We start from the raw sequence: 576,716 nt of genomic DNA, 5'->3' as shown, positions 1-576,716 counted from the left end.
TTAATTAACCTGTGTGTACATCCCTCATGTCCCACTGGTGTTTCTCTGCCCCCGCGCGTGTGTGTGTGGGGGGGGGGGATGTGGGGGTGAGGTCGGCCTTAGCTCTGTTCCAGGCGATGGCAGCCCTCCCTTCCTCTCCCCACTGTGAACGCAGCTCCCCAGCCTCTCCCTCTCTGCTCATTGGCCTCTTCTTAAAGGTTCTTTCCTACAGCATCTGGCAGTAGATCCATCTCAGTCTAAGAAAGATGCTCAAAGTGTGGAACCTCAAAGGGGCATCAGGGCTGTCACAACAGCAGTTTCCTCTGTTGCTGTGAACCTTTCCTGCCTCTCCCTCTGAAAACAGCTCTGGAAGGTGTGGGGATGCAGAACAGCAGACACCTCCCACTTTCCTTTGCCCTTGGGGGCTCTTCCTGGAAAGTAAAAATGCTGGCCATCCGCACCGCCCTGCACCCACTCCCTTCTGGACTAATACATATAGAAACAGTCTCTGCTGCACTTGGCACCCCATCATGGACAGTCTAGCAATTTCTGATTCCTTCTGCTCAAGAACTGTTGTTGAAGGGTGGGAATGGACAAGGTATCTCAGACAAGGGAATTCCCCTGTTCTGCTATGGTCTGGAATTTTCCTCTGTGAGGTCCTGCTGATTGTCTCCCCCTGCAATATTGCAACTTCCAGAGCTGCTGATACACTTGAAGTTCACATATTATTCTTTGTCACTTGCTTTCTTCACAGGTGGGAACCTACAGATGTGCTTTAAAACTTTGAGCTGCTGTTAAACACATTTCAGGTAGATTTGTCCTCCATTTTCAAGGTGCAACTACTTTTCTCTCTACCCTGGGCAGGCAAGGGTCAACGTTATGGACTGCAGGTCTGAGCTCCTCCCAACTTCATATGCTAAAACCCTCCCCCCATATAATATATTAAGAGGTGGGGCATTTGAAACATGATTAGAACTAGCTGAGGTCAAGAGGATTCCCAGGTGGTGTTAGTGGTAAAGAATCTGCCTGCCAATGCAGGAGACACAGGAGACGCGAGTTCAATTCCTGGGTCCAGAAGATCCCCTGGAAGAGGGCATGGCAACCCACTCCAGTATTCTTGGCTGAAGAATCCCATGGACAGAGGAGACTGGGGGGTCTTCAGTCCATAGGGTTGCCCAGAGTCGGACATGATTGAAGCGACTCAGCATGCATGCAGCTGAGGTCATGAGGCTGGAGCCCTCACTAATGGGATTAGTGTCCTTATAGGAGTCCTGAGGAGCTTGCTTCTCCTCTCTGCTCTCCACCAAGTGAAGATACAATGAGAAGTTGTCATCTGCAACCCTGAGAGCGCTCTTGCCAGGACCAGGCCTTGCTGGCAACCTGACCTCAGACTTCCAGCTCCAGTAACATGAGACATAAATAAACAAAGCCTGTGGTACATTGTTATACCAGAGCAAACAGACTATCGAAGTCAGCAATCTCTTTCAGTCACCATATATGCTATGGGTGTGGGGGAGGGTGGGAGATACCTTTATTCTGCTGCTTTTGACATGAAGAATTATTTCCAGATTGAAGTCTGAGCTGAAGTCAGGTTTTCCCCCAGAAAGGCAGACACAGTGATATCATGACGCTTTCCCTGCCCACCACCACTGAACACAGCTGGCTCCTCCAGTTCAAGACACATTTTTGTTGACATATCTTATGCACTATGTCAAGGTGGTTTTGCAAACTTATTTTAGTTTTTGTCACTGGCAACTTGGTTGCTAGTCTAAATCTGGGAGATGAAGAAGGTCACTCATTCAATTGACCCAAGAGCCCAGACAGTCACCAGGGTTTTTGGTTATGTTTCAACACATGCATAGGGTTTGCGTACTGAAGATACAAGAATATTCCTCAAGTTTGAAAAGAAGTTTGTGCATTCCTGTTTTCCTTGAAATATAATTCTCAGTTTATCTTTTGCTTTCCCACTCTTTTTTTAAAAAAAGTTTATTTGACTGTGTGCAGTCTTAGTTGAAACATGTGGGATCTTTTAGCCATGGCATGTGGGATCTAGTTCCCTGACCAATGATCTAGAACCCTGGGCCCCTGCATTGGGAGCAAGGAGTCTTAGCCACTGGACCACCAGAGAAGTCTCTGCTATCTCACTCTTAATAAAGGCATGGGCCCAGATAAATATTTATCTACTTCAAGAAAAATAACATAGCAAGTACAAGTATCAGTAAATGAAACCAGGCATTGAATAAGGTCTTTCCTGGTGACTTGCCCCCATCCAGGAGCCCACCCAGAGTCACCTCACTGGAGCAAGAGATATTGCTGTCACCCAGGAAAACCCAGGGGGTTTAGGAGCCCTGTGTCAGAGACAGGGTCAAAGACCAAATATTGGAAAAAATACTTCTAATGTTCTTATCAGTTAGGAAATTGCAAGAGTTTTAGGGGCTCTGTGCCAGGAATTGGGGGCAGAGAATAATCTCTATTTTTTTCTACTATCTCACAAATGTTCAGCCTTGTCCTCAGGGATATGGGAGGCAATGATGGAAACTGTGGCACCCTGGGTGTGGGGTGGTCACTAGCCAGTTTCAGCTGATTTTTATCATTCAAGAAATGTGAAGTGTCCCTATTTTTAAACTTTGGCTCAGTTTTTGTAGAAACACTGTAGTCCAAGCTAAACATGTTTATGGGTCAGATCTAGTCTTTGGGCTACCAGTTTGGAGCCTGTGATGGGAAATGATAGCATCTGAGAAGCAGAGAGGTTCCCGGTGTTATAAAGGAAGCAGCGGACCCCTGAGCTCACTCTGAAATAGCTACAGGAGAGACTGGCTGGAGCCACTCAGCATCTCAAGCACTGATATTCACTTGAGTTACTGTTTTTCCTTGAGAATAAGCCACACATTATGAAGAACAACATGTCCACCTTTCATCATCCTCTAGCTTTAGCAGACAGAAAAGAACTGCATTCTCTCCATTGGTCCAGAGAGAAAAAGATTCAGAGAACATTGTTCTTCTTGATATGAATGAGAAATTCCGATTTGGAAGTAGCAAGGTGATGAGGAGAAGGCAATGGCACCCCACTCCAGTACTCTTGCCTGGAAAATCCCATGGACGGAGGAGCCTGGCGGGCTGCACTCCACGCGGTTGTGAAGAGTCGGACACGACTGAGCGACTTCCCTTTCACTTTTCACTTTCATGCATTGGAGAAGGAAATGGCAACCCACTCCAGTGTTCTTGCCTGAAGAATCCCAGGGACGGGGGAGCCTGGCGGGCTGCCGTCTCTGGGGTCGCACAGAGTCGGACACGACTGAAGCGACTTAGCATCAGCAGGTGATGAGGAGAGGTTGAGACGGGTCAGTGGTGCCGTTTTCACTGGCACACGGGAGAGAAAGTGCGAGCACGCTAGTTTCTGCACAATGAGGGAGCACAGTGGGGTGGGAATGGAAAGAGGTGCTCAGTTCTAGGGATGTTTGAAAATATCCTCCCAGCTAGTATTGTTTTGGGCGAGACAACAGTGAGTGGTCTTGATGACCTGCCCAAGAACTGAACCAGGAATCCTAGCAGCTACTGCACCAGAGGCAGAGTGGGCAAAGGGGCCCTGGCTGTTGCCCCTGTTGTAACAAGAATGTTTTAAGGAGGCAAAAACAGGTGCCAAGTTTATTATTCCAGATTCAGCGCAACATGTGGGAAAGCACACAGAGAAACAGCTTATTTATTTATTTAAGACTGAAGCAAGACAGAAATACACACCCAGGAAGGAGTGCAGGCATTCTCAACAAGACGTGATTTAAACCACGCACGTAGGGCAGTTCTTCCAGGTCTTTGTTTTCCTCTTGCTTCTTGCCCACACGTGACCTGTCTTAGCGCCCTCCTGATATGCGTGCACATCTTTTTGCCAAGACAGATTCCAGTGCCAAGACTAATGGGAGTGTGACATTACTCCCTAGTACGGGGTAACACTCCCTCCCTTTTTGACCCCCAAGGAGCCTTCTTGCACACGTGGAGTTGGGGAGGTTTCCTTGACCTCAGAAGTGATAGATGTGGTTGTTTTATCTGTTTGCTCCTTCTCAGAGCTCAGCTCCTGCCACTCACTTGGTCTTTGGTGGGTCGGAGAAAACAAAGCTTCGATATACTCCACTTGACAAATCCCAGCTGCTCAGGGCAGGCCCCCATCTATCTCCTACCTCAGTATCGAGTAGCCAGAACATGGATGAGTCATTGAAACTGTCAGCCATTGGACACAGGCCTGACACATGAGCCCCGAAAGGGTGCTGTTTCCACTTACTAATGGAAAGGCAGCAGTCTTTCTCATTCTCAACTCTTTCATTTAACAAAGGACCCGGAGTCAGTCAGTGCAGTATTCCTGGGTGATACATGAGGCACCCACAGAGGCTGTTCTATTCCTTTTATAGCTCTGGATTCCAGACCATTCTTACTGGTCTCCTAAACAAGATGACACGACCCTTATGGCAGAAAGTGAAAAGCAACTAAAAAGCCTCTTGATGAAAGTGAAAGCGGAGAGTGAAAAAGTTGGCTTAAAGCTCAACATTCAGAAAACTAAGATCATGGCCTCTGGTCCTATCACTTCATGGGAAATAGATGGGGAAACAGTGGAAACAGTGTCAGACTTTATTTTGGGGGGCTGCAAATCACTGCAGATGATGATTGCAGCCAGGAAATTAAAAGGCGCTTACTCCTTGGAAGGAAAGTTATGACCAACCTAGATAGCATATTAAAAAGCAGAGACATTACTTTGCCAACAAAGGTCCATCTAGTCAAGGCTACGGTTTTTCCAGTGGTCATGTATGGATGTGAGAGTTGGACTGTGAAGAAAGCTGAGCGCCGAAGAATTGATGCTTTTGAACTGTGGTGTTGGAGAAGACTCTTGAGAGTCCCTTGGACTGCAAGGAGATCCAACCAGTCCATTCTAAAGGAGATCAGTCCTGAGTGTTCATTGGAAGGACTGACGCTGAAGCTGAAACTCCAATACTTTGGCCACCTCATGTGAAGAGCTGACTCATTGGAAAAGACCCTGATGCTGGGAGGGATTGGGGGCAGGAGGAGAAGGGGACGACAGAGGATGAGATGGTTGGATGGCATCACCGACTTGATGGACGTGAGTTTGAGTGAACTCCGGGAGTTGGTGATGGATAGGGAGGCCTGGCATGCTGCGATTCATGGGGTCAAAAAGAGTCGGACACGACTGAGCGACTGAACTGAACTGAACTGAAACTAAGTACCATCCTAGGGGCTGTGTCGGAGCACAGGTACAACCCTCCTGCTATCTAATTATAACTGGATAGGTTGCACACTGAGAAAGCTGGCTCCTTGCTTGCTAGCTTAATAATTAGCAATGTCCACGGCTACATAAAAATGCATAGAAAAAAAGAAAAAAATGCATAGGAAGAAAACCTTGATTGAATAATGAAAAGGAACGTGAATATGAGTAAGTACAGCCTATTTGATTTATTGGGCAGAAGAAGGCAATCTGATCATCCTCAAATGCATAAAAAATAATACTTTATCAAGGTTGGAAACAGAACAAAACTTGTGATATGTCAGTGGACTTACTGCTTTAATTAATAGACATGATGATTCTTGGACTATCAGTTGTCTGTAGGTAAATGAGTTTGGAACAATACTTGTCTTCTTTAACTTCCCAGATCTGTAATCTCAGAGTTATATTTGAGTCACCTGTTTCTCCAAAAATATCAAGATACCAAGGCCTACTAGTTGTCATCTTCATACCTACCCTGTCTTCCTCAGTCTCTAACCACTAGCGCCAAGTGGTTTACACAATATTGACTAATCTCTGGGAGATTTCATTAAAATATACACTATGGTGCCAATCTTTTGGTTCAGGGACTGCAGTTTGAATAAGGAGATGTTAGCCTCTGATTTCCTGCCTCCTTCCTCCCCCGTCTCAATAGTAACCTCAGCATTGGCCCCACAAGTCAGTCTTTCCCCCTTCCAGCCCTTCCAGCATCCACCAGCAGATAACTCAGTTGTTTCAGTAAGGGATCAGTCAATTTTCCTTTGAGGGAAAGACACGCAGGGCCCTTGAACAGCTGAGTCTTGATTAGTTGACCCTTCTGAAAAAAACCCTGGAAGTAAATCTGGCAATTGTCACCTAAACCCCATTCTCTGTACAGTCTTGCTCTTGCTGTGATCTCTGCTGTCAATGCCATGTGTGTGGGTGTGCTCAGTGGTGCCCGACCCTTTGCCACCCCATGGACTGTAGCCATGGGATTTTCCAGGCAAGAATACTGGAGTGGGATGCCATTTCCTACTCCAGGGGATGTTCCCCACGTGGGGATCGAACTTGCATCTCCTGTGTCTCTTGCATTGGTAGGTGGATTCTTTACCATTGAGCCACCTGGGAAGTCTCTCCTGCCACTTTAAAACCTTCCTCTAAGACTGGCCCAAAGTCCTTTTTTCTTAGTTCTACTCAGCACAAGAAGGAAGTAGTGGTAAAGATTCTAAAGAATATTATGGTCATCAGAGTCAAGGACTCTATCAGAGTAAGACATACACACCAACCCCAAAGCCTGTAAAATCTTCCCAGAATATGATCTAATTTTCCAATTCTGACTTCTATTATGATGAACCCCATCTCATTTCTGTGAGCTTCCCCAGTGGCTCAGCAGTAGAGAATCTGCCTGCAATGCAGGAGCCACAGGAGATGCAGGTACGCTCCCTGGGTCAGGAAGATTCTCCGGAGGAGGGCATGGGAACCCACTTCAGTATTCTTGCCTGGAGAATCCCATGGAGAGAGGAGCCTGATGGGCTACAATCCATAAGTTCTCAAAGAGTTGGACACTACTGAAGCGACTTAGCAAACATGCACACATCTCATTTCTAGTGTTCTGGAAACAGTTTCCCCAACAACTAGACCCAGATATTAGCGTTTCAGAGATACTCTACTCTCCCACTAAATTCTGCCTTCCAGCTGGGTTTGTATTTCATGGCCCCATAAAATGGCAGACACAAAGCATTTCATCCTTTTTCAGACGGTTTTGTCCATATGGAAGGATTCTGTGATCCAGATGAGACCTATCTCCCTGTATACGGAAAATGGTTTTGTCTACATACATATGATGGCTGTAACAGCCCCTTAACACTAAAATCTCCAGTACTTACATGAAACACAAATTATACAACAGTAATCAGGGCCAGTTTATCCACAAGGCACAGCAGACACAGTGCCTAAGGCCCATGACACATTTTAGGGGCCCAGGAAAATTTTGTAGTTTCACTTTATTTTAAAATAGTAAGAAAAAAATGACTATAATAATTTGAGTATAATAATAATTGCAACCTGGGTTATATTCTTCTTTATGCTGATGTAGTCATAAAATACAATGTTTAATATTTTTATGAAGAAAGGGACCCATGAAGGCCAAAGCCTGAGGACCCATGTAAGTCACGATGCCACCCTGACTGTGATAAGAAGAGTGAGCCTTACATAGCAGGGGAAGGAGAGGGTGGGACGGCTTGACAGAGTAGCGTTGACATATTAATATATACGTCACCATGTGTAAAACAGATAGCTAGTGGGAAGCTGCTGTACAGCACAGGGAGCTCAGCCCGGTGCTCTGTGATGACCCAGAGGGGTGGGACCAGGGTGCGGGAGGGAGGCTCAAGAGGGAGGGGACATGTGTATACATATAGCTGATTCATGTTGTTATACAGCGGAAAGTAGTACAACATTGTAAAGAAATTTTACTCCAATTAAAAAAGAAGAAAAGAGTGGGCCTTGGAGTTTATCCCAAGCCTTCTGGCTTACTGCCAAGGTCTTCCACAGCCTGGCCTCTGTCTGCAAGGACAGCCCATTCCTGAGTTTCCTCTGCTTGGGTCCTCAATACTAGCCATGGTGGCCCTCTACCACTGTTATGTGGGCAAGAGGCTCCAGGTCAAGTTTTATTAATGTGTCTTTATTCATCTCTCCCTCGACCCCGTCCCGCGCCCCGAGATGTGGAAAGCTCTCCACCCTGTTAATACAGAACCTACTCATTGTAGCCCCACCTTCTATCAGGAGGCCTTCCCCGACTGCAACTGCCCCTGAGGATCTATATTCTAACCTACAGCACATATCACTTATCAGTACTATGCATGCAGGAACACAGAAAACCCCAGATGGGAAGCAATTACTCACTTTTCCCATGAGAAACTGCCCCCACTGGAAGAAAGAGAGTGATGTAGATGAAACAGTCAAACACCTGCTTAACATGTTTAATCTATTCATTTAAGCACACATAGATTTTTTAAATAGTTTTTTTTATATAAAATCACATATTGATTTAGAAATACTTTTTGGTTTTATCTCACATTTCATGAGACAGTTTTATTTAGATTCTCATCACAACCTAAGTTCTTAGTCATCACTAGGGTACATTTTGAGTCACCAATTGCAGTGTCCAGATGACATCATCCTTCCCTCCAGTTGAACTCTTCACTTCCAAATAAGTTCTTCTTGAAATTCTTTATGGGGCTCTTGCTAGAAAATTGATTCCAAGCTACAAGCAGCTATTCACATGACAGGAGACTGCTTGCTTACATTTGTGAATTCCCCAGTGTAATCACTGAGTTGCTTTTTAAAAATGATCTTGTTTTAAACTAGCTTCTTTATAGTGATAGGCAATATTTGCAACTGAGAGGTCTTAGCCTTCAGAAATAATTACTGTATTTTGTTGTATCTCTGCATCCTTTTAAAAACAGGTTATCATTTGATATCTATAAATCTCAAGCTAGTAATGATTGAAGCGGTTTCAGGTAAACATATTGTTTCCCTTTAATGCTTTGTTGCTCAAAATCACTGAGCCAGAGTCCCATGAGAGAGACTTATAAGGGCTATAATTCTGAATTACATTTCAGAAAAGGCCACTCACTCCTTTTCTGAAATATAATTTAAGGGATGAAATTTTGCTCTCTGTTAAAGTCTAAATGCATGTCCTGACAACCAACTATTTGGCATGAGTTGTTCATTTGTTCAGATGTATTTTAAGGCTTCCCAGGTGGCTCAGTGGTGAAGAATCTGTCAGCTAATGTGGAGACACAGGAGATGCAGGTTCAATCCCTGGACTGGGAAGATCCCCCTGGAGAAGGGCATGGGAACCCACTTCAGTATTTTTGCCTGGAAAGTCCCATGGACAGAGGAGCCTGGTGGGCCACAGTCCATAGGGTCTCAAAGAGTTGGACACGACTGAAGCAACTGAGAACGCACACACACGTTCACTGTTACAGATGTGTCTGTCTTTCATTCTCAAATAGATGATCATTTTCTACTTTTTATGGTGGACATTCTTAAATATTAATATATACAAAAAAGTAGAGATGCTGGTATAATGAACCAAATGTATATAATTAACCCAACTTCAATTAACTCAACTTCAACTCAACAATGATAAATATACCACATGAAGTCTTATTTCACACCCAGTCCCCCCTACCATGATTACCTGAGGCAAATTCCAGACTTCATCTGTTAATATCTTAAAAAAAACTCTAACACAACACCATTTCCAGAGACAAAAGAGTCACACTAATTTCTTAATATAATCAAATACCAAGTGCTTCAAATTTTGTTTTACATAGCTTTTACACTTTATTTACTTCCTTTTGGATCAAAATAATGTTCATATACTGTGACTGCTTGATTTGTATTTGTCTTCTTTTAGCCTATAGATTTCGTTTAACATTTCTCTTTTATTTTTTCTTCTTGCAATTTTTTTGTTGCAGTCACTTGAGTTGTCCGATTTGAAGATTCCCATTGTCTGAATTTTGCTGACTGCATCCCTTTGGTATCGTTAGTGCATTTCTTTATGAAGGTGTAGTCAGTTCAGGAGGCTTGATCAGATTTACCCACAATTGGTCAATTATTATTTTGGGAGGCAAAATCACACCATTGGTGGTGCTGTGTATTTCTCCTAGGAGGTAAGCAATGTGTGCCCTCTCCCTTCTTGTGATATAATCAACCCAGAATGATCATCGCCTAGATCCAGTAATTCAAGTGGTAGTATTTCATCACTCTTTAAAAAATATATATTATTTTTTTGATCTATTTGTTTTTGGCCGTGTCAGGTCCTAGTTGCAGTACATAGGATCTCCCTTGCATCACGAGGGATCTTTGTTGCCACACCTGGGCTTTCTGGCTGTGGCCGGTGGGCTCCAGAGCGCACAGGTCAGTAGTTGGCGGTAGCTCGGGTTTAGTCGCTCCATGGCACGTGGGATCTTAATTCCCTGATTAGGGATCAGACCCAGGTGCCTTGCATTGCAAGATGGATTCTTAAACACTGGATCAGCATGGAAGCCCCTCTATCACTCATTCTGTATTTATTAGCTGCAGTTTTTTCTGTAAAGAGAAACTTCCCATGTCAACTATTTTTGGGGGGTTGGGGATTTTTTTTTGTTTTTGTTTTGTTGCCCAGTTAAGTCAAGATAAACGTTTGGTTCTTTATTTGCCAGTTTAAAAAATGATGAAGTAGTTCTCCAGCATCTTCAAAGGAATTCAGTGAGTTGATTCAATGATTTTTAAGTGTTTTTAAGTATAATGAACTTGTGTATTTAAAGATAATCAGGGTTTTAATTCATTATTGGTGCTTAATTTGCTCCATCTTTGACCACAGGGAGCCTCTTTACTATGGCATCTGTCTTTTTAACATAACCCTGGTAGTCTTCAGAGCTATCTTGCATTATGGCATGACAAAATGCAGTAGGATCATTTCCTATGTGAAAATATACAATGTTTCTGACTAGATGAGACATTTCTCTGAGGTGCCACGATCTGGGTGCTAGGGCTCCCCATTGGCAATGGATTGGTGTTTTGGTCTTTTCAGTGGACAGATGTAAGAAATATAAATTTATTTTAAATCAACTTTATTGAGATATAATTTATATATAATAAAATTCATACGTTTTAAGTACAGAGGTGAAGACTTTTGACAAAGTTTACACCTATGCAAGCAGCATTTCAATCCAGATATAGAAAATTTCCATCACTCTGGGAAATGACCTTACGCAGCTGGTGAATCCCCTCCCCCGCTTCCCTCAGGCCATCACCCATCCACCTTTCTCCACTCTATGTTGATTTTGACTCCTACAGAAGCTCATATAAATGCAGTCATACAATATGTACTCTTTTGAGTCTGACTTCTTTTGTTCAGGATATTTTGGGATTCATCCATGATGCTGTGTATATCAGCAAGTCGTTCATTTTTATGGCTGAGTACTGCCCCATTGTATGCATGCTCAGTTGCTGATTCGATCTGCCTCTTGGGGACCCCATGGACTATAGCCCACCAGGCCCTTCTGTCCATGGGATTTCCCAGCAAGAATACTGGAATAGGTTGCCATTTCCTTCTCGAGGGGGTCTTCCTGACGCAGGGATCAAACCCATGTCTTCTCCATCTCCTGTATCACCAGGTGGATTTTTTTTTACCACTGAACCACCTGGGAATCCCCTGCTCCAGTGTATAGATACATTGTAATTACTTATTCATCTTCTTATAGATATGTTTGATTTGCTTCCAATTTGGAGCTATTATGAATAAAGCTATAAATGTCTACATATAAATCTTTTATTGAGCATACACTTTCATATATCTTCAATAAATGCCATTTGCAACCTCATGTATGGACCTAGAGGACTGTCATACAAAGTGAAGGAAGCCAGACAGAGAAAGACAAATACCATATATTATCATGTGTATGTGGAATCTAAAATATATATAACACAGATGAACATATCTATGAAACATAAATGGACTCACAGACATAGAGAACAGACTTGTGTTTGCCAAGGGTTGGAGGGAGAGATGGTTTGGGAGTCTGGGATTAGCAGATGCAAACTATTACATATAGAATTGATGAACAACAAGGCACTACTGTATAGCACAGGGAACTATATTCAATATCCTGTAATAAACTGTAACGGAAAAAATATGAAAAAGAATACAAACGTGTAACTGAATGGCTTGGCTGTACATCAGAATCTAACACAACTCTGTAAATCAACTATACTTTAATAAAAAACAAATCAATAAATACACGCCTACGAATAGAATTTCTGGATCATTTGGTAAGTGTATAAAGTTTATAAGAAACTGTCAAAATATTTCCAAAATAGCGGCTTAACATTCTCAACAAACGTGTAGGAACATTCCAGCTGCTCCCTATCCCTGCCCACAGTTGATACTATCAGAGCTTTTCATTTTAGCTATTATACGCAGCATGAAGTGAAACTTCACAGTGGTTTTAATTTGCATTTATTTTATGAACACTTAGCATGTGCTATTTGTTTTTGTTTTATATATGTTTTATGTTTCATATGTTTGTTTTATATAAAAACATGTTTTTATGTCTGTTTTTATGTTTTATATATGTTTTATATCTTTGTTTTATATAAAAAAATATGTTTTTGTGTCTGTGTAAACTGTCTTTTTAAGGTTTTGAACCTTTTCTTTTTGGTTGATTAAATAATTTGTTAATTTATTCACTAATGTGCCAGCACTGCATTGGGCATGACAGGGAGTAGAAAAAAAAGTTATTTTGTGTGAATCATCAGATCACATCATTCCCTAGCTAAAGCTGATGATGTTAAAATCAAAGACTGACAACAAACACTTGGGAAAAAAGCAATCTTTTTCTTCAATTACATTTGTTTTGACTTGACCATTTTTTAATTGGATTATTTGTCTCATTGATTTGGAAAAGTTCTTTGTACATTCTAGATTCAAATTCTTTGTTAGATATATGTACTGTGAATGTTTTCTCTCAGCCTATGGCTTTACTTTTTTATTTTTTTTTTTAGTGATACTTTTTTTAGTTTTCTTAGTGATACTTTCAAAGAACAGAAAGTTTTAATTTCAATGAATTTAATTTCATTACTTTTCTTTATGCATAGTGCATATGTCCTATCAAAAAAAGTTTTCCTCTCCCACAGTCAAAAGACTTTTATGCTATGTTTTTTTCTAGAAGCTGTATAATATTACTCATGTTTTGATGTATGATACATTTTGAAGAAATTTGTGTGTATGATGTTATGTAGAGTGAAAGGTCTTTATTTTTCCTTTTAGATGCTCATGTTCCAGAAGCATTTGTTAGACTATCTTTCCTACTATCGAATTGTATTGATCCCTTTATCAAAAATCAACTGACCATAGATTTTGGGGTCTATATCTGGACTCTGTTTTGTTTCATTGATCTATCTGTCTTTACATATCCTTACACTGTCTTGATAACTGAGCGTTTACAGTAAATCTTGTTTTTAAATATTTGTTCACTTGGCTTAGCTGGGCCTTAGTTGCGGCATTGCAGGATCTTCACTTGCAGCACATGGGCACTAGTTCCCTGAGCAGGGATGAAACCTGGGCCCTCTGCATTGGGAGCGCAGTCTTAAACACTGGACCACCAGGAGAGTCCCTTACAGTAAGTGTTGAAATCATTTGGTCTAAATTCTCTGAATTAGGGTTCAACCATAGAGATAGAATCACTTGAAGGTTATACGTAGCTCATAGGAGATTTATCATCAGGATTTGATAGTGTGTGATTGTGGTACTTGGCTGAACAGTCCCTGCAAGACTGCTGTCTTGGTGTCAAGTACTGGGGCTTGGAGTCTATGCAGCAGATACTGAGGGAGGCAAGGCAGAGGTAAAGAAGTGGAGAGCCAGAAAATCTAGAACCCATGAGTGTGAGGCAAAGCCCTGGGCCAGTCCTTATTGCCTACAGTCTCAGGCAATATGTGAAATGTGTGTCCTGTGTCATAGACTGAAACCAACACCTGGCCCAGGACACAGCGACACTGCTTGAGAACCCAGAAGGCGCAGGCCTGGCTGTTGCCATGCCAACCACACACATCAGTAGCAGAAGGACTGGGTGTGTCAGTTAAGCCCACCTTCCCACAAGCCTGCCCATTTATTTCCACCCCGCCCCCATCTCACAGACCAAAAAAAGCATCTCCAGACCCTGAGACACACAAAGACAGGGATTCTGGGAAACGTCGTTCAGCCTAGCCCAGATGATACATCACGAAATCCCCACCATCCAACTTTGTTTTCTCCCAAAATTGTTTTGGCTATTTTACATCCTTTGTATTTTCATATAAACGTTAGAATAAGCTTGCTATTACCTTTACAAACAAAAACTGCTGGTTTCCAATTGAGATTGCACTGATTCTCTAAAACAGTTTGGGGACACTGGTCTTCCTAGCAATGCTGAGCCTTCCAATTCACAAATAGGGTACCCATCTCAATTTATTTAAATCTTTCTTATTATTTTCAACAATGTTTAGTAGTTTTCAATGTAAATATTTTGCATGTCTTTAAAGAAATTTATCCCTAAGTAATTTATGATTTGATGCTATTACACATATTGTAAATAATATATTTAAACATTTATTTTCCAACTTTTGGTTTCTTGCATATTGACCTTTTATCCTGAAAGGATATTCAATTGACCTTTTACCCTAAAGCCTTGATAAAGTCACTTAATACTTCCAGTTTTTCTTTAATAACTTGCTTAGGATTTTCTATGTAGATAGTTATGTTGCTTATGAATAGACTTTTTTACTTCTTCTGTTTCAAGCTCATATCTCTAATTTTTAAAATTTCTTGCCTTATTTTTCTGGCTAGAACCTACTATTCTATGTCAACTGGAAATGGTAAGAATGAACAACCTTGCCTCATTTCCAATCTTAAAGGAAAAACATTTACTGTTTCATCATTAAATACATGGCTATAGACTTTTAGCTATAGACTTGTGTGTGTGTGTGTTAGTTGCTCAGTTGTGTCCAACTCTTTGCAACCCCATGGGCTACAGACTGCTAGGGTCCTCTGTCAACAGAATTCTCCAGGCAAGAATACTGGAGTGGATTGCCATTTCCTTCTCCAGGGGATCTTCTCAGCCTAGGGATCGAACCTGGGTCTCCTGCATTGCAGGAAGATTTTAGACTTTTAAATGTACTGTTTATTGGATTTAGGAAGTTGTCCCTAATTTCCAATTTTATCATAAATAGATATGATTTTTCAGATATTTTTGTGCCAACTCAGCCTTGAATTCTTGGAATAAATCCTACTTGGTGATGGGATATACTGTCATTTTTAAATATTGCTGGATTTGACTTGCTATTTTTTGATGATTTTTACATACATATTCATTAGTGTGTCAGGAATTTTTAATAATATCTTTGTCAGATTTTGGTATGAGTTATACTCGTCTACTTGGCCACCTGATGCAAAAAAAACTGACTCATTAGAAAAGACCCTGATGCTGGGAAAGACTGAAGGCAGGAGGAGAAGGGGATGATAGAGGATGAGATGGTTGGATGGCATCACCGACTCAATGGACATGAGTTTGAGCAAGTTCTGAGAGGTGGTGACAGACAGGGGAGCCTGGTGTGCTGCAGTCCATGGGGTCACAAAGAGACACGACTGAGCAACTGAACTGATAGTTGTCTAAAAGTGGGATGAATGCACTTACTTCTCCTCTACCTTCTAAAAGAGATTGTGTATGTTGATATTATTTCTTCCTTCAGTGTTTGATAGAATTTACTCATGGAGTCATTTGGTCTCGGAGATTCTTTGTGGAAAGACTTTAAAATTTTATATTCAATTGACTTAACACATATAGTGCTATCTAAATTTTCTTTTTCCTTCTTGTTCAGTTTTGATAAGTTAAACTTTTCAATAATCTTGTCTATTTTCATTGTTATTAAATTTCTTGGCATAAGGTTTTTATTAATATTTTCTCATTATCTTGTTGATGTTTGTAGGATATATAAAGATAATTCCCCGCTTCATTCTTAATATTGATAATTTTTGGTTTCTTTTTCTCACTAGGGGTTTATCAGTTGTATTAATCTGTTCAAATAACCAACTTTTAGATTTTATGACTTTTCTTTATTTCTATCTCATTGATTTCTGTTCTTTGTACAAAACCTTTGTACTGAAAACTACTAAACATTGGTGAGAAAAAATAAGAAAAATCCAGTGTAGTAAATTGATAAAGAGTAACTTCATTTTTTTGTCTTTCTATATATTTAGTGAATATATAATTTATTTTTCTATATATTTTTCTTAATTTTTTAAGATGAAAATTCAGATAATTGCTTTTAAATTTTCTTTTTAATATTGGCATTTAAAGGTTTACATTATTCCTCTAAACATTGCTTTAACTGCACCCTACAGATTTTGACTTAATGTTTTTCAATTATCATTCTATTGAAAATATTTTCTAATATTCCTTTGTCAATTTTTTGGATACAAAAGTATTTAGAAATCTCATTTTCTAGAACTCTTGTTACTGATATCTAGTTTAATTCTGTTGTTGACAGAAGATACACTCTATAAAATTTCAGTCTTTTGAAATCTAGTACACTTGTTTGTTAATATCCAGGGTATAATCTCACTTCTTTAGATGACCCCTAGTATGACCTCTGCCACCTTAGTGCAGTGGGGTCAGCCCATCCTTCTCCAGCTCTGTGTGGCTGTTCCCCAGGTCAAGATGTTTCCGGAGTTAAGCTGGGCAAAGACAGGGCTACTTCCTGAGCCTTGCTCATCCTCAAGACTCTCAGTCATGCACGGCTTGTTGTCTGACGCCTGGAGACATCCCCTCATGTGCTCAACCCAGTTTTACGAGTATTCCTCATGGAAGGGTCAGCGCAGTTCAAGATGCTCCATCAAAGCCAGAGGCGGAAGTCTCTTCCTTCATTTTTATTTACTTTGTTTTCATCTCCTTTTCATTTCTTTCTCTTAAGATGTTCGGACTTCCCTGGTGGCTCAGACGGTAAAGCGTCTGCCTACAATGCGGGAGACCCAGGTTCGGGAAGATCTTCTGGAGAAGGAAATGGCAACCCACTCCAGTGTTCTTGCCTGGAAAATCCCAAGGACAGAGAAGCCTGGGTAGGCTGCAGTCCCTGGGGTTGCAGAGTCGGACACAACTGAGCGACTTCACTCAAGATATTATTCATTCTGTCTATTCTGTGCTACTTTTAGTTTAGTCTTTATTTATTGAATACTTTTAAAATTTCTAATTCTTTCCTATGTCATGCCACCTTTATTTGTTTGTTTTTTATTTATTTACTTTTTGACCAGACTGCATGGCTTATGGAATCTTGGTTCCCTGACAGAGGTCAAACCCATGCCCCCTGTAGTTGGAAGTATGGAGTCTTAATCACTGGTCTGCCAGGGAAGTTCCTGTCATGTCACCTTTATTTTTAGTTCCTGTCACGTCTCCTTTATTTTTAAATAGCCTTTTTCTCTAATTACTCATATGAGTTCCCTGGTGGCTCAGCTGGTAAAGAATCTGCCTGCAATGCGGGAGACCTGGGTTCGATCCCTGGGTTGGGAAGATCCCCTGGAGAACGGAAAAGCTACCCACTCCAGTATTCTGGCCTGGAGAATTCCACGGACTGTATAGTCCATGGGGTCACAAAGAGTCGGACACGACTGAGCGACTTTCACTTTATGAGTTTTTTCAATTCCAATTTATGCTCTTCTTTCATAGTTCTGTTGTTTTCTTCTTTTATTTTAGCTCGCTTGTAAATATGAGTTCTCATTTGTTTTGTAGGCATGTTTTTCTGGCATGATTTCTTTGTCCTTAAGGACATTAGTCTGCTCCTTATTCTTTTTTATCTTTAATAACTCTGTAAAAGATTCTACCATGATTTTCTTTTGTGACCTTTTAAGTAGAATAAAGTTTTCTTTCTGTTTAAAAAAGGAAGATGGCCAGGATAGCTGTTCTAGTTACAGGGCTCTAGTGCTCGTCTGTTGTTTTCGCAAAGTGATAAGAAGCATGTGTCTGCGTGTCTGTGTATCCCTCTGTGTCCTCAAGCCTTCCGAGGCCGCTCGTGTCTGAACTGCTTCCTTTCCCCGTAGCATCTGGTCCTTGTTTTGCCTTCGTCCCCTCATCGTTGTCCTGCTCGATTTGGATTCTCATCTGGCACTTTCTTCTCACTGTAGGGCTTTGCCTTGGAAGGAGCTTCCGTCTGTAGTTTCAAGGGTTTTGAGGGTTCTGGTGGCTCCACCACTACCATATCCCATGCTGCATCATCTTCTTTTGGGGGAGGTTGAGGCTTTTATTTACATTTATATAATTATGTATAGTTGATGCATGATATTATATAAGTTTCAGGTGTATAACATAGTGATTCACAATAAGGTTATACTCCATTTATAGGTATTATTACATATTGGCCATATTTCCTGTGCTGTACAATATATCCTTGTAACTTATTTATTTTATGCATAGTAGTTGGACCTCTTAATGCCCTGCACTGTCTTCCCCCTTCCCCTTTACCTATCCCCAGTGGTAAGCACTTATTTGTTCTCTATATCTGTGAGTCTGTTTCTTTTTTTAAATATTCACTTGTTTGCTTTAGTTTTTATTTTCCACAAATAAGTGGCTTTACACAATATTCGTCTTTCTCCATACTTACTTCACTAAGCATAATGCCCTCCAAGTCTGTCCATGTCGCTCCAGTTGGAAAATTTCATTCCATTGTATGTATGTACCACATCTTCTTTATCTATTCATCAGTTGGTGGACACTTAGGTTGCTTCCATATCTTGGCTATTGTAAATAAAGCTGCTATGAAGACTGGTGAAAAAGTTGGCTTAAAGCTCAACATTCAGAAAACGAAGATCACGGCATCCGGTCCCACCACTTCATGGGAAATAGATGGGGAAACAGTGGAAACAGTGTCAGACTTTATTTTTCTGGGCTCCAAAATCACTACAGATGGTGACTGCAGCCATGAAATTAAAAGACGCTTACTCCTTGGAAGGAAAGTTATGACCAACCTAGATAGCATATTGAAAAGCAGAGACATTACTTTGCCAACAAAGGTCCGTCTAGTCAAGGCTATGGTTTTTCCTGTGGTCATGTATGGATGTGAGAGTTGGACTGTGAAGAAGGCTGAGCACCAAAGAATTGATGCTTTTGAACTGTGGTGTTGGAGAAGACTCTTGAGAGTCCCTTGGACTGCAAGGAGATCCAACCAGTCCATTCTGAAGGAGATCAGCCCTGGGAGTTCTTTGGAAGGAATGATGCTAAAGCTGAAACTCCAGTACTTTGGCCACCTCCTGCGAAGAGTTGACTCATTGGAAAAGACTCTGATGCTGGGAGGGATTGGGGGCAAGAAGAGAAGGGGACGACAGAGGATGAGATGGCTGGATGGCATCACCGACTTGATGGACGTGAGTCTGAGTGAACTCCGGGAGTTGGTGATGGACAGGGAGGCCTGGCGTGCTTCGATTCATGGGGTCGCAAAGAGTCGGACACGACTGAGTGACTGATCTGATCTGATCTGATGAAGACGGGTGGATGTATCTTTTTGAATTAATGTTTTTATCTCTTTTGGATGTATATCCAGGAGTGGAAATGCTGGGTCACAAGGTAGTTCTGTTTTTAGTTTTTGAGGGAACTCCATACTGTTTTCTTCAGTGACTGCACCAATTTACATTTCCACCACCAGTGTACTGGGATTCCCTCTTTCCCACATCCTCACCAGCATTTTTTTTAATAGTCTTTCTGATGATAGGAATTCTGGCAGGTATTAAGTGATATCTATTGTGGTTTTAATTTGCCTTTCTATGATGATTAACACTATTGAGCATCTTTTTATGTGCCTGTTGGCCATCTGTATGTCTTCTTAGGAAAAATACCTATTCAGATCTTCTGACCATTTTTCATTTAGGTTATTTGGGGTTCTGCTATTGATTTTTGTGAGCTGTTTATATATTTTGGATATTAACCCCTTATTGATTATATTATTTGCAAATATTTTCCGTCACTCAGTAGGTTGTCTTTTTGTTTTGTTCATGATTTCCTTTGCTATTCAAAGGCTTTTAACTCTAACTAGGTCCCATTTGTTTATTTTTGTTATGAGAAAATGTTCTAATTTCATTCTTTTACATGTAGTGCTCCAATTTCCCTGGTATCACATATTGAAGAGACTTTTCTCCACTGCATATTCTTGCCTCCTTTGTCAAAGATTAACTGACCATAAGGGCATGACTTTATTTGTGGGCTCCTTATTCTGTTCCATTGATCTGCTGCTAAGTCACTTCAGTCATGTCTGACTCTGTGCGACCCCATATATGGCAGCCCACCAGGCTCCTCCGTCCCTGGGATTCTCCAGGCAAGAAGACTGGACTGGGTTGCCATTTCCTTCTCCAATGCATGAAAGTGAAAAGTGAAAGTGAAGTCGCTCAGTCGTGTCCAACCCTCAGTGATCCCATGGACTGCAGCCTACCAGGCTCCTCCATCCATGGGGTTTTCCAGGCAAGAGTACTGGAGTGGGGTGCCATTGCCTTCTCCGGTTCCATTGATCTACACATCTTCTTTTGTGCCAGTATCATACTGTTTTGATGATTGTAGCTTTTTAGTATAGTTTGAAGTCAAGGAGCATGACTCTTCCAGTTCTGTTTTTCTTTCTCAAGACTGTTTTGGCTCTTCAGGGTCTTCTGTGTTTCCATACAAATTTCAACATTATTTGTTCCAGTTCTCTGAAAAATGTCACTGGTATTTTTATAGGGATTACATCGAATCTGTAGGTTGCCTTTGGTAGTATGGTCATTTTACATTAATTCTTCCAATCAACAATTTGATGTGTTTTTCCATCTGTTTGAATCATCTTTAATTTCTTTCATCAGTGTCTGATAGCTTTCTGAATACAGGTCTTTTACTTCCTTACATAGATTTATTCCTAGATATTTTGTTCTTTTTGAAGAAGTGGTAAATTGAATTGTTTCCTTGAATTCTCTTTCTGATCTTGCATTGTTTCATTTCATTCATTTCATTTTTCTCTCAAAAGGGGAGAAAATTATGCAGGACATGACACTGGGATCTGTCTACCACAGTTTAAGTCTGCCTTGGAACTTGGTTTACCCTCTTTATTTGTTACGATAAATAGCTTTATATTCATACACTATTAATCATGATTTGTAGCTCAATTCCAGGGCAAATGAAAAAGAAATTCAAATATGAGGATAAACTATCCAGCCTGAATATAAATATCTGACTTTGGTAATTCAAAAATCCCACTACAACTAGCTTATTTTAATTCTCTGATTCTCTGCCCTTCTATGTGAAATGAGTATCTGTATCTCTGCCACTGCCAACAACATGGAGAAAGTACCCAAAAGTGATGTTTTTGGTATCTTTAAGGAAAAGATGATTTCATATACATCAAATGCACTTTAAACCCATTTTGTGTCATCCATGCTTGTGTATACTTTTGGAGTTCTTTAGAGAACTCATGTTCAAGTATGATAGAGTACCAAAAGCAACTGTATCAATACTCCAATAAAGCAGACTACCCGTGTAACCATTTGAAGGAGAATCAAAAGATATATGTAATTCGGAAAGAACATTTTTTGGTACAAATAATGAAGGGAATAGTTTTATCCCTTATGCCAGGCAATTGTAAGACTTTAATGAATGAATTCATTGTTTGAATACAAGGTGGCTGCTGCTGCTGCATCGCTTCAGTCGTGTCCGACTCTGTGCGACCCCATAGACGGCAGCCCACCAGGCTCCCCCGTCCCTGGGATTCTCCAGGCAAGAACACTGGAGTGGGTTGCCATTTCCTTCTTCATGAAAGTGAAGTCGCTCAGTCGTGTCCGACTCTTAGTGACCTCATGGACTGCAGCTTGCCAGGCTCCCCCATCCGTGGGATTTTCCAGGCAAGAGCACTGGAGTGGGGTGCCATTGCCTTCTCTCCGATACAAGGTGCACTGTTTATTATTTCTCCTCTAGTTTGAATAAGCAAGAGCATCCATCACTTTCATCTCTTCCTCCTCACATGCTTGTTCTGTCTTCTCTCTTCTTGATCTCTTCATTTTCCACTGAGCATGAACAGGGTAGGAAAAAGTCTTTCTCCCTGAGAAAGATACACAATTATCTTTTAGTAATGATGTTCTGTAGCTTGGAAGCATTCAGCTGTGAGAGCGAGGGCTCTTCTCATCTGCTTCACTGTAGGGGAGACACTGAACAGTTCCTCCATTGAGGGATGACCCCAGATGCTGTTTGCTATGGTGAAGCTCTTTGTTCCTGGCAACAAGGAGGAGGTAGGGATGGGGAACTCAGGACAGGACATACAATATATGGGTACACATCATGCAGGACACCCTGCCCTGCTGGAACCTAATTCCCTTTCTTGTGAGAACAGCAAGAGTAACAGTCAGAGTTAACTTTTATTGAATGATTAGTACCAGGAGTGAAATACAAAATCTTTAACCACAGAAACAGCATCAGTGTCAACCAATCAGAATATTTCTGATTGAAACAGCAAGCATTCTGATGAGTCCATGCCCTCCCCATTCCAGTTAAATATCTTATCAAGAAGCTATGTGGACATATGAGGACTGCCAATGTCAACCCTACCTTAAGACCTGCCGGGCACTGACCTTTGCTCACTGAATCCTGCCAGCCACCCTGAGAGATGGATGCTCTTATTATTCCAACGTGACATCAGGGAAGGCTGGGGCTTAAAGAGACTGACATGTCTCGTGTCACACAGCTGAGAGGCAGTGGGACTGGGTTCATACCAGGAGTCCAGGAGTCCAGGCTGTGAACTTCTGCATCCTGATAGCTCTTGAGGAAGCTGTGCTCCACAGCTCCTCCTGCCTCTCCTCCTGTACACGGTAGGGATGCGAAGACTGACCCTCATCAACCTGGTCTTAGGGACAAGAAAAGTAGTCTTTGGCTAGTCCACGGAGGAAAGCAATGCAAACAGCTTAGTGAAATGACAGAATTAGGAATAAGCCTTGGGGCCAGGCTCTGCTCCTCTGCTCCAGAGATCATGCTGGAATTGAGCCAGATCCTTGGAGGATGACAGAAGTTTAACATCCAGACTGAGCTTCCAGCCCCAGGGGGCATTTTTCACATAGTTGCCCTAGATCCTAACTCCACATTCCTATAGCTGTCAAGAGAATTGTATCTGGTTGTAGCTTTTTCAAGCTGGGTTTATTTAGAGCTAAGCAAACAACTTGGTTCCAGAGACTGATCAGTCACACTAATCTTAACCTCACTGTCTTTCCTGGTTTATTGGATTTTTTGTTTCTCAGCCAGCAGTGACATGACGTCATCACTGTCGGTGAGTCACTTGAGTGATGACACCTCACGTTCCCAGAAATCTTATATTCCAGCCGTGATGCTCAGGACCAATGGTACCCATGTGCCCACTCGCTGCCATTCCCAGCTGTCACCCTCTCATCTTTCCTTCCCTCTCAAGAACATGTATGAGAATAAAAAGGATGGAGATGATGTTACTAGAGGTATCCACCTGGACAAGTTCCTTAACCTCTCTGAGCCTCAGTTTCCACATTTGTAAAATGTAATTGAAGTATATGTATCCTGTGTTGGGGAGGGGTCAGGGCATGGAGGAAGAAAGATATGATTTGTCAGAGCAAGTCTTAACCCCAACTTCTTCATCATACTCATGTCCACAGACTAGATCGGACTCTAGTTGTGAAGAATGAGTTACTCACAATAAAATACCAGTACCTGCGTGATCATTGTCATTACTACTACTATTATCACTATCATCAACAACAACGGTGAAGCTATGTATACATATCAAATATTTATTCTATGCTGAGCAGAGTACAAAATGAGATATGTCTCATATCTCATTCCTTCCTCAAAACCACGCTCTGAAAGTAGACTTCATGTGGGTAGATTTCACCATTGCTCAGGTTTAGATGCTAGACCAGTGGGTCCTGGGGTGCAGGAACCAGATCCAGGTGGTCCACACAGAGACCCAGAGTCCTCCGGTGCCCACCAGCCAACACAAGCATTGTCTACTGCTGCCCCCTGGAAACTGTGTGAGTGCTTACTTCCTCGGAGCCTCCAGCTTCCATCCCAGTGAGAAGCATTGCCCATGCTGAGCGGATACACTAATCATCCTGTCTCTGGGTACCCAGGGGAGACAGCCCATCCACAGCAGGCAGAAAGGTTGTTACTGCCTAAAACTATCTGGCAGAAGTGACGTCTATCTGGCTTCAATACATATGGTGCTCCTGCGATGTTTTCCACACGAACCATAGCACTCGTAAGCTCCCCTGATCACACCAGGAGAGGCATGGAGCCCTTCTGATGAGCCTGTGCCTCCTCCTTGCAGCCAGAGCAGTGATACAGCACACCCATATTAGTGTTGTTTGGAGGGATGGAAGATGAGATACATGCTATTGAGCACAGCCCTGGGACGTTATAAATAATAAATAGTGATTGCTATTATTAGTAAATAATACCATAACAGTAAAATAAAGAGTGTGGAAGCATTAGTACAGACAAGTTTCAGAGACACTGCAGGCTTGTTTCCAGACCACTACACTAAAGTGAATACTGCAATAAAGCAAGTCACACATTTTTTTTTTTTTTTTGAATTCATGGTGCACAGTTCACACCACATTATAGTCTGTTAACTGTTAAATAGCACAGTGCCTAATAAAACAATGCACATCCCTTAAAAAAGTACATTATTAGGACTTTTCTGGTGGTCCAGTAGTTAAGACTTTGCCTTCCCATGTAGACAGAGGATGTTAGTTCCATCCCTAATTTGGGAACTAAGACCCTGCATGCCTCCCGCACCCCCCCTCCCCCCAAAAAACCCAATAAACAGAAGAAATATTGTAACAAATTCAATAAAGACTTAAACATTTTTTTAAAATACCTTGCCACTAAAATTACTAAAAAATGCTAAGCATCACCCAAGTCTTTGTTGTCATTGTTCCGTCATTAAGTTGTGTCCTACTCTTTTTAATACTCTCTCCTTGGAAGAAAAGCTATGATGAACTAGACAGCATATTGAACAGATATTTTAAGCAGAGGCATATTAAGCAGAGGCATTACTTTGCCAACCAAGGTCCATCTAGTCAAAGCTATGGTTTTTCCAGTAGTCATGTACGAATGTGAGAGCTGGACCATAAAGAAAGCTGAGCACTGAAGGACTGATGCTTTTGAACTGTGGTGTTGGAGAAGACTCTTGAGAGTCCCTTGGGCTGTAAGGAGATCAAACTAGTCAATCCTAAAGGAAATCAGTCCTGAATATTCATTCGAAGGACTGATGCTGAAGCTGAAGCTCCAATACTTTGGCCACCTGATGTGAAGAACTGACTCATTGGAAAAGACCCTGATGCTGTGAAAGACTGAAGGCAGGAGGAGAAGGGAAAAACAGAGGATGAGATGGTTGGATAGCATCACTGACTCTATGCACCTGAGTTTGAGCAAGCTCCAGGAGTTGGTGAAGGACAGGGAAGCCTGGTGTGCTGCAGTCCATGGGGTTGCAAAGAGTCAGACATGACTGAGTGACTGAACTGAACTGAATTAGGTTGCCGCAGTTTTTCTTCCGAGGAGCAACCGTCTCTTAATTGCATGGCTGCAGTCACTGTCCGCAGTGATTTTGAAGCCCAAGAAAATAAAGTCTGCCACTGTTTGTATTTTTTTCCCCATCTATTTGCCATGGAAGTGATGGGAGCAGATGCCATGATATTAGTTTTTTGAATGTTGAGTTTGAAACCAGCTTGTTCATTCTCCTCTTTCACCTTCAGTGGTAAAGAATCTGCCTGCCAATGCAGGAGGCACAGGTTCAATCCCTGGGTTGGGAAGATCCCCTGGAGGAGGGCCTGGTAACCCACTCCAGTGTTCTTGCTTGGGAAATTTCATTGACAAAGGAGCCTGGTGGGCTAAAAGCTATGGGGTCGCAAAAGAGGTGAACATGACTGAACAACAACCACAGCAAGATGAGTATTAGTGACACTTTATTTGACATGAAGTAAGCATTTAATAAAAATAATCTTTAAGTGGAATAGCTGTAAACATTTATTAGGTTCCTATTTTTCACCAGCCTTGTTCTAAGCAATTTATGTGCAGGAATGATGCTAAAGCTGAAACTCCAGTACTTTGGCCACCTCATGCGAAGAGCTGACTCTTTGGAAAAGATTCTGATGCTGGGAGGGATTGGGGGCAAGAGGAGAAGGGGACGACAGAGGATGAGATGGCTGGATGGCATCACTGACTCCATGGACGTGAGTCTGAGTGAACTCCGGGAGTTGGTGATGGAGAGGGAGGCCTGGCGTGCTGCGATTCATGGGGTCACAAAAAGTCAGACATGACTGAGTGACTGATCTGATCTGATCTGAACTCATTTCAGTTCCCTGAGGCGAGATTCAAGTGCAAATAGTTTATTAAAGGCAGGGCTCCTTAACACTTGAAGGAGTAGGGGAAGCAGGACAAAAAAGGAAAATCTATGCAATTTCAGGAAAACTGCCCCAGAGGGTAGCTTCCCACAGGGCAGTTCTAGAGCCTAAATCATGCCTCAGGACTTGCTGGCTAAACTTTCTTTCCTGTCCAAAGCCCTGACAGTCATTGGCTGAGGACCAGGACAAAGCAACACCCCCGTGCTTCTGGCCCTCCATCCCCACAGGTGAGCAGCCTCCGCAGATGGAGGAGCCCTGTGGGGATTTGTAGGTGCTGATGAGCAGGGAAATAAAAGTACTGAGAAGCCAAAGAAGGGTGCATAGATGATGCGAAACAGATGCTGAGAGGTTGGGCTGGACACTAACAGTGTTTCCTGCAAAGTCTTCAGTTCAGTTGCTCAGTCACATCCGACTCTTTGTGACCCCATGAACTGCAGCACGCCAGGGTTCCCTGTCCATCACCAACTCCCGGACCTTGCTCAAACTCATGTCCATTGAGCAGTGATGCCATCCAACCATCTCATCCTCTGTCATCCCCTCTCCTGCCTTCAATCTTTCCTAGCATTACAGTCTTTCCTAATGAGTCAATTCTTTGCATTGGGTAGCCAAAGTATTGGAACTTCAGCTTCAGCATCAGTCCTTCCAATGAATGTTCAGGACTGATTTCCTTTAGGATTGACTGGTTTGATCTCCTTGCAGCCCCAGGGACTCTCAAGAATCTTTTCCAACACCACAGTTCAAAAGCATCAATTCTTCAGCACTCAGTTTTCCTTATGGTCCGGCTCTCACATCCGTACGTGACTACTGGAAAAACCATAGCTTTGACTAGTGAACCTTTGTCAGCAAAGTAATGTCTCTGCTTTTTAATATGCTGTCTAGGTTGGTCATAGCTTTTCTTCCAAGGAATAAGCTCTTTTCATTTCATGGTTGCAGTCACTGTCTGCAGTGATTTTGAAGCCCAAGAAAATGAAGTCTGTCACTGTTTCCTTTGTTTCCTCATCTCTTTGCCATGAAGTGATGGGACTGGATGCCATGATCTTATATTTTTGAATGCTGAGTTGTAAGCCAGCTTTTTCACTCTCCTCTTTCACTTTCATCAAGAGGCTCTTTGGTGCCTCTTTGCTTTTTGTGAAAGGGTGGTGTCATCTGCATATATTTTAGCTTATTGATATTTCTCCCGGCAATCTTGATTCCAGCTTGTGCTTCTTCCTTGTGCTTCTTCCAGCCCAGCGTTTCTCATGATATACTCTGCATAGAAGTTAAATAAGCAGGGTGACAATATACAGCCTTCATGTGCTCCTTTCCCAATTTGGAACCAGTCTGTTGTTCCATGTCCGGTTCTAACTGTTGCTTCTTGACCTGCACACAGATTTCTCAGCAGACAGGTCAGGTGGTCTGATATTCCCATCTCTTGAAGAATTTTTCACAGTTTGCTGTGATCCACACAGTCAAAGGCTTTGGCATAGTCAATAAAGCAGAAGTAGATGTTTTTCTGAAACTCTCTTGCTTTTTCTATCATCCAACAGATGTTGCCAATTTGATCGCTGGTTCCTCTGCTTTTTCTAAATCCAGCTTGAACATCTGGAAATTATCAGTTCACATACTGTTGAAGCCTGGCTTGGAGAATTTTGAGCATTACTTTGCTATCATGTGAGATGAGTGCAGTTGTGTGGTAGTTTGAACATTCTTTGGCATTGCCTTTCTTTGGGATTGGAATGAAAACTGATTTTTGCAGTCCTGTGGCCACTGCTGAGTTTTCCAAATTTGCTGGCATATTGAGTGCAGCACTTTCCCAGCATCATCTTTTAGGATTTGAAATAGCTCAGCTGGAATTCCATCACTGCCACTAACTTTGTTCATAGTGATGCTTCCTAAGGCCAACTTGACTTAGCACTCCACGATGTCTGTTTCTAGGTGAGTAATCACACCATCATGATTATCTGGGTCATGGAGGTCTTTTTTGTATAGTTCTCCTGCTTATTCTTACTACCTCTTCTTAACATCTTCTACTTCTGGTAGGTTCATACCATTTCTGTCTTTACAGAAAAGTCTTACAACAGAAAATCCATTTGATAGATGAAGCACAGAAGGTTAAATAATTTGCTCTAGTCTCATAGCTAGTAAGTAAGCTAGTAAGTGGAAAATAAAGATTCAAATCTTTATTTGAGTTGTCCAGCCAACTCTCCTAACCGCACCAGCTACCCTTTCCAGACATGTGTCTGCAGGTAGCTTGTGCTGCAGACACCTGAGGGTGAACTAAATATCCATCTGTGGAGGAGGTCCCTTGTCATCCTGATTCTCCCAATCATCCCTCATCACAATGGAAATGCCTGAGGGTGAACCAAATATCCCTCTGTGGAGGAGGTCCATTGTCATCCTGATTCTCCCAATCATCCCTCATCACAATGGAAACAGGCCTCTTGTCATCACTGTCAACTACGAAGACCAGTCATCTGCTCTTTTGTCTACAAGTTTTTTTTTTTTTAATTTAATTTTATTTTTAAACTTTACATAATTGTATTAGTTTTGCCAAATATCAAAATGAATCCGCCACAGGCATACACATGCTCCCCATCCTGAACCCTCCTCTCTCCTCCCCCCCCATACCATCCCTCTGGGTCATCCCAGTGCACTAGCCCCAAGCATCCAGTATCGTTCTGTCTATGTGTGATGAGTCGTGTCCGACTCTTTGAGACCCCACAGGCTATAGCCCACCAGGCTCCTCTGTCCATGGAATTCTCCAAGTAAGAATACTAGAGTGGGTTGTCATTTCGTCCTCTAGGGGACCTTCCTAAGCCTGGGATTGAACTCACATCTCCTGCATTTCCTGTACTGACAGGCGAGTTCTTTACCACAGCATAACCTCGGAAGCAAAAAGTTTTCATTTATTACTTTACTATTATCAGTATACACTGACAGTTTAGTTTGTGTTGCAAGAAAATAAAATTCTTCAATCAAAATTACATTTCATGAAGGATTATAACTGCTCTTTTTAACTTTGTGCATGTGGGGGGGCCTACATATGTGTAGAGTCTTTACAATAAGTCATCATCTTCTAAAACAAAACAAAACAAAAATAAACAAACTGGAAATTGTAGCTTCCTACTACAGAATAAACAGGCAAAACAATTTGGACATGAAATCACAACTTCTAGTTTTTATTTTGTGACTTCAAATCCATGTTGAAGTGAAGTGAGTGAAGTCGCTCAGTTGTGTCTGACTCTTTGCGACCCCATGGACTGCAGCCTACCAGGCTCCTCAGTCCATGGGATTTTCCAGACAAGAGTACTGGAGTGGGGTGCCATTTCCTTCTCCAGGGGATATTCCTGACCCAGGGATCGAACCCGGGTCTCCCGCATTGTAGGCAGATGCTTTATCGATCCATGTTAGTGGTTAAAATATGTGTATGTTACAACTACATTCTGTTGTATAATACTAGGAAACTTTTTATTATTTTTATAGTAATAAGGTTAAAACTGTATATTGTTTAAGAGTGTGTAGATACTAGCTGTCTTAGGTCTTTCATGTGAGCCTAGTACAGCAGAGAAAAATATGGCTCATTCCTGTTTTGTGTATATTGAATTCATTGGTGCACAGAACAGAACCTGCAGTCTGCTCTCAGTGGCACTCGGGGTCTCACTGCTGGTGACGTGGCCCTCTCAGCCCCGCAGCGGGCACAGGATGCAGGCTCTCAAGACCCTGCTTATTCATCTGAAACAAGTTTCATTTTATTTCAACATTTCAAAATATGTTGCTTTCTCTTCAACATGTTAAATTATTCTTCCCTGGAAAGAGTTTGGGCTTTCTTGACAGCTCAGTGGGTAGAGAATCTGCCTGCAATGCAGGAAACCCTGGTTCCATTCCTGGGTCAGGAAGATCCGCTGGAGAAGGGATAGGCTCCCCACTCCAGTATTCTTGGGTTTCCCCTGTGGCTCAGCTGGTAAAGAATCCTCCTGCAATGCAGGAGACCTGGGTTCGATCCCTGGGTTGGGAAGATCCCCTGGAGACAGGAAAGGCTACCCACTCCAGTATTCTGAAAAGAGTTTAGCCCCAGTTGTATTTTTTCTATAAAAATAATAGCAAAGTATTTCCTGTTGGTTTAAGCGATTAGAGGAAGTACTGACTTCACACAGTACTTGGACTTACACAGCCACCCAGCTTCATTTGGCATGTGACTTCTCAGCCTCTGGTGCCAGGAGCGAAAAAATAGACTGTGAATTGATGGGATGATGATAAAACGGTATTTAATATATTGATGAAGCATTCCTTATTAAATGTGTATTACTTTTTACATGTGACTGATCACTTTTTATAGAGTGACAGCCACAAACGTGAACAAGCAGTGATGCCCTGGAGCAGAGTGTCTTACCTCTGGCATTAGTGACATCTCAGGTCAGATGCCGCTTCCTTAGGAAGAGATCCTGTGAGTTGTAGGGCCCACTCGCCAGATGCTAGTAGCAGCGCCCAGTGCTGACAAGTTGGGACAAACAAAAACATTTCTTTCTACGCCCCTTGTCCTCTGGGAGGCGAAACTGCTCCTAGTAGAGGACCACGGCTCTAAGGACAGTAACCAGGGAGGGGCTCACCCCACCAGCCGCTCTGACCGACTCCCTCCTTGGTTTCTGCTTTGCTGATACATCTGAGATTGACAGCTTTTGGTTCCTTATATTTTGCGTATCTTCCAAAACTCTCACCTACTATCATCTCTGAGATGTCCACACCAATTCCAGTTCTTAAGTTTTGGTCCAAGGGCTGCATTTTTATGCCTGGGTGGTCCCCACTGCCTTCAAAGCTGTAGCTTGAGCCTTACTTTCTTGCAGATATTAGCTCTGAGAAGACACCAGAGGGAAGCAGAAGGGAGGCTGTCTGTGATGTGCCTGCCCACTGTCAGGGCTTCCCTTTAGTGGCTTTGTTTCAACCTCATGATGCATAAAATAATGGGTAAAGAGAAGTAAGGAGATTTAGAGTGACCCATTTTGATGTCCTGGGCTTCCCAGTTCACTCAGTAGTAAAGAATCCGCCTGCCAATGCAAGAGACACAGGAGACATGAGTTTGATCTTGACTGATCCCTGGGTCAGGAATATCCTCTGTAGAAAGAAATGGCAACCCACTCCAGTATTCTTGCCTGGAGAATCCTGGCAGAGGAGCCTGGTGGACTGTAGTCCACGGTGTTGTGAAGAGTGGCAGATGACTGAGCGATTGAACATGCACACATGTAATTGATGTGTCAGAGAGAACTGGTAATGGAGAAAGCATCCAGGTTTCCTAGGACCTAATGAAGAGAGTGTTTTCTCTTTTTAGTTAGTTGATGTATTTATTTTTGGCTGTGCTGGGTCTTTGTTTCTGCCTGGGCTTACTCTAGTTTCAGCAACTAGGGCCTATGCTCTAATTCTAGTCCACCGGCTCCTCACTGCGGTGGTTTCTCCTGTGGTGGGGCACGGGCTCCAGAGCTCACAGGCTTCAGCAGCTGTGGCCCCTGGACTCAGTTGCTCCTCAGCACGTGTAATCTTCTCAGACCAGGGATCAAGCCCATGTCTTCTGCAGTGGCACACAGATTCTTAAAAACTGGACCGCTAGGGTAGTCCCAAGACTTCTTCATTTTTTAAAAACACGATCATTCTAGTCAATAAGTTTTAACAACCTGATTGAAATATTTGTATCCACAGCTACAGATATCTGATGTTGTGTTTTTCTGAAGTTTAGACCAAGTACAGCAAACAAATTTCCTCCTTCAACGCTACCATAATGTTGTCTTTTTGACATCGTCTTTTCCCATAAAGTCTAGAGAGTTGGGCTTTACAAAATAGGCTGACAAAATGACCATGCTTCCAAGAAGCCAAGCAAAGCTTCTGAAGGCATCTGAAGAACTTCAGGATTCCCTTTAAAACTACGCAGCTTCTTGCTTATGAAATATGAGGAAAATTATCCTCTCAGGTTTGAAGCTAATGCCCACTCAGTACTCGCCACCACCCACAAATGGTCAAATTCAATGACTGACTGTTCAAAGGATGGTTTGAATTGACCCCATAAGTCTGTTGGGCTTCTCTGGTGGCTTAGATGGTAAAGAAACTGCCTGCAATGCAGGAGATACAGGTTTGATCCCTGGGTCAGGAAGATCCCCTGGAGGGGAACATAGCAAACCACTCCAGTATTCTTACCTGGAGAATTCCATTGACGAGGAGCCTGGTGGGCTATAGTCCATGGGGTCACAAAGAGTCGGACATGACTACCTGAAATTATCCATGATATTCAAAACTCTGGGATCTGATTCTGCTTTGTACCTCTTTGGTCAAAGGTCCCTTTTCCTTCAGGCTCTAATGCCTGCATGAATATCTGCCTTCTTGGAAGGACTTCCCTGGTCATCCAGGGTTTAAGAATCCACCTTGCAATGCAGTAGATGTGGAGTCAATCCCTGCTTGGGGAAGTAAGATCCCACCTGCCTCATGGCAACTAACCTTGCACACTGCACCTATTGAGCCCATGGGCACCACGACTAGAGTCTGTGCATTGCAGCAAAAGATCCCATGTGAGGCAACTAAGACCAGACACAGCCGAATACATAAAGATGAAGAGCAAGGACCCGCCCTCTTGAGTGCCAGCATCTTCATGCGCATGCTCTTACTGTTCTCCTTCATACGCAGTCACATGCGATCTCTCTGTTTGTGTCCTCCTTAAACTTCAAGCTTCTTACGGGCAGATGTCTATTTAGTTCATCCTCATGTGTGTACAGGACCTGTCTCTGTAGAGTAGGAACTCCAAACCCCTTGCATACTTGAACGTAATTTTGGTAGACTTGCCCTAGGTCTTGCAGTGCTGCCTCATGTGTCTTGGCTAAGGATGGGAGGAAGTGTGGGAAGTAGGAAGGAAGGAAGGGGGGAGTTCTGTTGTTTGTTTGCTTGTTTGCTTGACTATGTTACATACCAGAACACTTTAGGAGGTGTGAGATGCTCTGTTGACATCACAGAAGCCTGTAGTGACGTGGAGCCATGCTTGACTCATTTGAAGGTACAGGTCATTGTTAATGAGAGCTGAGTAGACCCTCTTCTTCTCCTGCCTGAAGCAGTAAAGTGTACAGAGAAAGCAATCTGACTGCTTAGGGCACACAGATAAAGCTGGTTTCCTTGCCTGTGAGCCTCGTTCCCCTTGGATGACCTAAGTTTTTGTGTGGCTTTAGAATTATGAAGCATGGGAAATAAAAAAAAGCACTTCTTCCTCGTTTGGATGCACCATGACTTCATCTGTATGTTCTCTCCTCAGACCAGGAGCTTGGTCATGTGATGGCACTTCCTTCCATCTGCCCAGGTCTGGGTTTTCCATGATCGACTCGATGGTACAGCCTCCGGCAGCTGGTTCCATGGCTCCCACTGTGGGGTGGAGATATACCACAGTCCTTGCTGGCTGCTCATCCTCTGCAGTTATAAAGGCCTGGGGAGGATAATCAAGGTACAAGTCAGGCTGGAAGTGTAGGAAGAGCAGCTGCGCTAACTCTGAGGAAAGTTTCTTGACCAAGCAGATAGAGCCATCACATAGACTTGAAGCCATGTGGTCTCAGTCCCATGGCCTCTGTAAGGCACACAACACAAAAGGCGAGACAGGATTGCTGCTCTAAGATGGTTCTGTGAGATGCTGAAGAAGGCACGATGCACTCTGTCTGTGGGTACCCAACTGATGTGGGAAGATAGGACCTTCGGGGTTTGTTCTGTGGGGTTTGGAAATCTAACCAAAATGAGTGGGTAGATCTGAGAAGGATGCAGTCTAGGATGCAGAGTGCCTAGTCTGCAGAAATGGATATGACCAGGTCCTAAATATCCCAAGATCCGGGCTTTTCACAAGGTGCTCCATATTCCTAGATGGTAGTAGGCTCCAGGGATTTGAATTATGTGTCAAATTTGCACATTTCTAATAGGACAAGAATCTAATCCTGTAAAGTGAAATTGCTCCATTTTGTCCGACTCTATGAGACCCCATGGACTGTAGCCTATCAGGCTTCTCTGTCCATGAGATTTTCCAGGCAAGAGTACTGGAGTGGAGTGCCATTTCCTTCTCCAGGAGACCTTCCTGACCCAGGGATTGAACCTGGGTCTCCCGCATTGTAGCCAGACATTGTAGGCTCTACCGTCTAAGCCACCAAGGAAGCCCAATCCTGTAAAGTAAAATTTTAATAATTGACGACCAAGGAATTGGACTTTCCAAGCAAACAAAGGAGAAGGAAACTTGGGGCAAGTCCCATGGAGCTCAAAATGTGAGGATGAGGGACGTTTCAGAGGGTCAGGGAGTTAAAACTAACAGCTGTCTCATCTAATGGATTCAGCCCTTCACCTCACAAGGAAGGAGTGAGGGGCACAGTTGCCAGTGTTCATCTCAGCATACCCAGGATGCCAGCTCTGTACATCCTTTTCTAAATATTCTTTTCCTTTATGCTTTATCTTAGCATATTGAATATAGTGCCCTGTGCTGCATAGTAGGATCTTGCTGTTTATCTATTCTATATGTGTGTGTGTGTGATAAGTTGCTTCAGTTGTATCCGATTCTTTGTGACCTTATGGACCTTAGCCCGCCAGGCTCCTCTGTCCATGGGACTCTCCAGGCAAGAATACTGGAGTGGGCCATTTCCTCCTCCAGGGGATCATCCCAACCCAGGGACTGAACCCACATCTCTTATGTCTCCTGCTTTGGCAGGTGGGTTTTTTTTTTTTTTTTTACCACTAGCGCCACCAAAAGCTTACATCTACTAACTTCAAACTCCCAGTCCACCCCTCACCTAATCCCCACCCTTGGCACCCACAAGTCTGTTCTCTGATCCAAGTACTAACCAGGCCCAACCCTGCTTAGCTTCCGAGATCAGATGACACGAGTCTGTTCTCTCTGTGGGTCTGTTTCCGTTTGGTAGACAAGTCCATTTGTGCCATGTTTTAGATTCCAAAGGTGCTTACTCCTTGGAAGGAAGGTTATGTCCAACCTAGAGAGCATGTTCAAAAGCAGAGATGTTACTTTGCCAACAAAGGTCTGTCTAGTCAAGGCTATGGTTTTTCCTGTGGTCATGTATGGATGTGAGAGTTGGACTGTGAAGAAGGCTGAGCGCCGAAGAATTGAGGCTTTTGAACTGTGGTGTTGGAGAAGAGTCTTGAGAGTCCCTTGGACTGCAAGGAGATCCAACCAGTCCATTCTGAAGGAGATCAGTCCTGGGAGTTCTTTGGAAGGAATGATGCTAAAGCTGAAACTCCAGTACTTTAGCCACCTCCTGCGAAGAGTTGACTCATTGGAAAAGACTCTGATGCTGGGAGGGATTGGGGGCAGGAGGAGAAGGGGATGACAGAGGATGAGATGGCTGGATGGCATCACTGACTCGATGGACATGAGTCTGAGTGAACTCCGGGAGTTGGTGATGGACAGGGAGGCCTGGCGTGCTGGGATTCATGGGGTTGCAAAGAGTCAGACACGATTGAGTGACTGATCTGATCTGATAGGTGATATCACATGGTATTTGTCTTTCTCTGTCTAACTTCACTTAGTATGGTTATCTCTAGCTGCATCTATTCTGCTACAGTAAGTCCCCTACAAAGTAATGAATTCCATTTGGAGAGCGCATTTGTAAGTCCAATTTCTTTTTTTTTTTTAATTTAATTTAATTTTTAAACTTTACAATATTGTGTTAGTTTTGCCAAATATCGAAATGGATCTGCCACGGGTATACATGTGTTCCCCATCCTGAACCCTCCTCCCTCCTCCCTCCCCATACCATCCCTCTGGGTCGTCCCAGTGCACCAGCCCCAAGCATCCAGTATCGTGCATCGAACCTGGACTGGCAACTCGTTTCATACATGATATTATACATGTTTCAATGCCATTCTCCCAAATCTTCCCACCCTCTCCCTCTCCAACAGAGTCCATAAGACTGTTCTATACATCAGTGTCTCTTTTGCTGTCTCGTACACAGGGTTATTGTTACCATCTTTCTAAATTCCATATATATGCGTTAGTATACTGTATTGGTGTTTTTCTTTCTGGCTTACTTCACTCTGTATAATGGGCTCCAGTTTCATCCACCTCATTAGAACTGATTCAAATGTATTCTTTTTAATGGTTGAGTAATACTCCATTGTGTATATGTACCACAGCTTTCTTACCCATTCATCTGCTGATGGACATCTAGGTTGCTTCCATGTCCTGGCTATTATAAACAGTGCTGCGATGAACATTGGGGTACACGTGTCTCTTTCCCTTCTGGTTTCCTCAGTGTGTATGCCCAGCAGTGGGATTGCTGGATCATAAGGCAGTTCTATTTCCAGTTTTTTAAGGAATCTCCACACTGTTCTCCATAGTGGCTGTACTAGTTTGCATTCCCACCAACAGTGTAAGAGGGTTCCCTTTTCTCCACACCCTCTCCAGCATTTATTACTTGTAGACTTTTGGATCACAGCAATTCTGACTGGCATGAAATGGTACCTCATAGTGGTTTTGATTTGCATTTCTCTGATAATGAGTGATGTTGAGCATCTTTTCATGTGTTTGTTAGCCATCTGTATGTCTTCTTTGGAGAAATGTCTATTTAGTTCTTTGGCCCATTTTTTGATTGGGTCATTTATTTTTCTGGAGTTGAGCTGTGGGAGTTGCTTGTATATTTTTGAGATTAGTTGTTAAGTCCAATTTCTTTGTAAGTTCAACAGAGTTAGCTTAAGTACCCAGCTAACACAAGCAGCTATATAGTTCTGTGCTGTAATAGGTTTATAAAACCTTTCATACAACTAATACATAAAAAAAAACAAATAAAAAACATTACACATCTTACAGTCCAGTGCCTTGAAAAGTACAGTGGGACAGTGCAGCAGCTGGCACATGGGCTGGCCTAGGGAGAGCCGGCAAGCAGAGTTAGTGACCGAAGGAGGGAGAGGAGGCAGGAGACGCCAGAGCTGAAGGGTCGTCAGCAACAGGAGAAGGAAGACAGGCTGCAATTTCACTCATGCTGATGAAATACACATCTGCATCTTTGAAAGTTTGCAGCTTGGAGGATCGTACTGCGCAGGGGACTTCCTGTGTTTATAGTCCCCAGGGTCTCAATAGGGTGGAGATGCCATGGCCTCGCTTCAAATGCTGCCTGAAAGCAGGCCTGGGCTAAGAACAGGGAGCTGAGCTGTTAGACAAACAACAGAGGTGAGAACGGTAACTGCCCCCACAGTGTGATTTGAGGGGCTTCAAGAACAGCATGGCCCGTTAATTTCCTGTGGGCAGCGTTAGCAGCCCCACCATCATCAGGATCATTGGAATGTGTAGCTCTGTTCCATGGAGACAGAAGCATCACCAGTGCCTTAGTGTGGATCAGGAGGCCCTTTATGTACCAACTGAGAATATGTTGAGAAGGTGCATTTTGTTCTTTGCTTTAAATAAGAGCGAGGAGAGGAAGAAACAGGGTTAGAAGATGAGAGCAGAACTGGAGGTGATCGAGTTGGGAAAGGAAGAGGGGTTTCCATAGAAACCAGCAAAAAGGCGAGGGATGCTTGGATGATGCCAGAGGCACTTGACTGGCCTTATAGTCTGGCCCAGGACCTGCTCCTGGAACGAAATGTGACCTTGGTTTCCATATTTGTTCCTCCATTAGATCACCAACATTATTAGGTTTGAGATCAAAGTGCCTTAAACAATGCATGTGATTTCAAGGTTCACTTAAGCAAAGAGTCCGGAGGTAATACAGGCTCTGGGGCTGGTTTTTCTCCGGCATAGCAGTGGCTTCAGGGTCTCAGTTTATTTCCATTCTGCCCTGGTGTGTTGGTTGCATTTTGTGCTTCCTCTTTCATTTTCAGGGATAGAAGCAGTTTTTGGTAACTCTTCCATGAAAACCAGGAAATGTATTTCCCTGATACGAGTTCCCAGAAATTTTTTTCTTGTGTATCATCCGTAGTGTTGGCACATGTCCATTCCTGAATCATCTCATGCAGTGAGGCAATGCCACGTTTTGATGGCCATCTGGACCAAGAACCGATCACTGTAGCAAGAAAGACGTAATGGGGTTAAACCAACAAAACCTGGACCTAGAGGTGGTGTCACGACTTCTGCACCAGAGGACACAGCTGCCGCCTGATGGGAGAGAGACAACAAAGAATGTCCACTCTGACGCTCTTTCACTGTTCTGGTGTGTGACAGATACAGTGAATGCAGAAAAAAGGAGCTCATGTGGATCGAGCGCCCCTTGTTCTTTACATACACTTGCTCGCTCATGCCCTACATCAGGGGTCCCCAACCCCTGGGCCACAGACTGGTACGGATCTATGGTCTGTTAGGAACGGGGCCACACAGCAGGAGGAAGAGGCAGATGATGGCGTGAGCAAAGCTTCATCTGCATTTACAGCTGCTCCCCATCGCTCACATTTCTGCCTGAAGTCCGCCTCCTGTCAGATCAGCGGCAGCATTGGAGTCTCACAGTATGAACCCTAAATGAAATGTGCTTGAATCATCTGAAAACCATCCCAACCCTGCATCCCATGGAAAAATTGTCTTCCACAATACTGGTTCCTGGTACCAAAAAGGTTGGGGACTGCTGCTATATAACATCCTCTGTGGCAAGCATTATGATGTTCATCTTACTAAAAAGAAAACTGAGACATCAGTTAACTGAACTATATTTACATCAGGGGCTTCCCTAATGGCTCAGACAGCAGAGAATATGCCTGCAACGAGGGAGACTTGGGTTCAATCCTTGGGTCAGGAAGATCCCCAGGAGTAGAAAATGGCAACCCACTCCAGTGTTCCTGCCTGGGAAATCCCATGGACAGAGGAACCTAGCGGACTACAGCCCATGGGTCACAAAGAGTCAGACACAACTGAGCGACTATCACATCATCATCACATCACATATTTACACAGCTGGTAGTGATAGAGTTAAAGCAAAAACCTAAGTCTGCCCATAGCTAATTATTCTTGCTAAGTATTGTCTAATAGATCATTATGAACCTATTTTCTGAAAAATGTTTCCTTGGTTATAAGAAGGACTCAATTTATTTCAACAAACATTTATTTAAGACTTACTCTCTGCCTATGCAGCTCTCTGCTAGCCTTTCTTTTCCCTGGATCAAGTTCATTCTAGAAACTAACACAAGTTTCCAGGCTACTGAAAGGGAGAATGATTAGGTAGTTAAACGTAAAGAGGTATAGGAATGTTTATTCATGTATGCATTCGTTTCATTTAGGAAATCTTTATTGATCCTCTGCTCTGTGCCAATTGTCAGGCAAGGCCCTATTTGCTTCATACAGGGACCACAAACCAAAATGTCTCTAGGCAGGCAGCAACATGTGTGATGGGGAGCTGCTGGCTGTGTAACCTGGGAGTGCAAGCTCTGTGCAAAGCCGTCCAGAACCCACGCAACACATGTCTGGGCCTCAAGTGTACCACCTCGGGCTTAATATGAGGTTAGGCATGGCTTACATCAGCGATGTGATTTTACCAAAAAGAGCTGCCTCCGTGAAGGTAGCCAGTCTCTGGCACGTGTCCTGCCATTTGACACCCCCACTGGACACTGGTAACACATGCACTTACCCACCCATGGCAGATCTCACTTACCAACTGCTGTGCTTTTAGTCTCTGTAGCCAAATGCGACCCTAAAATCATCTTTTATTCACTTCTATACTTTCAGCATTTAAAATTGTCCAAGAACATCAAATCACTTAACAAATACCTGTCAAATGAATAATTATAGTGCATTTATGTAGCTTCTAAAATGTGCCCAACACCCTTCTGAACATATCACTACATATTAACTCTTTTATCCCTCATAATCTCTAGAATGTAGATGAGACTATTAATACTATTTTGTATGTGAGTAGATTAAGAAATGAAGAGGTTAAACAACGTTTCAAGACCACCCAATTTGTAGGGATGGAACTAGAATTCACACTTGGGTGTCCATCTGGGTGTGTGATACACTGACTCTCCCCACACTTTAATAAAAGAGTGGATCCTTCACAACACCAAGCTCCTGGTGACCCTACGCTTTGACCGTATCCAAACGGCTAGCTGATAAAAAGCTAAAATCCTGGGATTTATTTTTTGTTTTCATTTTCTAAAATTTTTTATTGATGCATAGTTGGTTTACAATGTTGTGTTAGTTTTAGGTGTACAGCGCAGTGATTCAGCCATACACATACACGTATTCATTCTTTTTCAGATTCTTTTCTCATCTAGGTCATCACAGAACACTAAGCTTCAAGGATCTATGTTGAGACAACGTCTATCTAATGTGACCCCATCAATGTGGCCTGAGTTTGAGAAAATTATGATTGCGTAAGTACTATCCTGGGAGGGACTTCCCAGGTGGCCCAGTGGCTAGGACTCTGTGCTCTCAATGCAGGGGGCCTGGGTTCGCTCCCTGTAGAAGGAACTAGATCCCATAGGCTGCAACGAAAGATCCCACATGCCGCTATGAAAAGGCCCTGACGCTGGGAAAGATTGAAGACAGGAGGAGAAGGGGACGACAGAGGATGAGATGGTTGGATGGCATCACAGACTCAATGGACATGAGTTTGAGCTGGCTCCAGGAGATAGTGAAGGACAGGGAAGCCTGGTGTGCTGCAGTCCATGGGGTGGCAAAGAGTCAGACATGACTGACTGAGCAACAGCAATTTCTATCTCAATAAAAATAGGTTCTTGAAAACCTCTCTCACTATAATTCTTGAGGAATGAATGGGATAGACGTTTATGATGATCTAACTATACCACTAGAAAATTAACTTCTCCCATTAAAACATTTCTCCCACTGAAAAGGGAGAACATGAGAATCCATGTTCATTAAAGCAATCTGATGCTGCTTGTATTTCAGTGAGAAAAGGGAATAAAGAGGTGGAAATAACACAAAACAATAGGAAGTTTCAAAAAATAATTTATTTCGTCTACTTTGGAACAGTCCATTCCATGGCACTTGCAGCAATAAGAGGTGAAATTATCAGTGCAAATGAGGTGATATCAGAGTAAACCACAAAGGTGGTAGGAACACTCTGCACCACAAAGAATGAACAACAGTTAAGATCTGAGTCCATTTTGTCCTTTCAAAACTATTTCTATGTATAGTGATCCATTCTATAGCTAAATTTAAAAAGATTGACGTTACTAAGTGTTGGCAAGGATGTGGGATAATGGGAATTATCCTGTACTGCATGGGGCAGTGGAAAGATGGTATAAAAATTTGAGAAATATGCTAGAAGTTTCTTATAAAGTTAAGACTACACGTATCCTATGGTGCAAAATTCTTCTTCTAGATATTACCCCAAAGAAATAAAAGCATTTCCACAAAAAATCAATATAAGCATGTTCATAGGAGCCTTATTCATAATAACTAAGTACTAGGAACAACCCAGTGTCCTTTTACAAGTGAACAGATGAACTGTACAATTGATTATTACTATTGAGCCATAAATATGAGTGGATTAATGTTACACCCAGCAATGCAGATGAATCTCAACAACATTACACTGAGAAAAAGAAGACAAACACAGGAGTATATGTTGGTTGAGACCATTTATAAGAAGACTAGAATTTGTGATAGAGAGGAATTGACCCTGAGAGGCAAGAGCTTGACTGAAAAGGAGCTTGAGGAAATCGCTGGGCAGAGAACGTTCTTATCATGATGCTGATGATGGCATGTGGATACATGCATTTGTCAAAACTTGTCAAACTGCAAGCTTAAGATCTATGCATTTTACTGAATGTAATTTAGAATTCAATTTAAAAAGTTAAAAGTTAAGTGACCTATTATAGCCATAGAAAGTTAACATTTGACCTTGCTCTCATTGCCTTATCTCAGCTAATGTGGTCTATTTCTTAAATTAATTCATCTTGTGGACTAATTGCAAGCTGTCATCATTTGGGCTAAAAGTACATTTGATAAAACCTTACAGAAAGGTCCACAGTTCATTTCTCTTCTATTAAACCATGCCACTTGTCTTTTTAAAATTGTAATCATAAATTTTGTTCTTATTTTAGTAATGGGAATAGCATTGAATTTGGGGGAGGTCTGTTGAATGTTGATGTCAAGTGATACTTATTTGATCAGCTAGCACTTTGAGTTACTAAAAGTGTTATTGTTCACTTTGGGGTTAAATTTTTCTGCAAGTTGTTAATTTTTGTCAAGAAAGCGGAATATTTTCTTTCTGGAGTAGTTGATTTTAGAATGACCCCAGTAGGCACATCAATATCCATGTTGTACATAATGCGTCCTTTCTCTCTTGCCCTGGTGGTTCTCCAATTCTTTAATTAAAAATGAAAATGAAAAAAAAAAAAAAAGAAGCAGCTTCAGTCTTTACTCTAAATCCAGTCTTCTCAGAGCCTCAGAGACTGATCCTTTGGTTGTTGGATGTAAGCAAGTTGGCTCCATGGTGACGGATCTGGTATTTGCTGAAATTACCCACATGCAGCAAGCAAGGATCAGTCATTATGATGCAGGCACCATAGGTCATCTGAGCCCTGGCCTGGTTTTCTTGTTGCTACCAGTATGGAGCCTGAGGTCATCAGAGACTAGATCCTTGACATGAAAGATAACAAACTTCTTTTTAATGCAACCTTGAGGCTAGTCACCCACCTGAGATAGGAAAATTCATGGATGGAGAGCTGTTGTTTTCTCTCTTTGTCCCCATAAAAGGAAGAGGCCAGTCCCTTCTTGAAAACACTTTTCAGTTGTGCTGTAGGAATAACTTTGCTCTCCCTTCTGTACTGATCCTTAACTAACTATATGCAATATTAGATTTGGTAGTTAAGGTGACAGATGGCTTGACGTTTAGCAGGATATCAAATTTATTTTGTGGAAAGTACTGCTGCTTTACTTGAACAATAATCAGCCCAGAAATGGGCAGCCCAGAGAATCATGGTTCATAGTTTTGGCTTTTGGCAGACCTCATTTTCTTTTTGATTCATTGTCTGCTTAACTTCTTTTGCCTTTCTGCTCTGCTGGCTTTGGGTGAGCAGTTTTATTTATAACCCAGAGAAAAAGAGTTTTAGAAGCAGACCCAGAGACCAAGATTTATGTTAAAGCACTTTATTGGGAAGAATTCCTGGGAAGAAAAAATAAGGGAGTGTGTGGTGAGAGGGGGAGATTTGATAAAGAACAGGAGGCTGATCAAGAGGGCAGCTCCAAGCACAGGATCAGCGAGGCGTGCTCAGGACACGGGGCACCTGCAGGAGGGCATGAGCCCAGACAGGTGAGCAAGTTGGGGTGTTTACGGGTGTGTCCATCACCCGTGCTTAAAGGCTGTCTCCAGAGCTTTCTGCATGTGAAACAAAGGGAGGTCTGGTACTGAGGTCAGTGCTCAGGCAGAGACCTGGGTCCAGCTGTCTGTCTAGTTACAGGCTTCTCTTTTGGGGCCTGTGGAGGGACAAACCCAACCTCTTTCTCTCTCCTCTTCCCTCGTTTCTGCTTTCTTTAACTTCCTCCTTCTTAACAGTGAGCTAATCTGGCTGGGTTTTAGCTCTGCTTTTAAATCCCTTGGCTACTTTCTCATATCGTTCCCACTGGCCCAGTGCAATACTGTTTTTTTTTCCAATTTTATTTTACTCTTAAAAGAACTTCAGATCAAAGTTCTGTGAGGTTCCCTCAGGCACTTTTGAGTTCCTCTCATACCAGACAAGTCTGACAATGGTTGACTTTTTCCTTTCCTCTAAATCCCTCCCTTTCTATGCCGCCCTGACTGTGTATCCACCTTGAGGATCTTGAATTATAGTATGTTTTAGTGTATGTCTAGGGTGTGTAGCCTTCATATCAATTAGGAATGTTTCTATGGCAGGTAACACAATAACAGCAACCGCAAAACAACCAGGAAGATCATGGAGGCTTAAAAAAATAAGGTTCACTTGTTTTGCAGGGACTTTTGAAAGGAAGCATGATAAAGTGGTTGGATAACATCTAGGACCTGCATCTTTCTTTGTTCTTTTCATGCTCCATCATCTTCAGTGTGTTGCCTTTCATGCTGTGTTAATCGTACAGGGGCAGGGTGGTGGCTGTATTTCAAAGCATCAAATCCACATTCAAAGAAGAAAACACAGGGATCATGCTTATCTTCTCTGCCCCTTTCTATTGGAAAAACAAAAGCTTTCCTATGTTTTATCATAGGTTTTTGGCCAGAACATGACCAGCTGCCTCTCCAACAGCAAAGGCAAGCGGAGAAAGCAAATGTTATACCTCAGACGAGGAGGAGTGAGAAAGAGCGCTGGGTTATGAGAAAGCACATGTTATACCTCAGACGAGGAGGAGTGAGAAAGAGCGCTGGGTTATGAGAAAGCACATGTTATACCTCAGACGAGGAGGAGTGAGAAAGAGCGCTGGGTTAGCCAGTGAGCCATAGCGACCAGAGTACTGTGGAAACTCTTGAATCGGTAGAAATGTCTATATTTTCCCCAAGTAGCTTTTGTGGCTTAAAAGAAGTGGCTGTTCTAGGCTTTTCATTTGGTCAGGCCAAACCGTTTATACATACTATGCGCTCAGATGCTCAGTCGTGTCAGATTCTTTGTGACCCCCGCAGACTGTAGTCTGCCAGGCTCCTCTGCCCATGGGGTTCTCCTGGCAAGGATACCGGAGTGGGGTGCCATTTCCTATTTCAGGGGATCTTCCTGACCCAGGGATTGAGCCTGCATCTCTTACGTGTCCTACATCGACAGTATGTGTATACACATATAAATATAGGAAGCTTCAAGTTTCAAACTTTCAAAGATGAGAATGTTCGTTCACATGTCCAATCACATCCAATTCGTGCATGTGTCTGGCGTGCACTGTCACATGTGTGTGTCCTCTACGAGTGGTTGTGCTTTCGAGGGCTTCACTGTACGGTACTGTAGAGAGTATACTAGGACAGCAGTGATGTAGGTGGTACCGCCATCCTGTTCTAGGCACTGCACTGTAAGATTAAAAACATTTTCTTTATTTTGTGTTTGTTTCTTTTTCATGTATTATTTGTGTGAAAAGGATTATAAACTTATTACAGTACAGTACTATATGGCCAATTGTGTTAGTTGGATACCCAGACTAAATTTGTTGGACTTCTGAATAAACTGTACTTATGAACGTGCTTTTGAACTGTGGTGTTGGAGAAGACTCTTGAGAGTCCCTTGGACTGCAGGGAGATGCAACCAGTCCATTCTGAAGGAGATCAGCCCTGGGATTTCTTTGAAAGGAATGATGCTAAAGCTGAAACTCCAGTACTTTGGCCACCTCATGCGAAGAGTTGACTCACTGGAAAAGACTCTGATGCTGGGAGGGATTGGGGGCAGGGGGAAAAGGGGATGACAGAGAATGAGATGGCTGGATGGCATCACCGACTCGATGGACGTGAGTCTGAGTGAACTTTGGGAGTTGGTGATGGACAGGGAGGCCTGGCGTGCTGCAATTCATGGGGTCACAAAGAGTCAGACACAACTGAGCGACTGAACTGAACTGAACTGAACTGATGAACATGCTCTCAGAATGGAACTCATTCATACGTAAGAGACTTATGTATATATATTTCATATTTATATTTAAATATATAATAAAATATATAGTATGTTATGTATTACTATTACTGTTTTTGTTTAGTTGCTAAGTCATGTCTGACTGTCTGCAACCCCATGGACTATAGCCCGTCAGGCTCCTGTGTCCATGGGATTCTCCAGGCAAGAATACTGGAGAGGGTTTTCATTTCCTTCTCCAGGGCATCTTCCCAACCCAGGGGTCGAATCCACATCTCCTGCATTGCAGGTGGATTCTTTACCACTGAGTCACCAGAGAAGCCCCCATATTATGTATTATACATCAGTAACATATAGCTATACTTTTTGCTGGAGAACTTTAGATTATTAATTAGACATATTAGCTTTTGTCTAACATTTCACTAAGCACGTGATCAATACATCTTTGAAATCTGAGTGAATAGCAAATATTTCTGCTAAAGAAAAATGGAAACCACATTTTTTCAGCATTGTTACAATTATTAGCAAGAGAATCAGATAATACTTAGTAACTGCTTCCCAAGTAAGCTAGGCTTCCCAGGTGGCTCAGTGGTAAAGAATTTGCCTGCCACTGCAGGAGATGCAGGAGACATGGGTTTGATCCCTAGGTCAGGAAGATCCCCTGGAGGGGGAAATGGCCTAGCTTTCCAGTGAAGAGACTTGTCCTCACTATTATTTTGATTTATTTATTTATTCAGGCAAGATTTACTGGGGCCCCTGCTGTAGCAGGGGGAGCAAGAATAAACAAGAGTTTCCCTCACACTATTGTTTCTAAACTGTGAAAGAACCACATTTAAATGATTATCCTATCAAAATAATCTCACAGAGGTGGTATATTCATTTTCATTTGTGCCATCTTTTTATTATTTGAGATTTATGCTTCTCCTGGGGGTTCCTTACGTGTTCTTATCTCTGAGGGATGCCTCAGAGAAGAAAAACAGCTCAGGCGTTTGGACAAGAATGAGGAAGAATGTGATTTTTAAAAATTGCAAAACCTCAGAGAGCCCAGTGTCACTCATTACATGAATTAATGTAATTAAATGCAATGTAATTTGTAGTGTAATTAAAGAGGGTGTAAATGGCTCTTTTCTTCCAGGGCTGACATTCCACCCAGAAGCCCTTTCTTCTGACATCACTGGGCAATGATTTATGGGTTTCCTTACTTCACCAGGCAGTCACAGTGAGGTTCTGAGATCTGAGTGGGCTGTCTGGAAAGTCATGATTCAAAGTTCACAGCTGCAGGGCTTTGTCCTTATGTCTAAGGGACTTGGCCAGATTCTACTCCAGGAGGAGATAAAATAAGAAGTTACTGGAACACTCTGTAAGAGGCAGTCAGTCACACATTGTTCTTCATCTCCTAAGGGGGATCCTTGCTCAAATGATAGTTGCTCAGTCTCCAGAGTCAAAGTTACTGATAGAGCCCAAAGGCTTTCTCTAGACACTGTGTGTGTGTCTGTGTTTGTGTGTGTGCATGTGAGACAGAGAGAGAGAAAGAGACAGAACCTTGATTGGAATCGTGAAGGAGGCCTCATGCATGCCAGGTGGCACTGGTGGTAAAGAGCCCACCTGTCAGTTCAGGAGACGTGAGAGATGTGGATTCAGCCCCTGGGTCGGGAAGATCTCCTAGAGAAGGAAGTGGCAACCCACTCCAGTGTTCTTGCCTGGAGAGTCCCTTGGACAGAGAAGCCGGGCAGGCTAAAGTCCATAGAGTCCAAAGAGTCAGAAACGGCTGACTTGACTTAGTCTTCCTTCAAAAGCCCACCTCTGCTCAGGTAAAATCTTTTCTTAGACCATGAGCCATTAATATCCTGTCCTTCTCAAGAGTGAAAACAGGACAGCTTAATGCAACATTCCAGGCTGTAAAGAACTGTAGTTAAGATTGAGTTTCGGTGGAAGGTGAGTACAGGCCTGCACAGGAACCATATGCATTGCAATGATTATCTTTTACGGCTCAAGCTTAAGCTATAATATAAACTTAAAGCCTCATCAGAGGCATTCTCTGTTAGTATGGGGTTTGGTGGAGTAGAAAAGAGGAAGGGCACGGAAGGAATAAAGAACAAAGAGTGCAAAAAGTATTCTGAGAGCAACTGAAGCTTGGCAGTGTTGGATTTGCCCTGTTTTTTGGGGTTTTTTTTCCATTTCTTAAATAAATTTTTATATATAGTTGCATGTTCACAATAGAAAACTGGATTCATTATACAAAAAAATCCCGGTGAGAACTTTGCCAGTTCTGAAAGAAGAGTCATCTTTTTCAACTTAATTCCTTTTGGCAAAATTTCATACACACAGACTGCTGCCTTCCTCCTGGAAACTGCTGATTAAACCCGTCTTTCAGGGAAATGAAAGTGTCCCTGGTCTCTGTGTAAAAGCATTTCTTTATTTCTTCCTCTTGCCATTTACCAACCTAATGCATCTGTGTTAACAGCTGAAGACTGAAGATTAAATTAGAGGAAGGTTCTTACGGCATTTTAAGACTACATTAAACACTTGAACACTTGCAGTTCTCCAAGGTGGATGTGGCTCCTGTGATCTTTCAACACGATTTATGACCAGAGTTTCCGACAGTGACCTATCAAAGAGCTGCAGCAGCCAGGGGTTCTCAGACTCTCGGCAGAGCCTATGATTATATCCTCTGGTGGAAGTTGAGACTTCCTGTAGCTTTTTTTTTTTTTTTTCCCTCTTGTGAAAACAATGGCTTCTGGCTACCCCTAAGTGTCCTGTGGCTTTAGGAAATACCACTTCATAAAACCAGCTCTGCAGTTGTTGAAGGAGACCTAGGAGACAAGGTGAATTTCTCTTCTGGGAGATGGCAGAAAAAATAAGATTCTAGGCCCGCATGTGTTACCGTCCAGGGAGACCTGGGCTTTATCAGAAGTGATGATTGCTTGAATTTAGATCTCTGAGCAGGCAGTTCACCCTTAGCACTGGCTTTTATTTTTCTTGACATAAGATTTATTTCTCCTGCTTCAACCTGGCATTGTACACATGGTCATTGCTAGCAGAACACTTATCAGGATTTCCCAAGAGGGCTTTTGCTACAGAAGGAATCAACATATCTTGCCTTTATGTTATCAACAGAGAAGGAAAGAAACTTCCTTAGTGGCCCAGGGGCCAAGATTCTAAGATTCTAAGATTAATGCAGGGGGCAAGGGTTTGATCCCTGGTTGTGGAACCAAGATCCTGAATGCTGCACAGCGTGGCCGAAAATAAACTGGAAAACAAACAAACAAACAAACAAAACAGAGATGGAAAGAGATGAGAACGCTGGAAGGATGGAGAGCATTTCTTTCTCTTTCTTGCTCTTTTTCTCTTGTTGGTGTTCATTTCTTTCCTCTACTGTTTTAATTCTTCTGCTGCCTTTTTATCTTCTTTTTGTTGTCCGACATCTGCTTGTGTTTTCCGTCTCGGTGCTTTCTTCCCCCTCTTCACTTAAGAGGAAATCTTCTCTCCTGGGTAGAGGGGAGGGGTAGGCTAGGGGAAGAGTGAGGAGTAAACGCAGAGGTGTCCGTGACGTGCTGATCCTCTGGTGAGCAGGTTGGCTCTGCCTTCAGCAGACACCCAACATCAGCCAGCCTGCCCGCACCGCTGCCTCAGTCTAATCCACCACCGTATCCTGCCGACATGATTATGTCAGCTTTCCAGCCCATCACTCTCAACCTCTCTTTGCCCCTTGACACTTAACATATCAACACAGGAACCCAGCTAAGAGTACAATCACACTGGCCCATAATTTTTAATGGCTTCAGAATAAATTTTGGATTACTTAGAGTAGTCCATTAACCTCTAGACAATGCAATCCCTGCTGCTTCCCCTCCACCCTCATCCTTGTTCACTGCACCCCAACTGATCCCGAGCAGGACCCTGTAGGCTTCCCGGTCACAAAAGCCTTTCCATGTTCCCCATTTCTGGAGTACAGGAAATAGGCATCATTCAGCCTCCAAGACCTTCCTTGAGCTCCGAGGAGCAGATTCAAGCAGTTGCTAATCAGGGAAGGGAAGGGACGAGGAGACAAATGAGGAAAAGTGGTGCAGCCTTGGGGCGGGGCCTGGCTTCCCCTCAGGGGATACACACAGCAATACCTGAGCTGTTTTGCAGATATGGAAACCCCTTCCAGGTGGGAGAAGGTAATTACATGCCGCCCACAAACAAGTAGACCCCAGACCTGATGGAACCAGAAGGTGAATGAAGCTGACTCACCTCACTCCCAGCCAATCAGAAGAATGTCCACCATCTGACCACACCCTCTTTGAACCATTCCTATAAGTCTCCTCACCACCCCTCCAGGTGGGAACAGGCAGTTTTGAGGGCATTAACCTGAGGTGACGACACACCACCTGCTGCATCCCCTTCAGCTGGCAGAGGAAGAACGTTATTCTTCTCTACTTCACCCAAAACTCTGCCTCCAAGATCTGATTCAGCGCTGGGGTACAGAGGCCGGATCTGGCTTACAGCTGCTCTGTGCCCCTCACTGCTCAACCTTCAGGAATCCGCAATCACTCTCCCCTCTGCTTGGACCACTCTGCCCCGAGAGTGAGAGGCTCCTCCTCCCCAACTTTCTTCATGTTTCTGCTCTAATGCCAGCCTCTCATCAAAGCTTTCCAGAAGAATCTATAAAATAGTACCCTTTGTATCTCTGTCCCATTTATTTAGCAATTCTTACCATCCAAGCTGGGCTTCTCTGGTGACTCAGATGGTAAAGAATCTGCCTGCAGAAGGGCATGGCAACCCACTCCAGTGTTCCTGCCTGGAGAAACTCCTCTGTGGACAGAGGAGCCTGGGGGGCTACAGTCCATGGAGTTGCAAAGGGTTAGACATGACTGAGTGACTAACACACATACCACCTGACTTGATAATTATTTGCTTATTAATTCCTGCTGTTTCCTTAGACTAGAATAAATAACACCGGAACAAGTCTCTATCTCTAACAGAATGTCCAGCACATTTGGCATAAACGTCTGTGCACTGAATAAATAAAAACTCATCACACAGCCTTTGGCCATGCTCCCTTTCTGTGACACCTGAGTGTTCTAGGGCCAGACATGTCTGTGATAGACAGTGATGCTGGCAGGCTGAGACCCTGAGAAGCCAGCTGGTTTCTTCTCGTAGCTGCTCTGAGAGCCCAGGAACCTGCCTGCTTCCTCATCCCCACCCAGCTCATGGTCAGAAAGGGCATGCCCAGTGTTGCATTTGATTTAAACATTTTCTAACTAGAACAGTGTGTACCTGCCCTTCCCAAAGTCCCAGCCCCAGGGACAGTACCTGTGAGCTGCATTTTTAGTTCTTATTTGTAGCCATGAGTCTGCCCCACCTGAGTGTCTTCACGCCTGGGCAGTCTTGGATATAGCAGGTCACCCTTGGATTTTCACAAAATAGTCAGGGAGGAGAGGAAAGTCAATTCCCCTCCCAAGATGACTTGCAGACTAAGCCACAACCCCCCAGACCCTCACAAAAGCGATTAGCTTTCAGAAAGAACGAAGAGCTGAAGCAGAAATGGCACTCAGTTGTGGGTGTGTCTTCTGGTGAAAGTATTCATTGAAAGGACTGTTGCTGAAGCTTCAATACTTTGGCTACCTGATTCAAAGACCCATTTCACTGGAAAAGACTATGATGCTGAGAAAGATGGAAGGCAAAAGGAGAAGGGGGAGACGAGATGGGTGAGATGGATAGATATCATTACTGATTCAATGGACATGAATTTGAGCAAATTCAGGAAGATAGTGGAGGACAGAGGAGCCTGGCAGGCTGTAGTCCTTGGGGTCACAAAGAGTCAGACATAACTTAGCAACTCAACAACAACAAAAACATTTGAGTAGGAAAGTATTTAAGTCCTTGGATACAGTGATATTTAGTGTGTTTACAAGACCAATGATGCTCTTTCTTCAAGCAAACTCTCCTCTGGAAGTCTAGTATGTCAGACAAACCAAACTGGACCTAAGGCAGGGATCAGAGTCTTCTGGACTCTATCCAGCCCCTCCCAGATGGGGTCCTGAGGAATTCTGCAGAGCAGAGAGTTTCCACAGGAATGAGTGTGGAAACCCCAGGTACCATCCTATGCCATTTTTTTTTAAAATAAATAAACAAGGGTTCAGAGGGCTTGCCAGGTGATGTAAGTGGTTATGAATCTGCTTGCTGATGAGGAGTCATAAGAGATGCAGGTTCCATCCATGTGTCACGAAGTTCCTGGAGGAGGATCTACCCACTCCAGTATTCTTGCCTGGAGAATCCCATGGACAGAGGAGCCTGGCGGGCTACAGTCCAGTCCTTAGGGTCACAAAGAGTCGGACGTGACTAATCAACTTAGCATGCATACACACAAAGGTTCAGAGGAGTGGAGGGATTTCCCCAAGACTGCACGGGGAGCAGCCTCCTAATTTCCGGTTTACACCACTTCCCACCTATACACCATACTCTGCCCACAGTCTTCCACTGATTAAGTACCTACTTATATGCAGAGTACATCATGAGAAACGCTGGGCTGGAAGAAGCACAAGCTGGAATCAAGATTGCTGGGAGAAATATCAATAACCTCAGATATGCAGATGACACCACCCTTATGGCAGAAAGTGAAGAGGAATTAAAAAGCCTCTTGATGAAAGTGAAAGAGGAGAGTGAAAAAGTTGGCTTAAAGCTCAACATTCAGAAAACGAAGATCATGGCATCCGGTCCCATCACTTCATGGGAAATAGATGGGGAAACAGTGGAAACAGTGTCAGACTTTGTGTTTTTGGGCTCCAAAGTCACTGCAGATGGAGATTGCAGCCATGAAATTAAAAGATGCTTATTCCTTGGAAGGAAAGTTATGACCAACCTAGATAGCATATTCAAAAGCAGAGATATTACTTTGCCAACAAAGGTCCATCTAGTCAAGGCTATGGTTTTTCCAGTGGTCATGTATGGATGTAAGAGTTGGACTGTGAAGAAAGCTGAACGCCAAAGAATTGATGCTTTTGAACTGTGGTGTTGGAGAAGACTCTTGAGAGTCCCTTGGACTGCAAGGAGATCCAACCAGTCTATCCTAAAGGAGATCAGTCCTGGGTGTTCATTGGAAGGACTGATGCTAAAGCTGAAACTCCAATACTTTGGCCACCTCATGAGAAGAGTTGACTCATTGGAAAAGATTCTGATTCTGGGAGGGATTGGGGGCAGGAGGAGAAGGGTACGACAGAGGATGAGATGGTTGGATGGCATCATCAACTTGATGGACATGGGTTTGAGTGAACTCCGGGAGTTGGTGATGGACAGGGAGGCCTGGCGTGCAGTGATTCATGGGGTTGCAAAGAGTTGGGCATGACAGAGCGACTGAACTGAACTGAACTGATATGCTACTTACTAAGTGTTTTGCTTTTATCATTTCATTTAATCCTTCTGTTTACATTTAGTGATAGATATTATTAATCTCATTTTTATAAAACAGAGACTAAGAAATGGCTCCCAGGAAAAATATAGTGGAGTGTGTGTTTGAACTCAAGCCTGTCTCATTCTATGGAGAAGGAAATGGCAACCCACTCCAGTGTTCTTGCCTGGAGAATCCCAGGGACAGGGGCACCTGGTGGGCTGCTGTCTACGGGGTCGCACAGAGTCGGACACAACTGAAGCGACTTAGCATCAGCGGCGGCAGCAGCAGCGGTCTCATTCTAAAGGCTGTGTTTACTCTATGTCTCAGAATAAACAGAGAAACAAGCTAAATAAATGCCTTGGTAACAAATGGATCTATCCATGTATAATGACCCAAATGCCCTAACAAATATCATTTCTTGATCTTGTAAAATCATTGTGCAGGTTTAGGGGTCAAATGTCAGAGGCTCTGCTATGTGTAATAAGATAGCTTCCAAAGTCACTTTGGATATCATTTTCATTCCAGACAGCCAGAGAGGGACATGGTATGCACAGTCACTAAAGGGAAAAATGTTATAAGCTCAGTGTGGAAGTGGCACATTTCCTCGCACATGGCACCGACTAGACCCTGGCCACGTGGGGCACCTCAGTGCAGAGAGCTGGGAATGACTGGCAGCAGTTCCCAGACCAGAAGGTACTGCTCTTTGAGAAGTTCATACTAAGAAAGGAAGGGTACAGATTTGAGGGGGCATCTAAGCTTAGCAACCACAGGCTGGGGCACATGCAAAATTCCAGGTCCGTTGTTCTTATGAATGACACAACTTTCAAGTGTCCATGGTTACGATCACAGCTGTCGTGAGGGACTTTCCTGGGGGACCAGTGGTTAAGAATCTGCCCACCAATGCAGGGAACGTGGGGTTCAATCCCTGGTCCTGGAAGATCCCACAGGCCTTGGAATCACTAAGCTGGTGTGCCGCAATTACGGAGCCCACACTCTAGAGCCTGTGCTCTGCAAGAGAAACCGCCGCGATGAGAAGCCCGTGCGCTGCAACTAGAGAATAGCCCCCGCTCGCGGCAGCTAACTAGAGAAAGCCCGGGTGCAGCGGTGTAGACCCAGTGCAGCTAGAAACAGAGAGATACATAGACAGAATTGTTTAAAAAGGAACTCTGGTGGACATTTACTGATTTTTGTAAAACCTTCCTACATTCAGTCTTCCTTCTTTTGGAAGAATCTACCCATATACTGGTTATTATGGGACACCCTGGTGGCTCAGACGGTAAAGCGTCTGTCTGCAGTGCAGGAGACCCAGGTTCAATTCCTGGTTTGGGAAGATCCCCTGGAGAAGGAAATGGCAGCCCACTCCAGTATACTGCCTGGAAAATCCCATGGATAGAGGAGCCTGGTAGGCTACCGTCCATGGGGTCGCAAAGAGTTGGACACGACTGAGAGACTGAGTGACTTCACTTTCACTTGCGTGCATGGGTGCTAAGTCACATCAGTCGTGTCGGACTCTTTGTCAGGCTCCTCTGTCCATGGGATTCTCCAGGCAAGAATAATGGAATGGGTTACTATCTCCTCCTCCAGGGGATCTTCCCGACCCAGGGATTGTATCCCCATCTCTTGTGTCTCCTGCACTGGCAGGCAGGTTCTTTGCCTGCCGAAGACTGATTCACCTGCCAAAGACTGATGGGTTCACCACCAGTCAACCGTGGTTGACTAACACTGCCTGGGAAGCCCCATTATGGGACACAGCTTCCCTCAACTTCCCAAAACAACTTCCCTTGTTTCTAGCAGTGAGGACTCAAGCAAGATTTCAGCAGTGGATCAACTGGTCCCTTTGGATCCACTGAGTATTGTGCAGAAGGCTGGTGATGCCAGGCTTCACTGGCAGAGTTTCAACAGAGATTGTGGGTGTCCACTTTTTGTGGTTGTGTCCAACCATGGGCTGGCATTCAGCCAGAGAATGAGAAGCCATCAACCCCTCCTGTGACAACTTCTGAAGCCCTTCAGTTCCCACTCATTTTCCAAGATTTCCCCGCCTGCCGCCCAAACCCCTGCTGCCAGTAGGGGCTCCTGTGATGCCACCTCCTGATACCTTTCAAGGAAGTTTTCTTTTTGCTCAAGTTATCTAGGACTGGTTTCTGTCACCTGGACCAACAGCCCCGATTGATACAGAGCTTTTTCAGAGCATGTTGTCTAAATCTGCCTCCGCAGAGTCCGCAGCTTGTTTAGTTCTGACTCGCCTGGTAACCACTGGAAACACCATGGTTATTGACAAATCTGGATTCCTGCCTCCTTAAGAACTTCTGGCATGAGCTGTGCTCTTTTCTTTCTTTCTTTTTGTGAAGATGGGGAGAGTCTACTAGTGATAAAACACTCATACTTGCTGTGGGAAGAAGGGTGCATGGAGAGAAGAAAAGAGGCTGGTGGTCCAGCTTCTGCCTGCTGTTTGCAGCCACTACTCCAAGCAGAATGGCACAAAGAATGATTTCTGAAGAATCCTCCATGGTCCTCTGTGAGGCAAGGTATCTGGCTGGAAGAGTGGATACTGAGAGTGTGACAGAAAGCTTGTGTGTGTGTGTGTGTGAGTCAGAAAGTGAGTGTGCATGCACGTGTATCAGAGGAGGGAGTCAGGACGCTGTGCCAGACACTCCTGAGAAGGGAGTGGGAGAACGAAACAAACAAGCAGTTTGTTGTCCAGTGGACTTTTCAAAACCGAACACCTTGTGGTTTTTTCCAGGCACTCACATCTTTGACACAGTTTTCACTGTAAGATAAGAGTGAACTTTGGGGTCAGAGAAAGGACCCAGGCTTAGTATTTTCAGGCCATTAACAGAGGACAAGATGGTTGGATGGCATCCCTGACTCGATAGACATGAGTTTGAGCAAACTCAGGGACATAGTGAAGGACAGGGAAGCCTGGCCTGTTGCATTCCCTGGGATCATAAAGAGCTGGACATGACTGAGCAGCTGAACAACAACAACTACAACTCTTAACACAAATAAATATGATCTCTGTGCTTTTAAAGGGAACTTGACCCCCTAGTGTTGTGGGCCTTGGTTTTTTATATTGATGGAATCCAGATTCCATACTAAAAAGAATATTCAATATTTATTTCCAATCTTTCCCAGGAACTGCTAACTCTGTACTTTGAATTTGTCGAGGCCCCAGAGCTCATAATACGGGCTTCCCTGGTGAGTCAGCGGTAAAGCATCTGCCTGCAATGCAGGAGACACAGGAGACATGAGTTTGATCCCTGGGTTGGGAAGATCCCCTGGAGGAGGGCACGGCAACCCAGTCCAGTGTTCTTGCTGGAAGACTTCCATGGACAGAGGAGCCTGGTGGACTACAGTCCATGGGGTCACAAAGAGTCAGACACAACTGAGCTACTGAGCACACACACAGAGAATAAAGCTTATAAGTACAGTCCTACTAACATCTTACCTGAATCACCCGGGTCCTTGCCCCCTCACCCCGCATCACCTGAGGATCAGATCCTCTGGTGTGTGCTCATGGTGGTCTTCTGATGCTCTCAGCTCCAGGAGTTCCACAGCTACTCCAGCAATGTCTCATGGGCTGAAATACTGAAACCTTCAAATTCATCTATTGAACCCCTAAACCCGGTACATCAGAATATGACTGTATTTGGAGATAAGGCTTTTAAAATTTTATTTATTTATTTATTGGACTGAACTGGGTCTTAGTTGAGGCATTCGGGATCTAGATCCCTGACTAGGGATCAACCCCAGGGCCCTGCACTGGGAATGTGGAGTCTTAGCCACTGGACCACCAGGGAAGTCCCAGGGCCTTTAAAGAGATGATTCATTTAAAATGAGAGCCCCAATCCAACCTGACTGCTGTCCTTAGAAGAAGAGGAAGTTTCAATACATGAAGGGACACCAGGGACACACGTGCACAGAGAAGAGACCTCTGCGGACGTGGTGAGAAGGCGGCTGTCTGCAAGCCGAGGAGGGAGGCCTCAGAGTTGACTTCAACCCTGCTGACTACCCTTGCTCGTGGACTTGTGGCCTCCAGAATTAGGAGACAGTAAGTTTCTGTTGTTTAAGCTGCCCAGTCTGTGCTGTTCTGTTATAGCCACCCTGGCCAGCTAACATGGCCCCTCAGTGGGACCACGATTGTTGAGACTTGTGTTAACCTGTGGCTCTGACGCCCTGACACCCGAGGGGACAGCCCCACCCAGCCAGTTCCTAGAGACAGTACAGGCTTTACCCACCAGGACAAGTGTGCAAACAAGCCTCTCCAGAGGCCATGCCCACCCCCCGTAGGGGACTATCACACTCAGCCCCATGGTCCCTCTGCGCTAAGTGCCCAGGCAGGTGCCAGACAACTGGAGACAGCCCGGGGCCCCAGGACTACCTACAACTATTTCAACTGTCTGCTCACCTGCCTCTGCCGTTCCTTCCCCGGGAAGCCTAGTGTCCTCACGTTCCCTTCCCCACCTCCGCCCCCTGCCACCTCCCCCCTTGCTTCCTGCTGTGGCCTCAGTGACGCACAGTGGCCCTGCTCCTGGGGCCTGTGATGAACAAGCTGTCTTTCCAGTGGACACTGTCTCCTGATCTGTCGGCCTGATCATATTCAAATAGACTGCAGTTTACATTTTAGAACGAGGCTTTTGGTGAAAAGCCCAGCCCTGGGTGAAAGTGCTGTCCACCAGTTCTGCCACAGCCAAAACCCTGCAGAGGGCGAAACAGCGGTGGTCCTGCTTACTAAGAAGCATGCAGCAGTCATGCAGAGATGGAGAGGAGCCCGACCCCAAGCCACATCATCTCCCAGCCCCTAAGCAGTACTGCTAACACCCCGTGAGCCACAAACCCCCTGAAGAACCCACTCCTGCCACCGCAACAGCTCCTTCCCTACCCAGAGCCCAGATGAATCCCCTGGCCCAGCTTAAGTAGCTACCCTAGGCTCCCCTCTCCAGCTTCATGCACTAAACTTCCTCTTGGAACATCCCTCCCACTTCATGCAGAGCAGCAACCTGCAACTGGATCCTTGTAGGTACAGCTCTTCCATGGGTACATCAGGCTGTGTTTGTGTTGGAGTCAGCCAGGACCCATCCACCTCCACAACTTCCTCTACTAAGGACTCAGATAATGGAGCTGGTGTGACAGACAGCGTGAGACACGGCACCTCCCTTCAGCTCAGATGACCCATCAGGGGAGATGGCTGCACGGTGGAGCCATCTCTGGGCCCTTTAGGAAACACGAGCCAGGCCCCGGGCAGGGTTCAGGGAGGGAGAGACGCCTTCTGACATCAGGAAAGACAGTTGTGAAGGAAGGACTGGGGGCCTAAGAGGAAAGTCAGCACCATTTTAGTAAAGAGCTTCACCAGGAGTGAAGTCCTCTCCCTTCTGGCAAAGGCCAGAAGACTGACCAATGAACCTAGACTGGAAAATCCACTGGGCCCTCAGGGAAGTTCCCCTCTATTCTTTTTATGCTTATATTTGTTGAGTACTCTGCTGAGTGTCTGGTGATGTGATGAAGCACAAGTCCCCACGGCTCTCTGAGGATTCTTCACCATTTACACACACACACACACCATCCTAGGACCAGATAAAAGAGTTTGTACTCATGCAAAAAATCTAGCTAATGTCTCGAAGTTCCACCCTACCACGCATGTAATCCTGTGAAGTCAGCACTGTTGTTATTATTCCCGTTTAACTGAGGATGAGGAGCCCGAGTCTCAAAAAGGCTCACTACTTGCCTGAGTTCATGTAGTAGGTAACTGAGGAGCAAGCTGGAATTAGAACTCAGATGACCCGACCCACAGCCAACTGAGTGTAGGCCTGGGCAGGTCCATTACTGTGCTCAACACCAGCAGATTCCTAGAGAAGACGTTTCATCATAAGGCAAAAGACCATTCCTTATAGAAAGCTAGCTGACCATAGAAGTCAGCACAGAGGTAGGCCCTGGACCGTGAAATGAGTCATGAACACCCCCAGATCTCACATCAGCCAAGTGATTCTCAGGCCAAATAAGGCAACCCAGGGCCATGTTCGTTTCCAGGGAAGACAAATTGATCGTGGGTCCCAGGGGCTGGATACAGAGGCAAGACACAAGAACCAGAGTCCCTGAGATCAGAAGCAAGTCAGGAGGAAGAAGAAGAGACAGGAGAGGCAGAAAGCATCAAAGTGTAGACCAGGCCTGAACCTTTTTGGCACCAGCGACCAGTTTCCTGGAAGACAATTTTTCCACACATAGGGTGGGGGGCTGAGGTGGGGAATAGTGTTGGGATGACTCTCATAAGGAGCTTGCAACCCAGAGTCCATGCATGCACAGTTCACAGTAGAATTTGAGCTCCTATGAGAATCTAATGCCCCTGCTGATCTGAGAGGAGGCAGAGCTCAGGTGGTAATGCGAGCAACGGGGAGCGGCTGTAAATACAGATGAAGCTTTGTGCACTTGCCCACTGCTCACATCCTGCTGTGCAGCCCAGGGGTTAGGGACCCTGGTGTAGACCAAGAGCAAGGCTGGAGATTCGGGACTTTGGATTGGATTCTGCTTGCAAAGGAAGTAGGAGTACAGCTTAAAACCACATGCTGTGGCCAGACAGAAATCGCTGTGAATGTTGTCATAGAAGTGGTGACAAAGGGGTCTGATCTGGTCCTTAGGGGATTGATAGGGTTGGATTAGGCCAAGGAGTTATCTGGTGAAACCTAAACAATGTGGGTCTATGCCTCATCAGATGTGGGACTAGCAAGCCGGTATTGTGATTACCTGAAATGGAATGAGTTAAATTGGACAGTTGCTTTGGACCCAGCTGGTCCATGAGTACTCTTGGTCTTTACCACTTCATGGGTCCAAGAATGAAGCATCCCATACCCATGTTAGATGGCCCTGCTTCTAATCAGAGGATCTGAGCTTAAGATGTAGGGCATGGCTTCTGCAGATGGACACCGGGACCCAGGCATCCTTCTTATACCCCCAGGGTTTTATAGCTACAGCTTATGAACTCTTGGTGACTTTTCTTAGCTTGTGCAGCAGGGGATCTATCTTAAAAAGCTCTTTGTTCTAGATGTATTAAAATGTGCATCTCGCTCCAGATTTAGAGCTGTCATCAAGATTCTGAAGCATCAATAGTAGGTCAATCTGAAAACCCCTGACTCCTCAGAAAGTACGAATTACACCAAGGGTCTTTCTTCCTTCACACAAAGGACCATGGCCCAGCTTATTATCAACAATGAATTGAGGTTTTGTTGCTGCTTTTCTGCCTCTTTACCCCTCTGAACTCAACCCACCCTCCCACCCCAAAAAAGGTTCAAGGTCCCAACTGGTGAAAACTAATTCTGAATTCAGGAACGACATCTGGGACGCGAAAGGGTAATCACGTGGCTGTGTAATATTAACTTTCCAGAGAGCAGGGCTGACTTGTCAGGACAAAATGTCTCTTTCTGATAAAGAGCCTGTGAACAGGGTTGAGAGGAAAGACCCGCATGGGAGCAGGCAGGGCCCTTTGATCGTCCTTGAGGGTCATTGGGAAGGACTGTGTTGAGGTTCAGCAAGGCAGAGCAAAGCAAACAGCCATTGGGACTCCATTCCTTGTAGAAATCTTTTTAAAAAAAACTGCCTCCAGGAAGAAGAAAAGTCCAAGAGTGATTCAGAGAATCTGCAAAGCAAATGAAGGCCTTGGAGGGGCCCACATCAGATGGGCACTCTGAGTGGATTTAAGATTTTCATCAATCCATCAGTGTGTGGCCACACTGCTTCTCAAATCTGAGGTCTTGCGAGCCCCCAGGCCCATCAGGGAGTGCACATGGATGGCCTGGGAGCTCTATCAGAGCCTTAATTCACACTTAAGATCTGGCAGGAGAAAAACAAATATCATATATTATCACATATGTGTGGAATCTAGAAAAATGGTACAGATGAACTTATTTCCAAGGCAGGAATAGAGATGCAGACATAGAGAAGAGACATGTGGATGGGGGTGGGGGTGGAGGGGAGGGCCGGACAAACTGCGAGAGTAGCGTTGACATCAACACACACCATGTGCACAACAGCTCTCTGCTGGGAAGCTGCTGTACAGCACCGGGAGCTCTGCTCTGTGCTTTGTGATGACCTAGAGGGGTGGGACGGGCAGGGGGGTCATGAGGGAGGCACAAGAGCGGGGCATATATGTATACATATAGCTGATTCACTTCGTTGTACAGTAGAAACCAACACAGCCTTGTAAAGCTGTTAGACTCCAATAAAAATTCAACTAAAAGAAAAAAAAAAAGGAGCCTTGGCAGGGGTGGGCAGGCTTCTTAGCTCCCCCACCTCCACTTCCCAGGACAAAGCTACTGTGACTCAGGGCCGTGCAAAGCCTGTTTTATTTAATTTCATTTGAGGGCTGAAAGGCAAAAAGATTCTAGCACATAGCACTTTTTCTAAGCAGGAAAAGAGCAGATGGGATACAGGGCTTGTACACAATTATTTTATTACTCAAGTGATTACTAGTGTTTGCTCCATCTCAGAACAGAACCATGGGAAACCTCAGTGTTATTAGACAGCTGTGTGCTGAGTCTCTGATCGATGGGACGTTCTCCCAGTAGGGTTGTTTATTTAGAGCCAACACAGTTTGATCCTTGGTCTGGGAAGATCTCTTGGAGAAGGAAATGGCAACCCACTTCAGTATTCTTGCCTGGGAAATCCCATGGACAGAGGAGCCTGTGGGTTACAGTCTATGGGGTCGCAAAGAGTCGGACGCCACTGAGTGACTGAACGGTGCACCAGTTTCAGGCATATTTACAAAGCAAAATCACAGGCCACGAGGACGCGAGTTTGGGGAGGCCCTTAGAAGTCACAGTTGTCAGACCCCTCATATTACAACAGATGGGAATTTGAGGCCCAGAGAGGTGAACTTATTTGGAAGATCACTCTGCTTGCTGATAGCCAAGACAGGTCAAGAACCCAGGACTACAGCAAGACACAGTGGAAAGCACACGGGCCTATGACCCGTCAGGTCCGCCACTCACTGGCTGGCTGTGTGATCTCAGATAAGTCACCTGGCCTCTCTGAGTTTCAGTTTCCTTATTTATAAAAATGTCTGTAGAGATGTGATACTTATCTGTCTTCTCTCAGAAGGTTGTCAGAGCAAATGAGTGTGAAGGCTCTTTACAAAGTGCTCTACAAAAATGATTGTGCGTGTGTGTGTGTATGGCAAAATGTAGCCTATATAGTATCATGGGAAGAACTTGGGAGAAGAGTCCACATTGGTTAGGATTCTTTTGCTCATTCTATGGCAAATAATAAATTCCAACATAAACTCACTAGAAAGGAAGAAGGCAAGAAGAGTGGGAAGGACAGAGAGAGAGAATGAAGGTGGTGGAGGCACTGAGATTAACATATTGTTCCTGTAACTGAAAAGTGCAGAGAGAATAGACATCAGGCTCAGCTGGATCCAGGGGCTTGGGTGGTATCTTGTGGCTCCTCTTCTCTCCTCTATGCCTGTTGTCCTCTTTGGCAGGATCTTCACAGTGGCTCCTGGTGGTCTCAAGCTCACACCACACTTACAACTACTAGTCCCAGTGAAAAGAGGGGCTTCTTGCTTTTTTTTCATCTCATTGAAATGGGGGCCTGACTTGTGTCCATCTTCGAACCAACAACGGCCAAGGGGCAGAACATATAGTGGCTAGTTGAGCCCGAGTCAAGTGAGCTCCTTAGAAAAGGGGGTAGAGATATCTTCCCCAGAATAACAAAGATTGAAGGCAGAGGAATGGCTTCCAAAAAATGTGATACCATTACCAGAAATATCAATAACCTCAGATATGCAGATGATACCACCCTAATGGCAGAAAGCAAAGAGGAACTAAAGAGCTTCTTGATGAAAGTGAAAGAGGAGAGTGGAGAAACTGACTTAAAACTCAACATTCAAAAAATGAAGATCATGGCATCTGATCCCATAACATCATGGCAAATAGATGGGGAAACAATGGAAACAGTGCCAGACTTTATTTTCTTGGGCTCCAAAATCACTGCGGACAGGGACTGCAGCCATGAAATTAAAAGACACTTGCTCCTTGAAAGAAAAGCTGTGACAAACCTAGACAGCATATTAAAAAGCAGAGACATCACTTTGCTGACAAAGGACCATCTAGTCAAAGCCATGGTTTTTCCAGTGGTCATGTACAGATGTGAGAGTTGAACCATAAAGAAGGCTGAGCACCGAAGAATGATGCTTTTGAACTGTGGTGTTGAAGAAGACTTTTGAGAGTCCCTTGGACTGCAAGGAGATCCAACCAGTCCATCCTAAATGAAATCAACACTCATATTCATTGGAAGGATTGGTGCTGAAGCTGAATCTCCAATACTTTGGCCATCTGATATGAAAAGCTGATCCATTGAAAAAGAACTTAATGCTGGGAAACATTGAGCGTAGGAGGAGAAGCAGATGACAGGATGAGATGGTTGGATGGCATCACTGACTCCATGGGCATGAGTTTGAGCAAACTCCAGGAGATAGTGAAGGACAAGGAAGCCTGGCATGCTCCAGTCTGGGGTGGCAGAGAGTCAGGCACTACTGAGTGACTGAAGAACAACAACCATTAACAGAAGAAGGGGAACAGATACCAGGCAGAGGAAACAGAATGGGAATAGCTGAGAGCCAGGTGGTCTCAGGCTCCGTCCACACTTGTGGAGACTTGAGCACACTCCTTCACTTCCCAGAATCTCAGTTCTCCTTCTGTGGCATAAAGAGGATGTCACTGTCCCCACAGGGAGCAGAGAGAGGTACATAGGGTACCCTGAACACGGGCAGGAAAGCTGAGCAACTGCAGGAAAGGAGCATCAGCTCTGAAGGCATCAGTGAGATGATGCCAGAGGGAAAAACCCATCTTCTCCCCAGTAGTTTACTCTCAGGAAAGTACTACAAGTGATTGGAAGTAAGAGGCTCATAAACAGTCTGGGGTGGAGGCGATGGCAGCCCAAGCCCCTCATCTGCCTCTTGGAGAAAGTACAATTACCTACACAGCTTGCATTATGTTGTGGGGACTTCTGAGTGTGGCTTTCTAGCTGAACTGTGCCAGACCGAGCAGGAGGCTGGTCACTGCACCCCTTCTCACCCACCTCCCTTTGGGAACCCTCACTTATCTCTTAAATGTGGTTACAACATTTTTTTTTCTAATTTCATTAATTTGACTGGCTCAATGGACATGAGTTTGAGTAAACTCATGTGATGGACTCCCTGGTGATGGACAGGGAGGCCAGGCATGCTGTAGTCCATGGGGTCGCAGAGTTGGACACGACTGGGCGACTGAACTGAACTGAACTGATGTCTTTATTTGGGGCTGTGCTGGAATTTGCTGCAGCTCAGTCTTTTCTCTACCTGTAGGACTCTGGCTTCTCACTGTAGCTGCTTCTCCTCCTGTGGAGTGTGGACTCTAGGATGCTTCGGTAGTTGTGGACAGGGTGCCACAGGTAAAAGTAACTTTGCACGCAGTCCTTAGTAGATAATTTGTGTTCCTTTTTTTCTTTAATTTTACTTAAGTGACAGTGTGAGGGATGGCTGGGGACTCAAAGCCACATCATGAAAGGAAGAGGATGAAAGAATTGGAGATGATTAAAAGAGAGGGACCCCTTCACAGATCATTCCCTTGTCATGGCAAAGGGGCTTGCATAACTCAATGAAGCTATGAGCCGTGCTTGCCTTGGAAACTAACTGCATTCTGTCATTTTTGAGATTGCACCCAAATACTGTATTTCGTACTCTTTTGTTGATCATGAGGTCTACTGCATTTCTTCTCCAGGATTCTTGTCCACAGTAGTAGATATAATCGTCATCTAAATTAAATTCACCCATTCGCATCCATTTAGCTCACTGATTCCTAAGATGTTGATGTTTATTCTTACCATCTCCTGCTTGACCACGTCCAATTACCTTGATTCATGGCCCACCATCCCAGGTTCTTATGCAATACTGTTCTTTGCAGCATCAGATGTTACTTTCAGCCTCAGATACTTCTATAACTGTGTCGTTTCCGCTTTCACCCAGCCGCTTCATTCTTTCTGGGGCTATTGGTAATTCTCCTCCATGCTTCCTCAGTAGCATACTGGACACCTTCAGACCCAGGGAATGCATCTTTTGGGGTCATACCTTTTTGTCCTTTTACACTGCTCATGATGTTGTCACGGCAAGTATACTGGAGTGGTTTTCCATTCCCTTCTCCAGTGGATCATGTTTTGTCAAATCTGTCTGCTATGACCCATCTGTCTTAGGTGGTCCTACATGGCATGGGCAACTGAACGAGAACAAAAGAGAGGGAATCCTGGCTGTGCACAGGGGTTATTGTAACTCTTTCTGGATAATTGAGGGGCTGATACAGGGAACGGGCAGTAGGTGTTCCAAGTCACTCGTGGGGCTTCACCAGTAGCCCAGCAGAATTTAGAGATGAGATTTAGGGGGATGCATCCTGGGGAAGCACTTCTAACTCCTAGGTTTGCCAACAGTGAAGTCGCTTGTGCTGGAATGTACTAATTTTCCCATCACTTCAGTGTGCGGGCAGCATGGGGACACGGATTGTCACAGCCCACAGAGAGAATCCAGGTCTCTCGTGAATATTTTCCCTGGAGGGCATCCTAGCAAATGTTCCCCTCAGCCTCAGCCCTCAGACTTTGCTAGGTTAAGTCTTATGCTCAGGGACTTCCCTGGCAGTCCCATGGTTAAGACTTTGCCTTCTGATGCAGGGGTACAGATTTGATTCCTGATGAGGGAGCTGAGATCCCACATGGCCTTGTGGCTAAAAACACTGTAACAAAACAGAAACAATGCTATAGCAAATTCAATAAAGACTTTTTAAATGGTTCACATTAGGAAAAAAAGCTTAAAAAAAAGCCTTGCTCTCGGCCTTAGCACTATCTTTTGAGAAACCTCTGCACCTTGAGAGTGAAGTGGAGGAAAAAGCTGAAGCTTCTTTGTGCTGAAGCACAAAAGAAGAAAGATGAGGCAGATGTCCCAGTAAACTTGTACACCCGTGGAAGTCACAGAAGCGGAAACAAGGGGAGCCAGAGGCTGGGACAAATCGTGGACTGCATGCCTATTATCTAGAACTTCTCAGTGGAGCTGGAACATCTATGGCCACTCTGACCGCCTTGACCACCTTTGAGAGACCCACCTTGCTCGCCTCAAAGCTGTCCCTTTTGGTCTTTTGCCCTGGACCTGTGATACTATGGACTAGCTCTGTTCTCAGTTGTGGCTGAATGTAATGTGTACAATAAATCATCTCTTTTGCTGCCTTAGCTGAAGAAGAAAAAAAGTCTTAAACTCTGACTGACTCCCACCTTCCAGCCTCCACCTCTCAGAGCCTGAGGGAATTTTCTGGAACCGATGAAGGTCACGCTGTCATCCCGTGTATGGCTGGCTTGAAGGGCTGGGAATTATTATTAGACCCTAGGAGCAGCCCTCAACCAGTGGCTCTCAGGAGCTAGGGAATAAATATCTCTGCCCTGGGGCAGGACGATTCCCAAGACCAGTCTGCACTTTTTCCCAGAGCTTTCCTGGGAGCCTGGGCTGCAGTTACCCACAGAGATGACTTGATAATCGCACACCTTATCTTCCCTATCTCAATGCCCCTTCCCCTCTGGGGGTCACTGGGGTCACTTCCCAAACTTTATCTGGAAGCTTTCTTTCAGGTTCTGCACTGCAGGAGCCCAGATTAAGAGAGGGAGCTTCCAACACTGCTGGTTCATGTTTAGTGACTACTCTTGGGGTGTCTCTGGCTAGGAGGGGCTCCAGGAGGAACTAAGGTGGCTGTGATGCAGCTCCTGAGGATGAGGACAGCCGGTGGGGATGGGAAGGTGGCTGCACCGGGACACGTTCTGCACCCGAGGGGCTAAGACACTCTCCGAGATGCAGCCCCAGCAGCAGCCAGGCAATCAGCCTGGGAGTCCTTGGCATCTCCTTGGTTTCCTCAAGCAAAGAATATTTTTGGAACAAGAGCTCCTAGAGGCCGGGCCTCCTTGCCTTTTTTGGCCAGGGCCTGCGTGGGAGTCATCCCATGCATGGCCATCAGAGTTCTTAGGAAGCTCTGTTTACCAGTAACTCAGTCTTCACACACTGAAGCCAGGCAGGTGGGGAGGTGTCCAGGCCCTGGACTGCTTAGGACTAGCAGGCCAAGGCTTCTTCTTTATTTCAGATACAGAAGGAGCACATCTCCCCATCCTTGTGACCCCCACCCCCACCATCAATTTCAAGTCCATCTCCTGTGAGGGATTTAAGTCTGTGTTGGCCGCCCAGCCTCTACTCCCACTCCTCTGCCATCACTTCCAGACCCTTCTCCTTTTTTAAAGAACAGAACAGGTATATTTCTATTGGACTTCTTGATACAGAGGCTAGTGTGGCATGGATGGATTGCATGAATGACAAATAATACAAATATATTTTATTTGAAACAAACAAAAATGCTCACACAGTTCAACGGTTCACTTAGAAACAAACTCTTGCTTGATAGTATTACTGAGCAAAAGCAAACCTGAAACACAGACATGCTTCTTTTTTGACATGTATTTGGAGGCACACGCTACTTGGTTTTTAAAAACTGACCCTTCTTTAAGGTCTGGCCACAGAAGTGTGAGCAATGTGAATGAGTCTGCCATTACCCTTTGTCACGTCATATTTTTGTCACCTGTGTATTCTGAGGGCACATCTGTATCTGCCAATAAACCTGGGATGTGGGATCCTTCCCTCTTCTTGCTTTAAGTTACCACCACCCTTGTCTTGTGTATTGTTCTTTGTGGACAGAAGCAAGGCTGTTTATTGACACCATGTTTTATGGGTAAGGAGTACAAAGTTTAGTGTGTGACAAAGAGATGTACATAGACAATTAGAAACCTGGAAAAAACTTAAGTGTCCATCCAGGAAGAAAATGGATAAAGAGATGTGTACAGTCATTCTATAAAGGACTCGTGTAGCTGTTAAAAGAGTTAAAGGTAGATCTATACGTCAAGACATGGGAAAACTTTGCTGTCAGTTTTTTTTTTTTTAATTAATTATAGCCATGAAAAGACACAGAGGAGGCTTAAGCTTTTGTGCTGCTAAGTGAAAGATGTCAGGCTGAAAAGGATACGGACTGTGTGGTTCCAACAATATGACATTCTGAAAAAGGTAGAAGTACAAAGACAGTAAAAAGACCAGTAGGCTTCCCGTCCAAGATGTCTGAGTAGAATGACATGTGCTCATTTCCTCCTTTGAGAGCACCAAAATTGCAACCAGCTGTTGAACAACCACTGACAGCTAAAAGATACTCCACGTCCAAAGAAAAAGAAGAAGCCGCAGTGAGACAGTAGGAGGGGTGCAATTAGGATAAAATCAAATCCCATACCGGTGCAGAAGATGACTCAAAATCTGGAGAAAAATAATACTGAAGAAGTTCTCCCACTGTTGTGAAGGTTCTGAATCCCACGTCAGGCTTCCCAGCCTGGGGATCTGAAAAGGGACTGGGAATCCCTAGGGAATCCAGCCCTGAAGGTCACCAGGATTGCATTACAGGACTTCCACAGGACTGGGGAAAACAGGGACTCCAGCCTTGGAGGGCACAGTCAAAATCTTGTGCACACCAAGAGCCAGAGGAAAGGGGCAGTGACTCCACAGGAGACTGAAGCAAAGCTACCTGCTAGTGTTGGAGGGTGTCCTATAGAGACGGGGTCCACAGGGGCCCCCACAGGGATGCGCACACTGGCGGCAGCAGTCCTGGAAGGTACCCCTTGGGGTAAGCCTTCTTGGAGGTCACCATTAACCCCACCATAGAGCCTATAGACCGCAGGGCGGGGTCCCCTCAGGCCAAACAACTACCTGGGAGGGAGTGCAGTCCCATCCATCAGCAGATAATTGGATTAAAGCTTTACTGAGCAATGTCCTGCCCCCAGAGCAAGACCTAATTTCTCCCATCCCCAGCCCCTCCCATCTGGAAGCTTACACAAGTCTCTTATCTTCCTCCATCAGAGGGCAGACTGAAGAAGCCAGAAGAACCACAGTTCCACAGTAGCTAAAACAGAAACCACATCACAGAAAGCTAATCAGGATGAAAAGGCAGAAAGCTATGTGCCAGAGGGAGGGACAAAATAAAACCCCAGAAAAACAGCTAAATGAAGTGGAGATTGGCAACCTTCCAGAAAAAGAATTAGAATAATGATAGTAAAGATGATTCAGGATCTCAGGAAGACAATGGAGAAGATGCAAGAAATGTTTACCAAAGACCTAGAAGAACTAAGAACAAACAAACAGAGATGAATAATACACTAGAAGGAATCCATAGCAGAATAACTAAGGCAGAAGAATGGATAAACGACCTGGAAGATAGAATGATGGAAACCACTGCCATGGAACAGAATATAGAAAAAAGAATGAAAAGAAGTGAAGACAGCCTAAGAGAGTTCTGGGACGACATTAAGCACATCCATGTCCCCATTATAGGTGCTGCAGGAGAAAGAGAGAGAGCAAGGACCTGAGAAAGTATTTGAAGAGATTATAGCTGAAAACTTCCTTAACATGGGAAAGGAAATAGTCAACCAAGTTCAGGAAGCACAGAGAGGCCCAGTTAGGATAAACCCAAGGACGCCCACACTGAGACACATAGTAATCAAACTGACAAAAATTAAAGACAAAAATAAAATATTAAAAACAACAAAGTGAAAAAGACAAATGACACACAAGGGAACTCCCATCAGGCTATCAACTGATTTCTCAACAGAAACTCCCCAAGTCAGAAGGGAATGGCATGATACAGTTTAGGTGATGAACGAGAAGAAACTACAACCCAGCATACTCTACCCAGCAAGACTCTCATTCAGATTTGATGGAGAAATCAAAAATTTTCCTGACAAGCAAAAGTTAAGAGAATTCAGTACCACCAAACCACCTTTACAACAAATGCTAAAGGAACTTCTCTAGGCAGGAAACACAAGAGAAGAAAAATACCTACAAAAAAATAAACCAAAAACAATTAAGAAAATGGTAACAGGATCAAATGCACCAATCAAAAGACAGAGAGACTAGCTGGGCAGATGAAAACACAAGCGTGTGTGCACTTCCACTGACCACATCACTCTGCTTGATTCCCCAAATCGTATATAATTATTTTATTCTGTCAAGTTAATCATGTTCCCATTATGGCTTGCAACTGTCTTCTTTTTTTTTTCTTTTTGGTCTGTATGTTGATTGTGAAAACTGATAAACATTTTACTACTGTGATTATGTAACTATTACTTAATATCATTGTATCATGGTTAGTCAACAGAAAAATAATAGAAGTCTGTATCATCAAAACTATGATTTAATAGAAAAACCTGTGATCACTTTTAAAAATCCAGATGCATATCAGAATTATCTTCAAATTTTTTGAAAAATACAAATGCTCCAGTATTGCTTTTTTCCCCTCCAGAGCTCCAGATATTTTTCTAATGAGCCTCCATGTTTAAAAACAACGAGACTAAATGATGATCTTTTACTTTTATCAAGTTTCTTTCACTTTCTCTATTTCATATTCAGTGCTCCCATTTCATTTAGTTTATGTTTTCCAATTTCTCCATCTCCTTTTTTTTTTATGTTCTTTCTCAAGACTTTATCAAGCATAGTAGAAAAGCTTTTATATAGATGTATACTTAAATAACATGTATAATATACATATTTTAAAAAAACGTATGAGTTTTTGCCTAACTAAAAAATTAATGACATTTTGATTCCACTTGCTTGATTTAGTATACATAGAATGCTAGATTTCTAATTAAAATCATATATGCAATAAGCAACAGAGGTTTAATATATAGCACCGGGAACTATAGTCCTTATCTTGTAATAATCTATAATGGAAAATAATTTCAAAAATAATATATGTGTATATGTATAACTGAATCACTCTGCCGTGCACCTGAAGCATTGTCAATCAACTATACTTCAATACAATATATATATATTTAAAAAAAAAAAAAAAAGACCAGTGGTTGCCAGGAGTTGAGGTGGGGTGGGTGAAAGGGTGGAGCACAGGAGGTTCAGGGAGGTGGCTGTGTCCTCTGTGACACTGTCATGGTGGACACATGACATTGTGTATCTGGCAGATGCACAGAGCCAGAACCATACGGCAGAGTGAACCTAAGGTTAACTGTGGACTTTAGTTAATAATTGTGCATCCATATTGACTCACTAGTATAACAAATGTAGCACACAGAGAAAGGAACCCAGATGTGCATAGCAAGGGGAAATTGTGTGGAGGGGAGTTGGTGGGAACCCTCTCCACCATCTGCCCAGTTTACTCTAAACCTAAAACTGTCCTGAGAAACAAAGTCTACATTTGTTTTGTTGTAATTATGGAAAAATAAGTATAGTATGAGTCCATTTGAACAAAAATAATTGCATGTGTGTATGTGTGTATTTACATGATTGGAAGCAGTACAAGGAAGGTCTGCTGCTGCGTTGCTTCAGTCGTGTCCGACTGTGCGACCCCACAGACAGCAGCCCACCAGGCTGCTCTGTCCCTGGGATTCTCCAGGCAAGAACATTGGAGTGGGTTGCCATTTCCTTCTCCAGGAAGGTCTAGAAAAGTAAATATATAATAAGCTGTTAACAGGTTTTTTTCTGGCAAAGAGGATCAATAGCAGAGTGTCACCTTCATGAAATAGTTTTGATACAAGAAGGTACAGAGTGATATAATGAACAGCTGGCTATCTACTTCTCCTGCTCAACCAACTTCTTTTTTTGTATTTTTTGTTTTATTATTCTTATTATTTTGAAGTATGGTTGATTTACAATATTATGCTAATTTTTGCTGAACATCAAAGTGGCTCAGGTTATATACACATACATTCTTTTTCAAATTATCTTCCACTATGGTTTATATTGGAGAAGGTAATGGCACCCCACTCCAGTACTCTTGCCTGGAAAATCCCATGGACGGAGGAGCCTGGTAGGCTGCAGTCCATGGGGTCGCTGAGGGTTGGACACGACTGAGCGACTTCACTTTCACTTTTCACTTTCATGCATTGGAGAAGGAAATGGCAACCCACTCCAGTGTTCTTGCCTGGGGAATCCCAGAGACGGGGGAGCCTGGTGGGCTGCCGTCTATGGGGTCGCACAGAGTCCGACACGACTGAAGCGACTTAGAAGCAGCAGCAGCATGGTTTATATTGCTTATAGTTTCTTGTGTACACAGTGGGGCCTTGTTGTCCATCCATTCTCTATGTAATAGTCTGCATCTACTATCCACAGACTCCCACTCCACCCCTCCCCTCTGCTCCAACAATCACAAACCTGTTCTCCATGCCTGTGATCCTGTTTCTGTTTCATCGATAAGTTCATCTGTGTTACATCTTAGATTCCCCATGTAAGTGATAGCACATAGTGTTTGTCTGTCTTTCTGACTTCACTTAGTATGATCATCTCCAGTTGTATCCACCATCAACCAACTTCTGGATCAAAATATGAGTGAAGGGATTCATATCTGCCACTCTATGTACTGTGACATCTTATGACATGAATACATGCTTATGTATACATATTACAATTTTTTAAAAGTAAAGAAAAAAGCTGGATGTGATAAAATAAGATTCTACATGAGAACAAAAGTAAAAACAATGAATTACATCTGTGGTGGGGGAGAGGCAAAGCTAGGGCAGCATTAGAAGAGGGAAAAGGGAATCAGCAAATGCAAAAACAAAACACTGGGAAGGCTTGAGCTTCTTTAAGGAGAAGAAAGTGATTCTGAAAGACGGGGCCAGGAAGGAAAGAGACTTGAACTTGGACCACTTGGTTGTGGTTGAATTGTGAAGGGCATTCGACACTGTGGTGAGGAATTTGGTCTTTATATTAGCAGCAAAAGCCCTCAGAATCAATTTCTCCTCTGGTTCGAGATGTGTTTGGGTTTGTCTTGCAGGGAAATGGTAACAGAGGCAAGGACAGAAGGGGCCCCATCACCCGCCTTCATGGGGCGACTCCTCCATCCACTTCTTAAGAAGGCATGCATCCTAGGTTTTAGTCTCTAAATGTTGTGTTCATTTGTATTGGAAAAATAAACCTAAACATTTTCTCCCATTGTACTGAAACAATCCAGAGGTATGCATAAAAGCCTGTGACAACAACCACCCCCTTCACCCCTCCTTGCCCCAGTTAGACTCCACTGACCCACATTGTTTTGGATGTCAAGGTTCAGAGAAGACCACAGCCTTCCCAGAATCCTCATAAAGGGGCAGGAACTACCTTCAGGAGATCTCAGTTAAAAGCATATATGAACATAGAGCAGTGGCAAGCTTGCAGAACAAGCCCTCGGCATCTTTAATTAATTTAACACCTGCTTCGAGAAGGAAATGGCAACCCACTCCAGTACTCTTGCCTAGAAAATTCCATGGATGGAGGAGCTTGGTGGACAGTCCATGGGGTCGCAAAGAGTCGGACACGACTTTTCTTTTTCACTTCACTTTTCGTGCATTTCTAACATGTGGCAGACACTGTTTTCGATGCTAAAGCATCGCAACAATGAGTAAGCACAATAGTTATTACCTTCTAGAGGTGATGGATACGGGTATGGATGAGACACGAGAACTGACAAGAGGGCACAGTGTGTGAGAAGGCAAGGGTCACTGTGGTGCAGGAAAGGAGAACAGGGGTCCAGCTGGGGTGTGAGTGGGGTGAGGATTTCTAAGCAGATGAAACTGGAAGTGCAAAGGCCCTGTGGTGAGTCTGGGAGGTTTAAGGCCAGTGGGGCTGGAGGAAAATAAAAGAGGCAGAGAATACCTGCAGGAGAGGTGCAGAAGGTGACCAGAGATGTTGGGGGAGGGCCTTGGGTCTTAAAGAGTCTTGTGGATCATTGGGAGGTCTTAGCTCTTCCTCTGAATGAGATAAGGAGCTAGGGGAAGGTTCTGAGCATGGAGAGGTGACACGATGTGACTGACAAGGGCCCTGTTGAGGAAAAACTGTGGGAGGAGGATTAGATGGAGGGAGGCCACTCAGTAGCCCCCAAGGGGATGGTGGCTGGGAGCAGGGGCGCTGGTGAGCAGTGATGGGACACTGAACGGTGTAAGGGTGAGGGCCACAGTGCTTTCCGAGAAATCCACCTGAGTAATGAGAAACAGGGATGTGTCAGGATGACTGCAGTGTTTGTCCGGCGACAACTCAGGAGGTGCTGTTCCCATTAACCAAGTCGGGAGATTCAAGGGCAGGGCAGGAACTGGAGCTGAGTCACAGACTTGCTAAGTTTCAAAAGGCTTCCACTCGTTGCCCAGTTTTCATTAGCTACTCAGCTTTTCTGTAGAGGGACTACTTTCTCATTTAATTTCAGTTTTTTAAATTGAATTATAGTTGATTTACAATGTTTCAGGTGTAAAGCAAAGTGATTCAGTTACACATATTCATACATATTCTTTTTCAGATCCTTTTCCATTATAGGTTATTATTCGTCACTCAGATGTGTCCGACTCTTTGCGACTCCAAGGGCTGTTGCCCAACAGGCTCCTCTGTCCATGGGATCTCCAGCAAGGATGCTGGAGTAAGGTTGCCATTCCCTTCTCCAGGGGAGGAATCTTCCCCGCCCAGGGACTAACGCCAGGTTTTGCAAATTGCAGGCAGATTGTTTACTGTCCGAGCCACCAGGGAAGATTTGATACTGAATATGGTTTCCATGCTATACAGTAGGTTCTTGTTTTTAATCTATTTTATATTTACAGTAGCGTGTATCAGTCTCAAATTCTAAATTTGTCCCTTCCCCACCTTTCCCCTATGGTAACCATAAGTTTATTTTCTAAGTCTGTGAGGGGCTATTTTCTGGAGTAGGATCCGTGTCTGCCAAACTAGATCATTTTCATGGAATATGACTTCTTCACATCCTGTGCTTTTCTTTCAGAGCACGTGGCAGTTTACAATGATATATACATGACTCTTTCGTTAATTTCTGTCTCCCAAACAAACTTGCAGTTTCCACAAGGACAGGGAAGCCTGTTTCACTGTCTGGTCCCCAACTTTCAGATCAGTTTCTGCTGTACTCAGTTATCCTGAATGAATAAACTGAAACAAATTTTTGCAGAGATGGAAAACTCTTTCCCATTTTTTTTTTTTTTTTTTTTTTTGGTAAAAGCTAACAAAATCAACTAAGAGCAGCTCTACTTCTCACATCTTTAGCCATTAGTCAGTCTCCACACTTCCTCCAGAGTTATTGTCCAAACCCTGCTCGGGTGGCAAAAAGTGTGGAACTTGGGGATTCAAAATCTGTGTAACTTGAGCAAGTTTATTAACATTTCTATGTCTTGGGGGGGTTTCCTAGTGGCTCAGTGGTAAAGAATCTGTCTGCAATGCAGGAGCCACAGGGAGAAGCAGGTCAGAAAGATCCCCTGGAGAAGGGCATGGCAACCCATTCCAGTATTATTGCCTAGAAAATCCCATGCATAGAAGGGCCTGGCGAGCTACAGTACATGGGGTCACAAAGAGCTGAACAGGACTGGAGCTACTTCACACACATATACACACAAGCCTTGGGGAGTAGTAACGGTATCCTTTTCATAGGTTATGATTAGGATTAAATAAAATGATTTATGAAAGATGCTTTGTGCAAAGTTTAGCACATAAAAAGTGCTTAATAAGCATCAGTTATTATCACCACTAAAAACATCAGTTATTATTAGTATCAATAACCTCAGATATGCAGATGACAACCCTAATGGCAGAAAGCAAAGAGGAACTAAAGAGTCTTTTGATTAAGGTAAAAAAGGTGAGTGAAAAAGCTGGCTTAAAACTCAACATTCACAAAACTAAGATCATGGCATGTGGTCCCATCACATCATGGCAAACAGATGCAGAAACAATGGAAACAGTGACAGGCTTTATTTTCTTGGATTCCAAAATCACTGTGGACAGTGAAATTAAAAGCCATGAAATTAAAAGACATTTGCTCCTTGGAAGAAAAGCTATGATAAACCTAGACTGCGTATTAAAAACCAGAGACATTACTTTGCCGACAAAGTTCTGTCTAGTCAAAGCCATGGTTTTTCTAGTAATCATGTATGGATATGAGAGTTGGACCATAAGGAAGGCTGAGCACTGAAGAATTGATGCTTTTAAACTGTGGTGTTGGAGAAGATTCTTGAGAGTCCCTTAGACTGCAAGGAGATCCAACCAGTCAATCCTAAAGGAAATCAATCTTGAATATTCATTGGAAGGACTGATGCTGAAGCTGAAGCTCCAACACTTTGGCCATCTGATGGGAAGAGATGACTCATTGGAAAAGACCCTGATGCTGAGAAAGATTGAGGGCAGGAGAAGTGGGCGACAGAGGAGGAGATGGTTGGATGGCATCATCGACTCAATGGACATGAACTTGAACAAACTACAAGAGATAGTGAAGAACAGGGAATCCTGGTGTGCTGCAGTCCATGGGGTAGCAGAGTCAGACAAAACCGAGTGGCTGAACAACAATGACAGCAATTATTACCAGGACCAGGAGGCACTAGTAGTAAAGAACCTGCCTGCCAATGCAGCAGACATAAGAGACAGGGGTTCGATCCCTGGGTCAGGAATATCCTCTGGAGAAGTGACTGGCAACCCACTCCCATGGACAGAGGAGTCTAGCAGACTACAGTCCATAGGGTCACAAAGAGTTGGACACGACTGAAGCAACTTAACATGCACGAACTCTCATCATCATCATCATCATTATTATTTTATTCATCCAACCTCAGAAAGTTCTCATGGCTCACATTTGTGCCTGCAGAACGATGCCTAAACTCTAAAACAGGCATCCAGGTCTGGCATCCTCTGTCACATTTCAATTTCATCACATATTTGTCTTTAAAGAGTTATGATTCATGAGGTCAAAGACAAATATATGGGTGCAAAGTGAAAGAAAAGAATAGAATAGATCTCAAAACAGCCTTCAGGAAAGGACTGGAAAGAGAGATAGACAGAAATTCTGAGAGTTTTAAAGAGGGGAAAATATACTGGAAGTGAAGAGAAATAAATATCTCCCCAAGGGAAGGGACTTCATGGAGCCTTGATAATCTGAAATATTGATATAAAAGACAAAGCTCTCTTTCCCAAAGCTTGTGACTCTGGGAAAACAGCTGAATTATATCTTGGCCTCCCTTGCTGAGATGAGAGTCTGGGGGACAGAACCCGGGTGGAAGGGCTGTGCCACGCCAACAGGCCTGGACCATAAAACCCCCTCCTGGGTGACCTGCCATCTTTCCCATCCTCTAGGGACTTTGCAAGCCACATGCAGAGAACGCTGATGCACAGGTGAAATGAACATGAATCCCTGCATGACTATATGGAGCAGAATCCCCAGCCCCACCAACTATACTGCTGTAACAAGCACAAGAAAAAACTTTACTAAAACCTGAAGGCTCTTGGTTTCAGCGGCTGCCACAACCTGGCCCCTCTGGTGCCCAGTTAAAACTGAAGCCTGGATTCAGAAGACCTGTGTTTATATCCCAGCTCTGCCATTTCATTACAGATGAGCCAGGACAAGTCACTTCATCTGGGAACTGCTGTGAGAATTAAATGGAAAAAGACTCTGTAAACTGTGAACCTGTTGTAAACACTGGATATTATTAGTATTAGTCCGTTCTTTCTAAATTGGCCAAATAACATAGTCTAAGAATAGTATACAGGGATTAGTCATTCTTTCCGAACTAAGAAAAAGAAGAGCACAGTCTGGGATCTCATGATACTGGTATTAACTCAAGTGTTGGAAAAGGAGTTTGGGGGATCTGTGGAAGGCCAGTGATTCACTTCAGGACTCCTGGAGTTACTCTTCTGCTTTGCTATTATGGGGTAAAATTTTTGTGAGTATTTCAGTATTTATAAGTAACCACAACATTTGGATCTCTTAATAATTCAACTTTTGGTTGGGGAAGGCAACCAGAAAGAAAGAGAGGAGAATTAATTCTAGACAAGGGGCTCCCCTGGTGGCTCAGATGGTAAACAATATGCTTGCAATGAGGTGACCTTGATTTGATCCCTGGGTTGGGAAGATCCCTTGGAAAAGGGAATGGCATACCCACTCCAGTGTTCTTGTCTGGAGAATTCCAGGAACAGATGAGCCTGGTGGGCTACAGTTCACGAGGTCACAAAGAGTTGGACATGACTGAGTGACTATATTAATTTCATCAGAGTCAATGTATTCTAAATATTCTTCTTGACCAATGTCGTTTGGTACTTTTTTTATTTCTCACAAATGTTAACAATTCTTTTCTGTATCTATACAATCTAGAAATCATATTCCAATGTGGTTTGCATTTTAAAGTAAATGATGGAGACTTCCTTGGAGGTCTAGTGGTTAAGATATCACCTTCCAATACAGGGGGTGTGGGTTCGGTCCCTGGTTGGGGATGCTAAGAACCCACATGATTGGGGGCCAAAAAACCAGAACATAAACCAAAGAAGCAACACTGTAACAAATTCAACAAAGATGTTACAAAAAAATAAAAAGATGGAAAAGACCAAAAGAGACTTCCAAGGTTGAGAATTATTTATCTTATAAATTCTACCACCTTTCTGAGTACTGGCTAGACCTGCAAGTGGTGAGCAGGCTTCTTGGTGTGAAGTTTGGGGTATGAGGTTTGGTTCCAAGCTCAGTGAAGAACATTTGAGGCCCCGTAGAGGCCTGGGAGGCAGATCCCTGATGGAACACAGCTCTTGCCTATTGACAGTCCCTGCTACCGCCAGAGGAAAGGCAGGAGGCAAAGTCTGGTTATGAAAACCATGTGGGCTCTTTATTCCTGTGGACCCACCCACTCAGAGCAGGTGATTGCTTAAACCAGCCTCTGCTCGTTTTTTATTTCCTTCTGCCTCCCCCTCCCATGTGAATCCCAAGCCCATCTCCTCCCCAGCCTTCTTAAGCTTTTCTTGTTCACTCAAATTTGGGGGTGAGGGATGATTCTGGAAAATGAAGGCACATCCTCCTCCTTTTCTGGATCTTTTCCCCCTGTGGGTATATTCCCTTCCTCCCTTGCTGACCACTTCTTCCTGGATTCGGGGCATTGGAATGGGAATCCAAAGACTGAGCTCCTGCTCATCAGCACATGAACAAAGTGACTACTCTGTCTGGACTCAGTATCTCAGCTGTAAAAAGAAAAGAAGGGTAAACTAGCCTCTCTCCATCTATTAACCTTAGGTTTTGCACAAAATCAGGTTCGCATCGACAGCTGAAGAAGGAGGTCTTCAGAATTTTCTTGCTAACTTCTAAAGCTCTGCAGTGATGCAAATGCTCCTTCTATTTGCTGGGTTAGGCAGCTTGATGTATTTCCAAAAGAAGCAGGTTGAAACCCTGGAATGTGAGTAAATTAGGAGTCAGTGGAGACGAGCCTGGAGACATGGCCTCAAGCTTTGTTAGCGGGTACCCTTTATGTATATGTTAGATTTGGAAATTTATTCTATGGGTAATGGAGAACCTTGCAAGGATGACCGGATTTGTGTTTTAGAAAGTTCATTCGTGATGGAGGATGAAGACAGAAGTCAGTGCCACCAGCTAAAACTACCACTAATTTTTTAGGCAAAAAAATGGGGAGAATCTGTATTATAAAAGTATAATATATTTGGAAAAAAAAGGGAGGAGGCCAATTTGATACATTTGGGGATTTTGTGACTGAGGGAGCTCTGAGCCAGGACGAGCCTCACTGACATGAGTGGGTGGATGATCACAGGGGACATCTATGACTTTGTTTACCTAGCATTCTGTGTTTTTACTGAAAACAATAAATAACACTTTCTTTTCCCCCCCAAACTGCTTAACAATTTACTTTGAGGCAGATGCCATTGTTTTTCCCACAATTTTGCTCCCATAGACTTAACTGATTGGCCCAGAAAGACCTCACCTGTACGATCATAGAACCCCTATAACCCTTAGCAGCAGGTAATGGATCCAGAGGAGTATAGCTGACCCAAGCCAATCAGAACTTCCTTGTCCAGATGTTGAATTTGGAACCGAAGCAAGCTTCAGTTGGTCCCTTTTTATAGATAGAAAGTTGCTATGAACTGAATGTTTGTGATCCCCCAAATTCATATGCTGAAGCCTAATCCTCAATTCCATGGTTTTTTGGGGTGAGGATGGAGCCATCACAAATGAGATTCATGCCCTCACAAGTAGTAACACGAGATGACCTCTCCCCTCCATGTGAAGACATAGTGAGAAGCTGGCTGTCTACCAGCTACCAGGTCTGACAGAGTCTTGATTGTAGACATTCCAGCTTCCAGATCTGTGAGATACTTTTCCTTGTTTGTTATTTAAGCCACCCAGTCTGTGGTACCTTTATTATAGCAGTTTAAACTGAGACAAAGTTTCAAGATAAGAGATGGCAGCCGTGTTTTCCACCGTGTACAATAGTCTGTGCTGTACTTAGTCACTCGGTCATGTCTGACTCCAACCTCGTGGATGGTACCCTGCTAGGCTCCTCTGTCCATGGGATTCTCCAGATAAGAATACTGGAGTGGGTTGCCATGCCCTTCTCCAGGGGATCTTCCCAACCCAGGGATCAAACCCAGGTCTCCTGCATTGCAGGCAGATTCTTTACCATCTGAGCCACCAGAGAAGCCCAAGAATACTGGAGTGGGCAGCCTATCCCTTCTCCAGGGCATCTTCTAGACCCAGGAAGTGAACCATGGTCTCCTGCATTGCAGGCAGATTCTTCACCAGCTGAGCTACCAGGGAAACCATACAATAGTACCATAGTCTGTCTGAAGCAAGAGAAAATGAAACCAACAGCAAGGAAAAGCAGAGAAGAAAGTCCTGATAATGTTTGAGACTCTGGTTCCAGTTTTTCCTGGGGCCCATTTGCATCTCTGCTTCTCCTACAATTTGATTATAAAACCTTCCTTAGATTCCCTGAAATGATACTTCCTCTTTGTTGCCTAAGCTAGTTCAAATTGAGGTCAGGCACTTGCAGATAAGAATTTAATGCTGCAGTCTGTGACTGAGCTGGGGAGAAGTAGAGAGAGGCAATCTGAGAGAGAGGAGAATGAGGTCTTGGACATTTTTAGGTTGAGTTGCTTTGGACATCCACATGAAGATTTCCAGTGGTTATTTTATGATAAAGCTGAAGATTAGAAGATAGATTATAGGGACTTCCCTCATGGTCCGGTGGCTAACCCTTCATGCTCCCAGTACAGGGTTGGATCCCTGGTCAGGAAACTAGATCCCACATGCCACAACTAAGACCCACTACAGCCTAATTAATTAATTAAATATTTAAAAGAGAAGATAGATCACATTCTCCAAGTCATCAAAAATATATTGAAAAATACAAGTCTAAGTCTGATGTCCTATAATCACTATATATACCCAAATCAACAATGATCCTTTTAGAATGACATTAAGTAGCTACACTTCTGTTCAATTGAACTAGCATTCAGTTTACCATTCTCACACTGGTTCACAGTGATATCATAAGTTGTTTTCCTAAGAAGCTTTATGAAATCAGGATTATCTCTCTGGCATCCCCCTAATATCCTAGTTCAGGAGGATCACATTGAAATAAGCTGAACATAGCATTAGCCTGACATGACCCCATCTTGGTGAACATAGCTCCCAACACTGGCTCCAAATCAATGTTGCTGTTGTCTAAATATTCATAAATCAATCATCAATAATTAATTTTTTGGCTAAATCAGCTGTCTTCTAAATCAGTAGAACTAGGAAGTAGTAGGTGGATATGAAGTGTAAAAGTATTAGTCCTCAGTCATGTCCGACTCTTTGTGACCCAATGGAATGTAGCACTGCAGGCTCCTCTGTCCATAGAATTCTCCAGGCAAGAATACTGGAGTGGGTAGCCATTCCTTTCTTCAGGGGAATCTTCCTGACCCAAGGATTGAACCCCAGGTCTCCTGCATTACAGGAAGATTCTTTACCATCTGAGCCACTAGGGAAGCCCCAGTAGATGGGTATGTGTGCTAACTCACTTCAGTTTTGTCCTACTTTTATGACCCTATGAACTGTAGCCGTCTAGGCACCTCTGTCCATGGGATTCTTCAGGCAGGAATAGTGGAGTAGGCTGCCATTTCCTCCTCCAGGATATCTTCCCCATGCAGGGATCGAACCCATATCTTTTGGCATCTCCCGCATTGCAGGCAGGTTCTTCATCCACTGAGCCACCTGGGAAGCCCTTGCTTAAACATACTGAGCCACAATTTTCCTCATCTGGAAAGTATTTAGGTTGGTGAAAAGTAATTGCTGTTTTGGCATTGTTGAAATTTGCTATTTGCTATTGGAATACATTCTTAAATAAATGTGGTTGTTATACATCATATAAATGCTCATTTCTCACTTTGTGTTTTTTTGCTAATGACTTATTACTTGCTGTGTATTTTATATATATTTTAGACTAGGGAAATGATGTTAGACAAAAAGCAAATTCAAGTGATTTTCTTATTTGAGTTCAAAATGAGTTGGAAAGCCAGGGAGACAACTCACAACATCAGCAACACATCTGGCTCAGGAACTGCTAACAGATGTACAGTGCAGTGGTGGTTCAAGAAGTTTTTCAAAGGAGAGGAGAGCCTTGAAGATGAGGAGCTCAGTGGCAAGCCATCAGAAGTTGACAATGGCCAATTGAGAGCTTCATTGAAGCTGATCCTATTAAAACTACACATGAAGTTGCCAAAGAAATCAATGTCGACCATTCTGTGGTCCTTCAGCCTTTGAAGCAAATTGAAAAGGTTAGAAAGTTCAGTAAGTGCGTGCCTCATGAGCTGACCACAAATCAAAAGAATTGTCACCTTGAAATGTCATTTTCTCTTATTCTATGCAATAACAATGAACCATTTATTGGTTGGATTGTGATGTGCAACAAAAAAGTGGATTTTATATGACAACCAACAATGATCAGCTCAGTGACTGGACTGAGAAGCTCCAAGGCACTTCCCAAAGCCAGACTTGTCCCCAGAAAAGGTCATGGTCACTGTTTGGTGGTCTGCTTCGCATCTGATACACTATAGCTTTCTGAATCCTCATGAAACTGTTACATCTAAGTATGCTCTGCAAATTGTTGAGATACACCAAAAACTTCAACGCCTGCAGCTGGCATTGGTCAACAGAAGGGCCCAACTCTTCTCCATGACAACACCCGATCACATGTCATGCTTCAAAAGTTGAATGAATACGGACTATGAAGTTTTGCCTCATCCACCATATTCACCTGACCTTTCTACTCCAAGCATCCGACTACCAGCTTCTTCTAGCATCTTGACAACTTTTGCAAGGAAAATGCCTCCACAACCAGCAGGATGCAGAAAATTCTTTCCAAGAGTTCAGTGAATTTGAAAGCACAGATTTTTATACTACGGGAACAGAGATATTTCTTGTTGGCAGAAGTGTGCTGATTGTAATGGTTCCTATTTTGATTAATAAAGATGTATTTAAGCCTGGTTATAATGATTTAAAATACATGGTTCAAAACCACAATCACTTTTGCCCAAACAGTGCAAATAGTGATTAATTCCTTAGTACATGTGTGAGAATTAAATGAGATAAGGTGCATGCTGCTGCTGCTGCTGCTGCTGCTAAGTTGCTTCAGTCGTGTCCAACTCTGTGCAACCCCATAGACGGCAGCCCACCAGGCTTCCCCGTCCTTGGGATTCTCCAGGCAAAAACACTGGAGTGGGTTGCCATTTCCTTCTCCAATGCATGAAAGTGAAAAGTGAAAGTGAAGTCGCTCAGTCGTGTCCGACTCTTAGCGACCCCATGGACTGCAGCCTACCAGGCTCCTCCGTCCATGGGATTTTCCAGGCAAGAGTACTGGAGTGGAGTGCCATCGCCTTCTCCAGATAAGGTGCATACTGTACTAAAATAGTTCCTAGCACACAGCTGGCTTTCTGTAAAAGGTAGGTGTGACTGTGTTTGTTTTTTTTATCTGATAACATTCGCTTCTTCCCCTTCCCATTTACTCATGCAGATCAGTGGTCTCAATTCCTTTGCATATCCTTTCTTTCCGGCTTCCTATTTGAATTACTTCTTTCATTTTGATTGGCACTAGTTCATCTCCTTGAAAGCGAAACCCACTCCTCTACTGATAAGTGTTGTTCATATAGATGGTTTCCATAATTGGCAACCTTCTTAAGCAGCTAGTAAAAAGAAGTCCATGGTCATTTCTGTCCACACATCTGGCAAAGTGTTCATTTCTGGGCTGATTCTCCAGTAAGTCCAGAACAATTAAAGTCACACTATGTAAATCATGTGCACTGTGCCAAATGTGTTCATGTAAGAAATTACACCGTTCTCGTCTCCTCTTGCCTAACGAGGTGTTCATTTCTTTCTAGTGGAGCTGGCATGATAGCATGGGCTGAAACAGAACTGCCCCGCAAAACTCAGGCCTCAAGGCCTTGCCGGGTGATGTGCACCATCAAAGCATGGCAGGGATTGTGCATCCACCAAGCACAAGCCTCTGTGGAGTGACCTCCTGAACAGTCCTCGAATCCATCTCCTTCCCCTGCACCCCTCCATTCCCACAAGAACACTGTCCTCACTGCCAGAGAGAGCTCCCTAACTTATGAATGTGACTATGCTGCTTTGGTGCGTGGGCTGTTCAGGAGGCTTGCGCGGGCTCCTGGTGACCTGGACGTGGCATGCCTCCCGGGTCGTGTTTCTCACCATGCACAGCGCTCCTCTGGTTTGCAGTCTCACCACACCAGAAAGTGGAGCTTCCAGGTTCTCAAGCACCACTGACACCTCTCCCTCAAAGCGGTGCCCCCGATGAGAACCTCCTTCCACTTCCCCAACATTTCTGCTTTTGGCCTAATCTAGACATCACTTCTTCTGGGAGTCTTTTTCTGAACCAAGGCTGGGTCCCTCTGTGAATAAACACACTGTGAATAGTGGCATTTATCGCACTGTACGGGGATTGCTTTGTCTGCTGTTGCTGCTGCTGCTGCTGCTAAGTTGCTTCAGTCACGTCCGACTCTGTGTGACCCCATAGACAGAAGCCCACCAGGCTCCCCTGTCCCTGGGATTCTCCAGGCAAGAACACTGGAGTGGGCTTGCTTTGTCTAGATCAGTCTATTAAACTGTAGGGACTACAGGGAAAGATTTGCCCATCACTGTGTTGTCGGGGCCACACACAGCACAGTCCTGACTAGCCCTCAGAAACTCAGCCTTTAAACCAGTGAATGAATAAATGAAGGGTGACCTTAAAAGGTGACAGGAATCGGAGCTAACATGCCAATCGTAACAATGTGAAATGTTTGCAACACATTTACACTAAGAAGTTGCTATCTGAAATTAAAATTTAACTTGGCATCTTACTTGCTAATGAAATGCCTCTTTCTGTATGTTTAAGAAGTAAATGCACTAATTTCAACAAAGAGAAGTCTTAGACTACTGACTACCTGACTGTTATATAGTGAATAATCATGTTGCTGGTGATGAATAAATTGCTTCTCTTTCTTTAAACCATGGGCATTTCTCATTTCAATGTTCTGGCTTAATGTGGACCAATATAACATGCATTCCCTTACATACTTTATTATTCTGAACACCATGGTTGATTAAATTCCTAGGAACAGCTGTGACCCTTTAAAACTGCTAAATTCTAATTCTTTACACATTCCGCTGACAGTCTAAATTGCTGACTTGATTTGGAGTCTCCCAATTTTAAATTTTACTTTCAGTATTGCACAATCAGTAGCTCCTGCTGTTGAGTAAGTAATGAGTAATCTGATTTCCTTTTTTTAATAAGCACAATACGCTTTTCTCATTCAGTTTCATCAATAACTTATCAGTGATCCTTTTTAAAATAGAATTTATTTTCTCAGTGAATTAATAAGGAAACAAATCAAGTTAAGGGCACAAATATTTATAACACAAACTATGTCATAACAAGATTTAGGTAATAAAGAAGGGGAAAACCTTTAATACACAATTGGTTACAGAATTTAATATATTTGTTAAGCATCTACTAGAAAATACAAAAATTACCAGATCACTAGGCATTTTAACCTAAAATGCCATAAAGAAAGAAAGTGAAAGTGAAAGTGTTAGTTGCTCAGTTGTGTCCTATTCTTCGTGACCCCATAGGCTGTAGCCCATCAGGCTCCTCTGTGCATGGAATTCTCCAGGCGAGAATACTGGAATGGGTTGCCATGCCCTTCTCCAGGAGCGTGTCCCAGCCCAGGCATCGAACCCAGATCTCCTGCATTGCAGGCAGATTCTTTACTGTCTGAGCCACCAGGATCTCTTGTTAATTCTAAAATTATTTACTTATTAAGAATATAATTACTTATTTCCATTTAAGATTTTAACCTAGGAGAATTGCAGATATAAAAATGAGTGCCTTCCAGAAAGAACAGCCTTATTTAGGGTTATGATATAATTTGACAAGATAAAAAGAGACTAACATATGTAAGAGGTACAGAAAAAATTCAGGAAGAACTGAAAGGATGTGAGGGAGTTCCTTTCCAGCTGGAGAACCCTGGTAAGAAAGTCTTTGTTCCTGGTTTTTATAGATTCAGTGGCATCAGTCCTGGACCTTCCAGGGTAGGTAAGATTTTAAGATGGCCGAGAAGGCCCTGCCTCGCAGAAGGGTCCCTAGGGGCAAAACCCTTCTCTACAACTTTTTTTGTTGTTAGACTTTTTGTGTGTTGTGTGATCTGACCATTTTTAAAGTCGTTATTGAATTTGTCACAGTACTGCTTCTGTTTTATGTTTTGGATTTTCAGCCCCAAGGCATGTGGAATCTCAGCTCCCTGGCCAGAGGGTGAACCCACATCCCCTGCATTGGAAGGCGAAGTCTTAACCGCTGGACCTCCAGAGAAGCGCCCACCACTTTCAAGTGCTTAAAAACGACATCCTCTAAAGAAGACCAGGAATAAGGATCGTGCGGTGGCCACAGGTCTCCTGAAGCTGTCTTCCTACATGTGAGTACAACCAGCCTCTCAGTCAACAGACACCAATGTGCCTGAAAGAGGCGGTTGCCTTTCCCAGTTCAGGGCCCCGAGGGCTTGCAGCCCCATCAGGACGCCTTAGAGGGACTTTCCGTGGGCGTGCTGTGGTGTGTGAAGAGACAAGTCCAGAAGAGCTTCTGGGGACTTCAGGGTCTGATTCATTTTCTAGGATCACGTAACTCTCAGCTCCCTGGGCCAAAGGGTGTGGAAGGCAATGGCAGGGTCCAACCCTGAGCCTTCCGTGGCTTCTCCTCCAGGCACCAGATGCTCCTCCAGGCAAGCTCTCCCCGCTCGCTGGTTCTCCTGTGTTCACTCAGGAGTGTGAGCGTGAGTGGCTGGGAGACCAACCATGGAAACAGCAACTGCAAGGCTGCTCACCCCAGAAAGCTCCACAAACTGAGTTTTTATAGCTCATCTGGCAGTAAAATCTGACCTCACCTGAACTCACTTGAAAACAGAACCTCACCTGGACTGACATGAGGCTATTTAGCATCTTTGGCCACATGCTTTACAGAAGAAATGTCAGTGCATTTTATACAGAGTGCTATCCTGCAGTCTGCCAGGAATGTAAATAATTACAATACTTGCACTGTATTATTTTTTAAAATCCAAGATATTTCTGAATTCTGACATCAGGCCCCTGGATTTTGGGTAAGTCCTGGTGGCCCCACAGGACAAAATGAACCACTGATCATGAACAGGGTAAAGAGATGAACTAACTATACTAAGGATGGACCAGGGTTCACTTATTATTTCTAAAGTCTCACCCTTTGGCAAATGAAAGTGATATTTTTCTGGATCAATAGATTTTAATAAGTGATCTTGGGACCCTGGAAATTTGTAAGCTGTCTTATGGGGTCTATACTTTCATTGCTATACAGCAAAAAATATATTTTTGCTTTATAATGACAGGAAAGACATTACTGATAGCTCATTATGTACCTATTTGCAGGGCAGGAATACTGACACAGATGCAGACAATCAACTTGTGGACGCAGAGGGGGAAGAGGAGGGTGGGACAAATTGGGAGGTTGGACTGACATGTAAACACTACTATGTGGAAAACAGATAGCAAGTGGGAAGCTGCCATATAGCCCAGGGAGCTCAGCTCAGTGTTCTGTGGTGACCTAGAGAGGAGGGATGGGAAGGGTGTTGAGGGAGGTTCAGGAAGGACGGGATACATGTATATGTATACCTGATCACTTCAATGCACACCAGAAACTAACAGTACATTGTAAAGCAATTATATTCCAATAAAAAAGTTAATTTCTTCTTCCTACTAGCTTCTCTCTCTCCCCACCCCCCACTTTCTCCTGTGTGTGTGTGTGTGTGTGTGTGTGAGAGAGAGAGAGAGGGAGGTGGGAAGTGGAAAAAAATATCTCCATGGATACTCCCAGTGTAGTACAAGGCGTGCACTCACAAAGTGTATTAAGCAGGGTTTACCAGAGAAAGACTCCACAGAATGCACAGAGAGAGAGAGAGAGAATTTATTATAAGAAATCAGTTCATGTGATAATGGAGGCTGGCAAATCTGAAGATCTTTTGGGTGAACCAGAAAGCTGGAGACCCAGTGGGCTGATTCTGTCTGAGTCCAAAGGCCTGAGAATTGTAAGAGCCCATCATGTAGTTCCAGGCCAGGAACCAGCAGGAGCAAGACCCACACAGAGCTACGGTTTCGGTTTGAGTCTGAAGGCAGGAAAAACTCTCTTACTCAGAAGAGGATCAGCCTTTCCATTTCACTCATCTCACTGAGTGAGGCCCGTCCATATTAAGGAAAGAAATCTGCTCTACTCGTTCTGTTGTTTTAATTGTCAGCTTCCTTCAAAAACACCCTTACAGAAATTCACAGAATACTGTTTGATTAAATAAATGGACAACTTTTATTTGACATCACCTGGTCAACTTGATGCATAAAATTAAGCATCACAGAAGGGGACCGCATGCTTGGAGTTTAATACTCTGTGGTCCCCATTTGGAAATTTTCAACACTTTATTTTGTATTTACAGTATCTAACTGAAGTTCAACAGACATTAAAAAATGTGCCAGGGGCTTCCCTGGTGGCTCAGTGGTAAGCCACCTGCCAGTGCAGGAGATGCAGGTTCCCTCCCTGATCTCAGAAGACCCCACACGCCACAGAGCAACTAAGCCTGTGTGCTACAACTACTGAGCTTGTGCTCTTCAGCTCGGGAGCCCCACCTGCTGACGCCCTCAGGCCCTAGAGTCCATGTTCCACAACAAGAGAAGCCATGGCAATGAGAAGCCTACGCACTGCAAGTAGAGAGTAGTCCCCACTCGCCACAACTAGAGATAAGCTCATGCAGCAATGAAGACTCATGCATGCATGCATGCTAAGTCCCTTCAGTTGTGGCCAACTCTTTGCGACCTTATAGACTGCAGCCTCCCAAGCTCCTCCATCCATGGGATTCTCCAGGTGAGAATACTGGAGTAGGTTGCCATGCTCACCTCCAGGGGATCTTCCCCACCCAGACCCCCATCCATATCATGTCTCCTGCATTGGCAGGCGGGTTCTTTACCACTAGAACTACCTACAAAGACCCAGCACAGCCAAAAATAAATATAATAAATAAATGAAAAATTTAAAAGTTGTGCCAGGGTCTCGGAGGCTAAATGGACACTCAAAGTTCCACACCACCACCTCCCAGCCTCCAGGGACCTGACAGAAGCCTCCAGGGACCTTCTCATCTGCTGGTTCCCTCATCCCTGCCCAGTGGCAGCTGCAGCCTCAGCTCCTGCATGAGACCTGAGTGTGGGAAGGACCAGCACCGGGCACCTGGAGGGTCCTATGAGTGTCCCAGTGCCGGAGGTCACGTGACATTAAATAGCAGAAACCAACAGCAAAAGCAAAGGCACACTGTTTTCCTGACTTTCTGGACAGAGGGCCTAAATTTCCCTATGGCACAAGATGCTATGAAGCCTGAAGCTGGTGCTTGGTCAGGAGCATCCTCGAGGCCCTGGACCTGGTGTTTTCCACTGTTGCTGGGTTTTCCATTTTTGGTGGTGTGGGTGCAAAAGAAGGAAAAGTTCCAGAATCAGTTAATTCGCCGGATATTTGTACCTTGGATCATAACCGGCTCGCCTTTCCTCTCTTCCCTTTGCAAGGCAACGGGTCCCGCTGATGATGGCCAGCGGCTCCACGCCCGTCCTTCTGACTCACTTCCGGCCCCACCCACCTGGTCCAGGAAGCGCCCTCCCCCCTCCTCCTTTTCCTCTGCCTCCTCCTCCTCCATCCTCTTTTGTCACCATGACTGCCGCCCCTGTCATTCTGAGGAGCTGTCATGCTGGTCATGTGCCAGACCTTGTATCAGGCACACTGACTGTTATTGAACCTCTTCCTTGCAGCCACCCAGCAGGATACTCGGAGTCACCCCCACTCTGCAGATGGGGGACACACGGTGGCTTGGGATTTGCATGGGATCTGTGGCCAGGAGGTGATGAGGCTGGAAGCCACCCCTGGGCCGGCTGTTTGTACGGAGCAACCGTGTAACAACTTCCCAATGTTAATGACTCATCCTGTCATCTTCCAAAAGAAGTCTAGCAGTTGCTGCTGCTTTTGCTGCTAGGTCGCTTCAGTCGTGTCCGACTCTTAGCGATCCCATGGACTGCAGCCCACCAGGCTCCTCTGTCCATGGGATTTTCCAGGCAAGAGTACTGGAGTGGGGTGCCATTGCCTTCTCCAGTCTAGCAGTTAGGGCCTCTATAACACAGCTGTATCGGCATTCTAAGCTTATCCTCTCTTATTCCCACATTAGTCAGATCTCTTTCAATTGCAAGGGACAGAAGCCCAACATAGCAGGAACCCAAGAGCAATTGATTGATTCCTGTAACTGGAGAGTCCAAGGTGGCACAGCGGGTTTGCTCCAGGCTCAGTTGGCTCTGAGAGTCAGACTAGACTCTGTCCTTAGGATCTCCTTTCTTCCCTCCTGGCTCGTCATCCTTCCCAGGTGGCTTAATTCTTAGGTAACCTTCTTCTCTTTAATGGCAGAGATGCCCATGGCAGAGCTCAATTTACACCGTCTTCATAACTAGTAATCACAGAAAAAATAATCCCTTCTCTTCTTGTGTCCTTATTAATCTCCCCCAAAGGACTCTGCTCCAGAGATGTTCCACATGCCCTGATTCGAGAGACTGAGTCCCACATCTATTCCCTTGGGGGAAGGTAGGACCCTGAGATTGACAAGAGCGGTGAACAAGCAGTTCCTGAAATCAAAGGCAGTCCAACAGCTAACTAAATATGTCCATTAGACTTCCTGCTTGAACTGGCAGTTCTGACTGAGCACGGCACATTTTTCCTGACCCTAGAGCAGCAGTTCCCAATCTTTTTGGCACCAGGGAACAGTTTGGTGGAAGACAATTTTTACACCAACAGGGAGCAGGTGTGGTTTCAGGATGATTCCCATAAGGAGTGAGCAACCTAATCCTTCGCATGCGCAGTTCACCATAGAGTTTCCAGTTCCTATGAGAATCTAATGCTGCGGCTCATCTGACAGGAGGCGGAGCTCAGGAGGTAATGGGGAGTGGCTGTGAAAACAGATGGAGCCTCCCTCACTCACTCACCCACTGCTCACCTCCCGCTGTGCAGCCTGCTTTCTAACAGACCACAGACCAGTACCAGCCCATGGCCGGGGGATTGCGGACCCCTGCTCTACGCTACAGTTCATGCTGCCCATCTTCCCTGCACACCTTAAGGCTCCAGAACGCTCTCCGTTTCTAATGTTTATCCTTAACTTAGGATCTGAATTAAGTCTCCTCTTCTATGAAGCCATATCCAGCTTTCCATCCCAAAGGGATCTTAACTTGCTTACTACCTGGATTTATCTGCTTATAGGTGCTCCCCATGCTTCAGAGTTCTGGGCATGAACCAGTCAAAAGATCAGTGCAGCTTCAGCCTCCCTCTCTGATGAGGTTTAAGTTCTAGGGCCAGTTCAATCTACCGTGTTGTGCCAGTAACAAGCTTGCCTGCTGCCCCAAACACTGAGTATAATGTCTTGTCCTTCAACTTGTCTTGCATTCCCTTGGTGGCAAGTTTCAGTTTAGGAATTTGGGATAGGGTTTTTAGCCCCACAGAATATTCTCTCATGCCTCTTTCCTTTCTGTGAGAATTTGCTGTCTGGCATGAAGACCTCTAGACTAGGGGCCAGATCCTGCTGAGCTAGATCCTCCCACGACTTTCCTTGATGCCCTGCCTTCTGACACTCATCTGTCACTTAGCATGGACCACCTTGTCCTATTGGGTGTCTCGGCATATTAATATTGACCTATGATTATGATGATTATGATTATGATGGACTATGTGTTAGTCGCTCAGTCATGTCTGACTCTTTGCAACCCTGTGCACTGTAGCCCTCTAGGTGCTCTGTCCATGGAATTCTCCAGGCAAGAATACTGGAGTGGGTGGCCATTTCCTCCTCCAGAGGATCTTCTTGACCCAGGGATCAAACCCAGGTCTTCTGCATTGCAGACAGATTCCTTACTGTCTGAGCCACCAGGGATATCACCAAAATAATAACTAGCGATACTCCCTGGTGGTCCAATGACTAAACCTCCGCTCTCCCAACGCAGGGGGCTCGGGTTCTATCCCTTGTCAGGGAACTAGATCCCACACGCTGCGCCTAAATACCCTGCATGCCACAACTAAGACCTGGTACAGTCAAATGCTACGCTATGCGAAGTCGCTTCAGTCGTGTCCGACTCTGTGCGACCCCAGAGCCGACCCCAGGACGGCTCCCCCGTCCCTGGGATTCTCCAGGCAAGAACACTGGAGTGGGTTGCCATTTCCTTCTCCCGTGCATGAAAGTGAAAAGTGAAAGTGAAGTCACTCAGTCATGTCCGACTCCTAGCCACCCCATGGACTGCAACCTACCAGGCTCCTCCATCCATGGGATTTTCCAGGCAAGAGTACTGGAGTGGGGGTCAAACAGATAAATAAATAAATGGTAATAATAATAATAACTAGGATCTGTAGTAGGAAGTCCCAGATAAACTGTGAAGATAGTTATAGAAGTTTTAGGGTATTTGTGAAGCACTTAGTAATTGTTCCACCCTGTACTAAGCACTGACTGGGTGCCATTTGGAAATCTGGAAGACAAGGCCTCTTTCCACAAGTCTGTGTCATCCTGCTGCAGAGACTAAAGAGGACAAGTTCATGCCACACTCCACGCTGTTGATCCTGAGAATGACTGGGCAACAGGTTTACGGGACTCAAGCAACCTGTTCTGGTCACTCCAACTATATTTTGAAGCCTAGCAATCCTCAGGAATCTACAACAGGAATGAGAACCAGGGATTCCTCACATAGGCTGCATGCATGAATGAAAATAAGGATCCAGTGCATAGGAGAAATTTGTCAAGAACCTGAAGGACCTAGGTGTGATGAAAGCCTATGGAAGATAGGAAAAGTTCCAGGGCAGATTACTTTTGATTGTGTCAATGTATTAGTTACTACATAGCTTCTGCTATAATAACAAAGGTCTTCCTTAGTGGCTCAGTTGGTAAAGAATCTGCCTGCAATTCGGGAGATCTGGGTTTGATCCCTAGGTTGGGAAGATCCCCTAGAGGAGGGCATGGCAACCCATTCCAGTATTCTTGCCTGGAGAATCCTATGGACAGAGGAGCCTGGTGGACTATAGTCTATGGGGTTACAAAGAGTTGGACACAACTGAGTGACTAACACAGATGATAACAAAGACCCAAATGTAACTGTGTCTGAAATAAAGTAGACAATTATTTTTCCTTCATGTTAACTGTCCAAATGTGAGCTGCCCAGAGTTAGTATGGCAGCTGCTTGGTATCACAAACCTTAACTCCTTCTGTGTTCCTGTTCTGTCATCCTCAGCCTGCAGCTTCCATATGACAGTCTAAGATGGCTAGTCCAGGTTCTGCCATCAATTTTGCATCACAGTGCTGCTACGGCATGGAGAAGGCGATGACACCCCACTCCAATACTCTCGCCTGGAAAACCCCATGGATGGAGGAGCCTGGTGGGCTGTAGTCCATGGGATCGATAAGAGTCGGACACGACTGAGCGACTTCACTTTCACTTTCATGCATTGGAGAAGGAAATGGCAACCCACTCCAGTGTTCTTGCCTGGAGACTCCCAGGGACGGGGGAGCCTGTTGGGCTGCCGTCTACGGGGTCGCACAGAGTCGGACACGACTGACACGACTTAGCAGCAGCAGCAGCAGCAGGCTGCTACGGCTGCTGCTGCTGCTAAGTCACTTCGGTCCTGTCCAACTCTGTACGACCCCATAGACGGCAGCCCACCACAGCCTACCAGGCTCCTCCATCCATGGGATTTGCCAGGCAAGAGTCTACACAGTAAATGGGAAGAAGAGTTCATCACAGTAAATGGGAAGAAAACAGGGGCTAAAAGTGAGTACACACATACCATTTGAAGGCATGATTTAGAAGTGAAACACATCATTTCCACTAACATTCTATGGGTCAAAACAAGCACATGGTCTTACTTAGATGCAAGGGAGGCTGGAAAACGTGGTTTTTGGTTGGGCTGCTGTTTGCTTAGCTAAAACTGAAAGGATCCTATGACTGAAGGAAGGAAAAATGTTTAATAGCATAACCAGCAGTAAGTAAAATTGAATTGAAGTGGAATGGAGAGAAATGTATTTGCTTCATCTGTTGATCACTTGCTACAACAGAAGTACTTCCAAATTGTTACATTTTAAAAGTGCTTCTCTTTAAGCTTCTTTGTGTCCCAAGTACCTTCCTGTCCATCTTCTGTTCTTTTGATTTCATTGTTCCCTCCATCCCTAATTCTGGCTCCCTTGAGGAACTAACACACCAAACAGGATTGGGACACAGACAAAGGTTAGTTCATTCATTTAGTACATTTTTGTTCAGTGCCCACCGTATATGAAGCATGGTTGCAGGTGCTTCTACACATTAATGAACAAAACCGATGTCCTGCCTTGTGTGGCTCCTGTTCTGATAGGGGGCAGGGAATATAAAGAAAAGAAGAAACTTTAGTTTCCATGGAAACAAAGCTACTTGTATCTCAGACAAGACTATAAACTCCTAGAAGCTTGGATATACATCCCCTGGTCTATAGCCTTGTAAAGATGGTACATGCTTCATGTCTGCTATTAGACATTTGTAGAAAGATTCTTAACAGTGTAAATAAACATCTCTCTGTAGTCCCTTGGATCAAATTTTCTTTGAGAAAAAAATTGGCAAGCTTCATTGATTTCTTTTCACAATCAACTGGATCCATGTTTACTGTAGGACTCTTTTTTTTTTTTTTTTTTTTTGGTGTATTAGAAATTTAAGTAGGTTAGGCAAAAATAGGGGGTGGCAGTGATACTTTTTGGAGAAGACAATGGCACCCCCCTCCAGTACTCTTGCCTGGAGAATCCCATGGACGGAGGAGCCTGGTAGGCTGCAGTCCATGGGGTCGCTAAGAGTCAGGCACGACTAAGCGACTTCACTTTCACTTTTCACTTTCATGCACTGGAGAAGGAAATGGCAACCCATTCCAGTATTCTTGCCTGGAGAATCCCAGGGACAGAGGAGCCTAGTGGGCTGCCGTCTATGGGGTTGCACGGAGTCGGACATGACTGAAGTGACTTAGCAGCAGCGATACTTTTTAAAAAGGATTCTGGGATATCTTATGCATTAAAGGCAACTGAATGATCTTAGAGACAAACGGAACTAAAAATTCAAATGTAACCAGTACTTTCTCTGTTGTACCTCTCTTGCTGTGAGCTCATTTTTTTCTCTGTGGGGTAAGGAATGCTGCTGCTGCTGCTGCATCACTTCAGTCGTGTCCGACTCTGTGTGACCCCACAGACGGCAGCCCACCAGGCTCCCCTGTCCCTGGGATTCTCCAGGCAAGAACACTGGAGTGGGTTGCCATTTCCTTCTCCAATGCATGAAAGTGAAAAGTGAAAGTGAAGTCGCTCAGTCGTGTCCGACTCTAGCGACCCCATGGCCTGCAGCCTACCAGGCTCCTCCGTCCATGGGATTTTACACCTCCAAATTTGAAACCCCATGCTCTCAGACAAGAGAACATGGGGTTCTTTGCCACACTCCAGTGTGAACACTCCGAAGCAGCACTCCAGCTGGCCTGTCTTGGGCCCAGTGTCTAACCCTATATCACTAATCCATGGCTAAAGAGTCAGGGTAACAGAAAAGACGTGATCCTGGAAAATGGATCAGATCTGTGGTTACCATGGATAAGGATGAGGGAAGGGGATCGGATGAAGGTGGTCACAAGGTACAAACTTCCACTTGTAGGATAGATAAGTTCTAGGGATGTGATGTACAACATGATTAATATAATTATTACTGCTGGATGTTAAATATAAAAGTTGTCAAGGAAGTAAATCCCAAGAGTTCTCATCACAGGATTTTGTATCTGTTTGAGATGATGGATCTTCACTAAATTTACTGTGGTTATCATTTCATGATGTATGTAAACCAAATCATTATGCTAAACACTTTAAACTTATTCAATGCCATGTGTCCATTAGGGGCTTCCCTGGTGGCTCAATGGTAAAGAACCTGCCTACCAATGCAGGAGACTTGGGTTCGATTCCCTGGGTCAGGAAGGCCCCCTGGAGAAAGAAATGGCAACCCACTCCACTATTCTTGCCTGGGAAATCCCATGGACAGAGAAGCCTGGTGGGCTACAATCCATGGGTCCGCAGAAGAGTCAGACATGACTGAGTGACTAAACGAAAACAACATATGTCAGTCATATCTCAGTAAAACTGGAAAAAATAAATGTGAAATAGAAAAGAAAATACATGATCCACTCCCTGGTTATGCCAACTCAGTTTTAGCATAGAAGCCAATTGATGGATTGTCATAAGATATGAGAGTATCTTATCAGTCACTTTTCCAAGAAATGGACCCCAAGACTGAGCAGATGAAGAGCAGAATTATTTTGAAAAAGTAAAACAGTTCCATCTGCCACAGTCAGATTCCAGCTCTTCGCTGTTTTGAGAGAATGGCATGTTAGTTAAGCAAAAACTCACAATCAGAAGTATGTGTTAGTTGATTTGGGTTTGTTTTATTTTGGAATAAGCCTCAGTGTATACATCTTTCTGGTGTATATGAGCCTATAGCAAATGAGTGTTCAGGAAGCTCTGCAATATCCTCAGTTATCTTTAAAACATAAAACCTTAATGTAAAAAGTATTCTGCAAGCAATGAAACTTCTTATTTAAAAATGTCAAGGTCCCAGGAAAACGGCTCCAAGTTTTTAATTTTTGTTTTCCATTTGGTGGTGATATGCATTATAATTTTTCTTCCCCAAATGAAAATGTTTTGAATCATAATACTTCTTCCTTCTTTTATGACTCATCATGGAGTGACATCAGAGTTAGCTTTTATTATCTTTCCAGCCAAGGATTTGTGTAGCTTGACTAACATTTGAAATGTTAGGGCAGGGGCTCTGTTTTTCTGAGCTTTGTAAAAGTCCTTAACATAGTGACAGTGTGTGGGCCTCGAGAAATCTTTTAGTTATATATACAAGAAACGAAACATAGTATCCAGCCTCCTGCTGCATACAAAAGGTCCAGCTTTGACTTCCACATTCAAAGCAATTGAAAAGTTGAAGCTCTTTTTCCTTGCACTCTCTGCTTTCTTCCTGGGTCAAACGCAGTTCAGCTGTCCACAGATCAAAACCTGTTTGTTTGGTGATCACCTTCTTTTTTTCAGCCGTTTTAAGTGGCTTGATTTGTTAGTCGATGCCATGTTTAGGGAGTGGCTCAGTGGTAAAAAATCCTCTCGCAGTGCAGGAGATGCAGAAGACTGGGGTTTCAATCCCTGGGTAGGGAAGATCCTTTGGAGTAGGAAATGGCAACCTGCTCCAGTATTCTTGCCTGGGAAATCCCACGGACAGGAGCCTGGTGGGGATGCAAAGAGTTGGACACAACTGAGCACGTGTGTGCGCGCGCACACACACACACACACACACAGCACATCCCCAAAATAGAAAGTAGCTGTTGGAGGAGCCCAAATGGTCAGGTCACTGTTTTTCAAGCTGGTATGGTTTGGTACTGGTCTCTGTGTAACATTGGGACCTGGTAGAATGCTGGGTGGTCTTGAAGTGCTTTACAGGAATCAATGGTGCCAAGCACAGCACAGCTGGAGGGGCGTCCGGAAGATGTGCTTTCAAAGCCAAGGTGGTCTTTCAGGTGCCAGAACTGTCGGGTGGCCTTGGCAGCCCCCTCACCCACACCACATTGCCAGGCCAGCGAGGAGCAGCACGCAGGGCGCCCGGCCACACTGGCCACACTGACAAACAGGCGGTTGTCTATTTTTATACCTGGACTAGACTCTACTTCCGCAATCACATCCTCTATAGACTTATTTCCCCTCCTTCCTCCTGCTTCCTCTTTCTCACTGTTATTTATAAATGCTGTATACTTGTTTCCAGAGAAAACAACTGCTGCTGCAACTGCCAACTGAACTGTCAGGCGCTCTTACGTTTCGTTTGATTGTATTGGACTGTATTTGATTTACAGTGAGTGTTGGTTTCAGGTATACAGCAAAGTGATTCAGTTATACATGTATATGTAATCTTTTTCAGATTCTTTTCTCAGATAGGCTATCACAGAATAACGAGTAGAGTTCCTCGTGCTATACACTAGATCCTTGTTGGTTATCTGTCTTATACATAGTACTGTGTGTGTTCATCCCAAGCTCCTATTTTCTCTCTCCCCAACCACGTGCTTTTTAAGCATTCACAGACATTTGTATTCATCTCTTTTTAGTCATTACCTCTGGACTGAGAAGACCAACAGCAGGAAGGTAGTGACTCAAACCCAGAACCCAGAATACAAACACCCACTCCTGACTCACAGGCTGGAAATGGGGAGATTCTGAGATTTTCCTTTGCCTAAAAATGCATATGCAAACAGCGCTTCCCATTCCCATCTCCTGAAGGCCAAACTGGCTCTTCCTGCTGAGGTGGGAGGGAGTCAGGAATGTGTCACTGACTGACACGGAGTTTACTGGGTCAGGAGATGGAGGGCGACTGGGACTCGTATTTCTTTCCTTTTTTCCAAATGCCTGTTGGAGAAAACCTGATGTGTCCTGTGTGAGTCAGTCATGAGTGTTTCTGCTTCTGGGTAAGGGTGTTGAGTCACACCCTCCCTGCTGGTTTTAATTGTGGTTTTAATTAGCAGGCTCATCCTCTGATCAGAGGTGTGGCCTTTCATCAGAAGGAGAGTTTTCTGGCTGTGTGGTCCTTGGTTGGCCACTTGGATCTTATAATAACAAAATAGTCGTTTCTCTTTAGTACTTTTCAGAAGTTCAAAGGGTTTTACTCAACTTTAGCTCTTGGGGCTTTTACATATTTAGATGTAAAAATGAGCAAAGACGGGGAGTTTTTGTGGCAAAGTGCTTTGAAACCCTGAGATGAAAGAGGACCCCTAAAGAAAAATTACCCTCATTTATTTTTCAGCAGAATTTTCCATGCATGTGTGGACAAATGTAATTTGAGGCAACTTGAATTAACAGCCTCTTCTTCACTCTGTTACCCTCCCTGACTCCAGCTGAACCAAAGAACCTCTTTTTCTTCTCACTTCTGTTTCCAAAGCCAAGGCCTGTCTGAGGGAAGGATAGTTCAGGCTTACAATTAACTCTGGACCCTAACTCCTCTGTGGCTAGGCCTCCCCAGGAGGAGGAATCCACATACAGTACAGGAAGGGGTGTGTGGTGGGGGCCCCAGCTTCGATTTGCTTCTGTATCTGTTGTAGGAAGGGGGACCCTTTCCAGGGCCAGAGAACGGGCTCTTGTCTAACACTCAGAAATGAACTGTCGAAGGAGACACACGTGCTGGCAAAGCAAGAGGCTTTATTGGGCAGCAAGCAACAGAGTAAAGGGAGAACTGCTCACGGTCTCAGGTTTCGTGGTGATGGGGTTAGTTTCGAGGTTGTCTCTGGTCAGTCATTTTGCTTGGCCCATATTTACTCTGACTCAGCATCCTTCTTGGTGGTGCCGGCATCTCTGAGCCAAGATGGATTCCAGCATGAAGGATTCTGGGAGATTGGTAGGACATATTATGGGCTAGCATCTCCTCCCTCTTTTGACCCCTCCCACATTCTGCTGGTTAGTTTTTGGCAGCAGCACCATATTCCTTATCAGGACCTCTTACTGCAAGACCACTCAGCCAGTGGTTTCCTGACATACCGTTTGTGTTCTCCGTTGGATTCCCGAATCCAAGGGCACACCTGGCAGAGCGCTCTTCAGCTCTTTGGGGCAAGGCTAATATTAGCTGAAGTGCACTGGTATTACTGTTCATGTTGCTAAAACAGCGCAGTAGTCCTATGTTGGTTTGAAAATACAGTTGGTCTTTGAACAACACTGCACTGGTCCACTTACACTCGAATTTTTTTCACCATTAAATACCATGGGACTACCTGGTCTGTCATTGGTTCAATCAGAGGACATCAATCTGAGGATACAATTGGAAGGCGATTGTAAGTTTATAAATGGATTTTTGACTGTTGTGAAGGTTAGGGCCCCTCCCCCCACGTTGTTCAAGGTCAGCTGTAGTCATTGTCCACCGCTCCCATTGTGAAATATTTTGAATTTCACTCCTGCTTTGTGAGCTAGGAGAGTGTCTTCCTTCTTAGCTCCATACAGTGCTTAGCCTAGCATCTTGCTTTCTACGTGAAATGCAGACACACTGATTGATTGGGAGGAGAATGGAAAATTTCAGTTGCTTTTTCAGGCCATCAGGGTAGTGGAGGGCCAGTATGGAGTTTCCCTACAAACTGTATTTGAGTGTTTCTAGAAGAAGATTTAGAACTCACATTCTCCCGTCCATTCTCTCTGGGGCACTGAGCTGAGGGAGGGCAGGCCAAATAGCAGTGACTGGATAGGAAACAGACGTCCTCCAGTCATGGAGAGATGACCCAAAGCCTGCCGTCCTCTGGAAGACCCTGCTGGAGGCAAGAGTTAATGCTGGAATCCCCCACCCCCTAATTCCTGTGTTAAAGCCCTAACTTAGGACTTGTCTGGTGGTCCAGTGGGTAAGAATCTGCCTGTCGGTGGGCACATGGGCTTGATCTCTGGTCTAGGAAGTCTCCACATGCCTTGGGGCAACTGAGCCCGGGTGCCCACTGAGCCTGTGCTCTAGGGGCCGTAAGCCACACCGACTGAGCCTGCCCGCTGCAGCAAGGAGGAGCCCCGACTCCCCACAACTAGAGAAAGCTCAGGCACAGCAGTGAAGACCCAAAGCAGCCAAAAGTAAAAACTGAACAAATAAATAAAACTGAAAAATAGACAAAATAAAGCCCTAATTCGCAATGTGATGGTGAGGTCTTTGGAAGAAATTAGGTGTATGTGAGGTTATAAGAGAGTGGCCTTCATGATGAGATTAGAGCGCTTATAGGAGGACACCAGGCAGACCTCTCTCCCCTTCCCTGCTCTGTGCCTCTCTGTACCTCTGTCCCTGCCTCTTTTCCCCCTTCCTCATTCCCTACTTGCACACAAAACGTCTTGTGAGGACACAGCAGGAAGGTGGCCTTTTGAAGCTAAGAAAAGCGTGCTCACCAGAACCCAAGTGTATTGGCACCTTCACCTGAGACTTCCAGCTTCTAGATCTATGAACAAGTGCATTTCTGTTGTTTGTGCCACCAGGCTGTGGTATGTTTGTTGTGACAGCGGGAACTGACCTTGACACTGGTCTATCCCCCACGCACTGGATTTTCATGAGAGACCCCAGCCCCATATGCACAGACGTTGAAAGGAGGGAGGCAGAGCGCCTGAGCCTCCTTCGTGAAAGCTGCCTGTGTGTGCACCAAGTTGCTTCAGTCGTGTGACTCTTTGGACTGCAGCCCACCAGGCTCCTCTGTCCATGGGATTCTCCAGGCAAGAATACTGGGGCGGGTTCATCCCGTGAAGGCTAGTGGCCTAGAAACAGAAAAATGATCTACTTCCCCAGATACTATGACTAAAAGGGGAAGGGGTGGAACCTGGTCTCTGCCTTCAAGCACACTGCCCATCATTGTCTCAGGTTTTGATTAAGCAGAACTCCTATCCTCATGAGTGAGAATGAGAAGAATGGAAGATGCCCTAGGATTACCCAGGAGACATGTTCATACAGCTGTACCAAAGGAGGTGGGTTGGCCTAGAAGTGCCATTTGCATTTGACATGGCGGGTGGGGATACCCACCTTCTCTCCTCACTGGGTGTGCATGTCTCCACCTCTCCTGGGCTCTGATGAAATTTGGGAATGGCAACTGCAAGCCCAGTCTCATGAACTCACCCCTTAGGGCTGTGGTTCTTCACCTCACGGCACACTGGAATCGCTTGAGGGACTTGGGAGAAGATTCTGATTTAATTGGTCTAGGATGTGGTGGGCATCAGGATTTTTCAAAGCTTCCCAGATGAATCTAGTATACAGTCAAGGTTGGGAGCAGCTCCAGATGAACTCTAAGTGAGCCCCTGATCCATTTCACAGGTCTATCTCAGTAACTTGTTTCAGGATTCTAACCTGTTTCATATCTGCCTCTGGGCCAAGTGAATGGCATGTAAGTAAGGTCTTTGCTCAAATTGCTTTATTGACTTGTGTTCAACAGACTTGCTGGACAAATAACAAATTGTTCCCTTCCTGTGCCTAAGTTACTACCCAGTAAAGTCCACATAACTTCAAAAGATGTGATTTTGTCATACATTCTTGGACAATGTGCTCCTAGATTCTATTTTCTGGATCACTTCCTTCTTCCTGTGTGAAAGGACTACAGCAAACACCTAACTTTTCTATCTTATTTAAAAGCTAACATATCTATCAGCTGTTTACTACAAACCAGGTACTCTGATAGGTGATTCTGAGCACAGTATGTTTTTCAATCATCTTTTTTTGATGTTTTAATTTTTTGGTTTTTATTTATTCATTTATATTAATTAATTAACTTCATCGCATCAGCTCTTAGTTGCAACACGTAGAATCTTCACTGTGGCTTGTAAGCTCAGTAGTCGTGGCATGAGGGCTTAGCTGCCCCTCAGCATGAGGGGTCTTAGTTCCCTGACCAGAGATTGAACTCACAACCCCTGCATTGCAAGACGGATTCTTAACCACTGGACCACTAAGGAAGTCTCTTTGTGTTTTAATTTTCAGGCAAGTTGTATGTGAACATTGTTTTAAAAGTTAAGTAAACTTTCCTATGAAAACAGCAATCCTTCTTTTTTATCCCTTCTCCAGTCCTCACCCCCTCAAAGGCAATTATGTTTCAGCTGTTCTAATATTTTCCACTATATGTTCAGGTAACAGGCTTACCCTGCTGTTATTTGATTTTCCGCTTCCAGTTCTAATCTGTTTATTTTTTAATATGAAAGATGAGGAGTAATTCTCTCACTCTGCCTCTACAACAATCACAAATACTTCCTCTCTAGCCTCCAAATTAAGACATCAGATCAGATCAGATCAGATCAGTCGCTCAGACGTGTCCGACTCTTTGCGACCCCATGAATCGCAGCACGCCAGGCCTCCCTGTCCATCACCAACTCCCGGAGTTCACTGAGACTCACGTCCATCGAGTCAGTGATGCCATCGAGCCATCTCATCCTCTGTCGTCCCCTTCTCCTCCTGCCCCCAATCCCTCCCAGCATCAGAGTCTTTTCCAATGAGTCAACTCTTCGCAGGAGGTGGCCAAAGTACTGGAGTTTCAGCTTTAGCATCATTCCTTCCAAAGAAATCCCAGGGCTGATCTTCAGAATGGACTGGTTGGATCTCCTTGCAGTCCAAGGGACTCTCAAGAGTCTTCTCCAATACCACAGTTTAAAAGCATCAATTCTTCAGCACTCAGCCTTCTTCACAGTCCAACTCTCACATCCATACATGACCACAGGAAAAACCATAGCCTTGACTAGATGAACCTTTGTTGGCAAAGTAATGTCTCTGCTTTTGAATATGCTATCTAGGTTGGTCATAACTTTCCTTCCAAGGAGTAAGCGTCTTTTAATTTCATGGCTGCAGTCACCATCTGTAGTGATTTTGGAGCCCAGAAAAATAAAGTCTGACACTGTTTCCACTGTTTCCCCATCTATTTCCCATGAAGTGATGGGACCAGATGCCATGATCTTCATTTTCTGAATGTTGAGCTTTAAGCCAACTTTTTCACTCTCCACTTTCACTTTCATCAAGAGGCTTTTGAGTTCCTCTTCACTTTCTGCCATAAGGGTGGTGTCATCTGCATATCTGAGGTTATTGATATTTCTCCTGGCAATCTTGATTCCAGCTTGTGTTTCTTCCAGTCCAGCGTTTCTCATGATGTGCTCTGCATATAAGTTAAATAAGCAGGTGACAATATACAGCCTTGACGTACTCCTTTTCCTATTTGGAACCAGTCTGTTGTTCCATGTCCAGTTCTAAGTGTTGCTTCCTGACCTGCATACAAATTTCTCAAGAGGCAGATAAGGTGGTCTGGTATTCCCATCTCTTTCAGAATTTTCCAGTTTATTGTGATCCACATAGTCAAAGGCTTTGGCATAGTCAATAAAGCAGAAATAGATGTTTTTCTGCAACCCTTTTCCTTTTTCCATGATCCAGCAGATGTTGGCAACTTGATCTCTGGTTCCTCTGCCTTTTCTAAAGCCAGCTTGAACATCAGGAATTTCACGGTTCACATATTGCTGAAGCCTGGCATGGAGAATTTTGATGTAGACTTTGGTAAATTTGATCAACGCTCGGTTAAGTATGCAATATTACCCACAGCTGAGCCATGTCATATACTGATGAGATTTTCGTGGTTGAATAACTTCTTGCTTTCTCTGGATTTAATCATTATCTCACTTTTTTTTATTGTCTTAGTTTTCTGTGTAACACATTAATTTATCTTCAAACTCTCTTCCAGAAGAATACATTTATGACTGTGTTCAATTGTATCAGGTAATCTAGCACATTCAATGTCATCTTTTTTTAAAAACAATTAAAAAAAACAATTGTTTATTTATTTTTGGCGGTGTTGGGTCTGAGTTGTGGCACGTGGGGTCTGGGTCTTTCATTGCAGCCTGAGGGCTTCTCTCTGGTTGCAGTGAGAAAGCGTAGTTGTGCTGCAGCATGTGGGATCTTAGTTCCCTGACTAGGGGTTGAACCCTCATCCCCTGCATTGGACAATGGATTCTTAACTGCTGGACCACCAAGGAATTCTCCAACATCACCTTTCTTTTTAGGATGATTCCTGGTGGTGCCCTCTTGATGTTGCTTCCATCTGGACTTGCTGAGCACTAGACTTGAGAGGTGGTGACTGAGGACTTCCTTCATCAGCCTCTTGGGGATTACCTTTCTCTCTCCTGAGTGGGGGCTCTGGTTTCTTAAAACTCATCTACTCCTATTTCTTGGTTTACTGTCTTATTTTACTGCAGTATGGCCTCCACTAGTTTCCCTAGGAAAGTAATATAGGAGGAAAATCATTTGAGGATTTGCACATTCTAGCTTTACAGTTGATTCATAGTTTGCCTAGATATAGAATTCTTGATTGGAAATAATTATCTTTCAGAATTTTGAAGACATTTGTTCATTATTTTCTAAGTTCTAGGGTTCTATTTATGGAGAAGGCAATGGCAACCCACTCCAGTACTCTTGCCTGGAAAATCCCGTGGACGGAGGAACCTGGTGGGCTGCAATCCATGGGGTTTCTAAGAGTCAGACACGACTGAGAAACTTCACTTTCACTTTTCACTTTCCTGCATTGGAGAAGGAAGTGGCAACCCACTCCAGTGTTCTTGCCTGGAGAATCCCAGGGACGGGAGAGCCTGGTGGGCTGCCGTCTGTGGGGTCGCACAGAGTTGGACATGACTGAAGTGACTTAGCAGCAGCAGGGTTCTATTGAAAAATCCACAGACATTCTGAAAATGAATCCCTTTGTATACTACTTATTTTTACATTGTGGTGGATTTTAGTGTCTTCTTTTTCTTCTCATTATTATGAATTTTCATAACAGTATGCCTTGGCATGAAGTTTGTTCTCTTTTATTGTCTTGGCTTTTATCAGGATCTCTCAGTCTGGAAGTTAGTGTCCTTTAGCTCTAGGATATATTTTTGAATTATTCTTTGACAATTTCTTCTGCTCTTTTTTCCATGTTCTCACTTTATGATACTCTAATTAATTAATTGTTGGGTGTTCATGAGGTATCCTGTCTTTAATATGTTTTTTATTTTCTATCTTCCTTCTCTGTATTTTAGTTCTAATTTCTGGCAGTTTTCCTTAATTTTATCTTTCAGTTCTTCTACTGAGGTTTTAGTTTCCGCTATAATGTTATTATTTTTTCAAAGCCTCTTTTTATTCTGTTTGCTTTATCCCCTAAATAGCATTTCACTTATGTTTCATGGATACAGTATGTTCCTGTATGTCTAAGGATATTAATAGTATTAATTTGAAGTTTACTCCTTCCTGTGCAGCTATGCCTCCTCTGAGAGGCTTTTCCCACCATGTGGTGGTGTTTTATGTACTCTTCATATTAAGGATCCTTGAATGTTGATAATATTGGTATCATTAATTTTTCTATTTATGTATAATAATGGGAGACTCTAAAGCTGATGGAACCCCTGAATGTGTGTGATAACCAGCCTGGGCTCTGGGTTAGAGGATCCCTGGGGTCAGATATATTTGGGTATTTTCTGTCAAGTTGATCAGATTTCTCTGAAACAGGCCCTTTCAGTCTCCTGTCCAGAGTGTCCAGAGGTGGATTGTCAACATTCCTGGGGTAGAGAGTTGAACAGGTGAGTGAAGAACCTTTTAGAATACTGTTAATGCCTTCACTTAATCTTTTTTTTTTTTTTAATCATGGACCCTATCGGCTGAACTGTGCCTAATATTCAGATAAAGAGACCCTGCATTTTACCCTCTCCAGAAAATAAACTTGCAGCCCTCTGTGAGGGCGGGGGATGGGCAGCCTGCCCACGTGCATGGCACGGGAGCGGGTACAGGGACAGGACTGCTTTCACACACCTTCCGACCACTCTCCTGTGCCAGGGTTCTCTTCACCCTCTACTTTCAGAAGCTTTTGTCAATTCCAGGACGTTCTGATGAGTCTTAACCAAGCTTTCTCCACTGTGGGCTTAAGATTCAGCTTCCTCGAATCTGCAAATCTGATTGCCTCTTGTCTCCAAATTCTGTTTTTAAATGTCCTTTTCTGCTTTATCATTGTGGACTTATGCCTTATGATTTTACTTTTACTGATGCTATAGTCAGATTTTAAGAGGAATGTGTCCAATCCACTAGTTTTATATGGAAGTCATTAGATTCTCACTACATATTAGTGAGAATATATATTATATATGTATACTGTACATATTAAATTTTTCACCATGTCTTGATAAGAAGATAATCCAATCCCCGTTTTACAGATGAGAAAACAAAGGCATGATATCACCCAGTTTGTGCAAGAATCAAACCTAGATCTTCTAAGTTCAAAACCATTGCTCTTTCCATCACCCCATTCCGTCTATATTAAACTTAACATGTGAGAGAAAATAAAGTTGGTCATATTTCAGTGACAGTGGAACAAAATATGGAGTAGCAAGATGAGAATAAAACAAAGCAGAATTAATGAAGTAATATAGAAGTATTGCCACCCAGTACTTCTATAATAATTACTTCTAAACTTCAATAAGTTCATTTGGGATTTCCCATAACTTCTTATGGAAAACTCGAATGAACTTTTTGACCAACCCAATAAGACTTCATTTTACTCTGAAAATATAAAACTCTGTATCTCTAAAGAGTTTCCCTAAGTAAAATGGAAGCTAGGTTAACTAGCCAAAAGAATATATGAGTAAATTCCTGTCAAAGTGTAGCATCATTTTAAAAAGGTGAAATCAGAAAATTGGTTTGCTGGGGAATTTAAAAATCATAAAAATTTTAAATTTGATAGTTATTAAATGCAAACAAAGTATTAGGGTCATTATGTTTCATTTCCTGTCTAGAAGATCAACATAAAAACAATTTTCTAAATATCCTCTTCCTGTGTAGGAAAATCACAGAAATACCTGTGCAGATTTTAGCATAATTCACTTGTTTGAATCATGCTGGGTTGCTAATTTACATAGCTGGATTTTTTAAGAATCTTCATCTGGAAATTATATGAATTTCTCCAAAAGAAAAGTCATGCATATTTTCTGGCTCTGAAATATGGTTTTGTAACCACTGACAAATAGTTCTTTATGTATTGATTTTTTCCCCCTATTTCATAAGAATGCACATTTTACTTCATTTTATGATTACATTTTCATTTATTTATTCAGCAATTGTTTATTTAGCAAGGACTATGTGCCAGGTATTGCGCTAACTGATGGGAATAAAGTGAGTAAAAAATATAGAAAGGTCTAGCACTGTTTTTTAAACATCTATTTTATTTATTTATTTGGCTGTGCTGGGTCTCAGTTGCGGCACATGGGAGCTTCATTGTGGCATACGAGATCATTGTTTTCTTTTTTTTAAAGTCGCATGCCGAATATTTAGTTGCGGCATGCAAACTCTTAGTTGTGGCACATGGGATCTAGTTCCCTGACCAGGGATGAAACCCAGGCCCTCTGCATTGAGAGCACAAAACCTTAGTCGTGGGACCACTAGGGAAGTCCTCAGAAGCTTGTTTATTTTAAATGGCATTCTGCATGCCTCTGAATGGTGTACTCTCCTAGTAGTCACTGATAGAGCGAAGAGGGGCTTCGTGAATATTCTAAATGTGCTTTCCAAAAATAGATTCCAGTTTTTATCCATTTTTAGCAATAACAGTTGTTTGAATGTTTATAAGGTAATATAGGTGCTTCCCTGGTGTCTCAGTGGTAAAGAATCTGCCTGCACTGCAGAAGATACACGTTTGATCCCTAGGCTGGAAAGATGCCCTGGAGAAGAAAACGGCAACCCACCCCAGCATTCTTGCCTGGGAAGTTCCGGAGACAAGAGGAGCCCGGCAGACTACAGTCCGTGGGGTCACAAAGAGTCAGACACGACTTGGTGAGTAAACAACGGCAAAGATGACATAGACCAAGTTTTGAGACTGACCGTCTGATGGCGTCTCTCGTACAGCTTCAACTCAAACTGGTAAATGTGTGTCAGTATCAATCGATATTCCATCCTTATCTGAGAACTAAGTTAAGATTAAGTAACGTTTTGAGCAGCCTAGCTTTGTTCTGTTTCTGGATTTTGTCTCTAGAAAGTCCCTCCCGCTGTGTTCAGGCCTGGCTTTCTTCTGAGTCTGGTATTTCCACTTTGGTCGCAATCTGCGAATTACTCTAACTAAAGTAATGTGCTGCTTTGGGCATCAGTTTTTAAAAGTTGAGATAACTCTGGTTTATAACACTATATCAGTTTCACCTCTACAACACTGTATTTCAACTTCTGAATATGCTTCAGTGTTAAACACTATTTTGTCTGGACAGTCAGAAACTCCATCATGCTCCAGACCATAAGTCTTGTTGCCAAGAAGTTTCTCACACTACAGCAATCACACATTTGTGACTTATTGGAGAGTTTGGGTGTCTCAGAATGGTAAGAGTAGGAAAATGAACACTTTAAGGCCCATGGTGAGCTGACTCGGAGGCGCTCCTGTGATCCTCTCGGGTTACTTGCCCTCTTAGGTGTAACGGTGTGTGTGTGCGTGTGTGTTTGTGTATCTGTTTTCTGGAATTAGAGAAACTATGGGCATTGGTCTATCAGGTTCAGTATTGAACCTCTGATCTCCAAGTAAAATGGGCAACATTGCTGTGCTCAGAACAGTTAAAGACCTTAAACAATAGTCAAAGTCTTTGATCTGAGACATTTTTATGAGTAGGCACAGGGCTTTTGAATGCATCACAGAACTGGACTGAAGCCTGGAAAGTTAGCCCGGTGTGTTTGAACAAACCATAGCCCACAAATACCATATTTTTATATTGGAACATTCCTTTCCTTTTAAAAAGAGACCCAATCTATCTTATTCTTTTTGCACATTCTTGAGTGGTCCAATAATCAGCCTCAAAAGTCCTTTCAAAAATGTCACTTTTATCCTTTTACAAGTCTAGGAAACAATAGATTGAGAAGGTAAATGCTGGCTCTTCAATCCAAATTGGATTAAACGTGTTTTTTAAGCTTATAAAATCCTTTGTCTGACTGTCTCTCTTACACACACAAAACACATGTAAACAAGCACATGCCTACATACACAGCACTTATAATATGAGTAATAACATTATTTATGGAGTTAACACTGTCAAATGATTACTGTACGGTCTATTTATTACACACACTCATATATACAGATAATATATGAGTACACATTTTTCCTGTTTTAGTTGATCATATAGTGAGATGAACGATGTTGATATGGGAGGACAGAATCAGGAAAAACACAGTTGAATAGTTGTAGTTATTCATTCATCAAACTTTTGAATATCTTCTAGATGTCCCAGACTCTGTTCTAGGCTTTTGGAATATAAAGATGAAAACCATCTGCCTTGCGTAGGAGACAGAGGCACAGACGTGAGTCACAGTTCATGAGACAAATGCTGTAAGAGGTTTTTGAGAAATGCACCAGGGGACTGCTGCAGACTGAATGTTTGTGTCCCCAGAATTCATATGTAGAGATCGAATCTCCAGTCTGGTATGTTTTGGGGGTGAAGTGTTTGGGAGGTGATTAGGTCATGAGAATGGTGTCCTCGTGAACGGGACTAGCGCCCTCATAAAAGAGACCTCATGGAGTTCTTTTGCCCCTCCTGCTATGAGAGGACACCGCAAGAAAACAGCTATCTGTAGACCAGACATTGAATCTGTCAATGTCTTGACCTTGGAGTTCCCAGCCTCTAGACAGTGAGAAATAGATTTCTGTTGTTTGTAAGCCACCTGTTCTATGGGATTCTGTTATAGCAGCAGAAACTGGCTAAGACGGGAGCAAAAACTTAAGCCACTATCATACATGATGGCACTTTCACGGAAGGGACACATTTCAGTTGAAACGTCAAGTGTGAGCAGAACTAGCCTGCCTTAGAAAAGGGTCAAATACGTTCCTGGAAGAGGTGCTACAGCACCCCAACAGGGTTTGAGCAGGATTTACTTACAAGATGGGCAACATAGAAATCAACTGATCCTTGTAAGCTGGATATTTGCATTTATGGAGCCGTTCTTGGAGTCATCTTGGACTCCTCTCTTCTCCATATGCCACATCCAAGTGACTGGCAAATGTTATTGGCAGAATCTCTGTGTTCAAAACATCCCACGTCAGACCACTTCTCCCCATCTCCATGACAACTAGCTCTCATCTCTTGCCTGGACTATGACTAAAGCATCTGAATTGGTTGTGTTGTTTTTCTGTTGCTGGGTGACCAATTATCACAAACCCTGCACATGTCTTATCCCACAGTCTCCCAGGTCTAGAAGGAGCCTGGAAATATCTTAACAAACTCTGCTCAGCATCTGACATTCTGTAATCAAGATGTTGGCAGGCTGCATTCTCATCTGGAGGTTCGACTAAGGAAGAATCCACCTCCTACTTAACTCAAATTACTGGCAAAATTCAATGTTTTTTGTTATAGAATAGAGGGCCCAGCTCTGAGTCTGGGGACTGCCCATGGGTCCTAGAGGTCTCTGACACATGGCCCACTCCAACAGAACCATGACAGGATCTCATATCTCAGTCTTCCAAGATGAAGTCTCATGTAATGTCATATAACTGTGACAGTGAATCCTACCACCTGTGCCATGTTCTGTCCATTAGAAGTAAGTCATAGGTTCTGCCTGAATCTGTGGCTTACTGGAGCATGGTTTATTAGAAATCACCTTAAGGAGGGTCCACCTTGTTGTTCTTCTGACTTCACTCATACCCTCCGACAGTTTATTCTGCATACAGTAGCCAGAATGATCCTTTAAAAAATGAAAACTAACACCATTCTTTTGCTCGTGACCCTCTGCTGGCTTACCAGAAGGCCTATGAGCTCATGACACGTGAACACTGACCGCCTAACTTGCGGCATTTTTCACCAGGTTTGCCCTCATTGTTTCTCTTTAGCCACGTGGGAACCTTTGCTGATCCTCAACCATGCCAAGCTCACTTCTGGCTGAGGTTATTGGCAGCTGTTTTCTGTACCTCAAACACTATCCCAACAGACCACGGCAACTTGAACTGTCTCTTCCTTGAGGTGCTTGCCCAAAAGTCACTTTCTCAGGGAGCACTTCTCAGAATCCTCCAAACTAAAATATCCCCTGCACCATACCTCTCGGCATCTTTCCCCTACCCTATTTTCTTCCTAGATCTTATGTTGCTGTGTATTTTATTTGCTTTTTAAACATTTTTTTTATGTGGGCCATTTTTAAAATCTTTATTGAACTCATTACAATAATACTTTTGTTTTATGCTTTGTTTTTTTGTCCACGAAGCATGGGGGATCTTAGTTCCCTGACTAGGGATCGAACCTGCACCTCCTGCATTAGAGGGTGAGGTCTCAACAATTGGACTGACTGGGAAACCCCCACCCTATTTTCTTCCTAGTTCTTATCTCACTGTGTATTTTAGAACGTACTTGTTTATCTAGTCATTGACTGTCTCTCCCACTAGAACTCAAGATTCATAAAGACTTTGTCTATTTTATTTGCTGTTTTTTCCCAGTGCTTCCACTACTGCCTAGCATAAAGCTGGCACTTCACATCTGGTGTGTAAATGAATAATGAAAGGAGTTAAGACACAAAATAAAACTTTTCAAAATATTTTATATTGTCTTTGATAATATACTGACTTTTTCTAGCAAGGGGTGACTAAATCCTCAACCATGTCTTGAAATCTTTCTCATGATTTGGTTTTATTGAAATAATGAAGAACAGTCTGTATCTCAGGGGAGATTTAACCTCAGAGTGACTGATACTTCTTAGTTGTCAAATGTTCAAAATTAGCATTACTAATAGTGGAGAACTGGACTTTAACACACAAAAAAGGCAGTAATGGAAAAAGATGACAGATTTTAAAAAGACACAAGACATACAGAAAACAAATAGTAAAATGTAAATATGTTTCTGTTTTAGTTAAGTCATGTCCGACTCTTGCAACCCCATGGACTGTACCCGCCAGGCTCCTCTGTTCATGGGATTCTCCAGGCAAGAATACTGGAGTGTGTTGCCATTTCCTTCTCCAGAAAATGTAAATAGTAAATATAAATTCTACTTTATCAGTAATTACATTAAATGTCAGTGATTAAACACTCCAATTAATAGGCAAAGATTTATAGGATTTTTTTAATGGTTCAAATATATGCTGTCTATAAGCAACACACTTTAGATTCAAGACAAATAGGTTAAAAGTAAAATGATAGAAGAAGATATACTATTCAAACAACCAAAAGAGAGTTGGAGTGGCTATATTAATATCAGACAAATGGACTTTAACATAAAATTTTCACTAGACAAAGAAAAAAGGTCATTTTGTAGTGATGAAGTGGTCAGTGCACCCATACCTCACGTGATGTGAAGGTTGTGCATGCTAAGTCATTTCAGTCCTGTCTGATTCTGTGCAACACCATGGCCTGTAGCCTGCCAGGCTCCTCTGTCCATGGGATTTTCCAGGCAAGAGTACTGGAGTGGGTTGCCCTTTCCTCCTCCAGAAGATCTTCCTGACCCAGGAATCAAGCCTGCATCTCGTGCATCTCTTGCATTGACAGGCAGATTGTTCTGGGAGATACAACAACTATATACTTAGGTACCTGACACCAGTGCCTCAAGTTCATGAACCAAAAAAACCCCAAATTCAGAATTTAAGGGAGAAATAGAAACTTTGAGAGTAATAATTGGACACATCACTACTCAAACAATGAATAGAACAACTGGACAGAAGATTATCAAGGAAAAAAGATTTGAATAACACTACAAACCAACTTGACATAACCAACATCTATAGCACCCAGGAAATGCTAAAGACAAATTCTTCTCAAGTAAACATGGAGTATTCTTCAGAATGGACTATATATTAAGGCGTAAAAGAAGTCTTAAAAAATTTGGAATGATTGAAGTCATACAAAGTATGTTTTCTGATCATAATAAAATTAGAAATCAATAACAGAGGAAACAGGGAAATTAGCAAATACTGGAAATTATATGACATACTCATAAACAAATAATGGGTCAAAAAAGAAGTCACATGACCTTAGGAATACTTTTAGATGAGTGAAAACTAAAGCACAACATGCAGCATAAGGTATGGGATGCAACAAAAGCGATGCTTAGTCTACAGTTCTCAATGTCTGTATAGAAAATTAAAAGCTCTCAAATCAAGAAACCAGGGGAAAAAAGAACAAACTTTACCCAAAGCAAGCAGAAGGAAGATTATATATTAATGATTATATTATTTATATATAATATATAATTATATATAATATATATTATATAAGTATATAATATGATATATATATAATTATATAATATCAATCATATTATATTATTATAATATAATTATAATATATTATATTATATTATTATATAATATGTAATTTTGTAATATATGTTATATATACATTATATATAATATATATATTATAATATGTTATATAATATATAATATGTTATATATATTATAATATTATATTATATAATATATAATATGCTATATATAATATATTATATACATAAATTATATAAATATATTATATACATAAATTATATATAATTATATATATAATATATATAATATGTATTATATGCTGCTAAGTCGCTTCAGTCATGTGCGACTCTGTGCAACCCCATAGACGGCAGCCCACCAGGCTCCCCCGTCCCTGGGATTCTCCAGGCAAGAACACTGGAGTCGGTTGCCATTTCCTTCTCCAATGCATGAAAGTGAAAAGTGAAAGTGAACTCGCTCAGTCGTGTCCGACTCCTAGCAACCCCATGGACTGCAGCCCACCAGGCCCCTCGGTCCATTGGATTTTCCAGGCAAGAGTACTGGAGTGGGTCGCCATTGCCTTATACACACACACACACACACACACACACACACACATATATATGTATTATATATTATTATATATATGAAACTATATTATAATATATATAATTTATTATTATAATATGATATATTTATTTATAATATGATTATATATATCTTATATAATATAATATTTGATTATAATATATTATATATAATATATAAACTTATATTCATGTATCATATAATATATATTATAATATATATAAATAATATTATATATAATTATATATATAAATGATATACATTTAAAATTATATATAATATATATGAATATAATATATATTTATGTATGTAAATATAATATAATATATATAATATATATATGATTATAATATATATGATATATATAATATATAATATATATAAATTTATACAATATTTGATATATGTTTATATTATATATTATATTTATATATAATATAATATATATTATAATGTATATAAATAATATGTATAATTATATATTTTTATGTATAATTATATATATTATATATATAATATAATATATATTATAATGTATATAAATAATATGTATAATTATATATTTTTATGTATAATTATATATATTATATATATAATATAATATATATTATAATGTATATAAATAATATGTATAATTATATATTTTTATGTATAATTATATATATTATATATATAATATAATATATATTATAATGTAATATATTAACATAATATATCATATTAATATTATAATATAACATTATAATATATATTATATTATATATAACATATCATATTAATAGTATAGCATAATATTATATATATTATATATAATTAAATTAAAATATATTATACAATATATTAATTATTATATATTATATATAATAAAGATTCGATTAATTTATATAATAAATATTACTATATCAATTTATGTTAATTATTAATTTATATCAATTAATTTATGTTATTAATGTAATATTATATTAATTTATATAATAAAGATTATAGCAGAAATAAATGAAATAGGGAATAGAAGAATAGAGAAAATAAAAACACCCAAACTTTGGTCCTTCGAAAGCAGCAACAAAATGGACGACATTTTCCTAGGTTGATAAAGAAAGGAAGAGGACTCAGTGAAAGAGGTGATACTGTTAACAACCTAACAGAAATAAAAAGGACTCTCAAGCGTTATTGTAAACTGTATTGCCAACAAGTAAGATAACTAAATGAAGTGGACACATCTCTAGGGCGCCAAGAAAAATCAGTGGGGAAAGAATAGTCCCAGAAATGGAGCCGGGTCAACTGGTATTCACATGCAAAACAATGAAGTTGATCACTCACCTCATAACAGATACAGAATTTAACTCAAAAAAGTGGGTCAAAGACCTAAACATGTAATCGTTGAATCTATAAAACTCTTGGAGTCAGCAGAGGTATGAACCCTCATGACCCTGGACTGACCACGGTTCCTTTCTTTCCGTATCACTCGTCTGGCTGTGCTGGGCCTTAGCTGCGGTGTGCCGAGGCTTCTCTCTAGTAGCAGCACACAGGCCTCTCCTGCTGCAGCACGCACAGTCCAGAGCGTGTGGGCTCGCTCGCTGTGGCCCGTGGGCTCAGTAATTGCAGCCCGTGGGCTCAGTAGCCCCACAGCATATGGGATCTTAGTTCCCTGACCAGGGATCAAACTTGTGTCCCCTGTATTCAGAGGCAGATTCTTAACCACTGGACCACCAAGGAAGTCCCTAGGCAATGGTTTCTTAGATATGACATCTAAAGCATAAATCTGTCAAAGAAAACAAAAATTGGAGATTATAAAAATTTAAAATGCTTATACATCAAGACAGCAGAAAAAGAAACCCACAGAATGGGAGAAAATATTCACAAATCCTGTATCTGATAAGGGTCTGTATCCAGTATATGTGAAGCATGTTTATAACTCAGTAATAAAATGCAACCCAGTTAAAACATGGGCAAAGGTTTGTTTTTTTCAAAAAACTTTTATTTTGTATTGGCATATAGCCAATTAACAATGTTGTGATAGTTTCAGGTAAACATCCTATGGACTCAGCCATACGTACACATGAATCCATTCTGCCCCAAAGTCCCCTCCATCCAGGCTGCCACATAATGTTGAGCAGAGTTCCATGTGCTACACAGTAGGTCCTTGTTGATTATCCACTTTAAAAACAGGTCTATACATGTCCATCCCAAACTCCCTACCTATCCCATCCCCCCATCCTTCCCCCTGGCAACCATAGTTCATTCTCTAAGTCTGTGAATCTGTTTCTACTTTGTAAATAAGGTCACTTATATCATCTATTTTTAGATTCCACATTTAAGGGATGTCACACCATTATTCTGCTCTGTCTGACTTATTGCACTCAGTATGACAATCTCTAGGCCCATCCATGTTGCTGCAAATGGCATTATTTCCTTGTTTTTAATGGCTGAGTAATATTCCTTTGTATATATGTATCCCATCTTCTTTATCCATTACTCTGTTGATGGATATTTAGATTGCTTAAAACATAGGCAATGGTTCTGATTAGATAATTCTCCAAACAAGTGACCATTAGGTACATGAAAGGACGCTCCCCATCATTAGTCATTCAGATCAGATCAGATCAGATCAGTCACTCAGTCGTGTCCGACTCTTTGTGACCCCATGAATCGCAGCACACCAGGCCTCCCTGTCCATCACCAACTCCCGGAGTTCACCCAGACTCACGTCCATCGACTCAGTGATGCCATCCAGCAATCTCATCCTCTGTCATCCCCTTCTCCTCCTGCCCCCAATCCCTCCCAGCATCAGAGTCTTTTTCAATGAGTCAACTCTTCGCATGAAGTGGCCAAAGTACTGGAGTTTCAGCTTTAGCATCATTCCTTCCAAAGAAATCCCAGGGCTGATCTCCTTCAGAATGGACTGGTTGGATCTCCTTGCAGTCCGAGGGACTCTCAAGAGTCTTCTCCAACACCACAGTTCAAAAGCATCAATTCTTCGACACTCAGCCTTCTTCACAGTCCAACTCTCACATCCATACATGACCACAGGAAAAACCATAGCCTTGACTAGACGAACCTTTGTTGGCAAAGTAATGTCTCTGCTTTTGAATATGCTATCTAGGTTGGTCATAACTTTCCTTCCAAGGAGTAAGCGTCTTTTAATTTCATGGCTGCAGTCACCATCTGTAGTGATTTTGGAGCCCAGAAAAATAAAGTCTGACACTGTTACCACTGTTTCCCCATCTATTTCCCATGAAGTGATGGGACCGGATGCCATGATCTTCATTTTCTGAATGTTGAGCTTTAAGCCAACTTTTTCACTCTCCACTTTCACTTTCATCAAGAGGCTTTTGAGTTCCTCTTCAGTTTCTGCCACAAGGGTGGTGTCATCTGCATATCTGAGGTTATTGATATTTCTCCTGGCAATCTTGATTCCAGCTTGTGTTTCTTCCAGTCCAGCGTTTCTCATGATGTGCTCTGCATATAAGTTAAATAAGCAGGGTGACAATATACAGCCTTGACGTACTCCTTTTCCTATTTGGAACCAGTCTGTTGTTCCATGTCCAGTTCTAACTGTTGCTTCCTGACCTGCATACAGATTTCTCAAGAGGCAGATTAGGTGGTCTGGTATTCCCATCTCTTTCAGAATTTTTCACAGTTTATTGTGACCCACAGAGTCAAAGGCTTTGGCATAGTCAATAAAGCAGAAATAAATGTTTTTCTGGAACTCTCTTGCTTTTTCCATGATCCAGCAGATGTTGGCAATTTGATCTCTGGTTCCTCTGCCTTTTCTAAAACCAGCTTGAACATCAGGAAGTTCACGGTTCACATATTGCTGAAGCCTGGCTTGGAGAATTTTGAGCACTACTTTACTAGTGTGTGAGATGAGTGCAATTGTGCGGTAGTTTGAGCATTCTTTGGCATTGCCTTTCTTTGGGATTGGAATGAAAGCTGACCTTTTCCAGTCCTGTGGCCACTGCTGAGTTTTCCAAATTTGCAAAATCACTATGAGAACAATTTCTCACCCACTAGGATGGCTTTGATCAAAAAGTTAGACAATAACAAGTGTTGTTAGGGTTGTAGAGATTTTGGAGCACTCAGATTTCTGGTGTGAATAAAATGGTGATTTTTTTTTTAATTGGAGGCTGATTATGTTACAATATTGTGGTGGTTTTGCCATACATTGACATGAATCAGCCATGGGTGTACATGTTTTCCCTATCCTGAACCCCCCTCCCACCTCCCTCCCCATCCCATCCCTCAGGGTCATCCCAGTGCACCAGCCCTGAGCACCCTGTCTCACACATCGAACCTGGACTGGTGATCCGTTTCACATATGGTAATATACATGTTTCAATGCTATTCTCTCAAATAATCCCACCCTCGCCTTCTCCCACAGAGTCCGAAAGTCTGTTCTTTACATGTGTCTCTTTTGCTGTCTCACAAATTAGGTCATCATTACCATCCTTCTAAATTCCATATATATGCATTAATATACTGTATTGGTGTTTTTCTTTCTGACTTACTTCACTCTGTATAATAGGCTCCAGTTTCATCCACCTCATTACAATTGATTCAAATGCATTCTTTTTAATAGCTGAGTACTATTCCATTGTGTATATGTACCACAGCTTTCTTATCCATTCGTCTGCTGATGGACATCTAGGTTGCTTCCATGTCCTGGCTATTGTAAACAGTGCTGCGATGAACATTGGGGTACACGTGTCTCTTTCAATTCTGGTTTCCTCGTTGTGTATGCCCAGCAGTGGGATTGCTGGGTCGTATGGCATTTCTAAAATGGTGATTTTTGTTCTGGTAAAAACGCTCGCAATTCTTCAAAAGGTTAAACATAGTGTTATCAAAGCACTTGTCAATTTCATTGTAGGCATATAGTCAAGAAAATTGGAAACATATACAGGAATGTTCAAAGCAACGTTATTCACAATAGCTAAGAGGTAAAAACAGTTCAAATATCTATCAACTGATAAGAAAAGGCAATATATCCATACAATGAAATATTATTCAACTATTAAAAGGAAGGAAGTACTTTACATGTTACAACCTGGATGAACCTTAAAAACATGCTAAGTATTGATAAAAGAAGGCACACACAAAAGGCCACATGTTGTGTGATTCCCATGATATGAAATTTCCAGAATATGCCAATAAATATAGACATAAAGGAGATTGTTGGTTGCCAGAGGTTGGTACAAGGAGGGAAGAAGGACTTACTGTTAATTTTCATGCAGTTTCTTTTAGGGATGATGAAAATATTCTTGAATTAAGTAGTGGTCATGAATGTATAGGCTTGTGAATTTACCAAAAACCTTGAAATATATGCTTTTTTGTTTGTTTTTGGCTGTCCTGTGCGGTATGTGGGATATTAGTTCCCAGACCAGGTATTGAACCCACAGCCCCCTGCATTGGGAGCACAGAGTCTTAACCACTGGACTGCCAGGAAGTCCTCAAAAATGCATTTTTAAAAAATGAATTTGATTGTTATGTGGCAGCCTGAATTGGAGGGGAGTTTGGGGGAGAATGGATACGTATGTATATGGCTGAGTTCCTTTGCTGTCCACCTGAAACAATCACAACATTTTTAATTGGCTTTTCTCCAATATAAAATAAAAGTTTTAAAAAAGTGAATTTGATAGTGTGCAAATTTCATCTCAATTTTAAAAAAAGAATCTAAGAATCTATGAAATGCATAAAGAAAGAATCGTTTCAGTGACTGGAGAGACATGGATTTTGTAGAACTCACAGAAAGCGAAAGAAACCTCCACTCCTCGCTGGACCAACCTTGGACTTGATCATTCGATCTTAGCATTGCTCTGATCATAATGGCTGTGGTAGGAGAAAAACCTCTCCCCCAGTTCCCTTCTCTGAAGCTGGGTTCTGTTCTTCACTGTGTTCAAATGTCCCCCATTCTGCTCAAGAAAGAATTCTGCTATTCCTTTTCCTCCGTTTTCCTTCCTCGTTCTCCCCCTGCTTTTTACTTCTCAAAACCCCTCCCTTGTCATTCATGCTTTTCTTTCTCTTTTTGTATCTGCTCATCTCTCTGTCTCTATTGCTCCCACCTCTTCTTTATTCTCTTCATATCTGTTTCCTTTTCTCCTAACTGGCCACATGTGGAAACAAAGCATATTTTAAAGTATTGTTGTAAGACGTGTGCTTTTTGGCCATCTTTGCTTAGGTGAAAAAAGGAAGCGATTTTGATGCTTGATGTTTAGTTAAGGAAAAACAAGCCTAAATTAATTACGAGGCTGGTTTTGCCTTAGGGGATGTAACCAGCAATTAAAAAAAAAACAACCATTATCTACACTTGCTGTAAGACTTGTTACAAATAAATCATTGAGGTAAGATACTTTTATGAGCATTGTAAAGTGATTTGTAAATACGAGCAGATGCTACTGGTAAACACTGAGAATATCTAGTGTGGTGGTGCTCACCGACAGTTCTTAATTATTATTCAGTTGTTTTATGTGTTGACACGCCTGAGTTAACTATTTAGGCTACAAAGCAGAAGCCTCCCACACAGATAGTTTTGTTTGACTCATAAACCTGATCACATCTACCCTCAGCAACGTCCTTTTTGAACTAAAAACAACACAGTATGGGTGGCAAGCTCTCCTGGTGTGAACCCATCTTCAGAATGGCCAATTATTCTGTGTTGTTCATCTGGAAGAGCGAGTAAGTACAAAAAGAAAACCATTAACTGCCAAGTTGTCATCTTCAAATAAAATTCTCATCTCTGACTCCAAAGTTGCAATAAAAGAGTCACTGTTTTCTTGTGCCAATAGGTCAAGAGAAATGATTTTTTTTCCCCTTAACTTATTGTTTTATGAAAAGAGTTTATCCATTGGTTGACAAAACATTCAGAAAACGGACTGGTTAAGTTTCACAGGACTTGGAGATTGAAATTTGAGTGCCCAGAGTAGTGGTGAGGGTGGTGAGGCATGCAGATAGTGATCTCAGAAGCCATCCCAAACAATGTGATCATTGCATTAGAGGGAGGGAGAGGGAAAAGCCAGACTTAACTCTCCGGTCGGTTCCTAAGAGGCCATCTGTCTTGTCTGGGAGAGACAGAGTGCTCTACTGTGGGGATCATTTTGGTGTTTTGGTGCAACTATTAGTGAAAAATTAGAATTATTTTAAAATACTAAGTTTCAGGAACTCTAAGGAGGGCTGAAGGATGTGGATGTTTGTTGACTGGCCCCTTTAAGCTTCCTCAGCATGGTTTGAAAAGGTACATATTCGCTTGTCTTCCTTCAGCCTCACAAAGGCTCTGTGTCTAGTGCTGGGTCTGTTGTCTGTTCTTACTGCAGAAAGAAGCAGGAAGAAGTTCCCCCTTCTTCCTGCTCACGTTGGAAGTTGGACCACTTTTCCCAGGCGCCCTTGTGATCAGCTGAGGCTGTGAGACTGAATTCCAACCAAAAGAGCATGTGCAGAAGTGACCTGTGTGGTTTCTGAGCTGAGCCTTTAAAATTTTTTCTATTTATTTGTTCATTACTGTGCTGGGTCATCCTTGCTGTGCTCAGGGTTTTTTTCTAGTTGCAGCAAGTGGGGGCTATTCTTGGTTGCAGCGCACAGGCTTCTTGGAGTCTCAGGTGACGCAAAGGTAAAGAATCCGCCTGCCAATGCAGGGGACGCAGGAGTCTTGGGTTGGATCCTTAGTTCACGAAGATCCCCTGGAGGAGGAAATGGCAAGCCACTCCAGTATTCTTGCCTGGGAAATCCCATGGACAGAGGAGGCTGGTGGGCTACAGTCCAAGAGGTCACAAAGAGTCGGACAGGACTGAGCACACACACACACACACACACACACACACACACACAGGCTTCTTATTATGGTGGTGTCTCTTGCTGCAGAGCACAGTTTCTAGAGCATGGGCTTCAGTAGCTGCTTAGCTGCCCTGTGGCATGTGGGGTCTTCCCTGAGCAGTGATCGAACCCATGTCCCCTACACTAACAGGTAGATTCTTAACCAGTAAACCACCAGCGAAGTCTTGAGCCAAGCCTTTAAAAAATATTAATAGCTCAATCTCCTCCTCACTCTGTTACTCCCTTTACTGACTTGGAGCTGATGCAAATGAGCTACATGGGAGTACATGACTTTCAGGACACAACAAAAGGGGCCTGAAGTGCAGGAGAGCTGCCCATCACCCACAAACAACTTACCTGAGCAAGATATAAAGTCGTATTAGGCTTGAATATTTTATATTTTCAGGTCAATTTATTACAGCTGCTGGCATGCATGCTCAGTCACTGTCATTTCTGACTCTTTGCGACACCATGGCCTGACCCAGGCTAATAAGACATTTCAGTAGCTGCCAATTAAAGCAAGCAGTACCAACAGGTGTGCCTTCATGAAACTCACAGGACACACTTCAGTAACAGAACCCTTTCACCTTTCTTCCTGTTTCTCGTCTTTAGTCTATCGTCAGCTCACTTTCTATTTTCATGGCTTAATTGATTAGTTTGTTGGTAGTGATCGGTTCAGTTCAGTTCAGTTCAGTCACTCAGTCGTGTCCGACTCTTTGCGACCCCATGGATCGAAGCACTCCAGGCCTCCCTGTCCATCACCAACTCCCGGAGTTCACTCAGACTCATGTCCATCGACTCAGTGATGCCATCCGGCCATCTCATCCTCTGTCGTCCCCTTCTCCTCCTGCCCCCAATCACTCCCAGCATCAGAGTCTTTTCCAGTGAGTCAACTCTTCCCATGAGGTGGCCAAAGTACTGGAGTTTCAGCTTTAGCATCATTCTTTCCAAAGAAATCCCAGGGCTGATCTCCTTCAGAATGGACTGGTTGGATCTCCTTGCAGTCCAAAGGACTCGCAAGAGTCTTCTCCAACACCACAGTTCAAAAGCATCAATTCTTTGGTGCTCAGCTTTCTTCACAGTCCAACTCTCACATCCATACATGACCACTGGAAAAACCTCTATAAACCCCGTCACCTCCACTTCCACCCCCTAAACATACACCAAATAAGCCCGAGTTTGGAAAACATCACCAGGAAAGACTTTAATCAGTTCTCCAAGGATGAAAATGAGAGTTCTGGGGGTAGTGGGGAGAGGCTGTGCAGTGATTCAGGGGAGGCCCTGGGAGCCTGCAGGCGCCTCATTTCCTGCAGTGACGGTGAGAAGACACAGCCAGTCGTTAGAGAGGACGGGGAAATATTTTCAAGTATGTTCCCACGTGGCCCAGTGGTAAAGAATCCACCTGCCAATGCAAGAGATGTGGTTTAGATCCCTGGGTCAGAGAAATCCCCTAGGGGAGGAAATGGCAACCCACTCCAGTATTCCTGCCCGAGAATCCCATGGACAGAGGAGCCTGGCAGGCTGCAGTCCACGGGGTCACAAAGAGTTGGACACGTGACTGCGCGACTGAGCACACACACACATGGTTTTAAATTCTCATTCAACAAAACGCACATTGTTTACATTCCGTCCACCTGTTCAACGGTCAAAAACATAGATGTAAGTACAGCATGAACAGCCAGTTAGATACTGTGAGCCATCTAATTCTTAAAGCCTTTTAGCCTCGATGCTTGAGGATTTCGATTTTATGAAATATGGTAATGGGCAGTGTTAGGGAGGGTTCAGGTAAAGAAACTGATCTAGGGTGCCTGCTTGATTAAATTGACCTGATAATTTTTGAAGTTAAAGAAATAAATTATTTTAAATTGTTTTATTTACCTGGATGTTCATTAAAGGTGAAAACTTTTATTAAAACACTATCTTCAATTAAAAATACACAATCTTTATAGCACTGAGTTATGAGATAAGCATGGCAACTCACTCCAGTATACTTGCCTGGAGAATCCCCATGGACAGAGGAACCTGATGGGAATCCTCACCAAGGAGCCCCATGACAAATTCTGAGATCGTCATTAAGTTTAATAAATTTGAGGGTGCTGTCAGGAATAGTACTGGAAATAGTAAGGAAACGTATGTGTGTGTGTGCTAAGTCGCTTCAGTCGTGTCCTACTTTTTGCGACCCTGTGAGGACCCACCAGGCTCCTCTGCCCACGGGATTCTCCAGGCAAGAATACTGCAGTGGGTTGCCATGCCCTCCTCCAGGGGATCTTCCCAACCCAGGGATCGAACTCGCATCTCTTATATCTCCAGCATTGGCAGGCAGCTTCTTGACCCATTGAACCACTTGGGAAGCCCAAGGAAACAGTATAATGATATATTAATAGTATATAGTAATAAACTATATACTAATCTATACCTACTATAGAATCCTGGTGGCTCAGATGGTAAAGAATATGTCTACATCGTGGGAGACCTGGGTGTGATCCCTGGGTTGGGAAGATCCACTGGAGAAGAGAATACTGGCTACCCAGTCTAGTATTCCCTTTTTTCTACCAAAAAAGTATTTATTATTATTTTTATATTTATTTATTTTACTTGGAGGATAATTACTCTACAGGATAGTGATGGTGTTTGCAGTACATCAATATGAATCGGCCACAGGCGTACATTTTTCCCCTCCATTCTGTAGCACCCTCTCACTGCACTCTCCACTCCATCCCTCCAGCATTGTTGCCTGGAGAATTCCATGGACAGAGGAGCCTGGCGGGCTACAGTTCATGGGGTTGCAAAGAGTCAGACACGACTGAGTGACTTTCACTTTCAAGGAAAGCAGGATAACAAAGGGAGAAGGTAAATCATGATGCAATCGCAAAAGAAGCCTCAGTAGATCCCACTCAGGCCTTGGGAACTTGGATGGTCCTTTGGAGTTGTTCCAGGCTGAGACAGAGGGTCTGGGTCTTTTTGGATCATGCTGTCCCCAGAGAGAATCATACTCTTGGGCAAGGTAGCTTCCTTCAGCTGGGGACAATTTCAGAAGAGCAACTGAGTTGTGAACCATGAGCAGCCAACTCCCCTCAGCTAGAGGACTGAGTTCCTTGACCCCAGAGGGATGTGTTGGGTACACAGCATCCTCTGTCAGAATGTTATGCAGGATTGTATCATCTTGTCATAAAAAGAGCAATGACAAGATAGAAATAAGCAGAGGGAGAAATGTGGGAGAACAGGGAAGAGAAGGAAAATAATAAATCAGTATTTGGGAGAAAAACAAAGAATAGTGGAAAGTAAATAAACCTCCAAATAAAATTTACACGTACCAGCCACTGACCATGATTTCAGAACACAGCACGTTCCCGTGGAAGACAGATGCTAAAACGGCCAAGGTTACTGGGTACACCGGAATGAGAGTCTCGGAAAACACCTGTGAATCATGGTGCAGAGGCTTGTGTCAACCTTCAAAGCTCATTAAAATGATTGGAAATACATTCTGTTAAACTATTCCCTAGCAGAGGTCATTCAGTCATAAGAATACTTTCAGAGTGTGAAGAAGCACATTTGATGAATATTGACACTCTAAGTAAAGGAAATTTAGCAAATTGAGTCTTGGCTTATCTATGAATTGTCAACTTTTAATCATCCTCTGAATGATTTTTTAAAATGTTCATTTATTTGTTTCGTTGGGTCTACTCTTTGTTAGGATAAGGCAATGGCACCCCACTCCAGTATTCTTGCCTGGAAAATCCCATGGACGGAGGAGCCTGGTGGGCTGCAGTCCATGGGGTCACACAGAGTCGGACACGACTGAAGCGACTTAGCAGCAGCAGCTCTTTGTTATGGTGCTCGGGCTTAGCTGCCCCGAGGCATGTGGGATCTTAGTTTCCTGACCGGAATTGAACCCCTGTCCCCTGCATTGGAAGGTGGATTCTCAACCCCTGGACCACAGGGAAGTCCCCCTATGGGTGATTTTTAAGTGATGTCCCTTTGGCTTTGAAACTTGTTGTAAGAATTTGGGGAGGAGCCTGCTGATCATCCTGGTTAAGGTTTCCGCAGAAATGGACCCGAGACAAAGACTCAAGGGCTAGTGGTTTCCTGCAGTGCCCAGAAACGTTGGATGGTAGCAGGGGACAATATAGGAGTGGAGAATGCAATCCATCAGAGTGGGCAGGGGCTTAACCCCACTGTGAAACACAGCATACATTTGAGCATTATCTTGACAGAGAGGCGAGGAAGCTGGGGTACCAGTCACCAGGGCTATTGTTCTCTCAACTTCAGGCCTGCTTTGTGCCTGGGGAGCTGTCTCCCAGGGCTTACAGAAATGGCCTCGGGGGACAGAGAGGCAGAAATTGACAGTTTGAAGCCTGACAATCAAGCCTGAGGGGTGCCTGCAAGGACCTGTCAAGGCGGCCTCTGCTACATGGATGGTCTGAACGTACTTTTCTTGCTATGATATCAAAGTCGGTTTCCATTCTTGATAACATGCCAAGTCGTGGCCAGGGGGGAGAGAGCTGGCTGTGTGCCAAAACACAGGAGGAAACCCTTCTGAAATTAAACATTCAGGCATGGGCTGGGCACAAGTTGTGCAGAGAGCTGACAGCAGACAGAGAAGGCACTTCTGCCATAGGAAACATCCCGTAGCTCGGGGGTCCCCAGCCTCTGGGATTTAATGCCAGATGAGCTGAGGTGGAGCTGATATAATAACAATAGAAATAAAGTGTACGATAAATGTAATCCACTTAAATCATCCCCAAACCATCCTGCTCCTTTCTGTGGAAAAATTGTCTTTCACAAAATCGATCCCTGGTACCAAAAATGTTGGGGACCACTGGTATACAGGGGAGTTCATTATGGCCACTAAAGGGAAAAAGTGGTGGGGAGGAATAAATTGGGATATCGGGATTACACACTCAGTTCAGTTCAGTTCAGTCGCTCAGTCGTGTCGGACTCTTTGTGACACCATGAACCGCAGCATGCCAGGCCTCCGTGTCCATCACCAATTCCCAGAGTCCACACAAACCAATGTCCATTGAGTCAGTGATGCCATCCAACCATCTCATCCTCTGTCGTCCCCTTCTCCTGCCGTCAGTCTTTCCCAGCATCAGGGTCTTTTCAAATGAGTTGGCTCTTCACATCAGGTGGCCAAAGTATTGGAGTTTCAACTTCAACATCAGTCCTTTCAATGAACACCCGGGACTGATCTGCTTTAGGATGGACTGGTTGGATCTCCTTGCAGTTCAAGGGACTCTCAAGAGTCTTCTCCAACACCACAGTGCAAAAGCATCAATTCTTCAGTGCTCAGCTTCCTTTATAGTCCAACTCTCATATCCATACATGACTACTGGAAAAATGTCTGCTTTTGAATATGCTGTCTAGATTGGTCATAACTTTCCTTCCAAGGAGTAAGCATCTTTTAATTTCACGGCTGCAATCACCATCTGCAATGATTTTAGAGCCCCTCAAAGTAAAGTCAGCGACTGTTTCCCCATCTATTTCCCATGAAGTGATGCGGCTAGATGCCATGATCTTAGTTTTCTGAATGTTGAGCTTTAAGCCAACTTTTTCACTCTCCTCTTTCACTTTCATCAAGAGGCTCTTTAGTTCTTCTTCCCTTTCTGCCATAAGGGTGGTGTCATATGCATATCTGAGGTTATTGATATTTCTCCCAGCAATCTTGATTCCAGCTTGTGTTTCCTCCAGCCCAGCATTTTTTTTTTAATTTAAATTTATTTATTTTAATTGGAGGCTAATTAATTTACAATATTGTATTGGTTTTGCCATACATCAACATGAATCCACCACGGGTGTACATGTGTTCCCCATCCTGAACCCCCCTCCCACCCTCCTCCCCGTACCATCCCTCTGGGTCATCCCAGTGCACCAGCCCCAAGCATCCTATATCCTTCATCGAACCTGGACTGGCGATTCGTTGCTTATATAATATTATACATGTTTCAATGCCATTTTCCCAAATCATCCCACCCTCTCCCTCTCCCACAGAGTCCAAAAGACTGCTCTATACATCTATGTCTCTTTTGCTGTCTCACATACAGGGTTATCATTACCATCTTTCTAAATTCCATATATATACGCTAGTATACGGTATTGGTGTTTTTCTTTCTGGCTTACTTCACTCTGTATAATAGGCTCCAGTTTCATCCACCTCATTAGAACTGATTCAAATGAATTCTTTTTAATGGCTGAGTAATACTCCATTGTGTATATGTACCACAGCTTTCTTATCCATTCGTCTGCTGATGGACATCTAGGTTGCTTCCATGTCCTGGCTATTATAAACAGTGCTGCGATGAACATTGGGGTACACGTGTCTCTTTCAATTCTAGTTTCCTTGGTGTGTATGCCCAGCAGTGGGATTTCTGGATCATAAGGAAGTTCTATTTCCAGTTTTTTAAGGAATCTCCACACTGTTCTCCATAGTCAGCCCAGCATTTCTCATGATGTACTCTGCATATAAGGTAAATAAGCAGGGTGACAATATATAGCCTTGATGTACTCCTTTTCCTGTTTAGAACCAGTCTGTTGTTCCATGTCCAGTTCGAACTGTTGCTTCCTGACCTGCATACAGGTTTCTCAAGAGGCAGGTCAGGTGGTCTGGTATTCCCATCTCCTTCAGAATTTTCCACAGTTTATTGTGATCCACACAGTCAAAGGCTTTGGCAAGGTCAATAAAGCAGAAATAGATGTTTTTTCTGGAACTCTCTTGGTTTTACGATGATCCAGTGGATGTTGGCAATTTGATCTCTGGTTCCTCTGCAGCTTGAACATCTGGAAGTTCACGGTTCATGTATTGCTGAAGCCTGGCTTGGAGAATTTTGAGCATTACTTTACTAGCGTGTGAGATGAGTGCAATTGTGTGGTAGTTTGAGCATTCTTTGGCATTGCCTTTCTTTGGGACTGGAATGAAAACTGACCTTTTCCAGTCCTGTGGCCACTGCTGAGTTTTCCAAATTTGCTGGCATATTGAGTGCAGCACTTTCCCAGCATCATCTTTTAGGATTTGAAATAGCTCAGCTGGAATTCCATCACCTCCACTAGCGTTGTTTGTAGTGATGCTTTCTAAGGCCCACTTGACTTCACATTCCAGGATGTCAGGCTCTAGGTGAGTGTGAGTCATCACACCATCATGATCATCTGGGTCGTGAAGATCTTTTTTGTACAGTTCTTCTGTGTATTCTTCCCACCTCTTCTTAATATCTTCTGCTTCTGTCATATGATCCTTTTAATGTATTGTTGAATTCAGTTTGATAATATTTTGCTAAGGATTTGTGGATCTATGTTCATGCAGGATATTGGTTTTAATTTTTTTCTTGTAATATAGTGGTTTTGAGATCAGAGTAATGCTGGCCTTGAGAAATGAGTTTGGAAGTATTGCTTCCTCTTCTATTTTTTGGAAAAAATGAAGGAGGATTGGCTTTAGTTCTTCTTTCAGTGTTTGGTAGAATTCGTCAGTGAAGCTGTCTGGCCCTCTGTAATTGTTTGTTGAACTATATTACCTTTAACATATTAATTCTAGTTTGAATTTCAGTATATAGTATGATGAATTAATGTGGACTGTCCCCTCTTGCTTTAACTTGTATCTAACTCTTTGTGACCCCATGGACTATACAGTTCATGGAATTCTCTGGGCCAGAATAGTGGATTTCCCTTCTCCAGGGCATCTTCCCAACCCAGGGATCGAACCCAGGTCTCCTGCATTGCAGGCAAATTCTTTCCCAGCTGAGCCACAAGGGAAGCCCACTTTAAATCGTACAGTAAAATATTTTTTGAAAAGTTCAAATTCAAGGGCAAGCACAAAAGAAACAGATTTCCGTGGGTGCCAGCAATGAAGAGGAGTTCACACTAGATTGCTGCTCATGAAAGTCAGTGCCACGATGGCCCAGGGACAGTGGACCTTGACACTGACTGAAACAGCTCATTGGCCACAGTCGGACAGGACACATGGCCTTCAACCACAAGTGGTGGGGACCTGGAATTGACACCTGTGTAAACTTGGGTTCTGAAATGGCAGCATCTCTGTGATTCAGTTCAGTTCAGTCGCTTAGTCGTGTCTGACTCTTTATGACCCCATGAATCGCAGCACGCCAGCCCTCCCTGTCCATCACCAACTCCCAAAGTTCACTCAAACTCATGTTGAATCAGTGATGCCACCCAGCCATCTCATCCTCTGTCGTCCCCTTCTCCTTCTGCCCCCAATCCCTCCCAGCATCAGGGTCTTTTCCAATGAGTCAACTCTTCACATGAGGTGGCCAAAGTACTGGAGTTTCAGCTTTAGCATCAGTCCTTCCATTGAATACCTAGGACTGATCTCCTTTAGAATGGACTGGTTGGATCTCCTTGCAGTCCAAGGGACTCTCAAGAGTCTTCTCCAACACCACAGTTCAAAAGCATCAATTCTTCGGTGCTCAGCTTTCTTCACAGTCCAACTCTCACATCCATACATGACCACTGGAAAAACCATAGCCTTGACTAGATGGACCTTTGTTGGCAAAATAATAGCTCTGCTTTTGAATATGCTGTCTAGGTTGGTCATAACTTTCCTTCCAAGGAATAAGCATCTTTTAATTTCATGGCTGCAATCACCATCTGCAGTGATTTTGGAGCTCAAAAACACAAAGTCTGACACTGTTTCCACTGTTTCCCCATGTATTTCCCATGAAGTGATGGGACCAGATGCCACAATCTTCATTTTCTGAATGTTGAGCTTTAAGCTAACTTTTTCACTCTCCACTTTCGCTTTCATCAAGAGGCTTTTTAGTTCCTCTTTACTTTCTGCCATAAAGGTGGTGTCATCTGCATATCTGAGGTTATTGATATTTCTCCCGGCAATCTTGATTCCAGCTTGTGCTTCTTCCAGCCCAGCATTTCTCATGATGTACTCTGTATATAAGTTAAATATGCAGGGTGACAATATACAGCCTTGACGAACTCCTTTTCCTATTTGGAACCAGTCTGTTCCATGTCCAGTTCTAACTGTTGCTTCCTGACCTGCATATAGGTTTCTCAAGAGGCAGGTCAGGTGGGGATTACACACTGGTATGTTTAAAATAGATAACCAATAAGAACCTACTGTATAGCACAAGGAACTCTTCTCAACCCTCTGTAATAACCTATATGAGAAAAGAACTTGAAAAAGTATAGATACATGTGTATGTTTACCTGAATCAGTTTACTGTACACCTGAAACAAACACAACACTTTAAATCAGCTATTGAGAGTGCTTGGTTGCTCGGTCGTGTCTGACTCTTTGTGACCCTATGGACTATAACCTGTCAGGCTCCTCCGTCCATGGGATTCTCCAGGTAAGAATACAGGAGTGGGTAGCTATTTCCTTCTCCAGGGCATCTTCCTAGTTCAGGGATCGAACCCACATCTCTTTTGGCAGGAGTATTCTTTACAGCCGTGCCACCTGGGAAACCCCTAAATCAACGATAAGTGAAAGTCGCTCAGTCGTGTCTGACTCTTCGTGACCCCCTGAACTATACGGTCCATGGAATTCTCCAGCCCAGAATACTGGAGTGGGTAATCTTTCCCTTCTCTAGGGGATCTTCCCAACCCAGAGATTGAACCCAGGTCTCCTGCATTGCAGGCAGATTCCTTACCAGCTGAGCTATCAGGGAAGCCCCCAAATCAATGATAGTCCTATATAAAATAAAGTTGTTTTTTGTTTTTTTTAAACACGAGCTCACACGGGCAGTTTCCTCCAGTTGTCCATGTGGACCATAAGACTCCTGAGCAGGAGAATAGTGTCAGAGTGGAAAGTTCTCAGGTGGCAGTTAGCTTGGCCCTGTGCCAGATGTATTACTTGCCACTGACAAAGCCCCAGCTGGCATTACCACCCAACAAAAGGGTAAAGAAAAGAAGTTCTGCTGACGTCCATGCCCTTCACAGAAGGCATGAAAGATGAGACAATGCACTGGGGAAGAATGAGAAAAATTTTCCCCTGGTCCTCATTTATTTTTATGACAGGATATTGGTTATCTGTACCACTTTAGGGAAAATAAGACTCTAAAGTGCTTTGATTCTTTAACTGAATTTTGTTGATTAGCCTCATAACGGAGGAAATCACATTTAATTGGCTCACTTCCCGAAGGGCGGGTCTGATGTCCTTGACTCAGAATGCTGCTGTGCGGTCAGGGCCAGGTTTCCCTCTCCTCCCACGCACAGTTGAAGGGCAGTGCCCGGCTTCCAGGACGAGAGTAAAGAGTGAACAGCATCCTGGCCTGCCATGGTTTCTCACATCTTCACTAAGAAAATCTGCCTAAAGATTTGATCTGTTAAAAACCAGCCTGTGGCACAGTACCAAAGGGGAAGTTGTTTCATTCGTTCATTTCTTTAACCCATCTTTATGGACTTTATGGACAATGTGTAGAGTGCTGAGAGGGAGGCAGAAATGGGTGGGCCATGTTCCTAGTCTTCATGGAACTTACTGATATTCAACACAGAATGGGTGAAAGCAATTGATTATGAGTGAAACGGTGGTCTGATATCCTGTGAGAACATTAGTGGTGACAGCCCTGCTCTCAATAAATCTTATTCCCCTTATATTTCATGCCATGTTACTTGGCAATTTTTAAAATTTCTGCCCTCAGTGGTTTCCAATAGCTTTCCCAACTCAAATGATAACCTTCTTACGATCAGAATGGAGATCATTAAGAGCAGGAGAGCATTAAGAGCAGGGGAGCATTAAGAACTTGGCTTACTGACCTTATTTATTTATCTTGGCTGCACAGGTCTTTATTGCTGCACAAGCTCTCTCTAGTTGCAGCAAGCGGGGGGCTACTCTTCTGTTGCGGCGCGCGGGCTTCTCAGTGTGGTGGCTTTTCTCATGGCACAGCACAAACTCCAGAGCATGCGGGCTTGGTGGTTGTGGTGTATGGGCTTAGTCGTCCTGTAGCATGCGGAATCTTCCTGGACCAGGCATCGAACCCATGTCCCCTGCGTTGGCAGGCAGATTCTTACCCACTGGACCAGCAGAGAAGTCCATGTGCTTCCTGATCTTTAACTGCATACAAGTATCCACAATTCTGCACATTCAGCAAGCTCCTTGAACCAGCTCTGCTCCCTTACAGCACCCTCCACAACACTGGGCAGGTCAGATTCAGATGGCAAATTACTTTCGAATTGATCCATCACATTTATGACAAGCTGCTGGGGACTCCTGACTAGCAAGTAGGGATTCCTAAAACACAATAGACAGTGTGCTCAGAAAGTTGTTGGGTAAACTGAAGTGCTAGGGTGCTCTCTCCCTAACATTTACCCCCTGATACTCTTCTATGGGCACAAGCCTAAAGATTAAACGTCAGCACACACCCCAGGCTTTTTACATGGAATGAAATGTGTCTTCATTCTCACCTGTGCTCCACTTATGAAACTGCTGAGATAACATTCCCCTGGGGTTTTAGATTTGCTTCACCGAATCAGTTCTTTTGTAAGCAAGGATGTGGAACCGGGTGCTGTTAACAGGCTCCGGAAGAGTTCTCAGGTCTCAGAGATGTGTCACAATTTCAGATCAACTCGGGGCCGGAGCCTACAGCTAATGTGGTCCAGGCCTCTCAAGGAAGCACCCCCATGGGAGCTTCAGCCTGCTCGGTTTTGATACTTCTGCTCCACACCTATCGGATGAAAGCTGAAGTGAATTCTACTGGCTTCAGTCTTCGGTGCCCAAGTTCTTCCTTATCCCATGCAGGGCCCCCATGCCTCCCCAAATCACCCTCCACTCTCTCTCCTTTGACCCTGACTGCTCTCTCTGACAAACTTCCCACCCTTTGGAACTTCTTTTTTCCTTCGCACTGCAACTGGAATGACTTTATACACACAGGTCAGATCAAGTCATTCTCTGTCTCTCAAATTCCTCTAAATGGCTTCCACTGCCCTCAGAAAATGTTGGAATTCCCTATTGTAATGGAGTGAAGAAGGAAATGGCAACCCACTCCAGTATTCTTGCCTGGAAATTCCAGGCTACTGTCCATGGGTTTGCAAGAGTTGGATACAACTTAGCGACTAAACCACCACCACCAGCATACTGGAGAAGGCTGCCACTCCCCACTGCCCTCTCTGAAATGTGTGTTCGGGCTCCAGCTGGCCTCTGTGGGTCCTGGGATGTCGCATGCTCTCAGCCCCAGTTCTTCTAGGGCTGTTTCCTCTGACCACACTCTTCCTCTGGTTTTATTCGTCCTCTAGGTTTGGTCTTGCTTGGCAGACTCTGTGCTGGGAACGCCTTCCTTGACACCGGAACGAGGAAGCCAGGCTGCCAGGCTGTGCCTATGTTCACACGAATGCTATTCAGTGCTGCAGGATAACTTCCTCTTTTGGTATCTGCCCTCCCGTTAGACTCAGAGGCTTGCAGACAAGCGTTGTCTTCGTCTTGTTCACATGGTATTCTAGTAGCCAAGCAAACAGGGGGTTCTCCCCAGGGCCAGCTTGATGAGCACTTGAAAGAGCTGAGCACTGGGGGTTTAATGCTGGTCAGTGCTCTCTTGAAATTCTTAATCATTTGTCTTTGTCTTTGCGTTTTGTGAGTGAAGTCCAATGGTCAGTGCTATCTTGAAATTCTTAATCATTTGTCTTTGGCTTTACGTTTTGTGAGTGAAGTCCAATGGCATGATGGAGTGTGCACCAGGGGTGTGGAGCCAAGGCTCCCACCTTGTCCCTGGGAGCCTCCTCCGCCTCCAGCCTGTGCCCACTGCCTCCCTCTCTCACCCACTCCCCTCCAGGGCCCCGCTTTGGTGCAGGAGCAGGGAGGGATTGCGCAGGTTCTTGTGTCCACAGGTGGAGCCCGGAAGGGAGTCTGCAGTGTCCGTGAGGATCTGCACTCTCTCTGGAAGTACCCACGTGCCCAAGTACCCATGTGCCCAAAGGAGCACGAGGCTGAGCAGCAAGAAAAAGCAAGTGACAGGCTGAGAAGGAGACCCAGAAGAGAAAAAGCACACATTTTCTTACCTGCTTTTTGAACAAGGGACCCTGCAGTTTCATTTTGCACTGGGCCCCACAGAGTATGTAGCTATCTCTGGCTCTCAGTGATTACTCATGGAATAGCTGAATCAAGGAACTTGGTTAGCCAAATGCATGTTTCTTCAAAGCAATCACCTTGATGGATTTTCCAATAGTTGTAATTTACTGTAACATTTTTGGAACTTTCTTTTTGAGAAAGTCACCATTTGGTGAACAAATATTTTTTGAGCACTTACTAAGCCAGCTTCTGGAGGACAGCAATGAGCTCTTCAGATAAGGCCATGGAAAATTTTCATCCTTAGAATTGCTTTGGGGTGGATTTACTTCTCTAAAGAAGTCACAAGTCCCTGGGGTCCTATCTGCTGAAGAAAGTGGGCCATAAAACTCAATAATATCAATAATACCACTTGGGACTAAAATTAAATGTAACATAAATGAAACATAAATGTAACATAAATGAAAAACATTGGGTTTCTTATGGGAGTAAATTAGTTCTGAAGATAATTTCCAAAGTAAGTTTCAAAAATATTTTGAATTACTTTTAGTAAATGAAGAGTATCTCAAGATGACTATCTTGAAGTATAAATTATACTTTAATATAGAAAGTCTGGAATAAATAATTTTTTAAGAAAGCTTTTTTGGATAACGTAAAAAATTTTTCTTAAACATTACTTTTTCATCTAATTCCATACACCAAAGAAATCTGCAGTGGATCAAAATGAAGCAGGTTATAAGAAATAACCTGCTTCTGCGATTGTTTTGTTTGGTGTTCTATTAGAGCTTCCAAATTATGATGTTGTTCATCATTTTTGGAGCCCACTGATAATCTACGTATTTTATAATATGTGTCTTATCTAGACTCACTCTCATTAGCTGTGTTATCTTAACCTCTTTGTGTTTTATTTTCCTCATAGGATTGTGAGGACTAAATGAATTAACACATGCAAAGATCTTAGAAGACTACTTGGTGAGCAGTAAAAACCACATGTGAATTTTATTACAATAATTACTATGATCTGGCCCCATGCATCCAGGCAGGGTGTAGGCAAACTTTCTTTCTAATGGGATAGACAGTAGATATTTAAGGTTTTGTGAGTCAGATGATTTCTGTCACAGCCACTCAGGTCTATGGTTGTAATGCTAAAATCACCGCAGACCATTTGTTGCTGCTTAGTCATTAAGTCCGGAGAAGGCAATGGCACCCCACTCCAGTACTCTTGCCTGGAAAATCCCATGGACGGAGGAGCCTGGTGGGCTACAGTCCATGGGGTCGAGAAGAGTCAGACACAACTAAGCGACTTCACTTTCACTTTTCACTTTCATGCACTGGAGAAGGAAATGGCAACCCTCTCCAGTGTTCTTGCCTGGAGAATCCCAGGGACGGGGGAGCCTGGTGGGCTACAGTCCATGGGGTCGAGAAGAGTCAGACACAACTAAGCGACTTCACTTTCACTTTTCACTTTCATGCACTGGAGAAGGAAATGGCAACCCTCTCCAGTGTTCTTGCCTGGAGAATCCCAGGGACGGGGGAGCCTGGTGGGCTGCCGTCTATGGGGTCGCACGGAGTCGGACATGACTGAAGTGACTTAGCAGTAGCAGCAGTCATTAAGTAATGTCCGACTCTTTGCAATCCTATCGAAGCAGCGCGCCAGGCTGCCCTGTCCTTTGCTTTCTCCTGGACTTTGCTCAAACTCATGTCCATTGAGCTGGTGATGCCATCCAACCATCTCATCCTCTGTCACCCCCTTCTCCTGCCTTCAATCTTTTCCAGCCTCAGGGTCTCTTCAAACAAATTGGCTCTTTGCATCAGGTGGTCAAAGTATTGAAGCTTTAGTTTCAGAATCAGTCCTTCCAAGGAATATTCAGGGTTGATTTCTTTTACAATTGACCGGTTTATCTCCTTGCAGTTCAAGGGACTCTTAAGAATCTTCTCCAGCACCACAATTCAAAAGCATCCATTCTTTGGCACTCAGCCTTCTTTATCCAAGGTCCAACACTTACATCCATACGTGACTACTGGAAAAACCTGGAAAAAGCTTTGACTATATGGCCTTTTGTCAGCAAAGTGATATCTCTGCTTTTTGATATGCTATCTAGGTTTTTCATAGCTTTCCTTCCAAGGAGCAAGCATCTTTTAATTAACCATACATGTGCTGTGCTGTTGGCCGCTCAGTCATGTCTGACTCTTTGTGATCCCATGGACTGTAGCCAGGCTCCTCTGTCCATGGGATTCTCCAGGCAAGAATACTGGAGTGGGTTGCTATGCCCTCCTCCAGGGGATCTTTTCAACCCAGGGGTCAAACCCAGGTCTCCCACATTGCAGGCGGATTCTTTACCAGCTGAGCTACCAGGGAAGCCCTAACCATACTTAGATGAATACATATATACATAGATGAATGACCATGACTAAGTTTTGATAAAACTTTATTTACAAAAACACAGATGACAGATCAAATTGGGTCTATGGGCAATTCATTTGCTTCCCACACCCACAGACACATCTTTTTGAAGGTAAGTGTGAAGGTTTAGAGGAGAAGGCAATGGCACCCCACTCCTGTACTCTTGCCTGGAAAATCCCATGGACGGAGGAGCCTGGTAGGCTGCAGTCCATGAGGTCTCTAAGAGTCGGACAGGACTGAGTGACTTCACTTTCATGCATTGAAGAAGGAAATGGCAACCCACTCTAGTGTTCTTGCCTGGAGAATCCCAGGGACAGAGGAGCCTGGTAAGAGGCCCTCTCTGGGGTTGCACAGAGTTGGACACGACTGAAGCGACTTAGCAGCAGCAGCAGCAGTGAAGGTTTAGTCAGGAGTCAGGCATGAGGAGCAACAGTGACCTCAGTCCTCTGAAATCCAGGTCACAGCGATGACAGGATGCTCTTGGTACAGTGGCCCAGAGTGGAGGCAGAGGGGTCATCTCTGCGGACACCACATCGGGGTCTGGGGGGAGGTGGCAGAGAGACAAACTAGAGCTGGAGAACTCCATGTAGCTCACTCTCCAGAACTAACTTTGTCCTGGAAGTTTATTCAATGCGCATTTTATAAGCACCTGCTCAGTTGTATGTAGCCTACTGTATAATTTGGGCTTCCCCAGTGGCTCAGTGGTAAAGAATCCACTTGCAATGCAGAAGCTTCAGGAGATGTGGGTTTGATTTCTGGATCAAGGAGATCCCCTAGAGGAGGGTATGGCAGCCCATTCCAGTATCCTTGCCTGGAGAATCCCCATGGACAGAGGAGCCTGGGTCACAAAGAGTTGGACACGACTGAAGTGACTTAGCACACCATGTATAACTTACTTGACTATACAAAGGCCATACTTAACCAATGAATATTCAATACCCATCTCTAATTTGCCTGGAAAATTCCATGGACAGAAGAGCCTGGTGGGCTACTGTCCACGGGTTTGCAGTCAGACATGAGCTACAGAGCATGGCGTGGCATCTCTAATCTTTTTAAAACTAGAGAAAAGTATTCTGGGGGTGATTTCTATAATATTATTTGCCTGCATAGTTCTTGGGGAGCCTAAATATTAGAAGAAAGCGGAAGCCTACTCAGTTGTCCTCACCTTCAACCTGCTTGGTGATCACTTCTCTCCTAGAGTGGCCTCAAAGGAGCCAGGAAGTTAAGTCCTGTATTTTTTTTTTTCCAGATCAGAGCAGCATGCAATATGCTTGCCTAAGAAATAAGCATTATCTAGACAGGTAGGTAGATATGGACAGGCTATTTGTTTTCTCTACAAATATGATGTCTTACTGTGACTGGCAGTGAGATCTCCTCTTTTGCAACACTTCCCGTTTGCATGGGCACTCTCCTTCAGGTAACAAAAGGTCACTCCCTGCCTGGGTATAACATGTCTATACTCGTATTGTGCTTTCCAGACTCAGGCTTTCTCCTACAAGCTTGAGGATGATCCAGACTTAAAGTGGGCTCTTCTTAGATACTACAGAAGAAATTTTGATTCATTGATTGATTCAAGAAATATTTACTCAGTTCCTAGTCATACATGCCAGATACTGCCGTGGTCCTTGGAGGAGCAGGAATGAATAGCTTCATGAATGAATCTATTCATTCCTGCTCTCATGGGACTTTCTGTTTGCTAGTGGAAGTGCATGTTAATTATCAAACAGATAAGACAGCATGCAATCAGAACTAGCAAGAACTGCTTAGAAAGGAAATGGAAGTTTATAATATTTCTCAAATATTGCTGGTCAGAGCAGTTATCTAGGGCCCTTGTTAAAATAATGGATTCCTTTTGGCCCCATCACGGATCTGCCAAATCATAATCTCTAGGGAACTCCATGTTTCTCACAAGCACCCAAGACAGTCCTTATGCTGCTGCTGCTGCTAAGTCGCGTCAGTCGTGTCCGACTCTGTGCGACCCCATAGACGGCAGCCCATCAGGCTTCCCCGTCCCTGGGCTTCTCCAGGCAAGAACACTGGAGAGGGTTGCCATTTCCTTCTCCAATGCATGAAAGTGAAAAGTGAAAGTGAAGTTGCTCAGTCGTGTCCAACTCTTTGCGACCCCATGGACTGCAGCCCACCAGGCCCCTCCGTCCGTGGGATTTTCTAGGCAAAAGTACTGGAGTGGGGTGCCATTGCCTTATGAACAAGCACATTTGGAGAACCTTGGTCTAATAGAATTTAAAACAAAGACAAAAACTCTAGCTTCCAACCAGGCAGTAATTTTAGAATCTTCCATTCTAAGGATGGCTTATTTGGCAGGGCTCTGAGACTGTTTATAATAAGTAGCAGAAAATATATAATTCCAATGTGTGTTTGCTGATGCTGATGACCTGTGGACGGGAACACCACCTCTATGGAACCCTCATTAGGTTGCCGGGTAATGGGGTGCTAGGTTCAGTTGCCTAGACATGAGACTGAAACTCCTGCAGTTTTCTTTCTCTTCCTTAGAGAAACAATCTTCTTATCCAGAAAATAAGCCATTGAGAATGTTTTCTTTAATAACTTAACAACTTTCTCCCTTTGGACCCCCCAGGATATGCAACAGACTTCATGGAACGCTTCAGTTTAACCCATTCAAGTTTTGACTTGTCCTCTATTACAGAAGTGGTCCCTCTTAACAGGTTATGAATATCATAATACTGCATTCGCATGGTTTAGTTTTAGTTACTATTACTGTATTTGGCTTTTTAATCACTGTTTTTTTTTTTTTTTTTTAATTTGGCTTTACCGCATGGCCTGTGGGATCTTAGTTCCCTAGCCAAGATCAGGAACTGAGTCTGGGCCCCCAGAGTAAAAAACCCTAGTCCTAACCACTGGACCACCCTGGAATTCCTAAAGTGTTTGGCTATTTGAAAGTGGTATTTAAGTTCAGAATCTTCCTATTGTAAAACACTGTATAATTTCCATTAGTATTTTAGACTATTTTGTTCTAAAAATAATGTTTCCAGCTTTTTCCCCTCAATATAAAAGTGATTTATTCATAGTAGATATTTGTAGAAACCTATATAAATTCCTATAAAAAATTCCATTTTTTAATGGAATTTTAAATTTAAAAATCACCTCTAATCCTACTACTTAGCATTTTAGTCTATTTCCTTTTAAATCATTTAATGTTAGTTTTTAATATATCACACTCAGTTGATCTTTTATTGATATATAGTAATAACTGGAATTATACTCCATATCAAGTTTGTATCCAGATCATTTAAAAAATTTGATATCATGAGGATTTTCCCACTAAAATTTAGAGTATCTTTTTGATGAGTACATTATATTCCATCATATGGAAATGCAAACATTTATTTAATACTTATTTATTGTTTCAGTTTCTTATGTTTTATTTTCTTTTTCTATTCTTTAATTGGAGGAAATTGCTTTACAATGTTGTGTTGGCTTCTGCCATACAACAGTGTAATTCAGCCATAATTATACATGTGTCACTTCCCTCTTGAGCTTCCCTCCCCTCCCCTCATTCCACGCCTCTAGGTTATCACAGAGCACAAGGTTGGGCTCCCTGTGTTGTACAGCCACTTTTCACCAGTAATCTATTTTAAATATGGTAGTGCATATATGGGAGAAGGAAATGGCAACCCATTCCAGTATTCTTGCCTAGAGAATTCCATGGACAGAGGGGCCTGGTGGGCTGTTGTCCACAGGGTCGCACAGAGTTGGGCACGACTGAAGTGACTTAGCATGCATGCATGCACTGGAGAAGGAAATGGCAACCCACTCCAGTGTTCTTGCCTGGAGAATCCCATGGACAGAGAGCCTGGTGGGCTGCTGTCTAGGGGGTCACACAGAGTCAGGCACAACTGAAGCGACTTAGCAGCAGCAGCAGCAGTGCATATATGATTTTACATTTTTTACTTTCATACATAACATTGGCACAAACCTCTTTGAATATAAATCTATGTCCATAGCTATGACTCATCTTAGAAGACAGTCCTCATCATGAAATCGCAGGATGGAAGGACATGCCCTTTTTTTAGATTAATACATGTTGCCAAATTGCTTTTCAGGAAGATCATACCAGTTTAGGCCAGAGAGCATTGTTAGAGGGAGAAGCTAGGAATTATCCTTGAATAGATGGATCTACTGTGACCCATGAACAGGAGAAAATAGATTAGATTTGTTGACGCACCAATTAGCTTCCATGTGTTCTGTGATCCCCGACTTGCATTCCTAACTCTGACAATATATTTTCATAAATGAATATCATAAGTAGCACACAGAAAGAGCCATATCAACTTATCTCTGCTACTGCACCACAGTCTCGAAGAACATGTCCTACTGATGGTAAGTAGTCAGAGCATCTTTATATACAATGGGCAGCTGATGACTGGAGTCATGGTCTGTATCTCTGCTTACATCATAAGCACTATTGTTAATTGGCATTTAAAGAGGGAAATATAGCAAGTGGCTAATAATACTAATATTAACAACAATAACAATAATAATACTAGTATTCCCATTGGCAAGGGATATATTTTCGGTTCTTAAATGGAAACTTTTCCAAATTCTCAGTGTTTTTTCTGGTTGATTGTCTCTAATAAAAGATGAAATGCCAGTGCTTGTAGCTTCATACTTTGTAAAATACCTTTTTCAGCTTCCTCTGCCCACTCAATTTTTAGTTGTGTGTAATCGTTCTTAATGAACTTTAGTTATGAAAAGGAAAGGAAAAGGAAGCCTTAGAACACTTCAGTACTAGTTACACCAAGTTACGAGGACACATGTTGTATTTAAGACAAGCTGCCGTGCGGGTGGGCTTGCCTGGTGATGAGTGATCAACTAGCTGCTGCTGCTAAGTCGATTCAGTCGTGTCCAACTCTGTGCTACCCCATAGACGGCAGCCCACCAGGCTCCGCCGTCCCTGGGATTCTCCAGGCAAGAACACTGGAGTAGGTGATAAACTAGCTATTCCCACGAAATGAATCAGTTGGTATAAGAAAGGAAAGCTAATTTACCTGAATAGACTAGGGCTTATGCTGCTTATGTTTGTGTGTGCGTGTGTGTGTGTAGAGAGATAGTAGGTGTCCTTGTTCACCCAGAAGCACAGGTTGTACTGTATACTTGGCCTCTGGCCTCAAGCAGAGAAGATTGCAGAAGTTTCCAGAATGACTGGAGAACATTCAGAAGCACTTCAAGGGCTTACATTCCCACACGATCTGATTTCTTTCCACTCTTTTTTGGTAATTCCTTACCAGCCCAAGTTTAGCAAAGCTACAGAAGAGGTACAAGAGGTACCCAGACTGGTCGTGGGTGGGAAGGAACCCCTAACCATAGGTAGCTGCTTTTAAGAGATATTTTAGGGAGATGGAGGGCACGGTTGTGGGACAGGAAAGGAAGATGCAAGATGACAAGGAGAAGCTGGAAGCTGCTCCCACTGCAGGAGGAGAGAGCCTCCACACAGGAGCTCTAGTAGCATACCTAGGACTCTGCATGGTTAACGAGGTGCAGCACCATCCTGGCAAGTGTTTTCTTATTTATTACCTTATTTGGCTTTTGTAACATCTTTGAATTAAACAGATCAAGTATTTACAGGTCTGTAATCTTCTATTTAAAACCCTTAGGGCCAGATAGTTTAGATTTCAGAATTTATCAGACTTTAGACACGTAATATAATGCCAGTTACGAATGTTATGAAACACTCCTAGTAGTGTCTGGGACAACATCCTGTTTTCAGGCACATTAGTATTTCAGTAACGAGGAATATGGGCAGCCACAGTGAGAGATAAAGAATATCAACAGCCTCATCTTGGTCGAGGTTAGGTTTTTGTAGCCAAAGGAGTTGTGAAAAGCCATAAGCTTTTCAGACATTTATGGAGCTTGCAACTGAAGATAAGGAATTATGGCCTCAATTATCCCCATTTTATAGATGAGAGGACAGAAGTTCAGAGGCATGATGTGACATATCCAGTGTTAGTTTTAGATTATTTTAAAATGGGGTTATTATGAATACTCTGAGACAATCTAAAGCAATCCAACTACTCATTTCAACATTCATGTGTGGAGAGTTTTGTTTTGAGAGTTTTGATTCCATGGCAAAAAGACATTTTCTTCCATCTCTGCCTCCCTGGAAGTCTACTACATTTTTGTCTACATTTCCCAAAATGAGGCCTTGGGATTTTAGATTTCCCCTTCGGTTCAGGTGAATTCTTCTCCAAAATTCATTGTAGTCTCAGGCATGGGCCCAGTTGAAGGGACCACTTTTGTAAAAGAGGTAAGCATTTATTGAAACTTAGCTATAACATAAAAAGAGTGGTCCTGAGAAGAAAACAAACCATCAGCAAGGGCTCTCAATGCACCCCCAGCCCAAGCACGAAGAGGAACGGTCTCGGGAAAGCAACTGAAACATAAACCATACCCAGGTGTGCCCAGGTGTGCGGGAGATGGACTCTGACTTTGAAAGAACACCGCCTACAACCAGACGTCCGACAGTCTGCAAAGGGACTTTGTTGACACATCTTGGAGCGCCAGTACTGTACTCACTTGCCACCTGTCCCTCAACAGTCGAGCACCTATTCCGATGCCTGAGCAAGCTAGATGGTGGCCAACAACTCTGAACTGACACGGGAAAAAATGGCATTGCTAAAGAAACAATGAGGGACTTCCCTGTTGGTCCAGTGGTTAAAAATCCGCCTTCCAATGTAGGGGATGCAGGTTCAATCCCTGGTTGGGGAACTAAGATCCCACATGCCATGGGAAAACTAAGCCCAGGTGCCACAGCTGCTGAGCCTGCGCCCTGCAATGAAAGATCCTGTGTGATGCAAAGAAAATCCCGCTACTGCAACTAGGGCCTGATGTGGTCAAAGACATGGATCAAAAGAAACAATGAGCTGTCTAGTCCAGCTGGTCCCAGATGCCTTCCTAACTTGCTATGTTATTTGACCATAATTATGCTCACAATATTTAGTTTCAATAATTGTAGTTCCTTTTGAATACACGAGGATAAAAGAATTCAGAAACATACATACAAAAGTCTTTGCACATATTAGTAAGAAACCACAATCGTTGAAGAGTGTCCATTGTACAGAAAGTCCCATTTTAGAGATTCCCACAATGTAATGTACATTCGTTTCTTGATTGGTTTCCACACTGAACTCTATGAGATCAGGTGTGGGCTTTTTGGTTTTGTTTTAACTTATCTGTGGAGAAGGAAATGGCAACCCACTCCAGTATCCTTGCCTGGAGAATCCCATGGATGGCGAGCCTGGTGGGCTACAGTCCACAGGGTCTCAAAGAGTCAGACACGACTGAAGTGACTTAGCACATCTGTAGGCCTAGCCTGCAGAAATAAAAGGAATTTTTTCAACTATTTTCTTTTGTCTTTCCCTTCTCGTGGCTGCTCTGGTGCTCTTGGAAACACTATTCCAAGGATTTCAGTTTTCCTTATAGAATGAGATGATTGGAATGGTTTACATTGCAGCTACCACCAAGAAGAGGTAAGGAGGAGAGAGAGAATTGCCAAGGGATCCTCAGCTAACACTTTTCAAAATGACAGAGAGACTATTTTTCTTAAAAGAAAAAAAAAAAAAAGGTTCTGGCTCATAGGGGACTGTTGGGGGAAGATTGTTTGCATCTCAGGATGAAGATCTTGCCAAGGGATGGTATCCGAGTCCCTACTAGTACTAACTACTGTTCCAGAAACCCAGGAAGTGTCCTGAATCTGGGATACAGCTAATTGTCAGTAATTTGTGGTACTATAGTTCCTTGTGAGTGAAGAATTCAGGTGCACATCCATCTTTGTTTAGCAAATGTTTCCCTGTGCTACATTCTGACTGAATATTTAAAAGACTAAGATAACAATTTGCCTTTCAGAACTTTTGAACACATTATAGCCATCTCCATTAGCATGAAAGCAATTGTAACACATTATCTCCTTTACTTACTAAAACCATCACCTCGGGATGAACTCTGGCTGAATATGAATTAAGTGGGCACTTGAGAGTAATCCATTCTCTAATTCAGACTTTTACTACATTATTTTTCCAGCAGGTGGGATGAAGTGAGGAGAGAAAAAAGTAGGTAGCAACACAGAAGTCACTCAAAAAATAATTTTGGACTAAATAAACCAATGGCTTATCTTGTTCTTTTCACAAGTTGGATTTTTCTTTCCACAATTCATTTTTCTAGCGTGGTCTCCTGAGCATATGTTTTTAAGCCCTTCTTGAAGTTGCCTACTCAGCTCTTTCAATTCTGGCACCAAGGATACAGGTTCCTCTCTGCTCCTGTCACTACTTCAGCCATATCCTCAGATGCCTCCCAGGATGATCCTAGGTCTTAGGGATGCTTGCCTTCTCTCTTCCCTGTCTACCACAATCATTGAATTAACCCAGGTGCAGAGACCTTAGAAAGGCCAACCACTCTTTAAGGCATGCTGGGAATACAACAGGCAAAAAAAAATTACTGTTTGCATGAAGCTTACATGGAGTACATGTTAATGTGTGCTTAATGTTAAAAATCATTGATTATGCTAAAGCCTTTGACTGTGTGGATCACAACAAACTGTGGAAAATTCTTAAAGAAATGGAAGTATCAGACCACCTTACCTGTCTCCTGAGAAGCCTGTATGTGTGTTAAGAAGCAAGAGTACAAGAGTACTGGAGTGGGGTGCCATTGCCTTCTCCGGACAATAAGCATACTGAAGCATAAATATATAAAAAGTTATAAAAATAACTGCTGTATAGAAAAATAAAGCAGAGAAGGGTGATAGAAGGTGTTTAGTACACACTAATTATAGTTTTTTGGTAGGGAAGCTTCATTTCAAGAATTGTTGTTTTTCAGTTGCTAAGTCATGTCCAACTCTTTGCGACCCCATGGAATGCAGCATGCCAGGCTTCCCTGTCATTCACTATCTCTGGGAGCTTGCTTAAACTCATATCTATTGAGTCAGTGATGTCATCCAGCCATCTCGTCCTGTCTTCCCCTTCTTCTCCCGCTTTCAATCTTTCCAAGCATCAGGGTCTTTTCTAATGAGTTGGTTCTTCGCATCAGGTGGATGAGCCCAGATTTAATTCTTCAACATAAATCACACTCACGTTGTGATAGTATGGGTAGAAGTGACTGATGGCTTAAACAACTTTAGGAGGCTCCTTTTTTGCCTTTTTAAATTCCAGTTTCCCTCTTTCTTCATATGCTTTCCTTTTCATCCTTGTTTCATCTTTTCATTCTTTTTCTTTATCAGTGTTCAACTTTCTTTCATGAGGCATTCAGTTCAGTTCAGTCGCTCAGTCATGTCTGACCCTTTGTGACCCCCAGGCCTCCCTGTCCATCACCAACTCCTGGAGTTCACCCAAACCCATGTCCATCGAGTTGGTGATGTCATCCAACCATCTCATCCTCTGGGGTCCCCTTCTCCTCCTGCCCTCAATCTTTCCCAGCATCAGGGTCTTTGCAAATGAGTCAGCTCTTTGCATCAGGTGGCCCAAGTATTGGAGTTTAGCTTCAACATCAGTCCTACCAATGAACACCCAGGACTGATCTCTTTTAGGATGGACTGGTTGGATGTCCTTGCAGTCCAAGGGACTGTCAAGAGTCTTCTCCAACACCACAGTTCAAAAGCATCAATTCTTTGGCGTTCAGCTTTCTTCACAGTCCAACTCTCACATCCATACATGACCACTGGAAAAACCATAGCCTTGACTAGACAGACCTTTGTTGGCAAAGTGATGTCTCTGCTTTTTAATATGCTGTCTAGGTTGGTCATAACTTTCCTTCCAAGGAGTAAGCACCTTTTAAGTTCATGGCTGCAATCACCATCTGTAGTGATTTTGGAGCCCCCTCAAATAAAGTCAGCCACTGTTTCCACTGTTTCCCCATCTATTTCCCATGAAGTGATGGGACCGGATGCCATGATCTTCGTTTTCTGAATGTTGAGCTTTAAGCCAACTTTTTCACCCTCCTCTTTCACTTTCATCAAGAGGCTCTTTAATTCTTCTTCACTTTCTGCCACAAGAGTGGTGTCATCTGCATATCTGAGGTTATTGGTATTTCTCCCAGCAATCTTGATTCCAGCTCCTGCTTCATCCAGCCCAGCGTTTCTCATGATGTACTCTGCATATAAGTTAAATAAGCAGGGTGACAATATACAGCTTTGATGTACTCCTTGTCCTATTTGGAACCAGTCTGTTGTTCCATGTTCATTTCTAACTGTTGCTTTCTGACCTGCATACAGGTTTCTCAAGAGGCAGGTTAGGTGGTCTGGTATTCCCATCTCTTTCAGAAATGGGGCAATAGAAAGAGAAGTTCCAGTGACCAGGATTTAAAACTAGTTATCTTGCTGAGCACCAAAGAATTGATGTTTTTGAACTGTGGTGTTGGAAAAGACTCTTGAGAGTCCCTTGGACAGCAAGGAGATCCAATCAGTCCATTCTAGAGGAAATCAGTCCTGAATATTCATTGGAAGGACTGATGCTGAAGCTGAAACTCCAATACTTGGGCCACCTGATGTGAAGAACTGACTCATTGGAAAAGACCCTGATGCTGGGAAAGATTGAAGGCAGGAGGAAAAGCGGAGGACAGAGGATGAGACGGTTGGATGGCATCACCGACTCAATGAACATGAGTTTGAGTAAGCTCTGGGAGTTGGTGATGGACAGGGAAGTCTGGGGTACTGCAGTCCATGGGGTTACAAAGAGTCGGACCCGACTGAGCGACTGAACTGAACTGAACTGAACTGATCTTGCTGAGCCTTGGCCTCCTCATCTGTAAAACGGGTGACAACAGAACATATGTTGTGGTGTTGTGTGGATCAGACGTGCAGCAAGTCTGCCTTAATTTACAGAGAGTCTAATTATTGACTTCTTTAAGTCTTTGTTGAATTTGTTACAATATTGCTTCTCTCGCTCTTTCTCTTTTTTAATGTTTTGGTTTTTCTGCCCTGAGGCATGTGAGATCTTAGCTCCCCCATCAGGGATCACACCCGCAACCCTTGCATTGGAAGGCAAAATCTTAACCACTGGACCACCAGGGAAGTCCCATGTAGGCTTCTGTAAAGGGTTGCACATTTGGTTTATATACAAAGTAAGATGCCCACCTAGAAGTAACACTCTGGGAAACTTGGGAAAAGGGGACTAAGACCCAGCCCAGGAAGGAGTAATCCAGGATACTTGACTATTTCTGACAAAGAGCTTGACTAATACCCATTTTGAGATGGATAGTATAAGCGCTCCAGACCTGCTGTAATATACAATTTCCTTCCATAGCACTGATTTAGTTATTTCTGTTCTCTTTTCTGAACACTTAAAGACGACGCAGTTGACAGTAATGCCTATGATAAGCATGATACCCGCCAAGCACGTTTACGGATGGATATTCACCCAATCCTTAAATGACCTGCGTGGGAAGCACCTCACTATCTGCAGTCAGAGCTGTGCATGTGGAGTGGGAGCGCCCCAGAGGACGGACTCGAGCGTGGGGCCGCCGCGGTGCCCGGCCAGGGGCCCCAGCACGCGAGGATGCCTGGCCAGAGGTGTGCCCTCTTTCACCCCTGTCGCCTCCGCGCCCCCGCCCCGCCCCAGCTGGGGTTTCTGGCCGTAGAACTGAGAGGAGTCCTGACTACCTAGCTCCTTTGGGGTTCCGGTGAGCGTCCTTGGAAAGGGGGCGACCTTCTTCCCTCCCGCCGGGAGGAACGTGATTAGAAGGTGGGCTCCGCGGTGACTCCCACCCCACCTCGGATGAGGACAGATGAGCTACACGCTTAGCTTCGGTCACTAAAAATTTGACAAAGAGGAGCAGGCCTCTCGAGGAGGTGGCACGGCGCGGAGATGATCTTGAAGCCCCGAGGGCCTCCGGTGGGCGGCGCCGCGCGCCGCCCGCCTCTTCCCGCCCCCCTCCGGCGCCCGGCCGCGGGGCCGGCGCGCGTCCCGGAGGCCCGCGGCGCCCGCAGGCCGCGGGCGGGGCCTGCGCGGCGCGTCACGGCCGGGCCCCGCCCCTCGCATCCGCGGCGCCCGCCTCCCCGCCGGGCCTGCGGCTGGCTCAGTTCTCGCTCCACGTTACCCGCTGCGGCCTCGGGCCCCGCGAGAGGCAGCCCGCCTGCCGCCGCGCACGCGCTACGGTCTCGCGCGCAGGCTCGCCCCACGCGCGCTCCTCGCGGACGAGCGCAAGTTCGTTTCCCCTCGCGCGCCGGGCTCTAGGCGGCGGGCGGAGCGCACGGGGCAACAGCGGAGCGGCCGCGCAGCGGACTGGACGGCAGACCATGGAGGCGGACGGGACCGGCGAGCAGATGAGACCGCTCCTCACCCGGGTAACTGGCAGGATGCTGGCGGCGGGCTCTTCGGCGGGGGCGCGGGACGCGGCGGACAAAGGTGGGGGCGCGGCGGGGCGGCCGCTGTCCCGGGTCCGGCCCCGCCGCCGCCGCGGCCGGCGCGCCCGGCCGCCCCTTTGTGTGGCTGCCTGGGGCGGGGGGCGGGCGGGCGGCGCTGGGGAGGCCGGAGCGGGGCCGGCAGCACGTCCCGGGGGCCCAGCAGCCCGGCAGGCGCCGCCTTCGCCCCGCGGCGTTCGCCTCTCCCTCCCGGCCTTCTCTCCTCCCGGGGCTCGCTTCCGATGATCTCGGCGCCGGTCAGACCCTCGGAAACCCACCCTCCCCCGGGAGGCGCGCGACCCCACCTGGCGACGCCGCAGGCCGCGGTGAGGAGCTGGTGAAGCTCCCCGTCTGCCCACCGCCCGCAAGCCGTGCGCTTTGTTTCGGGACTTCTCCGGCCGCGTGGACGAGCCGCCCGCCTTTGGCGGCCACGGTTCCTCTCGCAGCTGATCTGCCCGGTGCGCCGCCTCCACTTCTGGCGAGAACCCGAGTGCCCTCTTGCCACCGGCCAAACGTGGAGAGGAAGGTGTTCCGAGCGAGCCCTGCGCGCTACTCCTTCCCAGCAAGAGCGCGTTTACGCTGGAGCTCGCAGTGGTCTCGGGTGAGCGGCGGTCGGGGGTGGGCTTTCAGAAGTTTTGCCTTCAAGTTTGGGATACCCGACGGGCCTAGACTAGAGAAACCGACTTCCTGCTTTCGTGGGGGATGCACAGGTCCCCACGGCTGTGACTCAAAGGGCAGAGAGGTGTTAGAAATTTTCCTACTTCCAGCAAAGGAGGAAAGGTTGCAGTGAAAAATTTTCCAGTCTTTCACAACTAACAGGAAAATTGCTTTTCATGGTATTCTTATTCAAGAATTTCACTTATTCCACCCCCTTCCACCTCCCCGTCCTTTTAGAGATTGTAAGGCCCTGGAGAGTAGCCACTCATCATTTCAGCGTGTTCACCTATGCCTTCTCAAAACATGGAGAAAACGTATCCAGACAGTGAAGTTATTTAGCAGTGGTTTTTGGAAGATCACTGGCGCTGATGGTAGTAGAATCCTGGAAACTTGTCCGTCCTAAGGAATCTATTGTACTTCTTTGTGTGGCCTTTGAATAAGCTCGTTTTAGATGTATTGCTTAGCACCTCTAATAGCATGTATCAGATGCACTTGGCTGTTCTTAAATTTATCATTTCCAGACTTTTAGTTCAGAGCGGTAAAGAGCCTCAGCGTTTTCTTAAAGCTGGAGAGAAACTGATGTGTTCTTGAATATTATCTTCTTAGCTAGCAAAGGAAGCCTGTGATAATGCATTGCCTTACCAAATCCTTCATTCATTGTGATAACACTGGGAACCCATTCTGTAATATCCAACGGAGACAGAAACAGCTCTGCTCAAGTGAAGGGAGACAGAGGACAGGGGGATTATCAAACGCTGTTATTAATGACTTGGCAGGGGAGCACTTTGGAAGTGTATGCCTCCTAAGCCTTGGGAAGAGAAGACTTGGCTGCAGTAGCCATATACACATTGATAATGTAAATCAAAGATGATAACCTATCACAATCTAAAAATAGAATGAGAGGGCAGGAAAATTGTTGGTTTAAGTTAGTAGAGAACACTGTTACTTGAAAACTGGGAAGAGAGGAACTGTTTGCATTGACAGAGTTAACGCTTTCCTCATCGATTTTCCTCTGGTAAATGAAAGTTGAAAAAGTGGAAGCTTATATTTGTCAGTTGTAACTTCTCTAATGCCTAACCAACTGCTTAGCATAGTAAAAAAAAAAAAAAAAAAAGTAGAATAAAATGATTATTCCTAAAATGCCATCTTAAGTATGTAATTATGCAAAAATTTTTGAATGAATTGATAGCAGTTTATGTTACTCTGAAATTGGAGCCCATCTGTTTCATAACTTAGGCTCCAAGCTTTCTTCTCTTAAAATTCTATAATTTTCATTGAGTATGGTTTTGGGATACAGAGGAAAGTCATTTATCTTAATAGGAAAAAAAAAAAAAGCAATTTTTGTTTTGCTTGTGTGCTCAGTCGTGTCTGACTTTTTCTGCAACTTTTGTTTGCTTTATTAGAAAAACTCATCATCCTGTTAGATCCTGTTACAACAGATAGCACTGTTAGAAGGTTCCCAGGTTTTAGCAAATGTTCTTCTTGTAAACAGTACGTGATTTAACAGAATTCTGTTACTTGTTAGCTAAGTTCATCCAATTTACAGCATTTCGATTAAGTATCTCCTAGGTACAGGCACTGCGGATGCAGTCAGACAAGGTGGGCAGAGCTCTAGTCTCAGTTTATTTTGGCAAGTGTAGTGAATACAATGGTAGTATTTGCATTCGTGCTAATTCCATCAGTGAGTGCCAGTTAAAATACATTCATGAGCCTGTGAGAAATACTTTTAGGAAAGCAGTTGTTAGTAGAAATGAGAGATATTAACAACCTGGTATGACTTCAGAGGTGATTGGTAGTAGAGGTGATTGACAGGTCTGTAAGTGTGCAGTCTCTGGGGAGCTCTCTGGATAGCTCTAGGGATATCATGCACCCCAGGCACATGATAAGGCTTTCAGTTCCCCTTTGGCCTTGTAGTTGGTGTCTCTGGGTCTCCATCCGTGGAGGTGTGATAAAGGGAGAAATAACAAATCTGTCTTCAGTTCACCTGAAACCGTAGGACACTGGAGTTGGATTGAATTGCTTTATGTGGTAGCTGAGCCTGGTAAGTATACTGGTTTTCTCCTAAGAGAACTTAAGATATGAAAATAGTGTTTTGTTACACTTGACTGCAGTTACTTGCGTAGGTTAAAATCGAAAGCCAGAGTAGGGTGGTGTTGAAGGAACCTGGTGTGTTGTTTTAGTGGTATGTGGTGTGCTAAAACCTTGGTACTGATACTTGTCAACATCCTGTAACGGGTTGTTTTTCTTCCACTTTCCTTTCCTTTCTTTCTTAGTGTATTTTGTACAGATGTGATCTTAAATTGGATAGCATCTGCAGCTCACAAAATGGGTCTTTTATATCAAGGAGCATACAGGTGATTCATAGGGTTAAAATGATAGATTATTCAGTGCGGCTTTTGATTTCCATGATAGCTTCCTCTTACTGATTACTACTTCTTCTGTAGTTACCACTTTTATGCATACACTGTTTTCAGTTTTACAATGAACATCAGTTTTTATATGTGTAAAGATCAGTCAGCTACTTCCCCCTCTTTTTTAAGCCCTCCTGTGAACATGAGAATTTTTGGTTCCTTTACAAACTGGGTAGCTATACCAACATTATAACTTACAGTGAAGGTTGCCTCTGTTTTTGTTAGCAGTCAACTTCATGTATTTTGTTGAGTAATACTCATTGAATTTTACAAGTTAGGGAGACTTTCAGGATTATTTGTAACCGCACCTGACCCTTGAACAGCACAGAGATTAGGAGTGCCGACCCTCCATGCAGTCAAAAATCCTCCGTATCTGCAGTTCCACGTCCACAGATTCAACTGCCTGTGGATTGTGCAGAACTGTGATATGTATTTCTTGGACAGAAATCCACATGGATTGTTCAAGGGTCAGCTGTATAATGATGATACACCATCAAGGGATCTGTGGTGGCGTGGTGTCCTGACAGTATTTGGCGGTGCTGCTGCTGGCGGTCTGCTGAAGGCAGAGGGCCAGCAGACTAGACTGGAGACGGATTCCGAAGTTCCTGACTCTGCTTCCATGGCTGAATGCTTTTCATTGACTGTTTAAAACCAGAGTGGCCAAACATGTTTTCAGTGCTTGCTTTATTTAGGAACATAATGAGATTATGATATAGATTTGCATTTTTATCTGGAGCTGATATGCTGGTACAGAAAAGTTCTAGTTTGGCTATTTCAAGCATATTTTTAAGTGTTTCAAGTTTTCTTTAGCCATAGTGTGAATTTTAATACGTTGATTTAGAGCAATAAATACTACAGTGAATGGTGAAACACAATTCTTTCATAACAAAGTAGAAGAAGATGCACTAATATTTTAAATATCCTTTCTTTTTCTTTGTAGAGTGTTGTGCCGACTAGTGTCATTTGGGTCTCATCCTTCTCACGCGTCAGGCAGTGTAGCGTTCTCCTTCCTGGATTCTAGGGCCGCATTGCTCCTTTTTGTCAGATTGCTCGATTTGGAGAGCTCTTGACTTGTATATCATCTCTCATTAGGAACTTGGGAAGTGGATGTATCTTTGAAAATGGATTCATAATGTGCAAGATGCCTATACTCATGCAGAGCATGAGAAGGGAAAAGATGACACTCAAAATCATTTTTTCTCAATTTCCCGTAATATGTAGTTAACACTTGATGCTTTTGTGTTTGGTACATGTTCTTTTATATACAGAATATTTTCAGCCTAATACTACTCTTTATTCTGTTAAAATACTGACAATACTTACACAGAATTCCTCTCACTTTAGGAATTAATATATTCAACAATAACCAAAAAAAAAAAAGGGAATAAAACAAATGTATGCATAGTGGACTCTCTTCCCTTTGAGTTCCGTAGTAGTAGTGGGGCTGTTTCTGTTCAAATAAATCATTTAGAAACAAATTTTTGATAAGAATTTAAATTAGAAGTTCCCATTTTACTATGCTTTGGCCGCTGGGTTACTGATCTAGAAAACATGTCTTTTTCAAAATTTTAGCACTTTTTAATACTTGCCTTGAGTGGGTGGGGTTCTGGGGGGAGGAAGTGTCAGGGAAGGGAGGGCAGAGGGTATTACAGGGCTGCGTTTGTCTAAATTGCAACCTTAGCATCAGGCTTGATGAGAGGAGCTTGGGCTGGCTTCAGCCTCTGCTGGTTCTCTCCTGCCGGCACCCTTCTGAATCACCTCAAACCAACCGTGGTGGCCTTGCCTGTATCACCTTTCAATGTAATAGCAATACCTCTTCTCTCCTAATCATTTCTGCTGCTAGACTGTAATCATGCTTGGGAATTCTTTGCTCTGCATTTAAAAAGCACAGAATTCTCTTTGTTTCTCCTGGGCATTTACAAAGTCACGTTCAGATGTGCAGCAGAATTTTATTTCTAGTAGATACAACTGTCTAAAATGTTTCGTGTTTTTAAAATCACAGAAAAGATTACATACTGTATAAGATGAATTAAAGGCCAAATTTCTTAATTCTGTTAACTACTTTTTTACAATAAGAGACACTTGTAAAAATCAGACCACAACTGCTTGTAATATCAGTATGTCCCACAGTTATTTAATAGAATTTAGTTTTCGTGATGTCATTGATTGTTAAATATGATCCCTTTGAGTATGCTTTATTCACTTGCACCAAGGAGCACGTCAGAGTGAATTTTCTGCTATTTTTTTATTAGCGTTGTGTGAAAAGTACCCTGAGTTCTGTCCTAGCGTTGGGTATTAATGGTGCCATAGAAATACAGCAGTCTATTTAAAATTGCTTCTAAAATAGATATGCCCATGGGGACTGTGGAAGTGCCTCTGGGGTCCTTGAATCCACAGGAACTGAAAAAATTTAAGCTTGTGTGTGTTACTTTCTAGAAGAGGGTCAAATAGCTTATATTTAGATTTCAACGGACTTTATAATTCGAAAAACAGCCAAGGCCTAGTCTAAAAATTAGCTCAGCTTGGTTTTGTGCCTTTCTTGAAAGTTCATAGGTTTATGTTTTGCTTAACTAGCTGACTGATTATTAAATTCACCCCAGTGTTTGCTAAAGTTTATTTTCTAGAATCCTGTGTACCTGTAGAAGGTTCTGCAAAAGAACCATTTTGTAGCCAAATCAAGTTTGGGAAATGTCACAGGCTGTACTTCTGGGAGATTCACAGTGATTAATTAGAGACTCTGAGAAATCCTGTAATAAAGACATTCAGCTTTAATGGGGAGAGAATGCAGCCACGTGAGGTAGGAATTCCTGACGGTTCTTACAGAATGTGCACAGGAGGTCACCGGGGCTTCCCTGGGGCCCAGTGTTAGGGCGCAGTGCTCCCACTGCCCGGGCGCAGGTCCTGTCTCTAGGGGGGAAACCACGCTGCACAGTGCGGGGGGCGGCCCTCAGAGAGCAGGTCACTAATATTATTATTATATAGTGTTATTGTAGGGCTAAGGAAGCAAATCCTGTGGTGTTTGTAATTCACTTTGTTACAGTAACAGGAGAGATTTGGAAAGTGTATCACCTAGGGAGGTGATACACTTGTTGCTTTGGCAGCAACAAGAAAGGGCCCTGGTTGAATAAATTATGCTCCAGCCACACAGTAGGTTACCACAGCTGTGAAAAATGAATGAGGAGGAGCTTTTTGTACTGATGTGGAGGGATCTCGCAAATAAATTGATTTTAAAAAATCAAGGTGTGGGTCAGAAGATACTATTTCATGCCTTTTCTCTAAGGAGCATAATAAAGAATGTATATTGTACTTACGGGCTTCCCTCGTGGCTTAGCTGGTAAAGAATCCACCTGCAATGCCTGAGACCTGGGTTCGATCCCTGGGTTGGGAAGATCCCCTGGAGAAGGGAAAGGCTACTCACTCCAGTATTTTGGCCTGGAGAATTCCATGGACTGTATAGTCCATGGAGTTGCAAAGAGTGACACAGCTAAGCGACTTCCACTTCATCTGTACTTACTAGTATTTGTATAAATACACTGGAAAGGTTATCAAAAAACTAGTAAAAATGACGGCCATTCAGGGTATGAAGGAACAGGACTTGAGACCAGAGAGGGAACAAAGCTTCACTGTGTACCTTTCAGTGTGGTTTTGATTTTTGAACCATGCAAACATATTCAGGAAAATAGGATGATTTCTTATAGTGTTTTATGTCATGGGTTGACATCCCTATCTAGTTATTTCATGAGAAAGAGTTGTATATCTGTCGATATAGTCTAATACATTATGAACTACTTAATTTTTCATGTTATAAAGGTACCACTTAACAATAAATGTCTATCAGTAAAATCACACATTACATGCCCAATTATGATATTGAATGCTCAAATCCCTTGGAATTTTTGAGTTTGTTTGTTACTGATGTCCTGATCCTCTCTCCCTTTCAGCTTCTTTCTATCCAGGGATTTAAATTAGTGAGGAGTCAGTGGAAGGTAGGAAGTGGGGAGAGACTGAGAGTGTTGCTGTTACAAATGAATGTGCCTTACATGTAAGCAAGTAGCTGTATGGTTTTGTGGGTGTGAACTTAGACTTTTCCTTTGTGGTTTTTATACTTCCCTTTGATTGAAGATCATATATGTTAAAAAAAGTTATTTAGTTCTCTCCTTCTTGAGTCGGAGCTTAGGAGGGTCTAAGCCAGCTAGAGGCTCTACCATGGAAGCCAGGTGACTTAGTCCCCTGTGACTCCAGAGGGAAGGGAAAAATGGGAAGAAAAGTGGGTGAGAATGAAGGAGAAAACAATACCCAGCTGACGTCTGTTGAGCTTCCTGTGGCCCAGTCGCAGGGGGCCGCTCACACTGCTGCTCTGAGTTTGCTGTGAGTGCTGGGTGACTGGCGTCTCCTGGGCTGCGCCCCGTGGCCGTGCCCTGGGAGAACGCCTCTGTAACTGCAGTTCCTCCTCCTGTCGATTCCTCCTCCTGTCGTGTGTGTTCTGTGTGAAATTTCTTGCCCTGCATTTAAATTCTTAGTTAAACATAAGACCCAAGGAATGATTTCCACTTAGCTAGCTTTCAGAAGCCAGTAATTTGGAAAGGAGAGTGCCGCTCCTGAAGGTATTTTTATATTTCCATTTGAGTGTACACCTCAGTGATGTTCTGAGACTATAGCACCTCAGATGAAGCATGGAAACTCCACTGAAGATTCTGCTCTCTCTCCCTCCAGCTGCAGCACTGGTGGGGGAAGGATGTCATTTTTGTCACATTGATGTAAAATCACTCATCTAGGACTTCTGGTTTTGTTTTTGCTGTGGCTAAGTTGGTGAAGAACTGGTCACGGACTTTTTAGAGAAAGCCTAGTTTGAGCCATGCGTTTTTGGGGGCATCTTTAAATGACTTACTATTCCCGTTAAGTAGACCTAAGAAAGCATTGCTACGAACAAAGCTAGTGGAGGTGATGGAATTCCAGTTGAGCTATTTCAAATCCTAAAAGGTGATGCTATGAAAGTGCTTCACTCAATATGCCAGCATATTTGGAAAACTCAGCAGTGGCCACAGACTGGAAAAGGTCAGTTTTCATTCCAATCCCAAAGAAAGGCAATGCCGAAGAATGTTCAAACTACCACACAATTGCATTCATCTCACATGCTAGAAAGTAATGCTCAAAATTCTCCAAGTGAGGCTTCAACAGTATGTGAACCGAGAACTTCCATATGTTCAAGCTGGATTTAGAAGAGGCAGAGGAACCAGAGATCAAATTGCCAACATCCACTGGATCATAGAAAAAGCAAGAGAGTTCCAGAAAAACATCTGCTTCTGCTTTATTGACTATACCAAAGCCTTTGACTGTGTGGATCACAACAAACTGTGGGAAATTCTGAAAGAGATGGGAATACCAGACCATCTGACCTGTCTCCTGAGAAATCTGTATGCAGGTCAAGAAGCAACAGTTAGAACCGAACATGGAACAACAGACTGATTCCAAATCAGGAGAGTAGTATGTCAAGGCTATATATTGTCACCTTGCTTATTTAACTCATATGCAGAGTACATCATGAGAAATGCCAGGCTGGATGAAGCAAGAGCTGTAATCAAGATTGCCAGGAGAAATATCAATAACCTCAGATATGCAGATAACACCACCCTTATGGCAGAAAGTAAAGAGGAACTAAAGAGCCTGTTGATGAAAGTGAAAGAGGAGAGTGAAGAAGCTGACTTAAAACTCAACATTCAAAAAATGAAGATCATGGCATCTGGTCCCATCACTTCATGGCAAATAGATGGGGAAACAATGGAAACAGTGACAGACTATTTTCCTGGGCTTCAAAATCACTGCAGATGGTGACTGTAGCCATGAAATTAAAAGATGCTTGCTCCTTGGAAGAAAAGCTATGACTGACCTAGAGAGCATATTAAAAAGCAGAAACATTATTTTGCTGACAAAGGTCTGCCTAGTCAAAGCTGTGGTTTCTGCAGTACTCATGTATGGTTGTGAGAGTTGGACTATAAAGAAAGCTGAGCGCTGAAGAATTGATGCTTTTGAACTGTGGTGTTGGAGAAGACTCTTGAGAGTCCCTTGGATTGCAAGCAGATCCAACCAGTCCATCCTAAAGGAACAGTCCTGAATATTCATTAGAAGGACTGCTGCTGACGCTGAAGCTCAAATACTTTGGCCACCTGATGTGAAGAACTGACTCATTGGAAAAGACCCTGATGCTGGTAAAGATTGAAGGCAGGAGGAGAAAAGGATGACAGAGGGATGAGATGGTAGCAGCTCTGTCTCGATGGACATGAGTTTGAGCAAGCTCCAGGAGTTGGTGATGGACAGGGAATCCTGGCATGCTGCAGTTCGTGGAGTCACAAAGAGTCAGATACGACTGAGTGACTGAACTGAACTGATTCCTGTTATACATGTGAACTCACAGGCAGAGAGGGTTTCTGTAGAAGGCTATCAATGAATATTTGTTCAATGAATGAATGTTAGGATAATACCATGAACTCAGAGATTTGAAGCTGAATATATTTCTAGTTAATTGTTTAATCAGTAAATTAATAAATTCTGTTTACTTTACTTATGGTGTTACCATTAAGAAAAAGGCTCCTACTTTGCTTTATGCAGCTACCAGTAGAAGAGAATAGAATGTTCCTTTCCTTGGTTCTGTTGAGTGGGAATATTGAATAAATAGTTTGGATTGATCTCAGAGTAAGAGTGCCTACCATTTTTTTAAAACCTGAGCTAGGATTTTTGGCAAGTATGCATTAAGCATCATTAAAATGAAAGTTTTATGACTCTTAGGATATTTTTAGAAGTTTGAAATACATTTATATTGATTATTGGAAAACAGTGAGTCTCTTACTTGTATATTATTTCTTTCAATATTTGCTTCGTGAAAACAGTGACTTTCAAAGTGTAAGATTATAGCCAATAGCAAGAAAAGGGATCTCACCCCAGATACGGTATTAGCTACTTCATATACTCATATGTGCCCAGTCGTGTCCAACTCTGCGACCCTGTGGACTGTAGCCCACCAGGCTCCTCTGTCCATGGGGTTTCCCAGGCAAGAATACTGGAGTGGGCTGCTGTGCCCTTCTCCAGGGGATCTTCCTGACCCAGGGATTGAACCCATAGTCTCTTATGTCTCCTGCTTTAGCAGGCGGATTCTTTACCGCAGCGCCACTGGGGAAGCCCCAGCTAGTGTATAGCAGGGGCAGTGTCAGTCGCTCAGTCGTGTCCGACTGTGGCCTGCCGGGCTCCTCTGTGCATGGGATTCTCCCAGCAAGAATACTGGAGTGGGTTGCCATTCTCCAGAGGATTTTTCTGACCCAGGGATCGAACCCAGGTCTCCTGCATTGTAGGCAGATTCTTTACCATCTGAGCTACAGGAAAGATCCCAACTACTATATGTATTGGTATAAAATTGGCTATTTGTGTGAATTCTTTAAATTACTACTTACATTAATAGAATTTTTTCCTCATGTGCTTTTATTTTGGTAATTTTGAGGTTCATGGACCCTCAGTGGACCTTCCTCTTTTCCGGGCTCTGTCTCCTAACTTTGCAGCCCTTGGTTTACTGTTTATACAGGTGCTATAACTAACCAGTGCGTTGACTCAGAGTCCTTTATATTCTGTATTTATTTTTGTTTTCCTTTAATTGTTCCCAGATGACCTCATAATATGTTCAGGAGGAACTTCCTTTTCCATTTCTGCACGTGCCATTAGCAGTATCCTCAGGATAAGGTTCTGTTATGAGCCTATTTATATTTGGCCAACTTCGAATAAGGGATTCATTCAGACTAACGTTGGCCTTCATTTGGTCTTTCATTTTATTTTATTGAGCCGTTTATATTCAGTAATAAGAAAGTCACTAAATAACCACAAGCTCTAAACCTCTTTTTCAGAACAAGGTAAAATTTGGAAGTGGCTTAACTTTAGTAACAGGTACTGCTTGTGGTTCAAACACAGGTGGGTTACCTGTCCCCGACCTGCCACCAGGTGGCCTCGGGGCAGCTGCCATCTTTGAATCTCATTTTTCTCATCTGTAAAATTGATATTACAATACTTAGAGGGGTTTTTCATGATTAGAGATAAGAATATACTATATAAAATGCTGAATGTGACCTTGGAAACTTGTTGTGAATAATTATCCTGTGTTTTTAAAAATATCTCATGTAACAAAATTGTAAAAGAGTTAGTGTACAGATTGATTGAACACATAGAATGTCTTAGCTGTCCTTAAACCCTGACGTTGAGAGATTCTGTTTAGCTCTGTGGGGAGGGATTATGTGTTAGGAAAAACTTGGTTTTCCTCCGACGTTCACTTTGAACATATGTTCACCCTCGCAGCAGGGCTGACCTCAGAGGTGCGGGTTGCTCCCACACGTGCCTGTTGTCACATGCACTCTGTGACGGCAGCTCAGTGTCCTGTCATCCCGCTCGGTTCTGTGCCCCTGGAGATGCTGTCAGATCCCATAATGGAATACAAGGCTCCTCCCCCACCCCAGGGCCCCTTGGGCTTCTGTCGCCTGTAAATCAGAAGTTCCCTCTTTGGAGCTGATTAATTTTCGGGAGTGGCTCACAGAAGTCAGGAAATCTCTTTACTTACTATTTACCAGTTGATTATGAAAGGATGTGATAAACCAGTGGTCCCTGACATTTGTGGCACCAGGGACTGGTTTCACGGAAGACAGTCTTTCCATGGACAGGGAAGGTGGGGGTGGGGTGGGTGGGATGGCTGTGGGATGATTCAAGGACATTAGATTTATTATGCTGCCACTGATCCGATAGGAGGCAGAGCTCAGGCAAGTGATGGGGAGTGGCTGTAAATACTGATGAGAGAGAAGGATGAAGAACCTTCCCCACTCCACCTCCTGCTGTGCAGCCCTGTTCTCACCCAGGAAATTCCAAGGGACTTAGGAGACCTGTGTCAGAAACCGGGGTCAAAGACCAAATGTTAGAACAAAAGATGTTCCTAGTACTCTCATCAGTTAGGAAATTACAAGTGTTTTAGGAGTTCTTTTTCAGGAACCTGGGACAGAAGCCTATATATATATATATATATATATATATATATATATATACACACACACACATTATTTTTTCCCCCTCTTAACTCACAAGTTGCCTTAAGTCACAAATTTAAAGAATATAATTATATCTGGGCAAAATGTTGAGAAGTTTAAAGCCTAATATAGTTGTTTTTCTTTAAATAATTTTAACCATTTGACAAAACATTTAAAAGGTGATATATGGCTATCCTAGAACTGGACATGGCAGAAAGTGAAGAGGGACTAAAAAGCCTCTTGATGAAAGTGAAAGAGGAGAGTGAAAAAGTTGGCTTAAAGCTCAACATTCAGAAAACGAAGATCATGGCATCCGGTCCCATCACTTCATGGGAAATAGATGGGGAAACAGTGGAAACAGTGCCAGACTTTATTTTTCTGGGCTCCAAAATCACTGCAGATGGTGACTGCAGCCATGAAATTAAAAAACGCTTACTCCTTGGAAGGAAAGTTATGACCAACCTAGATAGTATATTGAAAAGCAGAGACATTACTTTGCCAACAAAGGTCCATCTAGTCAAGGCTGTGGTTTTTCCAGTGGTCATGTGTGGATGTGAGAGTTGGACTGTGAAGAAAGCTGAGCACTGAAGAATTGATGCTTTTGAACTGTGATGTTGGAGAAGACTCTTGAGAGCCCCTTGGACTGCAAGGAGATCCAACCAGTCCATTCTAAAGGAGATCAGCCCTGGGTGTTCTTTGGAAGGAATGACGCTAAAGATGAAGCTCCAGTACTTTGGCCACCTCGTGTGAAGAGTTGACTCATTGGAAAAGACTCTGATGCTGGGAGGGGTTGGGGACTGGGGGAAAGGGGATGACAGAGGATGAGATGGCTGGATGGCATAACCGACTCGATGGACCTGAGTTTGAGTGAACTCCGGGAGTTGGTAATGGACAGGGAGGCCTGGCGTGCTGCGATTCGTGGGGTCCCAGAGAGTCAGATATGACTGAGCGACTGAACTGAACCGAACTGATACGGCTGTCCTTTTAAAAATAGATTACTGGGACTTCCCTGGTGGTTCAGTGCTTAAGAATCCACCTGCCGGTGCAGGGGACACAAGTTCAATCCCTGGTCTGGGAAGATTCCACGTGCCGTGGGGCAGCTAAGTTGCTCCACAACTTCTGAGGCACAGGTACCTCTCTTGTACAGCTCATGCTGTACAAGAGAGGCCCCTGCAGTGAGAATCCTGTGCACCACAGCTAGAGAGTAGCCCCTGATCAACATGACTAGAGAAAGCCTTCGATCAGCAACGAAAACCCAGTGCAGCCAAAAAAAAAAATAGACTATATCAATAACCTCAGATATGCAGATGACTCCACCCTTATGGCAGAAAGTGAAGAGGAGTTGGTGATGGACAGGGAGGCCTGGCATGCTGTGATTCATGGGGTTGTAAAGAGTCGGACACGACTGAGTGACTGACTGACTGACTGAGTGACTGATCATTAACTAGCTTTAGGCTTGTGGGTATTTTTAATCTTATCTTTTAAAATTATTTTCTTTTGTCCTTGAATTTCTTATCTACTACAGATTTGTTATAGATAACAAGTGAAATCTTGTAATTTTTAAGTGGGATGGGGAAGGTCTTTCTGTTATGTCATTCTGGCACAGAGTTTACCACCTGAGATGGATGGTCTTCTGATTCTTGGCTTTTTATAGATTGCAGGGGTTGCTAGATAGCTTAATTCTGCCTTGAGGGGATTTTACTGTATTTTCTTGTTACTTAGGATTTCAGAATTTAGTCTGCAGGGGATTACAGTGCAAAAGAAAATTGCATCTGCTTGGCACAGTTAACTATAAAATGGCTCCTATTTTGTCTTCTGAAGCATAATAATAAGAAATTATACTTTATTAAGAGTTCACAGTTTCTTCTTAAATTGAATTGTCATTTTTTTCTTTAAACTGAAATAACAGGAATGTATTTTAACTAATGTGAATGTTCTGAATTTTGTTTTGCATATACATACGCACATATATGGTCTTCCCTGGTGCCTCAGATGGTAAAGAATCCGCCTGCGATGTGGGAGACCTGGGTTCAATCCGTGGGCTGGGAAGATCCCCTGGAGGAGGGCATGGCAACCCCCCAGTATTCTTGCCTGGAGAATCCCCGTGGACAGAGGAGCCTGGTGGCTACAGTCTGCTGCTGCTAAGTCACTTTAGTCGTGTCCAACTCTGTGTGACCCCAGAGACGGCAGCCCACCAGGCTCTGCAGTCCCTGGGATTCTCCAGGCAAGAACACTGGAGTGGGTTGCCATTTCCTTCTCCAGTGCATGAAAGTGAAAAGTGAAAGTGAAGTCGGTCAGTCGTGTCCGACTCTTAGTGACCCCATGGACTGCAACCTACCAGGCTCCTCTATCTGTGGGATTTTCCAGGCAGGAGTACTGGAGTGGGTTGCCATTGCCTTCTCCGGTCCGACTCTCTACGGGGTCGCAAAAGTCAGACACGACTGAGCGACTTAAGCACAGCACAGCTTGAACATATATACATACAAGTGTATGCACACATTGATTTTTTATATGTGTTTGTGAATTTAAATTATTGGATAATTAAACAACTTAGAGATATTTAGGAATTTTCAGATTAGCTATGTAACATTGAATTTTGAGTTTAAACAGCCAAGTTCCCATTCTGTTTTACAAATGTGTGAATTCTCATAGGAGTTTTAAAGTATAACACAGTTTGTTTTAAGGATGTCACTGTGGACTTTTAAGTTAATTGTTCTTTGCTGAGATTGGTGTTTCCTTACCTATATTTTCCAAGCTACTTCGGATCTTTTTTAGAGACAGTTTTTGTAAAGGTAAGATATAAATACATACAAGTAACTATTGACTAGAAATCAAAGGTGTGATGAGGAAGATGGGCAATAAGGTGGGGGAAGGATTTTTAGATTAAGTTGCATTATTTCAAATCACAGTTAAAAATTATCAGTTGTGTGTTTTACATAATTGCATCTACTCAGTTTTTATATGGTAATTTACTTTGCTGTTATTGCTGATCAAATTGATTTAGTAATAAATGGGTTTAAAAGGCTAAGTGCTGAAATATTGAGTGGATTAGCCATGAGGAATTGTTTTATCTGTGCAGGGCCCTTGCTGCTGCAGTTATGGCTGTGACTCTCAAATAGGGGCAGTTTGAGGCGACAGTCACGTGGTAGTGAATTTCAGCAGATCACTGCGGGTAGCGTCATCACCCTATACCTAGACTGGGCCGAGAGAGGTATCTGATAGAGATCATGATCATTGAGAAGATTTTTGTAGAAAGCCAAAATGATAACATTTTCCACGCGGCCTCCAGAGAATTATCTGTTACACTGTAATAGACGAGCACCAGTGGACTAGCTTTGTGTGGCCTGTGGGTGGGGCCAGTTACTGCTTAAGGGCCTTGAACCACTGTAGTATCACAGCTCTTACCTTAATTTGTTGTCTGAAGTAAATAAACGACCTGTGATTTACAGAGTGCAGGTCTGGAGTCTTTAGTGAGAATATTTTATTCACTTCGTGGTCGTGAAGCACAGCTTTAGCTTGCTTTAACTCCTCTGTCTCTTGTCATCTGCTTTTCAAAGTAGCTAGTTAAAACTCTGATGAGTCTGTGCTTGTCCAGCTTTGAAAGAATGGATAGATCTTTCTTGACTTATGATGGGTCAGTGTTTCAGTGGACCCATCATAAGTTCAAAATTTCCTCGGTTGGAAACACATTTAACGCAGAGGTTGGCCCTGCCCACCTGAGGTGTGCCCAGGGCGCTTCACAGTTACTCTGCAGTTGGGCACAGTCATCTGTCTCAAACCTCATTTGAAAACTATCTCATGTAATTTTTTGAGTCCCGTGCTGAAGGTGGAAAGTGTAATGGTTGTCTGGGTGCAGAACGGTTTTAAGTGTCTTGAGCAGGATTGTGCAGCTGACAGGGAGTTATGGCCAGGCAGCCTCAGCAGGGAGGCTTATCTCTTGCTTGGGGAAAAGATTGAAACTCAAAAGTGCAAGTGTGGTTTCTACCAGATGTGTCTTGTTTAGTACCACGGTAAAATGGAACTGTTACATTGAACTGTTAAATTGAACCATTCTAAGTGGGGGAGCATCTGAAATTTAGGGCAGGTGGTCTGCGTATTTGTTGCCTCTGAATGGTCTCACTGTTTTCCAAACTGTAGGTTGTGACTTCTTAGTAGTTTGCAAAAACAACTAGTGGATTAACACAGCATTAAAAAAGAAAAGAGGAATAGAAGATAACAATGCAGCAGTAAGGGCAAATACTGTTTTGTGGAACTTTTGTTTTATGTATACAGTATGTAGACGTGTAAACAGATACATGTGTATACTGGCGATGAAAATGTATTTCTTCCCAGCGGTTGCTATTAAAAGTTTTTAAAAGAAAAATCCAAAAAAAAGAAAATCCATTTCTGGGACTTCTCTGCTACCTGCTAGAGCAGTGGCCGTAGGCTCAGTCTCTGTTTGGAGGATCCCACAGCCGTGGAGCACTGAGTGCTGAGCCCACTCGCAGTGCCTGCTGGACCCAGGGGCCTGGAGCCCAGCTCCGCAACGAGAGAAGCCACCACAGTGAGACGCCCGCGCAGCACAGTCACTGCAGCTAGAGGGGGCCGGTTCAGAGCAGTGAGGACCTAGTACACCAAAAATTAGTAAATAAATTTTTAGAAATCCATTTCTATAAATTAGCACTGGGTTGCATTCCTTTAGGAATAGCATTTACTCTTTTCTCATTTAAAATTTTAACATATGCAAGTAAGTATTTAGATTAAACACTGTTATTTGACTTATTTAAATTACTGCTACATCAGCAGTTTTTATATTGGCGAATTTAGCCTCATATTTCATTTGTAATAGCCTACTGGTTCTGTATATAGTAAATGAAGTGTAATGAAAAGGAAGAACTGCCAGCAGATTTTCCTCTGTTCATTCTCAGACTGTCATCAACTAATCCTTTAGGCTCCTGAGCAAAAATAAATTTATGCTGTTGTAATTAGAAAGACTGTGTAGTTGGTTTGATTCAGAAGTACCTGAAATACGGCAATGTATTTAATGAAAAGATCACTCGGAAAGGACTTATATGGAAGATGCTATAGAGGTCGTGCCTATGCTGCTGACTCAGGACTCGGTTAGTGCAGGGGATTAACTGCTCTGAGGTTTTCTAAGAGGCGACATGAGAAGCATGGATGCTTAATGACATTGAATTAAAAGCGGCTTGGAAGGAAACTGGATTTGTTTATTGTATTGGATAATCCTTAGAGACGACTATAATGTAAAACTGAGTATATTTGCAGATTAAGTATCTGACAGTGAAAAGCGTAGAATATGTTCCCATATGATTTAATTTTTTGTGTTTATTTAATGGAATAAAAATTCAGTATTCAGTATTATTAATTCTAATATTGTTAATATTCAATATTGAAGTAGAGTAAATATTGAGTATGTCTTGGAGGTAGAATTTGAAGGTAGACAGATTCTTATATTTTAGTTTTCAAAATTTTTACAGAGAGTGTACATTATTTTTGGAATAAAAATATTTTTAAATATCTGAAGTTACTCTCTTATAACTCTTTCCCACACAAATCAGTCGAATGATTATCTCTGAAAAAAGTTAAATTATTTTTGGGAGATTGCGTAAGTACTCATCTTTTTCAGAGACTGCCGGTTAGGTCATCATTTTTGGCACCATAGCAATGACTTTAACTTGTTGATCACATTAATTGTTTTTAATGTGAAGGTGGTTGTAGTGAAAGCCATTTTCACATAATTGAAGTATTAGGCTTTTGAAAAGTTTAACTATGTTTAGGCATGTCTGTCATCTTATCAGAAGTCCTCTAAAATTATGTAGGCCATTCTAGAAATGAGTCCCCTTAGAGGTTTTCAAGGCTGATCAATGTTTGAGTTTTTGATGACTGTTAGAGAAGTTGTCAGTGAAGCTATAATAGGAATTTATGTCTGTTTCTAATTTATAGGGTCATTCATGTGATTTGGTAACCAGTACACTCACATCATTCTTATTCTTTGAACTTTGAGGCTTTTTAGTTGCTTATCATCCCCACCACCCTTTTCCCCCTCTTTCTACTGTTGCACTTTCTTTCATATTTAGTTAGAATCTGTGGCCCATATATATTTCATTTAAACACCTAAGCTGTTATCTGCTTTTTTTCTTCAAAAACTTTTTTTGAAAGGTATTCATTCACGTACTTGCCAGGGCTTTTGAAAATAAAATCATGAAGATGATGGTTGTTCTTACCTTTTCTTTCTGTGCTGTTATCTGCTGTGTTTGCAGCCCCTGCCCCAGACTTGCCCCACTGTGAACAGTCTCTCGTCCCTCATTCTGTAGAAGATGCTTTTGCTGGTGCCTGAGAAGCTTAAGACAGGCTCTCTGTAAAGATTGACTTCATGAAAGTTCATTCACTTCACAGGATGTGTATTTGTAAAGTATGAAAGTTTAAAAATAGCATTTGTATAGAGATATCTAAAAGTGTTAGTCACTTTACAAGTCGATTTTGTTTAATTTTCAGTTTTTATTATAAATTAGGGTGATGTTCATATTGCGGTTATTCTGAATAGCTTACTTTTTATGGTGTTTAAACTTATTATTTGTTGCTGATAGTTGAGCTGAATATGTGTGCATGTGTTGTGAGCAGTGTTAGAACATAACCCTGTCACCGCACGTGGCAGGGTGGCTGCATTCCTGTTGTACAGATGAGGAAGCTGAGGCCTCTGTGCGCGTTCGTGCTGCTGCTGAGCGGAGGAATTGGAGTGCAGACCAGGATATCTGGCTCTCTCGCTGGTACAGTGCGTGCCCTTAATATCCGTCTTAGTGCTGTGGAAAATGCGCACAGAGCAAACACAGGACGCCTTTTATTTTGTGCTGTGTCGTTTTCTTAATACGAAAGGGAATGTTTGTAGTGGATATAGCCTCCATCTTTCTCATTGAAAGCTGATGGATTTCCTTGTTGATAATGTAGCCAGCTTTTCCCCTCTTCCTGCTGAGTCCTGTGGTGGTGATATAGTTGCTCAGTGGTATCCTACTCTTGCTATCCCCATGGACTGTAGCCCGCCAGGCCCCTCGGTCCATGGGATTTTCCAGGCAAGAATACTGGAGTGGGTTGCCATTTCCTTCTCCGGGGGATCTTCCTGACCTGGGGATCGAACCCGGGTCTCCTGCATTGCAGGTGGATCCTTTACCAACTGAGCCACCAGGTCAGAGGACTATGAAGAGGCTATTCTCACTGCCTTGGCGGGTCTGCTCTTCGGAGGCTTATGGTGTGGCCCCAGCACCCCGCGCCTTCCTCCCTGCCCTCTGGTGGTCTTCTCTCAGCTGCTGTAAGCATCGACCCCGACTCAGTCTTCTGTGGGCTCCTCAGGCAGAGGCCTGGTGTGGTCGCAGGTTACTTGAGCGTGCAGGCGGGGCGAGCAATGTTCGTTTGTCCATTTTTCTCACCTGCTCATCTGTCAGCAAGACCCATACTTCCATTCTGTAACGCTCATCACCTATGGCCTTAACTTCTGGAGTTCGTTTAAGTGAGTTCTTAAATTTAGATACTGACGTCTAAGCCCAAGCTCGTTTTTTTTTTTTTTTTTTCTTTAGGCTTTCTTCTCTTACTCCATTAATCCTGTAATTCTTATTCTTTGAACTTGGAGGCTCTTGAGTCACTTACTGCCCACCCCCTGAGTTTCTAAAGGTCCATTACCTCCAGGCTCCCCCTGACACCCCCCACCCCCCATTTGCATGGCCTGTAGCCAGCCTCTGTCTTATTTGAGAGAGAATACTGTCATATCTGATAGTATTAAATATTTTGATAAATCCCTAATTCTCAATCAGTTTAACTGTGTTAGGTTGTGTTAGGGACGGGGGAGCCTGGTGGGCTGCCGTCTATGGGGTCGCACAGAATCGGACACGACTGAAGCGACGCAGCAGCAGCAGGTTGCTCAAAGCAAGTTGATACCATTCTCTGGTTCCTTAAAGACAGAAAATGCCTCCTGTCCTTCTAATTGTCTCCTGTTGTCTGCATTGGGTACATTGAAGATTCCCTACTCTCAGACTGTACCCTCTCTCCCCTCAATCCTAGGAAATGCTACTACTTTCTCTATGGAGTGTGTAGAATATGCCGGAAGGGAGCCCTATCCACTGCTATTTCCACTAGGATAACTCAGCTGAGACTTCACATGTTTAGAATTTAACGTTCGTGCTCTCTGCCTTTCTTATCTCAGTGAATGGTACCACTCTCTGGTTTCATAGATCTGAAAATGTGAGCGTTATCTGTGACTTTTCACTCCCTCTCCATACACCAAATCCAGCATCCTGACCATGTCTACTAAGTCTCTTTCTTTCCATATTTCCTTTCATCACCATATTTCTATTGTCTGGAATAATGCAGAACCTTTTTAGCTGGCTTCCAGTGTGAAAAAAAATCTTCTGTTACAGAAACAATCATTCAGTGACACTTGTTAAAGAATGGTAAAGCAGACTTCTTTTTAACGGAGGCCGTCGTGGGGGTGTAGGGACTACTGAAATTTGGCCAAAGGAGAGAGTCTTCGTTACCAGTTCTTCTGGTGAGACAAAAGTAAAGATGATCCTGTGGAAGGATGGTACTAGTAATATTTAGCTGAGGACTTATTTTGTGCCAGGAACTTCCCTATGCACATTGCATTCATCTTGTTTACTTTCTATAACCTATTAGTTGAAAGCACTGTCGTTGGCCACGTTCTCCAAATGAGGGTATTGAGCGACAGTGAGGTTATAACTTGACCATCTAGTGAGTAGAAGAGCTAGGATTTGAATTTAGGCGATCTGGATCTAGAACCTATACCCATTCATGTTTTATCTTCAGCTAAAATAAACTAGTTGACAAATTGTATTATATTTGTATAGGTATAGTTTTCAATAAACTTTATGCTAATACAATTTGTAGAGATCGTTTCCTGGTTTAGGTCATTAATTAGAAACTGTTTCTCAATTTAGTATGTAATATTTAGTTACAATTTAATATGTAAATTAATCTACTTAATGAATTTTTATACGGTGTTTAATTAATTAAACATGTTTTGCTTTCTGTGGCCTACCTTATTTCTCCCATCACTATATTTGGGTTACTGTCTATTTTCCAGACGAAATAACCATTCCTACATCCACTTTGCATCTTCCAAAACTTTTATGAAATCTCTCATTTGGTGCAGTTTCTTCTATGGTCTTTATGCTTCAGTTTATCCTTTTAAAAATCAGATTGCTATGCATGTTGTATGGGAAGAAGAGATAATCCTATGCATGTTATATGGGAAGAAGAGATAACCCAAACCCAAATCTTTGATTTCTTATGTTATCTTGATGACCTCCAAGTTGTTTTCCTTTACTCCTTTGCCTTCTGTAAGCATAGAATGAGTTACTACTGTAAGGAGGTTTTGTTTTTACTCCATAAAATGTTTCTCTTACTACAGAACAAATATGGACAATATTGGGAGAATACGAAACAAAATGCCCGACCATGGGTTTGTTTGAAGGAGTTACTAAAAATGATTAAAGTTGGATTATATTTTATTGAGCATGAGTATGACTGGTGAATCAATATCCATTCAGATTTGGGTAATTTGAAAGGTAAACATTATCTTGACTCTTTAAAAAGAACTAATACCAAGGAGTACCCAGCAGGCCTCTCCATGAAATTCTCCAGGCAGGAATACTGGAGTGGGTCGCCGTTCCCTTCTCCAGGGCGGATCTTCCCGACCCAGGGATTGAACTGGGATCTCTTGCGTTGCAGGCAGATTCTTTACCATCTGAGCCACCAGGGAGGCCCCTGATACCAACGAGTAAATGGCAAGAGCCATTTGTTGTAATTGGTAAAGACCTGTCAGTTTACCTGCATAACAAACATTTGGCAGTGTTTTAATTTTAAAATCTCAAATTACTGCTGTTTTGTGAATGACGGCTTTTATCCTAGTAAGTAAAAACAAGTCGGAGGAATTGTGTGTGTTCCAGGCAGGGTTCTTTTGGTTGCCTGGTGTCAGAGATATATCTAAACTGGTGGTCTTTACAGATTTAATTAAGTCTTAGGTACTTATTCTGAGTTTGTAGAGTTTTTCCTGGGATCCAGGAAGAAGCTGAAGAAGAGCTTCAGAGAGAGGACAGAAAACAACTGCCTCTCGTCTTTATTTTTCATTCTCTGATATATGGCTTCTTTGTCAGGTACCAGTTGACACCCCTTATTATTTCTGCTTCTACTTCAACTGCCCTCCTTTTATTTTTCTGTCAGACTGACTGTCTAGTTCGCATCCTTCCAAGCAGGGTAGGACTATGAGTTTTAATTTCGTATATTAACCAAAAAACTGTGTTGTGAAATACAAGCAGGAGAAGTTACAATGATTTTTCCAGTGTATTTAGTCAGTATGGATGAGTCAGGGCGGAGGTGCTCTGCATTTAAAAAACCTGAAGATTCATTCTGCAAGGTTTCAAAATTATGCTTATAAAAACATGTCCATCCTGCATTTAGCTGAAAATGTTATATTGAAATTACAGTAGGAATATTTTTTAGAATAAAATTATCCACATGACGTCATTGGCTTGTCTGTAAACTGAGAACAGGTAGCTTTCAGTAAAACTCTAAATTCAAGTTTGAGATGCATTTCTTCCTGTACAGTTCATTGCTAAATGCAATTTTTATAAATGGATGAGCCTTTGGATTATGTCTGAGTTCATGGTGATTTACGAGGAAGAATGTGGTAATTTTTTTTTTTTCTTCACAGCGTCTTGAAGTGCTGGAAGTGAGTAGCAATTCCCGGTTATTTCTAAAGCAGTGGTTCTCAGTGGGGGTGCGTGTTGGGTGTGTGTTCACTTTTTGAGGGGCTTTTGGCAGTTCCTGGGTGTATTCTGTTTGTCACAGCTGTGGGGCGTAGGGGTTGTGTGTGCTGCTGGTGCGGAGAAGGTAGAGGCCAGATATGCTGCTGACCATCCTGCAGCTCACAGACTGCCCACAGCAGGGGAGTGTCCGGCCCCAGACCCCGCAGCCCTGACCACAGAATCAAGGCGCAGAGAGCAAAAGGTCCTGAGATTCGAGAGAGAAGAGATTTTGGAGTGAGAGAAATTACCCTTCACTGGTTTTGAGTGTCTTAGATGCAGGGAGAGAGGAGTTCATTCTGCTGAAAGCATGAGTTTAAATATATCTGAATTTACTATTTTAAGCCATATTTTGACATCGGTAATTGTATAGTTAAACCAATTTTAGTTTTATTTAAATTCTTACCAATCAGATTATTTTTTTAATTTCTTAGATTAATACTCCTAGCTAATGGTCGCCCAAGATGAGACCTACAAGAATGAATAATAATTAATATTTAGGAACATTCTAAGCTAGGGTTTTTCCATGTAAAGGTATATTGAACTATATATTTTTTGTTCCTAGCATTTAAATGTGGATTATTATTAACAAAAATAGAGATACACTTGTCAGGTACACTTGCCATTTTCTGTCATGACATATTTGTTTCTGAAAAGTTTTTGATAAAACAATTTTTATCCTGTGTTAAGTTTTTTCTGTGAATTAGATTTGTCAACTATTTAATTCTCGTGAAATTACAGGTATACTTCAAAATATGTTTAAAAATAAAATTCAAAAATGCTGTGTGTATTTGCAGGAATGTTAAAAACATAACTAATTCTACTTCATGTAACACATAGACTATTCAGTGGTGGGTATAAATGCTCTCATGAAAAGTACAACTCTACTGAATCCTACTATAGAAACAGATTATTTATTCAGTGTTTTTTTTTCTTTTTGCCTTCTCAGTATTTACATTTTTTTTGGAATGAAGTTAAATGTCCAAGTTTAAAAAAAAAAAAATAGCTGTGTGGGAAGTTTTTCAGACTTTGCTCTTTGCTTTTCATCATAAACACGTGGTGAGAGAAATACGCCACATGGCTAAAGATGGCCACCAGGGGGCGAGCTCACATCGCACTGATGAAGGCTAGTGGTGGCTGGCGAGAACCCCACTGGTGTGAGCGGTGTGAGCTCTCCAGTGATTGTAGCAGAGTGTGGACTGGCAGTGCTCCTCTTTGAAACATAGCTTAAAATTAGACTGGTTTCCGTTTGTCTTAAAGGAACTTTTCTTCTTTTCTTGGCTATTTGCTTCAAATTTATCTATGGAAACCAAATTAAAATGGTATCTGCATATATTTATTGTAATATTGATACTGATTTCATTGTGTTAAAGTTCTTGCTTTTTATGGTAGTTATTAGCTATTACTGAATTTCTAATACATCAAAAATATTCAAAACTAATTCAGTGAATGTGTCTGTGATTGAATGCCATTATCTTTCACTTAAAATTCCCTAAATAAAGCATAAGAGCAAATAAAATTACATATGGGGTCACTTAGGGGAAAGTATGTGGCCTGGTGGAAAGAGCCCAGGTGTGAGGTCAGACAGCCCTGGGGTGGAAAATGATCAGCTCACTTACCTTACAGAGTTTCTTACGATGAGAATTAAAAATAATGTTTGTAAGTGGCCTCCTGAAAAGTGCATGTCCCTGTAGGGGAGGCATCGTGGTTTTAAATTCTAGCTTATCCACATACCAGCTGTAGGACCTTCAGAGAACTACTTTCTTTTAGAGTCTAAGTTTCTTTTGTATATTAGGATAGTAATAACTTATCCTAGAACTGTTTTATCTTCTGTAAAACATAAAAATGTGATCGTAGTAAGCATGTAACACCATAACTCGCTTGTTTCTTAAAAATATTCCTGATGTCTCCTGAGTGGGACTGTGTGGTTCCGTCTTGTTCTTTATATCTTTGTCCTGTTACAAGGTAAATTCCCCTGTTTATTTACTTTCAGGTTGTTTCCTGTTTTTTGCCAGTTCGAACAGTAAACATACTTGGCCTTATCTTTATATTTTGGTATTTTCATTCTGTGGAGTAGATAGCCAAAAGTCATATTGCCCCATAAAGGGTGTCCTCAGAATTGTACGTTAATTCTTGTTGGCTTCCTCTTCAGAAAGTTCTGAGCAGTTTACACCTTCCCGCTAAAAGCATCAGCCTGTCTCTGTGTCTCACTGCCTCTGCCAGCTTCAGACGTTAATTAGACTTTTTTCCCCACTAATCTAATGGGTGAACCTCTAGTAAGAGTATTTGTTTTAATATGTGGTTATTTATTGGCCGTTTGTATTTTCTCCAAAGGGAATTACTTGATTCACATTCTTTGTCCATTTTTATATTCCTTTATATCCCTTAAGAAGTTTCTTGTATTAGAAATACTCAATGCCATGTCTGTTACACTACATGTATTTCCTCATGTTCTATCTTGTCTCTTGATTGTCTGCTTTAGACAAGTGTTGGATTTTTTTAAATAGATTAAAAAATACCTGTATCAGTCTTTTTCTTCATGGCTTCTAGTTGTTTCATCTTGCTAAAGAATATGTCCCCACTCCAGTAATATAAAACACTATTCTTAATTTTAAATACCTATTCTTCAAATTGTCTTTAATCCATTGTAATTTATTTTTACCTGCCATTTGACATAGACAGCTTCATCAAATTAGAGAACCAAACAGTCCTTCCTGCATTATGTATTTAATCTGTCACTTCATTCCGTTTTGTCCGGCAAATATTTACTGTATGGAATTGTTTCTGTTTTTGTTCCATACTGTTTAGCTTACCATAGTCTCGTGGTATACGGGAATATTTATCAGACACAGTGCCCCCACCTTTTCCCCTGACTTTATTGGAAATTCTAGTTTTTATGGAAACTTCAGAATCATTTAGTTCAGTTAAAAAGATAAACATAACCCTTTGGGATTCTGATTCGCTTTATAATTTCTGTATTCATATAGAAAGCTTTATTATTATTTTCCTTGGTGTATTTATTTAAAGCTACCCACCCAGGTAGAAAGCTGTATTATTATTTTCCTTGGTGTATTTATTTAAAGCCACCCACCCAGGACAATAGAGTGTCAGATTCTATGTCAGTGTCTTTCAGTAAAACTTTATAGGTTTTTAGATTAAATTTATTCCTATGTAGTTTATCATTTTGTCCTTTTATAGGGTCTTTTTCTACTTCTGTCTCTTGTTATTTATTGGTAGTTTAGAGAAAAGCTGTTGGTGTTTATTTATCTTGTAACTGGCTGCTGTCAAATGAATCTTTTAATTTGTGCTAATTGGTGGAATCTATTGTATTTTAGGTACACAGTGATACTATCTGCAAATAAATATTTATTTTGGGTTTTTAAAATTTGATTTCTTTGTTGCATTAGCTACAGCATACAAATGAATGGCTTATCCTAGAGGTAGTAGAGACTTAAGACTCATGTAAAGAGTGAACTCATTAGTGTTTTGAACTTTAACATGTTTGCTTTTGGTGTCTGGTCAATAATTTCATCATTTTTAGTCAGGTTCTTTTTATTCCTCTTTTTTATGTTTTAAATGATGAAATTATCATAATGCATTTACAGGAGATTTAGAAAACAGAACAAAATTATGTATTTCCATTATATATTACAATTAGTTTTTTAATACATAAATTACGATTTTTAGTTAGAGTTTCAATATCAAACTCTCAGAGATTAATAGAGTGAATAGACAGAAAAGTAGAAGGATACAGTAGACCTGAAAAGCACTATGAAGCAATTTACCATAGTTAAGATTTATACAATTTTCACACAACAGCAGGCTGCAAATTCTGTTTAAGTTCCCATAGACTATAAACCAGGAGACACTGGACCACATCCAGGAATGTAAAACAAAGGGCAAAAGTTTTATGGTCTAAAGGTACTGAAATCTTAGAGCATCTGTTCTCTTATTATGTTAAAAATCAATATCAAAAGATGCTTGAAAATAACCCACGTATTTTCAAGTGCCATGTGACGTTCACCAGAGATCTTTGACTTAGCCATTGAAAGCCTTTCAGTGAAGAGACTGAAAAAGCACAGAGTGTGATTACAGAGAAGACAGCATTTAAATTAATCAGAAATTAGTATCAAAGATACTTTAAAACCCACATGTAGTCAGAGTCTTCTTATTCTCGTTATACCTAAGTCATAATGGTTGAGTTGCATGTTTGAAAGCGTATTTTGAGAAATGGATCCTTTTCTAATGGTTCAGCCGTTAATCTTGATTCTGAATGAGATAGTATTTAAGTAATGCTAATACTCCCAATTGTGATGGACAGGGAGGCCTGGCGTGCTGCGATTCATGGGGTTGCAAAGAGTCAGACACGACTGAGTGACTGAACTGAACTGAACTGAATACTCCCAATTAGTGTGATTATTGTTATTTTCAGTTAGGACCTCAATGTAATGAATTTTGAGGGGATACAATTCAGTCCATTATTAGAAGACAAGGACTGCAGAACAAACACAAATAGAAATGAGAGTCTGAGTGAGACAGAGTGCTCCTGTCTCCACTTGGAGGTCTGTGTCTTCCTCCTCCATGGTTGATACTGAAAAGGTCTTATGCCGGTGTCTGTCCTCTCTCTTCCTCCACTCCCTTCCATAGCATTCATTTTTAAAACCACAGTTCCCTGAGACTCTACAGTTACTAATCTAAGATTCTTGTCACTTAGGGCCCATTCATTTTGTTTTTGTGTGTGTGTGTGTTTTATTTCTTAGGGGCCATTCATTTTAAAGGCTCTTATCTCTTTTTTATTCTAGCAACTTCTCATAGTTTAATTTTTGATGATAATTTCCTTTAATCCGTTTTCTCTTTACCCTTTGTGGAACTCATATTATTTGGAAGTTGAACCTTCTGAATTGATTGTTTATCTCTCATCTTTAATGTTTTCCAACTCTTCTTTTTGTTACACCGTTTGAGATCTAAGCCTTTTATACATTGAAAGTCTTTAATTTTCCAGAGTTCATTCTTCCTTGTTCTGTTTCTTGGTACTAATGTAGTTATTTATATTAGTTTTCTTTTAACTGAAGTAAAACATAAACATGAACAGATGGTAAGTGTGACCAGTTATCGGGAAGTAGACGGATGCATGTAGCTCTCACGTTAGCAAAGAAATAGTAGGACGTTACTAGCACCCCAGCCACTCTCTCCTCCCTCCTGCTTTAAGATAACTCTGTCCTGACTGGAAACACAGAGGACAGTTGTACATGTTTGGTGTTTTTCTCCCAGACTATGTTGGTGAAATTTATCCATGTTCTTGCCTGTAGCAGTGCTCTGTTTATGTTGTATGTGTTGGCGTGGATTTTCACTATGGTGGTGGTGGTTTAGTTGCTAAGTTGTGTCCCACTCCACGGACTGTCGCCTGCCAGGCTCCTCTGTCCATGGGGTTTCCCAGGCAAGAATACTGGAGTAGGTTGCCATTTCCTTCTCCAGGGGATCTTCCTGATCCAAGGATCTAACCCAGGTCTCCTGCACTGCAGGCACATTCTTTACTGCCGAGCCACCAGGGAAACCCTGCAGGTGATTTACTTGTAAACTGAGCCCATGAAGCAAGAGTGATGGACAGGGAATGAAAGAGGTGCATCAGTCAGAGATGGGCTGTTACAGTGGGGGCTGGCGCTCAGCCCTGCAGGCCCTCCGAGGAGCCTTGTGGACTGCCTGCCTGTCAGAGCTGCCTGCCCGAGGGATGCGGAGGGGTGCAGAGCATTTACCACTTTCCAGCACTCTTGCCTGGAAAATCCCATGGACGGAGGAGCCTTGTAGGCTGCAGTCCATGGGGTCGCCAAGAATCGGACACGACTGAGCGACTTCACTTTCACTTTTCACTTTCCTGCATTGGAGAAGGAAATGGCAACCCACTCCAGTGTTCTTGCCTGGAGAATCTCAGGGACGGGGGAGCCTGGTGGGCTGCCATCTCTGGGGTCGCACAGAGTCGGACACGACTGAAGCGACTTAGCAGCAGCAGCCGCAGCAGCAGGCCTCACTGGTTAGGGGTGGCCACCAGGGCATTACCTCCATGTGCTTGTGGGTAGTGCATGCATACATGCCTTTGAATGCTTTTTAACATGTGTTTTAAAATTTTAGAATTAACTAGAGGACACATCTTAGAAGGCTTCATTATAAATATAGAATAGAATGTAAGTGTAAGTATTATCAGTCTTGATATAAAAACAAATTTAATTGAAACCAGGATGTGGAAGGGAGAATGTAAGTGAAAAAGCTATATATGGGTGAAAAAAAATCTTTTTTTTGTAGGATAAACAGATACTGTCTCAAATGGTACATTATTTAAAATTATGATGGCAACTCTAGCTACTAGGTATAGTTACAAGGCAGAAACAGAAAGTAGTTGATGTCTGGTGAGTATAAGTGGGTTGCGAGGAATGCTTGTTCGGGAACAATTCAGTAAGACTTGAATTTTCTACCATACACGGGTTAATTTAATAAATTATATTAAAATTTTAGTTTCCGTATACTGATACAGAAGAATCTTTAGGATTTGTAAGTGGAAAAAAAGCAAGTTATACAACAGTGAGTTGTATGTAGCTCCAGTTTTGGTGAGTATTGTGCGCGCGCGCGTGCACACACACACACACACACACACACACACATGCTGCTAAGTCGCTTTAGTTGTGTGTGACTCTTTGCGAACCTATGGCCTGTCACCTGCCAGACTCCTCTGTCTGTGGAATTCTCCAGGCAAGAATATAGGAGTGTGTTGCCATTTCCTCTTCCAGGGATCTTCCTGACCCAGGGATTGAACCCATGTCTCCTGTGGCTTCTGCATTGCAGATGGTTTCTTTACCACTGAGCCGCTGGGGGTGTCTGCATATGTGTACACTCTGCATATGTGTACACACACACACACACACACACACACACACACACACACACACACACACACACACATATATGCATGTATACTTGTATTTGTGTGATAAAGTTGGAGAAAAGGTTGAAAATGGGGCAGAGAGATGAAGGAAATAAGTGAGACTGTTTTGATTTGTGCAGATATATTTATTGCCAAGTGAAGTAAGCCAGACACAGAATGACATAGCCTGTATGATTTCACTTATACTTGAAAATATAAATATATGAAAATATAAAACAGTCAAAACCATAGAAGCAGAGTAGAACGGTGGCTGCCAGGGCCCAGGAGAAAGTGATGATCAGGGATGCAGAGTGTGTAAGTGATATGTGCAGCGTGGTGCTTACAGCTAGCTATCAGCACCGCGTTGTACACTCAGCATTTTTTAAGGGTAGATCTTACAGGTTAAGTGTTCTTACCACAGGCACACACAGCGGCATTTGCAAATAATAATGACAGTGCGGGGATGAGAGGAGACTTTTAGGGGTGACAGATAATGGCTGTGGCCCTGATGCTGGTGATGGTCTCATGAGTGTATGCTGTGCTGGGCTAAGTCGGTTCAGTCGTGTCTGACTCTTTGCGATCCTATGGGCGGTGGCCCAGCAGGCTCCTGTTGCAGGGATTCTCCCGGCAGGAATCCTGGAGCGGGCTGGCATTCCCTCCTCCAGGGGCTCTTCCCGACCCAGGGATCCCGTGTCTTTAAAAGTCTCCTGCCTTGGCAGGCAGGCCACCTGGCGCCTCCCGGGAAGCCCTTCACGAGTGTGCACTTATTCCCAAACCATTGACTTGTATTTACTAAACATGTTAAGCTTTTCATGTGTCAGTCATACCTCAGTAGATTGGTTTAAAAGGACTATTAAGTATTCCTATACGATAAAACTGAAAAATCTTTAATGGACTAGCCTGATTAAAATTTCCAAGTTTATATGTTCAATTTATATCTTTATTTTGTCAAGAAAGTAGTAAACTAAAACTTACTTTACTTTTCTCTTTAACCTGTAAAACCTGATTTAAAACTTTTAATTTGAATATTGGTTTAGTAGTGCCCAGGATAGCATCATAACAGGTAACATATTGCAGAAATGGATCTTCTGTTTTTTGAGGAAGAATAACATTTTGTTCTGCAATTTGGGAAGTTAAAAATATATGTGCACCTAATTCCTCCTTTTCTCCTGAGGCCTCTTAAGCTGCTTATTTCTCTCCCTCCCCTTCTTCTACCCGTGTCCCTGAGCTGAGGGCTCCTGTCACCCAGCGCAGTGAGACACGCACCATGCAGGGAGATGAAGTGCTTAGATCCTAGAGGGAGCACTTTTTGTGGGTGGGAAGAGAGCTTGAGTCTGAAGGTCTGAGGGGTGCTGCTTTTAGCTGTTATCCTTATGAATATTCAATTTGGGGGTAAAATGATAATTAAAGCCACAATAGGATTTATTATTCCTGTTATTAATATATGATTACAGTAAGTTGGTATAAATACAGTAATGGTGAAGAGGCAAAACTCTCTTCAGGTGAAAACATATTTGGATCTTTCCTGAAAATTAGATGAAATTAAGAGTTAGATTTAACTATGTTGTTGAAAATTAATTCTCTAAAACACGCGTGAACACGCATACCCCCATTCCATATAGCATCAGCGTATGCTCTCTTTTTAACTAATGTAGAAGGGTTGATGTGGAAAGCTGGTTGCTGCATTCCTCTTTCGGTATTTTCAGTTATAGCTGCGTGTGTTTATTACCTGGCAGATCTCTTACGCTCTGACCCTGTGTGAGCTGCAGTCATTAGCAGGAAGATTAGGTGACTTAGAGGACGGTGATTGGCTGCAGCATGAAAGCAACTTAGAGGGTTGATTTGTGCAAAGCACAGTGACCTAAATCAGGTACGTCCTCACCGCCCCGGGCTCTGCGAGGGACTGCTGTAGTACGCTATCAGAAACGAGGTGTTTACCTACCACTATGGAAAGATTTCGCCTGAAGAAGTTACTTGTATGTACCTACTTATGATCTTGTGTGTTACTTACAAACCAGTTTGAATCTTTCAGAGTGTAATAGTGAATGAAGCTAGAAGAAATGTCAGGCTTATTATTATTAGCACTGGCTTAGAATAGTGATCATCATCCTCTGGGTCTTTGGCTGTGCAAGTCATCTGCTGAAAAGTAAATCCTTGCAGTGTTGTAGCAGTTTTATTAATTATTCTGTAAAATATATATTTTTGATTAGTTGGTATTACTTGAATGAGGCTTTAAGCGGTTTTATATGGCTAAGGTATTAGGAAAGAAATTACTTTGTCTTAATGGTTAAATATGTTTTGAAGCTAAGCTGAAGTATTTGATAATTCTGAAATTGCTCTCCATGGTTAATAATCATACTTTATGGGAGGTGTTCCCTTTTGGGCTCTAGCCATCTGTCTTACAGTAATTCACTTTGTGATGGGGATCGTCTAATGCTGTTGTAATAGTGGATTTTGTAACCCTCAGGCATCAAAAGAGGAAATAGGCCGAGTCTACAACTGTATTGTTAAATAACCTTTTAGCATTCCCTTTCCTCAATTTTATGCCTTTGACATTTTGTTAAAAATCTCATTTTTGATCATTTGACCAAAACAGTACAAATTGTGGATTTTGCCTTAGTAACTATGAGAGGTAATAGTAAGATGTGTTTGATACAATGCTTAGTTTTGTTTGATGTTGCTGGGCATTCCTACTTGTAAATTGACGTTTGATTTTATAATGGGTTAATGCTGGGCTTTTTTGTTGGAAACTGATTGATTAAATTCCACACTATTGAGTACCTTTCTATGTTTGACCGTTAATTGTGCTCACAAGGAGGTGTATCCCATGTAAATTTTTCAGCCCAGTGTCTTGTCCTTTGGAACACACTCAGCAGTCAGTGCATTTAACCAAGGGCAGGCCCTGCTTGGTGCTGAGCAGACAGCGGTGAGTGGAACAGACTCGATTCCCTTCTGCTTGGAGCTGATTGTTTAGACTGGAAAAGTTAGGCAACTAGTTACATAAACATGTCATTACATGTTTTCATAAATACTGTAAAGGAGCACTGTGTGTTCTCGGCCTGTATAATAGTGACCTTGTGCTGTTGTCTCCTGGCTAAAGAACCACAAGTCCCTTAAGCTTTGTGTGTGTGTAAAACGAGAAGATTGAACTGGAAAAGTACGCCCCCATCCATACCTGTGTAAGGCCTGGAATGGAGAAGATAATTCACTCACCCCTTGATGTCTTATCATGGGGAGCCCCCCGCCCCGTAAATTAATTGATAAGCTGGCAATTTGATTATATTACAGTTTTTGATTCACTGATGTAGCCCCAGTATCTGGAATGATGCTTGGGCACATAGTGTCCACTCAGTATGCATTTTTTGAATAAATGGATGAATCCAGGCTCCTAGTCATTATTTAAGGAAATGAGACCTCTCTGTTATGTTTTCTATCAGATCCATGGGGTCAGAGTTAATAACGAGGGAAAGGGTAGGCAAATAGACCGTATTTGTGAGGGGTTTCCTGGCTCTTTCCTGTTGATTTTTCAGTGAAAAAAATCCAGTGAAATTCTAAAAATGCCTGGCTAACGATAACCCCTGGCTGACCAAAGCTGGGTGATGTTGACGGAGTACCTGCTGCACCTGCTGCGGCCCCATTCTCTGGGCCGTCGCGCACGTATTTTCCTTCCTGCTTGTTTTCTGTACATCTTAATTATTGATGGAGTTGACGTAGTTTTTTTAAAAGCCCATTTCAGAGTTAGATTTTATTATTCTCATTTCTGGGAGAAGGCAATGGCACCCCACTCCAGTACTCTTGCCTGGAAAATCCCATGGACGGAGGAGCCTGGTGGGCTGCAGTCCATGGGGTCGCTAAGAGTCGGACACGACTGAGTGACTTCACTTTCACTTTTCACTTTCATGCATTGGAGAAGGAAATGGCAACCCACTCCAGTATTCTTGCCTGGAGAATCCCGGGGACGGGGGAGCCTGGTGGGCTGCCGTCTCTGGGGTCGCACAGAGTTGGACATGACTGAAGCGACTTAGCATAACATAGCATAGCATTCTCATTTCTGTTAATTTATATATACTTAGTGGGCTCCCCAGGTGGCGCTAGTGGTAAAGAACCCGTCTGCCAATGCAGGAGACATCAGAGATGTGGGTTTAATCCCTGGGTCGGGAAGATCCCCTGGAGGAGGGCATGGCACCCCACTCCAGTCCTCTTGCCTGGAGAATCCCATGGACAGAGGAGCCTGGTGGGCTACAGTCCATGGGGTTGCAAAGAGTCAGACAGGACTGAGCAACTTAGCACGCATATGTGCTTGGTAGCCCAAAGTAAGTGGTTTCTGTGTGTTTTTGGTGTGTGTGCTGAAGTAGAACTGGAATGAGGATCTCCTCATAGCCACAGTGCCATAAGTATTTGTGATTTATAATTTCAGATAGACCCTAGGGAGGCTTTCCATCTGTCTGTGACTCTTGTGCTTTGTACTGAAGTTTCTGACAACGAAGTATCTACTAACAATCTCCTTTATTATCGGAGGCCGTCACTTGCCAACTTTTATGCCCCACACCTCTTTGAGTTCTCTTGTTCTTACATTCTTTGACCTCTTCACTTTTTTCCTTTGTAACTTTCCTTAAAGCTCAGATTGTCTTTAGTGTTAATCATGGTATGTGTTTGAAATAAAATTTTCTGAAGCTTTGTTCCAGTGTCGGAATCTACTCACTTCCTCCTCTGTCTGTTGACAAAGCATTTTTTTCAGGGCTTCAAAATTTTTTCTGTGGGAATCATGTGATTGCCTGAGTTTAAAATTTGCCATTTTAAATTACTTTAACTTTCCATATACCTTTTACTCCTCTTCCACTTATTTTAGAGTAATGCATTAATCAAAAATGCCAAGTGAATTCTTGAGAAACTATGAATATCATTATTTGGCTTTTTATTTTGTGAAATAGCAATCATTGATGATTCCCCCCTTTAGATTAAGAAAGATTATTAGCTTACTCTTAAGGTTTTTGCCCATAAATTTAAAGTTTTTTAAATATTAAGTTCAACTCTTGGTGATGGATGGGATGAGTTTGGGAATATTTGGAAGACACTTGCGTTTTGTAGGACAACATTACTATTTATATATACTTTGATAGATTGCCCTAGGAATCCTGGGAAAATATTCTGACATACAAATCAGCCTTTAGAGCACTACTTAACAGATTTAGAGTTGCTTGTAATAGAGAGTATATAGTAACTTCACTGTTTTCTTATGAATTGAAATGTATGTTTCCTTTTCTGAAGGATGAAAACAGTGTGAATGAAGTGAGAGTGGTCCCTATAAAGTCTCCTAAAGTGGTTGAGGGCAGGAAGCAGCCTCTGTCGCAGAACAATTGAAATATGCGAGGCTGAGGTCTGTAAACGAGAAGGCAGTGGCACCCCACTCCGGTACTCTTGCCTGGAAAATCCCATGGATGGAGGAGCCTTGTAGGCTGCAGTCCATGGGGTCATGAAGAGTTGGACACGACTGAGCGACTTCACCTTCATGCATTGGAGAAGGAAATGGCAACCCACTCCAGTGTTCTTGCCTGGAGAATCCCAGGGACGGGGGAGCCTGGTGGGCTGCCGTCTCTGGGGTCGCACAGAGTTGGACACGACTGAAGTGACTTAGCAGCAGCAGCAGCAGCAGCAGCAGAGGTCTGTAACGTGACCAGGGATATGGTGGGCAGACTGGAAAACATGGATGGATGATTGGGCTCCACCTAAACCACTGGGTCAGCATCTCCAAGACTAGGCACAGGAAGCTGAATTTCAACAAGCCCTCTCGGTATGTCTGAGTTTATAAGATGGCATAAATTCTGAAAATTCCCTGACTAATACAGTTCTAGATCCTCGTGAGAGTTACTTGCCTTCTCTTGGCATTTCATCCTAGGTACTTAGGAACGTACTTTCTATGAATAATTCTCCTAGACGGTCATAATACTATTTCAGGATACATGCCGAATCTTCACATCATAATAGATACTTGTTTCTGTAATTGTTAAGTCTTTCTAATTAATCTAGTTTTAAAGCCATGGGGCCAGTGAGAGGGCGTGTTTGGTTTCCTCACTGTGATTTGGTGAAGTGCGGGCTCCTCTGCGGCTGTGCCCTGTGCCTGGCACGTTCGCGTGGCGCCTCGCCTCAGCTCCTTCTGGGGCGAGTGATGCTTGTAGACGAGGGCGAGGTACGTACGTGACCTGGCTTTCAGAAGATTGCACGTTTCAGTCTGCCTCTGTATTCACGTGGCTAAAATAAATCAAAGCAATAAAAAAATGAAAACAAACCCCAGTAAGTTCAGAGTCCACTCTTCCTGCCAGAGGTAACCGGTTTTGCCGTTTGCTTGTCTGTCCTTTCAGCGGTCGTCGTGTATATTCAGACAGTCCTCTTCTGGGGACTTCCTGCACAGAAAGTGTGACAGCGCGCTGTACATGCAGTCTCTGCCTTGTGTGTGTCACTTATAACGGGTGGTAAATGTTCTTCATGTCAGTGCAGAGTGTCTTCACTTTTTAGCAGCTCGGGATTCCGATTGGGGCATTGCCATTCCTCTTTGCAGGGACCCTGGGGATGCTTTCCAGTGTTTTCCAGTTACAAGCTGTAGTAAGTAACCTTGTACCTATGTCATTTCCTATACAGAGAATTTAAACTTTCTGTGTGATCTTATGTGGATAATTCTTAAAGCTATTTTCTTCTATATTATAGAGTAGATATATTCTGAATAATTACCTTATTTTATACATAAAAACTTGAAGCCATGGCAAAATAATTTTCTTAAGATTAGAGTCAGACAAGCTTGCATTGATACACTTATTAAGGGTGCCTTTTTTATTTTTCATTTATTTGAGCTTTCCCAGTGCCTTGGATTTGTTTCATTCTAGGCAGGCTTTATAAGGACTGGCTTGTGTGGCTTACTCATCTGAGGTTAAGAATGAAAACATTTTGATGTCGAGGTGGCTCTTGGCTTTTGCTATTTTTAGTTTTCCACTATGTTCTTGAAGTTAAAAAATGAAGAAGAGTTCTTTTCCTAGATGCAGATTTAAAAGTAACTGACATGTTAAATTGAAACTTGAATTTATTCTTTTTAAAAATTACCAAAATTTCATGTTTATTGTAACGGAAAAGTAAACACTCCAGGATTGTCTGTTTCTGCTTCCCCAGCACCCGTGTGACGGTGTCAGTGGCTTGACGTTTAACCTTTCAAATATTTGCTATTTACATGCATTATTTGTATATATTTTTAAAAGGAGCAAAATAAAATTGTACTTCGTATGGTATAGTAACTTAATCCGTGTTTAGAAATATGGCTTAAAGCATTATCCTAACATGGTAGAATTTAAAATGCAGTATATTGTTTCAGAAATGCATTTCTACCGTGAAATATCAATGACTTCATTCTGAGGGATTTTAAGATATAGCCATGTGCACCCTGCATTTTTTAAGCAGTTTTATTGGTTTATTTATTTGGCTGCACCGGGTCTTGGTTGTGGCATGTGGGATCTTTGATCCTCACCGCAGCATGCGATATTTTCCTTGTGGTGTGTGAGCTCTAGGTCCCCAACCAGGGACAGAGCCGGGGCCCCTGTACCGGGGGCGCAGTCTTAGCCACTGGACCACCAGGAAGGTCCCTGGACCCTGCTTATTTTGTTGAATTACTTGTACTGTGTTGAGATAGGCAGTGTGTGTGCCTACTTAATATTTGCCTTTATAACAAACTGCCTTTCTGACTTATGTTTCACAGTTGTTGGAAAGGAGATAATGTTTTTAAGGGAAGGGAGAAATACAGATACCTGCTCCCTGCTTTTTTTTTTTTTTTTTTTAACAGTGTTAAGTGTTGTAATTTTTCCAGACCTCAAAAATTTTAACTTTATTTTACAAGTTACCTGTGAAAGCATTCTCATTGAAAACCCAAACATTAACAATAAAATAATATTCTCACTTGGCTTCCAGTTGCTTACTCAAGGCTTCACAGAGTCGAAGGAAAGCAAAGTGGGTGAGCTGTGAGAAGACGAGTTTTCAGACATTCTCTGGGTTACATGCCCCCTTTTTCACACGTGGCAGTGTTTTTCCGTGATAGATGTTTAGAGGTCAAAGAATATGCGTATTTTAAATAAATAAATACTGTAAGCTTGCCCAGCCTCAGCTGTTTCTGTGTTAGCTAATTATTAGTAGTATATCTAACCATGTAATCCATCTTTGATAGAAATGAGAGGTTATTATTGTTGTTAGGGATGAGAGAAAAAGTGTATTGTTTTGCTTCCTTGGCAGTTGTTCTTGGAAATGGAAGTTTGGAATGGGAGCAGTTAATCCCTTTAGAATACACAGAGTGCTTGCTACCTCTTGGATCACACAACCCGTGTCTTTTGGTTAATAGCCGTGGCTTCTTTTTCTGTATCTCCCTACATGCTTAGTGACTACATTGCATGAATTCATTGAAGGGAACCTAAAGGTTTCATGAGTGTGATGTGCTTAATGGATGGATGATTTATTAGTTCTTTATTCTTGTATGTGTTTCCTGCTTTAGCCTCTGCTCATTTCTAGAGGAGTGTGGCTGCTCTAAGTTAGTTTAATCACAAATACAGTCTTCTTTCTTAGTTCTTTACATGAAAATGTATCATGGTCTACACGGCCTGCCACCCAATTCTTTACATATAAAGCCTTAGCAAGTTATTTAACTTACGAGTGTCATGTATTGAATTGATCCCAGTCCTTAGAGTCATATACCTCCCTGATATCCAGGTTTGTTTGATTCTGCAGTTGGGATATCTAGCCTCTCTCCAGAAATTCAGTTTGGATATTGAGATCTGCTTTTCCTAATACACTGTGTCTGTTTCTGAGTTTTGATTAGCAAATAGTGAGGGTTTGGATAGCAGCGAATTTATTTGAAAATTTAATCAAATTGATTCAGTTCCTGAGTTTTAAGATATGAGAATTAGGACACTGAGAGTTTAGATAGCCAGGAAATAGTTATATATGAATTTACTTTGTATGCCCTGAAAAAAAAGCTATTCCCCAAAGTAAGATATTTTAAGGTCAAGAGTTGGAAGAGACCTTGAAAGATCATTTTATCCAAGCAAACTCCAGTTTTGCTCCTTTCTGAAACACTTTGATCCTTCCGGTGATGCTTGGACACGGAAAGTGATGAGAAGCTGACTGTGTCATGTATCCTGATCTGTTGTTCTAAGTGGAGAGGAGGCGCAGGGCAGTTGGAATAGCCACAAGGGCCATGGGGATGGTTGGGAGCTTGTCTTCCTGTGGAACTTGAAAAATATAATCTGATGGGTAAAGTAACTTTCTTCTGGGAAACTAATACTAAGTGGAATACTAACAGGGTTATAATTAATATTATTTTATTTTTATTCAGTTCTCATATTCATTTGCCTCTCTTGCCTACAAAGTTATCATTTAAAGCTTAAGAACCTTTAGAGAGAACAGATTACTTATTTCCTTCTTGAAAGCTTTTTTACCAACCCTCCTGCTTTGGGAGGTATGTGCTATACTTAATCACTCAGTCTGGTCAGACTCTGCGACCCCATGGGCTGTAGCCTGCCAGGCTCCTCTGTCCATGGGCATTCTCCAGGAAGAATACTGGGGTGGGTTGCCATGCCCTTCTCCACGGGATCTCCCTGACCCAGAGATTGAACCCCGGTCTGCCACATTGCAGGCAGATTCTTTACCATCTGAGCCACAGGAAAGCCCAAGAATACTAGGGTGAGTAGTCTATCCCCTCTCCAGCTGATCTTCCCCTCTCAGGAATTGAACTGGGGTCTCCTGCATCCCAGGCGGATTCTTTACCAGCCAAGCTACCAGGGAAGCCCGGGAGGAGTGTAGTGCTCTAATTTTGTTTGAACAGAAACATTGTCCATTTCCTGGTGCCCATCTTCCTCCTGCTCATTGCCCTCTTAATTGCACCCGGCTCCTTTCTGCTCCTTTCTGGCTTTTTGGCCCTTTCTGGACATCCTTTTACTTCCTTCGTCTCTTGCTTTGATCCTCTGACAGAGGCGCTGTGGGACGGGGTCTCTCCAGTGTGGGTCTGTGCTGAATGAGGTTCTGTTTTCTGGATTCCTGTGTACTACACATGTGCATTCTCCGTGAAGGGATCCAGGTCACGCTCGAAGTTCAGACAGGCCTTTGTGACATCAGTCAGTTCTCCCTCAGAATCTTTGTCTGCCTTTTCAAAACTTGAGTGTCATCCTCTGTCCTGTATCCCAGACCCAGGTTTGTTGAGCACAGGAGGGTCCTTGTCCCCCGTCCCCTGCTCCTTGTACTCTGCTCTCCAGTCTCTGTTACCTAAGGTTGAGCAGATTTCCCTGAGGTGCTAGAAGTGACAGGTGGTGTCCCCCTTGTCTGCCTTGCCCACAAGTGGGGGTGCACTGTGACCCTCAGGAGCTGTGCCGGGAGGTTTTGGGGGGCCGTGGAGTGGGGGTGCACTGCAGGCCTCAGGAGCTGTGCTGGGAGGTCTGGGGGGCCGTGGAGTGGGGGTGCACTGTGGCCCTCAGGAGCTGTGCCGGGAGGTCTGGGGGGGCCGTGGAGTGGGGGTGCACTGCAGGCCTCAGGAGCTGTGCTGGGAGGTCGGGGGGGCTGTGGAGTGGGGGTGCACTGTGGCCCTCAGGAGCTGTGCTGGGAGGTCTGGGGGGCCATGGGGTGGGCGTGCACTGTGGCCCTCAGGAGCTGTGCCGGGAGGTCTGGGGGGCCGTGGAGTGGGGGTGCACTGTGGCCCTCAGGAGCTGTGCCGGGAGGTCTGGGGGGACTGTGGGGTGGGGGTGCACTGTGGCCCTCAGGAGCTGTGCCGGGAGGTCTGGGGGGCCGTGGGGTGGGGGTGCACTGTGGCCCTCAGGAGCTGTGCTGGGAGGTCTGGGGGGCCGTGGAGTGGGGGTGCACTGCAGGCCTCAGGAGCTGTGCTGGGAGGTCGGGGGGGCTGTGGAGTGGGGGTGCACTGTGGCCCTCAGGAGCTGTGTTGGGAGGTCGGGGGGGCTGTGGAGTGGGGGTGCACTGTGGCCCTCAGGAGCTGTGCCGGGAGGTCTGGGGGGGCCATGGAGTGGGGGTGCACTGCAGGCCTCAGGAGCTGTGCCGGGAGGTCTGGGGGGCCGTGGGGTGGGGGTGCACTGTGGGCCTCAGGAGCTGTGCCGGGAGGTCTGGGGGGCTGCAGAGCTCAGGTGTCGGGGGAAGGGGCTTCTGCCATCTGTCTCAGCCAGTGGCACAGAATCTTGTACATACTGACTTCATGATAAGTAGTTTATGAGTAGTCTATCATGTTCCTTTGTAAGTTAAGTTAGAAGTCGAGAAGCAACATTAAAGCTAAAATTTTCTTTTAAAAATACTCTGTGTAATGTATTACAGTAAATACGGTTAGTCTTTTTGTTGAGCAGAAAAGTGGAACAAAACTGTTCAGAACTCAAAGGTGGACTGACCTTAGAGGTTAAATTTTGAGGTGACTTTTCCTTTGTAGACAAATAAAAAGTTCTTATAACTTTGGTTCTTGGTAATTTACGATTGAAAGTGAAACATGTTAAGTCTGTGGACTTATTTTTGACCATTGTACATTTAACCATAATCCAGTATCCAATATCTAATATAGGTGAGTTAAGTGGGATTCTTTCTGTTTAGAATACCTAAAAGCAAAAAAAAAAAAAAAAAAAGTGTTCTATATTGATATCTAAGGGTTTCCCTCAATCCCGATTCTCTGTAATTTCTGATTAACTTCTAATTTCTGAGAGTCGTTCCACTGAAGTGAATATGTATACCAGTTACTTAGTAATTTCCATGGAAGCCCAGAAAATCTTTGTCATTTCAGGTCTTTCCATTAGACTTTAGATGGTCTTCTGTGGATTAAAAAAAAAAAAAAAGCCTGTAAACATACTTTTAAAAGAATATAGTTAGCCATAGTATGAATTCAGTTCTTTGACAGGAAGGTCCTCTGTTACATATTTCTGGCCATCTCAAATAACACGCCTAGCAGTAGGCCCTCAGTGTATGTTGATTTCATGAATGAATGAGAATCATTTCTTTTTAGGGTCCTGATGAAGAAGCTGTTGTGGATCTTGGCAAAACCAGCTCAACTGTGAACACCAAGTTTGAAAAAGAAGAACTAGAGAGTAAGTTTTTTAAAATAACTTCTGTTTAGCAGTATAAAGTACTAGTGAATGTTAGTGTCCTTTAAGTTTTACTAATTATTTGTTGAAACTGTTGTTGTTGTTATTGTAGAGCATTCATTTACAAGAGTGTTCAACACTTTTCTAAACATAGTTTAAAGAATATATTGCAAAAAACCTGTGCAACCAATACCCATATCTACAAAGAGAACATTCCTTGAAACATAAATATCAGATTGGTTTTCAAATTTTACTAAGGGTCACCATTACTTACCTTGGAAATTGAATGCCACAATTATAAAATCAGTTAATTCTTTAATTTTTTTTTTCTGACAACCTGCTGCTGCTGCTAAGTCACTTCAATCGTGTCCGACTCTGTGCGACCCCATATACGGCAGCCCACCAGGCTCCCCCGTCCCTGGGATTCTCCAGGCAAGAACACTGGAGTGGGTTGCCATTTCCTTCTCCATTGCATGAAAGTGAAAAGTGAAAGTGAAGTCGCTCAGTCGTCTCCGACTCTCAGCGACCCCATGGACTGCAGCCCATCAGGCTCCTCCGTCCATGGGATTTTCCAGGCAAGAATACTGGAGTGGGCTGCCATTACCTTCTCCGTCTAACAACCTGGGTAACTTGAATTAAGAGCAAAATATAATGTGCCAGAATAATAAGCCACAGTTACCACTGGTGTCATCTAAATATTCATTTTATAGGTCTGTTAATCAGCCTTTTAAAATACTTATATAAACCTCAGCATAGAATTATGTAGCACATCAGTTATTTGCCAGTCTGTTTTCCCTGAGCAGGAAGAAGTCCTGACAAATGGTTTTGGTTTTCTTTCTTTCTTTCCTTTTTTCTGAAATAATTTTAAAAGTTACAGAAGACTTGCAAGGCTAGTACATGGTGTCCCCTGTATATACAGCTTTTTCTGATGTTAACGTTTTATTTAAGCATAAGTTTATGAAAATGAAGAAATTTCCCCGTTTTTCATAACCTTGCCACTTTGGAAGAGTAATAGTTGGTAGTAGAACATCCCAGAATGTGGGTTTGTGTAATGTCACATTGTGACGTGATGCTCTCATGGCGCAGATGATGGGTGTGTGGGCACGTGCCACGTGCCATGGCCTCTCTCACCTCTGGACCGGTGATTCGGTGATACCAGTACCTTACTGCTGGTGATGTTAACCCCGAACACTTGCTACGGTGGTGATCATAGGCTTTTATGTAGATCATAAATTTTGATAGATTTATTTTGGGGTCTTTTTGAGACCTACATTTAAAAAAAAAATTTATAATTTAATCATTTCATTCAGATGTTGAGACCTACATTTTTAGGTTAAAGTCTTCAGCTGAATGGAGCCATTGCTTTACAAAAAGAGTTGGAAGGAGACCCAAATAAGTGTTCTGCATGTTTACTTTCTGAGATGGACAAAACCCGTTTTTCAAAATTGACTTTAAAAGTTTAGGCTTACGAGGGCTTCTGCAGAGAGTTTCGTTTACCTAGAAGCTTGATTCTGTAAATTGTAGGCACTGGAGAGGTTAACATTTTCAGCAGTAATTTTGTTAGTTCAGCTGTACCGTGACCCACGTGGTCCGTCACTTTGCTGTCATCCCTCATGCAGGTGTGATCCAGAGCTGAAGAGAGCCACCTGGCTGTGGTCCTGGCTCCCTTTGATTACCCAGCCTTTCGCTCTTCATCCTTTGTGCATCTCTGAATTTCACTACAAAGTATGAGGGAGAGAGTAAGTTTATCTCAGAGTCTCACTGAATAGGGCTTTGATGAAATAAAGTTGTGATGGAGAACACGAAAGGAGACGATAAAAACGGGAAAAATAGCAAGGCTCCATCTCCCAGTCTCTGGATTCTAGCATATTGTTACTAATTTTATCTAGTCTTTCTAAGTTTCAAACTCAGAATTCATTTTTATCTTGGAGTGTAGGGCCTTGTGTGCCAAAACCCCTTAGTACCAATTGGAGTAACAACTTTGTAACTCACACTGCACAGTGATTCTTTAATTTCCACTTTGGACAGTGTTCAGAAGAAAATAGTTTCACTAAAATAAAACTGTAAGATCACTGAGTTTTATGCTTTTTTTTTTTTTTTTTTTTCGTTTTTCTTAATTGCAGTATAATTCAACATAATGTAAAAATTGCCATTTAAAAGTGATTTTTTTTAGAATATTCACTATATTGTGCAACTATCAAACCTTTATTTCCAGAATATTTTCATCATCCCCCAAAGAAACCCTCTATAATTTTTAAATTAATCTTCTGTTGACGTTTAACTGGCCCACAGCACTGTTCGTGCCTGGTGCTCATCACAGGGATTTGATGTGTCACCAGATTCAGACGGAAATGGAGAAAGTGGGGAAAACCACGAGACCATTCAGGTATGACCCAAGGCAGATCCCTTACGATTGTACGGTGGGAGTGAGAAATAGATTTAAGGAATGAGATATGATAGAGTGCCTGAAGAACTATGGACGGAAGTTCGTGACATTGTACAGGAGGCAGTGACCAAGACCATCCCCAAGAAAAAGGCAAAACGGTAGTCTGAGGAGGCCTTACAAGTAGCTGAGAAAAGAAAAGAAGCTAAAGGCAAAGGAGAAGAGGAAAGATATACCCATTTGAATGCTGAGTTCCAAAGAAGAGCAGGGAGAGAAAACAAAGCCTTCTTCAGTGATCAGTGCAGGGAAATAGAGGAAAACAATAGAATGGGAAAGACTAGAGATCTCTTCAAGAAAATTAGGGATACAAAGGGAACATTTCATACAAAGATGGGCACAATTAAGGACAGAAATGGTATGGACCTAACAGAAGCAGAAGATATTAAGAGTTGGCAAGAATACATAGAAGACCTATACAAGAAAGATCGTAATGACCCAGATAACCATGATGGTGTGATCACTCACCTAGAGCCAGACATCCTGGAATGCAAAGTCAAGTAGGCCTTAAGAAGCATCACTATGAACAAAGCTAGTGAAGGTAATGGAATTCCAGTTGAGCTATTTCAAATCCTAAAAGATGATACTGTGAAAGTGCTGCACTCAATATGCCAGCAAACTTGGAAAATTCAGCAGTGGCCACAGGACTGGAAAAGGTCAGCTTTCATTCCAATATCAAAGAAAGGCAATGTTCAAACTACTGCCCAATTGCACTCATCTCACACACTAGCAAAGTAATGCTCAAAATTCTCCAAGCCAGGCTTCAACAGTACATGAACCATGAACTTCCAGATGTTCAAGCTGGATTTAGAAAAGGCAGAGGAACCAGAGATCAAATTGCCAACTTCCACTGGATCATTGAAAAAGCAAGAGAGTTCCAGAAAAACATCTACTTCTGCCCTATTGACTATGCCAAAGCCTTTGACCCTGTGGATCACAACAAGCTATGGAAAATTCTTCAAGAGATGGGACTACCAGACTATCCACCTGCCTCCTGAGAAATCTGTATGCAGGTCAAGAAGCAACAATTAGAACTGGACATGGAACAACAGACTGCTTCCAAATTGGGAAAGGAGTATGTCAAGGCTGTATATTGTCACCCTGCTTATTTAACTTCTATGCAGAGTATACCATGAGAAATACTGGGCTGGATGAAGCACAAGCTGCAATCAAGATTGCTGGGAAAAATATCAATAACCTCAGATATGCAGATAACACCACCCTTATGCCAGAAAGTGAAGAAGAACTAAAGAGCCTCTTGGTGAAAGTGAAAGAGGAGAATGAAAAAGTCGGCTTAAAACTCAATATTCAAAAAACTAAGGTCATGGCATCCAGTCCCATCACTTCATGGCAAATAGATAGGAAAACAGTGGAAACAGTGACAGACTATTTTTTTGGGCTCCAAAATCACTGCATATGGTGACTGCAGCTATGAAATTAAAAGACACTTGGTCCTTGGAAGAAAAGCTATGACCAACCTAGACAGCATATTAAAAAGCAGAGATATTACCTTGCCAACAAAAGTCTGTCTAGTCAAAGCTAGGGTTTTTCCAGTAGTCATGTATAGAAGTGAGAGTTGGACTGTAAAGAAAGCTGAGTGCTGAAGAATTGATGCTTTTGAACTGTGGTGTTGGAGAAGACTCTTGAGAGTCCCTTGGACTGCAAGGAGATCCAACCAGTCAAACCTAAAGGAAATCAGCCCTGAATATTCTTTGGAAGGACTGATGCTGAAGCTGAAACTAATACTTTAGCCACCTGATGCAAAGAACTCACTCATTGGAAAAGACCCTGATGCTGGGTGAGATTGAAGGCAGGAGGAGAAGGGGACGGCAGAGGATGAGATGGTTGGATGGCATCACTGATTTGATGGACATGAATTTGAGTAAGTTTCTGGAGTTGGTGATGGACAGGGAAGCCTGGGGTCCATGGGGTCGCAAAGAGTCATACACAACTGAGCGACTGAACTGAACTGACTCATTACAAATTGATCACCATGGTAAGTCTAGTTACCATCTGTCATCATGCAATCATTATATTTGTATGCTTTCATTTGGGACTTTTCTGATAATTTTTTTATAATAATTGAACATGTGTGTCAGGCAACTCAAATTCTTTTTACTCTGTGCATATTTGTAAATGACTGAGAAATCACCATGAGTATTGATTTTGGGATTACAAATAAATTTTAGTGGGTAGGCATATTTACAAATGCAGAATCCATGAATAATGAGAATTGATTACTTTCAAATTCATCTAAAAATAAAGATCTTGAGTTTCTTGTGTTTTTTTTTTCTGACCATCTTACAGGTATTATTAGAAAAAGAATGCCCTGAACAGTTTATATTTCAACATTAACTATTTTATGTTGTACATAGAGAAAGCAGCTCTCTGCCAGATGGGTTTTGCACAGCTGCAGATGAGTTAAACTTGTGGTCTCCATCCCCTTTCCCCTATCACAACTTTACACAGGAACCTCATTTAAACAATTTAAGAAATCAAGTTTCTCCTTCTCACTGTTGGATATAGTGCTGTGAGCTGTCAGCTGGCCTGATTGAGTTTCATTTAGTGGGCAAAGAGCAGGGACTGTCTTTCATCACTTTTTTAAATTTAATTTTTTAATTGAAGTATATAGTTGATTTCCAGTGTTGTGCCAATCTCTGCTGTACAGCAGAGTGACTCGATTATACACATATATGCATTCTTCTTTAATGTATATTCTGTTCCATTATGGTTTGTGACAGGATATTGTGTATAGTTCCTTGTGATATATAGGACCTTTTTGTTCATAACTGTTTTTTGGTCTGAATACAAAACTAGGATAATGCAACATCAGAGGTAGCTTTTTCTATTCTAAAAGTATATTATAACCTTATTTTATTGCTTTTTAATCCAGTCTGACAATTTCCACCCTTTAATTAGAGTATTTGGATTGTTTAAACTTTATGTATCTCTCATTAATTTGGACCTTACTAATTTGAGATTTTCAAAACTTAATAAATATTTACAACTATCCATTTGTGAATAATCATTATTAAAGCATATATCTTAAGGACCTACTAAGTAGGATTGACTGTAAATGTAGATGGAAAACATTGATGTCTACATAGTATGATTTCAGGTGGGCCAAGTTCTTCTTTCTCAAAATTTCTTTTCAAACTTGCACATGAATACTTACAGAATATCTAGTATTCTTATATGTATATCTAGTATACTTATATGTATATCTAGTATGCTTATCAGTTGATGGCATTAGCCTTTGATGTAATATTTTATGTAGTGCTCTGTAAAATAAGAGACGCTCAGTCGTGTCCGACTCTTTGCGACCCCATGGACTGTTGTGTCCATGGGATTCTCCAGGCAAGAATACTGGAATGGGTTGCCATTTCCTTCTCCAGGGGATCCTCCCAACCCAGGGATCGAACCCGGGTCTCCTGCATTGCAGGCAGATGCTTTATCCTCTGAGCCACCAGGGAAGCCCCAACAGGAGACTAGCATTGTTAATTTCATGAACTTATATGTAATGCTTTTCCATCAAAGTAGAATTTGGTATTATTTTGTTTATAACTCCTTTTTCCCTTTTTGGAAACCTAATACTGGCAATACTTGAAGGTATTGTAGGTTTGGTTCCAGACTACTGCAACAAAGTGAGTCACAGTAATTTTTTTGGTTTCCCAGTGCATATAAAGATTAGGTTCATGCTGTATCATAGTCTGTTAAATGTGCAATAACATTATGTCTAAAAAACAAAGTATCTGCCTTAACTTAAAAAATACTTTATTGCTAAAAAATGCTAACCATCACTTACACCTTCAGTGTGTCATAACCTTTTTGTTGGCAGAGGGTTTGGACTTGATGTTGGTGGCTGATCAGGGTCGTGGTTGCTAAAGCTTGGGATGAATTTCTTAAAATACGACAACAATAAAGTCTGCCACCTTGGTTATTCACAGATGATTTCTCTGTACCCTGCAGTACTGTGATAGCATCTGACCCACAGTAGAATGTCTTTCAAAATTAGAGTCAGTCCTCTCAAACCCTTTTACTTTTATCAAGTAAGTTGATGTAGTCTTCTAATTCCTCTGTTGTCATTTCAACAGGCTTCACAGCAGCTTCACTGGAATAGACTTCATCCAAAGAAACCACTTATTTTACTCATCAGTAGGAAGCAGCTCTTTCTCCATTCAGATTTTATCAGGAGATGCAGTGATTCATTCCCATCTTCAGGCTCCACTTCTAAATCTAGCTCTTTTGCCGTTTCCACCGCATCTGCAGCGACTTCTTCCACTGAAGGCTTGAGCCCCTCAAAGTCATCCAGGAGGGTTGGAATCAACTTCTTTCAAAAACTCCTCTGTTAATGTTGATACTTTGACCTCTTTCCATGAATCTTGAATGTTCCTCAAGGCAGCTAGAATGGTGAATCCTTTCCAGAAGGTTTTCAATTGATTTTGCCCAGATCCGTTGGAGGAATCACTACCCATGGCGGCTGTAGCCTTACAAAATATATTTCTTAAATAATAAGACTCGAAAGTTGAAATGACTGCTTGATTCATGAGCTGCAGAATGGATGTTGTGTTATCAGGCATGAAAACACCATTAACCTCTTTGTCCATCTCCACCAGAGTTCTTGGGTGTCCAGATGTTGTGTGAATGAACAGTCATATTTTGAAAGTAATTTTTTTTCTGAACAGTAGGTCTCAACAGTGGGCTTAAAATGTTGAGTAAACTGTGTTGTCAACTGATGTGCTGTCATCCAGGCTTTGTAAAACCTATAATGGAAAAGAATCTAAAGCTATACAGCTGAAATTAACATACTATTGTAAATCAACTAGAGTTAAATAAAATAAGTGAAAGGAAAAGCATAATTCTTAAGGGCCCTAGGCTTTCAGATGGTTAAAGAACATTGGTTTCAGCTTCATGTCACCAGCTGCATTAGAGAGTCAGCCAGTCCTCTGAAGCTTTGAAACCAAGTACTGACTCCTCTCTAGCTGTGAAAGTCCCAGTTGGCATCTTCTTCCAATAGAAAGCTGTTTCATCTAGATTCTATCCAGACCACTAAAACTTTCTCCATATCAACAGTAAGGTCATTTCAGTTTCTTATCGTTTATGTGTTCACTAGAGTAGCATTTTTAATTTCCTTCAAGACTTTCTTTTGTATCCACTTCTTGACAATTTGGCACAAGAGGCCTGGCTTTAGGCCTCTCTTGGTTTTCGACATGCCTTCCTTACTAAGCTTAATTATTTCTAACTTCTGATTTAAAGAAAGAGACATGTGACTTTTCCTTTCACTTGACTACTTGGAGGTGTTGTAAGGCTATTAATTGGCCTGTTTTCAGCATCACTGTGTCTCAGAGAACAGGGAGGCCCGAGGAGAAGGAGAGAGGTGAGGGGATGGCCAGTCCATGGAGCCATCAGAACACACACATTTATCAAGTAAGGTTGCCACCTTGTATGGGCATGGCTTGTGTTGCCCTCAAACAGTCGCAATAATCACATCAAAGATCACTGATCACAGATCACCATAATAAATATAATACTAATGGAGAAGTTTGAATCATTGCCAGAGTTACTACCAAAGCACAACACAGAGAGGGAGTGAGCAAATGCTGTTGGGAAGATGGTGCCGATAGGTTGGCTCAGTGCAAGGTTGCCACAAACCTTCAGTTTGTAAAAAGCAGGGTGACTGTAAAATGAGGCCTGCTAGTAATGTTTCTGAACGTCTTACCAGGCCATCGAGCTGTGTACATCGGCGTTCACGTCCCGTTTAGTAAAGAGAGTCGCCGGCGTCACAGGCATCGCGGACACAAACATCACCACCGGAGGAGGAAAGACAAGGACTCGGACAGAGAGGACGGACGGGAGTCTCCTTCTTACGGTGAGAGGGGTGGGAGCTCTGTCCTGGGCACGGGAGTCTCCTTCTTATGGTAAGAGGGGTGGGAGCTCTGTCCTGGGCACGGGAGTCTCCTTCTTACGGTAAGAGGGGTGGGGGTTCCGTCCTGGGCACGGGAGTCTCCTTCTTATGGTAAGAGGAGTGGGAGCTCTGTCCTGGGCACAGGAGTCTCCTTCTTACAGTGAGAGGGGTGGGAGTTCTGTCCTGGGCAAGTCTCCACTGACGCTTTAAGGTGCTTTCCTGGAAATTTTATTTTTAAATAGACATTTCCTCTTAAAAATCATATTTCTATAATTTACATATTATATGCGTTGAGAAGTAGTAATTGAAGTAAGAATATTTTTTTCTTTAAGAAAAATGCTTAGTTTATAGCTTAAGATCTACTTGAGATGGGTGAAAAAAGTAAGGGATTTTGGTTTCTTTATTGTATTCTAGCCTTGGAATTGTAAATGTTGAGTCTTGGCACTTCAAATTCAGTTTAGGAGGGTTTCTATTTCCTTTTCTCTATTATATGTTTCATTATTTACATATGCAGTGAACAAATATCTGGAATCCTTAGGCTCCTGGAAGAGATTGAAATTTTTAAGAGTTTTCATTTTTAAGTACATTTTTTGACCAGAAGATTTTTTTTTTATTTAAATGTATTTATTTTAATTAGATTTTATCCCTTATGCTGGATTACTTGGTTTTTTGTGGAAAAAAAAAGAGTGCTTTGATTAGATAGTATGTCTTTAGAAAGACAAGACTTTTTGCTTGAGAGCAGAGCAATAAAGAAGTGCCAGCGGACACAGTAAATGTTGGGAATCTTAGGGAAAAAGGCATATAGTAGAGGAAAGAAAGTTAATAATATCTGATAATAACGATTGCTGGTTGTTTAAGTGGCGCTGAGAGCTGGAAAGGCGAGAAGCAGAAAGAATAGCTGTGCGGCTTGAGCGGGACCTTAGACATGTGCTCAGCTGACATCCAGGGCATCATTGGTTTCTGAGGACATTGTGGCCCTTGCGGCTGTCTGCACCATAGGTCCTGTTGTGTGCTCTCAGGAGCCAAGAGAGCTGCACCCCGTGGCACGTGGGTGCTGTGCTAAAAAACGGTTTTGTTGAAGAGTGAAAGAATTACTGTGTGTTATACAGCTTATGTCATGACTGAAGGAAGGGAAATACTGATGGCCTAGTAAAATACGAACTTCTGTTTCTGCGAACTATTCCACAAAGCCCTTGACATATGCCCTTTGATTCTCAGCATTTAAAAAAACCAAAGATTGGTGGTGGTGTTTTCATTGTATAGATGGAGAAGCCTCAACTTAGAGAGGCTACATGATGGGAATCTCTTCACCAGTCCTAAGAGATACTGACAGCCCGATAAACTCTATCAATATTAAGTGGTCGAATAGCCAAAAAAGATAACGTCACTAGCAAAGGCAAAGTCGATGCTCATTTTAGAAAAGATCACTAGTGGACTCTGATGCCCCTGATGCTATTGGTAGTTGAGAAGTATCTTGCTGGGCTTCGCAGGTGGCTCAATGGTAGAGAATCTACCTGCCAAGCAGGAGACATGGATTCAATCCCTGGGTTGGAACATCCCCCTGGAGAAGGAAATGGCAGCCCACTCCAGTATTCTCATCTGGAGAATCCAGTGGACGGAGGAGTGTGGCAGGCTCCATACAGTCCTTGGGGTGGCAAAGAGTCAGATGTGACTGAGCAACAAGTATTCTGCTATTCCATGTGATGATCCATTCAGTTTAGAATATTTTACTTCGTGAGTAGATGAATATGCTTCTTTATTTCATTGTGAGTAAAAAGGTACACAATATTTTTTAATAGAAAAAATTTTTACTAAATTATGTTTATATGTTCACCTGGTTAGGCGATTTAATGAACGTTCAAGCGGAGGTCTGACATTTGAAGTCTAAATATAGTGGTTTGAAAAATATATTTGGTGGAGAAAATATTTGTGACTTTTTCATGGAGTTATTATGCCTAGAAAAGTTTTATGCCACAGAAGTGGGTTTATTTTGGTTTCAACTGCCAGTCTGTATCCTAGAAATTGCTGTGAATGAAGTGGATTCTTTCCTCCCCTGACTCTCTAAAAAGAGATTATGCTGATCTGCTGCTTCTGGACATGATGGAATAATAGGAATTGAAATTGCATTCCAATTTTAAATAGCTGGAAAACTGCACAAAGTGTTTGAAATAGTAATTTTCAGACACTGGACAATAGGCAGCACAGGACACTGAGCTCTGTGAGAGGGGAAGCAGTGAGATGGGCCCTGTGGTTCCTGAGCTCATCAAGCGACGTGGTTCCCAGGCTGCAACATGAGGAGCGGGGACAGAGCCTCGCAGCTCTCAGGGTTGAGGAGATAGGCTGGGATTGGGGAGGCCTACAACGTTAGCATTTAAGATGTAGAGTGCCAGAAAATAGAGAGCTGCACATAGAGAGTTCTAAAGGTCTGAGGAAGGGCACTCTCCAGTCTTTGGCTGAGCACTCACGTGGGCGTGTGTGACAGAACACTGTCTGGGGCTTGCAGATGGCTTCCCGAAAGCAGGTGCAGTGAATGGATCCTGGATTTCACATGAAGACGAGGCACAGGATGAGTTCCCACCATTCTGAGGGTGGAGGTCTCGGAAGGGTATTGACTGCGTTTTACACTCAAGACTGCAGTGAATCTACTATAAAAAAAATTTTATAGTAGAAAGAAATTGAATTCAATTCTTGAAAGAATTGAATTGACCTTAAGTTTCTGCATGTCAGAACAAACTCTAGTACTACTAAAAGAAATAGAGTAAAACCTAGCATGTAACCATGTGAAGTGCACAATATCTGACATTCACAACTTATTTGAAATATAGTGAAGTAGGAAAGTAGGCATAACCAAGAGAAAAATGAATCAGTTGGAACAGATCCAGAAATGACAGACTTAATGGAATTCTAAAGGAAGCATGTTGAAGCAGTATAATAAATGCTCTTTATTTATTAAAATAAAGGGAGAGAGAAAAATAGACTGATGAGGAACAAAGCTGAAAATATATGAAAGTCCCAAATGGAACTTCTACACATGAAAAATATATATTTGAAATGAATAGTACAGCAGATAAGATTAACAGATGATTTGACATTATAGAACAAGAAAGATTAGTGATTTTTGAAGAGATTGTGATAGAAACTAATCAAAATGAAACAGAAAACAAAAGCTGAAAAACCAATAAATAGCATCAGTAATTTGTCAGATAATACCAGTTTAGGTAGTCTAACATATATATAGTTGGAGTGCCAGAAAAATTTCCAAAAGTAATTAAATCTCTGAACTCACAGGTCCAAGGAGTTCAGCAAAGCCCAAGGAGAAGAAACATGAAGAAAACCACCAAATCCCACATATCAGATTGTTGAAACCAAGATGTAACCGTCCTACATAGCTTCAAAATCCATGAGGCAAAAACTGATAAAGTTGGAAAATGAGAAATTGACAAGTATAGTTGGAAATAACAATTCTCCTTCCTCAGTAATGGATAGAACAAGTGAACAAAAAATCAGTAAGGATGTGGAAAACCTAAGTAACACTGTCAGGCTGATAGTCACACGTATAGAACTCAACCACAGCAAAATATATGTTCTTTACAAGTGCATATTGAAGATTTACCAAGATCATATTCTAGGAGGCCATAAAACAAGTCAGTACATTTGAAAAGACTGAAAGTACATTCTCTGACCACAATAGAATTAACCTAGAAACATACTGAGGTAAATACCCAGATACTTGGAAATTAAATGCAAAGCTTCTCAGTAACTCATGGTTTAAGTGCAATCACAATAGAAGTTAGAAAGTATCTTGAATTCATGAAGATGAAAACCCAGTATAGGCAGTGACTGGGAGGACATTCTTCAAAGTGAGGACATAGTTTTGAGATGCACAGCCCTCATTTAGCATGGCTCTCTGCAAAGTGAGGATGTCTATATGTTGAAATTTGTCAGGTGTAGCTGAAGCAGTGCTTAAAGAAAAATGTATAGCATTTTATCTTTATATTAGAAAAAAGGAAAGACCTAATCAGTGATTTAAGCTTGTAACTTAAGAAATTGAAGGAACAAATAGAGCAAATTCAACCAAAATAAGGAAAAGAAATAATTGAAATGAGAGAAAAAATGAATTAAATACAAATTAGACCAATATTAGCAAAAATCAATCAGACCGAAATCTGGTTGTTTGAAAAGATCAATAAAATTGATAAATCTAAATAGCCAGACTGATCATGTAAAGGGAAAAAAGACACAAATCCAGCAGCAGAAATTTTCAGTACAGATTCTACAAATTAAGAAGGGACTATTATAAATGATTCTATGGCAACAAAATTGATACTGCAGATTAAATGAGGAAGTATTTTAGGATTACATGCTATTAAGCAGAAATGGGTAACTTCAATTACCCTACATGTAGAAAAAGAAATTAAATTTGGAGTCTCATACATTTCCATGATGAACATTTTCTCCCCCATACATAGCAACATATAAAAGTAAGAAATAACACAAACTCTGCCCGATTATTAAAGATGACAAAACTAGGAATAGCAAACTAGGAATATTAGAAAACTTCCTCACTTCCCAGTCATCTTGTGAAGCCAGCGTTACCCTGGTACCAAAACTTGATGAAGATGTTAGAATAAAACTGCACACTAGTTATTTCTCACAAATGTAGATTCAGAAGTCCCACCTTTTCCCACCAGTATTTAGGAGAGCGAATCCATCATGACAGTAGTATGCTGAGTAGTGGCCCCGCCTTGTCTGTGTCCCTAATGTCCGGAATCTGTGAGTGTCAGCCATATTTAGCAAAGGTGAGTTTACAGGTGTGGATAAATTAAAGGATTTTGAGTCGCAGAGATCATGCTGGATTAATGGAGATGAGCCAGATTTAATCACAAGGAGTCAAAAGATCAAAGGAAGACAGTGGTGGTATTGATACAGTGGGAGGGGTCCAGACCAGAGGAATGTAGGCAGCCTCCAGAACCTGGAGCCTCCAGGAGGAACCATCCCCATGGTTTTAGCCCTGCATAAAACCCATTTTGGACTTATGGTCTCCACAACTATAAGAGAATAAATTGATGTTATTTAAGGCACCGAATTTGTGGCAATTGACTGTAGCAGCAATAGGAAATTGATAAACAAGTGGAAGTTCAGGGTCATTTTTAAAATTTAAACATCTGTATCAATGTAAACTTATTAACAGTATAAAGCAGAAAAACCCCATGTAATCATATCAGTAAGACAGAAAAATTCCACCCCCCATTCATGATAAAATTCCCGTAATATACTAGGAATATTAGGAAGCTTCCTCAGTGTGATAGGAGCATCTAGAAATGCAGGTGGGCCACTCAAGGTTTTCTCCCCATGAATTGGGAAAAAGCAGGCTGTCCTCTCTCACCCCTTGTGTTCAGCATGGTACTGGCACACCTCTCCAGTGGAATAAGGCAAGAAAGAAATGAAATACATCCAGAAGAAAACTGAGGATGTAAAATTGTCTTTATTCACAATTACAGAATCACATAGGTAGCAAATCCTAAGTAATCTGCAAAGCTACAAAAATATATGAGCTTAGCAAGGTTGCAGGATACAAAATCAGGGTATAGAATCAACTGTATTTCTGTATAAGAGCAGTGAGCAATCAGAAAATGAACTAAATACTGACACAGTAGCACCAGAAAAATCATTTGGGGATAAATTTCACAAAAGATACATAAGACCTAACTGTTGAGCCAGGCGTTAGGAAGCCCAGTCACACCGTGGTTTGCCGTGTGTTGGTCCCAGAATATCCCCTTCTGTGAAGAGCCACGCCACGTGCATACTGTACAGCTTTGCATTGCGAACGCCTCTTCCGCTGTCCTTTACGTTTTCCTCTTTCTGGTGTTTTTCCTATTTGACTAGCTTATTCTGTTTTCTGTATCTCTTAACCTTGTGTGTTTTTGTCTTGTCATTAATGCATTTTGTATAACCTCCTCCTCACATCTCTCTTTTCCTTTAACAGTTGTAATCTGCTTTGTAACCTGTTTTAATTTCCCTGTTGGGGTTTTAAGTTCCTGGAGGTTTGTTTACTTAGATGTAAAATTTGAATTTGACATCCTCTCTCATATCTGGAAGAATTTGATTTTGTTTTTAATTGATGCGTGTTGTTGTATGCTTATGTATTTATTCTGGGGCCCCTGTGGCTTTCAGCTGTTCTGGGCTAGAATGTATGTTAATTTCTTGGTTGGGAATCCTAACAGATTCCCGCACAGATTTATCCACACAGATAAACTCAGGGGTCATGAGTGGCAGTGACCTGTCCTACGTCTCTGGCCTCAGAGACAAACTTGCTTTTCCATAAGAGTAAGAAAAGGAGTTTTGTGTTTTCTCATCATTTTTTTTTTTGGAACTCAGGGATTTTTTTTTTTTAACTTTTGAACTTGAATTAACTATTTTAAATGTTGTATGTTGTCTAACATTTCCATCTATTTTTGGTGAGGGAAAAGTCCTGTTCTTATGCACAGTGTTTTCTTGGTTTTGGATGTTGCTTACTTTGTTTTTACAGAAGTTTGTTGAAGACTAGTATGAGTTATCTTTAACATACGGTTTTTCTTTTCCATCTGTAGAGGTGATCGTTCTGTGAAATTCTTTTGTTCCAGATTGTTGGCCCTTATTTCCTTTCAGAATTGTATTATTTTAATAATAATCAGAAGAAATTTGTTTTAATGGAATATATTTGTAACAAAACAGTGAGTAGAGAATTTCCTCACTTCTGGAAATTCTGTATTTAATTTACCTTTGTATTAACTGAGGAAGATTTTTGAGTGTGCTTCTTTAAATTCTGATTTTTGTCAAGACACGCCATCCCAGAGAGTCCAGTTCATCCTCGGCACTGAGGACGATGACGAGGAGCACATCCCCCACGACCTCTTCACGGAGATGGACGAGCTCTGCTACAGAGACGGAGAGGAGTACGAATGGAAGGAAACTGCCAGGTGGTGACGCTCTCGATGCTTTCAGCTGCTGCTGCTTGGTTTCTTTGAGTAATGAAAACATAAAACTGAAATTATGAGACACACAATGCTTTAAAACAATGAGTAGAGAATTTCCCTGTGTCTAGAAATTCAGTATTTAATTTTTCTCTTTATTCTCATAATTTGTTTCATTAAATAATTCTTAATACCATAATAGAACACAAAAGGAATTATGTTAACTGTAGATTTTCATGTCTTTAATTAGAGAAAAAAATCTGAGAAGACATTTTGCATATTTAAAGTTTAAAATAAGATTGGAAGTTGACACGATGGAATTCCAGAATTTGTTTCTATAGACTTACTGTTGTGACAGCTGGACTAGAAAGAGGAACTGCCAAGATCTAGTGACTCTCAATGTTACAGACCATTAGCTTAATTTGTAAAAGTGTGTATAAAAATTTTATTTTGGTGATGGTGATCTTTTTTTCTCTTTATAAGAATATGCTTGCATTTATCATATTTAACAGAATCATCACTATTTGTAACATATTTGTATACATTATACATTTCAGATGGCTGAAATTTGAAGAGGACGTTGAAGATGGTGGTGACCGGTGGAGTAAACCTTATGTGGCAACTCTTTCTTTACATAGTCTTTTTGAGCTAAGAAGTTGCATCTTAAATGGAACAGTCATGCTGGATATGAGAGCAAGCACTCTCGATGAAATAGCAGGTGACAGCAAAGTGACTTCTTTATGTTTAAATTGCAGTGAAGTTGAGATAAATAAGGAAAATAAAGTGGAATTCTAGACCGTTGATTTGATGGTTACATGTTGAGCTTCTGTTTTGTGCATGAAGCTGTGTATGAAGAGTTAGACGTAAATAACCCCTTTTTATCCTTGGTAAGTTTGGAGTCTGAAAGATGAACTGAGACAGATGTAGCTACAGTGTCAGGAAGACTGTGACTCGTGCTGTAAGCAAGATCCGGAGTCTGCTCTTTGGCGGTGCAGAGGAAGGAGCTTTTCATTTCCTTGTTTCTGGACTGTGGTATCTGGGGAGACCTAAAAGGTACATTAACTGTAACGTATCCATAGAATGTGAACATGTGGCAGCAAGGGGAATGTGGTGTGAGAGGAAAAAAGCGTTCTGACGAGGAAGAGAAGGAAGAGAAGGCTGGAAAGTACCAACAGGTATGATCTCAGGAAGGTCAGTTCTCTGTGAGTACACAGATTTCTTGAGATTTGCAGGAAAATAAATTAGAGGTGAGTTACGACTATCTTTGAATTACTGGGTTAAGAAATTGGGTTTGATTTGATAGGCATTTTGGTTCTCAGTGATTTTTAAGTACGAGAATATTACCAGATGTGGAACAACTGACTGGTCCAGTATTGGGAATAGGATACAACCAGGCTGTGTATTCTCACCTTGTTTATTTAGCTTACACGCAGCGTACAGCATGTGAAATGCTGGGCAGGATGAATCACAGGTTGAATTTAAGTTTGCCAAGAGAAATATCAATAACCCCAGATAGGCAGACGGAGAAGGCAGTGGCACCCCCTCCAGTACTCTCGCCTGGAGAATCCCATGGACAGAGGAGCCTGGTGGGCTGCAGTCCATGGGGTCGCGAAGAGTCGGACATGACTGAGTGACTTCACTTTCACTTTTCTCTTTCATGCATTGGAGAAGGAAATGGCAACCCACTCCAGTGTTTTGCCTGGAGAATCCCAGGGACGGCGGAGCCTGGTGGTGGGCTGCCATCTCTGGGGTCACACAGAGTCGGACACGACTGAAGCGACTTAGCAGTAGCAGCAGCAGATATGCAGATGATACCACTGTAATGCCAGAAAGTGAAGAGGAACTAAAGAGCCTCTTGATGAGGGTGAAAGAGGAGAGTGAAAAAAGCTGGCTTAAAGCTCAACATTCAGAAAACTAAGATCATGGCATCTGGTCCTACCACTTCATGGCAAGTAGAAGGGGAAAAAGTGGTAATAGTGACAGATTTGACTTTCTTAGGCTCCAAAATCACTGCAAACTGACTGTAGCCATGATACTAAAAGGTGTTAACTTGGAAGGAAAGCTTTGCCGAAAAGGTCCGTCTAGTCAAAGCTATGGTTTTCCCAGTAGTCATGTATGGCTGTGAGAGTTGGACCATAAAGAAAGCTGAGTGCCAGAAAATTGATAATTTCGAATTGTGGTGCTGGAGAAGACTCTTGAGAGTCCCTTGGACTGCACGGAGATCAAACTAGTCAATCCTAAAGGAAATCAGTCCTGAATATTCACTGGAAGGACTGATGCAGAAATTCCGATACTTTGGCCACTTGAAGCGAAAAGCCAACTCATTAGAAAAGATCCTGATGCTGAGAAAGATTGAAGGCGAAGGGAGAAAAGGGCGACAGAGGATGAGATGGTTGAATAGCATCACCAACTCAATGGGCATGAATTTGAGCAAACTCTGGGAGATGGTGAGGGACCGGGGAGCGTGGTGGGCTACAGTTGATGAGGCCGCAAAGAGTTGGACACAACTGAGCGACTGAGCAACAGCAGTGATCTCGATGTGTGTCAGCAGGATTACTCTGGGAGGAGGAGGTGGGGTGGCTTTGGATTAGAACAGGTTAGACGCCAGGAGGTTGTTTATTCTCTTGGAATGTCTCAGCAAGAAATGCCAGCGGCCTGAAGTGTGGAGGGTGGTACCAGTGGAAATGGAGAGAGAAAGAACAAAAAGATGGCTGTGATGAAGCTACTTGGTCATTAGCTGAAGTTGCTCAAAACCAAAATCAAATTCAATAGTAATAAATTTTATAGTGTGACTGACTAGCATTATAGTCACCTCAGTATAAAAAGAAAAGGCTATCGTAATTGATTTTCAAGAGAACCATAAATTTATTAGAATTTCTCAGGCTGGAAATACTTTGATGTTTCCAGATTGTTAATTTGACCTTGTGCTACAAATCTTTAAGTTATCAAAGTCCTTAACTTTCTTGTCTTCTATAAATGACTAAGAAAGTGATTTGGGAATTAGAAATATTAAATTTAGCTAAATGTAGTATGTCTTACTTTGGTTTTCCAGTGATCACATAATACAGTATATCTTAGTAAATGTATAGTCCAGTTTTCACATACATGGTAGCCTGTAGTTGTGGTTTTACTGTTAGAGTTTCCCTGCTAGTTTGATCCCTTACAGTTTTTCTCTGAGGAATATTACAGATTTGAAAGCTTGACTCTTATTTCAAGTTAGTGGTGCTTTACAAAAGTATTTATATCAGTGTGTACTTTGTAAATTAAAAATAGTCCAGACAGCACAGTAACATATAAAATATCATTGCCGTCAACCCCCCCCTCCCGCCCATTTCTCACACCCCCTCAAGCCTGATACGTACATCTTCCACAGAGTTACTACTTCATGTTTTATCTGTTCAGTTATGCACTGGTTTTCTACCTCTGGACGAGTGAGAGCAGAAACTCAGTCTGCTTGGTTAATTGCTGTATTCCTAACACATAATAGGTGCTCAGTAAATAGTTAATTATTGAATGAATGAGTACAGATATTCATCTACAGTTTTGGAGAAAAATATGAAGTGAAGCCATAAAATACCTTCATTTCTTAGGAAACCAGTATTATTTAAATATCCAGTTTAATGGAATTTATTATATACATATCAGTAAAGCACCTTCAGCTATATAGGAAGGCTCTTGGTGTGTAACAATAGCTTTGTAGTAAATAATAGTATTTATTAAAATCAAAGTCTCTATTAATATGTTCATTTTTGTTGGGTAGTGTTCATACTTATCATTATGCATCCATTATTAAGTGTTAGAAGAGAATAATGCTTTTGAGAGCTATGTAAGAGTCTTATTTTCCTGGTAAGATTTCAGTTACTGTTGATTATGTGTTACCGTCATCCAGGTGCTAATTTTATGTAGTAACAATGATTGTTATCTGTGTATTTTTCTTTGCCTAGATATGGTACTGGACAACATGATCGCCTCTGGCCAGTTGGACGAGTCCATCAGAGAGAATGTCAGAGAAGCCCTTCTAAAGAGGCACCACCATCAGAATGAGAAGAGGTTCACCAGCCGGATCCCCCTAGTTCGTTCTTTTGCAGACATAGGCAAGAAACATTCTGACCCTCACTTGCTTGAAAGGAACGGTGAGATAAGTTGTGGTGTCCAATTTTTCTAACACTTTACTAACAGCATTCCAGCTTGTTACAGTTAGCATTTGGGAAAAGAAACTCATTTTTTGTAGATAATTACATAGGTCTTTTATCTTTTTAATTCTTTTTTCAAAAAATAATAGTATTTGTACATTTAAATATTTCATTTCTGAAATGTCTTTATAATGTGGCAGAATTTTCTGTAGAAATTACTTAGATGAGAAAATTAAGCATTTATTCTGTTAAAATGGGACACTGAAGTATTGGTAATATTTAAACACTACTGTAGGTTTCCCTCATAGCTCAGTTGGTAAAGAATCTGCCTGCAGTACAGGAGACTCCAGTTCTATTCCTGGGTCAGAAAGATCCCCTGGAAGGGATAGGCTACACACTCCAGTATTCTTGGGCTTCCCTTGTGGCTCAGCGGGTAAAGAATCTGCCTGCAATGTGGGAGACCTGGGTTCTGTCCCTGGGTTGGGAAGATCCCCCGGAGAAGGGAAAGGCTACCCATTCCGGTACTCTAGCCTAGAGAATTCAAGAGTCGGACATGACTGAGCGATTTTGACTTTCATTTTCTTTCAGATACTACACTGTACGTAACCCTGATTACTCTCCTCCTTGCTTCTTTGTTTCTGTTCAAGAATTCTTGTATGGTTGATATAAGAGCTGTAAATTGCTATCTATAAATGTAGTTTAATCTTTTGAAAATTCAAAGTCTTGTGTTTGGACCTTTAATATTAGATTTTTCCTAGGATTTTTTTTTTCCTCCTGAGTAGACTGTACTTGCTGGGCATAAACAGTATTTTGGAGCTGGTTTGCTTTTAATTTTCCCAGCTTTTTATTGACATAATCTGTAAAAGGTTTTTGTACTCGTTCCTGTTTCATGATGTCTTCAAGTCACGGAGGGTGGCACAGACCCACGTCCACTCACTCACGGCTCAGCAGTGGGTTGATGGGACTTGGGGAGACTGTTCGGTAGCTGCTCCCCTCTGTCCCTGTCTTACAGCTGGCATGCTGTCACTGCGGTTCTGTTAGGGTCTCAAAGATGGCTCTGATGTGACAGTGACTCTGGAAAACCCAGGTTGATCTGTTAGATCTCTGGCAGAGAACTGGGGTTGATCTGAAGGTCACTGCTGTGTTGAGCTGCTACTGTTACCCAAGGCACCTGAGAGTTACAGTGAAGAGGAGTGGGGGCTGGGCCACAAACCTTTCCGCTCATCCTTCTATCTCTGAAATAAGAGTGTGGCTCTTAGCTGCTACAAGCACACTCACAGGTGGAAGACTTACCACATGTAAAGTTAGCAGTACTCAGTCTCCTTCTGTGGCTCAGTCTAAGATAATTAAGTCCATTTTCTTCTGAGTATTTGACCATTAAAACTCTTTTTAATTTATTTAAAACTGCCTTTCTATTTTCAAGGGACCTGAAGAATAAAAGAAATCTCTTACGGGCCTAAGTTGAGTTTGAAAGCAAGCCATCCATGTCACCGCTTTTTTTCATCTTTCCATATATTGCATATTTTCTAGTTGAGTAAAGTGAACTCGTTTGCCCAGAGAGACCACAAATCTTTCTCCTCCATACATAGTGGTTCCTGATTATCCTCCAGTTGTCTGTTGGTTCCTTTTAATCATAAGACATTGGCTGTTTTCTTGTAGATGCCATTTTAGCATGGGCGTTCTTTTATTTTGCTGTACTACTATAGTTGTAATTTTAACAGTTTTTCTGCATCTGGCTTATTTTTTACCTAAATAGTGGTGGTTTATGGAGTAATAGTTAATATATGTAATATTTTGGGAATCTCTTGAGCATGTAGTTTTTATTATATCAGTAGTTCCCCACCTTTTTGGCACCAGGGAACTGGTTTCATGGAAGACAGTTTTTCCATGGACCAGGGTCGGAGAGGTGGAGGCTGCTTCTGAGATGATTCAGGCACGTCACATTTATTGTGAATCTCATTTCTATTATTACTATATCAGCTCCACCTCAGATTGTGAGACATTAGATTCCGGATATTTCTATTATTACTATATCAGCTCCACCTCAGATCATCAGACATTAGATTCCGGAGGTTCGCGACCCCGGACTTAGATCAGTTGGGATTGTTATATTTCTCATGCTTTTCCTAAAAAAAAAATATCGTTCCACTAAGCTACTCTTCCTTAAAATAACCTGGTGTTTGAACTATAAGTATACATGACCTTTTGAAATACTCTAGAATTCCTTATCATTGTTGTTGGTAAGAAATACTTTATCCTTTGCTAGTTAAATTAAACATCATATGTATTTGTTTTAATTTATCTGCTGCATTAGATATGGAAGCATATCTTAGGACATTTATTAATATCAGTTAGATAGTGAGCTCAAGAATATGTTATCTTTTGAAATTGACATGTTTCTATTTTGAAAAAACATTCCTGTGACTCGCCTTACGTTTTTACATTTTACTTTGAGAGTTTTGTCAGTAGATGGTGCCCTGTTGGCTTAATGTTATAAAGACTTGATACTAACTTTAAGTTAGGAATCACTAGATACTGTTCATGTGGGCTCTTCTTGTGAGAGAATATGTAGCAGTTTGGTCCAGTGTAGATAAAGTGCACTAACTATAAGCTGTCAGTGCTGGTAAGTTTTGTTTGGGGTTCTGTTTCTTAGATTATTTTTGTGCTATATTTTCATTTGCTATTTATCATTTTTTAAAGCAACAGCTTTGCATTGTTATTATTCTTTGTTTTAAAGCCACACTGTTGGACTTTCTCGTTCCTAACAGAATATTGTCCCTCTCCATCTGTCATTAACGTTGTTTTTCATTTTTTTGTTTTGAGTTTTGGATGCACCTTCAGAGAACTAATTATAGTTTAAGCCATTTCCCAGTGATTTTCTAATATTTAAAAATCAGATTGTCATGCTAACCCTGACAGCATGAATTTGAAATTTTGGACCTTTTTTTAAAGCTTGCGGTTTACAGTGTAAATTGATTTTTGTGTGTCTCGTTTGCCTTCTGCGATAAAACTTCATCACTTTTCATTTATTTGTTTTACCTCAGGGGAAGGCCTCTCAGCCTCCCGCCACTCTTTGCGAACAGGTCTGTCTGCCTCAAACCTTTCCTTGAGAGGAGAATCACCTTTGTCTCTTCTTGTCAGTCATCTTCTTCCTTCTTCGAGAGCCGGGACCCCTGCGGGCTCGAGGTGCACAAGCCCCGCACCCACCCCTCAGAGCAGCCCTCCTTCCAGCCCTAGCCTCAGCCGCCTTCACGCCAGAGCTTCCCGGCAGAGGCAGCCGCAGGCCCCAGAGCTGCTGGTGTCGCCTGCCAGTGCCGGCGTTCCCACAGTAGTAATCCATCCGCCCGAGGAAGACTTAGAAGCGCTGCAAGGCCAGGAGCAGAAGACTGAGGAGAATGTTGACGTAACTGCAGGCAACTATCCAAAGTCCTCACGTGTGGTGCTTTCTGCCTCCGGACCACTTGCACTTGGAATGCCTCTCAGCACATAGCTTTATCAGCATTATGTAGATGATGCTTACAATTTATTTTGACTTCTGCATGTTTTTTTTTTTCTTTATAGTGTATTATAGAGAAGGATAGAATTATTTAAAAATTTTAAGTTTTACAATGATCTCAAAGGAGCTTACACATAATTTAAGCCCTTTGAAAATTTTTTACTGAGGTTTTACAGGTCAATACATTTGAATGGCTCAGACAAATGTAGACATTTTTACAAGTCATCTTTTAATTTGCCATGATTAAAAAAAAATGGTGGCTCTTCTTGTGCATTTCATTCCATCAAGTGAATGAACACATGCTTTACATAAAGTATAATGAAAAGCCTTTTATCTACTGTTTGGTGCTTTTGTGTAAGGAATGCAATATGTTTTCACCTTCCTGATAAAGGTAGAATGAATGTTCTTTTTCTCATCTTGTCTCTGAGAAGATTGAGGTTCACTGTTGACTGCCTGGAGTCATCATTATTCCCAGACTAGTTTTATAATTTGGAGTAGACTTCAGTTGTCTTTTATTTAATGCTGTATCTATCTTTAATCCGAATTTAATCTTGAAATTTTTAGGAGTAGAGTTCCTATAGTTGCAGATAGGATTTATTTCTACATAAATTAGAAAAATTATGTCTTAGTGGATAAACGGTTTGTAACTCACTTAAGGGTTATTATATTTCTATTTGATGAGTTTATCTTATCACTGTTTGTACAGTGAAAAAAATTAAGACTTAGAGATGTTAAGGTTAGACCATAAATGACCAGACAAAGGAATTGAACCCAGAATTACCTACAACAATAGTATAGAATTTCATTGTAAATTTTAATACTTTGTGGAAAAGATGTATTATAATGTAGCTAAACAACAATGGAGGAAGGATATCTAGAAATAATTGCTCAGAAATAATGAACACTTTTACTTCATTAAAAAGGACTAACAAAATTGACTATTTTTCTTGAACAAAAATAACTTGAAGTCACTTTCCCTTGCATTTGTTTTTACCTATATGTCTCAGTAATACTGACTATTTCTTGTTTTACCAGCTTCAATCTGATTAATGATAAGAGACTATAAACTTTGTATGGGAAGAAAGGGACATGCAGGTTCCCAGTGACTTATTAGGTCATGTTAAGAGGGTAAAAAGAGCAATTAACTGAAAATTGATGGACATAATTAAATTTTTACTCCCTCTGCTGTTAAGTATGCCATGGGATTTACTCGCCTTTTGGAAAAAACTAGAGTGTAGGGAAGAGAGAGGATTTCTGAGGACAAGGGAGAGCTCATAATTGCTATCTAAGATGACACTGTAGAAGGAATGTAGTCACAGTAACAGGGACAGCTCTTCCTTAGTCCCCGCTGCCTAGAGCACCTGGAAACCCTGCTGTCTTTTCCTGAAGTCTGATGAAGAAGGTGGCCTCAGCATCATTTCTGAGAGACCAATGCCAGAGATTTTTTGTGTCATGAGGTCACAATTTGTGAATACCTGTAGGAAAGAAAAACAAAGAAAGCAGTGTTTCCCATTAGCTATTTTTTAGAGAACGCTTACGTAAAAGACGCAACTCCCTTTCAGTGTTTGTGATGCCTTCTGACGCAGCGTTTCTTACCCTGGGCGCTGCTGGCATTTTGGGGTGACACTTCTGTGTGGTAGGGTGTCTTGTGCATCATCAGCTATCGAGCACCACCCTTGGCCCACACCCACCAGCTGCCAGCACCTTCATAAACTCCCGTGGATGGGAACTGCTGCTCCAAACACTTCTGCTTTCAAATTTTTAATGACAGGAAACTTCAATATCTTTGCTTAATTTTTCTCTAGGTAGATATGCTATTTTGAGGGGAAAAAAATGGAAGGGCAAAATAATAGAATTACCAGAGTATGACTTAAATCCCAGGATTGAGTTTATACGTACTCATATTTGCTTTTTCTTTTGCTTAAAGCAAGTAAAGAAAGTCCTTCCAAGTTATCTGTGCTCGTTATAGTTTTAATTTGGGGGAATTTATTCATTTAATTCTGAGCACTAGGAATTTACTGTAGGAGCAAGGACATTTCCTTTACCTTTCCAGGATATAGGTTTAACTTAGCTGACATTAGGAAAGCCTGCGTGGAGAAGGCGGTGGTGGGAAACTTTGAGTGTGCCCGGCCTGCCGCCTTAACACGTTCAAGGTGAGCAGGTAAGCCCCTGACTTCCTCGCGCCCTCTCTTCTGACTTTGGTGGAATTGAGTTGCAGGTCGTTTCTTCTTCCCATTCCTATTGAGCCTTCTCCGCATCCCATTCTTGTCCCCCAGGTGTGGTGGCTAGGGCTGTTCTGAGAAGCTGTGTCTATATTTTCTTTGGTTACGTGTCTGCAGGTTGGATGCAGTTTGTAGTTAGCAGCGTGTGTGTGTTGATGGTCACTTGTAGTTGCTGCCAGGGCATTCATGATACTCTTCATTTTCTTGTGTGGGAGTTGGTGGAAACCACTGAAAAATATCACGTAACTTTTTCTTCTTCCCACTTGGACATGTATTTTAATAGAGGAATGGATTCTATTATGTAAGTTTAGGGACAAAGGTCAAAGAAGAGGCTAAAATGGAGAAAAATGAGTTCAGTTTAGGGAATAGTTTTTATTTCGGAATTGTTTACAATTTCTAGGGAATGGTTATATGGCTAAGTGGACTGCATATGACTAAGTGGACTGAAATTTGGGGTCACAGTGGCATCCTGGTGTAGGTGTTTAACAGAGAAGTGGGTGTCATGAAGTCTTCTTTTATTGAATTTAAGCTGTGAACTCAAATGACTTAGTTTCAGGTTACTAGTTAGTGTATGTTGTATTCTATAAAAACAAAAATGCATAGACTATATCTGATACGCTTAAAATTTTAAAATTTAATTGCCACTGTTTAAAGTTTATAGGCTCTAACCACAAACAGTGCAGTGGTGAATTTCTGTGGGTCGCTAGGCTGTCGTGAGTGGCAGAGTTAAAACTAGAGGTAAAGTCTGTGACAATTGTCTGGTGCATTTTCTCCTGTGATATTCAGTGTTTGGGGTAATATATTAATATTAGTGTAATATTACTAATTAGTAATACCAATATTACTGTATTAATATATTAAGATTACTGTATTCTTGAACTAGAAAGTTTGGGTGTTTTGAAAAAATTAGGTACATTTAATGGTAGAAATCTGTGTTATGTACTCTAAAATTTTTATAACATTTGAACTTTTTGCAAAATACATAGTAGTAATGATTAATAATATGCTACTGGTGTTTTTAGGTTATTTTTGTGTGTGGCTTGTTGCTGCTGAGTTTTACTTGAACTGAGTATACCTTGCATGAACATATATCTATCACTTGTAATCCAGACAAGCTAATTTAATAGAATGTATATCATTGGAGAAGGAAATGGCAACCCACTCCAGTGTTCTTGCCTGGAGAATCCCAGGGGCGGGGAAGCCTGGTGGGCTGCCCGTCTATGGGGCCGCACAGAGTCGGACACGACTGAAGTGACTTAGCAGCAGCAGCAGTAGCATATCATTTCTAATCCAAACAAACACATTTTATAGATTGAACTGTCTGTGTCTTAGAGGTTGAGTGAGTTGCTTAAGGTCACGCACATAGCTACAAAGTAGCCAAGAGGACTTATTTTAACATAGATCTGTTCCCTTATAAGATCCACATTCTTTGTATTTATATCGTAAAACATTGCTGTTGTGTTTTAACATAGTCCTTAGGAATAATGGCAGTAGACAGCACTTGAATTTTACCCAAGAGAGATGAAAATTCATGAGGAAACTTCTGATTATGAAGATTATGGCAAAATGAGTGTATATTTCATTGATGTAGCTCTTGCATTTGGATTTAGGGTTTATCAGAAGTGTTACATTGTTACTGATGTAAGTGTGTAAGTGTGGTTAGGCATCTTTAAGGTCTGCAGTTCACATGTCTAAGGATACAGTGACAGTTGATGTGCCAAGTATTTATAGTGGTGAGCAGACCCAGGTCTTCCACCTTCTCACTTTTTTCTTTTTGCAAAAGGCCACCATTTTTGTAAATGCAAATTATGTTATTTTAAATGTTAACATGTGTAGCTTCATTATGGCTTAAAATGTTATTCCACTCTTGCTGGTATGGTACTAACACTGGGCACTTTTTTTTTTTTTTTTTTTTTTACCTAGCACATTTGCTTTTAGTAAACCCATCACTTTCAGGATATGAGCAAATTCAGGTTGCAAAGTGAATTTTCTTCTTACTACTTGGGAATTTGTTTGTTCTTAAATACAGGTATTTTGGCCTCTCCACAGTCTGCACCTGGAAACTTGGACAATAGTAAAAGTGGAGAAATGAAAGGTAATGGAAGTGGAGGAAGCAGAGAAAATAGTACTGTTGACTTCAGCAAGGTAATTTCTGTTATGAACTATACATTTTCATAATCATGCTTACTGAGGCAGTTGCTAGCAGTGTGACTGTATTAACAGAGATTATAATAATGTTTAATAACTGGTGCTTGTAAACCTGATGTGATGCTTGTGATGTTAATTTAAGATCAGAAATTGTGAAAAAAGGTAACAGTCTCATAGCACTTGAATAATGTTATATTTTACTAGTGTCAGAAATTCTGACAATATGGGAGTAATACGGTGTTTTCCTCTATACCCACGCATAGATATCACAAACTACAGGCGTTTGTTGTGGAGCTGCCACTACCGGAAAGATAATTCTGGGAGTGATGTTTCAGCAGTAACAATTCAGCCTTTTCTCGGCTGTAATGTGATCCCAGAATTACTGTCCTGTGGTGTCAGTGCTTTCTGGAATGTAACTGGGGAACATCGGTGCTTCCCCATGGGTAGGGGAAGGTAAAGACATGGACTGAAAATAAACTCACCTGTCTCAACTGTGATTTTTAATTTTTATAGGTGAGTGTTTAAATGAAATGTGAAAAAGAGCTTATTTCAAAAGAACAAAGCAAAACCCTGCAAGTTCAAATTACAGTTGAATTTAAAGCATACTTTATGAGTACTACCTCTGAATATCTGATATCCATTGCAATTTTTTTGATGGTGTTGGATGGTATTCACTATAGGATACAAAGTCAGACTTCTAATTAAATGCCATTATTTCAAGTAAGATTCAATTTTTAAGCCTTTATGATGCGAAGTCTATAGATCACGTTTTGTAGAAAAGGCACTTAAATGATGATTTGCGTTATAGCTTACTGAGCTTCATGCTCTGAAATTAAAAGCCTTGCATTTGGGACATTGTACTGTTGTTCTGTTGGAACCTGATCGTGTTTTTATAACTGGTGCTCCAGTTATCTCAGATGAGTGTCAGGCTTTCAGCAGCGGAGTTGCTGTGAGCAGGTTGCTGTGGTCTGTATCACAGATCTCCTCTAGACGTGGCGGGTGCTGTTCCTTTGTGTTGCTCCTGTCACAGCTGTGCTTTCTCTCACTTGGTCCATCCCTGTGCACACCCGCTTGCCCCCTGTCGGGCAGGACTCTGCCTCCTGGCACTGTAGTTGTGGCACGCTGGGTGTGGGACTCAAGAGGCCTGCTGTAAGTGCTGGATTTGTGTTCCTAGAAGCCCTGGTAGTGGTTGTTCAGTGACTTGTGTGAAGCTGCATACACACGAAGAAGTTCCTGTACTTCGATATTATGTCCATAACCTTTTCTTTGTAATTATACACAGACAACCTAATTCAGTTATACAGCACTACCATATACGTATGCCAATTATGACTACTTTACTTGTAAATGAAAATAAAAACGATTTTTCCCACTTACTGAAAATACTGGGGAATGCCCATAGTTCATTAAAATAAAAAGGGTTTATAAAATACATAAAATACCAAGGAACTAATTCATGTCTAAGATTAAACAGTAGATAATGACTAAATGAATATTTTTAGAACTGTGTATAATTTCATGGACCATTGTTAGTTTGTGAACTATACTTTTGTCTTCAATAGTTTTTTAATGAATAGTGCTATATCGGTAATGTAGATCTCTGCAGTAGTGAAGATCATGACAGTAATCCAGCTGGGAGTACTGTTTGGTAGTACTGTTTTGGTTGCCCTTTTATATTCGTCAGCTTCATTCTTTGTACTTGTGAGAATTTTGGCACTTACACATCCTTTAGATCACCAGTTTTGATTAGTGAATAGTAGTCTTGAAGCATCTTTTTCCTGTTTCCTTCTAGACTGATTAGTACCATGTACACTTTATTTTAAATTATTATTTATTTGTCAATAGGTTGATATGAATTTCATGAGAAAAATTCCTTCAGGAGCTGAGGCGTCCAATGTTCTGGTGGGAGAGGTGGATTTTTTAGAAAGACCTATAATTGCGTTTGTGAGACTGGCTCCCGCTGTTCTTCTCTCAGGGCTAACTGAGGTCCCCGTCCCTACAAGGTAAGGGAGGGTTAACTGCAGTTAATGTTCTTCCACAATGTCCCAAATCTAGAGGAACATGTTGCTTTATGTAATGAAAACTCCTTTTTATGGTTAACGGCGTCATTGCCCCAGTGCCTTGACTATTAGAGCATTAAAGATTTTTCTTTCTTTCTGGACTTCCCTGGTGGCTCAGATGTAAAGCGTCTGTCTACAATGAGGGAGACCCAGGTTCAATCCCTGGGTTGGGAAGATCCCCTGGAGAAGGAAATGGCAATCCACTCCAGTACTATTGCCTGGAAAATCCCATGGACAGAGGAGCCTGGTAGGCTACAGTCCATGGGGTCGCAAAGAGTCGGACACGACTGAATGACTTCACTTTTCTTTCTTTTCTTTCTGGAACTTAAAAAAAGCATCCTTTAAAAAATACATTGCATTTATGTTTTTATAATAAAGTTCTGTTCATAGTATGTTCTGTGCAGGCACTGAAGTCAGAGAGGATGGAGTTGAATCCTTGCCCTGCGGCTTTTTGTGGGATGGTCAAGCCAGGCTTCTGCTTTCTAAACTTTCCTTGTAAAATGAGGGTAACAGTACCTCAGGGTTGATTAAATGTAATAATGCCCCTGAATTAGGCAGAATGCTTTGTTCTGACCTGATCCAATCTTCTGTTCAATATACATTAAGAATAATTAGCAAGTTGTGTTATTAATACAAAGTGTGATCAGTTAGCTACTGATTATATGAACTTAATTACAAATGAGAATAATTAAGAATATATTTTTATAGTAATAAATATGAAGAATTAATTGCAGCCTGATTGAAATGTACATGCTAGTTTTTTTAATAAGCTTTCCTGAGTTGCATTAATGGTACAGTACTGAGATAAATGAGAAAAGTAATTCATAGATTCATGTTTAAATTCTTACAAACCAGGAAGATGAATACTCCCAGTTTGGATAAGTATGAATATTAATATTTTACTGTATGCTAATAAGAATATACCTAAGTAGGAAGTTAAGTAATTTTTTTTGGATTTCCCTAATAGCTCAGTTGGTAAAAAAAAAAAAAAAAGCTGCCTGCAATGCAGGAGACCCCTGTTTGATTCCTGGGTCAGGAAGATCCTCTGGAGATGGGATAGGCAGTAAGAGGTTGTTAAATAATAAGAGGCTGTTAAACGATAAGAGTTGCAAATAAAATGCTTTTACTTCCAAAAGGGTTAGTCCCTAATTTTCCCTTATAGTGTCTTTATCCAGATTGTAGTTTGAGGGACCATGAATTTCTTATGAATACTCAACTATTTTCTTAAGCCAAAGTAAGTACTTAAATGGGATTGGTATTCACTTTATTTACTTATTTACTTCTTTTCATCAGTACAGAGCAGAAAAAGTTGTTTACTCAAAATTTGAAAGGATATAAAAGATGGGAAGCACCGTCTTTAATGTAAAACACTGATTCCTTAAGTACTTTTTTACTCTAAGAAAGATGGAAAGTAATAACTTGGCAAAACTTAATTATGAATGCCGTTTTTAGTTTTGTGATTCGTCTGAATAGAGTTGCCAACCTTTTTGCGGCCATTAGGATGTGAGGATGAAAAGGAGGTCTGAGTAATGTTTCTGTGTTTACATTCGTGTGATTTCTTTATGATTCCTAGACTTATGTCTGTTGTTCATGTTCAAATCTCTCCGTTTTAATGTTCCCTTAGGTTTTTGTTTCTGTTGCTGGGGCCTGCAGGCAAGGCACCACAGTATCACGAAATTGGAAGATCAATAGCCACCCTCATGACGGATGAGGTAACGAACACGCCCCTGGACGCGGACACTGATTGTGAAGCATATAATGCATATTAAATTATAGACTCTCTTACCTTCTTTGGTGATTTTAAAGTGTATTTTATGGGTCTTTCTCTTACAGTATTTTCCTCTGTGCTATCAGTAATACGCAGATTTGAATAAATCATCTCCTTAATGTAGATGTATCCGTGGCCTCCCTGTTGTGTATTTGTTTAAGCTCTTCACTGCTGCCTTAATAGAGTCTCATGTCTGTGCTTTTTGAACCTGATCTGCTCTGACTGGCTCCTTTTTTCTGCTGTTTGCCCCGCCCACTTGGACTTCCTTTCTGCGCCTTGGATATGATACTCGTGGCGGCCTCTGGACGCTGAGCACTGTCTCCACCCTTCACCCCACTCCCTGCATGCTGCGCCCTCATCTCAGTCAGATTCCTCCTGCAGCGCTTCCTCCTCTGAGACACCTTGCTCAGCCACCCTGTTCTCCCCCATCCGTTTCCCTTCCTTTACCCTGCTTCATCTGTACAGGACTTTTTGTTATCCACCTGCAGTAGTGTATTCACGTAATTGCCCCTGAGTTCTTGAGTGCAGGGACTTTGACTTATCTGTGTTGTGCCTGCCAGAACTTCCCTGGTGGCTCAGTGGTAAAGAATCCGCCTACCAATGCAGGAGACATGGGTTTGTTCAGTCCCTGGTCCGGGAAGATCCCACGTGCTTTGGAGCAACTAAGCTACGACTCCTGACTGAGCATTGCTCTAGAGCTGGGAGCTGTACATGCTGAGCCTGTGTGCCCGAACCACAGAAGCCTGCACACTCTAGAGCCTGTGCTCCCAGCAAGAGAAGCCTCCACAGTGGGAACCCACACACCGCAAACAGGAAATAGCCCCTGCTTAGCACAGCTAGAGAAAAGCCTGTGTAGCAGTCAAGGCCCAGCCCAGCCAAAAATAAACAACAGAAAAAGAAAAGAATTGTACCTACCAAACAGTAGGCACCCAGTCAATAGGAAGGATCAAATTAATTAATTATTTTAAGTAAAATTGTTATCATACCTCATTATACCTTTAGGATAAATGACATTAAAATGTTATTTCCCAAGTAAAATTTCCTCTTTCTAAAAATTATTGTGTATTAGCAAGTCATTAGTTTCTTTTGTTGTTTGATTTTTACTATTAATTTATCTGGTAATACTAATAGTGAATTATTTTTTCAAGTTGTTATCGAAGGTAGGGTCAAGAGTTTAGGTAATTATCTTTATGTAAACTTAGTTATGATATCGAAAGTGGATTACTATGTATGGAATTTTCTTTCAACTTTAAAATCGTTTTACTCAATGTGTTTATTTTCTTTAGATTTTTCATGATGTAGCTTATAAAGCAAAAGACAGAAATGACCTCTTATCTGGAATTGATGAATTTTTAGATCAAGTGACTGTCCTACCTCCAGGAGAGTGGGACCCTTCCATACGCATAGAGCCACCGAAGAGTGTTCCCTCTCAGGTGAGGACCTTACACAATGCTTCTTTGAGTTCCTTTTTTTAATTTTTCATTAAGCTTTTTCAAGTAGTTTATACATTTTCTAAACTCAAAACTGTGTGAAGAGCTACACCTGGAGAAGTTGTCCCCACCGTGTCGTCTCTGCCATCCCACCCCATCCCCACCTCTTGCCGGTCATCATTTGCTATTCGTTTCGTGTTATTCTTCCACTTTTTATTCAGTACAGGGAAATATGAACACGCAGTCTTGTTCTCTCCTCTTTCCTACCAGACGTGAGCATCCTATGTGTAGTGTTCTGCACCTTGCCTTTTTCAGGTAACGGTATTTCCTGGAGGTGTGATGGTAAGAAATGGTAAAATCTTCCTCCTCCTCCTCCGCACAGCTCTGTTGTATTCCAGTGTGGACGCACTGTAGTCTGTCCTGTCCTGGTGCAGGCTGTCTTCAGTCTTTTGCTGTTACAGACCACATCGTAGTGTTCACCTGCCATCTTGGTCTTGGGCAAATGGGTCTGTAGGATAGATTCCCAGGAATAAGATTACTGGCTTACATGGGAATTTACTGACAGTTTTAGCAAATGTTGCCAGAATCTCCTCTTCTTGGGTTGAACTGTTTTGGACTCATTTTGGTGATGAATGAGAACGCCTATTTCCGTACAGCCTCACCAGCATGGTGTTATTTGTCAGTATTATATGTATCCTTATCTTAACTGTATCAAGCATTTTAATGTGATTTTAATTTGTATTTCTGTAATTAGTGAAGTTGAGTATTCCTGAATATTTGTTGTTCATCACCCTCCACCAACTTTTTTTTAACATTTGAATTATTCATTGATCCTTTTGCGTTTATCATGATGTACTATGTAGAGAATGCCTACAGTTCATCTTTTTTCTAGATTGTTGTCTGTTTGTCCCAGTTTATTAAAAAATTAAGCATTTTTCTGTTTCTTTGGTGATGTTGTCTTTATCATTTACTAAATTTCCATATTCATTCAGGTCTGTTTCTGGGATTTCTTTTCCATTGATTGGTCTAGGCATGGACCACATACACACTTTAATTTCTGAGAGTTTTTGGTATTTTTTAATATCTGATAGATCTGCATTCATTCTTGACCTCTCTCTTACTCTTGTTTTTCTGAATTTGTTTGGTCATCTTTGCATATTTATTTTCATACTAGCTTTGAAATCAACTTTCTGTTTACAGAAATAAAGTGTAATTTTTAAAAAATTGTGATGGAAATTAAATTTCTAAATGAACTGAGGGAAAGTTGAAATCTTTTCAAGAACATGGTATATCTTTCCCCAGTTGTTCTCCTGACTATTTTTGTGTCCTTAAGGAATGTTATAAAATTCTCCTTATGGGCACCTTACATTCCTCTTGGTGAGTGTGTACATAAGTCTTTTATCTTTGTTTCTATTATAATTGAGGTCTTTGTTCCATTATATTGCCTGTTGCTTTTATATATATGTATATGTATGAAGGCTATTGGTTATTGTATATTTCTTTTGTATCCTGCTGCCTTCCTCAATTCTTTTATTGTGTATAGTCATGTGGTCTCCAATAAAAGTATAATACTATTCATTTTCTAACTCTTACACCTTTAACATGTTTTCTCTTGTCTAATGGTATTGACTAAAATCTCTAATAGTTTTACATAGTAGTTGACTTTAAAGGGCCTTTCTTAATTTTTTCATAATTGTAGTCAAAGTCATTAGTGTTTCTCTTAAGTTACTATCATTGGTGCCAAAATACATATTTTATCATATTAAGAAAATACCCTAATTTATGTTTTATTGAATTTTTTAATATAAGTGAATGTTGAATTTTGTCAAAGGGCTTTTTAGCATCTCTGGAGATGATCATATGAATTTTACTTACCAGTTATTATGGTAAATCATATTAATAGGTTCTTTAATTTGAAGACACTCTTGTATTGTTAGAATAACCCAGCTTAGGCTTTGAAGTGTCTGTAGTCTTTGTCTAATGTTTTATTTAAGTTGCTTCCATCTCCATTTGTAAGTAGATTGATCTATAGATTTTTGTGCAGTCTTTACATTTTGGTATCATCATTAAACTTGTTTCATAAAAACAGATTTGTAAGTTTTCCTTTTTGTGTGCTCTTTAAGTGGCTTAGAATACTTTGATTCTAGAAGTTTGCAAGATTTTTTAGTAGAATTTCCTGAGCTTGACTCTTATATGGTAGACTTCAACAGCTTATTATTTCTTCTGTGGAAATTGGTTTGTGTAAGCATTCTCTTTTTTCTGGAATCAATTTTGGTAAGTTATATTTTCCTAGAAAATGACCTATTTTCCTGATTTTTGGTGTCAATTTTGGGAAATTTTTTTTTTAAGTATAGTACCCATTTTATCAAGGTTTTTCATTTAGTTGCACAGGGTTGTGCTGTGTAGTCTCTCCCCCTCTCACTGTATATTTTTATCTTGTATATAAATAAAATTTGTGACTTTGCCCCCTTGTCATATCTTTGGTTGTATATTAGCTGATATTTAATCATATTGTTCTAATAGAGCAACTTTTAATATTTATTTCAGTTCTCCTTTTTAAAAAAGTATATTGTGTTTTGTAACTCAGCTTCTGCATTTAGCTGTTTTATTCCTTTCACTTTCCTTCAGGAAAGACTTTTTTTTCACATTTGGTGAATTAAATGCTTAATACATTTATTTTTGTCCTTTCATTTTTCTTAATGTAAGAGCTGCTTTGTTTTCTTGAGTGATGCTTTTGCTGTATCGCATCAATTGTGACGTACAGTATTTTCATTAGATTTGTTTTGTGGGAGTTCAGTAATTTTGTTTCCTCTTTCCCCTTTGAACTGTGATATAAGTTAGTTTTAATCTTGACATTTTCAAATGGTAGTTTTAGGATTATAGGTAAGTCGTGCTACTTTGTAAATACTGAACATGTGACCCAGGGAGTTCACTGCTGTGATTGATCTGGGGGTGGCCCTGGGATGAACACACCCCCACCCCATGTTTTTTTCTCCCCATCCCTCTTCTTTCCTCTCTCTGTCTCCCTTCTCTCTGTCCCTCTGTTGCTCTATTCCCACTTCACCTCTCCCCCAACCCACTTTTTTTTTGGTCCAGTAACCTCTGACCTTTGGAGGTAGCAAAACTTGCTCCCTGAGGAGGAGAGTATCTTTTATCATGAGAATAGTACTCTTGAGTTTGTAATAAAACATAGTAGGGAATTCATTTTTATGAAAATTTATTTGATGACTCATGCTACTTACATCTTAAGGGAAGTATTTAATAAGAAAAAATGGCATTTACTTTTTTTCTTAATGTAAAGTATAAAGTATATTTTTTCACTAGTGAACATGAATAAGGATTTAAAATTTTAGTTGAAGAGATGTTTTATTGGATTTTTATGTCCCTGTTGCTGAGTAGTAATTTTCAATGATGTGTGTGAGTGTTCTATAGTGTATTTGATGTTAGATTATAAAATGAAAAATGCCAGTTTAAATTTGAAATATTAACAGAGACAAATTTTAGATTCTGTTTCAAAGTGCAGTGTCTTTAGAGTGGAAGTTGATACTAGGAAGCATTTTTTTTTTTCGAGGAGTACTGGTTAGACATATAATCAATGGGAGAGCTCATGTTCCCTTTAACAAAGATGCTATTTTGGCTTCCTTAAAACGGGATTCTGAAAGGTGTGTGTGTTGTTGTTTTTCTTTTTTTGTGAAATGCAGGAAAAGAGAAAGATTCCTGTATTTCCCAATGGATCTGCCCCCAGCTCGGGCGACGCCCCGAAGGAGGCAGCACACCACGCGGGGCCCGAGCTCCAGAGGACTGGACGGTGGGTACAGACGCTGCTTCCGTGCGGGTGTCTCTTGGGGGTAGAGACTGATGTGATGGACAAGGCAGAGACATGCTTTTGCTTTCCAAGTGTTTGGAAACTAAGTTTGTCTAGTATTTTTCCATATTTTAAAAAAAAAGTGTATTGTTTTCATAGGTATATAATGTTAAGGATAATTACTATGCATTTAAAAATAGTTTACTAGAATATATTGGGTTCTGTATACTAGGATTTAATTTAAAACAGAAACATTATGCAGCATATGTTAAGAATGCTGTAGTTCTGTAGTAGGTTAATATAATTGGCTGTACAGAAGATTTCTTGAGAAAGCATGGCGCCCTATTGCCATTCTCATAGAAAGTCAGAACGATGGGAACAGAGAGAAATCGCAGCCATTGTGTCGTGTGTGCAGAGATGTAAAACTCTTCCGTGAGCAGCATACCATGAGATGATGTAAAATCAGGCAGACAAGCATATAATCTCTGGAAACCTAGTTAGAAAAATTGTTGCAGAAGTTAATTCTTGGGATAAAAAAATAGAAATATTTTCAGGTACAAACATTGTCTTAGAATTTTTTGTAGAGATAGAAAAATACCGTGGTATTGCCATAGTCTAGAAGAAAGCATGTGGATAGTGATACTGTTTGCCCATTGGTGCTCCCTATGAGCTAAAGATCTTGGATCTTAAATAGTAGTAGTCTCTGAATATACTAGAGTAAACCTCTGCCCCCATGCAAAAGGTGCTCATTTGAGTTATTGGTATTGTTACTTCTTCAAACTGAGGTAGGGTTAGTCACTAACAAGTACATAGTCAGGCCCCTACTGATCATGTTACCTGAGACTCACATATAAATTTTTGACGTGATGATATAGTTTCATTAGTTTATCATTGGCACCATTTTTATTACAAGTTGGCACCCTTTCCTTTGTAGATTTTTTAGTCCCATTGCTGTCGTATTTATAGGATAACTTCTTCCAGCTGTCAGTGTATGTTTAGGTTCATTTCAGTGTTAACTTTGGAAACAACTAGAATGGTAAAGTTTGAAACGTCTAGAGCGAGAGTCCCCAGCCCTGGCCCTGGTCCATGGCCCATGAGGGCCCAGGCCTCAGAGCCGGGGGAGCGGCGGGTTTACAGCTGCCCCCCGCCCCTCACATCCTCCCAGTCTGTGGAAAAAGTGTCTTCCATGAAACTGGTCCCTGGTGCCAGTAAGGTTGAGGAATGCTGATCTCAAGCATTTGAAAGCATAATATTAACTTTTTTGGTGTATTTTTCTGCAGTAGGGATTTAAATGATTATGTATTTTATAGAATTACTGGTTTGTCACCAGTATTTACTGAGTATCTGCTGCTTCCCAGGCAGTATTCTAAACCCTGGATAGAATAGCAGTGAATAAGACAAGGTCCCTGCTCCTCACAGAGCTTGTTTTGTAGTGGAGTGCTTTCAGATCAGGTGTATCCAAAAGTCTGATTGAAGAAACACTGAAATGAGAAGGATCTGATGTACAAATATAGATTTAAATTTACTAATTTAAACATCTTTGTTTTATTAATATGCACACTGGTTTGACTACATATACAGTAAATTACACACACTGAAATAGTTTTTAGACTTTTTTCTAGACCAAATATTTATGTGTTTGGAGTATTAATTTTAAAAGTAAAATTATTTAATTCACTACGGAGTGAACCTAAGCACAGGTACTTACTAAAGGGCATTTGGGGACTTATGATTTATATTATAATTGCATTCCTGATATTTCTCACACTTGCCTTTAAGATTTATAATGTAGATAATGATTAATAGCATTGCTTACACACATTTTCATAAATGGGCTGTTAGGTTTTATTTATTTTTATTGTACGTTTCCTTGCACATTTGTGTTTGATATTGTATTTACTTATATAAGTCGTTTGCCTGTAGTCTTTTCAGTATATAGTCTGTAAGATATAGATGCTGTGTCTCCTTTAATTTAGTGAGATCTACCTTTCTGCTGTCAGTGGACTAGATTAAATGAGTGTGTCTTCTAAAATTTGTACCATTATTTAAATAGGATATTAATTTTTATTGACAAATGCTAGGCACCAGCAGTTTTATGTAGCCCATAGTTTTAGTGTGAACAGCCAGAATCCTCTAGTGTACAGTTTGACGAGTTTCATCTCACCTATTTAGGCTTTTTGGTGGTTTGATACTTGACATCAAAAGGAAAGCACCTTTTTTCTTGAGTGACTTCAAGGATGCATTAAGTCTGCAGTGCCTGGCCTCGATTCTTTTCCTATACTGTGCCTGTATGTCTCCTGTAATCACTTTTGGAGGGCTGCTTGGAGAAGCTACAGAAGGCAGAATAGTGAGTACAAAGATTGGTAGCGGCCAGGCTCTTAGCTGCTCAGAGGCAAGTGTCTGTGCATTTGTCTCCCTCTTCCTACTTGTATTTGAAGAGTCTGCCCACAGCATGACTAACCCGCCCCAAAGCAGACTTCCCCCAAAGGTAATGGCTGTGGAAAGCATGGGGGAGCCATTTGAACAGGAGAAGATGCACAGTTGAGGTAAAAAAAAAAAAAAAAAGAAAAGTTTTTCATGGCTTGCTGGATGAATGGTTTTATCAATTGAGTAAAAGGCTTGTATTGTCTTGGTGGGGGGAGAGTGGGTGGGGGTGTTCAGATGAACTGAACTCGTCCCGGTGGGTCGTGGGTGGGAGAATTCACTGGGGGCACGGGGTGGGTGCTCTGTGACTTTCAGGGCATCATAGGACTAGTTAGAGCCATGTGATTACCAGTAACTCGTCTGCCCTGGTGGGTCCACCAGGCAGACCATTGGGAAGAAGGGAGCATAATTATGGACAATGGTGGATTTTGAAGCGGTGTTTAATTTTGCTGTTACTAAACTTGTGTGAAAGTTGTCCAAAGTGTTAACTGGAAAGTATAACTGAAAACTACATCTGTATATTGCCATGACTAGAATGAAAGCTTTTATGTTTTGTTCTGGATAATACCATACTGGGGCTGTGATTACAGAGCCGCACCTGCTGCTGTGTGAAACTGAGAAAGTGTTTTTTGTTGCTGTTTATATACATTTTAATGGCATTTAAGTGAGACAGTTTGTGATTCCTAAGTGTATTTTGTTTAATGATATTTACTCCTTGGAGAAAGTTTATCTTTTATAGATCTTAGGCTTTGTAAAAACCAACCAAACCTAAAGTAGTAATAATTGCTTAATTCAAGTGTTTCATAAGCTGAACATGAGGTAAACCTGACAACTGAAATTTCCTTTCAACTCAGTTTCCTTTTGGTTATTTAGACTCATTTACATTATTCTTTTCTATTATTATACCAGATATATATCTATTTAGTAAGCTGCTTAAAGCAGCTGTCACAAGTGGTATGTGTATTTCTGCCGGTCCCCAAGGACGTGTGTCTTGTCTGTTACCGTCACGGAGATGCTGCTTCTTCCCCTTGGACTGTCACTCACTGGCTCCCCACCTCATCCTGCTCTTTAGTACCCCATGTGTGTGGTAGCACTCTAGACGTTGCAGGAGCATGGACACGGGTAAGACACGGGCATGTGTCTTCTGTCCTCTGGGGCCTAAGTGAGAGGAAGATGAGACAGTGTACATGCAGTTCCTGTGTCGTGGTGTGCTGGGCGGCACACCAGTGAGAGGAAGGAAGACCTATAGAAGCAGAGAAGTTAGAAGGATTGTGGAGGGACCTGATACGGAGACGATGTGTTTCTTTTCAGGTGCTTTATTGGAGTTTGAGGTAAAAGTGGAGACGTTAGGAAGTGTAGATCCAGAGTTTCTAGAGTGGTAGGAAAGAAATACAGAGTGGGAAGCTGAGATAGATGAAGTTAGCACTTTAAAGGGAGAGGAGAAGTGGGAAGTTATCCCCATTTATGGATCAGAAGAAGGAGGGGAGTGAGGAGAAAGTGGCCCAGCAGATTAGACATGGGCACAGCCTGAGCTTTGAATGAGAAATCTGGACGGTATAACTTTGCAGAGACCAAATCAGAGGTAGAGAAAGCAGCGACAGCAGCAGGGGCTGCCCCGCGCCCTGCAGTGGAGGGGCTGAGGGGGTGCCGAAGGCGGGCTTCTGCTGGGTGGCATGGAGACTGAATGTGGGCTGGGGGAGGCAGCAGAGTGGGGCTGTGATTTCTCTAGGGAAAGATGGGCTTCGGTTTGGCAGTGAAGATAGAAATGGTTTAAAACTGGGGAAAAAGTAGATCTGGGTATAGGAACTAGTGAATGTGGCAGTGAGGGGAAGGGTAAGAAAGGTCTCCACCTGGCAGAGTCTGCTTTTTCCACACAGCACTGGTGGGGGGAGTTCATTCTGTCTGTGCCCCTCGGCCTCTCCACACCCCCAACCCACCCCACCCCCCAGCCATTAGCATTTCTTTATCTGCCATCTCCTTGTTTCTGTTTCCCTGCTTTCTATTTCTGGGTGATGTTTAGACATTTTTTCCCTTTGATTTGAGCTCTAAATATGCATACTGTAATTGAACCAAGGATTTTTATAACAGCTTATCAGTGTCTTCTAGGACAGTCTTTTTTGTCTGTGGGCAAGAAAACACATTTATCTCATACAACTCATAAATATATTGTTAACATGAACTCTTCTTCATTTTGCCAAAAGTGGAGTCTGTATGTGGGTTTGATCCTGTTTTTATACTAAGAGTTGAGTGTCTCATTTGCGACATAACTGTTTCTGCTGTGAGTTTGATTCTGACACGCTGTTAGTACTGATGTTGAGAGCTGCTACCGTTTGTTGAGTGCATCCCAGATGCCAGACTCTGTTCCTGCTGGTGTTTTCAGAAACACTGCTTCATTAAGCTCTCCTGACTTTCATCACCCACATTCAAAGATGAGGAAAGTTGGGCTGGGTGAGTTTGAGATGTGGCCGTGGTTCAGCAGCTCACGGCTCGCAGGAGGCGGTCTGCTTCCTCAGATCTGGTCCCCTGGAGCCCTGATCTCTGCTCGCTGCTTGCTGCCTCCAGGTCCAGGAGGGCTGTCTCTCACAAGTGCCTTCTCTTTGCTTTCCTAATGCTAGGCTTTCCCTTTTCCTGGTCATGTATTCCAGTTGACCTTAATGTTTGTGAATGGAAACTGTTTTCTTTCAGCCCCCACCTCCCTGTAGTGGCAGAGTCTACACATTTTCCCAACTCATGACCTAATCAGTTAGGGTGTGACATTGGTGGTGAAATAAAACTGGCCTACTAGCTTTTAAGATTTTTCTGAGTCTTTCATTTTATCATTTTAACCCAACTTTAATGGGTTTTCCTTTTCTATGGTTTCCAGGAGATTTTTCATTTATTTGTGTTAAGCATTTCATTTTTTATATTTATTGGTTAAGCCAGTCATATTAGAATAATTTCTTTAAAATGTGTGGGAAATTGTCTTTGGAAATCAATTTGAGAATGATAGGACCATGTGATGATGTCTTGGTCATCTATTTGAAGGAGTAGATTTTTTTTGGAACACATGGTATCAAACACTGCAAATACTTTTTATTTTCTTAAATGAACTATTTTGACATACCAAAATACTGAAATAATATATGCATCTTTGTCCTCACCACGGGCTTCAGAAGGAAATCATGTTATATAGAGGGGGTTGAAGCCTCTTGTGTCTGTCTTCCATGTACCCCACTCTCCTTGCCTCCCACAGTGTTGAGCTTTAAATTAAGGTTGATTGCAAAAGTTCACCTCTAGTATGCTAAAACAAAACAATTTTGTAGTGTATTTAAAATGTTTTTAATTTTCCTTATTTAAATGTTAAGTTTGAGATTTAAAGTTGCATTTGCTGTATTTTTTTAAACCACTTGATTAATATTTTTATTTTTCAGGTGTCTTACATGTACTACAGTAGGTTAGAGATATGTTCACGATGTATTACTTTTATTCGTTTCTTCTTTCCTTAAACAGAGTGCAATAGAGTCTCTTTTTGGAGCGTCATTAACTGGGATTGCCTACTCGTTGTTTGCTGGGCAACCTCTCACAATATTGGGGAGCACAGGTCCAGTTTTAGTGTTTGAAAAAATTTTATTTAAATTCTGCAGGTATGTAATAGCTATCCACTTTTCACATGTGTTTACGTAAGTGTATAGTGTATATATATATATATTATTGTATTAACTTTAAAAGTTCTTTGTGTATTTATTAATAGCTGGAAAAGAGGATCTGATCAGTATATATATATATTTTTTCAATGTTTTGGGGCTACTGTGTGGCAAACCCTCCTCTGGCTTCTGCTCTCACGCCAGTCACCTTGAGTATAAAGTCCGTGGATTTGTATTCTGATAAGCATGTCACGTGGGGGACAATAAAAATCTTTTGTGTTAGCAGATTTCAGCCTAGTAAGAAGGTGTTAAATCTGAATTAGGTATTGTACAGTATGCCGGTCTTACTAGGAAGTTTAGGAAGAGGTGCGTCTAGAAGGCTGATGCTGGCTCTGCCAGGCAGCGGGTGGGGGGTGTTCATGCACGGGGTCAGTGCAGGCCGCTGGCCCATGGCCTCAGAATCTGACCCAGCAGTACTGTCCCTTTGGTGAGAGCAATGCAGCTGGATGTTTAACCTGGAACAACTTGGTGCTGTTACATGTTTGATTCATCTAATTCCTCTTGTTCTGGTTCTTTCTTTCCTGAACAAGCTGATTCTGATCTGGCATGATACGCACATAAATAGAGAATGTAGTGGCCTGACCTGTTTTAGACTCACTTATTTGAAACTGAGTTGGAAAATGAGTCATGCTGGTGGTGGCGGAGCTAGTGGTGGTGAAGGTGTGACGGCGGGGCAGGGGTGTGGCCGCTGTGTTCACACTGGGGCCCTGGGTCTGCAGAGAGAGCAGCGCACATCCAGGTGTCCTGGAGGCCGGTGTCTGTCGCTTATGCCTCATAACTGGTTTCTAAAGTGAGCTCTTTGTTTTTAAGTACATATTGCCTGGTAGGTTTTCGCTGTAAAACTTTTGTATAAGTAAAATATAACCGTTAAGTCTAATAACAAGCTAGTCTTGAGTTGAAGCAAAAAAAAGCACATAGAGCTTTCTCTAGTCATTATTTTGTTATTCTGTAATAAGCTGTCTTTAGAAATGTCATGTGTTTGTTCTTACTGCTTATTGTGGAAATTTTAAGTACCAGTACTGTTTGGCATGTATATGTTGATCGTGTCCACATTTATTTTTCTTCCCAAACAGAGATTACCACCTTTCCTATCTGTCTCTGAGAACCAGTATTGGTCTATGGACTTCTTTCTTGTGCATTGTTTTGGTTGCAACAGATGCAAGCAGCCTGGTGTGTTACATCACTCGGTTCACTGAGGAGGCTTTTGCAGCTCTCATCTGCATCATATTCATCTACGAGGCTTTGGAGAAGCTCTTCCATTTAGGAGAAACATATGCATTTAATATGCACAACAATTTAGAGGAACTGACCAGCTACTCGTAAGTGTTTCTATTTCCCCTAATATTAAAATGTATTTTTGCAGACGTTTCAGAGCAAAAGAAAACAGATTTTTTTTTTTTTTGCAACGTGATGCTCACTGTATATCAAGCTATAACTACCCAACTGGCAATATGGAGGTTGACTTGTTTGTTACAGGTGAGATCTTACCAAAGCACTCAGTGGACATAAATGTGACTGAACAAATTCAGTCACTGTTATTCCATGAAACTATTGGTCCAGGTGTGTATATTTTTGGTTTCATATTTAAATTGGATCGGCCAATTTAAGTTCAGTTGTTTGGCAACTGCCCACCGTATATTTAAATATTCATGTTGTGCGTTTTCATTAATTTTTGTGGATGTTATTTTAAAATATAATTTCAGTATACTGTTGTATGCTATTTAGTGGATTATTTTCTTTGTGATAAAGCATGAAATGAAAATATTTTAAGACTCAAAAAATGGGATTTGAGAAGTAATTATAATAGTTGCAAAGGGTTGGCAGACACTTAAACGTCACGAAGGTTATTAAAGCGACATGTTCTGAGGTGGATGCCTGTATTTGCTGTCCTGCGTACAGTTCATGTGAGCTTGAGCCTGCATTTGGTGAACTTTCACGGAGGAAGGTGGTGACCAAAACCCTTCCTCCTCCTGCCCCCGCCCTGTGCTCCCGCGTCACACTTCTCCTCCCCCTCTGTCCTCCACACTCTCGGCTTTGATGGACAGAGGACGGAGGAGTCTGCAGCTTCCTGTAAGATATTGACCTGTTTGAAAATATTAGCGACACTTTGATACCAGGTCTATTTTGTGTCATCTTTGTTCTCAAACTATTTTTTTTAACATAAATTTTTGTCTTCTCTCTTTCCCTGTTACTCTGATTTTTAAGAAGTGTGAGCATGATTTTCACAGCTCGTGACAGCGGTTACAGCATTGTTTCTGTGTGTGCAAGTCCTTTGTTCAGCTGACATTTTGTGGCAGACACTGTGTTGAGTGTTGCTTAATATTCGTATCAGTGTTAGTCATTATGTCTTTGTGAGTCATTCGTATCATAGCCCCTTTTGTGTATGAAGAAACTGAGGCTCTTTGAGGTTAAAACTTGACTTGGGTCAAAGAGCTAGTAAATGACAGAGCCTCTGTGAATCCAAAGTCCAGCCTCCCACCTTTTCTCAAACAGCTCATGGTCCAGTTGAGAATATTTTTGTTTGTTCTGTTCATTTTTTGAATCAATATTCAGAGATTTGTTTTCTCATGTGTGGGTTTCTAGCTTTTTCAAGCAAGTCAGATAGTTCTGGGTATGAACTGAATTCTGATTAGTTTGACTCTCCTAGTCCTGCCCTGAAAAATGATGTTTTACCCATTACTTTAAGGGTGACTCTTAAGATGAATAAAGGAATTGCTAGAATTCGTGGGATTAACAAGAGTAGAAGTTGTACTGGTTCCCGGTGCCTGTTGTGTGTGTGGGCACTGGGGCGGCAGCAGCTCCATGGGGTTAAGTGATGAGATTCATTGGAGGCTGACCATGTTAAATATGGTGTCTTCCCAGATTTTTAAAGAAAATAGTTCTGCCCCAAGGGATGTGTCCAACTAGTTCCATTAAGTAAGCATTTTCTTTGTTTTATTTATGTAAACCAAACTTCATTCCGTTCCATTGTTTCTGAAATGTTTTCACTTTTTTCCCCATGCATTATAACGTGGAATAAGGAAGTTAAAAACCACTCCACTGTGTGACTGATTTAACACAGTATAAACATGAAGTTCAGAATCCTTAAAACTGTATCCAATTCTCATTTCTCAGATGTGTGTGTGTTGAGCCTTCTAACCCTGGCAATGAAACGCTGAAGATGTGGGAGAAAAATAATGTGACAGCCCGTGACATTCCCTGGGGGAACCTCACTGTGTCTGTGAGTATAAATGAAGCGAAGGCTGGTGCAAACAATTAACCTTGTTCTTGAGCTTTTTCTGAGTAAAATGAAGTGAAAGTCTCTCAGTTGTGTCCGACTCTTTGCGACCCCATGGACTATACAGGCCAGAATACTGGAATGGGTAGCCTTTCCCTTCTACAGGGGATCTTCCCAACCCAGGGATCCATCCCAGGTCTCCCGCATTGCAGGCGGATTCTTTTTACCAGCCGAGCCACCAGGGAAGCCCAAGAATACTGGAGTGGGTAGCCTATCTGTTCTCCAGTGGATTTTCTCAGCCCAGGAATTGAACTGAGGCCTCTTGCATTGCAGGTGATTCTTTACCAGCTGAGCTACATGGGAAGCCCCTTTCTGAGTAAACCTACGTTTTCTTCTTGATTGGTGGATATTGTTTTTAGAATATAGTGTTGTGTTGACCAAATAGGAATTACCACATTTTTTAAAATCATGTCCTGAAGTGTAGAAGCTGAAAAAAAGTGAAACAGAGATCAAGGGAAGAGAGATCAAGATGGACTATATTTGGCTTCCAGGATACTGAAAAAAAGAAGTGAAAGTGTATTGAACCTGGGTCTTCTGTGTTGCAGGCAGATTCTTTAACATCTGAAAGCACCAGGGAAGCCCTCCAAGATATTAATTATTGGAAAGATGTGAATATGCTTTCGGGTTTCTAGTTCCTCTTGGATTCATAGGCTCATCGGCCTATGGTTGCAGGTCCTGAAGTTAACAGTTCAGCAGCTCGCACTTGTCCTGCTTCTGTTGTTCAGGCTATCTCTCTGGGACCTGCCTATTCAGGAGATCAGGGATGCTCAGATTGAACCTGTTTACCTTGAAGAAACTAGTTTGACTTGAGCACTGGCAGAAAGAAAAGGAAGAAAAGGGTAGAAATGTATAATGAGCACCTACTGGGTACTGAAGACTGTTACACACATATTTTTGTATTTTGTTGGGAAATATTGTCCTAGCCCTAGAGTAGCTGTTTTGGTCACTTCCCAGATTGGGATTTAGAAATAAAGGTGTCCAGTGACGCTAGCAGTATCAGTGAAAACCCACCATCCCCTGAGCTACTCTGGTGCTTTTTATATCATGTAAGCAATTGTAGGTCATTCCTTTCTCTCTTAGGGTGATAGTTAGCTCCTGAGTATGTAGTTGGAGGGATTTCATTTGCAGTGTTATCCCACCGATCATTTACATCTGCGCCGTGCAGTGCAGTCACGTGTCTATATTTAAGTGTACATTAAATAAAATTAAAAGTTGAGTTTCTTGGCTGCACTAGACGTGCTCCAAGTGCCCAGTCCTGTCATGTGACTGACTGCTGGCCAGTTGTATGGGCAGTGTAGATTTATGACATCTTATCAACACGGATGGTTCTGGGGACAGTGTGGACACACAGCACTGTGTCAGTAAGTCATCAGCTTAGAATAATGCTGAACTATTGTATATTGAAAAAGTAATTTTTGTTCTGAAAGAGAGTTAATGCTGCTGCTGCTGCTGCTGCTAAGTCGCTTCAGTCGTGTCCGACTCTGCGACCCCATAGACGGCAGCCCACCATGCTCCCCCGTCCCTGGGATTCTCCAGGCAAGAACACTGGAGTGGGTTGCCATTTCCTTCAGGTTTTCAAATGAAAGTGATTTGTTAAAAAAAATAAAAACAAAAAAACTCATTTCATGTTGAATAGGATGTCTTAGTATTTCAGCTTACTTACATGGTCTGTTCAGTGTGGTTTTTTAGATACCTAATAGGGCCATGTTGAGTTTCTTTGTATAGCTGTAGCTTTTATTTCTATGATCCATGTTGTAAACTGTAGATTACTAAGGTTAGCACATAGAAATTGAGAATAATGGATTCTCCTTTGGCTATTTTTCTTTCAGTAAACCTGATCTGTTATGTTTTGAAAATGAATCTCATTAGAATATAAGTAAAGAGAAAAGGACTTCAGTTGTTTTCATTAATCTCTGCTTGTCTTTCAGTTATTCTTTTCCCTCAAAAGGAAAATCAAGTCAATATATTTCTGTAATTGTGCTATACTATTGATTATATTATTGATTTTATTAATGGAAATATTTCGGTGGTTCACTTTACTGCTTTAATCTCACCTTTAGAAAAGTCAGAAAAAAGTCAAAAAAGCCAAAACAATTTAGTATTATAGCCATCTCTTATTCAGCATTGTAAGGGCAGAGTAGTAATTTTCTGACTTTTGATTTTATTTTAAGCAACTTGTTCAAAAGTAATGGAAAGATAGTAAAATTGCTGACCAAGGATGCAAACAAAATATTTGGGAATTAATACTCAATATGTAAACCTCTCACTAAAGGAAATAAAGAGTTGAAAGAAGGGAGTGTGTGACATAGTAACTTGACAAAATACATTGTTTTATTTCAATGATTTCTAAGAGGCACAGATTTGTCAAATTGTTACCTCTCTGAACTCAAGATGTGTTTTAAAATTGATTGTGTTTTAATGTTGACTTGATGGTGTGTTTTTCTAAGTGAAACAAAATAATGGCGTGTCTTTTGATAAGTAGCATCTTACTTCAGAGAAGTTCCTCGTTAATTTATTGGCTATCTGAGAATCCCCTTTATCCCTCCCTTTTCTGTTTTTCACCCCCTTTTTTCAGGAATGTAAAGTCTACCACGGTACATTTGTAGGATCAGCTTGTAGTCTCCATGGACCTTATATTCCAGATGTGCTCTTTTGGTCCGTCATCTTATTTTTCACAACGTTTTTTCTGTCTTCATTCCTCAAGCAATTTAAGACCAAGCGCTATTTTCCTACCAAGGTAATTGGGGTTTGATTTTGTCGTTCTTGTAATTCTCACGTTTTTAGTTTTCATTTCCTTGATTTGTTTCAAAACAATAAGATATTGTTTGAGGTTAGTAATTTTATGTCAAGTAGCTGTAAGGAAATTATTCACAGTGAAAAGCGTAGCAAACGGACAGGTGAATGTAGGGCGGAGGAGGAGGGTGGGACGAATTGAGAGTAGCATTGACATACACACCACCATATGCAAAACAGAAAGCCAGTGAGAAGCTACAGTATACCACGGGAGCTCAGCTCAGTGCCTGTGAGGACCTAGAGGGGCTGGGTGGGAGGGAGGAAGCCAGTGAGAAGCTACGGTATACCACGGGAGCTCGGCTCAGTGCCCTGTGAGGACCTAGAGGGGCTGGGTGCGAGGGAGGTGTAGGAGGGAGGGGGAGTATGTGTATGCATGGAGTGACTTCACTTCATTTTACAGCAGAAACTAACACAACATTGTAAAGCAATTACATTCGAACAAGATTTTAAAGGTGTGTATTCCCTATCTGAGCTAACAATAGAAAGACAGTGGCATCAAGGGACATGATAGGTAGTTGTGAAATGCGTTTCTTATCTTTTGTAGAAAATATGAGTTATAAATGTGTTTCACTGATGCATCATCACTAATTAAAAACTCATTCACACTTTCTAGTGGCGTATTTAATCTGTAAAAGATATGAATTATTTAGAAAGGACAGTATTTCTGTGTCTATACTAACATAACCCGTTTAACATAGGTGCGATCGACAATCAGTGACTTTGCTGTATTTCTCACCATAGTAATAATGGTTGTAATTGACTACCTTGTAGGAGTTCCATCTCCTAAACTTCATGTTCCTGAAAAATTTGAGGTAAGGATTAAAACACTTGGCTATTTGTTACTGGGAAATACCGAACTGCTTTAAGATACTGCCTCCTAGGTAGTTATTTTTAAAATATGCACATTCTCTGTGAAGAGCTGGTGCTTTGAAAGGAAAGGCTATATATACCTTGCACATATATAAACAATGACAAGATGAACAGAGACAAGTGGACATATTTAGGAAATAAGCAAGAAGGTATCAAATCGAGTCCATCACAGAGAGTGAGTGGAAATACTCATAGTGAGGAGATCAGAGTCATGGAAAATTTTTGACCCTGCTCTCATAGCTGGAGTTCATGATACACTCTCCAGGAGAAAGAAACATTCTTTATTCCTTTGTGAAGAAGTAACTCAAACTTGATTTATAAGAGTAGCAAGGGGATCCTAATTAAAATTTCCAGAAGAGTGATTGATACATCTGACAGTAATTGGAAAGTGTCTTGTAACATTTTTCAGCAGAATCAAGAAAGAATTTTTTTCCACAAGAAAAACGACGCTTAGTCTGAGGAGCCATGAGCTCTTTGGTTTCACTGGAACTACAGATGTTTTGTGTTGCTGTTGGTCAGTCACTCAGTCATATCTGACCCTTTGCCGACCCCACAGCCTGCATAATGCAGCGTCTGATAGTTATTTTCCCTTTTAAGTTGGAGATGGTAGGTTTTGAATAGTTTCTGGAAATTTTTAATAGTCAAGGATTTGTGTCATTGCCTATATTTACATTTAACAAATTATATGACTTCTTTCAGAAGCATAAAATTTAAAGGGGATTAGAAATAATATAACGAAGATAAATCTAGTCTGTTTTCTCTCTCACTGGGGTTAAAAAATAGAATCATTTTTAAAACCTGTGTCCTCCAAAATAGAATACATCGTGGAAAATGATCCTCAATATTCATGATACAAATTTCACCATAAAGATAATTGTTAGTAATGTAATACATAAGTGAATATAGAATCATTTGGGTAAATAAATGTCTTTTTGCTGCTAAGAGTATAGAAATTAAAAAGTTTGGAGACCTTTGTTTAAAAGCATAGATATTGAGCCACTAAAACTTTTAGGTCATTAGATATGACTATATCTAAGTCATTCTGTGTTTACCAAGTTTTACAAATTGACAAAACTGTGAATTATATTAATGTAATTTCCTGTAATCCTGGTCCCATCTCCTTATTCCGGTTCCAAATATATCTTTGTTACTCATTTATCTAGCTTTGAAGTATAAAACTGAAATCAAGGGTTATTAAATACACTTGGGGAAATAGTTAAGAATATATGCATTATATAGATAAAACATTTTTATCCATGTGCAGTATTGAATGGGAAGCATTATCATGTGTATCAGTGTGGGGAGATGATAATATATGAATTTGAAAATGGTTAGTTTCCCCTTTATATTGACAAATGTTTTCTTGTAGAAAAAAATTGGCTTAATATAAAGGCTAAGTAATAGAAATATGCTTAAATTTCAGCATATCCAATACCCTCCAAGAATGCTAGATTCTTTACAGCTTTAAAAATGTTTCATTATAAAGCAGATTTTATGTTACAGCAGTGAAATATATTAGTATCTGATAAAGTGTCAGGTTTTTGTCAGTCCCTGCTTTGGAAGAACAGTGGTCTGAGGCCCAGTGCAGACTGAGTGCTGACGCTGTCATGGTGACTGGTCTGTAGGATCTTCAAGGCAGTTTATTAATAGTTTTAAGAGTTGACCTAGTAGATTGTCTGACTTCACTTTATATGGAGTGGATAGGCGTGTGTGGGAATGAAACTCTGCTTCACTTACCTATTTCTGCATAACAAATCTCCTAAAACATCATATCCTTAAACAACAGTTCTTTTTGTTCCTAAATCTGTGGCGTTGGCCCTAGGCTGAGGTGGGGTGATCTGGTCTCCTGCTGTGGGATCTTTGGGTGTCTGCTATCTTTACTGCCTCGGTGGGGGCATGTCTGGGAGCTCAGCACAGAGGGCTGAATGAAGGGACTGGTAGCTGCCTCCTACCCCTGTCTCATCATCCTGTGTCTCATCCTCAAGAAAGCTCATCCAGGCTTACTCAAGAGCTTAACCCCGGGGCTCCAGGAGGCTAGAAAAGCAGCAGCAAGGTCTTCCCAGGTCAAGATGCAGGATCACAGGGTCACCATGGCCTTGTTCCCGAGTCCAAGGGGAGAACGCAAATTCTACCTCCAGATGGAGAGAGTGGCTCAGTCACGTGTGCAGGGACCTGCCTCGGGGACAAGAAAATCCCCACTAGCGTCTCTGCAGATAATTCACGACAGAGTCCAGTGTCCAGTTCTTTCCAACCCCTTGGCATTTCCTGAGGGTAGACACAGTCTGTGCTGTTAGAAGAAAACTTTTCTTTCTTCCTTTGAACTTTTCGATGTTTTAACAGCCTACTGATAAAAATAGGGGCTGGATCATAAGCCCCCTGGGAGAGAACCCTTGGTGGACCTTATTAATAGCTGCCATTCCAGCTCTGCTTTGCACCATCCTCATCTTCATGGATCAGCAGATTACAGCGGTCATCATCAACAGAAAGGAGCACAAGTTGAAGGTAATTTTCAGAATGTGTCCCAAGATTTGTTTCTTTGAGTTGGAGGTGGTGAACATTAGTTTCTTCTCTCTTTATGGGTAGTGCAGAATTTGAACCTGAAAGAACAGCATATGCTGACAAATATTCGTGCTGGTTTCCCTTTTCAGAAAGGAGCTGGCTACCACCTTGACCTGCTCGTGGTTGGCGTCATGCTGGGAGTGTGCTCTGTCATGGGACTTCCATGGTTTGTGGCTGCAACCGTGTTGTCCATAAGTCACGTCAACAGCCTGAAAGTGGAATCTGAATGCTCTGCTCCTGGGGAGCAGCCCAAGTTTTTGGGCATTCGTGAACAGCGGGTGACAGGGCTAATGATTTTTATTCTAATGGGCCTGTCTGTGTTCATGACTTCAGTACTAAAGGTAAAATCTCTTTGTTACAATGTTTTAAAACTCTTTTTTTTGTCATAAAATTTATACTTGGTGGTATGAAAATGAAACGTTAAAATATCTAAAATAGTTTCATTTCCTAGAGTTTACTTGGAAAATAATATTTTGGAATGGTGGTTGCCATGGTAGGCATCAGGGTTAGATTGTATCCTTTTGAAAAATAATGTGAAAGGATAGTATTGAAGGCTAGAGATTTGGAAGAAGTTCATCTGTGGCTTAGTTACGATCTAAAAGAAGAATATACCTAGAGAATTTAATAAGCATATTAGAGGAAGTAATATTGAAAGGTGGATGAAACAGTAATTTACTTGAAATGTAAAGAAGATACTGCTATTAATTAGTACATTCTTCTGATGAACTAAATGAGATATAAGTAGTAACACATATCTTTTAGTCACATCTGAGGTTTACTATACATAGTCTACGGAATCTGGTAATTTAACAAAAAAACAGTCATAGCAAACCTAGCTAAGTATATAATCTGGTATTTTTTGTTCATCATGAAAGAGCTCAACTCCATTGTTTTTTTTTGTTTGTAAACTATTTATAAATTACAGTACAAATGTGGAGCATTGTATGCATGTGTGTTAACGAATTAACTAAAAAAACTGTTGTTAGTACTAGAATTCTTTGGCCTTCTTTCATGGAGCCAGCTAATTGGCCAAATATTTGTTGAGTACTTTCTGTACTGTTAGTTACTGAGGAAACAATAACAAATAGGACAGTGTCTACTTTGAAGAATTTGGCAGTCTGGGTGGTGAAACAGATAGACAGATGGGTAGTTTCTTCATGGTGGTGAGTGTCTTGTTACAACAGCAAGAGACGAGGAGAAGCGTGCGGAGCCATCTGGTGTGGATGCTGCCCCCTACTGACCAAGGTTGCCCTTTACATGGTTTTTTTTAGTAGTTTCAAACATTTTAAAGTATTAATTGCATATAAGCAGAAGGCAATGGCACCCCACTCCAATACTTTTGCCTGGAAAATCCCATGGACGGAGGAGTCTGGCGGGCTGCAGTCCATGGGGTCGCTGGGAGTCGGACACGACTGAGCGACTTCACTTTCACTTTTCACTTTCATGCATTGGAGAAGGAAATGGCAGCCCGTTCCCGAGTTCTTGCCTAGAGAATCCCAGGGACGGGGGAACCTGGTGGGCTGCCGTCTATGGGGTTGCACAGAGTCGGACACGACTGAAGTGACTTAGCAGTAGCAGCAGAAAAATTCAAGTAGAATATCAAGAAAGCTCTAAAATGAAAAGCTTGTTTTATCTCACTTTCCAAAAGCAACTCTGTAGACGTTAACACTTTACTCCTTTGTTTTATAAGATATTTTGTTAGTCAATGCCATTACGGTTCTATATACTTTTATAATGTTATTTCTAACTTTATTATCTTTAATGAAATAGTGAAAATAGTGATTCTCACTGCCTAATACAGTGATTCTTAAAGGCTCGCCCAAGGACCTCTGTCTGGGGTTGCAGAGCCTCGCTTGCCCAGGCGTGCGCCTGTGTGAGGCGGGGTTGTCCTCTCGGCCTCTGGCCAGAACCGTGGAGGCAGCACGCCGAGCTAGATGCAGGCGTGAGCGTGGGGTCCTCTGTTAGCCACCCACTGAAGAGGTTTACAGGGACACGGAGTACTGCTGCTCTTCTCACTTAATCTTACGTTCTTTGCAAATTAGAGCTTTCCAGTAAAAGTATATTCTTTGTATTACCTTGTAAGGCATTTATTATTTTGAAATGAACTAAGAAAAACTATTTAAAATTTTTCTTTTAATTTCTAGTGTGGTGAGTATCTATTTCCGATACAACTAACTGCTTATCTATTTATGTATCTCTCTGAGTATAGAATCCACATAGGCAAAAATATTTGGGAGGAGGGTTCTCTGTACTTGTTAGGAGTGAAAAGGGGTCCTTAGACCAAAAAGCTTGAGAGCCTCTGATCTGAGGTTATATCTTTCGTGAGGATTTACCCCCACATCCCCTTCTCCCTTTCATCACTTGTTTTTTGGTTGGCTACATTTTTTTATGGTAAAGGTTGCCCACATTTACACTCTTTTTCCTTTTTTTCTAAGTTAAATTATAGAAATGTAAACCTTTGGGAGATGTGTAATCAGTGTTATGATGATATAAAAATACTTGCCGAGGACTAAGCAGTGAGATCAGCCTGTGTGGAGGCAGAAATACATCTCATTTCCCAAGCTCCTACTGTTTTAGAATAATAGCCTGATAAGTTTTCTTAATATCTGTTAACTTCTCTTTTTAAAAAAGTACATATACATGTTCCACTTTTTCTTGTATTGCTAAATGAATTTTTTTATAATGCTAAAGGAATTCGTTGAGTAATTTTTGCATGTATGGTACTATAATTAGTGAACTTTCAGAGTTCTTGCATATTTCAAATTACTCACATTTGTTTAATAGATGGGTATTCATTTCAAGGTTCAGATGTATTTTTCTTTGAGTCTTAAAGTTGTTGCTTCTTGAAGATCAGTGGTTCTGATAAGAGATCTGATATCTCTTTGGTGTTTGTATCTTCAGAAGCATTTTTTACCTTTCTCAGTTCAATTCAGTTACTCAGTCATGTCCAACTCTTTGCGACCCCATGAACCGCAGCACGCCAGGCCTCCCTGTCCATCACCAACTCCCGGAGTTTATTCAAACTCATGTCCATTGAGTCGGTGATGCCATCCAGCCATCTCATCCTCTGTCTTCCCCTTCTCCTCCTGCCTTCAATCTTTCCCAACATCAGGGTCTTTTCAAATGAGTCAGCTCTTCGCATCAGGTGGCCAGTGTACTGGAGTTTCAGCTTCAACATCAGTCCTTCCAGTGAACACCCAGGGCTCATAGTGTCTTGCAGTTTCACCATGGTACTTAGGTAGATAGATAGGTACTTTTTAGTTTACCCTGCTTGCCTCTCTGTGCATCCTTTTACTCTGGAAACTTGTGCCTTGACTATGTGAATATTCTTCAGCTGTTTATTTCCTCTTCTGTTTTCTCTTAGATGTTTTTTCACTTTCAAGTAGACAGATGTTAGACCTCCTGGATACATTGTTACATTCCTCTTCACTACTCTCACTGTTAAAATCTCCCCTATTTTCCTTATCATTTTAATGATCTCTTTAGTCTTGTCAAAATCATTATTCTAAAATTCTTTTAAATTATTTTGATAATCATATCTTTAGTTTTTTCCATTCTGGTTATTCATTTTTTCCTAGCATTCTAAAGTTGCTTTATGGATTAAATATTATCTTGGGATTCCCCGAGGGTACTGATGACGCTTTTGACGTGTTTTCTTGTCTTGCGCTGTCCTTAGTTAAGCACATACAAGGTTGTTGAGTAGGGAGTGACTGTGATTCTCCGCTGGCTGGCGGTTAGTTCTCCTTTCCTCAGAGGTCTCTCCCTGGGTGAGTGTTGATGTGGTGTTTGAGTCAGTGTTGCTAGCCTTCCTGTGGAAGACCTGGACATGGGCTTGTAGGCAGTTTGGGATCCACTTCCTGCTGAAGTAATGAGAACATTCTTCTGGGGAGTGGTGTTTGTTTATTATACATATTCAGTAAATGGTGCTGCTTAACAGTCAGTGTAGGGGTAGTGACAGTGATAGTCATGGCTAACACTTTTTGAGTGGTTTAATATGTACCTTGTGCTTTTCTGAGTATTCTATGAATTTGAAGTTTTTTAACCTTCAAGACAGTCTGACGCAGAAGCTAAAAGAAAAAGAAGTTAAGTCTCAGTTACAGGTTAAAAGGGCTTTTGAGCCAAATAGTCTGATTGTGGTGCCTGTACTCCTAACCATGGAACATAGTCCCTTCTTAAGAGAGCCTTCGGAGAAGGCAATGGCACCCCACTCAGTACTCTTGCCTGGAAAATACCATGGATGGAGAAGTCTGGTGGGCTGCAGTCCATGGGGTCGCTACGAGTCGGACACGACTGAGCGACTTCCCTTTCACTTTTTACTTTCATGCACTGGAGAAGGAAATGGCAGCCCACTCCAGTGTTCTTGCCTGGAGAATCCCAGGGACTGCAGAGCCTGGTGGGCTGCCGTCTCTGGGGTCGCACAGAGTCGGACACGACTGAAGCGACTTGGCATCAGCAGAAGAGAGCCTAAGAAGACGATTCTTCCAGGTTATTGTACACTAGCGCTTTTCTTGTTCATAGAAAAGTTCAGTGTCATGACTGAAGTGTGTGTGATCACCATTATCACAAGTGGCATCACTGAGTGTGAAGCTCAGTCATGTCCGACTCTTTGTGACCGCATGGACTGTAGTCCGGCAGGCTCCTCTTTCTGTGGGACTCTCCAGGCAAGAAGACAGGAGTGGGTTGCCGTTTCCTCCGCCAGGGGATCTTCCTGACCAGGGATTGAACATGCATCTCCTGTGTCTCCTGCAATGCAGGCAGATTCTTTACCAGTGAGCCATCGGGGAACTCCCTGTCATCACTGAAAGATCTTTTAAATATATCTCATAGGAACTCACAGTGTTTTTATGTATCTTTTATGTGAAATTGCTTTAGTTGCATGATTTCTAATTGTGATCATTTTACTTCCAGTTCATTCCAATGCCTGTTCTGTATGGTGTTTTCCTTTATATGGGAGTTTCCTCATTAAAAGGAATCCAGGCAAGTCGTAAGCATTTAATGATTTTGTAGAAAAATGTAAACATTTTACATTTTCAAAGATTGTTTTTGTGATGGTAGTGATGTATTCTCAGCTCTGATATTTTGGGGGCAGATTAACTATTGACTTCAAGTCCACATTTTCTAAATAATTATTGTTGTACATTTTTTTCCCCCTGAAAGTGAAATCATGACCTATGTCCTTACATATTTTAATTGAAGCTAATGAAAAGTAACTATTAATGAAGGCTAATTTAGTAAGAGGGAGGATTAAAAGGATTGGAATGGGGAAAAGGGTATCTCTGGCCTGTGGAATAGCAGTTTCAGTTGCTGAAAAAGAAATGTAGATATTAGTTTTCTATAACCATGGCAACACCTTCCGTTTGTGTGGGGCAGTGCAGTTCATAGAGCCTAGTACTAAGCGATTTTCTGTTAGCCTCAAAACAACCTTGGAAAGCAGGAAAGGAAGAAATGCTAATTTTGTAAATTGTGACGCAGAAATAGACTCCCTGAAGATTTTTAACCGAGCAGTGGAGCACAGGCTAGAATCCAGTGATTTCACTGCTGTTTTGTCTCATTTGTAGCCTTTCTTGGGCAGGCCGATAGCGCGCGTGAGGATTTGTGTGGGTGCAGTCGTCATGTAGGACGTGCAGCTGCTCGGGTGGCGCTGGCACCACTGCCGGCCGCAGACGGCGTGTGGTCCCGGCTCCGGGGCACCGGGCGTCTCGGACGCAGCAGCCTTGTGTTCTCACACAGTCCAGGGTCTGCCTTCCTGTGGTCAGGAGACGGTCTCATTACTTCACTTTATTGTTTTGCAACAGTTTTGTGAGGTGTGTAGGGCTGCTTTTATTCCCAGTTTATAAATGAGGAAATTAAAGCTCAGAGACCTAGGAAACAGCTCATGGTTTCTGTTTCATTTGGTGAAAAATTGGTGATTGTTACCTCAGGTTATTTTCATAGAAATTGGTCATGTTAGATCTAGAAAGAACTTTGGGAGATTGTTATTCTCTTATTTTACATATTAGAAAAAGAGGTCAAAAAGATTAAATGAGTTGTGCGTTTTTTCATAGATAAATTTGTGGAGCTAGTTTAATTCCCCAATTTAAAACATGTTGACTTGAGTTTCTGATTCATGAAATCACATTCGTTCAAATGGTTGCCTTTTTTTCTCCTGGATGAAGATGTTGTCAACTGAAACACTCTCCTGTGTTATCAGGACATCTTGGCACCAGGGAAGTTACCCTAAAGTAGATACAGTTTCTTCTCCTACGTAGCAGAAATGCCATTTTTGTTGAAAACTTTCTCCTGTTTTGTTCTCCACTTGATACCCAGTTCTTTGACCGTATTAAGCTATTTGGCATGCCAGCCAAGCACCAGCCCGACCTGATTTACCTGCGTTACGTGCCTCTCTGGAAGGTGCATGTCTTCACCGTCGTCCAGCTCACCTGCCTGGTCCTCCTGTGGGTGATAAAAGCCTCTGCTGCTGCAGTCGTTTTCCCCATGATGGTGAGTCTTTTTTCCAGACTTTATTACTAACTATTAATAATAACGTCTTTGTGTGTTGATAGCAGTTGTCTTACTAATATTTATAGTTAACTTTGAGAAAAGGATTTCAAGAACCTCAGATGTTTTGAAATGTGAATTAGGCCTTTCTGGCTAAGAAACCCATCGTTTTCAAAGTTAAATTTTGCTTGTCATTTTCTAATTTCGTTTTTGTTTTTAGTCCTAGGGTATAGAATACTGTTTTGTATTTTTAAACAACTTCAGAGTTTAGGATGTTTATGAAACAAATATTAGCCTGACCTAAAAGCTAGAGACTATTCATCCTTTTGCAAATATTATGTAAAAGTTGATTTATATACATGGCCACAAAGAAAATCTTTGAAAATTATACAGGTAATATTCCCTGATTGCAAATAAATTAAATTACAAATGAATATTGAAAAGCCACTAAGACATACTCAGTATTTAGAGATTAAATTCTAAAATAAGCCCGGGGTGGAAAACTGAGTTACAAAAAAAAAAAAAAAAACATTGAGGAGATATTGAAATGAATAACTTTTTATTTATGAGACAGAGCTAAATTATACATGTAGGAAAATGTACACCTTTCATTGCCCTTATTTTTCAAGAAGAATTAAATGTAACTAAGTTTTAAAGCGAGAGAGTTCCAGAAAAACATCTATTTCTGCTTTATTGACTATGCCAAAGCCTTTGACTGTGTGGATCACAATAAACTATGGACAATTCTGAAAGACATGGGAATACCAGACCACCTGACCTGCCTCTTGAGAAATCTGTATGCAGGTCAGGAAGCAACAGTTAGAACTGGACATGGAACAACAGACTGGTTCCAAATAGGAAAAGGAGTACGTCAAGGCTGTATATTGTCACCCTGCTTATTTAACGTATATGCAGAGTACATCATGAGAAACGCTGGGCTGGAAGAAGCACAAGCTGGAATCAAGATTGCCAGGAGAAATATCAATAACCTCAGATATGCAGATGACACCATCCTTATGGCAGAAAATGAAGAGGAACTAAAAAGCCTCCTGATGAAAGTGAAAGTGGAGAGTGAAAAAGTTGGCTTAAAGCTCAACATTCAGAAAACGAAGATCATGGCATCTGGTCCCATCACTTCATGGGAAATAAATGGGGAAACAGTGTCAGGCTTTATTTTTGGGAGCTCCAAAATCACTGCAGATGGTGATTGCAGCCATGAAATTAAAAGACGCTTACTCCTTGGAAGGAAAGTTATGATCAACCTAGATAGCATATTCAAAAGCAGAGACATTACTTTGCCAACCAAGGTCCATCTGGTCAAGGCCACGGTTTTTCCAGCCATCATGTATGGATGTGAGAGTTGAACTGTGAAGAAAGCTGAGTGCTGAAGAATTGATGCTTTGAATTGTGGTGTTGGAGGAGACTCTTGAGAGTCCCTTGGACTGCAAGGAGATCCAACCAGTCCATTCTGAAGGAGATCAGCCCTGGGATTTCTTTGGAAGGAATGATGCTTAAGCTGAAACTCCAGTACTTTGGCCACCTCATGTGAAGAGTTGACTCATTGGAAAATACTCTGATGCTGGGAGGGATTGGGGGCAGGAGGAGAAGGGGACGACAGAGGATGAGATGGCTGGATGGCATCACTGACTAGATGGATGTGAGTCTGAGTGAACTCCGGGAGATGGTGATGGACAGGGAGGCCTGGTGTGCTGCGATTCATGGGGTTGCAAAGAGTCAGACACGACTGAACAACTGAACTGAACTGAAGTTTTTATTTGTAAAAATCAATAATGGATAACTCCTTTATAATAAGTAAATATAAAAGATTAAGAAAGAGAAAAAATGCATAACCACAGCTGTGGTTTGAGGGGTTTTAAGACAATAGTACATGAGTCTATACCAGTATATGAGCATCTAAAGTAGAAGTCAATAAACTTTTTTATGTAAAGGGTCAGCTTTGAAGGTCTCTAGACTATTATATAGACACTTATATAACAGGAGAGAAATTTCCACAGTTCTTACTGATAAAATTCAAAACGCAGTTGTACAGCTTTTTTTAAATGAAAGACTGCCAATGAGAAGAAGGGAATTTTTCATTTGGAACAATATCTCACTTAATTGGAGTTAGTCAAAAGTTACTGTTCCTCTCATCAGATTAGATCTAAATGCTCATCTGTAAAAACTATTCTTAGCTCATAAGCCATACAAAATAGGTGATGGAATGGATTTATCCCAGGGTCTTGTGGTTTGCCTACCCCTGACATAGAGGGAGAAGCCCACTGTTTACTAGTGTTAATGGTATGAACTGCAAGTTCTGACTATGGTATAAGATAAGAGTAATATAATAATTGGTATAATGACACGATAGCATTATTTGTATACGTATTAGCCCAAATGACTCAAAAAGGACTAAAATCTCTTAATAGAATTAGTAAGAATTTTGTTAAGGTAGCTGGATACAAGAAAACATGATAACCAGTATACAGGCTCTATCTTAGTAATAATGCTAAAAATTGAAATGAAAAAAATTTTATTCATAATAGTGACCAAAAACTATAAAATAGTTAATAAATTGAAAAGGAGATACTTATTTAAAGAGAATAAAAGTATAGTAATATTTGTATTCGTTTCTTAGAGCTGGTAAAGTATCACAGACTCATTGGCTTAAAGCAGCAGAAATTTGTGTCACAGTTCTGGAGGCCAGAAGTCAGAAACGAGGTATGGCCAGGGCCCTGCTGCCCCCGACGCCTGCAGGGCACTCCTCCTCTGCCTCCCCCTGGCCTCTGCAGGCAGCCTTTGGTGCCCCTTGGCCTGCAGTTGTGTAACTCTGGTCTGTCTCTGATGGCTTGTGCTGTGTGGTCACTGTGTCAGCATAGGACCATTTTAGCACAGCGCTAGAGTGCTGCACACAGAGAAGGCAGTGGCACCCCACTCCAGTACTCTTCCCTGGAAAATCCCATGGATGGAGGAGCCTGGAGGGCTGCAGTCCATGGGGTCACTGAGGGTCAGACACAACTGAGCAACTTCACTTTCAGTTTTCACTTTCATGCATTGGAGAAGGAAATGGCAACCCACTCCAGTGTTCTTGCCTGGAGAATCCCAGGGACGGGGAAGCCTGGTGGGCTGCCGTCTATGGGGTCGCACAGAGTCGGACATGACTGAAGCTACTTAGCAGCAGCAGCAGAGTGCTGCACAAGGAGCCCTTTCTCTCCAGCGTGACCTCTTCTTAATTAATTACAGCTGCAGCAACCCTGTTTCTAAATAAAGTCTCATTATGAGGTACTAGGGGCTGGTACTTAAATGTTTTCCAGAGGGACACAAGTCGACCCTTAACAATATTGCAGGACATAAAATTAAGACCTGAACAGATAGAAACATACACCATAGTCTTTGTTTTGGGTACTTATTAGTATTATTAAAATATCACTTCTAAGTATATAGTTCACTAATTTTATTTGCATGTATATTTGTGTCTTTGGGGCAGAAGGGTGGTATCAGTGAGAACTGGGTAATTTTAAAGTTCATAGAGAAAAATAGATGCCAGAGCCACAACATGGATGGTGGAAATACTCTGTGTCCTATTGGGGTGTGGGTTACAAAAGTATGTGTAGTTTTCAGCAGCATCAAACTCTATATATGATATTTTTAGATACGTAAATTATATACTAAAGGAAAATATAGTTGCAATAAATATCAGAGAATAACACAAGAAAGGTCATTAGAATTCCTGGTTGGGTTGAGGGTTGAAGGCCTTGATTCTGTGCTAATGCCATAGTGTTTTGATAACTGAATATTTACAAGTTGCCATCAAGTCAGCATGGCTAACACAGTATGAAATCTCATAAGAATTGACAAATAGATCTGAAAACAGGACTAATGACTTCAGAAATTTATCAGAATATATGAGAATTTACCACCTGAATATTTCATTAAAGGCAGTAAATTCACTTAAATGGAAAAATAATAAAAGATTAGACTACATACTGGGAGCTAAATAAAGTTGCTGAGTGAGTGAGTGAAAGTTGCTCAGTCATGTCTAACTCTGCGACCCCATGGACTGTATAGTCCATGGAATTCTCCAGGCCAGAATACTAGAGTGGGTAGCCTTTCCCTTCTCCAGGGGATCTTCCCAACCCAGGGATTAAACCCAGGTTCCCCCCACATTGCAGGTAGATTCTTTATCAGCTGAGCCACAAGGGAAGCCCAAATAAAGTTGCTATGTAATATCAAATTCCGAAAGAAATAGTAAATCAGTTCATGATTTACATTTTAAAACAAGTTATAGTAAAAATTTAGAAAACTATTCATATAATTGAGTGGTTGAAGATAATTTTTCAAAGAAGGTAGGGAAATCTAACAGTGAAAGAAAGATGATATTTTTGACCACATGATATTTGTTTTGTATGTCCTTAGTAAAATCAGATTATGAACTGGGAGAAAATATTCATTACATATAAAACAGAGAGTTTCTATCCAAACTACACAGAACTTGTTAGAATTTCATGAACAGCCGTCAGTTGAAAACCAACTGGAAAAAAAGGCAAAAGGTAAGAAACAGTAAGAACAGAAGATGGAAAACTAGGCAGAATGCTCTTTGACATAAATTGCAGCAATGTCTATTTAGATCCACTTCCTAGAGTAATGAAAATAAAAACAAATGAACAAATGAGACCTAATCAAACTTACAGACTTTTTAACAGTAAAGGAAACCATAAACAGAACAAAAGACAACCCACAGAATGGGAGAAAATATCAGGAAATGATGTGACTGTCAAGGGGTTAACCTCCAGAGTACCCAAACAGTTCATGCAACTCAATATCAAAGAAGCAAAGAACCCGGATCTAAATAGACATTTCTCCAAAGAAGACACGTCACCGATGGCCAAAAAGCACGTGAAAAGACGCTTAGCATCGCCAGTTACCGCGCTGGTCCTCGGTTGTGCCGACTCTTTGTGACCCTGTGGACTATAGCCTGCAGGGTCCTCTGGCCATTGAATTTTTCCAGCAAAAATACGGGAGTGGGTTGCCATTTCCTGTTCCAGGAGATCTTCCCTACCCAGGGATTGAACGTGGCGTCTTTTGCATTGGCAGATGGATTCCTTACCACTGCGCCACCTGGGAAGCTAATTATTAGAGAAATGCAAATTAAAACTACAGTGAGGTGCCTCCTCACACTGGTTAGAATGGCCTTCATCAAGAAGTCTACAAACAATAAATGCTGGCGGACTTCCCTGGTGGTCTAGTGGTTTAAAAAAAATTCACCTGCCGGTGCAGGGCACATGGGTTCAATCCGTGGTCTGGGAAGATGCCGCATGTTGCAGAGCAGCTGAAACTCGTGCGCCACAACTTCTGAAGCCCTCGCACCCTGGAGCTCATGCTTCTCAACAAGAGAAGTCACTACAGCGAGAAGCCCAAGCACCACAACTAGAGAAAACCCACGCACAGCAACAGAGACCCCGCACGGCCAAAAATAAATACATTTTCAAAGAGTGCTGGAGAGGGTGTGGCAAGAAGTGCACCTCCCTGCAATGTTGATGGGAATGTAAACTGAGGCAACCACTACGGAGAGCACTACGGAGATTCCTTAAAAAACCAGCGCTACTATGTGAGCCAGCAGCCCCACTCCTGGGCATATATCCAGAGAAAAGCTGTAATTCAGAAAGGTATATGCCACCCCTATGTTCATAACAGCACTGTTCACAGTAGCCAAGACATGGAAACAACCTGAATGGCCATTGACAGAGAAATGGAGAAGAAGATGTGGTGCGTATAAACAATGGAATATTATTCAGCCATAAAAAGAACAAAATAGTGCCATTTGCAAAAACATGGATGATCTAGACATTATCATACTAAGTGAAGTAAGTCAGAGACAGTCAAATATCATAGGATATCACTTATTTGTGGAATCTAAAAAAATAATAATAAAAAAAATTTAAAAATTAAAAAAAAAAGATACAAAGAAACTTATTTACAAACCAGAAACAGACTCACAAGCATAGAAAACAAATTTACCGTTACTAAACGGGAAAGGTGGTGGGGAGGGATAAATTAGGAGTTTGAGATTAACATATATACATTACTGTATATAAAATAGAGAAACAGCAAGGTCCTATTGTATAGTACAGGGAATAACTCAGTATTCTATATGGGAGAAGAATCCGAAAAATAATAGATTCATGTATATGTATAACTGAATCACTTTGCTGTACACTGGAAAATAATACAACATTGTAAATCAACTCTACTCAAATATAAAATAACAATTGTTTAAAAGTAAAAAAAAAAGAGAAAATCAAATTCCCAATGAACATTTGAAAACATCTTCAACCTTTAAGCCCACCAGGCTCCTCTGCCATGGGATTTTCCATGCAAGAATACTGGAGTGAGTTGTCATTTCCTTCTTCAGGGGATCTTCCCAACCCAGGGGTCGAACCTGCATCTCCTGTGGCTCCTGTATTGGCAGGCAGGTTCTTTACCAGCTGAGCCACTGGGGAAGCTCTTAGCAGCAAAGAAAAGCAAACTAAAGAATATTGTGTCTTTTTCACAAACATAATTTGTAGAGTAAAATCTAATGCTGGAAAGTGGGTTCTCTAATGCCTTGTTGAAGAGATTTTAAATATTATATCTACTTATATAATGTAAAGTCATCATAAAAAGTAATAATCTTATTTGTAAAGATAATCATTATGCTTAATCTGCTTTATAATTTTATACAGAATTCAAGGGACTTATATAGGAAAAGGCTAAAAACATCATTTTCTTTATATCTTTGAGCAGAAAGTTGAAAAAGATAAATAGGTGACTAGGTTTCTTTGAAATAAGATGATATATAAAGTAATTTTAAAATAAGCTATATGAAGTGCTTTTTTATTTATGATTTGATAAACACTTTTTCTCCAGGTGATATAATTTATATATTTTTAGATATTACTGAATATTCTTTCACTTACTTTTTTAAAGGTTCTTGCATTAGTCTTTGTTCGCAAACTCATGGATCTGTGTTTCACAAAGAGAGAGCTTAGTTGGCTTGATGATCTCATGCCAGAAAGTAAGAAAAAGAAAGAAGACGACAAAAAGAAAAAAGAGAAAGAGGTAAAAAAAAAAAATTTCAAATGTACACTATTAACTGACTTTAATATTTTATACCAAGTAGTAAACACTATTATAGTCACTTCAGTGGGAATCAACTCTTTCAGTCCTCCTAAGAACCTTATTATTAAAAAGTGTTCAGTTCAGTTCAGTCGCTCGGTTATGTCCGACTCTTTGCAACCCCGTGGACTGCAGTACGCCAGGCCGTCACCAACTCCCAGAGTTTACTCAAACTCATATCCATTGCGGAGAAGGCAGTGGCAACCCTCTCCAGTACTCTTGCCCGGGAAGTCCCCCTGGATGCAGGAGCCTGGTGGGCTGCAGTCCACAGGGTCGCACAGAGTTGGACACGACTGAGCAACTTCACTTTCACTTTTCACTTTCATGCATTGGAGAAGGAAATGGCAACCCACTCCAGTGTTCTTGGCCTGGAGAATCCCAGGGACGGGGGAGCCTGGTGGGCTGCCTATGGGGTCACACAGAGTTGGACATGACTGAAGCGACTTAGCAGCAGCAGCAGCAGCAATGTGTCCATTGAGTCAGTGATGCCATCTAACCATCTCGTCCTCTGTCGTCCCATTCTCTTCCTGCCTTCAATCCCTCCCAGCATCAGGGTCTTTTCAAATGAGTCAGCTCTTCGTGTCAGGTGGCCCAAGTGTTGGAGTTTCAGCTTCAGCCGTAGTCCTTCTAGTGAATATTCAGGACTGGTTTCTTTTAGGGTGGACTGATTGGATCTCCTTGCAATCCAAGGGACTCTCAAGAGTCTTGTCCAACACCACAGTTCAAAAGCATCAATTCTTTAGTGCTCAGCTTTCTTTATAGTCCAACTCTCACATCCATACATGACTATTGGAAAAATTATAGCCTTGACTAGACGGACCTTTGTTGGCAAAGTAATGTCTTTGCTTTTTAATATGCTGTCTAGGTTGGTCATAGCTTTTCTTCCAAGGAGCAAGCATCTTTTAATTTCATGGCTGTAGTCACCATCTGCAGTGTTTTTGGAGCCCCCAAAAATATAAAGTCTGTCACTGTTTCCCGATCTATTTGCCATGAAGTGATGGGACCTGATGCCATGATCTTCATTTTCTGAATGTTGAGCTTTAAGCCAACTTTTTCACTCTCCTTTGTCATCAATAAGCTCTGTAGTTCTTCTTCCCTTTCTGCCATAAGGGTGGTGTCATCTGCATATCTGAGGTTATTTATATTTCTCCCAGCAATTTGGATTCCAGCTTGTGCTTCATCCAGCCCAGCATCTCTCATGATGTACTCTGCATATAAGTTAAATAAGCGGGGTGACAGTGTACAGCCTTGACGTACTCCTTTTCCTATTTGGAACCAGTCTGTTGTTCCATGTCCAGTTCTAACTGTTGCTTCCTGACCTGCATACAGATTTCTCAAGAGGCAGGTCAGGTGGTCTGGTATTCCCATCTCTTTCAGAATTTTCCACAGTTTATTGTGATCCACAGAGTCAAAGGCTTTGGCATAGTCAGTAAAGCAGAAATAGATGTTTTTCTGGACCTCCCTTGCTTTTTCTCTGATCTAGCAGATGTTGGCAATTTGATCTCTGGTTCCTCTGCCTTTTCTAAATCCAGCTTGAACATCTGGAAGTTCACGTTTCACATATCGTTGAAGCCTGGCTTGGAGAATTTTGAGCATTACTTTAAAAAGTGTGCATACTTTTATTATTTCCAGTTTACAAATAAGGAAACAGAGAGAGAGACTAGTAAGTAGACTGTCCTAAACACAGGCTCTTACCCATTTTACCAACTGGCCCTCGGCCTTTACACAGAGATACTTTAGAAAAATTACATATGATATGTATATAAGTCAATAGCCGTAAGAATTTACCAGATAACACAAAATAATTCTACATCACAGTCTTCCATCTAACATAACCTCAAATGTACATGAGTACATTTTAGCATTCATTTTAATTTTAACAGCATTTTAATAATCTGGCATATGTAAGGACAAAAGTGGCATTAAGTAGATATCTTTTTATAGAAAATGTAGTAAAATTTTAGTTTTTATATTCAATATTATGTACCCTTAGTTGATTTGTATACTGAGATTTACATGAATACTCTATACTGAATTTGAATTTTTTAACAACCAGCTCAGTACTGCAACCAGTTATAAAGGGCACACTTGAGTTATGTAGCATAGATGATTCTGTTAATTTCAGTGCCTCAGTTCATTTTCCCAGTCAGAATATTGTTTGAAAATCAAAGATAAGATAATACATTTTTAAAAGTTGTGGTCCTATTTAAATAGATCTCAAAATTGCTGTTTTTTTTTCTTCCCTAATTTTTGAGAGAAATGAGCACAATTTATAACTTGTGTTGCATAGTATTTATGAAAAAGCATTTATTAAAGTTGCAGACAAATGCTTTTAGAAACTTGTTGGCATTTTTTCATGGTTTGATTTTTCAGTGCTGATTTATGGCAAATTACTGGTTTTATGTTTACTTTTAAATAAAAATTGTGACTTTTTAATGAGGATATTAATTGTGAAACAGTTAAATGGAGTCTCCAAAATTTTTAACAATTTTGTTTCCTTCAAGGCTGTGTATATATATATATATGTAAACATAAGCTTTTGATGATTTTTCAAATAGGATATAATTTATTTATAAAATACTTAGGTAAAATTGCTTGCTCATTACTTCCTATATCACTTAGAATAAGGTCATTTGCATATCACAAAACAAAAGCAGAGCTGCCTTAAACACAAGAGTTTTTTCTTTTTGTCCTGTAAAAGGAATCTTGAAAGTTAAGTGACCTTGTGTGGTGGTTCCACAGTTGTCAGCAACTCTGTTAGTTTCTCCCAGCGCGGCGTAGACTTTGCATCCTCAGCATCCTGTGGTGGGTCAGAGTGGCTGCTGAGCGTGGGCTGCGTTGGCAGCGGAGTCAGAGACGGTGGGAGGCGGCAGCAGTCCCACCGTGCCACCCAGAAATGGCATCCAGGAGGTTCCACTGGCACCACACTGAGCTGCAGGGAGTGCTGAGAAATTTAGGCTTTATTGGTTTTAATCTTATATTGTTTTTGTTAAAACCAGGTACATGGTCACCCCCAAGTTGTGGGATTTCTTTTCATAAGACAGGTGCTCTCTCCGTGTCTCCTATACTGCCCCCTCTCCATCCTCATTAAGGTTGTGTCATGATTTGGGTTCATGTTTCTTAGCTTAGGTGTTCTCGACTTGAGGGGATGGTCAGAAAAGGGGCTGCTATTGGCAACGTATGGCCTGTTGTACATCCTCCATAGACAGGACTGGCTCCCAGGACAAGCAGTTGTTTGGCTCTAAATGTCGGTGTTGCTGAGACTGAGAAACCCCCACTTTATCCAAGTGAGGTTTTTGCTTATATTGTATTGTAATGAGAGCCATGAGATTTCACAAGATTTTGTTGCTCATTGTACATGGTGTCTACGTGCTCAGACATGCCTGACTCTTTGCAGCCCCATGGACTGACTGTACCTGGCCAGGCTCCCCGTCCATGGAATTTTCTAGGCAAGAATACTGGAGTGGGTTACCAGTTCCTTCTCCAGGGGATCTTTCCAACCCAGGGATTGAACCCGCATCTCTTGTGTCTCCTGCCTTGGCAGGCAGATTCTTTACCAGTTGTGCCACCTGGGAAGCCCCCCTCTCATTGTGTACCTGTGTAATAGTTGATAATAAAATTTATGGAGATTTTCCTGGCAGTCCAATGGTTAGGACTCTGCACTTTGAATAGTCAGAGAACTAGGATCCCTTGTGCTATGTGGAGTCGCCAAAAGTAATGCTAATAGTAGTAAATTTTAAAAATAAAATTCATGTAGCTAAATTGATATTTAAATAGTACTAATGATTAACTCCCAGAGCTGGAAGGTATAACCCTTAAAAATTAATCTTTATAAGTGATTGTTTTCACCTTGTGTTACAAGTATGTGTTCATAATAATAAAATGAAATTTTCAGTCATGGCAAGTTAAATAAATATTGTCAGTTTGGTTGTCTGATTCTTTAAGATTTTGATATATTAATTGGTCCTGGAAATATTCTGCGAAAAGTTACCTCTACCCGTCTGTTCTTTTCAAGGAAGCTGAACGAATGCTCCAAGCTGGTGAAGACACTGTGCACCTTCCATTTGAAGGGGGAAGCCTCCTGCAGATTCCAGTAAAGGCGCTAAAATACAGGTGAGATGCAGTTTTGCATTTTAAAATGTGCTTCATTTACACGACAGTTGGATAAATGAGCCATGCGGTGTGTCGCTAAAGTCATGATGCCTATTTTTTAAACAATGACAAACACTGCACCTGACGTGTAGGCTGAAGGAGGGCTTCCTGCAGGTGGAAGAGGAAGTTGCTCACTCCTTCCCCTCCTGCTGACAGCAGCAGAATGCAGCGGGCAGGGAGAGACCTTGGCTTCCACGTTCAACACAGATTGTCCTGTCGTTCTCACTCCTTCTGTTTCAGTGAAGTTTAAACCCAGTCTTAGGATACTCCCATGCTCTCAGTAGTACAACTTTATTTTTTTCCCTTGCCCTCATTATGACGGAGGTTGGTGCGTGCCACTCCTTCTGTTTCAGTGAAGTTTAAACCCAGTCTTAGGATACTCCCATGCTCTCAGTAGTACAACTTTATTTTTTTCCCTTGCCCTCATTATGACGGAGGTTGGTGCGTGCTAGAAAATAACGCTTGTGGACGACCTTCCCACAGGTGACAGTGTTTAGAGGCCCTGGAACTCTCCTTCAGTTTTCAAAGGTATCATCTGCCCATTGCCAGTGAGGGCTCATACTAGGGAAAAATTAATGTTTATCATACATGATTTTGGCGATTTGTATTAAAATCTACAAACTAAATATATAGGTTGGGAAATGTAAGCCTTTTTTTTAGCTTTAAAAACTTCTATGATTTATTTTTTTATTTTTTTAATATAAATTTATTTATTTTAATTGGAGGCTAATTACTTTACAATATTGTATTGGTTTTGCCATACATCAACATGTATCCACCACGGGTGTACACGTGTTCCCCATCCTGAACCCCCCTCCCACCTCCCTTCCCATACCATCCCTCTGGGTCATCCCAGTGCACCAGCCCCAAGCATCCTGTATCCTGCATCGAACCTGGACTGGCGATTCATTTCACATATGATATTATATATGTTTTAATGCCATTCTCCCAAATGATCCCACCCTCTCCCTCTCCCACAGAGTCCAAAAGACTGTTCTATACATCTTTGTCTCTCTTGCTGTCTCGCATACAGGGTTATCGTTACCATCTTTCTACATTCCATATATATGCGTTATTATACTGTATTAGTGTTTTTCTTTCTGGCTTACTTCACTCTGTATAATAGGCTCCAGTTTCATCCACCTCATTAGAACTGATTCAAATGTATTCTTTTTAATGGCTGGATAATACTCCATTGTGTATATGTACCACAGCTTTCTTATCCATTCATTTGCTGATAGACATCTTGGTTGCTTCCATGTCCTAGTTATTATTAACAGTGCTGCGATGAACATTGGGGAACACGTGTCTCTTTGAATTATGGTTTCCTTAGTGTGTATGCCCAGCAGTGGGATTGCTGGGTCGTATGGCAGTTCTATTTCCAGTTTTTTAAGTAATCTCCACACTGTTCTCCATAGTGGCTGTACTAGTTTGCATTCCCACCAACAGTGTAAGAGGGTTCCCTTTTCTCCACACCCTCTCCAGCATTTATTGCGTGTAGACTTTTGGATAGCAGCCATTCTGACTGGTGTGAAATGGTACCTCATTGTGGTTTTGATTTGTGAAGAATTGATGCTTTTGAACTGTGGTGTTGGAGAAGACTCTTGAGAGTCCCTTGGACTGCAAGGAGGTCCAACCAGTCCATTCTGAAGGAGATCAGCCCTGGGATTTCTTTGGAAGGAATGATGCTAAAGCTGAAACTCCAGTACTTTGGCCCCCTCATGCAAAGAGTTGACTCATTGGAAAAGACTGATGCTGGGAGGGATTGGGGGCAGGAGGAGAAGGCTGGATGGCATCACTGACTCGATGGACGTGAGTCTGAGTGAACTCCGGGAGTTGGTGATGGACAGGGAGGCCTGGTGTGCTGCGATTCATGGGGTCGCAAAGAGTCGGACACGACTGAGCAGCTGATCTGATCTGATCTGATCTGATAATGAGTGATGCTGAGCATCTTTTCATGTGTTTGTTAGCCATCTGTACGTCTTCTTTGGAGAAATGTCTGTTTAGTTCTTTGGCCCATTTTTTGATTGGGTCGTTTATTTTTCTGGAATTGAGCTGCGGGAGTTGCTTGTATATTTTTGAGATTAATTCTTTGTCAGTTGCTTCATTTGCTATAATTTTCTCCCATTCTGAAGGCTGTCTTTTCACCTTGCTTATAGTTTCCTTTGTTGTGCAGAAGCTTTTAATTTCAATTAGGTCCCATTTGTTTATTTTTGCTTTTGTTTCCAATATTCTGGGAGGTGGGTCATAGAGGATCCTGCTGTGATTTGCCTATGTTCTCCTCTAGGAGTTTTATAGTTTTTGGTCTTACATTTAGATCTTTAATCCATTTTGAGTTTATTTATTTTTGTGTATGATGTTAGAAAGTGTTCTAGTTTCATTCTTTTACAAGTGGTTGACCAGTTTTCCCAGCACCACTTGTTAAAGAGATTGTCTTTTCTCCATTGTATATTCTTGCCTCCTTTGTCAAAGATAAGGTGTCCATAGGTGTGTGGATTTATCTCTGGGCTTTCCATTTTGTTCCACTGATCTATATTTCTGTCTTTGTGCCAGTACCATACTGTCTTGATAATTGTGGCTTTGTAGTAGAGCCTGAAGTCAGGCAGGTTGATTCCTCCAGTTCCATTCTTCTTTCTCAAGATTGCTTTGGCTATTCAATGTTTTTTGTATTTCCATACAAATTGTGAAATTATTTGTTCTAGCTCTGAGAAAGATACCTTTGGTAGCTTTATAGGGATTGCATTGAATCTATAGATTGCTTTGGGTAGTATACTCATTTTCACTATATTGATTCTTCCAATCCATGAACACGGTACATTTCTCCATCTATTAGTGTCCTCTTTGATTTCTTTCACCAGTGTTTTATAGTTTTCTATATATAGGTCTTTTGTTTCTTTAGGTAGATATATTCCTAAGTATTATTCTTTTTGTTGCAATGGTGAATGAAATTGTTTCCTTAATTTCTCTTTCTGTTTTCTCATTATTAGTGTATAGGAATGCAAGGGATTTCTGTGTGTTGATTTTATATCCTGCAACTTTACTATATTCATTGATTAGCTCTAGTAATTTTCTGGTGGAGTCTTTAAGGTTTTCTGTGTAGAGGATCATGTCATCTGCAAACAGTGAGAGTTTTACTTCTTCTTTTCCAATTTGTATTCCAAATTTATTTCTTTTTCTGCTCTGACTGCTGTGGCCAAAACTTCCAAAACTACGTTGAATAGTAGTGGTGAAAGTGGGCACACTTGTTTGTTCCTGACTTTAGGAGAAATGCTTTCAATTTTTTACCACTGAAGATAATGTTTGCTGTGGGTTTGTCATATATAGCTTTTATTGTGTTGAGGTATGTTCCTTCTATTCCTGCTTTCTGGAGAGTTTTTATCATAAATGGATGTTGAATTTTGTCAAAGGCTTTCTCTGCATCTATTGAGATAATCATATGGCTTTTATTTTTCAGTTTGTTAATGTGGTGTATTACATTGATTGATTTGCAGATATTGAAGAATCCTTGCATCCCTGGGATAAAGCCCACTTGTTCATGATATATGATCTTTTTAATGTGTTGTTGGATTCTGATTGATAGAATTTTGTTAAGGATTTTTGCATCTAAGTTCATCAGTGATATTGGCCTCTATGTAGTTTTCTTTTTTTGTGGCATCTTTGCCAGGTTTTGGTATTAGGGTGATGGTGGCCTCATAGAATGAGTTTGGAACTATGATTTATTTACACATCTGATTCATCTGTATATTTATTATGTTTACAAATAGCCATATATAGTACAAAATTCAGTTTTAGAAGGTATATAGGTTCCTTCCTTGACCAGTTAATGGAAAATATTGTTAATATCTAATTATCTTGCTTCAACCTTTTTTCATTTTTAACTTTATAGTTTTTACAGAGGTCACATTTGGACTCTATGTGTTGATTAGTTTTGAAAATGAATTCACAGATAATTTTTCTCTAATACTTTTTACTATTAATTTTTATCATGGGTATCCTTTCATGATTTTCCCTCAAATTTGTATATATCTTAAATGCCAAGTATAGACATTTTGATATATCCATGTATAGTGCTCTGCTTCTCTAGATTCTGTAAATGTTTATTAAATGAATCAATGTATTGACTTTGTGCTAAAAAGAGGGTGCAAGTGAAAGTCTTAGTTGCTTAGTCATATTTGACTGTTTGCAACCCCATGGACTGTAGCCCACCAGGCTCTTCTGTCTATGGAATTCTCCAGGTAAGAATACTTGAGTGAGTTGCCTTTCCCTTCTCCAGGGGATCTTCCCAACCCGGGGATAAAATTCAGGTCTCCTGCATCGGAGGCAGATTCTTCAGCGTCTGAGCCTCCAGGGAGGTCCAAAAAGAGAATAGGAACTGCCATGGTAGTTAGTGGTGACTGAGCAGTTTGCTGAGATGTTGGCCACTTAATTTCTGTAGGACCTACATTAGCTTTTCCTTACTGTGATCACACATGGACCTTGACAAATATAAGTGGAGTCCATACTTATACTTTCTGATATTTAACAAAAAGAATGGGTATACATACATATATTTACTTTGTCTAATCATGACATGAGCCATGATTAATGCCATTTTGCTTAAAACTTGAACATCCAGATTGCCAGGAATTGGCTGACCTGTTTGTCTGCCAGAACTTTAAGTCTGCCTGCTTTGGATTTGTTTGTGTGTGTGTGTGTGTTAGTCACTTAGTCATGTCCGACTCTGCAACCTTGTGGACTGTAGCCCGCTGGGTTACAGTGGAATTCTCCAGGCACAAATACTTTGAGTGGGTAGCCATTCCCTTCTCCAAGATTTGGATTATATGCCATAAAAATGAAGTAAGATAACTTAGCAACATAGGAAAGCATTTGGAAACTGTAAAGTCTACAAAATATGAAAATAATTTATTGAATGTAGACAAAATTTTTTCCATCTAGTTCTTACTTTGGAGGTAAACAAAGTGTCTACTTTCTTCAGAGAGGGAGTCTCAATTTCTACTAATGGGAAAGTAGGGAAGAAACATTTAGAACCTAGAAAGTGTTTCAGGAATTTCTCTTTTCAATTATTGGAAGTTGGCAACTGAGCAAAGAAACATTTTCTTGGGGTAGACCGGGTTTCAGGTACTGCCATGGTGAATCTGGGTGTCCAGATGTGTGCGCTTGTAAAAACTTGATAAAGCAGCCTTGGAGACTTTCCAGAGATTCTGTCACTCATTTCTGCAGTCTTCCATCATCAATGATGTGCAGACTTAACGTGTGAACAAAGGCCTGCTCTATAGCCCTTTATAACCTGGCTGCCACCACAGTGTAATTTAACATCTGTTTTGACATTTGTATTCGTTGTTTGTTTGCATGAAATATTTTTGTTTGGTTGAAGAAAAAGGACTTGCAAGTGTGTTTCTATTAACTTCCTAGTACTTTCTTGTTACTTGGGACTGACAACCTTAAGCCCCAAGTTACTTATGGATGTCTTCATTACTGGACTTGGGGCCTTGAGGTAATTTTTGCAGTATTTCATAGAGACACAGTATAATTACATTTGTTTCTTACAATGAAAGGAAGTATTTTGTTCTTTGGATTTTGATAAATTTTATATATTAATAGTAACACTTTGAGGCTACCATATTACTGATATTGTAATAACCAGCTAAAAGTGGTACTGACAAACCTTTTTGGTATTTTATCTGTTGAAGTATTTTAATTTCTAATTTTAAAGCATCCCATTTCCCAGAATTCTTTTTAATGATTTGTAAAAACTTTGAAAAAAATGTTTTAAGTCCTAGTTGTTACTTTTCTTTATGTACTTCGGATAGTTGTTTGCTGCAACTGGAATTTGTGCAGATTATAAAAGTTTTCTAATTGACTTGATGCTGTATCACTTTTTATATTTAAAAGCACATTAATATATTCTTTCGCGTTATTTTAATAGTATACTTATAGCCAAGATAATCACCTTTGAGTATCATTGCCAAGTTAATTAGTCTCATTCCTAGTTTTGATTATAAGGAAAGATGCAGTTCCCTATGAGACCTTTATAATAGAACTCAAAGTACTGATATCTTGCTGGACCTTGGTTTAAGTGCATGGCAAAGAGTTTTCTCCATTTTAAGTTGATGAAAGCAAATATTATGTAGATAATAAGAATGACAGTATTAATGCTTTTGCAAGTACTGAATACTAACCAGAAAGTGTGTTTGTTCTTCAGTGTTGATCCCTCAGTTGTTAACATATCAGATGAAATGGCCAAAACTGCACAGTGGAAGGCACTGTCCATGAACACTGAGAATGCCAAAGTAACCAGACCTAACACGAGGTAGCTGTGACAATTTATGCATTTTCTAACTGTAGCGACTTCTAGTTTACTTATGGATAGCTATTTAGGAAACCATTCAATTTAACTCAATTTACGTAATTTATATTCTCCTTACTTAACAAAACCAACATTTTTTTCTTCCTCTTTCCTTCTTCATCTGTCCATCATTTTACTGTGTCCTGGAGCAGATATGGGTACTGATTTTTTTTTTTTTTTTTAAGTTTATAGTTGCCTACTTCAAAAAAAAGAATTGGCATTATATTGTAATAAAAATAAATATATACATATGGAATAAATATATAAAAGATCAGAAACCACATAAAGAAAAAAAATTACTAAGGGTTGAATACTAAAATAGAATGCTGCCTCAGTTATGCTCTGATGGTCCCCCCAGAAATATACCTTGTTCTGTTTTGTTTCAGCCTACTCTATCTTCTGATGAGGTAAACATTTTCCTAGGAGATACTTGTAAGAAATTTAATCCATGATTGTAAAGGCCATTTAGTTTTATAATGAACCATGTATTACACAACTGTTTCATAACCCCTTATGTTTCTTGTTATGTAATAACCTTTTTTTCTTTCTTTCTCCCTCACTTTAAGACCTAAACTTCAGGAATTCTGACTTGATAATCATTAGTACTTTAACCCCTCATGTCTCTGGAGAAATTAGGTATTATCCTGTAGAATACTCAGTCTTTCAGAGTCAACAGAAACTTATTTTGTGTATACTTTGTTCCAGACACTGTATTAGACATATATGCTTTATTAGACTGTATTTGCAGCTTGGATGTCAGATTAAAACTTCCTGGCAAGCAGTCACAGGTTTTTCTCCATCTTTCCCTGCCTCCTTTAGAACTTTGCTTCTGCTTAATCTTTGTTACCAGATTTTTTTTTTTGCTTTTCTCCCATCATTTCTTGAGTTTTAATTCTCTAAGCTAGACTGTTTCCTTCACTTATATATATGATCTCAAAAGTTTTAAAGTTAAACTTTTTGTCATTTTGGATTATTTCATGCAGCCCAAATTTCACTAGATACTCTTTTAGTAATTTTTAGTAATTTTCAACTCCTGTCAGCACCCCTGGCCCACAATGTTAGTATAAAGACCTTAGACTAATATTATTTTGTCTTTTGTAAGTACTTCTGCCTTTCATTCAGGTTGCCCCTCAATTCAAAATAGCTTAGGAGGAAAGAGAATGTTTTATGTTGTTCAACAGAAGAATGTTTGAGGTGTCTTCTTCAGTTTTGTCTGGAGAAGGCAGCAAACCATAGCATGTTTCTATATTTTGAAAAATGTTCAAAGCCCAGATATTCTTATTATAATTAATCAGTTAAATTCATGTACACAGAATCATTGTTTTTGATATTAACTTGAAAATGTAGAATCTTGTATTTGTGAACTTTGGGGAGATAAGGTTTGGAAATTTGTTCCATTTTGCAGGAAATTATCTGATGTTTATTTATACTGACAAAGGTTAAATAATTTTTTAAATATTAAATATTTAAATAGTTGTTTAAATTATTTAAATTTGATTAAATGTTTGTCAGTAAAAGTCAAGTGTTACAATTGTTCATATATAAAGTAAAACTATTAAGTCAGGTGTAGTCTTCATACCCTAACCAATAACTTTTGAGTTATAAGAAAATGTGAATTTCAGTGGCAAAAATATATATTAAAAAGCTAAGACTTTTTAAATATTTGCCTTTGGGCATCAAAGTTTACTGATATGAAAAGAAAGCAGTAAGATAGTAATGGCAGCTGGTATGTTTATAGTATGAATAGCCATCTCAAAGGTATTATGGATATTTACTGTTGGCCATGTGTGAATGTAATATTTGACCATTTCAAAATTACTTATTCTCATTCTTTGTTTTAAATAGCCCTGAAAAACCTGTAAGTGTGAAAATAAATTTTGAAGATGAACCAAGAAAGAAATACCTGGATGCTGAAACTTCATTATAGATTTGAACCAAGAAGAATTATATATACAGATAGATTAGATACATATACATATATGTGTGTGTGTATATAATGTGTGTTTTGTGTTGCTATATATAACAATATTGTATGTCATGCCCCTTATGCGTGACTACTGGGTTTTTGGTTTTTTTTTTTTTTTGAAGTAGTGTCTGAAGTTTGTTAGGAGCACCATGGAGACTGTGTTTATAATGAAATGGTCTCTTGGAAGTGAGGTACATGGTTCTTACTAATCAAATATTTATTTTTCTGTTGGAAGTTTTTTTTCTGTTCTGCAGTAGAAAAATGTGGGAAAATGCATTCAGTCTACTTTTCTTTAAATCTGTTCTTTAAAAAAAATAATCTTTAAATCTATTTAAATCAGTGGCAGTTCATACCAACCTTAAGTGATATGTGTTTTGTCCATATTTTTAAATTTTTTCCTTGAGTTGCTAGAAATGTTCCCATATGACTTCCCTTCTGCTAGTGCGCTGAGGGGAGAGCAGGGCGCTCTGCCTGTGTTGGGGTGCGGATGCCGCTGCGTCCCTTGTCCCGTACGCGCCCATCACGTTTCACGGTTTATGGGAACCTTCTGGCTGCAGAGCTACAACAGTGGAAGCTTTCTAGAGAAGACCTACAGTTTTGACCTTTATATTTTTGAAATGTATTTTAAACCTTAAAACGCCCACATCTAGGTTTCCATTCTGATAAACAAGTAAAATTGCAAGTGATTTTATAATTTAACCCTGGTACCAGTCATTAGTTAATGAATTTTAAAAGCTATAAAATAACCAGTTTAAACTAGTTAAACTTTGTTGCCTTTATAGAATTTTTTTCTATATACTAATACCCTTTTAGAGCCCCATAGGCCCACTCTGTTCTCTACTTTTGATGTCTTTTATGTAAAATGTGGTTAGTTTGTATCAGGTTCAAGTTCTTGATTATTTTTCTGTAAGTATAATTAATCAGGAGTCAGAATTCTCTTAAGTGGGTTAACGATCAGTATTACTTTCTTAAGAATTACCTTTCGTTTTCTCTTTACGTTGTTCTTTCTGTTGTATAGGTAATGTTTAATAGATTGTTATCTGTGATTTCATTTTAAGATATTTAATTTATTTTAATTGATATGATGCTTAAATGTTATATAAACATTTGAAAAGATGACACATATAGAGTAAATTTAATGTAGACAGTTGGTGCTCACTTGCGTTTATGGTTTATTATCTGAAAGCAGTTGATAGATTTTACATCTTTGATATAAAGCACTGCCATATTTGTATTTTAAAAGAAATTTAGACTTACTATGTGTATAGCTCAGATTGATGACATTCTTCCTAGTTTGTGTTTGTGTGTTTTATTTAGATTTTGGTTTTCTGAGCTGTCTTTTTAACTTCTAGCAAATCTTTTTAGTCATCTTTTATATACTTTTTAGCTCCATATGAAATAAATAAATATCGTTCTTGTTAAGCCTGTAGGACTGGATGAATGGGGTTGTGAAACTGATTTGGCAAAAGGATGATTTCTAAAAACCAAACAAGTATTGAGAAGCCACTGAAATACTGAAAATGATAACATGAATGTAAGGATGAAAATTTCAATGAAATCCCAGTGCTCTCTTTAATCAGTTCTAATCAAAGTACAAAAGTATGAAGAGTTGATCTTATAGAAGATCATGAGCGATGCCCAAAGCTGATGTTTTAGCAATTCTAGCAATCCATTCCAAACTACTTAACATGAAATTTCCACATCTAAGACCATGTTACCCAATTCTAGTTAAAATAACGGATTCACCTTCTGCCTCATGGGAGGCTGGAAATGTAACTAATTTTCTTTAGAAAGTGTAGCTGGCATCTTTTGGCGCTGCCTGAAGAAGAGAGATGCTGTGGTACTTGGTGAGAGAGTGGTACCCATGGTGCTTGTTACTGTTACGAGCTTCCAGTGAAGTGAGTCCTTTTTGTTCATAGCAGCATAATCCTTTCCAAAGACCCCAGTATTTGCTGCTACAGTTTTGTAAACTGCCCTGATTAACCTGAACAAGATGATTTCCTCACATCATTTCCTTGGGTCTGGACGTCACAGGGTTAACAAAGTGTGCTTATTTTACAGGAAGTATATTTTAAAATTTAAACTGAAACCTCCTTGGGATCATAGTGTTTATGTGATTTTATTAAATTATGAAAACTGGCTATCCAGTGCCAGAAAAACCATGACTTACAGAATGCTTTGCACTCCATGTTTTTACTGTTTTAATTGTAAAATAGTTTCTGCTTTCTTTTGACTACTTGACTTACCAAATGATCCGATATGACTACTCCATTGAAAAGCAAAGCTAATTCATGTTTAAGTAATAGCTTGTTTTATGTGGCTATGATATTTTCCCACCGTTTTTGGAAAATAACCATCATGGATAGCATTCTTTGAAAGATAGTGAAAACTTTTATTTATACTTATATTGATTTTTAAATGTTGCCTTAAACGTGTATAGATGAGCAGTAGTGATTGCTATGTACTGATTTACCTCAAGGTGCAAAAGTATTAATAAACCTGTGCATATTCCATTTATAAAATAAAGTCATAGAAACAGCCCTGCACTTCCTCAGATGCCTTGGTCTCCAGGATAGAGCTCAGAGCTGCTGAGTACCTGGGCTGCGGGGCCGCTCAGGACACTCTTTCTTCCACCGGTTTTATTTATTATAGACATCTGTTTACAGAGACTAATAACATCCTCATGTTGACCATCTGAAATTTAGTTTCTTTTGAATACTATTTCACTCTAATTATTGCAGCTTTGGGGAAGACAATGAACTCTAGTTACTTCCTTGTGATAAAAGAATGATGCTCTATATTCTCTAATATTAGATACACAAAGTGAGGTGCGTGATCTGTCTAATGGCTGTTGTCTGTGTGAGTGTGCCTGTGTGAATGATGTGGTCAATCATAAATCTCTCAATTTGTTTTAAAAAGCTGTGGCATATCATTGTTCATATTTGCCAAGTCTATAAAATGTGTAGGACAATTTTTTTATGTGCTAATGCATGTATTTATAAAGCAGATTTCTTTACCACTCAAAATTACTAACTTTTCCTTTATCCATTTAAAAAACCATTTCTGTTTCTTCCATATACCCAAAGTTTATGTATATATGTAATAGCTTTCTAACCTTTTCCTTTTGCAAAAAGTAGGTTCAGAATTCTGTAAAAAGAAAAGTGGTTTCTGAAACAGAGGTATGACACCAGAGCTTGCCGTTTTTAAAGGATTGTATCATGTACAACAGTTATGTAAATGTGCTCAACAGTATAACATGTGAATCCTGTTTTAAAGTGCTCAGATTTCGGATGTATAAGCCATTGATATAACATTGTGATTCAAAAATGTTTAAATTAAATAATTTAATGTTTTAAATTTATTTATGTAGATCACATCATTGTTATCATATGCAATAGAACTATGTGAACTGTTTTTTGGTTTAGTCCAACAACTATTTATTTTTTTAGAAAGTTAAAGACTTTAAGGACATTCAAATTTTAAATAGTGTTCATAATTCAGAACTTGGCAATTTTAATGTAAAGTTGGTACTTTTCTAACTTTAAAAAGTAATGTAAAAAAAAAAGTAATGTAAGTGTCAATAGTTGGAAATGGAATCATCTAAAGATAATTTTTAAATTTAATTAGCATAGATTGACTTCTGCAGTTGACTTAGAGTAATTGTTGTTTTTTTAATCAGATTTTTGTGCATTGATTGATTGTTGTGGTTTTCCTTTTGTTACTTTCATATTAAAAGGTATTTTTTGTTTTGTTTTGGGGGGGTTTATCTTCCAGTGTTTACTCCGTTTAAATAAATAGAAATTGAATTTATTGTTCATTTATACAGTATTTGATAGCTTGGTATAATAAGAACAGTACAGTTCGAATTTTTATGACTTTTATAATTATCAATACAATGATATTTTCTATTATAATAAAATCCAAAGTAAATTAAACATTTAAAATGTAGAACTGATATTTTTAATCTATATGAAGTACAAGTATCTACCAGTCTAGAATGTGAATAATCTTGCTTTTCAAATCTGTTTCATAAGATTAGAAGAAAACTATTTTTTGGAGATGTTATTGAAGTTGAAAGAGCAATAAAAGTCTACTGAATCAGTCGTTGAATATTGTCTTTACTTTGGTATTAGAAGAGCCCCCCCTACATGAGAGGGGATGGGGAAAAAGCAAGTAATTTCTGTTTGCTGCCTCCTGATTTTCCTGTGCTTTAGTAAGCAGGAGACAGAAAAGAGGAAACAGTGAGAGAAGAAAATGAAACAAAACAGTGTGTGTTTCACCATGATTTTGTGATAGTTAAGAAATAATGAAATTAAAGCCCTTTAAGATAGGCTGGTCCAGTATAGTCCCTATTTTAAGACACATCTGTTTAGAGTGAGAATCTTACAATGTGGAGTGTAATAAACACGCATCACATTGCATGATGGGTAATGAGCATATCTCAGGCGTGCTTTTCTTTTTTGTTTTTAGTGATTAATTTTATTATGAATTTTTTTTTAGTAATAGCCAATGACGGGGTTTAGTCTGTCTTCCACTAGGCACATATGGAGCACTTCTTCCTGTGTTTTCTGGACTTGCTGTAAGGTTTCTGATTTCCCACAGTGAATCTGATAACCTTTGGGAGTGAGATGGAAAAAAGTGCTTAAGGTTTTGGAAGCTTCATTTGAAAGTTCTGTTTACATTTACTTGAGGGAAGAAATATTTTTTGTCAATGTATTATCCCCAGCTACAGAGCCCTGAGATTTTGTGGGCATTGAGGGTGGGGAGAACAAGGAAAGCAGTGAGTTTCCCACTCGGTTTTGTTTGCTCTTGCTCCTTAAGGCAGGTCTGATCTCTCCAGCATCAGTTCTGTGACCTTCACATCACTAACTGTGCTTTTCAGGGAAACACTCCTATTGTTTGGAAAACCTTCCTTCCTGTTACTCTGCTGTTCTTTCAAAGCTCAGCGTGAGTTGTGCCTTTTCTTCTAGTTGTGCTCTCCGTGTGCTGTCTGCTGTAAGAGCGTTTTCCTGCCTCCACTCAAGAGTGTGTGTCTGTGTTTAAAAATACTCTCTTACTGTTTTTGTTCTTTTCCTAGACCAGTGGTCTAGGGGCATTTTAGAAATTTGGGGAATTGTTTTTTTGTGTGTGTTCTTGTTGATTCTGAATATTTATTTCAATATCTATTTAAGGTACTTTTGTTTGTTCCTTATGTTAGTTATGACATTATACTAGTTTACTTTGGAACGTGATTTATATAACCTGTGGATTCACATTATGATAGTGAAAGGGGTGTTCAGAAACACCAGTAGGGGATTTGAAGTCCTACAAACTTGGACTCTACCACGTCAGCCACGAGCCTGATGCAGGCGTGAGCGCCTTGCGGGCCTTGTGTCCATCTCACCTCAGGAGCACAGGATGGGCGGCGCCACCCAGGTGGGTGTGCTGCCCCTGTCCTCCAGAGCCCCTGGTGTCCCAGGCCTCTTAATCGTCTATGTGACTGTCAGTTGTATTCAGGGGAGGCCGAAACATTAAGATTTTATTTTAAGAAAGAGGAGAAAGAGAAAGATGGGAAGCTCATTGAGTATTCTGATAAAAGTTCAGAGGAATACTTTTGTCTCCTGCTTAATATTTAAAATGTCTCTAGAGAATACGTCTGCCTTTCCTGTCACCTTTTTGTTTTGAATCAGGTTTTGGAAGGTTTAATCACCGCACTAATGGACATGCCCATGGGACTTGAAACTATATTAAGATGAGATTGAATTGTTCAGGGAGCAGCATGGGGGTTAAGGCTGGGCTCTAGATTGGAACTCTTAAGATCTCCCCTGCGTCCATCAATTACCAGCTCTGCTGTGGGCCTCCTGGCTCTAAACTAGGATGAGAAATAACCAGACGATGTGAAGAGTAAGTCAAACAACGATGAAAGAGTTTGGAACAGTCCCTGGCACAAAATAAACACTCATAAAGCTTCATAATGTGTGTACACTCATCTCACACGCTAGTAAAGTAATGCTAAAAATTCTCCAAGCCAGGCTTCAACAGTATGTGACCGTGAACTTCTGGTACTTCAAGCTGGATTTACAAAAGGCAGAGGAACCAGAGATCAAATTGCCAACATCCTTTGGATTATAAAAAAAATGAGACTTCCAGAAAAACATCTGCTTTATTGACTATGCCAAAGCCTTTGACTGTGTAGATCACAAAAAAACTGTGGAAAATTCTTAAAGAGATGGGAATACCAGACCACCTGACCTGCCTCTTGAGAAACCTGTATGCAGGTCAGGAAGCAACAGTTAGAACTGGACATGGAACAGCAGAATGGTTCCAAATAGGGAAAGGAGTACGTCAAGGCTGTATATTGTCACCCTGCTTATTTAACTTTTATGCAGAGTACATCATGAGAAATGCTGGGCTGGATGAAGCACAAGCTGGAATCCAAATTGCCGGGAGAAATATTAATAACCTCAGATATGCAGATGACACCACCCTTATGGCAGAAAGTGAAGAAGAACTAAAGAGCTTCTTGATCAAAGTGAAAGAGGAGAGTGAAAAGTTTGGCTTAAAGCTCAACATTCAGAAAACGAAGATCATGGTATCTGGTCCCATGGCAAATAGATGGGGAAACAGTGGCAGACTTTATTTTCTTGGGCTCCAAAATCACTGCAGATGGTGACTGCAGCCATGAAATTAAAAGACGCTTAACTCCTTGGAAGGAAAGTTATGACCAACCTAGACAGCATATTAAAAAGCAGAGATATCACTTTGCCTACAAAGGTCCGTCCTGTCAAGGTTATGATTTTTCCAGTAGTCATGTATGGATGTGAGAGTTGGACTATAAACAAAGCTGAGCACCAAAGAATTGATGCTTTTGAACTGTGGTGTTGGAGAAGACTCTTGAGAGTCCCTTGGACTGCAAGGAGATCCAATCAGTCCATCCTAAAGGAGATCAATCCTGGGTGTTCATTGGAAGGCCTGATGTTGAAGCTGAAACTTCCAATACTTTGGCCACCTGATACGAAGAGCTGACTCATTGGAAAAGACCCTGATGCTAGGCAAGATTGAAGGCAGGAGGAGAAGGGGACGACAGAGGATGAGATGGTTGGATGGCATCACTGACTCAATGGACATGAGTTTGAGTAAACTCCAGTAGTTGGTGGTGGACAGGGAGGCCTGGCGTGCTGCAGTCCGTGGGGTCGCAAAGAGTCGGACAGGACTGAGCGACTGAACTGACTGATTGACTATATTTCTCACAAAAATGAATTCAAATATGCTTGTCTTTTTCTAAACTTTTTAATGGGCAAGTCCATTTAAGTTTCTCCTTCTTTATAAAATGAGACGATCCCACTTTGGTTTTGTTTCAGTAGGCTGAACACAGCTACCTTATTACTAACTTTTCATTATGCATGTTCCTTTCATTTATGCATGGATGTGCAACCTATATCCTATCATTTATAATAAATTGTACATGTTCTTGTTCCATAATGATTTATCCTATGAGTTTTTCTGATGTGAGTTTGCTATATAAGAAGATAGTGATTGAAATTCTTTTCATGGATAGGTAATTCAGAAACCAACCTCATAAATTACCTTATTTCATGAGAATGGCCATGAAACAACATTGAAATCAGTAATGTGATTTATAAGTACCCCTTAAAGAGTCCAGATACAATGCTGGAGTCACTTTTCTATAAGCATTGAGTATAAATAATTGGGTTTATTTTTACCTGAAACCTCCTCTATGATCATAAGATAAAATGAATAAATAAATAAGAAAACTTCAAAGGAAAATAGAACACAGGATTAAAGATTTCGAAGACAGTTATGAAGGAACTAGCTGAGTGGAGGAGAGAAGTTTGCCTAGGCAAACTTGTGGATAAGAGTATACTTATCTGGTGCCCCATGGGAAAACCTGTTTCAGGAAGTCAGCGTACCCAATGTGATATATATATATATGGCTGTGCAAAATATCAAGAAAGGCTTCACATGTTCCTAGGAAAGCTGTATTTGGATATATATAAATTATGTAAATCATGTTACATAAGGAAGTCCAATAGGAAGAAACCTCCTATTGTGTAAGTGATGTGTAAGTAGTAGTTTATTATGTATGTGGAATCCAGAAAAAAATAGTCATATTTATATATATATATATAAGTAATATTTGCCCAGTCTTTCAGAAATATAATGGTAAATATACTCACCAGTGTGAGTAAGGGGAAAGGTAGTGAAAACACTACCCCGACAACTGCAGTTGCCTCTCTTAATGTAAGGTATGAAAAGAGGTGAGCGATTAGGATCCTCTGGTGGCAAACGTTCCAGGAGGTCACATGAACTTAAAGCCGTCCAGCTACTCAGGAAGGTTCCTCATACAATACCAGCAGCAATAGAGTGTGCATTTTTTTCCAGGGGAATTTCCAACACCCATGTTTGTTTGATCGAGTGACAGATGTGAATCACCGCTCATGTTCATATTGATGTTCTGAAAATTTGTTGTCCAGCTTCTTCCTCAGCACAACAGACCACTTCTCAAATTCTTTCCTGATTAGGTTTAGGAAATCAGACCACCATTTTTTCTTTGCTTTTTCTTTTTTTTTTCCTTTTTTTCTCTTTTCCCCTGATTTTGCATCTTTATAAAGACACCATTGGTAGTATACAAGAATAGTTTTAATGTAAACCAAGATCTCTGAATCTCTCTTTCCATGCATACGTCCTGCCTATAATACTACATTGTGTGGGACACCATACTCTTGAATGCCTTTTTTCACTGTGTCTGCCTCTCAACACCCTTTTACGGGGATGTCTATTTCTCTTCTGTGTATCTTTCATTTGTTTTCTGAAGCTTGGTTCCACTAATAAAATTTTATTTCCTGGTTTTTTTTTTCTTGCAGTTTTTGTTCCTCAGTTCAGTTCTGTTCAGTCGCTCAGTCGTGTCTGACTCTGCGACCCCGTGAATTGCAGCACGCCAGGCCTCCCTGTCCATCGCCAACTCCTGGAGTTCCCTCAGACTCATGTCCATCGAGTCGGTGATGCCATCCAGCCATCTCATCCTCTGTTGTCCCCTTTCCTCCTGCCCCCAACCCCTCCCAGCATCAGAGTCGTTTCCAATGAGTCAACTCTTCGCATGAGGTGGCCAAAGTGCTGGAGTTTCAGCTTTAGCATCACTCCTTCCAAAGAACACCTAGGGCCGATCTCCTTTAGAATGGACTGGTTGGATCTCCTTGCAGTCCAAGGGACTCTCAAGAGTCTTCTCCAACACCACAGCCTCACAAAAGTGGCTTCTAATGCATTTGCCTAATTTTCCTGACCCTTTTCGTGGGCAAGTCCATTCGAAGTTTTTCTGAAATGGGGCTATATTCCACCCTGGTTGTAGTTCAGCAGTTTGAACACAGCTCCTTCATTACTATTTCTTCATTATTCATGTTCATTGTCTATCTATGCATGGATATGCATCCTTAGGAAGGAACTGCAGTTCAGTTCAGTTCAGTTCAGTCGCTCAGTCGTGTCCGACTCTATGCGACCCTATGGACTACAGCACGCCAGGCTTCCCTGTCACCAGCTCCTGGAGTTAAACTCACGTCCATGGAGTCCATGTGATGTTAAGAGGTTTATTTTAAGCTGTCATAAAATTCAAACATTTCTCAATAAAAAGATTCAGGCTCTCACGAAAGATTAAGCTCCTTGCTCAACCCCACAAACGAGCTGGTGACCGGTGTCCACGCGGCTCACACCATGTCCCCATCTCCTGCTGCGGGCCAGAATCGTTCAACGTGTCTCTACGTCACACAGAGGCTCCTCAGCAGGTTGCACTGATCTGAAACTTTTCACAGTAAATCTGCTTTGAAAGGTAGTTGATTTCTAGTCCATACCAGTTCTTGAAATTAAGCACCCCAAAGTGAAGCTGCTCTTTCCCACCCATTTTATCTCAAACGCCGAAGGTTGGTACCCGAGTCCACAGGAGCCCGGAGGGCAGCTCGAGTCTGTGGGAGGCGGCGCCGCGCCCCTCAAGCCCCACCTCCCCGCTCGCGCGGCGCCGCCTGGCCCTGCGCGTTCTCCGCTGCTACGGCAACCTGAGGCCGGCGTCCCCGTCTCCACGGCCCCAGAACGGCCGCAGGTGACTGGGTGAGACGCCCGACGGGCAGAACAAGAGGCGTCGGCATTGGCTGAGGCAGCGAAGGTTGGTGGCCGGAAGGAGCGTTTGACTGGAGCACCAACGGCGCTACGGGCAGCGATACCCCTGAGACTGAGGGGACAGGCGCGAGGTGGGGCCTAGGAGGACAGGCCCCGAACCAGAGTAGCGTGACCGCAGCAGAAACGATGAGATGCGCTTCGGCCTGAAGGAGGGGCCCTCCCTCGGGCGGTGAGTGAGTCGTAGAAAGCCTCCCTCCGCCGGCTCGCGGTTTCAGCAGGGTCTCCAGAGAGATGCCCGCGGGTGCTTGCGGAGCAGCCTGCGGCCTCGCAGTGAGCGCTCCTAGGCAGGAGGCAGGGCAGAGGGTGCGGGCTCTCGGGCTTGCGGGAGTCACTGTGAGCCAGTCTCTTAGCAGACGGGTGGTATTGGGCGGAAGGATGCTCGGTAAGTGTCATCGACGATGCGTGATGGTCCTTTCAGGTCCCTAAAGTACTTACTCTGTTTACAGGAAGCCTGAGTGTGTCTCTCCCAGTTTGCTCCTAAACCTCTGGAGACTCCTTCATAAAACCGTTTCTGGGCGTCGCTTCTCTGCCTTCCCGTTATATGGTGCTGTTCTGACATTCCCTCTGCTTCTCTGCTCCACGTGGGTGAGCCTGTCCAGTTCCATGCCTCCAGGCAACACACGTCTACTGATTCCTTGAAAACCTCCACCTTCAGCCTAGGCTGCTCCGCTCGCGCCAGACCCCAGAACCCAACTGCGAGTTAGCTCCACACGTGTGCAGGCTTAAACATCATCTTCCCTGTTCCCACGGAGTGTCTCGCCCTTGGATTCCTTATCCGAGGCACCAAGACACCAAAACCACATCTAGACAATTGACATTTACTGCCTCTGCTTCATTTCCACCAGTTATCAAGGCGGTGCCTTCTTCATAGCTGTCAAATCAGTTCCCACCTCACTGTCGCCCTTCTTGCATTATCATTTCCACCAGTATTTTGGTTAAATTCAACAAGGGTCCACCTTTCCCGACTGTCCCTATCCATTTTTCCATCTATTGGTAGACTGATGTTTCTTTAAAAACATACAAGGGCATTTCACTTCCTGCCGAGACTGCCTGTCATCCCATCCAGACTTCCTGGTTAGGCCTTCCCTCAGCAGGTCTGCCTTTGCTCCTAGAACAGCTGCCCTCTTTCCGGTGTGTGCCGATTCACCTGCTGCTCACGCTGCCTGCAGTGGGCTCCACTTCTGGACATTCCCCAACCCTGCCCTCACTCCCCAGTCACTGCGGGTCATGTGTCTGCTTCCTCCTCTAGACACACACTCTGAGGGCCGAGGCAAGGTCTGTCGTACTCACCATTTGTCATATCTGTCAGAGTACCCTGCGTGTAGCAGGGGCTCAATGAATGCTGGTTAAATGGATGATTCTCTAAAAGGAGAAGTTACTGTTTTTCATGGCATCCAGTAAAGCTTTTACCTATGAAAGATGAATGCTGAATTTACAGGTTTTACTTTGATTTCAAGATCCTTGGTGGTGAAAACTACTTCAATTCTCAATCTATATTTCATGCTATAATCATATTAATGGTAGCTGCTGTTATATGGCATAAGTTTAACATGGAAAACAGAGAGAGTACAGTGTAGTTTTGGAGAAGGAAATGGCAACCCACTCCAGTGTTCTTGCCTGGAGAATCCCATGGATGGAGAAGCCTGGTAGGCTGCAGTCCATGGGGTCGCACAGGGTCCGACACAACTGAAGCAACTTGGCAGTACAGTGTAGTTTGCAAGAGATGGGCTTTGAATCAGATATATTCAAACCCAAGTATATGGCTTTGAATCCTGGCTCCAACTGTTTGGCTTTGTGGCCCCTTGTCTGTGGCTTCTTTATCTGTGCAATGGGATAATAATAACACTCACCTCATAGAGTTATTTTAAAGACTAAATGACTTGATATAGGGAACTCAACCTGCTACTCTGTGACAACCTGGAGGGGTGGGATGGAATGGGGAGTGGGAGTGAGGGAGGTTCAAGAAGGAGGCGACACATGTATACTTATGGCTGATTCACGTTGTTGTATGGCAGAAATCAACACAACTGTAAAGCAATTATCCTCCAACTAAATTTTTTAAAAAATTAGAAACATTCACAAGGATGTTTATAGCTGCTTTAGTCACAATTACCAAATATCTGCAAACAACCAAGATGTCCTTCAGAGAGGGAATGGATAAATATACTGTGCTGCATCCAGACAATGGAATACTATTCATAGCTAAAAAGAAATTCAGGGACTTCCATGGTCTGGTGGTTAAGAGTGTGCTTGCCTGTGCAGGGGACATGGGTTCAGTCCTTGGTGGGAGACGATCCCACGTGCCTCGGAGCAACTAAGCCCACACACCATAACTACTGAAGCCTGGGAGCCTAGAGCCCATTCTCAGGAACAAGAGAAGTTACCACAACGAGAAGCCTGCACCCCACAACTGGAGGGTAGCCCCTACTCGCCACAACTAGAGAAAGCTCTCGCATAGCAACGAAGACGCAGTACAGGCAAAAATAAAAAGAAATGATTATTAAGCCATGGAAAGACATGGAGGAACCTTAAATGCATATTACTAAGAAGAGTAAGAAGCCAATCTGAAAAGGCTATATACTGTATAATTCCAACTATATGACATTCTGGAAAAGGCAAAACTATGGGGACAGTGAAAAGATCATTGGTTATCAGGGGTTAGCAGGCAGTGGAGGAGGAATAAGCAGGTAGAGCACAGATTTTTAGGGTGGATTTTTACATGCTCTGTATGAATCATAATGTTGTACATAGGTGTTGTACAGAGTTCACCATAGGTGTTGTACGTAGGATACAAAGTATCCTATGTCCATGGAGAATCCCATGGACACAGGAGCCTGGCAGGTACAGTTCATGGGGTAGCAAAGTGTCAGACCCTACTGAAATGACTAGCACACATGCACACATCCAGGCAGTATGGTGTGACTAGGTTATGGGATGATGTCCTAGAAATTGCACTTGACTGAACTAACTGGTTTTTACCTTTTGTGAACTGACCATGGAAATTTCACAATTCCACACTTCAGTGTTTCTTGTTCTGTGCCATCTGCAAGTAGTATTGATCATGAGGGAGGCTGTGCTATGTCTTTGGACATAATGCATGTATCCACCATTATGATGTCATACAGAGTATGTAAAAATCTATCCTAAAAATCTTCTGTGCTCTACCTGTTTGTTCCTCCTCCATGGCCTACTAACCCCTGATAACCAATGGTCTGTTGTACATAGGTGGTGAACTCTAAAGTAACCTATGGACTCTGGATAATAATGATGTGTTAATGTAGGTTCATCCTTGGGAATAACTGTGCCATCTGCAAGTAGTATTGATCATGAGGGAGGCTATGCTAGTGTGTAGGGGGGTACATGGGAAATCTCTATACCTCCCTGTCAAATTTGTGGTAAACCTAAAACTGCCCTAAAGAATAAAGTCTTTTAAAAGTAGAACAAGAAACACTGAAGTTGGAATTGTGAAATTTCCATGGTCAGTTCACAAAAGGTAAAAATCAGTTAGTTCAGTCAAGTGAATTTCTAGGACATCATCCTATAACCTAGTCACACCATACTGCTTGGATGTGTGCATGCGTGCTAGTCATTTCAGTAGGGTCTGACACTTTGCTACCCCATGAACTGTACCTGCCAGGCTCCTGTGTCCATGGGATTCTCCAAGCAAGTATAGTGGAGTGGGTAGCCATGCCCTCCTCCTGGGGGTCTTCCTGACCCAGGGATCAAATGTACATCTCTCATGTCTGCTGCATTGGCAGGCGGATTCTTTACCACTATGCTACCTGGGAAGTGCACACACTATACTGTACTACTTGATCACAAATTTCTGTGTACAGCAACAGCTCTGATACAGGTAAAGGACTCAAGTGAGAGCTTTGTGTGCATTTGATGAATCCAGGGTGCTCTGCCAGATAAGGATGGGGCAAAAGAAAGTGTAACCAGCAAAGTCTCAAGTAGGTGAAAGAAAGGCCTAGAATGTCACCCTGCCTGTCTGAGTCAAACAGACTTTGAGGATAGTCAGAGTAGACTGCATGGAGCCCTTGAAGAGGTGGAGAGGAGATAAACGTTTTCTGGGTGTCCAGCAGGGAGTGAAACCAAGACCCTGTGCTTTCAGAGCCCAGTTTCCCAAGGGTGGTAGCCCAGAATCCGTAGAACTCAGAGTCTCACCCCAGATGCCTGGGTTCAAATTGCAGCTCCGCCGCTGCTGTACACAGGGCCTCTGCTGCATTACTTAATCTTGGCACCTCAATTTCCCTGCATGTAAAATGAAGTTGTTGTGAGCCTTACATGAATCAGTAGAGACAAATTTCTTAGAACTATGGTGGGTATCATGGCATCCGGTCCCATCACTTCATGGCAAATAGATGGGGAAACAGTGGCTGACTTTATTTTTTGGGCTCCAAAATCACTGCAGATGGCGATTGCAGCAGTGAAATTAAAAGACGCTTACTCCTTGGAAGGAAAGTTATGACCAACCTAGACAGCATAGTAAAAAGCAGAGACATTACTTTGCCAACAAAGGTTGATCTAGTCAAGGCTATGGTTTTTTCCAGTGGTCATGTATGGATGTGAGAGTTGGACTATAAAGAAAGCTGAGCGCCGAAGAATTGATGCTTTTGAACTGTGATGTTGGAGAAGACTCTTGAGCATCCCTTGGACTGCTAGGAGATCCCACCAGTCCATCCTAGAGGAAATCAGTCCTGGGTGTTCACTGAAAGGACTGATGTTGAAGCTGAAACTTCCAATACTTTGGCCACCTGGTACGAAGAGCTGACTCATTGGAAAAGACCCTGATGCTAGGCAAGATTGAAGGCAGGAGGAGAAGGGGACGACAAAAGATGAGATGGCTGGATGGCATCACTGACTCAATGGACATGAGTTTGAGTAAACTCCGGGAGTTGGTGATGGACAGGGAGGCCTGGTGTGCTGCAGTTCATGGGGTTGCAAAGAGTCGGACGTGACTGAGTGACTGAACTGAACTGAACCGATGGTGGGTATGTAGGAAGTTCCATGTACATGTTGGCTCAGCAGTCCCCAACCTTTTTGGCACCGGGGACTAGTTTCATGAAAGACAATTTTTCCACAGACTGGGCAGCAATGAGGGAGGAGCGGGCGATGGTTTCAGGATTTATGATGTCACTGCTGATCTGAGCAGAGGCGGAGCTCGGGTAGTAAGGGAGTGGTATGTAGCGGCTGCAATACAGGTGAAGCTTGCCTAGCTCTCCTGTTGCTCACCTCCTGCTGTGCAGCCTGGTTCCTAACAGGCAGCAACAGGTACTGGCCCATGGCCTGGGGTTTGGGGGCCCTGTGTTAGCTGTTTCTATTATGCTTTGCTTGGGAGAGAGAGATAAAGAGATGAAAATAAAGCAGGATGTGGGGGATAGAAAGTGTCACCATGGGAACAGGTTGTATGGCTTAGATTTGGAAATGACTCTTACATTTTTGAGACCTGGTCTTCCACAGGAAAGTGAACTCTACATATACTCATATATCCGCCTGACATGTGTGATTAAAAAAAAAATCATGAAAATGAGCACTGAGTAAAATAGATGGTTTCTCATTTGGTAAAATGATGCTCATCCATATCTAGAGGTCAGAGTTCCCTTCATCTCAGCTGAAATCTGCAACAGTCATCATAAAGGTCATGCTCTCACACCCATGAGGTCAGCTCAATTCAGAGCTTATTCAGTCTTGTATTAGGAGTACTTATAGTTGACAATGGAGAAGGCAATGGCACCCCACTCCAGTACTCTTGTCTGGAAAATCCCATGGATGGAGGAGCCTGGTAGGCTGCAGTCCATGGGGTCGCTAAGAGTCGGACACGACTGAGCGACTTCATTTTCACTTTTCACTTGCATGCTTTGTAGAAGGAAATGGCAACCCATTCCAGTGTTCTTGCCTGGAGAATCCTAGGGACGGGGGAGCCTGATGGGCTGCTGTCTCTGGGGTCACACAGAGTCGGACACAACTGAAGCGACTTAGCAGCAGCAGCAGCAGTAGCAGCAGCAGCATAGTTGACAAGAAATCTAGCTTTATAACCCTCAAGAGAATCAAAACAACAAAATGACCATCAAATGGCACGTATCTAGAAGAGAGACTAAAAAACCCTTATACAAAAATTGAAATAAAGACAAGAGGCAGACTGGATAACGCACAGCAGCCTTGATGTTGATCCTGGGCCATCAGGGAAAAGTCACACAATATTTAGTGTATTTTGCATAAATGACAGGGAATTGTTAATTGATTTGAGAAAAATGTGTCTGAAGTAATATTTTATTATTAAGTTGATAAACATTTACCTAGAAAGTTCACTTGGGCAAATAGCAGGATAAAGGCAACCAAAAGGAAGAGTTAGTATAGAATTCAGTTAATAAGGAGGGTCCTGCCTGGCCTTAAATTCCTGCTCATCCACCAGGGACTTACAGCTCTGTGACTCCGAGAAATTACTTAACCTCTGTGGGCCTCAGTTCTTTGATCTGTGAAATGGGGACAGTACAGGTAGTTGCCTTATAGCTTTGTTAGATTTATATTAATATTGGTTAATGTATAGAAGCAAAGCAGTTGGACTGTGAAGAAGGCTGAGCGCCGAAGAATTGATGCTTTTGAACTGTGGTGTTGGAGAAGACTCTTGAGAGTCCCTTGGACTGCAAAGAGGTCCAACCAGTCCATTCTGAAGGAGGTCGGCCCTGGGTGTTCTTTGGAAGGAATGATGCTAAAGCTGAAACTCCAGTACTTCGGCCACCTCATGCGAAGAGTTGACTCATTGGAAAAGACTCTGATGTTGGGAAGGATTGGGGGCAAGAGGAGAAGGGGACGACAGAGGATGAGATGGCTGGATGGCATCACTGAGTCGATGGACGTGAGTCTGAGTGAACTCCGGGAGTTGGTGATGGACAGGGAGGCCTGGCGTGCTGCGATTCACGGGGTCGCAAAGAGTCGGACACGACTGAGCGACTGATCTGATCTGATCTGATCTGATAGAAGCAGAATGGTCCTGGCACAGGGCAAGCCCGCATAAACATTTGCTTTTATTGTTGTTACTGTTGCCAGATATGAGATCTTGGCCAAGTTACCGAAACTCAGTCAGTTCCATCATCTGTGAGCTGGAGATACAACCCAGCCTCATCCCAGGGTTGTGTAAGGATTAAATGAATACAGCAAAGTGCCTGTAATAGTAAATCCAAACTAACATCAGAGGTAACAAATTAAAATGAAGACTATTTGTGGCATTAAAAACAGTGGTTTTTTTTTTTTTTTCATTTTATGTCAGTGTTTGTCATTTGTGAACCAAAGTCAGTGAATACAGGTAAATGACTTCAAATAAGCATGACAATCTCTTCAAGCTGATGTAGCAGTAATATTACCAATAATAGTATTTAGAAAAACTGTCATAATAACACCTGAGCTAGCTACCGACAGCTTCTTTTGTTTTGTTTTGGGCCCTACCATGCAGCACGCGGGAATCTTAGTTCCCAAACCACATATCGAACTTGGACCAAGAGCAGTGGAAGTGCTAATCTCTGGACTACCAGGGAAGTGCCCTGGACAACTTTAAAAGAGTTTAGTTTTATTTCATCCTGACTACCATCTTATAATGGGGACATTATTGTTTCTGTTTTCTTGTAAATGAGGGAACTAATCATCAGAGAGGCCCAGGGACTGTCTGAGGTCACTCGGTGGGCAAGTAGACACCAGGTCTCCTCCACCGCTGCTGCATCCCAGTCAGGCAGCTGGAAGACTTCACCGCCCCAAGCCTGTTAGCATGCAACAGTGGAGACCACGGCATGCATACGACGTGTGTATGCGTGTGCATGGGCTACACTTGACATCAACGTCAATACTCATCTTTCCTGTAGGAAGTGTTATCGTCCCATTCGTGTATATTTGAGGCAGCCCATATTTAACACAGATATCTTACTTATTTTGTGGCTTCCATGTGTTTTTAAAGAGACTTTGGTAAAACCAACATTCTGTGACTAGATGCTGGTCAGCTAGGGCAGACATGTCCTTTGTGAGAGTTTTTTCATGATCTTTATTCTCCATCTATAAACAGTGATCCTCCAGTTATACCTGGAGCTTCCCGGTCACTTTCACTTGGGGTTTGTTTGTGCATTCATTCATTCAGCAATCATTTATTGAGCACTTGCATTTTGTTATAAACCAGCAGTGCTGAGCTGGATGCTGCGGATGAGCAAACTGTCACTCGCATCCCTGACTAGTGTATAGTAAGAGAAAGGAGCCAGATATGCATCTTTATTGAATTATTGCTGGAATCTGCCCCTTATTAAGAGCTTCAAGGCATGGAGATCAGAGAAAATTCCCTTGAGATGAATGAGACTTCCAGGCCTTTCAGCACTAATCTGGCCCTTCAGTCCAGGAAAAACGGGTCTGGGCCCAGGTCTGAGTGGAGCTGTTGGGAGCTGAGGCTTCATCTCACAGGACACTCATGGACCTCCTTATGTTTTGTTTTTATGCTGAGAGAAATGGGAAGCCCATGAAGGCTCAATTGGTCAGTTTTGTACCCAAAAAAAAAAAAAAAAATGCTTTCGATGCTATGCAGAGAACAGCTTTGTTGTTGGGAAGAGAGAGAAACTAGAGGTTGGGAGTCCATTTAGGAAGTGGTTCCTGCAGTTCAGGAACCAGGGGGTTCCTGCAGGGGGTGGTGATGCAGATGAGGGTATAAGTGGTGAGGATGCAGAGATGCAGACAGACAGGAACCACACTGAGTAGAAAAATAGAGATCTAATGAGTGAGGGCCTGAGGAAGAGGAAGTGTCATTTTCCCAAGGTTCATGCCCAAGCACTGCTCTTGATTTGAGACTATTTGAGACTCTTCTGTTTCAAATGTTAGCTGTAGCCCAGGAGGTCAGCATCAGCTCTCCAGCCCAGCTCATCTGCTCTGTTTCCTCCAACCCTACTCCACCTACCACCCCGTGCTCCTGATCCATCACACACACCTTTCCAGAACTCTTTCATCAGCCCCCACTGGGCTTTCTTTCCCTTAAACTCATTCAATTTATAACCTCCTTGAGAAACTAATTTTCTCTGCTTTTTGACCTTTCTAGGGTTCCTATTTACTTCCATGCATTAGGCTGACCTATAAGAAATTGTTCTTTTTTTTAAGGCCCCAATATCAGCAGTTTTGTGTTGCTTAACCTCCACGTTTCTGATTGCCTTCACAGCTGAGTTGTGGACAGATGCTTCTGAAGCCTCCAGTAGTGTCTTGTGCACAGAGCACAATAAATTAAATATGCACTTAATAAAGAAATATGATTAGACGAAGCAATTTTATTTTGTGGCTCAGAAAGTAATTCAGTGCTGCTGTTTGTTATGAACATCGATGTGTTCATCTGGTATTCTCTTTATTCTTTGAGGATCTGGTTGGTTGGGCTGAATGCACACTCGCTTATTATCATGATTTATTTCCATGAAGGCTGACTTTGTGGGGGAAGGCATTTTTTTTTTTTTAACCATGTCTTATTCAATACAGTAGCGTCAGTGTCTGCCATATAAGAAGAGATCAAAAATTGTTTCCAGAAGGAATGAATGAATATCATTGTCACCTTTCTCTGTCACACAGTATCAGAATTGAATGTAATCTTACTGTGTATGGAGGTCAGTGAATAAAGAGAAGTTTGATGTGCTACTTTAGTTGTTTTTATCGACTGGTTAATATAAGTTCTTTCTTCAAACCATCTGGACCTTTTTCCCTTTACAGTGTCCCTACTTAGTACATGGGTTTCAGGTTCACTTTCCCTCTCAGAGGCATCTTCTGCACTGTGTCACAAGTAGACCTGTGTGAGCAGCCACACGGGCCTGAGCACAGGCACAAACGCCACGCAGGGGCAGTTGAGGGGGCCCATAGGGGCTCTACCCTATCTGTGGGCATCATCCTTTGTCACAAAAGGCTTACTAATAAAATGGGAAATAAAGCTTGAAAATAGGAAAACGATAATGATGTCTGTTGCCATATATTCCTGTTAACTTTTTTTAAATTGGGATATAATTGCTTTACAATGTTGTGTTAGTTTCTGCTGTACAGTAAAGTGAATCAGCTGTGTGTATACATATATGCCCCCCCTCTGGGACCTCCCATTCCCCCCATCCCACCCCTCTAGGTCATCACAGAGCAGCGAGCGGAGCTCCCTGTGCTGTACAGCAGCTTCTCACTAGCCAGCTAATTTACTCATGGCGATGTATATGTGAAACAGCACTCTCAGCCCACCTTGGGTTAGATTCACCAGAAGATGATGAAAGCAGACACTTACAGGCACGTCTAACCTATGATGTTGTTTAGTCGCTCGGTCGTGCCCAATTCTTTTGCGACCCCGTGGACTGTAGCCCGCCAGGCTCCTCTGTCCATGGGATTCTCCAGGCAAGAACACTGGAGTGGGTTGCTGTGCCCTCCTCCAGGGGATCTTCCCGACCCAGGGATGGAACCCGCGTCTCCTGAACTGGCAGATTCTTTACTGCTGAGCCGTCTAACCTCTAGCAGTTGCTCAGTAAACATTCGGAGGAATGAGTGGGAGGCAGTCAGGATGCTCTTCTTATTTTTGGTTCTTTTATCCCCCAGGCACTTGTTTAAACAGAAAGCAGAAGGTTGTTTAAAGAACAAACTGTGCTAGGGAAGGTGTCAAGTCTGCTGACCCGGGCGCAAGGCCCTGACGATACTTGCCCTTCACCGCCGCCGCTTCTGCCAGTGGCAGTTCTGTTATAACTGCACCTTTGGCTCCGTGTGATGCTTAAGACTCACCACCTACCTAGTTCTCATGAGTGAACCTGGATGAGTGGGTGCATATTTGTAAGCACACCAAAGTCCAGGAGGTGAAGTTATGCAAGCATCGCTTGTCATATGTCAACCTTTGCTCTCATCTAAGGGCCAATGTCAACAAATTCTCCTCTTCCGTCTCCCTCTGAGCTGCCTTTAATATTCAGACCCTGAAGGGGAGCTGGACTTTGTTCTGTTTCTCTTCCTCAAAGTGCCTTATGGCCTCGACACATTTCCCTCTCTGAGCCTCTGTTTCTTCCTGTGTTCATTAAAGGCACTGAATCTTGATCGGCACCAGGGGACCTATCGGTCTGTTTTGCTTGTCCTATACTGGTATCTTGTTTTGCTTCATTTAAATAATATATTTATTTTATTTACTTGGCTGCTCTGGGTCTTAGTTGCAGCATACGAATCCTTAGTTACGGTATGTGGAATCTAGTCCCCTGACCATGGATCGAATCTGGGCCCCCTGCATTGGAAACATGGACTCTTAGCCACTGGACAAGCCCCTGTTATGCTTCATTTTTAATGTGCTTTTGAAACCCTTTAAGGAGGATGTACCATCTCAGGCCTCGCTGAAGCTCTGCTGCTTGGTCATCTACTCTGCGGGTGTCATTCATTTAAAGGTGTTCCTGAGAAGGCAATGGCACCCCACTCCAGTACACTTGCCTGGAAAATCCCATGGATGGAGGAGCCTGGTGGGCTGCAGTCCATGGGGTCGCTAAGAGTCGGACACGACTGAGCGACTTCACTTTCACTTTTCACTTGCATGCATTGGAGAAGGAAATGGCAACCCACTCCAGTGTTCTTGCCTGGAGAATCCCAGGGACGGGGGAGCCTGGTGGGCTGCCGTCTATGGGGTCACGCAGAGTCGGACACAACTGAAGCGACTTAGCAGCAGCAGTAGCAGTGAGCCTGGAAGGTGACATACCCCTGATACTACATGTTCCAGGAGGGCCTTTCTTGTGATAACTGTCTGTTCTGCTAACTCCACCCATATTTCCCACTGAGGAACCATAACAATATGATACAAGAATCAAGCCCATAGTTTAGAGACTCCCTTTGTGAGCTACAGTAGGTATGAACAAGTCCTATTTCTTAACAGTTCTTTTGCTTTTTGATCACTTAAAATTTCTGGGTGTGTTTTATTTTCCAGTGGTTTGTCCAACATAATCTGATGCTTTCTGTGCAGGATTTATACTTTTCTAAAGACCAAGCTCCTATATCTGTGACGTTAAGTATAATTATTCTTTGTAAAAAGAAATGCTTTGTCTATTCTCAGAACACTTTACTAAAATAAACTGCTCAAGTGGCCAATACACTGGTTTTTCTTGACTGTGCCATGTGGCTTGTGGTCGGGATCTTAGTCCCCCGATCAGGGACACAGTGGAAGCATGGAATACTAACCACTGGACCACAAGGGAAGTCTCCCAATGTATTTTTAATGTTTATTTTGAAATAACTTGAGAATTGCATAAAAGCTGCAAAAATCGTACAGTGAGCTCCCATGTACCCTCCACTCAGCTTCCCCTAACGTTAGCAGCCTGTGGCACCGTGATACAGTTGTCAAGATTGAGAAAATATCATTTAACCAGTACATTTGAACACATTTTCCTTATTTCTGGTTGGTCTATGTGAATTATAACTTTTTTTGAATCCTATCTTATTTTATGGGGAAGGGAATGGTAACCCACTCCAGTATTCCTGCCTGGAGAATCCCACGGACAGAGGAGCCTGATGGGCTACAGAACATGAGTTTGAAGAGAGTTGGACCCAAGTGAGCGACTAACACACATACACATTTAAACCACTTTTTTTTCTCAAAATTTTAAAGGGACTTTAAGAAAATATGTGTATAAGTAAAGGACCTGGAGCAATGATTTTTCACTTTGCATTTCCAGCTGTTTGTGGGACTGAAAGTTCTCTGTTTTTAATACCTCCCTGAGCACAGACAGACTGCATCTTGACATCTAACATGGAGGTTAGCCGTCATTCTGTCAAGGAAAGAAGGGAAGACTTCCTGTTGTTGGCACAAGTAGTTCTAACTTCCTTTTGTTATAGGGGTTCACTATGTTTCTCAAAAATAATAAACTCTTAGTTTATTATTAGTTATGCCAAACTCTTACTGCTGTTATGTTCTAAGTACTGTGTTTTTTTGTTTGTTTGTTTGTTTAAAAACTCTTTCTTGATAGCTCAGTTGGTAAAAATCTGTCTCCAATGCAGGAGATCCCAGTTCAATTCCTGAGTTGGGGAGATCTGCTGGAGAAGGGATAGGCTACCTACTCCAGTATTCTGGCCTAGAGAATTCTATGGACTGTATATGTATAGTCCATGGGGTTGCAAAGAGTCAGACATGACTGAATGACTTTCACTTTCTTTCAAAAGGCAGTAAGGGCTTCCCAGGTAACTCAGCTGTTAAGGAAGCTGCCTACAATGCAGGAGATCCTGGTTCAATTCTTGGGTTGGGAAGTTCCCCTGGAGAAGGGATAGGCTATCCACTCCGGTATTCTTGGGTTTCCCTGGTGGCTCAGATGGTAAAGAATCTGCCTGCAAGCGGGAGACCTGGGTTCAATCCCTGGGTTGGAATGATCCCCTGGAAGGGGGCATGGCAATCCGCTCCAGTATTCTTGCCTGGAGAATCCCCATGGACAGAGGAGCATGGCGGGCTACAGTTCATGGAGTCACAAAAGAGGCGGACATGACCAAGTGACTAAACACAAGCATAAAAGGCAGTAAGTAAAATGGAATAGTTTACAAAGATGCAACCTAAGTGATTAGAAGGAAAAACTTCTATTTGTGGGATTTGAAGATGTTTCCCGAAATGAATCAAATGAGGCCATGTAAGGATCTCTCGAGCAGTTAAAGCAACTGGGGAATGACAAAGAATTTCTGGGCAGAGAACCTGAAAATCATGGCACAGATACTCACCATGTTGTTCAATTAGTGGGCTTACATTTGCACAATTTACATGAATTACAATCAATTTTACTGTGGCATGGGTATTTTTCTCTGTCATATGTGTTTGCCCTGCAAGTACTAAGTGAGGTGTGTGTCTCTGACATCTTTCTTTTAGTATTAACCCAAATTTTAGATGACAACAGGAGATAGGAATTACTTTTGAGAGTTTCTTTTTAAAAATGGGTTTAAAATTCAAAAATGAGTCAGAACTGTGATTATGCCCATAATTGACTAGGGCTGAAAACCCCAGACCATTTGACTATCCTATAAAGTATGGAATGCTTTGTCTCTCTGATCTGAGATAGTATTTGGGTTCCATGGCTGATAGGTACAGAGTAAAGATATGAATGTTTCTGTTCTTAAAGTAATATGCACTTGTACTAAGTTGCTTGGGTTGTGTCCGACTCTTTGCAACCCAATGGACTGTAGCCCGTCAGGCTCCTCTGTCCATGGGATTCTCCAGGCAAGAATACTGGAGTGGGTTGCCATTTTCTTCTCCAGGGGATCTTTCTGACCCTGGGATAGAACCCACATCTCTTATGTTTCCTGCATTGGCAGGTGGATTCATTACCACCAGTGCCACCTGGGAAGCCCAATATGCACTTGTATTTTATATATAATCTTTCACTTCTATAACCCATTCCCCCTTTTAAGAAAAAAATACTAAATTTCATCTTTTCCATTTAAAATCAAATGAAAGTCCCCATATGAATACATGTATTTGTGTAGCAAGTGTTATAATCTCTGGCCTCATGTATAAAATAAATGTCAGAAAATGAGTGGTTTTCTATTTTTATTTTTAGCACAGGAAACTTAAAAAAAATGAAACTGTACAGAGAACGCAGAGAAATAGGATTTTGGGGTCTCAGTAAAGAGCCCACACCCAGCCACTCCCGTCCTCCCCTGGTTGTCCTAGAATTGACAATGACTGAGTTAGTCCTTTCAGGCACCGCATGGAGGGCAATGGTTTTCAGAGAGTCACCTAGCATCACTGTGAAAACAATATTGTTATTTGAAAGGAGAGACCTCAGTTACCTAGAACAGTGCTAGTCAGGTGGTCTTTCAGACTAGTATGTCGACGATTGAGAAGTACAAAATTGGGAGCAAGCATTGAGAAATACTTATGGCAATTTGACATTACCATGCTGTCCAAGCACATAATCAGTGATGGACTTATTTTGCCGAATAAGATACCGCTCAGTTACAAGTGTTGGTCCATAATATATTGGAAATTAAAAAAAAAAAAAAAAACTTTATAGATAATTTGAGAAACACTGCTCATGAATATTCTCTTATTTTGTTGTTGTTGTTCAGTCCCTAAGTTGTGTCCAACTCTTTGCAACCCCATGAACTGCAGCACGCCGGGCTTCCTTTTCTTTCACTATTTCCCGGAGTTTGCTCAAACTCATATCCACTGAGTCGGTGATAATATCTAACCATCTCATCCTCTGTCGTCCCCTTCTCCTCCTACCATTAATCTTTCCCAGCATCAGAGTCTTTTCCAATCAGTCAGCTCTTGCATCAGGTGGCCAAAGTATTGGAGCTTCAGCTTCAACATCAGTTCTTCCAATGAATATTCAGGGTTGATTTCCTTTGGGACTGACTGGTTTGATCTCCTTGGTGTCCAAGGGACTCTCAAGAGTCTTCTCCAACACCACAATTTGAGGACTCTAATTTTCTTCCTAAAGGTTGAATAAGTTAGATCAGGGGTACCAGTCTAAGGCCTATTAGGAACTGAGCTGCACAGCAGGAGGTGAGCTGCAGACAAGCAAGTGGAAGCTTCATCTGTATTTACAACCACTCCCCATTGCTCACATTGCTGAGCTCTGTGTCCTGTCAGGTCAGCAGTTGCATTAGATCCTCATGGGAGCTTGAACCCCACTGTGAACTGTGCATGTGAGGGATCTGGGTTGTGTGCTCCTTATGAGAATCTAATGCCAGATAATCTGATTCTGTATTGTATTAAGTTGTTTAATTATTTCATTATATATCACAATCTAATAATAATGGAAATAAAGTTCATAATAAATGTAATATACTTGAATCATCCTGAAACCATCCTCCCACCCCAGTCCATGGAAAAATTGTCTTCCACAAAATTGGAGCCTGGTGCCAAAAAGGTTGGGAAATACTGAGTTAGGTCATTCCTGAGTGTGTTCAATAGTATCATAACATTGCAAATACTTATCAATCCATTTGGTTTAAAAGGAAGTTTTATGAAAGAGTTTTGAACTAAAGGGATAATTACATTGGTTTTTAAAATAACTTTTATTTATTCATCCATTCGTTAATTTTTTTGTTTAATAAACATTTACTGTCACCTGCAATGTGTCTGGAGAATGTGGGAGGCCCAGTACTGCTTGCTTTTGGCCCAGGTCTGCAATGTGGGGTTTTGTGCTGGGCTCGGAGGAGGAGCACCAGACTCAGGGTTTGGGAGTCACGGGGGGCTCTAGTTCCAAAATTAAGAATTGTTAAGAAGCAAATGCTTCCCAGGTGGCGTGGTGGTAAAGAACCCGCCGGCAATGCAGGAGATTTGGGTTCAGTCCCTGGGTTGGGAAGATCCCCTGGAGGAGGAAATGGCAACCCACTCCAATATTCTTGTCTGGAAAACCCCATGGACAGAAGATCATGGCAGGTTACAGTCCATGGGGTTGCAAAGAGTCGGACATGACTGAGCAAATGAGCATACCACGCACAAAAAGCAAGTAATTCATGAACTTTGGTAAAAATGCCTGAGCCACTTGTTACAGATTGTGGCACAAATACTTTTTGATTTCACACACTGTGCTTACTCTGCCATTTGTCTGGTGTGTGGGGATAAAGCGGATGTGGTCCCTGCCCACACGGGGCACGGAAACCAGTGACTGGCTAGAGTTCTGATGTCGATGAGCCCCATGAGGGGCTGGAACAGGGTGGAGTGGTGAGAGTGTGGGGCAAATGGGTGCTGGGGAGTCCTCAGCAAGGAGGGGACTTATGAGTTGAGGCCGAATGACCCAAAGCAGCCCGTGGGCGGAGGAGAAGGGAGACCTGGAAGGACTCAGAGAGGTCAGTCTGAGCAGGAGAGAGGTTAGCTGGGCAGTTGGCAGCTACGGCCCCGCCTCTGCTCCATGTGCACCTGCAGCCTGGCCCTTGAATCCCCATCAACCACACTGATCCGTGGGGGATGTGGACGTCCACAGAGGCCCCATCTCCAAGGATGGTTTGTGCCCAGGTATTGGCTTCAGAGTTTTGCTTCTAGCAGCCAGCTTTGGGTCTCTTTTTTGGGATAATTTTGTTTAAGCTACTGGAGTCTCTTTGCCCCAGTCAGCAGTGCCTGTGTCACAGAACCAAACTCAGGTCCACTAGCCCACGCACAGTAAAGCTAGTCTACTGACATCTAGCTGCAGTGAATGAAAAACCTGGCTTAAAACTCAACATTAAAACTTAAAACTCAAAAAACTAAGATCATGGCATTCTGTCCCATCACTTCATGGCAAATAGATGGGGAGACAATGGAAACAGGGACAGACTTTATTTTCTTGGGCTCCAAAATTACCACAGATGATGACTTCAGCCATGAAATTAAAAGATGCTTACTCCTTGAAAGAAAAGCTATGACAAACCTAGACAGTGTATTAGAAAGCAGAGACATCACTTTGATGGTTTTTCCAGTAGTCATGTATGGATGTGAGAAGTGGATCATAAAGAAGGCTGAGTGCTGAAGAACTGATGCTTTCAAACTGTGGTGTTCGGGAAGACTCTTGAGGGTCCCCTGGACAGTAAGGACATCAAGCCAGTCAATCCTAAAGGAAATCAATCCTGAATACTCATTGGAAGGACTGATGCTGAAGCTCCAATACTTTGGCCACCTGATGTGAGAAGCCCACTCATTGAAGGAGACCCTGATGCTGGGAAAAACTGAAGGCAGGAGGAGAAGGGGATGACAGAGGATGAGATAGTTGGATGACATCACCGACCCAATGGACTTGAGTTTGAGCAAACTCTGAGAGACAGTGAAGGACAGGGAAGCTTGGCATGCTGCAGTCTCTGGGGTCGCAAAGAGTCGGACATGACTGAGCAACTAAACAACAAGCTATGGTGAAGGACGGTGCAGGGGCCCAGCAAGGAGTCCAGGCAGTTAATACTCAAAAAACCTGAACTTCCTGATGCCTTTTAGCAAAGCATTTTTATTTTATTTATTTTTAAACTTTGTATTTTGTATCAGGATATAGCCAATTAACAAACAATATTGTGATAATTTCAGGTGAACATCAAAAGACTCCATTATACATATACATGTATCCATTCTCCTCCAAATTCCCCTCCCATCCAGGCTGCCACATAACACTCCACAGAGTTCCATGTGCTATACAGTAGGTCCCTGTTGATTATCCATTTTAAATACAGCAGTGTGTAGAAAGGCCAGGTTCGGGAGTCGGTGGGTCTCGGAGTGTGAGATCAGCTCCTACACAGTCGTGGTTGGTTGATGGTGAGGTTACGGGGCATTAACATCATCAATCTTCAGGTGCCAGTAGGTGCTTATGATCATCAGCTAGTTAATTTCTTCTTTATTATGTATCTGTATCTGTAAAGCAACTCAGGAAATGTGCATCAAATGCTATTATCTAGGTACTTCAGAGAGGAGCTACAGCAGAGGGTATGTGGGAGGGGTCTGCCCCAGGAATGCCCCCTAGGGCCCTGCTCCCTTACCCTGAAGGCTAGGATCTCCCCCAGGACCAACCACCCTTCCCTCAGGTTTACATGCTGGCTCTGAGGCAAACTCTGCCTGCAGGACTCTTGCCCTCACCTCAGCTCTGAGAAACACTAATTCAGAAAGTTGTTTGCTTCTAGAAAATGACTTAAGATGTGAACCGCCCTTTTCCTCACCCATCAGTTTTGAATTATAGCCCTCTTGTTGTTGTTTAGTCACCAAGTCGTGTCCAGGTTAATGCGACGCGGTGGACTATACCACACCAGGATGCCCTGTTCTTCACTGTCTCCCACACTTTGCTCAAATCCATGTCCACGGAGTCTGTGATGCTATCTAAATAGTGTTTGGTATAGTGTAATCATTTTTGTTAATTAAATATGGGATTAAATTAAATATAGTATTTCCAACTTCTTGAATTTTTTTTTTTTTCAGAATAGTTTCCATTTTAACAGCCACCAAGTGCAAAGGATTTTCTTTTTTGTCCTAAAGGCAATTGCCTGTTTCTTCTGATTCTGGTGAATTTGTTTACTGTTTAATTAAGAGAAACATTTCTAGAGAGTTATCTATTTTCATTCTTCCAGTTCACAGAGTAGAAGCTAATCTTAAACTGATAAAACTATTAGAGGATTATTTCCTGTTCACCCACCAGTCAATAAAATCACAGAGATTAAACCACAGAATAAGACAAGGCATTTAGCAGTAAGACTGTGGCAGATGTGATCCTCTACCTTCAGAAGCCCAAGAGCTTTTCCACACATTTTCACATGCTAATCACTGTGACTTTGACATCCTGTTTCTAAAACAGGCTGGAGCTATGGTTTGAGCAGAATTGGAAGCCAACAGGCCAGTGTATCTGTATGGAACTTTCCCTCTGTTCTTGAAGGAAAGGTGAAGTTAGATTATATTTATTTTGACTGGATTTCCATTTATTTTAGAACTTTTGGGGCATTTTAATATTTATATATGAAAATGGATCTTTTGCTGTTGAAAAATTATGTACAGATCATTCATTCTTCCTTTTTCCCTCCCTACCCTTCCCTTTATTACTCCCTTTCTCCTTTCTTTATTTTAAACAGATGCTAAAACAAATCTTGTGCTTCCCTGGTGGCTCAGAGGTTAAAGTGTCTGCCTACAATGCGGGAGACCTGGGTTCCATCTGTGGGTCAGGAAGATCCCCTGGAGAAGGAAATGGCAACCCACTCCAGTATTCTTGCCTGGAGAATCCCATGGACAGAGGAGCCTGGTGGGTTACAGCAATGGGGTCGCAAAGAGTTGGACACGACTAAGCGACTTCACTCACTCACTCAAAACAAATCTTTGTCTGAATATCTCACAAAACATATTTTAAAGTTCCTAAGTGGGTTTTTCTTTGTAGTAGAAGCCTGTATCTGAGTAGCCTCTTTTGTCTTTAGTACTTTTCAATCTGAGATTGAACATAGTACACATTCAATAAATATTTGTTGAAAGAATAAATCCATGGTTTTAGGTCCTGGGCACAGTCCTAAAATACTGTTATTGTACTTTGCTTAATGTGCATCTGTGATGAGAACCTTGGTCTTCAGCTCAATTCCAGCTGAACTATTTGTTACAAATATGCAACTATACTGGGAAAATAATTTTAAATCCTTAGATATACTGTCTTTGTTCATTTTACAAAATTAAATTTTGCTCGATTCTGTTGCAGTAAAACACCCATTCCTTTTGCCTCTAAGTACTTCTGAAACCCCACTCCAGTACTTTTGCCTGGAAAATCCCATGGACGGAGGAGCCTGGTGGGCAGCAGTCCATGGGGTTGATAGAGTCGGACACAACTGAGCAACTTCACTTTCACTTTTCACTTTCATGCATTGGAGAAGGAAATGGCAACCCACTCCAGTGTTCTTGCCTGGAGAATCCCAGGGAAGGGGGAGCCTGGTGGGCTGCCGACTCAAAGAGTCAGACACGACTGAAGCGACTTGGCAGCACTTCTGAAACACTTGGATTTTGACCATTAATTGTATAATACATTAAGGCATGGAATTATAGGACAACAACGCATACTTTTTCATGCCTGAAAAACACTCTGAAGTCAAGCAGTAGCATTGAAGCACAACTGGAAAATTTTACATTCCATCAAGAACTAAACCAATAGTATGTTTAATTTTGTATGTTCCATGTAATTGAAAGTATGGGTATCTTCAACTTTTTTTTGGTTTCTATTCTGGAAACAAAAACAACTTAATCAGAAATTGATTAATGAAGGGCTTTATTAAATAAATTATTCTCCATTGTTGAACTCATACTAACCTTTTGAGTAGTGGTGGAAAGAAGTATTAAAGCTTATCCTAGGAAACTGAAGTCGCTCAGTTGTGTCCGACTCTTTGAGACTCCATGGACTGTAGCCTACCAGGCTCCTCCATCCATGGGATTTTCCAGGCAAGAATACAGGAGTGGGTTGCCATTTCCTTCTCCAGGAATCTTCCTGACCCAGGGATTGAATCTGGGTCACCCACATTGTAGGCAGACGCTTTAACATCTGAGCCACCACCTGATCAGATCCTAGGAAGGGTGACCATAATGATGACAAGGCTTAATTCAGAAGAGTGAGGTGCTTACTGTCTTGTATTCCCAGGCTGGATGCCCCACTGTCTGAATTGTTAAAAACAAAACTTAATTGAGTACATTTTAAAGATCTTATTGGCTTTATTCATCAATTAATGAACTGGACAGCATTCTGTCTAGCAGATAGAAAGTAGCTCTAAGGAACTGTACAAAATGAAAGACTTTTTATAGGCAGAAGAAGATAGGAATGAAGTTATACTAGTCAAAAAGCAGATTGGTTATTGCAATGTTACTTTTCCCAAAGAGGATGGAGGGTTTTATCAGGCTGCTTACCTAACTAGTGCTAATCAGGAGATTCCTGATTGGCTAGTTTAAGTTTCCATCTTGGGGAGAGCTGAAATTGTAATTTAGTTTGGTTGACCCCAGGGTTAGCATGAATGACTATTTTGATTGTGAGCCCATTGTCTTGTTTTAAACAGGATGCTTAAGTGAGTTCAGGGACTGTGCAAGGCTGACCCAGTTCTGGCAGAGGAGATTATGGCTGTAGTTGTCCCACGTGGGGATTCAGCCTGAAAGTTTTAGGCATTCTGGAAATCCAAGGATATTTTGTGTGTTGCCCTTGACACTGTAATGCATTGGCAAGTGCAATGCATTTGGTGGAGCTTTCTCTGGAATTTTTAGGGACATGACCCACAATGGGTTCTCAAGGCAAGAATACTAAAGTGGTTTGTCATTCCCTTCTCCGGTACTTTGGCCACCTGATGTGAAGAGTTGACTCATTGGAAAAGACTCTGATGCTGGGAGGGATTGGGGGCAGGAGGAAAAGGGGACAACACAGGATGAGATGGCTGGATGGCATCACCGACTCGATGGACGTGAGTTTGAGTGAACTCTGGGAGTTGGTGATGGACAGGGAGGCTTGGCGTGCTGTGATTCCTGGGGTTGCAAAGAGTCGGACATGACTGAGCGGCTGAACTGAACTGACCCACGATGAGAGAGGAGCTCCCTAAACTAGCAGTGTGCTGTTAAGGAAACTTACCGAGAAAGACAAGTAAGATGGCATAAAAGTGTCGGTGGGACTTCAGGTATTTGCTTATAAATATTTTGGAAACCCCAAATATGGACACTTTTCCTGGCAAGCAGAAAAGTACTTGTTGGGGGTAATGAGTCAGAATATTTGAAATCAAGAATGACTCAGAAAATATAGGCTCAGGTACTACTATAATTGACTTCCCTTGTGGCTCAGACAATAAAGTATCTGCCTACAATGTGGGAGACCCCGGTTCAATCCCTTGGTCAGGAAGATCCTCTGGAGAAGGAAATGGCAACCCACTCCAGGACTCTTGTCTGGAAAATCCCATGGAGAGAGGAGCCTGGTAGGCTACAGTCCATGGGGTTGAAAAGAGTTGGACACGACTGAGCAACTCACTTTCACTTTTCACTACTATAATTATAAACTATGCCCTAAATGTATCCAGAGGCCTTTGAATGATAAATAGTAAATGTTACTCATATTAGCATTTTTATTATTGTATTAGAAGTAAATGTTAGTTTGTGCATATTTAAATAAATGTTTTAAGTGGATTTGCATTAATTGAGAATATTTTGGAGCACACAAGCCAACTAAAGTTTTTTCTTCCAGTTTACTTTGAAAGGAATGCGATGTTAATTCTGGGGCATTGATGGTTTACAATGCCTGATCAAGACAAAAAAGTGAAGGCCACTGAAAAATCAACTGATAAAAAACAGCAAGGAGTCACCATCAGGTAACACCATACTGAGTTTTTGCTTATTATTAACTCAAGCAGTGACCAGCAACCACAGTGTAGATCCTTGACAACTCCTACTCTGGGGTAGAGTCTCCACTGAAATGTTTGCCCTTTTTAACCCTCTCTAGTATTCTTGCCTGGAGAATCCCATAGTCAGAGGAGCTTGGTAGGCTACAGTCCATGGTGTCGCAAAAAGTCAGACACGACTGAGCGACTTTATTCACTAAAGAGATGTTTGGTTTGTATATGTTTCAGTCTATAAAAGCAGGCCTCCAAGTGGCAGGGGTCCATGTTACTAGTGGGTAGCACAACTGGTTCACCCAGAGTCTTCTGTCGGTTGACACTGTGTTATTCTTTCTCCTAGGGACTATTCAGATCTTAAAAGACTTCTGTGCCTTTTGAACATTCAATCAAGCAAGCAACAGGTAGTGTTTTCAAAGAATGCACATCTATTAATGACAGAGAAATCACGTTTCCAAAGGATCCATTGAACATCTTATGACGATACATCTATTTTCCTTTGTTCTTTCACGTGTTTCATCTTTCTTCCAGTTGTTTCTCTCATACCTGGTTCAGGGTCAGGAAGTAGGACTATGCATCCACAGCCTTTTTATTCCTCTGCTCTCATGCCTGGTGCTAACCTGGAAAATGCATCAATATAGAAAGGATACGTTCTTCTATTGAATGCTCAGTGTCTGACCCTGCAGAGCTCTAGGGGAGTTGATTTCTCCAAAACACTGTACATCCCGTTTTCCTTCTCCCCTTCCCTGCTTTTCAGGCTGCCCAACTGCTATAGCACCCCTCTTGATGCTGGCTGCAAAGTATATCTCACCAAAAACAGGGGAAATGAAGGAGTGAGTTTTGACTATTTTTATAATAGCTTTTTTTTTTTTTTTAATGGAAAGAATGGTACTGCCACTTGAATTTATCTCTAGATGTTTTTTTGGTTTAGCTTCTGTAAGACTTTGGAGAGGCGTGAGATTAGAGGCTATCCGTGAAGGCTTGGGGAATAACACAGAAATGCTAATAGCAATGAAAACAGCAGATACTTATTTAGCATGGTCAATTAGTAAATGACAGAGCTGGGATTTGAACCCTGGGAGCAAGATTCCAAAGTCTACTGTGGTAAACTTGTTTAGGCAAATTTGTTTATGAGCTCACGTGGTAATACAGCCCTACTGGCTTTTGTTGTATCTACTAAACTTACCAGAGACCTATAGCAGTAAAAAAAATTTTTATTGAAGTATAATTGATTAACAATATTATATTAAATTCAGTTGTATAGCATAATGATTCACTCTTTTAAGATTATACTCCGTAAATCTTTTAAGATATTGGCTATATTTCCTGTGCTGTATAATATATCCTATTAGCTTATTTGTTCTATACATAGTAGTTTGTACCTTTTAATCCTCTATGCATGTATCACCCCTCCCCATTCCCCTCTCCCCTCTGGTAACCACTAGTTTATTCTCTGTATCTGTGAGTCCGTTTCTGTTTTGTTATACAGCAAGTCCCCCTTCAATGAATGAGTTATGTTCCCAGAGTGCATTCGTAAGTCCAATTTGTTCGTAAGTCCAACGAAATTAGCCTAGGTACCCAACTATCACAATTGGCTATATAGTACAGCACTGCGATAGGTTTATAATACTTTTCACACAATTAATACATAGAAAACACACACACACACACAAAGAAAACATTTTAAATCACACAGTACAGTACCTTGGAAAGTGCAGTGGTACCAGCTACATCACTGCTGCTTGTACACTTGCTTCTAGACTTCCTGGGCTTGAAATAAAGATACCGTTCTCTGGCAATGGCACCCCACTCCAGTATTGCCTGGAGAATCCCATGGATGGAGGAGCCTGGTGGGCTACCGTCCATGGGGTCGCTAAGAGTCAGACACGTCTGAGCGACTTCACTTTCACTTCTCACTTTCATGCATTGGAGAAGGAAATGGCAACCCACTCCAGTGTTCTTGCCTGGAGAATCCCAGGGACAGAGGAGCCTAGTGGGCTGCCATCTATGGGGTCGCACAGAGTTGGACACGCCTGAAGTGACTTAGCAGCAGCAGCAGCAGCATACAGTACTGTACAAAAGCACAACCACTTGTAGAGGATGCATACCTGTGATAACATATGCCAGACGTGTGAAATAGCTTTACGTGATTGGACATGCATGTCCAATTCACATTTTTGAAAGTTTGCAGCTTGAAGGTTTGTATATAGAGGACTTACTACATTTATATATTTTTTTAGAGTCCACATTAAAGTGGTAACATATAGAATTTGTCTTTCTCTGATTTATTTCACTAAGGATAATAATTTCTAGGACCATCCATGTTGTTGCAAGTGACAATATTTATTTTCCTTTACAAGAGAGAATTTCATTTTTTTTGTGTGTGTGTGTATACATTAATCTGTTGATGGACACTTAGGGTACTTCCATACTATGGCTATTGTAAATAATACTGCAATAACATTAGGGTGTATGTAGCAGCAGCTTTTCAAATTGATGTTTTCATTTTCCTTGGATATGTACCCAGGAGTGGAATTTCTATATCATATGGTAGTTCTGTCTTTAGCTTTTTGAAGAATTTCCATACTGTTTTCCATAGTGGCTGTACCAATTTACATTCCTGCCAACATTATTCCCTTTTTCCCACATCCTTGCCAACATTTGTTATTTGTTGTCTTTGTCATGAGAGCCATTCTGATGGATGTGAGATGATATCTCATTGTGGTTTTGATTTGCATTTCCCTGATCATTAGCAAGGTTGAGCATCTTTTCATGTGCCTGTTGGCTATCTGTTTGCCTTCTTTTGAAGTATGTCTGTTTAGATCTTCTGCCCATTTTTTTAATCAGTTTTTTAAATATTGAAGTTGTATGAACTGTTTATATATTTTGGATATTAACCCTTTACTGGTCATCATCATTTGAAAATATTTTTTCTCATTCAGTAGGTTGTCTTTTAATTATGTTGATGGTTTTCTTTGCTGTGCAAAAGCTTTTAAGTTTAATTATGTCCCATTTGTTTATTTTTTTTCATTTCCTTTAGGAGACAGAGCCAAAAAATCTTGCTACAATTTATGTCAGAGTGTTTTTAGGAGTTTATGGTTTTCAGTCTTACATTTAGATCTTTGATCTATTTTGAGTTCATTCTCTAATTTCATTCTTCTACATGTACCTGTTCAGTTTTCCCAGCACCAGTTACTGAAAGACTGTCTTTTCCCCACTGTATATTCTCGTTTCCTTTGTCATAAATTAATTGATCATTTAAGTGTGTGGGTTTTTTTCTGGGTTCTTGATCTATGTGTCTCTTTTGGTGCCAACAACTTACTGTTTTTCATTAATTTTATTTTTTAATTGGTAGAAAATTGCTTTTACAATTTTGTGTTTGTTTCTGCCTTACAACAATGCAAGTAAGTCATAATTGTATGTATATCCCTTTCCTCCGGAGCCTTCCTCCTCTCCTCCCATCCCACCCCTCTAGGTCATCACAGAGCACCAAGCTGGGCTCCCTGTATTATTTAGCAACCTGTCACTAGCTATCTGTTTTACGCATGTATTGTATATGTGACAAAGCTACTTTCTCAATTTGACCCACGCTTACCTTCCCCTGCTGTGTGCACAAGTCCATTCTCTACTAAGTTCATAAATGCATTTTTCTAGATTCCATATATATATGTTAATATGTGATACTTATTTTTCTAGTTTTTACTTACTTCATTCTGTATAATAGGCTCTAGTTTCATCCGCTTCACTACAACTGACTCAAATGCATTCCTTTTTGTGGCTGAGTAATATTCCATTGTATAAATGTACTACAACTTCTTTATCCATTCATCTGTCGATAGACATCTAGGTTGCTTACATGTCCTAGCTGTTGTAAATATTGCTTCAGTGAACATTGGGGTACATGTGCCTTTTAGAATTGTGGTTTTCTCAGGGTATATGCCCAATAGTGGGATTGCTGGGTCATATGGTAGATTTATTTCTAGTTTTTAAAGGAATATCTATACTGTTTTCCATAATGGCTGTATCAGATCACATTCCCACCAACAGTGCAGGAGGATTACCTTTTCTCCACATCCTCTCCAGCATTTATTGTTTGTAGATTTTTTAATGATGGACATTCTGACTCATGTGAGGTGATACCTCACTGTAGTTTTGATTTGTGTTTCTCTAATAATGAGTGATGTTGAGCAGCTTTTCATGTGTGTGTTGGCCATCTGTATGTCTTCTTTGGAGAAATGTTTGTTTAGGTGCTGCCCATTTTTTGATTGGGTTGTTTTTCTAATATTGAGCTATATGAGCTGCTTTTATATTTTGGAGATGAATCCTTTGTCAGTTTCTTTGTTTGGAATTATTTTCTCCCATTCTGAGGGTCGTCTTTTCATCTTCTTTATAGTTTCCTTTGCTGTGCAAAAGCTTCTAAGTTTTATTAGGCCCCATTTGTTTATTTTCCTTTTTACTTTCATTAGTCTAGGAAGTGGGTCAGAGAGAATCTTGCTGTGATGATAACAAAGAGTGTACTGCCTATGTTTTCCTCTAAGAGCTTTTACAGTTTCTGGCCTTACATGTAAGTCTTTAATCCATTTTGAATTTGTTTTTATGTATGGTGTTAGGAAGTATTCTAACATGTAGCTCTCCAGTTTTCCCACTACCACTTATTGAAGAAGCTATCTTTTCTCCATTGTATTTTTTTGCTTCCTTTGTCAAAGATAAGGTACTTACAAGTACATGGGCTTATCTCTGGGTTATCTATCTTGTTCCATTGGTGTATATTTCTGTTTTGTGCCAGTATCATACTGTCTTGATGACTGTAGCTTTGTAGTATAATTTGTAGTCAGGGACGTTGATTTCTCCAACTCTGTTTTTCTTTCTCAAAATTGATTTGGCTATGCAGGGTCCTTTGTGTTTCCATACAAATTGTGAAATTTTTTGTTCTAATTCTGTGAAAAATGACCTTGGTAATTTGATAGGGATTGCATTGATTCTGTAGATTGCTTTGGGTAGTATAGTCATTTTGACAATATTGATTCTTTCAGTTCAAGAGCATGATATATATCTATTGATCTGTTTGTATCATCTTTGATTTCTTTCATCAGTGTCTTACAGTTTTCTGCATATAGGTCTTTCACCTCTTTAGGTAGGTTTATTCTTAGGTATTTTATTCTTTTTGTTGCAATGGTGAATGAGATTGTTTCATTAATTTCTCTTTCTGATTTTTCATAGTTAGTATATAGAAATGCAAAGGATTTATATGTATTAATTTTATATCCTGCCACTTTACTAAATTCATTGATTAGCTCTAGTAGTTTTTGGTGGCATTTTTAGGGTTTTCTATGTATAGTATCATGTCATGTACAAACAGTGAAGGTTTTACTTCTTCTTTTCCAATCTGGATTCCTTTTTCTTTTCTGATTGCCATGACTAGGACTTCCAAAGCTATGTTGAATAACAGTGGTGAGAGTGGGCACCCTTGTCTTGTTCTTGATCTTAGAGGACATGCTTTCAGTTTTTACCATTGAGAATAATACTTGCTGTGGTTTGTCATCTATGGCCTTTATTGTGTTGAGGTACATATTCTTTCTGTGCCCACACTCTTGAGAGTTATTACCATGAATGGGTGTTGCGTTTTGTCAAAAGCTTTCTCTGCATCTCTTGAGATTATTATATGGTTTTTATCTTTCAGTTTGTTAATATGGTGTATCACATTGATTTGTGTATATTGAAGAATCCTTGTGTCGATAAACCCCACTTAATCATGGTGTATGATCCTTTTAATATATTGTTGAATTCTGTTTTCTAGAACTTTATTGAGGGTTTTTGCATCTATGTTCATCCATGATATTGGACTGTGATTTTCTTTTTTTGTGGTATCTTTGTCTGGTTTTAGTATCAGGGTGATGGTGGCCTCATAGAATGAGTTTGGGAGTTTTCCTCCCTCTGCAATTTTGGAACAGTTTGAGCAAGATAGGTGCTAGCTCTTCTCTGTACCTTTGATAGGATTCTCCTTTCTCCAGTCTCTCACTTCAGTCTCTATGTGTCCCTAGGTCTGACATGGGTCGTTTTTAGACAGTATATATATATGGGTCTTGTTTTTGTATCCATTCAGCCAGTCTGTTTCTTTTGGTTAGAGAATTGAATCCATTTACATTTAAGATAATTATTTTTATATATGATATATATATATATAATATATAATTATTTATATATATGATCTATACACATATAATAATTATATATGTGATATATATCATGTATGTGATTTATATATTATATATGATAATTATTTTAATATATGATTTATATATTTATATGTATGATAATTATTTATATATATGATATATATTACCATTTGCTCTATATATTTGGGGTTGTTTTTGTAAGTCTTTTCTTTCTCTTGTGTTTCCTATCTAGAGAAGTTCCTTTGGCATTTGTTATAGAGCTGGTTTGGTGGTGAATTCTCTTAACTTTTGCTTGTCTGTAAAGCTTTTGTTTTCTATGCCAAATCTGAGTGAGAACCTTGCTGGGTAGAGTAATCTGGGTTGTAGGTTTTTTTCCTTTCATCAGTTTAAGTATATCTTGCTGCTCCCTTCTGGCCTGCAGAGTTTCTGCTGAAAGATCAGCTGTTACCCTGATGGGGATTTCCTTGTATTCCCTTGTTGCTCTTCCCTTGCTTATTCTTTGTGTTTAATTTTTGTTAGTTTGATTAATATGTGTCTTGCTTTTTTTCTTTTTGGGTTTATCCTGTATGGAACTCTCTGAGATTCCTGGAATTGGGTGGCTATTTATTTTCCCCTGCTGGGGAAGTTTTCAACTATAATCTCCTCAAATATTTTCTCATATCTTTTTTTTTTCTTCTCCTGGAACCCCTCTAATTCAAATGTTGGTGTGCTTAATGTTGTCCCAGAGGTCTATGAGACTATTCTCATTTATTTTCATTCTTTTTTTTCAGTATTCTACTATGCTTCAGTTATTTTCAACTTTAAATCTTCCAGCTTACTTATCTGTTCTGATACTGATCCCTGTAGCGTATTTTTTAAATTTTATTTCAGTTAGTATGATGTTCATTGTTGATTTTCTGTTCTTTATTTCTTCTAGGTTCTTAAATGTTTCTTGTATCTTCTCAATCCATGCCTCAATTCTGTATATTTGTGCCTCCATTTTATTTACAAGGTTTTGAGTTATCTTTACTGTCATTACTCTGAATTATTTTTCAGGTAGATTTCCCATTTTCTCTTCATCTGTTTTGTCTGGTGGTTTTTACCATGTTCCTTCACCTGCTGCATGTTTCTCTGTCTTTTCATTTTGTTTAATATACTGCATTTGGGGTCTCCTTTCCACAAGCTGTAAGGTTGTAGTTATTCTTGTGGAGTCCACCTCCAGTGTGTGGGGTTGGACTTGGCTGGAGGAGGGGGACTAGTTCCTGTGTTCTGGTGGTTGAAGCTAGATCTTGTCTCTCTAAAGGCAGTGTTGGGCCCAGTGGTATGTTATGGGGAGTCTGTGAGCTTGGTACGTCATACCAAGTAGCAGCCTGTCTACTAGTGGGTACAGTTGTGTTCCTGTTTTGCTAGTTGTTTGATGTGGAGCATGCAGCCCTGAAGCTTGCTGACCTTTGGGTGGGGCCAGGTCTTAGTGTTGAGATGGAAGCCTTTGGGAGAGTTCTTGCCGATTAGTATTCCATAGGGTTGGGAGTCCTCTGGTAATCCAACATCCTGGACTTGGGTCTCCCACCTTGGAGGTTCAGACCTGACCCCTTGCTGGAGCACCAAGACTCTACAAGTCACACAGCACAGAAGGGAAAAAGAAAATAGGGGAAAATCAAACCAAACTACTAATAAAAAAAAGAACAGACAGACAAAACCCCAAGAGAAAACCCCATATTTGCAAGTGTGCCCATCTCTGGGATCATAGACCACAGCCAACTCATCCCACTTGTGAAGGCTGGATCCTGGAGGCTGGGAACATGTGGAGTTAGAGGGTCTCCAGGAGTTTGAGGGTCCCTTTGACAATGATCTCTTGCCTTTTTGGCAGATCCAGGCTTTCCCCTGGACTCCCTCACTTGCATTGTACAGAGGGAGGCAGAGTCAACCCCAGTCCTTCATAGGAGTCAACCCCAGTCCTCTCCCTGGGGGTCGGACTCCCAAAGCCTGAGCCTCAGCACCCAGCCCTGACTCTCTGTGGTGGGTGTCCAAACAACTTCTCTGCTGGGAGATGCCAATTGGCATTGATCTCTGTGCCAAATTCTCTGTGCTTTGTCTTCTATGTACTTGTTGCTGCACTCCTCTCTGAGGTTCCAAAGCTCCCCTTGTCCCCGTCTGTGAGGGGGTTTCCAAGTGTGTGAAAACTTTTCCTCCTTCACAGCTACCTCCCCATGGTACAAGACCCATCCCTTTTTCTTTGTATCTTTATTTTCATTCCTTTTTCCTACCACTTTATGTAAAGTTTAGCTTGCCTTTTTGGAAGTCTGAGGTCTTCTGCTAGTGTTCAACAGGTGTTCTGTAGGAGTTGCTCCACATGCAAATGTATTTTTATGTATTTGTGAGGAGGAAAATAATCCACATCTTACATTTCCACCATCCTCAACCCTCATCCATACTAGTTTGATTACTTGTATCTTTGTAGTATCGTCTTAAGTCAGGGGCTGTGATCCCTTCAACTTTGTTCTTTTTCTTTTTTTCTCAACATTGCTTTGGCTATCCAGGGTCTTTTATAGTTCCATATGAATTTTAGGATTATTTGTTCTAGATCTGTGAAAAATATCATGGGTACTTTGACAAGGATTCCACTGAATCGTGTCTGACTCTTTGTGACCCCCACGGACCATAGAGTCCATGGAATTCCCACAAGGGGCTTCCCTGATGGCTCAGCTGGTAAAGAATCTGCCTGCAATGTGGGAGACCTGGGTTCAGTTCCTGGGTTGGGAAGATCCCTTGGAGAAGGGAACAACAGCTAGTCACTCCAGTATTCTGGCCTGGAGAATTCCATGGAATGTATGGCCCATGGAATCACAAAGAGTTGGATACAGCTGAGCGACTTTCCCTTTCACTTTCCACTAAATCATAGATTGCTTGGGTAATAAGTGCATTTTAACAGTACTAATTTTTATAATCCACAAACATAGCATATCTTTTCATTTCTTTGCCTTTAATTTCCTTCATCAGTATCTTGTAGTTTTCAGAGTAAAGGTTTTTTACCTCCTTAGTTAAATTTATTTCTAGGTATTTTATTCTTTTTGATGCAGTTATAAATGGGATTGTTTTCTTGCTTTCTCTAATAGTTCATTATTAGTGTATAGGAAAGCAACAGTTTTGTATATTAATTTTATATCTTAAAACTTTACTGAATTCATTTATTAGTTCTAATAGTGTTTGGTTGGAAACCATAAGGTCTTTTATATATATATATATATACATATGTATATATATATATATGATGTTATCTGCAAATACTGAAAGTTTTATTCATATATATATATATATATATATATAATGTTATCTGCAAATACTGAAAGTTTTATTCTTCCCTTCCAATTGGGATGCCTTTTATTTGTTTTTCTTGTCTGATTATTGTGGTTAAATGCAGGTGAAGAGAGTGGGCACCCTTGTCTTTTTCATGATTTTAGAGGAAAAACATTCAGCTTTTCATCATTGAGTATGACGTTAGGTGTGAGTTTGTTATATATGTTCTTTATTATGTTGAGATATGTACCCTATACCAACTTTGATGGAAGTTTTTATCACGAATATATGTTAAATTTTCTCCAATGCTTTTTTCTGAGTCTACTGAGTCTACTGAAGTGATCATATGATTTTTATACTCCTTTTGTTAATGAGATGTGCTATATAATTTGTTTTGTGTATTTCCTTGTGACCTTGGAATGAATCCAAGTTGATCATGGTGTATGACCCTTTTATGTATTATTGAACTTAGTTTGCTAATATTTGTTGAAAATTTTTGCCTCTATATTCATCAGAGATATTGGCCTGTAGTTTCTTTCTTTCTTTTTTTTTTTTGTAGTGTCTATTTTTGGTATCAGAATAATGGTGGCCTTATACAATGAATTTGGGAGTGTCCCCTCCTCTTCAATCTTTGTGAATAGATTGAAAAGGATAGGCATTAAATCTTCTTTGTAAGTTTGGTATTAATAGAATTCTCCTGTGAACCTGCTTGGTCCTGGACTTTTGTTGGCTGGGAGTTTTTAAAGCTATTAATTAAATTTTACTACCAGTGATCTGTATATTCAGATTGTATATTTCCTGATTTGGTCTTAGAAGATTGCATATTTCTAGAAATATATCCATTTCTTCTAGGTTTTCCAATTTTTGGCACATAACTGTCTGAAATATTCTCTTGGGATTTTTCTATGTCTTTAATATAGGTTGTTATTGCTCCTGTTTTATTATTTTGTTTATTAGAATCCTCTCTCTTTTCTCTTGGTGAATCTAGCTACAGGCTTATCAATTTTATCTTTCCAAACAACTGCCCTTAGAGTCATTGATGTTTTCTTTCTTGCTTTTTTTTTTGGTTGCTATTTTATCTCCTCTCTGATCTTTATTATTTCCTTGGGCCTTGTTTGTTCTTCCTTTTCTAATTCCTATGGATGACTAATTAGGTTGTTTATGTGAGTTTTTCTTGTTTCTTGAGGTAAGCCTATATCACTATAAAATTTCCTCTTTGATCTGCTTTTACTGCATCCTATATAGATTTTAGAAATTTGTGTTTGGTTTTTTTTCATTTGTCTCAAAATATTTTATGACTTCCTATGTTTTTTTTTAAATGACCCATTAGTTTTTTACTAGCATATTTTTTAGTCTCCAGTGCTTGTTTTTCCATTTTTATTTCTGCAGGTGTATTTCTAGTTTCATGCCATTATGGTTAGGAAAGAAATGCTTGATGTAATTTCTGTCCTCTTAAATTTATTCAGATTTGCTTTGTGGCCTAGTATATGATCTATCCTGGAGAATGTTCCATGTGTAGTTGGAAATCATATATATTCCAGTTTTTGGATGAAGTGTTCTCAGTTCACTCAGTTGTGTCAGACTCTTGGCAACCCCATGAGCACACCAGGCTTCCCTGTGCATCACCAACTCCTGGACCTTGCTCAAACTCATGTTGAGATCAAGTTGGTGATGCCATCCAACCATCTCATCCTCTGTTGTCCCATTCTTTTCCTGCCTTCAATCTTTCCCAGCATCAGGGTCTTTTCCAATGAGTCAGTTCTTCAATTCAGGTGGCCAAACTATTGGAGTTTCAGCTTGAGTATCAATCCTTCCAATGAATATTCAGGACTGATTTCCTTTAGAATTCACTGGTTTGATCTCCTCACAGTCCAAGGGACTCTCAAGAGTCTTCTCCAACACCACAGTTCAAAAGCATCAATTCTTCAGCAATCAGCTTTCTTTATAGTCCAACACTCACATCCATACATGACTACTGGAAAAACCATACCTCTGACTAGATGGACCTTTGTCAGCAAGGTAATGTCTGCTTTTTAATATGCTGTCTAGGTTGGTTATAGCTTTTCTTTCAAGGAGCAAGTGTCTTTTCATTTCATGGCTGCAGTCACCATCTGCAGTGATTTTGGAGCCCAAGAAAATAAAGTCTGTCACTGTTTCCATTGTTTCCCCATCTATTTGCCATGAAGTGATGGGACAGGATGCCATGATCTTAGTTTTATGAATGTTGAGTTTTAAGCCAGCTCTTTAACTCCTCTTTCACTTTCATCAAGAGGCTCTTTAGTTGCTTTTCACTTTCTGCCACAAGGGTGGTATTATCTGTGTATCTGAGGTTATTGATATTTCTCCCACAAATTTGGATTCCAGCTTGTACTTCATCCAGCCCAGCATTTCATATGATATACTCCGCATATAAGTTAAATAATCAGGGTGACAATATATAGTCTTGACATACTCCTTTCTCAATTTGGAACCAGTCAGTTGTTCCATGTCCAGTTCTAACTGTTGCTTCTTGACCTGTATACAGATTTGTCAGGAGGCAGGTGGGTGGTCTGGTATTCCCATCTCTTGAAGAGTTGTCCACAGTTTGTTGTGATCCACACAGTCAAAAGCTTTGGCATAATCAATAAAGCAGAAGTAGATGTTTTTCTGGAACTCTCTTGCTTTTTCAGTGATTCAATGGATGCTGGCAATTTGATCTCTGGTTCCTCTGCCTTTTCTAAATCCAGCTTGAACATCTGGAAGTTCACGGTTCATGTACTGTTGAAGCCTGGCTTGGAGAATTTTGAACATTACTTTGCTAGCATGTGAGATGAGTGCAATTGTGTAGTAGTTTGAACATTCTTTGGCATTTCCTTTCTTTGGAATTGGAACGAAAGCTGACCTTTTCCAGTTTTGTTGAGTTTTCTCAAATTTGCTGGCATATTGAGTGCAGTTCTTTAATAGCATCATCTTTTAGGATTTGAAATGGCTCAACTGAAATTCCATCACCTCCACTAGCTTTGTTTGTAGTGATGCTTCCTAAGGCCCACTTGACTTTGCATTCTAGGAAGTCATGTCTGGCTCTAGGTGAGTGATCACACCATCATGGTTATCTGGGTCATGAAGATCTTTTTTGTTTAGTTCTTCTGGTATTTTTGCCACCTCTTCTTAATATCTTCTGCTTCTGTTAGGTCCATACCACTTCTGTCCTTTATTGTGCCCATCTTTGCATGAAATATTCCCTTGGTTTTTCTAATTTTCTTGAAGATATCTCTAGTCTTTCCCCAATCCGTTGTATTCCTCTATTTCTTTGCATTGATCGCTGAGGAAGGCTTTCTTATCTCTCCTTGCTATTCTTTGGAACTCTGCATTGAGCTGTGTAGGGCCACCCAATATGGATGGGTCATGGTAGAGAGTTCTGACAAAATGTGGTCTACTGGAAAAGGGAATGGCCAACCACTTCAGTATTCTTGCCTTGAGGACCCCATGAACAGTGTGAAAAGGCAAAAAGATATGACACTGAAAGGTGAACTCCCCAGGTTGGTAGGTGCCCAATAAGCTACTGGAGAAGAGTGGAGAAATAACTCCAGAAAGAATGAAGAGACGGAGCCAAAGCAAAAACAACACCCAGTTATGGATGTGACTGGTGATGGAAGTAAACTCCAATGCTGTAAAGAGCAATAATGCATAGGAACCTGGAATGTTAGGTCCATGAATAAAGGTAAATTGGAAGTGGTCAAACAGCAGATGCCAAGAGTGAACATCGACATTTTAGGAATCGGTGAACTAAAATGGACTGGAATGGGTGAATGTAATTTAGATGACCATGATATCTACTACTGTGGGCAAGAATCCCTTAGAAGAAATGAAGTAGCCTTCATAGTCAACAAGAGTCTGAAATGCAGTACTTGGGTACAATGTCAAAAAAGACAGAATGATTTCTCTTCATTTCCAAGGCAAACCATTCAGAATCACAGTAATCCAAGTCTATGCCGCAACCACTAATGCTGATGAAACTGAAGTTGAACGGTTCTAGGAAGACCTACAAGACCTTCTAGAACTAACACCCTAAAAAGATGTCCTTTTCATCATAGGGGACTGGAATGCAAATGTAGGAAGTCAAGAGATATTTGGAGTAACAGGCAAATTTGGCTGTGGAGTACAAAATGAAGCAGGGCAAAGGCTAACAGAGTTTTGCCAAGAGAACAGACTGGTCATAGCAAGCACCCTCTTCCAACAACATGAGAGAAGACTTTACACATGGACATAACCAGATGGTCAATACTGAAATCAGATTGATTATATTCTTTGTAGCCAAAGACAGAGAAGCTGTATACAGTCAGCAAAAACAAGACCGGGAGCTGACTGCTCAGATTATGAACTCCTTATTGCCAAATTCAGACTTTAAATTGAGGAAAGCAGGGAAAACCACTAGACCATTCAGGTATGACCTAAATCAAATCCCTTATAATTATACAGTGGAAGTGAGAAATAGATTCAAGGGATTAGATCTGATAGACAGAGTGCCTGAAGAACTATGGACGGAGGTTTGTGACATTGTACAGGAAGCCGTGATCAAGACCATCCCCAAGAAAAAGAAATGCAAAAAGGCATTTCTGAGGAGGCCTTACAAATAGCTGAGAAAAGAAGATAAGCAAAAGGCAAAGGAGAAAAGGAAAGATATACCCATTTCAATGCAGAGTTCCAAAGAATAGCAAGGAGAAGTGTCCTATATATATCTATTAAGTCCAGCTGATCTAAAATGTCATTAAGACCACTGTTTCCTTACTGATTTTCTGTCTGGTTGAACTGTCCGTTGTTGTAAGTGGGGTGATAAAGTTCCCTACTGTTATTGTATTAACTTCTCCTTTTATGTCTGTTAGTATATTTTATATATTTGTATGCATATAATAGGTGAATATATGTTAATGAGTTTTTATCCATTTCTTATATTTATCATTATATAATGCTCTTTTTTGTCTTTTGTTATAGTTTGTTTTGAACTCTACTCTGTATAATATGAATGTTGCTACCCCAACTTTCTTGTCATTTTCATCTGTATAAAATATTTTTCCATTCCTTCACTTTCAGTCTATTGGTTTCTGTAGCTCTGAAGTGCATCTCTTGTAAGCAGCATATAAATGGGTCTTGTTTATTTTTATCCTGTCAACCACCATGTCTTTTGGTTGGGACACTTTTGACTGACTTTTAAAGTGATTATTGATAGGTGTGTACTTTTGGTAGTTTGGTAGTTTTGTGTTTTCTTTTTTATCTCTTTCCCTGTGGTTTTACAATTTTCTGTAGTATTATATTTGTGTAACTTTCTTGTTTTTGTGCACTTATTGTAGGTTTTTTATCTGTGGTTACCATGGGGTTTATATATATGCTGACTTATAACTATACCTTTTGATATATTTGATGCTTTTGATCTAATTGATGCCTTTGAACTGTGGTGTTGGAGAAGACTCTTGAGAATCCCTTGGACTGCAAGGAGATCCAACCAGTCCATCCTAAAGGAAATCAGTCCTGAATATTCATTGGAAGGACTGATGCTGAAGCTGAAACTCCAATACTTTGGCCACCTGAATCGAAGAACTGAATCATTGGAAAAGACCCTGATGCTGGAAAAGGAGGAGGAGAATGGGACAACAGAGGATGAGATGGTTGGATGGCATCACTAACTCTATGCACATGAGTTTGAGTAAGCTCCAGGAGTTGGTAATGAACAGGGAAGCCTGGTGTGCTGCAGTCCATGGGGTCTCAAAGAGTCAGACACAACTTAGTGACTGAACTGAATAACTATACCTACTTGTTTCAAAGTATAGTTATTTAAGTTCAAACATATTCTAAAGGAAAAAAAATCTATGTTTTTTTCTCCCCTCCCCTATGTTATGTCTTTTTTAATGTTATCTTTATTTTTATCCCTTAATAGTTATAACAGTAGTTATAATTAATTGTACTTTTTTTTTCAAATCTTCATACTTGCTTAATTAAGCGGTTGATCCACAGCCTGTACTATATATCTGCCTTTACTAGTGGCATTTGTTTTTCCTTTCCTCTAAATTCTTCTTTCCACTTAAAGAAGACCCTTTAATATTTCTTGTATGGTCTTTTTAGTACTGATGAACTCTTATAGTTTTTACTTGTCTGAGAAGCTCTTTATCTTTTCTTCAATTGTGAATGATAACCTTGCTGGGTAGAGTAAGCAACACATGAACGCTCTTCATGGACAGAGCCTTGGTTTCTTACAACCCTGTTGTAAGTCCTGCTGGTTTTCAAGTCAGCTCAGGGAACTCATCTTTCTAGTGTTGGGCCCTGAGCCGGGGTGCCCAATATGTGGTTCAAACCCCTCACTCCTCAGGAAGGATCTCGGAACCTGTGATGTTATCCTTCTCTTCTGTGTCTCCTCTCAGGGCCACAGATCAACCCCATCTCTTCTCCTCCAGTTGAGGCACAGAGAAGTTCAGTGGCTTTCTCCAGGTCATACAGCCAGCTAATGGTAGATAAAGTTCTAACCAAGTATTAGTCTTTGCAGTGTGTACCTCTGAGATATCTTTAGATGATATGGAAAGTTACATTTTTAAAAAAAGGCTGGATGAGGATTGATTTGAAGAAATATGGCTTTAAAATATGTTTTTTTTCCTCCTCTTCCTTCTCTGCTTTTAAGCCTATAACCCCACCCCCACCCCAGGAACACTTTTATCCTCACCAGTCTATTTTAGCATCACTGACTCTTTTTCTACGCCTGCATGGCTGAGACAGTCTTCCTGCCCCACTGATGAATTTGAGTCGGTGCTGTACTTCAAGCCCACTCTGTCTTAGTAAGGGAAGCACGGTGACTGAGCACACAGAGTTGGTTGTAGTTTTCATTCTTTCTCACCGTACATCCTAAGATGCAACCAGAATACCAAATACTTCCACTTCTTGCTTTTCCTCACATTTGTTATTCTCCTAAATTTCTTTTCTGTAAAATCTTACCTATTTCTAAGACCAAGATCTAAAGATTGCACCTCCATTAGAAAGTTCTCCTTTATCTTCCATTTCAGAAAGATCCTTCTCTTTCCAGACTACCTTCTTTCAACACTGTAGCATTATTTTCTTCTGTGCTTTGGAAACACTGAGACATTATATGTTTCCAACTTTAACTTTTGTGTTCAGTTCACCATATCCTCTATTTGGTGAGTTCTTGATCAGGTTTTGCTGAATTGAACAGAAACTTGATGAGCTCATGGGTACGTATAACTGCCTGGACAGTGTAAAACAGACACCAGTGTTGGGTTTGGGCTCTGCTTATCCAGCTTTGAAGAGCTTGCTCTGTGGATCTCTGTGCCCATTCTCACTTCCTTGTTAATGCCTGGCAGCTTCATTAAAGTGAACTTAAGAGTTTTCCCCCTTTAACCAATTTTAGAATTTGCAATATGTTGTCTGACAAGTTCACACGGCATATCTTTTTGTAAAATATTTCACACATTCAAAAATGCATGTCTGTAATGCTTTAATTATTCAGAAAGTGGATAGTTCTAAGAAAAAATGAATATAACTGCTCATTTATATAAATGTCTTGAGAGTCACAAAATTCATTCTTAATTCTGTTTATAAAAATTTCATGTGTTTCTAATTTGAAATAGTACACCTGAACACCCTATTCTCCTTTCTGTAAAATAATGAGGAGCCATTTATAACAGCAGAAAGATATTGGAGAGCATAGGTAAATCAAGAATTTGGGTAGTATACTCATTTTCACTATATTGATTCTTCCAATCCATGAACATGGTATATTTCTCCATCTATTAGTGTCCTCTTTGATTTCTTTCACCAGTGTTTTATAGTTTTCTATATATAGGTCTTTAGTTTCTTTAGGTAGATATATTCCTAAGTATTTTATTCTTTCTGTTGCAATGGTGAATGGAATTGTTTCCTTAATTTCTCTTTCTGTTTTCTCATTATTAGTGTATAGGAATGCAAGGGATTTCTGTGTGTTGATTTTATATCCTGCAACTTTACTATAATCATTGATTAGTTCAGGTAATTTTCTGGTGGAGTCTTTAGGGTTTTCTATGTAGAGGATCATGTCATCTGCAAATAGTGAGAGTTTTACTTCTTCTTTTCCAATTTGGATTCCTTTTATTTCTTTCTCTGCTCTGATTGCTGTGGCCAAAACTTCCAAAACTATGTTGAATAGTAATGGTGAAAGTGGGCACCCTTGTCTTGTTCCTGACTTTAGAGGAAATGCTTTCAATTTTTCATCATTGAGGATAATGTTTGCTGTGGGTTTGTCATATATAGCTTTTATTATGTTGAGGTATGTTCCTTCTATTCCTGCTTTCTGGAGAGTTTTTATCATAAATGGATGTTGAATTTTGTCAAAGGCTTTCTCTGCATCTATTGAGATAATCATATGGTTGAAACTGGAGCCTATTATACAGAGTGAAGTAAGCCAGAAGGAAAAACACCAATACAGTATACTAACGCATATATATGGAATTTAGAAAGATGATAATGATAACCCTGTATACGAGACAGCAAAAGAGACACTGATGTATAGAACAGGCTTATGGACTCTGTGGGAGAGGGAGAGGGTGGGAAGATTTGGGAGAATGGCATTGAAACATGTGAAATGTCATGTATGAAACGAGATGCCAGTCCAGGTTCAATGCACGATGCTGGATGCTTGGGGCTGGTGCACTGGGACAACCCAGAGGGATGGTATGGGGAGGGAGGAGGGAGGAGGGTTCAGGATGGGGAACACATGAGAAATAAAGGAATAAAAATTTATTAAAAAAAATAATAATTACTTTCAATGTAAATGGATTAAATGCTCCAACCAAAAGACACAGACTGGCTGAAAGGATACAAAAACAAGACCCTTATATGTGCTGTCTACAAGAAACCCACTTCAGACCTAAAGACACATATAGACTGAAAGTGAGAAGATGGAAAAATGTATTCCATGCAAATGGGAAGCAAAAGAAAGCTGGAGTAGCAATCCTCGTATCAGACAACACAGACCTTACATTAAAGAATATTACAAGAGATAAGGAAGGACGCTACATAATGATCAAGGGATCAATCCAAGAGTAAGACATAGCAATTGTAAATATGCACCCAATATAGGAGCACCTCAATACATAAGACAAACACTAACAGATATAAAAGGAGAAATTAACAGTAACACAATAATAGTAGGAGACTTTAACACCCCTCTCACACCAATGGACAGATCATCAAAACAGAAAATTAATAAGGAAACACAGGTCTTATATAATAAAAAAAAAAAAAAAAGAATTTGTTTATATCTTGATTGCTCCAGAAAGAATGTAAGGTGGCTTATGAAGATATGTTAAGTACTCAGATTATCATAAAAGATAAACAAGGTTTGGGGGCAAGGTGCGGTCAGAGTCCAGATGAAGTGCCTGTGAAAATACACAAGTTGTCCACACATTAGGTGCTGAGATTTTTAGCAGTCAGTTTGAAAGAGGAAGTTTGGGGATTAATGCCCACTCACCTGAATTTCTGTTCTAACAAGTCCTGGCCTGTCTTTGCAAATGAGTCACGATGGCCAATTAAGCGGTTGCAGAGGGAAGTGTACTTTGTGGTTTGGGCAGAGAACTGCAGGAACTGGATGTCCTTCATTCGGATCTCTAATAAGCCAAACCCTCACTCACTGTTGCGTCTGTTCCCGTGTTCCACTTGCCGCTTTCGTTCTGTTTGCTCTGTGTGTCTCTGCGTTTCTTGTTTCTTCGCCTTACTCTTCTGAGGACAGTTCTGTCCTGACACAAGTGGAGACAGAGACACACTGAGGCGGAGAGGCCCCTTGGCTGTGAGCAGGGTAAGAATAATCATAATCCAGTAAAACCAAATACTTCAAAAAGAGAATTGCCCCATGTTTGTTGAAGCAAAGTAAAATCACAACGTTGGCTGGAAGTTTCACCAGAGATGTGCATAAATCTCAAAGTAATTTGACTTGAGCTGGAATTCAGTATTTATTTATTTTTTTACATTTAAAGCTATAGGGAGCTGAGAAATTGGCTTCAAATGGGGGGGAAAAGATGAAAGAAAGAAAGAAAAATGAATCATTTTAGGCCCATTTGTTGTTGTTGTTTTAGTCACTAAGTCGTGTCTGACTCTTTGCCACCCCACGGACTGTAGTCCACCAGGCTCCTCTGTCCTTGGAATTTCCCAGGCAAGAATAGCCGAGTGGGTTGCCATTTCCTACTCCGGGGGATCTTCCCAACCCACAGATCAAACCCATGTTTCCAATTGCCTTGAAATAAAAGAAGTCTTGATAGATGCTGTGGAAAGAGAAAGTCTAAGGTGCTGTGGCTGTGCTCTGAGACGGCAGGCCTAGGAAAGCAGTCACGGCCCCGGCTGGTCGAGACGCTCATCCTGGAGGAGTGGTGCGTGTGCTGGCTGAGGGGCTCCTGGGGAGGAAGAGCATCAGAGGGGAGGGGATGGCTCTTGGGAAACAGGCTGGCCATTCTGCGGTAGAATCTATAGGAAAGGCAGTCTGGGTGAAGTGAGTAAAATAATCAGCTATCCGAGGGGATTCATTTTGATATTTGGCAAAACTAATACAATTTGTAAAGTTTAAAAAAAAAAAAAAAAACTGAAGTGAAACCTAGAGGGAATAAAAAATGTTCAAAATCTCAAAAAATAAATAAATAAATAAATAAATAACATGCACTTAAGCAAAATGGTGACCAGACGTTTCTATTGGAAGTAGAAATAGATAAGGCTGTAAGAAGCTGTGCAGTGTCTGAAGGCCCATCTACACATTTTCAACAGAGAAGGTTGAAATTTCCAAGTGGAAATGACATGATCACATTTTTAGAAAGGTCTTTTGCTTTACTCTTGGGTCTCTTTTCTTCTACTCATGCTGTTCAAGCTGCACAGGCTCCTGCCACTTTCTGGATCATTGTGGTTTTTCTCTGGCCTCCAGCCTGTGTAATAATCTGCCTGGAATCCTGTTCCGTGACCCACCCTATCTCTCCTTTACGTTCTACCACAACAAGCCTTTGTTCACTCATTTTGCTGCACGTTTTAGTGCCCCTGCCCCCACTGGACTATAAACTTTTTGAGGAGGGAGAGGCCAGGACCATCCTGCTCACTGTGCACCTGCTGTGTCTGCAAGTGGTGTATCTGCAACACAAGTGCTGAGTGAATGGACTTGTCTGGAGATGAATAAGTTGAGCAAAGAGACTGGATGAAGTGAGTGTTCACTCCACAACTTCCCATGAAAATATCTACTGTGTGTCATGACCTGCAGAAGGTGCTTAGAACACAAAGACAGATGGAGATGATGCTGTCTTCAGGGTGGCCAAACTCAGGGGCAAAGGTTAATGTGCTGTCTAGACATCATATGAGGTTGTGATGAGTGCTGTAAGAAAGGCTGGCCAGTAATGCCCCAAGGGAGGCAGTGACCGGCTCCAGCAGGGAGACTGGGGCAGGTGCTCTCCGGGAGGCTGTGTGTGCTGAGTCTGAACGGTGGTCAGCAATGCAGCTGCAGCATGTGCCCGGGTGGGAGTGCTCACCTGCTGCTCTGCTTTCTGGGATGAGTGACCTGCTTAATGCACCTGCAACTTGGGGAGTTGTTTTAGTTCACCCTATATTTTTGGTTTGTTTATTTTATGTGGTGTGTGTGTGTGCTCACTCAATTGTGTCTGACTCTTTGTAACCCCATGGACTGTAGCCTGCCAGACCCCTCTGTCCATGGAATTTTCCAGGCAAGAATACTGGAGTGGGTTACCATTTCCCACTCTAGGAGATCTTCCCCACCCAGGGATCAAACCTGTATTTCTTGTCTTCTGCATTAGCAGGCAGATTGTTTATCACTGTGCCACCTAGGTAGGTAGGTTTAGTCACTCAGTTGTGTCTGACTCTTGTGACCTCATGGACTGTAGCCTACCAAGTTCCCCTGTCCATGGGATTTCCCAGGCAAGAATACTGGAGTGGGCTGTCATTTCCTTCTCCAGGGGAATGTGCCACCTGAGAAGCCCTATTTTATGTGGACTTATTGTCAAATCAAATCAAATATTGTAAAAGGAGATGATGCTGGGCTGAAAGCCAGGGAAAGAACACAGGGGGACAGATTTCTCTCTCAACATGAAGGAAATCTTGGGCAAGGGTAGGACTCTGAAAAGCAAATGGGCTGACTCAAAACAGTGTTTCTCATCATTGACAATACACCAGTACATGCTGGAGGACTGAGTGTTGGAGAGGGAGGAGATTGCCTGGATCTAAATTTCAGTTCTGCCCCTGTGAGCTCTGGGCCCTAAGTCAGTCAGCTTTCTGTGACCCAGTCTTCTCATCATAAAATGGTATTTACCTCATAGGGTCATTATAAGGATTAAATGGGTTTCAACCTGCAAAACACTTAGAATAGTACCTGGCATGTGGTAATTACCACATCAGTGTTATCTGTGCTGATGGTAATGATGATCGTGTTGATGGTAATGATGGTGACGATGGTGATTGTGGTGGTGATGATGGAGATGATGCTCCTGAGGGTGGTGATCGTGATGATGAAGGTGGTGCGGATGATGATGGTGGTGGGGATGGTGGTGGTGGTGATGAAGGTGGTGCGGATGATGATGGTGGTGGGGATGGTGGTGGTGGTGACAGTTGTGATGGTGATGATGGTGACGATGACGATGAGTGGCTGAATCTTACGCCTTTTGAGGAAGTTTTAAAATCTGAGAGCCAGAAGTCCTTCATTGCAGGAAGGGACACACATTGAAATTATCTCTATGAATTTGTGTTATGCTAAATTTATGATGCTGGAAATTCAGATTCTGGGTTGCCCAAAATAACCTGTCAGATTGTAGTACATCTTAACAGAATGAATGGCTTAACATGACAGAAGTCTGTAAGTGGCCCTGCCACTCTGGATACCCTGACTGTGGCTGCTCCAGGTTGTGGACCTATTTATGTGGTAGATAGAAGATTCGCAGACAGCCTAAGGAATTGGGAGCCCAAGAGAAAAGGCTCTTGGCTTTGAACTTGGCTTTGAACTGGGTTTCAGACTTATACTTTTATTTGAATAAGGCTGGTTGCTTCAAGATTCTCTTAAGTTCCTGGTCTTTGCAAGCTATAGATGACAAGTCCATCTCATCCACTGCGTGTCCATGGGTGGATTCCCAGCACCTGCTCTGCTGCCAAAGGGAATGGCTGCAAGCTGCCTCTGCTTCCCACCCGCCCTCTCTCTGAAGTACACTGGGATGTTCTCTCTGTGCTGGCTCTTGCAGCAGTGTTCTGGTGGTTGGGCTGATGACAAGGGGTTTTGAGAGCTCTTGGACCTGGAAAGCCTACTTCTTGTCTGCTGCATCATTCCATGTTCTGAGTAACACAGGACAGTCTGCTCATGGTTGTGACCTCATGCCTAGCATCATTTGGGTTATCACATCTCATCATCTTATTTGGAAGGACAAATCTCATTTATTAGCAAATGCATCTGTGCAATGGGAACAATTTTGAGGATTAAAAGAGTATAAAGCACTGAGAACTATGCCTGGCAAATAGCAAATGCTTTATAAATCCTAAGTCATTTAGTTTTCCGATAACTCTGAGCTGCATACAATTATTATCTCCATTGTGTTGATGTGGAAACCAATGCACAGTGAGACTCAGTAACTTTCAAGATTGCACAGCTACCTAAGAGTAGTTTTCAAGCAAGGGGATCTGATCTGGAGTTCATTCTCTTAACCACTAAGCGTTGTACCTCAAGGGCCTGTGGCCTGTTGTCTTGTGGGGGTTGTGGATTGGTTGGCTAACTGAATTGACTTAGACATGTGGTTTTACAGGATATAAGATTTATTATTAATCTTTTGAGAATTCAGCTATGGCTGGCATATGATGAAGAAGGGTTTGGGGGATTTTGCTAGCCATTAAACAATGACCCTATTAGAATGTATTTCTGTTAGTTGAGTGCCTTGTGGGCAGTCTGGCATGTTCTTGTTAGATGAAGAAATGGCATCTTTATGCAGGTTTCTATCAAATGCTTTGATGAAATAAGGTAATAAGCACAGCATATTGTAGCATTATTTGATGATTGTGTGGAACAGAATGATTATGGAAAATAAAAGTTTGTTTGGTTATATTACGCTTTTCTTACCTCATCTGTAGTAACTTAGCTAATTATAGAACATTCCTTATTTGTACTTTGGAAAAAAATAGAGTATTTGCACCTTGCTCAATTTTATTGTGGTACAAGAAGTAGTCCTCAGGGTTATCCCAATTACAGGTAAGAGAGGCAACTTGAATACTGATAATATCACAATTTACTATGTAAATAATTACTGTTAAAATTATAAATAGGGGCATAGTCAAATTGTTTTAATGTAAGCAAATTTTTCCTTTCCTTATGGTTAATTCTGTAATATATTTTCATGACTTTTATAAACACGATTGAGGAATCAGGATGTTCAGACTGATTAAAAGGGATAGAATCTCTTTGCCTTCATAGCTCTAAGAGTTGGCATTCAATATGCATGATTGGTAAATATGAAGGATGAGTGAAGATGACTCATTCTCAGTCATCTAGACCAGAGTTTCTAGCTGGATCTGCCAATTCTCTGGTCTGACTGCACACTGGAATCACCCAAGAAGCTGCAAAAGCCCCCAGTACCCAGGCCTCCCTGGGTCTGGATCCCCAGCACAGTGGGAACTGCTGGGGATACAACACTGAACAGCATGGGCAAGCTCCTGCTGTGTTGAGCTGACAGTGTAATCAAGGGAAACTGAAAACGTAAAAACTGTAAGATATGCAGCATAAGGCAGAGAGAGTAGATGAGCAGAGAGAAGTCGAGGGTGTCTAAATCTTGGGAAATCCAGACATCTGACACAGTTCTCACGTTAATTGTTGGCTTGGGGCACACCCGTTTCCTTCACCCACCCCTCTGTTTTTGTATGACTTCTTTATCCTAAGCTGAATTGTCCTCCCTCAAGTCCTTTGTGCTTCTTTTTCTATAGCTTCCAGCCATTAACTTCGATAGCGTCCAGAACAGCATAATGAAGTCTGAGCCTGCCGTCAGGACAGGTGGGCACAGAGCTCGAGGTCGGTGGCATGAGTCCACAGAAGCTGTTGAACTCGAAAATTTTAGGTAAGAAATCCAGCATGTTTCTTGCCTTCAGCAGCCTGGGCTGCTAATTAGCCCAAAGACTTATTTAAGTTTGTCACAGGGGCTAAAATGGGAAGTCCATGTTAAAATTTACCATGGGGAGTCTGAACTTAATAATTGTAGTTAGCACTTAGCCCACTCCCGGAAGTGCTGTGTGAGCAACAGACTGTCTGCCTGCAGATGGAAGTGACCTGGGAGCTTCGGGACACCTGGCTGACATACATTTGGCGTTTGCTCCATCAGGTTGACCTGGCGAGGCTGATAGTGAGCTTTGTCTTTAGCTTTTGGGGGGTGCATATCTCGCCTGCTATGAGGAGGCATGAAAGCCCTCGCTGTGAGCAATCATGATGGCTGAGGACGTGGTTGTCAAAGTGCTCAGGCTTTCAGTTGAAATATTGCTCACCTTTCACGTTGAAAGTGCCAGCCCACGGTTTGCTCTCCTGTTGCCATGGAGACCTCTTAGCAGCTGTATGCTGTCATAGGCCACCCCTGTTCAGGGAGCTGGTTCTCTCCAGCTCTCCCTGTGGTAAGGTCATTTGACACTAAGTACCATGTAAATAATGAATGACATGAAATACCAATATAAATATTCTAGAATGATCATTTATTTTTTTGGCCTAAGTCTTCTTTCTCTGTTATTTTCTGACAGTGAATTTAATAGTCCACAAACATCATATGATGTTACATGAGTTAATATTTTTAAAGTACATGTTTAGTGAGAAATGCAGAAGTCTTTAAAAATTGTCACATATTCAGTCTGCCCATTCTGTGTACTAAGAACTATGACAGCCCCCTTCTACTATGGAACTAGATTAGGGGGCACAGTCAGTCCCATGACCTCTGACATCGCATGAGGGTGGAGCAATACAAATGGCAATAATAAGGCTACAAAACCTGCCTCTGAGGAGGTATATTTATGGAACTCCAGTGTATTTAGCCTAGTTCTAAAAATTAGTCTATTTGAATGTACACGAAATATCATATTATATATTCCATAGCAATGTGATCCTTTTAAAGGGTATGGCTTTGGGATATTTTTAACCTTTCTTTTGGCTGTAATATCAGGAGAGAAAAAACTGAAGTTAGACTATCTCACCGCTTTGTTGTATTCACACCCCGCCCCCCGCCACCCCCTGCCACACACACACAATCCACAACCACAAAAGCTCTCACAGTTGAAGGGCTGTTGACCACAAGGAGATATGTATGGTGTCCAGTGGTGTTAACAGCTATAGTGGCCACAGCCGTGGCAGGGAGTGAGGTGAAGGGAGGGGGCCTTGTCTGCCTGTTGCATGCTGTCTAGATCACGTACTCTAATGCTCTTTCTCTCCACGTGGCCTTTTCTTCCCTCTCACAAATTTTAACTATTAAGTGTTTATAGGGAATAATATAATGTAATAAAATGAAATATATATGCTTGACTCTAATCTTTATTATTAACTCTATAATTTAATTTCCACCTTCTATTTCAACAGCTGATACTTGCTTTGGCAATACACTGGATTTCAAGAATCCTTCAACATTTGCATGCATATAGGTGATCTTCCTCTGCATTGGTAATTTTGAGGCAGTCTAAATAATTTTTATTACAAAATGCTTTTCTGTTTGTTTCATCTTAGTATAAACTACAAGAATGAGAGAAATTTCAGCAAACATCCCCAGCATAAACTATTTCAGGAGATATTTACAGCTTTGGTGAAAAATAGACTCATATGCAGGTAAGACTGTCCCAGAAAGAAAAAGACATTTACCCAAGAATGGCATGTATTATGTATCTTGTTTCTAGCATCCAGTTTGAAGCGGTTTATGAATGTAACATGCTCAAAGGATGAAACAGAGCAAAGACCATTTCAAAGGAGCTGAATGAATCATCACTGCAGATGAGCTCATTAAAATTACTCTGGTTAGGCCTGAATTTAGCTGAATTTTATGATAGACAAGGCAGAATGGGAACACACCCAAGTCACGCTGTTTTCCTTGTCTTGAGTTTGGATATTCAGGAGGCGTTTATCACAGAGACATCGGGTAACACCATGGCCAGCATCCTCAAAGTCCGGATTTGCAGTCAATCCAAGCACTGATTAACTGGGCTGCTGCAGCCTGGACCTCAGGGAAAGGATGGCGTGAGATAACCAGTTACAGCCTGGGGACGATATTTCTTTTCAGGACAAAGTCAAATGTTCTTTCCTCTGCTCTCCTTTGTCTTAACACTGGTGCACTGTGGGCTGCAGGGAAGGGCTAGCTGGCCGGCCCTCCAGATTCCCTCCTGAAAATACCAGGGGTTTTCAGTGAGCCATTGCCTGGTGCCGGACTGTAGTCAGGAGTGACCTTTCTCTTGGTCCTGGGCCACTTGCAGTGGGAGCTGTGCTGCTGTCAGGCTGGAAGGAGACTCCCAGCACCCTTCGTGGCTGGGCTGGCCTTCTACTCTTCCTGAGAGGCCAGACTTTCTCCCCCCAGGCACTAGCGGAAAAGCCCAGGAAGAACCTTGGATCTTCCCCATCACTCTGGAACTTGATTGAGATATCTGAATTCTGTCCCAGTGAGATGGAAAAGATTGTTCTTATTCTGGAAAATAGAAAGATTACTGAAAATTTAATGACTGACTGAAATAAGACTGACTTGGTCCAGTGCAGTAGAACAGCATCCCTAAGCAGAGTGTAAGTGGTAGTCTGAGGATTTGGTTTTTTGGAGGGGTTATTTAGTATTGAAAACTTAAGTACTGACAGTGACTGCCAAATAAGTTGGTTTAATTTAAAACAATCTAGGGTTGGGATTGCATGTGCCATGGCTTTGTATGTGGTTTAAGCAGAAGATCAGAAGACTGGCTCAGATGACACAAGACGCCTAGAATCTTTACCAAGGTTATGTAATTGGGTTACAGTCAATATTGTCAATATCCTCAAAAGATTGTTGAAAGATTAATGACCATGGCAGAGGACCTGAGGTTGTCCTGGACTATCTGCTCTTGTGCTTGAACAGAGTAAGAGCAATGTTAGTAGCACAGTAATTATGCCTGAAATGGTATTATTGGAAAATTGAAGTTCTTTAATTTGTTTTGAAGATGGTAATCATAGACTCCTCAGGGGATGTCCAATAGGTCATTTGTTGGGTTGGTACTTTGGGGAAGGCATAAGTTTTACTGTATTGAGTGTAGAGATCTTACTATCTCTCTGCCCTGCAGACACCAGGTACAGGAATCATCAGGAAAGATAGGCAGGTGAGGGCTGGCCTCCAGCAGCTGAAAGAGATCTTAACAGTTCTGAGGTCAAGAGATCTCCTGTGAGGACATTTTCAAATTCTTAGTGATTATCGAGGCATCTTACACTGGACGGAATTATTGACTTGCAACACAATCAGTTCCTGGAAATCTTTAAACCTGGGAGAGATGATTATAGATATCTTTGCTCTCCTGGGAGGAGAAGGAATTTAGGAATGTTGAACATGAAGAGCATCCTTTCATGTCATCCTCTCACTGCTGACAGATTGTTACCTCCAGTTCTATTCTAAAAGCAGGGTTGGGTAAAAGATGGATTAAGTATAAAGGTCTTCCATTGTTTCTTACCCCATATAACCTTGTTTGTTTGGCCAGAACTACCTGTTTTTTCTTTTCCCTCTAACTTTAGTCTAGTAGAAATACATCTCAGGACCTTTACTGGTATGGTTTCCTATCCCTTTTCTTTGCAAACAACAGATTTGATGTTGACTGAAAGGCTTGGATTCAGTTCAAGAAACAAATTGTTGAGCCTCACCATGTACATGTCAGAGAGGGTGAAAGTACAGAGATGACTAGGACACACGGTCTCTTTCTTCCTAGGGACTCACTCCAGTCAGCTAGTTACCCACATCTCAGTACAAAGAAACTGTGACAAAAAGTAAAGTATATTACGACAAACATAGGGTGAATGAAGTTGCAGGGGTGTGGACTTCGGCCTTTGGTCCAACTCTGGCTATATGTAAGACTGGGCATGTTTCAGATGCTGTGCTGCTCAAGTTCACCCTGATAATACGGCTGACTGGGAATTTAGTCTCACCTACTTATACCCATTGGACATTTTTCTTGTTTGTTCCTCTTCTATTTCATTTTCCTCAACAACATTCACCTCTAAACCACACTTCTGGATACCCTGTTTCCTGGGTTGTTTTCCTAAGATTGACTTGTAATTTCCCCTTTGTTCTCAGAAATAACATTGCCAAGCAGCATCTGAAATGAGACAAGAGTTGTTACTCCAGAGTCAGATGAGGCAACCACCTCACAGTAGACCTCAAAGGGCAAGCGAAAATGTCTCTGAACCTGAGGTCACTCTGGGTTGTACATGGCAATAAATCTTGATGTGTGGCAGGGGATATAAATGGATTTTCGTCTTCCCACTTTTCCTTCTACCCTGAGATCATTTGTCCTCAGTAGAGTCTGCTGTTTGAAAATGCATCCACCTCTTTTTCATCTTATTTGCCTGTGCAAGAAAGCACAGAGTTATGAGATTGTGTAGGGAAGTAGAAACTGTTACAACACTGGCACATTTAAACCAGAAAAAGATGATTATAGATGTCTTTGCTCTCATGGGAGGAGAAGGAATTTAGGAATGTTGAACATCAAGAGTATCCTTTCGTGTCATCCTCTCACTGCTGACAGATTGTTACATCCAGTTCTAGTCTAAGTAGGGTTGGGCGAAAGATGGATTAACTGTTAATCCGTGCATAGATTAAAAATTAACTGACCGCTTATAAAGTCAACCTCTACTCCAGGATCTTTTCTGTGTAACTGCTCCTCTGAGGCACCTCTCTTGGTCCATTCCCTGCTGATTGCCAGAGGATGTGAATATTTCGTGCTGCTGCTGCTGCTGCTAAGTCGCTTCAGTCGTGTCCGACTCTGCGCGACCCCATAGACGGCAGCCCACCAGGCTCCCCGTCCCTGGGATTCTCCAGGCAAGAACACTGGAGTGGGTTGCCATTTCCTTCTCCAATGCATGAAAGTGAAAGGTGAAAGTGAAGCCTCTCAGTCGTGTCTGACTCTTAGTGACCCCATGGACTGCAGCCCACCAGGCTCCTCCGTCCATGGGACTCTCCAGGCAAGAGTATAAGACATAACCTAACTTGTGAAACTGGATGAAGATGTAGAATTTCATGCAGTTATTGCAAGTGATGGTGCTGAACTGGTAGGACCTGATCAGTGAGGCCCTGGCAGAATCAGACCACCTGATGATTGTAGAATAGAGTATTAACAAGGAAGGTGAGAGGGTGAAATTCAGAAAAGCATGTTTTGAATAGCAAAGATTAGGAGAAGCCATTAGGAGACATGGATGGATCTTTCTAATATATTTACAAAAATGAACCTGTTTTATGCTGCAGAAATAAAAAGTAAATTCAAGGAAATTGGATCATGTTATATGACTTTGTCAGAAAATATATGCCAAAAAGTGTCAGCTGAACCCATTATATAGTTATCAGGTCAGAGTTGTATTATACGTTAAATTTTGTTAAATGTAAAATAAAATATATCTAAGTTTCATGATTTATTTGTTAAACTATTGGGTTTAACAAAACTTCTTTCAAGTTTTTGATAAGATCTTACAGAAAAACCTGAACAAACTTTTTTAGTCACCTCAATAATATTTTAATTACACCATGTCCCCTTCTCTGTAATATGAAAATTGGGGTTATTTTAAAGTAGCTTCTTGGGAATTCCCTTGTTGCCTAGTGGTTAGGATCCTGGGCTTTCACTAAGGTGGCCCAGGTTCAAGGCATGGTCAAGGAACTGAACTGAGATCTCACAATCCACATGTCACAATCAAAAAAAAAAAGAATAAATAAATAAAGTGCGTTCTCTTTTAGGTATGACTATCCTAGTAATTGGAGAAGGCAATGGCACCCACTCCAGTACTCTTGCCTGGAAAATCCCATGGACGGAGGGGCCTGGTGGGCTGCAGTCCATGGGGTCGCTAGGAGTCGGACACGACTGAGTGACTTCACTTTCACCTTTCACTTTCATGCATTGGAGAAGGAAATGGCAACCCACTCCAGTGTTCTTGCCTGGAGAATCCCAGGGCCTGGTGGGCTGCTGTCTATGGGGTTGCACAGAGTCGGACATGACTGAATCGACTTAGCAGTAGCAGCAGCATCCTAGTAATTGCCAGGATATCTCTTCTCTCACCTGTAACTTTTTTTTCCACCTGTAACTTTTATAGAAGTGAGTGTGTTCCAGGTTCTTTAAGTTCAGTTAAAAGAGAACCACCTGATCTAATTAAGCATGGCTTTTTTTTTTTTTGTCCATAAGTGCAGTCACTTTTCTGATAAGAACAAGTTGGCATCCTTATTTTACATCACATTTCCTGAAATACATGCTACAAATTTGAAGTATTTTGGAAATGCATCTAGGAAGTCTGGATTGGGAAGCTGTTTGCACTTTCTACAAGAACTGCTCAAGAGCTCAAGGACTGCTTGAATTAGGGAAAGATATCTGGTCCAAACCATCACAATCCAATTAAAAATGCTGAAAGTGTTCTGTGACCTTCCCAGGGACCTCTAGCCCAGGAGACCTACGGAGTTACTTGTTTGCCGCTTACCCCTCTGTTGTCCACATCCACACTAGAATCGAGGCCACAAGGCAAGTGCATCTTCTTTGGAGCTTTGCCCAATCTTCAGCTTCAGCTCTCTAGAGCTATTACGGGGACCAAAGGGTCGGAAGAAACAGCAATCTCATCAGAGTCTTGATTAAGTTCTTAAAATAGACCAAGGTGATGGAGAGATGCTTTTTCTTTTTAAAAAGAATTTTTTTGGCTTTATGGCATGTGGGATCTTATTTCCCTGACCAGGGATCAAACCCGCACCCCCTGCACCACAAGTTCAAGTCAACCACTGGGCTACCAGGGAAGTTCCAAGAGTGGCTTTTTCTGTGATTTTATCTCATCAGGTAGTAGAGAGGCCAGTAGGAGCCTCTGAAGACTTCTTTCTCCCCCAGGAAAAGAGAACCCTGGTCACTTTGGTAAAGTGTGCAGAGAGCTCAGACCTCTCTAGAGAGGTCTTCATGTCAGTCCCAGAAATTGGACACAGAGAAAGGCTCATTAAAGTCCCCAACATGTTAGGTTTGGGTCTTTAGATACCTAAAAAAAAAATCTCCTGGTAGTCCAGGTAAAACTCCAGTTTCTTTCTGGTTCACAGTTTCGTCTGAGGTCTTCTTCCTCCTTTGCCTTGTCTCTCGCTCCTGCCCAGCACATCCTTTGGGCTCACCAAGGTGAGACTGAACCCTTTATTGTTTCTTGGAAAGTTATTCTCTCTCTGTCTTGCCTCTGAGCCTCAGCCCCTGCTCATCTTTGTCTGAAGCCTGCCACCCCCACCTCTTTGCCTTTCTGGCTGTTCCAGCTCCTCAAAGGACCCTGCGCCCATGCTCCTCCTGCTACATGCCGAGCTGAGCTCTTCAGGAACAGAGCTTGGGTCTTTTATTGCCAACTCAAGCCATTGACGCTGGTTTTATTGGAGAGTGTGCAGACTGAGAGTCTTCATGAAGTGGAATTTCTTTGCATTAAATTTTTTTGATTACTATAAAAATTTGAAAAACACAGAAAGCTATAAAAAATGAAAATTTACCCTTTATACCACCCTAGAAGTTGCTACATTAACTCTTTTCTTACACTATGTGTTTGTTTATGTGGCTGTGTCGGGTCTTGGTTGCAGCACTCAGGATCCTTGGCCTTGCTGCAGCTTATGGGAGCTTTAGCTGAGGCATGTGGGATACCTCCCTGACCAGCTCCTGGCATTGGGAACCCAGAGTCTTAGTCACTGGACCACCAGGGAAGTCCCAGAAAAAGCTACGTTAACTCATATATTTCCTTGTAATCTTGTAAAAACACTATATGCTTGTTTATTCCATTTATGTGACAGATTATTGTTGTTCAGTCACTAAGTCATGTCTGACTGTGACCCTCATGGACTCCAGCATACTAGGCTTCCCTGTCCTTCACCATCTCCTGGAGTTTGCTCAAACTCATGTCCATTGAGTCAGTGATGCCATCCAACATCTCATCCTCTGCCACGCCCTTCTCCTCCTGCCGTCAATCTTTCCCAGCATCAAGGTCTTTTCTAGTGAGTTGGCTCTTGACATCAGGTGGCCAAAGTATTGGAGCTTTATCTTCAGCATGATGATTAATGATTCCTAACCTGGAGCAAATATGTAGTTCTTACATGTTATTGTCGTTCAGTCGCTAAGTTGTGTCCAACTCTTTGTGACCCCATGGACTACAGCATACCAGTCTTCCCTTGCCTTCACTATTTCCTGGGGTTTGCTCAAATTCATGTCCATTGAGTCACTGATACTATCTAACCATTTCATCCTCTGCTGCCTTTTTCTCCTTTTGTCTTCAATCTTCCCAGCATCAGGGTCTTTTTCAACGAGTCAGATCTTCGCATCAGGTAGCCAAAGTATTGGAGCTTCAGCAGCAGTTATTCTAATGAATATTCAGGGTTAATTTCCTTTAGGATTGACTGGTTGGATCTCCTTGAAGTCCAAGGGGCTCTCAAGAATCTTCTGCAGCACCACAATTCAAAAACATCATTTCTTCAGTACTCAGCCTTATTTATGGTCCAACTCTCACATCTGTACATGACTACTGGAAAAAACCATAGCTTTGACTATATGGACCTTTGTCACCAAAGTGATGTCTCTTTTTAGTACACTGTCTAGGTTTGTCATAGCTTTTCTTCCAAGGAGCAAGCATCTTTTAATTTCATGGTTTCAGTCACCATCTGCAATGCTTTTGGAGCCCAAGAAAATAAAATCTGTCACTGCTTCCACTTTCCTCACAAATAGAATTTGCCATGAAGTGATGGGACCAGATGTCATGATCTTAGTCTTTTTGAACATTGAGTTTGAAGAAACCAGCTTTTTCACTCTCCTCTTTCACCTTCATCAAGAAGCTCTTCAGTTTCTCTTTGCTTTCTGCCACTAGAATTTCATGTTAATTTCTCCTAAAATGTTATTTAGTTTACCCCAAGTTTAAGTTGTTTATATATGCACACTATATGTATGTACACACACGCATGCACACACACACACACACACACACACACACACACAGTCATCCAGTTCTCTCTTTTTTTTTTTTTTTTTTACTGTTTACTACTGCTTCCTAGGAAACTCATTCACTCAAATGGCTAACAGGCAGAGAATTAAAATCATCCCAACTTGTCAGGAGAGGACCACTTCTTGTTTGTCCACACACAAGCACCAGAGCCAGTTTTAAACTTGACCAAATCAATAATTGACAGTTTCCCATCAGTGCCTGAGCTTCTGAGAACCAGAGAGTAAGCTAAAGCACATTCTGGATCCCCCTTTACATGGCCAAAATCAATCCGTCCCGAGGACACCCCCCACTTAGGAAAGTCACCCATTCCTGACTTTCTCTGTCAGCTTTTCTCTGATGGAAACCTCTCTCCTGCTATAGTCTTTTCCTTCACATGTTGATTGGTGGACTTCTTTGGGCATCTCAGCATCACCATGCCTAAAATAGGACTTCTGATTTCTCTTATTCACCTTGCCTTCCTCTCAACTCTAGTCTCTCCCACGTGTTGACCTGTCCTAGCTGCACAGTCTCTTGCGCTGACCATGCTCCTGGCTGACTGGGCTCCTGGCTCTGACCGTGACTCCGTGTAGTGTTCTTAACAGCACGTCCCGAAGGATCTATTCAGAATCTCTGTCACATGATGTGAGTCCTGTGCTTAAAGGCTGCCTGTGACTTTCTGGAGTAAAAAGTCCAAAATCTCTGTTGCTATTCTACAAAGATCTGCAGAACTGGCTCTTGCCGTCTCTATAACATCAGCTCCCATGACTCTGTCTTTGCTCTTCTTGCTCCAGCCCTCAAGGGTTTCCCTGCACAAACCAGTGCATACACACTTCAGTCTTTGGCTGTTCAGACCTCGACTCATTCCTGAGTTCACTCAGATGCTACTCGTATCTGAAAACATTTCTCTGACTCTCCTAAACGCGCATTCCCAGGACTCCCTAAACCTTTAGCGTTGTTGTTTTTCCCTGGTCACCACCTGATGTGCAGTTTTGTTTGTGTGTGGGTTATTGGTCTTCTTTCTCTTGATGGTAACCTCTATGAACACCAGGGCATAGTTCTGGCAGGTTGCAGTCCTGGGCGTGTGACAGCGTCTGGATCCTGGTAGGTGATGAGAGTAACTATCTGAAAGCATTCAATCTCTGAACTTTCACCAGTCATGCAGAAGAAACAGCTAGGACAGTCGTTTCTATTCAAAATCTGGCTTTCAGGACCAACATGACCTATTGGATAGTCCTCTGACTGGGTGTCTCTTCTGGGCCAGATTTAGTGGATGACACAGCCCATTAAGAACAGTGGGACAAGTCAGTAAAAATTCCCTAAGTACTCACTTATAATTCATGTCTTCACATGTTTTATTTAAGTTTTTACATCTCTATTTTTATGTGAATTTTACTTTTACAACTATCCAAAAGAAAAAAAAAAGAATCTACCATAGGGATTTGACATACTATTTATTTTGAAACAGGTCTCAGTGTCTCCATAGTAAAATTTTGAGACAAATATGGCAGTTTTTGGTGGTGGTTGTTTTGTGTGGATGAGAAGGGCGATCTCATAGTGGCCCCTCTGAAGACGCCGCCACTTCTGGGTGAGAGGCGGCTGAGGTTTAAGCTCTGGCGTTGGCGTCAGCCCTGGGTGGAGTTGCCCTGGCCACAGACCCTCCGTGCTCCCTGCCCACAGCGTCGTGGCTGGCGTTTACCTGCAGCTCTCAAGTCACACCCGGGTTTCTTCAGCAGAGCAGGAGGGTGAGACCCTGACCACCCTTTCTCTTTTCAAATGCTTCGTCTCTGGTGGCACTGTTTCTCCTCCTCTGTTTGCATCGATAGCAGAAAGTGGCATCTGATCCCGAAATGGAAGTGGCAAGTGGTCATGACAGAGGCGTGGGGGCTAGTCCGCTGCCTCGTGCGAACAGTCCTGTGAGTGCAGTGGCAGAAGCTCAGTCACCGGAGGGGACATATATTTGCCTGGTCGTGCGTGAATCTGCTGCCCTGAGGCTGCTATAATGGGACACGTCCTCCGGGGAAACACTGTCTTTGCTGACAGACAAGGTTCTCAGAGCTACCTCAGGAGACCCCTCGCCTTTATACACGCCTGCCCCAACAGGAGATGCATTGAAGAGCCCCTTTCTGTCATCCATGTCATGTAGGAGGCCCTGGGTGGAGGGGGATATGGGAGCTCTGACCTGGGGGTCAGGGCCCCAACTCTGCTACCTGTACACTCGGTGGCCCGGGACTGGCCCCTCCTCAGTCAAACAAAGACTTTGGAGTCTGTCATTACCATTCTCTGTAATTCTCTGCTTGCATTAGACTCGCTGTGTCTCCTAGTCCCCCAACTCCTGGCGAACAGAGCTCTATATCACCTTACAGAACATGCCATTCCCCAGGGGCAGCAGAGCTCCAGCCAACGGGCCCCGTCCTTGAGCGGGGTGAAGGGCTGGGAGCCATGGAGGGAACAACTGCTCCTCAGAGGTCAGTACTCGGGAGGATGCCCCACAGGGCCCAGACACGAGGAATTCTATTTACATTGACAACAGCTGAGGACAGAATCACATAGAAATATTAACAGCTTCAGGCCACAGTCCCTAAATTGCAGAACAAAAAAATGCCATTTGTTTGGAACAGAACTTTCAATCCTGAGATTTTCTAGAATTCTTTATTTATTTACATTCCTTTAATAGGAAAACAAGACAAAAAGCTATTCTGGAATTCTTTTTTTTTTTTTTTTAGAGGTGAGAAGGAACAGAAAAAAACCTTTTCATATTGATTTTAATATGAAAAAGCATTAGAAAGCTCATGGACTTCCCTCATGAAAGTTGTACGTTCTTAACAAGAAAAATTCCAAGCATACACAGATTTGTCATATGAGTCATCTCCCAGTGTATCCCATGGCTTCTCCTCTTAAATAATGAAGAGCAGCCAGCATTAAACCTCAGGAGGCTGCCAGCAGCTGTTGCCACTGGATTATTATTCCCGTTAGATCTTTGGGGTGTAGTGTTGGCTGCAGGCTATCTTTAGCTGACCCCAGCACCTGGAAGGGAAACCAGTCACTCGCCATCCCTCTACTTATGAGATGAAAGATTTTCTGTCTCTAATAGGAGTCTCAGAATAACCACATCCTGACAAGGGTTCCCAGAAGTGATTATTTGAAATTCAAAATGTACTTCAAGTTTGCATTATTTTTCCCAATGCAGGAAGTTAGGATGAACTATAGTGCAGCTTCCACTGTGGCCTTGGATAATTCTGTCTGGCTACAGCCCTCGGAGGAGGTTGCACGTGTGTGTGCTAAGCTGCTTCAGTCTTGTCCGACCCTGCGACCCCATGGACTGTAGCCTGCCAGGCTCCTCTGTCCGTGGGATTCTCCAGGCAAGAATACTGGAGTGGGTTGCCATTTCCTCCTCCAGGGGATCTTCTCAACTCAGGGATCGAACCTGCTTCTCTTGCAGCTCCTGCATTGCAGGTGGATTCTTTACCACCAGTGCCACCTGGGAAGCCCCAGAAGGGTTGAGTCCTGTCTTTATTTTCAGAAGAGACTGAACTTTGCCTCCAGTAGCAGAGGTGTCACAGTCATGGTACCCAGATTGAAGGAGGGCTGTGAGGTGCTGGAACCGGTGGCAGGCAGCTCTTGCCAGGGGCCTTGGTGGTGGCAGGAAGAGTGATTCTCAGCCAGAAATCTTCTTGAGACACTGTGTTCAACCTCCATCTACAGAGCCAGGCCTCTTGTGGGGACTCTCACTTATAAGATGCAGGCAAACATCCTTGGAAATATAAGGCTGTGGGAAAAGCATATTTCCAGCTTCCTTCCTGTGAGCTGAGTCAGTGGATGGAAGGAGCGAGTGGCTTGGGGTGGAGAGTAGTGGCTGGGCTCTGGTGGAGGAATCACAGATGCTCGATCTGCCTTCTAGGAGGTATGTTTCTTGCACTCAGGTGTGAGGTGTGCAGGTTTGGGACAGAGCTGAATTTTTCCGGATTGAGAAACAGTCACAGTTGAATTCCACTGCCACCCCCTGCCCCCAACCCCAACAAAGGTCAGGGATCCATGTCAGACAAGCCGGGCAAGGGTTGTATTAGGACTGCAGTTCAAGTAAATGCTCCTCTTGAGCTAGGGGGCAGATGCTTAAAGTACCCTAACTTTGCTGGATGTACTCACTCAGCTGTGCAGGTAGGTGGGAGAGGGTGGGAGGAATTATGTGGATTCTGGTCCGAAACAGCTTCGTCTTCCTCTGTTCTTCTTGGCTAGGCAAGAAATAGCAGACACATTTTGTTTTAGGTTTTTGCTAATGCTCGCGTCACATTGGACTAATCTGGAGGGCAGTGTCACCTGGCGGGGAGCACCTTCTGGTGATTGCAGGGAGGTCCGGCACTCAGCAGCTCTCAGCGTCTCTTCCTCGCCTCAGGAGCCTAGGTGCTGATGGCCTCTGCACTGCAACATACACTTTAGTTAGAACAGCTACACATGACTGGCCTCATATCATGTCAGAGAACATCTATCTAATTGTGTGGGAGGTTCCAGTGTTAAAGCGTTACCAAAGCTGCTTCATAGAAAGGAGCACAGGCAAGGCTCCCAGCCCAGCCCTGTTGTGAGAGGGTCAGTGAAAAAGGTGCGGGGAGGCCAGTGTGACTGGAAGGGCATGTGTGGGGGCAGTGGTGGGGGGGGCCGTGAGGCCCGAGAGGCAGTGGGGAGGCCAGGCGTCCCAAGGAGCCTATGGGCTGGGGACCTGAGTGAGAGGAGAGATGCTGGAGGCCAGGGCAGAGAGGGTGTCTGTGGAGGGTCTCCTTGGCTGGTATGCGAAGACTGAAGTTGGAACACAGATGGAAGCGAGGAAGGCAGGTGGGGAGGCTTTTGCAGTAGTTCATGCAGGGACTTCCTTGGCAGTCCAATGGTTAAGACTCTGCATTTCCACTGCAGGGGGCATGGGTTCAAGCCATGGTCAGGGAACTAAGATCTCACATGCTGCAGGGTGTACCCCTTCAAGCAAATGATGATGGAGGCTTGAGCCGGGGTCATAGCGGATGAGGGAGTGAGAAGCTGATCTCAGAGAGACAACAGTGAGTGGTCTTGAAGCAGGATCTTAGTTCCCCTTGGTTCCTTGAACCTGAATCCTGGACAAAAGCCAGGAATCCTAGCTGCGACTCCACCAGGGACTAAGACTAGAAGCAAAGCCAACCTGGCTCTTGCCTCTGTTTGAAAGTAAGAATGATTTGAGAGATAAAAACTGCAAAAAAACGGGTTCAGTTCAGTTCAGTTCAGTCGCTCAGTCGTGTCCGACTCTTTGCGACCCTGTGAACTGCAGCATGCCAGGCCTCCCTGTCCTTCACCAACCCCTGAAGTCCACCCAAACCCATGTCCATCGAGTTGGTGATGCCATCCAACCATCTCATCCTCTTTTATCCCCTTCTCCTCCTGCCTCAATCTTCCCCAGCATCAGGATCTTTTCCAATGAGTCAGCTCTTCACATCAGGTGGTCAAAGTATTGGAGTTTCAGCTTCAACATCAGTCCTTCCAATGAACACCCAGGACTGATCTCCTTTAGGATGGACTGGTTGGATCTCCTTGCAGTGAGAGGGACTCTCAAGAGTCTTCCTCAACACCACAGTTCAAAAGCATCAATTCTTCAGCACTCAGCTTTCTTTATAGTCCAACTCTCATGTTCATACATGACCATTGGAAAAACCATAGCCTTGACTAGAAGGACCTTTGTTGGCAAAGTAATGTCTCTGCTTTTTACTATGCTATCTAGGTTGGTCATAACTTTCCTTCCAAGGAGTAAGTGTCTTTTAATTTCATGGCTGCAATCACCATCTGCAGTGATTTTGGAGCCCCCAAAATAAAGTCTGTCACTGTTTAGACTGTTTCCCCATCTATTTGCCATGAAATGATGGGACCGGATGCCATGATCTTAGTTTTCTGAATGTTGAGCCTTAAGCCAACTTTCCCACTCTCCTCTTTCACTTTCATCAAGAGGCTTTTTAGTTCCTCTTCACTTTCTGCCATAAGGTGGTGTCATCTGCATATCTGAGGTTATTGATATTTCTCCCGGCAATCTTGATTCCAGCTTGTGCTTCTTCCAGCCCAGCGTTTCTCATAATGTACTCTGCATATAAGTCAAATAAGCAGGGTGACAATATATAGCCTTGACATACTCCTTTTCCTATTTGGAACCAGCCTGTTGTTCCATGTCCAGTTCTAAATGTTGCTTCCTGACCTGCATATAGGTTTCTCAAGAGGCAGGTCAGGTGGTCTGGTATTCCCATCTCTTTCAGATTGTCCATAGTTTATTGTGATCCACACAGTCAAAGGCTTTGGCATAGCCAATAAAACAGAAATAGATGTTTTTCTGGAACTCTCTTGCTTTTTCCATGATCCAGCAGATGTTGGCAATTTGATCTCTGGTTCCTCTGCCTTTTCTAAAACCAGCTTGAACATCTGGAAGTTCACGGTTCACGTATTGCTGAAGCCTGGCTTGGAGAATTTTGAGCATTACTTTACTAGCGTGTGAAATGAATGCAATTGTGCGGTAGTTTGAGCATTCTTTGGCATTGCCTTTCTTTGGGATTGGAATGAAAACTAACCTTTTCCAGTCCTGTGGCCACTGCTGAGTTTTCCAAATTTGCTGGCATATTGAGTGCAGCACTTTCACAGCATCGTCTTTCAGGATTTGAAATAGCTCCACTGGAATTCTATCACCTCCACTAGCTTTGTTTGTAGTGATGCTTCCTAAGGCCCACTTGACTTCACATTCCAGGATGTCTGGCTCTAGGTGAGTTAGGGTACAAAGTTTATTTTCAGAGACATACCACCACAAGTGGGAGAGCACAGAAAGAAACTGTGTATTCAGACAGAAACAAAGCAGAAACACCCACCCAGACAGAAAGGGTCCCCTGTGATGAGGAGGGAGGTAAACCATTTATATGGGGCAGTTCTCCTGGGTCCTTTTTCTCCTCTGGCCAATTATCTTGTTCCTTTTCCCACACCTGCCCCGCCCTTGGGCCTTCTTCATATGTCTTTTTGCCAAGATGGATTCCAGCACAAAGGCTAATGGGAGTATGACAACGTTTATTATGGAGTGATGCCCACCTCTTATGACCCCCAAGGATCCTTCCTGCTGGTGTGGAGTTAGGGAGATTTCCTTTACCTCAGGAGTGATAGATAGGGTCGTTTTCTCTGTTTGCTCCCTCTCAGAGCTCACTTCCTGCCTCTAACTCTGTCCTTGGGTTGTCAGGGAAAACAAAGCTCCAATCTAGTCTGCTTGACAAATTCCATCTGCTCAGCCCAGAGGCCCGTCTATCTCCTGCCTCAAACTTGTGTGAATGGAGAGATTTTAAAGATTGGAGCAAACAGGATGTGCTGAGGGATTGGATGAATGGTGTGAGTGAAGTAGAGGAGACAAGGAAACACCCGGGGCTGAAAGCCTGGAGGGATGAGGCCTGTGTGGTGGAGGGGGGTGGGGGAGGGGCATGCACTGAGTTTCAGATGTGCCCTCAGCGGAGACTTGGGAAGCTCTGGGTCCCAGCCTCAGCCTGGGCTATGTTCCTGAACGTTCTTGGCAGATGGGTCCTCCCTGAGTGACTTGAGAAAAGTCTTTTGCAGTATTCACACTCAGCAGCCTGGGTGGCCCCGTGGGAGCGGACGAAAAAGTTTTCCGGTAGAATTCATTGATTCCTAAGTCTAACTGGTGCAGCAGAGGAAGAGTGCTGGGTGTGCAAACGACACCCCCTCCCCAGAGTGGTCGGAGAGCTGCCCATAGCCTGCAGGCAGGGTGCTGCGCCCACCACTCTGCTCCCTCCAGCCGGAACCCCCCAAGACATCCGCGCTCCCACTGCCCCCGGACACGTTGGTGATGTGGCTTCCGGCTGGGACTGGCCAGTGGCGCCTATGTGAGAGGCTGGGCCCCGGCACCACCCTTTGGCTTTTTGCATCCATGTTGCCCACAGGCCCAGAGAACAGCAGTGCCCCCATCCCCAACTGTCCCCTCCGTGACAGCTGTTTTGGGAGCAGGGAAGCCCAGAGAGCTTGCCTTCACGGGGGTCGAGGGGTCAGTGGAGGTTCAGCTGGCACAGCAGACCCATGCCCGCTGGGTCTCCGCACTCCCCTTCCTCTTCTCCCCCTTCCCTGGCTCCTCCCCCTGCCCCCTACCCCGACTCCAGGAGGTCTCCTGGTGTCCTCAGTCACTCGTGTGCGCACCAGTATTCACGGAGGAGTCTGCTTCCGGGGAAAGTGACCTGAGATCTAAGAAAATCCTTTATCCCCACGTTTCCCACAAGGAGCACTGAAGCGCACCGGGGACTGACTGGAACCTCCAGGGCTGCCATGGGATATTTTAAAATCTCAGGGAAAACAGTGATGCCACACACCATCTGTCGGACACAGTGTAGACTACTCTGGGTGATTGCAGTTTCCACATGAGGTGTACTGCCTTCCCGTAGATGCTGCTTATTCTTCTGTAGCTGAGTCTTCAGTGGTCACTGTGGTCAAAAGCACCCTGGGGAGTCAGGCGGAGGAGGAAATGGAGGTGGTGTTGGACTGGAGAAGTTGTTTAGTGTCCACACTCCGTTAGTAAGTAAATGTGATGAAGAATAAAATGCAAATAATTTTCTTCTAGTGTATATATATTATCTTTCTTTTAATTGGTTGCTAAGTTATCAGTGTATCAAGCCTTTTGAAGTTGAACCTGTTGGCTATTTCTTTTGATCAGGGGCTTCCCTTTCTTGGGACAGTCAGGGCCCGTGAACCAAATAATTTGGGGACCTCAACTTTGTAATGACAGTGTTTTCCATTAAAATTTGTTAAGTGTCAAATAACAGTCCCCACTGCAGACTGTTTGAGACCAACGAATGCTCTGCCTGGAGCTGTTTTCTATTCTCCTTCCTAGTGCTGTGCTGTTCATGAACTGTCAGGATCATTGGTTTTAAACGTGAACAAACATGTTCTCTCTTGTTTTCTTTCAGAGAGTGGGTTGATCGCGCTCCATCTCTTCATTTTCTGAGAGTGTTAATTTGTCTGAGACTCCTCATGAGGGATCCATGTTATCAGGTTGGTTGCAAAAAATAAAAATATTTTTTACTAGTTTGAAGATGAAATAAAAACTGGTGGGCTCTTTTCTGAAGCACAGCATGGTAACTTTTTTTCTCTCTCACTACTCAGTAGCTTCTACATTTGGGAAGTATCTTACCTGCTATTGAAATCGATGCGGAGAGAAGTGATTGAATGGGGACAGAAATATCTCTGTATTTCTACTCTGTCACCTATGGGAGGCAGTGGACTGACTTCTGGTCTGTGTTTGCATTGTCTCTCGGCATTTTAAACCATAGGCAGCTTGGAGAAGGGTACACTGGGCCATACTTTGGAGCATGTTGATGCCAAGCGGCCAAAGTGAGCAGCAACAAGTGGGGATTTCCTTAGGGGGCTCCAGGGCTGACAGGGGGAGCAGCCAGGCCTATACATGGTGGCTGCCCCAGAGCCATGCACTCCCCGGAGTCCAGCCTCAGAGCCTGAGTTAGAGGTGAGCACAGGGCTCCCGCTTGTCCCAGAGGAGGCGTCTGCTGGAGCGAGTCTCCCCGCCTCTCACTAGTCAGTTGAGCATTCTGTCTCTGGGTTAGTAGCTCTCAGACTTTTAAGCACAGGGAATCACCTGGGGCTCTTGGAAGTGCAGATGTGGATTCCACAGGTGTACACTGAGGCCCGAGGTTCCACTGAGGCCAGCGGTGCATGGCCAACACTCTGAGTAGCAAGCATTTACCTGACACCACCTGGTCTGTGAAAGCTGTTCCTTCCAGACCCAGCTGCTAAGATTCCTGCTTTTATAAAGCAAAGTTTGTAAACTTTCTGTATATCAGAAGCACGCGGAACACTTAATGATTGCTGGCACCTGAAAGTGAAAGTGTTAGCCGCTCAGTCGTGTCCGGCTCTTTGCGACCCCTGGGCTGTAGCCCACCAGGTTCCTCTGGCCATGGGATTTCCCCGGCAAGAATACAGGAGTGGGTGGCCATTTCCTTCTCCAGGGGATCTTCCCGACCATGGGTTGAACCCAGGTCTTCATATTGCAGGCAGATTCTTTACTGTCTGAGCCACCAGGGAAGCTTCTGATTCAGTAAGTTTGGGGAAGGCCTGGAAATCTGCATTTCTAACAAGTTCCCAGGTGTCGCTGATGCTACTGGTTGCGGGAACCACTGCCCAACCAGTTTGGAGAAGTCTCCAAATTGCTAATGAGCCATTATTGTTTCTGCTTGCCAGCATTAAATATCTAAAGGGCAGTCTTGTTATTCTTACATGCTTCAATCATTTTCACAGATTGCTTTTTTCCCTGAGAGATATCTCCTTTTATGCCCCATCCTGATAAGCTACTGGGATGCTCAGATCACTCTGAAGCACATTTATTTTGGATTCAGCTTTACTGATAAGTTATTATTTGAATCAGGACATATTTCCTTTCATTACCCTGATAACCATCTTTTCCAAACTCAGCACTCAAAACAACGTGTGCTGCTGCTAGCCAGCGATGAACCTGCTCTGGTTTGAGTCTCCTGGGACTCACGGTAGCTTCGCTCTTTTCTTTAGAAGAGTTGCTCCCTTCCCCATTCTGTACTCTAGGATGGCTTTGTGTTGTTGTAGTTCAGTCAACCAGTTATTTGAATATGTGACATTCCTCAAAAACCTTTCTGTCCTGGTTGCTCAGAGTTTGATGGGAATTTTCCTTTTCTCCTGTGACCACCCAGACAGAGCTGTGTGGGCCATGCTGGTGAAGGTGGTGTGTGCTCCACTCTGCCTGGGTCACTGCCCCCTCTCCCCCTGGCCCTAGGCTCCTAGTCATATTAACACTGTCCCCCACCCCCTGCCCTATGCCCCATAGGCCTCAGCTTGGATAAGAACAGCTTGTATATGGTATTAATATAAGTATTCACGGAAGAAGGTGGATTTTTAACAGGAGGTTTAGTTTTTGGACTTATAGAAGTTAGCAAAATATTTGCCTTAGACATGCTGTTTGCTCAGAGAATTGATGGCTCTTGTGTCATACTCTGCTGATCTTCATCTAAAGTATTCCCTTTCTTAACCCAGTTCTTGATGGGCTGGAACAAGGTTGACTGGATTGCTCTTTAAAGGAAAGAATTCTGTGACCTCTTTGCTTTGGGGCTTTTATGACAAAAGCATGCATTAAACCAGATCTCCCATTGATTTCCAGCCTTTCCATAGAAGGAGGTGTTCCCTGAATCTCTCCTCCTGGCACTCTGTCCACAAACGAGAGCAGTTGTTTAACATGTTGAGTTGCCAAGAATTTCTGGCCGAAGTCATAGCCACGCTGGGGTTTACTGTGACCTGTGCCCACAAATGTCCCAGCCAGGCCTCCCTTTCCTCTCCTGGTGAATCCGTGATCAGTGCTGCATGATCCACAGTGGCCGCCCCAGACCATGTCCGCTTCTCACACACACCCCTCCTACCCTGGTCTTCTTATTAGATTGCAGCATTACCTGTTTTACAGGCAAAACCGAGGCCATTCTAGTAGGAATGCTCATATTTTCTTTGTTGCTTGAAATGTTTGGATTATTATGCACCATTGTGCATGCATGCTAAGTCGCTTTAGTCGTGTCTGATTCTTTGTGACCCCATGGACTGTAGCCCACCAGGCTCCTCTGTCCATGGGATTCTCCAGGCAAGAATACTGGAGTTGGCTGCCATGCCCTGCTCTAGGGGATCTTCCCGACCCAGGGATCCAGCCCGCATCTCTGTGGCTCTTGCATTGATAGGCGATTATGCACCTTTACGTCCTTTCTTATTTCTGAAGAAATACCCTCCTCCTTGGGGCTTCCCTGGTGGCTCAGAGGATAAAGCGTCTGCCTGCAGTGCAGGAGACCCGGGTTCGATCCCCGGGTTGGGAAGATCCCCTGGAGAAGGAAATGGCAACCCACTCCAGTATTCTTGCCTAGAGAATCCCGTGGACAGAGGAGCCTGGAGGGCTACAGTCCACAGGGTCGCAAAGACTCAGACACGACTTCACTTTCACTTTCACCCTCCTTCTTGCCAAGCCTCAGCCTTCCATCTGTTGTCTTTATTACGGTGTCAGTGGCTCCCTTTCTGTTTTTTCTTATCATAAAAGTGCCCTTTTCAGGACACACTGTCCTTTCAAGCCTTGATCTCACCTTCATCACTGCATTTATTGAAAGGTCAGACTATTTATATGCAACTCGCTCGCTTTCCTTCACAGCTGATGTGCAGTAGAGCTTTTCCTTGCATTTTGTGCACCAAGACCTCTTGGAAGGCATTTAAAAAGGCCATCGTAGGCCATGGGCCAGTCAGCATCTGTTGACCCAGAGGCTCCAGTATATGCCTAATGAAGGTTCCAGAAATAAATGAGTGGAAGGGATGAAAGAGAAGCCATTTTTAAAGACAAAATTGCTTCCTTTTTCATAATTAAAGGACGATATGTGTTCAGAGATTTCAAGTGTAGTTGGAGTTCCAAGCAGGATAAAGTTTACCTAGGCTGCTTACAGTGAGCTGTCAGAGCACGTTGCTTACCAACGATAAATGGAAAAACTTAAAACTCCTAACCTACATCTCCATTAGCCACAGCAATAGAGAGACGGTGGAGCTGTATGGCCCGATCACCCCACCTTAAACTCCTAACCTACATCTCCATCAGCCACAGCAATAGAGAGACGCGGAGCTGTATGGCCCGGTAGCCCGCCTCGCACCCCAGCCTCCTTCCAGCAGCCTGCGTCCCTTGCCACACTTTCTGTTTCCTCTCACTGATCCTGAAAACCTCCAGCTGTTCCTCATCACCTTCTGTTTTTCTGTGCTGTTTACTTGCTCCTTTTTAAAATTCTGCCTTCCTAAATGTTGTTTCTGTGCTCAGCTGCTTCAGTTGTGCCCAACTCTTTGTGGCCCCATGGACTATAGCCCACCAGGCTCCTCTGTCCATGGGATTCTCCAGGCAAGAGTACTGGAGTGGATTGCCATGCCCTCCTCCAGGGGAATCTTCCTGACCTGGGGACCGAACCCAAGTCACCTGTGTCTCCTGTATGCAGCTTCTTTACCTCGGAGCCACTGGGGAAGCCCTGAAATGTTAACCTTCCCCAAAGCTATTGTCTTTGTTATAGGCTCCCCTATCTTCTGAGCTCTTGGCTTCACCAGTCATTTTGTTGCTGCTGTTCTTTGCTCACAAGCACGTTTCCAGCCTGAGACTTTCCCCCTCATTTAAGTCCCAAATTTCCAGGTATTTGTTGGGATGATATGGTAGCATAATGGTTCTCAAAGGGTGGTCTGGAGACTCTCACAGGTCTCTGAGACCCTTCCAGGGGTCCCACAGGGTCAAAATGGTCTTAAAGGTGATGCTCCAGTTTGATTCATTCTCACTCTCTTATGAGCATGCAGTGGAGCCTTCCAGAGGCCGCAGGGTATATGATGATGGTGTACCCTCGCTCCTGATGGAACACATGCTGTGTGCTCTTGTGTTGTAAAAATTCCTCACTTTTTATCTCTAATATGGTAAATATAAAGAACTTCCCAGGTAATCCACCTGCCAACATAGGAGATGCAGATGCGCGTTTGATCCTTGGGTTGGGAAGATCCCCTGCAGGAGGAAATGGCAACCCTCTCCAGTATTCTTGGCTGGAAAGTTTCATGGACAGAGGAGCCTGGTGGACTGCACTTCATGGGGTTGCAAAGGGTTGGACACAACTGAGTGAATACACACATACACGGTAAATATAAATAGATTAACTCACATAAACAGAAGGTCTCTGGGACTCTCAGTAATTTGTAAGTGTATAAAGGAACACAGGGGCCAAAGTGTTCGAGAGCCCACTGCGCACGGGACATGCAGTAACTTCACTTGGGTCTCTCCATCCTGACGCTCCTGCAAACTGCCGAATTCTGCAGATTCTGTCAGTGACACCACCTTTCCTCCAGACTCCAAGCAGGAAACGCTTCCTTTCCCCTTACAAGCCTTTAGAAGAGTAGTTCCTAAAACACCTGAAAAGATACGTACTGGTCAGGCCCAGGGAACCTTCGGTTGCGATAGAGGGATGAGCAGTGTGGGCTGCTGACTGCAGAGGAGTGGGCGGCGGGTCAGGACGTGGCACTCGGAGCTCAGTGCTCTGCTGACTGCCCGATAGGGACGGCGTGTCCGGGGCCCTGACGCTTTGCCATGGCGACGCACTGCTGGACTGATGGCAGCCAGAGTGGTGTCGCAGGGCGCGCTGTTGTTCTGTAGTTTTTATCAGTGTTATATTATTGTGTCAAGTTTTTAAAAAGAGAGAAACTCTGAGAATAGGTAGAGCAAGGACATTTGTCCAGATTGATGGAAACTGTCTCCAGGTCACTAGGCTCAGAAGTCTAGAGCCAGGTCCTGAGAGCCCAGGCCATGCCGGGGAGGAGCGCAGTCCTGTCAGCTCTTCAGCTCGGTAGCCGGGACTGCTGAGCCCAGAGATGAGGCTGCCTTGTGGTCTTGTTCTCCGGTAGTCCCATGGCTTGTTTAGTAAATGGTGGGTCACTGCTTGAGGGCATAGTAATGACATTTTCTAGTGGTGGTACAGCCTCGCTCCTTTTCCTGTGTTTCCTAACAGTGCTTCTGACACAGCGCTCACAGGACCCAGTGAGTGCTCTGTGAAAAGCTGGTGTGTCTCACCCACCGTATGCAGGGAAGATGGGCGGCTCCTCCTACTGGAGACTGTGGTGCATGGCAGCACGTTAAAGCTCAGAGGAGTTCTGTAATAAGATAATTTGTTACACTCTGTTCGACCTACTATTTGATCATAAAAATATTTCAAACACCTAATACCACTCATTGCACAGAATAAAATCATTATTCCCAGGACAGGGTTTGGGAAACATGGAATCAGTTCCATACTGTTAACACTGATGATTGTATAGATATATTTTTGCCAAGGTAAACATTTAAGAATGACCATGACCAGTCATTTAAACATGAGTCTGTCCCTGGTGGCATCTCCCAAGCTTCACATTTAAATTTCCTTTATGTCAACAATGCCAGATCTCAGTCTTCTGCCCTCGGCGTGCTTTTCCGGGCCTGTTGTTCTTCCATCACCTGAATGCACCGCCAGCAGCTCAGCGTGTTGGACTCCACCTCCTTGTCTTACCCAGCCTGTGTCCCCCTCTTCCCTGGGCTTATCCTGTCCTGGCCTCCCATCACCTCACTGTGCAGACGCTGAAGCCTCTTCTCTGCACCCTTCTTCTCCACTGGCATTCATGTCCAGCTGGTCAGACCATGTCAAGACTGCCCACATGTCCACTCCCTTCTCTCTGCGCCTGCCAACCTGCGGGGCTTCCCTCCATGCCCGTCCCTCTCTAGTTTCCTTCAAGACTGGGGGGAAGTCCCCACAGCTGAGTCTGATCAGCCCTTGTTCACACGTGTCCATCAGGCTCAAATGCAAAGTTCAGTTCAGGCTCATGTTCAAGTCTTCCCACAGTTCATCTTACTCTGTTTTTCTAACATTATCCCCAGTGATTCCCTTCATAAATTTAGGGAGTTGGTTTTCATAGTAATACAACATCTTGATATTCTTTCTATGCAACTTCTGTGCACTTTTGATCCTCCTGTCCTCTTTGCTTGGAGGAATCCCCTTCATTTCCTTCTCTTCCTCCACATCTCCTCAGCACAACTATCCATCCTTCTAAGCCCATTCAGAGGCCACCAGCCTTATAAAGTTTTCCGTGGTCCTCTCACAGGCTATTATATGTCCCTCCTCTGGGGTGTCACAGCACCTCCTGTATAACTTTCTTCAACTATGAAAAAGTGTTACGTTCAGTCATGTCCGACTCTCGGTGACCTCATGGACTGTAGCCCACCAAGCTCCTCTGTCTATGGAATTCTTCAGGTAAGAATACTGGAGTGGGTTGCCATTCCCTTCTCCAGGGGATCTTTCTGACCCAGGGATCGAACCCTAATCTCCTGCAGTGCAGGCAGATTACCGTCTGAGCCACCAGGGAAGCCCTATAACTTTCTTAAAACACCTACCTAGATCTATCTTAAATTCCAGTTATTTGTGTGTCTACCTTATCCTTGGCTGCAGCTCAGTGAAGTCAACCTCTGTCATCTATATATTTGTGTCTCCTTCAGAGCCTAACCTGGGGATCTTACTAACAGGAACGGAAAAGAAAATGCTGAAAAAATATAAGTGGTTTTAAAATGTTATTTTTATGTGTATAAAATGTCCATCATAATTAGTGGCAATGCATACAGTATCCTTCTTTTCTTTAACAGCAGCTCTTCTAAAGTGAATAGCAATTATGGGAATTCAAATTAGTAGGTGGTCATAGAACTATTTTAATTGAGTTATAAATATACCTTCATTCTTAATTTGAACAAGGGTGTGTGGTTTCCAGATTCCCTTCACACAGATTAAGGAAACCTTGGCCCTTGACCCAGGAGGCCTCGAGCCCCTGAGCCTTTTCCTCAGCTGCTCAGGCAGCTCCACAGTAGCACATGATCATCCCCTCATACATACTCATGTACTCATTGCCAGACACGTTCCGGAGCTGGAACAATGGCTAATATTTGTATTTCAAATAACTTCCTTGTGTGCACAGTAGGTAAGGAGAGAGGAGTCAGTGTCGCGTTAAATAGGTAGAGCCACCTGAAACCCGTTCATCCCAAGATAAACATCAGTGCGAGTAGCCTGAGAGCATTGGCTGTTAGTGGAGCTCCAAACCAGTTCCTTTCACAACTCCCAGCACCCTCTCTCTTACCACTTTTCAGAAGTTTTATGCAGTGCCTTCTTATTGGAAATTGGTGCATGAGTGCTAAGTCGCTTCAGTTGTGTCTGACTCTTTGAGATCCTGTGGATTGTAGCCCCCCAAGCTCCTCTGTCCATGGGATTCTCCAGGCAAGAATACTGGAGTGGGTTGCCATGCCCTCCTCCAGGGGATCCTCCTGATCCAGAGATAGAAGCTGAGTCTCTTATGTCTCCTGTATTGACAGGCGGGTTCTTTACCACTGAGCCACATGGGAAGCCCTGAAAGATCTGTATCAGATCTATATTTTGCAATGATTATCCTTACATTTGTTCAGGGTATGAGTTTAATAAGATCATTAGCCACATCATCTGAAGGAGAAGCCCTGTTTTCTACTCTGCTACAGCAATGCTGCTCAGATTTTATCAGGCATGTGAGTTACCTGAGGATCTTGTTGATACTAAGAGTGTCATTCAGTATGTCTGGGGTGAGTAGGAGATTTTGCATTTCTAATCAGCTCCAGACGCTGCTGTTGCTGCTGGTTCATGGACCACACCAGGCAGGGGCCGAGAGGAAAGTCCTGGGATTCAGGGATGCTGGATTTTTATCCAGACTCTGTCGTTTAGGCAAAATGGTTTACCTATCTGGGTTTTAGTGTTCCTATTCTGTAATATGAGGAGGTAAAGGGAGAGATATCTAACAGCTCTTTGCAGCTCTGACATTTTATGATGACATGGGAGGAAGTAAATAGAGTGAGGACGCGGGGTGCAGTTACTTACTTCCTGTTCTACTCAACCTGCACTCTTACTTCCAGTTCAGCTCAACCCAACTTTCATATCTATTAATGTGTGCCCATGTGCTATGTCACTTCAGTCGTGTCTGACTCTCTGTGACCCCATGGACTGTGCCCGCCAGGCTTCTCTGTCCATGGGATTCTGCAGGCAAGAATACTGGAGTGGGTTGCTATGCCCTCCTTCAGAGGACCTTCCTGAGTCAGGGATCAAACCCATGTCTGCTGCGGCTCCTGCAGGCAGAATTGCGGGCAGATTCTTTGCTGCTGAGCCACCAGGGAAGCCCATATCTATTAAGTTTATCTTAAATATAGTATGAATGACAAGCATTAAAGTTTTCCATATTTATATTCAAATGTGGACCTTCAGAAATAGTTACAAACTCATGACTTAATAAATCAATTGCATGTAAAATACATCCCTCCCCCTCCATTCTCATCTTTCATGTCTGTTCCATTGTTTTATTTTATTAGGAAATACTTCATAGCTTGGGTGGAATTGAAAACCTAGCTCAGGTAAGATCTCTTTTGTGGTGGCTGGTCTTGCCTTTCCATTTTGTGCTGTGCCTCTGGGCAGAGATCCACAGTGTGTGACAGAGAGGTCTCTTGCAACATAGCTGCCTGCCAAGGAGAAGAGCCTAGGGTCGTGAGTATACAAGATACACACAGAGCAGGGAGGGACTTGGGCTGTTTTCTCCTGGCTGATTTGGCTCACTTTACCCCACCTGTGAAATGAGAGTTTTATAAAGGATCACCTGTCTTTTGAGTGAAGAAAATAAATAGGTGTTGGCTGGCAGGCCCTGGGCCTCAGCAGTGCACACACCAAGCTGGCAGGAGAAAATATTGGCTGTGAGGATGTTCATAACTTTTTCACACAGTAAAGAATTACTGTGCTCACTAAAATATTGGAAATAAATGACACTGTGAGGAATGATCTTCATATATTTTTTCTGCTTTGCTAACTACTGAGGGAAGGTAAGGAGCTGAATAAATATGCTGAGCCAGCCCAATGTTTGGGCTTATTAATACAATCAAACAAAATTTCTAGGTATAGAAATAGTTGAAACAGCCCATCCTCCTGAAATCTATAGCATGTATGCAAAGAATAATTCTCATCATAACCCATGGCCCTGCAAATTTATTCTAAATTATCAATGGATGATTAATTTTAATGGCAATTAATAGTAAACCTATTTTATTATTTTTATTCTTGGGAAATAGATAATATCTAGTTTTTATCTTGAAGAAATTTTTTAAATTGGCTAGAGGTTTAGCTCATTTAATGAAATAATCCTTTTTAAGATTATATTGTAAAGGATCTTTCTATCCATTTTACTTCCATTAAAATGTCAGAAATGTATGTATTTCTCTGAACCTATTTCTTATTACTCTCAGCTTTTATAATTTTACAATTACAAACAGAGACGGATTTTCAGACTATCCCATAGATTTCATTCTAATTATTGCTATCTACTTGTATGCTGGTTAGATGTAATTTAGGATATTATAAAACATAAGGTCAATAAAATATATGCTGCTGCTGCTGCTAAGCCACTTCAGTCGTGTCCGACTCTGTGTGACCCCATAGACGGCAGCCCACCAGGCTTCCCTGCCCCTGGGATTCTCCAGGGATTATGCAGTGTGTTATAAAAATTCTAATGAAAAGATACATTGAAGAATTAAAATTCTAGGTACTGTATATTATGTATCATGTATCTTACTTGTATCTTATATTTGGAGGCTAAATTGCAACACAGATTTATTGAGTTATGAGTCATCTTGGGACTTTTGAGAGTTTAAGCAGTCTTTCCAGGTCCCGCCCTCCACTTCTGGCACCCCAGGGAAGCGGAAAGCCCAGAACCCATCCTCTTCTGCACTTGCCTGAAGCCGGCGCAGGGGCACCGAGCGTTGTTTGGTGACCCTGTCGCGCCATCTACAGCTCATTTTCAGAAGTACACAACCTTACCACTCCTGTTGTGTGCTCTCGGAGTCCTCTCCTCAGCTCACCTGTTGTCTGGTCCCCTCGCAGTACATGGAGATCGTGGCGCATGGGTACCTCGGCTACGGGGAGGCGCAGCACAGCGTGGACAAGCTGGTGAACATGACGTGTGAGCGCGGCCCCGGGAGGCAGCGGCAGGGAAGAGGGGACGCTCTGAATACTTAGGAGGGTCCCCACACAGCTATGGGTTTGAGAGCCCATGCCAACTGTTATGCTCAGTGGCAAAATGTACCCAGAGGGGAGATTTTAGATCAGGATTCTTATCTTGAAAAGCCCAATTTCATGTTTAAAAAGACTTTCATTGAGCACAAGCTTAGGTTTATTTAGCGTAAGAGAGACTTCTATAAAAGCAAGTGAAGTGAAAGTCGCTCAGTCTTGTCCAACTCTTTGCGACCCCATTGACTATAGAGTCCATGGAATTCTCCAGGCCAAAATACTGGAGTGGGTAGCCTTTCCTTTCTCCAGGGGATCTTCCCAACCCAGGGATCCAACTCAGGTCTCCGGCATTGCAGGCAGACCAGTTGAGCCACAGGGGAAGCCTATGAAAGCAACTTTTGGTAAAAATATGTTTTGCATGCATGCTAAGTTGCTTCAGTTGTGCCCAACTCTTTGTGGCCCTGTGGACTGTAGCCTGCCAGGCCCCCCTGTCCACGGGATTCTCCAGGCAAGAATACTGGAGTGGGTTGCAGTGGCCTTCTCCAGGGGATCTTCCCAACCCAGGGATCAAACCCCTGTTTCTTAGGTCTCCTGCATTGGCAGGTGTTTTTTTTTTTTTTTTTTTTTTTTTTAACAGCTAGTGCTACCTGGGAAGCTTAAGCACTCCTCCGCTGTAAGCTTCAAATCCCTCATTGAAATATCTCATTTCTTTTTAGATATTTTTCAAAAACTTGCTGCTGTCAGAGACCAAAGAGAATGGGTCACCACAAGCGGAGCTCACAAGGTGAGTGGTCCCAGAGGAGTTCCTGCTTCAGTGTTATGGGGTGATGATTCGTGTGCGGGGTCCAGAGCACTTGTAGTCAAGCCACCCCACCCGTAATTATAATTTGAAAACTTGCTGACCTAGCTTAGAACTGCCAATCTCTGCTAACCCACCTAAAGAATAAATTTAGAAACAGCAAATAGAGGTTTTCTGAAACTTTTTTTTAATGCTGTTTAATTCTTTATTGCTTAATCAACTAATTTGATTGCCTAATTTAAATGTTGTTATACATAAACTGACTCCAGGTGTGTGGTTACAAATAAATGAATATTAGTTTGGCACAGAAGTCATGTTAGTTTGAACCATAGGAAATTACCATGGTCTGTAGGTCAGTTTCATGTGGTTTAATCTCATAATAAGATAGTTTAGTACCTGTGAGTCAAATACATATTTCAAGATGAATGAATGCAGGCTTAATCAAAACACACTACATTTATATTTATAGCAAAGCCATTTAGATGGTAGCTGCCTAGAGCCAGGTTTCAATAGTTTGTGAGTTTCGGTGTCCCAGGAAGCCACTATTCAGCAAGTATTAGGGAAAAGTTGTCTAAAAGTGTTAGCACATGCTACTCATTTTATGGAGGTTGATTCTTAGTGATATAAAGGTTAGCGTTTTTTATTTCAAAAGCTATATATTTCACTAATATCAGAATTTGAAGAACATTTTTGAGTAACATTAAGTTAGTGTTAAGGGTGCCATGTGACAAAAATTGTGAAATGATACATCAGTGACTGGAGCCTGGGAAACATTGTGTCGGAAGACAGAAAGGAGGGACTACTCTGGTGGTCCGTGGTTAGGATTCTGAACTTTCACGGCAGGGGCTGCAGGTTCAATCCCTATTCAGGGAACTAAGATCCCATATACCATGCACCTTGGGGGGAAAAAAAAAGAAAGGAAAAAGTGAGAGGAAAAAAAGAGGATGGGATCTGAGAAACAAAGATAATGCTAGCGCCATGTAAAGTGCATGAGGTCACAAAGGGGAAAGTTCACATAGTGGAAACCCAAAATCAGCCTTGCAATTGTACAGGCTGCAGCTCTGGCCTGAAGTGTGTCTGAGTGTACACGCTGGGGGACTCTGAAAATGTAATAGGAACAGGAGTAATAGTAATAGGAATCCCGAGAAGGTGACTGTTGAGATACAGGGAGCTCGTCCAAAGAGTGGTGGACGCCTGCCGCAGAAACAACTGAGAATTGTGAATGTTTAACAAACCTTCTTTTTTGAGGGTAAGTATCTATGATCTTTAGAAGGAAACACACTGTTCAAGAAGCTTGTACTTTTACATAATTAAACTTTATTTTACTCTGTTTTTCAGACATTAGTGAATTTACTCAGTGCCCGAGATACGAATGTTCTGCTGGGTGCTCTTCTGGCTCTGGCTAGTTTAGCTGAAAGGTGAGCGCATTTTTAAAAGTTGTGCTGCTGTAGCAACTCAGATAGGAGAAATGCAAAATTTATTTTGTTACCTACTTAGTTAAGATTTGTGAATAAAAACATGAAATGCCATCAATATATTGAAGAGGAATGGGATGGAAATGCATCATTTTAGAATTTAAGTTGGAAGAGCAAAGCAGTTAAAAATTTTTTTCTGACCAGAAATATTGACATACTCTTTTCATTCAACCCTCAGTTATTTGTACTTTCAAATTGCACATTTCTTTGACAGTTGAATCTCCCTGACTGTCTTTCTTCATTCTGTCCTCTATGTTTAAGACTTTTAAATATTTTTGCACTTTAAAAAATTCTAGATAACCCTTTCAGAGATTATGACTATTTTAAATAAAAAACTTTAAGTATGTTTTTATGCCAGTCATTTGATCATGGTTTTTTTTTTTTCCAGCTTTATTGAGGAATAATTACACATGTAATTTTATGTATTTCAAGTGTATAATGTAAAGATTTGATACACATATACACTGTGGGCTGATTACCAAGACCAAGATAATTAACACCTCTTCACCTCTCTCTTTGGTTCTGTGATAAGAACATGTAAATTCTTCTCTCAGCAACTTTCACGTGCACGGCCCTGTGTTACTAACTGTAGTTGCCAAGTAGTTGGGTCTTTAGTGCACAGTCTTCTCATACCCGAAAGTGTGTGCACTTTAACCCACATCTCCCTGTTCCTGCTGCATCCGGCCCCTAGTAAACACCTGCTATTCTGTTCTCTGTTTCTATATAGTCAGTTTTGCTTATTTTCAATTTCACATGTAAGTGATGCCATATGGTAGTTGCCCTTCTCTGTTTGGCTTATTTCATTTAACAGAATGTCCTCTAGGTTCATCCACATTATCAACAATGACAGCATGTTTTTATGGCTGAATAATATTCAGTCATGCACCCAATTATATTCACTTATAACTATGTATAAATATTCAATTATCACATTTCTCTATTTCATCTGTCAAAGGACCTGTAGCTTGTTTGTGTTTCTTGGATATTGTGAGTAATGCTCCTCACTGCTTTTTAGTGAACACCCTATGAATCCCCCTCTCCAGTGGGGACTGTGTTAATCATCATACTGTTACTGAACAAATTTAAGTTTATGACGTATAATACTTACTGAATGTTGGCATTTAATGTAGCCCCGCTCTATAGAGCCATATTGCATTTTGCTTCTCCTCCTGGGATAATATGAGGACTAAGATATTAAACATGTGACATTTCTCATAGTTACTAATACTTTTCAATTTTTAGTCCAGAGTGTAGGGAGAAGATAAGTGAGCTCAACATTGTAGAAAATCTGCTGATGATTTTACATGAATATGACTTGCTTTCCAAAAGGTAGGATTGCTAATACAGGAAAATGGCTGTGTCTTATATTTGATGAAAATGATGGTTATTATTCTAATTATGCCATGTTACATTGCTAACTGAATATCACGAGTCAGCTTTGCATTTATTTTCTATTTAATATATATAAAGTAACAAATAGTAAAGAGGTATATCAGTTTATCTCTAGTCCTGTCTCACTTCTAGAACTGGTCATATATTAGAAATATATAAATACATGATTGCATCTTTAATACTTTTGTTTATTACATTTATTTACATCCTATCTCCTTAAGGAAAGAAACTCTAAGGTGGCTCTACTTTTAGTAATTTCAGATTGTGTATTGAATAAATGATTAGATTCCTAAAATCAATTTTGCTTTCAGTTCAGTTCAGTCGCTCAGTCCTGTCCGACTCTTTGCGACCCCATGAACTGCAGCATGCCAGGCCTCCCTGTCCATCACCAACTCCCGGAGTCCACCCAAACCCATGTTCATTGAGTCGATGATGCCATCCAACCATCTCATCCTCTGTCTTCCCCTTATCCTCCTGCCCTCAATCTTTCCCAGCATCAGGGTATTTTCCAATGAGTCAGCTCTTTGCATCAGGTGGCCAAATTATTGGAGTTTCAGCCTCAACACCTCAACATCAGTCCTTCCAAAGAACACCCAGGACTGATCTCCTTTAGGATGGACTGGTTGGATCTCCTTGCAGTCCAAGGGCCTCTCAAGAGTCTTTTCCAACACTACAGTTCAAAAGCATCAATTCTTCAGTGCTCAGCTTTCTTTATAGTCCAACTCTCACATCCATACATGACCACTGGAAAAACCATAGCCTTGACTAGACAGACCTTTGTTGACAAAGTAATATCTCTGCTTTTTACTATGCTGTCTAGGTTGGTCATAACTTTCCTTCCACGGAGTAAGCGTCTTTTAATTTCATGGCTGCAATCGCCATCTGCAGTGATTTTGGAGCCCAGAAAAATAAAGTCTGACACTGTTTCCACTGTTTCCCCATCTATCTGCCATGAAGTGATGGGACCGGATGCCATAATCTTAGTTTTCTGAATGTTGAGCTTTAACCCAACTTTTTCACTCTCCTCTTTCACTTTCATCAAGAGGCTCTTTAGTTCTCCACTTTCTGCCATAAGGGTGGTGTCATCTGCATATCTGAGGTTATTGATATTTCTCCCAGCAATCTTGATTCCAGCTCCTGCTTCATCCAGCCCAGCATTTCTCATGATGTACTCTGCATATAAGTTAAAATAAGCAGGGTGACAATATGCAGCCTTGACGTACTCCTTTTCCTATTTGGACCCAGCCTGTTGTTCCATGTCCAGTTCTAACTGTAGCTTCCTGACTACATATAGGTTTCTCAGGGGACAGATCAGGTGGTCTGGTATTCCCATCTCTTTCATAATTTTCCACAGTTTGTTGTGATCCACACAGTCAAAGGCTTTGGCATAGTCAATAAAGCAGAAATAGATGTTTTTGTGGAACTCTTGCTTTTTCAATGATCCATCGGATGTTGGCAATTTACTGTTTCCTTTGCCTTTTCTAAAACCAGCTTGAACATCTGGGAGTTCACAGTTCATGTATTGCTGAAGCCTGCCTTGGAGAATTTTGAGCATTACTTTACTAGCATGTGAGATGAGGGCAATTGTGCGGTAGTTTGAGCATTCTTTGGCATTGCCTTTCTTTGGGACTGGAATGAAAACTGACCTTTTCCAGTCCTGTGGCCACTGCTGAGTTTTCCATATTTGCTGGCATATTGAGTGCAGCACTTTCACAGCCTCACCTTTCAGGATTTGAAATAGCTCGACTGGAATTCCATCACCTCTACTAGCTTTGTTTGTAGTGATGCTTCCTAAGGCCCACTTGACTTCACATTCCAGGATGTCTGGCTCTAGGTGAGTGATCACACCATCGTGATGATCTGGGTCGTAAAGCTCTTTTTTTGTACAGGTCTTCTGTGTATTCTTGCCACCTCTGCTTAATATCTTCTGCTTCTGTTAGGTCCCTGCCATTTCTGTCCTTTATTGAGCCCATCTTTGCATGAAATGTTCCCTTGGTATCTCTAATTTTCTTGACGAGATCTCTAGTCTTTCCCATTCTATTGTTTTCCTCTATTTCTTTGCATTGGTCACTGAGGAAGGCTTTCTTTTCTCTCCTTGCTGTTCTTTACAACTCTGCATTCAAATGGGTATATCTTTCCTTTTCTCCTTTGCTTTTCGCTTCCTGTCTTTTCACAGCTATTTGTAAGGCCTCCTCAGACAGCCATTTTGCTTAAGGCAAGTAAAATACACCAAGATAGCTACTGACTTATTTCGTGACCAAAACAGAATCTAAAGTAAAATGAATCATTTTCACTTGAACTACATTTTGCCCTAAAAACTTACTCTATCCAGATATCTGTTAGGTTATCAAGTTGCAACCTGTGTCATTTGATACTTAGTTGAGTATCATTTGATACTGAGTTGAAAAAATCATAATATTCTAAGGAGACAAAATAGTTAATAGAAATCCCAGGCAATAAAGCACTGACATTTAACTCATAGTAAATCCCTTGAATTCTTCTTCTAAGCCAATTTAACCCTCTTTTACCAACTGCAGTGGTTGGTATAGATTTGGTTATCTGCCATTTACCTAATAGATCCTGCACAGGTATTGAAAAACTAAAAGTGAGTGAGACAGGGTTGCACAACGTAGGGGAGGGTCAGACACACGAGCCCTCAGTTCTACCCCAATGTTGTAGTTGGTGTGGTCGGTAAGGCACAGGACAGATACCCTGGGGGCAGGGCACCTCCAATTGGAGCAAGAGGTCATTCCAAGTTTCCTAAAAGAAGGGGCAATTGTCCGGGCAGTAAAAGGGACAAGTGAACAGAATATTCTCCCCCTGGAGGCGTGCAGTGATGTGAAGAGATGAGCGTGTGTGGGTGGGTGCAGCCGCAGCAGGGTGTGGAAGGGGTGCAGAAAAATAGTTCAGCAGATGGTGATGAGTTAGAAATAGAGTTCACTTTGGCCAGCCCTTTACAGGCCAGGCCCTGCTCTAAGCACTTCTCTGTGTTGACTTGCTTAATCTGAATGGTAACTTTCTTCCCATATTTTACAGATGAGACACCTTTAACTAGGTCATTGATGGGCTGTTTGTGCTAAATAGTGTGGCTTTTATCATGAACATCATGGAGACTCACAGATTTTAAGCATGATCGGATGGATTTCGTGGGAACCCTTCTTCTGATTTTAGTGTGAGGGGTGTGGGATTCAGCCACAAAATGCGATTCACTTAGAACAAGGAGGGAAGGTGTGGTGAAGTAAGTTTGAGAAGGTGAAGAACGCAGTGTACCAAAGCACATATTTCTGAATGTCAGAGCATGAAAGTTTGGGAGGGAGAGGAGCTATGGAAATTAGCTCAGGTAAAGGAATTGTGGGGGCTTCCCAGGTGGCACTAGCGGTAAAGAACCCGTCTGCGAATGCAGGAGACATAAGAGACGCAGGTTCGATCCCTGGGTCAGGAAGATCCCCTGGAGGAAGGCATGGCAACCCACTCCAGTATTCTTGCCCTCAGTATTCATGGAGAATCCCATGGACAGAGAAGCCTGGTGGGCTGCAATCCATAAGGTTGCAAAGCACTGGACACAACTGAAGGGACTTAGCACACACACAAAGAATTGTGAGTCCAGATAAGAATGGGAATGTTGGAGAGGTGGGTGGCTGAGGCGCTTGTATCGTGAGCATAGTTGAACATCACGAGGATGGAGGGACAGTGGGGATGGCTACTGCCAGACTCACAGAAGAATTAGCCCCAGTGCTTGCCTCGGAAACCGGGGCACTGGAGGTTCCCCACTGCAGGGACAGGTCTTGGAGGATTCCCAATCTTTGGCTTGGAAATTGAAAAGGCTGTGGAGATCAGGAACATGAGAGGAAGGGCTGATCTGCGGAGGAGGATAAGGACTTTGAGCCTAGAGATAGTTGGGTGAGTGCCTGTGGAGCACCTCAGTGGCTTGCTGGAAACTCCAGAGGTTGGGAGTGATGTTTGCATGAACTCTCCACGTAGGGCAGAGAGAGGGTCTGAGGCCTTAAGAATAAATGACACCATCCCGGGAGAGTGTTCGGAGTGTGAGCCTGGAGGATAGGATGGTTCTCTGAAATGTCTGTCATCATAATGTTTCAGAGATTAGTTGAACCTTATGTCTTATCCATCATTATCTTTTATTCTCCAGGTGTTCCCTGAGCGCTTTGCATTTAATTTCCCTGGATCATAGTGTTTTTTGCCATTATGTATTAATGTCTCATTTTTTAAAAAAAAGATTTATTTATTTGGCTGCATTAGGTCTTAGTTGTGGCATGCAGGCTTAGGTGCCCTGAGCGTGTGGGTCTTAGTTTCCTGACTAAGGACTGAACCCATGCCCTCTGCAATGGAGGGTGGATTCTTAACCACTGGACCATGAGGGAAGTCCCTAATGTCTCATTTTTATAATCACATGATAAGTTTCTGAAGACTAAGAGCTTTTATATTTCTTTGGTCTTGAGCACAGTGCAGTCCCCATTGTATGTACTTGATGCCTATTTGCTGGTTAGTAGGTTTTTAGCCAGACCAGTGGGGATACCATGAAGATGTGACTTAAAAAGTGGTTACAAAGGGGTAAATTTCTGCAGGAGAAATTTGGCCCCCTGCCTGTTTTTGTAAATAAAGGTTTATTGGCACACAGCTGTGCCTGTTGGTTTTTGTGTGTTGCCTGTGGCTGCTTTTTCCATGTCAGTGTGACTGGGTAGTTGTGACAGAGACTGTAAGGCCTCCAGAGCTACAAACACTTAGCTGTGGTCCAGCCTTTACAGAAACGTGTGCAGACCAGGATGTAGAGTGTGCTAGCGCCACAGTCTGTGCAAGTGAGCAGCTCAGTGTGAACCAAGCCAGGCCGGTCCCACTGAGCAACCCCCCACCCCCGACCCCCACCCCATCGCAGGCTGACAGCCGAGCTGCTGCGCCTGCTCTGTGCCGAGCGCCAGGTGAGAGAGCAGGTGAAGCTCTACGAGGGGGTCCCTGTCCTGCTCAGCCTGCTGCACTCAGACCACCTGAAGCTGCTATGGAGTGTCGTCTGGATTCTGGTGCAGATTTGCGAGGACCCAGAGACCAGCGTGGAAATCCGCATCTGGGGCGGCATCAAGCAACTTCTTCATATTTTGCGAGGGTGAGTCAGGGAGGCCTTTCACTTGTTCTACCCTGGTTGATGAAGGCTGGGGTCTCAGCCGCTTAAAGGCAGGGTGGGCATGTGCTCTGCTAGCTCCCCTCTGCTCTTTGGTCATTTTTCTTCTGCAGTCATTTTTACTTGTAGTAAACAGGCTCTTCGTCAATGTTGGGAGCATTTGTCTTTTTAGCTTCTTGGTTGGGGGGAGCCCTGACATGTTTATCTTTGCATCACCAGTCTCCAGGCTAGTGCCAGGGGTAAAGGAGGCCTTCACTCTGCAAATGTGGGCTGAATAGAAACCCAAGAAAACATTTGTCTGGCCACCCTTCTTGAATCAGTATATGCATATTGTAATCCCAACAAGTACACTAGTTACTACTGTTTTACTGAAATGTCTGTGTGTGCATATATGTCACTCATCTATAAAGAGAAGGCAAAGCCTGCATGACAGGAGCAGGTGTATAATCCTTAGCTGAAACAGGAGAAAATACTGTCCATCAAATGATTGCATGTTACTGACCCTGGTCCAGTTGCTCCTCTTGTCTCTCTAATCTCCACAGCAGTGCTCTGAGCTATGTGAACACCTTGCTGTCTCTCTTTTAAAGACAGAATTCAGTGATGTTCAGAGCCATGAATCTGGGGAAGGAATGGTTTGTTAAAAGAGTTGCAAACTGAAATTCTCTTATTGCAAAAATTATAACAGTAACAACAGATAGTAGGTAGATATTATGTGTATTAAGTACATTGAAGTATTGAATAACAACATCTATTGGTACCATTAGTGGGAGGATTCTATTACCTAAAATTATTATAAAGCATAATTCACCCCTCTAGATGCTGAATTAAAGGTGAAAAGGATTTTATATCTGCCTAGAAAAAGATCACACTTATCTGTAGTATGTAAATAAAGCTCATTCTAATAAAAGAGTAACATCAATTTTAATATAACATGCTATCAAATCAACGTCATTCAGACTTTGTGCTTATTGTGCCTTGTAACTTGATATTGTGGAGCCGTGTGTCATCACTTCCATTCTCTGAGGGAACTTTCCAAAGTGTAAGAATAGGCTAGAGATCTGAGCAGTAGCTTTCTCAACAATTTCTGTCCTTACCAAAACCAAGGAAAAGATGTGTAGACTGTTGACAACCTTCTTGTTTTCATGAATATCACACAAAAATCTCAAATACTTTAAAGTTTAAATTATAAATCTTTCATTAGTAATGTGGCATGATGGGTTAGCCTAATAGTCAGAGTAACTCTGGTTGCAGATGATTTTTCCCCGCTTGAGTCTGTAGGATGATGGTGGTGGTGGTGGTGGTGATTTTTGTTCCATGATAGTTATTACAGTAGCTGTGGGGAGGCCTCTTGGAGAGGAGCTATTTTCTTGATGATAAAATTAAATTATATAATAGTTAAGCAATATTTCAAGGACAGTGCCTGCACAGAACTGAGTTTAATATAAGGCACTATTTCCCTATTTTGTTCAAGCCATAACTATTCTTGATAGAAAAGGGTTCTTTTACATCTAAAAAAAGTAATTTTCCCAGTCCACTTCTGTGGTACAATGTTAGAAATCTCTTCCCTGGAAAGATGCTTTATGTCAACACTTCTTCTGTGTTAAACATTACTCAGTGCTCTGGGAGAATTATGACCCCAGCTGGGTAAACAGTATCCTTTCAGAGCTTGGCTGCCTGGAGCTGGTATGAGGCTGCCAGGTTGTCTGCTGGCTGGAGTATGAACAGGCTGTGTCGTGAGATCTAGTCATGCCCATCCACCTGCAGTCCCAAACTCAGAGGCAGTAACTAAAAGGCTCTGTGCTCTTGATCAGGCAGAGTGGTCCCTGACATTCAAGTTTTATCATAATTGAAGATCACTGATGGTGACTATCCCTAGACCTGGCTCCACTGTCTTCCCTGTGCTCCCCAAAGGAAGGACAGAGGGCCTGGGTGACTCAGGAGGGAGGCCGGGGAGACTCCATCCACGTTATATTTGGGCATATAGAAATCTAGGTGGAGCTGCTGTCATGACAAATAAATATGAAAAAACAAACAAAAAACAACTCTGGGCAATCATGTAAAACAAAAGGCAGCAAAGCAAATAAAGACAGATAAATAATCTGCTGTGGAAGGTGTTACACCAAGTAAATAGAAAATCCAATGCTTTGTTTTGTTAGACTGAACAGACCGTGAAGTTTATGAAATGAAATTGAAGATGAGGTGATAGAACAGTACAAAGGAGCAGGATGACTGTGCAGCTGGGAGAGATGAGGACTTAATGCACAAACCCAGGACAAGGAAGAACGTGGAGTCAGTGAAAGGAAGGGCGTGCCTGATGACATTACACATGGCACAAGGGAAGGGGACGAGGGAGCGAGAGCAGCTGGAAAATGAAGCATATGGCCGCGGAACATGTGGGTAATTAACATCCCTAAGGTAAAGAATGAAACCAAGGGAAATTTTGCAAAGCCTCAGTGACCTAATAGAAGAGAACTTCCCTAAGATAAAAGAAGACTGACATTTAATGGAAAAAGACAAACCGCAGAATGATGAAGACCGAAATGTATTCAAGTAAATGGCAGAGGAAAAGAGTTCAAAACAGAGGCGGCTGAATGCAACAGAGAGAGATGACTCCTACATCACACCGTACACAAAAATCATGTCTGGGTAGTTTGGAAGGTCAAACAATAAAGATAAGATAGGAGAAAACTTGATGATCTGGGAGAGGCAAGATTTCTCAAATGGAAACCAGAAAGCATTGACCGTGAACTGCCATTGGTAAATCGGCCTGTGCATTGACTTTTCTTTTTCAGAGACAGAAATTTTGTTTCTGATCGTTCCTCCATTGGAAGCCTGTCTAGTGCCAATGCGGCTGGCCGAATCCAGCAGCTTCATTTGTCAGAAGATTTAAGCCCTCGGGAAATACAAGAAAATACTTTCTCTCTTCAAGCAGGTATTTATATCACATTATTATGTTTTATTATTTGATACTGTTTAACTTTATATTATTCTAAGATTATAAGGATAATATTAATTAGGCCCAATTTATAACTATAAAAACTGTGAAGTTAAATTCATGTGGATGCTTGAAAACTTCTTGGTACCAGTGTTGGAACTGCAGGTTAACGACACCCCAGACTTTGTGTTCTGGACAGGTGCACAACCAGGAGTTGGACTCCTGGCCCCTTCTTCTTACAAGTTCCGTGCCCTAGTGTATCAGCCCTCTGAAACAGTTCATGCTCAGACTGTAAAGGTTACTTTCTATAGTGTATTTAAAGTGTGCACTATTTGTCCACCATCGTGGATGTGCACTATGCACCTGCTCCATGAGGGCCTGTGCTGGGCTCAGGGCGGACGGTGCCTGCCCGCCTCCCCCAGAGCACAGGAGGCCTGGGGTGGGCGTACACTTGGGTTACACAGAGAAGACAGACACCGGCCAGCACAGCTCGGCTGCCTTTCCCCAGAGATGTACCAGAGGGGAAATCAGTGTTTGTTTTAAAACCAACTCTTTTAAAAAATTATTTCTTTATTTGGGTGCATGAGGTCTTTGCTGCAGCACACGGAATCTTTGATTTTCATTTCGGCATGTGGGGTTTTTAGTTGCATCATGTAGGATGTAGCTCCCTGGCCAGGGCTTAAACCTGGGCCCTCTACAATGGGAATGTGGAGTCTTGGTCACTGGTCCACCAGGGAAGGCCCAGAAAATTAGTGTTTTTTGAGGAATGACCCTGCCAGTGAAGTTCTCTGAGGCAGAGAGTGAGAGTGCTGGTGTAACCATGCAAGTGCAGCCGTGGGCACGAAAGACTCGGTGTTTGGTGGTTTTCATTGCAGCCTGCTGTGCGGCCCTCACGGAGCTGGTGCTGGACGACAGCAATGCCCACCAGGTGGTGCAGGTGAGAGGGCGGGGCGGGGGGGGGGGGGGTGCCGGGCCACGCCGCTGTGCAGGGAGCCCCCTGCAGGCGGCCCGGTATCCCAGATCATGGCCTCTATGGTCCCAGCAACGTGGTCTTAAAATATTGTAATATCTTAGCTAACATGCAGGATTCCATTTTATATTCTTGTCCTTACCCTGTTAACTCACTTAGCTTTCAGAGAACTGCCATGTAGTTGACTGATGGTGTTTATTTCTTATATTATATGCAGTTTATTTCATTCTCTTTATCCTTTTTAAAACAGCTATCCTGAACTGCTTTAATTTGGGGCACACAGGATGCCATGAGCCAAGAGGACGTCAAGTTATTTAGGGTATATGCCCAGTAGTGGGATGGGGGGGTCATATGGATGAAACACAGCAAACAAAAATATTTATTGCTGAGGGACTAATTTCACAAAGCACACACAGCATCATTCAGTAACCAACTTACTACATATAGAGTCATATGTATGTGTGTGTGTGCATAAATACACACATTTGTATACAACCCTGTAATGTGTTTCTGTTATAAAAGTTACTTCCTGTTTGTTGGATTTTACAGAGGAAACGTTTTTTTTGGGGGGTCAATACATCAACTTAAAAATATATAAATTCATAATGTTAGTAAGGATCAGGTCAGCAGTGATGAGAGTCCCTGAGGAATTCAGCAGGTCAGGGTGGCTGGTGAGGCAGGGGGAAGCTCAGTCCCATTACTGTTAACTTGCTGGCTTGGCCTCTGGAAAAGTATTCTGCCTAAGCTTTGACTTTGTCACGTATAAAACAAGGAAACCGTAAGACTAATTCACATAATAGCTAGTAAGTCAGAAAGAGAAAAACAAATATCGTATATTAACACATATATATGGAATATAGAAAGATGGTACTGATAAACCTATCTGCAGGGCAACAATGGAGATGCAGACACAGAGAACAGACTTGTGGACCCAGTGGGGGACGGAGAGGGAGGGACAAGCTGAAAGAGTGCCATGGAAACATACATTACCATATGTAAAATAGGTAGCCAGTGGGAATTTGCTGTATCATGCAGGGAGTGCAGACAACCTCTGTGACAACCTGGAGGGGTGCGATGGGGTGGGAGCGAGGAGGGAGCTTCAAGAGAGAGGGGACATGTGTATACCTATGGCTGATTCATGTTGATGTACGGCAGAAACCAACAATACAATATTTACAACAGTATTGTAAAGCAGTTATCCTCCAGTTAAAAATAGATTATTTTGTAAAAGACTGAATGCAGTAAGGCAGTAAAACTCTGCACAGTTATAAATGTCCACGTAGAGAATTTAGTAAATTATGTATTTAATAGATAATACAAAAGTACCAGTAAGGCAGTACATTTTGTTCACTTCTCCATGTGTATATTTGTATTAGAATAAGTCTAGAAAGATGTTAATTGTTTATACAAATAGCATTCATTTTTAAAAATATATTTTCTCTTAATTTTCTCTTTTCTATACTCATTTATCTCCATGTATTGTTTAATTAACAAAACAATAAAGGGAGAAATATTTTATATATTATAATTGTATTTTATAATTTTATATTTAAAATGCAAAATATAGAAATACTTGGGTCCCTTAACTCTGCTCACATTTTGGTTCCTACTCTTTGTTTTTAAAGTATTTAAATCACTTTTAATTGATGTACTTTGTTATCATCTTTAATGACAGTTGAAATTTTAAGATGTGGTTATACCCTTTGATGTTTCAACACATTACATTAACATCTTTAGTATTATCCTATAAAATTGACTCATGGTTCCAAAATTATACTAACAGTTCTTCTTTAATGTTTTAAGGTTGTTCTTTTCTTCTTGCTCACTCATAACATGGCATCTTTATTCTTCCAGGAAAATGGCATATATACAATAGCAAAATTAATTTTACCAAACAAACAAAAGAATGCAGCAAAAACTAATCTATTACAGGTAATAAACATATCTATTATTCTTTAATATCAAGTTACTGGAATCTGGGGAAATTTTGATAATAGGAGGTATGATTTTTAGAACTTGTAGGTTAGCACTGGTCCCCTGTACTGACCGTGAGGGAAAAATACCTGGTGAGAGAGGCTGGAATGGAAAGAAATGCTGTCAAAACAGTGTAAAAGATTTAATAGTAGTTTCTCCATAGGGAGATAGGTGATTTTATTTAGATATTTTTTTGCTTATCCATAAGTTCTATGTTTTAAAAATATTGCTTGTATATCAGCAAAAAAAAGGCGGGGGGTGGGGTGGGAAATTATGTGCTGTATTTAAGCATGGAGCGCAGTCACTAGCCTTTCTCCTTTACAAAGGCAGACTTGTAAAATGGATCTCAATAGATGAGAAGGTGCTGGTTGGGTGAGTGAAGGGGTGGAGTGGACACGCATGGCTCCTACTCCAGGGCGGATGAGCATACACAGAGAACAGCATGGACACAGCTCGAAGGCCGGGCGGCTTAGAGCGTGCTTTGCGTAGGGCAGGTGTGTGGGGGTGAAGGAGGAGGGGGAGTGCCTTGGGAGAGGGGCCCTGGTGGGTAAGAAGGGGTCTCATTCTGCAGGATCTTATATGGCACACCAGAGGGCAAGTGTTCCCCGAGACACTGGAATAATAAAATCAGAGTCAGAGGAAGCCTTTGCAGCTGTTGAAGCTCATCCCTTTTTTCAAGTCATTAGAAAAGGAAGTAAAATGTGACGTTTGCCTTCAAGCTGACTTCAGGGCTCTCACCCAGAATGATCGTCAGACCCTCAGAGAATTTGTGGTGGTGTCTGTGGGCTGGCAGACAGAGCTGCCACTGAGAACACACAGGTGTGGGGATGACTGCCTCTCAGGGAGCACAGAGGCCCGACCTTGTGCCAGAACAGGACAAGTCCACCCTTTACCGGACGTGCAGCCTGTTAAGTCATCAGAGGGTTTTAAAGAATTTTTACAGAAATTCTCCCAAGACACACACAGGTTCCCCACTTCTCATAGCCGCTTGCTTTCTCACCAGGCTCCTTTGTGTCGTCTTGTTATCTGCCTGACTTTCCCAGGCCATTTTGTTTGCGACCCTTCTATATTTAGGTCACTGATTTTATGAGATGATTCCAGACTTGAATTCAGCAGACGCTAGTCACCTTTGTGGTGGCCTCGGGTACAGGTATAGCTGCAGGCCCAGGGCTCTCTTGCTCTCTTTTCTCAGCACTGCAGAATTTCCAGTGTTTATTTTTCTCTGGTGAACCCTCACAGGCCTCTTCTGAGTGTTCTCGGGAGTGACTGTAGATGGTTCTATCTGGGGACTGCCTTAGACTTTACTCAAGAAACCAATTTGTCAAGTTGGAGTCCACTGTGCCTGTGGATATTTTTATATGCCATCATTTCTAGGGTTTATTTTCTCACGAAAACTATATAAATATTGAGGCATATGTAGCAGGCTAGAAACAAAATAAACCTCGAGCTCCTGGAAGTCTTGTGCCATTTGGTTTTCTCGGCACAGGAGTTTTATTTCTTGTCTCTGTGCTCCTTTTGTACGTTCTAGAAAGGAACTAACGACAGGCACCGAATCAAACAAGGCCCAGACCGCAAGCCTTCCACAGGGCAAATGCTTTTTAAACACAAGAACTCTGGTGTTTCTGTCCCCTGTTTTCAGTTACGAGCTGTGGCTCCTGCAGCCACCAGCCACGTTCACTGTACAGCCACGTTAGTGTCCGCTTCGTGATCATTCTATCCTGAAAACGTTTTACTTCCTTGAGCTACCATTTGAGAATCACATATCCTTCTATTTTCCAGTGTTACGCATTCAGAGCCTTGAGGTTTCTCTTCAGTATGGAAAGAAACAGACCACTGTTTAAAAGGTATGAGCTTAGAGAAATTCGGGTGACCTGTGATCTTTAGATTCAACTGTTTTCACAGGCCTGCTTTTGTATGCAAACAGTAAGAAAAGAAAAAGTCAAAATGCAAAACATGTGTCCTCAGATTTCTTAAAATCCACAGATAAACCAAGTCAGCCCTAAATGATATCTTAACACCGAAAGTTTGCAGAGTGACGAGGAAGCACACGAATCAAATCAGTACACCTCTTTTCATTACCTGTGACTGCTGCAGTGTTTAGTTTTTCTCTCTTTTTTAAGACATTAACTTTTAAAGCAATGAAATAAAAACATGTGCTTGTTTTTGCCCCTTCAGAAATGTCCGAAGTTGATCTAGACATTTCCTTTTTTAAAAAATTGTGGCTGTGCTGGGTCTTTGTTGCTGCGCGCAGGCTTTCTCTAGTTGAGGGGAGCAGGGACTGCTCTCTTGTTGCAGAGTACAGGCTCTGGAGCACGCGTTCAGGAGTGGGGGTCCTTGGGCTTCGTTGCCCCGTAGTATGTCGGATCCTTCCTGACCAGGGATCAAAGCCGAGTGCGCCACATTGGTAGGTGGGCTCCCAAGCACTGGACCCCCAGGGAAGTCCTAAGCACTGCCTTTTAATCAGTAGAGAAGAAAATACTTATCTGGATGCTCTTCACAGGATAGGAATTCATTTGTATGGTAGGAAGCTGGATGTTCCTGGATCACAAGGCCGTGTGGCGAGCATGACAGAAAAGCCATCACCTCGGGAAGCAGACAGTGGTCACCCACAGGTGTGGTCTGTGCGCCATAGAGGTGGCAGGTTCGCCAAATCAAAGGCCCAGGTTCTTATAAACCAGAATGGAAACAAAACCCTGAGTTAATTGAACATCTTTTGTTCAGAATGGGACATTTTGTGTTTTTACTTTGTTTCTACATGACACTTACATTTAGGGGAAAAAAGGAAATATTAGTTATTTATTGTTGTTATTCAGTCAGTAAGTCATGTCTGACTCTAGGTGACCCCATGAACTGCAGCATGTCAGTCTTCCCAGTCCTCTACTATCTCCTGGAATTTGCACAAACTCACGTCCATTGTGTCAATTTCAGTTTAGTTGCTCAGTTGTATCCAACTCTTTGTGACCCCATGGACTGCAGCATGCCAGGCTTTGCTGTCCATCATCAATTCCCAGAGCTTGCTCAGACTCATGTCCATCGAGACAGTGATGCCATCCAAGCATCTCATCCTCTGTCATCCCCTTCTCCTCCTGCCTTCAATCTTTCCCCTTCTCCTGCCTTCAGTCTTTCCCAGCATCAGGGGATTTTCCAATGAGTCAGCTCTTCACATCATGTGGCCACAGTATTGGAGTTTCAGCTTCAACATCAGTCCTTCCAATGAATATTCAGGACTAATTTCCTTTAGGATGGACTGGTTTGATCTCCTTGCAGTCCAAGGGACTCTCAAGAGTCTTCTTCAACACCACAGTTCAAAAGCATCAATTCTTTGGTGCTCAGCTTTCCTTATAATCCAAAGCTCACATCCATATATGACTACTGGAAATGTATGTATTTCATAGCTTTGACTAGATGGACCTTGTTGGCAAAGTAATGTCCCTGCTTTTAAATATGCTGTCTAGGTTGGTCATAGCTTTTCTTCCAAGGAGAAAGTGTTTTTTTATTTCATGGCTGCAGTCACCATCTGCAGTGATTTTAGAGCCCCCAAAACAAAGTCTGACACTGTTTCCATTGTTTCCCCATCTATTTGCCATGAAGTGATAGGACTGGATGTCATAATCTTAGTTTTCTGAATGTTGTTTTAGGCCAACTTTTTCATTCTCTCTTTCACTTTCATCAAGAGGCTCTTTAGTTCTTCCTCACTTTCTGCCATAAGGGTGGTGTCATGTGCGTATCTGAGGTTACTGATATTTCTCCTGGCAGTCTTGATTGCAGCTTGTGTTTCATTCAGCTGGCATTTGCATGATGTCCTCTGCATAAAAGTTAAATAAGCAGGGTGACAATATACAGCCTTGACATACCCCTTTCCCAATTTGGACCCAGTCTGTTGTTCCATGTCCAGTTCTAACTGTCGCTTCTTGACCTGCACACAGATTTCTCAGGAAGTGGGTAAGATGGTCTGGTCTGGTATTGCTATCTCTTTAAGAATTTTCCACAGCTTGTTGTTATCCACACAGTCAAAAGCTTTGGCATAGTCAATAAAGCAGAAGTAGATGTTTTTCTGGAAACTCTCTTGCTTTTTTGATGATCCAACGGATGTTGGCAATCTGATCTCTGGTTCCTCTGCCTTTTCTAAAACCAGCTTGAACATCTGAAAGTTTGTGGTTCACATAGTGTTGAAGCCTGGCTTGGAGAATTTTGAGCATTACTTTACTAGCATGTGAGATGAGTGCAATTGTGCAGTAGTTTGAACATTCTTTGGCATTTTCTTTCTTTGGGATTGGAATGAAAGCTGACATTTTCCAGTCCTGTGGCCACTGCTGAGTTTTCCAGATTTGCTGACATATTGAATGCAGCACTTTCATAGCATCATCTGTTAGGATTTGAAATAGCTCACCTGGAATTCCATCACCTCCACTAGCTTTGTTTGTAGTGATGCTTCCTAAGGCCCACTTGACTTCACATTCCAGGATGTGTGACTCTGGGTGAGTGATCACACCATAATGGTTATCTGGGTCATGAGGATATTTTTTGTATAGTTCTTCTGTGTGTTTTTGCCACCTCTTCTTAATATTTTATGCTTCTGTTAGATCCATACCATTTCTGTCCTTTATTGTGCTCATCTTTTCATGAAATGTTCCCTTGGTATCTCTGATTTTTTTGAAGAGATCTCTAGTCTTCCTTATTCTATTGTTTTCCTCTATTTCTTTGCATTGATCACTGAGGAAGGCTTTCTTATCTCTCCTTGCTATTCTTTGGAACTCTGCATTCAGATGCTTATATCTTTCCTTTTCTCCTTTGCCTTTAGCTTATCTTCTTTTCTCAGCTATTTGTAAGGCCTCCTCAGTCAACCATTTTGCCTTTTTGTATTTCTTTTTCTTGGGGATGGTCTTGATCCCTGCCTCCTGTACAATGTCATGAACCTCCATCCAGTTTTTCAGGCACTCTGTCTGTCAGATCTAATCCCTTGAATCTATTTCTCACTTCCACTGTATAATTGTAAGGGATTTGATTTAGGTCATAGTGGTTTTCCTTGCTTTCCTCAATTTAAAGTCTGAATTTGGCAATAAGGAGTTCATGATCTGAGCCACAGTCAGCTCCTGGCCTTGTTTTTGCTGACTATATTGAGCTTCTCCCTCTTTGGCTACAAAGAATATAATCAGTCTGATTTCAGTATTGACCATCTGGTTATGTCCATGTGTAGAGTCTTCTCTTGCGTTGTTGGAAGAGGGTGTTTGGTATGACCAGTGCAGTCTCTTGGCAAAACTCTGTTAGCCTTTTCCCTGCTTCATTTTTTAATCCAAGGCCAAACTTGCCTGTTACTCTAGGTATCTCTTGACTTCCCACATTTGCATTCCAGTCCCCTATGATGAAAAGGACATCCTTTTTGGGTGTTAGTTCTAGAAGGTCTTGTAGGTCTTCATAGAACCATTCAACTTCAACTTCTTCAGCATTACTAGCTGGGGCATAGACTTGGATTACTGTGATATTGATTGGTTTGCCTTGGAAATGAACAGAGATCATTCTGTCATTTTTGAGGTTGCACCCAAGTACTGCATTTTGGACTCTTTTGTTGACTATGAGGGCTATTCCATTTCTTCCAAGGGATTCTTGCCCACAGTAGTAGATATACTGGTCATCTGAGTTAAATTTGCCCATTCCAGTCCATTTTAGTTCACTGATTCCTAAAATGTCAGTGTTCACTCTTGCCGTCTCCTGTTTGACCACTTCCAATTTACCTTGATTCATGGCCCTAACATTCCAGGTTCCTATGCAATATTGTTCTTTACAGAGTCACACTTTGCTTCCATCACCAGTCACATCCACAACTGGGTGTTGTTTTTGCTTTGGCTCTGTCTCTTCATTCTTTCTGGGGTTATTTTTCCACTCTTCTCCAGTAGCTTATTGGGCACCTACAGACCTGGGGAGTTCATCTTTCAGTTCCCTATCTTTTTGCCTTTTCATACCATCCATGGGGTTCTCAAGGGAAGAATGCTGAAGTGGTTTGCCATTCCCTTCTCCAGCGGACCACATTTTGTCAGAACTCTCTACCATGACCTGTCCATCTTGGGTGACCCTACATGGCATGGCTCATAGTTTCACTGAGTTAGACAAGGCTGTGGTCCATGTGATCAGTTTGATTAGTTTTCTGTGATTGTGGTTTTCATTCTGTCTGCCCTCTGAAGGATAAGTATAAGAAGCTTATGGAAACTTCCTGATGGGAGATACTGACTGTGGGGGAAACTGGGTCTTGTTCTGATGGGTGGGGCCATGCTCAGTATATCTTTAATCCAAAAATCTGTTGATGGGCAGAGCTGTGTTCCCTCCCTCCCATCATTGTTTTGATGATGCCACCCGAACTTCTCATCCTCTGTCGCCCCCTTCTCTTCCTGCCCTCAGTCTTTCCCAGTATCAAGGTCTTTTCCAGTGAGTTGGATCTTCACATCAAGTGATCAAAGTATTGGAGCTTCAGCTTTAGCACCAGTCTTCTAATAAATATTCAAGGTTGATTTCCTTTAAGATTGACTGGTTTGATCTTGTTGTCCAAGGGACTCTCAAGAGTTTTATCCAGTGCCACAATTCAAAAGCATCAATTCTTCAATGTTCAGCATTCTTTATGGTCCAACTCTCACATCCCTACATGACTACTGGGAAAATCATAGCTTTGATTATATGGACCTTTGTTGGCAAAGTGATATCTCTGCTTTTTATTATGTTGTCTAGGTTTGCCATAGCTTTCCTTCCAAGGAACAAACATCTTTTAATTTCATGGCTGTGGTCACCATTATTCATTATTATTATTCTATTATATATATTTATTCATTATAACCTTTTATTTCAAGGCCGTAAATCACCAGATGGTCAGTACCAAAAACAGATTATGTTCTCTGCAGCCCAAGATAGAGAAGCCCTATACAGTCAGTAAAACCAAGACCTGGAGCTGACTGTGACTCAGGTCATGAATCCATATTGTAAAATTCAGCCTTAAATTGAAGAAAGTAGGGAAAACTACAAGGCCATTCAGGTATGACCTAAATCAAATCCCTTATTATTATACAGTGGAGGTGATGAATAGATTCAAGGGAATAGATCTGGTAGACAGAGTACCTGAAAAACTATGGATGGAGGTTTGTAAAACTGTACAGGAGGCAGTAACCAAAAGCATCCTAAAGAAAAAGAAGTGCAAGAAGGCAAAGTGACTGTGTGAGGAGGCTTTACAAATAGCCAAGGAAAGAAGAGATGTGAAAGGTAAGGGAGAAAGGGAAAGATATACCCAGCTGAATGCAGAGTTCTAGAGAATAGCAAGGAGAGATAAGAAGGGCTTCTTAAAGAACAATGCAAAGAAATAGATGAAAACAATAGAATGGGTAAGACCAGAGATCTCTTCAAGAAAATGAGAGATATCAAGGGAAAATTTCATGCACAGATGGGCATAATAAGGACAGGAACAGTAAGGACCTAACAATCAGAAGAGATTAAGAAGATGTGGCAAGAATACACAGATGAATCATGCAAGAAAGGTCTTAACCATGATGGCATGGTCACTCACCTAAAGCCAAACATCCTGGGATGTAAAGTCAAGTGGGCCTTAGGAAGCATTACTACGAACAAAGCTAGTGTAGGTGATAGAATTCCAGCTGAGCTATTTCAAAGCCTAACATATGATGCTGTTAAAGTGCTGCACTCGATGTATCAGCAAATTTGGAAAACTCAGCAGTGGCCACAGCAGTGGAAAAGGTTGGTTTTCATTCTAATCCCAAAGAATGGCAATGCCAAAAAATGTTCAAATTACCAGACAGTTATACTCATTTCACATGCTAGGAAGGTTATTCTCAAAATCCTTCAAGCTAGGCTTTAGCAGTATGTGAACTGAGAACTTCCACATATACAAACTGGGTTTTGAAGAGGCAGAGGAACTAGAGATCAATTTGCCAGCATTCATTGGATCATGGAAAAAGCAAGGGAGTTCCAGTAAACCGTCTACTTCTGCCTCATTGACTACCTTAAAAGCTTTGACTCTGTGAATCACAGAAAACTGTGGAAAATTGTTAAAGAGATGGAAATACCAGACCACCTTACCTGTCACCTGGGAAATCTGTATGCAGATCAAGAAGCAACAGGTAGAACTGAATATGGAACAATGGACCGGTTCAAAATTGAGAAAGGAGTACGTCAGGGCTGTATATTGTCACCTTGCTTATTTAACTTATATACAAAGTACATCATGTGAAATACCAGGCTGGATGAAACACAAGCTGGAATCAAGATTGCTGAGAGAAATATCAGCAAGCTCAGATACACAGAAGATATCACTCTAATGGCAGAAAGTGAAGAACTAAAGAGCCTCTTGATGAAAGTGAAAGAGGAGAGTGAAAAAGCTGGCTTAAAACTCAACATTTAAAAATCTAAGATCACAGTGTCTGGTCATATCACTTCATGGCAAATCAATGGGGAAAAAGTGGAAGTAGTGGCAGATTTTGTTATCTTGGACTCCAAAATCACTGCGGATGGTGACTGCAGGCACGAAATTAAAAGATGCTTTCTCCTTGGAAGGAAAGTTATGACAAACCTAGACAGCATATTAAAAATCTGAGACATCACTTTGCTGACAAAGGTCCATATAGTCAAAGCTATGATTTTTCCAGTAGTTGTGGATGTGAGAGTTGGATCATAAAGGAGGCTGAGCACCAAAGAACTGATGATTTCAAATTGTGATGCTGGAGTAGACTCTTGAGAGTCCCTTGGACTGCAAGGAGATCATACCAGCCAATCTTAAAGGAAATCAACCCTGAATATTCATTGGAAGATTGATGCTGAAGCTGAAGCTCCAATACTTTGACCACCAGTGCAAAGAGGTAACCTATTGGAAAAGACTCTGATGCTGGGAAAGATGGAAAGAAAAAGGAGAAGGGGGCAGCAGAGGATGAGATATTTAGATAGCATCACCAACTCAATGGATATGAATTTAAGCAAACTCTGGAAGATAGTGGAGGACAGAAGAGCCTGATATGCTGCAGTCCATGGGGTTGCAAAGAATCAGACGGGACTTAGTGGCTGAACAATAACAACAACAAATCATATCGGTGAACTTAAAAGATTTTAATAAACCTAAACTCTTGAAACCAGTAGCTTGGAAATGATGCATAAATATCTTCATTTTTATTCATCTGTATTTTAACTTTGTTTTAATAAAACATTCAAGAGTTAGGTTAACATTTACCTCCTCGGGTTAATATGAGGACTGACCCAAACGGCATTTGTGAAAGTACTCTGTGTTCAGTAAACATCCAGTAAGCATCCATTCCTACTGTGTTTGATACCATACCCCCAAATGTCTTACAAATAAAATTTCTGTAAAATCTGTATCATATCTATTTGTTTTATTATGGCAAAAAGCACATAGCATGAGACTCACTCTCTTCCATTGTTAACTGTGCAGTCCAGTGTTCCTAACTGTAAGTGCAGGGTTGTGCAACAGATGTCTGGAACTTTCCTTTCCAGTTACTTTTCCTTACCCCCTGAGACATGTGTCTCTAGTTTATTTTTGTGGGATAAGTTGGTAAGCATTATTCCCCCCATTTGTTGGCCAGTATATTTAATGTAATTGACCTACGAGTGCACCAGATCCAAAAGGGAAGGAACAGGCCAGACTTTCCAACTCCTACATGAAGTATGTGTATGCATTTTTCTCTGTAGACTTTTCCCCACCGACCTGTTTGAGACCTTCATTGATATAGGACATTATGTTCGTGATATCAGTGCTTATGAAGAATTAGTATCAAAGTTGAATTTATTAGTGGTAAGTCTTGACTTTTAAACTAATTTGGCAGGCTGCCATGCGGTTAGAACGTGCTTATCCTAGTGACCTGTTTCCTTTTCCTTTTTTGGTTAGGAGGATGAACTGAAGCAAATTGCTGAAAATGTTGAAAGCATTAATCAGAATAAAGCTCCTTCGAAATATATAGGCAACTATGCGATTCTGGATCATCTCGGCACTGGAGCTTTTGGCTGTGTTTACAAGGTGACCTTGCCCTCAAACAGCACTTCCGATGTTCCCAAACAAGTTGCATGTCCCCCTGCACACTCACACACACGTGAATTGGAGTGCTTGTCGGTGAGCAGGTAGAAATAAAAAGCAGAATGATTTTTGTCCAACAGATGGCCGCACTGATATATCTCCCTCTCAGCTCTAGAAACTGGCCACTGACCTTTGAAGACAAAAAAAGTATCATTGATTTCTCACACACGTCGTCAAAATGGCTTGTCCTAATACATGACACATTCTCCAAAATCACACCGGTGTTTCTGTACTTATCCAGTAAAATCCTGCGAAATACAATAACCTGATCCAGGAGATATTGATAAAAAATTTTTTTCGAGCTGAGCTTAGTGTAAATTCAAATTGAATTTTTGAAGTTATATAACTAATTTAGATGACTTGGCTTAATCATGTGACCTTATTAATCTGTAGTAATCACTTTCTTCCTCTCTTCCATTGTCTCTCTCTCTTTGTCTCATTTATCTTAGGTTAGAAAGCGCAGTGGTCAAAATCAGTTAGCAATGAAAGAGGTCAACTTACATAACCCAGCATTTGGAAAAGATAAAAAAGACCGAGACAGCAGTGTAAGGAATATTGTTTCTGAATTAACCATAATTAAAGAGCAGGTAAATGGTTTTGCTTACAAAGATGTTTTCCTTAAATAAATGTCATCCAAAAAGTAGAGTTCATGTGCTGTTCCTGTCTACGCTGTGTAGGAACTAGTTCTGTTTAAAATAATCGGCCCTAAGGTGATATCAATCACCAGGTTTTCTCCTAAGGCTTGACATTGAACCACAGACAGTATATGGGGTTATAACCACATCAGGGCCAGGAATGCAGAACAATTGAGTTCACAGCCCAGAATGCATAATGTATGAGAAAGCATATCCACTTCCTTCTTATTATGTTGAAGTATATTTCGTTACTTCATTATGTGCATAATAGTATGACTAAGACTTCCCAGACTTTTGTCAAATGAAACCAAGTTGTTGACATTCCTCAAATATGGATTATTTAATCTAAACTGTGGATTTTCAAGTTGGGTTATTATTTATTGGCATGAGCAGAATATTCTAACATAGTGTTAACCACTCAAGTATCATGAAGGTCTGTTTAGGAGAAAGAATAAGCATGTCAGAGAGAAATGGGATTTCTCTTTGTCATCAGTGAACACACTGGCTTCTTTTTCAACTTTCTTTGTTTATGTTCACTGTGAATGCTGTTTGTCTGTAACTCCTGGGGAGACCTGTCAGTTCATGGCTGTTTGTTGTTGTTCAGTCCCTGTCCTCACGATCTCTCCTGGAGTTTGCTCACACTCATGTCCATTGAGGTAGTGATGCCATCTAAACATTTCATCCTCTGTTGTCCCCTTCTCCTCCTGGCCTCAGTCTTTCCCAGAATCAGGGTCTTTTCCAGTTAGTCAGCTCTTCGCATCTGGTGGCCAAAGAATTAGAGCTTCAGCTTCAGTATCAATCCTTCCAATAAATACTCAGAGTTGATTTCCTTTAGGATTGACTGGTTTGATCTCCTTGAATCCAAATCTGAACACAGTCTAGCCAGTAAGCTAGGTCAAGAACATGGCTCTTTTGCTTCCCTAGTCACGTGTTACTTGAATTTGAAACCTGCTGGCCACTTGGTAGTTGATGAGGTAAACTAGTGGTTTTAGGATATCTTCTAAGAAAAGAAGTTGTAAGGGCGGGGCCATAGGAGGCTTCTGCTTGAACTTTGAGAGAGCTCAAGACTGTAGGACTGTGCTGTCACCATGGGCTTAAACTAAGGAAAGGCAGCAAGTTGAGGTCAAAAAGGAGGCGGTGGTGGCAGACAGGAGTGGGAGAAGTGGGACTAGAATGGGAGAGTGTATTTGTTAATGTTAGTACTGAGTTGTAGTAACAAAGATGCCCCAAAGTATTGATACATGGGCTTGAAGGCGAGGCCTCTCCCTGTAGGGGCTTCATCTTCCTGCCAGTCCAAATGCATTGCTCTGCTCCACGTGGTCAGGCAGGGACCTGCTCCTCCTCTCCCATTGCAGCCACCAAGGTGGTGTGCCCTGCATTTTGCGTTCAGACAGTGGGCTCCCCTCACTCTCCACTGGGGAGAGCTGAGTGATAACCTCCCTCAGGGCTGCAGGAGAGGCAGAGAGAGGCAGAGAGATGTGACCTGTGGTGGGAAGTGCATCCTGCTACCACCTGATGGGATGGAGCAGCGTGAGGGCAGGTTTCAGTGGACAGCCAGAGGACTCTCCTGTGAAATGGCAAGAAGAAAGGCTAGAGAGAGATACAAGACATCTACAGTGTACCAGGGACTGTTCTGAGATGAAACAAACTCCAGTTCACTTAGAAACTCAAATTTTAAATAAACAACCACAAAAACTTAGTATTCTTTTGGAAAATTATCCCTTATTAAAAAAGTAGAATTTCTATGTTACATTCTAAGTCTGCAATGTAGGAGACATAGGTTCAGTTCCTGTGTTGGGAAGATCCCCTGGAGAAGGAAATGGCAACCCACTCCAGTATTCTTGCCTGGAAAATTCCATGGACAGAGGAGCCTGGCGGGCTACAGCCAATGGGATCACAAGAATCAGACTTGACTTAGCTACTAAACCACCACTCATTCTAAGGTAAACTATGCCAAAGAGAAAATTTTACTGGACACTTTTTGGAGTGCATGCATGCTTAGTCATGTCTGACTGACTGTGACACCCTGGACTGTAGCCCTCCAGGCTCCTCTGTCCATGGGATTCTCCAGGCAAGAACACTGGAGTGGGTTGCCATGCCCTCCTCCAGGGACCCCTTTTGTTGAGGTATAAATGACATATGACAGCAGATTAGTTTCAGGTGAGCAACATGATGGTTAAATATTTGTATGTATTATGATGTGATGACCACACCAAGTCCAGTTAACATCCACCACATGTAGCTAAGATGAGAACTTTTTTCCCCAAACTTACTTATTTTTAACTGGAGGAAAATTGCTTCACAATATTGTGTTGGCCCTTGCCATATATCAACTTGAGTCAGCCATAGGTATACATGTGTCTCCTCCCTCTCTAACCTCCCTCCCACTTCCTACCCTTCCACCCGTCTAGGTTGTTGAAGTGAAGTGAAGTGTTAGTTGCTCAGTCGTGCCCGACTCTTTGTGACCCCATGGACTGTAGCCCACTAGGCTCCTCTGTCCATGGGATTTTCCAGGCAAGAATATTGGAGTGGGTAGCCATTTCCTTCTCCAGGGGGTTTTCCTGACCCAGGAATTGAACCCGGGTCTCCTGCACTGCAGACAGATACTTTATCTACTGTATGATTCAAGTTTCTTGAAAATCATACAGCTAATTCCCAGCAGTTTCCAACTTGAGTCTAGGAAGATGGTACTGATAAGCCTGTTTACAGGTAACAGTGGACATGTAGGCATAGAGAACAGACTTACAGACACAGGCAGTGGGGAGGACAAGGTGGGGGTGGGACACATGGAGAGAGTAATGCAATCAGAACTTTTAAACCACAAGTAAAACTTTATTCAGGACCACTGCAATAGAAGTCAAACTATTGCAAGAGAGGAGAGAGATTCAACTCAGCTCTCAACAGGAGAGGCATGCCGGGGGACTTACAACTAAAAGTCAGGGCTGGGGGTGTCAAAGAATGGAAAATTGGTTAGTTATCAGGTTGGGGAAGAAAAACTTGATCAGATCACAAAGTTGAGGGGTGAAGAACTTGACTGGATATCAAGAGTGCAAGATTCCCTCTAAACCAACTGAGCAGGATTCTCGCTAAAACCTGGCAGGCCAAGGAGAGGAGGCCTAGTCCAGAGGATCACCCAAAGGAGTCTGCCCTAAGTTTGTTCAAGGAGGGAGACATGGGCAATTATTCTTATAATTTTAATGGGATTAGTAGCTCATGTTATTTTGATGTGAAAATATTAGTCGCTCAGTCATGTCAGCCCTTTGCAGCCTCATGGACTGTAGCCCGCCAGGCTCCTCTGTCCATGGAATTCTTCAGACAAGAATACTGGAGTGGGTTGTCATTCCCTTGTTCAGGGAATCTTCTCAACCCAGGGATTGAACCCGGGTCTCCTGCATTGTGGGTGGATTCTTTACCATTCAGTTCAGTTCAGTTCAGTCGCTCAGTCGTGTTCGACTCTTTGTGACCCCATGAACTGCAGCATGCCAGGCCTCCCTGTCCATCACCAACTCCCAGAATTCACTCAAACTCACGAACATCGAGTTGGTGATGCCATCCAACTGTCTCATACTCTGTTGTCCCCTTTTCCTCCTGCCCCCAATCCGTCCCACCATCAGAGTCTTTTCCAGTGAGTCAACTCTTCACATGAGGTGGCCAAATTACTGGAGTTTCAGCTTTAGCATCATTCCTTCCAAAGAACACCCAGGGCTGATCTCCTTTAGGATTGACTGGTTGGATCTCCTTGCAGTCCAAGGGACTCTCAAGAGTCTTCTCCAACACCACAGTTCAAAAGCATCAATTCTTGGGTGCTCAGCTTTCTTCACAGTCCAACTCTTATATCCATACATGACCACTGGAAAAACCATTTTGGAGAGCATAGAAAGACATGAGTCATGTAAATAGACAGTGTATATAAACATTTAAGTGGCAGAGAGAGGTTAAGAGCATAGATATATGTGTTCAAAGTTAATTGTTTCATTTCAATTTTCTCCTCAGTGCAATCTGTTTGTGGTATTGGAGCAGGGAGTGTTAAATGAATTCTTAAGATAGCTTCCAGTTCTATAATCCTCCATTTTAGTTAAATTAAGTGAGAAAGCAGAACCAGTTTTTATTGCTATTTTATAAGGCTATATAGGAGATTGCTGTTTTCAAAATAGTTTTGTAAGCAGCAAATAAATAATCATGAAAAATAAGATGATATTTTGAAATGCTTTGTTGTATAAATAAATGTAAACAGGATAATTTCTTTGTTGTTTTCAAATATGAATCCAACTAAATTGTGAAAACAAGTTTATATTTTGAAGTAGGTATAATGTTTGTTATTTATTTTCTTATAGCTTTATCATCCAAATGTTGTACGCTATTATAAAACATTTCTGGAAAGTAAGTATGAGTTTTCGTGATATTTCTAATAAAGTATCTATGTTATTTAAATATTTTTTTAAAAAATGTTACAAAAGAAGCTTAATCAACTCTTTTCTCTACCTTTTCTTTGTTATATATATGATAGTTGATATTTTTCATCACTTTCTTGATCAGTGAAACACTGATAGTCAAAGATCAAAATATGCTTATAAAATACTTAGATCTCTCTATATAAGATTGCACAAACAAACCAAAATACTAAATATTGCTATTTTCATATACAAAAAGCCTTTAGTAGGATCAGGAGAAAATAAAACAAAAGGATGGTGGCTTATTTAAGAAAAAATAAAAAGGTGTGTTTTTTTTTTTTTTATTAAATCAGATGATTTTTTCCACCCTCTTCCCCTCAAACAAATTGGGCTGGGTGTTTTGAGGTTTCTTTCTCTTGAAGTTCAGGTAATTGCCACAAGGTGGTGATGTAACCCTGACTGCATCATCTTTAGGATGCTGGAATACAGAATCAAAACGTTGAGATAAAACCAAACTCAGTCACTTGTTTTTAAAAACAATAGAACTTTTGACTGAAGCAATATACATTTTAATACACCTGATGTGCTTCACTTGTGAAATTTCAAAATAAGTCTCCACATGAAGGGGCTTCCTCACTGCCTCTTTATCAGTGCTTGTGCTCAGATCCTCAGTTGTGTCTGACTCTTTGCCACCCCATGGACTATAGCCCTCCAGGCTCCTCTGTTCACAGGATTCCCCCAGCAAGAAAACTTGAATGCCATTTCTTCTTCCAAGGGATCTTCCCTACCCAGGGATTGAACCCATGTCTCATGTCTCCTGCATTAGCTGGCAGATTCTTTACCACTAAGCACCACCAGGGAAGCCCCTATCAGTTCTGCTGCTGCGAAGTCACGTCAGTCGTGTCCGACTCTGTGCGACCCATGGACGGCAGCCCGCCAGGCTCCCCCGTCCCTGGGACTCTCCAGGCAAGAACACTGGAGTGGGTTGCCATTTCCTTCTCCAGTGCATGAAGGTGAAAACGCTCAGTCGTGTCCGACTCTTAGCGACCCCATGGACTGCAGCCCACCAGGCTCCTCCGTCCATGGGATTTTCCAGGCGAGAGTACTGGAGTGGGTGCCACTGCCTAGTGCTGTACAAACCTGGCAGGGTTATGAGTTTTCCCATCCTCTGGTTGACTCAGAGGAACTCAGTGGTGAAACCTACAGCAAATCCAGCTCCCTTGGCCATTTGTTCTTGATATTAGAACAATTTCCCATAATTTAGTGCACATCCCATAATAAAGAGGTCTAGACTGGCTTCTGACTTATGCTGAAGTGATACCATTAACTTTAATTTGAAAACAAAATAACATTACTTCTTCTGAAAAGAATTGAAAGTGATTTTAAAAATACATAAAATATGTAGAAATAGATTAGGAAATCATGATAAAAGGAAATAGAAGGTGAGAAAATTAAAAATAAAGCTAAAGTTAGTTGTTTGGTCACTCAGTTGTATCTGACTCTTGGTGACCCCACAGACAGGCTCATCTGTCCATGGGATTTCCCAGGCAAGAATACTGAAGTGGGTTGCCATTTCCTACTCCCGGGGATCTTCCTGACCCAGGGATTGAACCTGCGACTCCGCATTGGCAGACAATTTCTTTACCACTGAGCTACCTGGGAAGCCCATACATATTTTACATACAGCCAAAACATTACAGAAGATACATATCACGTACTATTGTTAATAGTTCCATATTAACATTTGGAAGAGAAAGTAGAATTTACTTGTTTCTTAACATCCAAAGGAAAGAGGCAAAGCCAGTCAGTTATGAGATTCCTGGGGTCCATCAGCTGCAATCTGGAGAAGGCCAGCTTTCTCAGTCCTTGTCAGGGGCTGAGATTTTCCATCATGGGTGGTATATCCAACGCGCTTATTTCTAAACCATGATGTGATTTCGCTGTAAAACACTGTAAGGTAAATGTATGAGGCTGAAGAACAATAAATGTAAAACACTTTTCTGAATGTCTAGTTTGATTTAAGTGTAAGTTTTAGACCACTGAGTGGAGAGATGGGTTTACCTGTGCTTCAGGGAATTCTCCGTGACGGGAGCATTTGCTTCTCTTTGGTGGTCCTCAGCCCTTCCACATCCTGGGATAAGTAGAAAATGATAACATTTGCCAGCGCAAACTGATGCTAGGGGGTTGCCTGTAGTTGAAAGAGATACAGTGTCCCCCAGAGCCCCCTGGGCCCTGACCTTCCAGCTGAGTGAAACCACATCCCTGACTCTTCTGTGATGTGTGTGCCCTGAACAACCACTGGGAAGCTTGGATTCTAGTTTATAAGTTCTTTCAAAATGTCTCTATTGAGTTTAATTTTCTATTACCTTTTCTTTTTTCATATATAGATGATAGGCTGTATATAGTTATGGAACTTATAGAAGGGGCCCCTCTTGGAGAGCATTTCAGTTCTTTGAAGGAAAAACGACATCATTTTGCTGAAGAGAGACTATGGAAAATATTTATACAGGTATCGTTCATCTTCATTAACTTTCCCTATGAAACAGTACAGGTCTCAGCTGACCTCCCAGGGGTGTGTGCAGTGGTTGTGAGTGGCGGTCTGTCCGTGTATAGCACAGAAGCAACCTTTGCTTGTCGTTTGCCATTTGCAGCTGTGCTTGGCTCTTCGGTACTTGCACAAGGAGAAGAGGATCATCCATAGAGACCTGACGCCGAACAACATCATGCTGGGGGACAAGGACAGAGTGACCGTCAGTAAGTATTCAATCGGAAAAGTTTCAGCTTGAGAGTCTCTGAATATTATTCTAGGGCAGAGTAGTTGGACAGAACTTTCCACACTGATAGGTGCATTCTCTGTCTGTGTTGTCCGGTCCAGCAGCCACTGGCCACGTGTGGCTATTGGGCACTTGAAATGTGCCTACTGTGACTGAGGATATGAATTTTAAATTCTACTAACTTTTAGTTAATTTAAGTATCCCTATGTGGACTAGTGGGTACTATAGTGGACAGTGACTAGTGAAGTTCTTGATGTTCTTGAAGTTCTCAGTATGAGAGAATAAAATACTCTTAGGATGCTGGAGCCTTTAATTCCTAAAGCAATGGTTTCTAGGGTTTTTTTCCTTTCTGTAGAATACTTCTTCATCAACAAAGGCTTTTATGACTACCACATGAACACATTATTGTACTGTTTTAACATAGTCTGTGACATGGGTGACCAATAAGCATATGAAGAACTGTAAAAAATCTAGCCGTTTGTATACTTCAACATGTTTACTTTATATCACAGTATCTTCAAGTGTAGCAGGTTATCTTAATGTTATATAAATTTTTGCAAGTGGGAAACTTAGTTTTTTCCCCCACAGTTGTAATTTCTCAATCATAAAATAAGCTTTTTAGCTTAGAATGATATATTAGCTTTCCCCTGTCCTCTTCACTCATGAACACTAGCTACTCTAGGTGGTTCGCCCACTACAAGTAGGGAGAGATAGCTAAATCAGTGTTCTGGAAATATTTGTGATCGTGACCTTCCACTGGTAAATTCTTTTGATAACACACTGCCAATACATGTATTGTTGTTGTTATTGTTGTTCAGTAACTGTCGTGTCTGACTTTTTGCAACCCCATGGACTATAGCATGTCAGGTTCCTCTGTCCTCCACTATCTTCTAGAGTTTGCTCAAATTCATGTCCATTGAGTTGGTGATGGTATTAATCTATAACCATCACTAGTAATTGCCCTCCACTCTTCCCCAGTAGTGTATTGGATACCTTCCAACCTGGGGGGTCTCACCTTCCAGCATCATATCTTTTTGCCTTTTCATATTGTTCAGCTGGAGTGGGTTCCATTTCCTTCTCCAGTGGACAGCATTTTGTTTGTCCAAACTCTTCAGTATGACCCATCCATCTTGGTGACTCCCAGCTTCATTCAGTTGTGCTAGCACCTTTGCCATGACAAGGCTGTGATCCATGAAGGGGCAACATATGTATGCTTATTTATAAATGCTATACACATATCACTGTATAATTATTCTATAGTACATGACGTCAACAGAAATAACATGCAAAGGGGTGCATTAAAATTCAAGATAGAGATTTTGATATTTCCCACCCCTCCCCTGCCTAGTGAATTGCCTTAGGCACCCAACTTAGGAGATCCTCTCCTAAGTTTTACTGATGTGAAAGGCATTTGTGCGTGCCTGCATGTGTGTGTGCTAAGTTTTGTCAGTTGTATTCAACTCTTTGCAACCTTTGGATCGAGCCTGCCAAACTCCTAGGTCCATGGATTCTCCAGGCAAGAAAACTGGAATGGGTTGCCATGCCCTCCTTCAAGGGATTTTCCTGACCCAGGAATTGAACCTGTGTCTCCCTACACTGGCAGGAGGGTTCTTTACCACTCACACAACCTGGGAAACCTGAAAGAGATTTGACAACGTTTTAAAGCTGAGTCTCTTAGTTTGGGAAGAATCTGATTCCTTGTGAAGGCAATTTCAAATGTAGGCTTTTACCATAACCACATCCTCAGTAACGATGATTAGATTCACTGTCCAGATTTTGTTTTTTGGTTAGAGCATGCTACATCAGTTTTAAAAAATCCCCAAACAGAAGCTCTATCAAAATCTTCAGTGCAAACTTACTTGGTAATATTTCAAGACAATGCTTTGTGATATATATGATGAGGTCAAATAATTGTGACTCTTCATCTTGAATACACATTTAATTTACTTAATCTAGAAGTTAATTATAATTTTGTTTATTGTAAGCTTTTTACTTTTTTCTTTTTATGAATTGTACTTGTGTTTCCTTAAGAATCTTTTTTTAGGACTTCCTTGGTGGCTCGGACAGTAAGGCATCTGCCTATGATGTGGGACACCTGGGTTCAATCCCTGGGTTGGGAAGATCTCCTGGAGAAGGAAATGCAACCCACTCCAGTATTCTTGCCTGGAAAATCCCATGGATGGAGGAGCCTGGTAGGCTACAGTCCATGGGGTCTCAAAGAGTCAGACACGACTGATCGACTTCACTTCTTTAAAAATTTTTACTATTTAATGTTTGTATGCTTGTAGATATTTTAATGTATAAACTAATAAGGATTATGATTAATTGTGTGTTTGAATTTCATACCAAACAGTAATACTATTAAACAGATGCTTAATAGTTTAATGGATCTATTTAATCTTTCTAAAGGTGATTTTTCAGACCATATTTTCTGAGTCTAGCCAATGCTATGTCCCATTTTCTTACATTTAAATACATTGAGGTTAATCTTTTATTGTGGTAGTCTGATTTATTTTCTGTCTAAACTTATTTCAAGTAATTCTTATATTTATTTTCTTTAACCAGTACCACACATCAAAATGGTTTACAAAATAAGATAGTGCTAAAAATCTTGTAAAGAAAAACCTATCCCTTTGCAACCCTCAGTTCCATTTCCTTAAAACAACCACTTTTCATTCTTTTTTAGCTCTATTTTCTGGTATTTGGTTTTCCATTGGCTTCCTTGGTGGCTCAGCCAATAATCTGCCTGCAATGCAGGAGACCTGGATTGGATCCCTGGGTTGGGAAGATTCCCTGGAGGGAGGGCATGGCAACCCATTCCAGTATTCTTGGGCTTCCCTGGTGGCTCAGACAGTAAAAAATCCACCTGTAATATAGGAGATGTGGGTTTGATCCCTGCGTTGGGAAGATCCCCTGGAGAAGAAAACGGCTACTCACTCCAGTATTCTTGCCTGGAAAATCCCATGGACAGAGGAACCTGGTTGGCTACAGTCCATGGGTACAAAGAGTCAGATATGGCTGAGTGCCTATCACTATGATAGTTGAGGATTCAATTTTCTTGTTTTCTCTTCTTCCCCACCTGCCATCCTGCAATATATTTATAGCATAGTGTTAAAGTGAAAGTTGCTCAGTCGTGTTCAACTCTTTGTGACCCCATGGACTGTAGCCCACCAGGCTTCTCTGTCCATGGAATTCTCCAAGCAAGAATACTGGAGTGGGTTGCCATTCCCTTCTCCAATTTATGGCACAACTATGGGTTAAATCAGTATTCAGTATTTACATTATTACTACTGTGTAACTATTGTTCAATGTTGATTACTTCTCCTTCCTTATAGGCCTTTTGTTTTTCTTAGAGTTAATAATTGCCTTCTTTTTTTTTTTTTAATTTTCCTAGTTTTCTGTGTACTTTCATTTCTTCTTCCCAGATCTTCTAAAAGGAATATAAAAGTCTTCTTTGTCTATTTTCCGCATGGTCAGACAAGACAGTTACTCTCAGTTTTTTTTTTTCTCTTGGATACTCATTTTCTGTAGTTGTCTGTTGTAACATAGACTGAGTTTAACTTTAGGTCTGTTACACAGCTGTTGTCCTGGAACTTTCATGGTCTTCTTCTTCTTCTTTTTTTTTTAATTTGGCCACACTGTGCTGCTTGTGAGATCTGTTTCCTGACCAGGGATTGAACCTGGGCTACTGCACTGAACCCTAACCACTAGACCACCAGGGAACTCCCTGCTCCTTTTCTGGTTAGAGCCTCTATTTCCTGCATCCTCTGGACTTCTCTTTCTTTTATAACTCCCTTATTTTGCCAAAGTGTATCTTCTAGTACTTTACTAAGAAAGAGTGCTTTGGAAATTATCATTTTTATTTTTTTTAAATTTCTAATTAAAAACTTCTGGAGTTATAAGTGACATATACATTCTTTTAGTTTCAGGTGAACAACATAATGATTTGGTATTTGTATACATTATAAAATGATCATCACAATAAGCCAAGTTAACACCCATCATGTTACATAGTTAATTTTTTTCTCTTGTGTTGAGAACCTTTTAAGATCTACTCTCTTAGCAACTTTCAAATATGCAATACAGTATTATTAACTATAGTCACCATGCTGTATATGACATCCGCAGGACTTATTTATGTTAGAACTGGAAGTTTGTATTTTGACCTCCTTCACCCACTTCTCCCATTCCCTATCCTCTGCATTTTGCAACCACCAGTCTGTTCTATGTATCTATGAGCTTGATTTGTTTTTGTTTTTTACAGTCCACATGTAAGTGAAATTATGCAGTATGTCTTTCTCTGTCTAACTTATTTCACTTAGTATAATGCCCTCAAGGTCCATCCATGTTATTGAAAATGGCAAGATTTCAGTCTTTTTATTGACTGAATTGTATGTGTTTGTACGTATGTATGTGTGTGTATGTATATATGAATAAAGTATATGTATATACTTATGAGGAGAAGGCAATGGCACCCCACTCCAGTACTCTTGCCTGGAAAATCCCATGGATGGAGGAGCCTGGTGGGCTGCAGTCCATGGGGTTGCTAAGAATTGGACACAACTGAGTGACTTCACTTTCACTTTTCACTTTCATGCACTGAAGAAGGAAATGGCAACCCACTCCAGTGTTCTTGCCTGGAGAATCCCAGGGACAGGGGAGCCTGGTGGGCTGCCGTCTGTGGGGTCGCACAGAGTCGGACATGACTGAAGCGATTTAGCAGCAGCAGCAGCGTATACTTATGAGGGCTTCCCAGGTGGCGCTAGTGGCAAAGAACCCATTTGCCAATGCAGGAAACGTAAGAGACTTGGGTTTGATCCCTGGGTCAGGAAGATCCCCTGGAGGAGGGCATGGTAACCTGCTTCATTATTCTTGCCTGGGGAATCCCACGGACAGAGGGGCCTAGTGGGTTACATTCCATAGGATTGTAAAGAGTCACACACAACTGAAGTGACGGAGCACGCACATGCATGTACTTATGAATAAATATATGTAGATCTAGATACATATATACACATATACACTAGGTTGGTGACCAACCTAGTGCTGGGAGAAATATCAATAACCTCAGATATGAAGATGACACCACCCTTATGGCAGAAAGTGAAGAAGAACTAAAGATCTTCTTGATGAAAGTGAAAGAGGAGAGTGAAAAAGTTGGCTTAAAGCTCAACATTCAGAAAACTAAGATCAAGGCATCTGGTCCCATCACTTCATGGGAAATAGATGGGGAAACAGTGGAAACAGTAGCTGACTTTATTTTTGGGGGCTCCAAAATCACTGCATATGATGATTGCAGCCATGAAATTAAAAGATGTTTACTCATTGGAATGAAAGTTATAACCAACCAAGATAGCATATTGAAAAGCAGAGATATTACTTTGTCAACAAAGGTCCATCTAGTCAAGGCTATGGTTTTTCCAATGGTCATGTATGGATGTAAGAGTTGCACTGTGAGGAAAGCTGAGCACTGAAGAATTGATGCTTTTGAACTGTGGTGTTGGAGAATACTCTTGAGAGTCTCTTGGACTGCAAGGACATTCAACCAGTTCATCCTAAAGGAGATCAGTCCTGGGTGTTCATTGGAAGGACTGATGTTGAAGCTGAAACTCCAATACTTTGGCCACCTGATGCGAAGAACTGACTCATTAGAAAAGCCCCTGATGCCGGGAAAGATTGAGGGCAGGAGGAGAAGGGGATGACAGAGGATGAGATGGTTGGATGGCATCACCGACTCAATGGACATGAGTTTGGGTAAACTCTGGGAGTTGGTGATGGACAGGGAGGCCTGGTGTCTTGGGGTTCATGGGGTCGCAAAGAGTCGGACACAACTGAGTGACTGAACTGAACTGAACTGAGTCATCCCAGGCCATAAAATGATTGACAAGAATTTTGAAGAAAGGCAGATTTCATACAAATATATAGCCTTCATTAACATAGATTAGGAGAACAGTGTATGAGTATAACATACTGGTTTGTCAAGTCAGTTCTGAGCCTTTAGGTGGAACCGACTTGAAGACAGAGTCTAGGGTACATACGTAGTACATTAACATAGCTTAAGACAAACATTTCCATAAGAAAAATGCATTGGTTATCTCAAGGTTTGAGAAAAGTTCTGGTGGAACCAGGTGTCATGGCAACACAGAATTTTAAGAGAAACCTCTTTTTAAATTTGTGTAGAGAAGGGAAAAAATATGACACTTTTGTTTCCTCCTGCTGCTTAAGAGAGAGATAAGAAAAATGTCTGACACTTGCAGCTTATTTCCTCCATTTGGAGACTCCTGTCCTTCCTGCCTGTTACCCTCTCAAAGCCCTTTCTGAAAAACCAGATTATATACCATCTTTTATGCCTGGTAAGAGTTTGGTCTTTATTCTTAGTATTTATCAGAAGCCTTTGAGGGATTTTAACCTCTAAGTAGTGATACTGGTTTAGGTTTTTCAAAGATTGTAGCGCTGGTTTGGAGAATTATGTTTTGGAGGGTAGTAATGGATGTGGGGAGTCTGCTTAGAAAGTATAGTTCAGTACAGTTCAGGAGAGTTCACGGAGGCCTGAACTAGGCGATAGTGATTGTGTTAATTATCCATTGTTGTGTAACCAGTTACCACAAAACTTAGTGGCTTAAGAGAACACACATTTATTTTCTCACCACTTCAAGGGTCAGGAATCCAGCAGCAGCCTTGCTGTATGGTTCTGGCTCAGGGTCTCTCATGAAGTTTCAGACAGGCTGTGAGCCAAGGCTGTATCATTGGAAGTCTTAACTTGGCCTGGGAAAGAAAGTGAAAGTCACTCAGTTGTATCTGACTCTTTGCGACCCATGGACTATAGCCTGCCAGGCTCCTGTCCATGGAATTCTCCAGGCATTTCTATTGGAGTGGGTAGCTGCTCCCTTTACAGGGGATCTTCCCGACCCAGGAATCAAACTGGAGTCTCCTGCTTTGCAGGCAGATTCTTTACCAGCTGAGCTACCAAGGAAGGTGCTTGGCCTGGGAGTCCACTTCAAAGAAGGTTCACTCACATGACCGGCAATTAGTTCTGACTTTTGGCTGGAACTTGGTCTCTTATTCACCTGGACCTCTTCTCTCTGTGGCCCTTAAGCAGAATAGTCTGGACTGTTTTACATAAGTTAGATAAATATTTCTTAACTATAACATCAAAATCATTACATATAAAAGAAAAAAATTCATTGAATTTCACTGAGGTTTAAAACTTACAGTCTATGAAAGATATTATTAATAGAATGAAAAGACAAGCTGCAGACTGGGAGAAAATATATGTAGGTCATCTATTTAACAAAGAATTTGTATCAATAATACAAGCAATAAGAAAGCTCAATAATAAGAAAACAAACAACCCAATGGAAAAAAAGGACCAAATTTTGAACAAGAACTTCACCAAAGAAGATACAGAAGATGATGGAGGAATAGGACGGGGAGAACACTTTCTCCCCCACAAATTCATTGAAAGAACATTTGAATGCTGAGTAAATTCCACAAAACAGCTTCTGAATGCGGGCAGAGGACACCAGGTACCCAGGAAGGCAGCCCACTGTCTTTGAAAGGAGGTAGGACAAAGTATAGAAGATAAAAAGACAGACAAAAGAGTTAGGGATGGAGATATGTCTCGGGGAAGGAGTCATAAAAGAGGAGAAGTTTCCAAACACCAGGAAATCCTCTCACCGGCAGGTCTGTGGGGAGTTTTGGAATCTCAGAGGGCAACATAACTGGGAGGGAAAATAAATAAATAAAACCCACAGATTATGTACCTAATGGCAGTTCCCAGTGGAGGAGTAGCCCAGACACTTGCATCCACCACCAGCAAGTGGGGGCTGAACAGGGAGGCACAGTCGCATTGCTTAGGGTAAGGACTGGGCCTGAATGCCCTGAGGGCAATCTGAGGGAGCTAACGTGAGATAGCAACCCAAACTGTGGGATAGCCAGAGAGAGAAAAAAAGAGAGAGAGAGAGAACATTCCCGTGAAAAGCCCAAACTTAAGACACTGCTGGCCCGCTCACAGGACAAAGGACTGAGCGAATACCAGATGAGAGCTAGCAGCAGACGGGCCCATCCCCCTCTGGAGGCAGGGGGCAGACGGGCAGCAGCCACAGCCAGAAAGGAGCACACTCGGCCCCAGAGATGGCATCCTCCACCAAACTGCAAGCAGGTTCCCAGTTGCCAACCAAGCCTTCCTGGGATCCTGGATGGATGACATACACCGGGAGGGTTGCAGCCAGAGATCAGCTCCCCAGAAGAGACACATGGCACATCTGAGATGGCACACCCAGGAAACTAAGCTGCTGGGACCGGGGAGGTGATAAGATGCACCCCCACCTGGGGAGAGAGCACTCACCAAACACCTGGTTGCCTGAGCTGCTTGGACCTGGGAAGGGCACAAAACACAGGCCCAACCAAGTCTGCGCCCTTGTGGAATACCCAAGAACCTGAACCCGAGCAGCTTAGACGTGGGAAGTGCACGCAATCCAGGGCCCACTTTAGACAGTTCCCCTGCAGAGCAACCCGAAGCCTGAGCAATGTAGACCGGGAAAGCACACACACCGTGAGCCGGGGCAAACCCAGTGTGGCTGAGACACTGTGAGCTCTCCCCACATATGCCAGTGATATTTGTTTGCAGTGTACCTCTTTCTCCACAGCACGAGTGAACAAGTGAGCCTAAATAAGTGACCACCTTCACCCCCTTGTGTCAGGGGGGAAATTAGACACTGAAGAGACTAGCAAACAGAAGAAGCTAAAACAAAGAGAGGGAACCACTTTGGAAGTGACAGGTGCAACAGATTAAAACCCTGTAGTTAGCACCAACTACATTGGAAGGGGCCTATAGATCTTGAGAAGTAAAGCTGGAACAAGGAACTATCTAAAACTGAACTGACCTCACACTGCCTGCAACAGCTCCAGAGAAATTCCTAGATATATTTTATTATTATTATTTTTTTAATTTTTTAGTTTTAAGTCCTCTATTACTCCTTTAATTTTCATTTTTATAACCTACTATTACCTTGCAAAAAACCAGACCCTATTTTTAAAGCAAACTTCATATATATTTTTTATAATCTTTGTGGTTTTGTTTTGCTTTTTTTTAATATTGTATTTTTGAGAGTTTAACTTCTACTCTAGATTTTTGCTTTTTGGTATTTGTTATCAGTTTTGTACTTTTAAGAATCCAATCTTCCATACCCATTTTTACTTCGGAGTGTGATTACTGGCTTGATCGTCCTCTCCCCTTTTTGACTCTCTTTTTTCTCCCCTAGGTCACCTCTATCTCCTCCCTCCTCCTTCTCTTCTCTACCCAACTCTGTGCATCTCTTTGTGTGTTCTGGGCTGTGGAGAACACTTAGGGAACTGATTACTGGCTAGATCTGTCTCTCTCCTTTTGACCCTGCCTCGTCTCCTCCTGGTCACCTCTATCTCCTTCCTCCCTCTTCTCTTCTCTGTGTAACTCCGTGAACCTCTCTGGGTGTTTCAGGCTGTGGAGAGCACACAGGGATTTGGTTACTGGCTAGATTGCTCTTGCCCCTTTTGATTCCCCCTCTTCTCGTCCTGGTCACCTCTATCTCCCTCCTCCCTCTTCTCTTCTCCATGTAACTCAGTGAACCTTTCTGGATGTCTCTCATTGTGGAGAATCTTTTCTCCATTAACCTAGATGTTTTATCATCAGTGCTGTATGGATGGAGAAGTCTTGAGGCTACTGTAAGAATAAGACTGAAAACCAGAGGCAGGAGGCTTAAGTCCCAAACCCAAGAACACCAGAGAACTCCTGAATCCAGGGAACGTTAATTGATAAGAGCTCATCCAAAAGCCTCCATACCTACACTGAAACCAAGCTCCACCCAAGAGCCAACAAGTTCCAGAGCAAGACATACCATGCAAATTCTCCAGCAATGCAGGAACATAGCCCTGAGCTTTAATATGCAGGCTGCCTAAAGTCACACCAAACCCATAAACATCTCAAAACTTACTACTGGACACTTTATTGCACTCCAGAGAGAAAAAGTCCAGCTCAACCCACCAGAACACTGATGCAAGCTTCCCTAACCAGGAAACTTGACAAGCCACTCGTCCAACCCCACCCACAGGGAAGAACCTCCACAATAAAAAGGAACCACAAACTGCCAGAATACAGAAAGGGCACCCCGAGCACAGCAATCTAAATAAGGTGAAAAAGCAGAGAAATACTCAGCAGGTAAAGGAACATGATAAATGCCCACTAAACCAAACAAAAGAGGAGATAGGGAGTCTACCTGAAAAAGAATTCAGAATAATGGTAATAAAAATGATCCAAAATCTTGAAAACAAAATGGAATTACAGATAAATAGCCTGGAGACAAGGATTGAGAAGATGCAAGAAATGGTTAACAAGGACCTGGAAGAAATAAAAAAGAGTCAATAAATAATGAATAATGCAATAAATGAGATCAAAAACACTCTGGAGGGAACGAATAACTGAGGCAGAAGATAGGATAAGTGAGGTAGAAGATAGGATGGTGGAAATAAATGAAGCAGAAAGGAAAAAAGAAAAAAGAATTAAAAGAAATGAAGACAACCTCAGAGACCTCTGGGACAATGTCAAACACCCCAACATTCGAATCATAGGAGTCCCAGAAGAAGAAGACAAAAAGAAAGGCCACGAGAAAATACTTGAGGAGATAATAGTTGAAAACTTCCCTAAAATGGGGAAGGAAATAGTCACCCAAGTCCAAGAAACCCAGAGAGTCCCAAACAGGATAAACCCAAGGTGAAACACTCCAAGACACATATTAATCAAATTAACAAAGATCAAACACAAAGAACAAATATTAAAAACAGCAAGGGAAAAACAACAAATAACACACAAGGGGATTCCCATAAGGATAACAGCTGATCTTTCAATAGAAACTCTTCAGGCCAGAAGGGATTGGCAGGACATACTTAAAGTGATGAAACAGAAAAACCTACAACCAAGATTACTGTACCCAGCAAGAATCTCATTTAAATATGAAGGAGAAATCAAAAGCTTTACAGACAAGCAACAGCTGAGAGAATTCAGCACCACCAAACCAGCTCTCCAACAAATGCTAAAGGTTCTTCTCTAGACAGAAAACACAGAAAAGGTGTATAAACTTGAACCCCAAAACAACAAAGTAAATGGCAATGGGATCATACTTATCAATAATTATCTTAAATGTAAATGGGTTGAATGTCCCAACCAAAAGACAAAGACTAGCTGAATGTATACAAAAACAAGAGCCCTGTATATGCTGTCTACAAGAGACCCACCTCAAAACACGGGACACATACAGACTGAAAGTGAAGGACTGGAAAAAGATATTTCACACAAATGGAGACCAAAAGAAAGCAGGAGTAGCAATACTCATCAGATAAAATAGACTTTGAAATAAAGGCTGTGAAAAGAGACAAAGAAGGACACTACATAATGATCAAAGGATCACTCCAAGAAGAGAATATAACAATTATAAATATATATACACCCAACATAGGAGCACTGCAATATGTAAGACAAATGCTAACAAGTATGAAAGGGGAAATTAACAATAACACAATAATAGTGGGGTGCTTTAATACCCCACTCACATCTATGGCTAGATCAACTAAACAGAAAATTACCAAGGAAACACAAGCTTTAAATGATACAATGGACCAGTTAAGCCTAATTGATATCTATAGGACATTTCACCCCAAAACAATGAATTTCACTTTTTTCTCAAGCGCACACAGAACCTTCTCTAGGATAGATCATATCCTGGGTGATAAATCTAGTCTTGGTAAATTCTAAAAAATTAAAATCATTCCAAGCATCTTTTCCAATCACAATGCAGTAAGATTAGATGTCAATTACAGGAAAAAAAACTATTAAAAATTCCAACATATGGAGGCTAAACAACATGCTTCTGAGTAACCAACAAATCACAGAAGAAATCAAAATATACATAGAAATGAATGAAAATGAAAACACAACAACCCCAAACCTGTGGGACACTGTAAAAGCAGTGCTAAGGGCAAGGTTCATAGCAATACAGGCTTACCTCAAGAAACAAGAAAAAAGTCAACTCAATAACCTAACTCTACACCTAAAGCAACTAGAAAAGGAAATGAAGAACCCCAGGGTTAGTAGAAGGAAAGAAATTGTAAAAATTAGGGCAGAAATAAATACAAAAGAAACAAAAGAGACCATAGCAAAAATCAACAAAACTAAAAGCTGGTTCTTTGAAAAGATAAATTGACAAACCAGACTCATCAAGAAACAAAGGGAGAAGAATCAAATCAACAAAATTAGAAATGAAAATGGAGAAATCACAACAGACAACACAGAAATACAGAGGATCATAAGAGACGACTATCAGCAACTATATACCAATAAAATGGACAACTTGGAAGAAATGGACAAATTCTTAGAAAAGTATAACTTTCCAAAACTGAACCAGGAAGAAATAGAAAATCTTAACAGACCCATCACAAGCATGGAAATCGAAGCTAATCAGAAATCTTCCAGCAAACAAAAGCTCAGTACCAGATGGCTTTACAGCTGAATTCTACCAAAAATTTAGAGAAGCGCTAAAACCTATCCTACTCAAAATCTTCCAGAAAATTGCAGAGGAAGATAAACTTCCAAACTCATTCTATGAGACCACCATCACCCTAATACCAAAACCAGACAAAGATGCCACAAAAAAAGAAAACTACAGGCCAATATCACTGATGAACATAAATGCAAAAATCCTTAACAAAACCCTAGCAAACAGAATCCAACAACATACTAAAAAGATCATACATCATGACAAAGTGGGCTTTATCCCAGGAATGCAAGGATTCTTTCAGTTCAGTTCAGTTCAGTCACTCAGTCCTGTCCAACTCTTTGCGACCCCATGAATCACAGCATGCCAGGACTCCCTGTCCATCACCATCTCCCAGAGTTCACTCAAACTCACGTCCATCGAGTCGGTGATGCCATCCAGCCATCTCATCCTCTGTCGTCCCCTTTTCCTCCTGCCCCCAATCCCTCCCAGCATCAGAGTCTTTTCCATTGAGTCACTTCTTCGCATGAGGTGGCCAAAATACTGGAGTTTCAGCTTTAGCATCATTATTTCCAAAGAACACCCAGGGCTGATCTCCTTTAGAATGGACTGGTTGGAATATCTGCAAATCAATCAATGTAATGCACAACATTAACAAATTGAAAGATAAAAACCATATGATTATCTCAATAGATGCAGAGAAAACCTTTGACAAAATTCAACATCCATTTATGATAAAAACTCTTCATAAAGCAGGAATAGAAGGAACATACCTCAACATAATAAAAGCTATATATCACAAACCCTTAGCAAACATTATCCTCAATGGTGAAAAATTGAAAGCATTTCCCCTGAAGTCAGGAACAAGGCAAGGGTGCCCAGTATCATCACTACTATTCAATATAGTTTTGGAAGTTTTAGCCACAGCAATCAGAGAAGAAAGAGAAATAAAAGGAATCCAGATTATAAAAGAAGTAAAACTCTCACTGTTTGCAGATGACATGATCCTCTACATAGAAAACCCTAAAGGCTTCACCAGAAAATTACTAGAGCTGATCAATGAATATAGTAAAGTAGCAGGATATAAAATTAGCCCACAGAAATCCCTTGCACTCCTATACACTAACAATGAGAAAACAGAAAGAGAAATTAAGGAAACAATCCCATTCATCATTGCAACAAAAAGAATAAAATACTTAGGAATAAATCTACCTAAAGAAACAAAAGCCCTATATATAGAAAACTATATAACACTGATGAAAGAAATCAAAGAGGACAGAAATAGATGGAGAAATATACCATGTTCATGGAATGGAAGAATCAATATAGTGAAAATGAATATACTACCTAAAGCAATCTATAGATTCAATGCAATCCCTATCAAGTTACCAACAGTATTTTTCAAAGAACTAGAACAAATAATTTCACAACTTGTATGGAAATACAAAAAACCTTGAATAGCCAAAGCGATCTTGAGAAAGAAGGATGGAACTGGAGGAATCAACCTGCCTGACTTCAGGCTATACTACAAAGCTGCAGTCATCAAGACAGTATGGTACTGGCACAAAGACAGAAATATAGATCAGTGGAACAAAATTGAAAGCCCAGAGATAAATCCACACACCTATGGACAACTTATTTTTGACAAAGGAGGCAAAAATTTACAATGGAGAAAAGGCAATCTCTTCAACAAGTGGTGCTGGGAAAAATGGTCAACCACTTGTACAAGAATGAAACTAGAACATTTTCTAGCACCATATAGAAAAATAAACTAAAAATGGATTAAAGATCTAAACATAAGACCAGAAGCTATAGAACTCCTAGAGGAGAACATTAAGCAAAACACTCTCTAACATAAATCACAGCAGGATCCTCTATGACCCACCTCCCAGAGTAATGGAAATAAAAGCAAAAATAAACAAATGGGACCTAATTAACCTTAAAAGCTTTTGCACAATGAAGGAAACTATAAGCAAGGTGAAAAGGCAGCCTTCAGAATGGGAGAAAATAATAGCAAACAAAGCAGCTGACAAAGAATTAATCTCAAAAATATACAAGCAACTCCTGAAACTCAATTCCTGAAAAATAAATGACCCAATCAAAAAATGGGCCAAAGAACTAAATAGACATTTCTCCAAAGAAGACATACAGATGGCTAACAAACACATGAAAAGATGCTCAACATCACTCATTATCAGAGAAATGCAAATCAAAACCACAATGAGGTACCATTGCACGCCAGTCAGAATGGCTGCTATCCAAAAAGTCTACAAGCAATAAATGCTGGAGAGGGTGTGGAGAAAAGGGAACCCTCTTACACTGTTGGTGGGAATGCAAACTAGTACAGCCACTATGGAGAACAGTGTGGAGATTCCTTAAAAACTGGAAAAAGAACTGCCTTATGATCCAGCAATCCCACTGCTGGGCATACACACTGAGGAAACCAGAATTGAAAGAGACACGTGTACCCTAATGTTCATCACATGGACATGGACATGGACATGGGAGCAATCTAGATGTCCATCAGCAGATGAATGGATAAGAAAGCTGTGGTACGTATACACAATGGAGTATTACTCAGCCATTGAAAAGAATACATTTGAATCAGTTCTAAGGAGGTGGATGAAACTGGAGCCTATTATACAGAGTGAAGTAAGTCAGAACGAAAAACACCAATACTGTATACTAATGCATATATATGGAATTTAGAAAGATGGTATTGATGATCTTATATGTGAGACAGCAAAAGAGACACATATGTATAGAACAGTCTTTTGGACTCTGTGGGAGAAGCTGAGGGTGGGATGATTTGAGAGAATAGCATTGAAACATGTATATTATCGTATGTGAAACAGATCACCAGTCCTGGTTCAGTGGATGAGAAATGGTGCTCAGGGCTGGTGCCTTGGGATGACCCTGAGGGATGGGATGGGGAGAAAGGTGGGAGGGGGTACATGGGGAACACATGTACACCCATGGTTGATTCATGTCAGTGTATGGCAAAACCCACTATAATATTGTAAAATAATTAGCCTTCATTTAAAATAAATACATTTTAAAAAATAATAAAAAAAGATACACTGATGGCAAATAAGTACCCAAAAATTGTTCAACACCATTAGTCATTAGGAAAATGCAAATTAAAGCTACACTGAGCTATCACTACATAGTAATTAAAATGGCTAATTAAAAAACCCTGACAACTCCAAATGCTGATTAAGAGGCAGAAACAACCAGAACTCTAAAACATGTCTGGTGAGAACACACTGGAAAATATTTTGGCTTGGTAACATTTTAATGAAATTAAACATATAGTTACAGAAGAACTGTACAAAAAAGATCTTCACGACCCAGATATTCACGATGGTGTGATCACTGACCTAGAGCCAGACATCCTGGAGTGTGAAGTCAAGTGGGCCTTAGAAAGCATCACTACGAACAAAGCTAGTGGAGGTGATGGAATTCCAGTTGAGCTATTTGAAATCCTGAAAGATGATGCTGTGAAAGTAAGTGCTGCACTCAATATGCCAGCAAATTTGGAAAACTCAGCAGTGGCCACAGGACTGGAAAAGGTCAGTTTTCATTCCAATCCCAAAGAAAGGCAATGCCAAAGAATGCTCAAACTACCGCACAATTGCACTCATCTCACACGCTAGTAAAGTAATGCTCAAAATTCTCCAAGTCAGGCTTCAGCAATATGTGAACCGTGAACTTCCTGAAGTTCAAGCTGGTTTTAGAAAAGGCAGAGGAACCAGAGATCAAATTGCCAACATCCACTGGATCATGGAAAAAGCAAGAGAGTTCCAGAAATACATCTATTTTTGCTTTATTTACTATGCCAAAGCTTTTGACTGTGTGGATCACAATAAACTGTGGAAAACTCTGAAAGAGATGGGAATACCAGACCACCTGACCTGCCTCTTGAGAAATCTGTATGCAGGTCAGGAAGCAACAGTTAGAACTGGATGGGGAACAACAGACTGGTTCCAAATAGGAAAAGGAGTATGTCAAGGCTGTATATTGTCACCCTGCTTATTTAACTTATATGCAGAGTACATCATGAGAAATGCTGGGCTGGAAGAAACACAAACTGGAATCAAGATTGCCAGGAGAAATATCAATAACCTCAGATATGCAGATGACACCACCCTTATGGCAGAAAGTGAAGAGGAACTAAAAAGCCTCTTGATGAAAGTGAAAGAGGAGAGTGAAAAAGTTGGTTTAAAGCTCAACATTCAGAAAACGAAGATCATGGCATCTGGTCCCATGACTTCATGGGAAATAGATGGGGAAACCGTGGAAAGTGTCAGACTTTATTTTTTTGGGCTCCAGAATCACTGCAGATGGTGACTGCAGCCATGAAAGTAAAAGATGCTTACTCCTTGGAAGGAAAGTTGTGTCCAACCTAGATAGCATATTCAAAAGCAGAGACGTTACTTTGCCAACAAAGGTTCGTCTAGTCAAGGCTATGGTTTTTCCAGTGGTCATGTATGGATGTGAGAGTTGGACTTTGAAGAAGGCTGAGCGCCAAAGAATTGATGCTTTTGTTTTTTTTTTTTTCATATAAAAAAATTTTTTATTTTATTTTTAAATTTTACATAATTGTATTAGTTTTGCCAAATATCAAAATGAATCCGCCACAGGTATACATGTGTTCCCCATCCTGAACCCTCCTCCCTCCTCCCTCCCATACCATCCCTCTGGGTCGTCCCAGTGCACTAGCCCCAAGCATCCAGTATTGTGCATCGAACCTGGACTGGCAACTCGTTTCTTACATGATATTTTACATGTTTCAATGTCATTCTCCCAAATCTTCCCACCCTCTCCCTCTCCCACAGAGTCCATAAGACTGTTCTATACATCAGTGTCTCTTTTGCTGTCTCGTACACAGGGTTATTGTTAACATCTTTCTAAATTCCATATATATGCGTTAGTATACTGTATTTATGTTTTTCCTTCTGGCTTACTTCACTCTGTATAATAGGCTCCAGTTTCATCCACCTCCTTAGAACTGATTCAAATGTATTCTTTTTAATGGCTGAGTAATACTCCATTGTGTATATGTACCACTGCTTTCTTATCCATTCATCTGCTGATGGACATCTAGGTTGCTTCCATGTCCTGGCTATTATAAACAGTGCTGTGATGAACATTGGGGTACACGTGTCTCTTTCCCTTCTGGTTTCCTCAGTGTGTATGCCCAGCAGTGGGATTGCTGGATCATAAGGCAGTTCTTTTTCCAGTTTTTTAAGGAATCTCCACACTGTTCTCCATAGTGGCTGTACTAGTTTGCATTCCCACCAACAGTGTAAGAGGGTTCCCTTTTCTCCACACCCTCTCCAGCATTTATTATTTGTAGACTTTTGGATCGCAGCCATTCTGACTGGTGTGAAATGGTACCTTATAGTGGTTTTGATTTGCATTTCTCTGATAATGAGTGATGTTGAGCATCTTTTCATGTGTTTGTTAGCCATCTGTATGTCTTCTTTGGGGAAATGTCTATTTAGTTCTTTGGCCCATTTTTTGATTGGGTCATTTATTTTTCTGGAGTTGAGCTGTAGGAGTTGCTTGTATATTTTTGAGATTAGTTGTTTGTCAGTTGCTTCATTTGCTATTATTTTCTCCCATTCTGAAGGCTGTCTTTTCACCTTGCTAATAGTTTCCTTTGATGTGCAGAAGCTTTTAAGGTTAATTAGGTCCCATTTGTTTATTTTTGCTTTTATTTCCAGTATTCTGGGAGGTGGGTCATAGAGGATCCTGCTGTGATGTATGTCAGGGAGTGTTTTGCCTATGTTTTCCTCTAGGAGTTTTATAGTTTCTGGTCTTATGTTTAGATCTTTAATCCATTTTGAGTTTATTTTGTGTATGGTGTTAGAAAGTGGTCTAGTTTCATTCTTTTACAAGTGGTTGACCAGATTTCCCAGCACCACTTGTTAAAGAGATTGTCTTTAATCTATTGTATATTCTTGCCTCCTTTGTCAAAGATAAGGTGTCCATATGTGTGTGGATTTATCTCTGGGCTTTCTATTTTATTCCACTGATCAATGTTTCTGTCTTTGTGCCAGTACCACACTGTCTTGATAACTGTGGCTTTGTAGTAGAGCCTGAAGTCAGGTAGGTTGATTCCTCCAGTTCCATTCTTCTTTCTCAAGATCGCTTTGGCTATTCGAGGTGTTTTGTATTTCCATACAAATTGTGAAATTATTTGTTCTAGCTCTGTGAAGAATACTGTTGGTAGCTTGATAGGGATTGCGTTGAATCTATAAATTGCTTTGGGTAGTATACTCATTTTTACTATATTGATTCTTCCAATCCATGAACATGGTATATTTCTCCATCTATTAGTGTCCTCTTTAAATAAAAACCATATGATTATCTCAATAGATGCAGAGAAAACCTTTGACAAAATTCAACATCCATTTATGATAAAAACTCTCCAGAAAGCAGGAATAGAAGGAACATACCTCAACATAATAAAAGCTATATATGACAAACCCACAGCAAACATTATCCTTAATGGTGAAAACCTGAAAGCATTTCCCCTAAAGTCAGGAACAAGACAAAGGTGTCCACTTTAACCACTACTATTCAACATAGTTTTGGAAGTTTTGGCCACAGCAATCAGAGCAGAAAAAGAAATAAAAGGAATCCAAATTGGAAAAGAAGAAGTAAAACTCTCACTATTTGCAGATGACATGATCCTCTACATAGAAAACCCTAAAGATTCCACCAGAAAATTACTAGAAATAATCAATGACTATAGTAAAGTTGCAGGATATAAAATCAACACACACAAATCCCTTGCATTCCTATACACTAATAATGAGAAAACAGAAAGAGAAATTAAGGAAACAATTCCATTCACCATTGCAACGGAAAGAATAAAATACTTAGGAATATATCTACCTAAAGAAACTAAAGACCTATATGTAGAAAATTATAAAACACTGGTGAAAGAATTGATGCTTTTGAACTGTGGTGTTGGAGAAGACTCTTGAGAGACCCTTGGACTGCAAGGAGATCCAACCAGTCCATTCTGAAGGGAGATCAGCCCTGGGGTTTCTTTGGAAGGAATGATGCTAAAGCTGAAACTCCGTACTTTGGCCACCTCATGTGAAGAGTTGACTCATTGGAAAAGACTCTGACGCTTGGAGGGATTGGGGGCAGGAGGAGAAGGGGACGACAGAGGATGAGATGGCTGGATGGCATCACTGACTCGATGGACATGAGTCTGAGTGAACTCCGGGAGTTGGTGATGGACAGGGTGTCCTGGCGTGCTGAGAATCATGGGGCTGCAAATAGTTGGACACGACTGAGTGACTGAACTGAACTGAACTATCATAGTTTTTAGTAATGTCACTACAAGGAATCAAAGGGAAATAAAAATTAAATCTTTGCAGAAAAATTTGTGTGCAATTATTGTGCTTACTTGGGTTTGTAGTATAATCATTAACAGGAATCATGAGAGTGGACGTTCTTTCCTTTTTGTTTGTAGTCTTGAGTTTATACAACCTTGTCTTAATTACTATAGCCTTGTAATAGTTTTTAATACATTGTAGAAAGCTATGTTTTCTTTTCTATCAAAATCCATGTCTCCTCTTGGCTCTTTCTATTTCTATATTAATTTTATACTAAATTTGTGAAGTTCCACCCAAAATGTGAAGATTCATTTTATTGGAATTACATAAATTAACTTAGGAAGAATGAAATTTATATAATATTGAAAATTCCAATCCATAAATTTGGACTTTCTCTCCATTAATTCTAGTCTTTATTGACTCTGTAACAAAATTTTATAATTTTCCCTGCATTGGTCTTTCATATCATTTGTCACATTCTCCTAAGTATTTGTTTCTATGCTGCTTATATAATTAGCATGCTTTCTTCTTTTTTTTGAAAGGAAAGAGAAAATAATATTTTCTGATTTATTTTAAAAATTTAGTTATCAAGGCACAGCAAAAAATGTGCTTATATGACAATCTCTTCAAAATATCTATCAGGATATTAAGAAGACAGCTATAACTTTTCTTTTATGCTTTAATTGAGATCTGATTGACATACAACATTATATTAGTTTCAAGTGTATAACATAATGATTTGATATTTGTTATATATTGTGAAATGATCATCGTAAGTTGAGGTAACCTCCAGCCTTGTTTTTGATCTTAAGGGAAGGGCATTCAGTCTTTCAACATTAAATAGACAGTTAGCTGTAGGTGTTTCACAGATGCCCTTTATTATTGGGTTAAGGAAATCCTTTTTCCCATTTTGCTGAAAAGAATAAATGCTGAATTTTGTCCAATTCTTCTTACACAACAATTGAGATGATCATATGATTTCCTTCTCTAATGTTCTGATCTGGGAAACTATTGATTCATTTTAAAATGTTGGTTTATTTGTTGATTCATTTTAAAATGCCTTGTATTTCTAGCATAAACTCCATTTGGTTATTATGTGTTATCCTTTTAAATATACCTCTAGATTGAACTTACTTATATTTTTATTGATAATTTTAGCATCTATTCTCATGGGAAATGTTGTCCTGTGGTTCTTTTCTTATAATGTCTTTGTTTGGACCTGGTTCCAGGTAATATTGATTTCATAAGCTGAGCTGGAAAGTGTTCTCTCCTCTTCTGTTTTCTGGTAGAGCTTGGGCATGACTGACATTTACTCTCTAAATGTTCGGTTGATTTTGTAAATGAAATTACCTAGGTCTGATTTTCCTTTGTTTGCAGTATTGTATTGTGTTTTGATGAAGAGTTGGGGCTTTAGAATTGAACAACCTCAAGTTCATGTGTAACTATTCATTTCTCCCTATATTCTCTTTGAACCTCAGTTTCTTCATCTGTAAAATGGGTCATTGTGAGATTAAATAGCAATATACATCAGTTGGTTATCACTGTGCTATACTACATTTGTATATGTTAACTTATTCACATTTTAATATTATAGTACTTACTACTTTTACAGATAAGAAAACTATCACAAACAGAAATTAAGTAACTTCCCCAGGGTTACTCAGGTAGCACATAATGAGACCAGGATTTGAATTGAGCCTGTAAGTTTCCAGAGTCCTTGCCTTTAATCACTGCTGCTGCTGCTGCTGCTAAGTCGCTTCAGTCGTGTCTGACTCGGTGTGACCCCATAGACGATAGCCCACTAGGCTCCCCCATCCCTGGGATTCTCCAGGCAAGAACATTGGAGTGGGTTGCCATTTCCTTCTCCAGTGCATGAAAGTGGAAAGTGAAAGTGAAGTCGCTCAGTCGTGTCTGACTCTTAGCGACCCCATGGACTGCAGCCTACCAGGCTCCTCCATCCGTGGGATTTTCCAGGCAGGAGTACTGGAGTGGGGTGCCATTGCCTTCTCACTAAGGGGCACTAACTATAATTGCTAACCCCTTGTTGAGTATTAAAGCAGACAAAATATGTAAGCAGCTAAATCTGTGCTAGTTCAAGGTTGTTGTTTAATAAACTGGTATGTGAAGAACTGACTCATTTGAAAAGATTGAAGGCAGGAAAGATTGAAGGCGGGAAAAGAAGGGGATGACAGAGGATGAGATGGTTGGATGGCATCACCAACTCAATGGACATGAGTTTGAGTAAACTCCCGGAGTTGGTGGTGGACAGGGAAGCCTGGCATGCTACAGTCCATGGGGTCACAAAAAGTCATGACTGAGTGACTGAACTGAACTGATTGTTATTCATAACACAAATTAATATTACTTTGAACAAAGTCAAGTACTTCAAAATATTTTCAACCTGTCAAAGACATTTTATTATAGACAATCAAGCACATTGTATTGAAAATTTATCACAGTGAAATTCCATACATATTTAGTGCACTTAAAAAAGTGATACTGTGAACATCAAACAATACTAGGAATAGCAACTTGAATGTTTGCCCTGGTTCAACTCTGTCCTTTTGTGTAATTCTAGTACTTAAACTTATCGAGAAGCTTGCAAATCCTTACAATAATAAAAAGAAGAGTATCTATTTCTACCACTTTGATCTTAGTTGTTGAGTGGCTTAAAAAGAGAAGTATTTGATCCATGTCAATGTATGGCAAAACCACTATAATATTGTAAAGTAATTAGCTTCCAATTAAATAAATTTATATTAAAAAAAGAAATGGAAAAAAGAATTATTTGAAGGTTTTTGGAAGACTTTAGCTAGGACTAATATTAAATATAAATATTTAGCGTTATAGTTTAAAAATTAGAATCATTTATATTAACATTAACTATATTATTATATAAGTATTTTGATTTGACTGTAAACATTGTATTTACTATGACTTCATACAAATGGATGCCATTAATTTCAGCTTTTCAGATCTTCATGCTGATTATTTAGGTTTAGCATGTTTACTTATTTATTTTGGCCCATGAGATGATGACTACCATATGCCAAAACATTCAGTTCAGTTCAGTTCAGTTCAGTCACTTAGTCGTGTCCGACTGCGACCCCATGAATTGCAGCACGCCAGGCCTCCCTGTCCATCACCATCTCCCAGAGTTCACTCAAACTCACGTCCATCGAGTCGGTAATGCCATCCAACCATCTCATCCTCTGTCATCCCCTTCTCCTCCTGCCTCAGTCTTTCCCAGAATCAGGGACTTTTCAAATAGTCAACTCTTCCCATGAGGTGGCCAAATTATTGGAGTTTCAGCTTCAACATCAGTCCTTCCAGTGAACACCCTGGACTGATCTCCTTTAGGATGGAGTGGTTGGATATTCTTGCAGTCCAAGGGACTCTCAAGAGTCTTCTCCAACACCACAGTTCAGAAGCATCAATTCTTCAGCACTCAGCTTTCTTCACAGTCCAACTCTGACATCCATACATGACTACCGGAAAAACCATAGCCTTGACTAGATGGACCTTAGAAGGCAAAGTAATGTCTCTGCTTTTTAATATGCTATCTAGGTTGGTCATAACTTTCCTTCCAAGGAGTAAGCATCTTTTAATTTCCTGGCTGCAATCACCATCTGTAGTGATTTTGGAGCCCCCCAAAATAATGTCTGACACTGTTTCCCTATCTATTTCCCATGAAGTGATGGGCCCAGATACCATGATCTTCATTTTCTGAATGTTGAGCTTTAAGCCAACTTTTTCACTCTCCTCTTTCACTTTCATCAAGAGGCTTTTTAGTTCCTCTTCACTTTCTGCCATAAGGGTGGTGTCATCTGCATATCTGAGGTTATTGATATTTCTCCTGGCAATCTTGACTCCAGCTTGTGCTTCATCCAACCCAGTGTTTCTCATGAGGTACTCTGCATACAAATAAGCAGGGTGACAATATACAGCCTTGATGTACTCCTTTCCCTATTTGGAACCAGTCTGTTGTTCCCCGTCCAGTTCTAACTGTTGCTTCCTGACCTGCATACAGATTTCTCAAGAGGCAGGTCAGGTGGTCTGGTATTCCCATATCTTTCAGAATTTTCCACAGTTTATTGTGATCCACACAGTCAAAGGCTTTGGCATACTCAATAAAGCAGAAATAGATGTTTTTCTGGAACTCTCTTGCTTTTTCCATGATCCAGCGAATGTTGGCAATTTGATCTCTGGTTCCTCTGCCTTTTCTAAAACCAGCTTGACCATCTGGAAGTTCATGGTTCATGTATTGCTCAAGCGTGGCTTGGAGAATTTTGAGCATTACTTTACTAGCATGTGCTGCTGCTGCTAAGCCAATTCAGTCATGTGCGACTCTGTGCAACCCCATAGATGGCAGCCCACCAGGCTCTCCCATCCCTGGGATTTTCCAGGCAAGAACACTGGGGTGGGTTGCCATTTCCTTCTCCAATGCATGAAAGTGAAAATTGAAAGTGAAGTCGCTCAGTCGTGTCCAACTCTTAGCGACCCAATGGACTGCAGCCCACCAGGGTCCTCCATCCATGGGACTTTCCAGGCAAGAGTACTGGAGTGGGGTGCCATTGCCTTCTACTAGTATGTGAGATGCATGCAATTGTGTGGTAGTTTGAACATTCTTTGGCATTGCCTTTCTTTGGGATTGGGATGAAAACTGACCTTTTCCAGTCCTGTGGCCAAAACATTAGGTTCATTTTATTTATTTGAAAATTATAAAGAATAATCTAAAAAGTAGAATCATAAGTTCAATAAGTACTTTGTCCTATCTTTCAGTCAGCAAGACTTATTTTAATATTTTTAATGATAAATGTCATTATGTCAATACATATAGCATAATGGCATAATGTATGTACACCATTATTGAAAGCTGGGAATGGTTTAGAGTATTGTACACGGGGCATTTTGATAGGGAAAGACAAGAAAACTTTCTCTTGTGAATTGTAATAGTTTTTTTTTTTTGTTGTTGTTGTTGTTATTTTGTTTTCTGCAGAATGTTAAAAGCTAAGGAACAGTGCTAATTCTGGGAACATATAATAAAATTGCTTTTTTTTTTTTTTTTTTTTAATTGCAGCTGACTTTGGCCTGGCAAAGCAAAAACAAGAGAGCAGTAGACTCACGTCTATTGTGGGAACGATTCTGTACTCCTGGTAAGGACAGTTATTTTATGGTTCTCAAACATCCTTCTTAACTGGTTTTGGCTTTCATTTTTTTTTTTTTTTTTTTTGGTGTTCAAAGGAAAGACATTTACCTCTAATAAGTTTTCTTCGATTAGCCAGGTAATACACATGTGCAGAATCATGCCATCACATATTTAAAATAACCAACTATCTTTCCTTTAAGGTAACTCTGCCCCGCAATTACTTGTAATTGAAATGATCCTCAGCACACAACAGGTGTACAAAACTTTTTGAATGAATCTATGAATAAACCAGTAGACTGGTTTGCAACATGACACTTCGAACATTTAATTGCATCTATTGTATATATATTGGCTTCCCTGGTGGCTCAGAGGTTAAAGTGTCTGCCTCCAGTGTGGGAGACCCGGGTTTGATCCCTGGGTTGGGAAGATCCCCTGGAGAAGGAAATGGCAACCCACTCCAGTATTCTTGCCTGGAGAATCCCATGGACGGAGGAGCCTGGCAGGCTACAGTCCACGGGGTTGCAAAGAATTGGACATGACTGAGTGACTTCACTCACTCACTCATTGTATATATGATTCTTTTATTCTCTTTCCATCTATAGATATTCAAGGTCAAGGGAAGAATTTTTCATGTCCTAATGCTTGTCCTAGCATCTGGCAAATAATAGGTTCAGAATAAATTTTATTATGTTAATGAATAAACTATGATATATATACTTAGACGTATATCTACAAAGTTGGTTGCTTCTTGGGTAAATGAGTGTTATTTTGATGAATTGAGACTCTTAGATAGCATATTGAAAAGCAGAGATATTACTTTGTCAACAAAGGTCCGTCTAGTCAAGGCTATGGTTTTCCAGTGGTCATGTATGGATGTGAGAGTTGGACTGTGAAGAAAGCTGAGTGCTGAAGAATTGATGCTTTTGAACTGTGGTGTTGGAGAAGACTCTTGAGAGTCCCTTGGACTGCAAGGAGATCCAACCAGTCCATCCTAAAGGAGATCAGTCCTGGGTGTTCATTGGAAGGACTGATGCTAAAGCTGAAATTCCAATACTTTGGCCACCTCATGTGAGGAGTTGACTCATTGGAAAAGACCCTGATGCTGGGAGGGATTGGGGGCAGAAGGTGAAGGGGACAACAGAGGATGAGATGGCTGGATGGCATCACCGACTTGATGGACATGAGTCTGAGTGAACTCCGGGTGTTCTGATGGACATTGAGGCGTGGTGTGCTGTGTGATTCATGCAGTCGCAAAGAGTCAGACACAACTGAGTGACTGAACTGAACTGAACTGAGCATGCTTTTAGGGTTCCTTTGCAATTCATTAATTATCATGAAGTGAGAATCTTATTTTGCTGATCACGTATCATTTGTCTGAATCTGTCAAACAGATATGGTAGTCTGTAGATGCAGCAGATTTCAGGGAAATATTCTGGAGGTGTTTATCCCAATAGACAAAATCTCTAGGTTGCAAGGTATGATGCTTAAGGTCTTTGTCTCCTGAGGAAGTGCTGTGAAAAGATTGCTCTACCAAAAAGATGGTTATTTTTAATAGAGGCAATTGTTGTTCAGTCACTTAGTCATGTCCTACTCTTTTTGACCCCATGGACTGTAGCTTGCCAGGCTTTCCAGTCCTTCACCATCTCCTGGAGCTTGTTCAAACTCATATCCATTGAGTTGGTGATGAGTCACCAAAGGTCCGTCTAGTCAAGGCTATGGTTTTTCCTGTGGTCATGTATGGATGTGAGAGTTGGACTGTGAAGAAAGCTGAGCACTGAAGAATTGATGCTTTTGAACTGTGGTGTTGGAGAAGACTCTTGAGAGTTCCTTGGACTGCAAGTAGATCCAACCAGTCCATTCTAAAGGAGATCAGCCCTGAGTGTTCCTTGGAAGGAATGATGCTGAAGCTGAAACTCCAGTACTTTGGCCACCTCATGCTTAGAGTTGAATCATTGCAAAAGACTCTGATGCTGGGAGGGATTGGGGGCAGGAGGAGAAGGGGACGATGGAGGGTGAGATGGCTGGATGGCATCACTGACTCGATGGACGTGAGTTTGAGTGAACTCCGGGAGTTGGTGATGGACAGGGAGGCCTGGTGTGCTGGGATTCATGGGGTTGCAAAGAGTCAGACACGACTGAGCGACTGAACTGAACTGAGGCAATTAGGGCATAAAATATTGGAGCATCTCTCCTTGTATCAGTTGTGGGTCAAAAGAATCAAGACCCTAGTTCATTGAGTGTCCTGTGGCCATCTCACAGGGTGAGAGTTTATTTCCGAAAGGGTGGATTTGCAAATTAGAAGGAGCAACAGCAATGCTGGAAGCCATGGTGTTTGGAGGGCTTCTACAGATTTTGCCAGTTGAGTCCTAATAATGCCATTATTACATTCAATACATACAACCAGCGAATTGAATAATGGTAGTCAGAATGAAAGTATTGTAAGACAAGCACCTGGCCAGTGAAGTGGGTTTCTCAATCCCTATAAAGTTTGAGAAGGGTTCCCTAGGTAGGGATGTTGTTGTTGTTCAGTGCCCCAGTAGTGTCCGACTCTTTGCGACCCCATGTATTGCAGCACTCCAGGCCTCCTTTACCCTCACCATCTCCCAGAGTTTGCCCAAGTTCATGTTCATTGCCTTGCTGATGTTGTCCATCCATCTCATTCTCTGATGCCCTCTTCTCCTTCTGCCCTCAATCTTTCCCATCATTGGGGACTTTTCCAGTGAGTCATCTGTTCCCATCTGATGACCAAGTACTGGAGCTTCAGCTTCAGCATCAGTCCTTCCAGTAAACATTCAGGGTTGATCTCCCTTAAAATTGACTGACTTGATCTCTTGCTGTCCAGGGGATTTTTAGGAGTCTTCTCCAGCACCACAGTTTGAAGGCATCAATTCTTTGGCATTCTGCCTCCTTTATGGTCCAGTTAGCACAGCCTCACATGACCACTGGGCAGACAATATGGACCTTTGCTGACAGAGTAATGTCTCTGCTTTTCAACACATTGTCTAGGTTTGTCATTGCTTTCCTGCCAAAAAGCAATTGTCTTCTGATTTCATGGCTGCAGTCATCATCTGCAGTGATTTTGGAGCCCAAGGAGAGGAAACGTGTCACTACTTCCACTTTTCCCTCTTCTATTTGCCATACAGTAATGGGGCTGGATGCCATGATCTTGGTTTTTTTAAATATTTAGTCTTAAGCCGGCTTTTTCACTCTCCTCCTTCACACACATCAAGAGGCTCTTTAGTTCCTCTTTGCTTTCTGCCATTAGAGTGGTATCATCCATATATCTGAGGTTGTTGATGTTTCTCCCACCTATCTTGATTCCAGCTTGTAACTCATCCAGCTTGGCATTTCTCATGATGTGCTCAGTGTATAGGTTAAACAATCAGGGTGACAGCAGACAGCCCTGTTGCACTCCTTTCTTGATCTTGAACCAATCAGTTTTTCCATACAGGGTTCTAACTGTTGCTTCTTGCCCCACCTACAGGTTTATCAGGATACAGGTAAGATGGTCTGGTATTTCTCTCTCTCTAAGAGCTTTCCACAGTTTATCATTATCCACACAGTCAAAGGCTTTTCTGTAGTTGTTAAAACAGATATAGATGTTTTTCTGAAATTCCCTTGCTTTCTCTATAATCCAGCAAATGTTGGCAATTTGCTCTCTGGTTCCTCTTCCTTTTCTAAGCTCAGCTTGGACATCTGGAAGTTCTTGGTTCACATAATGCTGGAGCCTAGCATGCAAGATTTTAAGCATGACCTTACTAGCATGGGAGATGAGTGTCCAATGGTTAGCACATTCTTTGGTACTACCCTTCTTGGGAATTCGGATGAGGATTGACCTTTTCCAGTCCTGTGGCTACTGCTGGGTCTTTCAGGTTTGCTGACATAATGAATACAAAACCTTGATGACATCATCCTTTAGGGATTTGAATAGTTCTACTGGAATTTCATTGCATCCACTAGCTTTATTAACGTCAGTGCTTCTTAAGACCCACTTGATTTTGCACTCCAGAATGTATGACTCTGGGTGACTAACTACACCATCATAGTAATCTGGTTCATTAAGATCTTTTTGTACAGTTCTTCTCTGTATTCCTTCCATCTCTTCTTGATCTCTTTAGCATCTTCTAGGTCTCTGCCATTTTTATCCTTTATTGTGCCCATCTTTGGGTGGAATGCTCCCTTGATCTTTCCAACTTTCCTGAAGAAATCTCTGGTCTTTCCCTTTTTGTTGTTTTATTATTAAGCATTGCTCCTTGAAGAAGGCCTTCTTATCTCTTCTAGGGCTTCCCTGATAGCTCAGTTAGTAAAGAATCTGCCTGCAATGCAGGAAACCCCATCTTGATTCCTGGGTTGGGAAGATCTGCTAGAGAAGGGATAGGCTACCTACTCCAGTATTCTTAGGCTTCCCTGGTGGCTCAGCTGGTAAAGAATCCACCTGCAATATGGGAGACCTGGATTCAATCCCTGGATCTCCCCTGGAGAAGGGAAAGGCTACCCACTCCAGTATTCTGGCTTGGAGAATTCGATGGACTGTATAGTCTCTTTCATGGGGTCAAAAAGAGCCAGACATTATTGAATGACTTTTGCATTCACTTTTCTTGTCTCTTCTAGCTATTTTTTGGAACTCTGAGTTTAATTGAATGAATGTACCTTTCCCTTGCTTTTCACTTCTCTTTGTTCTTCTGCTGTTTGTAAAGCCTTCTCAGATAACCACTTTGCCTTCTTGCTTTTCTTTTTCTTTGGGATGATTTTCTTCACCATCTCTTGTGTGATGTTACAGACCTCTGTCCATAGTTCTTCAGGTAGACTGTTAACTAGATCTAGTCCCCTGAATCTATTTGTTACCTCTACTGAAAATTCATATGGGATTTGACTTAAGTCATACTTGGCTGACCTATTGTTTTTCCCGGTTTTCTGTAGTTGAAGGCTGAATTTTGCTGTAAGAAGCTGATGATCTGAGCCACAGTCAGCTTCAGGTCTTGTTTTTGCTGTCTGTATCAGTTCAGTTCAGTTCAGTTCAGTTCAGTCGCTCAGTTGTGTCTGCCTCTTTGTGACCCCATGAATCACAGAACGCCAGGCCTCTCTGTCCATCACTAACTCCCGGAGTTCACTCAAACTCATGTCCATCGAGTCGGTGATGCCATCCAGCCATCTCATCCTCTGTCATCCCCTTTTCCTCCTGTACCGAGTCCCTCCCAGCATCAGAGTCTTTTCCAGTGAGTCAACTCATCTCATGAGGTGGCCAAAGTACTGGAGTTTCAGCTTCAGCATCATTCCCTTCAAAGAAATCCCAGGGCTAATCTCCTTCACAATGGACTGGTTGGATCTCCTTGCAGTCCAAGGGACTCTCAAGAGTCTTCTCCAACACCACAGTTCAAAAGCATCAATTCTTTGGCACTCAGCTTTCTTCACAGTCCAACTCTCACATCCATACGTAACCACTGGTAAAACATAGCCTTGGCTAGACAGACCTTTGTTGGGAAAGTAATGTCTCTGCTTTTGAATATGCTATCTAGGTTGGTCATAACATTTCTTCCGAGGAGTAAGCGTCTTTTAATTTCATGGCTGCAATCACCATCTGCAGTGATTTTGGAGCCCAAAAGAATAATGTCTGACACTGTTTCCACTGTTTCCCCATCTATTTCCCATGAAGTGGTGGGACCGGATGCCATGATCTTCATTTTCTGAATGTTGAGCTTTAAGCCAACTTTTTCACTCACCTCTTTCACTTTCATCAAGAGGATTTTTAGTTCCTCTTCGCTTTCTGCCATAAGGGTGGTGTCATCTGCATAACTGAAGTTAGTGATATTTCTTCTGGCAATCTTGATTCCAGCTTGTGCTTCTTCCAGTCCAGCGTTTCTCATGATGTACTCTGCATATAAGTTAAATAAGCAGGGTGACAATATACAGCCTTGACGTACTGCTTTTCCTATTTGGAACCAGTCTGTTGTTCCATGTCCAGTTCTAACTGTTGCTTCCTGACCTGCCTACAGGTTTCTCAAGAGGCAGGTCAGGTGGTCTGGTATTCCCAAATCTTTCAGAGTTTTCCACAGTTTATTGTAATCCACACAGTCAGGGGCTTTGGCATAGTCAATAAAGCAGAAATAGATGTTTTTCTGGAACTCTCTTGCTTTTTCGATGATCCAGCGAATGTTGGCAATTTGATCTCTGGTTCCTCTGCCTTTTCTAGGCAGCTTTGTTCAAACTTTCCAGCTTGAACATCTGGAAGTTCACAGTTCACGTATTACTGAAGCCTGGTTTGGAGAATTTTGAGCATTATTTTACTAGCGTGTGAGATGAGTGCAATTGTGTGGTAGTTTGAGCATTCTTTGACATTGCCTTTCTTTGGGATTGGAATGAAAACTGACCTTTTCCAGTCCTTTGGCCACTGCTGAGTTTTCCAAATTTTCTGACATATTGAATGCAGCACTTTCACAGCATCATCTTTCAGGATTTGAAATAGCTCAACTGGAATTCCATCACCTCCACTAGCTTTGTTTGTCGTGATGCTTTCTAAGACCCACTTGACTTCACATTCCAGGATTTCTGGCTCTAGGTGACTGATCACACCATCATGATTATCTGGGTCGTGAAGATCTTTTTGTACAGTTCTTCTGTGTATTCTTGGCACCTCTTCTTAATATCTTCTGCTTCTGTTAGGTCCATACCATTTCTGTCCTTTATCGAACCCATCTTTTCATGAAATGTTCCCTTGGTATCTCTAATTTTCTTGAAGAGATCTCTAGTCTTTCCCATTCTGTTGTTTTCCTCTATTTCTTTGCATTGATCGCTGAAGAAGGCTTTCTTATCTCTTCTTGCTATTCTTTGGAACTCTACATTCAGATGCGTATATCTTTCCTTTTCTCCTTTACTTTTCACTTCTCTTCTTTTCACAGCTATTTGTAAGGCCTCCCAAGACAGCCATTTTGCTTTTTTGCATTTCTTTTCCATGGGGATGGTCTTGATCCCTGTCTCCTGTACAATGTCACGAACCTCATTCCATAGTTCATCAGGCACTCTATCTATCAGATCTAGTCCCTTAAATCTATTTCTCACTCCCACTGTATAATCATAAAGGATTTGATTTAGATCATATCTGAATGGTCTAGTGGTTTTACCTACTTTCTTCAATTTAAATCTGAATTTGGCCATAAGGAGTTCATGGTCTGAGCCACAGTCAGCTCGTGGTCTTGTTTTTGTTGACTGTATAGAGCTTCTCCATCTTTGGCTGCAAAGAATATAATCAGTCTGATTTTGGTGTTGACCATCTGGTGATGTCCGTGTGTAGAATCTTCTCTTGTGTTTTTGGAAGAGGGTGTTTGCTATGACCATTGTGTTCTCTTGGCGAAACTCTGTTAGCCTTTGCCCTGCTTCATTCCGTATTCCAAAGCCAAATTTGCCTGTTACTCCAGGTGTTTCTTGACTTCCTACTTTTGCATTCCAGTCCCCTATAATGAAAAGGACATCTTTTGGGGGTGTTAGTTCTAAAAGGTCTTGTAGGTCTTCATAGAACCATTCAACTTCATCTTCTTCAGCGTTACTGGTTGGGGCATAGACTTGGATTACTCTGATATTGAATGGTTTGCCTTGGAAACGAACAGAGATGATTCTGTCGTTTTTGAGATTGCATCCAAGTACTGCATTTTGGACTCTTTTGTTGACCATGATGGCTACTCCATTTCTTCTAAGGGATTCCTGCCCACAGTAGTAGATATAATGGTCATCTGAGTTAAATTCACCCTTTCCAGTCCATTTTAGTTCCCTGATTCCTAGAATGTCGACGCTCACTCTTGCCATCTCCTGTTTGACCACTTCCAATTTGCCTTGATTCATGGACCTAACATTCCAGGTTCCCGTGCAATATTGCTCTTTACAGCATCGGACCTTGCTTCTATCACCAGTCACATCCACAACTGGGTATTGTTTTTGCTTTGGTTCCGTCCCTTTATTCTTTCTGGGGTTATTTCTCCACTGATCTCCAGTAGCATACTGGGCACCTACTGACCTGGGGAGTTCCTCTTTCAGTATCCTATCATTTTGCCTTTTTGTACTGTTCATGGGGTTCTCAAGGCAAGAATATTGAAGTGGTTTGGCATTCCCTTCTCCAGTGGACCACATTCTGTCAGATCTCTCCACCATGACCCGCCCATCTTGGGTGGCCCCACACGGCATGGCTTAGTTTCATTGAGTTAGAGAAGGCTGTGGTCCACGTGATTAGATTGACTAGTTTTCTGTGATTATGGTTTCAGTGTGTCTGCCCTCTGATGCCCTCAAAACACCTGCCGTCTTACTTGGGTTTTTCTTACCTTTTTCTTTTCATCTTTACCCCTATGCAAAACAACTTTACTAACTAGAATATTGTCCTCACGTTTTGCCTGTCAATTATCACCTCTAAAATACCAAACACCTCACAGATTTGCATGTCATCCTTGTGCTGAAGTCATGCTTGTTTTCATGTGTCATTCTAATTTTGGTATATGTGCTGACAAAATGAGTACAATAATCAAACTATTAACAAAGATGACAACATGACCACTGTAGGAAAGAAGACTATACTATCTACACTCTGAACCTTTTAACATATTGTCTCATTCCATTTACTTTCTGAATGTATTGATACTTTGTTGCATTTAAAGGAAAGAAGTCCTTCCTCCCAATTTATATAAATCATCATATTATTGAATTGTTTGTGAAGTTGCAAAATGTTTGTATTTTTCACCTGGGTTCAATACTTTCTTTGGTTACCTCAATAATGTGTAAATAGAATCTTTGGCAGTTAGCAACTTAATTGCTCACATAAGTGAGGGACTACTAATTGAATTTAAAAATCAAAACAGTTGCCTTTTTTAAAAGTTATATCAAGCATCTTTCCTTCCTCATCTTTCTTCTACCTTGTTTACACTCTTAGTTTGTGAATTCACACCTTTTAAAAACAGAGGTAGTATTTAGATAAACGTTAGTCCAGGCCCCTCTCAAAGGCTGCTGATTATGAACTATGTTGACTTATTTATCTAAATATTGCAATAAACAAAGACTGTCCTTGCCATCTACCTAACTATACTATTCCTAGCTTCACTTGAATTTTTTCCAACTTTCCTGAGGTATTATTGACAATTGAAAATTACATGTATTTGAGGTTTGCGATATGATGTTTTGATACTTGTGCACATTGTGAAATGATTATGCTGCTGCTGCTGCTAAGTCACTTCAGTCATGTCCGACTCTGTGCGACCTCATAAATGGCAGCCCACCAGGCTCCCCTGTCCCTGGGATTCTCCAGGCAAGAACACTGGAGTGGGTTGCCATTTCCTTCTCCAGGGGATCTTCCCAACCCAGGGATCAAACCTGTGTCTCCTGCATTTGCAGGTGGATTCTTTACTGTTGAGCCACCAGGAAAGCATGCATTAGTTTGCTAGTGATGCCATAAAAAATAACACAGTCTGGGTGGCTTAAACAACAGAAATTTATTTGAAGTCTAGAGTCCAAGATGAAGGCGTTGGCAGGTTTGGTTTCTTCTGAGGCCCCTCCTTGGTTTGCAGGTGCTGTCCAGTCCCCTTGCTGCCTCTTCCCACAGGTGTCCCTCTGCACAGGCACACTTCTGCTGTCTCCTCCTCCACTAACACAAACAGTGGTCATACTGGGTCAGAACCCACGCCCCTCGCACTCCCCCCTGCCCCCCCTGCCAAGTGGCAGCTCTGCATCAGCTCACACAAGCCTTTTCTTTATACATGATTACACCCTGAGGTACCAGGGATTGGGACTCAACACATAAATTTGTGGGGGAAGCAGGGAGATACACTCAGACCATAACAGAACATTTTGTGGCTTTCAGAAATCAGACTTTATTTTTGGCTTGCTTTTCATTGTAGTTATGAAACCCTTTTATCTTAAAGAATATTCAAGTTGGACCTCAGGAGCACAGTGATAGTTGGCAACAGAGTGGTCTTTTATTGACCTTTCTTGTTCTCTTCCAGAGAAGTGATTCTTTATTTTTTTCAGAGGGTGGTGGACAGCTTTCAGAATCTGATGGAAGCTATTCTGTCAGTTAATTTTGACTAACAACCTCAACGGAGAAGGCAATGGCACCCCACTCCAGTACTCTTGCCTGGGAAATCTCATGGATGGAGGAGCCTTGTAGGCTGCAGTCCATGGGGTCGCTAAGAGTCGGACACGACTGAGCGACTTCACTTTCACTTTTCATTTTCCTGCATTGGAGAAGGAAATGGCAACCCTCTCCGGTGTTCTTGCCTGGAGAATCCCAGGGATGGGGGAGCCTGGTGGGCTGCCATCTATGGGGTTGCACAGAGTTGGACACGACTGAAGCGACTTAGCAGCAGCAGCAGCAACAACCGCAAAACTTAGTGGATTGATACAATAACCTTTTCCCCTCTTCTTGTGGTATATACTGTGTCCTGTAGGGGGTCACAAACAGTCAGACACAACTTGGCAACTGAGCAATAGCAACAAACTGCATGCTGGCAACCTGGGCTGGTTTGAGCTGGGATTGTTGATGCATGTTGTCTGGGCTAACCTGTGTATTGTGGTGACCTGGCTCTCAAGGGCTCCACTGATGGATGTGGTGGTGGGCATGGGGACTGAACGTAACTGGGCCATGTGATGCTTATCATCCAGCCTGGAGAACCCGGGCTCAGTCACCTGCTTGTGGTCGTTAGGGTCTTCAAGAGCAGGAAGAGAGAGTGAGCCATAAAGACTAAGTGCTTCTGTGTTCTCTCCTTGCATCACTTTTCCTGGTGTCTTCTTGACCAAAGCAAGTTATATGGTCAAGCTCAGATTCAAAGGGTACAACATGGACTCCATCTTTTGTTGGGAGGAGTGGCACAGCCATGTTGCAAAGGGGCATCCATGCCTCTGGCTGCGAGAGAGGTCTGTGGGTTCTGGTGAGATGAAGGAGGAGGTGTAATGGTGAGAAAAATAAACTAAGCAACTTCTGTTCTTATAAGTGTTCTCCTCTACACTGAGTAATTATCTTTCAAGGAAAAATGAGGGCCATCTTCCACGGAAGTACAGATGCCGGCTCTTTAGAGTAGAAGTGCACGGCAACTGGGAATGGGAAAGGGGGTTGAGGGGGATGGGTGGAGCACTCAGAGCATCTGTTTATTATGAAACAAATCTTCTGAGTTCTCAGTAGATAAAAACATGAGACATTCAACTGTGGGGAGCCAAGGATATTTTTTTTGTTGTTGGAGAACTTTTCCCTATTATGGCATTTTTAAAAATGTGAGCAGTTGATCAACTGACAACAGGGACATTTTGTACACTTAGGACCAGTAGAGCCCTGGAAATTTCACCCTAGAATCCTCCTTTGCCACTTTTAAATTCAAACAATACATATGAAAATAACTAAGAGATCTGGAAATCATACTTCCTCTGTAAGTACATAGCATAAGTCTTAAACCAGGAATCATTCCCCATAATCTCACACTAATAGCAACTCCTTGGTTATTCTAAACAGCCAATACTTACTGTTCAGATATCAATTTATGAGTTTCTTTATATATTAATCCACTGTCTAACTTAACCATTAATCCCTACCCTATTAATTTAGAGGGTTGAGCACAGTCCTAAGTACATACTATAGAAGTGAATCATCAGACTATTAGTTTAGGGTGTGTGGGTGCTGAATGCTTTTAACATTTGTCTATAAATATGAGGGAGGAAACTTCTATTAGTTCAAAATATCCAGGGGAACTACACTCCTGTCCACATTTTAAAAAATGTCAAACCCTTAAACCCTCACAGTTTAATTCCATTTAAAGGCTGACAGCATCCTTATCCAGGGCTTCCCTGGTGGCTCAACTGGTAAAGAACCTTCCTGCTAATGCAGGAAATGCAAGAGACAGGGGTTTAATCCTGGGTTAGGAAGATCCCCTGGAGAAGGAAACAGCAACCCACTCCATTATTCTTGCCTGGAAAATTACAAGGATAAAGGAGCCCAGTGGGCTACAGTCCATGGGGTTGCAAAAAGTTGGACACAACTGAACATACACACAGACACAGCATCCTTATTCAGACTAGAAATGCAATTTCAAAAGAGATGAGCATGTGGATGTTGTCATTTTCTGCAACGTATTTAAGTGTGGTCTTGCCTTAGACTTTATACTAGCATTGAATAGCAAAGGGACGGTGCTGTGTCAGTTTTGCTTATAAAAAATCACCATAGAATCTGAGTGGCATTCCACAATAGGCATTTACTGTCAGACTCCCAGGTCTGTGGGTCTCCTGGCCTGGGTCTCCTTCAGGCTGCAGGTTTACATGTGCAGATCTGCTCCATGTGGCCAGATGGGCAGCAGCTACCTGGGATTAGTCCTTTGGACAGGAGCTCCTAGAGTGACAAATGGAAGCACCGAGGCCCTGATCTGGTGCCGTGCCACCTCCACACTCCACTGGCAGGGCAAGACAGTGCATCCAGTAGCAAAGCCAGGGGTGGGTAACAAATATTGTCCACTGAGACGAAAGGTGGGATATTCAGAATTTCCAGAATAGTGAGAACTGGAGACAGTCATTCCATCTACCAACGGGAGGTGGTTGTTTCTAAAAGTAGAAGGACATTTAATAGGAGTTGTTTATGTGATTTATTGCTTAGAATTGCTTGGTTGTGCTTCTTGACTCACCTAAGTCTGAGAGAATTCAAAGATATGTTTAAATGTGTTTACTTGAAATAGTAATCAAGAGTTTCCTTTGTTTTTCTCCCATCTCCAATTATGGCTTGAAAATCGAACTTTTTCCCATGCCGACTTCTCCCTTTGCATCGTGCGTTAACATCCTGGTTTTACTTCAGCCCGGAGGTGCTGAAGAGCGAGCCGTATGGGGAAAAGGCAGATGTGTGGGCAGCAGGCTGCATCCTTTATCAGATGGCGACCCTGGATCCTCCCTTCTACAGCACCAACATGCTCTCCCTGGCCACAAAAGTAAGCAACCTTGGCAGACAAAAGGGTCTCATGGTGCCAAAAACACCATTCCTTTTCTTCTTAAACAGAACCTTTGTGATTTTAGTAAAACTACCCATTAAAAGCAGTCATTGGTTTATTAGCCACATGATCCAGTTTATTTATTTTCTCCTTTCTTCTAAATCTACATCATGTGCTAGGGCACATTTCCCCCTATAATTTTCTTCAATTTATCATAAAAAATTATAAAAATAATATATCAAACTGCTTTTGGTCTTTTATTTTTACTTGTGGTTTGGCCTGCCCTCAATCCAATATACTATATTATCCTACAATATATTATATTATCCTATCATTTATTATGAATCTGAGGTTAGCTTTTACTTACCTTGAAGAATATAATTCTGTGCTCAAGAACTGTTCAATTAATGCTACTTTTAAAATTGTTGGGATATTTTTGTTTCTGATGAAAATGTGTGCATGAGATTATGATGCTTGTTACATAGCTCCTGTGTCATGGCCAAGCATCACCATGCAAAGGCACCTGTGGCTGCTTTACTTCCATTACTCCAGCCTGTTTGTTTTGCAGATAGTGGAGGCGGTATATGAACCAGTGCCAGAAGGCATCTACTCTGAAAAGGTGATCACTACCATCAGCAGGTAATTAGTCTCACAACTGCAAACCTATAGAGATTATCAAGAAATACCTCATATCTGTGAAAACGTACTATTAAGAGGAAGGGTTCCCAAATAATCCAAACCTAGAAAAATGTTTGGACATCATTCGTCATAGAGACCATTTGGAAGCCACCACGTGTCCAAGAGGAAATAGTACATTCACTTGAAATAACATGTTACCATTAATCTGATTATTCAGAATGTTTCATATCAATCTATATATCAAGTGTGATCTGCTAAAGAGATATTTCTCCAAAGAATATGTAGAGATGGCCAAGGGGCACATGAAAATATGCCCAACACTGCTAATTATTAGAGAAATGCAAGTCAAAACTGCAATGAGATCTCCTCACACCAGTCAGAATGGCCACCATTAAAAAGGCTGCTGCTGCTGCTGCTGAGTCACTTCAGTCGTGTCTGACTCTGTGCAACCCCATAGACGGCAGCCCACCAGGCTCCCCTATCCCTGGGATTCTCCAGGCAAGAACACTGGAGTGGGTTGCCATTTCCTTCTCCAATGCATGAAAGTGAAAAGTCACTCAGTCGTGTCTCACTCTCAGCAACCCCATGGACTGCAGCCTATCAGGCTCCTCCATCCATGGGATTTTCCAGACAAGAGTACTGGAGTGGGGTGCCATCACCTTCTCCTACAACAATAAATGCTGGAGAGAGTTTGAAGAAAAGAGAACCCTTCCACACTGTTGGTTGGAATGTAAAGTGGTAACAGCCACTGTGAAGGACAGGATGGATGTTCCTTAAAAAACTAAAAATAGAGCTACCACATGATCTGGCAATCCTCCTCCTGGACTTATATCTGCAGAAAACCATAATTCAAAAGGATACATGCACCCCAGTGTTCTTTGAAGCACTATTTAAAATAACCAAGACATAGAAAGAACCTAAATGTCCTTCAGTAGATATATGGATAAAGAAGTTGTGGTACATATATACAATGGAATATTACTCAACCAAAACTGAATCGAATGATTCTATTTGCAATCATATGGATGACCTAGAGATTGAAAGTGAAAATCACTCAGTCATGTCCGATTATGCGACCCAATGGACTTTGCAGTCCATGGAATTCTCCAGGCCACAATACTGAAGTCGGTAGCCTTTTCCTTCTCCAGGGGATCTTCCCAGCCCAGGGATCAAACCCAGGTCTCCTGGATTGCAGGCAGATTCTTTACCAGCTGAGCTACCAGGGAAGCCCTTAGAGGTGTTATACTGAGTGAAATAAGTCAGATAAAGACAAATATCATATGATACCACTTATATGAGAAATCTTAAAAAATGGTATGCATGAACCTATTATATAAAACAGAAACTGAGTCACAGATATAGAAAACAAATGTATGGTTACCAAGGGGGAAAGTGTAGAGAGATAAATTAGAAGTTTGGTATTGACATATAGATACTACTATAAATAAAATAGATAACTAATAAGGACCTACTGTATAGCACAATAGTAATTTTTCAAAGAAAGTCACAAAGTGCTTCAGCTATCCACATAACAGGAGTTTAATGAAAGTTATTATCCCTGGAGAGGCTCAAAGTTCTGCCTCCACGGGCTTGTCCTAGGTGCCCTCCCCTCAACTTCGCCCTGCTCCCCTTGCTGCAGCCACAGGGAGCTCCCTGCTACTGCTCTTCCCTTATCCTGGTGCTCACTGCTGTCCGATGCATGCAGTAGCACAAGCCCTCGCTTCCCCTGGGTCTCTGCATAATTAGGGCGCCTGCCCTGATGTGCCCACAACTCTCTGAATTCTCTTGTCCCCTGACCCAGTTTACAAAGTTCCCAGCGTCCACCACCCCTGACACATTATCCATGTGCATGCAGATGTGTTCCTTTATTGTCTCTTTCTTCCCCACCAGAAGAGAGAGACTTTTTCAGTTTAGTTCACAGCTGTCAAATGCCCAGAGCAATGCCTACTACCAAACAGATCCTTAACCCAGTTTACTGGTTGTATGAATAAATGACACTTATCTGGCTGATTGTTACTTCTGGATCATTTTATGCCCTTAAATTGGCCCAAGATTACTATTCTGCCCCATCAAGCTGAGTCAAATTCCTTACTGTTATAATAAAAATCCTAGGGTCACCCCAGATGGAATCTTTATTCATCTCCCTGCCCAATTCCCTTAAATTTCAATTCTGTATCTACCCTCACTCTTGGCACCACCTCTGACGAAATGTAATAACCACATTATTGTTGCTGTGTGCTTTTCCCTCTGGTTTCTCTATCCAGCCCACCGTTTAGCATTAATAGATTCTCCTCACGTGATTGTCGAATTATATCCTGAATCTTTCCTTGCTCAACACAATGCTACCCAATTGCACTAAGCACTGCAGGCCCAGCTGGTACTGAGTTTCACTAACTGTGGACTCTGAGCAGAGAATTTGACTATTTTTTTGGCATCTCCGTTTCCTCATCTGGTAAAATGGGGATTGTAATGGTAACAACCTCATCAGGCTAATGTGATGATTATAACATATGCAAATCACTTAGCGTAGAGCTTGGCAGATGGTAAATCTTGAGCAATGTTGGTAGCTATTATTGTTAGTGTTGTGGGAAATGAGCTGAGATCCATCTCTAAATCATCTGAATTCTACATCGTACTAGATCCACCCTATTGCTAATGAGTCCAGACAAATGTATTTAAACTGCTCACCTCCTATTCTCTGCTATTTGTTTTCTGGAAAGTGCATTAAAAATTCAAGAAGTCTCTAGAGAGGTCAAGATAAGAGTGCCAAATTTATTCATTTAATTTCCCCTTTTCTTAGGTATTTATGTGCCCCAAAGAATAGGAGAGGGAAGTACAGATAAAAACTACAGAGATTTTACTCTGATTTTGTGATGCTGGGCAAACAGGACCATAATTTGCTTCTGACAGACTCCCTGATTATTGGTATCCATGCCTCGTGGAGCTGGAAGGTTAGGTTTAGGGTATCAACATTATTATGAATAGGTCAGAATATCAATAGGTTCTAGAATTGGGTGGATTCTAATCCTCACTCTTCCACTCACCTTTACCTCCCCAAGCCCCTCTTTCCTCATCTGTGATGTATGGGTAGCAATTCTGACTACTCATGGCCTTACTTTGAAGCCTAAGTAAGATAATGCTTTTAAATAAGATAAAACTTTTTAGCATAGTTCTCAGCATGTAACAAGCCCTTAATTAAACTAGGTAATATTATTACTTATAGAATGAAGTATATAAAAATTATGATAAATTTGATGAAGCGTGGTAAAAGAGGCAATGAGAAATTACAAAAGAACTTGGTCTGGTTGAGGGATTTGGACAAGTTTTTCTATTAAAAAATGACACGTAACCTAAGACCTGAACTCCACTAATTCTCAAATAGCAAACATAACAGAGAAAGCATATCATAGATCCACATCTCTGAAGGCTGTCTTGAGCAAGAGAGCTTGCTAATTTGAAGAACTGAAAGAAGCTGGGGATGCAGCATGTCAAGAAGTCAGGGAATAGCTAGCAAAAGAGCCTGGGAGATTGACAGGCCCCACAGGTCACATTGAGAGTTTTGAACTTTTATCCCCAGTATTGAGGAGAGGACTGAGGAGTTAGTAACAGGCTGAGACATAGTGAAAATCTCTTTAGCTAGGATCGTCCTGGCCAATTTTCAGGGAGTACACTTGAAGGAATGAGAGTGGGAAGGAGAGGCAGGTCCAGTTGTCCACTGAGAGATGGTGGCAGCCTTGACTGGACTGGTGGTGTTGCTGGAGAGAGAAGTGGATTGTTCCCACTGTTGCCTGGAAGTTAAGTCAACAGGTTTTGAAGTACAGTCATAAAAGGATTGGAAAATACTTTGGTTAACTAGGAAAATTGAATGACATTGAGAATACGAAAACAATTGGATTTATTATGTGGAACCTCAGCAAAGGGAGCCAAGACCGCAGAGTGGAAGTTTGGGGAGAGAGGGAGCAAAGTCAGTTCACCAATAGGAAGGAAACGTGTGTGGGAATTAGAGACATCCACTGTAGAGCAAGGCTTCCCTGGTGGCTTAGCTGGTAAAGAATCTGCCTGCAATGCAGGAGACCCTGGTTCTATATCTAGGTTGGGAAGATCCCCTGGAGAAGGGCATGGCAACCCACTCCAGTATTCTTGCCTGGAGAATCCCCATGGACAGAGGAGCCTGGCGGGCTATAGTCCATATGGTTGCAGAGAATCGGACACCACTCAGTGACTAAGCACCCAGCAAACAGTAGAGCGGGCTGCTGATGGGTGATGAGTTTACCGTCACCAGGATGTTTAAAATGATGAATGATTACTACTTAGGGTGTGCCAGGTGACATGTTTTGAGCATACTTTTAATTCAGAATACTAAGATGCCATAATTAGTAGGAGCAGACAATTTAATTTTAAAGCTGACTATAGATTTTAGTGCTGTACTCAATATGCCAGCAAATTTGGAAAACTCAGCAGTGGCCACAGGACTGGAAAAGGTTAGTTTTCATTGCAATCCCAAAGAAAGGCAGTGCCAAAGAATGTTCAAACTACCACACAATTGCACTCATCTCACAAGCTAGTAAAGTACTGCTCAAAATTCTCCAAGCCAGGCTTCAATAGTACATGAACCGTGAACTTACAGATGTTCAAGCTGGATTTAGAAAAGGCAGAGGAACCAGAGATCAAATTGCCAACATCCGCTGGATCATGGAAAAAGCAAGAGAGTTCCAGAAAAACATCTATTTCTGCTTTATTGAGTATGCCAAGCCTTTGACTGTGTGGATCACAAAAAACTGTGGAAAATTCTGAAAGAGATGGGAATACCGGACCACCTGACCTTCCTCTTGAGAAATTTGTATGCAGGTCAGGAAGCAACAGTTAGAACTGGACATGGAACAACAGACTGGTTCCAAATAGGGAAAGGAGTATGTCAAGGCTGTATATTGTCACCCTGCTTATTTAACTTATATGCAGAGTACATCATGAGAAACACTGGGCTGGAGGAAGCACAAGCTGGAATCAAGACTGCCAGGAGAAATATTAATAACCTCAGATATGCAGATGACACCACCCTTATGGCAGAAAGTGAAGAACTAAAGAGGCTCTTGATGGAAGTGAAAGAGGAGAGTTAAAAAGTTGGCTTAAAGCTCAGCTTTCAGAAAACAAAGATCATGGCATCTGGTCCCATCACTTCATGGGAAATAGATGGGGAAACAGTGGAAACAGTGACAAACTTTATTTTCTTGGGCTCCAAAATCACTGTGGATGGTGACTGCAACCATGAAATGAAAAGACACTTGCTCCTTGGAAGAAAAGCTATGACCAACCTAGACAGCATATTAAAGAGCAGAGGCATTTCTTAACCAACAAAGGTCTGTCTAGTCAAGGCTATGGTTTTTCCAGTAGTCATGTATCGATGTGAGAGTTGGACTGTAAAGAAAGATGAGCACCAAAGAATTGATGCTTTTGAATTGTGGTATTGGAGAAGACTCTTCAGAGTCCTTTGGACTACAGGGAGATCCAACCAGTCCATCCTGAAGGAAGTCAGTCCTGAATATTCATTGGAGGGACTGATGCTGAAGCTGAAACTTCAATACTTTGGCCACCTGATGTGAAGAACTGACTCATTGGAAAAGACCCTGTTGCTGGGAAGGATTGAAGGTGGGAGGAGAAGGGGTTGAGAGAGGATGAGATGGTTGGATGGCATCACGGACTCAGTGGACATGAGTTTGAGTAAACTCTGGAAGTTGGTGATGGACAGGGAGGCCTGGTGTGCTGCAGTCCATGGGGTCGCAAAGAGTCGGACATGACTGACTGACTGAACTGAACTGAACTGACAGATTTTAAGATTGCAGTGTGCAGCCTATAACAGATGTAGTTTCCATTTAAAGTTATTCAAAACTCAGTGTCTGAGTCACATTGCAAAGTTTTATCTTTAGAAAATTTGACAATAAACCAGAATCAGTTGTGAGTTGCATGTAATTGCATATTTTATTTGCTTTGGATTTTTAGTCTCTAAATATTGTTTCAAAAGAACTAGAGAACAAATTCAATTTCCCATTTTCTTAGTTTCTTTCCTTAGCAGGCTATTAAATTAGGAGAATAACTTGGTAACCCTGAAGAGTCTGAGGCAAAAAATATATTTTACTGCTCTGCCCAGTACCGGTATTGCTATTTTTACCTTCCAGTACACTGTTAAGAAAATGTCATCCTTTTATGTGCACGATATTTCAGTTGCCTAAGTTTTCTCTGTCTGTGCTTCGTTGCATAAGCTGTCTGGCATTTTGTTTCAGAAGAAGTCATAATGACTAAAGAAGTTAGTGCTTTCAACTAGTTCTAAGGACAAATGGCTCTTTACATTTTCCACCCTACCTTCTTTATTTCTTGAAACATGAAATGATTAGAATTGAACACTGTATCCCTCTGATTCTTTCTATCTGGTCACTCAGAGCAGAGTGGACACACAGTGGGTAGCATGAGTGGACATCCCAGATTTTTTCCTAGAACTTGACTTTTTGCTTATTTGATTAGAAAATCATTAAAGCATTTGGTTGCTCTTAATTAAAAAAAAAAAAAAAAAAGAATCTCCCTGAAATATCCAAGCTGAGAAGCATTTCAAACCAATGAGTCTAAACTGAAACTTCTGGTAGGAGATATTCCTGGGATTCCAAAAGCCTGTACCCAAATATTTTAGGTTATGTACAGGTAAATTATGAGACCACCTGTTCATTCATTTGTTCATTCATTCATTTGCTGAATCCTCAGCAGGACCCAGATTCCGTTTTACATACAGGCGAGATCCCAGTGAAGGAGACACAGGTCCCTCCTCTCAACATGTTTCCAGTCTCCAATGGTGATACAGACCATCACAGTATAAATTACAGTGGCTTTGAGTTCTTAAATATAGACAGTGAAATGAGGACTTGTGAAAGGGGAACAGTGAGTCTGTCTGAGCGAGAGTGATCCAAGAAGTCTTCCTGTTAGAGACCTGGAAAAGAGTGGTAATAACCATAATGCATCTCACTTTCTTAGAACTTGAAAACAAATAGCCTAAAGATAAAGCTTGAAATGATAAAGTAGTGATGTGTTTATTATACTAATGGTTAATAAAGTCAAGAAAAGAGAGATCCAGGTGGAGAATTAGGAGGATTCTGGGCTCACCTCCCCTCATTTTAACATCCAAACTACAGCTCTCACTGAAATCAACCTGGGAACAAGTAGGGCAGATCTTCTTCAACCAAGGCTGTAAAGAAAGATCCACATGGAGTCTAGTGGGAAGGGAGAAGAATGTGGTCAGGACCTCCACCCCTAGCAGAGACACGGAGAAGAGGGGACATCACAGGTTCAGGGATCCTCCCCGAGGAGTGAAGGATTGGAGCTCCACATTGGGCACCCCAGCCCTGAGATCTGACACCACTGGAAGACAAGCCCCTTGCAAGTTTGAAACGCAGTGTGTGTGTGTGTGTGTGTGTGTGTGTGTGTGTGTGTGCTCAGTCATGTCTGACTCTTTGCAATCCCATGGACTGCAGGCTGCCAGGCTCCTTTTTTTCAATGAAATTTTCCAGGCAAGGATATTGGAATAGGTTGTCATTTCCTACTCTAGGGGATCTTCCCGACCCGGGGACTGAACCCATGTCTCTTATATCTCCTGCATTGGCAGGCAGGTTCTTTACCACTGCGCCATGTGGGAAGCCTTGAAACCTCATGGGGCTTACCAGAGGGATGTAGGAAACTGGGCCTCTGCTCTTGAAGAGCATACAGCTTTGCCTGCTTCCAGTCACAATGTGGAGGCAGAGGTTGAAGCTGCCAGGGGCACTGGCCAGACTGCCAAGACATGACATGAGCCCCTGTCCAGTGCTCAACAGGTTTCCACTCCAGCCCCTCTTGTCCCATGCTGCTCCCCATGAAGGCAGTTCTGATCAACAGTTCTGCCTCTGACTGTGAGAGTGTGCACACTTGCAGGGAGCAGGGCTGGCTTGGACTCCAGCCTGCTGCTGGGCCAAGATATAAGCTGCCATTGCCAGCATGTGTGTGTCCCTGCATACACTCAGGAGGGAGCAAGCCCAGTTTTATAGACTGAAACAAACAAAATGAGAAGGAAGAGGAGTATGTTTCAAAAGAAATAATAAGGAAAAACCCTGAAAAGAAAATCTTAGTGAAACACAGGTAAATAATTTACCTGATAAACAGTTCAAAGCAATTGTAATGGGAATGACAACTGAACTTAAAAGAATAGATGAACACAGTGAAAAATCTTAACAAAGTACTAGAAAATATTTTTTAAAAAACAAAACTGAGGAATACAATATATATCTCCACTTCAGTACTCTTGCCTGGAAACTCCCATAGATGGAGGAGCCTGAGAGGCTGCAATCCATGGTGTCACGAAGAGTCGGACATGACTGAGTGACTTCACTTTCGCTTTTCACTCTCATGCACTGGAGAAGGAAATGGCAACCCACTCCAGTGTTCTTCCCTGGAAAATCCCAGGGATGAAGGAGCCTGGTAGGCTGTAGTCCATGGGGTCGCACAGAGTCGGACATGACTGAAGTGACTTAGCAGAAGTAGCAGCAGCGAGTTTTGTTTCGAGAGCATTTTAACAAGTCCAATTTGTTCAACAAAGTTAGCTTAGATGCCCAATTAACATAATCAGCTATATAGTAATATAATACTTTTAAGACAAATAATACATTAAAAAATACACACAAAATTAAGAAAGCATTTTTTTTAACCTTTCTCAGATTTTTAAAAAATTTTTAACTTAAATTTATTTATTTTAATTGGAGAGTAATTACTTTACAATATTGTATTGGTTTTGCCATACATTAACATGAATCCACCACAGGTGTACACGTGTTCCCAATTCTGAACCCCCTTCCCACCTCCCTCCCCATACCATCCCTGTGGGTCATCCCAGTGCACCAGCCCCAAGCATCCTGTATCCTGCATCGAACCTGGACTGACGATTTGTTTTTTATATGATATTATACTTGTTTTAATGTCATTCTCCCAAAGCATCTCACCCTCTCCCTCTCCCACGGAGTCCAAAAGACTGTTCTATACATCTGTGTCTCTTTTGCTGTCTTGCATACAGAGTTATCGCTACCATCTTTCTAAATTCCATATATATGCGTTAGTATACTGTATTGGTGTTTTTCTTTCTGACCTACTTCACTCTGTATAATCGGCTCCAGTTTCATCCACCTCATTAGAACTGATTCAAATGTATTCTTTTTAATGGCTGAGTAATACTCCATTGTGTATATGTACCACAGCTGTCTTATCCATTCATCTACTGATGGACATCTAGGTTGCTTCCATGTCCTGCATAATATAAACAGTACTGCAATGAACATTGGGGTACACGTGTCTCTTTCAATTCTGGTTTCCTCAGTGTGTATCCCCAGCAGTGGAATTGCTGGGTCATAAGGCAGTTCTATTTCCAGTTTTTTAAGGAATCTCCACATTGTTCTCCATAGTGGCTATACTAGTTTGCATTCCCACCAACAGTGTAAGAGGGTTCCCTTTTCTTCACACCCTCCCCAGCATTTATTGCTTGTAGACTTTTGGATCACAGCCATTCTGACTGGCATGAAATGGTACCTCATTGTGGTTTTGATTCGCATTTCTATAATAATGAGTAATGTTGAGCATCTTTTCATGTGCTTGTTAGCCATCTGTATGTCTTCTTTGGAGAAATGTCTATTTAGTTCTATGGCCCATTTTTTGGTTGGGTCGTTTGTTTTTCAGGAATTGAGCTGCAGGAGTTGCTTGTATATATTTGAGATTAGTTGTTTGTCAGTTGCTTCATTTGCTATTATTTTCTCCCATTCTGAAGGCTGTCTTTTCACCTTGCTTAGAGTTTCTTTTGTTGTGCAGAAGCTTTTAATTTTAATTAAGTCCCATTTGTTTATTCTTGCTTTTATTTCCAATATTCTGGGAGGTGGGTCATAGAGGATCCTGCTGTGATGTATGTTGGAGAGTGTTTTGCCTATGTTCTCCTCTAAGAGTTTTATAGTTTTTGGTATTACATTTAGACCTTTAATCCATTTTGAGTTTATTTTTGTGTATGGTGTTAGATAGTGTACTAGTTTCATTCTTTTACAAGTGGTTGACCAGTTTTCCCAGCACCACTTGTTAAAGAGATTGTCTTTTCTCCACTGTATATTCTTGCCTCCTTTGTCAAAGATAAGGTGTCCATACATGCATGGATTTATCTCTAGGCTTTCTATTTTGTTCCATTGATCTATATTTCTGTCTTTGTGCCAGTACCATACTGTCTTGATGACTGTGGCTTTGTAGTAGAGCCTGAAGTCAGGCAGGTTGATTCCTCCAGTTCCATTCTTCTTTCTCAAGATTGCTTTGGCTATTCGAGGTTTTTTGTATTTCTATACAAATTGTGAAATTATTTGTTCTAGCTCTGTGAAAAATACCGTTGGTAGCTTGATAGGGATTGTATTGAATCTATAGATTGCTTTGGGTAGTATACTCGTTTTCACTATATTGATTCTTCTGATCCATGAACATGGTATATTTCTCCATCTATTAGTGTCCTCTTTGATTTCTTTCACCAGTGTTTTATAGTTTTCTATATATAGCTCTTTAGTTTCTTTAGGTAGATATATTCCTAAGTATTTTATTATTTTCATTGCAATGGTGAATGGGATTGTTTCCTTAATTTCTCTTTCTATTTTCTCATTATTAGTGTATAGGAATGCAAGGGATTTCTGTGTGTTGATTTTATATCCTGCAACTTTACTATATTCATTGATTAGCTCTAGTAATTTTATGATGGGGTCTTTAGGGTTTTCTATGTAGAGGATCATGTCATCTGCAAACAGTGAGAGTTTTACTTCTTTTCCAATTTGGATTCCTTTTATTTCTTTTTGTGCTCTGATTGCTGTGGCCAAAACTTCCAAAACTATGTTGAATAGTAGTGGTTAAAGTGGACACCTTTGTCTTGTTCCTGACTTTAGGGGAAATGCTTTCAATTTTTCACCATTAAGGATAATGTTTGCTGTGGGTTTGTCATATATAGCTTTTATTATGTTGAGGTATGTTCCTTCTATGCCTGCTTTCTGGAGAGTTTTTATCATAAATGGATGTTGAATTTTGTCAAAGGCTTTCTCTGCACTATTGAGATAATCATATAGCTTTTATTTTTCCATTTGTTAATGTGGTGTATTACATTGATTGATTTGCAGATATTGAAGATTCCTTGCATCCCTGGGATAAAGCCCACTTGGTCATGGTGTATGATCTTTTTAATGTGTTGTTGGATTCTGATGGCTAGAATTTTGTTAAGGATTTTTGCACTTATGTTCATCAGTGATATTGGCCTGTAGTTTTCTTTTTTTGTGGCATCTTTGCCAGGTTTTGGTATTAGGGTGATGGTGGCTTCATAGAATGATTTTGGAAGTTTACCTTCCTCTGCAATTTTCTGGAAGAGTTTGAGTAGGACAGGTGTTAGCTCTTCTCTAAATTTTTGGTGGAATTCAGCTGTGAAGCCGTCTGGACCTAGGCTTTTGTTTGCTGGAAGATTTCTGATTACAGTTTCAATTTCGGTGCTTGTGATGGGTCTGTTAAGATTTTCTACTTCCTCCTTGTTCAGTTTTGGAAAGTTGTACTTTTCTAAGAATTTGTCCATTTCTTCTACATTGTCCATTTTATTGGCATATAATTGCTGATAGTAGTCAGTTATGATCCTTTGTATTTCTGTGTTGTCTGTTGTGATCTTTCCATTTTCATATCTAATTTTATTGAGTTGATTTCTCTCCCTTTGTTTCTTGATGAGTCTGGCTAAGGGTTTGTCAGCTTAATTTATCCTTTCAAAGAACCAGCTTTGGCTTTGTTGATTTTTGCTATGGTCTCTTTTGTTTCTTTTGCATTTATTTCTGCCCTAATTTTTAAGATTTCTTTCCTTCTACTAACCCTGGAATTTTTTATTTCTTCCTTTTCTAGTTGCTTTAGGTTTAGAGATAGGTTATTTATTTGACTTTTTTCTTGTTTCTTGAGGTATGCCTGTATTGCTATGAACTTTCCCCTTAGCACTGCTTTTCAGTGTCCCACAGGTTTTGGGTTGTTGTGTTTTCATTTTCATTCATTTATATGCATATTTTGATTTCTTTTTTGATTTCTCCTCTGATTTGTTGGTTATTCAGCAGCGTGTTGTTCAGCCTCCATATGTTGGAATTTTTAATAGTTTTTCTCCTGTAATTGAGATCTAATCTTACTGCATTATGGTCAGAAAAGATGCTTGGAATGATTTCAATCTTTTTAAATTACCAAGGCTAGATTTATGGCCCAGGATGTGATCTATCCTGGAGAAGGTTCCGTGTGCACTTGAGAAAAAGGTAAAATTCATTGTTTTGGGGTGGGAAAGATATAAACATCTGAATGCAGAGTTCCAAAGAATAGCAAGAAGAGATAAGAAAGCCTTCTTCAGCAATCAATGCAAAGAGATAGAGGAAAACAAAGAATGGGAAAGACTAGGGATCTCTTCAAGAAAATCAGAGATACCAAAGGAACACATCATGCAAAGATGGGCTCAATAAAGGACAGAAATGGTATGGACCTAACAGAAGCAGAAGATATTAAGAAGAGGTGCCAAGAATACACAGAACTGTACAAAAAATCTTCATGACCCAGATAATCACGATGGTGTGATCAGTCACCTAGAGCCAGACATCCTGGAATGTGAAGTCAAGTGGGCCTTAGAAAGCATCACTATGAACAAAGCTAGTGGAGGTAATGGAATTCCAGTTGAGCTATTCCAAATCCTGAAAGATGATGCTGTGAAAGTGCTGCACTCAATATGCCAGCAAATTTGGAAAACTCAGCAGTGGCCACAGGACTGGAAAAGGTCAGTTTTCATTCCAATCCCAAAGAAAGGCAATGCCAAAGAGTGCTCAAACTACTGCACAATTGCACTCATCTCACATGCTAGTAAAGTAATGCTCAAAATTCTTCAAGCCAGGCTTCAGCAATATGTGAACCGTGAACTTCCTGATGTTCAAGCTGGTTTTAGAAAAGGCAGAGGAACCAGAGATCAAATTGCCAACATCTGCTGGATCATGGAAAAAGCAAGAGAGTTCCAGAAAAGCATCTATTTCTGCTTTATTGACTATGCCAAAGCCTTTGACTGTGTGGATCACAATAAACTGTGGAAAATTCTGAAAGAGATGGGAATACCAGACCACCTGATCTGCCTCTTGAGAAATGTGTATGCAGGTCAGGAAGCAACAGTTAGAACTGGACATGGAACAACAGACTGGTTCCAAATAGGAAAAGGAGTTCGTCAAGGCTGTATATTGTCCCCCTGCTTATTTAGCTTATATGCAGAGTACATCATGAGAAACGCTGGACTGGAAGAAACACAATCTGGAATCAAGATTGCTGGGAGAAATATCAATAACCTCAGATATGCAGATGACACCACCCTCGTGGCAGAAAGTGAAGAGGAACTCAAAAGCCTCTTGATGAAAGTGAAAGTGGAGAGTGAAAAAGTTGGCTTAAAGCTCAACATTCAGAAAACTAAGATCATGGCATCTGGTCCCATCACTTCATGGGAAATAGATGGGGAAACAGTGTCAGACTTTATTTTTCTGGGCTCTAAAATCACTACAGATGGTGACTGCAGCCATGAAATTAAAAGACGCTTACTCCTTGGAAGGAAAGTTATGACCAACCTAGATAGCATATTCAAAAGCAGAGACATTACTTTGCCAACAAAGGTTCATCTAGTCAAGGCTATGGTTTTTCCTGTGGTCATGTATGGATGTGAGTGTTGGACTGTGAAGAAGGCTGAGCGCCGAAGAATTGATGCTTTTGAACTGTGGTGTTGGAGAAGACTCTTGAGAGTCCCTTGCACTGCAAGGAGATCCAACCAGTCCATTCTAAAGGAGATCAGCCCTGAGTGTTCTTTGGAGGGAATGATGCTAAAGCTGAAACTCCAGTACTTTGGCCACCTCATGCGAAGAGTTGACTCATTGGAAAAGACTCTGATGCTGGGAGGGATTAGGGGCAAGAGGAGAAGGGGATGACAGAGGATGAGATGGCTGGATGGCATTACTGACTTGATGGACGTGAGTCTGAGTGAACTCTGGGAGTTGGTGATGGACAGGGAGGCCTGGCGTGTTGCGATTCATTTGGTCGCAAAGAGTCGAACATGACCGAGCGACTGATCTGATCTGATCTGTCCTATAGATATCAATTAGGTCTAAGTTGCCTATTGTATCATTTAAAGTTTGTGTTTCCTTGTTAATTTTCTGTTTAGTTGATCTGTCCATAGGTGTGGGTGGGGTATTAAAGTCTCCCACTATTATTGTGTTATTGTTAATTTCCCCTTTCATACTTGTTAGCATTTGCCTTACATATTGTGGTGCTCCTATGTAGGGTGCATATTTATTTATAATTGTTATATCTTCTTCTTGATTGATCCTTTGATCATTATGTAGTGTCCTTCTTTGTCTCTTTTCACAGCCTTTGTTTTAAAGTCTATTTTATCTGATATGAGTACTGCTACTCCTGCTTTCTTTTGGTCTCTATTTATATGGAATATATTTTTCCAGCCCTTCACTTTCAGTCCGTTTGTGTCCCTTGTTTTGAGCTGGGTCTCTTGTAGACAACATATATAGGAGTCTTGTTTTTGTATCCATTCAGCCAGTCTTTGTCTTTTGGTTGGGGCATTCAACCCATTTACGTTTAAGGTAATTATTGATAAGTATGATCCCGTTGCCATTTACTTTATTGTTTTGGGTTCAAATTTATACACCCTTTCTGTGTTTCCTGTCTAGAGAAGATCCTTTAGCATTTGTTGGAGAGCTGGTTTGGTGGTGCTGAATTCTCTCAGCTTTTGCTTGTCTGTAAAGCTTTGGATTTCTCCTTCCTATTTGAATGAGATCCTTGCTGAGTACAGTAATCTGGGCTGTAGGTTATTTTCTTTCATCGCTTTAAGTATGTCTTGCCATTCCCTCCTGGCCTGAAGAGTTTCTATTGAAAGATCAGCTGTTATCCTATGGGAATTCCCTTGTGTGTTATTTGTTGTTTTTCCCTTGCTGCTTTTAATATTTGTTCTTTGTGTTTGATCTTTATTAATTTGATTAATATGTGTCTCGGGGTGTTTCACCTTGGGTTTATCCTGTTTTGGCCTCTCTGGGTTTCTTGGACTTGGGTGATCATTTCCTTCCACATTTTAGGGAAGTTTTCAACTATTATCTCCTTAAGTATTTTCTCATGGTCTTTCTTTTTGTCTTCTTCTTCTGGGACTCCTATGATTCGACTGTGGGGGCGTTTAACATTGTCCCAGAGGTCTCTGAGATTGTCCTCATTTCTTTTAATTCGTTTTTCTTTTTTCCCTCTCTGATTCATTTATTTCTACCATTCTATCTTCTATTTCACTAATCCTATCTTCTGCCTCGGTTATTCTACTATTTGTTGCCTCCAGAGTGTTTTTTATCTCATTTATTGCACTATTCATTATATACTGACTCTTTTTTAAATTTCTTCTAGGTCCTTGTTAAACCTTTCTTGCATCTTCTCAATCCTTGTCCCTAGGCTATTTATCTGTGATTCCATTATTATGTCAAGATTTTGGATCATTTTCACTATCATTTTTTGGAATTCTTTATCAGGTAGATTCCCTATCTCTTCCTCTTTTGTTTGGTTTGGTGGGCATTTATCCTGTTCCTTTACCTGCTGGGCATTCCTCTGTCTCATCATCTTGTTTATATTGTTGAGTTTGGGGTGGCCTTTCTGTATTCTGGCAGTTTGTGGAGTTCTCTTTATTGTGGACTTTCCTCACTGCGGTTGGGGTTGTAGTGGTGGCTTATCAAGGTTTCTTGGTTAGGGAAGCTTGTGTCGGTGTTCTGGTGGGTGGAGCTGGATTTCTTCTCTCTGGAGTGCAATGAAGTGTCCAGTAACGAGTTATGAGATGTCAATGGTTTCGGAGTAACTTTGGGCAGCCTGTATATTAAAGCTCAAGGCTGTGTTCCTGTGTTGCTGGAGAATTTGCATGGCATGTCTTGCTCTGGAAATTGTTGGCCCTTGGGTGGTGCTTGGTTTCAGTGTAGGTATGGAGGCATTTGATGAACTCCTATCAATTAATGTTCCCTGGAGTCAGGAGTTCTCTGATGTTCTCAGGATTTGGACTTAAGCCTCCTGCTTCTGGTTTTCAGTCTTATTTTTACAGTAGTCTCAAGACTTCTCCTTCTATACAGCACCGTTGATAAAACATCTAGGTTAAAGATGAAAAGTTTCTCCACAGTGAGGGACACCTAGATAGGTTCACAGAGTTACATGGAGAAGAAATGAGGGAGGAGGGAGTTAGAGGTAACCCGAATGAGATGAGGTGGAATCAAAAGAGGAGAGAGCAAGCTAGCCAGTAATCACTTCCTTATGTGTGCTCCACAGTCTGGACCGCTCAGAGATGTTCATGGAGTTATACAGAGAAGAGAAGAGGGAGGAAGGAGACAGAGGTGGCCAGGAGGATAAAATGGGTAGTGAAAAGGAGAGAGACAGATCCAGCCAGTAATCAGTTCTCTAAGTATTCTCTACCATCTGGAACACACAGAGATTCACAGAGTTGGGTAGAGAAGACAAGGGGGAGGGAGGAGACAGAGGCGACCTGGTAGAGAAAAAGGAAAGTCCAAAGGGGGAGAGAGCAGTCAAGCCAGTAATCTCACTCCCAAGTTAAAATGGGTACTGAAGATTGGGTTCTTAAAGGTACAAAATTTTAAACAAATACCATAAAGTAAAGATTAAAAATCTAGAGTAGAGGTTGGATTTTCAAAAATATAATATTAAAGAAAAGAAGAAGAAGAAAAAAAAAAACCAAAGTCACAAAAATTATTAAAAAAAAATATATATATGAAGTTTGCTTTAAAAAATAGGGTCTTTTTTTGGAAAAGTAATAGTAGGGTATAAAAATGAAAATTAAAGGAGTAATAGAGAACTTAAAAATTTTAAAAAGTTAAAAAAAAGAAAAAAAAAAGAATGATTGTAAAAATAGTAAAAATGTATCTAGGACTTTCTCTGGTGGTGTTGTGGGCAGTGTAGGGTCAGTTCATTTTCAGATAGTTCCTTGGTCCGGCTTATATTTCTCAAGATCTATAGGCCCCTTCCTATGTAGTCAGTACTAACTACAGGGTTTTAATCTGTTGCACATGTCACTTCCAAGGCGGTTCCCTCTGTTTTAGCTTCTTCTGTTTGCTGGTCTCTTCAGTGTCTGATTTCCTCCCTGACACAAGGGGGCAGTGGTGGACACTTTTTTAGGCTCACTTGTTCAGTCGCGCTGTGGGGAGCGAGGGACGCTGCAAACAAATAACACTGGCGTGTGCTCACAGTGACTCAGCCACACTGGGCCTGCCCCCGCTCATGGCACGTGTGCCCTCCCTGCCCACACAACTGAGACTCTAGGTTGCTCCACAGGGAACTGTCCGAGGCCAGCCCTGGCCTGCATGCACCTCCCAGGTCTAAGCCACTCAGGTTCAGGCACTCGGGTAGTCCTCAGAGGTGCAGACTCAATTGGGCCTGTGTTTTGTGCCTGTCCCAGGTCTGAGCAGCTCAGGTGATGAGGTGTTTGGCAAGTGCAGTCACTGCAACTTATCGCCTCTCCCATCCCTGCTGCTTGGTTTTCTGGGTGTACAACCCGCGCACCTTCTCAGGTGGATGATGACTGTCCAGAACACCAAGAAGTCTTAGCAAAGAAGCATGATTGCAGTTTAGTAGATAATGTCTCTCTGGGGCTGCGATTGCCCTCTTCCGTCTCTGGCTGCCTGTCACCAGAGGAGGATGGTCTGCAGCTGGCTAGTTCTGTTCAGTCCTTTGTTCTGTGCGCGGTCCTGGTGGTGTCTTAGGTTAGTGCTTTTTGCATAGTAGCTATCCCACAGTCTGGTTTGCTAGCCCAAGTTAGTTCACTCTGATTACCCTTGGGGCATTCAGGCCTGATCCTTACTCTAAGCAGTGCAGCCCGCTCCTCCCTGCCCAGACCCTGCTTGCTAGTGGTGGATGCAGGCGTCTGCGCTGCTTCTCTGCTGGGGGAGTTACTGTTGGAGGAGTTACCGTTGGACACGTAATCTGTGGGTTTTAATTATTTATTTTTCCTCCCTGTTTATGTTACCCTCTGTGCTTCCAAGGCTCGCCACAGAGTCGCCAGTGAGAGTGTTTCCTGGTGTTTGGAAACTTCTCTTTTTAAGACTCCCTTTCCAGGACAGAGCTCCATCCCTACCTCTTTTGCCTTTTTTTTTTTTTTGTCTTTTATATTTTTTCCTACCTCCTTTTGAAGACAATGGGCTGCTTTTCTGGGTGCCTGATGTCCTCTGCTGGCATTCAGAAGTTGTTTTGTGGAATTTACTCAGCGTTTAAATGTTCCTTTGATGAATTTGTCAGGGAGAAAGTCGTCTTCCCATCCTATTCCTCTGCCATCTTAGGACCGCCCTCAAGAAAGCATTTTTAATCTTACAGTTCAGTACCTTGAAAAATACTGTAGTACCAGCTACATCACTGCTGCTTTTACGCTTGCCTCTGGATATCCTGGGCTTGAAATAAAGCCTCTCTATTGCTGTTCTGAATGCAGTACTATACAACAAAGTACACAAAAATATGAACACTTGAGAGAATACACATAGGTGGCAATGAACATGAGACATGTGAACTAACTTCCGTGATTGGATATGCAAACTCAAGTTAGCACCTTTGAATGTTTGTTACTTGAAGGTCCATATGTAGGGACCTTTCTGTAACTGAAATTAAAATTATAGTAGTGGGAATTAACAGCAGATTAGGTGATACAGAGGAGTGCATTAGTGACCTGGGAGATAGAATAATGGGGATCACCCAATCAAAACAGCAAAAAAAAAAAAAATGTATATGTGTATATATATATATATATACATATACATTTTTTTTTTAATGAAAATAGTTTAAGGGACTTCTAGGACAACATCACACATGCTAACATTCACATAGTGTGGTTCTCAGAAGAAGAGACAGAAAAGAGAGTGCAGTGTGTATTTGATATAATTATGTCTGGAAATTTCTTTCCTGATGTTGAAGAAGGAAACAGATATCCAGGTACAAGAAGAACAGATGGTCCCAAACAAGATGAACCCAAAGAGACCTCCACCAAAACCTACAGTAATTAAAATGGCAAAAGTTAAAACTAAAGAGATGATTCTAAAAGTAGCAAGAGAAAAACAAAGTGTCAGTTACAGGGAAATCCCATAAGGCTTTCAGACTGATTTTTCTACAGAAACATTGAAGATCAGAAGGGAGTTGTATGATATATTTATAGTACTGAAAGGAAAAAAAAAACAACAACAAAAAAACAAAAACAACCTAACACCTAGGATACCAGCAAAGTTGAAATCAATCCTGAATACTTGTTGGAAGGATTGATGCTTAAGCTAAAGCTCAAGTATTTTGGTCATGTAATGTGAACAGCCAACTCATTGGAAAAGTCCCTGATGCTGGGAAAAATGGAGGGCAGTAGAAGAGGGTATCTGAGGATGAGATGGCTGGATGGCATCACCAATGCAATGGATATGAACTTGGGCAAACTTCAGGAAATGGTGAGGGACAGGGAAGCCTGGTGTGCTGCAGTCCATGGGTTGCAAAGAGTCGGACATGACTGGATGACTGAACAACAATACATAACATATGGAATCTAGAGAGATGATAGTAATGAACCCATTTGCAGCAAAGGAGACACAAACATAGTGAAGAGACTTATGGACACAGTAGTGGAAGGAGAGGGTGGGGTGAATTGAGAGAATAGTATAGAAACATATACATTACTACATATAACATTGAAAGTGAAAGTGTTAGTCTCTCACTCGTGTCCGATTCTTTGCGACCCCATGGACTATAGCCTCTCCAGGCTCCTCTGTCCACAGGATTCTCCAGGCAAGAATACTGAAGTGGGTTGCCATGCTCTTCTCCAGGGGATCTTCCTGACCCAGGGATTGAACACAGGTCCCTGGTGGCTCAGACGTTAAGTGTCTGCCTGCAATGCAGGAGACCTGGGTTTGATCCCTGGGTTGGGAAGATCCCCTGGAGAAGGAAATGGCAACCCACTCTTGCCTGGTAAATCCCATGGACAGAGGAGCCTGGTAGACTACAGTCCAAGGGATTGCAGAGTCGGACACGGCTGAGTAACTGCACTTTAACTTTCTGCTGAATTGCAGGCAGATTCTTTATTGTCTAAGTCACCAGGGAAGCCCCTATGTAAAATTAGAGCTTTTGAATTAAAAAATAGACAAATATGGTAGTAAGTGCCAGAAATTTTTAAATTATGCTAACCAATGATCTTGAAAATTTGTTCCATGGGCATCTAGAATAGCCTCTACTACTGTTTAGCTGTGATAGAAACAATTCTCCCATTAGTAGGCTGATTGATATCTCTTGCCTCCAAAATCTGAGAAAGTTTTTAGCATTTAATGTGTCATATTGTCTATAGTTAAAATTTATGACATAAAGCTTAAACTTCGAGTAACTGGGTTGCATTTTATTTTTATAGCATCATGCTTTGTAAGACTCTCACTAATCAAGTTGTGTTGATCTTGCTCCTATACAGCTGGTAAAGTCCAGTAAGTTGCCACTCCCCAGAATCTTTCCTTCCTTTTGGTGCACCAAGTGTGGTATTCAGGTCCTGTATTATTAGGATGCCTCTTTGTTTCATTGGCCAGTGAGTAGGAGTGGTTTTAAGGAGAATCACTTATATAGAAGAAGCGGACCCCATCCATCCATCCTGAGACTGGGAGCAACTTCCAACACAGTCTGTAACCCTTGCCCATGAGCCAACCTGCAAAGTGAACAGACCACTCCCTCTCCTTCCCAGATTTTCCAAATGTCTTTTGAAAAGTCTTGGATTGAGAAGTACCCTTGAAGTTCATCTTGTCCAGATTCCCTTGAGTGCAAGCACCATGGGGGACACAGAGCAGAATTCAGCCTGTGGACTGGTCCTGACTTTGACTAGAGTGCTGTGATGAGCTTATCTTTCCTTAGATGCCTCACTCCAGATGCAGAAACCCGCCCAGATATTGTAGAAGTCAGCTCCATGATATCAGATATCATGATGAAGTATGTAGACAATTTATCCACATCCCAGCTGGCCTTGGAGAAGAAGCTGGAACGGGAACGGAGGCGCACACAGAGGTATTTTATGGAAGCCAACCGGAATGCAATCACATGTCAGCAGGAGCCTACTCTGCTGTCTCAGGTAAATGGGATTCTTTCAGTGTCTTCAGGATGAATTCCAATAGGTGTCTGAGGCTGTTCATGTTTGTCTTAAGGAAAATTCATCTTAAGTTAGAAAAATATTAATTGCTGCATGTGATATTTCACTATGACATTTTAATCCATTCTGATATCTTAAAATTAAGTCAATATAATTTTTTTCAATTTTATTTTATTATTTTTTTCTCTTTATTTTATTTTTTATTTTATTATTATTATTATTATTTTTTACTTTACAATATTGTATTGGTTTTGCCATACATCAACATGCATCCGCACGGGTGTACACGTGTTCCGCATCCTGAACCCCACTCCTGCCTCCCTCCCCATACCATCCCTCTGGGTCATCCTAATGCACCAGCCCCAAGCTTCCTGTATCCTGCATCAAAATATAATTGAATTCCAAAGAACTAACTCATAATTTGTTGTATATTACAAAACAAGAGGTATCAAAAAGATAACTTAGAAATTCTTTGAATTTATAATATGGCTGCTGCTGCTGCTAAGTCGCTTCAGTCGTGTCTGACTCTGTGCGACTCCATAGACGGCTCCTCCATCCCTGGGATTCTCCAGGCAAGAACACTGGAGTGGGTTGCCATTTCCTTCTCCAATATATGAAAGTGAAGTCGCTCAGTCATGTCCAACTCTTCACGACCCCATGGACTGCAGCCTACCAGGCTCCTCCATCCATGGGATTTTCCAGGCAAGACTACTGGAGTGGGTTGCCATTGCCTTCTCCATTATAATATGGATCTTTGTATAAATAGCAGTGACTGCTTATATTTAATTTTTTCAGCGATTTGGATTTATAGATAGAAATATTCTATGTAAGTTTAGAAAAGGAAATAATGTTCACCTTGACTTTTTTTTATTAGCCTTTGTAATTTCATTTCTATTTGTGGTGGTAATAATTTTGCCATGGTACAAATTAGAATATGTGCTTTTATTTTTCTTGGCAGTAACCTTTAAATTAACTTGATCTTTCAGTTTATTTCTGAGTATAACCGGAATAGGGATGTCAAAGGCGCACATTTCCACAGGTGCATGTGGTAGAGCCTGTGACACTCTGTGTTGTTATTTCTCTCTGCCTTTGTTGTGTTCTATGACTTATTCTTCACTCACACTCTGGGTTCCATGAAAGCAGGGATTCAGTAAGAGGCCCTTCAACCCATCAGTGTTCTTCTTTAACCCTCCTGGAGTTGGGCCCAGCACAGTAGAGTCATAAAGCCCATCCTTGATCAGGAAATCGGGTCATTAAATTCCTTTCCAGGATCCTAAGGACCAACTGTGCCTTGGCTGGGAAAACTATATAAGAAGTTAGTCTCCAGGAAGAGCCAGTTTTGATTTCTTAAATATCAGCATTTGCAGCAAACTTTTTCTTTTTTAAGAAGGAAAGCAATACTACTTGGTGGGTTTATCTTGCCATACTTGGAATCCAGAAATTAAAGATCTGATATAGTTTTGGTGAGTTATTTTGGATTTAATTTAATTTATTTTTTTTTGGTACAGTCATGCCTTTTATTTCACTTTTCATGTGTGTGTGTGTTTTTTTAAATTGGGATATAGTTGATTTACAATATACATTGCTTTAAGGTGTTGGAGAAGGAAATGGCAACCCACTCCAGTGTTCTTGCCTAGAGAATCCTGTGGACAGAGGAGCCTGGTGGGCTGCTGTCCATAGGGTTGCACAGAGGTGGACACGACTGAAGCGACTTAGCAGCAGCAGCATAGTGGTTTAAACTTTTTCCAATTTTACTCCATTTACTCCATATTGGTTATATTCTCAGTCCTGTAAATAGCACACTGTATCTATTTTAGTCCTAGTAGCTTGTATATCTCAGTCCCCTATCCCTGTCTTGCCCCTCTGCCTTCCATCTCCCCACCAGAAACCACTCATTTGTTCTCCAAATCTGCAGGTCTATTTGTTTTATTTTATGTATTTGTTGGTTTTATTTTTTTAAGATTTCATGTATAAGTCATATCATGCAGTACTTTTCCTTCTCTGACTTATTTCACTAAGCATAATGCCCTCCAGTTCCATCCATTTGGTTGAAAAGAGCAAAATTTCTTTTTTATGATTGAGTAGTAATCTATTGTGTATATATGTGCCACATCTTCTTTATAGTATTCTGCTTATGTTTTCCTCTAGAAATTTTGTCAGTTATAGTCTTATATTTAGGCCTTTAATCCATTTTGATGTTGTTTTTCTATATGCTGTAAGAAAATGTTCTAATTTTATTATTTTACATCTAACCATCCAGTATTCCTAGCACCTGTTATTGAAGAGACTTTTCCCCATTCTGTATTCTTCCCACCTTTGTTATAGATAACAGACAGGAAATTCATGGGTTTATTCCAGGCTCTCTATTCTGATCCACTGATCTATGTATCTGTTTTTGTGCCAGTACCATACTGTATTGATGAGTGTAGCTTTGTAATATAATGTGAAGCAAGCATGATACCTCAAGCTCTAATGTTTTTCTCAAGATTGCTTTGTCTGTTTGAGATCTTTTGTGTTTCCATACACACTTAAGAATTTTTTTCTACACCTATGAAAAACACCACTGGTATTTCAATAGGGATTGCATCTAATCTGTACATTGTCAAGATCATTTTTATGATGTTAATTCTTCTAATCCATGGACAGAGTATACCTTGTCATCTTTTTTTGTCCTCATAGTTCAGGCAGTAAAGAATCCATGTGCAATGCAGGAGACTTGGGTTTGATCCCTCGTATGGGAAGACCCCCTGGAGAAGGGAATGGCAACCCCACTCCAGTATTCTTGCCTGCAGAATTCCATGGACATAGGAGCCTGGTGGGTTACGGTCCATGGGATCACAAAGAGTTGGACATGACTGAGTGACTTACACTTTTACTTTCATTTTCAGTTTCTTTCATCTGTGTCTTGGAGTTTTCCAATACAAATCTTTTACCTTCTTAATTAGATTTATTCTTAGGTATTTATTCTTTTTAATGAATGGTACATGGAGTTGTTTTCTTCATTTCTCTTTCTGATAGTTTATTCTTAATGTGCAGGAATATAACAGATTTCTGTATACTAGCTTTGTATCCTGAAACTTGACTGAATTCATCGACGAGTTATAGTAGTTTTTCTGGTACTGCCTTTAAGATTTCAATGTTTAGTATCATGTCATCTCCAAGTGAGTTTTACTGTTTCCTTTTCAATTTGGGTTCTTTTTGCTTCTTTTTCTTATCTGATTGCTGTGGCTGAGATTTCAATGTTATACTGAATAAAAGGGACAAGATTGGGCATCCTTGTCTTATCCCTGATCTTAGAAGAAATGCTTTTAGTTTTCCACTGTATAGTAGGATGCTAGCTGTGGGCTTATCGTATATGACCTTTATTATGATGAGGTATGTTCCCTCTATACCCACTTTGTGGACAGTTTTTATTATAAATGGATATTGAATTTCCCCCCAAACTTTTTCTGTATCTATTGAGTTGATCATATGATTTTTATTCTTCAGCTTTTTTTTTTAAAGGTAGAGTTGTTTTGCAATATGGTGATAGTTTCTGGCATACAGCAAGGTGATTCAGTTTTTGTATGTATATATGTGTGTGTATATATATATATATATATATATATATATGTTATTCTTTATCAGATTCTATTTCACTGTAAGTTATTCTAAGATATTAAATATCATTCCCTCTGCTATAAGTAAGTCCTGGTTGTTTTCTGTTTTTTATACAGTAGTGTATTTCTGTTCATCCCAAACTCCTAATTTATCCCTTTCCCCTTTGGTTGCCATAAGTTTGTTTTCTGTGTCTATGAGACAGTTTTGTAAATGAGTTCATCTGTGTCATATTTTTTGGAGTCCACATGTAAGTGATATAATGTGATATTTGTCTTTCTGTGTCTGACTTACTTCACTTAGTATGAAAATCTCTGGGTTCATTCTTGTTGTTGCAAATTGCAGTCTTTTATTCTTTTTTATTTCTGAGTAATATTTCATATACACTGTGTCTTCTTTATCCACTCATCTGTTGATGAACACTTGGGCTGCTTCCATGTCTTGGCTATTGCAGATAGCACTACTATGAACATAGGGGTGCATGTGTATTTTCAAATTAGAGTTTTCTTTGTATATATGCCCAGGAGTGGGATCATATGGCAACTGTCTTTATAAAAATGTTTTGAGGAACTTCCTTACTAGTCTCTAAAGTAACTGCATGAATTTACATTCCCACCAACAGTATATGAGGATTCCCTTTTCTCCATACCCTCTGTAACACTTATTATTTACAGACTTTTGAAGATGGCCATTCTGACTGGTGTAAAGAGATACCTCATTGTAGTTTTGATTTGCATTTTTCAAATAACAAGCAATATTGAGCATCATTTCATGTGTCTTTTGGCCATCTGTATGTCTTTTTTGGAGAAATGTCAGTTTAGGTCTGCCCATTTTTCATTGGGTTGTTTTTTGGTTATTGGTCTATATGACCTATTTGTATATTTTGGAAATTATTTCCTTGTCTGTTACATCATTTGCAAATATTTTCTCTCAGTCTATATGTTGTCCTTTTGTTTCTTTTGGTGTAAAAGCTTATGTTTAACTAGGTCCCATTTGTATATTTTCGCTTTTATTTCTTTTGCCTTAAGGACATATCCAAAAAATATTGGTACAATTAATGTCATAGTGTTCTGCCGTGTTATCTTCTAGGGGTTTTCTGGTGTCGTGTCTTATAATTAAGTCTTTAGGCCATTTTGAGTTTATTACTGTTTGCAGTTTGAGGGTGTGTTCTAAGTTCATTTAGTTACATGTGGCTATTCAGCTTTCCCAACACCACTTTCTTTTCTCTGTTTTATTTTCTTGCCTCCTTTATTGAAGATTAATTGACCATAAGTATGTGGGTTTATTTCTGAGTTCGCTTTTGTTCCATTGATCTTTATGTCTTTACCATACTGTTTTGTTTGCTGTAGGCTGGGAGGTTATGTCTCAAGCTTTCTTCTTTTTAACTCAAGATTACTTTGGCAATTCTGGGTCTTTTTGTGGTTCCATATAATTTTTAAGATTATTTGTTTTAGTTCTATGAAAAATGTCATGGGTAATTTGATAGAGATTGCATGAAATTTGTGGATTGCTTTGGGTAGTATGGCCATCCTAACAATATTAATTCTTATAATCCAAGATCACGCAACATCTTTCCATCCCTTTGAATCATCTTCAATTTCCTTTATCAATGTTTTACAGTTTTGAGTGTATAAGTCTTTCACCTGCTTGTTCAGGTTTATCCATAAGTATTTTTTTTTTTTTTGGCACAATTTAAAAAGAGATAAAAAAAAAGGCTGTCTTCTGTTGATATTTTACTGTTAGTGAAAAGAAATGCAACCAATATCGTATGTTAATCTTGTACTCTAATAACTTGCTGAATTCATTTATCAGTTCTAGGAATTTTTGTGTGGAATTTTTAGGGTTTTCTGTAGATAGCGTCATATTATCTGCATATAATGACAGTTTTACTTCTTTCTTTCCAGTTTGGATGCCTTTAATTTCTTTGTCTTGTCTGACTGCTGTGACATTTCATATGTTGAATAGAAGTCATGAGAGTGGTTATCCTTGTTCCCTGAATTTAGTGGAAAGGCTTTCAACTTTTCACCATTGTGTATTATGTTTACTGTAAGCTTTTATTATGTTCAATTATATTACCTCTATTGAGTTGGGACATGAGTTTGAGAAAGCTCTGGGAGTTGGTGATGGACAGGGAAGCCTGGCATGCTGCAGTCCATGGGGCTGCAAAGAGTCGGATACGACTTAGTGACTGAATGGAACTGATTTTTACCTCTATATCCACTTTGGTCAAACTATTTTTCATGAATGGATGTTGAATTTTATCAAAGGTTTTTTTTGTTTGTTTTAAAAAATTAATTTATTTATTTAATTAGAGGCTACATTACAATATTGTAGTGGTTTTTGCCATACATTGACATGAATCAGCCATGGGTGTACATGTGTTCCCCATCCTGAACCCCCCTCCCACCTCCCTCCCCATCCTATCCCTCAGGGTTATCCCAGTGCACCAGCCTTGAGCACCCTGTCTCATGCATCAAACCTGGACTGGTGATCTATTTCACATATGATAATATACATATTTGAATGCTATTCTCTCAAATCATCCCACCCTCGCCTTCTCCCACAGAGTCCAAAAGACTGTTCTATACATCTGTCTCTTTTGCTGTCTTGCATATAGGGTCATTGTTACCATCTTTATAACTTTCATATATATGTATTAATATACTGTATTGGTGTTTTTCTTTCTGGCTTACTTCACTCTGTATAATAGGCTCCAGTTTCATCTACCTCATTAGAACTGATTCAAATGCATTCTTTTTAATGGCTGAGTAATGTTCCATTGTATATATGTACCACAGCTTTCTTATCCATTCATCTGTTGATGAACATCTAGGTTGCTTCCATGTCCTGGCTATTCTAAACAGTGCTGTGATGAACATTGGGGTACACGTGTCTCTTTCAATTCTGGTTTCCTCAGTGTGTATGCCCAGCAGTGGGATTGCTGGGTCATAAGGCAGTTCTATTTCCAGTTTTTAAAGGAATCTCCACATTGTTCTCCATAGTGACTGTACTAGTTTGCATTCCCACCAACAGTGTAAGAGGGTTCCCTTTTCTTCACACCCTCTCCAGCATTTATTGTTTGTAGACTTTTTGATAGCAGCCATTCTGACTGGCGTGAGATGGTACCTCATTGTAGTTTTGATTTGCATTTCTCTGATAATGAGTGATGTTTATCAAAGGTTTTTACTGCATCTATGGGGCTTCCCAGGTGGTGCTAGTGGTAAAGAACTCGCTGCCAATGCAGGAGACACAAGAGACGTGGGTTTGATCCCTGGGTCCAGAAGATCCCCTAGAGGAGGACATGGCAACCCACTCCAGTATTCTTGCCTGGGAAATCCCATGGACAGAGGAGCCTGGTGGGCTACAGTCCATAGCATCGCAAAGAGTTGGAGATGACTAAACTACTTAACATGCATGCACATTGAAATGATCATGTTTTTTTTTTCAATTTCAAAAGAAAATTTCAAAAATTTTCTTTTGTTGATATGGTGTACCACATTGATGATTTGCGTATGTGGAACCATCTTTGAGACCCTGGGGTGAATCCAGCTTGATCATGGTGTATGAAAAGGATGTTTATGTGTTGTTGTATTTGCTTTGCTAATATTTTGTTGAGGATTTTTGCATTTTATTAATCAAAGATATTGGCCTATAATTTTCTTTTTTTGGCAGTGTCTGTTTTTATTATCAGTGTTAAAGTGACTTCATAGAGTAACCTTGTGAGTGTTCCCTTCTTTTCAATCTTTTAAAAAATTTTAATTAATGTATTTCTTTTTGGCGGCACTGAGATTTTGTTACAGTGCATAGGCTCTTTGTTGCTGCACAGGGCTTTCTGTAGAGGTAGCAAGTAGGGTTTACTTTCTAGTCGCAGTGCATAGGTATCTCACTGTGGCAGCTTCTCTTGTTGCAGAGCATGGGCAGAGTGCCAAAATCAGAAATGACACAGACAAACACCACAGAAATACAATCATAAGATATTTCTATAAACAACTATAAGCCAATATAATGGACAATGAAGAAAAAATGGACAAATTCCAAGGAATGCAGAAACTCCCAAGACTGAATCAGGAAAAGCAGAAATATTAATAGACCAATTACCAGCAATGAAATTAAAATAGTAATAAAAAGTCCAATGAGCAAAAAGTCCAGGTCTGGATGCTTCACAGGTGAACTCTACCATTTTTTAAAAAAAGTTAACACCTATCTTTCACAAACTATTCAAAAAAATTTCAGAGGAAGAAATGCTTCTAAACACATTCTTTAAGGCCAGTATCACACTAATACCAAAGCCAGACAAAGATATAATTAAAAAGATTACTACCAATATCACTGATAAACATAAATGCTAAAATCCTCAACAAAATATTAGCAAATCATATTCAACAATGCATTCAACGTATCATATATCTTCATCAAGTGGGATTCATTTGCAGGATGCAGAAATGGTTCAATGTCCACAAATCAATCACTGTGAAACACCACATTAACAAACTGAAGAGCTCACCAAGAAGAAAAGTCAGTGGACCCCCCACCCCCCTCAAAAAAAAAAAAAAAAAAGAAATGAAAGTAAAGAAGTAACAACCAATTCCACAGAAATACAGAAAAAATAGACAGAAAGAAACAATGTGATGAACAATTATATGCCAACAAATTGGACAATCCAGAAGAAATAGATAAGTTTTTAGATACAGCCTGTCAAAACTGAATCAAGAAGAAATGGATAATTTGAACAGACCGATCACTGGAAGTGAAATAGACTGACTTTTAAATTGTTTTCTTTTTTGGTCTCTATTTCATTTATTTCAGCTTTGATCTTTATGTTTTCTTTCCTTCTACTAACTTTTTTCTTATTTTTCCTTTTCAAATTCCTCTAGGCATAGGGTTAAGTTTGTTGTTGTTTTTTTGAGATTTTATTTTTGTTTCCTAAGTTAGGCTTCAATTTGTTGCTCAGTCATGTCTGACTCTTTGCGACCCTATGGAAGACTCTAGGCTACTTTGTCCATCACCAACTCCAGGAGCTTACTCAAACTCATGTCCATTGAGTCTGTGATGCCATCCAACCATCTCATCCTCTGTCATCCCCTTCTCCTCCTGCCTTCAATCTTTCCCAGCAGCAGGATCTTTTCCAATGAGTCAGTTCTTCGAATCAGGTGGCCAAAGTATTGGAGCTTCAGCATCAGTCCTTCCGATGAATATTCATGACTGATATCCTTTAGGATGGACTGGCTGGATCTCCTTGCAGTCTAAGGGACTCTCAAGAGTCTTCTCCAATACCACAGTTCAAAAGCATCAATTCTTTGGTGCTCAGTTTTCTTTATAGTCCAACTCTCACATCCATACATGACTACTGGAAAAACTGTAGCTTTGACTAGATGGACCTTTGTCGGTGAAGTAATGTCTCTGCTTTTTAATATGCTGCCTAGGTTGATCATAACTTTCCTTGCAAGGAGCAAGCGTCTTTTAATTTCATGGCTATAGTCACCATCTGGTAGGCTTGTCTAACTATAAATTTCAGCCTTCAAAGTACTTTTCTTGTATCCCATAGACTTTGAGTTGTGTTTCATTTTCATTTGTCTACAAATATTTTTTGATTTCCTATTTGATTTTTTTCAGTAATCCATTGGTTGTTTAGTAACATGCTGTTTAGCCTTTATTTGTTTGTGTTCTGACAGTTTCTTTTCCTTGTAGTTGATTCTAATCTCATAGCGTTATGGTCAGAAAATACCCTTGCTATGATTTCATTGTTCTTAAATTTACTCAGACATATTTTGTATCCTTATAAGAGATCCATCCTTGAGAATGTTCTTTGCACACTTGAAAGGAATGTGTAATTTTCTGCTTTTGGGTAGAGTGTTTTGTGTATATCTATTAAGTCTTTATGGTCTATTGTCAGAGAAGGCAATGGCAATGCACTCCAGTACTCTTGCCTGGAATATCCCATGGTCTGTTATGTCATTTAAGGCCAATATTTCCTTATTGGCTTTCTGTCTGGATGATCTCTCCATTGATGTAAGTAGAGTGTTAAAATCACCTGCTATTATTCTTTTACTATCAATTTCTTTAGTTATGTTGTTAATATTTGCTTTGTGTATTTAGGTGTTTATGTTGGATACATACATATTTACAGTTGTTATATCTTCTAATTGACCTCAAAATCCTTCTTTGTCTCTTTACAGTCTTTGTTTTAAATTCTGTTTTGTCTAATACAAGTATTGCTACTCCAGCTTTCTTTTCACTTCCATTTTTCATGGAATAACTTCTTCATCAGCTCACTTTGTCTTTGTGTGTCTTTACACCTGAAGTTAGAGTCCCATAGGCAGCACAGTTAGTGTCTTGTAGACAGCATAGTGAGTGTCTTGTAAGCAGCATATATGTATATTTTGCCTTTTCATCCATTCAGCCACTCTGTATCTTCTGATTAGAGCATTTAGTCCATGTACATTTAAAGTAATTATTGATGGACCTATTCAGTTCAGTTCAGTTACTCAGTCATGTCCAACTCTTTCTGACCCCATGGACTGCAGCATGCCAGGTCTCCCTGTCCATCACCAACTCCTGGAGTTTACTCAAACTCATGTCCATTGAGTCCATGATGCCATCCAACCATCTCTCATCCTCTGTCATCCCCTTATCCTCCTCCCTTCAGTCTTTCCCAGCATCAGGGTCTTTTCCAATGAGTCAGTTCTTCTCATCAGGTGGCCAAAATATTGGAGTTTAAGCTTCAACATCAGTCCTTCCAATGAATATTCAGGACTGATTTCCTTTAGGATGGACTGGTTGGCTCTCCTTGCAGTCGAAGGGACTCTCAAGAGTCTTCTGCAACACCACAGTTCAAAAGCATCAATTCTACTGTGCTCAGCTTTCTTTCTAGTCCAACTCTCACATCCATACATGACTACTGGAAAAACCATAGCCTTGACTAGATGGACCTTAGTTGACAAAGTAGTGTCTCTGCTTTTTAATATGCTGTCTAGGTTGATCATAACTTTTCTTCCAAGGAGTAAGCATCTTTTAATTTCATGGCTGCAGTCACCATCTGCAGTGATTTTGGAGCCCAAGAAAATAAAGTTTGTCACTGTTTCCACTGATTCCCCATCTATTTGCCATGAAGTGATGGGACCAGATGCCATGATCTTAGTTTTCTGAATGCTGAGTTTTAAGCAAACTTTTTCACTCTTTTCTTTCACTTTCATCAAGAGACTCTTTAGTTCTTAATCATCCTACTTAGTTCTTAATCATCCTACTATCTGTGTTCATGGTTAGTTTACTACCTTTACTGTTTATTTGTCTTTACCAGTGAGTCTTTTCTTTTTTTAGTTGTGGCCTTTTTTCTTTTACTTGGAGAAGTTCCTTTAACGTTTCTTGTGAAGCTGCTTTGGTGGTGCTAAACTCTGAGCTTTTGCTTGTCTCTAAAATTCTTTATGTCCACCAAATCTGAATGAGAATTTTTCCAGGTAGAATATTTTTGGTTGTAAGTTTTCCCTTTCATCACTTTAACTATATAATGCCACTTCCTTCTGGCCTGCAGTTTCTGCTAAAAAGCCAGCTGATGGCCTTATGAGAGTTCCCTTGTATGTAACTTCTTGCCTTTTCTTTTTATTGCTTTTAATATTCATTCTTTATCTTTAATTTTTGCCATTTTAATTACAGTGTGTCTTGTTGTGGTCCTCTTTGGGTCAGTCCTCTCTGGGACTCTCTGTGCTTCCTGAACCTGAATACCTATTTCCTTTCCCAGGTTTGGGGACTTTTTCAAATATGTTCTCTGCCTCTTTCTCTCTCTTCTTCTTCTGGGACCCCTGTACTCTATAATGTGAATATTAATGTGTTTGATGTTATCTCAAACTATCCTCACTCTTTGTTTTTTCTCTCCAGCTTCAGTGATTTACACTAGTCTGCCTTCCAGCTTGCTGATCTGTTCCTCTGTACCATCCAATCTACCGTTGATTCCTTTTTTTTTTCTTTTCTTGTCCGTTATTGTATTCTTCATGTCTGTTTTGTTCTTTATATTTTCCAGCTGTGCTAAAAATTCTGACTTCTCACTCTGTTTGTCCAATCTTTTCTGAACCTCTCTGGCCATCCTCACCATCAAACATTTCCTGAACTCTATTGGGTAGATTACTTCTCTCAACTTCATTTAATTCTTCTTTTGGGGTTTAATATTATTTCTTCACTGAGAGCATGTTCCTCTGTCACCTCATTTTGCCTGATTTTCTGTTTTTGTTTCTATGTATTTAGTAGATTTGTTATGTTTCCTGACTTTGGAGAAATGGCCATTTGTGGGAAACATCCTATGTGTTCCAGCATCACACTCCCCTCTGTCAACAGAGCTATGTGCTCCAGAGTTGCCCCCTATGTGAGCTGTATGAGTCCTTCTTTTGTGGCAGACTATGTGAGTGGTCTTGTAGGTATGGCTGGTCCGTGGTCTAGTTGGTTGACATATGCAGAGGTTGTCAGCTCCTGGTTGTTGGAGCCAGATCATGGTGTAGCTGACTGTTGAGCCCCTGGAGGTGCCTGGGCTAGTGATGGCCCACAGATGGTGGAGCTGTGTTCTGGAGTGGGGGGTTGTGGGGCCAGCATCCCCATATCTAGTGTTGGTCTGCTATTGGTAAGCCTGATTTCTGGTGCACCTGGCTGTGGGTTCTGAAGTTTCCCAAAGTTGGTGCTGGCCCACTGTGAGTGGGGCTGGATTCCAGGGTAGCTGACTGAAGTGCTCAAGATTTCTCAGAATTGGTTTTGGTCTACTGATGGATGGGGCCCAGGCCCAGAAGGTCTTAGGGCTGATGTAGGCCTGCTGATGGATTGGCTGAGTCCTGACAAGGCAGGCTGCAGGGTTACAGTGGTTGTGGTGGTAGTGTCTGCCACTAGTTGGTGGGACCAAATCACAGGGTCACTGACTGGAGGACCTCAGGGCCCCTGGTCCAGTGCTTGCACACTGGTGTATGGGGCTGGTTCCTGGGCTCGCTGGTGGTCAGGGCCTTATCCAGTGGTAGCTGTGGGCTCAGGGGGTCTTATGGAAGCCAGGCTTCTAGTGAGTGGGGCTATGTCCTCTCTTGATTATCTGATTGACCTGAGGCTGCCCAGTACTGGTGCCTACAAACTGATGGGCACTGGTACTGGGAAGGGACTGGGGTGGGACTGGTTTCTGGTGGATGGTAAGCTGGAGGGAGGATTCCACCCAAATGGCTGCCACCTGTGTTTATGTCTCCAGGGGAGTTCTACTTGAGCCTTCTCCTCTAGGAGACTTTCCAAGATCAACAGATAGGCCTGATCCAGGTTACTTTCAAGTTATTGCTTCTGGCCTGGGTCCTGCAATGTGTTAAATTTTGCATTTGTCCTATGGTAGTGGAATCTCTGTGTCCTAAAGCCTCTGATTCTCCTGAAAGTGAGTGCAGCCAGCCTTCAAAAGCAAATGTTGTAGGGGCTCATTTCCTGGTGTATGATGCCTGGGCTGGGGAGCCTGGTTTGGGGCATGGACCCATTGCTCTTTGGTGAAAATCTCTAAATTATAATTATTTCCTGCTTCTGGGTCACTCACACAGGGGTATGGTCTTGACTTACTGCGCCTCCACCTATCCTGTCTCATTGTGGTTTCTTCTTTATATCTTTAGTTGTAGAAGGTATTTTCTATGAGATTTCAGTTTTTCTCATCACTAGTTGCTCTGTAAGTACTTGCCATTTTGGTGTGCCCATGGGAGGATGTTAGCTCAAGGTCTTTCTAATCCTCTCCCTTGGCCTCTTATTTCCGTAATTATTCTACATAATTTACTCCTTAGTGCTATATTTTCTTTCACCAGATTGCACACGCCTTTGCCTCTGAGTATTTTGCTGCTTCTATTCTTTGTTTTCCAATGGTAGCAAACCCACTTTTTTTGTATGGGTTCATTATGGACTGAATGAATTCTATAAAATTTACATAGAACTACTGATACCACTTCAGCACAAATATTTATAATGATATTCTAGTCATTTTAATATATATTCTGATGAACTTTAAGTCCTGCAGAAGGAAGGAAAGAAGCGGGTATTACAAACTGACTTTCTCTTTCAGGAAACCTTTGAGAAGGCAAGCTTGAGTAGCAGCAGCAGTGGAGCAGGAAGCCTGAAAAGTGAACTTTCAGAAATCACAGACCTCCCTGCTGAAGGCTTCCAGGCACCATGTGTTAAGGATGAAGACCGGACTTGTGATGGACTCTTATCAGATGATAACTTCAATTTGGAAAATATTGAGAAAGGTATTTCTAGTGAAAAGGTTACAACATGAATGCACTCTTGATTTTTTTGTGTTTCAAGGTTCATTTGCTTTTTATTTTTATTAATGTGCAGATCTATATTCAGAGCTTGACGATGAATTGGACGTTTCGGATAACTTTAGCAGCTCCGGCTCAAGCCCTTTGAAGGAATCGACATTCAGTAAGCTTTCTTGCCAACTTGTGGGTTCCGGCGGGTAGAGGTCTGGGAATTGTACTCGGGAGTAAGCAGATGTCATCGCCTACATAATGAAGGGGTCGTTTTCCAGGTGCTGTGCTAATTAGGGCAGGTGTGTCACGCTGACGGAGCGCAGAAGCCCCCTGGCGCTGTGGCTTTCCATGGCCTCCTGTCAACGAACAGTTTAATTGTTTCTTCCAGCAAATACAGATTCTAACTGGGGAGTGGAGATAACTTATTTGGAAGCATGCTAACTAAGTACAGGAGTAATGGAAGTGACCTTTTGTGAGTCTGTTGATCAGAGGTTAGAAACCCAGAGAAGAAATTAGTCTTGCTGTAGACTAAGTTTTGTACAGTTTTACTTACATTAATATAAAGGGATATATTTTCCTTAAAACACTAAAGTTAAATAAATGTTATAATTATTTAGAATTATGAAAAACACCATGCAGATTCAGTAAATATGTTAATCTTTACTCTTAATTTGAAACAGTAAAAAAAAAAAATAGACTGGGGCATGGGAAAATAAAGATATATTTAGATACAATTTAAAGAATCTTCTCTATAGAAACATAGGATTCAAGTCACTAAACAAATCTGAATTTGAAATAAAACACCAGTTAAAATAGAAAATTGACAGAAAAGAATAACTTTTTTTAATTAATTTATTTTTTATTGAAGGATAATTGCTTTATAGAATTTGGCTGTGTTCTGTCAAACCTCAACATGAACCAGCCATAGGTATATACACATCCCTTCCCTTTTGAACCTCCCTCCCATCTCCCGCCCCATCCCACCCCTCTAGGTTGACACAGAGCCCCAGTTTGAGTTTCCTGACTCTTAAAAGAGTAAGTTGATGGAATAGATATAGATGGAATATCTATATATCTATAGATATAGATATATCTATCTATCTATAGGATAGATAGAAATACTCTGAAATAAATTGTAAATAATCCATTCTCAAAGACTATACTATGAACATTTCATAAAAGATAGTTTAAAATAGTGTCTCTAAGTATCAAAGTAGAACTTTAAGGATTTTGCTTCATACTTGTCTCTTTTCAAAATTAAATGGTCCATCAAAATGGATTATAAACATTCCACATTTTCTGGGGCAATATCAAATTCCAACACTCTGTTCTGTTTTCCATATAAATTCCTGCCCTGTCTGCTAAATAAAATGTCTTGATTTGTGATTGAGAAAATGTGAATATTATGTAGCAAAGATATTTGTGCATTTAAACATATGTAACAGATTCTAGAAGCAGTTAATTACTAACTGAGGTGAATTTTGAGATGATGGGGTATTGTGTATCCCCAGTAACAAGGATGGGGAGGGTCAATGGGAAAGTGAGGAAGGAAAAGCTGGACCCTTACACTTGCATGTGGTTACTCTAGCTCTCTTGGCAAGGGATTTAGGATGATGATGATACAGATGTTTTATGTGCTTTGTTGGCAATTAATAATGGAGTTTCTTTGTTTAGCACTTTTTTGTTGAGAAAGAACCCTTAAACAAACCTGTTAATAAACAGTAATTTGCAACGTTATATTTTAGCTGATAGTATCATAAATGAAGACAGTCTTTATAGTAGGTACAATTTGTTAGATACTTTAAAACAGGCAAATGAGTGAATAAATAAATGATTTGCAGCAAGAAAATGTGAAGTTATTTTTATTTTCTTGTTTCAGGCACTTTAAAAAGAAGTTTTAGTGCTTCAGGAGGAGAAAGACAATCCCAAACTAGGTATGTAGACACTGAGTTCCTAGAAACATTTTTAGACTCTGCAGAGCTGTTTTGGTGGCTAAATTGATACCCAATAGCAGAAGTTACCATGGGCATGTGGTACCAGAGACAGTGGGAGCCCACTCTCCCAGAACTGTTTGCATTTCACCAAGGACCATGCTGGGAAGAGCATTAACCTTGGACGTGGATTTTAGTCTGGCTTCGTAATCCTCAGCCACTCAGTTAGTCTCCCTGAGCTCAGGGGTGGCCCAGGGTTGTAGGGCTTCATGAGATTATCTGGGGCTGTGGCTCCCTATCCCTTATTTTTCTACATCTCTGGGGTATAGATGCCTATGGCAGATGTAGCAGGTGTAGACCACGTCACACCCAAGTCTCAGCCAGCAGGAGGGGGAAGGGATGCAGAGACGCATCCTTCCTTTTGTGGATGTGACCCAGATGTTGTGTTCTTCCCTTCTGCTCATAGATCAGTGAGCTGGGGAGAATCTAGCTACAGGGGAGAATGAGCATATTTGGGGAATTCCATTTTTTAAAAAGAAATCATTATTTTGTAATGACTAGCACTTTCTGCAATATTTGTCTCTTGGGCTAAGAACTGAAATGAAGCTCTTTGATATGGCTTTTTGTAAGTTCCTGGTAACCTTCATGAGAAGAGTTCAGTGACCTTGGGTAAGGCTGGTGGGAGCAGAAGCCTGACTGTGGTGGTTTCAGAGGTTACAGAAGCAGAGACAGAGAGAAACTGAAGAAAGTAGTGAGCTGACAGTGAGGTGATGGGAATGTTTGATGGGAAAGGGCCTTCTAGAATCAGGGTGGCTGAAGGGTGAGTGGACTGAGGAGAAGCAGCTGATGGAGAGGGGAAATTGTAGCTGGTTCCCAGTCTCAGAGTGGCATGGACCTGAGGACAGCCCTGGAAAAGAGGAAAGGGCAGCTTTTATGTGTGTCTGGAGAAAGAGAGGCAAAGATAAATTCAAGCTGGAGTGGCAGAGGAGAGGGGTATACTTGGTAGTTTCTGCTTATTAGATGATGTTCCAGCTCACTGTGGAGGATCTTTTAGTCAAAAGAATGTGATTGGCTGGGGAGAGCTGGCATCGAGATGGCAGGGAGCTGAGCAGGGACAGGCAGGGGCTGTCGACAGTGCTGGGTCTAGGAAGTGCCGGCCAGGTCATGTGTGAGTGGCTGTGCTTTACCAGGCAGCCTTTGTGGGCACAGGAAATAAAAGAAGACTTGGGCTGACTTATATTCATTAGAAAGCTTTCAAGGACTCACATAATTATGAAATGCACAGAACGAACCTATGAAGGGACAGAAGCCAGGTCAGCCCCTGAAGTCTGTGGAGTAGGCACTCCTGGAAGATTGCCAAGGCTCTAATGCAGGCCTGAATGAGCCTCCAGCTTATTTGCTCTGTCTGCATGTCACCTCTCTGAGGATCCAATGTCCTGCAGGGCAGTTGGGTTGGCCTGACTCCCTGCTGTGGGAGGGGCTGAGCCACCTCACTGGCAGCCCCTCCAGGTCCCTCATGGGCCACATTGTTTAGTCAAAGATACAACATCACTGATAAGTTTATCTTTTCCAAGTGAGGGTCAAGAAGGTTAAGCTAAAGTCTGTTTATTTCCTAAGTCTTTTCTGGTGTTGCTAGTAACACAGTCCCATCACTTCATGGCAAATAGATGGGGAAACAATGGAAACACTGACAGACTTTATTTTCTTGGGCTCCGAAATCACTGAAGATGGTGATTGCAGCCATGAAATTAAAAGACGCTTGCTCCTTGGAAGAAAAGTTATGACCAACCTAGACAGCATATTAAAAAGCAGAGACATTACTTTGCTAAAAAAGGTCTGTCTAGTCAAAGCTATGGTTTTTCTCAGTAGTCATGTATGGATGTGAGAGTTGGACCATAAAGCTGAGCACCGAAGAAATGATGCTTTTGAGCTGTGGTATTGGAGAAGACTCTTGAGACTCCCTTGGACTTCAAGGGAGTCCATCCTAAAGGAGATCAGTCCTGAATATTCATTGGAATGACTGATGCTGAAGTTGAAACTGAAGCTCCAATACTTTGGCCACCTGATGTGAAGAACTGACTCATTGGAAAAGACCCTCATGCTGGGCAAGATTGAAAGCAGGAGGATAAGGGGATGACAGAGGATGAGATGGTTGGATGGCATCACCAACTTGATGGACATGAAATTGAGCAATCTCCAGGAGTTGGTGATGGATAGGGATGCCTGCAGTCCACGGGGTCACAAAGAGTTGGACACAACTGAGCGACTGAACTGAACTGATGACTTATATTATAAAATACATCATCAAAAGTCTTTTTCTTTTTTATTGGACACTTTACTCAGTGATACAAAGTTGCATAAATATATAGAAAAGATACAAAACAAGTATTTTAGTACAAAAATAAATGATCACATATTGGTGTCTTCCCCAATTAAGAGAATATTATTTTGGGGTGGAAATTTTCAAACAACTGTTTTTAGGAATCTCAGCATTGCCAAATAAATATAGTCATTTTTCCTGAAAGGATTCATAGAAAAATTATCAGTTGAAGTGTAGCTCTTCAAAAACAAAGGAAACATATGTATTAGAGCTTGAAATACTTTTTATTTGTATGTTTTTTGAAATGCTTTTTTAAAACTAGTCATTATCTACATGTTTACATCAAATTGCATAAACTAGAATCAACAGAAAGAAGCAGTCCAATTGGAATCTCATTTAAAGTGGGATATTGCAGAGTGGGCTTTAACTTGGGGCTAATGACCAAGTTAATAGGTGGAAAACAGAAGATGGCCCAGACCTTGAGGTTGAATTAGCAGAAGTGGTCATAAGTAAACAGGTGACTAGGGTCTGAGCTAAAATAACATGTGCAAGACTGTGCCATGTATGGGACTGTGTGACATGCCATTGGGGGTCACAAGCTGATTTAAGGCAAACCCTCTTCTCTCAAGAGAAACTTCCCTGGTGGCTCAGAGGTTAAAGCATCTGCCTCCAATGTGGGAGACCTGGGTTCGACCCCTGGGTTGGGAAGATCCCCTGGAGAAGGAAATGGCAACCCACTCCAGTATTCTTGCCTGGAGAATCCCATGGACGGAGGAGCCTGGTAGGCTACGGTCCATGGGGTTGCAAAGAGTTGGACACGACTGAGCGACTTCACTTTCACTTTTACTTTCTTCTCTCAAGGGCTTCCCTGGTGGCTCAGCTGGTAAAGAATCTGCCTGCAATGCAGGAGACCTGGGTTCTGTCCCTGGATTGGAAAGATCCCCGGGAGAAGGGAAACACTACCCACTCCAGTATTCTGGCCTGGAGAATTCCATGGACTGGACAGTCCATGGGGTTGCAAGGAGTCAGATATGACTGAGCTACTTCCACGTCACTTCACTTCACTCTTCTCTCAAGGAACTCATAGTGGAGGGGGCACAAAAGTAGACTTGAGAAGGAAATAAATGACAAAAGACAGCCTGTGATTAATGCCAAATAAGAGAAGAGAAAATTAATGACTTTTTTTTTACTTCCTTCCAGGTATTCCCTTTAATTCTATGAATTAAAGGGAGGTAACTCTAAAATATATTTATAATTCTTTGAAAAGCATTAAATAAGGTGAAAGTTATTTGCAATCTAATTTGTTTAGAGTTATCCTGAATTTCTTGGTTTATTAATATTAACCATAAACCCCCTCTGCAAAGTGTTTAAAAGCTAAATGAAAAGTTAGAATCTAAAATAAGATAGCAGAGTTACAAAATATAATAAAAATAAATTTAAAATCAAGCCTGCAGATATTTTTGGCTGTTTTGTGCCATGTGTTAATTAGTAAGACAGTTGAAACGAGACCCTGGGCAGCTCCCCCAGAAGCTCCTTTCTGGCTCCTAGGAAAAGGGTCCCAATGAGAAAGAGTCACAGAGAGGTACGTGCTTGATTTGAGCATGGTGTTCAGAGTTTAGAATTCAGACTTGGACCTGGCTCCATGGTACACAGAGAAAGCTTAAGCATAAACTCTCAACTCTGGTCATCTCAGATATCAAGGGCTAAGTTGAAGCTAATTGCCTGCTAAAAATCATTGATACCTCCCCAGTAACTTGACACAGACTTTCATGAGCAGTTGGGCCAAGCAAATGGATAATACATCAGCAAAGGAAACTAGGAAGGGCAGCTCCTGCCTCCTCAGAGAAGAATTCTCAAGGCTAGTGAAAGGAAACATGATATTATCAATGAAAGGCACCCTGGTGTTGTGACCCAAGCTGTACTCAGATGATACATTTTTCAGGAATGTAATTAATGGCAAGAGTCTCCAGAGTCTCCAGAGTCTCCTAGAAGTCAATGGTCTTTTTATGCTCTCTTTAGCAGAAGTCACTTGAAGCCAGAAAGTAGTTCATTTGGTTCTTTTCCTTGCCAAACTCCATATTTCAGCTCTCCCTCCCCATATCAACAAAAATCCTAAAAGCCAAACTCAGAGCTGAGATACTGGGTCAGTGGAGAGTGTCCCATTTCTTGGCTCTGGAAATGCAGTCTTTCAGTCATTTGCAGCAGAGGTCAGTCTCCAGATCTCCATGACCAGGTCTCCAGATTCTAAATCTCCCCCACCAAGATGTCACCTGGCTAAGGCTCTTCTGGACCCCTAGAAGACCTGGCAATGTCAGCATGGCATTTTTCATATTATTAAGGGAGCCCATGGGGAATCTCTTGTTGATACACATTTCCCAGCAAACTACAAGTATATTCACTTAAAATAATTTGCTTTTAGTTATGACTTTGGTTTACTAGAATAGAGATTTGATTTTACATCTTTGCTCTTTGCATGTAATCAGAGAGTCATAAATAAAGAGTGTCACTTGGGATACTCCTCCAGATAGTTGCTAATCTGAGTGGTCACCAAGTAATTGCTTTAGCTGCAATCACTCATTCTCTCTCAAGGGCTCGCTAGTTAGCTGTTCTGAAGATATAGAACCATAAGATTCTGGCTTACATATAAGTTCTATTTGGTAAGTCACGAAAGGCAAATTCAAATTACCTTAATGGTTTATTTTTATATATTGGTTTAAGTGAATGCACAGTCTTGTGATGGTCTATTTGAATAATTTTTCTTGAATGAGAACGTAAGAAATTATTTTGTTTTAAAAGCTTCAGTGAGGTATAATTCACACATTACTTTGTGTGATATAGGGCTTGGCCTATACCAGCATCTGTCTGGATTTTATAGCCTTACTTAGTTGATATATTTACTGGTGGTTCTAATTCAAGTCATAATATTTTATTTCAGTTTACAAATAAATTGTCCTGTATACCTTGGTAATATACACAGGCGTTTCAGTCTCTTTGTCCATACAGTCAAGTACTAGTGAACTATGGTCATTGAATTATGACCTTCTACAAAATTCATTGATTAATGAATTAATATTTATTACTTTGTGCTGGCACATACCAGGCTATGCCTAGTCCATCTTTGCATTCCCCAGGGCACAGTTTATTGCACATAGGTACCAGTCCACAAATACTTGTCAGTTAATAAATGAATGACTGTTATCTTAGCACAAATTCTGTATCTCTGTCTATAATTGGACTAAAACCTCACCTCCTGGCTTGAACCTACAGCCTTTGCCATAGTCAACAGCTTAAACCCTTTTTAAAGATCCTGCTGCTTAGGCAATAAAATTTTTCCATGTACATGTATATTCTGTTGCCAAGGCAACAGAGTACAGTTGGCAGGCTAGTTTCAGACATTGAATGTTTGCAGTATCAGAGATACCTGTGGTTCACAGCCTCTTTGATGAATCAGTGTATGCATAATTGTATTCAAGGATGTGTGCCTGATTCTAGTCTTTGTGTATAGAGATGATTGGAAATGTTTGTGACCATCCAGTATCATACACGTGACTGGAAAGAACTTGTGTGATCTCAGGACCTAGGAATGTTGCCTCCATATAGCAAAAGTCTTGATTATTTTGACTTAAAGCTATAGAGGATAGAGACTCCCGCTACTTTTTCATAATCCAGTTTCTAATAATCCAGATCTAGTTTCACTTAAATTGATTAAATACTATTGATCACTGCTTGCTGCTGTTAACCTGGCCTAGTAGCTGATGTCACAATCAAGCAGTCTCACCAGAACAATTTGTCAGTTGTTGTTGCTCAGTTGCTCAGCTGTGTCCCACTCTTTGTGATCACATGGTCTGCAGCACTCCAGGCTTTCCTGTCCTTCACTATCTCCCAGAGTTTGCTTAAACTCATCATGTCCATTGAGTTGATGATGCCATCCAACCATCTCATCTTCTGTCACCACTTTCTCTCCTGCCCTCAAGCTTTCCCAGCATCAGGGTCTTTTCCAATGAGTCACCTCTTTGCATCAGGTGGCCAAAGGACTAGAGCTTCAACTTCAGCATCAATCCTTCCAATGAATATTGAATTCCTTTAGGATTGACAAGTTTGATCTCCTTGCTGTCCAAGGGACTCTCAAGAGTCTTCTCCAGCACCACAATTCAGAAGTATCAATTCTTAGCATTCTTTATGGTGTAACTCTCACATCCATACATGACTACTGGAAAAACCACAGCTTTGACTATCCAGACCTATATTGGTAAAGTGACATGTCAGCTTTTTAATAGTCTATCTGGATTTGTCATAGCTTTTCATCCAAGGAGTAAGCATCTTAATCTCATGGCTATAGTCACCATCTGCAGTAATTTTTGAGCCCAAGAAAATAAAATCTGTCACTGTTTCCATTGTTTCCCCATCTATTTGCTGTGAAGTGATGGGACTAGATGCCATGATCTTCATTTTTAGAGTGTTGAGCTTTAAGCCAGCTCTTTTACTTTCCTCTTTCACCCTCATCAAGAGGCTTTTTAGTTCCTTTCTGCCACTGGAGTGGTGTCATCTGTGTATTTGAGGTTATTGATATTTCTCCCAGCAATCTTGATTACACTTGTGACTCATGCAGCCTGGGCATTTTGCATTGGCACCCCACTTTATTTCGGAGAAGGCAATGGCACCCCAGTCCACTACTCTTGCCTGGAAAATCCTGTGGACGGAGGAGCCTGGTAGGCTGCAGTCCATGAGGTTGCTAAGAGTCGGACACGACTGAGCAACTTCACTTTCACTTTTTACTTTCATGCATTGGAGAAGGAAATGGCAACCCACTCCAGTGTTCTTGCCTGGAGAATCCCAGGGACAGTGGAGCCTGATGGGCTGCCATCTATGGGGTTGCACAGAGTCAGACACGACTGAAGCGACTTAGCAACAGTAGCAACTCTTTATTTAGGGCTTCCCAGGTGGCTCAGTGGGTAAAGAATCTGCCTGCAATGAAGGAGACACAGGCAAAAGTGAGTTTGATACCTGGGATCCAGAAGATCCCCTGGAGGAAGGCATGGCAACCCACTCCAGTATTCCTGCCTGCAGAATCCCATGGACAGAGTAGCCTGGTGAGCTGCAGTCCGTAGGGTAGCAAAGAGTTGAACACAACTGAACTGACTGAACATGCACACTCGCACACACTCTGTATATAAATTAAATAAGCAGGGTGACAATATACAGCCAGCCTTGACAGACTCCTTTCTCAGTTTGGAACCAGTCCATTTTTCCATGTCCAGTTCACAGTGTTGCTTCCTGACCTGCATACAGGTTTCTCAGGAGGCAGGTAAGGTGGTCTGGTATTCACATCTCTTTAAGAATTTTCCACAGTTTGTTGTGATTCACACAAAGGCTTTAGCATAGTGAATGAAGCAGAAGTAGATTTTTTTCCTGGAATTCTCTTGCTTTTTCTATGTTCCAACAAATGTTGGCAATTTGTTGTCAGTAAAATCATTCTATTCCTTTTCTATGACAGTTCTAAAATTCCCTGGCTTATTAGTTCCTAGCTATTATTGGAGTACAAGTGGAGAGCCACGGTAGCACCATGCCACCTCCCTGCAGTGATACCAACTCCATTAACATTACAGGTGAACAAAAAGCCCTTAATGAGCAGGAGAAAGCATCCATACCTAATGTCACTTGTTCACACAGGGTATGTTTATGACATCACTGCCTGAAAGACACTTTCAAGATGTAAAATGCTAGTGAGCTTAGATGGTGTGGTTGCATCATCTTAATGTTGTAAGCCAGGCTTCTGATTTCATCATAAGGTCAAATATTTCTTCTATCAGCATTAAATTGTAGTGACTACTTTTCATAGTTGAATTAAATGATGTGATGCACTTGCAATGCATGTGAAAATATTTCCTCAGTTCAGAGATACAGTTAAAATAATTTGATGAGGTATAAAATTCTAGACTCCATCTCCTTCATGACCAGCATGCCTCTGACAAAATAATCATCTAAATAATTTACCTCACACTTGCATTTAGCAGTGAAAACTTGATTTAAAAAATTACAAAGGTAATACCTCCAATTGCCACCTTACCTGTAGTGGCCAGGTAAAGTGTAAGTTGTCGGCTATTACTCATATTCAGTGCTTCAATTTCTGTTTTGGCTTATGAATTCTGCATGAAAAATTTGGTTTATGAATATACACCAGATCTGAAGAGAGCTGAAAAGACCTTTCAGAATTTTTAAAAACCTTCCATTTCTCTGAAATTATTTTATTGCTCTGAAATGTTATTGATAAATTCCCATTTCAAAACTTTCAGAAGACACAAGCTTCATTATGATAAACCTTTTCACCACAAAACATTTCTGGAATGTTTTCTTTTTTTAATATAAATTTACTTATTTTAATTGGAGGTTAATTACATTACAATATTGTATTGATTTTGCCATACATCAACATGAAATGTTTTCTTTGTGGGCCATCTCTGGCTAGTTTCCAGCTTGTACTGTCATAGGAAACCACCTTCTGAAGCCATAATGTTCCATTAGACATAAACATTCAGTCTGGTTCAATCTAGAGGCAGACTTCCCTCAGTTCAATTCAATTCAGTCACTCAGTTGTGTCCGACTCTTTGCGACCCCATGAACCGCAGCACAGCAGGCCTCCCTGTCCATCACCAACTCCCGGAGTTTATCCAAGCTCATGTCCATTGAGTCAGTGATGCCATCCAACCATCTCATCCTCTGTCGTCCCCTTCTCCTCCTGCCTTCAATCTTTGCCAACATCAGGGTCTTTTCAAATGAGTCAGCTCTTTGCATCAGGTGGATCCCTCAGACTCTGCCTAATCTTCTGTCCATTGTTCATGTTTGTGGACCCAACACTTTTATAGTTAAAAGTTGTCATTAAGAGGGAGGAGGGGTCAGGATGGGGAACACATGTATACCTGTGGTGGATTCATTTTGATATTTGGCAAAACTAATACAATTATGTAAAGTTTAAAAATAAAATAAAATTAAAAAAAGAAAAAAAAAGAAAAAAAAAAAAGAGTTTTTTGCTCTGGTGTAATTTCAGATGACTGGGTTTTCTTATGATCTGTGATATAATTTCCAGAGAAATTAACAGTTTTTCTGCTATGCCTGTGCAGTCTTGTAACTTCTAAGACTGTAGGGACGGTTTCTTTTCAGTATTCCATCTCCAATGTCTAGCACAGTGCCTACACACTGTGAGCCCTTAGTAAATAGTTTTGAATGAGTGAGTGAATGTGTGATGGTTATTTTTAAAGATTCCCTGAAATTTCTTAAGGAGAAATTTAGAATCATATAAAGGGGCAGCAAAGCTGAAAGCAACTCAGCATTACCAGGGAGGTCTATTTCATATATGCCCACTAGCATATATGTATTTTTTTCTTAAAATATCTTTTTACTGAAGTATAGTTGATTTACAATATTGTGTTAGTTTCAGATGTACAGCACAGTAACTTGTGTTAAAAGTTATTACAAGATAATGGCTCTATTATCCTGTAATGTGCAATATATCCTTGTTTCTTATCTATTATATATATAGTAGTTTGTATCTCTTAATCCCACATTCTTAAGTTATCCCTCCATTCTTCCCTCACCCCTATGGTAATCAGTTGTTTGTTTTCTACATCTGTGAGTCTGCTTTGCATAAATGTTAATTTGTATTATATATTAGATACAAGAGAGGCTCATCAAGATTAAGAGACTGGACCAGCTAAGAGCCTCTCTGGTCCCTTTAATCTTGCCTCAGGTGGTTTCGTTGCTAATTCTCCTTTGATTAGCAACTGTTCTGCCCTTTGGAACTCAGAAAAGGTCATGAAGTCTGGAGTGTTGCCTACAAGGAATGGGGGATTAAAAAGGCCTCCCTGCCCTGGAGTCCCACAGGGCCCTGCTCAGCACAGTTCTATTAATCTTTTCTATTGCCTTTTTTTTTTTCCTATTTTGTTTATTTCTTTCTGATCTTGCTTCCCTTGTGGCTCAGCTGGTAAAGAATCCATATGCAATGTGGGAGACCTGGATTCAGTCCCTGGGTTGGGAAGATCCCCTGGAGAAGGGAAAGCCTACCCACTGCAGTATTCTGGCCTGGAGAATTCCATGGACTGTACAGTCTGTGGGGTTGCAAAGAGTCGGACACGACGGCGACTTTATGATCTTTACTGTTTCCTTGGGTTTTGTTTGTTTTTCTTTCTCTAATTCTTGTAGGTGGTGGGTTAGGTTGTTTATTTGAAATTTTTGTTGCTTTTTGGAAAAAAACCTGTATTATTTTTCTCTTAGTGATTTTCCTGCATTCCATAGATTTTATAAAATTATGTTTAATTGTCACTTCTCTTGACATAGTTTATGATTTCTTGTTTGATGGCATCACTGACCCATTGGTTTTTTAGTAGCAGCTTGTTTAGTCTCCATGTGTTCATTTTCCCCTCATCCTTCTGCAGCTGATTTCTAGTCTCATGCTGTTGTGGTCAGAAAAAGTGCTTGAAATTTTTATCCTCTTGAGTTTGTTGAGGTTTGCTTTGTGGCATAGTATTTGGTCTATTGTAGAGAATGTTCCATACATGCTTGAAAAGAATGTGCTATACTCTGGGCTTTTGGGGCTGTGGTATCCTGTAGATACAGTTAACTCCAACTGGTCTTTTGTCATGTAGGGCCTCTGTTGTCTTATGGACTTTCTGTCTAGAAGATCAGGCCATTGATGTCAGTGGGTGTTAAAGACTTCTACTCTTACTGTATTCCTGTCAATGTCTCCCTTTATGGCTGCTAGTTTTGATATATGTATCTACTCTGATATTAGGTGCATAATCTTAATAAGTGTCATATCTTCTGTTATTGATCCCCTTATCATTATATGCTATTCTTTGTTTTTCTTTCTAAACTTTGTTTTAAAGGCTATTTTTTGTGATACAAGTACCAGTCAGTTCAGTCACTCATTCGTGTCCAACTCTTTGCGACCCCATGAACCGCAGCACGCCAGGCCTCCCTGTCCATCACCAACTCCTGGAGTCTACCCAAACCCATGGAGTTGGCGATGCCATCCAACCATCTCATCCTCTGTCATCCCCTTCTCCTCCTGCCCTCAATCTTTCCCAGCATCAGGGTCTTTTCCAATGAGTCAGCTCTTTGCATCAGGTGGTCAAAGTATTGGAGTTTCAGCTTTAACATCAGTCCTTCCAATGAACACCCAGGACTGATCTCCTTTAGGATGGACTGGTTGGATCTCCTTGCAGTGAGAGGGACTCTCAAGAGTCTTCTCCAACATCATAGCTCAAAAGCATCAATTCTTTGGTGCTCAGGTTTCTTTATAGTCCGACTCTCACTTCCATACATGACTACTGGAAAAACTGACTAGGTGGACCTTTATTTACAAAGTAATTTCTCTGCTTTTTAATATGCTGTCTAGGTTGGTCATAGTTTTCCTTCCAAGGAGTAAGCATCTTAATTTCCTGGCTGCAATCACCATTGGCAGTGATTTTGGAGCCCAGAAAAATGAAGTCAGCCACTGTTTCCACTATTTCCCCATCTATTTGCCATGAAGTGATGGGACCAGATGCCATGATCTTAGTTTTCTGAATGTTGAGCTTTAAGCCAACTTTTTCATTCTCCTCTTTCACTTTCATCAAGAGGCTTTTTAGTTCCTCTTCACTTTCTGCCATAAGGGTGGTGTCATCTGCATATCTGAGGTTATTGATTATTTCTCCTGGCAATCTTGATTCCAGCTTGTGCTTCCTCTAGCCCAGCGTTTCTCATGATGTACTCTGCATGTAAGTTAAATAAGCAGAGTGACAATATACAGCCTTGATGTACTCCTTTTCCTATTTGGAACCAGTCTGTTGTTCCATGTCCAGTTCTAACTGTTGCTTCCTGACACATACAGGTTTCTCAAGAGGCAGGTCAGGTGGTCTGGTATTCCCATCTCTTGATGAATTTACCACAGTTTATTGTGATCCACATAGTCAAAGGCTTTGACATAGTCAATAAAGCAGAAATAGATGTTTCCTGGAACTCTCTTGCTTTTTCTATGATCCAGCAGATGTTGGCAATTTGATCTCTGGTTCCTCTGCTTTTTTTAAAACCAGCTTGAACATCTGGAAGTTCACAGTTCACGTATTGCTGAAGCCTGGCTTGGAGAATTTGAGTGTTACTTTACTAGCATGTGAGATGAGTGCAATTGTGCGGCAGTTTGAGCATTCTTTGGCATTGCCTTTCTTTGGGATTGGAATGAAAACTGACCTTTTCCCGTCCTGTGGCCACTGCTGAGTTTTCCAAATTTGCTGGCATATTGAGTGCAGCACTTTCACAGCATCATCTTTTAGGATTTCAAATAGTTCAGCTGGAATTCTATCACCTCCACTAGCTTTGCTCGTAGTGATGCTTTCTAAGGCCCACTTGACTTCACATTCCAGAATGTCTGGCTCTAGGTGAGTGTGAGTGATCACACCATTGTGATTATCTGGGCCATGAAAATCTTTTTTGTCCAGTTCTTCTATGTATTCTTGCCACTTGTCCTTAATATCTTCTGCTTCTGTTAGGTCCATACCATTTCTGTCCTTTATTGTGCCCGTCTTTGCATGAAATGTTCCCTTGGTATCTCTAATTTTCTTGAAAAGATCTCTAGTCTTTCCCATTCTATGTTTTCCTCTATTTCTTTGCATTGACCACTGAGGAAGGCTTTCTTATGTCTCCTTGCTATTCTCTGGAACTATGCATTCAAATGGGTATATCTTTCTTTTTCTCCTTTGCTTTTTGCTTCTCTTCTTTTCACAGCTATTTGTAAGGCGTCCTCAAGCAGCCATTTTTCTTTTTGTATCTCTTTTTCTTGAGAATGGTCCTGATTCCTGTCTCCTGTACAATGTCACGAACCTCCATCCATAGTTCATCAGGCACTATGGACACAATCTATCAGATCTAGTCCCTTAAAAATCTATTTCTCACTTCCACTGTATAGGTCATAAGGGATTTGATTTAGGCCATACCTGAATGGTCCAGTGGTTTTCCCTACTTTCTTCAACTTAAGTCTGAATTTGGCAATAAGGAGTTTATGATCTGCCGTGCAAATAAATTCATCAGTGCCATCTTTCTATATTCCTTATATATGTGGTAATATGTGATATTTATATTTCTCCTTCTGACTTACTTCACTGTATAATAGGCTCTATGTTCATCCACCTCATTAGAACTGACTGAAATGCTTTCCTTTTTATGGCTGAGTAATATTCCATTGTATATATGTATCTCAGCTTCTCTATCCATTCATCTGTCAATGGACATCTACATTGCTTCAATGTTCTAGCTATTGTAGACAGTGCTGCAATGAACATTGGGGTACTTGTGTCTTTTTCAATTTTGATTTCCTCAGGGTATATGCCTAGTAGTGGGATTGCTGGGTCATATAGTGGTTTTGTGGCTGTATTGGTTTACATTCCCACCAGCAATGCAAGAGAATTCCCTTTTCGCCACATCCTCTCCAGCATTTATTGTTTGTAGACTTTTTGATGATGGCAATTCTGAGTAGTGTGAGGTGGTATCTCTTTGTAGTTTTGATTTGTATTTCTCTAATAATGAGCAATGTTGAGCATCTTTTCATGTGTTTATTAGGTATCTGAATGTCTTCTTTGAAGAAATGTCTGTTTAGGTCTTTTCCCCACTTTTTTATTGGGTTGTTTGTTTTTTTGGTATTGAGTTGTATGAATTGCTTATATATTTTGTAGATTGATTCTTTGCCAGTTCTTTCCTTTGCTATTATTTTCTCCCATTATGAGGGTTGTCTTTTCACCTTGTTTGTAGGTTCCTTTGCTGTGCAAAAGCTTTTAGGTTTAATTAGGTCCCACTTGTTTATTTTTTATTTTATTTCCATTACTCTAGGAGGTGGGTCATAGAGGATTTTGCTTTGATTTCTGTCATCGAGTGTTCTGCCAATGTTTTTCTCTAAGAGTTTTTTAGTTTCTGATCTTACGTTTAGGTCTTTAATCCATTTTGAGTTTATCTTTCTGTATGGTTTTAGAAAGTGTTCTAATTTCATTCTTTTACATGCATATGTCCAGTTTTCCCAGCACCACTTATTGAAAGGCTATCTTTGCCCCATTGTATATTCTTGCCTCCTTTGTTGAAAATAAGCTACCCATAGAGGGGTAGGTTTATCTCTGGGCTTTCTATCTTGTTCCATTGGTCTATACTTCTGTTTTGGTTCCAGTACCATACTGTCTTGATGACTGTAGTTTTGTAGTATAGTCTGAAGGCAGGAAGGTTGATTCCTCCAGCTCCATTCTTCTTTCTCAAGACTGCTTTGGGTATTCAGGATCTTTTGTGTTTCCATATGCATTGTGAAATTTTTTGTTCTAGTTCTGTGAAAATTGCCATTGGTAATTTGATAAGGATTGCATTGAATCCGTAGATTGTATTTGGTAGTGTAGTCATTTTCACAGTATTGATTCTTCCTACCCAAGAACATGAAATATCTCTCCATCTGTTTATGTTGTCTTTGATTTCTTTCACCAGTGTCTTTAATTTTCTGCATACCGTTCTTTTGTCTCCTTAGGTAGGTTTACTCCTAGATATTTTATTCTTTCTGTTGCAATCGTGAATGGAGTTGATTCCTTAATTTCTCTTTCTGATTTTTCATTGTTAGTATACAGGAATGCAAGTGATTTCTGTGTATTGACCTTGTATCCTGCAAGTTTCTGATTGGGTCTTTTTTTAATATTTTAAAATGTTCATTGTTGAGATCAGTTCTTTTCCTTTATTAAGTTTGTTATTAATCATGTTTTAAGTTCTCTTGTGGTAAATTGTTTATTTCTGTTTCATTATTTTTCAGGGGTTTTCTTTTGCTTTTTCAGTTGACAGTAGTTCTTTTTATTTAGCTTTCTCTGTCTCTATTACTTTAGGTGAAACAGTTGTCCACTGCAGTCTTGAAATGGCTGTTTTTATGTGGGAGCATCCCTCTGCACACTATGTGTGCCTTGTACCTGCTTCTGATGGGTGATCTGGATTTGAGGTGGATGCCAGTGATACCTTTCCTCGGGATGTGCTGGAAGCTATCCCCTTGATAGGCAGTGGTGCTAGAGATGGAGGGGCTAGACTTGGCACCAGATCTGAGGCAGGACTTCCTCTCTGCCCAGTGGCCATCACTGCCCTGTTAGAGGTGAGGTCTGCTTTTAAATTACCAGGGAAGAAGCTAGCTCTATCCCCTTTAAGTGGATTTCCGCCCCCTCTTCCATGCACCAAGACATTTGCTTCAGTGGCATGGGGTGCTAAAACAAGTGTGGTCTGTACATTGACAGAGATCTAATGCACTGACCATGTAAGCATCTGCAGCTCCAGTCGGATACTGACTCAGATGTAAGCCCCCTTTGTTTTTCATAGCCGATCATTTCTCCCTGCCTCTGCCACCACCCCCTACACATTTGTGGAACAGCTCTGCTGGGCTAGCAGAGAGCTGTGTGGACTCGTGGGGTGTGTCAGAGGTTAGCTGTGGTAGAGCATCCCCATCAGAATCCAGGAAACTTCTGATGCTTCTTGAGTAAGTGCTAGCAATGGCCACTGCTGCCACTCTTAGGCTCTGCCCTGGGACCAGGTAGCCTGTATGTCCTGAGAATTTTAAATTTCATTTAAATTTTAAAAATTATATTAATATTTATATTTAGTACATGTTGAAATAATATTTTGGTTATTTTAGTTTAAAATGTTATTAATTTCACTTTTTTCTTTCTACTTCTTAAAACTGTGGCTGCCAGAATATTTAGACTTATGTTTGTAGTTTGCATATTTCTGTTGGACAGTGCTGGGCTTGTCTAGAAGATTATGGTGTGGGCTATGCGTTTGCCCTTGCTGAGGAGTAACCTGTATGCAAGGGAATGATTTGCTGGAACAGACGTTCTACCCCTCTGCTCAATCCTGAGGCTTCTGCCCACACTTATATGGACACTGCTAAGATTATGCCCCTCTTTGAAAATATGAGGCAGGGATCATCCCTTTTCCTTATGTAAACACATGACCTTATTCCAGGTGTAAAAAGAATGTATTACCTATGTAAAACTGATGAATTTCATTTAATTTTCAAGGGTCTGGAAATATGGGCTGGAATGGGACAGAAAAAATAAATAGGATCAAGAGAGGAGTGGATTGGTGGGGGATTGGAAGATGGAAATGGAGAGGGAAGGAATTCACAGTTAGATGCACACATTTTGATATTATTCTAGTAATTAAGTTGAGTGGTGGGTGAATGAGTGCCAAATTTGCTAGGCTTGATAACTTGGGTATGTGTTGCATGTACGTATCAAAATTTCTGTGACTGTAGTGAAAGGGTTGGGGTAATAGAATTATCAGTCATGTTTATTTGTGTCTGAGTCCCTATATCAGTTCCCACCTAGTAAAAACCTATCATGTGCCTTAAACATAGAGGATGTTTGATGTACTTTGGTTGTGTTGCAGTAAAGTATGGTTCTTATAATTTGTCAGGTTGGTGATGGACAGGGAGGCCTGGCGTGCTGTGATTCATGGGGTCGCAGAGTTGGACATGACTGAGCGACTGATCTGATCTGATCTGATAGATATTTCTTATTTCTTAAAAAAAAAAATGTTAAGAACTTGTCTCTCTAGATTCTAGTAGATAAAACAAGATTGAAGGTTATTTATGGCTGTCCTCAGTAGGGTCTAATGACTCTTCCACTGGGTGAAAGGTCCTGAGATGAACTTGCATAATGATAAGGAAATCCTAAGTTTTAGAATAGGGCAAAAAAGTGATGGTAATAATGCTGAGAAAATAAGGAAAAATATAATCTTCTTAAATGTAAAAATTATCTCATTTCATAGGAAGAGTTATAGTTTCTTCTTTAAGACAGCAGGAATAAAGCATGGAACATACTACATATAAAATTTTAAATGCTATTTCTTTTTCATACAAAATAAGTATTTTTTATTTTATTTTTTAATCTATTTTTGGCTGTTCTGAGTCTTCCTTGCTGTGCGGGCTTATCTCTAGTTGGGGCGAGCTGGGGCTGCTCTCTAGTTGCGGTGCACAGGCTTCTCACTGCAATGGCTTCTCTCGTTGCAGAGCATGGGCTCTAAAGCACATCGGTTTCAGTGGTTGTGGCACACGGGCTCAGTAGTTGTGATTCCCAGGCTCCAGAGCACAGGCTCAATAGTTGTGGCACAAGGGCTTCGTTGCTGCAAGTCATGTGGGATCTTCCTGGATCAGATATCAAAACTATGTCTCTTGCATGTCAGGAAGATTCTTTACCACTGAGCCACCAGGGTAGTTCAAGTATTTTGATTTTAAATATGACAAGAAAATCATTCAAGCCTAAGATTTAGGCTTATAATTATTCTTAGAGCTCATGAACAACTGTAATGCAACCAGGTTCTTCCATTGCTCATAGAATGTCAGCTCTGCTCTGGGTTCAATTATGTCTCTTTTCTCCCTTTATTAAACTCTTGAGGACATCTTTAGGAAAAACAAACCTATATTTTCATATGGTTTCATAAACCATAGTGGGATATAAGCTTTCAATAAATGTTAGTCAAATCCAAGTTGAATAAACCTTCTCATTCTGCTTACAGAGACTTCACTGGTGGAATAGGATCCAGACTGAGACCAGGTAATTTAGCTTTGTCAGCAGTAACATCACACATGCCACCCTGAAATTCAGTGCAATTTGTATTACAGTCTCATGTCTTTCCCCCTTTTATTTCTTCAGCTTTGCTGCCTCTTGACCTGCTTCTGAAAGTGCCACCCCTCCTGCTCAGTGCCCACGTTAAGGAGGTAGAGGCTGAGTTAGTGACGGGGTGGCAGTCCCACAGCCTTCCCACTGTGATTCTCCACAGTCTCAAACACCATGGTAGTACTTATATTAGATAACATTGGTCTCAAGCACACAATGGGTGAACACAGAATTGTGGTTGGGCCTGAATACCCAAATGATGCTTGGGAGGCAGCTCTAGTACAAACAACAGGAGAATCTCGTTTCATCTGTCCATTATTATTATATATAGTTTGGCAAATTAACAGTGTCAAGGTGCTTTCTGTGTTCACTTATTTGATGAAATATATGAGCTATTTTTCTAAAGTTTGTGTTTTTGCTTTGGTAGGAATGTTAGCCAGTTAAATTTTGAAGCTAACAGTGCATACCTACTACCAAAAATAGTAACTATGTTTTACATACGTATTTCTATAAGCTGTGCACCTATACGGTATAAGAGAGTAAAGCATATCTTTTCTTCTATCTCCTTTACTCTGATGCAGATAATTCTTTTTACTTATTTGTATTTGATTAAAGCAATGTTATATCAAATTGTTTCTCTAATAAGGTAGAAATTATGAATTCTTAAAGTATAATGGTTTATAGTAATTGTTTGAGAAAAAAAGAGTGTGTTTTAACATTTCTAATTTCTATTAAAGTGGACCAAATGTTCAACAGTAACAGTAAAGCTTTTAATTAAACCTTGATAATTCAGGAAAAAAACTTAGTGATTGTGCTTTTAACATATGTATATGACTCAAGTATAAAGTTCTGTTTTACTACTTTGGTTAATTTGGAATTATTGCTTAAAGTTATTTTCACTTTAACTTCCTTAATTTGTGTTCTTTTGTAGAGTTAATACATATGAACTTTTAGGAGATGTGAATTGATTTACTGTAATACTAGTCTGTGTCTCCACATTTATTAAATTTGCTTTAGAAGACTTATTGACAGTTTGGGGGCAATTACATGATCAGCATAGATGCAGAAAAGAGATAACTTTGTTGTTAAGGTGTCCAAAACATTATTAAGATGTTATGTTGACCATGCCCCACTCCAGCTATTTTGGTACAAGGTAAGTTCATAATATAGCCATGAAGCTAAAATGATTGTTATTAATTGTAAAACAGTGAGAGCAAAGCATATACATATGTAAGCAATTTGAAGTTCAGTTGTGATTCATAAAAAGAATTACTTTTCCTAAAGGGTATTTTGAGTTAGTTAGTTCAAGACTTGACTTTATGTCTGCAAAATTAATCAGATCTCTGGATATTTAAACAAACTCTTTAGCATGGATAACATGTAATATATTACATTTCTTAGACCTACAGTTTGTTATACTATCTACTTTTAAAACATTTACCAATTCATGCATTTAAATTTAAAACAGAATATACTATAGCATTTTAAGTGTTGTCAGTGAATGCTAAAGTTTACCTATAAAGGAATGACAGTTTTGACTAATATTATAGAACACAGTAATGCATATGGAGAAAATTTGAGTTATTACCTAAGAGTTATTCCACATTACAGTGAAAAAACCATATTTTTATTAGTCTAATGCAGACTGGTTTTTCTGCATATTATAAAAGTCATACTTTTCTAAATGTTGCAGGTGTTCTTGGACTAATTGGTTGCTTTGCCAAATGACAAACAACTGGTATAGGCCCCACTTAGATTGCCTCTTGTGCAAATGAGGATTCATTCCACTGTATATGAACAACAGCTTTAGTCCTGTATTGCCTAAATGTTCTGGAAAAAACTGTCAGAGAAGAGAGAATTTTGTCAGAACCTGGATATATTCCCAGGACTAAATCTAGAATGTGAGCATCATTTTCCATTTGCTATGGCAGAACAAAGGGTGAAAACTATTACTTTAGAGTGTCGAATGGCTGTATTAGAATGTGATAGCATACTCTTAAAATGTGAACTTCTAGGCTCATATTGTGGCCATATGGCAGTATTTAATGCACTTCTGAACTCCTGTAAAACAAATAACCATGAAGCCATTTCAACACTATTATTAAAAATTCTCTTGTTCTGCCTTTTAATACTAATTAGATTCTGCAAATAATTTATTTTATAATGTATTCCTTAGATTAAATAATAGTAATTTGACAACAGAATTGAAAACTTAGGAATTTTTGTACTGAGTAGACGAAAGTATTAGCAGTAATTAAAATGGAATGAATAAATGAATTGACATGCATAACATGCAAACTATGCATGTTAACTATTTTAGCTCTATTTTACTAACCTTTTTCACTTACAGATTACCACTGTACAAATTTGGCCATTTCTGAGTACTATCTGTATTACTATTTTCCAAATATCTATTTCTTTCATTTGATTTACTTTCTCAACAGAAACAGACTCACAGAGAACAGACTAGTGTTTACCAGTAGGGAGAGGGAAAGGTGAAAGGGGAAGGGGGTTAAGAGGTACAATTAGATATAAGTAAGTGGCATATACCCTGGAGAAACCACATTTCAAAAAGACAACATGTACCCCAATGTTCACTGCAGCACTATTTGTAATAGCCAGGACATGGAAGCAACCTAGATGTCCATGACAGACGAATGGATAAAGGAGTTGTGGTACATATACACAATGCAATATTCAGTTCAGTTCAGTTCAGTCACTCAGTCATGTCCAACTCTTTGCGACTCCATGAATTGCAGCATGCCAGGCCTCCCCGTCCATCACCAACTCCTGGAATTTGCTCAAACTCAAGTCCATCGAGTTGGAGATGCCATCCAGCCATCTCATCCTCTTGCCCACAATCCCTCTCAGCATCAGGGTCTTTTCCAATGAGTCAACTCTTTGCAGGAGGTGGCCAGAGTATTGGAGTTTCAGCTTTAGCACCAGGCCTTCCAACGAACACCCAGGACTGATCTCCTTCAGAATGGACTGGAATGCAGTATTACTCAGCCATAAAAATGAATGAATTTGAGTCAATTCTAGTGAGGTGGATAAACCAAGAGTCTGATATACAGAGTGAAGTAAGTCAGAAAGAAAAGAACAAATATAGTATATTAAAGCATAGTTTGTTCTCTGTGAATCTGTTTCTGTTTTGCTCTATGCATTCATATGCTTTATTTTTTAGATTCCATATATAAGTGAAAACACACACAGTATTTATCTTCCTCAGTGTGACATTTTTCACTAAGCATAATATTCTCTAGGTCCATCCACATTGCTGAAAAATGGCAGAATTTAATTCCTTTTTATGGATGAATAATATTCCATTGCATATATACACACCATATCTTTTTTATCCATTCATCTGTCAGTGGGCACTTGGGTTGCTTCCACACCTTGACAATTGTAAATGATGCTGCTATGAACATTGGGGTACATACATCTTTTTGAATTAGTGTTTTTTTGTTTTCTTCAGATATATAACCAGAAGTGGGATTGCTGGGTCATATGGTAGTTGTATTTTTAATTTTTGTGGAAATTCCATGCTGCTTCCCATAGTGGCTGAACCAATTTACACTCTCACCACCAGTATACTAGGGCTCCCTTTTCTCCACATCATTGCCAACATTTATGTGTTGTCTTTTGGCTATAGCCATTCTGACAGGTAAAAGTTGATTTCTCGTGATAGTTTTGATCTGAATTTCCCTGATGATTAACAAGTTGGAGCATCTTTTTATGTTTCCATTGTCCAGCTGTATGTTTTCTTTGGAGAAATGTCTATTAATGTGCTCTGTCCATTTTTAACTTATTTATATTGAATTGTATGAGTTTTCAATTTATTTTGGATATTCCCCTTATCAGACATATCTTTTGCAAATATCTTCTCCCATTCAATTTTCATTTTGTCTATAGTTTGATTCACTCTGCAAAAGCTTTTAAGTTTGATTAAATCTGATTTGTTTATTTTTGCCTATGTTTGCTGTGTCTGAGAAGACATATCCAAAAAAATATTTCTAAGGCCTGTATCAGAGTGTACTGCTTATGTTTTCTTTTAATTTTATGGTTTCTAGTTTTACATTTAAGCCTTTAATCTCTATTTTGTGTTTAGTTTTGTATCGTGAGTGAGTGAAAGTCGCTTAGTAGTGTCTGACTCTTTGCGACCCCATGGACTATATGGTCCCTGGAATTCTCCAGGCCAGAATACTGCAGTGGGTAGCCTTTCCCTTATCCAGGGGATCTTCCCAACCCAGGGATCAAACCCAGGTCCCCTGTATTTCAGGTGGATTCTTTACCAGCTGAGCCACCAGGGAAGCCCTATTTTTGTATATGGTATGAGGAAATGTTCTAATCTTGTTTTAAATGTAGCTGCCCAGTTTTTCCAGAACTATTTGTTGAAAGACTCTCTTTTCCCCGTTTTATATTCTTGCCTCCTTTGTCATAGATTAGGTGACCACATGTGTGTAGGTTTATTTCTGGGCTCTCTACTCTTCCATTGATCTATGTGTCTGTTTTTGTGCCAGTACCATACTGTTTTGACTACTGTAGGTTTGTAGTATAGTTCGAACATAGGGCACATACATTCAGCTTTGTTCTCCATGTCTGTGCCTCTGTTCCTGTTTATCTGCACCATTTTTCTAGATTCCATATATATGCATTAATATATGATATTTTTCTCTTTTTTACTTACTTCACTCTGTATGACAGGCTCTAGGTTCATCCACATCCCTACTACTAACCCAATTTCATTCCTTTTTGTGACTGAATAATATTCCATTGTGTATATGTACTACATCTTTATTCATTCATCTGTCAGTGGACATCTAGGTTGCTTCCATGTCCAGGCTATTGTAAATAGTGCTGTGATGAACACTGGGGTACATGTGTCTTTTTGAGTTGTGGTTTTCTTAGGGTATATGGCCTGTTTCGGGATTGCTGGATCATATGGTAGTTCTGTGTTTAGTTTTTTAAGGTATCGCTGTACTGTTCTCCACAGTGGCTGTACCAATTTACATTCCAACCAACAGTGTAAGAGAGTTCCCTTTTCTCCACACCCTCTCCAGCATTTGATGTTTGTGGATTTTTTGATGATGGCCATTTTGGCTGGTATGACCTGGTACCTCATTGTAGTTTTGATTTGTATTTTGCTGATAATTAGTGATGTTGAGCATCATTTCTTGTGTTTATTGGCCATCTATATTTCTTCTTTGGAGAAATGTTTATTTAGATCTTCTGCCTATTTTTTTATTTTATTTTTTAAAATATTTAACTCCATGAGCTGATTGTATATTTTGGAGATTAACCCTTTGTCCATGGCTTTGTTTGTAAATATTTTGTCCCATTCTGAGGTTTGTCTTTTTGTCTTGCTTATGGTTTCCTTTGTTGTGCAAAAGTTTTTAAGTGTAATTGGATCCCAGTTGTTTATTTTGTTTTTATTTTCATTATTTCAGGAGGTGGCTCAAAAAAGATCTTGCTGTGATTTATGTCAAAGAGTGTTTTTCCTTTGTTTTCCTCCAAGAGTTTTATAGTCTTACATTTAGGTCTTTACTTCATTTTGAGTTTATTTTATGTATGATATTAGGTAGTATTCTAATTTCATTCTTTTACATGTACCTGTCTAGATTTCCCAGCACCACTTATTGAAGAGGCTGTCTTTTCTCCATTGTATATTCTTACCTCCTTTGTTGTAGACTAGGTGATTTTAGGTCCATGGGTTTATATCTGGGCTTTCTATCCTGTACCATTGGTTTATATTTCTGTTTTTGTGCCAGTACCATACTATTTTGATTACTGTAGCTTTTTAGTAAAGTTTGAAGTCAGGAAGCCTGATTCCTCCTGCTCCATTTTTCTTTCTCAAGATTACTTTGGCTGTTTGGGGTCTTACATGTTTCCGTACAAACTGTAAGATTTTTTTGTTCCAATTTTGTGGAATTGCCATGGCAATTTGATAGAAATTGCAGTGAATTTGTAGATTGCTTTGGGTAGTATATTCATCTTTACTATATTGGTTCTTTTAATCCAAGAATATGATATATCTCTCTGTTTGTGTCCTCTTTGATTTCTTTCATCAGAGTTTTATAGTTTTCTGAGAACACTGAAGCTTTCTCAGTCTTCTGAAGTCTTTTGCTTCCTTAGGTAAATTTATTCTTAAGTATCACCTCAATTAATATTCCCTGGGGCATGATGTTCTCTGTTAGTCCAGTGGTTCTGACTCAGTTCTCCCACCTCAGGAGCTCAGGCCTGATCTCTGGCCCATGAAGTGGGATCTTGCAAGCCACAGGGCATGCCAAAAAAAGGAGCAGGGCAATGCAAATAATTACAAATTAAATTTAGAAAACTAACAGATATATTCAGAAAAATAATAATCTATGTAAAACAAGTACTGGAGGGTAAAACTAAGCTCCAGTAGCAAAGAAGAAAAAAATCATAAATGATCATAAAAAATAAAAGGAAGCATGCTGCTGCTGCTAAGTTGCTTCAGTCGTGTCCGACTCTGTGTGACTCCATAGACGGCAGTCCACCAGGCTCCCCCGTTCCTGGGATTCTCCAGGCAAGAACACTGGAGTGGGTTTCCATTTCCTTCTCCAATGCATGAAAGTGAAAAGTGAAAGGGAAGTTGCTCAGTCGTGTCCGACTCTTAGCGACCCCATGGACTGCAGCCTACCAGGCTCCTCCGTCCACAGGATTTTCCAGGCAAGGGTACTGGAGTGGGGTGCCATTGCCTTCTCCAAAAAGGGAGCATAACAATAACAAAAAAAAAAAAAATGAATGCAGAAAATTAACAGTTATTTTATTAAAAAATAAGAAGAATATATACAAAAGAACCACTGAAGGGTAAAACAGAACTCGATAATGGCAAAGAACCAAAAAAAAACCCAAACAAAACAAAACAAAACAACGACAAAAGCAACAAAAAGACAGAAAAACCTCAGCTGTGAGGGGCAGGGCTTAGGCAGGGGCTGGGTTTATGTGGAGGCTAGCTTTAGGCAGGGGCAGGGTCCTGATTCAGGACCCACACTGCTGGAAAAGGCCCTGATTGGGGGTTGGGGCTTGGGTTCAGCCTAGCTGAGGGGGCCTCTGCAGTCTCTCCTGCCTTAGGGTGTGCAGGATCACACCTGGGGCCCCAGGAGGCTCCCTGGGGCCAAGTGGGTAGAATACCAGGCAGGTTCCCCGATCCTCTGAATCCCAAGTGACTCTCCCCCCAGGGCTTGGCTCTTCGTCATATTCCCCTCCTCTCACACCCATAGGACCTACATAGGCAGAGTAGGTCCTGTAGGGTGAAAGGCACCTTAAAGGGCAGAGAGGGCCCCAGAGGCTGGAGAGCCAGGCCCAGGGCCTTAGGAGACTCCTGTGGGCTCAGTGGGCAAGGGAGCAGCAGGCACTTCTCCTGACCCCTGAGGGCTCCCCAGTTTGGCTTGCATCCTTCTTCCCACTCCCTCTCACACCCCCAGTACTCACGTGGGCAGAGAGGTCCCTGAAGGGCATAGGACCAGGCTTGAAGCCTGTGCAAGCTCCCTGGGGCCAAGTGGGCAGGAGGGAATGCCAAGCACATTCCCCCCTCCTCATCCTACAACCTCTGAAGGTCCTTTCTACTCCCTGTTAACATCCTGGAGGCACGCATGCCTCTGGGTGCTCCCAGTCACTCCTCAGCCACACCAGTCCTGTCTGGCCTCCACTTTTCCTCCCTCTTTGCTCCCGTTCACATACTACCTGATTGCTTAGTGGGTTCCTCCCATCTGTCTGGTTTTCAGAGGCCCCCCACCAGCATCTTGTGAGTATCCTAGTTGTAGGGCAACAGAAACTCCATGTCTTCCCTCTCAGTAATCTTGGCTCTGCCCTAATATATATATATATATATATATATATATATATATATATATATTTTTTGTTTTGTTTTGTTTTGTTTTGTTTTTACTTTTTCAGGGAGCTCCTGCTGTAAACTTTCCCTTCCCCTGTTGTTCAAAAATCCCTGATTCTTAGCAGAGAAAATTCAGAAAAATAGTATACTATGTCTTGGTCAATTGGGGAATATGTGTAGTCCATCTCTTGATCATTTTGTAGTAACTAAGAGGTTCAGAGCTTGTGCTGTGAATTGTAACTTCAGTAGACTGGACCAGGAGCGGGCCCCTAACTTCACTATTGTAATGTGTCATGAGATAATAAACCAGATATAGTGTACTGCACAGGGTATGAAGGCATAATGTTTCCAATTTATTACATGTACTTGCTTTCCAAAAATATTTGATCCATTAAATGTTAAAAGGTACAATGAGAACGTGTTAGAAGTAGCAGCTCCTTTTAAGAAAAGAAGTAGTATTTCAGGTGTGGGAAGGAGCATACGTGTTAGGTTACGTGGTCCATGGTTTCATGGTCTCCTGGTAACAAGTTAGGAGAGTTGAGTAAGTGTAGAGTTAGGGCCCATCTAATTGCAGGTCCCAGTTCTTCAGGCTTGGTTGGACACTCTTCTTAATTTCAGTTATCTGTAAAATGAGGACACCGTTCAGAACAGTTACGAGGACCACATGAGACAACATGTGTGAAACCCTTGCCAGCACCTCTCTAGGTCCTCCTACCACCACCTCAGAGGGGAGACTTAGCTGTTCAGTGTCATGTCCACCACACAGTGAGCTAGCAGATATGATTGTTTGGCATTTTAAGTAAATTGCCACTTATAATGAATTTTGTGGTTTCCTCCTAAGTTTTAAAACACTAATTCAGCTCCCTATTTTAATAAAACCATAAAAGGAATACAGAGTGTTCCAATTTAAACTTTGATTTTATTTAAATTTTAATGAGACCAAATACTTTCTATCTTTTGCAGCAGGAAGTATATAGGTATGACTCATGAACATACTATGCATGACTGACATTGAAATAAGATCAGTTTATATGGTATCTTTTTTTTTTTTTTCCTGTCCACATTCTGTAGCATGCAGGATCTTAGTTCCCCAATCAGGGAACAAACCCAGGCCCTTGACAGAACATAGATTCCTAACCACTGAACCACCAGGGAATTACACCTATGATCTCTTTTTAAGGGAAATTTCTTTTAATAAAATTGTCAATATAAATATGTGTTATATTTTTGGTGAATAGTTAAGTATAGTATTTTCAGTGTGCTAATCTGAAAGACAGGGAGAATGCTTTATATGGCTAACATTTGCCATGAAGTTGGTAGTTATTAATGTCTAATGAATAAAAATTTTAAAGATATATATTTGGATTTTTATTATTTTTGTATTCCTAAAATTACTAATGGCTACATATTTTGGGATGGGGAATATAAAAAACAGTGATGATTTGATAAGGTAGAAAAGGAGGAATAAAAATTATCCTACCTAGGATTAGCTGAAGTTGTTCAGGAAATCAAGAGGGTTTGCAAGTGTTATAGTCAGACTCCCATCATTATGAACCTTAAATTTCTTTCTTCTCCCCAGTCCTAACCCACGTGATCACTCACATCTCAGTAATCCTGCCAGAGCACCCAGAGTGCTGAACTGGTCATGCAATCCTGACTTGTCATGGCATAACAGCAGCAGATAACCTTGAGAGACTGTCTTTAGTCTAGGTGATGGGGTTGGGAATTGCCCTTTAAACTGAACAGAAGTAACAGATTAGGGGAAAATACTTATAACATATAAAATACAGTAAAAGGATTAGTATTCAGACAATGTAAAGGGCATATACAAATCAATAAGAAAAAAGAAACTTGGGAAACAGAAAATTCACCAAAGAAGTGCAGCACCTCATCAGCATTGAGATAAACACAACACAAAAAAAAATCACAGTGGTAAAATTGAAAAGTTTGACTATAGTGTTGATCAAGGGATAGAAAAGTGGATTCTCTTCTGGTTAGAGTGCAAATTGATTCAGCTCCTTTAACATGTATTTGTTAAAATTGCAAATATATGTATCAAAGGGCCCAGCTACTTAATTTCTCATTTACACTAAAAGACCTCTTGCACTATGCACAGTGAGGCACACACACACATATTCACTGTATGAACACATATATTCACTGCAGCATCATTTACTATCATAATAAGTTGAAAGAAAACTAAGTCCCTATCAAGACAGAAGTGTATGCATGCATACAGAACATGCATGCAGAACATGTAGTACTGTTCAATGGTGGTCATTAAAAATGAGCTATAACTGATAAGAAATTATATAACTATATTTGATAAGAAATAATCTCCAAGACAGACAGAATAAAAATTGTAACCAGACTTACAATGTGTCACCATTTATTTAAAAAGAGGGAAAGAAAGCATGAGGTAGCACTATAGATTTTCTATAATAGTAGCTTTCAAAGTGTTTTATTTTTTGGAAATGATCCTCAGGAAGGCACACATTTCATATCTAGACTGAGTGAACCCTTACTACATGCAGTACTCTGAAATTTTTGTATCCTGTTTTATTCCGTGCCATTCCTTTCCACTTTTCAAAAGCTGGTCCTGGCTCATTAAACTGATTCAGGACTCAACCATAGTTTGAAAAATATTGCTCTGAAGGTGCACACTGAAATATGTAAATAGAAAAGTAACTGAAAGGCAACGCACCAAGCTGGTATCAGAGGTTGCCTCTGGGGAGAAGGCTGATGGACGGTGGTCCCAGGGGTTCTAGAGTCTCTTCTGTGATTACTTAGGTTATTGCACATTTGTCTGCCTATTTTATAATAGGCATCTGTAAATATACATTTTAAAATGTACTTTTTAGAGAGTAAGAAATCAAAGCTATTTTCAAAACTCAAGGAATTACTGGGATTGAGAGAGTAGTGGCCAAAGGTCTTAAAGAAAAATTGTTGCACTGCATATTGAGTAGTACAGAAGGCAGGCATTCTAGCTAACTATTTCTGTTTTATATATATGGCCACAGATATAAAACATCAACTAAACTACATAAGTTTTAGATATCAGTCTAGACAAACAAGTAATTACAGGGGTGGTGTGGGGAGGGAGATAGGAGGGAGGTTCAAAAGGGAGGGGATGTATGTATACCTATGGCTGATTCATGTTGAGGTTTGACAGAAAACAGCAAAATTCTGTAAAGCAATTATCCTTCAATAAAAAATAAATTAATTAAAAAATAAAACTATAAAAAATAAAAAAAATTATTTTAAAAGAATAATTATTTCTGCAAAGAAACATTACTGTAGAAAATATAATGTATGTATACTTGGCCATCTCTGCAGGCTGAAGCAGATATGCCCAGTTCTCTGTTTTCTATTTCAGAACTACCTTAATTCTTTCTGGTTTATCTTCACATTTTTACACTAAAGGGTAATTTATTAAGCCTCATCTGAAAGGTCAAGTAACTCATGTTTACAAGAAGTTAGACACAGTTCCTAGAGGAGGTAGATCCTTTTAATTTCAAACATTTAAATGGTATTATATGTAGATGGATTAGAACTAGATGATTTCTTGTGTGAATTTCTCAACACAGTAAAAGCACCCGTAAGAAAAAGAATATTTTCTTTTTTTGTAGTTTGTTTCCTAAATATACACTTTCATATGCTAATTGTAAGACAAATTGAATCTTTTAATGACCACATTAAATTTTCTCTATAAATGTTCTGAAAATAAATTTTTAGGGTAAAATATTTAAGCCTTCTAAGAAAGCACTTATATAAGAATCATTTTTCAAAATCTTAGCTGTTGCTAAAGCAATGATTGTGTTCACCTTTAATTTCATCTACTCAAGGTTTCATTGAGGTAAAAAAAGAAGGTCTTTGGAACTTTTCTTTAAAAATGAGAATTTGGGAAGAAAAGCATTATTTTAGAAAGCATGCTACCGGTTGTAGCAAGGAAGGGAAAGAACAAGAAGATGGGAGAGAGGATAGTATACATCCACCTATCTGGTTTTTCTTCCATTGTGGATCTGAGGTTGAGAGGAGGCAGAGGGGACCTGTGACTAACATGGAGGTTGAGGCCTTTCTTTTAAATAGCTTTACATTCCTTGAAGTTAAGAGTGGGACTTGTGCCTATGACATGTGAATCTGGGAAAGTGGCTTATATGCAGTTTGGCACCAAGCTAGCCTAGGACTGTGAAAGTGATGTGGCTGTATGATGAGAACTCAGAATACATTATGAATGTCTCTTACTGATACCCGAAGGGAGGTGAAAATTATAATTCATAACAATTTTCAAACCATTGATTATATTACAAATTATAACTTATTAGTTTTTTTGTTTGCTTTGTAAGATTACCTATTCAGTATTTGCAATTTGGTAGTTTTAATAAAATTAGTTTTATTTGCTATAATGAATTAAAAATTTTAAAGTGTGATAGTCTCTTAACTGCACATATCTGATGCCTACCTTTTTAGTGGACACAGTATACAATACACCACTGACTGCTAGTGGCAGCCTGGTGTAATTGCAAGCAAATTTTCCAAGTGATAAATAGTCTTCCAGATGTTATCAATAACATCATCATGTTACTTAGGGGTCTGAGAAGTAGAAGGAAGGAATTATGCATCCAATATCATAACATATTGAAGTGTTACAAACTCTCTACATAATGTTTCATTGGCAGGATGAGGGTTTTTGCTTCAATTGTTTTTTTCCCCCTGAATTTTACCCCATTTTCCCATTAATATGGTGTTTGAAGGGGAAAACCAGGGTCTTCACTAACTGCAGATTTTTTTATCCACAGCATCTGCAGGAATTGCTGTGTCACAGAGGAAAGTACGTCAGATCAGTGATCCTATTCAGCAGATCCTAATCCAGCTGCACAAAGTCATCTACATCACTCAGGTCAGTGTGCCAGCTTTTTATTTCCTTTTCATCTTAAGTACAAGTTTGGTGCTAATATTGCCAAAGAACTCTTTGAGACACTTTTAGAATCCACTCCTGTGCATGTTCTCTGGGTTGCTACTAATATGGAATAACAAAATCTTGCAGTTTTTTATTTTTTTAATGTATAAGCTATTACCTCTTTGGTAATGATGTGTACCAGTTCCCCTGGATCATATTTCGCTGGATCATACCATATCCAGGGGAACTGGTACACATCATTACCAAAGAGGAAATATGATATGAGATGGGTCATATGAGATATGACCCTTGTTCTTGACTTAAAGCTCACTATTGTGGGTCTTAAGAGGAATGAGTATCTCTTTTAAAAATATTAGCCCTCATTTGTCCTGGGTGAGGTTAGTATAGAGTTTTGAAGCAAAAGAAGGCTTGTCTTCTCAGATGCAGGGTTTAAAGCTACTTCCGCTGGCAATGATAGCTCAGTGAGTTGAGTTTCAAGATAGTCAGTTTTATCTGGGTCCAACAACATGTCCCTACTTGGAGTTTTAGTATTCTAATTTTTTTTTTTTTTTTTACCTTTTGCATGAGAAATTTGGTGAAATGAGCATTCAGCTGACACTGTAACTCAGCAATCTACTCAATTAGATTCCTGTTTGATTATTAGCTATACCAGTGCTGTGGTAGCAAGAAGTACATTCTATTAGGGCTGTCATGGAATCTTTCTGGCTCTTAGACTATGATTTGAGCTGACAGTTAAAGGACCCAAGCCTGTCATTGTCTCTGTAAGTGCTCCAGTACATCTGAAGGACCCACCTCCCTCCCCGTCCGTGTGGTCTTCATACTGCCTGATCATCAAATGTAGCAGTCGCTCAGGCTTCCAGGGTGCTCCCTTCAGTTGGCTCTTCACCCAGATGACTGTGATGAACTGCAGCAGCACTGCATGCCATGGATCACTAGCATCTTGTGTCCTCCTGGCAAATAACCCATCAGTGGGCTCAGTTCCAAGGGTACAATCAAACCAGTTTTCAAATACCATCTGTGTGGCTCCTCCTGGACAATCCTGGAACCAAATCTGTTTCATTAAGGGTCTATGAAAAGACTCTTTTCATAGAAGAGGGAACAGAAAAGGGAACAGAAACCACAATGATTTCAACAGGGACAGTTTCACTTAAATACTTATATAAGAATTACTCATAATAACAGCGTATCATCTATTGAGGTGGAGAAGGCAACGGCAACCCACCCCAGTACTCTTGCCTGGGAAATCCCATGGACGGAGGAGCCTGGTGGGCTACAGTCCATGGGGTTGCAAGGAATCAGACACAACGGACGTGACTTAGCAGCAGCGTCTACTGAGGAGGGGAAGAGAAATTTAAAGACCATAAGAGCAGATAGGGAAGTCACTATTTATAGGGCTAAGTAAGAGCACCCAAGAAAGGAACAAAATGAAAGAGGACACCCTATCCTGGGCTGAGGTTCAGACCTTACTGGAAAAACCAGAGAAATGTTCTGAGGTTCTGTGCTTTGGACCTGCTGGAAAGCAGCATGTAAGGATAACATGCTAGGAACTGCCCTCCGTGGAACCAGGTGAGGTGTCAGAGGTAGGTTCTGCTCCATGGAACTCTTCAGAAAGCTGGTTGCAGGGTTGGTGCCACTGAATTTGGCTGAGGGTTAGCACCACTTGAAGTTCCCTTCCCTGCTGACCATTCAGTGCTGCCCAACTAAGGTAAGGGAGGAGCATCACTGGAACCAGAAAGACAGGCTGAATCCTCTACTAGCGCCCTCTGCTGATAGATCTGAACATCCAGCCAGCTGACAAGGGATATATGTTTCAGTATCACAAACAGGACAGAGAAGGTGGATTTGGAAGTGAGAGTAAACAAACTGACAACTGGCACAGTTAGCCTGGGGGCTTTATGAGGGGCTCCCTTATTTGGAACCTGCCAACCTCCAGCTTCTCACTGTTCCTCCTTTGACTTCTGCCCATCCTGGAGAGTAGCCTGGCTCTTATCTATCATGTTTGAATTGTTTTTTATGTATTTTTTGGTTGGTTCACTTTTAAACTAAATCTGGTATTCTTTCCAGTTACCCTGAGGGCTACCCTTTTGAGACTTAAGAGTCTAAAGTTGATTACTTTTTCCTCCATTTTCTGCCTACAACCTTTCCCTTATGCAACCCCACAAAACTGTCTACCTGATTGAATAAAAGTAGGTGAAGGGGCAAGAAAATTGGTTAATAAATCAAAATATACTCTGCCATATCTCTATTGAGTAAAGGTATTATATTCAAAAACACATTTCCATTTAAATACTGATATAAATATGTGGGGAAGCTTTTTTAACTGTAGTGTTATGGAAATAACTTCAAATAGCTTTTTGGTTACCTTAACAATTCACTACCAAATTAAGAGAAATATCCTTTGAAATTTAATTTCCATATGCCTGTCTTGATCATTTTTATATATTAATAATAAAAATAAAAAATAATGAAACCTTTAAAGGTTTTTATTATTAACATATAAAAATGATCAAGACAGGACAACTTGGAAGAAATGGACAAATTCTTAGAAAAGTACAACTTTCCGAAACTGAACCAGGAAGAGATAGAAAATCTTAATAGACCCATCACAAGCACCGAAATTGAAACTATAATCAGAAATCTTCCAGCAAACAAAAGCCCAGGTCCAGACAGCTTCACAGCTGAATTCCACCAAAAATTTAGAGAAGAGCTAACACCTATCCTACTCAAACTCTTCCAGAAAATTGCAGAGGAAGGTAAATTTCCAAACTCATTCTATGAGGCCACCATCACCCTAATACCAAAACCTGACAAAGATGCCACAAAAAAAGAAAAAACTACAGGCCAATATCACTGATGAACATAGATGCAAAAATCCTTAACAAAATTCTAGCAATCAGAATCCAACAACACACTAAAAAGATCATACATCATGACCAAGTGGGCTTTATCCCATGGATGCAAGGAATCTTCAATATCCGCAAATCAATCAATGTAATACACCACATTAACAAATGGAAAAATAAAAGCCATATGATTATCTCAATAGATGCAGAGAAAGCCTTTGACAAAATTCAACATCCCTTTATGATAAAAACTCTCCAGAAAGCAGGAATAGAAGGAACATACCTCAACATAATAAAAGTATATATGACAAACCCCCAGCAAACATTATCCTCAATGGTGAAAAATTGAAAGCATTTCCCCTAAAGTCAGGAACAAGGCAAGGGTGCCCAGTCTCACCACTACTATTCAATATAGTTTTGGAAGTTTTGGCCACAGCAATCAGAGCAGAAAAAGAAATGAAAGGAATCCAGATTAGAAAAGAAGAAGTAAAACTCTCACTGTTTGCAGATGACATGATCCTCTACATAGAAAACCCTAAAGACTCCACCAGAAAATTACTAGAGCTAATCAATGAATATAGTAAATTTGCAGGATATGAAATCAACACACAGAAATCCCTTGCATTCCTATACACCAACAATGAGAAAATAGAGAAATTAAGGAAACAATTCCGTTCACCATTGCGATGAAAAAAATAAAATACTTAGGAATGTATCTACCTAAAGAAACAAAAGACCTATATATATATAAAACTATAAAACACTGGTGAAATAAATCGAAGAGGACACTAATAGATGGAGAAATATACCATGTTCATGGATCAGAAGAATCAATATAGTGAAAATGAATATACTACCCAAAGCAATCTATAGATTCAATGCAATCCCTATCAAGCTACCAACGGTATTTTTCACAGAGCTAGAACAAATAATTTCACAATTTGTACGGAAATACAAAAACCTCAGATAGCCAAAGCAATCTTGAGAAAGAAGAATGGACCTGGAGGAATCAACCTGCCTGACTTCAGGCTATACTACAAAGCTGCAGTCATCAAGACAGTATGGTACTGGCACAAAGACAGAAATATAGATCAATGGAACAAAATAGAAAGCCCAGAGATAAATCCACGCACGTATGAACACCTTATCTTTGACAAAGGAGGCAAGAATATACAATGGAGAAAGGACAATCTCTTTAACAAGTGGTGCTAGGAAAACTGGTCAACCACTTGTAAAAGAATGAAACTAGAACACTTTCTAATACCATACACAAAAATAAACTCAAAATGGATTAATCTAAATGTGAGACCAGAAACTATAAAACTCCTAGAGGAGAACATAGGCAAAACAGTCTGCGACATAAGTCACAGCAGGATCCTCTATGACCCACCTCCTAGAATATTGGAAATAAAAGCAAAAATAAACAAATGGGACTTAATTAAAATTAAAAGCTTCTGCACAACAAAAGAAACTATAAGCAAGGTGAAAAGACACTCTTCAGAATGGGAGAAAATAATAGCAAATGAAGCAACTGACAAAGAATTAATCTCAAAAGTATGCAAGCAACTCCTGCAGCTCAATTCCATCAAAATAAATGACCCAACCAAAAAATGGGCCAAAGACCTAAACAGGTATTTCTCCAAAGAAGACATACAGATGGCTAACAAACACATGAAAAGATGCTCAACATCACTCATTATCAGAGAAATGCAAATCAAAACCACAATGAGGTACCATCTCACGCCAGTCAGAATGGCTGCTATCAAAAAGTCTACAAGCAATAAATGGTGGAGAGGGTGTGGAGAAAAGGGAACCCTCTTACACTGTTGGTGGGAATGCAAACTAGTACAACCACTATGGAGAACAGTGTGGAGATTCTTTAAAAAACTGGAAATAGAACTGCCATATGACCCAGCAATCCCACTGCTGGGCATACACACCGAGGAAACCAGAATTGAAAGAGACACGTGTACCCCAATGTTCATCACAGCACTGCTTATAATAGCCAGGACATGGAAGCAACCTAGATGTCCATCAGCAGATGAATGGAAAAGAAAGCTGTGGTACATATACACAATGGAGTATTACTCAGCCATTAAAAAGAATACATTTGAATCAGTTCTAATGAGGTGGATGAAACTGAAGCCTATTATACAGAGTGAAGTAAGCCAGAAAGAAAAACACCAATACAGTATACTAATGCATATATATGGAAATTAGAAAGATGGTAATGATAACCTTGTATGCAAGACAGCAAAAGAGACACAGATGTATAGAACAGTCTTTTGGACTCTGTGGGAGAGGGTGAGGGTGGAATGATTTGGGAGAATGGCATTGAAACATGTATAATATCATATGTGAAACGAATCGCCAGTCCAGGTTCAATACATGATACAGGATGCTTGGGGCTGGTGCACTGGGATGACCCACAGGGATGGTATGGGGAGGGAGGTGGGAGGGGGGTTCAGGAAGGGGAATACATTACACCTGTGGCAGATTCATGTTGATGTATGGCAAAACCAATACTATATTGTAAAGTACAAAAAATAATAATCAATCAAATTTCATGGTCAAAAAAAATAAATAAATGGATATATTTTATTTCTTTACTGGATTCCAAAGTATTTTAAAGCAAGAATGAAACAATTATTAACACCTAATTATTATGCTCTTACACTTCCAGCATAACAAATTATTTCATGTTTTTGGCAAAATGCCATTCCTTGCTGCAAGTTCAGATATAACCATGGTGATTGTAAAAATGTACTTCCAGAATTCTTTAAAGTTTATGACTTTGTACATAGTAAGGAATGATTACTCTTTGGGAAACTAAATTACAGTGCTTACCAAACTTAATGCCTTTCAAATAAAGGAGATAAATAAAAGACTAAACATTACACTCGCATATTCACCAAAGGTTGAAGACCAGGATCAGTTTTTCCCCTCTGGTAATGGCAAAGGAAAACTTCTGAAAGTAAAACTGAATTGACAAAGCAAACCAAAAAACCCTTCTTGTTCATGTATTTATATACTAGGCTCTCAAACTCTCACAGACTTATGCTGTGATAGCACCCTGAATTGCAGAACCAGGTCCCTTCTGACAACCAACAAGTGACTTTAAATGGGAAACTGCTTACTTTTGGCTGGTGGTGACATTTCCTACCCAATTTCCGTGGAGACAAATCTGTGGAAGCCATCTAAAAGCAGCTATTTTTAGAGACACAATGTTAGAATCCTTATCCTGCCTCCAGTGATTTTTCATCTGTTTTCATAAAAAATGAGATAGTAATCTTAAGACCAATGAGCTGAGAATGAAATCAGTGGTTCACTTCCATTGCTGAAAACCAAAATTGATCTTTGAGCAATTAAGGTGACTGAAATACATATGTTAGCAGGAGTCTTCATGTGTTATTGCTTAGGTAGAAACTTTGCAGCCAGTGTAAGTTTGGATTTAACTCTATAGTTAAAATTTGATTGTTGTGTTAAATAAATGCTTTGAAAATTAGCATATTGCAACTTTTTAAAAATGGAACATCTGTCTCCTAGAGAGTAGACTGTTAGTTTGGTTGGAGCTCCTTTAGATTGTCATCTTAGCAACAATACTTGTTGCCAGAAGAATACAGAGATGTAGTCCGGAATAGCAATGAGCTGTCCTCAGATGGAAAATACTGTCATCAGGGCAACATACTGTTTTTTTCCAGCAGTGATGATGGATGAAGTTAGATCCATCTGTACCCTCTCATCTGGATCTTCTGATTCCTAGGGGCAAGGATGACAGATTAAATAGAATTTAGGGCAAATCTGTGTTTCTCAAGTGGACTGAGGTTTTCAGGGTTTGTAAACTCTTAAGGCAAATAGATGGGGAAAAAATGGAAACCATGACAGGCTTTATTTTGGGGTCCAGAATCACGATGGATGAGACTGCAGCCATGAAATGACAAGATGCTTGCTCCTTGGAAGAAAAGCTATGACAAACCTAGACAGTGTATTAAAAAGCAGATACATAAGTTTTCCAACAAAAGCCAACATAGTCAAAGCTATGGTTTTTCCAGTAGTCATGTACAGATGTGAGAGTTGGACCATAAAGAATGCTGAGTGCTGAAGAATTGATGCTTTCGAATTGTAGTGCCAGAGAAGACTCTTGAAAGTCCCTTGGACAGCAAGGAGATCAAACCAGTCAATACAAAAGGAAATCAACCCTGAATATTCATTGGAAGGACTCATGATGAAGCTGAAACTCCAATACTTTGGCCACTGATGCAAAGAACCAACTCATTGGAAAAGCCCCAGATGCTGGGAAAGATTGAGAGCAAGAAGAGAAGGGGGCAACAGAAGATAAGATGGTTGGATGGTATCATCAACTCAACGGACATGAGTTTGAGCAAGCTCTGGGAGATACTGAAAGACAAGAAAGCCCAGATAGTTCTTCAGTCCATGTGGTCACAAAGAGTCAGACATGACTGAGTGACTGAGCAACAACAACAAGAGAATTTTACATTCTGTGTATTTATTTTGATGATATGCTGAACAGTTTAGCATTTAGTGAAATCTCCTTTTAAACAATAATATGTCAAATCACTTTTTTTTCGATAGGAAAGATATTATTTGAGTCACTATCAAAGCAGATCCTGTGGGCTACTGAAAAGTTGTTGTTGAGCCATGAAAGATGCCAGGATTCTTGGTCTCTGGAGGAGAGGAATTCAATCCAGGGCCAGTGACGAGGCTTGATCAGAGCTTTTGTGTAATAAAGTTTTATCAAAGTATAAAAGAGATAGAGAAAGCTTCTGACATAGATATCAGAAGGGGGCAGAAAGAGTGCCCCCCTGCTGGTCTTTAGCCAGATGTTTTATGTCTGTTCAGTTCAGTTTAGTTCAGTCGCTCAGTCGTATCTGACTCTTTGCAACCCCATGAATCGCAGCACGCCAGGCCTCCCTGTCCATCACCAACTCCCGCGATACCATCCGGCCATCTGATCCTCTGTCATCCCCTTCTCCTCCTGCCCCCAATCCCTCCTAGCATCAGAGTCTTCTCCAATGAGTCAGCTCTTCGCATGAGGTGGCCAAAGTGCTGGAGTTTCAGCTTTAGCATCATTCCTTCCAAAGAAATCCCAGGGCTGATCTCCTTCAGAATGGACTTGTTGGATCTCCTTGCAGTCCAGGAGACTCTCAAGAGTCTTTTCCAACACCACAGTTGAAAAGCATCAGTTCTTCGGCACTCAGCCTTCTTCACAGTCCAACTCTCACATCCATACATGACCACAGGAAAAACCATAGCCTTGACTAGATGGACCTTTGTTGGCAAAGTAATGTCTCTGCTTTTCAATATGCTGTCTAGGTTGGTCATAAGTTTCCTTCCAAGGAGTAAGCATCTTTTAATTTCATGGCTGCAGTCACCATCTGCAGTGATTTTGGAGCCCAAAAAAATAAAGTCTGACACTGTTTCCACTGTTTCCCCATCTATTTCCCTTGAAGTGATGGGACCGGATGCCATGATCTTCGTTTTCTGAATGTCTGTTAGGAAGCTGTTAATCAGATAAGAGAGACACCTCAAGGCTGATGGAGTTTCACCAGGCCCCTCTCCCACAATATGCATTTTTGAGATAGGATGGCACGAGGTGTGTCATCCCCTAGACATGAAACAATTGATATGAATACTGGTTTGTTGAGCTATTATCAGCCCAAGGTTTGAGAAAAGAAAAAAAGTTAGTCTAGTTGGAACTATTTTGAAGAAAGGCAAATTCCAAAGCAAATATATAATACATTAACATAGCTTAAGAAAAGCATTTCCATAAGAAAAACGCATTGGTTAGCTCAAGGTTAGAAAAAAGTTAAGTTAAGGTGGAACCAGGTATTGTCATGGCAACACAGAATTTTAAGAGAAAAATATCTGATGCTTGCACCCTATTTCCTCCATTTGGAGACCCTTGGCCTTCCTGCCTGTTACCCTCTCACTACTGATGGTCTGCCAATGTATTTTTTGGAGACACTAGAGGATATAGTTCCTCAGAAAGAATCCATATATTATGTTTGAGGAAACCTACTATATAAACATACAAGATTTTATTTTTTCCTTCTGTTACTTTGGAATGATGAAAACAAACAAAAACCACACTTTTAGACTTGTGATGTTGAGGGAGTCATTCTCTCTTCTAGACTCAGTTTCATCGTTCAGGTGGCCTATGGGACTATGAGATAAGGGAAATACAGTATGTGAAATGTTTGTAAAGTGTTATACTAGTGTAATGCTAGTGATGGTGGTGTTTGCTCTCAAGCAAAAGTAGAGCTGGGAGACGCAGAAAGTGTCTTGGGTGTTATATAAAGTCTGACTTACTCACCTATAGAATAGTTCCTGATTTATAAGTTTATTGTCAAGAAAAAAAGTGGGCTAATGCCCACAAAAGAGAACAGTAGTGCCTGGCACATACAAATTATAGGTAGTAGTCATTTCATCCTTAGTATTATAATATATATGTATATTTACCTGGACTTATGTCATCTGCAGTTAGACTATGCATGAGTTGCCATTCTGTGCAAAAACTTTAATTCTTCACGAAAACTTTAAAGATAGGGTACTGTCCCTTGTGATGCCCCGTATGTGAATCTTTACTTGACTGAATATTGACTTATGCAAGAAAGGTTTTATGAAAGTCAATTCAAGCCATCAGGAGTAGTAAAAGCAATTCTAAGTTAACTAGAGGCATATCAATTTAGTTGCCAGAACCAGGGTAAGTCACTTTTCAAGGACGCACTGGCGCTGTAGCGGACAATAAGGCATGTCAGGGAAGACTGCCGCCCTTCCCTTTGACGGACAGAACCGCGCTGGGCAGCGCCTGAAACGCCGTGCACCAGCTCGGCCTTGTGGTGTTTGACTCAGGGAGGTGGAAGCTTCTGGTGGGTGACAGTAGGGAGTTACCAACTCTAAATAGTGCTTCTCATGATACTTTCCCTTCTCTACCCCAAACAGTGGCTTCCTACTACTTATTTATTAAATCTAATTCATCCTGACTGAGCCCTAATGTATACATATTCATTTCTCTCTTTCTTCTTTCATAGAATACATCTTTCCTTGTAAGTCTGTTATTTACAAAATTCAGTTTATATGTGCAACTAATATGTAGTTTAGTTCTGTGAAAAATAACATCAATGAAATGAAAGAACAGTAATATAATTAGAAGTAACCTTTTGAAAGAAAACACAGTAAAATATTTTTTCTGGATTGTAGACTGAAAAATTGTAGTATCAAATCATGCTATTTGGAGCAAAATTTAAAATTCTTCTTTAGTCCTATTGAATGAATATTGTTACCATCACAAATGCTTCTTGAGAGTCAGCTATGCATTGTTAATGACATGCTTATTATGATTTTCTCATGTTATGCAGCTTCCTCCAGCTTTGCACCACAACTTGAAAAGAAGGATTATAGAGAGATTCAAGAAATCCCTCTTCAGCCAGCAGAGTAACCCTTGTAATTTGAAATCTGAAATTAAAAAGGTACAGTATTCTACATATAGAAATTCTTTTACTAACAAAAACACATCATATGAATTAAATTTTATCCTCCCATGCTTGAATCCTCTATTAAACTCTGCCCTTTCCTAAAGCATGTTATCAATGTTTGTCTTAGCCCATTTGGGCAGCTGTAGTAAAAATGCCAAAAACTGTGAGTTTATAAGCAGCAGGAATTTATTGCTCACAATTCTGGAATCTGGAAGTCCAAGATCAGGGTGCCAGAATAGTTGAGTCTAGTAACCTCTTCCAGGTTTCAGACTGTCAACTTCTTGCTATATCCTTACGTGGCAGAGGGAGGTAAGGGAGCTCTTCCAGGCCTCTTTTATAAGGGTACTTTCAATAAGAACACTTATATAAGGGCTTTATTTTTACCTCCCAAAGGTCCCTCCTGGGGGATTAGTGTCAATATACAAATTTGAGAGAACATGAGCACTGAGACCAAAGCATACTTAAGATATTAAATCAAGGATGTGTCTTTGCCTCTAATTTTCTCACCTTTATTTCTGAAGCCATCAACCTCAGAAGACTAATAGAAAGTTCTTTCAGTGTTATTGTATGCTTCCTAAGAAGAAATGTTATTAAATATCTTTAATATAAACAAATATGTATGTCCTTTTAGAGAATTCCACTCCAATCTTTATCGGAATATTCTTCACCAAGCTCATAAATTGAAGTTTGCAACCCTGAACAAGTCACTTAAGCATCTGAGGTCATAATTTTTATCACTTAAGAAGGTGAAACGAGCCATTTCTTAAAGTTCTTTTCTTCTTTGACATTAGAGAGTCTCCTAGACTTTGGGTGCTGGTAAATATTCCTATTCTTACATAAGAAAACTAAATCACCAAGAGGTTAAATCAACCCCAGATGGAAAGAAAACTGTTTATTTCTGATTAACACAACTTGGCGAAAGGGTATCCTTTTGACTTTGTTGGTAGCCATTCTGATACAGGCCTTGGAGATGGTCACAGGTTCTGTTCTCCTGTCCCAGAATGACACAGGCCAAACAGCTTGGACCCACTGGTGTAAAGATGCTTGATCCTGTTCCAATTTTGTGTATTTTTAAAAAGTTTCAGCACATACTGGTGCTGAAGCTGAAGTTCTAATACATTGGCCACCTGATACAAAAGCCAACTCATTGGGAAAGACTCTGATTCTGGGAAAGATTGAGGGCAAGAGGAGAAGGGGGTGACAGAGGATGATATGGTTGGATGGCATCACTGACTCAATGGACATGAATTTGAGCAGACTTAGGGAGACAGCAAAGGACAGGGAAGCTGGGCATGCTGAGTTCATGGGGTCGCAAAGAGTCAGGCACAACTTAGTGACTGAACAACAACAGAATATACTTAAACTTTGGCTCAGGCATGCTGCCAATGAACTTTTTATTTAAGGTTTATTTGAAAATTTTACTGTATCCAATCTATAGCATAAATCAACTCATAATCTGGGCAGTGTTGGAGTATGGAGGGAACCAAAAGTGCCCACTGAACTGAGAAGGCATCTTGAGACCTAGAAACAAGGCAGGCAACTCTGTATAATCAAATTTGTTCCAGAGTAATTTACAGGGTGAAATTCCCTGGTGGTTCAGTGGTAAAGAATCTGCCTGCCAATACAGGAGACATGGGTTTGATGCCTGGGTCAGAAAGATCCCCTAGAGAGGGAAATGGCAACCCACTCCAGTTTCTTGCCTGGGAAATCCCATGGACAGAGGCTGCAGTCCATGGGGTTGCAAAAGAATCCAACATGACTTAGTGATTGAACAACAGCAAACTTACAAGGTGGGATGGAGATCAGGTGGACAATGACCCAGAAGCATTTGCAGCTGCTCCCCACACCTTCGAGGAGCCACTGGGATGGTTTTACAGTTAACTTAGGGTGTGGGGGTTGGTGCTCGGAAACAGGACGTGCCTTCCTAAGTCAAGTTTATGAATTGATAACTGGTCACATGGGCACAAGGAATACCTCAACCAACATCTTTATCATTGTCTTTGGGGACTAGCAGAGCATGGAGGCCACTTGGTCATGATGATTATTAAAAAACTTCTCTTAACGACTAAGGCCCTGACAACAGAGATGTGACTTACTGGCCAGTACAGTCCTGAGTGAGGTCAGGGGGAGGACAGGAGGAGTCACACGGGCCCACGGTGCTGTCAGTTACCCTGACAGTCATATGGGCTGTTTGATAAGAAATACAAGAAGTATGTTTTTGCTTCTTTGCCTTACATCGGTGGTATCTGCACATATACAAACAGGGGATGGGGAGAAAAATGAATTCCTGCAGGGAAACAAACTATAAACCCTAGCTCATCAGATAGAGAGATCTTTTGGATTATCTTGGCAAATAAGGCTGAGAAACAAAGATAGGGGAGATCAAAATAGAGGTGGAGGAGCCTTCAGATATTTATTGCATGATATTCACATATTACATCATGAATACCAATAAACTGATTTATTTTGTCTCCTCTGGGTCAGCCTGTCTTGTTGCAGAGCACCAGCTCTAGGGTGCATGGGCTTCAGTATTGGCAGTGCACAGGCTCAGTAGCTGAGGCTCGCAGGCTTTAGAGTGTAGACTCAGTAGTTGTGGCTCATGGGCTTAGCTGCTTCATGGCATGTGGAAACTTCCCAGACCAGTGATCAAACCTGTGTCCCCTGCATTCCACTGCACCACCAGGGAAGACCCCAATAGATAGATTTTTAAAAGATAAAAGTTCAAATCCCCCATAGAACATTACATTTTACCAAGTTTTATTTCTTATTAAAATGATGTTCAGAATAATCCAGTCTGTACATGCATTCACTTTGAGATCCTAGCTTCATGAGAGGAATATGCCTGCCATGAAATGAGGCTTGAAGGTGCTGCGACCTGTCCCTGCTCTGTGATCCCAGCAGGCCTGTCCTTAGAATAAATCATTGCTTCTTTGTGACTTGGGTTTTCAGTTTTGCATCCTTTCCTTGGCGTCTTTCTTTTTTCTCCTTTTCTTTTGTTATGCCCCCACCCCCACCTTGTCTGCCTCCTCTTTGCTGTCACAGGTTGCCACCTTCTGTTCCTGTTCTGGGGCATGAGTAAACCAGAGCGGGGCATAGATTCATTGCTTTCAACTTTGTTAAGATGCAGATTAAATTATCCTATGAAGAGGGCTGTGCCCTCCTCATCTGATACTATGTGTGTGGTGGTCCTTACCCTTATGGTGGTTCATACCCTGCCATCAGGCCTCACCTCCCATGAGGTAAAGAAATCCTACGCCTGGAATATTAACCGAATTCTCTATTAACACCTTTCTTAACTTTTCCTGTCTAGAATTAATCCCCCTTTTCTCTATGCTTCAATCACCTTTTCACTCATATCATTGTGTTTTAAATAGCTTATTATTCTAACTGCTTGCCTTTTCTGTTTACCCAAAGGCAGTGAGTAAATTTGGTAATCTTTGACTCCCCAGAGTCGTACACAGTGCCTGGTAGATATTAATGGATAATTGCTGAATAGAGAATAAATTCTAGATTGATACACATATTCTGTGTAACATATCCTATACTGTGGTTCTGTTCTTTACTGATAATATAAATATTGATATAATATATTTGTATATTTCTCCTTGAAAAAGAAAGCCCTCCTGCCTCCAATCTCAATCTAAACAAGGGAAGTTTGTGACATGTTTTTCCCCCTTTCTGGTGTAATCTTTAGTTAGTGACCATTTTTGTTCAGAAATAGCTTTTTCATCCCCTGTACAATCATAGAGGATCGTCCACGCCAGTGGTGACAGCATGCAAAGTCAGTATGATTTCTACCCTCCCCTCTCAAGCTTATTCTAAAATCCAGGGACTCCATGTCCCAATTAAGTTTAAAGGAGTCATTATGGGATGATTGCGCCTGACTTATGAGTAGCCTGAGACCCAGCAGGATGTACAGAGGAATCAAAACATGGCAGAGCCCTTTTCCAAGAAATTAAGCTCTCCGATTATGACTCACCTGAAGTGTCTTCAGTCCAGTCTGCTCAATCATGGCTGGGATTGCAGGGTGAGTAAAGCACCTAAGCAACTGTCTTTGAGAACTAGGGTTTTCAACATGGGAGAAACGAGTAACAGAGACAAAACAGAAAATACTAATTCAAACTAGAAGTATCAATATGAATCAGTATTAATTCATGACAGATCTTATCTTTTTTAAAAAGAAACATATTTCCTAAATTTCACTAAAATGATCTAGAAATAAAGCAAGCAGCAGTGTGCTCCCTTTGCACCCATGGCTTTGGAAATACAGCCCGTTGCAGCGGCAGGGCAGGAACTGAACATGATCATGTTGGAGTATCTTTACTCTGTTTACAGATTAAATAGAAGCATGCTGTCAGGGCAACTGCAGGTGTGTCAACAGGACTCAGGAGCCAACTTTAAAGAGGCCCCCCACAGACTATTAGATAATTAAAGCATCAGTCAGCATCAGTCACCACAATTAATTGAAAGCATTAATGTTTAAATCCAAGAGATCACAACAGTGAAAAAAAAATCCCTCATTAATTACCTTTGGAAGATGCTAAGTGACCAACTCATTATTTTTAAAATTTTTTAAAAGAGAAAAGAATAAAACATTTATTCTGCCTTTCCCTTATGAATTCTTTCTCCGGGTAACTAAATTGATGAGGGGGAGTTTCCTCATTATCAAAGAACTTCAACTAATACATACTGAAGGAATAAAAAGAATTATCATTTTGCAGTCCCTGAATGAAATAATGGATCTGACATGATCACTACTGGCTGCTGGTATCACAAAAAAAGGAGCAACCAGACAGTGTATGCCTCCTGATGGATGGATGTGGCACTCCTGTGAAGTGTACATGCTAAACACTTGAATCTGCATCTGATCAACCTCTCAGACTTAAGCCTAAGAAAATAGAGAGCATAAATACTGGACCTTTCTGTTAACAAAGTGACCTATAAAGTCTAATAAATACCAATAGAAAAGAGCTGTAGGTTAAGCTACACTATAAAATGAAAATTTTTTCATTAAAAAAATGAAAAATCAGGCAACATTTTATGTCTTAAAATGTTATGTAATTCAGTCAAAGAGGACAAGAAAAACATAAAGATAAGATGATTGACAAGAGAAGGGTGATAAAAGACATCAAAACATTTCTCACTTCTGGTACCTGTTAATAATTTCAATTATTTAGGCTTAATTTTCTTCAAAGTACTATCTCAGTTGATTAGGTTCCAAACTGTTTATGTAGTTGTTCTACAGCAAAGATAACCTTATTTTATGATATGGAAAAGTGTTACTCACTGAATTGTGTCCAGCTCTTTGCAACCCCATGGAACATAGCCTGACAGCCTCCCCCATCCATGAGATTTTCCAGACAAGAATACTGGAGTGGGTTGCCATTTCCTTCTCCAGGGGATCTTCCTTACCCAGGAATCAAACCTGGTTTTCTCACATTGTGGGCAGACTCTTTACCATCTGAGACACCAGGGAAGCCCTATGATATGGAAAAGAAGGTATAATTTAGAGAATGTAGTGAGGGTTACATTTGTAGTTTCTCCTACAAATTTTCTTTTATTTAGTTTTTGCCTAAAAAGTACTATATTCTCAAATGACCAATAAAGTGCTACAGTTCAGTTCAGTTCAGTTCAGTCACTCAGTCGTGTCCAACTCTTTAAGACCGCATGGACTGCAGCACACCAGGTCTCCCTGTCTATCACCAACTCCTGGAGTTTACTCAAACTCATGTCTTGAGTCTGTGATGCCATACAACCATCTCATCCTTTGTCATCCCCTTCTCCTCCTGCCTTCAATCTTGCCCAGCATCAGGGTCTTTTCAAATGAGTTAGTTGTTCGCATCTGGTGGCTGAAGTATTGGAGTTTCAGCTTCAACATCAGTCCTTCCAATGAATATTCAGGACTAATTTCCTTTAGGATGGACTGGTTGGATCTGCTTGCAGTCCAAGGGACTCTCAAGAGTCTTCTCCAACACCACAATCACTCACCCCACTCCCCCTTGGCAACCACAAGTCTGTTCTCTGAGTCTCTGGGTCTGTTTGTGTCATATTTTGTATTCCGCATGTAAGTGATATCATGTGAATTTGTCTTTCTTTTTCTGACTGACTTCATTTAGATGACAATCTCTAGGTTCATCCATGTTGGTTCAAATGGCACTATTTCATTCTCTTATATAGCTGAGTACTATTTCACTATGTATTTATGTTACCACATCTTTTCTATCCATTCATTTGTTGATGGACACTTAGGTTGCTTCTGTGTTTTAGTTATTGTAAATAGTGCTGCTGTGAACTTTGGGCACATCACCTCTTTGAATTATGGTTTTCTCCAGATATGTGCCCAGGACAGGGATTGCTGGATCGTATGGCAACTCTAGTTTTAGTGTTTTGAGGAAGCTCTATATTATTCTTCATAGTGTGCACCAACTTACATTCCCACCAACAGTCTAAAAGCATTCTCTTTTCTCCACACCCTCTCCAGCAATTATTGCTTGTATAATTTTAATGATGGCTATTCTGACCCATGTGAGGTGTTATCTCATTGTAGTTTTGACTTACACATCTCTGATAAGTAGCAATGTTGAGCATCCTTTCATGTGCCTATTGGCCATCTGTATGTCTTCTTTGGAGAAATGTCAATTTATGTCTTCTGTTATTTTTTGACTGAGTTGTATGTTTTTTCTTACTGAGTTGTGTGAGCTATTTGTATATTTTGGAAATTATTTTCTTGTCAGCAGCATTGTTTGCAACTATTTTCTCCTAGTCCATAGGATATCTTTTCATTTTATTTATGATTTCCCTTGCTGTGCAAAAGCTTATGTATTTGATTAGGTCTGATTTGTTTCTCTGTGCTTTTATTTCTATTGCCATGGGAGACTGACCTAAGGAAACATTGGTATGATTTATGTCAGAGAATGTTTTGCCTATGTCGTCTTCTAGGAGTTTTATGGTATCACGTCTTACATTTAAGTGTTTAAATCATTTTGAGTTTTTTTGTGTATGGTGTGAGAGTGTGCTCTAACTTCATTGATTTACATGCAGCTTTCCAACTTTCCCAGCATCATTTGCTGAAGAACTTTTTCCCGTTTTATATTCTTACCTCTTTTGTCAAAGATTAATTGACTGTAGGTGTATAGGTTTATTTCTGGGCTCTGTATTCTGTTCCATTGATACATATATCTGTTTCTGTGCCAATACCATGCTGTTTTGATTACTATAGACTTGTAATATTGTGTGAAGTCTTGGAGGCTTATGCTTCCTGCTTTGTCCTTTTTCCTCAAGATTGTTGGCAATTCCGGGTCATTTATGATTCCATATAAATTTTATGATTATTTGTTCTAGTTTTATAGAACAAATCATGTCATGGGTAATTTGATAGGGATAACATTACATCTGTAGATTGTTTGGGGTAGTATGGTCCATTTTAACAATAGTAATTCTTCCAGTTCAAGAGCATTAAATATTTTTCCATTTCTTTGGATCATCTTCTGCTTCCTTTATGAATGTTTTATTGTTCTCAGTGTATAAGCCTTTCACCTCCTTTGTGGGTTTATGCCTAGGTATTTTTCTGATGAATTTTTTTTTTAACTTTCTCTTTCTGATATTTCATCATAGTGTAAAGAAATGCAACTGATATGTTAATCTTGCATTCTGCTACCTTGCTGAATTCATTGATACGTTCTAGTAGATTTTGTTTGGAGTCTTTATATTCATTGATAAGTTCTACTAGTTTATGTGTGAAGTCTTTTGTGCAGAATCTTTACCATCTGTATAAAATGATGAAATTACCTCTTCCCTTCCAATTTGGATACCTTTTATTTCTTTTGTCTGATTGCTGTGCCTTGAACTTACAACACTGTGTTGAAGAGGAGTGGTGATAGAGAGCATTTTTATCTTGTTCCAGGTTTTAGCAGGAATGTTTTCAGCTTTTCACCACTGAGTATTATGTTTGCTATGGATTTGTCAAATATCTTTTATTATGTTGAGATATGTTCTCTCTATATGCACTTTGGTGATAGTTTATATCATGAATATGTGTTGAATTTTATAAAATACTTTCTTTGCATGTTTGTCTTTTCTTTTATTGGTGTAGCATATCATATTGATTAATCTGCATGTATCGAAACATCCTTGTGACCCTGGGATGAATCCCACTTGGTTGTGGTTTATGATCTTCTCTATGTGTGTTATTGTATTCAGTTGGATAATATTTTATTGATAATTTTTATATTTATATCCATCAAAATTATTGGCCTGTAATTTTCTTTGTCCGTAGTATCTTTGTTTGATTTTGATATCAGGGTGATGGTGGCTTCAAATAATGACTTTGGAGTGTTCCTGCCTCTTTAGTCTTTTGGTAAAGTTTGAAAAGTTTTAATATAAATTCTTCTTTGTATGTTTGGTAGAATTCCTCAGTGAAGCCTGAAATTTTGCTTGCAGCAAGTTGTTTGTTTGTTTTACAGATTCTGTTTCACTTCTAGTGATTGTTCTGTCCAAATTATCTATTTCTTCTTTATTCAGTTTTGGTGGACTGTATGTTCCTAGAAACTTGTCCATTTCTTCTCGGTTGTCCAGTTTGTTGGCATATAGTTGTTCATAGTGAAAGGTTGTTGCTGAGCCGTGAAAGATGCCAGGATTCTTGGCCTGTGGAGGAGAGGAATTCAATCTGGGGCCAGTAACGAGACTTGATTGCTCAGAGCTTTTGTGTGATAAAGTTTTATTAAAGTGTATAGACAAAGCTTCTGACATAGACATCAGAAGGGGGCAGAAAGAGTGCCCCCCTTGTTAATCTTTAGCTGGATGTTATATAGCTACTGCTACTGCTAAGTCGCTTCAGTTGTGTCCAACTCTGTGTGACCCCATAGATGGCAGCCCACCAGGCTCCCCTGTCCCTGGGATTCTCCAGGCAAGAACACTGGAGTAGGTTGCCATTTCCTTCTCCAATGCATGAAAGTGAAAGGTGAAAGTGAAGTCGCTCAGTCGTGTCTGACTCTTAGCGACCCCATGGACTGCAGCCCACCAGGCTCCTCCATCCATGGGATTCTCCAGGCAACAGTATTGGAGTGGGGTGCCATTGCTTTCTCCGATATAGCAACTAGCAGGCTGCTAGCTGGAGAAAGGCAATGTCTCAAAACTCAGAGACTGGCACCAGGCCTTTCACTTGCAACATGCATTTTGGGATAACATTGGCATAAGGTGAGTTGTCCTGGGCCATAAAACAATTGACATGAATCTTGAAGAAAAGCAGGTTTCCAAGCAAATACATAGTCTCATTAACATAGTTTAAGAGAACATTTGCATGAGTAAAATATACTGGTTTGTCAAGTCAGTTCTGAGTCTTAGGCAGAAGCAACTTGAAGACAGAGTCTAGGGTATATGTATAGTTCATTAACATAACTTAAGAAAAGCTTTTCCATAAGAAAAATGCATTGGTTAGCTCAAGGTTCGAGAAAAGTTCAGTTGAAACCAGGTGTCATTATGGCAATACAGAATTTTAAAAGAAACCTCTTATAAAGTTTGTATAGAGAAGGGGGAAAAATCTAATACATGTAGTTTGCTTCCTCCTGCCACTTAAGAGAGAGATAAAAAATGTCTTGACACTTGCAGCCTGTTTCCTCTGTTTGGAGACCCCTGGCCTTCCTGCCTGTTACCCTCACAACAGTATTCTCTTACGTTTTTTGTATTTCTGTGGTATCAGTTATTATTTCTTCACTTTCATTTCTTACCTTGTTTACTTGGATCCTCTTTCTTTTCTTCTTAGTGAGCCTGGTCTGAGGTTTGGTAGTTTTGTTTACCCTTTCAAATAACTAGCTCTCTGTTGTACTGATTTTTTTTTTTTCCTACTCAAGTTTCTATTTGACTTATTCCCTCTCTGATTATTATTATTTCCTTCCATCTGCTGCTTTAGGTTTTATTTTTTCTTCTTTTTCTAATTCTTTTAGGTGGTGGTTTAGGTTATTTATTCAAGATTTTTCTTGTTCTTTGAGGAAGGCTTGTATGGCTATGGACTTCCCTCTAAGGTCTACTTTCGCTGCATCCCATAGATTTTTCTATGGTTGTGTTTTCATTATCATTTGTCTCAAGGTTTTTATAAATTTCCTCTTTGATTTCATCATTGACCCATTGATTTTTTTAGTAGTATGTTGTTAGTCTACTTGTAGTCATTTTTTCGGGGCTTCTCTTGTGGCTTAGCTGGTAAAGAATCTGCCTGCAATGCGAAAGACCTGGGTTTGATCCCTGGGTTAGGAAGATCCCCTGGAGAAGGGAAAGGTTACCCACTCCAATATTCTAGCCTGAAGAATTCCATGGACTGTATAGTCCAGGGGGTCACAAAGAGTCACTGCAGATGGTGACTGCAGCCGTGAAATTAAAAGACGCTTACTCCTTGGAAGAAAAGTTATGACCAACCTAGATAGCATATTCAAAAGCAGAGACATTACTTTGCCAACAAAGGTCCGTCTAGTCAAGGCTATGGTTTTTCCAGTGGTCATGTATGGATGTGAGAGTTGGGCTGTGAAGAAAACTGAGTGCCGAAGAATTGATGCTTTTGAACTGTGGTGTTGGAGAAGACTCTTGAGAGTCTCTTGGACTGCAAGGAGATCCAACCAGTCCATTCTGAAGGAGATCAGCCCTGGGATTTCTTTGGAGGGAATGACGCTGAAGCTGAAACTCCAGTACTTTGGCCACCTCATGCGAAGAGTTGACTCATTGGAAAAGACTCTAATGCTGGGAGGGATTGGGAGCAGGAGGAGAAGGGTCCGACAGAGGATGAGATGGCTGGATGGCATCACTGACTTGATGGATGTGAGTCTGAGTGAACTCCGGGAGCTGCTGATGGACAGGGAGGCCTGGCGTGCTGCGATTCATGGGGTCGCAAAGAGTAGGACATGACTGAGTGACTGAACTGAACTGAATCATTTTTTCTTATTCCTCTTTTTGTGGTTGAGTTCTAGTTTCATGCCATCATGGTCAGGAAAGATGCTTGAAATAATTTCCATCCTCTTAAATTTGTCTTGAGGCTTGTTTTGTATCCTCGTATGTGGCCAACCCTAGAGAATGTCTCATGTGCCTTTGAAAAGAATGTGTACTCTGGGTTTTTTGGATGTAATTTATAGCCATTTTATTCCTTGTTTTCCAGTTGACTTTACATTTCTTTTTTGTTCCCTTCCTTTTCTTCTGTGGTTTGATGGTTTTCTTTTGTATTATGCTTGAGTTCCTTTCTTTTTGGTTTTTATGAATCTATTGTATTTTTTTCATTTGTGATTACCCTGTTTTTCAAGTATGCTAACCCATTCCTATATCTACTTGCTTTAAACTGATAGTCATATAGACTCAAACACATTCTTTTAAAAAATATATACATTTTTCTTACTCTCCTCCTCCACATTTTATGATTTTGATGTCCTCTTTTACATCATGTATATCCTTTTGCTGTTCATTTTAGATATTATCACTTTCACAAATTATTTTCTATTTTTTTAAGTTTGTATACTGACTTATTTATATGTCAGATTGTAATTTTTCTATTTCCTATAGATTATTGGTTCTTTTGACTTTTAAAAATTTCTTTTAGAATAAGTTTAGTATTGCTGTATTCTTTTAGCTTTTGCTTGTCTGAGAAATTCTTTTTCCCTACCTCTATTCTAAATTATAATCTTGCTAGGTAGAATATCCTAGGTTGCAGATTTTTCCCTTTCAGGACTTTGACTATATCTTGCCACTCCTAGCCTGTAACATTTCTGTGGAGAAATCAGCTGAGAGTCTTATGGGGGTTTACTTGTAGTTAACTCTTTGTTTTTTTTCTTGGTGCCTTTAAAATCCTCTCCTTAACTTTTGCTATTTTAATTATAGATCTGTTTGGGTTCACCTGTCTGGGACTCTCTATGTTTCCTGTACCTAGATATCTGATTCCTTCTTTAGCTTGGGAAGTTTTCAGCCATAATCCTTCAAATGTATTTTATCTCCCTGTTTTTCTTTCTTCTTCTGAAATACCTATTATGCATAATTGGCACACTTTATATTATTCCAAAGTTCTTGTATGTTGCTTTCATTTTTTTTCATCTTTCTTTCTGATATTCTGATTGGGTGATTTCCATTATTCTATCTTCCAGATCACTTACATGTTCTGTATTATTCAATTTTCCATTTATTACCTTTAGTTCAGCTTTCATTTCAGCAAACTATTTCCTAATTTTCCTTGGTTTCTGTTCATAGTTTATAGTTTCTTTTTATAGTAACCTGCATTTCTACTGATAGGTTTTATTCATCCCTTCAGTATTTTTATTACCTCTTTTTTGAACTCAGTCTATTAGAATGAAGAGGTCTGTTTCATTGTTTGTTCTTCCAGGTGAACTCTCTTGATCATTTACTTGGGAGTGGTTTTTCTGCTTCTTCATTTACTTGTATTCCTCTGACTCTATGAGTTTATGAGAAACAGTTATATACTGTGGTCTTGGAGGGCTATTTTTATGTGGGAGAGTTCCTGTGTAGCCTGCATGGGTTTAATACTTTTGGTGCAAAGGCTGTCTTTAGTATGGGTGCCTGCCACCTCTTTCCTCAGTATGTGCTGGCCATTACCCTTTTGGTAGGCAGTGAGACTGGTGTTGTGATGACTGTAGCCTGCACTGGATAGTAAGCAGGGCCTCATCTTTGCTCTTTCATTGTAACTGCCCTGTAAGGGACAGGGTCTACTCTTAGTGTTTGGAGCAAAAGCCCCAGATTCGTATCTGAGCTGCAGTATGAGGTAGGTGAGATTGGAGCCCTCATACTTGGAGAGGAATTACTGAGTATTCTTCAGCAGGAGATGTCTATCCAGGTGTGTGGTTGGTGGTGTCAACTGTCACCTGTTGTGTGGGCTCACAAAGAACAATATTGTTGGCACTGCCCTCATCCCACCTCAACTGTGGGAATGCAGACATTTGGCCTTGGTGTCTCTCAGATACTACATTCACAAAGCCACCGGTGCAGATCCATAGGTACCAATCCATTGAAGTCAGGAACCAGGTAAAGGGGTTTCCCCTGGTGAGGGAAACTTTACCTACTGTAAAGGGGTTTTCCAGGGTGAGGGAACCTTTCCTGTTTCACAGCTCTGTCCCAGTTGTGCAGATCCCGTGCCACTTCCTTAATTATTTTCTTTCATCTTAGTTGGTCATGTGGTGGTATTTCTTACAATTTTGGCTCTCTGAGACCTTCTGTCAGTGTTCAGTAGGTATTTTTTGAGAGTTGTGCCACACGTAGATATATTTTTGATATATTTGTAGGAAGAAATGAGATCCACTTCCTATTCTGCCACCTTGATTGGATGTCAGATAGACATCAAATTTTGTCAGTTCATAAGGAGGTTTCTCATGCATTCTTCCAAATACATGCCAAAGATGGGAGGTACACCTGTCAGCTAAATATTCATAAGTTTAGAGAGGCCCCATCCAGTGCTGGTCTGAGCTACTTCACAGCCTCAGCCAGCCCAAGAGGCCATTAGTTTGAAGGTTCTGTTGTATCACACATATTTCTACCTACTGTGTGAGCATTCACTTTGCCATTTAGTGTGTTCAGAATTGATCTCACCACCTTCTTCCTTCTTTTGTCCACATCAAATATTACTGGAAGCATCTGTTTTCCTTCTGCTCCATCTCTAAACCTTGGGTCACTCTCAACTGTTCCACCTTATATCTTGCATCTCCTAAATCATTAACACCTGGGGAATCTTCATAGTATAGGTGGTTTTTCTTGGCCTTTGGTGATACCACCTGGGTTCTAGCCCTGGTTCTGCCAGTTACTACCTATGTTCTTTGAGCAAATTACTTCTCAAATTCCTCATCCGTGAAATGGGGATAATGCATAAGTTACAGGGTAGTTGTAGGAACCAAATAGAATATTGACTATATCTAGAATGTAGTAAGTACTGAATCAGTGGCCGCAGGTGGTGGTGGTGTGATTAAGTAGGAATACTTGGTCTTCCTCCTCCTCTTGGTTTCCACTTTATCCAAGCTTTATATCTCTTACACTAGAGTCACACTTGGAGAAGGCAATGGCACCCCACTCCAGTACTCTTGCCTGGAAAATCCCATGGACGGAGGAGCCTGGTAGGAGGCTCCTCCTACCAGGAGTTGGACACGGCTGAGCGACTTCACTTTCACTTTTCACTTTCATGCATTGGAGAAGGAAATGGCAACCCACTCCAGTATTCTTGCCTAGGGAATCCCAGGGATGGGGGAGCCTGGTCAGCTGCCGTCTATGGGGTCGCACAGAGTCAGACACGACTGAAGTGACTTAGCAGCAGCAGCAGCAGCAGAGTTACATTTCCTTGCTGATTAACTTGTTCTCCAGTCCATTTTGCCAGACTTGCCAGTATTTCTAAACACCTGTTTCCAGTTTCCTGCTTCACTGTCTAACTCTGGGTCCAACCCAGGGCTCCGTTGTTTGCAGGAGCCTCCTCCTGACCTGCCTGTGTTCACCCTGAGTTCCCAGCCCTACTCAAGCTATTATATATATTGCATTCCGAGTGATCTTTTCAAAATAGAAATCTGACCAGAAATTGTCCAAGGGGCTTTTAGTAAAAAATGTCAAAATCCTTACCAATGGTGTTCATAGTCCTGTCTGGTCCAAGCCTTGCCTCTCCCTCCACCCTCACCTCATACCACTCTTGCCCTTTGCTGTCTGTACACTGGCCACAGTGCCAAGCTACCATGCTGCTTCCTCCCAAGTCTCTACACACTTTTTCTTCTGCCTGTAATGTTCTTCCCACTCCATCTTTTATTCACTCCTACTCTTTATTTCAGCTCTCAACACAAGTGCCATTTTTTCAGGTAAGTCTTCCCTAAGTTAAACTCTGTTACCTCTTAGAACCAGAGGCCTGGTCTTCAATGTGTTTGGCACATTTGCAATTTTACAAATATACATTTGTAAATATATATTTCACAGTCATAATTCTCCCTAATGAGTCAGTAAGCTCCAAGAATACAATATTTAGCCAGTATTGATTGTTTTCATTGTTTGGATCTGTGTGTGGCACATAATAGCTGATTTAAAAAACCATTACTCCCTGAGGACTTTCCTGGCTGTCCAGTGGTTAAGACTCAGTGCTTTCAATGCAAGAGGCATGGGTTTTATTCCTGGTTGGGAAACTAAAATTTTGCATGCTGTGCAGCCCAGCCAAAAAAAGTTGTTTTTTTTTTAATTTTAGTTATTTTACTTATTTATTTTTATTTTTAATTTTTTTTGCATGTGATGTCTAATTCTGTTTTAATATAAATTTATTTATTTTAATTGGAGGCTAATTACTTTACGATATTGTATTGGTTTTGCCATCCATCAACATGAATCCACCATGGGTGCACATGTGTTCCTCATCCTGAACGCCCCTCCCACCTCCCTCCCCAAACCATCCCTCTGGGTCACCCCAGTGCACCAGCCCCGAGCATCCTGTATCATGCATCTAACCTGGATTGGCGATTCGTTTCACATATGATAATATACATGTTTCAAAGCCGTTCTCCCAAATCATCCCACCCTTGCCATCTCCCACAGAGTCCAAAAGACTGTTCTATACATCTGTGTCTTTTTTGCTGTCTCACATACAGGGTTATCTTTACCATCTTTCTAAATTCCATATATATGCGTTAGTATACTGTATTGGTGTTTTTCTTTCTGGCTTACTTCTCTCTGTATAATAGGCTTCAGTCTCATCCACCTCATTAGAACTGATTCAAATGTATGCTTTTTAATGTCAGAGTAATACTCCATTGTGTATATGTACCACAGCTTTCTTATCCATTCATCTGCTGATGGACATCTAGGTTGCTTCCATGTCCTGGCTATTATAAACAGCGCTGCGATGAACATTGGGGTACACATGTCTCTTTCAATTCTGGTTTCCTTGGTGTGTATGCCCAGCAGTGGGATTGCTGGGTCGTATGGCAGTCCTATTTCCAGTTTTTTAAAGAATCTCCACACTGTTCTCCATAGTGGCTGTACTAGTTTGCATTCCCACCAACAGTGTAAGAGGGTTCCCTTTTCTCCACACCCTCTCCACCATTTATTGCTTGTAGACTTTTGGACAGCAGCCATTCTGGCTGGCATGAAATGGTACCTCATTGTGGTTTTGATTTGCATTTCTTTGATAATGAGTGATGTTGAGCATCTTTTCATGTGCTTGTTAGCCATGTGTATGTCTTCTTTGGAGAAATGTCTGTTTAGTTCTTTGGCCCATTTTTTGATTGCATCATTTATTTTTCTGGAATTGAGCTCCAGGAATTGCTCGTATAATTTTGAGATTAATTCTTCATCAGTTGCTTCATTTGCTGTTATTTTCTCCCATTCTGAAGGCTGTCTTTTCACCTTGCTTAGAATTTCCTTTGTTGTGCAGAAGCTTTTAATTTTAATTAGGTCCCATTTGTTTATTTTTGCTTTTATTTCCAATATCCTGGGAGGTGGGTCATAGAGGATCCTGCTGTGATTTATGTCGGAGAGTGTTTTGCCTATGTTCTCCTCTAGGAGTTTTATAGTTTCTGGTCTTACGTTTAGGTCTTTAATCCACTTTGAGTTTATTTTTGTGTATGGTGTTAGAAAGTGTTCTAGTTTCATTCTTTTACAAGTGGTTGACCAGTTTTCCCAGCCCCACTTGTTAAAGAGATTGTCTTTTCTCCATTGTATATTCTTGCCTCCTTTGTCAAAGATAAGGTGTCCATAGGTGCGTGGATTTATCTTTGGGCTTTCTATTTTGTTCCATTGATCTATATTTCTGTCTTTGTGCCAGCACCATACTGTCTTGGTCACTGTGGCTTTGTAGTAGAGCCTGAAGTCAGGCAGGTTGGTTCCTCCAGGTCCATTCTTCTTTTTCAAGATTGCGTTGGCTACTCTAGGTTTTCTGTATTTCCATACAAATTGTGAAATTATTTGTTCTAGCTCTATGAAAAATACTGTTGGTAGCTTGATAGGGATTGCATTGAATCTATAGATTGCTTTGGGTAGTATACTCATTTTCACTATACTTATTCTTCCGATCCATGAGCACGGTATATTTCTCCATCTATTAGTGTCCTCTTTGGTTTCTTTCACCAGTGTTTTATAGTTTTCTATATATAGGTCTTTTGTTTCTTTAGGTAGATATATTCCTAAGTATTTTATTCTTTTCATTGCAATGGTGAATGGAATTATTTCCTTAATTTCTCTTTCTATTTTCTCATTATTAGTGTCTAGGAATGCAAGGGATTTCTGTGTGTTGATTTTATATCCTGAAATTTACTATATTCATTGTTTAGCTCTAGTAATTTTCTGGTGGAGTCTTTAGGGTTTTCTATATAGAGAATCATGTCGATCTGCAAACAGTGAGAGTTTTACTTCTTCTTTTCCAATTTAGATTCCTTTTATTTCTTTTTCTGCTCTGATTGCTGTGGCCCAAACTTCCAAAACTATGTAGAATAGTAGTGGTGAGAGTGGGCACCCTTGTCTTGTTCCTGACTTTAGGAGAAATGCTTACAATTTTTCACCATTGAGGACAGCAAGGAAACTCCACAATAAAGAGAACTCCACAAACTGCCAGAACACAGAAAGGCCACCCCAAATACAGCAATATAAACAAGATGAAGAGGCAGAGAAATATCCAGCAGGTAAAGGAACTGGATAAATGTACACCAAACCAAACAAAAGAGGATGAGATAGGGAATCTACTTGATAAGGAATTTCAAATAATGATAGTGAAAATGATCCAAAATCTTGAAAACAAAATGGAATCACAGCCTAGAGACAAGGATTGAGAAGATGCAAGAAAGGTTTAACAAGGACCTAGAAGAAATAAAAAAGAGTCAATATATAATGAATAAAGCAATAAATGAGATCAAAAACACTCTGGATGGAACCAACAGTAGAATAATGGAGGCAGAAGATAGGATAAGTGAGGTAGAAGATAGATTGGTAAAAATAAATGAAACAGAGAGTGAAAAAGAAAAACGAAGTAAAAGAAATGAGTTCAATCTCAGAGACCTCTGCGACAATGTTAAATGCCCCAACATTCAAATCATAGGAGTCCCAGAAGAAGAAGACAAAAAGAAAGACCATGAGAAAATACTTGAGGAGATAATAGTTGAAAACTTCCCTAAAATGTGGAAGGAAATGATCACCCAAGTCCAAGAAACTCAGAGAGTCCCAAACAGGATAAACCCAAGGCGAAACACCCCAAGACACATATTAATCAAATTAACAAAGATCAAACACAAAGAACAAGTATTAAAAGCAGCAAGGGAAAAACAATAAATAACACACAAGGGGATTCCCATAAGGATAACAGCTGATCTCTCAATAGAAACTCTTCAAGCCAGGAGGGAATGGCAGGACATACTTAAAGTGATGAAAGAAAATAACCTACAGCCCAGATTACTGTACCCAGCAAGGATCTCATTCAAATAGGAAGGAGAAATCAAAAGCTTTACAGACAAGCAACAGCTGAGAGAATTCAGCACCACCAAACCAGCTCTCCAACAAGTGCTAAAGGATCTTCTCTAGATAGGAAACACAAAAAGGGTGTATAAACTCGAACCCAAAACAATAAAGTAAATGGCAACGAGATCATACTTATCAATAATTACCTTAAACGTAAATGGGTTGAATGCCCCAACCAAACGACAAAAACTGGCTGAATGGATACAAAAACAAGACCCCTATATATGCTGTCTACAAGAGACCTACCTTGAAACAAGGGACACATACAGACTGAAAGTGAACGGCTGGAAAAAGATATTCCACACAAATAGAGACCAAAAGAAAGCAGGAGTAGCAGTACTCATATCAGATAAAATAGACTTTAAAACAAAGGCTGTGAAAAGAGACAAAGAAAGACTACATAATGATCAAAGGATCAATCCAAGAAGAAGATATAAGAATTACAAACATATATGCACCCAACATGACAAATGCCAACAAGTATGGAAGGGGGAATTAACAATAACACAATAATAGTGGGAGACTTTAATACCCCACTCACACCTATGGATAGATCAACTAAACAGAAAATTAACAAGGAAACACAAACTTTAAATGATACAATAGACGACTTAGACCTAATTGATATCTATAGGACATTTCACCCCCAAACAATGAATTTCACCTTTTTCTCAAGCGCACACAAGAACCTTCTCTAGGATAGATCACATCCTGGGCCATAAATCTAGCCTTGGTAAATTCAAAAAAATTGAAAGCATTCCAAGCATCTTTTCTGACCACAATACAGTAAGATTAGATCGTAATTACAGGAGAAAAACTATTAAAAATTCCAACATATGTAGGCTGAACAACACACTGCTGAATAACCAACAAATTGCATAAGAAATCAAAATATGCATAGAAACGAATGAAAATGAAAACATAACCCAAAACCTGTGGGACACTGTAAAAGCAGTGCTAAGGGGAAGGTTCATAGCAATACAAGCATACCTCAAGAAACAAGAAAAAAGTCAAATAAATAACCTAACTCTACACCTAAAGCAATTAGAAAAGGAAGAAATGAAGAACCGCAGGGTTAGTAGAAGGAAAGAAATCTTAAAAATTAGGGCAGAAATAAATGCAAAAGAAACAAAAGAGACCATAGCAAAAATCAACAAAGCCAAAAGCTGGTTCTTTGAGAGGATAAATAAAATAGACAAACCATTAGCCAGCCTCATCAAGAAACAAAGGGAAAAAGATCAAATCAATAATATTAGAAATGAAAATGGAGAGATTACTGCCAGGGTCCAGCCCCAGCAGGATCCAGGGGTACCCTCAGGATGACGGTATAGGCGAAAGGATAGCAAAGCAGAGAGAACAGAGCCTTGACCTTCCTTGATTAACACAGAAAGCCAATAAAGCTCCTGTGTTCCAAGGAGTCATCCTGAAAGAAGAACAGGGAGAGAAAAGGAGAGAAAAGGGAAAAAAGAACAACACGGGGAGACCAAGCTTCGGTGAGCGAGGCCCATAACTTTATTTTCAAAAGGAACTTTTATACCCTGACTTGTACATAAAGGGAAATGAAAGAGGCAAAGTCATACAGAGTCAGCCCAAACATTACATCTGTTTTGTCTTTATCAAAACCAGGATTTTTTTCTGCATACCTTTCCCATAAACAATGTTGTGTACATTATCTTCTGGCCTTGGAGGCTGTGGACATTTTAGACCCTTTTTTGATAAAGGCTGCTCAACCAGAAAACTTATTTTCCCTTGAAGTGTTTTTTCTTTATATTTCTAATCTATGTCAGCCTCAGAAAGTACTAAACAGAGTTACATTCTCAGTGAGCAAAGGTGCAGTAAGTTACAACAAAGAAAGAACCAATTAGATCAAAGGTCTGATGTGGTTAATTCCAAGGCTGCTGCTTGTTTTTCTCACATTCCAACTGTGTTAACCAATGCACTCCCAGGTGCACAGTGGATAAGGGATATGGGCACTTGGCAGCAAGCATTGGCCCAATAATGAAGCCCTTTACCAGTACTATCTATTCTAATAATTTTTCACCCCTTAAAGAACTCTATGCTCATTAGGACTTTTAGAATGTTTTGGCTTCCCATGTCTTTCAAGGTTGGGGAGTTGTGAACAATCATGTGTGTTAATTGCAAGAGTATGGATAAACCTGTCAGGCAAGCTAGAATGCCAACAGAGGGATTAAAATAGAAATATTCCTTTCATGCCCAGGAGACTTATTAACTAAAGCCCTAAGTTGACTTTTTCCGGAGAAAGGTGATCGGGGATAGCCTCCTGTTAATGTCAGAAGAGTTGGTGAAAGGCACAAAATAGTAAGACAGACAGATTCTGGTTTTGGGGTAGATGCTCGAGCAGATCCAGGGGGTCCCTTGAGGCCTGATCTGCCTTTGCCTGTCAGGTTCTCTCTGCATGACCTTTGTCATGGGTGGGATCTCCCGTGGTGGCTCCCGGCAGATCACAACAGACAACACAGAAATTCAAAGGATCATAAGAGACTACTATCAGCAATTATATACCAATAAAATGGACAACTTGGAAGAAATGGACAAATTCTTAGAACAGTACAACTTTCCAAACCTGAATCAGGAAGAAATAGAAAATCTTAACAGACCCACCACAAACATGGAAATTGAAACAGTAATCAGAAATCTTCCAGCAAACAAAAGCCCAGGACCAGATGGCTTCACAGATGAATTCTACCAAAAATTTAGAGAAGAGCTAACACCTATCCTACTCAAACTCTTCCAGAAAATTGCAGAGGAAGGTAAACTTCCAAACTCATTCTATGAGGCCACCATCACCCTAATACCAAAACCTGACAAAGATCCCACAAAAAAAGAAAACTACAGGCTAATATCACTGATGAACATAGATGCAAAAATCCTTAACAAAATTCTAGCAATCAGAATCCAATAACATCATGACCAAATGGGCTTTATCCCAGGGATGCAAGGATTCTTCAATATCCGCTAATCAATCAGTGTAATACACCACATTAACAAATGGAAAAATAAAAGCCATATGATTATCTCAATAGATGCAGAGAAAGCCTTTGACAAAATTCAGCATCCATTTATGATAAAAACCCCCCAGAAAGCAGGAATAGAAGGAACATACCTCAACATAATAAAAGCTATATATGACAAACCCACAGCAAACATTTTTTTAGTTTAAAAATGAAAAAAATTAAATAAAGAATAATCTCTGAATTAATGAATAGCACTCATTTTCCTCTCTTCATCTTAAATAAGCAGTGCCTCCATAACATGGCCTAATGTCATAACCCTTTATCACTTGCCATTAATATGCCCAGCCTTTGCCGTCAAGTTCCTCTCACCTGGAATGATCACTTGGTTTCCTTGCATCCAACCCAAATCCAGCCTTTGTGGTTCAGCTTTAGTGTTTCTTCTCCAGATCTTCTGAAAACCATACTGGTCTTCACAAGGCATCTTTGTTTGTGTAAACTTAGGTCTCACCGCCCCATTTCATACTTCATTATTTAATTCATTGCCCCATTGTTTTATGTACATTAGTCTGTTTTCCCAGTTCAGTTGCAAGTCTCATGAAGGCCAGATGAATTCTGTGTCCTCTATGTTGCCCTGCATGGTGCTAACAAGCTGGGAAGATCATATTGTATGTGAATTGAAAGGTTTACATCTCTGATTTGTAAAACCTTCTCACATCACAACATAGTAAGGGGCAAAAAAGATTTGCTGAAAGAGTATATGTCAAAATAGTAAACTGCAAAAAGAAGTTCTGGAAAGTTTCTAGAATAAAAATAAATGTATCTGGGGCTCAAACACAAGCCTAAGGAATTTTAGTCCTTGGCTTCTTCCATGGGCCCATCCTTTTGAGAATTCACAGTTCTTAGGCTGAAGGAGACAGTTAGTGTGACACAGGCACTGGAAACCTGAAATGCTTTCTTCAAGGTTTAAATCAATGATAAAGACATGTCCAGTCATCTTAAAATGACTCTCGACCTCTACAGGCCACAATTCACATATACTACTGTGCAGCTTTAAGCATCTTCCTCCTGTGAAATCTTTAGGATTCCAAGGTATTTACTTAATAATTAAGTAGACTTTAAATAAGCTTTCTAAGAAATATTTGGGATGAAAATTCCAGGCAGCCAAATTACTTCTATGCTCAGCCATATGGAAAACAATTCCATCTGAAGTCACTTGGAAGATAATACCAGGAAATCATTTTCAGCATTGCTGCTGCTGCTGCTAAGTCGCTTCAGTCGTGTCCGACTCCTAGTGACCCCATGGACTGCAGCCTACCAGGCTCCTCCATCCATGGGATTTTCCAGGCAAGAGTACTGGAGTGGGGTGCCTTCTCTGCATTTTCAGCATTACAAGGCATATTAAGAAGTTCAGTTGAAGTAATCTACTAGCTTGAATAAAAGAACTACAGAATGCTTAAGACTATCTACATTGCCTCCTAACAGCACTGATGAGACATTTATTAAGTGAGTAACCATCAAATCTTCCTTCATTACACTGTTATAACAGGTAGTTATTAATTTTATCAGTTGTCACTAAAGTAGGGAAAATAAATTTCTAAGATTGAAAAAGGATGATTCACATGTTTTTCTAAAATGTAGCATTTATTGTCAATATAGAAACTGGAAAACTCAAAAATGATTTGTATTTATAAATATCCAATGCACATTAATGGAATCATTATCAGTTGTTAATACAGCATGTTTATATTAAGATATAAAATGCAAGGGACTCTTGAGAGTCTCTTGGACTTCAGGGAGATCAAACCAGTCAATCCTAAAGGAAATCCAATCTTGAATATGCATTGGAAGGGCTGTTGCTGAAGCTGAATCTCCAATACTTTGATCACCTGATGCGAAGAGCCAACTCATTTGAAAAGACCCTGATGCTGGGAAACATTGAAGGCAAAAGGAGAAGGGTTTGGCAGAGGGTGAGATGGTAATATAACATCATTGGCTCAATGGACATGAATCTGAGCAAACTCAGAAATAGTGGAGGACAGAGGAGCCTGGCTCGCTATAGTCCACGAAGTCACAAAGAGTCAGACATGACTCAGCGACTGAACAACAGCACCACCACCACAATAAAATGCAAAATGTATACAGTGAAGTACATATACAGCTCCATGAACTTTTACCTATATACTCACCCACGTGACAACCAACCGCATTAATACATAGCACATTTCCAGTCGAGAAGAAGGCTCCTGCCCACCTTTCCCAGTCAAACCCCACCTGCTACAAGGTACTCATTGTCCTGATCTCTGTCACCATTGGTTAGATGTTTTGGCTGTGCAAATATGTGTAAGTGAAGATATACACTGTATATCCTTTTGTGTCTGGCTTATTTTCTCAACACTTATCCATCTTGCTGTGCATATTCATAGCATATTCTTTTTCATGTTTGACAAAATTCCATTGGATAAGCACACCACAATATATTTATCTGTCCTCTGTCCATGGACATTGAGGTTTTTCCAGTTTTTTATTATTATGAATAAATATGCTATGAACATTCTTGTACATGTCTTTTGATGAACAGAAGTACTCATTTCTCTCACATGAGTATAGCCAAGACTGGGATTGTTGGCTCAAGAGTGAACCTATTTGTGAACTGCCAAAAGATTTTTTCAAGTGATTGAACAGTGATATATTTTAATTCATGGAGAGAGTTTGTGAATACAAGGTAAATACTATTGCATAGTCTAAATTGTGCCTTTTGTTTCTGGTTTATTAATATGAATCAACATGTTGAAAATATGTTGTTTTACATAGGCACAAAAAGTTGGCCAGCTCAAGTGCTGGTTGGAATTAAAGGTGAAATGATTTTGAAAGTTCCATTTAACAAGTTCAGCTTTACAAAAGGGTATTAAATAATTGGAACAGTAAGTTCTGACATTTAGTGAATTGCTTTTCCCTTTACAGTGTTGGGAATTAATGTTTGGAGATGAAAATTAATGGTAATTTAGGAAAATGTGTTAAGAAACATGTTTGCTTTGATCAAACACAAAGGCATTATTCAAAGCATATACATAAAAAGGGATGATTTGAGCTAAAAATAATGTTTTGTCAAATGATTGTAGCTTTTTCCTCCTATGCCTGATAAAAATAACATTCTGATACCCCAGGCCCATGCCATTATTTTTCTATATTTTTATTTTGTTCTCATAAAGCTATAGAGTATTTTTTTTCACGTTACCAGGAATTGTCTGCTTGCTTTCACTGTAATTTGCCTGCCCCTAATTTATAAGTTATTTTGAAAGGAAGAAGGTGGGTCTTTATCTGTAGACAGGGATTGACAGCTGAAGAGCACTAACTTTTCTGAGCAGAGACACATACAGAGGTTTCATGTCATGTGACTCTGAATGTGAAAAAAGAGGTAATTTTGCCTTTTCTATTTCAGTTATCTCAAGGATCTCCAGAACCAATTGAACCCAACTTTTTCACAGCAGATTACCACTTATTGCATCATTCATTGGGTGGAAAGAGCCTGTCCTCAAATGACCCAACAGGTAACAGTCTTCAACACAGGAAATCTGGCTTTCATGAAGGAATAGGTTATTTGGATCAATAGCTATCCTTACAAGGTTATCTTCAACTTACAATGAAAAGAGAGCTTATTTTGATTATCTGCAGTGATAGTTGGAAGGGACATACAGTAGGAATCTAGAAATTCCCTCAGAGTTATTTTACCCACTTGTGACAGCTTCCTCCATCATTTATTAATACCATAAGCGAACAGAATCTGTGTGGGTAAATTGAATTTCTTTGTATCTGATGATGGGAAATCAAATGCCCAAAGCATCCAGGGACATAAAAAGCAGATATAAAGAATTTGAATAAAACAGAAAATTTGAAACTCATCTGAAGAATCCAAATCATATGTATTTGATTTGTGTGTATGTGTGTGTGTAAAAATTTCACGTAGGGAGGCAATATAACATAGGGATTAAAAGCACGTATTCTGTAAACCTGGATGCCTACATTCAAATCTCAGGTAAACCACTTAGTAACTGATCTTGAGAAAATTATTTGACCTCATTGAATCCCAGGTTTTTTCCTATAAAATGGGAATAAAAATGATACCTACATTTTAGGATTATAGGAAGGATCAGTGTAACTATATAAAAATATGCTTAGCCAGTATATAGGGACTCAGCATAAGGACCTTCTTGGGATATTTGACCTCCAGAAGAGATCTGCAAGCTACTCCAAGATTACAGAATTCCTAAGTAATTTTTGAATCCCTGTAAACTATAGTTATATCTCTCAGTAGGGCAGACAGACATGAGGCTTATATGGTTAAATGAAAACTTTCCATTTCCTTAGGCAAAAAGAATCTTCAAGTCTGCTGTGCTTTTGTTGTTGCCTAATTTAGGCAAATCATGTCCTGTGTTAATTATCAAACTTGCCCTAAGTCTTGGACTCCTGGGATAAAGCTAACCTGGGTTGGTAGAATTTCATTTAAAATAGTCCCTGAGAAATCTCTAAGATCAAAATAAACTGTTATCTAAAATTTTTTGCTTTTATTTATTTTTAATTGAACTACAGTTAATTTATAATATTGCATTATTTTCAGGGATATATAAAAGTGGTTCAGATATATATATATATAATCTTTTCAGATTCTTTTCCTTTTCCATTAAAAGTTATTACGAGATACGGAATATCCCAGTGCTATGCAGTAAATCATTATTATTCTTTTTATATAGTAGCATGTATGGGAGCTTCCCTGGTAGCTCAGCTGGTTAAGAATCTGCAGTTAAAAATTAACTGCAGGAGGTTAAGAATCTCCTGCAGTGCAGGAGACCCAGGTTCTATCCCTAGGTTGGGAAGATCCCCTGGAGAAGGAAATGGCAAACCGCTCCAGTATCCTTGCCTGGAAAATGCCACGGACAGAGGAGCCTGGCGGGCTGCAGTTCATGGGTCGCAAAGAGTCAGGCATGACCAGTGACTAACACTGGGTCACTATGTATCTATTAATCCCATATGCCTAATACATCCCCCTTTCTTTCCCCTTTGGTAACCAGAGGCTTGTTTTGTATGTCTATGAGTCTGTTTCTGTTTTGTAAATAAGTTCATTTGTATTATTTTTTAGATTCCACATATAAGTGGTATATAAAATTTGTGTTTCTGACTTACTTAATTTAGTATGATATGGTATATATATATATCAGTTCAGTTCAGTCGCTCAGTCGTGTCCGACTCTTTGCAAACCCATGAATTGCAGCACGCCAGGCCTCCCTGTCCATCACCAGCATACATATATGTACATGTATATATATATATATACATATGCATACATACATACAATGGGATATTACTTATAAAGAGGAATAAAATATTGCCATTTACAGCAACATGGATGGGCCTAGAGATGATCATACTAACTGAAGTCATCTGCTTTTACAAGCATCCTTCAGGGCATGTTGGTCAGTCACAGGCCAGACTTCTTACCACAGCAGACCTGCTGAGTGAGGAGCTCTGCTGAAAATCTCTCAGTGGCCTGAGAGGGAGTTGACAGGCTGTTCCAGAAGCTGGACGCCTCGTCCCAGAGCAGACCAGCTGTGTCCCTTGTCATGGCAGAAGGGCAAAAGCAAAGAGAGCAGAACCAAGGAGCACTTTGGGCAATGCCTCTAAGCTGGACTTGAAAACCAAGCTGCCAGGACTCACATCTTCATGCATCCTCTTAATCTTCAATCACTTTTCTCTCTCCTAAGTGGCAGGGGAACTCCCAGGCGTCCACATGAGTAAGTGTGGATTGACTGGAGTGGAAACTGGTCAACATTACTTTGGGTGGTGTTGGGGTAGGTCAACGTGCTGGTGTATCATACTCATGCCAAACCTCAAAAGAATTATTATCCTCCAATTTCAAATGTATTTTCCTACTGGGAAACCATAGGAAATGGTCAGATCTTTGACATAGTCCACTGGCTATTTCTGCCTTCCTCTGAGAATTTATTCTCTTTCTAGAACATATCTACTCTTTTTGCTGATGGATTGAGGAGAGTTTCTAAATTTTTTTTTTTTTTTTTTTGCTTATCAGGAAATTTATGCTTAGAATCACTTTTCACCTGTCCTTAACACACACACACACCCCTAACTTAATTGGCCAATTTACACCATGAGCAATTCCTGTAAATCTTGTGTATTATTTTGTGATCACCACCCTAAAAGCCAAGATAATTTAGAATGTGTTTGTAAGTACTAATTTTCATCACTAAGGAACTGACCTGTTTTCATTACACATGAGTTCTAATTGCCAGTACAACTGAAGAAAACATGAACCAAATGTCAGACTTTTCATAATTTATCTGTTTCCAGGTCTACCTTCTAGCTTTGATTTGGAGGAGGGGATAACATATGAACAGATGCAGGTGAGGTTTTTGCACTGCCTCTGAATGATTTTATTTTGTTGTTTTTAATTCAATACTAACCTGATTTTTTTTTTCAACTTTAGACTGTGATTGAAGAAGTCTTAGAGGAAAGTGGCTATTACAATTTTACTTCTAACAGGTGAGATCTAGAAATGTGAAAGTTCAATATAGAACACTGGATTTAATTTCTCTAGCCTTGACTCCAGAGGTCCCACCCCCACCTTTTATTTTAAACACTTTTGTAAAATAGCTTGGCTCAGAATGATACAACCGTGGGTAGAATGTATGTTCCCCATCTTTTGTATGGGTGCAGCTGCTGTATTCTTAGTTGGAAAAGAGTGATAGCTTAGTAGTAATTTACTCCCATAAAAAATGAACATAATGAAATCGAAAAGTATTTCTACATTTCAAAAAAATTAAACATTTGTCCCATATTGGAAGAGCTGTAAACTCAAATTTCCATAACTAAAACCTATCCATTATTTGTATAGAATGCAAGGGGGAAAATCCACCTAAACAAAGAATCACTTCTGGTGAATTTAAGAAATGTTTGTGGGAGAAGGATTTGTTGTTATGTGTTCCTTTTTGCTTACCCTAAATAAGAAACTTCAATTTACTGGGGCTGTGTGTTATCTTCTAAAATAATCATCATTGGTGCTCTAAAAATATACTCTATCAATTTCATTCAGCTCTGGATTTCTGCAGTTTTACTGTTGGGCACAGTTTCGGGCAAAAAGATTTGAGTACAGTTAGTTTATTTGAGAGGCAATCCCAAGAAACTCTGCTAGGGGATTGAAGAAATAATTCAACAAAGCCTTCGTTTTCAAGCAAGTTACCATTGTGGTATGTGGAGCTTGATCACACTGCGGAAATCTGAGAGCCAGTGGGGAACATGTGCTTCAGTTCTCCCACTCGTGGACTGAGGAAGCTGGGCTGGTATTTATCTCTAATTTCTGTTAGTCATTTTCTGAGTACTTTTCCCCCAGGAGATGTTAGTTACCTGGCATTTCTGGCCTTCTGTAAAGGTGGAGACAGTAGATTCTAGAGGTCAGAGAAATGCTCAGGAAAAGAAATTCAGGTGTTGGGAATTGGGCACCAGGTTGTCATGTTTGAAGTACTTTTTTTAAAATATAAATTTATTTATTTTAATTGGAGGCTAATTAGTTTACAATATTGTATTGGTTTTGCCATACATCAATATGAATCTGCCACGGGTGTACTGAAGTACTTTGAATGTGGGGGTATGGACCCTGATTTTGTCTGCTGTACATGAGCTGGCCACTCATAACAGAATCACCACATTGGACCATGAGTAACCACTTACATGTCCTATATGACCAAAACTGCTTTAGGAGGCATGGTTCTCTGGAGTTTATTTTCCCTAACTAGCCCTTTCTACCTGGATGAACTGCCTTCCTGTCTAGCTAATGAAGCTATCTGGTGACCACTATTTAAATTATTCTAGAAATCTTCCCCAAAGATAACTGTTAGCCATGGAAAGAGAAAGAGGTCTCAAGAACATACTATCAAGATCATTATATGGAAATTAGATTCATTTTTGAGGTTCAGTCTCCAACCTTTTTTCCCTCCCTGTTTCAATGAATTGCTCTGTGAATCACAGATAAAATTATTCACCTGCTTGCTCTTTTGGCTTGATAATATATTTCCAAAATACTATCTTTGTACATTTAGATCTGTTATGATTTGAAACTGCAGAGAAATGATGAGTTATTCTTATTTACCAAAGGTATACTGTTGATAGAAATCACCATATCCATAATCACTCACCTCCTCCCATCTCTGGAGGGATTTTGAATTTTCTTTCTTTCCTCTTGATCTGAGTACACCCAGCCTTCCATGGATAATACAAATGTCTCCATTCTTTACGCTTGGCAGCTTATTATTTCAAGTGCCCTCGGCTTGTAATGGGGCAAAAGTTATACTAATCACTTTTTAAATCTGCATTTTCTCAAAGACTCAGGATCATGGGCAATGAATACTTCAAATTTTTGTAGGAAGTCAACTAAATATAATGAAAAACCAGGTGTGTCAGGAACTTAGGAAAGCTCTTACAAGAGCTCTTATCTTTTCTTTTTTTAGAATAATTTCAGTCTTATTTTAAAATTTATTTTTATCCTTTTCAATTCTACTATTATTAAGTTTTTAAAAAAATGAAACATTGGGACTTTCCTGGTGATCCAGCGGTTGTGAATCTGCCTACCTACGCAGGGAACCCAGGTTCAGTCCCTGGCTTGGGAAGACTCCCCATGCCACAGGGCAACTAAGCCTGCCTGCCACAGCTACTGAAGCCCACATGCCCTGGAGCCTGTGCTCTGCAACCAGAGAAGCCACCGCAATGAGAACACTGCACACCGCAACTAGAGAGTAGCCCCCACTCGCCGCAACTAGAGAAAGTCTGTGTATAGCAACGAAGACCAGCACAGCCAATAAATAAATAAACAATTTTCTAAAAAATCAAGCATTACTTCTACTTCTAAAGACACATTCCTGTACTAAAAGAAATTGTAGATTTTCTTCTTATGGTAAATAGACAATAAGATGCTATGCTGTATTTAGTCACTCACTTGTGTCCGACTCTTTGAGACCCCATGGACTGCAGCCCACCAGGCTTCTCTGTCCATGGGGATTCTCCAGGCAGGAATAGTGGTGTGAATTTCAACTCCCTCCTCCAGGGGATCTTCCAAACCCAGGGACTGAATCCAGGTCTCCCACATTGCAGGTGGATTCTTTGCCATCTGAGCCACTAGGGATGCCCAAGAATACGGGAGTGGGTATCCTATCCCTTCTCCAGGGGATCTTCCTGACCCAGGAATCAAACTGGGGTCCCCTGCATTGCAGGCAGATTCTTTACCAGGTGAGCTACCAGGGAAGTCCAGATATTAAGATACCTGATAACAAAGGTGAAAAGTTATTTGTGGTTATTTTTGGAATTGTGACTAGAATACAAAGATATTTAAATGATCAAGTTAAAGCAAGATATGATGGAAATGACATCAAATTTTCTTAAAATGCTCCAAATCAAAATGAATCATTCACTCAGAAATCTGTATAACCATGATACTCCCTTTTCAGTTTCTAATAGCAGTGATAGAATATATAATTGGGGGAAAGAGTTTTCATGCTTTACTAGTAAAAATAACCCTGAGTTGTGCTTAACACCATTACTTGTTTACTGATATTCCCAATTAATTTCCAAGAAATACGTCAGGCTCCACATGGAAAGACCTAACACTTCATAAACTGAAAGTGCTCATAATTCCAAATATGAATCAAATTAGCTGTGGCAGTCCTGATTTTTCCATAGTCAAAGGGTGAGAGTGAAAGTAGCTCAGTTGTGTGCGACTCTGCAACCCCATGAACTATACAGTCCGTGGAATTCCCCAGGCCAGAGTACTGGAGTGGGTAGCCTCTCCCTTCTCCAGGAGATCTTCCCAACCCAGGGATCCAAGCCAGGTCTCCCCCATCGCAGGCAGATTCTTTACCAGCTGGGCCCAATTGCAGGCAGATTCTTTACCATCTGAGCCACAAGGGAAGGCCAAGAATACTGGAGTGGATAGCCTATCCCTTCTCTAGCGGATCTTCATGACCCAGGAATTGAACTGGGGTCTTAGATTAACCCTGACTCAAAGGGTAGTGGGTGCTAAATATCACAGAACATGAAGAGGTAATTAGAACCAATACTTAGAATCAGTAGAGTCTCTTTTCCCAAATAGGTTTTGTAAACATGCAGTATTATCAAAGATGACAATATTTGTTCCCTGAGAAATAAAGTTTCATGACCAAATATATTTGGGAAATCCTGAATGTACATTTTTCTGTTTTGGGAGAATGTTGACACACATGACTATATTGAAGACTTTGAGATATGCTATAGGAAAGAAGTCTGTTTATCTTGTTTACCCTAGTGATTCTTCATATTTTACCTGGAACACAAGTTAAGATAGCCTTCCTTAGAATGTGGTTTGAAAAATGAAACATTGTTTTAACTACTCCACCAGTATCTACTCAGATCGGCTGTTGTTATCATCATCTTAATCTTCATCATGGTCACCACTGCAAAATGTTATTAAGTGATCTTGGTTAATTGTCATACAGAGAGAATTACATACATAAGCCCTGTGTTATTCAAGTTTACAACTTAAGACTGTCAGTCAGACCTATACATATGTCTACAAAGCATGCAGACAGCAATTAAAGCACTAAGCCAAGATATGGCACGTAGCAGCTTAGATTACAGGGTTCATGTTTAGTTAGAAACAGAGAGATGCCATTCTCAACCTGAAAGTCTCAGAAGGCCATTATCTAGCTACTAGCTCTCTTTGGGGAAGATACATAGAAGTGTTTAAATAATGGTGAGGCTTCTTGGGCAGAGGGTAGGAAGAATGTCTCAGGCACAGCATGCTGCATTAGTTAAAGAGATAACAGAGACAGCAACAGGGAGCCCTAGCCCAAATGAGGGATTTGGGGAGGGGAAGTAGGACTGAGTTGAGAGTGCAATGAAAATAAAACAAGGTCAAAACAAACTGGGCCAGCCTTGAAAAGTGAAAGTGAAAAGTGTTGGTCGCTCAGTCATGTCCAACTCTTTGCAACCCCATGGACTGTAGCCCACCAGTCTCCTATGTCCATGGAATTCTCCAGGCAAGAATACTGGAGTGGGTAGCCATTCCCTTCTCCAGGGGATCTTCCCAACCCAGGGATTGAACCTGGGTCTCCTGCACTACAGGCAGATTCTTTATCATCTGAGCCACCAGGAAAACCCAGGAAAGCCCTAGGAGGGCTCTATTTGTGCTCACTTGCAGGGTTGTATGATTAAATATATTTCTATTATTCAATTGCTCAGTTGTGTCCAACTCTTTGTGACCTCATGGACTGCAGCATTCCAGGCTTCCCTGTCCATCACCATCTCCTGGAGTTTGCTCAAACTCACATCCATTGAATTGGTGGTGCCATCCAACCATCTCATCTGCTGTTGTCCCCTTCTCATCTTGCCTTCAATATTTCTCAGTATCAGGGTCTTTTCCAATGAGTTGGCTCTTTGTATCAGGTGGCCAAAGTATTGCAGCTGCAGCTTCAGCATCAGTCCTTCCAATGAATATTCAGGGTTGGTTTCCTTTAGGACTGACTGGCTTGATCTCCTTCCTGTCCAAGGGGTTCTCAAGAGTCTTCTCCAGTACCACAATTTGAAAGCATAAATTCTTTGGCACTCAGCCTTCTTTATGGTCCAATCCATACATGACTACTGGAAAAATCATAGCTTTGACTATACAGACCTTTGTCAGTAAAGTGATGTCTCTGCTTTTTAATACACTGTCTAGGTTTGTCATAGCTTTTCTTCTTAGCAAGTGTCTTTCTATTTCATGACTGTATTCTCTGTCTACAGCGATTTTGGAGTCCAAGAAAATAAAGTCTGTCACTGTTTCTATTTTTCCCCATCTCTTTAGTTCTTCCCGTTCTGCCTCTGGGGTCGTGTTATCTTCATATCTTAGGTTATTGATATTTCTCTCAGCAATCTTGATTCCAGCTTCTGATTCATTCAGCCCAGCATTTTGCATCATGTACTCTGCATGTAAGCTAAATAACCAGGGTGACAATATAAAGCCTTAATATATTCTTTTCCCAATTTTGAACCAGTCTGTTGTTCCACGTCTGGTTCTAATTGTTGCTTCTTGACCTGCAAACAGTTTTCTCAGGAGGCAAGTAAAGTGGTCTGGTATTCCCATCTCTTTTAAGAATTTTCCGCAGTTTGATGTGATCCACACATTCAAAGACTTTAGCATAGTCAATGAAGCAGAAGTAGATGTTTTTCTAGAATTCTCTTCCTTTTTCTATGATCCAAAAGATGCTGGCATTTTGATCTCTGGTTTCTCTGCCTTTTCTAAACCCAGCTTGAACATCTGGAAATTGTTGGTTTCACGTACTGTTGAAGCCTAGCTTGAAAGATTTTGAGCATTATCTTGCCAGATTGTGAAATGAGCACAATTGTATGGTAGTTTGAACATTCTTTGGCATTGCCCTTCTTTAGATTGGAATGAAAACTGACCTTTTCCAGTACTGTGACCACTGCTGAATTTTCCAAATTTCCTGGCATATTGAATGCAGTACTTTCACAACATCATATTTTAGAATTTGACATAGCTCAGCTGGAATTCCATCACTTCCACTAGCTTTGTTCATAGTAATGCTTCCTAAGGCACACTCAACTTCATACTCCAGGTTGTCTGGCTCTAGGTGAGTGGTCACACTATCTTGATTATCTGGGTCATTAAGATCTTTTTGTTCGTATAGGTCTTCCATGTATTCTTGTCACTTCTTCTTAATATCTTCTGCATCTGTTAGATCCATACCATTTCTGTCCTTTATTGTGCCCATCTTTGTATAATATATTGCACAAAAATATATTTTACACACATTAATATTTAGCTTTCTCACCAGAATGATACCATCTAGCTTGCCTTAATTATATCACTGTTGTTATGAGAGTAAAACTGTTCAGTTTTGTGGGTGAATAGAGAATGAGCATATCATTCAGGTCCTGGCAGGCTACAGTCCATGGGATTACCAATATTTGGACATGACTGAGTGACTGAGCCCAACACAGCACAGCACACATTAATATTTTATTTTTTAACAATGAAATATGTGTTGCGGTAAAAAGAAATTATTGATTCAACTTGCTTTGCTTTAAAATAGGCATTAAATGTACAAGCTACTTGGGATAGGCTTTAATTTTTCCACTATAGAGTTATCAGTTACTATTAAACTTATAATTTGAGAAAGACAATGTCAGCACTGAACTTAAGCAAAAGGCAGCTTTCTAAAAATCTCCCCATTTTATGCTTAGAATCACCATTTTATTCATTTATTTACTTGTATACCTGAGCTACTGCTTTTGAAATTGAATGTGTGAACTAAAATATTTGAGATTGTAGAGAACACTTTCTACTTCTGAATGTTCTAGGTATCACTCCTATCCATGGGGGACCAAGAATTATCCAACCAAAAGATGAACGTGCTGCACTTTAAACGGACCTGGTTTTCCCAGTGAAGGTCAAGTTCTGGACTGAAGCCTCTACTGGCAAGATGCCCAAGGACTGGGTGATACTCCAAGAGTATGGAAGAGAAAAGACCAATATGCCACAGTGCCCGCAGGGCCTCTTTCTAGAGATCCAGTGCTACGAGGCTCCATCCTTGGGATACACAGATACAGGATAGCGGGGCTTCCAGTGTACTCCTGGGAGAAACTGCTGCAGAATTCACCTATGAGAAGAAAACTCGCTCCTTGCAGGACTTTCCTCCAAGTTAAAAAGAAAACAAAAAAATGACATATTTTTTCAAAGAAATACTTTTTACTTAGAATTGCTAAAACTATGTTTAAAGGCATCTAGCTTTCTATGTATAGTTTTAGATAAAGAAAATTATAGAACTCAGAACAGTAATATTGGGTAATTCACTGTATCCATCAATTTTTTAATGGTAAAAGAAATTCAGAATATGTGATTGAAATATTGTGTAGTTTTATTTGTTTGTTTTACTGAAAGGATTGCTTTTCCCTTAACCATGTGGGTGCTAGTGATCTTGAACCGTGATATAGTGTGGACAGTATTTGTGACCTTGCACAGCCTCTGGGAATACCTGTCAGGTTGTCAGATTTAAGTTAGACCAATAGAATGTATGGATGTACAGTGTGTGTGTGTGTGTGTGTGTGTGTGTGTGTGTGTGTGTGTGTAGGGGTAAGACGGAGGTTTAGATTAGGCTAATGCTTTGCTGCTAATCACACTCATAGTGTCCTTAGAGCACTTTGAAGAGTCATAGAGTCTATGAAAGAGATGCAATATTCCACATTCTAACTCTCTAGCTAAAATTACCTATATTGCTTTTAAGGTTTTATTATTTGAGAATTTGAAATGAAAATAAGTTATATAATAAAATATGTTTCTTCTTTATTCATTGAGATGTCTCTAGAAAAGAGAATTCAGAATGCCAAAACAGTGTCCCATTCCTGTGTGGGGATAATTTATGGGGAAAATTCTTATAGATTCTTACTGGGCTAAAAAGTCTCTTCTACTGACTTCTTATAACTGGTGTAATGTCAAGAAATTATCACCAAGTCAGACTGTGCTTCTAACTAAGGCATTTTTTAAAAGTTAATCAATTTGTTTAGTTATTTCTGGCTGTCCTGGGTCTTCATTGCTGCCTTCAGTCTTTCTCTGGTGGTGGCTTCTCTTGTGGCAGGGCCTGGGCTCTAGGGCACGGGAGTTTCAGTGCTTGCAGCTCACTGGCTCTGTAGTGCAGACTCAGTAGTTGTGGTTCCTGGGCTTAGTTGCTCCGCGGCACGTGGGATCTTCTTGGACTAGGAATCCAATCAGTATCCCCTGCATTGCAACGTGGTCTCTTAACCACTGGGCCACAAAGGAAGCTCTTCAGGGAGTGTTTTAAATCTAAATAATTAGTCACCTAAAGCTGGAATTATGCTTTTTACTTCTAATTCTAGCTTCCCTGGTGGCTTAGAGGGTAAAGAGTCTGCCTGCAATGCGGAAGACCCAGGTTCAATCTCTGGGTCGAGAAGATCCCCTGGAGTAGGAAATGGCACCCCACTCTAGTACTCTTGCCTGGAAAATCCCATGGACGGAGGAGCCTGGTGGGCTACAGTCCATGGGGTCACATAGAGTTGGACACAACTGAGTGACTTCACTTTCCTTTCTATCTTATTTACATTGATATATTTTTAGTGTGATCAAATAAAATTTAGTACAGTGGTTGAAACACAAATATCTTTTCTATAGTATGGGGAAATCTCTTAATGTGACTCCATATAATTTTTACAATTAGTGTATTTAGTACTTAAATTATATCCAATTCTTCTTTAGCTAGTGCCTTTGAAAATTGCCAATGATCCTTTTCTTTAAGCCAAATTCATAATTTCAAAGACACTGTAATTAACAGTAATAAGTGAGAATACAGCAATAAATTTCAGTTTTAGCTTTCAATCAAATTAATCCACATGTGAAATTTACATATGAAATCAAAAGGTTATGATAGTGTTGATTTAAACCAGAAACAAATTGTATTTCTATTCCAGCTTAATTTGAACCTGCACAATTATTTTTTCTTTCTTTCTTCAGGTATGGAATGGGCACATGCCTTTGTTGTACAAGAGGCACAGGCCTAGAGAAGAATAAATTTTCATTGTGACAGAAGTCAGTACCTAGAGATAAACCAAGATGTAGGGTGAAAGTTTGAACCGTAAAGTCCTTCTACAAAGGTGTAGAAAAGATTAGTATTCGGAAGTCACACCTTGGTAAGAGAAGAGAAGTTGTTTATTTGAAGGTTTTTAAATGCATATAGTTGACCTTATAGACCAGAAAAGGAGCAAAATATTCTATCATACTAACTCTTCTAGATCATAACAATGGCATTTATTATGCTAGAAGTTAGTGAGAATGAACAAAAATAAGCAAATGAATGCCTTTTTCAACAGCAGTGTTAGGCTCATCAACTCTAAGCTGATAGATGCATTCTTTTGCCAAAATAGTATATTCTTAAACTACCACAGTCACTGAATCAGCATTCTCCCAGTGCAAGACCAAGACTTTAAGAGGTTAGACAGTTGTGAAGCAAGCGTTTTGTGCAGGGGCCCACATCTCAGCAGTAAGGTTAGCAAAGAAGGACCTCTCCCAATAAAAACGAGAAGCATCCTTCTGTTTTGACTGTCTAAACTGTCTTTTAGTGCAAAGAGATTGTTACTTGAACTTAATAGGTCTCAATCTTTTCCTGATTACATTTACATTTTTTCTCTTCTTTTTATATAATTTTAAAATGATATGTTGTGCAACGAAATCCATGTGAGTTCATCTAATATTCACTGAATATTTGTATGAGACAATACGAATCGAATCAGTCTTCTCAGGTCATTTTTATATGCAAATACTTCAGTTCATTATGTGTTGATCCACCAGGTCTACCTGAATATGTGTCCTTGAAATTGTCATTTCATTTTTAAAAGCGGAATATTTCATTCTCAGGGAGGTGGCTGTAGGAGGCATATGTGCTTGCTGTTTGCTAACTTTGTCTACTTTCAGATGTGTGATATTTAATTAGAGCTCTTCAGAGAATAATGAAATGGACACTAGACCCAGAGCTCATGGATGCATTCAGAAAACTTCTGGGAAAATGCTGCTGAGTTTTGTGTGGACATCTGTCTGGTTCTGGGTGATGTGTGTGCATCTGTTTTGGCATCTTAAAACAGAATTAATTAAGAAACATTGTTATGAATTTTACCCAAATGTTGGAACTGGATTGCAGTTAAAGTCTTCCTAGAGATACCACCTATGATTTATTAAATATAAATACTATGAATTTTGATGTTCAAAAACTAAATAGGACCTGTTAATTATGTACAATTCCAGCAATATCATCAATTAATTACCACTCACATTTAAGATGTGTGATGGTGACAATATTGCTTAGTGAATTTCATCAGTATCAGTATGCATAGAATCCACATCATTCCTTTTGATATGCAGAATTGAAAAATATATTTATTGCTATGACTCTGTTTGAAATGGTGAGGAACCGTGCATATCAAGTATGCTGGATTCCTTTCGAAATGGCTTCAGCTTCTGTATGAAGGCAGGAAAAAAAAATGTAAGCTACTTTTATTGTTTTTGCCTTTACTTTGTTTATGGTGTGTATTCATGAGCACCGAACTCACAGGAGAGACCAGCATGGGCATCAGCGCTGACTCCGCTTCTCAGCACGTGGGAGACACAACTGCAGAGGCCTCCCAAGCAAGGGAAGCCCAGTACTTCTGTGTGTCAACCGGGGCTCTTTGAATGAAATTCCACCCAAACATGAAATTCTTCACGTTCAACAACTAAATGGGATAGCAAGTGTAGTTTACATATGACTTTATGATATTTTTAGATTGTATGCTTTGGCAGAAATTTACATAGTTTTGGATGGATTATTTTTCCAATTGAAATATGCTGCTAACAATGTGCTCACCTATGAATGCTATTTTCTATATTGATAGGAAGACACAAAGGTCTCAGGGGAACGACTTTGTGATAAAGAAATTCTTATGTGTGTCACTACAGTTAAACTGCATGATGTAAATATGACTATTATGTTTAATCACAATCCTGCCACGATGTTTTGAAATTTGCAAGGGGGACAGGAAATATTTTATGACTCTGACTGGGTGACTGGTGGATACTGCAAATTTACATGCCCTCGGGGACTATGAACGATAATTGCCTGTAAAGGTGAAGGTCACACATCCTAAAATCATATAGCATTCTTGGTATGTGAGGTATGCTAGTCTTTTTTTTTTTTTTTTTTACTATACATATATAGCAATTAACTAGTAATGTGAAAGTTTTAAAATGCAGTGTATTGCTTTATGCTAAAAGTAAATGAACTCTACTCTCAATTGAAAACAATATTATTCCTCTAAATGTGAAAAGCTTCCTTTTCTTCATTCTGCAGTATGAAGTTTTGCACTGTACCCAGAGGTAGCATAAGTGTATTATAGAGAAAGTATATTATAGCAAATATGTGATTCTTTAAATGTTAACATTTGAAAGTAGCCCATCTTAAGCAAAGATGAAGTTTTGTCTTTATAGAAAGTTACTGCCATTTTGGTAGGTAATCAACAAGCCTGAATGGATGCTTGGAATTAATCTGGTGAACTCACCAATGAAAAATTAGCTGATGTTTTTGCAAACAAGTAGAAAGAAGTTCAAACTAGAAATAACAAACCAAGAGGGAAAAAATGCTTTATGACCTTAGTACCTTTAAGTCATACTAATGTCTCAAAAAATATTCTTAACCCATGATTTAGTTCTACATTTCAAGTATAAGTTGAGTCAGGATTCTGAAAAAGAATCATTAGGCTTATAGATGGCATTACATTTTAGCTTTCCTTGCCCTCCATGTTCTCTGTGTTTACCTCATGAATTTTGAAAGAAATAGAGGTGGTTCAGGGATACCTTATATCCAGAAAGGATAGATGAACCCAACATTAACAGTGAGGGGGGTGAATAAATGCAAGTACTCAGAAGTGAAATCTCAACTTACCATAGAGGAAACCTTTCAATGAGGTGGGATGATCCCCCAATAAAAGCTACTTTGAGAAGCCAGAGGGTGAGTAGAAGGCTAGTGATTCCCCAGTGCCTGTTGTCATTCAGCAGGGAGTCACCAGGTGGTGAGCAGTTGACAGAAGGGCCAGGAAGCTCTGTGTCCAAAATAGCCAATTCCTGTTTTGGATTGTTTTTCCTTTTTTTCCATCATTAGTTTTTTCTTTTCTTCTGGATTCCCACACACATACACATGCTATGGTTTCTTCCATACATATGTAAAAGACAGTCTTTTAATTCTAATCATCCTTCAGGTTAGTCAAGGTCTAAGACTAGACCTGGGCTCCTATGATGAGAGGAAATATGAGTGAAAAGAGAAATCATAGGAACTTTGTCTTACGGTTTGCAGTGGGTTAGTTTTACAATTCGGAGAAGGCAATGGCACCCCACTCCAGTACTCTTGCCTGGAAAATCCCATGGATGGAGGAGCCTGGTAGGCTGCAGTCCATGGGGTTGCTAAGAGTCAGACACGACTGAGGGACTTCACTTTCACTTTTCACTTTCATGCATTAGAGAAGGAAACGGCAACCCACTCCAGTGTTCTTGCCTGGAGAATCCCAGGGACAGGGGAGCCTGGTAGGCTGCAGTCCATGGGGTCGCTAAGAGTCAGACACAACTGAGCGACTTCACTTTCACTTTTCACTTTCATGCATTAGAGAAGGAAATGGCAACCCACTCCAGTGTTCTTGTCTGGAGAATCCCAGGGACGGGGGAGCCTGGTGGGCTGCCGTGTATGGGGTCACACAGAGTCGGACACGACTGAAGTGACTTAGCATAGCATAGCATAGCATAGTTTTACAGTTTGTCTTAGGGTAAAAATCATAATCACATGCATTGTCTCACTTGTTAGAAAGGCAGTACAAGTGGTTGTCAAGTGCTGGATCCAGTTAGAAAAGTTAAAGTGTTAGTCACTCAGTCATGTCTGACTCTTTGGGAGCCCATGGACTTTAGCCCAGCAGGCTCCTCTGTCCATGGAATTTTCCAGGCAAGAATACTGGAATGGGTTACCACTCCCTTTTTCATGGGTCCAGTTTAATCTCAGCTTTTTCACTTAAGTCATTTAAATTCTCTGTGTTGGGGAGGCGGTCCTCAGATGGCTGAGCAATAGGACAGGGAGACCACTTTCTCCCCCACAAATTCATCAAAAGAACATTTGAATGCTGAGTAAATGTTAAAAATTAAAAATTAAAAAAAATAAAGAATGATAGTAATGTCTCCATCCAAGGAAGGGAGTCTTAAAAAAGAGAGAAGTTTCCAAACACCAGGAAACACTCTCACTGGCATGTGCTCACATTGACTCGGCCACACTGGGCCTGCCCCCGCTCACGGCGTGTGTGCTTTCCCTGTCTACACTGCTTAGGCTCTAGGTTGCTCTGCTGGGAACTGTCTGAGGCCAGCCCTGGGTTGTGTGCACTTCAGGTCTAAGCCGCTCAGGTTCAGGTACTTGGGTAGTCCTCAGAGGCGCAGACTCGGTTGGACCTGCGTTTTGTGCCCTTCCCAGGTCCGAGCAGCTCAGGTGACCAGTGTTTAGTGAGTGCGGTCGCTGCGACTTATCGCCTCTCCCTTCCCTGCCGCTTGGTTTTCTGTGTGTACAACCGGCACACCTTCTCAGGCGGATGTTGACCATCCAGAATCCCAAGAAGTCTTAGTTAGCAACAAAGCCTGCTTGTAGTTTGGTAGATAATGTCTCTCTGGGGCTGCAATTGCCCACTTCCGGCTCTGGCTGCCTGTCACCGGAGGGGGATGGTCTGCAGCCAGCTAGCTCTGTTCAGTCCTTTGTTCTGTGAGCGGGTCTGGCGGTGTTTTAGGTTAGGGCTTTTCACGTGGTAGCTATCCCACAGTCTGGTTTGCTAGCCCAAGTTAGTTCCCTCAGATTGCCCTCGGGGCAGTCAGGCCTAAAAAAGTGTCCACCACCACCCCCTTGTGTCAGGGCGGAAATTAGACGCTGAAGAGACCAGCAAACAGAAGAAGCTAAAACACTACTGCACCTGTCCTTGGACGTGACAGGTGCAATGGATTAACACCCTGTAGTTAGTACCGAATATATAGGAAGAAGCCTATAGATCTTGAGAAATATAAGCCGGATTAAGGAACTATCTGAAACTGAACTGACCCCACGCTGCCCACAACACCAGAGAAAGCCTTAGATATATTTTTACTATTTTTACTATCATTCTTTAGTTTTTTAATTTTTAAGTCCTCTATTACTCCTTTAATTTTCATTTTTATAACCTACTATTACTTTGCAAAAAAAAAAAAAGAGAGACCCTATTTTTTTAAAGCAAACTTCATATATATATTTTATAATTTTTATGACTTTTTTTCTCTTTAATATTGTAGTTTTGAAAATCCAACCTCTACTCTAGATTTTTAATCTTTGCTTTGTGGTATTTGTTATCAATTTTGTACCTTTAAGAACCCAATCTTCAGTACCCATTTTTACTTGGGAGCGAGATTACTGGCTTGACTGCTGTCTCCCCCTTTGGACTCTCCTTTTTCTCTACCAGGTCACCTCTATCTCCTCCCTCCCCCCTTCTCTTCTCTACCCAACTCTGTGAATCTCTTTGTGTGTTCCGGACGGTAGAGAACACTTAGGGAACTGATTACTGGCTGCATCTGTCTCTCTCCTTTGGATTCCACCCTTTATCCTCCTAGCCACCTCCGTCTCCTTCCTTTCTCTTCTCTTCTCTGTACAACTCCGTGAACATCTCTCAGAGTTCCAGACTGTGGAGCACACGTAAGGAAGTGGTTACTGGCTAGCTTGCTCCCTCCTGTTTCGATTCCACCTCATCTCATCCGGGTCACCTCTATCTCCCTCCTCCCTCTTGTCTTCTCCATGTAACTCTGTGAACCTCTCTGGGTGTCCCTCACTTTGGAGAAACTTTTCATCTTTAACCTAGATGTTTTATCAATGGTGCTGTAGAGATGGAGAAATCTTCAGGCTACTGTAAAAATAAGACTGAAAACCAGAAGCAGGAGGCTTAAGTCCAAATCTTGAGAACACCAGAGAACTCCTGATTCCAGAGAACATTAATCGACAGGAGCTCATCAAATGCCTCCATACCTACACTGAAACTAAGCACCACTCAAGGGCCGACAATTTCCAGAGCAAGACATACCACGCAAATTCTCCAGCAACACAGGAACACAGCCCTGAACTTCAATATACAGGCTGCCCCAAGTCACTCCAAAGCCAATGACATCTCATAACTCATTACTGGACACTTCATTGCACTCCAGAGAGAAGAAATCCAGCTCCACCTACCAGAACACCGACGCAAGCTTCCCTAACCAGGAAACCTTGACAAGCCACCGGTACAGCCCCACCCACAGCGAGGAAACTCCACAATAAAGACAACTCCACAAACTGCCAGAATACAGAAAGGCCACCCCAAACACAGCAATATAAACATGATGAAGAGACAGAGACCTCCTTTACCCAGCAGGTAAAGGGATAGGATAAATGCCCACCAAACCAAACAAAAGAGGAAGAGATAAGGAATCTACCAGATAAAGAATTTTGAATAGTGGTAGTGAAAATGATCCAAAATCTTGAACAAAATGGAATCACAGATAAATAGCCTGGAGACAAGGATTGAGAAGATGCAAGAAAGGTTTAACAAGGACCTAGAAGAAATAAAAAAGAGTCAATATATAGTGAATAATGCAATAAATGAGATCAAAAACACTCTGGAGGGAACAAATAGTAGAATAATGGAGGCAGAAGAGAGGATTAGTAAGGTAGAAGATAGAATGGTAGAAATAAATGAATCAGAGAGGGAAAAAAGAAAAACGAATTAAAAGAAATGAGGACAATCTCAGAGGCCTCTGGAACAATGTTTAATGCCCCAACATTTGAATCATAGGAGTCCCAGAAGAAGAAGACAAAAAGAAAGACCATGAGAAAATACTTGAGGAGATAATAGTTGAAAACTTCCCTAAAATGTGGAAGGAAATGATCACCCAAGTCCAAGAGTGGCCAAACAGGATAATCCCAAGGCGAAACACCCCAAGACACATATTAATCAAATTAACAAAGATCAAACACAAAGAACAAATATTAAAAGCAGCAAGGGAAAAACAACAAATATCACACAAGGGGATTCCCATAAGGATAACAGCTGATCTTTCAATAGAAACTCTTCAGGCCAGGAGGGAATGGCAAGACATACTTAAAGTGATGTAAGAAAATAACCTACAGCCCTGATTACTGTACCCAGCAAGGATCTCATTCAAATATGAAGGAGAAATCAAAAGCTTTACAGACAAGCAAAAGCTGAGAGAATTCAGCACCACCAAACCAGCTCTCCAACAAATGCTAAAGGATCTTCTCTAGACAGGAAACATAAAAAGGGTGTATAAACTCGAACCCAAAACAATAAGGTAAATGGTAATGGGATCATACTTATCAATAATCACCTTAAATGTAAATGGGTTGAATGCCCCAACCAAAAGACAAAGACTGGCTGAATGGATACAAAAACAAGACCCTTATATATGATGTCTACAAGAGACCCACCTCAAAACAAGGGACACATACAGACTGAAAGTGAAGGGCTGGAAAAATATTTTCCATGCAAATAGGGACCAAAAGAAAGCAGGAGTAGCAATATTCATATCAGATAAAATAGACTTTAAAACAAAGGCCGTGAAAAGAGACAAAGAAGGACACTACATAATGATCAAAGGATCAATCCAAGAAGAAGATATAACAATTATAAATATATATGCACCCAACATAGGAGCACCACAATATGTAAGTCAAATGCTAACAAGTATGAAAGGGGAAATTAACAATAACACAATAATAGTGGGAGACTTTAATACCCCACTCACGCCTATGGATAGATCAACTAAACAGAAAATTAACAAGGAAACACAAACTTTAAATGATACAATAGACCAGTTAGACCTAATTGATATCTATGGGACATTTCACCCCCAAACAATGAATTTCACCTTTTTCTCAAGCGCACACGGAACCTTCTCCAAGATAGATCATATCCTGGGCCATAAATATAGCCTTGGTAAACTCAAAAAGATTGAAAGCATTCCAAGCTTCTTTTCTGACCACAATGCAGTAAGATTAGATCTCAATTACAGGAGAAAAACTATTAAAAATTCCAACATATGGAGGCTGAACAACACGCTGCTGAATAACCAACAAATCACAGAAGAAATCAAAATAGAAATCAAAATATGCATAGAAATGAATGAAAATAAAAACAAAACAACCCAAAACCTGTGGGATACTGTAAAAGCAGTGCTAAGGGGAAGGTTCATAGCAATACACGCATACCTCAAGAAATAAGAAAAAAGTAAAAAAAAAAAAAAACCCTAACTCTACACCTAAAGCAACTAGAAAAGGAAGAAATGAAGAACCCCAGGGTTAGTAGAAGGAAAGAAATCTTAAAAATTAGGGCAGAAATAAATGCAAAAGAAACAAAAGAGACCATAGCAAAAATCAACAAAGCCAAAAGCTGGTTCTTTGAGAGGATAAATGAAATAGACAAACCATTAGCCAGACTCATCAAGAAATAAAGGGAGAGAAATCAAATCAATAAATTTAAAATGAAAATGGAGAGATCACAACAGATAACACAGAAATACAAAGGATCATAAGAGACTACTATCAGCAATTATATACTAATAAAATGGACAACTTGGAAGAAATGGACAAATTCTTAGAATAGTACAACTTTCCAAAACTGAACCAGGAAGAAATAGAAAATCTTAGACGACCCATCACAAGCACGGAAATTGAAACAGTAATCAGAAATCTTCAAGCAAACAAAAGCCCAGGTCCAGATGGCTTCACAGCTGAATTCTACCAAAAATTTAGAGAAGAGCTAACACCTATTCTACTCAAACTCTTCCAGAAAATTGCAGAGGAAGGTAAATTTCCAAACTCATTCTATGAGGCCACCATCACCCTAATCCCAAAACCTGACAAAGATCCCACAAAAAAAGAAAACCACAGGCCAATATCACTGATGCACATAGATGCAAAAATCCTTAACAAAATTCTAGCAATCAGAATCCAACAACACATTAAAAAGATCATACACCATGACAAAGTGGGTTTTATCTCATGGATGTAAGGATTCTTCAATATCCACAAATCTATCAATGTAATATACCACATTAACAAATGGAAAAATAAAAGCCATATGATTATCTTAATAGATGAAGAGAAAGCCTTTGACAAAATTCACAACCCTTTATGATAAAAACTCTCCAGAAAGGAGGAATAGAAGGAACATACCTCAACATAATAAAAGCTATATATGACAAACCCACCTCAAACATTATGCTCAATGGTGAAAAATTGAAAGCATTTCCCCTAAAGTCAGGAACAAGACAAGGGTGCCCACTTTCACCATTACTATTCAACACAGTTTTGGAAGTTTTGGCCACAGCAATCAGAGCAGAAAAAGAAACAAAAAGAATCCAAATTGGAAAAGAAGAAGTAAAACTCTCACTGTTTGCAGATGACATGATCTTCTACATAGAAAACCCTAAAGACTCCACCAGAAAATTACTAGAACTAATCAATGAATATAGTAAAGTTGCAGAATATAAAATCAACACACAGAAATCCCTTGCATTCCTATACACTAATAATGAGAAAACAGAAAGAGAAATTAAGGAAACAATTCCATTCACCATTGCAACGAAAAGAATAAAATACTTAGGAATATATTTACCTAAAGAAACAAAAGCCCTATATATAGAAAACTATAAAACACTGGTGAAAGAAATCAAAGAAGACACTAATAGATCGAGAAATATACTGTGTTCATGGATCGGAAGAATCGATATAGTGAAAATGAGTATACTATCCAAAGCAATCTATAGATTCAATGCAATCCCTATCAAGCTACCAGCGGTATTTTTCACAGAGCTAGAACAAATAATTTCACAATTTGTATGGAAATACAAAAAACCTAGAGTAGCCAAAGCTATATTGAGAAAGAAGAATGGAACTGGAGGAATCAACCTGCCTGACTTCAGGCTCTACTACAAAGCCACAGTGACCAAGACAGTATGGTACTGGCACAAAGATAGAAATATAGATCAATGGAACAAAATAGAAAGCTCAGAGATAAATCCACACACCTATGGACACCTTATCTTTGACAAAGGAGGCAAGAATATACAACAGAGAAAAGACAATCTCTTTAACAAGTGGTGCTGGGAAAACTGGTCAACCACTTGTAAAAGAATGAAACTAGTACACTATCTAACACCATACACAAAAATAAACTCAAAATGGATTAAAGGTCTAAATGTTAAGACCAGAAACTATAAAACTCCCAGAGGAGAACATAGGCAAAACACTCTCCGATATAAATCACAGCAGAATCCTCTATGACCCACCTCCCAGAATATTGGAAATAAAAGCAAAAATAAACAAATGGGACCTAATTAAAATTAAAACCTTCTACACAACAAAGGAAACTCTAAGCAAGGTGAAAAGACAGCCTTCAGAATGGGAGAAAATAATAGCAAATGAAGCATCTGACAAAGAATTAATCTCAAAAAATATACAAGCAACTTCTGCAGCTCAATTCCAGAAAAATAAACGACCCCATCAAAATGGGCCAAAGAACTGAACAGACATTTCTCCAAAGAAGACATACAGATGGCTAACAAACACATGAAAAGATGCTCAACATCACTTATTATCAGAGAAATGCAAATCAAAACCACAATGAGGTACCATTTCATGCCAGTCAGAATGGCTGCTGTCCAAAAGTCTACAAGCAATAAATGGTGTAGAGGGTGTGGAGAAAAGGGAACCCTCTTAAACCATTGGTGGGAATGCAAACCAGTACAGCCGCTATGGAGAACAGTGTGGAGATCCCTTAAAAAACTGGAATTAGAACTGCCATATGACCCAGCAATCCCACTGCTGGGCATACACACTAAGGAAACCAGAATTGAAAGAGACACATGTACCCCAGTGTTCATCCCAGCACTGTTTATAATAGCCAGGACATAAAGCAACCTAGATGTCCATCAGCAAATGAATGGATAAGACAGCTGTGGTACCATATACACAATGGAGTATTACTCAGCCATTAAAAAGAATACATTTGAATCAGTTCTAATGAGGTGGATGAAACTGGAGCCCATTATACAGAGTGAAGTAAGCCAGAAAGCAAAACACCAATAGACTATACTAATGCATATATATATGGAATTTAGAAAGATAGTAAGGATAACCCTGTATGCGAGACAGCAAAAGAGACACAGATGTATAGAACAGTCTTTTGGACTCTGTGAGAGAGGGCAAGGGTGGGATGATTTGGGAGAATGGCATTGAAACTAATATCATGTGTGAAACGAATCGTCAGTCCAGGTTAAATGCATGATACAGGATGCTCGGGGCTGGTGCACTGGGATGACCCAGAGATATGGTATAGGGAGGGAGGTGGGAGGGGGGTTCAGAATGGGGAACAAGTGTACACCTGTGGCGGATTCATGTTGATGTATGGCAATACCAGTGCAATATTGTAAAGTAATTAGCCTCCAATTAAAATACATAAATTTATATTAAAAATAAATCAATAAATAAATTCTCTTAGTTCCCAAATCTGTAAAAATAATAACAGTACCTAACTCACAGGGAGCTCTTGAGTTTTAACTCTTTTAATATTTGTAAAATGCTCAAAACATGTCTTTGTGCATGCTAAACACTTAATGTTAGCAATTATTCTTACTATTAATTATTATCTTGCACATCTTCCCTGTAACTAGAGTATCCCAGAGCTGGGGCTGAAATTTCCGTATTGAAACTTATTTTTCTGCTTTGACTGCTGAGGGGTGATAACATACTTTAATTCATTCTCACAGTGTATATTGAGGATCTACTCTGAGCCAAGGCATGGTGTAGGTGCACTGGAAGTGAAGAAAACATAAGATCATCTCTTTTTTCAAGTTTTTCAAGTTTGTAGGTGAGAAAAAATGATGTCAGCTCCTCAAGGACCAGACTTTGTCTTATTGTCATTAGAAATCCATGCCTTGGTATGAAATTAGATACAGCACAGAGGCAATCGGAACCCATGTGGAAACAGACATGGGGATATGAGAGAATACATGACAAACATCCTCGACTGTGCTTCCCCTTTCTTTAAGTTCTCCATTTCTGTCCACCTGTTCTTTTTTGATGATACTTATTTCCTTCCGTGTAAATATCAAGTCATCCACATGCTGGCTTTTGCGATCTCATTTCCACCGACTTTATCCACTCTACACTGTGTTCAGGAACATATTGCACCATGTTTGTTACTTACCATGGTATTTGTACACACTTCTGATGTAGGATTTATCACAATGTATTAAATTTACTTGTTTATGTGTTAGACTTTGAGGTAAAAGAGGCAAGACCCATGTCATTCCAACCCAAGTGGCCCCCGCCAGTTGAGCACTTACCACATAGCAGGCACCCAAACTTGTAGAACACGTGTTTTGAACTGACATTCCCTGCTTAACCCCTTTATGTCTGGTTTGTATCAGTCTTTTCTCCCAATACCTATTTGTGCAAACACCTTCAATGAAATCTAGCAATGTACACTAATATGCCCTGACCTTCAATAAGCATACCAAAAAGCAGATAAATTACAGAGTTCCAAAGGGTAAACAACTTTGTAGTTAGAAAAAGTTCAGCCTAGTAGAATTTTGGAGAGTTGTGCAAGTTTATATGATGATAACAAAGCAGAAAATGGTGTACTAAATGCTAGGGGTATTTTAAAGTTCTTCCAGACACAAAGATTTGAAATAAAACCCCACCTGCTCCAGCCACTTGGGTTGAGTTCCTAACAGTGAAAGGACACAGTGCCTAAAAGTGCTTCCAGAGAAACATTGACTGAATTGAAAGCCAACCTTTCCCTGCAGGCTGAAAAGGTTTCAGTCTGCATTGGCTGTTTTGGACACAGAATTTCACACAGCTTTCTGTCAAACCCTAGAAAGACTGGCATGCAGATCTCCACACATTTCACTAGGGACTCCAAATTTTGGTATCAATTTGCTGACTAGAATGAACAGGCTCTATAAAATTCTTTCACCTGTCATGTAGTTACTTCAGTCACTCAGTCATGTCCGACTCTTTGCAACCCCATGGACTGCAGCACACCAGGTTTCCCTGTACATCACCAACTCCCAGAGCTTGCTGAAACTCACGTCCATCCAGTCAGTGATGCCATTCAACCATCTCAACCTCTGTCGCCTCCTTCTCCTGCCTTCAACCTTTCCCAGCATCAGAGTCTTTTCCAATGAGTCAGTTATTTGCATCAGGTGACCAAAGTTTGGAGCTTTGCTTCAGCATCAGTCCTTCCAATGAATAGTCAGGACTGATTTCCTTTAGGATGGACTAGTTTGATCTCCTTGCAGTCCAAGGGACTCTCAAGAGTCTTCAACACCACAGTTCAAAAGCATCAACTCTTTGGCCCTCAGCTGTTTTTATGGTCCAAATTTCACATCCATACATGATTACTGGAAAAACCATAGCTTTGACTAGATGGACCTTTGTCAGTAAAGTAATGTCTCTGCTTTTTAATATGCTGTCCAGGTTGGTCATAGCTTTTCTTTCAAGGAGGAAGCGTCTTTTAATTTCATGACTGCAGTCACCATCTGCAGTGATTTTGGAGCCCAAGAAAATAAAGTCTCTCACTGTTTCCATTGTTTTTCCATCTATTTGGCATGAAGTGATGGGACCAGATGCCATGATCTTAGTTTTTTGAATGTTGAGTTTTAAGCCACCTGTCATGTAAGAAGCAGACTTTGTGCATGGCAGAAAACCTTTAACACATAGTACAGTGGGGATCTCTCTTACTCATGTTCAGAACACAGATCTTCATGCAGCTTTCAACTTCCTCTAGACATAGCAGAACTGTAGATCTCCAAAATAAATACTATGTACTTCAAACTTCCAGTATACCTTCCACACTTGCAGAAAACAAAGTGCAAAGTGGTTATTACCTATGGCAAGAAACAACCAGTTATATTCTCCAATGGGACAAAGTTGCCGTTAACTGAAGGCTTTCAGCAGGGATTCACCTATCAAATGCTTGGCACACTCTTAGATTTATTCAACTTTACATAGAAAAAGCAAAGGTAAGCTACACAAAACTTTGGAAATGAATCGCTATGTATGTCACAACATGAACTTCCTTAGATAATGAACACTGTTGGGAAAAGTTGTGTTACTGACTTGATAACAAGGTCAAGTGATTACTACAGGCCACTCTTCATCCCAAATGGTGTAAAGAAGCTCATGCTTCTATTCCTAGTTAGAAAAGACTCCCAAGCTTCCTGTTCAAGCTCTAGTTTCACAAAGCTGTGAAATAAAACCCCATCCAGGTGGCAGTAGTGGTAAAGAAACCTGGGTTTTGATCTCTGGATCAGGAAGATCCACTGGAGTAGGGAATGGCAACCCACCCCAGTATTCTTGCTTAGAGAATTCCTTGGACAGAGGATCCTGGCAGGCTACAGTCTGTAGGGGCTGCAAAGAGTCGAACATGACAAAGTGGCTGAGCACGCACACACACACAAACATGCACACACACACACGCATGGAGGTTTATGTGTATTCTGATTCCAGAAAACGAATATACACATACACACAATGTTAGCTTTGATACTAGCTTACCAGCACCAAAAAAGTTGAAAATTGGCTTTGTGTACTTCAGTTCAGTCACTCAGTCATGTCTGACTCTTTGTGACCCCATGGACAGCAGCACACCAGGCTTCCCTGTCCATCACCAACTTGCAGAGCTTGCTCAAACTCATGCCCATTGAGTGGGTGATGCCATCCAACCATCTCATTCTCTGTCATCCCCTTCTCCTCCTGCCTTCAATCTTTCCCAGCATCAGGGTCTTTTCCAAAGAGTCAGTTCTTCATATCAGGTGGCCAAAGTTTTGGAATTTCAGCTTTAACATCAGTCCTTCCAATGAATATTCAGGACATTTTGTTTAGGATGGACTGGTTGGATCTCCTTGCAGTCCAAGGGACTCCCAAGAGTCTTCTCCAACACCACACTTCAAAAGAATCAATTCTTCGGCGCTCAGCTTTCTTTATAGTCCAACTCTCACATCCATACATGACTACTGGAAAAACCATAGCCTTGACTAGACGGACCTTTGTGGGCAATCATTGTGCTGTACCTTAAACTTCCAGCGCTGTATGTCAATTACATCTCAATAAAACTTAAAAAACAAAAACATCCAGGAGGGATGGTGTAGTGGCAGTGAGGAGTGGAGGGGTAAGTAGTAGTTAAATTGTGGATATATTTTGAAGACTACCCACATTACTTATTACACAGGGTTATTAAGAGGATCAACTGAGAAGAAATAGTTTGGAAATAATATTTTACATAAATGTTCCAGTCTCTACTACAGAGTCAACATTTGTGATACTGTTCATTTAGAAATTCAGTACTTGGTGGGAAGAGAATACAAATCCATTTTGATTAAATTATAATTAGTTAACTATCTGATATTTAATGAACTTTACTATGTGGAATCGAGTTATCTCAAGAGCCTTTTCTAGGTGCTGTCTAAAAAAGCCTACAGAACAGTTTATTATAACCAAGCCTGACTTAAAAAAGAGAGAGATAGGCATATACACTACTACAGTAGTGGAAAGGGAGTGAGAGATGCTATATACAAAAAAAGCCTTGCAAAACTGCATCCACGGGACCTGGCAAATCTACCACAAGACTTTCTAGAGCACAACACCATGACATGTGTTAACTTGAGGTAGATCTCAACTCCTCTGGAGCAGGAGCTTTCTAAAACGAGATGCACCCTTTAAACACAAAACATGACGGTGCCTCCCGCACTCAGTGAAACTCAGTATGCTTCCTTCCAGGCAGAACACAAGTGTCCCAAGAGGGACAGAGTCTGGTACAAAGTGCCGCTTTCCAGCAGTGCCAGAGCCACTGAAGTAGGAGCTAGGCTTTACTTCCTACCCTCTCCTATCAAGACTGCCATCCTGTCTGGACTATTACTGACTCCCCCTGATGGGCCTTTCTGTTGGCTTTTGTTGTTAAAAGCAGATTTTACTCTAGGTGGTCAAACACTTGGTTGTAAGGTGAAGGGGTTTCATGGAAATGGCAAAACTGCCACAAGGGTGGTAACATGTTTTACTGTAGCTATTAAGACACCAGAAAATTATCAAGAGCTTTCAAATCTTACCACTGGAAGTGTGTTCTGTATACCAAAGCATCAGCAGGGAGGCAGAAATGCAAACTCTCAGGTTCCCAAACCTGCTGACTCAGACTCTTCAGCGCGGGAAAGAAACTCCCTCAAGTGATTCTTAAACTTGCTTAAGTTTAAGAAATACTGTTTACAACACAAATGCACTAGCTCTTAGATATACCAGGGGTGTGGTTAGTAAGAAAAAGCTAGTTTTTATTCTTACCTATTTAAGAATTCAATTGTTGAGTGTGAAAGTTATTCTATCCTATCACCACAGTCCTTGATTAGCGCTCACTTCACATTTACAGAGTATTTATGTAATGTCTTACCTACCAGTATGTCAGGAACCAGTTAAGTCAGCAAAATAAAAAAAAAAATGAGCTGCACAAATGCACACTATGAATGCTATGCTAGGTCACTTCAGTCGTGTCCAACTCTGTGCGACCCCAGAGACGGCAGCCCACCAGGCTCCCCCGTCCCTGGGATTCTCCAGGCAAGAACACTGGAGTGGGTTGCCATTTCCTTCTCCAATGCATGAAAGTGAAAAGAGAAAGTGAAGTCGCTCAGTCGTGTCCGACTCTTAGCGACCCCATGGACTGCAGCCTGCCAGGCTCCTCTGTCCATGGGATTTTCCAGGCAAGAGTACTGGAGTGGGGTGCCATTGCTTTCTCCGGCACACTATGAATAGAGACTCATAATTTTAACTTACATCAAGACAACATTAATGTTCAAATCATTTCATCCTACAAGAAAATATACACATTTGCCAGAAGCAATTCTGACATTTTACCAATACATTTCAGATTTCTAGGTAAGCAGTTAATATGTGTATATACATAAACCTGTATGTGTACATAGTCAATATATGCATGTTTGTATAAACATATATGCAAACATACATCTGCATACACACGTCAACCACACGCACATGTATACACACAGTGTATACACACTTCTGGCCTGTAAGGAGCTAGCTAACTAGCCAACTATCAAACATGGCTACATGGTCTCCTGAAAAGCAGAGGTGGCCAAGGCTTTATTTCCTCAAAGATAGCAATTCATTCAAGAGTAAACAATATTTCAAAAATAGGCAGAAAATCTGTTCTGAAACTATGGAAGTGTACCTCATTCTCTGAACCATGGATCTCAAAACCAAGGAACCCTGCCCAGTAGTACCAGTCAAGACACCTGTCTACCTTATTCACAAAGACTCAGAGGACACTTACCAAACATGTGCCGCTGAACAATTTTTTAAAAAAGAAAAAAATCAAAACTCAGGAAATAAAGGTTCAATAATTAAACCCTGAATGAACAAATCAATAATAGTTTTACACAGAAAATTGAGAATAAACTGTCTCAATTTCACATTACTATTTTTTAAAGGGGAAAGAAGACAAGACCCCTTTTCATCTCATATTCAATTATCAGTAAATTCTTTAAAATATTCAGAACTCCAATGTTTAGGACAGTGTGACTAATTATGGTTTATCTGAAGAGGAGCTCTTGAAGCTTTTAACCACGATCTTCAGGAAGCTATTTCAAGTGGCACGGAAACTTTCAGAGGGGCGCTGACTACTTCTGTACACTGTGAGTGCTCGAGACGAAACTCCTACCCTACCTTCAAACTCTCTCCGTCATTACCATCCTTTATTTGCATGATCAGACTGAGACAGGAAAACTCAGAAAGGGCAATATTCCACTGTGCCTTTTAATTTTTCCTGTAAACTGAAATATGAAGGAGTGAAGGAAGGAAAAGAGGGAAGAAGGAAATAGAACCCATTATTTCTTACCACTAAAATCTGATAAGTATCTCTGATGGAAAAAAGAGAAGACGTCTATTTTAAAATTATTTTAATTTACAAATAGAAAACATCTTGGAAGAAAAAAATGAAAGAAAAACATAAAACACACAGACAAATTTCTGCTCCATCAGCTTCTCAAATCCTCACTTGTTCACCAATCCCCAAGATGAAAACTTCTTTTCTAAAAAGGTATTCAGCCACCACTGTAAAAGAAAGAAAGATGGTCAATTTTGAGTATTAAAGATTTTAATAATAATAAATTTGAAATTCAATATGCTCTAATTTTATGGAACCAGAACCAGTTATTTGAGAACCACATCTATATTACTCCAAAACAGCACAAAAGAGAAGAAACTGAACTTTAAAATCTTGGAACTGAAAAGGCCCTTACAGATAATGTGGCTGTTGGAACAGGCTTCATCTGTTAAAACTCAGAATCCTCATTTGAAAAACATGCTTAACAGCATAGCATAATGTCTTTCATAACAAGATGAAAAATATGAATTATATAACAGGACTGTTAGTTGAGAACTTTTTCAATTTGATGTACAAACTGGTTCTCAACCACTGTATCTTACCCAAACCACTCAGAAACCTGGATTAATAACAAAAATTGCCTTCCCTATAGAAGAACGTCTAAGTTTCAACAGCAAGAACATTAAAATAATATACTCAGATACATGTTTTAAAACTGTAATGTTAAGGAAAGAAGATAATTCCAGTACTAGATGAAAGTTCACTTGGGATTTTCTGTAACATCTTACTGAAAAACCTGAACAAACAATTTGGCCAACCCAAAAATACTCCTAAAAACAAGAGCCCAGCATCTAAACTTTAACATAAAGTACTAAGGGCTTACTTCATTACACTGTATTGCTTAAATTAAAATGCCCACAACTACATAAATCCTTTAACTTATAACCCTGTGGATATTAATTCTGACTGCTATAATTGTACAGAAGAGGAAAAAAAATCATAAGGAAAACAGAGTGATAACTCAGCCTAATGAGAGAGTAGTTTGTTTATTCTTCACTTGCTATCATCTCAAAATGATTTTAACAGTGATTTATATGCTCTTTCAACAGGAAAAAAGATTTCTTTCAGTTTTACAGTTGTCATGGCATATCATGAAAAGAGTAAGTTTTCTGATAGCTTTTTTCACAAAATGTTCTTTTGGCCCTCACTTTAATGTAAAAACTATCTAGAGATATAAACTTTTAACTCTTTATTTTGATACATTTTTGTTACTAGAAGAATAGTTTTCTAAGCAACTAGCTTCCTAAACGGAGAAGGCAATGGCAACCCACTCCAGTACTCTTGCCTGGAAAATCCCATGGACGGAGGAGCCTGGTGGGCTGCAGTCCATGGGGTCGCTAAGAGTCGGACACGACTGAGCAACTTCACTTTCACTTCTCACTTTCATGCATTGGAGAAGGAAATGGCAACCCACTGCAGTGTTCTTGCCTGGAGAATCCCAGAGACGGGGGAGCCTTGTGGGCTGCCATCTATGGGGTCGCACAGAGTCAGACATGACTGAAGTGACTTAGCAGCAGCTTCCTAAAAGTCAGAGCTCAACTATCTCTAAGCAGTAAGATTTGCAAAAGATATACTGTGCCTGCTGTAGAAATTAGAATTAAGAGAAAGAAAATTTTTAACACTGGTTTCAAAGACCTGTTGGGAACATCTCAGTGTCAAAAAGGTGTACTGAGAGTGCCTCATCCTAAAAGGTACGTTAGACCACAACTCATATAATGAAATAAAAGATGTTCTAACATAAAACTAAGATAAATAACAATGCTGAAGAGATTCAAAATTCAGAAGTCTTCTATAAGGGAAATCTAGCAAAAAGTAATTTAACAAGGGTAATGTTCCATTCTTAGGCTAAAAACAAACCACACCAAGTAAACCCAAGATAAAGGAAATTTATTTAGTAGTTATTTGTGAGAAACTGTCTGAAGACTTGAGTCTTAGCAAGAAAATATCCACAATAGGCAATGGAGTCTAGGTACTGGATTTTTAAGAGGGCTAATGAAATGCAAACTGGAGCCTGAAGCGAGGCCTGTGACTCAGAATGAGTAATGGCCTGCACAGTGGCTAAGAACTGAGGCTCTGGAAACTGGATTTCACATGCTGCTCTACCACTTACAGGCATGCAATGTACTTACTCTCTATGCCTCAGTTTCTTCACCTATAAAATGGGCACAATAACACTGCTAATCTCACACAACTGTCACGAGAGTTAAAAAGGTCAACTCACACCAAGCTGTGTGTCCTCAGCACACACCAAGTGCATAATAAATGTTAACAATTATTACTACCATTGTGATCATTAGAAAAAGGTTAAGAACCTTACATCGTTCACTTAATTCGACACTTACTCAAGTGCTTTCAGTATGCACAAGAGAATACTGTACTAGGTTCTGTAGTACATATATATACACATATCTACAATATAGACGTATGTATACACATATGCATGAATATACAGTCATATATTAGTATTACATTATCAATTAAGAAATAATTCTGTAAGTTACACCTGTCTGACAATGGACTAGGAAGCTGCATAGCAGAAGCACTGAGCTGACATCACAGACTCCACTCTACCCACTCTATTTACTGATTAGGTAGCGGCTGTAGACCAAAGACACTGAGGCTCAGCTTTCCTAATTCTACTTGAGGATTTGCTCCATGATTCCAAAATTCCAAAAATGGCTTTCCTCACTAGGAATATAGCAGAGATTTCTGAACTGATGGAGGAGCTCTGAGATACTTGGTCCTTTCCAGGTCTAACTCTCTGTGATCCTTTGTAGCAAGTCTGCATAACAGCTATGAAAACCTACTTAAGAAATCCACCTGACCATGCTCATTCAGTCACGTGTCATTTAAAAGACAACTTCCACAAGCATCCATAGTAAAATATCCAGTACTTAAGAGATTTATAGTTTACAAAGCATCTCCACCTTATAAAATAAGCCTAAAAGGCTTATCTCATGATTAGATATCTAAATGACAGGTAAGGCTCAGAGACCAAGCAAATACAAAATCACAGAGCAAATAAGTACTACAACAGGTACTAAGTCTTTACACCAACAAAACTGCCTAAAGCTGCCTGCTCTAACTGCACACTGCCCCAAGCTGTCCCAACTCATGAGTGCTTAATGAATCTAAAAAGCAAAAGCATTTAGAAAAGAATAAAGCAATTCCAGTGTTTTCCAGCCTTTTCTCCTCCTAATATACTTAAGTGTATTAGTATCAGTGTCTCATTACATTAACCACAACTTCCATTTAGGTTTGAAAATTGTTTTTTAGGTTTTACATGACTTAAGTCACTTATCTTTTCTATAGCCCTAGTCAGGAACTATTATCCCTATTGAATACACGGGACACAAAGGAGCTAAGTTGTCCAAAGTTATGACAGCTATTAAGTACTAAGAAAAATCTGAATATAGGTAACCTGGTTTAGGTTTGAACTCTACTACTATAGTGATCCTCAGATGGGGAATATTTCCTCTGCACCTTAATGCTGACAAGTTCATGTACTGCACAAAGAGAACCTGGATTTGAATACTGGTTCTATCACTGAATACCTGTTTTATCTCATACTGAGTACATTTAACTAGCTTCTTCAATCCTTTAAAATTTTACTTATTAAAAAATGACTGTGTATCTCACATAGTAGCTTTAAAAATTATGTAAATATAAAGTTACTTTGAATTATCTGGTACTCAGTAAATAGCAGTAGATTCTATCAACATTAAAAAAATCAAAGAAACATTATCTATATATTAACCAAATAGCAGACTGTCAACTCAAATGGTCTGCATTTTCATTTTATCCTTGATAGTGTCTGTTTCAAAAAGTTTACTTACACAATGATGTTATTAATAGGAATATGGATCAATTTCACAAAAAAGCCAATGAATCCCATTATAGCGAATCCTATTGCTGTTGCCATGGCAATCTTCTGGAATTCTGGATTTAGAAACACAAAATTTACATTACTTTTTGCACTGTCACCGCAAATAAAGGGGGAAAAATTAGCACTGACATAAATAAACTTACTGGTATACACTTCTCCTGATAGTAAGAAAGCATTTTTTTTTAAAAAACATGATGTATTAATAGTAAATAAAATACGACAGATTTTTAATTTTCCTAATATTTAAGGAAATATAAAAATGAAGTGCATGTTCATGCTAGTGAATCCATCAATAAACAGAGAAATATTTATCTTCCTAGCAAATGACCAGAATACCAAAAAGGAAACATGAATACACAGTATTTGTCTTAAAAACTTGTAACATTGATAAAAACATCAACTATAAAATCACAGAATGTAATTTTTTATAAATAATAGCCCCACTGTCTTTGATATTATCATGAAGCCAAAAAACAAGGCTTGAAAAACTGAATAGGGTCAAACACAGTTTTATGTAAAGGTTCAGACCCTGTAATGTTTCCATTTAACACTACTTTCTCAGGGAAGCTCTCCCTGCTTGGTTAGATTGGTTAGTCCTCCTAAAACATGCTGGTACACCTTCCTCTATCTACCTTACATAACACGTACCACAGCAGTAACTAAAAATTATAATTGTCATTATTTGTTTATGATTGTCTTCCCTCAAAGATTCTAAGCTCCACAAGAGCAAGGACCATTCCCTAGTACATAATTTTATATATTATGCTATATATGTAGTATAATATGTAATATTACATTGTCTATTATATTCCCAGTCCTAACTCAGGCAGCAGTCAAAAAAAGAGCAGAGACAGACAAATTCTAGCGCATCTTTGGACGGGGAGGCCCGGCATGCTGCGATTCACGGGGTTGCAAAGAGTTGGACACGACTGAGCGACTGAACTGAACTGAGTGCATCTTTTAACACATCAATTATGATAAATAAGAAACTTCCTAGGTTGGTACCAACTATGCTGTTGATTTCATTATAAGGCCTTTTTTGTCTGGGAGAGGTTTAGGGGAAGAGTGACATAGCATGAAGAGTTTCAAAAGATTTTTCAGAGTGGAAATGTGAAAGATACTGAGAAGTCATTACATATGACCAAGGCAAAGGCAACATGGAAAATAAGGCTGTAACAAATAACCTTATAAGTCTGGAAAACACATAAAAAAGAAAAATCTGTAAGGGATGCACAAAGTACACAAAATGTAGCAAAAACTGACAATTCCAAAAAACAATAAAGCAAAAATAAATCAATTAAAGTGATGAAAGAAGTACAACAATTATTAAACAGGAAGACATTAATAAAGGGCTTAGAGAATGCAAAAAATTAATTTTTTTCCTCTCATTCCAAAGCAATTACCTTTTCTATCAGGTTTGGTGCATCTTTTAACCAGCCGAATTGAGTCTTTCACAAACTGCCGACTTGGCTCAACGAACTGCATTACCTGATCCATGATGTCTGTTTAAAAACCAAAAATGAAAAAAAAGATGATCACTGGTGTTACTTACTATAGCTTCAAGGACTTGCCGACTCATATCAAAATGTAAATGAGATCATCCTGATATGAGTGGGTGGATTTCATCTCATTAAAAAAAAAAAGAAATTAGACTCCAAGAGTAAATCAACACTATTTTTTGTAATCTCCAAAACAAAGGCAGTAAAAAAACACAGGTCTTGCCCCTGTTCTCAATGATCAAGGTGCATGCTCTTAACATAAAAGGGCACTCACTACTAAAGGCTAAGCACCGGACAATACATCCACTCCTTACACACCCTGCAGTCCTCTCACTGTTCCTGTTAAGGAATCAACAGTGTTGAGATGCAACCAAGCATTTTCTATATTTTACTTTAAACTCCCGGGACACCAGTGTCTGGCGCGGTGAGTGCCGATTGGGATGCTTCAAGAGCCTAGAGTAGAGGCAAATGTGGACTTCAATCTGATTGTTCTCTATCTATACAATTTTTAAAACCACAAAATCTGGGTAAACCAAGATTCAGATTTTCAGAAGCTATTTGGCTAAATTCTAAATCTTTGGCTTTGGACACACTTTTTAAGGAAAACGGCTACACATTTTATCAACAGGTTCTTCTGCGGAATCTATCACACAACTGGAATGTCATCCAATCCTTAACAGTCACTGGTATTTAATGTAACAGCTAATGAAACCAGCTCCTTACTTGTACTTCACTTATTTCTAGCACAACAGTGGGCAGGGACAGTTGAATTAAGGCCATTCATAAGAGGAGGTGGTGGTTCTACAAATCCCTTTCTATGAAATGTAGCCTCTCTAGGCCCTAGTTTTCTTACCCAGGGTGGGTTGCTAAAACAAGATATATGAAACACTCAAAGTATGTCAGGAATTCTATAAACATTCTAGGCCAGGTATGCCAGGCCCAGAATGTTTTCATTTAACTGTTCTTCAACTCCAGTGAGGTTAAAATTTATAGACATCTTGATGAAAGCGAAGCACCTTTTTTTCCTAGACAAAAAAAGCGTTAACACCCGAAACACTGCACTGAATGTCAGGGAAGGGGATCCAATAACCCCTCCTGAACTGATTCAGATTCTAGATTCACTCTCCCACGTCACAGCACAAGACTGAGCTCTCGAAGACACATTCCACGGCCCCAGAGCCGACCCCGAAGGGACCCTCTCTGACTACAGAACCGAGTGGAAACGTTCCCACAGAGGTAGCCAAGGACGGGCGACCTCAAAGCTTAGGCCCGGGCCAAGAGTCGGCCGGAGGGATCGAGGCCCTGGAAGCCCTTCTCCGTCAGACGCGCGGCTCTGAGTCAGCTTTCCCCGACGCCTTGCGAACAGGCAGCAGGCGGCCGGAGGGCTCCCTCACGCCCTCTGCCTTCGCTAGTGCCCAAAGGGTAGCTCCGAGCTCCAGCCACACGAAACCTCACCTGCTCCGCGTCTGCTCAACAGCCAAAGACACGTAGCACAGGAGCCGACAGACAGACGCCCACAGGAACCGGAAACCACGCCCAAATACCAGCAGCCCACCCCTCCGCTCATTGGGCTTTTGGGAATACGTCAGCGCGCAGGCGTAGTCCGATGTTCGTCTGGACTACACTTCCGGAAACAGGCGCACCGATTGCACAACTACGGCACAGAACTTGGCTTAGGCCTTTCGCGGCCTGCGTGGGGAATGGGGAGTTGCGTTTGTCGCGTGGGCCCCTCCGCTGCCTGGGCGGGGCGTGCATTGTGTGGGCGGTGCTGCGTGGCAAGGTGGCAAGAGCTCTTCCGCTGTGTGGGTGGGCTGCGTGCCTTGTACCTTCCGCTGCGTGAGCGGGACGCGGGCGTGGCGTTCGTCTCTTGGACGCCTGCGCTGCCTGGGCGGGGCGTGCATGGCGTGGGCGGGGCTGCGTGGCCCCTTGGCGGTGTGGGCAGGGCTTACTCCTGGTCCGGTTCTTCATCCCGGGCTGCTCCCTTGGAGAGTTACCTTTGCAGAGCAGGTCCGTAGGACAGGGGATTGGCTCTGATGTGTTTCGTCTTGGACGGTTATCTCCTGACTGCCTATTCCTTTGTATGTATTTAATTGTATTGGTCATCATGAACCTTATAAGTAATATAGTGTTTTATGACCAGTCTCACTCAACAGTCTCATACCCCCCAAAGCTCGCTTTCCTCTGTATTCCTCTTTGGAGTTCCCTTGGAATGGAAGCCTTCATTCTCTGGGTTTTGCCAGTGGGAACGTGGTACAATGTATGTATGTAATCTTGACTATGGCTTTTGCTGAGACTATTGATGGTTGGTGGTAGGTGGTGAGCTTGTCAAGGTGTGATTTTATGTTTTTAGAGTGAGTCAATCTTTTCAACAATTAGTTATCAAGCATCTACTGTGTATAATACTTTATTTTACTAGGTGCTGTGAATGAGCCAGACGTGTGGTAAGGGAATTTACAGAGTAGGGAAGGGAACAAACAAGAAAACAAAGTAACTATAGTTAATAAAATACTATGTGCAAGTAAAAAACCTTCATGGATCACAGGCATGTCTTTAGGAAGGGGCCTACATAACTCAATGGAACTATGAGCCTTGCTTTGCAGGGTCACCCAAGATGGCCAGTCATAGTGAAGAATTCGGACAAAACATGTTTTATAAATAAAAAGGTGTTGTGAAGGGGGAGGGGGGAGTAAAGAATGGCAGTGTAAAGACAGCATTCCTTTGGATGTTCACTATAGGACTCTTAAGGCACCGGGCTAAAGATGAACAATTCTTTAAAACCCCAATCTTCCAGAATTTTAAAATTCTTTAAATTAAGGCAGAATGCACATATGAACCTACTGTATGTATGGACTACCTGCAGTGCAGTGTATGAAAACTGTTAAAAACATGAATTCCTGACCTCTACCCACTGAATAAGAATATTTGGATGTTTAGGGGTTAGAAACCTATATAGTTTTAAAACTTACTACGCTTTCTTAGGTACTGAAGTTCATAGCACTGAGAGATCTAACCCCTCTCTGAACTCTGCTGTCTCAGCTGCTCACATGTGTTCCTCTGGTAGCCTTGTGCTTCATTGTTAGGCCAAGAGAGGAAGTGTTTCTGAGACCTCTGGGCTTTGAAAAAGTTTTTACTCTGCTTCATGACCAGCATATCCTGTAGTCAAGTATTTTCTGCAATGAGTACTGATATTAACAGGGTCCAGTATTTTGTTTTGACATGGACAAAAACCCATAATGGTATCATCACATATGTGGAAAACCTAGGGCTAGAAAACATATATATTTGTGTGTGTGTATATATATATATATATACTTATATGTATTTGCGTATATATCTGTATATGTATTTGTGTGTGTGTGTGTATATATATATATATATCTGTGTATATTTGTATGTATATATGTATATCTCAGGTGCCCATCACTCTGATACATATATATTTATTTATACAGAAAAGCACACCATGAGCATTGTGGACCCCACATTCAAATATTATGTCCTTGTTATTTAGGTGAGAAAAAATTTTTATATTCGGGACTTCCCAGGTGACATTAGTGGTAAAGAACCCGCCTGCCAATGCAGGAAATGCAAGAGATGTGGGTTCGATCCCTGAGTTGGGAAGATCCCCTGGGAGGAGGGTACAGCAACCCAGTCTAGTATTCTTGCCAGGAGAATCCCATGGACAGAGGATCTTGGTGAGTTACAATCCATGAGGTCACAAAGAGTCTGCACAAGTGAAGCGACTTAGCACACATGCACACATATTTTTATATCCACACTCAAGTACTTAAAGTTTCAATTTCTTGAATTGTGAATTTATAGACATAGATATAGAAATGCCGAATATCATACAAGCTTAATACAGCCTTTTACCATGGAAGAGGTGAATTAGAACTATACTATAGCAACATTCCTGTATTTGTCATGAAGTGGTTTAGTAGACTATGCAACCACTGAAAAATAAAAGACTATGCGACCACTAAAAAATAAAAGACTACGTGATGACTAAAAAAATAAAAACTACTATATAGTTTTTCACTATATAGCTGAAAAACCAATTGTGTATTAGAATAGCATGAATGCCATTTCTCTGAAGATAAATATACAATCCACCCAAAACCCAAAAGGAGGCAAGAAAGGAAGAAGAGAGAAAAGAACATTAAAAGCAGTCCAGAAAAACAAACAAAGCAGGAGAAGTAAGTATAATCACATCTGTAATTTCATTACATCTAAATATAATTTTTAAGTTTAAAAAGCAAATGTCAAAGTGATTGAAAAATACAAAGATTTAACTATATACTGATTGCATAAATACACTTTAAATATAAAGACATAGGTTGCAAGTAAATAGATGGAAATGAAAGCAATGAAAAGATGTCAAAATTTGATACCAGGGTTTGTTGATACCAGATAATAGTAGATAACGTAGACTTTAACATAGGAATTACTGGAGATACAAAGAGGGTATTTAAATAATGATAAAAAGTATATCAATCATAATACCTTTACCAGGAAGGTATCACAATCACAAATTTCTGTGCACCTAGTAACAGCTTCAAAATACAGGGGAAAAAATTACAAACAATTCTACGAACAAGCAGGAGATTTTAAGTCTTCATTCCACAACTCAACAGCATTAGACAAAAAAGAAAATCAACAAAGAAATAGAAGATCTGAACAACTTTGTCAACTACTCTACCCTAATTAGTCTAGTAGTGGAGCACTACCCCAAAAAGTGCGAATATACATTGATTTCAAGTGCACATGGTAACTTTACGACGATATACACTAGGTCATAAAATAAGTCTTAAATAAAAGAGCAATCAAATCATACACTGTTTTCCCTGACCATTGTAGAGTTAGAAATCTATAAAAACTAGATACCAAGAAAAATCCCAGTTCAGTTCAGTTCAGTTCAGTCACTCAGTCGTGTCCGACTCTTTGCGACCCCATGAATCGCAGCACACCAGGCCTCCCTGTCCATCACCAACTCCCAGAGTTCACTCAGACTCACGTCCATCGAGTCAGTGATGCCATCCAGCCATCTCATCCTCTGTTGTCCCCTTCTCCTCCTGCCCCCAATCCCTCCCAGCATCAGAGTCTTTTCCAATGAGTCAACTCTCTGCATGAGGTGGCCAAAGTACTGGAGTTTCAGCTATAGCATCATTCCTTCCAAAGAAATCCCAGGGCTGACCTCCTTCAGAATGGACTGGTTGGATCTCCTTGCAGTCCAAGGGACTCTCAAGAGTCTTCTCCAACATCACAGTTCAAAAGCATCAATTCTTTGGTGCTCAGCCTTCTTCACAGTCCAACTCTTACATCCATACATGACCACAGGAAAAACCATAGCCTTGACTAGACGAACCTTTGTTGGCAAAGTAATGTCTCTGCTTTTGAATATGCTATCTAGGTTGGTCATAACTTTCCTTCCAAGGAGTAAGCGTCTTAATTTCATGGCTGCAGTCGCCATCTGCAGTGATTTTGGAGCCCCCCAAAATAACACTGTTTCCACTGTTTCCCCATATATTTCCCATGAAGTGATGGGACCGGATGCCATGATCTTCGTTTTCTGAATGTTGAGATTTAAGCCAACTTTTTCACTCTCCACTTTGACTTTCATCAAGAGGCTTTTGAGTTCCTCTTCACTTTCTGCCATAAGGGTGGTGTCATCTGCATATCTGAGGTTATTGATATTTCTCCCGGCAATCTTGATTCCAGCTTGTGTTTCTTCCAGTCCAGCGTTTCTCATGATATACTCTGCATATAAGTTAAATAAGCAGGGTGACAATATACAGCCTTGATATTAAATAACATGCTTCTAAATAAATAATCCAAAGAGTCAAAGAAGGAGTCACAAGAGAAATTAGAAAATTTATTGAACCAAATGAGAATGTAGTATACCAAACTGAAAGATCACTATACACTCCCAAGAATGTGTAAAAAGGTTGACAACATCAAATCTGGGCATAAGTATAGATCAATCAGAACTCTTATCATTGTCAACAAGAATGTAAAATGATAGATAGCAGTTTTATAAAGCTCAGTATATATCACCCTAAATAATCCTTCAATTTCAATGTTATTTACTGAAAAGATGTGAAAATATATTCACCAAAGGACTTGTACAAAAATATAGACAAAAAACTAAAAGTGAGTCAGGGATCCATCAATACAGAATGGATGGACAAAACGATGTATTTCCACATCGTTTCCACTAATTCACAATCGAGAAAAAAATATATATCTATATCTATATATATATATTTGTATATGTTTATGTAACAACATTAAGAGTGAAAGTCGTTCAGTCGTGTCTGACTCTTTACGACCCCATGGACTATATAGTCCATGGAATTCTCCAGGCCAGAATACTGGAGTGGGTAGCCTATCCCTTCTCCAGTGGATCTTCCCAACCCAGGAATCAAACTGAGGTCTTCTACATTGCCGGTGGATTCTCTGTCAACTGAGCTACCAGGGAAGCCCATAACAACATTGATGAATATCAAAAACACTGGTGAATGAAAGAAGTCTATGCAAAAGACTGCATACTATAAATAATATTCAGAAGACATTCTAGACTAGGCAAAATTAATATATGGTGAAACAGGGTTTGGGTGTAGGGAACTTGGGGGTGAACAGTAATGTAACTTAACAGGGGTTAGGATTAAATAGGAGTCTTAGTTCAAACTGAAATAACAAAACACCACTAACTGGATGGTTTACACAGTAAACACATTTCTCCCAGTTCTAGAAGATAGAATGCCAGTGTGGTTGGGTTCTTGGTAGAGGGTGTCACCCTGGTTACCAATGGCTGTCTTCTCAACTTATCCACAATTACTCTAATCCCACCATGGGGACTCCACCCTTATCACCTAATTACCTCCCAAAGCCCCACTTCCAAGTGCCATTGCATAGCTGCTTCAACAATGAACCTGCATTCATCGCTGAATATTCGATCCAAGGAACGGTTGTGTGCATTTCTCACAGCTCACTAAATGGTACTCTTAAGGTGTGCATTCTACCATATCTAAAATTCACCTCAAAAAATAAAGCACTATACATGAATACTGAACTCTAGCTGAATGATATAGCTGCTGACAGAAGTAACATGTACAAGTAGAAGGACAATCATTGTAAGGCTCACTTGCGGTTGTATGGATATTCACTGAACAATTCAACTCAACTTATATGTATGTTTGAAAATTCTTGTGGGAAAAAGTCTAATATGCACAGCACTAAATGAAGTTTAAAAAATTTTGTCCTGACATGCTGAATATAAATTGAAAGTATACACGGTAGAAATTTTAAGTTGTCCCTCAATTTAAAAAATCAGTGAAAGATTGATAGTGTTATTTGATATAAGCTGAATCAGCCCTCCATTTAGATTTCCAAGTCTTTGTATGAAGTAAGAAAATGTTCAAAAACCCTTGTATAGATATAGGATTTAAAAAAAAAAAGCTTAATATACCCTCCAGGTAGTTTGAGTAAAATTTCAATTGCATATGGGATATATGATATTTTCTACATTTATTTTACTCCCAAGTAGATCTCTGTGCTCATTTGAGAGTTAAAAGTTCCATCTCTATATCTTTTATAGATTTTCAGAATGGGTACAGGCATACCTCAGAGACATGAGTTTGTTTCCAGACCAGTGTTAAATAGTAAATATCACAATAAAGCAAGTCACACAAATTTTGGGGTTTCCCAGTGCATATAAAAATTATGTTTACACTATAGTGTAGTTTGTTAAGTGTGCAGTAGCATTATACCTTAAAAATGTACATTAATTAAAAAGAACTTTATTGCTAAAGACTGCTAACCATCATCTGAGGCTTCAATGAGTTGTAATCTTTTTGCTGGTGGAGGATCTTGCCTGGAAGTTGATGGTGGCTGTGGCAGTTTCTTTAAAGACAGCAGTTAAGTTTGGCACATCAATCGACACTTCCTTTCACCTGAACACTTAGAGGCTGTTAACTAGCCTAATTTCAGTATTGCTGTGTCTCAGGGAACAGGTAGGCCTGAGCAGAGGGAGAGAGATGATCAGTGGAGTGCTCAGAGCAGGCACAACATTTATTAAGTTCTCTGTCTTATAGGAGCATGGTTTGTGGTGCCCAAAATAATTACAATAGTAACATCAAAGATTGCTCGTCACAGATGACCATAAAAAATATAACAATAATGAAACATTTTGAAATACTGTGAGAATTACCAAGCTGTGTTTCAGAGACATGAAGGGAGTAAATGCTGTTGGAAAAATGGTGCCAGTAGACTTGCCCAACACAGGGTTGCCATAGATCTTCAATTTGTAGAAGCGCGGTATCTGTGAAGTGCAGTAAAGTGAAGTACAATAAAATGAGTTATGCATGTTTTAAAACATATAATTAGAGGTCTCATTGCAGTAATTGGGGTAGTTCTTTTTTAACATAAATTAATGTATTTTAATTAGAGCCTAGTTACTTTACAATATTGTATTTGTTTTGCCATACATCAACATGAATCCGCCACAGGTATACACATGTTCCCCATCCTGAACTCCCCTCTCTCCTCCCGCCCCGTACCATCCCTCTGGGTTGTCCCAGTGCACCAGGCCCAAGCATCCTGTATCATGCGTTGAACCTGGACTGGCAGTTCATTTCATATATGATATTATACATGTTTCAATGCCATCTCTCTAATCATCCCACCCTCTCCCTCTCCCACAGAGTCCAAAAGACTGTTCTATACATCTGTGTCTCTTTTGCTGTCTCACTTACAGGGTTGTCTTTACCATCTTTCTATTGTGGTTATAAAAGTAAATATATCACATGATAAAACATCTATGTATTTATATATGTTTGTGCTTAGAAAAAGCCTTTAAAGATATAGATTTGATAATGCTTGCTAATATAGATTTTATAATGCTCAACTTTTGTTAACATTAACAATTTCCACTAGTTTAAATTTCTTAAATTTTTCAAGTTCTTTTTTTCTAAGGTAATAAGATATTTGAAAAGCAAGAGATAGTAAAACAGTACAAATGACTTAGTTTAAAAAAAATTACAAGAAAAAAAGGAGAATGAGTCAAATATGTCTAAAAAGCATACTCACCTATGATAACATATTTATTTTGATTCAATAGGAAAGTTTCTATTTAACAGGCTAATTATAATATTAAAATTATTGTTAATCATTTGGAGTGATACTCCTATTGTCCTAAGCTTTAAGGTATATAAAATAAGACTTGCTAATTGGGGAGTGAAGTGGATAATCCACCAATTTAGTTCTTCCATAAACTGGATTCTGCATAATGATTAAGTCTGGGATTGTACAATTTTTGGTCAAGATAGCATTTTAATCCATCGTGTAAAGGCAAACAGGAAAAGATAAGACAGTGGTTTCTATTACTACCTAACCCCCAAAGTTATGCAGTACTGCTACAGAGGGTAGAACCTGTGCAAACATGTGCAAGTATGGAGTCAAAATCAAACCAAATATCGTATGTTTAGAGCAAATTCCATCCATATTTGGAAATACAGCTATTTCTTAACTTTCTTGGTTGTTGAGTACCTTTGTGATTATATTTTTGAAATAATTTTAGCAAAAATAATACACACTAATTATTTTTTTAAATGTAGACAATACAGACAAGTACAAAGAAAATGCTAAAAATAAACCACCATCCTTTATCTAGTAAAATGCTTCACTAACAGATAAACCTAACTCCAGTTCTCTCTCTGTCAGTATACAGATAGAAAAATACCTAGGTAAATAACTAGAAAAAATATACAGATAAATAATTTAAAATACGATCCTATTAAAATTATGTTTAAAATATTAAATTTAATTTATCTGAGTTTAACAGAAGAAAAATGAACTTAAATGAAAATGAAAGAATTTGTAAATTTCTGAATGTAAGATAAGTATTTCTTTCAGTTCAGTTCAATTCAGTTGCTCAGTCGTGTCCAACTCTTTGAAACCCCATGGACTGCAGCACGCTAGGCCTCCCTGTCCATCACCAACTCCGAGTTTGCTCAAACTCATACCCATTGAATCAATGATGCCATCCAACCATCTCATACAGTGTTGTCCACTTCTCCTGCCTTCAATCTTTCCCAGCATCATGGTCTTTTCCAGTGAGTCAGTTCTTTTTATCAGGTGGCCAAAGTATTAGAGTTTCAGCTTCAACATCAGTCCTTCCAGTGAACACCCAGGACTGATTTCTTTACCACATGCTATATTGCTCCTTAATTACAACTCTTAGATTAAGAGAAAACATTTAGTTCAGTTCAGTTCAGTCGCTCAGTCGTGTCCGACTCTTTGTGACCCCATGAATCGCAGCACACCAGGCCTCCCTGTCCATCACCAACTCCCGGAGTTCACTCAGACTCACGTCCATCGAGTCAGTGATGCCATCCAGCCATCTCATCCTCTGTCGTCCCCTTCTCCTCCTGCCCCCAATCCCTCCCAGCATCAGAGTCTTTTCCAGTGAGTCAACTCTGCGCATGAGGTGGCCAAAGTACTGGAGTTTCAGCTTCAGCATCATTCCCTCCAAAGAAATCCCAGGGCTGATCTCCTTCAGAATGGACTGGTTGGATCTCCTTGCAGTCCAAGGGACTCTCAAGAGTCTTCTCCAACACCACAGTTCAAAAGCATCAATTCTTTGGCGCTCAGCCTTCTTCACAGTCCAACTCTCACATCCATACATGACCACAGGAAAAACCATAGCCTTGACTAGACGGACCTTTGTTGGCAAAGTAATGTCTCT

The 576,716-nt window shown here is 41.1% G+C and overlaps 3 protein-coding genes, 1 long non-coding RNA gene and 2 other non-coding genes across 26 annotated transcripts; 3 read left to right on the top strand and 3 right to left on the bottom strand.

The window, feature by feature from the left end:
• The first annotated feature begins 149,883 nt into the window (after positions 1 to 149,883).
• Positions 149,884 to 274,318, top strand: SLC4A7 (solute carrier family 4 member 7). Of its 15 annotated transcripts, none has more exons than XM_070777283.1 (26): positions 149,884 to 150,174; positions 192,078 to 192,159; positions 200,319 to 200,465; positions 207,322 to 207,460; positions 208,012 to 208,172; positions 211,399 to 211,548; positions 214,632 to 215,000; positions 219,335 to 219,450; positions 221,299 to 221,456; positions 223,138 to 223,225; positions 224,568 to 224,714; positions 228,413 to 228,519; positions 230,689 to 230,863; positions 234,430 to 234,563; positions 235,697 to 235,942; positions 237,738 to 237,843; positions 240,476 to 240,637; positions 241,392 to 241,505; positions 243,904 to 244,065; positions 244,212 to 244,463; positions 249,031 to 249,099; positions 250,429 to 250,602; positions 257,563 to 257,694; positions 261,767 to 261,864; positions 268,106 to 268,213; positions 270,095 to 274,318. In XM_070777283.1, the coding sequence occupies exons 1-26, from the start codon at positions 150,127 to 150,129 to the stop codon at positions 270,174 to 270,176; spliced, it is 3,726 nt and encodes a 1,241-aa protein (XP_070633384.1). In that variant the 5' UTR covers positions 149,884 to 150,126; the 3' UTR covers positions 270,177 to 274,318. The 15 variants fall into 15 exon arrangements, with proteins under 15 accessions (XP_070633384.1, XP_070633391.1, XP_070633387.1 ...); XM_070777280.1 differs by having other exon boundaries at positions 149,907 to 150,174; positions 211,399 to 211,587; XM_070777281.1 differs by lacking the exon at positions 149,884 to 150,174 and adding an exon at positions 150,705 to 150,832 and having other exon boundaries at positions 211,399 to 211,587.
• Positions 274,319 to 280,236: 5,918 nt separating this feature from the next.
• Positions 280,237 to 544,062, top strand: NEK10 (NIMA related kinase 10). Of its 5 annotated transcripts, none has more exons than XM_070777294.1 (37): positions 280,237 to 280,548; positions 302,978 to 303,101; positions 303,469 to 303,529; positions 327,524 to 327,654; positions 329,292 to 329,390; positions 345,668 to 345,752; positions 354,670 to 354,711; positions 356,225 to 356,303; positions 357,067 to 357,134; positions 358,488 to 358,567; positions 359,867 to 359,953; positions 364,908 to 365,132; positions 367,940 to 368,079; positions 368,958 to 369,019; positions 370,907 to 370,984; positions 372,806 to 372,870; positions 380,717 to 380,819; positions 380,913 to 381,041; positions 381,548 to 381,643; positions 386,068 to 386,113; positions 388,512 to 388,633; positions 388,776 to 388,878; positions 413,861 to 413,936; positions 426,729 to 426,858; positions 427,427 to 427,497; positions 448,486 to 448,699; positions 462,363 to 462,546; positions 462,638 to 462,724; positions 464,432 to 464,486; positions 482,350 to 482,387; positions 482,487 to 482,627; positions 495,105 to 495,205; positions 505,449 to 505,559; positions 530,415 to 530,523; positions 533,336 to 533,388; positions 533,472 to 533,527; positions 540,368 to 544,062. In XM_070777294.1, the coding sequence occupies exons 2-37, from the start codon at positions 303,028 to 303,030 to the stop codon at positions 540,414 to 540,416; spliced, it is 3,450 nt and encodes a 1,149-aa protein (XP_070633395.1). In that variant the 5' UTR covers positions 280,237 to 280,548; positions 302,978 to 303,027; the 3' UTR covers positions 540,417 to 544,062. The 5 variants fall into 5 exon arrangements, with proteins under 5 accessions (XP_070633395.1, XP_070633394.1, XP_070633397.1 ...); XM_070777293.1 differs by having other exon boundaries at positions 280,238 to 280,548; positions 381,548 to 381,685; XM_070777295.1 differs by lacking the exon at positions 482,487 to 482,627 and having other exon boundaries at positions 280,239 to 280,548; positions 381,548 to 381,685.
• TRNAC-GCA (transfer RNA cysteine (anticodon GCA)) lies at positions 348,521 to 348,592 on the top strand. The gene has a single exon. It is a non-coding gene; the product is annotated as a tRNA-Cys (tRNA).
• LOC139178749 (U6 spliceosomal RNA) lies at positions 422,322 to 422,427 on the bottom strand. The gene has a single exon (XR_011563241.1). It is a non-coding gene; the product is annotated as a U6 spliceosomal RNA (small nuclear RNA).
• Positions 490,638 to 527,452, bottom strand: LOC139178714 (uncharacterized). Of its 3 annotated transcripts, none has more exons than XR_011563195.1 (3): positions 527,345 to 527,452; positions 496,019 to 496,265; positions 490,638 to 490,927 (listed from the first exon to the last, which is right to left on the bottom strand). It is a non-coding gene; the product is annotated as an uncharacterized lncRNA (long non-coding RNA). The 3 variants fall into 3 exon arrangements; XR_011563193.1 differs by having other exon boundaries at positions 496,019 to 496,277; positions 527,345 to 527,447; XR_011563194.1 differs by lacking the exon at positions 527,345 to 527,452 and adding an exon at positions 509,545 to 509,632 and having other exon boundaries at positions 496,019 to 496,277.
• Positions 544,063 to 560,585: 16,523 nt separating the features above from the next.
• Positions 560,586 to 567,605, bottom strand: SEC61G (SEC61 translocon subunit gamma). The gene is made up of 4 exons (XM_019985069.2): positions 567,428 to 567,605; positions 565,877 to 565,975; positions 564,424 to 564,526; positions 560,586 to 560,754 (listed from the first exon to the last, which is right to left on the bottom strand). Exons 1-4 carry the CDS (start codon positions 567,537 to 567,539, stop codon positions 560,745 to 560,747), a joined length of 324 nt encoding a protein of 107 aa, XP_019840628.2. The 5' UTR covers positions 567,540 to 567,605; the 3' UTR covers positions 560,586 to 560,744.
• Between the last annotated feature and the right edge of the window lie 9,111 nt (positions 567,606 to 576,716).

The sequence above is a fragment of the Bos indicus genome, chromosome 22, assembly GCF_029378745.1.
Source record: "Bos indicus isolate NIAB-ARS_2022 breed Sahiwal x Tharparkar chromosome 22, NIAB-ARS_B.indTharparkar_mat_pri_1.0, whole genome shotgun sequence".
Lineage (NCBI taxonomy): Eukaryota > Metazoa > Chordata > Mammalia > Artiodactyla > Bovidae > Bos > Bos indicus.
The sequence above is the reverse complement of the archived record's forward strand: the minus strand, read 5'-3'. Positions and strand labels throughout refer to the sequence as shown.

Excerpts from the sequence above, each read along its gene's own strand:
- SLC4A7 (XM_070777280.1), top strand. The coding sequence starts at position 150,127 with ATGGAGGCGGACGGGACCGGCGAGCAGATGAGACCGCTCCTCACCCGG. Across the intron at positions 219,451-221,298 it reads GTACTGTTGACTTCAGCAAG|GTTGATATGAATTTCATGAG; the intron begins GTAATTTCTGTT and ends ATTTGTCAATAG. Across the intron at positions 249,100-250,428 it reads CCTCATTAAAAGGAATCCAG|TTCTTTGACCGTATTAAGCT; the intron begins GCAAGTCGTAAG and ends CTTGATACCCAG.
- NEK10 (XM_070777293.1), top strand. The coding sequence starts at position 303,028 with ATGCCTGATCAAGACAAAAAAGTGAAGGCCACTGAAAAATCAACTGAT. Across the intron at positions 482,628-495,104 it reads CCACAGTCTCAAACACCATG|CATCTGCAGGAATTGCTGTG; the intron begins GTAGTACTTATA and ends TTTTATCCACAG. Across the intron at positions 495,206-505,448 it reads AAGTCATCTACATCACTCAG|CTTCCTCCAGCTTTGCACCA; the intron begins GTCAGTGTGCCA and ends CATGTTATGCAG.
- SEC61G (XM_019985069.2), bottom strand. The coding sequence starts at position 567,539 with ATGAGCGGAGGGGTGGGCTGCTGGTATTTGGGCGTGGTTTCCGGTTCC. Across the intron at positions 565,976-567,427 it reads GTTGAGCAGACGCGGAGCAG|ACATCATGGATCAGGTAATG; the intron begins GTGAGGTTTCGT and ends GTTTTTAAACAG. Across the intron at positions 564,527-565,876 it reads CACCAAACCTGATAGAAAAG|AATTCCAGAAGATTGCCATG; the intron begins GTAATTGCTTTG and ends TTCTAAATCCAG.